The 555914-nt window shown below is 34.5% G+C and overlaps 3 protein-coding genes and 2 long non-coding RNA genes across 19 annotated transcripts; 1 reads left to right on the forward strand and 4 right to left on the reverse strand.

Annotated features, from left to right (window-relative positions):
* The first annotated feature begins 28240 nt into the window (after nucleotides 1-28240).
* LOC136028758 (probable methyltransferase TARBP1) lies at nucleotides 28241-198088 on the forward strand. The gene is made up of 11 exons (XM_065706642.1): nucleotides 28241-28302; nucleotides 42314-44898; nucleotides 54333-54561; nucleotides 82329-82481; nucleotides 93789-93956; nucleotides 126581-126792; nucleotides 145621-145760; nucleotides 156885-157003; nucleotides 162252-162443; nucleotides 168885-169021; nucleotides 197909-198088. The coding sequence occupies exons 2-11, from the start codon at nucleotides 42350-42352 to the stop codon at nucleotides 198057-198059; spliced, it is 4050 nt and encodes a 1349-aa protein (XP_065562714.1). The 5' UTR covers nucleotides 28241-28302; nucleotides 42314-42349; the 3' UTR covers nucleotides 198060-198088.
* LOC136028757 (uncharacterized) lies at nucleotides 36040-39371 on the reverse strand. The gene is made up of 2 exons (XR_010617869.1): nucleotides 38795-39371; nucleotides 36040-38749 (listed from the first exon to the last, which is right to left on the reverse strand). It is a non-coding gene; the product is annotated as an uncharacterized LOC136028757 (long non-coding RNA).
* Nucleotides 198089-216319: 18231 nt separating the features above from the next.
* On the reverse strand, nucleotides 216320-220610 carry LOC136028760 (uncharacterized). The gene is made up of 2 exons (XR_010617870.1): nucleotides 216493-220610; nucleotides 216320-216446 (listed from the first exon to the last, which is right to left on the reverse strand). It is a non-coding gene; the product is annotated as an uncharacterized LOC136028760 (long non-coding RNA).
* Nucleotides 220611-220635: 25 nt separating this feature from the next.
* LOC136028761 (hemicentin-1-like) lies at nucleotides 220636-487062 on the reverse strand. Of its 15 annotated transcripts, none has more exons than XM_065706644.1 (25): nucleotides 486872-487062; nucleotides 418997-419174; nucleotides 411824-411978; nucleotides 387763-387936; nucleotides 368202-368363; nucleotides 352337-352503; nucleotides 348664-348687; nucleotides 341909-342059; nucleotides 328053-328164; nucleotides 320616-320794; nucleotides 313795-313961; nucleotides 307914-308082; nucleotides 303305-303571; nucleotides 290811-290968; nucleotides 284425-284620; nucleotides 282581-282835; nucleotides 269275-269526; nucleotides 266047-266187; nucleotides 247507-247549; nucleotides 239212-239564; nucleotides 234494-234562; nucleotides 232195-232298; nucleotides 230182-230529; nucleotides 225647-225910; nucleotides 220636-222187 (listed from the first exon to the last, which is right to left on the reverse strand). In XM_065706644.1, exons 1-24 carry the CDS (start codon nucleotides 486924-486926, stop codon nucleotides 225647-225649), a joined length of 4143 nt encoding a protein of 1380 aa, XP_065562716.1. In that variant the 5' UTR covers nucleotides 486927-487062; the 3' UTR covers nucleotides 220636-222187. The 15 variants fall into 15 exon arrangements, with proteins under 15 accessions (XP_065562716.1, XP_065562721.1, XP_065562718.1 ...); XM_065706649.1 differs by lacking the exon at nucleotides 239212-239564 and adding an exon at nucleotides 242552-242658; XM_065706648.1 differs by lacking the exon at nucleotides 225647-225910 and adding an exon at nucleotides 227663-227708 and having other exon boundaries at nucleotides 222024-222187.
* Nucleotides 487063-514931: 27869 nt separating this feature from the next.
* On the reverse strand, nucleotides 514932-536230 carry LOC136028759 (probable RNA-binding protein EIF1AD). The gene is made up of 3 exons (XM_065706643.1): nucleotides 536117-536230; nucleotides 521096-521313; nucleotides 514932-515321 (listed from the first exon to the last, which is right to left on the reverse strand). The coding sequence occupies exons 1-3, from the start codon at nucleotides 536201-536203 to the stop codon at nucleotides 515072-515074; spliced, it is 555 nt and encodes a 184-aa protein (XP_065562715.1). The 5' UTR covers nucleotides 536204-536230; the 3' UTR covers nucleotides 514932-515071.
* Between the last annotated feature and the right edge of the window lie 19684 nt (nucleotides 536231-555914).

Below are 555914 nucleotides of genomic sequence, written 5' to 3' on the forward strand. Positions count from 1 at the left end.
GATCTGCATAACTAAGAAGAGCTAAGAATGTTAAGTGGAATATTTTCCACTAAACCAAAAGATGTTGTGCATCAATGTTGTCAAAGGGGAGCATCTACAACCCTACAGGAACAGCTAATAGTTTCGTGTTTGGAACTTTTAGAGCATATTGATAGGATATAGAACTAAAGCCAAATTCTCTATGCACATCCACATCGTCAAAAGGACGTATCTGCAATGCCTCAGGAACAACTATGGATACTAATTTGAAATTTCAATGAATGTTGAAATAAATCAGAAGACACTATGCTTATTCAGGTTTTCAAGAGGGAGTAACTGTAATATGTAATATAAATCCGCATATTGATGTGTTCGGGACGACACAGAAACCACATGTCAACAATTAGTTGATTAATTTCGATTAAATCATAACTTATATAACAGTTAATTAATTTATTAAATTTCTGATTGTTTTTTAAATAATGCAAGGAAATCTGGCTGCACCTCCACGGAAGAATCCCTCTTCCCCACAGGTTTGTTCTCTAGACAATTCAATCCTGTTATAAATTTGCTTTGGACAATTACCCTTTAAATCTCCACGCGTAAATTGAGTCAGCAAAGAGAAAGCAAGACATTAGACGAATTTCGTATAAGAATTCTGGCCAATTCCCCCAGTGTAAAATTCCCCAGAAAAATTCATTCCCTGAAAACTTCCTACCCCATGGAAAATTATCCTGTGGAAAATCCCACCAGGAGAACAATTTCTGCCCCCCCCCTCCCCACCCGAAAAATGTATCCATACTTCCAAATAACAAAGACTAAACGTAAGCAATGGATAAATTTTGCAATTTAAAGACCAAAATGGCTATCTCAAAATCTTGATCGGATGATTTTGAGAAAAGGGGCTTAGGAGGGGCCAAATTACCCTCCAATTTTCCAGTCACTTAAAAAAGACACTGGAACTTTTAATTCCCGTTCGAATGGGCCCTCTCACGATATTCCATGACCAATGGGTCGGTACGATCACCCCATGGGAAAAAAACAAATAAACACGCATCTTTGATCTTCGGCAAAAACTACAAAATTCCACATTTTGCAGATATGAGATCCAAACATATGCAGTAGGATTCTCTAATACGCTCAATCTTTGGTGTGATCTGCATTAATATTATATGACTTTTAGAGGGTGCATCCCCCTTTTTTCGAAAATAACGCAAACATTCTCAGGCTTGTAACCTTTAAAAGGTAAGACTAAACTTAATGAAACTTATATATTTGAAAGCAGCATAAAAATTCGATACTTTTGATATATTTATTGGTGTTAAAATTTCATTTTTTAGAGTTTCGGTTACAATTAAACTAGGTAGCTTCTTACTTACAGTTCGTTACCATAAAATGTTTGACATGTGGAGCAAGTATAAAAGGCTAGTGAACATCCACTACAAACTATTTCACGAAATAACAAATATGGAGAAATAAGAGAAAAATACAAAATTCTAATAACCTTTTTGGGGAAAGAATTTTTCAATTCCAACATTTTTATATATTTTTTACTTAAAAACGCAACATGATACTTTACACTTAGACACTCATCTGCCAAGATACTTCACAATACTTGTTTTTTTGAACAAGAAATTTTCAAATGGGAATAAATTCATTTATTTAGAGAGTGAAAAAACAAATACAAAAGTCTATATATTTCGATCCCATATCCAGCGATCTTCATCAGTAGAATTACCAAAATCAAACAGTTTGTGGTAACGAACTGTAGTAAGGAGCGACCCAGCTCAATAGTAAACGAAACTCTAAAAAACGAAATTTTGATGCTAAAAAATACATCAAAAGAATTGTATTTTCATATTGATTTTAAACATATAAGTTTCATCAAATTTAGTCTTTGTCGTCAAAATTTACGAGCCTGAGAAAATTTGCCTTATTTGGAAAATAGGGCGAAACACCCCCTAAAAGTCCCAGATTCTTAACAAAATCAAACCATCGCATTCAGCGTATCAAAGAACCCTATAACGAAATTTCAAGCTAAAATCGTATTTTTTGCTAAAAGACAGATCACGGGTGCGTGTCTATTTGTTGTTGTTTTTTTTTTTTTTCTTTTTCCCAGGGGTCATTGTATCGACCAAGTGGTCCTAGAATGTCGCAAGAGGGCTCATTCTAATAGAATTGAAAAGTTCTATTGCCCTTTTTAAGTGACCAAAAAAATTGGAGGGCACCTAGGCCCCCTCCCACGCTCATTTTTTCCCATAGTCAACAGATCAAAATTTTGAGATAGCCATTTTGTTCCGCATAGTCAAGAACCATAATAACTATGATTTTGGGGATGACTTACTCCCCAGCAGTCCCTGGGGAAGGGGCTGCAAGTTACAATCTTTGACCAGTGTTTACATACAGTAATGGTTATTGGGAAGTGTACAGACGTTTTCAGGGGGATTTTTTGGATTTGGGAAGTGGGGTTGAGGAGAGGGGGCTATGTGGGAGGATCTTTCCTTGGAGGAATATGTGATGGGGGAAGAGAAATTCAATGAAAAGGGCGCAGGATTTTCTTGCATTACTATAAAACAAAAATAATGAAAAAATAAGCATGAATTTTTTTTCGACTGAAAGTAAGGAGTAGCATTAAAACTTAAAACGAGCATACATTATTACGCATATGAGGGGTTCTAAAAGTTCTTTAGCATAAAGAGCGAGGTATTTAGGAGGAGATAAATACTTCGCTCTTTATGCTAAAGTATTTTGAGTAATTTCAACTATTTATTCTACGGCCTTTCTGATTCAGGGGTCATTCTTAAAGAATTGGGACAAAGCTTAAGATTTAGTGTAAAGAGCGTAAGATTTACGCTTTAGTGTAAGATTTAGTGTAAAGATTTCAGCATTTTATTTTGCTGAAAACCCAATTCTTGGTAGTATTTATTGTCAGCATTCCCCAAAACTTTGCTTCTCCACCTTGCCTTTTCTACCTCTGTGTCGGTATGCAAGTAAACATAATATTTAATACTACATTGACAAATAGTGCCACGTTGGTAGGGGATATATTAATCTAACACCAATAAAAATGACGTAAAGTAAAAACATTCCCGTGATTCAAAAGGGATTAGACATTTATTTTTACCACCCTCGATCCTCAAAATTCGATTCATGTGTATCTGATAGCTCAATAAAACTTTATAATAGCTGATGTGCATGTACACATCACTGTATTTATTGAATGAAATATAAAGCAAATTAGTTTAGTTAAATCAGACTCTAAAATGCATGTCAGAAGCATTTTTCTACAATAGTAAAGGAGTTTTCACCCTATATTACTCTTATTCAGGCTTAACCTAGCGACAGAAGATGAGATATTAAATTCTACCTCCCTCCATACCTCTTTCTATATTTATCTGAAGAATCATTAAAAACTAGACAACAAGCGCATTGAAATACGGTTTTCAGGCATCTGCCCTCCCCCCCAGGCCCTGACAATGACCCACCGTCCGTCCTTGTTAATAACTGATGCTCGGTTATATTTCACTGTTCATATCAATTGAAATATAAAGCAAAATTGTTTAGTTAAATCAAACTAAAATACATGTAAGAAGCATTTTTCTACGATAATAAAGGATTTATTATCCTGCAGCACTATTATTCATGCTTGTTCAAAGTGATGAACTAAACTTCTACCCCCCACCCTCTTTCTATATATATATATATATATATATATATATATATATATATATATATATATATATATATATATATATATATATATATATATATATATATATATATATATATATATATATATATATATATATATATATATATATATATATATATATATATATATATATATATATCTGATGAATCATGGAGAGTTAGACAACATGGACATTGAAAAATGGTTTTCGGGCATCCCCCCCACGCGCTTACAATGATCCACCGTCCGCCCTTCATAATAACTGATGCACAATTATGCTTCACTGTTTATATTGAATAAAATATAAAGCAAATTAGTTTATTTATATCAGACTCCAAAATACAAGTAAGAAGCATTTTTCTATGACAGTAAAGGAGTTATCACCATTCAGCTCCATTATGCAGCACCATGAAAGATGAGATAATAACTTCTGCTCCCCCTCCATTTCTCTTTTTATATTTAAATCATATAAAATCATACATCATAAAGCAAATTTGTTTAGTTAAATCATACTTTAAAATACATGCCAGAAGCATTTTTCTACAATAATAAAGGAGATATTACCCTGCAGCACCCTTATTCCTGCTTTTTCTAAGTGATGATAGATTAACTCCAACGCCCCACTTCCCTTACCTCTTTCTATATTTATCTGAAGAATCATAAAGAGTGAGGCGATATGTGCATTGAAAATTGCCCTTATTCATGCTTTTTCTTAGTGATGATAGATTAACTTCTACACCCCACTTCCCGTACCTTTTTCTATATTTATCTGAAGAATCGTGAAGAGTGAGGTAATATAGGCATTGAAAAATGGTATTCACGCATCCGCTCCCCCCCCCCCCTCACGTGCCTACATGACCCAACGTCCGTCCTTCATAATAACTGGTGCGCAATTATACTTCAATAGCATAATTTCATGACAAATCTAGTGAACCAGATCCGCCATAGGAAGCATTAATATGTATGTCTTCAGGCTCATGATTGGTAAAGTTAAACTTAGTGAATTTCGTAAGTCCGAAATCAGCATAAAGTACCAATTCTTTTGCTCAGTTAATTATTATTACAACCTCTTTTTTTAGAGTTTCGGTTATTATTTGCCTGAGTCACTCCTTACTTACAGTTCGTTATCACGAACTGTTTGATAGGAAACACACAATTGCTTTTATAAAACTGATTGATTCGAATGTTTTCAATGCGATTTTGCAATACCTCTGGACGGAAACATTTGAGTCGAAAAGACTTTACGGAATAGAACTTGGAAGGTTTTCCTTGTCGATGTAGTTTTTTCTTCTTTTTTTTGTGTCCAGTTCAAATAATTGTCGCCATTTCTAGACTTCTAGATCATTGAAAACTGAAATTTTGAAGGATTTTGAAATTACTTCATTTCTTCTTTAATGAATATGTCCCAAGTATACTTCTTTTCAGTGTACTATTCCGGAGTCTAGAATATTCTTTTTTCTTTTTTTTTGTTGTACTATATTCTGTTTTAAATAGGTTTTAAAGATTATTCAGGCTGGATTTTACAATTTATAATGAATAAAATATTTCAAATATAAATTGCGAGAACAGCACAAATACTCTAAAGGTGCAAAAGAAAAGTAGTATAATAGAAAAAGTTAAGGTGCTGGCTGAAATATGATCCTTGAAATCCTGAACTAAGATTCTTAGAGAATCTTACTGAATTAAGGCTTAACACTTAACCAATTTAAGGAATCAGATATAATTTATAGTGCCCTGGGTATTTTAAAGAAAGGTAAAGTCTTTAGGGACAGTCCACTCTCAAAAATGGTATATGCCAAGTGGCCTACATTGCGTGTAGTGAAAGTTTGGAACACAATATGCCGTTTGTGGCATGAACACGCATAGCATGGGGGACAGTGTGCCTGGTGTGGTTAAATAAGTGGAGCTCCAATGAGCATATCAGATGCTGGAGATTGGGCAGACCGTTGCAATACTTGTAATTTATGAATGATTCCTTTACGCTTTTGTCTAAAAGTCGAATTAATTTTAAACTCATTTTTTGGCTGTTTTTGAATACAAACCGCACACAGTTCTATCAGAAATTTCGTCCCATTGACAAATAGAATCGTATTATCTGTAAAAGAAGTAGTTGTATCTTAATTAAGAGCTACAAATGCTAACATTTTCAAGTTTTCCATTCCAGTTTCTGATTTTTCCTTATTAAGCACAAACAGTATTGCCAATTCGTCAAGTCTACATTTGAAAATAAGGTTATTTTTTCCAGCTGAATAAGCAAGTGATTTTATTTACCTCTTGTATTATCCCTGCAAATAACTAAATGTATATAAACAATGGACTTAAACTATTCTATGCTGCTTTTTTGTTAAAATTGCAAATTTAATGAAAGTTTTAAGAAGAATACTCTGTTTGTAATTAGTTATTACGAGGATTAGTTACTATATTTGTTGTACTATTGTATTATGTGTTATTTTTATATTTTGTTATAAACGAAATGTTTTACGTTTTGAATTAAAATGCAAAACAGTCTTCCTGTTTCTTTTATTTTTTTCTACTGATTAGGATGTTAGAAAAATAGTTTCAAAAACCAGCCGCCAAAAGCCATAAAATAAATGACTCACATTCCTTAATTTGGCATAAAAACCTGCGCTAAAAAATCCATCGAGAAATTCAAATTTATTTTTATTATGTTTTTATTATTATTGACAAAAACATAATTTTTGTGTTTTTGGAGTTGAGCCAAAAAGGCTGTAATAAGAGCAAGCGAAATACTCATGAGCAAAAAATTACGGTTATCAACCAGCTCAAGATAATAAACATGAATTAAATAAGTCTTCCGAAAAAAATGTATCAAAAAAAATTTAATTTTTATTATGATTCCAAATATGTGAAATCTATGAAATTTAAAGTTACTTATTAAAAGTGTTAGCATCAATGAATTTGCTAAATTTTTAAAAAAGAGAAAAACAATCTCTAACTCGAAAAATCTTGATAATATTTACATATCAAGTTTAGCTTATTTAAGAACTTTAGATCAGAAGTTTTGAACCTTTATCTTTAATGATTTTGAACTTATTGTGAGATGGATTTTTTTTTTTTTTTGTTTTTTTTCTGTATTTTTCGAAAGTAATTGTAACGAACAAGTTGTTGTTGAATATTAACAATTTTAGGGAAAATAGAAATATTTAGTGTCCTTTTTAATAAGAAAAAAGATCACCCACAACATAGCAGTAATTGTGGCCTGAAGCTGTAAAAAAAACTTTCGGGGCAAAATTTTCAAACTTCAAACTATAGGATCTTCCGGAAGGAGGGTAATTTTTCTCATAGCCCATCACTAATTCTAAGGAAAATATTTGGACAAAACCTTCATTTTGCGTGATGCAGAGTGACAGCTTCTTTCTGAATTTTGAAAAAATTGGAGTAAAACATGAAACTTTGTATTCATGTGCTTATCCGCACTGATAGGTCTGGGAGAGACAATATTTTACGATAATAATTTTCGGAAAAAATCTCTTGAAAAAAATGTGAAACTATGACCGTGTAAAAGACTTCTGACGTTTCAAATATTTTATGGGGTGCCTTTTTCAATTACAGTTACCCTTCTGGAAGTATTACTCTACAAAAAATCGACTTCGAAGTAAATAGTACGAGTTGGCACGGGTGGTACCTCATTTCACACTTAGTAGATCCTTATATATGATTTTAAAAATGAATGAGAGTCTATTTTTTTTTAAATACAAGTTAAAAATAAACATCAACTCTCAAATCAAAGAAAGTTTTCTTGCACAAAAAAAGACTCACATATTTCTTTTCCTCTACGGAGAGTTTGACTAACGCTACACTGAAAACACTATTGAGCAATGAATATAGCTATTTTAGCTCACAAATTATCTTTAGGGTTTTTAGCTGAAAATTCATTTTTAAAAGAAAGCGTATTAGTGAAAAAATTGTTTGTTTGGGATAAGGCATTCATTCTTGAATCGTTTTAGGAGTCGAAGTAAAACCTTAGCACGAAGAGCTGAGGTTAAGCGGCAGTATTTTTAGATTGAGCTGTGTGTTTTTTGTAACATCAACAGCAACACAACAAAAAAATAATGTCACAAGGCTAATTCAGGCTTACGAATAAGACGGGCGCTACTTCCGCCCTTGAAATCAATCTAAACAGCTTGAGTGTTCTCTGTGTTTTACTGAAACGACCGTATTTTGAAAAGTGTGTTTTTCTAAAAAAAAAAAAATCGTAATAGCAAAAAAAAAGAATCAACTCACAGTCAAGATCTTAGGTAGCACCAAGTTACTGCCTAAATAAACAAAATAAAATAAAACTAAATAAACAGAGATATGACTTCAATGTATATATTTTTTTTCCAGACCACCTCGTATGTATGGGGTTATTGCAGAAACTTTTTAGCAATTTGAAATTGAAATTTCAGTTCAATTTCAAAAATTGAAATTGAAATTTTTAGCAATCAAAATTTGTGAGAGAGCAGCCAGCACGCCTGCCACACCTTTTTAGCTGCCTATCCCCAAAAGACATCCGATCAAAATTTAGCGAAAACGATTTTGTGGAATTTAGATGAAAGGTTCAACAACTATGCTTTATGATATGAAATGACCCCCCCCCCCCCCCAAAGCCCCTGGGGCATAGTTTGTGAATTATTTATATAAGGTTTTATTATTATTAGGAAAAGGGAGCATATTTGATCCTGGGAATTTGAAAAGCCTGTGGACATTAAGGTAAAACTTTCAGGGAATGTTAAGGGGGATGCTGAACTAAATTAGAAGATTCTATGTGCCTCAAGTTGTTCAAAGGTTTTATGCTTAATATCTCACAAACAACAAAGAATATTAAGTTGAAACTTTCAGGGATGGTTGAGGGTTTTTTTAAGAAAATCAATAAATACTCTGTGCATCTAAATCATCAAAGCGGCTTATCTGCAATTTCCTAGGAGTGGTTATGGGTATTAAGTAGAATTTTGTATGGAATACAGAAAAGGATATAAACCTAAATTAAGAAATACTATTCGCGTCCAGGTTGTCAAAGGGCACATTTCCAAGACCATAGAAACAGTTAATGATTTCGAGTTGAAACTTTCAGGGCAGTTTGAGGAGACGCAGAACTATATCAAAACACCCTATATACATCCATGTCGTCAAAAGGACGTATTTTTAGTACCTCGCAGACGTGTAAGGGTATCATGTTGAAATTTGAGGGTATGTTTAAATAAATCAGAAAACACTATGTGTATCAGGGTTGTCAAAAGGGCGTATATTTAATGTGTCAGGAACGGCAAAGGGTATAAAGTTGAAACTTTCAGGGGTGGTTGATGGGGGTGTTCAAGAAAATACTATGTGCATCTAAATTATCAAAAGGGCTGATCTGCATAACTAAGAAGAGCTAAGAATGTTAAGTGGAATATTTTCCACTAAACCAAAAGATGTTGTGCATCAATGTTGTCAAAGGGGAGCATCTACAACCCTACAGGAACAGCTAATAGTTTCGTGTTTGGAACTTTTAGAGCATATTGATAGGATATAGAACTAAAGCCAAATTCTCTATGCACATCCACATCGTCAAAAGGACGTATCTGCAATGCCTCAGGAACAACTATGGATACTAATTTGAAATTTCAATGAATGTTGAAATAAATCAGAAGACACTATGCTTATTCAGGTTTTCAAGAGGGAGTAACTGTAATATGTAATATAAATCCGCATATTGATGTGTTCGGGACGACACAGAAACCACATGTCAACAATTAGTTGATTAATTTCGATTAAATCATAACTTATATAACAGTTAATTAATTTATTAAATTTCTGATTGTTTTTTAAATAATGCAAGGAAATCTGGCTGCACCTCCACGGAAGAATCCCTCTTCCCCACAGGTTTGTTCTCTAGACAATTCAATCCTGTTATAAATTTGCTTTGGACAATTACCCTTTAAATCTCCACGCGTAAATTGAGTCAGCAAAGAGAAAGCAAGACATTAGACGAATTTCGTATAAGAATTCTGGCCAATTCCCCCAGTGTAAAATTCCCCAGAAAAATTCATTCCCTGAAAACTTCCTACCCCATGGAAAATTATCCTGTGGAAAATCCCACCAGGAGAACAATTTCTGCCCCCCCCCTCCCCACCCGAAAAATGTATCCATACTTCCAAATAACAAAGACTAAACGTAAGCAATGGATAAATTTTGCAATTTAAAGACCAAAATGGCTATCTCAAAATCTTGATCGGATGATTTTGAGAAAAGGGGCTTAGGAGGGGCCAAATTACCCTCCAATTTTCCAGTCACTTAAAAAAGACACTGGAACTTTTAATTTCCGTTCGAATGGGCCCTCTCACGATATTCCATGACCAATGGGTCGGTACGATCACCCCATGGGAAAAAAACAAATAAACACGCATCTTTGATCTTCGGCAAAAACTACAAAATTCCACATTTTGCAGATATGAGATCCAAACATATGCAGTAGGATTCTCTAATACGCTCAATCTTTTGGTGTGATCTGCATTAATATTATATGACTTTTAGAGGGTGCATCCCCCTTTTTTCGAAAATAACGCAAACATTCTCAGGCTTGTAACCTTTAACAGGTAAGACTAAACTTAATGAAACTTATATATTTGAAAGCAGCATAAAAATTCGATACTTTTGATATATTTATTGGTGTTAAAATTTCATTTTTTAGAGTTTCGGTTACAATTGAACTAGGTAGCTTCTTACTTACAGTTCGTTACCATAAAATGTTTGACATGTGGAGCAAGTATAAAAGGCTAGTGAACATCCACTACAAACTATTTCACGAAATAACAAATATGGAGAAATAAGAGAAAAATACAAAATTCTAATAACCTTTTTGGGGAAAGAATTTTTCAATTCCAACATTTTTATATATTTTTTACTTAAAAACGCAATATGATACTTTACACTTAGACACTCATCTGCCAAGATACTTCACAATACTTGTTTTTTTTGAACAAGAAATTTTCAAATGGGAATAAATTCATTTATTTAGAGAGTGAAAAAACAGATACAAAAGTCTATATATTTCGATCCCATATCCAGCGATCTTCATCAGTAGAATTACCAAAATCAAACAGTTTGTGGTAACGAACTGTAGTAAGGAGCGACCCAGCTCAATAGTAAACGAAACTCTAAAAAACGAAATTTTGATGCTAAAAAATACATCAAAAGAATTGTATTTTCATATTGATTTTAAACATATAAGTTTCATCAAATTTAGTCTTTGTCGTCAAAATTTACGAGCCTGAGAAAATTTGCCTTATTTGGAAAATAGGGCGAAACACCCCCTAAAAGTCCCAGATTCTTAACAAAATCAAACCATCGCATTCAGCGTATCAAAGAACCCTATAAAAAATTTTAAGCTAAAATCGTATTTTTTGTTAAAAGACAGATCACAGGTGCGTGTTTATTTGTTGTTGGTTTTTTTTCTTTTTCCCAGGGGTCATTGTGTCGACCAAGTGGTCCTAGAATGTCCCAAGAGGGCTCATTCTAATAGAATTGAAAAGTTCTAGTGCCCTTTTTAAGTGACCAAAAAAATTGGAGGGCACCTAGGCCCCCTCCCACGCTCATTTTTTCCCATAGTACACAGATCAAAATTTTAAGATAGCCATTGTGTTCCGCATAGTCAAGAACCATAATAACTATGATTTTGGGGATGACTTACTCACCAGCAGTCCCTGGGGAAGGGGCTGCAAGTTACAATCTTTGACTAGTGTTTACATACAGCAATGGTTATTGGGAAGTGTACAGAAGTTTTCAGGGGGATTTTTTGGATTTGGGAAGTGGGGTTGAGGAGAGGGAGCTATGTGGGAGGATCTTTCCTTGGAGGAATATGTGATGGGGGAAGACAAATTCAATGAAAAGGGCGCAGGATTTTCTTGCATTACTATAAAACAAAAATAATGAAAAAATAAGCATGAATTTTTTTTTCGATTGAAAGTAAGGAGTAGCATTAAAACTTAAAACGAGCATACATTATTACGCATATGAGGGGTTCTAAAAGTTCTTTAGCATAAAGAGCGAGGTATTTAGGAGGAGATAACTTCCGAAGAACTATTTATTCTACGGCCTTTCTGATTCAGGGGTCATTCTTAAAGAATTGGGACAAAGCTTAAGATTTAGTGTAAAGAGCGAGGTATTAACGAGGGAACAAACCCCCTCATATACATAATAAAAATATAAGAATATAAAAGTTTGTTACGTAAGTTAATTCTTAAGTTACGTATATTTTTTACTAATAAAAACGTTCATTAAAAATTAAAAGTTCTAGTTGCCTTTTTAAGTAACCAAAAAATTAGAGGGCAACTAGGCTTCCTTCCCTACCCATCATTTATCAAAATCGTCTGATCAAAACTAAGAGAAAGCCATTTAGCCGAAAAAAGAATTAATATAAATATTTCATTTTAATAATGTATGTGCGGAGAGCCAAAATCAAGCATGCATAAATTCAAAAACGTTCAGAAACTAAATATAAAAAAAACTAGTTTTTTTAACTGAAAGTACGGAGCGACATTAAAACTTAAAACGAACAGAAATTGTTCTGTATATGAAATGGGTTGTCCCCTCCGCAATCCCTCGCTCTTTACGCTAAAGTTTGACTCTTTGCCAACATTTTACTTTTAAAAACAATTAAAAACTTTAGCGTAAAGAGGGAGGGATTGCGGAGGGGACAACCCATTTCATATATGGAGTAATTTCTGTTCGTTTTAAGTTTTAATGTCGCTCCTTACTTTCAGTTAAAAAAAACTAGTTTTTTATTTAATAATATAAATGAAACTAGCATATTTATACACAAAAAATTGCTTGTCGGGTCACTCAAAAAATAATAAACTTCCGGATCATTAACTAGATTAATTTCAGAGAGAGTTCACTGACAAATTTCATTCAAAGTCTTGATGTAAATTTCCTTCTTTAATCTTGCCCAAAAGTAAAACAAATTTCCAATGAAGGTGGCTATGGACGTCACAGTGAACTACCATCTATTCTGGCAAGATTCACAAAGCAGTGATTATTGTGTTCTTTCTTCAAAAAATGAAGCTATTAATTTCAGACTTTTAAATAGCATTCAAGGTTCTTAAAGGTTATCCAATAGGCTACCGTATAATTCAGGAAAGATATTCTGGTATGAGCCATCACCTCTTAAACACTCAGTGAGTACATAATTTATTAGCCACATTGCTGTCTGACTCCTAAAGCTGATTTTTGGGAATTTTTTGCTTCACTATTTGGAATTATTACTAAATTAATCCGTTACAAACTTCTAGCCAGGCTTTTTTCATAGCTTCAAAATTTCTTTGTATAATAATCCATTTTGTTTTCTTAAAGGACTATTTAACTTTTTATTAAATCCTCTATAACGTTCTTTATCAAATGCTGGACTGACATTTTCCAAACCTTTTACATGTTTCTTGCCTTTCTTCCATTAAGGTTAGTTAGTGAGGTTTGACAAATTTTCAACTAGGTTTCTTTCATAATTTTAAAATTTCTTTGTATATTAATCCATTTTACTTTCTTAAAGCATATATTTATCTTTTTACTAAATTCTCAATAACGTTTTTTACAAAATGCTAAACTGACATTTTCGAAACCTTTTATACATTTCTTGCCTTTCTTCCATTGAGGCTAGTAATCCTTTCTAATCCCAAGTTTATTTGGATAATCATCTATTTGCTTTGTACCTTTAATGTCCAAGCACTCTTTAATTAGTAAAAAAAAATTTTCGCACCGTTTACTAAATTTAATATCAATGTCTGCTCTATCCCAAAGAGACTAAAAATCTGCATTTTCAAGTTTTCTCACTAACTTCAAAAGCACATTTCTATCTAAAAAAGGCACCTTTTATTGTTGAGCTTAGGTCCAATTATTCTAGGAACAGATATTTTGATACCAAAAGGGTCAGCTACTCTTTTAATAGATACTGTAGAGTACAGACAATTAATTTTCACAAAAAAAAACTCAATTACGTATTCTGAAGTTTCTGTTGACCGTGCAGGTACATTAAATACAGGAATTAAACCAAAACTTAACATTGTGTTAAAATTTTTTGCCTTACAATTTCTATCAACCATTCTAATTCAATATTAAAACCACCACAAATCAAACATGGCGTACTTGAACAAGGAAGCTATTCCCAAATTTTATTCTTCGATTCTTTAAACTCCTCAAAATTACCAGACGGTGATCTATAGATTACTACAACCATAAACACATTATTTGAATTACATACATTAAGAACAAAAAATTTAAGATTTTATTTCATATTTAAGTACCAAATCTGACCAAGTCTTTACGCCAGATCCAATTTAATCTCCTATTTCCTTCTATACTATAACCTTCTTTATTGACAACGACATCAAACAGTTCGTGGTTACGAACTGCAGTAAGGAGCGACCCAGCTCAATAGTAACCGAAACTCTAAAAAATTGAATTTTGATACCAGTAGTTACATATTGTATGGGTATATGTTTATTTGTTTGTTTTGTTGTTTGTTTTTTTTTGTTTTGTTTTTTCTCAGGGGTGATCGTATTGACCCAGTTGTCCTAGAATGTTGTAAGAGGACTCATTCTAACGGGAACTAGAAGTTCTAGTGCCCTTTATAAATGACAAAGCACTTTGAGGGCACCTAGGCCTCCTCAAAAGCTAATTTTTTCCCCAAAGTCACCGGATCAGAATTCTGAGATAGCCATTTATTTACCATAGTCAAAAAATCTAATAACTATGTCTTTAGGGAGGACTTACACCCCCAGCATCCCCATGGGAGGGGCTGCAAGTTACAAACTTTGACCAGTGTTTACATATAGTAATGGTGATTGGGAAGTGTACAGACGTTTTCAGCGGTCTTTTTGGTTCAGGGGGAGAGAAGTTGAGGGGGAGAGAGGTTACGTGGGAGGATCTTTCCATGGAGGAATTTGTTATGGGGGAAAAGAATTTCAATGAAAGGAGCGCAGGATTTTCTAGCATTATTTAAAAAAACAATGAAAAAATAAATATGAAAAGTTTTTTTTAACTGAAAGTAAGGAGCAGCATTAAAACTTAAAACGAACAGAAATTATTTCGCATATACCACCTCGTAATACCTCGCTCTTTAAACTAACGTGTCTTTAGTAATTTCACCTATTTATTCTATGGCCTTTGTGATTCAAGGGGTCATTCTTAAGGAATTGGAACAAAATTTAAGCTTTAGTTTAAAGAGCGAGGTGTTGACGAGGGGTTGAACCCCCTCATATACGTAATAAAAATATACAAACATAGAAGTTCGTTACGTAAGTTAATTTGTAAGTTACGTATATTTTTTATACATGAAAACGTTCCTACAAAACTAAAAGTTTTAGTTTCCTTTTTAAGTAATCCAAAAATTGGAGGGCAACTTGGCATCCTCCTCTGCTCCTTTTTCCTCAAAATATTCTGATTAAAACTATGAGAAAGCCGTATATCAAAGGGGTTTTTCCTCCTCAACGCCTCGCTCTTTACGCTAAAGTTTTTCACTGTTTTAACAAGTAGAGTTAAGAGAAAGAGTCAAACTTTAGCGTAAAGAGCGGGACGTTGAGGAGGAAGCCATTTAGCCAAAAAAAAACTAAAATGCAAATTTCGTTTTAATTATTTATCTGCGGAGAGCCAAAGTCAAAACAAGCATTAATTCAAAAAAAAATAAGTAATTAAATAAGAAAACCCCATTTTTTTTTTACTTAAAGTAAGGAGCGACATTAAAACTTTAAACGAACAGAAATTACTCCGTATATGAAAAGGGATTTTCCTCCTCAACGCCCCGCTCTTTACGCTAATGTTTTTTACTTCTTTAAAAAGTTGAGTTAAGAGAAAGAGTCAAACTTTAGCGTAAAGAGCGGGGCTTTGAGGTGGAAAAGCCCCCTTAATATACGGAGTAATTTCTGTTCGTTTTAAGTTTTAATGTCGCTCTTACTTTCAGTTAAAAAAACTTCTTTTTTTTTTGTATTTAATCGTATACAGAACTGATCCATAAACGCGTGAAGGAGATTGCCCCAACACGGCCCATGAGGATGCCAGGGAAATAAGCCAAGTAAGTCAACCTTCTGTTTCTAATAAAGCAGGAATTGTGGTCTTTCGGCCAAGCTTTCATTAGAACCAGAATATTTGACTCAGTTTTAAGACACAGATCTCCGTGGAATTCATATGATATGTTTACACCTGGACAGTTAGTATTGTAAACTTTTATTCTTCTTATACTCTTCAAATCCCTAATCGCACAAGTAAAACATACCATTTATAAGAATACCAGATAGCAAAAAAAGGCAAAACATTTATATTCTATTGACTGTGCATATCTAAAGGTGCCTGCTATGCGGTATCTTGACCTCTGAGACTGGGAAGCTGAAGCGATATCTTTTCAATAATTATCAATCAATTGGCTATCTAAGATCTTCAATTGCATGCGCTTTAGGTTTTTGGTGGCAAAACGTTATATTTTCTATTAAAACATGACAAAAAAGACCCCTTTTCCATGGAAAGAACTGTTTTGCTCCTTAAAACAGCTTTCTCTAGCTTTCCCTTGATCTGAAGAGTAAGCAGCCTATGAATGGACCTGTATCTTCCGTGTTTTTTAAATAAATTGTTAGGTTAACCAATATATAATTAATAACCAATAGATATTAACACAGAATCTGTCACAAATAGACGTATGAGATCACCAGCGAGAAAAGCTAGGCTGACATTAAAAACGTTTTTTTTTAAATCATTTTCTTTCATTTCAATGAATTGCCTCGTTTCATCACAATTTCTTTATCAGTCCTGGTTGAACTTCGCTGAGTTAAGGATGCAAGGACTGTTTTGAAAAACTGTTCATTTTAGTTTTATTGATTTTATCGTCTAGTAAGTTGTTTTTTCTTATTTGTATTGCTGAGGACGGCCCTTGGACATAGGGCCGAAATATTCATTCTAATTTGTTTCCCACTGTCTTGAGATATTCCCTATTGTTCTTCTTGTTTTTTGGTTTTTGTGATGGAACGTCAGTGTGGTCTTCGTCGCTATTTAATTGTTAGGTACTAACAACAACCAAGAATATCACCTTACAATTTGGTTCACGTGGTTTTGAATGGGTTAAAAAAAATAGACAAATAATTAATCATGGAACAACTACCACCACTTATAGCATTGACTCAGGTTCTACGACCCAAGGCCTACTTTTTTCTTAATTTTTTTTTACTTTTACATATAATATAAAAATCTATATTCAAAAAAAAGTATACTTATTTTTAGTTAATACTTTCGAAGCTTTAAAAACTCTCTTTGTAAAAGTTTGTTTTGTAAAAGAGTGAAAATTCATTTTCAGAGACTCAGAGCATCCCTCGAAGTTTCCCAAGTGATCGAGTGCTAACATTCTAAACATCGAGCATTTTTGAAAAATGGGATGCGGAGAGGGTGATTTATCAAACTGTCCTTTTAGTTCGCTTTTCACAAAGGGACGAAATTAGTTTTACCTTCCCTGTGGAGATCTGCTTTACTTTGCCCTGTACCTATTATAAATATTATTGATCGATATTCCTCACTTTCCTTACAAAGGCTTTAAAATTTCTCTTGACATGTGAAAAAGCAGAATTTCATGTTATGAAAATGTATTCAGTTTTGTAAATTATGCAATTAATATATGGAAACTAGACTCCACGACTGTGTTTTAATTGAGGAGTTAATGCGTGGAAATGTTCTATACGAGACAAACGTTTACTAGAAAAAACTACAACAGGATTGTTTTGAACACAGCTTTTAGCCTATTGAAAACAAAGATTAAAACCGTCAGTTGTGAATTCTAGTCTAAGTTGAAACCAAGTTGAAACCCATTGGTTGAAACTGGTCAGTATATTGTTATGACCGCTATATCGCTATGTGTTTAGCCGCATAATTTTTGCAATTTGGGGTTGGAAAGGAAAACAGTAAGGATTGTAGACTACAGCAGTTTTGTAGGTATCAAACAGTTCGTGGTAACGAACTGTAGTAAGGAGCGACCCGGCTCAATAGTAAACAAAACTCTAAATAACGGAATTTTGATGCTAAAATATACATCAAAAGAATTGGATTTTCATGCTGATTTTAAATATATAAGTTTCATCAAATTTGGTCTTTGTCATCAAAAGTTACGAGCCTGAGAAAATTTGTCTTATTTTAGAAAATAGGGGAAAACACCCCCTAAAAGTCACACAATCTTAACAAAAATCATACCATCGCATTCGGCGTATCAGAAAACCCCTTAGCAAAATTTTCAAGCTCCTATCTACAAAAATGTGGAATTTCGTATTTTTTGCCAGAAGACAAATCATGGGTGCGTGTTTATTTGTTTGTTTTTTTTTTTTCCCAGGGGTCATCGTGTCGACCAAGTGGTCCTAGAATGTTGCAAGAGGGCTCATTCTAACGGAAATGAAAAGTTCTAGTGCCCTTTTTAAGTGACCAAAAAATTGGAGGGCACCTAGGCCCCCTCCCACGCTCATTTTTTCTCCAAAGTCAACAGATCAAAATTTTGAGATAGCCATTTTGTTCCGCATAGTCAAAAACCATAATAACTACGTCTTTGGGAATGACTTACTCCCCCACAGTCCCTGGGGGAGGGGCTGCAAGTTACAAACTTCGACCAGTGTTTACATACAATAATGGTTATTGGGAAGTGTACAGTCGTTTTCAGGGGATTTTTTTTGGTTTTGGGGGTGGGGTTGAGGGGAGGGGGCTATGTGGGAGGATCTTTCCCTGGTGAAATATGTCATGGGGGAACAGAAATTCAATGAAAAGGGCACAGGATTTTCTAAAATTACTATAAAAAAAACAATGAAAAAATAAACATGGAAAAGTTTTTTCAATTGAAAGCAAGGAGTAGCAATGAAACTTAAAACGAACAGAGATTATTACGCATAGATAGATAGATAGATAAGTGTATTTCAAAAACCCGTGGGCCATATACACACAAAATATAAATAAATAACAGACAAGCAAGGAAATTAACAACAGTACGAACACGCACAAAAAAAAAACAGAATTCAACGCAAAAAGTACCTAATCTAACTACAAAAGAAATTAATCATATAAAACTTTTTCTTCTTATTAAAGATTTTTCTATATATACTCCCACTCGAAATATTGTGGTTGGGTTACTATTTTGTAGAATACCCGGAAGCATCAAATTAATCCCATGCAAATAAATTTCCCGTAAATCCAAGAGCACCGGGCATTTCCGGAGAAAATGATCCAAGTCTTCATCATCATCTTTACAAAGAGGACAAAGATACCGCCTATCAGGACCAACTATCATTTTATTTTTGTCGAACGTTTTTTGCCTGTTCTGGATTGGAAGACAATTTGCCCTAAGCTGAATCCAACGACGTAGAATCATAGCCGGTAAATTAAGTTTAAAATAAACTTCCTCCCCAAAACTAGGTTTTGCCTGATTATAATGTTGTAGGGTTGTAGAATCAAGAACCAGCCCTTGCCAATGCTGAATTTCCTGACTCTCTAATATAAATCGTACCTGGCTTTCTAAATTTGCTGGTACATCGCGAGAGCAAAGACCATTATTCCATAAATAAGGCATTCCTACTTTTTCTAGTAATGATTTAATTTGGGATGGCCACGAGGTTTTTAAACCACATTTCAACATCTCTTCATATGCCACTCTTACTAGTCTATCTTCATTACTCTTAGTTAACTTCAACCAGAATCTAAGCATTAAAATATACCTACGTAGCTTTAAAGAAAACAGGCCCATATCACCTTTCAGAATCTGTGAATGAGTTGTCTGATGTAAACCAAACACTCTTTTATAATACTGGAGCTGAAGGGACTCCAGTTGCTGCACCGTTTCTCCACCCCATATCTCTGCTCCATATTCTATTACGGGTAAAATTTTTGTGTTAAATATTCTTTTATGCATTTTTAGGTTTTTGATCCCCATTATCGTCGGGTTTCTAAATATAGCTGACATGGCCACCCTACCTCTCTTAATTATTTCATCAACATGACTCCTTAGGCTTCCATTTTCCGATAAGATAAAGCCTAAATATTTTATTCTTTTACTTATAAATAGTTCCTTATTATTAAATTTAAACGTATATTTTTCATCGTCCCCAACCTTCCTTTTTTTAAAAATAACAACTTCGCTCTTTTCAGTATTCAGCCTTAACTTTTTTATATGCAAATATTCTTCTATGAGATTCAAAAGAGTCTGTAGATCTTGCGGTTTATTAGCCACCAAAGCAATATCATCTGCAAATAATAAGAGAGATAGTTTTTGAGTCCCTAGGCTAACTTTCGGAGCCCATCTATTCTCTAGAAAATTAACAACATCATTAATAAAAATATTAAACAACTTAGGTGAAAGGGTGCTGCCCTGTTTTACTCCCCGCTTAATATCAAAAAGCTTCGAAAACCTATTACCAACTTGAATGATTCCACTCACACAAGTATACATGCTCACTATCAATCTAACAAATGAATGGGGAAGGCCAATATTTAGCATGACATCCTTCAATAACTCTCTGTCGACACTATCAAAAGCCTTATGGAGATCCAGAAATCCCACATAAAGACAAGTTTTACCCTTTCCATATTTATCTATTAATGCCTTTAAAATAAACACACTATCTGTCGTCCCATACCCTGTCCTGAAACCTCCTTGTTCCTCATGTATTAAATTATTTGTATTTAACCAATTGGAAAGCCTGGTATCTAATATTTTCTCCAAAACCTTACTTAAAGCAGGGACAAGTGCTATTAAACGATAATTTTCATGAGCCTTCGGGTTTCCTCTCTTAAAAAGTGGTATAAACAATGATGTCTTCCAAGCGCTTGGCCATTGCCCTGACCTTAACACCTTATTACAAAGAAGAACAATTATCGGTATCAAAATGGAAAGAAAATTCTTAAATAACAATATTGGTATACCATCAACACCCGCAGCAGTACCACCTTTTAACTTCTTAAATATTGACTTAATCTCTTGGCCATTCACATCACCCACTAAATCGTAATCATGTTCTCTCATGGGATAAATAACCATCTCTGGGGTATGCGCTACCTCCTGAAGATCTGCACAAACACCTTCTAAATTATTTAGGTAATCAGGCCATGAATCAGCTTCCGGAACAGCCTGGGTATTAACATTTCTCCTTCCACTATCATTCTTTATATAGCCCCAAAACTTTTTAAAATCTTTATTTCTAAAATCATCAGCGATATCCAGTTTCTTCTTATGCTCGTACTCTTTTTTTTTTCTTTTTATTAAACTTTTATATTCTCTTCTTTTATCTTTATAATTAGCCAATTTTAGACTTTGATCTTCCGCGCTATCAAATTCATTCAAACGATTTAATAAATATTTTGCTTCTTCTTTCATTAACTTGCAATCCAAGTCAAAATATCCCTCATTCTTTTTTAATTTTTTAGTTAGGCCACATGATTCTGCACAACTGCCCATTATTTCATTTAACAGCATAATTACACTATGTGCATCTTTTTCATTATCTTCTAACGCTTTCAAATTATTTTTTACATGCGAGTCCAATAGCTCCCTTCTAAATGCCTCAATATCTTTATCTGTTAAATCATTTCTAATTCGTTTTCCTAAACCTATTTTTCTATAATCCGCATTATAGAAATTTCTTAGTCGTGAACCGTGTTTCGCAAACTGCCCAATCTTCACCTCAAGCATAATAGCTCTATGATCAGATCCAACTAAATCTAATACTCCCATATTTATTGATTCAGGTACAAGTTGCGTATTAATTAGCACATAATCTACAACACTTGGAGTTGGACCCGAAAGGCAAGTGAACTCGCCCCTACCCTTATCCTTCCCAAACCTACCATTCGCAATCATCAGACCATGTTCCCCACAAAACGCCAGGAGCTTTCTTCCCCATACATTTATTTTTCTTTTTTCATCCTTGTTGCTTCGTGGTATTCTACAACAAATTGGGACAAAATCACCTAAATCTGGTATCAACACATCTGGGATCTCAGCCTCCAGGCCGGTATAAGCATTGAAATCCCCCATTAACACACAATCCAGATCTTTATAACTTTCTTGTATTAACGAAAATTCTTCCCCTAAAATTTCCCAAGTATTTTCTCGATTGTACGAACTATTCTGTGGAGGTATATACACTACACCCAAAATTAATTGCTTCCCACATTTCAAATAAATAGACAGCCAAAGCAAGTTTTCAGATCTACTACTAATTCTCTCATAGCCGTCAATAGCAGATGCTTTAACCAAAACCAAAATGCCACCATAATGTCTATTATTTCTTGCTACATTACGCACGGTCTGTTCAACGAAATTCCCGGGGAGAGGTGGTATAGGAGAACAATCGTTCCATGTTTCAATCAGCGAAATCACATCAAACGAAAATAAATCGTCATATAAATAGGTCAACTTATCACGTAATCCTTGAATGTTCCATGACACTAGACTCAGTATATGGCCCTCTATATCCTATGTTTCTACGCCTTCTGTTAGCACGTTAACATCACAAGCCTTTGGTTGAGATTGCTCGTTACTAGTCTTAGTCGGGGGAAAGGCAACATGATAATACTCACGAGTGCGGTTATTTATATCCGCTAACTCACTTCGGTGTTTATTGTAATAAAAATCACGTGAAAAACCAACACGATGTCTATCATTAAACTTCTTTCTTGGCGAATGGCTTTTGGGTGCTACATTACGAGTACCTGGTCGAAACAAGTCATTTGGGCTGATAATAGCACTAGAAGGTCTTTTAGCTGTCGATACTGCCTGAGGAGTGGTGGTCGATGGTACTAATGTCTCAGTATCACTATCACTGGCATCACTAACTAGCCTCATCGGAATATTATTGGGATCATTTGGGAGCCTAGCACTAAAGGGTGGACCAGAATTTTGTACTGGCTTCAAATTACGCTTAATCTCGACTATTGAATTTCCATCATACCTGAATATTCGGCCTTCGATGAATAGTTTGTCACCTCGTAATTTTGCATCACGGCCATCATTTTGCGCAGTAGTTAACATTTCCTTTAAATGTTTACGGGCCTCCCTTTGTATAGCTGTGTAATCCGGAGCCACCGATAAACCAAACCTTCTTAATACGGAGCTGTTTCTTAAAATATAGTCTCTGATTTCAACCGAGTTTAGCTTTACTACTATCGGCCCTGATTTCAATCTAAAAATGTCACGTATATCACTTCGATTTATCCCGAGAGACGGCATAGTACGATTTAATAACCCCGTTATTTCTTGCTTCAGAGTATAATCGCCGAGTTGTTGAGGGGTGTAATTATAGAAGATTAAATTCGTTCTTTTCTGCTCTGCTTCGAGCTTGTTGGCTCGTTCATAAGAGACTGCTAGGTTAGATTTCACATTTTCCAGCTCTTTTTTAATTTCATCATTTGTCTTAGCATTGTTAGATAACTGCGTAATAATGTTACTTAACTGTACTTGTATGGCATCAATGCTATCCGAAAGTTCAGGAATCGTATTAACTTTCTGCGAAAGCACCGGTAATAAATCCAGTTTAAAATTAATTTCTTGCAAGAACTGGGCACTTTGCATTTTCTCGGCCTCTCGTGTTTGGACTGCCATTTACACCCTTATAAACTTATCAAAGTGCAAAATGTAAAACCTTTATCACTCCTTGATTTGATCCAGTATCGTTAATTAGCAATAAGACTTTTTTTTCACCATTCGAAAAAAATCACAATATTGGCTCAAAGCCACGCGGGAGAGAAACGTTATTTCAATCTTGGTTTAAACTAGTTAGTTACACAATTTGTCTAAATGTAAGCATGGATGTTATCCGAAAGAAATGAAATCTGGTTTTGTTGTTAACTCCTTGAACTCTGAATGAAAACTGACATATGAGGGGTTCTAAAAATACTTTAGCATAAAGAGCGAGGTATTTAGGAGGAGATAAATACCTCGCTCTTTATGCTATAGTATTTTTAGTAATTTCAACTATTTATTCTACGGCCTTTCTGATTCAGGGGTCATTCTTAAAGAATCGGCACAAAACTAACGATTTAGTGTAAAGAGTGAGGTATTAACGAGGGTACAAACACCCTCATATACATAATAAAAATTTAAGAATATAAAAGTTTGTTACGTAAGTTAATTCTTCAGTTACGTATATTTTTACTAATAAAAAAAATCATTAAAAATTAAAATTTATAGTTGCCTTTTTGTGTAACCGAAAAATTGCATGGCAACTAGGCCTCCTTCCTCATCCCTTATTTCTCAAAATCGTCTGATCAGAACTAAGAGAAAGACATTTAGCCAAAAAAGGAATTAAAATGTAAATTTCATTTTAATAATTTATGTGTGGAGAGCCAAAATCAAACATGCATTAATTCAAAAACGTTCAGAAATTACATAAAAAAAACTAGTTTTTCTAACTGAAAGTAAGGAGCGACATTAAAACTTAAAACGAACAGAAATTACTCCGTATACGAAATGGGTTGTCCTCTCCGCAATCCTTCGCTCTTTACGCTAAAGTTTGACTCTTTACCACAATTCTGCTTTTTAAAACAATTAAAAGCTTTAGCATAAAGAGCGAAGGATTGCGGAGGGGACAACCCATTTCGTATACGGAGTAATTTCTGTTCGTTTTAAGTTTTAATGTCGCTCCTTACTTTCAGTTAGAAAAACTAGTTTTTTTTATGTAATAATCTTGCAAAAACAACTGCAATACTTCTTCATGGGATGCCACATAAACTAAATTAAATAGAAAAAAAACAAGTTTTTTAAATGAAAGTGAGGAGCAACATTAAAACTTAAGTCGAACAGAAATTACTCCGTATATGAAAGAGGCTTTTCCTCCTCAACGCCCCACTCTTTACGCTAAAGTTTGACTCTTTCTCTTAACTCTACTTTTTAAAACAGTAAGAAACTTTAGCGTAAAGAGCGGGGCGTTGAGGAGAAAAAGCCCCTTTCATATACGGAGTAATTGCTGTTCGACTTAAGTTTTATTGTTGCTCCTTACTTTCATTTAAAAAAGCTTGTTTTTTTCTATTTAATTTCTGGACATTTTTGAATTAATGCATGTTTTGATCTTGGCTCTCCGCACATAAATAATTAAAACAAAATTTGCATATTAATTAATTGCAATTATCGGAAGACTTTGAGAAAAAAGGAGTGAAGGAGGAGGCCTAGTTCCCCTCCGATTTTTTGATTACTTAAAAAGGCAACTAGAACTTGTAATTTTTTACAAATGTTTTCATTGGTAAAAATTATACGTAACTTACGAATTAACTTACGTAACGAACTTCTATATTCGTATGTTTTTATTGCGTATATGAGGGGGTTCAACCCTCGTCGATACCTCGCTCTTTGCAATTCTTTACAATTCCCATTTCCTTAAGAATGACCTCTGAATTACAAAGGCCGTAGAATAAATAGTTGAAATTGCTAAAAATACTTTAGCGTAAAGAGTGAGGTATAACGAAGAGGTAAACCCCTCATATGCATAGTAATTTTTGTTCGTTTTAAGTTTTAATGCTGCTCCTTACTTTCAGTAGAAAAACTTTTCATATTTATTTTTTCATTGTTTTTTCAAATAATGCTAGAAAATCCCGCGCCCCTTTCCTTGAAATTCTCTTCTTCCATGAAAAGCTGCTCCATGGAAACATCCTCCCACATGACCCCCTCCCTCAACTCTTCCCCCTAAACCAAAAAAAAATCCCCCTGAAAACGTCTGTATACTTCCCAGTCACCATTACTATATGTAAACACAGGTCAAAGTTTGTAACTTGCAGCCCCTCGCACGGGGACTACGGGGGAGTAAGTCGTCCTTAAAGACACAGTTATTAGGTTTTTCGACTATGATGACTAAAATGGCGATCTCCGAATTTTGATCCGGTGCTTTTGGGAAAAAACGAGCGTGGGAGGGGGCCTAGGTGCCCTCCAATTTTTTGGTCACTTAAAAAGGGCACTAGAACTTTTCATTTCTGTTAGAATGAGCCCTCTCGCGACATTCTAAGACCACTCAGTCGGTACGATCACCCCTGGGAAAAAAAACAACAAACAAATAAACACGCATCCGTGATCTGTCTTCTGGCAAAAAATGCGAAATTCCACATTTTGTAGATAGGAGCTTGAAACTTCTACAATAAAGTTCTCTGATACGCTGAATCTGATGGTGTGATTTTGAATCTGATGGTGTGATTTGTTTCGAACGAAGATACTGTGGTGTAGTTGAATGCTATTATTGATATCAAAGTTAAGAACTTCATCTAGAATCATTTTGATTAATTTGAAGCTTATAATAGTAGTCACCGTAGTAGTATTGATATTACTAGCAATAGTATTGAATAGCGGTAGTGCTACTAGCAGCATCAGTATTAACTTATGCCTTTTGTTGTAAAATATTCATCTCATCAAGTCCTGGAAGTTTCAACTTACAATTAGCCATTGCTAATATGTTCTTTAGATAACCTGTATGTTCATATTCTTCTAGCAGCTTTCGTGTCAATGCTCTTAGTCTTAAGAATAATTGCAATAGAAATAGCAGCAGCAGTAGTAGTAGTAAATGTAGTAGCAACAGTAGCATTAGTAGTAGTGTGCACATATTGCGTTTTGGTGAGATTATCCACCCCTTTAAGGATTCTCTAGAAGTTCCAACTTAATACCCAAATCAATTCTTGAGATATGTGTCTTTTGATTTAGTTCAAATTTTCCCTCAATACAGTAAATGGAGTAGGGTGTTATTAGTAGTAATGGTAGTTGTAGTAGCATCGGTAGCATGCAAATTTTGCATTTTTGATCATCTCTCTTACTATTTCCTTGATACTCCAAATCAATATACTCAGTTATGCTTGTGTTACAGCCTTATGACAATCCGTATGCATATATAGTTCAAAGCTCCCATAAACATTCTCTGAAAGGCTCACCTGACCGCCCTTCGTCTCCTTGGAAAGGTCAGTACAAACCTTTCTTAATGACATATACTATCTATAAACAATGAACGAATTACCTAGCTTGCAGCCCTTGTCCTGAGGACTGTGGGGAGGTCTTCATCACCAAAGAGATATTTACTAGACCTTTCATTAATGCTGAACAAAATAGCTCTCTTAAAATTTCGATTGGATATGTTTTGTGGAATGGTAGACTCAGGGGGGGGGATTGCCCTGCAATTACTATTGACTCTTATAAAAGGCACTAAAACTTCCGACTTCCAGTCAAATAAGCTCCATCCGATCCAATGATTTACGACCACCCTTTCCATAAAAACCTTATGTGCCCTAGAGCATAACTTATAACCCTTGCCAATGGGTTTTGGGGGATTATGTCCACCTTAAAAACATTGTTATATGATTTTTAGACTATTGGTAACAAAATGCCTACCTCACAATTTCAATTGAATGCGTTTTAGGAAAAGAGGATGTCAGGGAGGGAGGGGGATCGTTGCTCTCTATCATGTTTGACCTGGTTTGGTCTGATTTCCAGTCCAAATTAATGTTAAGAAGACTGAGTCACTAAGGCGACTCAGTCTTCTTAACATAAAATAAGTGGAATTGATAAGGTGACGCTAGGTAACAAAAACATCTATAAAGTGGACATCTTCGTTTACCTAGGCAGTGTTATTATTAAATACGAAGGGGGCAGTGAGGATAATAAAAGTAGAATAGCCTAGGTCCAGGGTGTTTTTTCAGAATTTAAAAAAGTTTGGAAGAATAGGAATGCAAGTTTGAGAGGTAAAATTAGGATATTGGAGGCTATAGTGATAACAGTTCGCAGGCATGGTTGTGAAGCGTGAGTGCTCCAAAAGATGGAGGAGGATATTATATATTTTTTCCAAAAATATTGCCTACAGATTGTTTTTGGGTACAAGACTGACTTAATGTATTTCAAATAGTGGGCTGCACAAAATTATATGGCTCAAACCCTCTATTCTAGGAATATACTAAAAGAAAGGTTGAGATGGATAAGGCACCTACTAAAGATAAAGGATTGCAGATTGCCGAAAATTGTCTTTTTCGGCAAATAGTCTGCAGCTAAACATAAACAAGTCCTCTTAGTTTCAGTTAGGAGGATGTCACAGGAAAATATTTAAGGGAAATGGGAAATTCCCGTGAGGAGGGAGGCTTTGAGTGCCCTGGGATGGAGGAGGAGTGTACGTAGCTGTGTTGGCCAGGTGACTTGTTGCTGTGATGAGGTAATAGAAGTAATAGCAGTAGAACCTCAAATTAACCAAAAGAGAAAAAAAAAAATCAAACATGCCCAAAAATGATTCAAATAAATCACAAAATGGATTTTTCATAGTATGGTAAGGTTAAAAAAAGAGGTAACGGGAAAAGGTCTGAGCAGAAAAGGATAAGAAAAATAATGTTTTGGAGCTATATTGGCCTAGTAATGTTTGAGGAGCGGTAGATTAGTAGTTTAAATACATTTTAAAAGCGGTAATATTGGTTTTTCTTATTAAGTTTTATTGTGATTGTGATTGCCACCCCAGCTGGTGAAATATGTTCAATGTACCTAATTAGGAAACGATCAATCAGGTTGTTATAGCTGATTAGAACCTACTGGGTGAATTTGGGCTAAAGCTTTCGGTGAATCCTATGGTTATCGGCGTTATTTGCGAAATTTTGAATGATCAACATATGGTGGCGTGAAATCCTAGATATAGATATATCGCAATTGGGTTTGTAAATACACCATTATTTGCTGCTTAAAGATAATACACATTAACTTTTATTTCGTGTTCTTATAGCTAGCTTTTGGGAAAACTAAATAATTGAAGTTTATAGGAATGTAGGTCTATCTGTGGCTCAAAATAGGGTAATTTGGCTATCTTGGAAAGGGGTTAGGTTAGGAAAATGGAACTTTGAGGAAAGAGCCTAAAGGCCAAAGTATGTCCCGGGACTTGAAAAATAGATCTTCTGCTTTAAAGAAGTTCAATAAAATTGTTTTCAGCTTCACAACTCAATCCCAATTTATAAGGTTTTAAGGATATTCAAATAAATTGCCTAAAATTTGAAAAAAAATGATATGGCTCAGAAATCTACTCAAATAACAGGAACTGCATTTTCAAAGCTAAAGGCAGAGAAAAGGCAGCTGGTAACTGAAAATCAAGGTAAAATATTGTTTTGTCAAAATTTCAATAGGTAGGCCTATAGACCTGTCATGTAGGCAAATTTCAGGGCCCTCTAGAGGGAAAAGGAGTGAAGGTGAGTACTTTAAAATCCCTTCCCAGGACATACATTAGCCTTTAGACTCATCTCTCAAAGTTTCATTTTCCTAATATAACCCATTTCTGAGATAGCCAAAAGTCAATCAACTAGAATTTTACCCAAATTAGGGTAAATATACTAACTAGGAAGAAAGTGAATACATCAAATGATGTCTTTTTATGCTCTTTCCAAATTCAGTAATTAATTCTGGAGCAAATTCTGTTTTGAGCCTTTTATGTGGTCCCAAAAGGTAACTTATTACCTTGTCTATAGTTTTTAGACTAATCTACAGTGTAAAGCTAAAAATTAGTTGACAACTAATTAGATATTCAAATAAACCTTTAAATAAGACCTTACAACTCTTTGTGATAGGCTATTCCAGTGCCCTGTTAGTAAAAAACAAAAAGGGGGATACATCAGTACTACTTATATTAGTAAGTGTTCCAAGTAACATATGTATTAGATTATTCAGATAGCTAAGAAAGAATCTTACCTTTCTAGACAGAGTTACATCCTGAATCCAAATTTCAAAATTCATTTGCATCAGAAATGAACTTTACCCCACCCCTACATATACCAATTCAGGGAAGCCTATATATTTGCACATTAGGGGTGGGAGTAAAGTTTACTCCTGACACAAACAAATGTCAAATTTGGATTCAGGATGCAATTCTGACTATGAAGGTAAGGTTTAACTTTACCCCCATCCCCCTAATGTGAATATATATCCTGCTCCCAACTCTCCCCTTTTAATGGTTCTGATTATATCTGACTACAAATGATGCTTTTTAATCAGAGTATCTGTCCATGTTTAGGCATTGGCCAAGCACTGGGGGTCTTACCCAAGTTATACTATTTTTTAAAACACCTCACTATTTGTCCCTCCTAATGTGCAAATATATAGCCCAAATGATATGTTCCCCATAGATTTTCTTGTTTTGTGATGTTTTTGATGATCTTCTTCAAATAAACTTAATTCCAAGGAAGCATCTGGGTCTGGTGTTGGGCAATATTGAAATTGATATATCATACCAGATATCAATATCAAATATAAAAACATAAATATTGACATCAAAAATGATATTATTTTGGCTTTTTTTTGTATCTACCATTTAATGTCCAGCAGAAAAGATCCAACAGAGAAAATTGTTTTTTAAATGGTTGAGAAGAAGAATAATGTATTCAATCCATTGACTCTTCAATGCTGATGCAAAGCACACACAGCTGTATCCAGAAGTTGGCAAAGCCTGTTTGCAAACTATGAATCAACTGACTCTTCTATGCTGATACAAAGCATACACAGCTGTATCCAGAAGTTGGCATAACCTGTTTGCAAACTATGTTTAATGAGGACATTCTTTGAAGCTCTCCATGCAGCGTTCCACAAGTAGACATAGAAGCCACTTCTTCAGCCAAAGAATCATCAATATGTGGAACCAGCTCTCTGAAGAAACAGTTTCTGCTACTTCAACTGACATATTCAAGTCCCACCTTGATAGGGAATGGCTCTGCCAGGAATTCCTTTACAATTGGGAAGCTGCAGAGTCCTCCACAAGAGTCTAATCTAACAGCCACAATCTACACCAAACAAATTCTTTTTTCTCATGGAGCATCACAAGGATGGATAATCCTTATATCACTCCAAGCTGCAATTTAAGGTAATTTAAGGACTCAAATGTTGCTGAGAATCTCTGAAAGGCTTGGCTAGATAAAATTCCCTCTAGGCTTATAGGCCTTGTTCAGAACACACTCATCAATAACAAATCATCAATAACAAATCCATGTGGCTGAATAAATCACAATTGCCACATTCAATTTTTCTTTCAAGAAATTATATATTACCCCTGAGAATCTTCTCTAAGTTGAGAGTAAAATAGCAAGAGATTTGGCCTTACTGGAATCTGTATTAACAGATGCAAGTGCTATGACAGATTTTTCAATTCAGCTGGTACAGCATCAAACCAGTTTGTGGGGATTACAAGACAAAATTTCAGTAGTCAGTGCAAGGTAAGCTCTATCAGCAGTTGTATCTGTTATGGATTTCCAGATTTGCAGTAGGCATATGGGTGTCAGAGATGCCTGTATAAATTTGCCATAAAATTAATGTCCCTGCCCACCACCAATGCTCTTTCTAAGAGTAGATTCCAAGCCTGATCAGTTAATCATATAGTTGGTGGCAACAAACTGTAAGTAGGGAGCAGCTTGGTCAAATAACAACCAAAACTATAAAGCAAAGACTTTTGATAACAATAGGTAAATCAAGTGAATTGGCTTTTATGCTGACTCCAGATATATAATATTCATGAAGTCTCATGTACCCATCACAAGTCATGGAAGTCTGAAAACATTTGTATAACTTTTGAGAAAGGGCAAAAATGCCCCTAAAAAGTCAAAGAATCTTAGTAAAAATCACACCATCAGATTTGGTATATCAGAGGACCTTACTGTAAGGGTCTCTAGCTTCTATCTAAAAAAAATGTGGAATTTTGTATTTTTTGCCAGAAGAAAGATCATGTATGTATTTTTTCCTTTTTTTTTTTGTCTGGGTAATTGCATTCAACCAATGGTCATACAAGATCAGGAGAGGACTTGCTCAAACAGAAATCACAGTTCTAGTTCCCCACTTTGTGACCAAAGCGATTGGAGGGCAGCTGGATCTCCCATGCCCCTTTTTTCCCAAGTTCATCTGATCAAAATTTTGAGACATTAATATTGATCAGCACCATTGAAAAGTCAAGTAATTATGCCTTTGGGGATGACACAGCCCTGCAAGTCCTAGGGGAAAAGGTTGTAAGTTATAAAATATGTCTAGTGTTTACATTTAGTATTTGTTTTTGGGAAGTAAACAAAGAGTTTAGGGAATTTTCTGTGGGGGGAATGTTCTGCTGTGGGGATTGACCAAGAAGATATTTTTCCATAGAGAGAGAAGTTTCTAGGATGAACTTCAAAAGGGAAACCATACACAGGGGGAATTTACCAAAATTCTTATGCTAAATTCTTTTTATTTGACTTACTTTCTTTTTGCCAATTTAATTTTACATGTGGAGATATGAAAGAAAAATTGCCAAAAGAAAATTTTCACAGAAGTTGAGATTGTCAGGGAGAATTTTTCCTGGGGGGTGATTTTTTACAGGAGGGATTCCGTATGGGGGAATTTTCCCTGGGGGGTGATTTTTTACAGGAGGGATTCCGTATGGGGGAATTTTATGTAGGAGAAATTTTCTAATGAGACATTAAGAGGGGAGAATTTCCAGGAAACATCCTCCACAAAGGGAGGATTTCCAGCATGATTTGAAAAACAGCATACATGACAGTTCTATACCTCTCTGAATTCTAATAAAAATGTTTTCCTTTACTTTTAAGCTTTGGATCCTTTTTTCTTTGGCTGTGGTTTTTGAAAATACAATACCTGCTATCTCAGTAGAATTTAAAGTCATATCAAAGGTTTCATCTTAAATTTAAGGGATGGATTTAGAGATCTTTAAAACTTTATGAATTGGGAGGTGAGCAATGGTATGAGGCTTGAAAAATTTTTCCTGTGCCTCATTTGAGCAGATGATTTATTTTTTATATTTCATTTGTATAACATTAAAATTGTTTTAAGGTCAACAAAGATCAGTGCACTTTGGAGGAAAATAGAAGTAGATGCTTCTAAATATGTTTGCAGGAGATGAAGGGAATACCTTCCCTTTCCAAGATATCAAAAATTTCTTAAACTAAAACTTTACCAAATGCTTTTTGCAAATATGATGATTACTGCTGTTACAATTTTATCCCCCCCCCCTGATGAGACCAGATATAGGCCTAGAGCAGGGTTGATTTTGTGATAAAATTCAGTTCCAAATACACTAATTGCTTCCAATACAAATTTTATTATGATCCACCTTGTCCACAGGTTTCACAACTAGAAGTGGGCAAGGAACTTGTAATTCACTTGTATTTCTACTATTTATAGTTTACTTGCCAAAGGTATTGATTTATTCTGACCTAATTCAGTACAAGAATGCAAGACAAGTAAAACAAATTTCGTATACAAATCCTGGCAAATTCCCCTTATGTTAAATTCCCCTGGAAAGTTCACCCCTTGAAACTCTCATCTCTATGGGAAATTCTCCCAGTAGAAAAGCCATCCTCAGAAAATCTCCCACCCCCTGAAAAATGTTGGTATGCTTCCTTATAAGAATTTCTTTGTGTAAACAACAGACAAATTTCATAATTGTGGCCCTTCCTCTGGTGGTTTTGGAGGGTCAGATCATCTTCAAAGACATAGTTATCATACCTATCAACTTTACTGAACAAAATGGTCATCTCAAAATTTTGATGAGAAGACTTTAGGGAGAAAAGGACATGCAAGGGGGCTAGTTGCCCTCCAATATTTTGGTTATTTAAAGAGGGCACTAGAACTTTCAAATTCTGTTAGAATGAGTCCTGTTGTGATATTCTAGAACCATTATTTTGATAAGGTCACCCTTTGGAAATAATAAACACACATCTGTGATCTTTCTTTTGGGCAAAAAATAGAAAATTTCACATTTTTACAAATAGGAGCTTGGAACCTCTACAGCAGGAAACTCTGATATGCTTAATCTGATTTGCTTATTTTAAGATTATTTGACTTTTAGGGGATGGTTTTCCCACTTTTTGGAAATCTGACAATTTTTTTCAGGCTCGTAGCCTTTTGTGGGTAAAACTCTTTTTAATTAATATTATATATTTTGGAATCAGCATAATAAGCCGATTCTTTTGATATATATATATATATATATATATATATATATATATATATATATCTATATATATAAAAATAAGTTGTCTGTGTGTGGATCTGTGGATCAGGTGACGTCATGTTTGTCCGCATATGACGTCTGAATTATTTCACACTAATACAAAAGAAGAAAAAAACTAAAAAAGGTAAAAACTACAAAAAAAACTAAAAAGAAAAAAAAACTAAAAAAGCTAAAAAACTAAAAAAAGGTAAAAATCTAATAACTAAAAAAAAATTGAAAAAAATAAAAAAAGGCAAAAACTACAAAAAAAATAAAAACTAATAAAAAAACTAAAAAAGCTAAAAAACTAAAAAAACTAAAAAAAACTAAAAAAAGGTAAAAAACTAAAAAAAACTAAAAACTAAAAAAGAAAAAAACTAAAAAAAAGGAAAAACTGAAAAATAAAAGAGAAAAAGAAAACTAAAAAAATATGAATAAATATATATAAAAATAAGTTGTTTGTGGGTTATGTCTGTCTGTCTGTCTGTCGAGTGACGTCGTGTTTGTCCGCATATGACGTCTGAATTATTTCACACTAATACAAAAGAAGAAAAAAAACTAAAAAAGGTAAAAACTACAAAAAAAACTAAAAAGAAAAAAAACTAAAAAAGCTAAAAAACTAAAAAAAGGTAAAAAACTAAAAACTAAAAAAAAAACTGAAAAAACTAAAAAAAGGCAAAAACTAAAAAAAAACTAAAAACTAAAAAAAGGCAAAAACTAAAAAAAAACTAAAAACTAATAAAAAAAACTAAAAAAGCTAAAAAACTAAAAAAACTAAAAAAACTAAAAAAAGGTAAAAAACAAAAAAACACTAAAAACTAAAAAAGAAAAAACTAAAAAAAAGGAAAAAACTGAAAAATAAGAGAAAAAGAAAACTAAAAAAATATTAATAAATATAAAAAATATAAATATAAATATAATATAAATTAGCAATCAACAAAGCACCGAGACAAAAATGACGACCGGGACACAGGGAGTATAAATGACGACCAGGACATAAGTAAAAAAAAAACTAAAAAAACTAAAAAAATGGTAAAAACTACAAAAAAAACTAAAAACTAATAAAAAAACTAAAAAATCTAAAAATCTAAATAAACTAAAAAAGAAAAAAAAGAAAAAAGGAAAAAAATAAAGGAGAAAAACAAAACTAAAAAACGAATGTATATACAGACCGGGACACCGGGATACAAATGACGACCGGGACACAGGGAATATAAATGACTACCGGGACACAGGGACACAACTACAATGGGGACGCCGGGGGGCACAGGGGGATATAAATGACGACCGGGACACAAGGAATATAAATGACGCCCGGGACACTCAAAGAGAAATCACAGACTGGAACACCGGGACACAAATGACGACCGGGACACAGGGAATATAAATGACGACCGGGACACATTATAGAGCCTCAGTTACTATTGACTTGTGTTGCCTCTTAGTTACAGTTTGTTACCACGAACTGTTTGATCAAAAAGACATTCAACTAAACTGTCAGTACCTGCCTAATTGCTAAAGTTATTATGTAAACTGCAAAAATCTGAACCGCTCAGCCGCTAAATCAGTTAATGCTTTCCAAACACAACGAAGAAAAACGGAACAGATGATATATCGTCGGTTCTTATTATAAGTCAATTCTACTGTTGGTCACACTTTAAAGTATTCTTTTTTTTCATCTGGAGGTTGCATCTAAGCACATTTAGTCCAAAATGAGTCGTATTGGGATAATTTTATGTTGTTTCGTGGTACTTTTTTTATTATCTTATTTGATTATTTTAAGATTATTTGACTTTTAGGGGATGATTCCCCCCTTTTTCGGAAATCTGACAATATTTTTCAGCCTCGTACTATACTAGCTGTTGGGGTGTTACTATACTAGTAACACCCCAACCCGTACTATACTAGCTGTTGGGGTGGCGCTTCGCGCCACCCCAACACCTAGTTGGTGGGGGCGCTTCGCGCCCCCCCCCAAGCCCCCCCGCGCGCGTAAGTCGTTACGCGCCATATTAGTTACGCGCCATTGTAGTTGTGTCCCTATGTCCCACCTGTGAATATAGATATATATATATATATATATATATATATATATATATATATATATATATATATATATATATATATATATATATATATATATATATATATATATATATATATATATATATATATATATATATATATATGTTTTTAACTACGTAAAACTTGCGAATATACAACATTCTTTGCTGTCCCATTGTCTGTGCATATAAATAGATTTTCAGGTTTACCGACTCTTGAACATGCAACATATAATGGTCCATGGGAAAACAATCCGTATTCAGATCTATACCTCATGATTCTAATGATTGCCCTTGAGCTTTGTTGATGGTGATTGCTAATCGACCATTCCCTGAGTCGCCATCGTCATTTATATATCCCCCTGTGCACCCCGGCGTCCCCTTTGTAGTTATGTCCCTGTGTCCCGGTCGTCATTTATATTCCCTGTGTCCCGGTCGTCATTTGTGTCCCGGTGTTCCAGTCTGTGATTTCTCTTTGAGTGTCCCGGGCGTCATTTATATTCCTTGTGTCCCGGTCGTCATTTATATCCCCCTGTGCCCCCCGGCGTCCCCATTGTAGTTGTGTCCCTGTGTCCCGGTCGTCATTTATATTCCCTGTGTCCCGGTCATCATTTGTATCCCGGTGTCCCGGTCTGTATATACATTCGTTTTTTAGTTTTGTTTTTCTCCTTTATTTTTTTCCTTTTTTTTCTTTTTTAGCTTATTTAGATTTTTAGATTTTTTAGTTTTTTTATTAGTTTTTAGTTTTTTTTTCTTTTTAGTTTTTTTGTCCCGGTCGTCATTTATATCCCCCTGTTTCTCCCGGTGTCCCCGTTGTAGTTGTGTCCCTGTGTCCCGGTCGCCATTTATATTCCCTGTGTCCCGGTCGTCATTTGTATCCCGGTGTACCGGTCTGTATATACATTCGTTTTTTAGTTTTGTTTTTCTCCTTTATTTTTTTCCTTTTTTTTTCTTTTTTAGTTTATTTAGATTTTTAGATTTTTTAGTTTTTTTATTAGTTTTTAGTTTTTTTTCCTTTTTAGTTTTTTTGTAGTTTTTACCTTCTTTTTAGTTTTGTTAATTTTTTTTTTACTTATGTCCTGGTCGTCATTTATACTCCCTGTTTCCCGGTGCTTTGTTGATTGCTAATCGAACATTCCTTTTGTCCTGGTCGCTTTCTCTTTGAGTGTCGTCATTTATTTTTTTCTTTTTTAGTTCTTTTAGTTTTTACCTTTTTTAGTTTTTTTTAGTTTTTTAGATGAAAATTTTTTTTAGTTTTTTCCTTTTTTTCTTTTTAGTTTTTTATTGGTTTTTACCTTTATGTTAGCTTATTTTTCAGTTTTTTCCTTTTTTTTTATTTTTTTTTTATTTTTTATTTTTTTTTAGTTTTTTACCTTTTTTTAGTTTTTTTAGTTTTTTTAGTTTTTTAGCTTTTTTACTTTTTTTATTAGTTTTTAGTTTTTTTGTAGTTTTTGCCTTTTTTTAGTTTTTTCAGTTTTTTTTTTAGTTTTTTATTGGTTTTTACCTTTATTTTAGCTTATTTTTCAGTTTTTTCCTTTTTTTTAGTTTTTTTTAGTTTTTAGTTTTTTTAGTTTTTTACCTTTTTTTAGTTTTTTTAGTTTTTTTAGTTTTTTAGCTTTTTTATTTTTTTTATGTTTTTAGTTTTTTTTGTAGTTTTTGCCTTTTTTTTAGTTTTTTTAGTTTTTTAGCTTTTTTATTAGTTTTTAGTTTTTTTTGTAGTTTTTGCCTTTTTTTAGTTTTTTTAGTTTTTTAGCTTTTTTATTTTTTTTATTAGTTTTTAGTTTTTTTTGTAGTTTTTGCCTTTTTTTAGTTTTTTCAGTTTTGACGTCACCTGATCCAGTTTTTTCAGGTGACGTCACCTGATCCACGATCCACAGATCCACAGACAACTTATTTTTATATATATAGATAGTTTTTTTTTTTTACTTATGTCCTGGTCGTCATTTATACTCCCTGTGTCCCGGTGCTTTGTTGATTGCTAATCGAACATTCCTTTTGTCCTGGTCGCTTTCTCTTTGAGTTTCGTCATTTATTTTTTTCTTTTTTAGTTCTTTTAGTTTTTACCTTTTTTAGTTTTTTTTTAGTTTTTTAGATGAAAATTTTTTTTAGTTTTTTCCTTTTTTTCTTTTTAGTTTTTTATTGGTTTTTACCTTTATTTTAGCTTATTTTTCAGTTTTTTCCTTTTTTTTAGTTTTTTTTAATTTTTTATTTTTTTTAGTTTTTTACCTTTTTTTAGTTTTTTTAGTTTTTTTAGTTTTTTAGCTTTTTTACTTTTTTTTATTAGTTTTTAGTTTTTTTTGTAGTTTTTGCCTTTTTTTAGTTTTTTCAGTTTTTTTTTTTTAGTTTTTTATTGGTTTTTACCTTTATTTTAGCTTATTTTTCAGTTTTTTCCTTTTTTTTTAGTTTTTTTTAGTTTTTAGTTTTTTTAGTTTTTTACCTTTTTTTAGTTTTTTTAGTTTTTTTAGTTTTTTAGCTTTTTTATTTTTTTTATTAGTTTTTAGTTTTTTTTGTAGTTTTTGCCTTTTTTTAGTTTTTTTAGTTTCTTAGCTTTTTTATTAGTTTTTAGTTTTTTTTGTAGTTTTTGCCTTTTTTTAGTTTTTTTAGTTTCTTAGCTTTTTTATTAGTTTTTAGTTTTTTTTGTAGTTTTTGCCTTTTTTTAGTTTTTTTAGTTTTTTAGCTTTTTTATTTTTTTTATTAGTTTTTAGTTTTTTTTGTAGTTTTTGCCTTTTTTTAGTTTTTTCAGTTTTGACGTCACCTGATCCAGTTTTTTCAGGTGACGTCACCTGATCCATCCATCCACAGACAGACAGACAACTTATTTTTATATATATAGATATTTATTAATATTTTTTAGTTTTCTTTTTCTCTTATTTTTCAGTTTTTTCCTTTTTTTTAGTTTTTTCTTTTTTAGTTTTTAGTTTTTTTTGTTTTTTACCTTTTTTTAGTTTTTTTAGTTTTTTTAGTTTTTTAGCTTTTTTAGTTTTTTTATTAGTTTTTAGTTTTTTTTTTTTAGTTTTTGCCTTTTTTTAGTTTTTTCAGTTTTTTTTAGTTTTTAGTTTTTTACCTTTTTTTAGTTTTTTTTAGTTTTTTAGCTTTTTTATTTTTTTTTCTTTTTAGTTTTTTTTTGTAGTTTTTACCTTTTTTAGTTTTTTTTCTTCTTTTGTATTAGTGTGAAATAATTCAGACGTCATATGCGGACAAACACGACGTCACTCGACAGACAGACAGACAGACATAACCCACAAACAACTTATTTTTATATATATTTATTCATATTTTTTTAGTTTTCTTTTTCTCTTTTATTTTTCAGTTTTTTCCTTTTTTTTAGTTTTTTTCTTTTTTAGTTTTTAGTTTTTTTTAGTTTTTTACCTTTTTTTAGTTTTTTTTAGTTTTTTTAGTTTTTTAGCTTTTTTAGTTTTTTTATTAGTTTTTATTTTTTTTGTAGTTTTTGCCTTTTTTTATTTTTTTCAGTTTTTTTTTTAGTTATTAGATTTTTACCTTTTTTTAGTTTTTTTTAGTTTTTTAGCTTTTTTAGTTTTTTTTTCTTTTTAGTTTTTTTTGTAGTTTTTACCTTTTTTAGTTTTTTTCTTCTGTTGTATTAGTGTGAAATAATTCAGACGTCATATGCGGACAAACATGACGTCACCTGATCCATCCACAGATCCACACACAGACAACTTATTTTTATATATATAGATATATATATATATATATATATATATATATATATATATATATATATATATATATATATATATATATATATATATATATATATATATATATATATATATATATATATATATATATATATATATATATATATATATTATATATGTATATATATATATATATATATATATATATATATATATATATATATATATATATATATATATTGTATATATATATATATATATATATATATATATATATATATATATATATATATATATATATATATATATATATATATATATATATATATATATATATATATATATATATATATATATAAATAATGAAAAGAGAAAACACCTATGCAACAGCACAAACTCATTAAAAAAAAGAAAAGAAAAAAATACAGAAGGAGAAAATGAAGACTGTTTTTCTATTATTTATTTTAGAATCAGCACAATAAGCCAATTCTTTTGACATATATATATATATATATATATATATATATATATATATATATATATATATATATATATATATATATATATATATATATATATATATATATATATATATATATATATATATATATATATATATATATATATATATATATATATATATATATAAATAATGAAAAGAGAAAACACCAATGCAACAGCACAAACTCATTAAAAAAAAGAAAAGAAAAAAATACAGAAGGAGAAAATGAAGACTGTTTTCCTATTATTTATTTTAGAATCAGCACAATAAGCCAATTCTTTTGACATATATATATATATATATATATATATATATATATATATATATATATATATATATATATATATATATATATATATATATATATATATATATATAAATAATGAAAAGAGAAAACACCAATGCAACAGCACAAACTCATTAAAAAAAAGAAAAGAAAAAAAGACAGAAGGAGAAAATGAAGACTGTTTTCCTACATTAATGATTAATATAGATCAGTACTTGAATGAGGCCTTAACCCTACTCATCCATACAATTACATAGGTCAAACAGCATAGCCATACACAATCAACCATTAAGAATAATCCATGGACAGGCGGTCGTGTCGTCAGTAAGTATAAGTCGCCATTTACCAAAAAAAAAAAGAGGACAAATAATTCAGAGGCAACAACCCAACACAAGGGCTCATCAGGAGAATACACACTTGCCTATAGAGTTTCGGCACTTTAATTGTTTTTATTTAATTGTATGTAATTGTATGGATGAGTAGGGTTAAGGCCTCATTCAAGTACTGATCTATATTAATTACTAATGTAGGAAAACAGTCTTCCTTTTCTCTGTCTGTCTTTTTTTTTACGTGTTTGTTCTGTTGCATTGGTGATTTCTTTTTCATTATATATATGTGTGTAATACTGTTTCGAACTTTAGCGTAAAGAGCAGGAAACTGGATACCCCTTTTCAAAACAGGGAATTTTAGCTCCCTTCTAGTTTTATTATTGGTCTCTACTTTCATTTGAAAAACTTGTTTTTTCAAAAAATGGATTCGTGGTATGCATAGATTTTTGTTTTTTTCATTGCCATGTATACAGGTTGGAAAATAAGTGGACGGTAGGTGAAATCTCTAAGATTGATTATTGCCTTTTGATTATTGTCCATTGATATGTCCTTTTGGGAGAAGGAGGGTGGGATTTGGGCCCTTATTCTAGAAAATATTGCCTAGTGCTCCATCTAGATTTTTGGTATTTGGACTGATACAATACAATACCTTAATCCTATCAAAAAAGATTATAAAATAATCAATAAGAAATGTAAATTATATGGGAAACTTTATGTAACCATATAGTTAATAGTTGAGCCCAAAGCTGTGCTAAAGGACGCCAAAGATTCTAACCAATAATAATGGCATGAGTAGTTAATAAATCCATAAGATGGAATAAATTTGTGGATATAAATTGAATGAAATAAAGTACATACATAAAATACAACCATAGACGGAAGAGGAGTAAATTTTGGGCATTTAACAATATATTGCAATCAATATGGTGTTGGTATTTAGTGAAATGAATTTATAGCAGAGCAGTCAAAATTTGCTCTTCTATTACCATTTTTGAAACTGGTTCCTCTTCTAGCCGTTGTTCTTGCACCATGGGCTGCTTTGTAGATTTCGGAGGAAATCTACAAAGCAGATTTCTACAAATTTTGGGCATTTAACAATATATTGCAATCAATATGGTGTTGGTATTTAGTGAAATGAATTTATAGCAGAGCAGTCAAAATTTGCTCTTCTATTACCATTTTTGAAACTGGTTCCTCTTCTAGCCGTTGTTCTTGCACCATGGGCTGCTTTGTAGATTTCGGAGGAAATCTACAAAGCAGATTTCTACAAATTTTGGGTATTTAACAATATATTGCAATCAATATGGTGTTGGTATTTAGTGAAATGAATTTATGCTTTGCTAGGGAACAGGGAGAGATGGGGATTGACAATTATACCGAAAACAAAACAAACGATAGACTAAATACTACAAATTACCTGTATGGTGGTTTTCTTAGTAATAAAGGAAATTAATTATTAATAGGTAAATATTACAAGCCTTGATAGTTGACACTAAGCCTATAGCATACCTGAAACTAAACCAAGATATCCCATGTTTAATCCAGGGCAAACTTTGTGTTAAATTTTTAAACACCATAAATTATGCCTGCTCTCTTAATAATTACATTATAAAAAAGTACATGTTCTTTTTAACATTGAAACACCATTTAAAAATGTGTGTGTACAACATTTGAATATATGAAACCATCTGAGTAAAATATTGCTGTCATATTTTGATAGTATTTTCAGTTCTTTGTGTGCTTTAATAATGGCCTGTTCTTTTCTTTTGTTATTCTATAACTTTCTGGCACTTTTTAAGCTCCTGATATTGATTCTCGTATCTGTCCCATTTAACTTTAATACAAGTTCTGCTTCTTATTTTCTACTCATGTTTTTTCAGGATCTGGAAAGTTGAATTCAACCAGTGGACTTAAAAATGGAGTTTCAAAGAATCCTGAACTCCTTTGAAGAGGAAAATTGTAAATCTTTGACTTTTCACGGCGCCTTTGAAAAGTATAAAAGACTTTTAAAAGAGTCTCTTAATGAGGTATCATTATTAAAAGATATTACCCAAGTCCTTCTACAAAATGATAATTTCAAAGACGAATTTGTTCATGCCTCCCTCTTGCTTGAATTGTTAAACTCAAGGAAAGACATGGTGAAATCCTTAGATGCTTACCTCTGGTGTTCTTTTTTATCAAAACATTTTACTAAAATATATTCGCTTACTCCTGTTAGTGTTGAATTATTGGACATTCTTTTAAGCAGTAATTATGGTGATGAAATTTCTCGTTCAATATCTGAAACTGTAGAAATCATTTCTAAAGAGAAATCCCCGGGAACTTTAGCCTTGTTAACAGGTTTGGCGGATTTTCTCTTCCCCAGTGAAAAAGCTTCAACGATTCCTATACCTCCGTCTTTTTGGGAACTTATTCAATTTGAGATATCATCTTCTGATCCATTGACCCGTAAAAGGTGTCAATATTTGGCCAAGCGTGGATATTTCAAAGAGGATGAAGCATGGATGAACATTTTGCTGACTTTAGAAGTTTTAGAGGAAAAGCAGACTCATATTATCAAGCCAGTATTGTCGCGATTTAAAAAAATCGCCAGTGACAATATTGACTCAGAATTGATTGGATGGATTTTAGCCATATTCAGGAGAATGATTTATCATGAGAATCAGCATGTTGTCAAGTGGGCTTTGGAAATATTTTTTAGAATAGATTTGAAAGTATATGGCAACAGAGCTCAAATATTCATTGTTAGAGACATGCTGCCAGTTTTAAATACGTCACTTCTATTCAGCCGTAATAGGGATATCCTATCCGAGGAATGTTTATCCCCTCTTGGGATATTATGTATTCAATTTTTTGCCATGCTGAACCAAAAATTGGAGATAGACTCATTGCTTGATTTCCATAAATCTTTTTTAAAAAGTTTAGTTGGAATTCAGTGGAATGGTGTTTCCTTATATCACATAACAAAAGGATTATCTCAGAGTGAAAAGACTGAGTGCTGGGATGAGGAATGTCTTGAACTTTTAAGAAACCTAATTAACAATACCCATAATCAAGAAAGATTAATTAAGGCAGCCATTCACTGCAATATTATTGAGAACTTCACAAAATTCATAATTACAAATGTTGATCCTCTAAAAGTTTATGCTTTCCTTTCAGTTTTTTCGAAAGCCGAATCCTTTATTAGAGGTAGTTTCCTTTATAAACATCTTGTGGCCTTTTTGAAAGAGACTTTCCCTAATATTCCTGGTACTGAGTTTGGTAAGAAGTTTGTGTCATACAGTGACTGCTTAGTACAGGCACGATATGTTGTAATTAGTTTGGATGGGGAGTTTGGAGACAAACTTTCTTTAATATCAAACTTCATTGGCAGCACTTTGGATGCAGTTGCAGATGCACCATCACGACCTTATGCCAATTTTGACACGCTTTTCAGTGCAGTAAACTTATCAACTTCTATTTTATTGGAGCTTCAAACTAATTTAACAAATCCTGGAAATTCTGAATTTCTGGAAACTACAAATAAAGCTATATACGAGTGTTTGGCAATATATAAGTATGATATTGTGGATTTTATTGTTAAATATCTTCAAATTTTTACAAAGCTTGAGGATTATAAAAACGTGGAATCGCTTCTAACCGCTTTTCATTGTTATTCAATTAACTATGAATTAGACAACATTCAGGAATATTATAAAGTTGGACTGAAGCTTATATCATCTGAGAGCATTCTTTGTCGTTATTCAGGATCTTGTATCCTATTCAGAATTCCTGACACTTTCTTTATTTGCGAAGAAGTTCTTGATATAATAATTGTGGGGAAATATTTATCCTTTAAGGAAAAACGCGAAAGTAGAAGTAATAGAGACGTACAATCGACGTGGAGTGTATTGGTTTCTACTTATTTGAAATCCCTTTGGATGTTGCTCGAGAAAATATTCGAAAGGGTAAAAACGAATGTAGACATTGTAGCAGAATGTGTTTTTGAAAGCCTTGAAGTTGCTAATTGGATCTCACTTCCTTCAATTTTTATCACCGTAGCGAAAATTCTCCCATATTTAAATGATCTAGAGGGTTACATTCCTAGATTTATACAAATTGGAAAGTCAGCTTGTTTTGAAAACAGGAAATCTGGCCTTTTTCGATCCTGTATTGATGCTCTTGCTACAGCTGTTTTCCAGAAATGTGTCATGTCCAAGGAGCAATTAAGGGAAGAAGTATTAGATCTTGCTGAAGAAATAAGACAGCTTGGCGAGGAGTCTACTGGACTATTTAATTGCGTTGTGGGAAAATGCTGTGCTGTTTTCAGTTCCTGTAAAGATGTGATGATGATGTATATTCCAATCGTAGTCAGCTCAATTCTGTTTGGAGATGTATTTAGAAAAGATAGAAAACTCTTGTTTGATGTTTGTTTCCATATTAGAAAGATGGAGGACCTCTGCCCTGCAAATTCAGTAGTAGAAAGGTAAGGCGATTGTTTCTACCATTCCAAAAGTTGTTATTTTTTTTCCTTTTTTAAATCCTGTCATATTGCTATTTTTTATTTATTATGATTTCCTAGTTATTTTCACCTTACTTTTGTTGAGTAGTCAATCGATTTTACGACCGTACATAATCAAACTGCATTCTCTGCACACACAAAAAAATTTAATTAGAAAATAAATGTTTGAAAATTAAACTAAATAATGACAGTTAAGTTTCTGAGCAGAAACGAATGTCGTCAATGCAGCAGGAGCAAATTATATGATGTTTAAGGACCTCTTAAGTAAGGTGTGTATTTATATCTATGCGAACAAATCGATTTTACAAAATCAAAATGCATTCTCTGCACAAAAACATTAAATTATAAATTTAGAGTTTAAAAATTAAATTAAATAATGACACTTAAGTTTCTGAGCAGAAACGAATGTCGTCAACGCAGCAGGCAAATTATATGATGTTATAAATATAAGGTTAAATTTGTTATATAATGTAACTATAGGACCTTTTAAATAAGGTATGTATTTATTTCTATGCGAACAAACATTTTTTTTTTGGATTCAAATAAATAAATACAAATAAATATACATGTATGTATAATAAATATACATACATCAAATAAATATATACAAATACATTCAAATAAATAAATAAGAAACTTTCTAGTCAAGTAATTAGCGACTAGAATTGAAAACGAATTAAAATTCATGTGCAATAAAAAGTATACTGCCGCCAGCCATCATGCTTCAATGATGATAAATAATAAATATTTAATTTTTAACGGTGATGGATAAAAAAGAAGATATATCGCAATATCCTCACTTCATCAATTGAGGCAGCCGTAGTGTTATTCATATATAATCCCTTTAATTCATTAGAATAAAAAAATATCGGTTGGATTCAGCTGCCTTATCTGTACTGCACACTGGGCAAGCGCCTGAGGAAACAGCTTATTTAGGGTGCCGTGGGCTTGCAATAAAAGGGTGTTCTAAAGCTCTTGGAATGATCCATTTTGTTCGATGAATTTGTTGTTTCATATAGGGATTGGTTTGAAATATTATTTCTCAAGTTGAAATTGTGTGTCTAATATAATTCCTGAAATGATTGATAAGAAAAAGGAAGAAGAATACGAAAAAAAAATCGGGAAATCGGTCAAAATGTGAGCATGATGGATGGATCAAGTGGTTTTTTGGTTTCTTCTCTTTCCTAGCTTCACAAAGATAAACGAAGTTTTGGACTTTAATTTCGAACTTCAGAGATAAGCAGGAGACTCAGAGTTTCATTGAGATCTGACAAGTAGTTCTGGTATATGTCGCTGTTGCAAAAATTTGGAGGTCCTCTCTTCCTACAGAAGTCAGGTCGAGTGCGGACCCCCCCCCTCCAACAAAAAAATATAGAACTCGAACACTTGCCCTCTACAGGATCCTTCAAGGAGTCAGATCAGGTTGGACCCCATAAAACAGAAGGTAGAAATAACCCCTCACTTTCCACCATGTTTTGTTGAAATCAAATAACCAATTCGTGTATCTGTCACAATGACAAGAATTTAGGGACCCTCTTCTCTTTCGCCCAAAGAGGTAGGATTGAGTCCGAACTCTAAGAAGGGCCCAGAAAACTACTAGTTCTTACTTTCTACCATTTCTTCTTCTTTTTTTTATCTGTCAACCTGTTTTGGTATGTATTGTAACCTGCATAAGTCAGATTCGGTCCCGATCCTCATAAGACGTAACTATGTCACTTGCCCTTTTCATTTCTCATCAAAATTTTTATGAGCTAGACGCCCTTCTAGTGGATATAGTGATTAAAAGATACTAGAAAAACTTGTTCCGGAATTAATTAAACTCTCGAAGAGACTAATCTGCGCCAGCCCGACATTAAAATATCCCTTAGAATTGTTCTTTTCGAGTTATTAGAAGACCAGAAAAAAAAAAACATTTTAGTTTTGCCCGATTTTTCCAAGATGTAATTATGGCACTCCCTCTTTTTATTTCTCATTGCTATCCCGTTTTATTTTAGATCCCGAAACTTACAAGACGCAATCATGGCACTCGCTCTTTTTATTTTTCCTTGCGTTTTTGTTGGGGTAGAAGCCCTTCTAGTGGATATAGTAATGAAAGGATTCCGGAAATACTTGTTTCGGAAATACTTAAACTCTCGAAGAGACTTAGCAGCGCGCTTTCGAATTTAGGACAGTTTTCATCTACTCAATTGTTTTATACTAATTAATAAACCAGAAAAAATCGCTTAATTTTTGCCTGGAAAATCCCTCGGTATTTCAATTTCACGATCTCCAGATATGGAAGAAATTTCTGCTCATGACGTTATGCAAATTCTAAGATAGCAGCCGGGCTGCTCCAGAGTACATCAATAAGAAAATCTGGCAAAATGGAGACGGAGCTCCCTCTCCCTCCTTAAGAAAACGGAGATATTGACCTTACTCATGCGATACCAACTATTTATTTTAGCTAGCTTAAAATTACAGGTCAAAACAACAACGACAACAGCCATGGGTGCACCCATAATTTCCCTAACAAACGTTCAACAACCGCTAGGTTATGGTAACTTATTTTTTCTTCAAAAAGATGTATTACTTGTAAACTTTATGCACCCCAGAACAACAATTACTGCATATTTGCATCGTGAAAATTTGTGACGGCACGCACGGTTGCATTTTTTTCCGGTTGACGGGCAACAATAACAATGATATATATTTGATACTTCGAATGAGAAATGCCTAGAAATTTGAGAGAAATTTAGCATTCTTGGGGGAGGGGGGGCTCGTTCGAAAGTCCCTAATTTGTTATTACGAAAGAATAAGAAAAAAAAACAGTTCTAGTGCCTTTTCCAGAACCAAGTGACTTAAATGGGACCATCTCCCCTCCTCTTCTCTGTTTTGCCCCGAGCACTATAGCAAATGTAATAGGGATATTCCCCGAACGAAAATTTGAGAAATAGCATTAGTTTACATTTCCCATAAGTTGCACTTATCTTTGGGGTTTTAAATGATCATATTTCAAATTGTTTGAAGGCTACTGACTCGTGCACCGCATATCGTGTTTCTCTGAATTTCAAGGAAATTCTCACTGAAACATTTGAAATTTCCTATGGGAATAATGTATTTATGCTTTCAACGATCCCTTCTAGATTCTAAAGTATTTTGTTACTGCTAATAGCAGAGTGGTTTGGACGCCATATTTGTTAACTCCGTTAAATTGACGTCGAAAAATTGAACAATGAATAGTCGTTGCATATTTTGAGTCACCATCTATTCTTTCCCGTGTTTTCTTTTCCTTTATTAATTATCAAGATGAAAATAAAAATACTCACATTTCTTCTTTTCTTTTTTAGCCTTTTATTTGTGTTAAGAGGATGTGCTTCAGTATATTTTGGTGTGGATTTAGTTACGCTGCATCCGTAAAAGGTTATAATAAAAACTTTCTTCTATCCTTTAAGTCGTATTATTGGTGGAATCTGATAAGGAAATAAAAAGTAGAGAGCAAAGCCAATGGGAAGCAAAAACTCAAGTTTATACTTAAGAAAAAAATGTAGCCAATGCCTTCTATTGCTACCCTGCAAAATAAAAAGGGTTATTGAATAAAAAGGGTTATTGGGTTGGAGGAGGAGCGTGCGTAGCTGTGTTGGCCTTAGGCCGCTTGGTGCTGCGGTGAGTTATTAGTAGCAGTAATAGTAAATCAGAACATTGGTTGAAGATGCACATTTTGTTTCTTACTTTTTCTTCCCATAAAATTGGATATTAAATACCCTTTCTTTCCAAAATACCATGATAGGCGCATTTTTGGCGTCTTTTTTAAAGCCAAGCCTTTTTTTCTGCCAAGTAACTATGCATTGTTCAAAATAGTTAAAAACAAAACGAAGATGCTCCCTTACAGGTTGGATACAAATCCACATCACAAATAAGATGAGTTCTTTGATGACCTTGATACCTTTAAGGTCCGAATTTGACCTTGGCCATCTTGAAGCACTAAGAACTAAGAACATCTGATTTGTCACTAAGAACATCTATTATGATCAAAGTTCAAATCCAGTCACTCTTTTTTGTTATTAAATAAAAAAAACAAGTTTTTTTTTTAACTGCAAGTAAGGAGCGACATTAAAACTTGAAATGAACAGAAATTATTCGGTATATGAAAGTGATTGTCCCCTCCTCAATGCCCCACTCTTTACGCTAAAGTTTGATTCTTTGTCACAACTCTACTTTTTAAAACAGTTAAAAAACTTTAGCGTAAAGAGCGTGAAGTTGAGGAGAGCACAACCCCTATCAAATACGGAATAATTTCTGTTCGTCTTATGTGTTAGTGTTGCTCCTTACTTGCAGTTAAAAAAACTTGTTTTTTCTTATTAAATTTCTGAACGTTTTTGAATTAATGCATGTTTTGATTTTGGCTCATGGCACATGAATAAATAAAACGAATTTTGTATATTATTTTTTTTTTGCTAAATGGCTTTCTCATAGTTTTAATCGAACGATTTTGATAAAAAAAGGGGTGGGTGAGTAGGCATAGTTGCCCTCCAATTTTGGGCTACTTAAAAATGCAACTAGTTTTTTATTTTTTTTCGAATGTTTTGTTAGTAATAAACCTACATACCTTACGAATTAACTTACGTAACGAACTTCTATATTTGTGTATTTGTATTACATATATGAAGGGGTTCACCCCCTCGTCAATACCTCGCTCTTTGCACTAAAGCTTGAATTTTGTCCCCAATCTTTAAGAATGACCCCTGAAACACAAAGGTAGTAGAATAAATAGTTGAAATGACTAAGAATACTTTATCGTAAAGAGCAAGGTATTGTGGAGGAGACGAACCCCCTTGTATACATAATATTTTGTGTTCGTTTTAAGTTTTAATGCTGCTCATTACTTCCGGTTGAAAAAAATATTTATTTTCTCGTTTTTTAAAAATAATGCTAGAAAATAATGTGTCCCCTTCATGGAAATTTCCTCCAACGTAACCCCCTCCCCCCGACCCAACCCCATCCCAACGCGAAAATGACCCTTAAAACGTTTGTACACTTCATAATAACCGTTACTGTATGTAGGCTAAACAATGGTCAATCTTTGTAACTTGCAGCCCCTTCCCCGGGGACTGTCGTGGATAAAGTTTCCCCATAGACATAGTCATTAGGTTTATGACTAAGCTGAACAGAATGGCTATCTCAAAATTTTGATCCACTGACTTTGGGTAAAAAGGTGCGTGGGAGGGGGCCTAGGTGGTCTTTTGAAAAGGGCACTAGAACTTTTTATTTCTGTTAAAATGACCCTGCTCGCGACATTCTAGGACCACTGAGTCGATACGATCACCCCTGGGGAAAAAACACACACAAAAAACAAATAAACACGCACCCGTGATTTGTCTTCTGGCAAAAAATGCGAAATTCCACATTTTTGTAGATAGGGGCTTGAAACTTCTACAACAGGGTTCTCTGATTCACTGAATCTGATGGTGTGATTTTCGTTAAGATCATATGACTTTTAGGGGGTGTTTTCCCCTATTTTCTAAAATGAGGTAAATTTTCTCAGGCTCGTAACTTTTGATTGGTATAGAATAATCTTGATGAAAATTATATATTTAAAATCAGCATTAAAATGCGATTCTTTTGATGTAGCTTGTAACTTCTGCAGTTGGGTTCTCTGATACGCTGAATCTGATGGTGTGATTTTCGTTAAGATTCTATGAATTTTAGAGTGCGTTTCCCCCTATTTTCCAAAATATGGCAAATTTTCTCAGGCTCGTAACTTTTGATGGGAACGACTAAACTTGATGAAACTTGTATATTTAAAATCAAAATTAAAATACAATTCTTTTGATGTAACTATTGGTTTTAAAATTCCGCCTTTTAGTGTTTCGGTTACTATTGAGCCGGGTAGCTCCTTACTATAGTTCGTTACCACGAACTGTTTGATATCCTATATCTATTCGGATGTAATCATTAGCAAATAAGTAACAGTTGTGGCAGATCTCACCCTTTTTATTAAAAAGTTAGCGCTAAGTCAAAAATATCTAAGATTTTTTGTTTGGGGGGGGGGGGTCAAATTTAGTATTGGGGGTTCGGGATCTTCTGAGAATAAGTAGAGTATTTTGTTAGCTAAGGTAAAAATATTTTGGATATTCTTAGACAGACAGATTACTGACGTCCTTTATTTCTTTTATTTCTAATTGACTTGGAAATGGCATCTAAATCCTTGGGTTAAGAGGGACTGCGTCAACTCGTCTTGCCTAAAAATAGGGGATAGTATTTTTTCGTCTTTGAGTAGTTTGGAACTTAAATAGTTAATTTCTCTTAGCTTGTTACGAATTATTCAAATTTGCTTTCAGTTTTATATTCTTAGGATATGCATGATAACCTGCCAAAGATTAAATTCTATTGAGTTACTTCTTTTTTTTTATCAAGAGTGAATTTAGTGTTTTGATGCAAAAATTAAAAAAAAAAAAAATTAAAGCGCAGAGTTTATTGGCCACCTTAGAGGTCTTACTTGTCAAAATAGCCTATCGAAAATAATTTTTGATCCGAATTTGAAATTGTGATCAATACTAAACGAGCCTTAGGGTATTTCAATGAAGTAGACCTATTTGGCAGGCTGATAGGAAAACAATTTTCTCTTTATGAAAAATTTAAAACATAAATCAGCGCAACATTATTAGAATAGTTTGGTTCGAAGCTAAGGGAAAAGGCAAAACAAGCCTGTGAAGAACTCGATTCTTGTAACTGCCCCATATATCTTGGTACCAAAAGGTATCCTTGAATCGCAAGCGGCAACGTTTTCTTTTCTCAAAGAGGTAATTAGTGGTGCTCAGCGATTTTACTTTTTGGTGCTCAGTGGTGCTCAGCGATTTTACTTTTTGGTGCTCAGTGGTGCTCATCGATTTTACTTTTTGGTGCTCAGTGGTGCTCAGCGATTTTACTTTTTGGTGCTCAGTGGTGCTCATCGATTTTACTTTTTGGTGCTCAGTGGTGCTCAGCGATTTTACTTTTTGGTGCTCAGTGGTGCTCATCGATTTTACTTTTGGTGCTCAGTGGTGCTCAGCGATTTTACTTTTTGGTGCTCAGTGGTGCTCAGCGATTTTACTTTTTGGTGCTCAGTGGTGCTCAGCGATTTTTTTTGTGAAAATTAAAAATTGCAGCATATCCTCTACCTTCTTTTAGCGTACCAGAGTGTCACTGCGCACCATTTGAGAACATTTTCCCCAAGAAAAATTGGAGAAAAGAGGACCTGTAAAAGCTCGAGGTCAATTCGGTCCTTTAGCGTGAATCACAAATACCACATACCGATTTATAATTTGGTTGTAGTACTGTGTTTGCATAATTTTTTTCTTTTATTTTGTTTTTAATTCGACAGCTTTTAGATCTGGTGATCTAGGAAACGATCTTGTAAAAGATCGTGGATAGGTTTCCACGTTGTGGATTGAAAACGGGGACAAATGAGCTTATTAGAGACATGAAACGTAAATCGAACAAAAACGCTATGAACAGTTAAGTCACACTTCAATGATCAGAAATTACCACTAATAGGTGTGCTCCTGCCACTCTCTCTAAGCCCAACTTTCCTATATCTAAGAGAGTTTACCGCCCTCTTAAGCCCCCACTCTCTATGTTAAATCTTAGATTATATTTTATTGAGCGTTTAAATAGTATCTTTAGTATGTTTAAACTTTAGCGGAAAAACCTAGTGGCCTAGACGGTGGCAACCCCCTTTTGTATAATATAATTTTTTGTGTGTTCTTAGCTCTAACATTGCTCTTTGCTTTAGCTTTTAATTCCTGTAGTAACCATGTTAAAGTCCTAAAATCTGATTCTACACAATCGCTAATGCATCATCAGAATGTATATGCATAAAATTGATTATCATAATACTATTTTAGGGGAAGGGGATATCTCCAAACGGGAACACATTTTGTTGGATTATATGCTATAGAGGGGGGGGGCTTCAGTGAGCCTCTCTACCTCTCTACAATAGTAATTTGAATCTAGGGGGGAAAATTCGTCCCATTGGTCTATATACAAATTACTTAAATTACTTTTATAGCACTTTTCTAATTAGGCTACTACTTTTTATTCCTAGATTCCTGAAAGTTTTTCCGTTTTTTCCAACACACATTTTTTATGTTAATATCAATTTTATGTAATGTCAGTATCAATCTTTATCAAATATCAAAATTTAATATCAAAATTTTATGTTAATATCAATCATATTTGTTATCAATAACTGAAAAAATTGGCTATTTAGCCCTGTTTATATTTTTAGAAATAATTCAGATTTTGGCTACGATGCAGCGAAAAATCTAAAGGGTGTCTAAATTTCAAATCTGTACCAGAACCTCGCACAATATAATTTTAACGTAAATTTTTGCAAGTAGCCTATTGGTTGCATTCCAAGATCTGGCAAGTTTCCAATGGATGAAGAGCGAATTTCAAATCATTGGTAGTATTAAGGTCATTTGATCCTTGAAAGATCATTTTGCGAGCCTCAGCGTTTGCTTACCGTTTCAAGGACAAAAGGGTCATTAGTGAATTTTGCCAATGCCATAAGTAACTCCTGAAACTGCCAATTATTCAAATGATATTTTCTTAAAATTTAGGTAAAAATTGATAGGAGTCTTAAATATGTCAACAATTCGAGAAGCCAGTTTAAAATATGGGAAAATATAATCTTGTACTATTTGTTAAACAAAGAGCTGTCTAATCAGTGTACCTACAACATGAATAATCCGTCCTTTGTTCATTGTTGATAAGGTTGTCAGTCAAAGTGGATAGCACCACAAGGAACTTTCAAAGCTGTCAAATTGCTCAACTAATGTTTTCTTTCAGCTGATTGTTAACCTTTTCGTAGCAGGTGTGGTAGAACATTTTCAGGGACTGCACTTCCCTAAATAAATAAAAAATAAATAAAAAAAATACTACTCCGTTTAACGAAAAAACAAAATTCGCGCTTTCTAATATTGTAAGCTTCAATGAATATGAACATATCTATCTCCGACACAAACCGGGAGAAATTGAATGGTTTTTCCAAGAGTTCCGGGAAAGTAGGTTTCGGCTTTAGTTTCTTGTCGTTTATTCGGATCGCTTATCCAAGCTCTACAAGCTAGTGCAATACCGCCAATTCTGAATAGTTTTGGCTAATCAAACTAAAAAGTTTACAATGGACGGGATTGGGAGAATCTTTAAAGTACCATATCGCCTTAACTAAATTGTAATCAAATAATTATTAAAATTTAATAATTATAATAATGATAATTATATTTAGTTGTTATAACAATAATTGAATAATTATTAAGGTTTAATAATAATAATTCGATTTAATTATTATAACAATAATTAATGATTATAATAATTTGTGTCTCCTTTCAAAATTCCTTTGCTTTACCCTGTAGAATGCTATCTAATTTTATTTGATCTAGTTCCCATGATGATGATCGGCGATTAAGGGGGAGAATCGTTTCGTTACTTGTATCACTTGATCCTGGCAGTGAAGAGGATACAAAAATTGCCAAACTGGTAGCAAAGGAACTTTTAGCTATTGATAGACAAGAACTAGAGGGACAAACTCGATACTATAGCAATTCTTTAACACATAGAATCAGGAATCGTGTTTGGCAGGCTCTGTTGCTCCTTATTAAGCTGTGTGAGGTATTTATTTTACTTTTAGCTCAAATTTATTTTTACTTTTCTTGTTTTTTTTTATCTTTCAATATCATTTTCACCACGTTCTCTTTTTATCTGTCTAAAACTCTTGTACCTTGGAACCCAAGGACTGTCATGAAGATTGTATTGTTTTCAGGGTTGCCACAACGGTTAGTTTTTAAAGCATAACAATTGCCCAAATTTGTGTGCTACACTGCGATTTTCTGTGCTAAAGTTCTTCTTAAAAAAAATTCTATGCGTTAAATTCTTCAACACATATAATCAGGAATCGTGTTTGGCAGGCTCTGTTGCTCCTTATTAAGCTGTGTGAGGTATTTATTTTACTTTTAGCTCAAATTCATTTTGGCTTTTCTTGTTTTTACTTTAATCTTTCAGTATCATTTTCATCACGTTCTCTATTTATCCACCTAAAACTCTTGCATCTTGGAACCCAAGGACTGTCATGAAGATTGTATTGTTTTCAGGGTTGCCACGGTTGATTTTTAACATATTACCATTGCCCAAATGTCCGTGCTACACAGCAGTTTTTGGTGCTAAAGTTCTTCTTTGAAAAAAAGTTCTATGTGATAAATTCTTTAACATATAGAATCAGGAATCGTGTTTGGCAAGCTCTGTTGCTCCTTATTAAGCTGTGTGAGGTTTTTACTCTACCTTTAGCTCAAATTTATTTGGGCCTTTCTTGTTTTTATTTTATTCTTTCAGTATCATTTTCATCAAGTTCTCTTTTTATCCGTCTAAAACTCTTGCACCTTGGAACCCAAGAAATGTCATTAAGATTGTGTTGTTTTCAGGGTTGCCACCACGGTTCATTTTTAAAGTATTACAATTGCCCAAATTTGTGTGCTACACAGCTATTTTCAGTGCTAAAGTTCTATGTGTTAAATTCTTTGACACCTAAAATCAGGAATCGTGTTTGTCTGGCTCTGTTGCTCCTTATTAAACTGTGTGAGGTATTTATATTACTTTTAGCTCAATTTTGTTTTGGCTTTTCTTGTTTTTATTTTAATCTTTCAATATCATTTTCATCACGTTCTCTTTTTATCTGTCTAAAACTCTTGTACCTTCGAACCCAAGGACTGTCATGAAGATTGTATTGTTTTCAGGGTTGCCATAACAATTGCCCAAATTTGTGTGCTACCCAGCTATTTTCGGTGCTAAAATCAAAATTTCACTGTAATAATGGTAAAATAGTGCTAGAATAGCATTTTTGTGCTACAGTGCGGCATATAGCGGAAAAGTGCTAAAATAGCTAAACGCCCTGCTTTTTATTTCGCTCTAGATGGATGGCCAAAAAGGGATATATTTGGAAATCTGTTATTCCTCATCTACAAGACGAGTCCGAGCCACCTCTACCTTTCTCTGATTATTGCCTTAGAAAGTGGATAGAATCATTTTGTTTTTCGTACAGTATACTATGCGAAATATGGTCAGTCATACGACTTCTCAAAATAATATGTAGATAATTCCTCTGGAAAATATCTAATATCCTCCACCGTCTTCCGCAAAAAAAAAACATTAAACTTAGATTTAAAAAATTAAATTATATCTAAATTTTTCCTTGAACGTATAAGAAGCCCCTGGGACCCTAGGAATGCCTCAGGAATCCCAGAATCGCTTTCCCCGGGATAATTAGAAATCCTAGTCATTTGCAAATTGAAAAGAGCTCGTCCATATTTTTAAAAGTCGAATTCTAACTAACGGATTTGTAAAATTTCATATCTCTTTGACTTTACTTAATGAGAAACATTAAAAGAAAAGCTAATGAAAAAGTTGGGAAGATCTGGAGGTAAATGGACTATGTATGCATCAATTAATACTCTTTATCTCGACAAATCACATATATCAACAAATATGTGCATTTTACAGCTTACGATGGTTTTTGTCTCGATCGTTGACGAATAAAGAAACCCTAGGTGCAAGGCCGTACCAAGGGGAAGGGGGGTTTAGAAGTTTTGACCCCCCCCCTCCCCTGAAATGTTTGTATGACTCGTAAAAACGTAACAAAAATGGATATAAACAAATTTTTAATGCGTATTTGAGGGTTTTTTTGTGTAACCCTGAACAGTAGCATCTGAACCCGGAGCATCTGAACAGTAGGTCACAAGTTTGCCGTAATAAGAACACATGTTGTAATTATAAATTATAAACTGCACAAGTCATTATAAACATAATGGCAGCCATATGACTGACCATATTTCGCACATTATACTGTACAAAAAATGATTCTACCTGCTTTCTAAGGCTTTATTATAAATTATAAACTGCATAAGATAATTATAAATTATAAACTGCACAATTATAAACCTCGCAAGTTAGTAAACTGCACTATAATTATATTATATTATAATTATAAACTGCACAAGTTTTCCGACTAAAGTTGTTCCGTTAAAGAATAATTTTTAGCATCTGAATAGTAAGTTACAAGTTTGCCGTAATAAGAAGACAATTTTTGATAAACTAAATCTTGTAACAGAATCTGAGTCAAAAAAGAGCAATTAAAACAAAAATATCCTTGAAAAGTTGATTGGATATTTCTAAATGTACCGCATTTTACTAGGCCCTCTAAATTATACGAAAAAGGGCTGCTGCCCTTATCAATTTTTTTTTAATACTACTTATGGGAAATGCATATTGGAGGAAACATCACCGCTCAAAACTACTATGTATAATAAATAATTATGTTGAATGTTAATGCAATAATGAATTAAAAATAATAGTGAAGTTATCATGATAATTAATTTAAAATAATAATAAAGTTGATTTAAAATTATAAAATTGCTCGGTTATAATTAGGATTCTTGTATGTCTATTCTTCTAGATTTAAGTATATAAAGCTTTTTTTATTATTTTCCAAAGTCGTAGAAAAACTCGTAGAAAAAAAGAATAACCCACTGAAAATATAGTTAATCTGTTTCGAAAGAATACCTACGGAGCAACTCCACACGTACATCAGAATTAAACTGGTTGAAATTACCATTATCCTTAATATCTTTACTAAGTTTGCCCCAAAGCTTGGAATCTCTATAAACAAGAGAAAAAGAAGACCTACTAGAAGCAAGTCGAGGGATCTCAATATTTCCTCGCATCCGAGTAAAGTGCTGGTGAACATCAGACCTCTCACAAAATATACCTGCAAAACAATCTGGAAGGCACTCATTATGATACTTATATATAAAAATCGAAGTCTAAAAATCACGCAATCCGGCTGCAGGCATTATATTTATTTCACTGTAGACCGACCTCATGGACTCCTGGCTCCCCACAGCACAAAAATACTTGGATAGCGTTATTCTGGATCACACGGATTGGACGAAGTAACGAGAGGAAAGTACCAAGCCATATCGATGAACAATATAAAATGTAAGGGTGAATAAGGGAAAAATATAACAACCGATAAATATTTAGGGGAAAAATATGTTTTAATTTACGCATCATATCTAGGTTACGCTACAGTATTTTAGAAATCAACTTCACATGATCCTTAAATGATTAAATATATAAAAAACAATTTTTCTTAAATAAAAGTAAGGAGCAACATTAAAACTTAAAACGAACAGAAATTACTCCGTATATGAAAGGGGCTTTTCCTCCTCAATGCCCCGCTCTTTACGCTAAAGTTTAACTCTTTCTCTTAACTCTATTTTTTAAAACAGTAAGAAACTTTAGCGGAAAGAACGGGGCATTGAGGAGGAAAAGCCCCTTTCATATACGGAGTAATTTCTGTTCGTTTTAAGTTTTAATATTGCTCCTTACTTTCATTTAAAAAACTTGTTTTTTATTTAATTTTTGGACGTTTTTGAATTAATGCATGTTTTGATCTTGGCTCTCCGCATATAAATAATTAAAACGAAATTTGCATATTAATTAATTGCAATTAATCGGAAGATTTTGAGAAAAAAGCAGTAAAGGAGGAGGCCTAGTTGCCTCCAATTTTTTGATTACTTAAAAAGACAACTAGAACTTCTAATTTCTTACGAACGTTTTCATTGGTAGATAATATACGTAACTTACGTATTAAGTTACGTAACGAACTTCTATATTCGTATGTTTTTATTGCGTATATGAGTGGTTCACCCCTAGTCGATACCTCGCTCTTTACACTAAAGCTTAAATTTTGTCCCAATTCCTTAAGAATGACCTCTGAATCACAAAGGCGGTAGAATAAATAGTTGAAATTACTAAAAATACTTTAGCGTAAAAAGTGAGGTATTAGGAGGAGGCAAACCCTCATACGTGTAATAATTTTTGTCCGTTTTAAGTTTTAATGCTGCTCCTCACTTTCAGTAGGAAAAACTTTTCATATTTATTTTTTTATTATTTTTTCAAATAATGCTAGAAAATCCTGCGCCCCCTTCATTGAAATTCTCTTCCCCCATGAGAAGTTCCTCCATGGAAATATCCTCCCACGTGAACCCCCCACTCAACTCTTCCCCCTAAACCAAAAACATCCCCCTGAAAACGTCTGTACACTTCCCAGTAACCATTACCATATGTAAACACAGGTACAGGTCAAAGTTTGTAACTTGCAGCCCCTCCCATGGGGACTGCGAGGGAGTAAGTCGTCCCCAAAAGACATAGTTATTAGGTTTTTCGACTATGGTGAATAAAATTGCTATCTCAGAATTTTGATCTGGTGACTTTTGGGAAAAAATGAGCGTGGGAGGGGGCCTGGGTTGCCGTCAATTTTTTGGTCACTTAAAATGGGCATTATAACTTTTAGTTTCCGTTAAAATGAGCCCTCTCGCGACATTTTTGGACCAATCAGTCGATACGATCACCCCTGGAAAAAAAACAACAAACAAAAAAGCAAATAAACACGCATCCGTGATCTGTCTTCTGGCAAAAAATGCGAAATTCCATATATTTGTAGATAGGAGCTTGAAACTTCTACAACAAGGTTCTCTGATACGCTGAATCTGATGATGTTATTTTTGCTAAGGTTGTATGACTTTTAGGGGGTGTTTCCCCCTATTTTCTAAAATGAGGCAAATTTTCTCAGGCTCGTAACTTTTGATGGGTAAGACTAATCTTGATGAAACTTGTACATTTAAAATCAGCATTAAAATGCAATTCTTTTGATTTAACTATTGGTATCAAAATTCCATTTTTTAGAGTTTCGGTTACTATTGAGTCGGGTTGCTCCTTACTACAGTTCGTTACCACGAACTGTTTGATAGGGTTTCATCAAAATAAAGAATTAGATATATTTCTAGGATTTACCAGTGATGGCATTGACAATATGTGATCGAAATATCTAGTCCCTGTTTTCAATATCTAATTAAATGGACTTGTCTCCATTTGGATGTTTATTTGTTCGTCGAAAATATTTCCGCTTAATAAATGTAATTAATTAATCACATGAATTAATTCATTTAGTTGTATTATAATTAGTCGCAACTAAAATTAGTTATAACTAAAATTAAGGTTGCGGTTCTAGTGTTCCATAAAGTTCAAGTGTAGTTATTTTATTTTAGCTTCTTTCATGATTCAACAATAGGGGGAAAAAGAGACTAATGTTTCAAGTGACGATAACACTAGACACTAGATGGCTGATAAAAGTTCCTTTTTGCCGTTATTACTACTTTCTACGGGAGTTTCGAATAGGCCTATGTAATTTATATATTTTTTTTTAACGCTTAGAGTCAGTGATATATCGTATGGATTTTAGTTAGTAAATCTTTAAAGTTGTTTACAAAATAGTGTTTTTGGACTTTGAAAATTAAGTTGGAATTACTTAGTAGGTCTTCTTACTGTAGTTTTGTAAGCTGGATTCAAAACTAGATCTATGTTGCATGGGCAACGTGAGCTGTTGCGGCAACCTTTGTTCGGCTTCGCCAATTAAAGTGTTGCGAGAGCAACACTTTGGGTTTGGTTCCTCGCTTCGATTAAACGCTGAAGTTGTTAATCTGTAAGGATCTTAAGATAAATACTAGGTACACCAACTCGTAAGAGTTGCAAACCCTTCATTGCTGAAAATGATTGTAGCCTAACAGCCGATTATTACTTACAAGCCCCCTACATGTCTTACCACTGGAACCAAATTCATCTTACCATCAAATATACCGGAAACAAATAATAGGTACACCAACTAGCAAAAGTTGCGAACCCCTCATTGCCGAAGTTGATTATGAGATAACAGCCGACTGTTGCTCAAAACTCCCCTATATGTCTCACAATTGGTATCGGCCTATTTTTGGTTTCAGTGTGTACATTACTACTGAAGTTGTCAACCCCTTTAAACTTTCAAACTGATATATCTCATGGAGGAATTTTCTACCGAAAAATAAATGACATATACTTTGATCAGCTCATCAAGAGCTATCGACTGCCGTCGAAAAAAAAAACCTCTCTGTCTTAGTTCAAAAGTTGACTTTTTTGCCGTAGACCTAGTTTCTAACGTCATTACTTGAAAAGGATCAAAGGATAAACTCTAATTTCTTTAGCAATGAGAGAACTTTTAAAGTTTAAGAGGCACATCTGATACCATTTTTCTACCGCAATCCCAAGTGCAAAAAAAACAAACAACGAATAATAAACTCAGCTGAAATCACGAACATAAATGGGCAGAAACAATAGATTTTTGGCCCCAGGCAAGAGATCTACGAAGCTTTCCAAAATGTAAAGTCATATTCATCAATTCGGCCTAAGGTCCACACTTTCCGTAAAAACTGCAGAGGTTAGACCATTACCACTTTCTTGGAATAAACTGAAATCGGGGTGCTAGGAACAAAAAAAAACAAAACAAAAAAAAAAAAAACAAAAAAAAAAACAAAGTATTGCTCTCGCAAGACAATTAAACATTTTTGTAAGACTCGTAGTTTATGTACCCTCGTTTTCAGAACTTTTTTGGTTGAATTTTTGGTTTTTGGACAACATGATCAGTTATTCAGAACGACTGACAATTATTTGAATTATCCTATCAAATAATAAAACTATATACGGTAGACAGATTAAAGAAGCATTTGGTTAACGGTTCTTGACCATGAAAAATCGATTCGTTATATAAGAACTTCTTTTTTTGTACATTTTGGCCATGTTTTGGGCAAAGTTGAATGTTTGTAACCCAGAATGCCTGAAACCAACACTTTGTTGTGGCCCGATCCCTTTTGCTACTTAGAAAGGGCACTAGATACTTTTATTTTCTTTCTGCTATTCCAAGCACACTGATTTGATGGTCATAGTAGGTTCCACGAAACTGGGCTGCCCAAAAGCCACCTTAATTCTGCTAATTTTAGCAATCATTTTTTAGACCATCGCTTGCATACAAGGAAGCCCTGGATCTATCCAAAGAATATCCTCGCCTCCATATCTACTTCCATGTCCCTTCTTTCTTTTTCCAAGATAACGGTCTTATACCAAGCTATTTCGTACCAAAATATTTCTGTGTGTGAGTATTATTAACACAATAATTTACAATAAATTGTTTCTCATTTTACATGATACCGTCGTCAGTCACCAATTCACCCTTCCTTCTTTTTTCCTTCTTTTTCAAAGATTTTGAAATAATAAAAGTTTGAGGAAAAAAGGAATCTACTTACTTTCAGAATAAAATTTAAGTGAACCAAAGCATTGTATAGCCGGGCTCGAATCTGCCGTTTTTTTTTTTTTGTTTTTTTTTTTTTTGGTGATAGAAATATGTCGATATTGTTCATAAGCATTGGTCCAAATATCCCCACCCTGTGTATGGGCTTGGCCATTGGCCTTGTGGTAAAAACAGTAAAAAAAAAACAACGAATTATTTGAAACTTGTTGGTCCTTCAGAATGCGGAATAGAATATTCCAGATTAGGCATTGTCAAGTAGGCTTGAGTTCCTCTTAGAATTTTATGGTAGGTGAATTAGGTTAAATTATACTGTAGGTAGTTTATATAAGTTTAAATTTTACGTTAGGTAAGTCAGGTAAGTTTAAACTTTAAGTTGGATAAGTTTATGTTAGATTAAGGAAAAGTCAGTTCCCAACAAACTACAACTTTTGGATGTGTAATTACAAATCATTAATTTAAAATAGGGAACTTTCCCTAGAAATTGTCTCATTTTTGATCAGAACTTGAATATCCATCTACCTTCTACGTTTCAATTTTTGAATATTTTGCTTCTGATGAATGTGAGGATTTTAGACGGTGATTGTAGCGATTCCACGGATTTTTACGTTAGGGTGTAGTTTAAAATGCAAAACCACTTAGTATACAAAATTACGCACCTAGTGTGAAAGCTGCTTTATTAGAAATTATGGATACACTTAAAACACTCCAAAATTTTAACAAGTGTGAAACCATTAGCTCCTGTAAAACCTTTAGTATAGCGATCGTAAATTCTGTCGGTCGGTCTGTCTGTCTGTCCTGGTTTTGCTAGTTTAGGCACTTCCAGATAAGCTAGGACAATGATATTTGGCAGGCGTATCAGGGACAATACCAGATTCAAATAAAATAGTCTTTTCCTCGATTCGACCATCTGGAGGGGGGAGTGGGGGGACGGTTAATTCGGAAAAATCAGAAAAAATGAGGTATTTTTCACTTACGAACGATCGGACCTTAATGAAATTTGATATTTAGAAGGATATGGGGTCTCAGAGCTATTATCTTAAATCCCGACCGGATGCGGTGACATTGGGGGAGTTGGGAGTTGGAGGGAGAAACCTAAAATCTTGGAAAACGCTTTGCGTGGAGGGATTGGGATGAAACTTGGTGGAAAAACTAGGCACAAGTCCTAGATACGTGATTGACATAACTGGAACGGATCCACTCTCTTTGGGGGAGTTAGGGGGAGGGTTAATTCTGGAAAATTAGAAAAAAATGACGTATTTATAACTTACGAAGGAGTGATTAGATCTTAATGAAATTTCATATTTAGAAGGACCTCGTAACTCAGATCTCTAATTTTAACTCTCGACTGGATCCAGTGTCTTTGGTGGAAGTTGAGGGAGAGGGACCGGAAATCTTGGAAAACGCTTAGAGCGGAGAGATTAGGATGAAACTTGGTGGGAAGCATAAGCACAAGTCTAAGATACGTGACTGACACAACCGGACCGGATACCCTCTCTTTGCGTGATTTTTTTCTTGGGGGGGGGGGGTAACTGAGAAAAATTAGAAAATATAAGGCATTTGTAACTTACGAACGGGTGATAAGATCTTAATGAAATTTGACATTTGGAAGGATCTTGTGCTACAGAGCTCTTATTTTTAATCACCACCAGATTTGGTGACGTTGGGGGGGGGGGGGGGGGAACTGGAAATCTTGGAAAACGTGAAAATTGAGGTTTCTTTATCTTACGAATGGGTGATCGGATCTTAATGAAACTTGATATATAAAAAGTTCTTATTTCTCAAATGCTCTATTTTCAGCCAGGGACATAGGAGGTTGGAGGGAGAAACAGAAATCTTGGAAAACACTTAGAGTAGAGAGATCGGGATGAAACTTGATGGGAAGAATAGGTACAAGTTCTAGATGCGTGATTGACATAATTGGAACGGATCCGCTCTGTTTGGGGGAGTTGGGGGGGTGTTAATTCGGAAAAATTAGAAAAATTGAGGTACTTTTAACTTAAGAACGGGTGACCAGATCTTAATGAAATTTAATATTTAGAAAGAACTCTGAATGTCACTTTAGAAAGGTGACATTAGGGGGAGTTGGAGGGGGAAACTAGAAATCTTGGAAAAAGCTTAGAGTGGAGAGATTGGGATGAAACTTGGTGGGTAGAATAAGCAAATTTCGTAGATACGTGATTGACTGGATCCGCTCTCTTTGGAGGAGTTAGGGGGAGGGGGTCCAGTGCTTTGGCGAGTTTGGTGCTTCTTGATGTCCGGGGACGATGAAAATTGGTAGGCGTGTCAGGGACCTGCACAAATTGACTTGATAAAGTTGGTTTCCCCGATTTGACCTTCTTGGGGGTTGAAAGGAGAGGAAAATTTAGAAAAAATGAGGTATTTTTAACTTACGAGTGGGTTATCGGATCTTAATGAATTAAATAAAAAAACTAGTTTCTGTAACTAAAAGTAAGGAGTGACATTAAAACTTAAAACGAACAGAAATTACTCCGTATATGAAAGGGGCTCTTCCCTCCTCAACGCCCCGCTCTTTACGCTAAAGTTTGACTCTTTGTCTCAACTCTACTTTTCAAAACAGTAAAACACTTTAGCGTAAAGAGCGGGGCATGGAGGAGGGAACAGCCTCTTTCATATACGGAGTAATTTCTGTTCATTTTAAGTTTTAATGTCGCTCCTTACTTTCAGTTAAAAAAAAACTAGTTTTTTTTTATTTAATTTCTGAAAATTTTTGAATTAATGCATGTTTTGATTTTGGCTCTCCGCACATGAATAATTAAAACGAAATTTGCACATTAATTTTGATCGGACGATTTCGATAAAAAGGAGTTGGGGAGTAGGCCTAGTTACCCTCCAACTTTTTGGTTACTTAAAAAGGCAACTAGAACTTTTAATTTTACGAACGCAATTATTAATAGAAATTTACGTAACTTACGAAAATAACTTGCGTAACGAACTTCTAAATTCGTATGTTTTTATTATCATATATGCGGGGGTTCGCCCTCTCGTCAATACCTAGCTCTTTACACTAAAGTTTAAATTTTGTCCCAGTTCCTGAAGAATGACCCCTGAATCACAAAAGCCGTAGAATAAATAGTTGAAATTAATAAAATTTCTTTAGCGTAAAGAGCAAGGTATTAGGGGGAGGTGAACCCCTCATATGCGTAATAATTTCTGTTCGTTTTAAGTTTTAATGCTGCTCCTTACTTTCAGTTGAAGAAACTTTTACATATTTTTTTTTAATTGCTCTTTTAAAAAATGCTAAAATCCCTGCGCCCCCTCCATGGAAATTCTCTTCCCCCTTCAAAAATTCCTCCATGGAAAGTTCTCCCGAATAACCCCCTCCCCTCATTTCCTCCCCCCCCCCCAAACTGGAATCCCCTTGAAAGTGTCTTTGCACTTCCCAATAACCATTACAATGTGTTAACGCTGGTCAAAGTTTATAACTTGCAGCCCCTCCCACGGGAGTTGTGGGGGAGTAAGTCGTCCCCAAAGACATAGTTTGATTGGGTTACTTTGGTGAAAAAATCAGCGTGGGAGGGGGCCTAGGTGCCCTCCAATTTTTTTGGTCGCTTAAAAAGGGCATTATAACTTTTAATTTTCGTTAGAATGAGTCCTCTGGCGACATTCTAGGACTCGCGACACTTGGTCGATATGATCACCCCTGGAGAAAAAAGAACAAAAATAAAAATACAATAAAATAAAAATAAACATGCACCCGTGATCTGTCTTGTGGCAAAAAAAATATATATTTGTTTAGATAGGAGCTTGAAACTCGTACATCATGGTTCTCTGATAAGGTGAATCTGATGGTGTGATTTTCGTTAAGATTCTACGACTTTTAAGGGGTGTTTCTCCCTATTTTCTAAAATTAGGCAAATTTTCTCAGACTCGTAACTTTTGATGGTTAAGATTAAAATTGATGTAACTTATATATTTAAAATCAGCATTAAAATGCGATTCTTTTGATGTAACTATTGGTATCAAAATTCCGTTTTTAGAGTTTCGGCTACTATTGAGCCGGGTCGCTCCTTACTACAGTTCGTTACCACGGACTGTTTGATATGATATTTAGAAGGACCTTGTGTCTCGGAGCTCTTATTTTAAATCCCGACCGGTATTAAACCTCTGATATTCCTTTTAGATCAATCTATTGATTCTTAGAAGTTTGCTAGAGCTTATCCCGTATGAGGTCTTGGCTCTTCCGACCTCTTCACAAGTGCCATATGAGTTCTTGGCTCTTTTTTTTCTTTTTTTTTATGAAGGTTTGCTCGTATTTTTGCGCTTTAAGCAAAGCCATATTCTAGAGTTTATTTTGGAGGGTTGACTGCTGGACGGCTGCCAGGACATTAAAAAAGAAAACAAAAATAGTCTGGGAACATCTGTAGTACAGGTGCAAAAAGAAACTGGGTCATTTTTACATTAGAGGGATAATCTTCTTTATTTGCTACCTTTTTCGGTCGCCAGCACGGTGATTGGTTATTGGGCACGAGCTTCGTGAGGTGATAGAGAATATAATCACCCCTTCAACCCAAACCACTTCTGTAACAGGCTTTATTTACTTTTCACTAGTTTTTATAGATTCAGTATGTATGTAAGGCTTGGGCCTACAACTAGATTAAAAGAAGTCCCTCTGTGATCTGATTTGTAGGTGGAGGAAGAAGAGATGGGGTTTTCAGAATCTTATCTTCGGCACATAGACCGGAGGGGGTTGTCGTATTTAACATAAAGTTCTGAAGAAACGTGTTTTTTGTCCTACCTAATTTGTAGGTGGAGGAAGAAGAGACGGGGTTTTCATAATCTTATCTTCGGCACATAGACCGGAGGGGGTTGTCGTATTTAACGTAAAGTTCTGAAGAAGTGAGTTTTTTATCCTACTTTTAACTTTCCTGGTGCCCAGACACAATTTAACCTCAGTGGGACGAGGGAAGAGCTTCCCTGAATTCTTGCCATCTGGACATCTAACTAAAGGAACTTTGGATTTCAACCAATCTTGGCGGGATGTTAGTGTTTGTGTCATAGTTAAGCGTTTTGGTAGCCAAAATCGACTCGTGTGATGTTGGGAAGGAAGTTTGGGCAATAAATGCTTCAGCAAATATGTTCTGCATTTGAAGTGTATGTACCGATCCAAGCCCAATGAAGGGAAAGAGTTCCTAAATTCTTGTCATCATGATACGTACCTAAACCGTATGCAGAATCTATATCAAATTGGGTGGAAACTAAAACTTAGCGGCCTTATTTGTTATATTTCAGGTTCGAAACCCGATCATAACTCTTATTGGAATGAGTAAAGGAGGGCCTATATTATGCCAATGCAACATCTACCAGCACCGCTGTCGGGCTTAAATAGGCTGGCTGCCAATTTATATGTTGCGTATACTAAGGACCTAGACCCTTCTCAACTTCTGTGTGTGTGCGGGGAGGGGGTCCTGAATTCTTTTCATCACCGCGATGTTAACAAGAGATTGTCGAATTTCAGCACTTGATGAGAGGTAACAGTCACTGTCCTTTTTGGGTGTTTTTGGCTAGGTAGAAATATTTTCTTATAAATAACTAGCTGTTGGGATGGCGCTTCGCGCCATCCCAACACCTAGTTGGTGGGGGCGCTTCGCGCCGCCTCCCAAGCCCCCCCCCGCGGGCGTAAGTCGTTACACGCCATTGTAGTTGTGTCCCCGTGTCCCACCTGTGAATATAGATAGATATATGTATATATATATATATATATATATATATATATATATATATATATATATATATATATATATATATATATATATATATATATATATATATATATATATATATATATATTTAACTACGTAAAACTTGCGAATGTACAATATTCTTGGCTGTCCCATTGTCTGTGTATATAAATAGATTGTCAGGTTTACCGACTCTTGAACATGCAACATATAATTGTCCATGGGAAAAACAATCTGTATTCAGATCTATGCCTCATTATTCTAATGATTGCCCTTGAGCTTTGTTGATGGTGGATTGCTAATCGAACATTCCCTGTGTCCCCGTCGTCATTTATATATCACCCTGTGCCCCCCGGCGTCCCCGTTGTTGTTGTTTCCCTGTGCCCCGGTCGTCATTTGTGTCCCGGTGTCCCAGTCTGTAATTTCTCTTTAAGTGTCGCGATCGTCATTTATATTCCCTGTGTCCCGGTCGTCATTTTTGTCCCGGTAGTCATTTGTGTTCCGGTCTGTAATTTCTCTTTGGGTGTCATGGTCGTCATTTATATTCCCTGTGTCCCGGTCGTCATTTGTGTCCCGGTGCTTTGTTGATGGTGATTGCTAATCCAACATTCTTTGTGTCCCACCTGTGAATATATATATATATATATATATATATATATATATATATATATATATATATATATATATATATATATATATATATATATATATATATGTTTTTAACTACGTAAAACTTGCGAATATACAACATTCTTTGCTGTCCCATTGTCTGTGCATATAAATAGATTGTCAGGTTTACCGACTCTTGAACATGCAACATATAATGGTCCATGGGAAAACAATCCTTATTCAGATCTATACCTCATGATTCTAATGATTGCCCTTGAGCTTTGTTGATGGTGATTGCTAATCGACCATTCCCTGTGTCGTCGTCGTCATTTATATATCCCCCTGTCCCCCCGGCGTCCCCGTTGTAGTTGTGTCCCTGTGTCCCGGTCGTCATTTATATTCCCTGTGTCCCGGTCGTCATTTGTGTCCCCGTGTCCCAGTCTGTGATTTCTCTTTGAGTGTCCCGGGCGTCATTTATATTCCTTTTGTCCCGGTGTCCCGGTCGTCATTTATATTCCTTTTGTCCCGGTGTCCCGGTCGTCATTTGTGTCCCGGTGTCCCGGTCAGTATATACATTCCATTTTGAATTGTTTTTTTTTTTAGTTTTTAGTTTTTTACCTTTTTTTAGTTTTTTTTAGTTATACCTCATGATTCTAATGATTGCCCTTGAGCTTTGTTGATGGTGATTGCTAATCGAACATTCCCTGTGTCCCCGTCGTCATTTATATATCCCCCTGTGCCCCCCGGCGTCCCCGTTGTAGTTGTGTCCCTGTGTCCCGCATTTGTGTCCCGGTGCTTTGTTGATGGTGATTGCTAATCGAACATTCCTTGTGTCCCGGTTGCTTTCTCTTTGAGTGTCCCGGTCGTCATTTATATTCCCTATGTGGCGGTGTCCCGGTCGTCATTTGTGTCCCGATGTCCCGGTCTGTAATTTCGTCAGTCGAAAACATGACGTCTGTCAACACACAAACATGACGTCACCCGACAGACCCACACACACACAGACAACTTATCTATCTATCTATCTATATATATAAAAATAAGTTGTCTGTCTGTGTGTCTGTCTGTCTGTCAGGTGACGTCATGTTTCTGTGTTGACTGACGTCATGATTGTCATTTTTGCTATGACGGTGACGTCATTAACGGTATTTAAGGCATTTGTTCCCGGAAAAATGTTTAATTGTAAAATGACTGAAGAACCTACAATGGCAACAGCCGAGGAAGCTGCTCAAAGAGTTTATGCCAAAAAACTTGCTGCTGATAGAGAAAGTAAGAAAAGAAAGCGTTCCGAGGAATCATGCAGCTGATAGAGAAAGTAAGAAAAGAAAGCGTGCCGGGGAATCACAAGAACAGCAAGAAAACAGGCTTGCGGCTAAAGAACGCAAAACCGCGAGGTTAGATGAAAATCCACCTGGACAGCGAGAGTCAAAACATATCAAAACTGAAAATGATAGCGATGATGATTGGGTTTGGGATTTTGACTTGGATAAGGTCATCAATGCCTACCAGATTTAATTTAAAAAAACAAAGGTTCGTCGATATGTACTTCATAGTGACGCTGAAAAATAAAGAAGAAAAAGAAAACTGAAAAAAGAAAAAAGGTAAAAAACTAAAAGAAAAATAAAAAGAAAAAACACTTAAAGAGAAATTACAGACCGGGACACAAATGACGACCGAGACAGAGGGAATATAAATGACGACAGGGAACCTCAAAGAGAAATTACAGACTGGGACACCCGGACACAAATCACGACCGGGACACAGGGAATATAAATGATGACCGGGACACAGGGACACAACTACAACGGGGACGCCGGGGGCACAGGCGGGATATATAAATGACGACCGGGACACAGGGATTGTTCGAATAGAAATTACAGACCGGGACACAAATGACGACCGGGACACCGGGACACAGGGAATATAAATGACGACCGGGACACTCAAAGAGAAATTACAAACTGGGACACCGGGACACAAATGACGACCGGGACACAGGGAATATAAATGACGACCGGGACACAGGGACACATCATTAGAATAATGAGGTATAGATCTGAATACGGATTGTTTTTCCCATGGACAATTATATGTTGCATGTTCAAGAGTCAGTAAACCTGACAATCTATTTATATGCACAGACAATGGGACAGCGAAGAATGTTGTATATTCGCGTGTTTTACGTAGTTAAAAACATATATTTATATCTATCTCTATTCACAGGTGGGACACAGGGACACAACTACAATGGCGCGTAACTAATATGGCGCGTAACGACTTACGCGCGCGGGGGGGCTTGGGGGGGCGCGAACCCCCCCAGGTAGTTTTTATATATATACTAGCTGTTGGGATGGCGCTTCGCGCCACCCCAACACCTAGTTGGTGGGGCGCTTCGCGCCCCCCAAGCCCCCCTGCGCGCGTAAGTCGTTACGTGCCGTATTAGTTACGCGCCATTGTAGTTGTGTCCCTGTGTCCCACCTGTGAATATAGATAGATTCATATATGTGTTTCAAACTACGTAAAACTTGCGAATATACAACATTCTTGGCTTTCCCATTGTCTGTGCATATACAAAGCCTTATGTACATAATAATGACGTCATATGCAAACGCTCTTTTTACAAACAAACAAACATGCATACACACAACTCGTTTTTATATAGATAGATAGATAGATAGATACAATACAAATTAACTGCGTAAAACTTGCGAATATACAACATTCTTCGCTGTCCAATTGTCGCTGCATATAAATAGATTGTCAGGTTTACCGACCCTCGAACATGCAACGTACAATTGTCCATGGGAAAAACAATCAGTATTAAGATCTATACCACATTTTTCTAAAGATTGACCTTGAGCTTTGTTAATGGTGATTGCAAATGCTAATCAAATTGGGAATTGCAATCTTTTAAATTGAAAAGGCAGATCCGTTGGAATCGTGGGAATGCGAGGAATAAGAACAGCCTCACCCTCAAAAGGCCCAGTCAAGATTGTGGCCTCTATTAGGTTTTCCATTGTTTTTTTACGGCAAGTCGCGTGCCTTTGCAAAGCTTTGGTGGGTTGATATTTCTTAAAAGTATTATTGGTACGCCTATTTTTAGTTGTAGCACGTGTGGTGGAAACCCTGAAAGATCCACGGAATTTAAAAATTCAGATGGATAATTAACCGCTTCATTTGGTTCCAAAACTGTGTCGACTGACTTGTAAAGGACTGCCTGGTCTCGAATCCTGGTCAAAACAATATTGTTGATTTCGTGGACGTCTATATTTTTGGGTGCAAGAATCGCTCTTTCACTTAGCCATTTATTATTTTTATAATTGTTTAGAATATTCGGAAACACTTTTTCAATCAATTCATTTTTGGACGTCACTAAATTACAGAAATCAGCAGGTAGTTGTATACGTCCTGAAATTGAGTCAACTGGGAGCTTTCCGTTTCCAATTGCCAGCAATTGATCTGAAAATGTTTGACCAGAGTCATCGTTTTGCAATCGGACACGCATATTTGTAGTTAATTTTAATGTTTTTACGTGTGCCCTTAAATTAGAATTTTTCAGGCAAGCATTCATTTCGTCTGCAGGAGTTGATCTAGGTATTATAGGTAATGTTTGCCTGAAATCTCCCGCAAGCAATATTAATGTGCTGCCAAAGGGTTTCGACTTCCCTCGCAAATCTTTCAAGCATTGATCCAGAGCCTCGAGCGATTTTTTGTGTGCCATTGTGCACTCATCCCAAATAATAAGTTTGCATTGCTGCAATACTTTACCCATCCCAGATGATTCGGAAATATTGCACGTGGGAGTTTCTGTAGAATGCAAATTCAGAGGCAATTTCAAAGCGGAATGAGCAGTTCTTCCACCAGGCAGCAATGTTGCGGCTATTCCGGACGACGCAATTGCCAACGCTATATCATTTTTTGATCGAATTGATGCCAGAATCAGTTTTATCACAAACGTTTTACCAGTACCTCCTGTGCATCCAAAAAGAAAATTTCTCCAACGTTGTTATCGACACAATGCATTATCGTATCATAAATGTCTTTTTGTTCCGATGTTAACTTGGAAATGTTATTTGTACATACGACAATAGATCACTCGTACTGTAACTTTGTTCACGATCCAATTCTACACATGTCGAAACAGCAGCGATACGGTTAGGTGAAGGCATTCCCAAATCCTGAAGAGGTTTGTTTGCCATACGTACGCACAAATCTTCTATAATAACTAAAGTGTAGTTATAAATTTCTGATGTAAAATCAAAAGTCATATCTGACGTCTCTAACTGTTTTCGATGGAGTATATCTTCGGACATTTTTGACTTATATTTTTCCCATAACTCTGTAGGAGCTGATGGAGAGCAAGTTGTTAAAATGATGCCAAACAATGCACGAATTTGACTTGGAGTTGACGTTTCGCACGCGTCATTGATGCAGTTATCCCAGTGTTGGTCATTCTCCAATAAATTCAGATCTTGGCATGCACTACGGTAAGTGTCATGTCGTACCGTTTACAGTTCTCAAATACTCAAAGGATGTCGGACCGGGTACATTCACCAAAAGCAGGCGTAGAAAGAAGCATTCATGTTGATTGGGGTGAACGGTGTAGAGTCTTCCTATCGTGGTATCTTTGAAGATGGTAGGTTGGCCGTCGACTGACTTGCCCTGTTTTCGACGTTCAAATACTTTATTTTTAGTATTCCACGTGTAATACGAAGGCACTTCAGTATACAGCAGTTTTTTCGCAAAAGAATCATTTTTGCAAAGCGAAAAAAAAGCTGTTAATGTTGTATCCGGTGGATTCAGGACTCTTTGTTGCACGTTGGTTTCCGTGAAATAAACACGTTGACCATTCTGTAAATGTACCGCTAAGTGAACAACAGCTGGACTACGTTCATGTATCGGAAATGAAAGAATTCGCCAAACAGCTTCATTACTGCTTATGTATCTTCCAGCCTGATATTCTACGATTTCATCGAAATCTTTGATTTCGGACTGCAAGCCAAAAACTGCCATGTCACTGCCTTTGTTGACGTATTTACATATGTATTTGATTGCCTTTACGGAGTTACAGTATTCAACGTTTATGTGTGCATTAAATGTTTTTGATAATAAAGGGGAATATGGAACAACCCACTGGTTATCTACTTCGATGGTGGTACCGTTACGCTTCTTTATTATTGCTGTTTTACCGCCATCTTCAGTAGATCTTCTTCTATATTGTGGGTAACCATCATTGCCAGTAATTGTGTTGGATACTAAAAGTCGAGGATATTGCTTTGTGCACCTTCCTCTGGCCATGCATGGTGAATTTTCGTTCAGTGCACCGCAAGGTGCATGTATCATATTTTTTACAATAATATGTAACCCCTTATCGACATTTTCATGCCATTCCACTGAGTACATCCAGCATCGCACTGACCCAAACACTTCAAAATTTACTATGTAGTTTATCAATGATTTCAACTTTTGCCGGAAGACACGGGCCGTAATGTCATGTCTATGAACCGCCGATTGTCCTTGAAGTAAAAGCTGCAGTATCTCGTCCCAAGATTGATTACATGTAAATGTAATAAATAAATTTGGACGACCATAGAGACGAACATACGCAATAGCATCTCGGGCATATTCATGCATATGACGGGGACTGCCAGCATATGACGAAGGTAAAATTGTTAATCTTCCAACGTTTGTGGTATTACCGTCATTTATAACTGCATCTCGCAAATGAATGTATTGTTCAGAGCGGAGCTTGGTCTGATTCAGGCGGATATATAGCAAACTTTCTGATTCAATTTTAGCATACATATCAACGACGAATTGGTGAAACAATTGACGGCATTTTAAAATATAATTTTCTTCATCCTGCCGAATCATTAGTCTATAGGAATAATAATGCATTGCACTGCATTTCTTATTCATTTCTTTGTTAGTGGCTGGATTCATCAATTTAATATTAAAGTAATAGCCGTCGGCTCCATCCCAAAAAATGATAGGATATTGTAGGGCATCGTAGCATCGATGAGTTTCAGCAATTCTTAACAACTGAGCGTTTCGCTTATGAAGAATAATATCTCGAGGTAAAAACGGATCACCGACCATAACGATTGCCACTTCGTCAATAGTTGGAGCATTGTATCTACGCACATGTTGGCCAGGAGGCGTTTTGTCAGCGGAAATAACAATTATATGCGTATCAGTAGGCATCACATCGATGGCTGTTTTGAACAGACGCACTAAATTATTATTTTCGTGGAAAAGATGTTGCAATTGGGAAACGATTGTCCTTTCAACGGTGGGAGAAATTTCGCAACGTGCATTCAATTCAGAATTTCTATCACTGATGAAGTACAATTGTAAAAATTTATGATTCTCGCCTGAGAATGGTAGAAGGGACCCTGCTCTATGATAAATTTGCCCTTTTACTTTGAAAGTAGACATAAATTGATCTGGATTTTCGATTTGGGCTCCAAACGACGTCATTTGGAATCATGAGTTATATTTTCTGATTTGTGACAAAAAACGCTTAGATTCTGACGTAGTTCCAGTAAGGAAAGTCTTCAATGGCTCTAATGGTGCAGCCAATAGAGGAAGTTTAACTTTTCCTGAGGCGCAACACATTCCCATTGTTTCACCATTGAATTTCAAGGCCTTGCAATAGGGACAAATTTTAGACATAGTGCCGATTTGAACACATCTACTCAAGCTATAATCATCGACTGGGCTGTACCTGAATGCCAGGCGATAACTTTCAGGTTGCTCTGATTCCTCGGCACTATTTCTTTTCTTACTTTCTCTATCAGCAGCAAGCCTGATTTCTTGCTGTTCTTGTGATTCCTCGGCACGCCTTCTTTTTTCACTTTCTCTTTTAGCAGCAAGTCAGGTTTCATGTTGCTCTGGTTGATCCTCGGCATGCCATCTTTTTTCACTTTCTCTTTTAGCAGCAAGTCTGGTTTCATGTTGCTCTGGTAGTTCCTCGGCACGCCTTCTTTTTTCACTTTCTCTTTTAGCAGCAAGTCTGGTTTCGCATTGCTCTGGTAGTTCCTCGGCACGCTTTCTGTTCTTTCTTTCCGTATCAGCCTCAATCCTGTTTCCTTGCTGTTCTTTTGATTCCTCGGCACGCTTTCTTTTCTTACTTTCTCTATCAGCCTCAAGCATGTTTCCTTGCTGTTCTTTTGATTCCTCGACACGCTTTCTTTTCTTACTTTCTCTATCAGCAGCAAGTTTTTTGGCATAGACTCTTTGAGCATCTTCCTCGGCTGTTGCCATTGTAAGTTCATCAGTCATTTTACAGTTAAACATTAATAGATTTCTACGTGAACGCATGTCTTAAATATCTTTAATGACATCACCGTCATAACAAAAATGACGACAACTAACTTCATGACGTCAGTCAACACACAAACATGACGTCACCCGACAGACAGACCCACACATCCACAGACAACTTATTTTTATATATATAGATAGAAGATATAGATGTCCCGGTGTCCCGGTCGTCATTTGTGTCCCGATGTCCCGGTCTGTAATTTCGTCAGTCGACAAACATGACATCAGTCGACACACAAACATGACGTCACTCGACACACAGACACAGACAACTTATTTTTATATATATAGATATTTGACTCCCTCTTCCGTTGAAATGAATTGGACTCTCTTGAAACAGAATTTTGGCTATCATATTTGAGGAACCATGGGGGTTTGGGGCTAGTTTTAGAAGTAAAATATGCTTTAAAAAAAAATTTCTTCCTATTCCTATTATCCGCAATATAAACAATAAAAAACCAAATCGCCATCGCCACATGATTTACCAAGCCAGCTTTTGTAATACTGACTCAAACCGATTTTGTCATTAAAAATAATAAGAACTTAAAAATATGTTACTTCTTTTTATACAATCGCATATACAGTCGTGTACGACGCAATATACCTGGTCTCGTGTAGCATAATTATGGTTGCATCGACAGCTATCAAACAGTTCGTGGTAACGAACTGCAGTAAGGAGCGACCCGGCTCAATAGCAACCAAAACCAAAAAAATCTGGTTTTGATATCAATAGCTACATCAAAAAAATCGCATTTTAATGCCGATTTTAAATATATAAATTTAATCAAGTTTAGTCTTACCCATCAAAAGTTAGAAGCCTTAACGAAAATCACACCATCAGATTCAGCGTATCAGAGAACCCTATTGTAGAAGTTTCAAGCTCCTATCTACAAAAATGTGGAATTTCGTATTTTTTGCCAGAAGACAAATCACGGGTGCGTGTTTATTTTTTTTTTTTTTTTCAGGGGTCATCGTATCGACCAAGTGATCCTAGAATGTCGCAAGAGGGCTCATTCTAACGGAAATGAAAAGTTCTAGTGCCCTTTTTAAGTGACCAAAAAATTGGAGGGCACCTAGGCTCCCTCCCACGCTCATTTTTTCTCCAAAGTCAACGGGTCAAAATTTTGAAATAGCCATTTTGTTCCACATAGTCAAAAACCATAATAACTATGTCCTTGGGAATGACTTACTCCCCCACAGTCCCTGGGGGAGGGGCTGCAAGTTACAAACTTCGGCCAGTGTTTACATATAATAATGGTTATTGGGAAGTGTAAAGCGTTTTCAGGGGATTTTTTTTGGTTTTCGGGGTGGGGTTGAGGGGAGGGAGCTATGTGGGAGGATCTTTCCTCTGGAGAAATATGTCATGGGGGAACAGAAATTCAATGAAAAGGGCGCAGGGTTTTCTAAAATTACTATAAAAAACAATGAAAAAATAAACATGGAAAAGTTTTTTTTTCAATTGAAAGTAAGGAGTAGCATTGAAATTTAAAACGAACAGAGATTATTACGCATATGAGGGGTTCTAAAAATACTTTAGCATAAAGAGCGAGGTATTTAGGAGGAGATAAATAACTCGCTCTTTATGCTATAGTATTTTTAGTAATTTCAACTATTTATTCTACGGCCTTTCGGATTCAGGGGTCATTCTTAAAGAATTGGGACAAAACTTATGATTTAGTGTAAAGAGCGAGGGATTAACGAGAGTACAAACCCCCCCATGTACATAATACATATTTAAGAATATAAAAGTTTGAATATAAAACATTCGTTAAAAATTAAAATTTATAGTTGCCTTTTAATGTAACCGAAAAATTGCAGGGCAACTAGGCTTTCCCCACTCCTTAATTCTCAAGATTGTCTGATCAAAACTAAGAGAAAGCCATTTAGCCAAAAAGGAATTAATATGCAAATTTCATTATAATAATTTATATGTTGAGAGCCAAAATCGAACATGCATTAATTCAAACGTTCAAAAATTTCATAAAAAAACTAGTTTGTTTTTAACTGAAAGTAAGGAGCGACATTAAAACTTAAAACGAACAGAAATTACTCCTTATATGAAATGGGTTGTCCCCTCCGCAATCCCTCGCTCTTTACGGTAAAGTTTGACTCTTTGCCACAATTCTAATTTTTAAAACAATTAAAAACTTTTGCGTAAAGAGCAAGGGATTGCGGAGGGGACAACCCATCTCATATACGGAGTAATTTCTCTTCGTCTTAGGTTTTAATGTCGCTCCTTACTTTCAGTTAAAAAAACTAGTTTTTTTTATGTAATAACCTAGTAAAGAACAAACCACTGCCCATATTAACCCAAAATTTGAAAATGCATTTAAAAAAAACTGTTTAGTGAGAAAAAACCAGAGTTTGTAGCTGATTCAAAAATGTTAATTATTATTCAAAAAGCCTTTCAAAAAGTATTTTATTAGTTAAGAAAATCTTCAAAAGAATTTTATAATTATTATTCAAAAAGTCTTAGTAGTAAAAATTCGTTACAAAAACGCATGAATGAGAATTTCAAGAAATACCCGGAAACTCGTCGAAAATGACATCATTTTCATCATGACATTTTCATGTCATGACATTGATGTCATTTTCATGACATCAGGTCGAAACATAAAGCACACCATTGGAACTATAATTGCCAAAATTCCCTCACTTATAGCCCCCGCCGTCAACAACAAGGAAAAATTATTTTTTGCATGGGTAGCACTGATGGCTCATCTTTTTTTGCCTTTTTGTCTTCACTACTAGGGGGGGGGGGCACCAGAACATTATAGAGAGCTGTTCAAGGGGTAATTTGAAAGGGAATTGCTATATTTATGTGCTTTTCAAGTACAAAAATATAATGTTCAAAATAAAACGCAATTTTTGACAAAAACTACATCTTAATGTTTCGGGTATGATGTCAGATCATGGATAAGGCGTAAACAAAGAGTAAATGAGAGATTACTTTCCTATAATTCCGTGGTACGAAGCACGATTAATTTCATTATTTTCTGTCAGCTTTGTAAGTCAGTCGCATAATTCCTTAAGCCTAGGTCAGAAAGGATATACAGTAGCCCAGCTTTTTAAGAACCTAATTTGTTGCTCTGTGAACCATTAAGCTCTAAAAACAACAACTAATTGCTGTCGCGAAATTTAAGTTCGCTGTTTTTCCTCAATACAATAGATACACATTATTCCTTTGTCATTTTTATGTCAGAAACCCCCCCCCCCCTAACTTCTTAGCTTCTGTTCCTTCCTCATACTTCTACTTCCTAATAAAGAAAAGATGTTTTTTTAACATGGAGCTTTCAAATAGATTATTTTCCTCGCTAAGCATAGAAAAGATGAATAACCATCAAGCCACTTCCTAGGCCTAAACTTCACCAATCCTGTCGTCCTTGAGCACGCTTCTCTTAGAAGTTTTCCTGCATTACAACTTTACTTTTGTGCAAGTTTTCCAATAAAGCTGGAAAATTGGATCATTCAGAAATGAATAATGAATTTATAGACAGGTGCCACTTCAGATGAGGGGATGACACTGAACTCTCTTGGAATTAAGCGGTTGGATTACGCCTATTTTATTTTTAATTCAGTTTATTTTATGGATAGACTAGAAAAGAAGCGTTTGTTTGAGGAAAAGATTCGAGGTGTTTTGTATATTTTGTTTTAAAAGGAATAAGTTTTTTATTTCTTTTTCTGTGTTGTGAGTTATCTGATTAAAATATGGTTTCTTGGAGGTTCATGTTATTTGTCAAAGTCAAAATGGTATTATCTCCTAACTTTAGGTTTGATTATAGTTTTGGAATAATAATTTTTGATTTTTTTTTTGTGTTGTTAGTTATCTGATTAAAATAAATTCTCTGAAGTGAGGGTTGACAAGGTTTGATGGTGGTGCTACCTGACTGAATTTCCGCGTAAATTCTGCCCTGTAGCTAGGCATATGTGCATAGTATTAATGGTTGGAAACAAAATGTTGAATGTATTTTAGATTTGTAGTAAATGTTGCATGTGTTCCAATAAGCTTCCTTTTCAGCAAAGGGTTAATTATATCGAAGTATTAAAAGATGGGCTGAGCTAAGCAGGACTTCGAAGAGATTTTTATGTAATACACTTTGATAGTAGCATTAGACAGCTGCTTAGGTAGTCTCATAAATATTTTCTATTATGGAAACAGGTTTTATATAAATACATTCTGCTCAAGGAGTTTTTAAGCATACAAATTTATACACAAAAAAAAATGCTTCTTCCCCTACATCCAGATGATAAAAGGGTAGGCTCGTAAAGTCCTTCCCTTTTCGTCATATAGTATTTATCCAACATCACGTTATTGCCAGAATAGTCATATCGCTATGCCAACAATCTTTATGCAACACGAATCTTACAAATAAAACCAGTAGACAAGCTAAAATAAAACATATTTCATTATGACAGCGATAAGTATAGCTCAGGGGGTAGAAGGGGGGGGGGGTATATTCAAATTTTTCATGTAAGCAGCTGGAATCTAAGTTATCTCTTTCCTTTTTTTTATTGGATTAAAATTTCAGACAGAAGGCTTTTAAAGAAGGCGAGGACACTTCCGTACGTTTTCTTAGACTTACAGCGTGATTGAAATTGGCAGGTCATTTTGAAATCTTAATGTCTTCACACCTGGATGACCCCATGTATGACCCTCGCGTGTATGAACACACTGTATGACCCCCGCGACTAAGCTGTATCTACAAGTCAATAACTCAATGCACAAAGTTAGGTTTTTTTCGCAGTCTATGTAACTATTTAAATGGTTCAGTAAAACTTCAGTTTCCACAGGAAGAGAAAATAGGAAGAGAGTCTGTTTATAAAAGCGAAGTTAGAAATCGACTGAACTAAAGTCTGTTCATGCTTTGACACTTGCTGTGGAGAAAGCTGAAGATCTTCCTTGAAGAAGAGTTAATTCAGGGGATCGCTGTAGAAGCTATTAAAGCTTAAAATTAATATTCCGTAAGTTAAGATGAAAGATTTCCATGGTCTTTGACTTCCTGCCAGACTCTTAGGGAAATTACTTTCATTTTATGACAATCAAGCTCCTTTTAATAGCTTTCTGGGAATAATATATGGCACTAACTGAATATTTAAGGAAGATTTTCTATTTCCAGCCAAATGTAACTGGAAAATTATCCACTTTTCTCTAAGCCAAATTTAAATTTCCTGGCTCGTCGGCAGTATTTTTTGGGGGAGGGGGATGACTTAGAAATTTCCACAAATAGGCAAACTGTATCAACATATTGAATGGATCATAAAATACCCCCCTTCCCTTCTAATACCTTGTGTACATAGCCGGTCTTCTCAAGCAGGCTTTTTCTTAATAGCTTCCTAGGAATTGTACTAGGTGCTAATAAGATACACAAGTGAAATTTTGCATTTTTCAGTTCTTATCTAAATTCTTCTGTCCTCTCCTGGCACTTTCTAGGGCTATAATGAAAGAAAGGTTGAGATGGCTAGGCCACATTCTGCAGATGAAGGATGACAGATTTCCGAAGATTGCCCTTTTTGGCCAACCGTCTGGGGCTAAATGGAAAGCATGTCATCCTCGTCTTGGGTGGGAGGATATCATAAATAAAGATTTAAAGGAAATGGGAACTTCCTGGGAGGGTGTAAAGAGAGAGGCCTTGAATAGATTGGTTAGAGGAGGAGCGTGCGTAGCTCTGTTGGCCTCAGGCAGATTGGTGCTGCAGTGAGTTATTGGCAGTAGTAGTAGTCTCCTGGCATATTTATCTGGTAGAGGGGATTTGCTTCAAAAGTATTAAACACTACAGAGCACACACCGCGCACCATAAATCATATAGGAACTCTGCTAAAGTATGTAAGAAAATAGATAGTATCTAAAGGGTATGCACTTCTCTTCCCCCCTTTACCCCTGGTTCTATCCCCGGCTCTCCTACTGAGCTGCATTTACCGAAATGGGAGATGGCAGGTCTTCTCATGATTAAGCTGTAATTTCGATACGCTTTTATATCACTGAGTGTGTTTTGTTTAACTTTTAACGAATATTTTTAAGTTCTAATCCTGCTGTTTACCTGGACTAGAAGAAAAATTAACTTTTGGAACGCTCTAAATGATAAATGCTTTTTTTTTGCTCACTGGACTTCTCAGGCCTTTCGTCTCCCTTCTTTTCTTGGTAGAATTGAAAATTTCTTTGCATTTTTGGTCAACATGATACTATATGACACTTGGCAACCACATTTTTTTTTACACATATTCTTTTATCATTGTAGCCCATAATTACCATGCAGTCCTCGGAAAGAAAACAGTTTTTGCCAACGAGCGAAATAAGGCATGTCTGAGGAGCTTGGCGTTCGACGAACACACTACTTTTGGTTATTATCTAACGTCTTGAAAACGTTATCAATTTCATAAAAAAGCAAAAATCTGCCATATGACTTCAGCTGTTAATATTTGGTAATTGGTAATTTATTTCTGGTAAATAATAGTAATTTTATTTTTTGAAGAACAGGAAAGTCATGGGGTGATTTGTTGTTTGGTCGTTTTGAACCAGGGTAGAGGATTGCCTTGTTTATATATTTGACCAAAATTGTATTACGATATCATTATAGGACTTGAAAGAGGAAATCTTGGAAATAACGGTCAGTCAGTTGGTTGCAGAAAACCCACAGCCAAGTGTCAGACTCCTTCAAGAGTGGGTATGTGTCTTGATAGCGCTTAGTAAGCCTCATCTTGAAGAAAAACTTTGGAATGCTGAACGCCAGGTATTTTTAATTATAGGTCGTTAAGCTATAACACTAACCTCGATTTTTGCTTGAAGATAAATCTGGCGGGGTGTTTAGTGTTTTTTGAAGAATTGACTGATCTGCTTAAAATATATTTTTACTGCTAGCTACATCCTCCCCCTAGCTTGGGTGGGATTGAATTATTTCTAGTCCTTACTTTCGATCAATTGAGGAGGAAAAAGCACTCGACCATCTTAAAGAAGATATATTGACGACCTCTCGCACCAAAAAGCCTCTAACTTGGAAAGATAAACCCTGAAAAACTGATTCTGCGGGAAAGCTTGGCCCTGGAGAAGTTGGCTCTCGTCGAGAATTTGCTCCCGAAAGACAAACTTTTGTAAATGGGTTGACACCTGCTAACCCCCTAAGAACTGATCATATGGAAGTGATGCTGCCGCCAAATCACCGAATACTTCAACTTGTGAAGATTTAAAGAAAGCTCTCATGGAAGGCACATAAGGTTGAAAAAGGGAGTAGTGAAATGCATATCAGCATCTTGTTGTAAAATTGGAAAACTGTTTTATTGTGCATATGAAACCCCGCAGAAATGGGTGTGTGGTCCAAATAATGGTATGGGGAAATATTCCCTTTCTACATGTAAAGTACAACTTTTTTATGCGTCTCCCACATATAAACCAAGAGTATTCAAAGCCCAGGAGAAGTACCACTTTGGAGCGGGGATAGTAGCTGAAGTAGAAATTTGGAACTACGTTCGCGGACGCTAATTTAGACAAAGTATCCATCTGTGGGAATTTTGATTCTAGGGACAAGATTTCCTCGTGGGAATGTTTCCCTGGGGTTACTTTTCTCGTTACCGAAGGTCACAATATATAAAATCAACACGCATCTTATGAACGCTACCTTGCCCGCGGATTTAGTACAGCCTACTTTCGTGCAGCTTTTACAAAAAAAATTACGGACTTTCAAGACCCGCCCCCATTACTATCTTAAAGGAGAGACGGCTGATTGACAGCGTTGCTCAACGTAATGTTAAACCTTTTCTACTAAACTCAACTTCAACCAAAGTCCCTGTTTAATCCCCAGTTTGTATTTTTACTGCAAATTGAAAAAACGTTTCAACTTAATACTTCCTCTTCTTTTTCCCTTTATATTTTAATTTAGATCTATATTCACTTGATGCCGGTGTCGCTAATTATTTAGTTTTGAGCTGTGTATGACGCTAAATTAAAGGACCTGGGAAGGCTATAGGGGTTTTATTTTAATTTTTTTAAACAGCAACTCAATTAAAGAACTAAGTATATTTGCATGGAACCTGAAATTTTCTGAAAGGCTTTTGAGCTGTGTTTTATTCATTGTAAAATAAGTAAGTTACCATACAGAACGTAGGCTAATGGAACTGAAATGTCCACAAATGTGCTTCTTGTCTATTTTGACAGAAAAATAATTTTATCTTTGGCAGGTTGTAAACAAAAGCGAAAAAAGTGGTAAAGACAACAAATATTTCTGTTTACCTTTTATAATGAACTTTGAGTTTTTCTGGAGCGAGCTCGATGGCGCTGATGATTTTATCAAATAGTTTGTGGTAATGAATTGTACGTAAGGAGTGGCTTGAGCTAATTCCATCTGCATACATTTATATTTGACATGGCCAATGAATAGGCAAGTGCCGGAAACTAGGCCTAGACAATGTTAAAATAGGATTCGGCAATACGAAAGCAGTCTAGTAAAAAGATGGAAAAACTACTATGAACAATGCAGAATTGTATAAATTATCTTTGTCTCTTCATATTAATTCGAAAAAAGCATAAAAAAAAGTGTTAAAGAAAACCATGTTAACACCTGAAACAAGCGGAAATAAAGTCATAAAATAAATGAAAATTAGAATGAACAGAAATTTCTATAAATATATAACCGAGAAACTAAACGAGTATAACTTAAAATAAATTATCAAACTAAATATAGTTATAAAAAATGCTGGTACAGACGAATAGATATAACAGTTCAAAATAGGGATGAAGCCTTTTAACCGACAGTGAAATAAAAATATAATATTTAACTGAATATTTCGGACACTGTATATGTGTCCGAAATATTCAATTAAATTTTATGTTTGTTTCACTGTGGATTAAAAGGTTTCATCCCTATTTTGAACTGTTACATTTTCGTTATGGAAAGGCAGTGTTGTCTTCGAAGTTATCTACGATGAATAGATAAATCGTACAGAAATTTAAATAGATGCTCTAGTCAACATATAAATCAGATTAACCTAATGCGAACAGAAATTATCAGAATAGAGTTATCGCCTCCATAAACTCTGCAAGGGCCGAAACGTCATTTGTACTATACTTCAAACGATTTGTGTTTCGAGAGTGTCCTATTTATTTTTCAAAACATTTACAACACCACAATGAAATAATATTTCGAGACTAATCGAGGTTTACAAGTCAGAGCTGCCGCGTAAAAGAATTCCCCCCTTCCTAAAACTCCCTAAATGGCTTGAGTTTCATTAGCGCTTTAAAGCGCTGGTTTTTGAGTGTTTCAACCCAAAAACCAACGCTTCGAGAGTGTGCTATTCATTTTTCAGAACATTTACACCACTACAATAAATAATATTTCAAGACTAATCGAGATTTACCAGTCAGAGCTGCTGCATAAAAGAATTCCCCCCCTAAAACTCCCTAAATTGCTTGAGTTTCATTAGCACTTTAAAGTGCTTGTTTTTGGGTCGAAACAACATGAAAAACAATCAAAACTAAAAATTATATTAAAATTAAACATTTAGAAAATTATAATATAATTTTATAATAAATCAAATTATAAAAATCAAAATTGTATAGAAGAACCATGATAGAGTTTTAGGCGTCTGATGGGCTATATACACTTTTGAGCGAACTAAATTTTTTTTTCTCAATTTTTTTCTTTTGCAATGTGGTCCCGTAGCCCAAGGCATAAGTTTCAAGCCAATCAGAAAAAAAAGTTTGGCCTTATTGGTTGCCCAAAATAAAACATGTCCCAAAACTAAAATTATATTTGTACATTAGGATCCCTTTGGCCCAATAGATTCCCGTCTTAAGTTTGAACCCTTTCATAAAAAAGAATAATCCACCTTCTATGGCCCAATAGTCTTGTGAAATCGGATCCCAATAGTACGAAGACTTTAGGATACAACATCTGAGCTGATCAGATAAAAAAGAATGTTAACCTGTTTTCCGGCCCAATATTTGAGGGGGCCATGCCTACAACTATTTTTTCGCACAATAGCTTCCTCTTGGCCTAAAAATGTTAAGGCTTAAAGTTTCAAAATGATAGAGCCACTAAGTTTTTCATGGTTTTTAGGCCTCCCCAACACCCTCCAGTCCCAATAAAAAAAATGTTTTCCAGTCCAATATTTGAGGGGCTGTGCCCACAACTGTTTTTTTTTCGCATAATAGTTTCCTCTTGACTCAAAGATTTCAAGGCAGTAAGTTTTATATAATAGTAGAGACAATAAGTTTTTCGCGCATTTTAAGGCCTCCCTAACACCCTTTCATCCCAATAAAATATTTGTACCTCCTATCCCAGGGAATAATCCCTGAAAGTTTTGGATTGGACACGTAAGATCAAACACGCCCCTGTCTCTCGCTATAAAGCCTATATTTAAACGATTTTTGTAATTTACAACCCTTTTTCCTAGAGTTTTGGGGCCATCGCCAGAGAAATATTTATTCGATTTTTCGACGATTTTAAAGAAACTGGTTATTTAAAAAAAATTATCCAATATCATGAGTGGTTACTCTGGCTCGAGTAGAAAAAAGGACATGGGAAGAGAGGCGGGTGACCCTTTTATCTTTTTCAACCCTTAAAAATGGTGCAAGAATTTTAATTTTCCAATCGAATGAGTTCCCTTCAAAGTTTTTGTGACGAAATGGCCTGGGCGAAAAACAGCTAAAATTAAAACAGTTGGAAGACACAAGGCTCTTTACTACTAGTAAAGCTACCTTTTTGTTGCGCTGTACCCCAGTATTTTTCTACTGGGTACTATTTACCCTTGTGAATAGATTTTTATAGGAATATATCTTTGTTAATCACATCTCTATTTTGATAGATATGTGCTCTAGGCATGGTACAGTCGGCATTTATCTTTGACGTCAAAACCTATTTTATTATACATTCAGGACTACTATATTCTTTGTCTGCTTTTATAGATTACCTCTAAGTTTGTTGATTGTCTCTACAATTTCTAGGCTATTTTTTCTCTGTCAGAATAGGGCTATAAACTATGCTTTTAGCAATCGTAGACGAAGCAGGGGTCAAGAGCGGAACCGAATTGACATCCCTCTTTAAGTAGATTGATGTTCCGACTACATAACAAGATGCTATCTTCTATCAATTTGCAAGCTTGACTGCTCGTATTGAGAAGTTTAGATAACATTAGGTACATATAGAGTTTGGGTGGTTTGATGTATTGTTCCTTTTTTGGATGTGTATGTATGTAGGTTAGAAAATTTGTGTAATTCGTAGCCTTAGGTTCAAAGATGACGACTAGATTGAAGACAAATGTGATTAGATGGAAAAAATCCCTCTGACATTCTCTAAAAAATTACTAGACTAGATAAAAAGTCATAGAAATCTTTAAATTGATAGTAAATAAATTTATTATCAAACAGTTCGTGGTAACGAGCTGTAAGTAAGGAGTGACTCAGCTCAATAGTAATGGAGGCTCTAATGATACATCAAAAGAATTCGCTTTTTATGCTAATTCCAAATATACAAGATTCACTGAGTTTAGTGTTACCCATTTAGGGCTACATGCCTGAGAAAAATAGCCTGATATTTGCATAAAGTTTTCCCCCTAAAAAGGGGGGAAAAAATTCAAAGAATAATAATGGTGTAAAATTGTGGCATCAAATTCGTAACAATGAACCCTCCTGTAGAGATTTCAAGCTCCCATCAGCAAAATTGTGGATTTATATATGTATATATATATATATATATATATATATATATATATATATATATATATATATATATATATAATATATATATATATATATATATATATATATATATATATATATATATATATATATATATATATATATCTATATATATAAAAATAAGTTCCCATTAGGTGAGTTTAGGTAACACTAAACTCAGTGATATATATATATATATATATATATATATATATATATATATATATATATATATATCTATATATATAAAAATAAGTTGTCTGTGGATCTGTGGATCGTGGATCAGGTGACGTCACCTGAAAAAACTGGATCAGGTGACGTCAAAACTGAAAAAACTAAAAAAAGGCAAAAACTACAAAAAAAACTAAAAACTAATAAAAAAAATAAAAAAGCTAAAAAACTAAAAAAACTAAAAAAAGGCAAAAACTACAAAAAAAACTAAAAACTAATAAAAAAGCTAAAAAACTAAAAAAACTAAAAAAAGGCAAAAACTACAAAAAAACTAAAAACTAATAAAAAAAATAAAAAAGCTAAAAAACTAAAAAAACTAAAAAAAGGTAAAAAACTAAAAAAACTAAAAACTAAAAAAAAACTAAAAAAAAGGAAAAAACTGAAAATAAGCTAAAATAAAGGTAAAAACCAATAAAAAACTAAAAAAAAACTGAAAAAACTAAAAAAAGGCAAAAACTACAAAAAAACTAAAAACTAATAAAAAAAAGTAAAAAAGCTAAAAAACTAAAAAAACTAAAAAAACTAAAAAAAGGTAAAAAACTAAAAAAATAAAAAATAAAAAAAAATAAAAAAAAGGAAAAACCTGAAAAATAAGCTAAAATAAAGGTAAAAACCAATAAAAAACTAAAAAGAAAAAAACTAAAAAACTAAAAAAAATTTTCATCTAAAAAACTAAAAAAAACTAAAAAAGGTAAAAACTAAAAGAACTAAAAAAGAAAAAAATAAATGACGACACTCAAAGAGAAAGCGACCAGGACAAAAGGAATGTTCGATTAGCAATCAACAAAGCACCGGGACACAGGGAGTATAAATGACGACCAGGACATAAGTAAAAAAAAAAAATAACAAAACTAAAAAGAAGGTAAAAACTACAAAAAAACTAAAAAGAAAAAAAACTAAAAACTAATAAAAAAACTAAAAATCTAAAAATCTAAATAAACTAAAAAGAAAAAAAAAGGAAAAAAATAAAGGAGAAAAACAAAACTAAAAAACGAATGTATATACAGACCGGGACACCGGGATACAAATGACGACCGGGACACAGGGAATATAAATGACGACCGGGACACAGGGACACAACTACAACGGGGACACCGGGGGAAACAGGGGGATATAAATGACGACCGGGACACCGGGACAGGGAATGGTCGATTAGCAATCACCATCAACAAAGCTCAAGGGCAATCATCAGAATCATGAGGTATAGATCTGAATACAGATTGTTTTCCCATGGACCATTATATGTTGCATGTTCAAGAGTCGGTAAACCTGACAATCTATTTATATGCAAAGACAATGGGACAGCAAAGAATGTTGTATATTCGCAAGTTTTACGTAGTTAAAACCATATATATATATATATATATATATATATATATATATATATATATATATATATATATATATATATATATATATATATATATATATATATATATATCTATCTATATTCACAGGTGGGACATAGGGACACAACTACAATGGCGCGTAACTATTATGGCGCGTAACGACTTACGCGCGCGGGGGGGCTTGGGGGGCGCGAAGCGCCCCCACCAACTAGGTGTTGGGGTGGCGCGAAGCGCCACCCCAACAGCTAGTATATATATATATATATATATATATATATATATATATATATATATATATATATATATATATATATATATATATATATATATATATATATATATATATATATATATATATATATATATATATATATATATATATATATATATATATATATATATATATATATATATATATATATATATATATATAAATATATATATAATATATATATAAAGGTGAAAAAAAAGGTGAAGAAAGAGTTGATGAAAAAGAGGTGGGACCATCCTATCGTAAGTATAAATTAAACCATAATTATAACTGAATCTATCATTCGAAGGCCCCCTATCCCGACAAGGAATACTTTTCAAAACACAAGGAATTTTTTTTTGTTATCCTCTGTCCGCTTTGCCAAAGTTTTGCTCTTATCGCGGGGACGGTAGTTTATTTTGTAAAATTAGACTATCCTTCTAAAAGCAAAAACAATAAATGAATTCTTCATATGGAAATACTGTTCTGCATAAGTTAAACTTTGATCTGAAGAGTGTAATTTGATGGGGCGGCAGCTATCCTCAGGCTTGGGGCAACTTTGAAAATGGTATTAAAAATAAACAGAGATTAGATTTATTATCTCGAGTTTTAAAATCAGACGAATAGAAATTTCGTAGTATATTGGGGTCCTGTCCCCTTTTTTAGCCCCTGTTCTTCCCTCTAAGGATTGAATTTTTTTACCCACCGATTTAAAAAGCACAAGGGCAATTTGAATCAGATAAGAAGAATATTTTCCCCAATGCCTCAAGAATAGAATAGATTGTTCATATGTATTTACTTTAAACAATTTTCATTTCAAATCTTGTAAAATGCAGTTGTTAAATAAAAAGCTACCAACTATCCATTAACTACATTTGTTACACTGAAAAATGCTTTGGGTAATGTGCTATAAAACTTCAGCGTAAAGAGCGAGGGTTAAAGAGAGGTCAGGCCCTCTCATACTATAATTCATGTTCGTTTTACGTTTTAATGTTGCTGTTTACTTTTATCTGAGGAAACTTATAAATTCTTTTTCATTTAATCAAACAGTTTGTGGTAACGAACTGTAGTAAGGAGCGACCCGGCTCAATAGTAACCAAAACTCTAAAAAATGGAATTTTGATACCAATAGCTATATCAAAAGAATCGCATTTTAATGCTGGTTTTAAATATATAAGTTTCATCAAGTTTAGTCTTACCCATCAAAAGTTACGAGCCTGAGAAAATTTGCATTATTTTAGAAAATAGGGGGAAACACCCCCTAAAAGTCATAGAATCTTAACGAAAATCACACCATCAGATTCAGCGTATCAGAGAACCCTATTGTAGAAGTTTCGAGCTCCTATCTACAAAAATGTGGAATTTTGCATTTTTTGCCAGAAGGCAGATCACGGATGCGTGTTTATTTGTTTTTTTGTTTTTTTTTTCCCAGGGGTGATCGTATCGACCCAGTTGTCCTAGAATGTTGCAAGAGGGCTCATTCTAACGGAAATGAAAAGTTCTAGTGCCCTTTTTAAGTGACCAAAAAAATTGGAGGGCACCTAGGCCCCCTCCCACGCTAATTATTTTCCCAAAGTCAACGGATCAAAATTCTGAGATAGCCATTTTATTCAGCGTAGTCGAAAAACCTTATAACTATGTCTTTGGGGACGACTTACTCCCCCACAGTCCCCGTGGGAGGGGCAACAAGTTACAAACTTTGACCTGTGCTTACATATAGTAATGGTTATTGGGAAGTATACAGGCCTTTTCAGGAGGATTTTTTTGGTTGGGGGGAAGGGTTGAGAAGAGGGGGATATGCTGGGGGAACTTTCCATCGAGAATTTGTCATGGGAGAAGAAAACTTCCATGAAGGGAGAGCAGGATTTACTAGCATTATTTAAAAAAAAAAAAATTAAAAAATAAATCTGAAAAAGCTTTTTCAGCTGGAAGTAAGGAACAGCAATAAAACTTAAAACAAACAGAAATTATTACCCATATAAGGGGCTCACCTCCTTATAATACCTAGCTCTTTACGCTAAAGTATTTTTAGTAATTTCAACTATTTATTCTACGGCTTTTGTGATTCAGGGGTCATTCTTAATGAATTGGGATAAAATTTAAGCTTTAGTGTAAAGAGCGAGGTACTGACGATGGGGCGAATCCCCTCATATATGTAATAAAAACATGAGAATACAAAAGTTCTTTACGTAAGCTAATTTATAAGTTACGTAAATCTTTTACCAATAAAAAGATTCGTAAAAAATTAAAAGTTCTAGTTGCCTTTTTAATTAACCAAAAAATCGGAGGGCAACTAGGCTTCGCCCCCGCTCTTTTTTTCTCAAAATCATTCGATCAAAATTATGAGAAAGCCATTTAGCCCCCCATTTAGCCAGCCAAAACGAAATGCAAATTTCGTTTTGATTATTCCTCTGCGGAGAGCCAAAATCAAAACATGCATTGATTCAAAAACGTTCAGAAATTAAATAAAAAAAACGAGTTTTTTTAACTGAAAGTAAGGAGCGACATTAAAACTTAAAACGCACAGAAATTACTTCGCATATGAAAGAGGCTGCTTCCTCATCAACGCCCCGCTCTTTACGCTAAAGTTTTTTACTGTTTTAAAAAGAAGAATTTAGAGAAAGAGTCAAACTTTAGCGTAAAGAGCGGGGCGTTGATGAGGAAGCAGCCTCTTTCATATGCGAAGTAATTTCTGTGCGTTTTAAGTTTTAATGTCGCTCCTTACTTTCAGTTAAAAAAACTCGTTTTTTTCATTTAATCTAGAGTAAAAAGAGACATTCTAATTGCTTCTCTTATCGTTTCCACCAGGCGTCTATAGATTTAAGGAGATCGCTAAAACAGGCTATCCTTTTAAAGAGAGTGCGAAGAAAATATTTTAAATGAAGTAACTTTTAAGTGTCTCATGTTGTCTTGGGTTTTTTCTTTATGTTTTATCTTTGACTATCTACTTAGTAATTTTCTTTGTATTATTAGTTAAAGGTTATGTAAGCGTTATAGTTGTGGCCCCTAATGCCTGTACGTTACATGTTTTCCCTTAGGCGGCTACTTATTAAGAAAACCAACAACAACAAAACAAAATAATAATTACAGCGAAGAGAAAAAGAAAATTTCTTACCTTTAAATTTCTCGATAAAACGTGCTTTTATTTTTTTATGCCGATGAAGTATTTTGTAAGCCAATTGCACGATGGCTTAAGTAAACGCGCATTTTGGGAGAGATAAATAACCCCGCCATTTCGGAACCTGATTGGCTCTTTACCATAGTCAAATTTTCAGCCATAGTCTAGCAAAATGAACTGAAAGTTAGATCCACCTGATTGGCTTTTCTGAGTGGAATCCTAAACCTTTAACTAAATGAAAAGCTTTTCAATTACATACTTTTTGTACAGGTAGTCTCTCTGTTTTTTGCAATTACAATATATTGGAAAAATTCTAATTTGTATTTTTTCATGAATTCTTAGCCTTTATTTTGAGATAAGGAAGATATTTTTATTGCTTCTCTTCAGGTGGTATCGAGGGGGTAGGGCTAGGGTGTTTGTCTCCCCCCCCCCCGAAATATGTGTCCAACTTGTAAAAACGTAATGAAAATACATTTCAAGAAATATTTGAAAGCAATCTCCCCCCCCAAAAAAAAAAAATTATTGCTATGACCCTGCTTCTCTCATCTTTTCCAACAAGCGTTTAAGGATCTGGAGGATATTGCTCAAAACGACTATCCTGTTAAACTATAAGAGAATCAATGTTAAAAATAATAATAAGAGCTATTAATAATAATAAGATATAGAAGAAAAATAATAATAAGAAAAATAAGACGTTTTTCTTCTCAGATGCAAAATCTTCTTTTTTTAATTTAGAAAATAACAACTAAAATAACAATAACAAATGCAGCTCTCTTAATCCTAAAACCCAGCAAAACTATTCAAGTACTTCCACATTTTCGTCAATATTATTGTATAATTGTTTTTATTGATTTAATACTTGTAGGCCTACTCTGCATGAGTTTGCACAGGAATTTTATTTGGAAGTAGGGTAGGAGGATCAGGCGGTTTGGAGGGAGGTTTGAATTTTGAAAATTATTCGTGAGTATTGCTTAAGTCATTGATCTCGAGAAAATGAAAAAACACAACGGGTCTATGGCTAGTAGACAGAATAGAAAAAACAACATTCACGGTGGATATATTGCCTATATAAAACTAGATATCCTCAGTGTTAAGAACAGAAATAATCTAAAACAGAACCATTTAAAAGAAAAAAGGGATAAAGTATAAAGTTATAAACAGTAAAAATATAAAGATCGAAATGCTTCTCCACGATCAAAACAGCTTATAATTTTTCCTCCCTTCCCTCAGTGGAGTTTTGATTTGCAAATACAAAAGTGATTAAGATGGCGTCACCGCTTCCTGGAGATTGCAAAAAAAAAAAGTTTTTTTCCCCTTGTTTCTCTTTTAAGTAAGTTTTTTCTGCTGTAAAAAAATGCTGAGAATGATTTTGGGAAGAATTTGCAGAAAGTGCTTGAAAGTTTATGTGGCTTATTCTTTTAGGCTGTTGCTCAACGGGCTGGTAGTATTGTATCGTTCATAGCTATCGGGCTTCACCTAGTGAGAGTAGCTGTTGGTCTTCCTGAAGCAGAAGAAATAGCAGATCGTGTTCTGAGTATGTTAATACCTTGGACTATGGCACAGCATTTTACTCCCAGACTTTATGCTAAGGTAGGCCAATTTTTAGGTCTTTATTTAGGCCAATTTTAGGTCTTTCTGGTCTTTTTATTCAGACTGAAATTCTATTCTCTTCTTTGTATAAAATAGAGAGAAGTTGAAAAATAGTGGCCTGAAATGCATTGTTCTCATATTGTATTGTACCTAGTCGTCTCGTAATTCGGGTGATATAAAAGTTGTTTCCAATGGCCAAACACATGATAAAAATTTTAAAATATTTAACAAGTTCTTTTGGCGCATAATTAAATGCTAAAAATTATAATTACAGTTGTACTGACTGTATTATAATCAAAACGCAATCTGTGCAATTCTGATGTCTCTTTATTTGGCTTTTTATCGAATTAAGGGGGGTGGGCTGGGTAACATAAATAGTAAAAGTAAAATTTTTGGTTTTTAATATTAGTTTATTCCATTCTTCGTCTTGTCTCATTTGACGCCTCATGAATTTCTGACCATTATTTTTTTTTAACCTAGACTTAAAAAAATAAATAAATAAAACCTAATGAAATTCAACTAAAAGAAAAATTTAGATCATTATTTTTTTTATACCTATTTGAAAGGCTTATAACATTCATGCCTGTGTTTGTTGTTTTTACAATCTTATCCCTCCCCTTGAAAACAAATCCTGCGTAGATGCTAGTTCCGAGTTTGTCTTTTTTTTTAGTATATTAGTATGTTTAGTTCCAAGTTTATCTTGGAACTAAACTTGGATATTTTTCATGGTTGTAAAGAAAAGTGGAACTAAAATGTACAAAACATGAATCTTGGAAAGTCCAACTTCAATTCTAGATTCCAGAAAAACGGCCTAGGTTTTTTCAACGTAATCATATTAGGTTGTATTTTTTTAGACTATTTTTGTTAAATAAAATTTATATTTTTATTTATCTAAAAAAATAAAGTCTAGGTTTAAAAAAAATAAATGATGGTCACAAGTAAGGTGTTAAATGAAAAAAGATAAACAGTAGAAGAAAATAATATGAAAAATCATAAACTTTTAGTATTCATGTCATTCAATCCCCCTAATTGATTTGGTGATTCGGCTATAGGTGATTCGGTAAATCTAGTAGAAATTTTGAGATAGCCATTTTATTTAAAATAGTTTAAATATCGCATAACGACGCTTTTGGGGTTGAAATATACTGCTACTACTGTTCCTTCTATTAACACTACTATTATGATACTAGTACCATTGAGGCTACACGTAAGAAGGTGAAAATTTGACAGAATATTGAGGAGGCAATTTGAAGTAAATCAAAACACGGTATGCGCATGCAGATTGTCAAAAGGGCGTATCTCAAGAATTGATTTGGGGATTAAGTTGAAACTTTCGGAAAATACTTATAGGGGAAGATCAATTGACGAAAAGGTAATATATGCATATCACTACTAACGCTAATACCACTGCTACTATTACTAATACTACTACTGCTACTAAACTGCTCCAACTATTACTTCAATTGCCACAATTTGTAAGGCATTGAGTATTAAGGTGAAAAATATTAACAACTGAAGAATTTTTTTTAATATGCTCTACTGAAGAATTTTTTTTTTATGTTTTCATCTTTATAACTTTAGCACATCAAATGTTATTGACATTTTAAGGAATAGATACGAGCATATGTATATTAAACTGACAATGCACTTGCACAATTATCAGTAAAGCGCAAATTATGTTCTGGCCTTGGGAAGGCATAGGGGTTTTGAGCCCTATTCGTGTTAATTTCTGCTCGTTTTGAGTTTGGCTCGGTTATTTATTGCAATTTCTGTTTGTTTCGGGTTTCATATAGTTACCGATGTATTTTACGCTTGATAGATTATTTGATTCTATTTTTTCTCATTTCGGTTTAATGTAGTTCTTTACTTTTTTTGGAAAATTTTTTTTTGTGGAAAAAGTTTCTTTTTAATTAATTTGTAAAAAAAAGGTGAAACATCTTAATTTGATTTTCTAAATGTTTCCGTCAGGAAATATTTTTTTTTCCTTTTAAGCCTATATCAAATATAACTGATTTTTGAGAAAACGATACTGAGAAAACGATACATTGATAAAACGATACTCTTAACTTTATTAAGGAGTAGTATATGTCCTATCTTTTTTTTAGCCTCATGAGAGAACAAGTGGTCCTGGAAACTTTAAGAAACCTGTTTTTGATGGCAATATAAAAGTCCTAGTTCTCCTTGTAAAAAATGCAGATAAAATTTCTCAGGAAAAGCAACAACAGAATAAACCTTTAAAACAACCACTAAAATAAAGTAGGTGCTCTCCAAGCAACGGTGAAAGGTTAACTGAATAAAAAAAATTCAACATTGAATGGCTATTGAAACGGAGGAAATCATTTGATGTAAAGGTTTTTAGTCAAGCGTTTCAAAAAACTTACCGCATAAAATTATTTCTCATGTTTGATGTAAAGGTTTTTAGTCAAGCGTTTCAAAAAACTTACCACATAAAATTATTTCTCATGTTTGAATAGCCATTCTATGTCCGATGTTTTTATTCAGCCCTTTCACCATTACTCTTTCGCCCATTCATCATCGCTTAGAGAGTGGCTCTTTCATTTAGTGGTTGCTTCAGGTTTGTTATATTTTTGTTTCCTCATGAAGGCTTTTATCTATATTTCTTAATGTTATTTGCACTGAGGAGAGTTGAGCGGATGTCTTCACCGAAATATTTGTATTTTTTTTATCACCGGCTGGAATTATCTTCGTTTTTTCTTCGTCTCTGATTCTTTTTAATTTTTAGCGTTATGTGTCTAATGCGTCTTTTTTCGGGTCTCATAACGTGGAATAGATGGTTTAAAATTTAGATAAGGCCTCTGTTGAAAGAAAAGTAAATGTTCTAGTTTCCTTTTTTAGTCTGAACCCGGCTAACACCCCCATTTAACCTCATAGCCCCCGATTAGGGCGGTCTAAAGACCTAAAAAAGGTACTCTGTTGGTAGCATGATATGTTCAGTCCTAGGGGCGAAGTCTTTGAGTTATGCAAATAGCCATGAATCTGAAGCTTTATGGATACATTCCAGTAAAAGGTGAAATGTTACAGCTTGTGGGAATGCGAGTCACACAAGGAGTTTTGATCTGTATAATTAAAGAAACCAAAGCGAGGCTTCTAGGCATATATCCCCTACTAACTCCTCTACTCTCGAACCCGAACAACTAAAGTTATCCTTCTATGTTGTTTCACTTAGGCATTTTGAGTTAGAAACATTCAGGGATTGGATCCCTGAGTAAGGTTTTGAAGCAAGTTTATCCTCCACCCCTCTAACCCCCGTCTTCACACATATAGACGTATATACGTCTTTCCTTTTACTATCGTTAAGGGTTAGTTTAGGAAATGCTCTATAAATACGCATTCATCATTAAAATCATTAAGATCGCAGTACGACTGTATGAAAAGAAAATGCGCCAAGTAGCCTATATTTCTTATTTTATGTTTATATTTATTTTATTATCATATTATATTTTACTATTTTAATTGCAAATTATATTAATTATTAATCATTTGATTATCTTAGTATTCTATTAAGTGTTCTATTTCGACAAAACTCACTTTTTTAACGTTTTTGGGCATCAAGATTACCAGCCTAGGGTGAATATTGTAAGCCAAACCTCTAAAATAATAAGCTTCAAGTAAATATTTCGTAAATGGTAGATATGCCACACACAGTTGAAATCGTAGGCAAACGTGAGTTTCTCAACATGAGTTTTGTCACAGAGCACTGTACTTTAATTTTAGTTATTTCCTTTTTTTAATTAAACCCGATTGAACCTTAAAACAAGGATTGTTGCATACGCATGATTAATGAAGATAAAAAGGGGCTCCAGGGCCCCAATCCCCTCTAACAATGCAACCCTTCCCAATTTCGTATATGTAGACGTTATATACCTGTTTCGACTTATTATTGTTCAGAGGTCATGTAGGGAATCGTCCTACATGTATAAATGTTGCAAATTGGATAAATACAATTTCCAGCGAGAGCAACTTATCTAGCTTTCACTAATGTAAAAACGTCCTCCTAGGCTTTATTTTTTGGGATGAGGGAGAGGTTAAGGTGTAGTAACATCACTATTGTTTATGATAATTTGCGGTTGTTCTAAGTTTGGTTTCATTTTACTTTGTAATTTATGTTCGTTTTTGCTTTAATTTTGTCGTTCCTAGTAATTTCTGGTCGTCTGGTCAAAACGCAAAATCGAAAAGAAAAGAAGAACGAGGACAATATATAGTCCTCGATCTTCTTTTCTTTTCGATTTTGTGTTTTGTTTAAGGTTGTAATTTTTGTTGAATGCTTGCTGTCAAAAAACTTATTGATTTAATTATGTTGAAGGTAGGAAATTTCAGCTAAAATTTGGAAGCTCATTGTAGTTTTTGCTGGTTTTAGGTTTAGTTTCATCACTCATAGCAATGCTACTCGTCTAAATTTTGAATTTGCCCTTTTTTCATTGAACTTTTTTTTAACTAGTTGGAAATAACAATAAGTCCAGCTAGAGAGCTGTAATAATTGTTTGCAAAAATCACAGGGAATCATTATAAATAATGCACCACCAGTGAAAAATGAAATTGTTAAAATTATGATAAATCGCTAGTGATAGCAATCTGCTTTATCCTCCTGTTTTTTCGCCTCTTCTCAAATAATATTTTTCCTCTGATTTGTTTATAGCCCTTTTTTGGTGGGACTTTTTAATACCTTCTGATTTCTCTCCTCACTTCCAATGTTGTTTTTCACGTTTTCACTTGAGTATTTGTTTCCATGGTAACTGCATTTTGACTCGCGTATTACTTTTTGTCGATTAGTACCAAGTACTTGTAAGCCTGAAATATTCTCCTCCCTGAAAGTTCTAATCGACTTTGAAAGGCTCTAGCTGCCAACTTTGGTTGCTTTTCCTAAGTTTCTCAGAGAGAATCGCAAGGCAAAGGGAAAACTAATTATCATGAGGGAAAACTACATATCAAAGTTGCATATCTTAAGTGTCCTGTTATATTTTGTTTGTATCATTTTATCTTACTATAACTCATGTTTTCTATATTGATAGCTGACCGTTGCATACTTATTTTGGATAAAAAATCGTCAATCTTCAAGTAAATAAAAAATTCAAATTCAAAACTCTCTGTTTACCCTTATTACACGAGATCTAAAACATTTTCATTATTTGAAATGTTATTATGAAAAGGGATTGCTACACTCGTAATGGTTAATGATGCACCACGCATATGTTTTTCTGAGATTTACAGAAAAATATGACTTCTTGTTGATATTTTTAACGACTTTGTCTAATGTTTTGCTATTCGAAAGGGCTTCGAAAGTTGACTTGAGGAAGTTGCATGCAATCTGTACTAGTGACAATCGCCATATACAATGTAGGAACTATTGCTCAAAACATGCTCTACTGTATATCAGGAGACTCAAGTGACCCAGTGGCCCAGACTCAGTGGCCCAGACCTCAATGACCGAGACATGTTCTACTGTATACCTGTAGACTCAGTGACCCAGACCTCAATGACCGAGATGCATACTCTGTTGTATACCTGGAGACTCAATGACCCAGTGGCCCAGACTTCAATGACCGAGACACATGCTCTACTGTATACCTGGAGACTCAGCTGGAGTTTCAGTGCTTTTGGCAAGTTTTGCCAATCTAGGGTCCTTACTGTTAAAAAAAAGTAAGGCCTGTGGAAAGTCATTGTTATATCATCCGTCATTTTTAGTCATCCTTATATTATGTTAGTCATCCTTGTTATATCATCCGTCATATTTGTCATTGTTATTCGTCCTTATACATGGAAGAAGCAAAGTCCATATATATATTTAGTGCTAAAGTTGATATTCAAGAAATATTTTCAAGAGATATTCTTGAAAAGAATATATATATTTTCAAAGAGATATATATTTTCAAGAGATATTCAAGAAGAAATAGCAGAGACAAAATCAATCAGTAGCACACCAAAAGCGTCGCTTGCTAAGGTGTGCTACTAACAAAAAAGAAGGAAAAATAGAAGAGAAAAAAATAATAATAAAAACAAAGAACAAAAGCAAAAAACAATAAGTTAATCTATAATAAGCAGAAGGATGAAACCGTGTACCAAGAATAAATAATTCATACACAATAAAACAACATAATATCATGATCCCCAAGCAAAAAAAAAACAAACAAAAAACAATAAGCAATTATTTTCAATATTAATTCCATCGATCTAAATCTGTTTCAAAGGTATACCTTCCAAGCAACCAAACGCAGCTTGATTTTAAATGGATTAATGGGTAATTCTTTGGTACTTGGGACAAGCTTATTCCACAGCTTAGCCGCTCTATAAATAACTGAAAAAGTAGTCCTACTTGAAACTAGGCGAGGAACCTCGATATCTCCACTTGTTCCGGTTCCGTGACCATGAACATTAGATCTTTCCCGAAAAGATTATAATTCCATTGGAATCATTGCCTCGCATAAATACGTCACAAAAATAAATAATGGAGTCGAAGCACAGTTTTTCACAGGAGTATAGGGCAGTGATATATTTTCCTCTTTCGTTTATATTTAACGAAACACATACTTCAAAAGAGATTAAACCTGATGAAAAAAAGTACTTATTTAGTTTTGTTTGATCTTCACTGGAATATACAGTTTGGAACTGAACAGTATTGCGTTTCTGATAAAAAGTGTCAGCTAAAATATAGTTTGTACACAGTTTCATGCTTGAGTTTGGATATATAAGCGAAAGCAAAATTCAGAAACAGATGGAACTTTTTGATAATTGTGTGTCCATGGGGAATCTTATTTTAATCAATAAAAACCGTACAAGTAATTTGGAAAGTCTCTGTGACTTACTGTGAATCCGGTAAAAAGCCTGATATATCTATCCAGCCCTGTCCAAGAAGTTCTTTGTATCAGGGAAGTTTTTCCCTCGGTATATGCCCTTAGACTTACAGGAGAGCGCTAGTGATGGTTATATAAGGTATTTATGATTATAGCTAGACGGATGTTTCATACGGTTCTCAGAATGACCGAAAGGAGCGTTTGATGGTTTTTTAATCTGTTTAAGAGTGTTTTTTTGGTGGACACCCGATGTCCCCGCCCTTGGCTTTTCAGATCTTGTCATTTGGAGCAATTTCGCATGAAGCCATAGATGCCAATAAACTTCTTTCTCATTTTTTCCCAATTTGTCATTACGTCAATAGTCATGACCTCATCTTCCCTAAATATATCACAGATATGACAACGACGTTTTATACAAGTTTTACTGACAGAAAGTAAAGAACTTGAAATGGTTGATAGACAAATTGTGGAACTGGAGGGTACTTGATAAGGAGGTAGTAAACAGTAGTTTGTTTTGTACAGTTCGTGAATGCGGCCTAGAAAGAGCAAAGGAGCTAATCAACTGTTTTGGGCTGTCTTATTTAAAATAATGGTCAGATGGATACGAATTACTTTCTGAAGTTTTTACAACAAGCATATAACAATTAAATTACTGTTAAATCACGACTTTAAAGTTAACCTTGAAAAGAAGAAGCGTTCTGACTCGCCAATTCATTTGGAAGTTATTAATGGTCATATAGATTATTATTAAGATGGTTTTAGATAAAGGTGCTAGGATTCATGCACAAAACGCACGGGTTGAAACTCCACTTTACTGCACAATAAGAAACTGTAGTGTCGAAATTACATAATTACTTTTAAAGCATGAAGGAGATGTTAATGCAAGAACTATTGATGGTTCTCATGATTGTAACTATCACAGTTTACTTTATTTAGCCGCTTTTACAAAAACTTACAAATCATTGATTTTCTTTTGAAGCATGGGGCTGATGTCCATGTAAAGGACATTGTGGTGCAAGTCCACTTCATTTAGGATCTAGATATGGAGGTTCACAAACTGTTAATCATCTTTTGCGGCGTGGGGCTAATGTTAATATAAAAAAGAGTGTAGTCGAAAGTCCGCTTAATTTAGTAGTTGAGAGTAGATTTTGTATAACTCCAACTCACAAACTGTTGAATGCCCTCTAAAGTTTGGTGCTAATGCTAATATGAGGGATAATGATGGTGAGACTCCGCTTCATTACGCAGCTTCTTTAGGAATTTTACGCTGTTGAATGGCTTCTAAAGTCTGGTGCTGATGTTAATGCAAGAATAAAGGACCTTGCAAGTCATCTTCATTAAGTAGCTTCTGTTGGAGGTTCATATATTGTTGATTATTTGAGAATAAAGGATGGTGCAAGTCCGCTTCATTTCGCAGTAATGATGGGAGGGCCAAAAACTGTTAATTATCTTTTGCAGCATGGGGCTGATGTTAATATGAGAAATAATGATGGTGCATCTTGGCTTCGTAGCAGCTGTTATGTGAGGGTCAGAGACTGTTAATTATCTTTTGCAGTGTGGGGCTCATGTTAATATAAGACATAATGATGCTGCAACTCGACTTCATAGTAGCTGTTATGGGAGGTTCAGAAACTGTTAGTTATCTTTTGCAGCATGGATTTGATGTTAATATAAGAAATAATGATATTGCAGCTCAGCTTCATATAGCAGCTGTTATGGGAGTGTCAGAAGCTGTTAATTATCTTTTGCAGTGTGGGGCTCATGTTAATATAAGACATAATGATGCTGCAACTCGACTTCATAGTAGCTGTTATGGGAGGTTCAGAAACTGTTAGTTATCTTTTGCAGCATGGATTTGATGTTAATATAAGAAATAATGATATTGCAGCTCAGCTTCATATAGCAGCTGTTATGGGAGTGTCAGAAGCTGTTAATTACCTTATGCAGTGTGGGGCTCATGTTAATATAAGACATAATGATGCTGCTACTCGACTTCATAGTAGCTGTTATGGGAGGTTCAGAAACTGTTAGTTATCTTTTGCAGCATGGATTTGATGTTAATATAAGAAATAATGATATTGCAGCTCAGCTTCATATAGCAGCTGTTATGGGAGTGTCAGAAGCTGTTAATTACCTTATGCAGTGTGGGGCTCATGTTAATATAAGACATAATGATGCTGCAACTCGACTTCATAGTAGCTGTTATGGGAGGTTCAGAAACTGTTAGTTATCTTTTGCAGCATGGATTTGATGTTAATATAAGAAATAATGATATTGCAGCTCAGCTTCATATAGCAGCTGTTATGGGAGTGTCAGAAGCTGTTAATTATCTTATGCAGCATGGAGCCGATGTTAATATAAGGAATAATGATGGTATAACTCGGCTTCCTATAGCATCTGTTATGGGAGGGTCAGAAACTGCTAATTATCTTTTGCAGCGTGGGGCTAATCTTACTATAAGAAATAATGATGGTGCAACTCTGCTTCATATAGCAGCTTCTAGAAATTGCGTAATTGATAATCAAGAAGTTGTTGATTCTCTTCTTAAATATTGAGCCTGTATTTACTCTAGAGACAAGGATGTAAGAACAGCACTTCAATGTGCTCTTCATTATTATTCTGGTTATGAAAATAAAATTGCTGCAACTCTTCTCGAGCATGGGTCTGACTTGGTCTGGGTGTTAAGTAAATGTTTGAACAGATTCTTGTATTCAACTAGAAGATTGGTTTAATGTTAATATTTGATATTTATTCATGATTGTTGCCTTTGATTGTAGCATTTACTAGTTTCATTTATTCTAGTTTTTTTTTCTTTCTTTGTAGTGTTAGTTTGTAGACATTTAGCAGTGAAATACTTGTGAAGGTTTAATCACTTAATAAAATGATCATCATCATCATGGGTCTGACATAAATTTCACGGATAAAATGTCTTTTCAGCTTTTGCTGAAACTGAAAATGAATATCTTGCATACCAAATATCAAATATGAAACTGACAAATTTACATGTAAGTGAAAAAAAAAACATATCACTCTTGTTCCAGTTTATTCCCAGTTATCGTGTAAATGAGTTTCAGAATGAATGTAAAAGAGAGCGAGCAAAAATGTGGAGTGAGACAATATTTCAATATTTTATGACACCCTGGTCAAATGATTAAGCTCAATGGTGGTATACACGATGAAAGAAAATTTCTTGAAAAGTTTACTGAAGTTAGCGAACTGGGAAGCGAAATTTCTTAATGCAATAATAAGAAGTCATTTCAGAGAGGGTATAGAAAAAAAGTGTTACTTGAACTAGCCAATAGAAATTTCAATTCTCTCTTTAATAGATTTGCTAAGGTATCATATGAATGTGTTGAACAAATACTGAGCTATCTAAGCAAGGAAGACATGAAAAATTTGATAGATGCTTCTGAGCTTCATGACAACAGTTAAGGAGGTGTGACAGAATTAAATCTTTTTTGGCATAAACTTATTGATGTATCAATTAAAAAAAAGTTAAAAATGGAATGGCTAATTTTTTCGAAGAGTAATTGCAACAAGTTAAGAGAATAAGAGTGTATATAATGCATACGAAGATGGGCAATGTTAGATAAACCATTTGCAGTGCATTTGGACTTAGAAATAGAAAATCCTTTATTAAAAGGGAAGAAAGAAATACGAAAATGTGAAAGCTATGTGCACTACTGATTACTGTAGTTGAAATTTCTCTAGTTAATTTCGATTATTTTTTTATCTCATGCTGCAAGTTATAGCAATTTAAGTATTTTGGAAATATTTTGATAAATTTGTTTTTTGTTCTTTAAAATTAATTTCATAGAGGGATTTCAGGATGAAACTCAGGTATTCAGAATGATGAATAATATATATTTCTTTGTTAATAGAACTAATTTATTTTGTATGAAATAAAAAATGGTTCTTGTTTATCACTAAAGGAGGCATGCATATACTAAAAACGAGACACTAGTATAAGCATTCATTCTCTTGAAATTGATGAAAGTTTGTATAAAACTTGATAATTAGATAAAAAAAAATACATAATTACCCTATAAGAAGGGAGAGAAAAATGTTTGGTTCCTTCTATGTGGAATTTACGAGGTATCTTTTAATATTTTTTTTTTAGTGAGTATTATGTATGACTACCCAAGTAAAAACAAAGAAGTGAAGATAAGAACGATTTGAAGTTACCATTGACTAACAGCAAGTTTAGTAATGAATATCTGAACTTAAGAAAGTTTACCCTTACTGCCAATCAGAAATATTAAGGACTTTTTTTTATGCCGTAGCACGTGCCACTTGCAATAAATTTCCGCAAAATTTGTAGCTATTATGCTGAACTATGCTTGTACCTGGCATAATTATGAACTTAGCCCATTGAGCTTGGAATTTTTATTAATTTTGAATATGCCATTATAAGTCGGCGAAATGTGTAGTTTGATTATCTATCCGTCATTAATACTGCAACAAGCATACACTTTACTTAGCATGTAACCTTACGTAACTTAAAGCGTCCTGGAAAAAATTTAAAAGTTCAATTGCTTATAGGTAGAATATTCGTAGAATATTAGAATATCCGTGGAGAAGCCTAGGGTGGCCCAATTGGGGATTCATAAGTGTAAATAAAGGAGAGTATTCCGGTCAATAAAAATTGACGTTCACTGTGACTAAAACAGCTAAAAATAAAACTTATAATAACTACGTAGAACCAAATAGAGCTAATCAGATACCACTACACTGGCGGTTCTGGCCTCTCTCGCGCCCAGGGCAAAATCTTGATTAGCGCCCTCCCTCCTGTCACAAAACATTTTCATCCTAATTTGAAAAAAAAATCATAAATTAATCAATTTTTCGATTTAATTAAATCTAACTTTTTATACTTTAGTCTCTGCAAAATTATTAATTATGTAATCCCAATTGACTGTTTCTAATTCATTGTGTTCTATGCTCGTTAACGCTAAATGCCTAAATTGCTTTTGGCCCGTAGTCGATCTGACTACGGCCCTTGGTTGATCTGACAGTTCTTTAAGTTGAAAAATGGAAGGGCATCTGGAGTTGTTAAGGTCATGGCAAAGATGCTTAGGACATCCTTACCAGCCTGGATGTCTTGACTGCTCTACTAGTAGTCATCTATTATAACGAAGAAGTCTCGAAAGATTTTACAAGGGGAATAGAGTATGCTGGTCAAGAGCGATGTGCTAATTTGTGACAACTTGGAGGGGCATCAACTTGACCTCTGTGAATTGTAAAATACTGTCATATAACAATGCCTCAGAAGAGCCTTAGACTCACCTCAGGGTAGAGCGACGCGGCTTTTGACGTGGTAGGTCTTGCCCTGATCTTATTTTCATTCTTAGAATATTTTATTTTAGATTAAATAAAAACAAAACAACTGGAATTAATGAGTAACATTGAAACTTAAAATGAATAGAAATTTTTCCATATATGAGTGGTGCTGCCCCCTCCCCCTGAGAAAATAAAAATAAAAAAGGTCATGTCTGCGTTGCTTCTACATTAAACTTGGATTATAAATGGGTAGAGATTAAGTCAAAGTGAAGTTGAAACTTAAAACGAACCAGAACTATTGCTTCACAAGTATATCTTGCATGTAAATTTACATTGTAACTTAAATGTAAATGTATATTTGTAATTGCAAACTGTGCATTTACAATTGTAAACTTGTACATTTACAATTTTACATTTGTAAATGTAAAATGTAAATTTGTACATGTAAATTTACATTTACATGTAAATGTAGGTTTACATGTAAATTTACATTTACATGTAAATGTAGGTTTACATGTAATTTACATTGTAAATCTAGTGCAAATAAACCTACTGATGATGTTTTCCTGTGTCGGTGTGATTACAGAAAACTACAACTTTACTGAAAATGCAAGATTCAAGCATAAAAAGAAGATTAATAATTTGGGAGTCAAATGTGAGTACTTAGCCTGACACCAATAAACTAACCTATATCGGTTTTCATATTTTTACACCAGCTGTGATGTCAGTAACTTTTAGTATGCAGTTAAAATTATTTTAAAAACCGCAAAGTAATTGAACAACATACAGAAATAATGAATTGATTTGTCAGGTAGCATCCTGGTCCCACCATCTCTAATACCAATAGTGAGCAATTTACAATTTTAAATTGTAAGAAATACGCTTTAGTATCACTCGAAATGAAGATCAAATAAGCCATAATATAAACTCTGGAAATCCGGTTATTTCTCATTGTAAAACGAAGAATTGTAAGTTATGACTTGTAATACAGATTCCAAAGCTAGTCTATATAAAGATATATTCACTTCGGACTGGTCTAGAAACTAATCATCAAATATCCTTTTCAAAACCAAAGTGAGATCAAATCATTATATTGAGCTCATTGTGCATAAGTGATACAAATCAAACATTTCGTGGTAACGAACTGTAGTAAGGAGCGACCCGGCTCAATAATAACCGAAACTCTAAAAGATCGAATTTTGTTACGATAGTTACATCAAAACAACCGTATTTTAATGCTGATTTTAAATATACAAGTTCCATCAAGTTTAGTCTTACCCAACAAAAGTTACGAGCCTGAGAAAATTTGTCTTATTTTAGAAAATAGGTGGAAACACCCCTAAAGTTAAAGAATCTTAACGAAATTAACACCATCGCATTCAGCGTATCAGAAAAGCCTAATGTAAGAGATTCAAGCTCCTATCTACAAAAAAATGTTCGTATTTTTTGCCAGAAGACCTATCACGGGTGCGTGTTTATTTTTTATTTTTTTGTTTATTTTATTTTTTCTAAACGAAAAAGAGCAGCATTCCTAAAATGCTTTATTCTATATGGTAAAAAGTGTTCTTAATCAGTTTTCTTTTACTGTGACAAAACTCCTATATTGTTTAGCGTTTTCAGTAAAGTGCTAGTTTTCTATAATCTTGGAAACATATAGAAATATCATCAGCTCGTCTATTTGCACCAGTTTTATCGGTATATTTTATTTAAACTATGAAGCAATAATTTTTGTCCGTTTTAAGTTTCAACTTCACTCTTTACTTCCCTCAGAAGAACTTTGTTTTTTTAATTAATTAAATTTGAGGAAGCGCACCAGTCCTCTCCCTCCATCCCATGCGTGGAAAATCAAAATACAAGTTTAATAGACATCGCACTTAGAAATGGCTTGAAACAGTAGAAAGCAGAATCTCAGGAAAATGCTCCTTTGTTGAATTTCTAAATTTCTTTATTTACTATTCAAAGACCATATTTTGATGAGGGGGCCAAGGAACTGTCTTACTTTTATGCTCTTCGGATTTTATTCTAATAACCGGTTTATTCTAAAAATATTTAATTTTGATGAGGGGGGGGGGGGGCAAGGAACGGCCACACATTTTTTGGAATTGATTCTAATTGGTTATTGGTGATACTGAAATTTGATACTGGTTACTGCTGGCTAATTTGACTTATTTGAGCTTTCCACTCGGAAAACGAACCGTGTCTCGAAGAAACTGAAGCTTGACGTAACAACTTTAAATATTTACCTCTGACATAGATTACAAAATTACACATCAGCTATCGCACGGTAGGGTCTGGCTTAGGACAAGCTTCCAAAAGAAAAATCCCTTTTTGTCCCAGGCAAGAATTAGCCGCATTTTTAGAAAATTTAATGTTACATTCATCAATGTAGCAATCTGAATGCACTTTTAGCAAAATCTGCAGAAGTTAGACTTCTACCCCCATCTCTTGAAAATATGAAATCACCAGCAAATTAGACAAAACAAAGTTTTTTCTACCCAGGAAAACATTCTTACTTACTTAGACTTAGGACTTCCCACGCCGGTCGGCGCATAAGGTGGCAACGATGCCTCTCCACGATGACCTTCCCAGCGTCTTCAGCCAAAGTTCATCAAGGGATATTCTTGAGAGCGCTGCGTCTTTTTCTAGGTATTGTCCAATTGAAACCTTCTGTTGTGCGCGCCGTCGAACTCCTGAAGGAGTCCAACACCAAACATCATGAGGCAGACGATAGACAATCGCAAGTTTCAAGTTGATATCGCTACTTACTGCTCATGACTTTATCAACAACGAATGGTAGTTTTCTCTCTTATGAATGAGTGGGTTATTTTTGTCTGTCCAGCTGATTCCGAGAATCCGTCGAAGGCAATTATTTTCAAAATTTTTGGATTCTTTTCTCTAGCTGTTTTGTCACCGCCCAGCTCTTAGAACCATAAATTAGCACTGATAGGACATTACTATTCAAAATCTCATTTTGAGCTTCAACATTCAAGAATTGGTAAATATTTAGGTTAATAGTTCAAATAAAGGATAAATGTTTATGACTATACAGCGTTCATAAGAGTAAGGTTATTTAACTTACTAATGCTAGGTATACTGGTTCAATTCTCTGCGCATATGTATCCATTTAATATATCTATTGTTAAATGTCCAATGTCTCCTGTAAAAGATACTACCAAATCATTACCCATGATATCTATGATAAAACTTATCTAAGATGTTCTTACTGTCCCAACTTAAGGCTGTCAATCGTAAGTGGACAGCTGCCCAAGATTAGTTTCGTTTTACGATGCCCCAGGCCATAAACAAAACTATTCTAAGAGGTGGAATGGTTCATTTTATAAGTTGTAGTTAGCGTTAAAGCAGTATGACTTGAGATGATAACGCTGCCCTTTGTTATTAAGGCACGTTTCGTCATGGGAAGTAATCATAGAAGCACTTTCATAGAAGTATTAAAAAGTTGAAGACTTTGACACTTTAGCTTTTGCTAGGTGTGAAGTTAATGGTGTCGTTGATGGGGGAGGGGTTGGGGGAAGTTGTCCCCCAATACGTAGGAGAAAAAACTATTAAGTCATTTTAAAACTGTTACTTGTTTTAAGTTTCAACTTCATTGTTTATTTCGAGCAGATAAGGTTTTTTAATTATTCCATCCTTGTTTTCAATAATAATAAAAAAAAAATAAAGCAAAAACCAGGAATCTATTACACTTCCTAATATGTTCCACATTAATATTTATACAAATATAACGCCTTTGAAACGCAATCATCGAATACATAGGTGAGCCTAGTTAATGGCAAAATTGTGAAAATGCACTATACTTCCTGTTTTGCCAGTTTTACCGAAATTAATTTTTTTCCTGATACTTCAAGGTCTTTTACTTCCTAAAATCTATCAGTTCAAGATAAGACTTTCTTGTTTTAAAACTTTCAAAAGTATCTACAATGTGGACAGCAATGGAATAATTGAAAACAAGACATCGTTGAAAATAAGATATTTTCTTCATTGAAAAATATGAAAAGGAAATCATCGAAAAAGAAAATAAGACTTAGGACTTTTTATAATAATATTCGTACTGTAGCTAGATAGGTCAATTTGTACTCTAGTCATAGAAGTTAGTAGGAGGGGGGATCAGATCCAGGAATCATTTAATCGTTTTAATTTTTACTTCAAATCTTTAAATCAAAACTTCAAACCGACACTGGGGTGAAGAACGGCACTGATCATATGCTGCTAAGAGCTTCCCTGACCGTAAAGCTGGCCTCGAGGAAACGAATGCAACCTCATCCCTGATACGATGTAGCACATCTTCAGGATAAAATTGTCGCCGAAGAGTTCCGCTTGGAATTATCCAACCGTTTGACATCCTGTTCGCGAACGACGATAACAGACCAACCACCATCAACATTGAAGATGAGTGGAGGAAGATCAGAGACACCATAACAGACGCCTCTAAAAAAGTCCTTGGTAGGCTGAATCGGAAGCAGAAAAAGTGGATCTCAGAAGACACCATCAAGCTATTAAACCAGAAAAAGACAGAGTGGAAATACCGTTACAGATGTTCAAAACATTGAGAAAAGAATTCCATAAATCCACCCGCGGCGACAGACAACGCTACTGGGACCACATGGCAGCAGATATGCAGAAGGCTACTAGTCATTCAGACACTTGAAAGCTTTACCCACTACTAAAAGAAGCAACTGGAAAAAGTAAAAAGATCTCAACTGGAGTTAGAGGCGAAGATGGAACGCTTCTGTTAAGAAAAGATGACATAATCGCAAGATGGCAGAACCACTTGCAGAAGCTGCAGAATCCCAGTCACAATATCCCTTCCACTCAAACGCCTCCCAATAATAGCGTTACTGCACTCCAACCAGGCAACCCTAACCACACCTCAGTACCTCCGACTCAACAAGTCCTCTACAACAACGTCAATGTTCACCCCCCTCCCCCATTAATACAAGAGATCAAAGAGGCAATCAAGAAGCTAAGGAATCACAAGGCACCAGGCACAGATTCTATCCCGGCCGAAGTCTACAAATCTGCTCCTATTTTCGCTGAAAAACTACAGAAGCTCTTCTGCTCATTCTGGTCTCAGGAACGGTTTCCCCAAGAATGGCCAGACTCAGTTTTAATGCCAGCCTAATGCAAGAAAGGCGACCGCACTGAATGCAAAAATTACAGAGGGATCTCACTAATGAGCGTTGCGAGATAAATCTTTGTAATGATCCTGCTTAACCGGTTCCGCAAAGTCCGCAACGAAAGAACCTGTCCACCGATTTGTGAACATAGAGCCAAGCATCAACAAATCACTGTAGCTGTCTTCATCGACTTCATTACGGCCTTCGATTCAGTCATCTGGGCAGGAATTGGGATGGTGATGGAAGAGGATTGTATCTCATCTAAGATTACACGAGTCATTTTGGCTTATCAGCACACACGAGCCTGCATCCAGGTCAATGGAAAACTTTCCCCTCTATTTGATGTCGACTTCGGTCTAAGGCAAAGATCTGTAGTCTTTCCCGAACTATTCAATATTGTCTTCTTCAAAATTGTGTAATTTTCTAGATTTCGATGTTTTGATCTACAAAGATACAAACGGGAAGGTATTTTTCAAACTCTATATGTCAATGTTTCCATTCCGTTTGGTATTCCCGGTAAGTTTTAATCAAACAGTTCGTGGTCGAACTGTAGTAAGGAGCGACCCGGCTCAATAGTAAACGAAACTCTAAAAAACAGAATTTTGATGCTAATAAATACATAAAAAAAATCGAATTTTTATGCTGATTCTAAATATATAAGTTCCATCAAATTTAATCTTTGTCATCAAAAGTTACGAGCCTGAGAAAATTTGCCTGATTTTGGAAAATAAGGGGAAACACCCCCTAAAAGTCAAAGAATCTTAACGAGACAAAAATTACACCATCGCATTCAGCGTATCAGAGAACCCTGTAGCAAAAATTTGCTCATTTTAGATTAACTCATTGTTTTTCTGTTTTTGTTCTTTTTTTCTTCTATTTTTTGTTCTTTTTGTTAGTAACACACCCTCGCAAGCAACGCTTTTGGTGTGCTACCGATTGATTTTGTCTGTGTTATTTCCTTTGGTTAATAAATTAATACTACTACTACTACTACTGTCTACAAAAATGTGGAATTTCGTATTTTTTGCCAGAAGACAGATCACGGTTGCGTGTTTATTTGTTTGTTTTTTGTTTTTTTTCTTTTCTCCAGGGGTCATCGTATCGACCAAGTGGTCTTAGAATCTCGCAAGAGGGCTCATTCTAACGGAAATGAAAAGTTCTAGTGCCCTTTTTAAGTGACCAAAAAATTGGAGGGCACCTAGGCCCCCTCCCACGCTCATTTTTTCCCAAAGTCAACGGATCAAAATTTTGAGATAGCCATTTTGTTCCGCATAGTCGAAAACATAATAACTATGTCTTTGGAATGACTCACTCCCCCAAAGTCTCTGGAGGAGGGGCTGCAAACGTTGTCCAGTGTTTACATACAGTAATGGTTATTGGGAAGTGTACAGACGATTTCAGGGGGATATTTTGGGTTTGGGGTGGGGTTGAGGAGAGGTGGCTATGTGGGAGGATCTTACCTTGGAGGAATATGTCATGGGGGAAGATAAATTCAATGAAAAGGGCGCGGGATTTTCTTGCATGTCATGGGGGAAGAGAAATTCAATGAAAAGGACGCGGGATTTTCTAGCATTAATATAAAAAAAACAATGAAAAAATAAACATGAAAAACTTAATTCAACTGAAAGTAAGGAGTAGCATTAAAACTTAAATGAACAGAGATTATTACGCGTATGAGGGGTTCTAAAAATACTTTAGCATAAAGAGCGAGGTATGTAGGAGGAGATAAATACCTTGCTCATTAAGCTAAAGTATTTTTAGCAATTTCAACTGTTTATTCTACGGCCTTTCTGATTCAGGGGTCATTCTTAAAGAATTGGGACAAAACTTAAGATTTAGTGTAAAGAGCGAGGTATTAACGAGGGGACAAACCCCCTCATATACATAATCAAAAATATAAGAATGTAAAAGTTTGTTACGTAAGTTAATTCTTAAGTTACGTATATATTTTTTACTAACAAAAATGTTCGTTAAAAATTAAAAGGTCTTGTTGCCTTTTTAAGTAACCAAAAATTGGAGGGCAACTAGACCTCCTTCCCCACCCCTTATGTCTCAAAATCGTCTGATTAAAACTAAGAGAAAGCCATTTAGCCAAAAAAGAATTAATATGAAAATTTCATTTTAATAATTTATGCGCGGAGAGCCAAAGTCAAAAATGCATTAATTCAAAAACGTTCAGAAATTAAATAAAAAAACTAGTTTTTTAAACTGAAAGTAAGGAGCGACATTAAAACTTAAAACGAACAGAAATTACTCCGTATATGAAACGGGTTGTCCCCTCCGCAATCCCTCGCTCTTTACGCTAAAGTTTGACTCTTTGCCACAATTCTGCTTTTTAAAACAATTAAAAGCTTTAGCGTAAAGAGCGAGGGATTGCGGAGGGGACAACCCGTTTCATATACGGAGTAATTTCTGTTCGTTTTAAGTTTTAATGTCGCTTCTTACTTTCAGTTTAAAAAACTATTTTTTTTTTTATTTAATTCATGTAAGGTTACTACTGCAATGTCGCCAAAAATTGTTCTGACTTTCTTGATGTTCTTAATAAAAAAAAATGCTCATCTAGTAAGTTCATAGTTCACAAATTTCTTTCAAATTACTTTAAATTAAAATAATTTCGCTATTTCAAATGTAAGGAAAATTTCAAGACGAGATTTCTGCAGGTGTGGGGGAAATTTGTCCACCGAGTTTTAACATTGGACAACACTTTTTTTTGTTATTCTTTTATTTAAAAAATGAAAAAAACAACACAAAGCGCACTTTTTGGGTACCATGTGGCTTTTTACGATTGCTTTGTTAAGTCAAATTCATAGAGAGCAGTAAAATAAAAAAAATATTTTATATATGAGCTCATAATTAGCTCTATGTGATAAAATTAGCTCATGTGTCCGGCCCAGCCTTTCTATTCCCAAAAATCACACCTACTTTGCGCTTTTAGTGTTCCATATGGCACTTTATTACGGCTTTATCGAGTATATCATATAAAAAAAATGATAAAATATGAGAATTAACATTAATGAGTTCTTACACAGCTCTCTATAATGTTCTAGTGCCTCAACAGTGACGAAGGAAAATAAGAGAACATATCCCTATTGCCCATGTAAAAAAGTAATTTTTTCTTGTTGTTCAGTGAGGGGAAGGGTTTTAATTTTGCTGTATAAGGTTTCAACAATAGCAATTTAGGGGGTGTACTTATTGATCTGCTAATACGTCATTTTCAAATCGCATGCAACTTAATGACATGATGCACGGAGCTGTTGGAATATGGCGTTCATCGACTGGGAAATTTTGTCTCCTGTGATGAGCACTGGAGTTGAAAGAAGTGGAAGGGGGGGGTACAATTTAATACTAACGGCAAAGCAGGGGAAAATCGGATCTTAAAGAACTCACATTCACCCACCCAAAAGCTTGTTTACAGTACATTACTGTCGTCTGCAGCAACTCATTGCTTACAGCCTTAGTAAAAGCTGAGTCCACTACTTAATATATGTTTGTTTGATGCATGTGCATTCTTTATTTATGTATTCTGTAATGCTTTTGAACTTTACTGAGTAACATTTTTGCTAAATAGTAACTTTTCTTTGATATTGATTGAATAAAAATTACCCATTGAAGACTTAGGGAAGGAAGGGGGTATCGTTACTTTTTAACTGCTTGTTGCACCCCCCCCCCATCAGGTGGAAGAATGCATACACATGTGGTCCCAAGATTGGGACTGCTCAGCAGCTACATATTCTGTAAATTATTAATTCAGAATAAGCGCGTCTGTAGCTCAACGATGTAAGATGGCCAAGCTTTCGGTTCCTAAACGAGTTCTGTAAAAACCAACTTTGTCCAGCTCACAACTTTGATGTGTTTTATAATTTTATAAAAAATATATTTGAATCAATTTTATTGGTTATAACAGGCTAATAAAAGCAATAAAAGACAGAGCTCTTTGCTCCTTTTCTTTAGCTCAAAACCAACTTTAAAAAAGCAACGGAAAGTGGAACAAGAAGAAGAATGTATTGAAAAAGGATTTGATTCCCAGCTACATCTTCTTATAGTAACATAACAACTGAATGTGAAAACAATCTTATCAGTGAAAGTAGCTCAACTTTGACCAAATTCGTTAACAAACGTAATCCAATTAATAGTCCAGCCACAGCTTTGTTTTATATTTGTGATGGGCCCTTTCAACGAAGAGACTTGATTTCCCTTAGATGGACCTGATTTCCCTTGTGATGGACCCTGAAAGGGTCCATCACAAATATAAAACAAAGCTGTGGCTGGACTATTAATTGGATTACGTAGGTTAACGAATTTGGTAAAAGTTGAGCTGGACATTTTCTCCTGTTGACTAACAGGAGAAAATTCGAAACAGAATTTTCAGAGGTCTTTAAAACACAGATCGTCAAGCCTTTGAAAGGTGCTCTGGACCCTCACATCAATCAGTGAAGGCCGAAAATATTGAAAAAACGAAAGAAACTATTACGAACGATCTCCAAATTGCGATCAGAGAAGTTACTGATGGTTTGGCATATCAATTGGTTCTTGACATGGAAAATTTTTGGATGTTATAGGCCTTAAGTGTATAGTGGTTGACTTTGTCCCAAAAGTATTGGCTAGAAACTGTTTGCGAGTCACTAAATGAATTTAGCAGTGATGCAAAACTACTGATCTATGTCATGTCTGGTGATGAAACATGGCTTTACAGGAATGAGATCAAAATGGAGGCGCCATTATCTCACTGGAGATGCTTTGGATCACCAAGACCAAAACAGTGTGGGTGTGGTCAAGTTTTAAGGTGAATTGAGTATGTTATGCTCACTGTGTTTATGCCATATTTCATCATGACCTCTTACCAGAAGATCAGGCGATTATTAAGGAATAGTACTCACAAGATCAACTACTCCTGCAAGCAGCAATTCGAAAAGAAAATCGGATTTTGAGCCATGATCATGCTCTGGCTCATTCATTGCTTTTGTGCGAATTTTTGCGATAAGCAATAACTGTAATTACTCTTACCCTCCATGTTGCTTGGTATACTCTTTGTGGTATATATGGAACCTTGGTTGGCTCTTTGTGAAATGGAGTAACTCCAGCCAGGCCTTTATCCTTGATGAATCTTTTATGTTCCCAGAAATAAAGAGGACATTAAAGGGTTAGTTTTTTGCAGGTACTGATTAAAGTTTAGAGCGAATCCCAGAAAGTACTAGGTCAAAAGTTTCTATTGGTTTTGTCCTGTGTTCCTTCCTTTAAATATTTTGTGGAAAGACGTATTTTCAAGTTCATTGCCTTCTGACCTACTTTGTGGTCTGAGGCTTTGAAAGAGAATTACACACCCACTTACTATTTCCTTATTAAATATTTAAATTGGAAAAAAAAGTTTATATTATTTTCTCATTAAGAATGTAAATTAGGTAGAAAGCTAACATATGTATTTAGGGAGCTTCCTTTTGGTGTGTCGCGCTGAAGGTAAACGCAATAACTGTTCCTATTCGAGCCCATCTGCTGACCACTTGTGATTCGAAATTTATAGTATGTCTAGAAACGTTTTGTGTCCTACACACTTGTGAGGGATCGTGGCCTCTTTTTCTGCCCTTGTTTATCAACACTTGCTATTTACATCTCTTCCCAATTTCAAGTTTAATCCACTTCCTATCATATGATTTATTATCCGGTGCCAAGGACTGATTTGTTCTTTAAACTTTGATGATATAGTAACTATAAAAACAATTTTGAAAACTGGATCAGTTTTATACAATTCAAATTTTACCAATACATCACATTTAGTGCATTTCGTACTTTAAAACTTACTTTAACGTAGCTTTTTTTTGTCATTTATTTAAAACAGAAATCCAAAGACAGAATCCTTGGAGCAAGCTAATTTGTTTTTTCTTGAAAAACGCTGTGTAAATACATTAATTCTCTGTTTTTTGAGGTCCGATCTGTGAATCATTTTTCCTTATGTATAAATTAGGAAATAATTGATTTCCTAGGATGAGAATGGTAGAAGACTTAGGGAATGGATTCATTTCTCATCTGATTAAATTTGCTTTGCCCGCACTCATTGGTAACTTCAGGAGACTTATATAACAGTAAAGTTCTATCGTCGAAACAGAAATTAGATATATTACCCACAAATTTCTGGTATTAATATGGTAAATTTCTGGTACAAAATAAATTAGGGGTAATAGTTGAAAGCTGGCCGTGTAAAAACAGCTTCCTATTTAAAAAGTAATACAACTTGGTATTAGGTACATTCTTCTAAATATGTATGTTAAAGTTTAAAGTTTGCGGAAAGTGTCATACTTGGTAATAATTTTGGACCTTGAGGAACTCCTATTAAGTCTAAGTGAGGTATGGTTGCTACTGCTGTTGTTCTTTTCTTTTTTTTTAACATGTGACTCTTCTTACGACTGAAGAACAAATTGCCCTCTTTGAAAGCTTTTTTAGAATGTACTTGGTCTTAAATTAGAGAGAGATTGAAATTTCTTTATTGAAATTTGTCTTTCCCCTGTCCCTGCTTTTAAATCATTTTTTCTGCAAGAAATTTCGCTGACAAATTGTAAAAAGTATGCCACATCTGAAATAAAAGCGCATTTGACACTATGGCAAATCTGAAAAATATTTTACTATATATATGAGCATTAAAAGCAACTCTTCTAAACTGTATGCTCGGGTCGAACGTATGCAATATATTTTATATAAGCAGTACATTTTATATTTGAATGAGACCTGTCTGAACCGAGATATCTGGTCAGTCACGTACATGGGAACAATGCGTAAGGCACAATTCTTGGCTTGACAATAATTGCCTATGAATGCCTTTGCACTAGTGCTGCGTGAGCTTTTTTTTAAAAAATAAAAGCTAGAGAGTAGGATATTGAGCCATAACGGCCTGGATTTTAAGAAACTTGAAGTAACAGAAGGTTTCAGCTCAAAGGATACTTTTATAATTTAAATAAATGTAAATACGTATAAACTATAAACTAAATTATATTTTATTATACTTATAAATCTGTTCATTATAAATAAAACTAAATGTAAATAAAATAATTTAAATAGACGATAATACGCAAAGTAGAATTAAGAGTAGATACCATTTCAAGTTGAATTTTATTTCAAAAGTTTGAAATGAAATGATTTTTGGAGGAGAGAAGGTGAGAATTTTTATTAAAAAAAGAAAGAAAATCTTTCGTCTCCTAAGATGGTATGGTAACTTGGGTAACTATGTTACTTCAACTTGAGAGGGTGAGGTGACTGATCAAAGCTAAATTAAAGTAAAAAACAGAAAAGATTAACAAACTCTTTTGAACACATCGCTGTCGCGGTCTCCTCCTTTGCAATAGTAACTGCATAAATGTATCCCGCTGTTCAGGGTTGCACATAAGATTTTTCGGGGGGGGGGGCTAACCAAAAAAACTCAAAAACACATAAAAATGTTTTATATCCATTTTTGTTACGTTTTTACGAGTCAGGCAAACATTTTGGAGGGGGGCTCAAACCACATCCCCCCCAGGTATGGCCTTATTGCTGTTCCAAATAGACCCTTCCAAACATTTCGCAAACTTGCATGGTCCTTTGCTTTCAGCTAAAGGTAATCCAATACTCGTTTCGTGCCTTATTTTGGATTAAATAAAAAAAAACTATTTTTTTTAGCTGGTAGTAAGGAGCGACATTAAAACTTAAAACGAACAGAAATTACTCCGTATATGAAATGGGTTATCCCCTCCACAATCCCTCTCTCTTTACGCTAAAGCTTTTAATTGTTTTAAAAAGTAGAATTGTGGCAAAGAGTCAAACTTTAGCGTAAAGAGCGAGGGATTGCGGAGGGGATAACCCATTTCATATACGGAGTAATTTCTGTTCGTTTTAAGTTTTAATGTCGCTCCTTACTTTCAGCTAAAAAAATTAGTTTTTTTTATTTAATTTCTGAACGTTTTTGAATTATTGCATGTTTGGTTTTGGCTCTCCACACATAAATTATTAAAATGAAATTTGTATATTAATTCTTTTTTTGGCTAAATGGCTTTCTCTTAGTTTTGATCAGACGATTTTGAGAAATAGGGGGTGGAGAAGGAGGCCTAGTTGCCCTCCAATTTTTCGGTTACTTAAAAAGGCAACTAGAACTTTTAATTTTTAACGGACGCTTTTATTAGTAAAAAATATGCGTAACTTCAGAATTAACTTATGTAACAAACTTTCATAACCTTATATTTTTATTATGTATACGAGGGGGTTTGTACCCTCGTTAATACCTCGCTCTTTACACTAAATCGTAAGTTTTGTCCCAATTCTTTAAGAATGACCCCTGAATCAGAGAGGCCGTAGAATAAATAGTTGAAATTACTAAAAATACTTTAGCATAAAGAGCAAGGTATTTATCTCCTCCTAAATACCTCGCTCTTTATGCTAAAGTATTTTTAGAATCCCTCATATGCGTAATAATCTCTGTTCGTTTTAGGTTTCAATGCTGCTTCTTCCTTTCATTTGAAAAAACGTTTTCATGTTTATTTTTCATTGTTTTCTTATAGTAATGCTAGAGAATCCTGCGCCCTTTTCATTGAATTTTTTCCCCCCATGACAGATTCCTTCAAGGAAAGATCCTCCAACATAGCCCCTTCTCCTCAGCCCCACCCCCAAACAAAATAAAATCCCCCTGAAAACATCTGTACACTTCCCAATAACCATTACAATATGTAAACACTGGTCAAAGTTTGTAACTTGCAGCCCCTCCCCCAGGGATTGTGGGGGAGTACGTCATCCCCAAAGATATAGTTATTATGGTTTTCGACTATGCTAAACAAAATGGCTATCTTAAAATTTTGATCCGTTGACTTTGGGAAAAAATGAGCGTGGGAGGGGGCCTAGATGCCCTCCAATTTTTTTGGTCACTTTAAAAGGGCACTAGAACTTTTCATTTCCGTTAGAATGAGCCCTCTTGCGACATTCTAGGACCACTTGGTCGATACGATGACCCCTGGGAAAAAAAAACAACAAACAAACAAATAAACACGCACCCGTGATTTGTCTTCTGGCAAAAAATACAAAATTCCACATTTTTGTAGATAGGAGCTTGAAACTTCTACAGTAGGGTTCTCTGATACGCTGAATCTGATGGTGTCATTTTCGTTAAGATTCTTCGACTTTTAGGGGGTGTTTCCCCCTATTTTCCTAAATAAGGCAAATTTGTAAATAAGGCAAATTTCGTAACTTTTGATAGGTAAGACTAAACTTAATGAAACTTATATATTTAAAATCAGCATTAAAATGCGATTCTTTTGATGTAGCTATTGATATCAAAATTCAATTTTTTAGAGTTTTGGTTACTATTGAGCCGGTTCGCTCCTTACTACAGTTCGTTACCACGAACTGTTTGATATTTTAGAAGAACTTCAGTATAGATTAGTTCCTGACATAAAAGTCTTATGCTGATCAAACAGTTCGTGGTAACGAACTGTAGTAAGGAGCAACCCGGCTCAATGGTAACCAAAACTCTAAAAAATGGAAAAATTTTGATACCAATAGCTACATCAAAAGAATTGCATTATAATGCTGATTTTAAATATATAAGTTTCATTAAGTTTAGTCCTACCTATCAAAAGTAACGAGCCTAAGAAATTTCGCCTTATTTTAGAAAATAGGGGGAAACACCCCCTAAAAGTCATAGAATCTTAACGACCCACAATTCTTAATCACACCATCAGATTCAGCGTGTCAGAGAACCCTATTCTAGAAGTTTCAAGCTCCTATCTACAAAAATGTAGAATTTTGTATTTTTTGCCAAAAGGCAGATCACGGATGCGTGTTTATCTGTTTTTTTTTGTTTTTTTTGTTTGTTTGTTGTTGTTTTTTTGTCCCAGGGGTGATCATATCGACCCAGTGGTCCTAGAATGTTGCGAGAGGGTTCATTCTAACGGAAATGAAAGTTCTAGTGCCCGTTTTAAGCGACCAAAAAAATTGGAGGGCATCTAGGCCCCCTCCCACGCTATTTATTTTCCCAAAGTCAACGGATAAAAATTTTGAGATATCCATTTTATTCAGCGTAGTCGAAAAACCTTATAACTATTTCTTTAGGGGACGACTTACTCCCCCACAGTCCCCGTGGAAGGGCTACAAGTTACAAACATAGACCAGTGCTTTTATATAGTAACGGTTATTGGGAAGTGTACAGACGTTTTCAGGGGGATTTTTTGGTTTGGGGGAGGGGTTGAGAAGAGGGGAATAGGTTGGGGGATCTTTCCAACGAGGAATTTTTCATGGGGGAATAAAATTTCCATGAAGGGAGCGCAGGATTTTCTAGCATTATTTAAAAAAAACTATGAAAAAATAATTATGAAAAAGTTTTTTCAACTGAAGTAAGGAGCAGCATTAAAACTTAAAACGAACAGAAATTATTACGCATATGAGGGGCTCACCTCCTAATACCTCCCTCTTTACGCTAAAGTATTTTTAGTAATTTCAAATATATATTCTACGGCTTTTGTGATTCAGGGGTCATTCTTTATGAATTGGGACAAAATTTAAGCTTTAATGTAAAGATCTAGGTACTGACTATGTACTGATATGCAAGGTACTGATATGTACTAAAAACATGAGAATACAAAAGTTCGTTACGTAAGCTAATTTATAAGTTATGCATATCTTTTGCTATTAAAAACATTCGTAAAAAATTAAAAGTTTTAGTTGCCTTTTTAAGTAACCAAAAAATCGGAGGGCAACTAGGCTTCCTCCCCCGCTCCTTTTTTCTCAAAATCATTCGATCAAAGCTATGAGAAAGCCATTTAGCCAAAAAATAAATATGCAAATTTCGTTTTAATTATTCCTCTGCGGAGAGCCAAAGTCAAAACATGCATTGATTCAAAAACGTTCAGAAATTGAACAAAAAAAAACAAAAAAAAACTGGTTTTTTAACTGAAAATTAGGAGCGACATTAAAACTTAAAACGAACAGAAATTACTTCGTATATGATAGGGGCTGCTTCTTCATCAACGCCTTGCTCTTTACGCTAAAGTTTTTCACTTTTTTAAAAGAAGAGTTGAGAGAAAGAGTCAAACTTTAGCGTAAAGAGCGGGGCGTTGATGAAGCAGCCCCTTTCACATACGAAGTAATTTCTGTTCGTTGTAAGTTTTAATGTCGCTCCTTCAGTTAAAAAACTTTTATTTTTTTATTCAATTTTAGAAGGACTGTATAAAATGCAAAACCTTAGTCTTATTACCTGGCTATACAAATGATTCTTTCCCTACCCGACTAAAAATATGTGCTGTTTCCAAGTCCGAAAAGTTTGTTAAGTTTTTAGTTTGAAGTTGAGGTTGAATTTGGTTAATGCAAAGAATGTCGTCCTGTAAAGACAATTCCGAATTTAGAAAGTGGTTTAGGGATTTGATTTAACATCTCTAGATATATCAGAACATTAAAGCAACTTGGACTGAGGATGGAAAGGGCGAGGTATTCTCCGAGTCAAATTTGACGTACATAAAAGTCTGACTTTTTTGAATGAGTGGGGGTGCCCTCTCTTTAATACCTCGCTCTTTAAGCTAAATTTTGATATTTTTTCCAGCTATTTAATAATGACTCCTGAATCACAAAGGCTATTTAATTAGAATAATCTGCTCTTTTACAAGTTCAAAAGAAAAAACTTCAGCGTAAAGAGCGAGACATTGAGAAGAGGGTGACCCCTTTCATTGATTTCTGTTCATTTTAATCCTGCTCCTTACTTTCAGTTGAAAAAACTTGCTTTTTTTATTTAATTTCTGATTATTTTTTCCGGGAAATGCGGCTCCCCCTCATGGAAAATACCCTTCCCCTGCGAAAAATTCCTCCATGGAAATATTAACCCATGTCCCCTCCCTCCACGAGAAAAAATCCCCATGAAAAGGTCTGTATAGTTTCCAATAACCAATTCTGTATCAAAACATTGGGTATCAAAACATTGGGTATCAAAACATTTCTGTATCAAAACATATGAAAACATTGGGCAAAGTTCATAGCTTGCAGCCCTTTCCCCCGGCACTGTTGGGCGTCAAGTCATCCTCAACAGAATTATTAGATTTTTTACTACGTCGAGAAAAATGGCGATCACAAAGTTTTGATCGGGCGACTTTGGGGAAAAATGAGCGTGGAAGGGGGGGGGGCTAGCTGCCCTCCAAGATTTTCGGTCACTTAAAAATGGCACTAGAACTTTTGATCTCCGATCGAATGAGCCCTTTCCCGATCTTCTACGATCACTGGTTTGGTACGATCATCCCTGGGAACAAAAACAAATAAGGGTAACATTAAGTTTGATGAATTTTACATATTCTGAATAAGCATCAACATTTTTTTTTTTTTTACCTATTTATTGCTATCAAGACTCTGTTTCTCAGAGTTTTAGTTACTATTGAGTTGCTTCGCTCCTTACTTACAGCTCGTGGTGACTGTTTGATAAAAAGTTTGTAGATTTAGTTGTATAAAATCTAGCAATTTTATTTAGGGTTTTAACAAAAAATCTTACTTGTCAATTGAAACTAGAATAATTCCTGAAATGTTTAACAGAATCGCTAAAGTTATTATGTAAACTGCAGAGGTATTTATGATGTCTAAGTGATAATTTTAATGTTTTTAATTCCAACTAGAAAAATACCTGAAAATTTTTTAATTGATTTTGTTTTCCTTCCGCTTCAATTGACTCGTTACTTCAGTTTATGGGGTCGAATTCTAGTCTAGTATCATGATTTGTTTAATCAGTAAGAACAAAAGTACTCGAAGTACACGAAAAAATACACGAAAAAGTTGTTGTAACTGAAGTAGGAATGAGAAGCATAAACGAATCAAGCAAAAAATAAAAATGAACTGATGTGAAGGCTGTTGCGGGGGATTGTTTTCACAAGTCATGCCGAAGACCTTACACAAATGAAAAGACCACTCACCATCACTTGCGAATGTTAATCAAGCAAAATGACTCCCGATGAATTCAAGCAAAATGAGTCAAGTAGACCTGACTTTAAAGAGTCTAGAAATGACATATCTAATCCCCTTTGCTGGTATTTACTCAATCAACATTTTTTCCCGTAACATCGAATTCAACCTCAAAAAAATTCAAAGAGCTAGAAACAATAAAAGAGCTAGATTGGCAAACTTTTTGGATTCGAAGTCAGCACATGTTTTTTGGTCTGGTAGTGAAAAAATCATTCCTATAGCAATTTTTTTTAGGTTGACCCCTTTTTTCAAAGTTTTCCTAGACTAGTTATCAGCTCATAATTTTTTCCTTCTCTGGGGAAGTAAATGACTTTTCTTCTCTTGTTTGAAGAATTTCTAGCAGCTCTTGGTGAAATTATTGGTCGTTTTTATTGCGTGATTGTTAGATAGCATTGTGGTGATTGCTACTACCTCCTCACATTTAGTTACTTTTTTCTGTTGCTTGCTGAGCAAAGAAGTAAGAGATTATCAAAATGATAAATGAGGAGGGGTCTACCCCCAGTGGATTTTTTCCAACGGTTTTTTCTTTAATTTGTATTTTAAAACCAACTTGCGAGTCCGAGAAATGTTTTTTTTTAGGAGTAATAGTATTTTTACGACTAATTTGTGAGATTTATAAATAAGTACTTGGTGCTCTCAACCAATTTATGTGATCTACCTGAAGTCGATATTCCTTTCTAAAATAACTAAGGAAGGGGTGAATCGTCGAAAGAAGTTTTTACCTAAAATGTTGCGTTTTTGCCACCTCGTACTCTCCACTCCTGGCTCCTTTAAATTATTTTGAGAATGAAAACTTAAAAAGGAAATTCATGTTAAACAGTTTGTTGTAACGCACTGTAGTAAGGAGGGACTCGGCTCAATAGCAACCGAAACTCTAAAACATAATTTTGATACCATTAGTTACATCAAAAGAATTGTATTTTAATGCTGATTTTAAATATATAAATTTCATTAAGTTTAGTCTTATCCATCAACAGTTACGAGCCTGAGAAAATTTGCCTTATTTTAGAAAATAAGGGAAACACCCCTTAAAAGTCATAGAATCATACCATCACAACTTAACGAAAATACACTGTCAAATTCAGCATATCAGAGAACTCTACTGTAAAAAATCTACAAAATGTGATATTTTGTATTTTTTGCCAGAAGACAGATCATGAATGCGTGTTTATTTGTTTGTTTGTTGTTTTTTTTTTCCAGGGGTGATCATATTTACCCAGTGGTCCTAGAATGTCGCGAGAGGGCTTATTCTAACCGAAATTAAAAGTTATAGTGCCCTTTTTAAGTGACCAAAAAAATCGGAGGGCACCTAGGCACCCTGCCACGCATATTTTTTCCCCAAGGTCACCGGATCAAAATTTGGAGATAGGCATTTTGTTCAGCTTAGTCGAAACTCTAATAACTATGTCTTTGGGGACGACTTAATCCCCCACAGTCCCCGGGGGAGGGGCTGCAAGTTACAAACTTTGACCAGTGTTTACACATAGTAATGGTTATTATGAAGTGTACAGCTGTTTTCAGGGGGACTTTTTTCGCGTTGGGGTGGGGTGGGTTGAGGGGGGGGTATGTGGGAGGATCTTTCCGTGAAGGAATTTTTCATGAGGGAAGAGAATTCCCATGAAGGGGGCGCAGGATTTTCTAGCATTATTTAAAAAAACAATGAGAAAACAAATAATTTTTTCAACTGGACGTAATGAGCAGCATTAGAACTTAAAACGAACATAGAATATTACGTATATAAAGGGGATTCGTCTCCTCCATAATACCTTACTCTTTGCGCTAAAGTATTTTTAGTATTTTCAACTATTTATTCTACGGCCTTTGTGATTCAGGGGTCATTCTTAAAGATTTGGGACGAAATTCAAGCTTTAGTGTAGAGAGCGAGGTATTGACGAGGGGGCGAACCCCCTCATATACGTAATAAAAATACATAAATATAGAAGTTCGTTATGTAAGTTAATTCGTAAGGTACGTATGTTTATTACTAACAAAAACGTTCGTAAAAAAAAATCTAGTTGAATTTTTAAGTAACCAAAAATTGGTTGGCAACTAGGCTTCCTCTCCCACCTCTTTTTATCAAAATCGTCCGATCAAAACTATGAGAAAGCCATTTAGCAAAAAAAACTATTACGCAAATTTCGTTTTGTTTATTCATCTGCGGTTTGCCAAAATCAAAACATCCATTAATTTAAAAACGTTCAGAAATAATATAAAAAAAAGTTTTTTTTTTTACTGTAAGTAAGGAGTGACGTTAAAACTTAAAATGAACAGAAATTATTCTGTTTATGAACGGGGTTGTCCCCTTCTCAACGCCTCGTTCTTTGCGCTAAAGTTTTTATGTCACTCCTTACTTGCAGTTAAAAAACACTTAAAAAAAAAAATAATTTTGTGTAAAGAAGTACGGGAGATTCTACGTAGTTTAGTTTAAACGATTTCACTAAATTAAGTCCTTTTCCTGAAGGCTGCTTTTCAAGAAGTTTGGGAGATACTAGTGTTGGGTAATATGGCAACCCTCCTGGACAAGTACAGAACAACTTACGATTTAATCCAGAGAGTTCCTGAGATGGGTAATTCTATAAGAGCTCTTGGAAAGTTGAAGAATGACTTTTATTTAAAGACTCTCCATCATGTTAGACATCTTAGCATAGAAACAATCTATTGGGAAATACCTCGGTAAGTTTTGCTTAACCCTTTTGTAAGTTGTTTATCTTCAGTAACTTAGGCTGTCTTGGTAGTGATCTCAATATATCTTTTAACAGTCAATTGAAGATACAAAAAAAATTCTTCTCTGTTTACCCAAACTTGTTAACCACACTACAAAAAGGACAATACTAAACGATATTATCACTAACACAATAAACTTATGTTTATCAAACACGTTTGAAATAAGAAATAAATCTAGCGTCGTCTTTTCGTCTCCTTTTATCTCCTTTTTATTTGTTTCTTTCTCCTTTCAGTATCCTTTATTCCGCTTTTTTATTCCGTTTTTATTTCTCCTCTACCTTTTCGTTGTTGTCGTTGCCATATTTCGTAATTTTTCCTTCTTCGTCTCAACTCAAATGGTTTTACTGTCAAACGCCCTACACGGTCTTGCCGATCAGTGGCAGTTCTTGTCAAATAGTTCGTGGTAACGAACTGTAGTAAGGAGTGACCCGGCTCAATAGTAACCGAAACTCTAAAAAGTAGAATTTCGACACCAATATGTACATAAAAAGAATTTTTTATGCTAATTTTAAATACATAAGTTTTATCTAGTTTAGTCTTACCCATTGGAAGTTACGAGCCTGATAAAATTTGCCTTATTTTCGAGAAAAGGGGGAAACACCCCCTAAAAGTCATCGAATCGTAATGAAAATCACACCATCAGATTCAGTGTATCAGGGAACCCTTCTGTAGAGATTTCAAGCTCCTTTCTTCAAAATCTGGAATTTTGTATTTTTTGCCAGAAGAAAGATCACTGATGAGTGTTTATTTGTTTGTTTTTTCTGACTTTTTTCCCTAAGGGGTGACCATATCGACCCAATGGTCCTAGAATGTCGTGAGAGGGCTCTTTCTAATGGAAATTAAAAGTTATAGTGCTCTTTTTAAGTAACCATAAAAATTGGATGGCAACTAGACCCCCTCCCACGCTCATTTTTTCCCAAAGTCACCGGATTAAAATTTTGAGATAGCCATTTTGTTCATCATAGTTGAAAACTAACCAACTATGTCTTTGAGGACGAGTTAATCCCCCACAGTCTCCGGGGGCTGGACTGCAAGTTATGAGCTTTACCCATTGTTTACATATAGTATTCGTTATTGGGAAGTATACTGACGTTTCAGAGCGAATTTTATCTGGTGGTTAGGGGTAGGGTCTCGGGGGAGGAGGTTACGTTAGAAGATCTTTCCATGGAGGAATTTATATTGGAGGAAGATAATTACCATGAAGGGTGTGCTGGATTTTCCAGTATTATTTAAAAAAAAAACACTGAGAAATTAAATATATAAAAAAAGTTTTTTTTTCAACTGAAAGTAAGGAGCAACATTAACACTTAAAATGAGCAGAAATTATTACTTATATGACGGGTTCGCTCCCTCCTCAATACCTCGCTCTTTCCGCTAAAGTATTTTTTAGTAATTTTAATATAGGTATTTATTCTAATTAATCAGTCTTTGTGATTCAGGGATCATTCTTAAAAAACAGGGAAAAAATTGAACTTTAGTTTAAAGAGTGAGGTATTGACGAGAGGGCGAATACCCTCATATACGTAATAAAAATATAAGATTATAGAAGTTCGTTGCGCAAGTTAATTTGTAAGTTATGTATATGTATTACTAATAAAAAGATTTGTAAATAAAGTTCAAAGTTCTAATGACCTTTTTAAGTAACCAAAAAAATTGAAGGGAAAGTAGGCCCCCTCCCCGCCCCTTTTTTCTCAGAATCGTCAGATCAAAACTTTGAGAAAGCCATTTAGCCAAAAAATGTAAGATTAAAATGCAAATTTCGTTTTTAATTATTCATGTACAGTGAGCCAAAATCAAAACCTGTATTAGCCTAATTCAAAAACATTCAGAAAATCAATTAAAAAAAACAAGTTTTTGCAACTGAAAGTAAGGAGCAACATCAACACTTAAAACGAACAGAAATAATTGCGGAAATGAGGGGGTTAGTCCCCTCCTCAATACCTCGCTTTTTACGCTAAAGTATTTTTAGTAGTTTCAAAAGAGTTATTTATTTTAATTAAACGGCCTTTGTGATTCAGGGGCCATTCTTAAAGAATTTGAACAAAATTTGAACTTTAGTGTAAAGATTGGGAACATTGACGGGGGGGCGAACCCCCTCATCTACGCAATAAGAACATACGAATATAGAAGTTCGTTACGTAAGTTAATTTGTAAGTAACGTATATTTATTACTAATTAAAATATTCGTAAATAAAGTTAAAAGTTCTAGTGACCTTTTATGTTACTAAAACCTAGTAGGCAACTAGGGCCCCTCCTCCGCCTCTTTTTTCTCGTAATCGTCGGATCAAAACTTCGAGAAATCCATTTAGCCAAAAAACATAAGATTAATATGCAAATTTCTTTTTAATTATTCATGTACAGTGAACCAAAATCAAAACCTGCATTTATTCAAAAACGTTCAGAAGTTAAATAAAAAGGCAGTTTTTTTTAACTGAAGGTAAGGAGCGACTTTAAAACTTAAAACGAAAAAAATTATTCCGTATACGAGAGGGGCTGTCTCCTCATCAACGCCCCTTTGTTTATGCTAAAGTTTGAATCTTTCTCACAAGTATACTTGTTAAAACAATAAAAAACTTTAGTGTAAAGAAAAGTAGGGTATTCTTCAGCAGGGTCTCTAAAGTAGGGTACTCTTTCTAATGGAAATTAAAAGTTATAGTGCTCTTTTTAAGTGACCATAAAAATTGGATGGCAACTAGCTCATTTTTCCCAATGAGCATTGTCACGCTCATTTTTTCCCAAAGTCACCGGATGAAAATTTTGAGATAGCCATTTTGTTCATCATAGTTGAAAACTAACCAACTATGTCTTTGAAGACGACTTAATCCCCCACAGTCTCCGGGGGATGGACTGCAAGTTATGAGCTTTACCCATTGTTTACATATAGTATTGGTTATTGGGAAGTATACTGACGTTTCAGAGGGAATTTTATCTGGTGGTTAGGGGGAGGGTCTCGGGTTAGGGGGTTACGTTAGAAGATCTTTCCATGGAGGAATGTATATTGGAGGAAGATAATTTCCATGAAGGGTGTGCTGGATTTTCCAGTATTATTTATAAAAAAAACACTGAGAAATTAAATATAAAAAAAGTTTTTTCAACTGAAAGTAAGGAGCAACATTAAAAATTAAAATGAGCAGAAATTATTACTTATATGACGGGTTCGTTCCCTCCTCAATACCTCGCTCTTTCCGCTAAAGTATTTTTTAGTAATTTGAATATAGGTATTTATTCTAATTAATCAGCCTTTGTGAGTCAGGGATCATTTTTTAAAAATAGGAAAAAAAATTGAACTTTACTTTAAAGAGTGAGGTATTGACGAGGGGGCGAGCCCCCTCATATACTTAATAAAAATATAAGATTATAGAAAGTCGTTGCGTAAGTTAATTTGTAAGTTATGTATGTGTATTACTAATAAAAACATTCGGGAATAAAATTCAAAGTTCTAATGACATTTTTAAGTAACCAAAAAATTGAAGGGTAAGTAGGCCCTATCCCCGCCAGATTAAAACTTTGAGAAACCCATTTAGCCAAAGAATGTAAGATTAAAATGTGAATTTCGTTTTTAATTATTCTTGTACAGTGAGCCAAAATTAAAACCTGTATTAGCCTAATTCAGAAACATTCAGAAAATCAATTAAAAAAAACAAGTTTTTTCAACTGAAAGTAAGGAGCAACATTAAAACTTAAAACGAACAGAAATAATTGCGGATATGAGGGGGTTAGTCCCCTCCTCATTACCTCGCTATTTACGCTAAAGTATTTTTAGTAGTTTCAAAAGAGTTATTTATTTTAATTAAACGGCCTTTGTGATTCAGGGGCCATTCTTAAAGAATTTGAACAAAATTTGAACTTTAGTGTAAAGATTGGGAACATTGACGAGGGGGCGAACCCCCTCATCTACGCAATACGAACATACGAATATAGAAGTTCGTTACGTAAGTTAATTTGTAAGTAACGTATATTTATTACTAATTAAAATATTCGTAAATAAAGTTAAAAGTTCTAGTGACCTTTTATGTTACTAAAACCTAGTAGGCAACTAGGGCCCCTCCTCCGCCTCTTTTTTCTCATAATCGTCAGATCAAAACTTTGAGAAATCCATTTAGCCAAAAAATATAAGATTAATATGCAAATTTCTTTTTAATTATTCATGTACAGTGAACCAAAATCAAAATTTGCATTTATTCAAAAACATTCAGAAGTTAAATAAAAAGGCAAGTTTCAGAGGAGAAGAAGGATTTAACGAAGCCACGGATTTGCCAAAATACCGACACCAAATTTGAAACACGACTCGTGTTATCTTGAGGAGTACCGTCTATTTATCTGTAATTTATTCATTGGCTATGAGTTTTTAAAGGCTCGTTGTAAGTGGTGAAGGGCAAGGTAATTATAAAAAAATATTTAGGTCTAAAGCAAAAGCAGATAAGCTACAACAAGTACTAGAACAGAAACAGCTTCTAGGTTTCCATGAAAAAAAGACGTGATTGTCATTCCGATTCATCCTCAATTTTTGTTTCTGTTTTCTCAGAAAATTCAATTTTGTGTTTGGGGGGGGGGCGTCTTTTAGTGAGTCAATGAGACGATATGGAAGGGAGTCAGGCTGTTCAAAATTCAAATTTGTGTTATATCGCTTAAAGGTAGTGTAAAGGCTCGTTTTGAGAAAGGTATGTTACTAGGGTTTTACTGGTCATTCACTGAAGACATCGGTCGAACGTATTGAATAGTATGGTTGGTATCTAACTACTTACACTACCTTCTAGTCCCTTGATGCACGTCTAGAATAGTGTATTGTCTTCATATGTTTAATGTGTTTTCCCTACACATATATTTTATTTAATATTCATTCTGTTTAAGTTTAGTTTTTAAACTGGTTAATTTTTCTTTTAGAATAGTCTAATTAAGCAAAAACGAATTAATGCTAAATATTTATGGATGTGGGGTTAAAGAGGAAGGGAAATACCCATGCATTTGATAAGATAGTTATCTCTACTGAAGGGAACCTTCTGTCTTTTTGTGATTCATTTGTAGATAAGATTACAGTAATAGTTGGTTTAATTATATTAGGTTGACTTGGCTTAGAGTAGAACTAGAATAGGTTATAGTTACCACAAGAATTGATTTAAACAGAATTAGAATTGATTGGAATAATAGTTGAAAATCAGTATTTTTAATTAGTTGGTCTCACCCCCATCTTCTATGACTCCAAATTTTGAAACGCTCGAGAGTTCAGAGTCGTAAAGACTAGAAATAGATGACCGTGAAAAGGTGATTGGGCGAATAGAATAAATCAATCAAATGAATAAGTTCACTTACCTGGGTAGTTAAAGGGTTATAAAGAGGGTGCTGAATCCACCCTTTTAGTAGAGAAAGCGGATGCAGTAAAGATGTAATTAGTAGAACGATTAAGGCGCGTATTTGTTTGCTGTTAAAGAAACGTTTGGGGGATACCGATTTTACCAATGGGGGATAACAGATTACCAAAGATTGTGCTTTTTGGCCATCTATCAGTGGCAAAAGAAAAAATGGGTTGTCCTCGAATGGAGCATAGTTTGTGACAAAATATTTAAGTAAAATTTGAACTTTGTACGAAGGACTGAATAGTGAAGCTTTGAATAAATTGATGCAGAGGAGGAATGTTTGTAGCTGTGTTGGCCAAAGATGGTTTGGTGCTGCAGTGAGTTGTCAGTAGGCTAGTAGTAGTGGGAGACGTAATAAGCTAAATTATTGAAATTTTTACTTTGACTTAAAATGACGGGTAAGATCTTTAGGCGCGAATTTTTTGTTCTATCTGTACCCCGTACATCTGTGCCCCATATATACATTTATGAACGCTAGTAATCCCTGAGCACCCTGACTTAATGACCACAGCATTGGATTATGCGACGCAGAATGGTTATTGAAAATGTTCAGAGTCGGCATCGCTCTTATTTTCAGTTGAGATGTTTTTAGTATAATGGTGATTGTATTAATTATATAGGTATTAATAGAATTTTGGTAGGAAGCAATTTGCTAAGCATGATGATGCTTGAGAATAAGAGATGTCGCAGATAAATTTTTAAGACTTCCTAGGGACAAAATCCTAAGGAGTTCGAGGTTTTGAACGAGTAAGAGGAAGCAAAGTTTCGGGCTTATGTTAATCAATGAGAAACTTTTGAATTATCAGGTCCCTTTAGTCTTAAGTTTTATATATGATGAACAGGCGTTGGATTGAGCTGATGGAAGAGTTTTAGTGACGGTCCTATCCGAGTAAGAAAGAGGTTTAAGAAGAGGTTAAAGAGAGTAAGAAGAGGTTTTGAACGAGTAAGAGGAAGCAAAGTTTCGGGCTTATGTTAATCAATGAGAAACTTTTGAATTATCAGGTCCCTTTAGTCTTAAGTTTTATATATGATGAACAGGTGTTGGATTGAGCTGATGGAAGAGTTTTAGTGACGGTCCTATCCCTATATAGTATACCAGTTTTGTATGTTAAAGGGCTATGCGTGATAATAATATTGCGGTGTTTAAGTAGGAAGTGAGGTTGGTAGTCGCCTCAATTAAGAATCAGAGGTTAAATGGGCTTATGTCGTGTACATAAGTCATGGATTATTTTGAGGGATTTTGTCTTAAGGGAAAGAGCAAAGACTATTGGAGGATACGATATTAAGTGGGAAGGTAGAAGCCAGAGAGAAAAAAAGAATGCTTTATTATTGTTCTATGTTACAAAATGTGCCTTATTCTCATTGATTCACGTCTTTGGCGTATATCGTGAGCTCAGTGTGCTTATGCACTTCATTACTTAAGCGCATGTCAGAAAAGGTAAATAAATAACCTCGCCTGTTTGAAACCTGACTGTTCTCGGAGAACTTCTTAGTAAAATGTTTAGCCATCAAAAAGAATGACAGGTCAAATTTCAGGCGAAAGGCTTCCTGTTTGAAATTTAAAGCCAGTAAAGTAACAGAAGTTTTGATTTTCGAAATTTTCTACAAGTAGCTTCTTTCTTTCTTTGCGGTGAAACTTCCCTAGAATTAGATTATCCAGATGGTTTGAATGTCCTAGATGAAAATGCTTTGGAAATGAACGGATGGTTTAGAGAGTTTAGCGGGAGTAGATTTGAGCATTAGCGTTAAAGAGAAAAAGTAATTTAAATTAGGAATAAATTGGGATGAACAGGTGTTTTTAGTTACCAAGAAGAATTACAGAGTGGATAGGCTCACGCTCATTGACAGCATTCATTGTTAGATGGTGGCTATATAGCATTAAAAAAAAGGTAAAAAAGCCAATACGCATGGTTTGTTTTGCAGTTGGAAATAGTTTTGGGAGGATAAGATACGGCTTAGAACTAAGACTAGGGTACAAGAACCCATGGCATGGCAAATTTTCAAGTATGACCTCCGAACGGGGACATCTTAAAAATTTCAGTAATATTTGCTACACCGGAATCGGCTGTATACTACACAATTGCTCTATAAGAATGTGGTTTTATCACCCAATCTATCGCTATGATGAAATGGTCATCTTTCACAAATAAAGTGGCTAGATTGTCCAGGATCGTGCTTTCTTGCTGATGTCCCCCAACCTAAACTTTTTATGGCACTTGGTATTTACCATGTGACATATAGCGATCGCAAATTCTGTCGGTCTGTCTGCCTGGGTTTGCTAGTTTAGGCTTTTCCAGATAAGTTAGGAAGATGAAATTTGGCAGGCGTATCAGGGACCAGAACAGATTAAGTTAGAAATACTGATTTCCCCGATTTGACTATCTGGGGGAGTGGGGGACGGTAAATTCGGAAAAATTAGAAAAAATGAGGTATTTTTAACTTACGAACGGATGATCGGATCTTAATGGAATTTGACATTAAAAGCATATCGTGTTTCAGAGCTCTTATTTTATATCCCGACCGGATCCGGTTACATTAGGGGGGGCTGGAGGGGGAAACCTAAAATCTTTGAAAACGCTTAGAGCGGAGGGATCGCGATGAAACTTGGTGGGGAAAATAAGCACAAGTCCTAGATACGTGATTGACACAACCGGAACGGATCCGCTCTCTTTGGGGGAGTTGGGGGGGGGGTTAATTTTGAAAAATTAAAAAATGAGGTATTTTAACTTACGAAGGAGTGATTGGATCTTAATGAAATTTCATATATAGAAGGACCTTGTAACTCAGATGTCATATTTTTAATCCTAACCGGATCCAGCGTCATTGGGGGGAGTGGGGGCGTCCGGAAATCCCGGAAAACGCTTAGAGTGGAGAGATCAGGATGAAACTTGGTGGGAAGAATATTAAGCACAAGTCCAAGATACGTGACTGACATGACCGGACCGGATCCGCTCTCTTTGGGGGAGTTGTGGGGATTTCCAGTGCTTTGGTGAGTTCGGTGCTTCTGGACGTGCTAGGACGATGAAAATTCGTAGGCGTGTCAGGGACCTGCACAAATTAACTTGATAACAGTCGTTTCCCTGATTCGACCATCTGGGGGGCTGGAGGGAGAGGAAAAATTGAAAAAAATGAGGTATTTTTAACTTACGAATGGGTGATTGGATCCTATTGAAATTTGATATTTAGAAGGACCTCGTGTCTCGGAGCTCTTATTTTAAATCCTGACCGTATCTTGTGATACTGGGGGAGTTGGAGGGAGAAACGGGAAATCTTGGAAAACTCTTGGAGTGGAGAGATCGGGATGAAACTTGGTGGGAAGAATAAGCACAAGTCCTAGATACGTGATTGAAATAACCTGACTAAATCCGCTCTCTTTGGGGGAGTTGGGCAGGGGGGCGTGAATTTGGAAAAATTAGAAAAATTGAGGTATTTTTAACTTAGGAACGGGCGACCGGATCTTAATGGAATTTGACATTTAGAAGGAACTCATATCTCAGAGCTCTTATTTTAAATACCGAACAGATCTGGTGACATTGGAGGGGGAAGCCAGAAATCTCGGAAAACCCCCTAGATTGGAGAGATCGGGATGAATCTTGGTGGGTAGAATAAGCAAATGTAGATACGTGATTTACGTAACCGGACTAGATCCGCTCTCTTTGGGGAAGTTAGGGAGGTTCAGTGCTTTGGCGAGTTCGATACCTCTGGACGTGCTAGGACGATGAAAATTGGTAGGCGTGTCAGGAACCTACACAAATTGACTTGCTAAAGTCGTTTTCCCAGATTCGACCATCTTGAGAGCTGAAGGGAGAGGAAAAATTAGAAAAATGAGGTATTTTTAACTTACGAGTGGGTGATCGGATCTTAATGAATTTTGATATTTAGAAGGACCTCGTGTCTTAGAGCTCTTATTTTAAATCCCAATCTATATTAAGCCTCTGATTTTCCTTTTAAAATAATCTATTGATTCTTAGAATTTCGCTAGAGCTCATACCATATGAACTCTTGGCTCTTCCGACCTCGTCACAAGTGCCATATGAGCTCTTAGCTTTTGTTTTTGTATAATTTTTTGTCAAGTCCATGCTAAAAAGTTTTCCAACACTACTGCAGACTTTACGTGTGCATGAATGAGCCAAGTCTAAGCTATTGAATTGTGAATTAATCTTAAAAACTTCGTGCACCACTGGACCAAGTCATGGCTTGGTGTAAAACGAGCTAATTCGTAGTATTACTGCAAACGGGTTTGATGCATTGATAAGCCAAGTCCTGACAGGATTCCAAAATGAACTAAGTGCAGACATGTTGGTATGACGAGCTACTATTAGGCTCATGAAACAAAGAAGAGAAAATGTAATAAATGAAAAAAAATCCAAAAGCAGAGGAAAACGAGGGAAGTCTCGACCAGTGGAACAACGTGAAGAGAAAATAAGTAAATATTTCGACAAAGACTTCCGCGAAGTCGTCCTCAATGCAAAAAAAAAAATATAACTTGTGATGTAGACTTCACGAGAGAGATAGACACTTTGTAAAAATGAAACTGAGTAAATGAAAGACATATTCACCAATTGGATTGTGCAAAAAATCTCTGCTTAGTAATAGACTTAGCTTCCCTACAGACTCGATTCTCATTAAAACTGCGGACAGGTGATTTTACTTTAAACTGAGGAAAAATTTTATTTCTGTCATTTAAAAACTAAGTTGTTATAATTCGGGCTTATGCAATTATATCCAGTGTCTCTATTTATAGCAAAAGCCTATTTATATATTTATTAGTCTCAGTTGTCTCTAAAAGATTGCGATAGACCATTAACAATAGATATTAAAATTTCTTCCTCAAAAGAACTAAATGATCTGGATAATTGAAAATGTGAAGGGCCAATGCAGAATTAAAATTGTCATTTTTATTTTTGTTTTCACATCTCAGGGATTTATGTAGTTAAACCTTGTGTTTATGCAGTCGTTCTCACAACTTTCTATGGGTCTTGTCAATATAAAACTTTCTACCTGAACAATGGGCTCTGTCTACACCACGACCTTACCATGACCTTGTACATAAGGTCAGTTTTATCCATTGGCGAATAGAAAAAAAATCATAAAACCTTTAGTACATTTTTCTAAAAATGTTATATTTTTATAAAAATGAGGTTATATTTCTTCAAAATTCTCCCATGTTTGTCACTGAGTTTCGGGATATAATGTATAGTGGTTAAAGTTTGTTTCTAATTACTGGAGTAATTGAAGAAAGAGGGATGTGTTCATTATTTTCCTGTTTTACCGTTTTTTTTAATCTTCCGTCTATGATATCTTCATATATCAATTTAATTGGTCTCGTTAGCAAAAATATCTAAAGTCTTAACATGTTGCAAACATTAGCCTAATACAACCTATTGTGGTTGTACTAAGCCATTAATGAGGCTTTGGCAAAATGAGAAGCCAGACGTCCTCGAACATATATTTGCAAAGTTTGAACTAAACGTCACTTAAAGTGATCACAAGTGGAACAATAATGACAAACAAAGGAATACCGATAGGATAAATGTCAGGAAGCATTCTTATAAAATAAAAAATTCATCTGCCATAAAAGTCAGTGGAGCCTCTACGTTTAGTGCAGTGTAAACGGAGCACCAGCCAAGTACGCAGATGGCGATTTGAATGCAGATGTAGATGGCGTTTAATGTGGACTTGGATGACAAAAAAAAACACCCAATAATGCTTCACTATTATTTGCGTTTCGCCCAAAATGCATTGATAAGAACCAATGTAAAACTTTACATTGAATTAAAATAAAACCAATGTATTAAAATAAAATATATATTAAAATAAAAATAAAATATATATTATAATTTAAAAATAATAATAAAAAAAATAAAATATATATTAAATATATAATATATTAAAATAAAAAACTTTGGTAAAAACCAATGTAAAGCTTTAAGCTAAGGCAGTGAACTTTGAAAAAAAATATGACTAGACTTGTGACTTTGACTAGACTTTTTACGCCGAGAAGTCTTAATCATCATAAAAAAGGAAGAAAATAAAACTATATTTAACACTCATTGATCAGTGTTAAAATATGAAAGATAAATTTATTACAGCTATACTATAACGCTCAAAAGCAAAGCTTGAACCCAAGAAAGTTAAAAAAGGAAGAAATGCATTGTAAACGAACTTAATAAACTACTTCCTTAAAGAAACTTAATCCACTACAGAGAGGAGGGAAAATACTAATAATTTGTTTCTGATGAGGCATTGGATAATGACAATTAAGAGTTGATGGAGATTTTGTTGATTTAACTGAATCAGGCAGATGATTCCAAGTGGAAAAATGTAGATGGATGGAACGAAGCTGGGATCGGAGTATAAGCTGTTTTGGCCGATCCAAACTTGGCTCTCTGGAACTACTCTTAAATAAAGCAGAAAAGAAAGATAGAACACTAAAGGAAAGTTAAAAGAAAGATACAAATACGCTATAAAGAGGAGAAAAGACTAATAATTTGGCTTCTAATGAGGCGATGAGTAGTGACAACGATGGGGGGAGGGAGATTTGGTTGATTTAACTGAATCAGACAGATGATTCCAAGTGGGAAAACGTAGACTGATGGAACGAAGCTGGGATTGGAGTATAAGCTCTTTTGGCAGGTTCAAATTTAGCGCTGTGGAACTGCTCTTAAATAAAGCAGAAAAGAAAGATAGAACACTCAAAGAAAGTTAAAAGAAAGATACAAAGAGGAGAAAAAAATACTAATAATTTGGTTTTTGATGAGGCGATGGATAGTGACAACGATGGGGGGAGGGAGATTTGGTTGATTTAACTGAATCAGATAGATGATTTCAAGTGGAAAAACTTAGATGGATGGGACAAAGCTGGGATCGGAGTATAAGCTCTTTTTGCAGGTTCAAATTTAGCGCTGTGGAACACAGCGCTAAATTTCTATCTAAGGAGAAAAGCGCTATCAGCGCTTTTCTCCTTATTAGCGAATTTCTATCAGCGCGAAATTTCTATCTAAAGGAACACTTTAATAAAGCAGAAAAGAAAGATAGAACACTCAAAGAAAGTTAAAAGAAAGACACATAGAGGAGAAAAAATATTAATAATTTGGTTTCTGATGAGGCGATGGGTAGTGACAACGATGGAGGGAGGGAGATTTGGTTGATTTAACTGAATTAGACAGATGATTTCAAGTGGAAAAACTTAGATAGATGGGACAAAGCTGTGATCAGAGTATATGCTCTTTTGGCAGGTCCAAATTTAGCGCTGTGGAACTGCACTTACATAAAGCAGAAAAGAAAGATAGTACACTCAAAGAAAGTTAAAAGAAAGATGCATAGAGGAGAAAAAATACTAATAATTTGGTTTCTGATGAGGCGATCGATAGTGACAACGATGGGGGGAGGGAGATTTGGTTGATTTAACTGAATCAGACAGATGATTTCAAGTGGAAAAACTTAGATGGATGGGAAAAAGCTGGGATCAGAGTATAAGCTCTTTTGGCAGGTTCAAATTTAGCGCTGTGGAACTGCACTTAAATAAAGCAGAAAAGAAAGATAGAACACTCAAAGAAAGTTAAAAGAAAGATACAAAGAGGAGAAAATTACTAATAATTTGGTTTCTGATGAGGCGATGGGTAGTGACAACGGTGGGGGGAGGAAGATTTGGTTGATTTATCTGAATCAGACAGATGATTTCAAGTGGAAAAACTTAGATAGATGGGACAAAGCTGGGATCAGAGTATAAGCTCTTTGGGCAAGTTCAAATTTAGCGCTTTGTAACTGCACTTAAATAAAGCAGAAAAGAAAGATAGAACACCCAAAGAAAGTTAGAAGAAAGATACAAATACGCTACAAAGAGGAAAAAATACTAATAATTTGGTTTCTGATGAGGCGTTGGGTAGCGAAAACAATGGGGGAGAAAGATTTGGTTGACTTAATTGAATCAGACAGATGATTCCAAGTGGGAAAACTTAGATAGATGGGACAGAACTGGGATCGGAGTATAAGTTCTTTTGGCAGGTCCAAATTTAGCGCTCTGGAACTGCAGTTAAATAAAGCAGAAAAGAAAGATAGAAAGTTAAAAGATAGATACAAATACGCTACAAAGAGGAGGAAAAAATACTAATAATTTGGTTTCTGATGAGGCGATGGGTAGTGAAAACGATGGAGGGAGGAAGATTTGGTTGATGTAACTGAATCAGACAGATGATTCCAAGTTGAAAAACGTAGATAGATGAAACGGAGCTGGGATCGGAGTATAAGCTCTCTTGGCTAGTTCAAATTTAGCGCTGTGGAATGGCACTTAAATACAGCAGAAAAGAAAGATACAAATACGCTACAAAGAGGAGGAAAATACTAATAATCTGATTTCTGATGAGGTGATGAGTAGTGACAACGAGGGGGTTGAGTATCAAAGATTTGAAGTATTTTCCTGAATCAGACAGATGATTCCAAATTGAAATAACTTCAGTAGGTGAAACCAAGCTGGGATCAGACTGTATGTTCTTTTGGCAGGTCCAAATATTGGGCTGTGGAAATATAATTAAATAAAGCAAGATGAAAGATAGGATTCTCAAAAAAAGTCAATAGAAAGTAACGCATGCGCTACAAAAAAAACTTGATAAACTACATGCTTAAAGAAAGTGAATAGAGGAGAAAAAAATACTAATAATTTGTTTTCTAATCAGGTGATATGCAACGACAGCTTAGGGTGAAATATTTTAACTGAGCCAGACAGATGCCTCCCAGCGAATAAAAATTTGGTGGATGGAACCAAGGTGGGATCAGGCAATAGGCTTGTTTGGTATATCCAAATTTAGGGCTGCAGAACGTAGTTTTCGGTATGAATGACGGAGAGAACACAGACTCAAGCATTGAAACAGAGATTTGGGATTGAGTTCGTGTAGGCTGAATGGGTGAGCCAAAGATTGTTCAGTTGAATTATTTGCGAGGGGCTGTTCTAATCTGTATGATACTGAATAAGACCTAAGTCTGATTTAATCCGTATAAGACCTGTAAATACACTGTCATACCCGTATCAGACAATCACCAAATGGTGTGGAATAACCCAATAAAATGAAAAGATATATATAAATATATATATATATATATATATATATATATATATATATATATATATATATATATATATATATATATATATATATATATATATATATATATATATATATATATATATATATATATATATATATATATATATATATATATATATTTTAGTTTTATAATATTATATTATAATTTTGTTACGTATAATTTTTTTTTATTCTAATAAATGCATAAATTTTTTGTATTATTTTAATTATAAATGGAAAGGCCAGTATGGTCATAGAAATTATTTGTTCTCTCTACTCTGTCTAAGATTTAAAAAAAAGAAAACTACTACTATTGCCTTTTAGGGAATAAATGAAGAAAAGAAACATGCAAAAGGGTGAGGAAGGAAAAGTATTTAGCTAATTGGAAAACAAAGCTTGAGAGCATTTTCCCTAATTACTTTTTGTCAATTGCTTGGATCTTTTTATTCTGTGGAACCTTTTGTTTAGAGAAATACGAGTCAAAGCAGAACATTGCCTTTTATGCCTAAAAACATCTACATTAACTTGATTTAATTTGTAATATACCATAATGTTCTTGATACCATAAAATGTCAGAGGTGTATAACCCAATAAACTACCGCATAGCTCAGTGATTGAATTATTAGGACTTGGGAATTATCTCTTCCCCCCACCCCCAAAGGGCTTGCCTTTTCTCTTATATTGAGTTTTTTTGTAATAATTAAGAATTTGAAACATATTTCACCCAGTCCTACCGCAGTAACTGTCCATATCTCTTCAAGATCTCAAATTGTATTTGAAATACGTAGGTTGAAGAGGGAGGGGTCTCCAAACCTTAGTATTCTTTCGAGGTGTCACTTCCCGCCACCTGGTCTACATGTTGGACCGCCACTTGTACATCACAGTTCCGTCACGCTTGGCACAATTCGAATTTTAGCGAAATTTGTTCAACAAATTGCTACAAGAATTCAACATTCTTGACTTAGGAAGGGTTTTATTGACAAAAATCGATATAAAAATTGTGGAATTAGTTCTGCAATGCTTGGCACAGTTCCGTTACGCTTGGAATGCGCTACCTGGTGTACAAGATTTCGGAAAGTGTGTCACTTCTCTGTATATTTGCTTTCTTATTGCCTTGTCTTACACAAAATTTCATAATTTTTCAGTTCAAATACAAGCATTTTGAAATTGTTGTTATATGAGTAGATTTGACCTTCGGTTTATTTACTCTTATTAAATAAAAGAACAAGTTTTTTTAACGGAAAGTTAGGAACGACATTAAAACTTGAAACGAACAGAAATTATTCCGTGTGTGAAAGGGGCTGCCCCCTCCTCAGCGCCCGGCTCTTCACGCTAAATTTTTTTTTATCGTTTTAAAAAGTAGAGTTGTGAGAAATATTCAAACTTCAGCGTAAAGAGCGGGGCGTTGAGGAGGGGACAACCCCTTTCATACACGACATAATTTCTGCTCGTTTTAATTTTTAATGTCACTCTTTACTTTCAGTTAAAAAAAAACTTATTATTTTTTCTTTAATTTCTGAACGTTTTTTAATTAATGCAGGTTTTGATTTTGGCTCATCGTACCTTAATAATTAAAACAAAATTTGCATATTAATTTTTTGTTTTTGGCTAAATGGCTTTCTCAAAGTTTCGATCAGACGATTTTGAAAAAATGGGCGGTAGAGGGGTCCTAGTTACCCTCCAGTTTTATTTGGTTACTTAAAAAGGCCACTAGAATTTTAATTTTATTCACGAACGTTTTTATTAGTTATAAATATTCGTAACTTACAAATTAACTTACGTAACGAACTTCTATATTGGTATATTTTTATTAAGTATATGAGGAGGTTCGCTCCCTCGCCAATACTTTGCTCTTTGCATTAAAGTTTGAATTTTGTTCCTTTCACGTAACTCCATCCCCCAACTCCCCCCCCCCCAACCACCACCAGAAAAATCTCCCCTGAAAACACCAGCATTCTTCCCAATAACCAATACTATATGTAGACAATGGGAAAGGCTCATAACTTGCAGTCCTTCCCCCGGGGACTGTGGGAGATTAATTCGTCCTCAAAGACATAGTTATTAGATTATCGACTATGCTGAACGAAATGGATATCTTTTGAGTTCTGAAAATGAGCGTAGGAGGAGGCCTAGTTGCCCGCCAATTTTTTGGGTCGCTTACAAAGGGCGCTGAAACTTTTGATTTCCGTTAGAATGAGCCCTTTTGTTACATTCTGCGACCACTAAGTCGATACGATCCCCCCTGGGAAAAAAACAACAACAAATAAACACGCATCCGTGATCTTTCTTGGCAAAAAATACAAAATTCCACATCTTTGCAGATATGAGCTTGAAACCTCTGCAGTAGAGTTCTCTGATACGCTGAATCTGATGGTGTGGATTTTCATTAAGATTCTATGACTTTTAATGGGTGTTTTCTCCTTTTTATGAAAATATGGCAAATTTTCTCAGCCTCGTAACTTTTAATGGGTAAGACTAAACTTGATGAAACTTGTATATTAAAATTAGCATTAAAATCTGATTCCTTTGATGCATATGTTTATATCAAAATTTCGTTTCTTAGAGGTTCGGTTACTGTTCAGCTGGGTCGCTTCGTACCAACGGTTCGTTGCCACGAACTGTTGGTAACGAAATTTCAGCTTTAGTTGCTCTAAGGTTTCAATACCACCCCTCCCTCTCGGACCCCCCAAAGAAACTGTGAGGCCATTGTATAGTCCAACAAAAAGATTTAATGCGAGTTTGATAACGAATAAAGCGATTTATTTTATTATTTCTTTCGTTTTTATTTATCGAAATGGATGACAGGCTGTTGGTTCATTGGGTTTTAAAGCTATTAAACTTTTATAAGCTTAAATATTAATTATCTAATTAATTAGCTATTAATAAAGCTTTGATTAGCTTTTAAAATAGGGAATACCTTCACGTTCTGAGATTTTGATCGTAGCGGATTAAAAAGATACCTTGATCAGTTTTTTCAGACGTGTCCAATCATTGGATGTGAAACCGTGTATGTGGTGTCTATAATCTTAAACTGTTTGTAACCTGTTTTCATCTGGAACTGCCATTCTCTTGTGATATTTTGAACAGCATCTGAAAATTTTAATCTTGAAAAAATTAACAGAGTGTTAAATTTAAGAGAATAATGCCTTTGTTTTGAAATGTATTCTTTTTTCTCTCCCCTTTTTTGTTTTGTTCTTTCTTTTTCTTTGTTTTGTTTATGTTTTGTGTTTAATCTCTTGGTAACACTTAACTGCTTTAAATGCATAACGAAAACAAATAGCGAGTTTATGCCATTGTAAAAATATATTGCTAATTAAATTTGTCTTTCGTCGATTTGCTTCTTTTTTTTCAGTCTGACATGTCCAAGAAGAAAAGTGGATGCTGTCTCAAATGATCCTTTCCGATCCCATCATTTGATAAAAACTATTTTTGCCGCCTCAATTTTTATTATAGCCTGCAAGTTCGGCTGATATTCCCGTCGCAAATAGGTCGCTGACTCATGTAAATATTATCATGATGCAATCTGATGATTGTACATGATATGCTTTGATCCTGAACACTCATGGTTTTATCAATAAGAAAAACTTGCCAGAAAAACGAACTACTAACGATATAAAAATAAACAAGAGCCACGAGCTCATATGGCACTTGTGACGAGATCGAAACCTAAAATTAGACTCGGTACTAGAGTTATCGATTTTGCTGTTCTTTGTTTATTGGCAGTTATTACAAAGATAAACTTGCAAATACAGTGTTCCTGTAGTATCTTCTTGTTCAGTATTTTTTGGGGGGAATATACAACAGTAACTCATTTGTCCTGAAGTAGATTTTTTCATCTCAAAATGTATATTAAATCCTCCTTCATATTAGAACATTTTTATTCGCCATATTAACTGACGACTTGAACTTGGTAAGAAAAAAAGTGCCCCGGGTGAAGCTCGGACTCATGGCCTGAAGACTATGAGACGTACGCTCTACCGACTGAGCCACCGATGCTTATTAACTGGTACACGTTATTGGCTTCTTCATGAATAAAGAATTAACTGTCCCTCCACCCCCGCCAGATGGTTGAATCGGGGAAGCGGCCATATCTAATTTAATCTGGTCCGGTCCCTGATACGCCTGCCAACTTTCATCTTCATAGCTTATCTGGAAGTGCCCGAACTAGGAAAAGCGGGACCGACGAACGGACAGAATTGTGATCGCTATCTGGCACTTGGCCGACGGGCAAGTGCCATAAAAATTGAAAAATGGAGATAGATAATGACCAATTAGCCAAGACAAAAAGTATTCTAAATTTTTCTAAAAGGATTTTTCTAAATGCATTGTTTTTTGCTCAGTTTGACTCACCTCCAAGAAGACGAATGGATTCCACCTCATATGATCCAGCCCTACAAAGAAATCACACTGATTCCAGTTCGTAACGCATGTGACGATTTGCGCAAGTCAACGCCAGCTGAATGGGTTGCCAAAGCTGCCGGTAAGTTTACGGTATTTTTGCCTGTTTTTTCTTATTATTATTCCTACATGATTCAGGAAAATTTATCTTAGCAATGCTCTTATTCTATGGTTTTCAAATCTTGGCTGTGACGCGTTGAATCACTTTCAACAATTTAGCTGTTATGAACATACTATATGATGTTATTTAGCTGTTTATGACCAAGAAAATCATTTTGTTACAGCACGAAGTTTTTGTTATTTTAAAAAGAGCACTAGAACTTTATGTCTTTATTTGAATGAGCCCTATTCTACTATCAAACGGCTACTGTATTGATACGATTATTCCCAACACAAAAGAAAGAAAATAAAAGAAAGCAAAAATAAAAGTGACTATCTTTTACAGGAAAATACCAAGGTGCTATTTTTGCACACAGACGGTTGAAACATTTGTTCTTAGTGTTTAGGGTCCTTAGTCAAAATCAAACAGTGAATTATCTTCCTTTATTCTTCCGGTATAAATTTTGTTGTTGCGATACCAACATATCTAGCAGTTGTTCCAAACTTTGGAACAAACTTAGTAAGGATATTAAGGATAATGGTAATTTTAACCAGTTTAAATTTGATTTACGTGTGGAGTTGCTCGGTGGTATGCTTTCGAAGCAAATTAATTATATTTTCAGAGAGTTATTTTTCTGTATTTTTTATTGTGTCGTTTTGGGGATTTATATTGTGGCTTTTCGTTGTTTATTTTTATGTTCGTTTCGGTAAATGGTCTCATGCTCCATACTCTTTTTCTTTCTTTTTTCTTTCTTTTATATAGCACATCCTCGCAAGCTCCGCTTTTGTTGTGCTATCAGATAAAAATGATTATTTTCAATAAAATTGTTCTACTACTACTACTACTACTACTAGTTTCCAAACTACTGCCGATTTTTCTTTATCTGGATTAATCGTTTTATGGCTTAGCTATAATTGCTTCTTTTGAGGACAGTTTAGGATATAGTATGTACATTTTTAAAACTACATCTACTAGGACTCACAAATCATCACAACTCAATCTGACCGAGGCAACCATAGCTGCGTACCCTTGACCTTTAAAGTGTGCCTTTTTGTTGCAATCTTTAAGACAACTCAAAGACAAGGTCCGTTGAATTCGAATGAGAAGCATTTTAGAAGAACGGTAGTGTAAAAAGCGAGGGTAGATGAAGGGCAGCTGCCTTCGGAATAATCTCCGTTCATTTTTAATTTTAATTATGTTTCTTAATTTCAGTTGAAAAAACTTGTTTTTGTTTCTTTTAATTTAGTAAAAAAAAATCCAACGTAGAAAATGTCACTTTAAAACCAAAGCAGCGTCATTAAAAATACAAGTTAAAAATTAAAATGAACTTACTATTTCTTTTTTTTCATATGTCAAAAAGCTCGTGGTAAAGTAATTAAGGAGCGACACGGCTCAATAGTAACTGTAACTCTAAAAAAATTAATTTTGATATCAATAGATATGTAAAAAGAATCTCTCTCTCTCTCTCTCTCTCTCTCTCTCTCTCTCTCTCTCTCTCTCTCTCTCTCTCTCTCTCTCTCTCTCTCTCTCTCTCTCTCTCTCTCTCTCTCTCACTCTCTCTCTCTCTCTCTCTCTCTCTCTCTTTCTCTCTTTCTTTCTTTCTTTGCGGGATGCAAGTTCAAATCCTGGTGATGTCAAGACTCAAGTTCTGGCTATGGGTAGGGGTCTACGGTTTGACTCTGCAAGTTCAGCCGCCTAGGATGGGGAGATAATTGGCCTTTGAGGCCTAAGACTTGATCCAGTTGGATTCGGGCCACCGTCATGCGCACGAATATGGAGCCTTTGGCCTAGATGCTCTTTCCTACACAGAAATTCTAGTTTGATTACCATTAAAGTACAGAATTTAAATACTCACTGTCAATACATATACATATTGAAACCAAATACGTATTGGTTATATTTTCGCGATAATTTAATTATACATAGAGAAAAATTTAGCCTAAACATGTGAAATTTGAACGAAAATCAAACAGTTCGTGGCAGCGAACTCTAGTAAGGAGTAGCCCGCCTCAATAATAACCGAAACTCTAAAAAACGGAATTTTGATTCTAATAGATACATCAAAAGATCGGGGCGCTGGGAATAGCCCCTTTTATATACAGAATAATTTTATTCGTTTTAAGTTTTAATGTCGCTCCTTACTTTCAGTTAAAATATAAAAAAATATATATATATAATTATATACAAGCACCAATTTATCTTGTACGGAAAAATAAACCTTTTAGAGAAGAATGAAGAGGGAAAATAGTCTGATTGCTTGATGCCTGAGACAGACTCTTTAATCATCTGCCTCGTCCTCTGGGGGAAAATAATTGAGTTAAGAAATTCTGCCCGTCACAGCTATGTGCTTATAAAGAATAAAAAAAAAAACCAGACGCTTTCTTATGTTATCTTTCCTCAAGTGCTTCGTTATATTGCATTGTAAAAATAGTAGTATATGTCAACTTTGGCGGTGGAAGAGTAAAGTATTCTAGTCCAATGTATATTTGATTTAAAATAAGCTTCTTACGATTGAAATAAGTTCGTTGTGGAAAATTTTAAATTTTGGTATCGACGTTTCCTTATAAACCAGGCGCGTCAATTTGGTGGGTGCAGTCATCCTTGAAAAATATCTTTTTGGGGTATTTTTGTTGAAAAAGACCGAAAATGGGACAAAATTTCCCTATACCCACCCTCTCTAGATTTTCAAAATACATCTCCCCCCTACATTTTCGTAAATTAGCACCCCTGATGTAAACTTAAGTCACATAAAATGGATCCAATGCAGAAATTAATCTCTAAATAGGGAAAATTGTTTAGTTTTCTAAGATACGGATACGATTTTGTTTAATTGGTTGTATCCGCTAATTTTTTTTAGTTTTGCTTGGATTCAGCTTTGACTTTGCTGAACTGTAAGGTTTACTACGCAGTAATCAACCTATTACAAAACACCAACAACTGTATAAGTTGAGACAATCAAACAGTTCGTGGTAACGAACTGTAGTAAGGAGCGACCCGGCTCAATAGTAACCGAAACTCTAAAAAAAGAAATTTTGATACCGATAGTTATATCAAAAGAATCACATTTTATTGTTGATTTTAAACATATTAAATAAAAAAAAACTAATTTTTTTAGCTGAAAGTAAGGAGCGACATTAAAACTTAAAACGAACAGAAATTACTCCGTATATGAAATGGGTTGTCCCCTCCGCAATCCCTCGCTCTTTACGCTAAAGCTTTTAATTGTTTTAAAAAGTAGAATTGTGGCAAAAAGTCAAACTTTAGCGTAAAGAGCGAGGGATTGCAGAGGGGACAACCCATTTCATATACGGAGTAATTTCTGTTCGTTTTAAGTTTTAATGTCGCTCCTTACTTTCAGCTAAAAAAATTAGTTTTTTTTTATTTAATTTCTGAACGTTTTTGAATTAATGCATGTTTGGTTTTGGCTCTCCGCACATAAATTATTAAAATGAAATTTGCATATTAATTCCTTTTTTGGCTAAATGGCTTTCTCTTAGTTTTGATCAGACGATTTTGAGAAATAAGGGGTGAGGAAGGAGGCCTAGTTGCCCTGTAATTTTTCGGTTACTTAAAAAGGCAACTAGAACTTTTAATTTTAACGAACGTTTTTATTAGTAAAAAATATGCGTAACTTAAGAATTAACTTACGTAACAAACTTTCATAGCCTTATATTTTTATTATGTATACGAGGGGGTTTGTACCCTCGTTTTTACCTCGCTCTTTATACTAAATCGTAAGTTTTGTCCCAATTCTTTAAGAATGACCCCTGAATCAGAAAGGCCGTAGAATAAATAGTTGAAATTACTAAAAATACTTTAGCATAAAGAGCAAGGTATTTATCTCCTCCTAAATACCTCGCTCTTTATGCTAAAGTATTTTTAGAACCCCTCATATGCGTAATAATCTCTGTTCGTTTTAAGTTTCAATGCTACTTCTTCCTTTCATTTGAAAAAACGTTTTCATGTTTATTTTTCATTGTTTTCTTATAGTAATGCTAGAGAATCCTGCGCCCTTTTCATTGAATTTTTCTTCCCCCATGACAGATTCCTCCAAGGAAAGATCCTCCAACATAGCCCCCTCTCCTCAGCCCCACCCTCAAACAAAATAAAATCCCCCTGAAAACGTCTGTACACTTCCCAATAACCATTACTATATGTAAACACTGGTCAAAGTTTGTAACTTGCAGCCCCTCCCCCAGGGATTGTGGGGGAGTAAGTCATCCCCAAAGACATAGTTATTATGGTTTTCGACTATGTTGAACAAAATGGCTATCTCAAAATTTTGATCCGTTGACTTTGGGAAAAAAATGAGCGTGGGAGGGGGCCTAAATGCCCTCCAATTTTTTTGGTCACTTAAAAAGGGCACTAGAACTTTTCATTTCCGTTAGAATGAGCCCTCTTGCGACATTCTAGGACCACTTGGTCGATACGATGACCCCTGGGGAAAAAAAAACAAAAAAAAACAAAAAAACAAACAAATAAACTCGCACCCGTGATTTGTCTTCTGGCAAAAAATACAAAATTCCACATTTTTGTAGATAGGAGCTTGAAACTTCTACAGTAGGGTTCTCTGATACGCTGAATCTGATGGTGTCATTTTCGTTAAGATCCTACGACTTTTAGGGGGTGTTTCCCCCAATTTTCCCAAATAAGGCAAATTTTCTCAGGCTCGTAACTTTTGATGGGTAAGACTAAACTTGATGAAACTTATTTATTTAAAATCAGCATAAAAATCCGATCCTTTTAACGTAGCTATTGATATCAAAATTCATTTTTTTAGAGTTTTGGCTACTATTGAGCCGGGTCGCTCCTTACTACAGTTCGTTACCACGAACTGTTTGATAAGTTTCATAAAGTTTAATCTTACCCATCAAAAGTTACGAGTAAAAAAAGTTAAAAGTAAATTTGCCTTATTTTAGAAAATAGGGGGAAACACCCCCTAAAAGTCTTAACCAAAATCACACCATCAGATTCACCGTATCAAAGAACCCAACTGTAGAAGTTTCAAGCTACTATATACAAAAATTTGGAATTTCGTATTTTTTCGCCAGAAGACAAAAATTGCGTTTTTTTTTTCAGGGTGATTTTATCGACCCAGTGGTCCTAGAATTTTGTAAGACGGCTCATTATAACTGAAATTAAAAGTTCTAGTGCCCTTTTTAAGTTACCAAAAAATTGGAGGCCACCTTGGCTCCATCCCACGCACATTTTCTCCCCTAAGTAACCTGATCAAAATTTTGAGATAGCCATTCTGTTCAGCTTACTCGAAAACCTAATAACTATGTCTTTGGGGACGACTTAATCCACCACAGTCCCCGGGGGAGGGGCTGCAAGCTACAAATTTTGACCATTTTACATATAGTTTACATATAAGAATGGTTATTATGAAGTGTACAGACGTTTTCAGGTGGACTTTTTCGCGTTGGGGTGGGAGTGGGTTGGGGGAGGGGGTTACATGGGAGGATCTTTCCATGGAGGAATTTATCATGAGGGAAGAAAATTTCCATGAAGGGAGCGCAGGATTTTCTAGCATTATTTAAAAAGAAAAATGAGAAAATAAATAAAAACAAAATTCACCTGGAAGTAATGAGTAGCATTAAAACTTAAAACGAACATAAAATATTGCGTATAAAAGAAGTTTTTCTCCACCACAATACCTTGCTCTTTACGCTAAAGTGTTTTTAGCAATTTCAACTATTTATTCTACGGCCTTTGTGATTCAGGGGTCATTCTTAAGAATTTAGGATAAAATTCAAGCTTTAGTGTAAAGAGCGAAATACTGACGAGGGGACCAACCCCCTCATATACATAATAAAAATACACAAATATAGAATTCCGTTGCGTAAGTTAATTCGTAAGGTACGTATGTTTATTACTAACAAAAACGTTCGTACAAAAAAATAAAAAAATCTAGTTGCATCTTTAAGTAACCGAAAATTGGAGGGCAACCAGGCCTCCCCCCCACCCCTTTTTTATCAGAATCATCCGATCAAAACTATGAGAAAGCCATTTAGCAAAAAAAAAATAATATACAAATTTTGTTTTAATTATTCATGTGCGGTGAGCCAAAATCAAAGCATGCATTAACTCAAAAACGTTCTGAAATTTAATAAAAAAAACAACAAGTTTTTTTAACTGCAAGTGAGGAGTTACATTAAAACTTAAAACAAACAGAGATTATTTCGTATATGAGAGGGGTTGTCCCCTCCGCAATGCCTCGCTCTTTAATCTAAAGTGTTTTATCGTTTTAAAAAGTAGATTTGTGAGAAAGAGTCAAACTTTAGCGTAAAGAGCGAGGCGTTGCGAAGGGGACAACCCCTCTCATATACGGAATAATTTCTGTTCGTTTTAAGTTTTAATGTAACTCCTTACTTGCAATTAAAAGAACTTGTTTTTTATTTAATGGTTTTAAAAGGGTCAATGCTTTTTCATATGAACCCAATGTACAAAATTTTGATCTGTGCAAATGTAAATTGTATGCAGGCAAAATTTTTCAGTTTTTGGAGAGGAGGGCGGCAGTTCTGTTCCTTATTTGTCACTCCTTGTTTTGTTTTGCTACCCTAGAATTCGCTTCCGTTGAGGTTTCATAGGCTAAGGTTTACCATTTCGAGCACATTTGAAATGTTGAGAGTTCAATCTAGAAAAACTATAACCGAAGGAAAAAAAGGAGAAACACATTTGTTTAACGATTTAACTTATGTTGTAGTAATTAAAAAATATTTCCAAAATGTTTGTTTAATCTAAGTGAATCTTAGAAAGGATATACTTCGAATCAGCTTCAGAGAAATTATTTAGTCCTTCTTTATTATTTTTGGGTTGAAATTCTTCGTGGGCAAAATTTTTATTTGATATTTTATATTAATTCTTCGACTCTAAGGCTTTGAAAATACCATAATGACTGTAACAAGCAAGCTTTGATAGTGACATCAACAGATAAAAATTCTGCGGGATAACAGCTTATTCATATTTTCAAACATTTCTTATCCCCCCCCCAAAAAAAAAAGTTCAATTCCGTAGCACCCAATTCTAAGATCCTAGATACTGAATTGTATATGGGACATCCTATTGTAGTAATTAGTCAAATGAGTTTTTAAAAACTAATAAAATTTCATCCAGGGATGGATTAAGGACTTACTGTTGATGGGATGAAAAAAGACACAATTTGACACTCATGTCAAATAAGATTTTTGTTTTATAGTTCTATAGAATTGTTTTACACTTTTATAGTTTTTTAAGGTTTTATAATTTTAATTATAGTGTTTTTATGTTTTTATTTTTAATAATAAATAAAAAAATAAGTTTTTTAACTGCAATTAAGGAGTGACATTAAAAGTTAAAATGTACAGAAATTATTCCGTATATGAAAGGGATTGTTCCCTCCTCAGCGCCTCGCTCTTTACGCTAAAGTTTGACTCTTTTTCACAACTCTAGCTTTAAAACAATAAAAAAAACTTTAGCTTAGAGAGCGTTGAGGTAAAAAGACCCGGTTTTTTATATTTAATTTCTGGACGTTTTTGAATTAACGCATGTTTTGATTTTGGCTCACCGCACAAGAATAATTAAAAAGAAATTTGCATATTATTATTTATTTTTTTGCTAAATGGCTTTCTCATAGTTTTGATCGGACGATTTTGACAAAAAAGGGGAGGAGGAGGAGGCATAGTTGCCCTCCAATTTTTAGTTACTTAAAAATGCAACTAGATTTTTTTACGTACCTTACGAATTAACTTACGTAACGAACCTCTATATTTGTGTATTTTTATTACGTATATGAGGGGGTTTATCCCCTCGTCAATACCTCGCTCTTTACACTAAAGCTTGATTTTTGTCTTAAATCTTTAAGAATGACCCCTGAATCACAAAGGCCGTAGAATAAATAGTTGAAATTACTAAAAATACTTTAGCGTAAAGAGCAAGGTATTGTGGAGGAGACGAACCCTCTTATGTATGTGATATTTTCTGTTCGTTTTAAGTTGTAATGCTGCTCATTACTTCCAGTTGAAAAAAAATTTGCTCTTTACGCTAAAGTTTTTTAATTGTTTTAAAAAGTAGAGTTGTAAGAAAGAGTCAAACCTTAGCGGAAAGAGCGAGGCGTTGAGGAGGGGACAGCCCCTTTCATATACGGATTAATTTCTGTTCGTTTTAAGTTTAAATGTTGCTCCCCTTACTTTCAGTTAATAAAACTTGTTTTGTTTTTTTTTATTCGTACATAAAGCATAGCCAGGTTGGCCTTAAAACAAATTAAATAAAAAAACAAGTTTTTTAACTGAAAGTAAGGAGCGACATTAAAACTTAACACGGACAGAAGTTATTCCGTATATGAAAGGGGCTGTACCCTCCTCAACGCCCCGCTCTAGTTTTTTATGGTTTTAAAAAGTAGACTTGTGAAAAAGAGTCAAACTTTAGCGTAAAGAGCGGGGCTTTGAGAAGGGGAGAGCCCCTTTCATACACGGAATGATTTCTGTTCGCTTTAAGTTTTAATGTCGCTCCTTACTTTCAGTAAAAAAAAACTTGTTTTTTTTGTTGCAATTTGCAATTTCGGCTCACCGTACATGAATGATTTGAACGAAATTCGCATATTAATTTTACTTTTTTGTTTGGCTAAATAGCTTTCTTTTAGTTTTATTTACGAAGGCTTTTATTAGTAATAAATATACGTAACTTGCGAATTAACTTACGTAACGAACTTCTATATTCGTATATTTTTATTGCGTATATGAGAGGGGTTCGTCCTCTCGTCAATACCTCGCTCTTTACTCTAAAGTTTGAATTTTGTTCCAATTCTTTGAGTGACCTCTGAATCACAAAGGCCGTTTAATTAGAATACACAGCTCTTTTGAAATTACTGAAAATACTTAAACGTCTTTTACGTTAAACGTAAAAGAGTGAGGTATTCAGGAGGGGAAGAATCCCCTCATATGCGTAAAAATCTCTGTTCGTTTAAAGTTTCAATGTTGCTCCATACTTTCAGTTGAAAAAACTTGTTTTTTTTTTAATCTCGCATTGTTTTTTAAATAATGTTGGAAAATCCAGCTCCCCCTTCACGGAAATTCTCTTCCCTCATGATCAATTCCTCCATGGAAAGATCAAAAGATCATCCTACGTAGCCCCCGACTCCGCCCCCCCCCCTATTACTAGAAAAATCGCTCCTAAAAACGTCTGAATACTTCCCAATAACTAATACTACATGTAAACAATGGGCAAATTTCATTACTTGTAGCCCTTCCCCCGGGGATTGTGGGGATTAAGTTGTCCTCAAAGACATAGTCATTAGATTTTTCGACTATGCTAAGAAAAAACGACTATCTCAAAATTTTGATTTGGTGACTTTGGGAAAAAAATGAGCGTGGGAGAGAGCCTAGTTGCCCTCCAGTTTTTTGGTCACTTAAAAAGGGCACTATAACCTTTAAATCTCGTTAGAATTAGCCTTCTAGCGACATTCTGGGACCACTGGATCGTTACGATCACCCCTGGGGAAAAGAAAAAATAGCAAATAAGCACGTATCCGTTATCTTTCTTCTGAAAAAAAAATACAAAATTCCACATTTTTGTAGATAGGAGACCTCCTATATTTTATGATAGAAACTTCAACAGTAGGGTTCTCTGATACGTTGAATCTGATGGTGTTATTTTCATGAAGATTTTATGACTTTTCGGAGGATTTTCCCCCTTAGTTTGAAAATAAGTCAAATATTCTTGAGCTCTTGAGTTTTGATGGGTAAGACTAAATTTGATGAAACTTATATATTTAAAATCAGCATAAAAATCTGATTCTTTTGATGTGTATATTGGTATCAAAATTTTTAGAGTTTCGGTTACTATTTAGCCGGGTCGCTCCTTATTATAGTTCGTTACCACGAATTGTTTGATTTAGTTTTCATATTTAATATTTGGTACAAACACATCAAAATTGCCCCAAAACCGTATTTTTTTTTCTTTTATTCATGACTGGTTAACACTTATGCAAATCCACTGTCTGAAACCACTTTTGACGAAATTTATCGTCGCTGATGATGCTGGTGTTCCGGAGAAAAGGGCAGGTGTAAGCTTATGAAAATAAAACTTTCACATAGAAACAGCTCACCTTACAAATCGTTTAGCTCCATAAAAAAAATCTTAAGACAACGTTTATCATAAATTGTGACGATTAAAATAAATAATGTAAGCTCGAGTTATTTATACCGGACAGTTAACTCTATATTTCATAATAAGGAGCGATTTTAGGCACCCTGGAGTACACTAGAAGGTACTCGCGCCAATTTAAATACTGCAGAAGACTATATGTCAAAAGAATAAATGTCAGAGTTTGAATTTTACCTATTTGAACTAATAAAAAAAAAAATACTTTTCGATTAGAATCATTATAGCTTATCCATATTAAATACTGACTAATTTGGAGCTCTCTATCGTTTTCAAAAAATTGGATTAGAAAGGGTGCCATTATCAAATCGCGTTTTTAATTCTAACACTTTCAAAAACCGTGAACGGTGTGCTCTAAGGCTGTTTAGTAACATAATAATAATTTTACTAACAATCCTGGGCAGACAGATAATCATTGCTGACAATATTAAAGTCACCATCAGATTCAGCAGATCAGAGATCCATATCGTAAAGTTGCCAGGGTAATACATACAAAATGAGGAATTTTTCATTTTTTGGTAGAAGAAACATCACGGACGAGTTTTTTTTTTTTTTTTTTTTTTTTTTAATGGTGACAGAGATCCTAGGTACAGGGCTCATTGATGGAAAATCAACAGTTCTAATAAAAAATGTTTTCTTTTATTTGCATATAAAAGCCCCATTGAATTACATATGAGGGTTCAACCCACTGATAGATTTGCTACCCAATTAATATGTTTCCACGAATTGCTAGTTTCAAATTTCTGTTCATTTAACAATGTGGCAATTAAGACTTTTTTTCTGATAAAATTCACCTAAAACTCTAAAGGAAGCAGACAATATTTGATATTTTACGCTTTATGATATAAAAATTTTAATGGAATAATTTTAAAATGTATATTTTAAAGGTGAATGTGGCGATCCTTATACTAATAATATATTAATATTACATTTCGTTTTATATTGCAATTTATTAATATATTGCAGGTATGCCTCTACCAGGTTTGGACAATAGTGAATCCGATCTACATTTTAATATACAGAAGAAGATAACGCCGTGGAAGTCAATTCTTCCTGACTTAGAAGCAATGGCCAATGTTGCCAAGGTAATCTCCAATTAGAAAAATATACATTCATATCGATAACCAGTGTGGGATAAAGAATGGTTACCTTGGAGAATTTGGAATTTCGGGGGGGGGGGGAATACATGTTTAAAAGTATCATGTCCAACAGATAGATTTCATCGTACCCCTCATATCCCTTCAAAGGCTGGAACTTTGTCTACCTACCAATATGTTAAAGATACTACGAAGGGTTGTAGTTTCACATGAGTGTTTAGCATCTAACCTAATTAAACGAGTTTTTTCATGACGGAACAGCTGTCAAGATTTTTCTTCCTCTGTAGGGGGGGGGGTGCTTCGCTATTATGTGGAATAAAAATATTATTTATAGCATTTAGGTTTTAAAATAACTCTTCAAAGTTTAACCTATCCTGATATTGTATTGTAACGGCTAAGATTTTGAAAGGACCGATCATGGTTAAGCCCAAAGGAATAAATTTTCTTAATATTCTTTAGGACTATAAAAAAAGATAAAAAAAAAAATTCACCTATGGATGGGGGTTTTCCTACTAGGTAGGATTTCCATTCTGAACATACTCTCCTGAAGGATAGTCTTCGCACTCTTTGGGTTGTCTTCTTTATTTATAAGGGTCAAAGCTTTAAATAAATTTGATAATGGGACAAATATAGAGTAAATTGGTTTATTTTGAGAAAAAGATTTGATTAATATTATATTCAAATTATAAGTTTTTGATATATCAGATTTCTTAAAGGTTTTATAGTTTGATTTTGAATATACTTATTATGGTTTGGTTTCACGTCTGGACTGCAGGAACTATCTCTTCTCCTTTTTTTAAGTTATTTTAATTAATATCTCTCCCACCACCAAGCTCTACTCCTTGGTTGGATTATTTAATTTTATGCAGGAACTATCTCTTCTCCTTTTTTAAGTTATTTTAATTAATATATCTCCCACCTAAGGACAAGCCCTACTCCTTGGTTGGATTATTCAATTTTATTGTATGATTTATTTAAATAAAGGATTTTACAAGAGCATGTTACTTTAATCCCCTTGAACATAAAGCTGTCTAACACAGAGGACTCTAAAGAATAGTAGACGTTACCAATGTGTAGCCTGGATACAATATTTTTTGACACAAATATTTGCCAGGATACACCAGCTCATTTCCATTATTTTCATTTATATTACTGTCAGGTGAAATCGTAAAGGGGATAACTCCTTTTGTCTTTAGCCTAGTTTATTTTCCACCTTTTATATCATGTTTTGCATAGTCTTTTCTTCTTTAGTCTCAATTAAGTTCTAATTCATTCTCTTAAATATTTGTTCTAATAACGGCTTTTTCATTTTCCAAGGTGATTTCCAAGAAGAAAAAACTATGACAGTACCCTGTTTTCGTAAAAGAAAGATGGTAAAGTAGTTCAGTTTCTATTACAACATAAAATTCCCTAAGCATCCCCCTTGAGGACCTTAGTAACTTTTAGAGATTCAAAACTTGTGTACCTAACCTGTCCTTAGAGAATACTAAAATGGAAGTATTTTCCCCTTCTTATTCATGACAAAAAAAAACTGTTAACATTAAGTGCTTTTTCATTAACTTGCTGTTTGGGAAAAATTTTGGCTTCATATTTTAAAACTGAATTATTTTTCTGTGTCACTGGTTTTCTATGACATATATAAATAATGTTTATATAACAATAATACATATAAATAATAATAATATATAAATATTACCTAAAGGGAGCGTTCATTGGCCAATGTGGGCTAGCTCATAGAATGTGCATTGCAGAAAATTTGAAAATAAGATTCATTTCGGGTTTTGTTAGCCATCTATTTGGAAACGTTTCTAGACTTTTATGGTTTAAAGCCGCATGTTTTTGTGTTTTAAGGACAAATAGGCCAATGAACCAGCCAATTAAGAACCATGCTTATTATGCTGCGTCAAATAAAACATCGAATAAAAATAAGACCTCGTTTTTAATTGAATTATTTTCTAAAGCGGTTTTAGAATTTATCTCATAAAACTTGCTTCTAAAAATCTTATTTGGCGTTTGATGGCAAACATTTTTGTGTCTCTTAAGGTATTAATTTTTTGTTGTCGGGATTCTTGCCATGATTCCATGGAATTAATGACTCTAAAACATCAACAATGTAAAACAAAGGCTTAACAGTTTGTATGTACCTGTTAGCAATAAACATATTACCATCGTTCTCTGTTGCTATTAAATAAAAAAACAAGTTGTTTTTTAACGGAAAGTAAGGAGCGACATTAAAACTTAAAACGAACAGAAATTACAGAAATGTGGAAGTGGCTGCTTGCTCATCAACGCCCCGCTCTGTACGTTAAAGTTTAACTCGTTCTCTTAAATCTACTTTTTAAAACAGTAAAAACCTTTAACGTAAAGAGCGGGGCGTTGGTGGGGAAGCAGCCACTTTCACATACTAAGTAATTTCTGTTCGTTTTAATTTTTAATGTTGCTCCTTACTTTCCGTTAAAAAAACTTGTTTTTTTTAAATTTAATTTCTGAACGTTTTTGAATCAATGCATGTTTTGATTTTGGCTCTCCGAAGATGAATAATTAAAACGAAATTTGCATATTTTTTTATTTTTTTTTGGCTAAATGGGTTTCTCATAGTTTTGATCGAACGGTTTTGAGAAAAAAAGGAGCGGGAGAGGAGGCCTAGTTGCCCTCCAGTGTTTTGGTTACTTAGAAAGGCAACTAGAACTTTTAATTTTTTACGAATGTTTTTATTAGTAAAAGATATACGTAACTTATAAATTAGCTTACGTAACAAACTTCTGTAATCTCATGTTTTTATTACGTATATGAGGGGGTTCGCCCCCTCGTCAGTACCTCGCTCTTTACACTAAAGCTTAAATTTTGTCCCAATTTCTTAAAAATGACCCCTGAATCACAAAAGCCGTGGAATAAATAGTTGAAATTACTAAAAAATACTTTAGCGTAAAGAGTGAGGTATTAGGAGGAGGTAATCACATCATATGCGCAATAATTTCTGTTCTTTTTAAGTGTTTTTAATAATGCTCCTTACCTTCAGTTGAAAAAACTTTTTCATATTTGTTTTTTCATTGTTTTTTTTTTAAATAATGCTTGGATATCCTGCGCTCCCTTCATGAAAATTTTCTTCCCCCATGATAAATTCCTCCAAGGAAAGTTCCCTTAACATATCCCCTTCTTTTCGACCCCCCCCCCAACTGAAAAATCCCCCTGAAAATGTCTGTACACTTCCAAATAACCATTACTATATGTAAGCACTGATCAAAGTTTGTAACTTGTAGCCCTTCCCACGAGGACTGTGGGGGAGTAACTTTTCATTTCCGTTAGAATGAGCCCTCTCGCAACATTCTAGGACTACAGGGTCGATACGATCACCCATGGAAAAAACAAACAAACAAACAAATAAACACGCATCCGTGATCTGCCTTTTGGTAAAAAAAAATACAAAATTCCACATTTTGTAGATAGGAGCTTGAAACTTCTACAATACTCTGATGCGATGAATCTCATTGTGTGATTTTCGTTAAGATTCTATGACCTTTAGGGGGTGTTTTTCCCTATTTTCTAAAATAAGGCAAATTTTCTCAGGCTCCTAACTTTTGATGGGTAAGTCTAAACTTAATGAAACTTATATATTTAAAATCAGCATTAAAATGCGATTCCTTTGATGTAACTATTGTTATAAAAATTCCGTTTTTTAGAGTTTTGGTTACTATTGAGCCAGGGCGCTCCTTACTACAGTTCGTTACCACGAACTGTTTGATATATATATATATATATATATATATATATATATATATATATATATATATATATATATATATATATATATATAATATATATATATATTTCAAATGTGAGTCCTGGTTGAACTTCGTTGAAGTAAGGATGCTAGGGCTGTTTTAAAAAGTTTTTTAAAACATTATTAATTTTAATTCTCACATTTTAATGTAAGTTTATATATATTTATATACATATATATATATATATATATATATATATATATATATATATATATATATATATATATATATATATATATATATATATATATATATATATAAAATAGCCACATGGTAATGAATTCTATAATTGTTTAGTTCATTCAGGTTTTTTGCAAAGTGTTAATATTTGTGATTTGGTAAAATTTATCACATTTAGTTTACCTATTGTTGCTAAAAAGAGGAATATATTAACAGGATAAGTTTGTTCTGGTGTTACTTGATTGTTCTACATTTGCTGGGTTTTTTCATAGGCATGTATTTTGGGGGTGATACCTGACACGGGGATGTCATGGATATTCTGTGGTAGGCACAACACTTGACTGGGTAGAGAATTTAAAGTGCCGAAACCCTATAGGCAAGTGTATTCTCCTGATGAGCCCTTGTGTTGGGTTGTTGCCTCTGAATTATTTGTCTTTATTGTTTCTATTGTTTGGTAAATGACGACTTATACTTATTGACATGACTGCCTGTCCATGGATTATTCTTTATGGTTGATTGTGTATGACTATGCTGTTTGACCTATGCGGTTGTATGGATGAGTAGGGTTAAGGCCTCATTCAAGTGCTGGTCTATACTAATCACTAATTTAGGAAAACAGTTTTCCCTTTCTCCTTCTATCTCCTTTGTTTCTTTCTTGTGCTGTGTTTGTGCTGTTGCATTGATGATTTCTCTTTTCGTTATATATATATATATATATATATATATATATATATATATATATATATATATATATATATATATATATATATATATATATATATATATATATATATATATATATTCTCATATATATATATATATATATATATATATATATATATATATATATATATATATATATATATATATATATATATATCTCATATATATATATATCTCATATATATATATATATATATATATATATATATATATATATATATATATATATATATATATATATATATATATATATATATATATATATATATCTGGTGTTGTGCTGAAGACGGTCCTTGGACAGAGAGCCGAAATATCCATTGAATTGAATTCCACTGTCTTAGAAAAAAGAAGGAAAAAAAATTCCTGTTGCTTGTACTTTGTGTTTGTTTGATATGGCAAGGCAGTGTGGATAATGCATTATTGTACTACTTCTAAATGAAAAAGAGAAGCGAAATGGAGAAATTCTTGATAATACCCATTCTATAATAAAAAAAAAGGTCCAATAAAGGGGAATCACTGGCAACATATATACTGTATTTTAATTTTTTTAGAAAAAGCCCCAAATTGGTGGGCTTGTTGTCGTCGCTTCATTGATAGACAAACCAACAAATTTAGGAGGACTTTGTAGAACATGTGAAGTCTTGGGGGCGAGTGAATATGTGCTTCAAAGCTTTCATTTTACCGAAGATAAACAATTCTCAGCACTTAGTGTTTCATCCGAGAAGTGGGTACCATTAAAGGAGGTAAGCTTTCAATTTATTACCTGGCAAGTAAGGGGTCACTTATTTTTTACAATAATTGTCTGTATTTTGCGTATAATTTGCCTGTCGTTTTTCTTCTTTTTTGTAATTTGAGTTTGTACTCTTTTAGTTTTTTGGCCTATTTGGGATGCCTTTAATGGAATAAATGTATATGTATGTCGAGTAGACTCAGTTATATCTATCTATAAGGAATGGCATTAAAATCCTTATGACGTATGACTTCAAAGATAAGTCGTTGCTACTTTGCCCAAACCTACATTTTTTTTTTCTATGGCTCACCGACTATAGTTTTTTTATTGTTGTTTTTTGTATCCTAAGTAAGAAACCCTAAAAGAGAGAAAACGTGTATAGTTGTCTGATTTTAGGCCAAAATTTTTATTGGGTCTTCACCAATACTCGATTTTTTATGGCACTTGGTATTAACCAAGTGACATATAGCAATCGCAAATTCTGTCGGTCTGTCGGTCCTGGTTTTGCTACTTTTGGCACTTCCAGGTAAGCTAGGACGATGAAATTTGGCAGGCGTATCAGGGACCGGACCAGATTAAATTCGAAATTAAATTTGAAATTTCCCGATTTGACCATCTGGGGGGGGGGGGGGGTTAATTCAGAAAAATAGAAAAAATGAAGCATTTTTAACTTACGAACGGTTGATCAGATCTTATTGAAATTTGATGTTTGGAAGGATGTTTTGTCTCAGAGCTATTATTTGAAACCCCGATCGGATCTGGTGAGATTGGGGGAGTTGGGAGGGGGAAACCTAAAATCTTGGAAAACACTTAGAGTGAAGGGATCGGGATGAAATTTGGTGGGAAAAATAAGGACAAATCCTAGATACATGATTGACCTAACCGGAACGGATCCACTCTCTTTGGGGTAGTTGGGAGGGGGGTTAATTCTGAAAAATTAGAAAAATGACGTATTTTTAACTTACGAATGAGTGACTTCATGAAGCTTCATATTTAGAAGGACCTCATAACTCAGATCTCTTATTTTAAATCTCAACTGGGTCCAGCGTCATTGGGGGGGGCAGCTGGGGAGGGGGCCGGAAATCTTAGAAAATACTCAAAGAGGAGAGATCAGGATGAAACTGGATGGGAAGAATAAAAACCTGTCTAAGATACGTGAATGACATAACCGGACCGGATTTGCTCTCTTTGGTGGAGTTGGGGGGGAGGTAATTCCGAAAAATGAGGTATTTGTAACTTACGAACGGGTCACCAGATCTTAATGAAATTTGATATTTAGAAGAATCTTGTGCTTTAAAGCTCTAATTTTAAATTCTGACCAGATCCTGTGACATTGGGGGGTTGGAGGGGAAAACAGGAATTCTTGGAAAACGTGAAAATTGGGGTATTTTTATCTTACGAATAGGTGACCGGATCTTAATGAAACTTGATATATATATAGAAGGATCGTATGTCTCAGATGCTCCATTTTCGACTCGAATAGGATCCGGGGACATAGGGGGTTGGAGGAGGGAAACAGAAATCTTGGAAAACGCTAAGAGTGGAGAGATCGGGATGAAACTTGATGGGAACAATAAGCACAAGTTCTGGATACGTAATTGACATAATTTGAACGGATCCATTCTCTTTGGAGGAGCTGGGGGGTGTTAATTTGGAAAACTTAAGAACGGGTGACCGGATCTTAATGAAGTTTGATATTTAGAAGGAATTCATGTCTCAGAGCTCTTGTTTCAAATCCCGACGAGATCTGTTAACATTGGGGGGAGCTGGAGGGGGAAATCTTTGAAAACGCTTGGAGTGGAAGAATCGGGATGAAGCTTGGTGGGTAGAATAAGCAAATATCCTTGATACGTGATTGACGTAACCGTACTGGATTCGCTTTCTTTGGGGGAGTTGGGGGGAGGGGTTCAGTGATTTGGCGAGTTTGGTGCTTCTGGACGCACTAGGACGATGAAAATTGGTAGGCGTGTCAGGGAGCTGCACAAATTGACTTGATAAAGTCATTTTCCCAAATTCGACCATGTGGGGGGCTAAAGGGAGAGAAAAAATTAGAAAAAATGAGGTATTTATAACTTACGAGTGGGTGATCTGATCTTAATGAATTTTGATATTTAGAAGGACATCGTGACTCAGAGCTCTTATTTTAAATCCTGACCGGCACTAAGCCACTGATTTTCCTTTTAAATCAATCTATTGATTTTTAGAATTTTTTTGAGCTCATACCATGTGAGCTCTTGGCTCTTAGCTCTTCTTGCCTCGTCACAAGTGCCATATGAGCTCTTAGCTCTTGTTTTTATTTAATATCTTCTGCATAAGCTGTTTTTCTGACTTAAGAGCTGAAATACTGGTACGTTTAAAAAAGTTTTAGGTTCCTGCTCAATATCTAAAAAAAGACCTTTCAGAAAATTCGTCTCTAAACTAGAACTTTATGGCACGGAGTAAAGAGATGAGTTTTGAATAGGAAGATAAGTCTGCAAACCAGGATTAGAATATTTGTAGCTAAATTGATGACAGTGGTCAAATATGGCTCTGTAGCATAGGCGCTCCCAAAACCTGATGAAGATTTGCTAGATATTTTCTAGAGAAATTGCCTACGGGTTGTTCTGGGTACCCGGCTGACTGGCCATATTTCAAGCGTTAGGCTGTACAAAAATATGGCTCAATCCCGCTTTCCAGGCTTGTAATGAAAGAAATTTTGACATGGCTAGGGCAAGTTCTGAGGATGAAGGATGACAGATTGCCGAAGATTGTCCTGTTTGCCCAAGTGTCTAGGGCTAAAAGTATAGCAGTTCGTCCTCTTCTGGGGTGGGAGGACGTCATGAAGAAAAATTTAAAGGAAATGGGAACTTTCTGGGAGGTTGAAAAGAGGGAGGCTTTGAATAGATTAGGATGGAAGAGGAGCGTTCGTAGCTGTGTTGTCCTCTGGCGGCTTGGTGCTGCGGTGAGTCGTTAGTAGTAGTAGTATCTGCTCCGCCGATGTTCCCTGGTCTATCGTTCATGCTGACGAAGAAGAACGCGATTTTCATCACCTTTCCCTCTCCCTTACTGTGACATTAACCGCTGATCCATCTAATAATCCCTGTGCTGAGTGGTGAGTTGCGTATGACACGAGAGTGGAGCAAAGCCAATTGCTCCTTATATATTTTTTCTCCTAGTAGCTCTGTGGTCCTGTGTTAAGATCGCTTTTAATCTACTTTGCACGAGTTTTTTTTCGCCAAAATCCTGAGTGCAACTGAATGTTTATTACCTTCGCTTAGTTGAGTGTATGAAACAAGCTAAAGATGTGGCTGACCCCCTTGTCCGGGTTAAACTCGCAACTAGAAGTCCATTTTGGAAAGAAGACTTGGGTTTTAAAGCTGTCAAATATCCCGCATCTGGATTGCGTGTGGGCGGCCCTTGGGAGGCCAAGTTTTGATATAAAAAGTAAGACAAAAGTGGTGTTTAAACGGTATCTTCGTTTGACTCGATATAATGGTGCTGAATTCTCAAAAAGTTCAGTACAATGGAAAAAAGTCATTAATACGTCTAAATTTGATCCATTAAGGACCATGCAAGTTAACCCAAGTTCGTCTTGTCCTAGGCCTTATAAAGATATTTTTTGAAAGATTAAGCATAGTATTCATTATCATTTCAGTGCTTACTTTCTAAATTTTTGCCATCTAAAGTTTTGCAACGTCATGTTATTACTGTTCATACGAAAAGTATTGTTAATTGTATGCTTCAACTCAAGTCTAAATGCAGTGACCTTGATCGGATTAGCGCTCATCATTTACGTTGTGATTGTCCGGTGCTAGTTGCTCAGTTCCAGTTACTATTTTGTTTATGTTTGTCAATGGTGCCTGATTCCTTCCTTTGCGGGACGGTAATTTCTATTCTTCAACATGGAAGAGACTCCAATTGCAGTTCATGCAAGCCCAGCACTGTTGCCTGCAATATAAGTAAGATTTTTGGATATGTTCTGCTCCCATTTATTATTGAACGAACTGCGAAAGACTCAAATCAATTTGGGTTTCAACCTCGTAGTGAATGCCAACATGCGCAGAAGGTTTTGGCTTCAATTCTTTATGATGCCCAGTCTAAAGGTTATGAATTAAATATTTGCGCTTTGAATTTGTCTAAAGCTTTCGATATTATTGGCAATGCACAAGTGTGGTGTTCTTTTTCAGAGTTTGGAGTGAGCCCTTCTGTCATACATGTACTTAAATTTTGGTCTAGTAATTCGTGTCTTCATTTAAAATCTGGTACAGGTTACTACGGCAATATACCAGTTCAATCTGGGGTACGACAGGGTGGAGAGAGAGAGAGAGAGAGAGAGAGAGAGAGAGAGAGAGAGAGAGAGAGAGAGAGAGAGAGAGAGAGAGAGAGAGAGAGAGAGAGAGAGAGAGAGAGAGAGAGAGAGAGAGAGAGAGAGAGAGATAGGTTTATTTAAACAACATCGTAGCTAACAGCTAATTTGCGTTGCTTCACTATGCTAAATAACAAACTAACACAAAAAAAAAGAAGAAAATATCACTCGGCTTGCGTGGCGGTTCGTGCGTAGAAGTAGCTCTACTGTGAACAGTGCTGACATCTAAAAAAGGGACGGAAGCAGCATCTGGTGGCTTCGTCAGAAGATTAAAAGTCACCAAGTTCGAAAAAGTAGATAGCGCCACCGTATACAGGGGTGAAGAAAGGTCAAATAAAGTATCTTTCCTGTACTTAATTTACATATTGATGGCACAGAAAACTGTCAGGATAGTCACTGCTTTAACTGGTGACGCCATTGACGAACCAGCACACATATATTGGGCACTATCACCTCATCTATTTAATGGCTGTATTTAAAATATGTTATTAGGAATCAACCCTTCGTATTTTTTTAATTTATCTGATGTGTCTTATATTGCGTACGCGGATGACCAGCTAGTTTTAAGCTGAACCAAGTCTATTTTGGCATTATCTCTGCAACGTATTTCTATGATGTTTCGGGATGTTTGTCTGTTTTTGAATGTTGGTAAATGCTAATATTTTGCTGTCAACCCCATATCATCAGCTCATAAGTTGTCCTCTGGATCCTCAGTAATTTCCAATGTTGCGAGTTTGCTGTGATTAGGACTAATATTTGTTCTACACTCCCTTTTTTTGCGACTTCATGCTCTAAAGGAAGTTAAAGAAAAGTTGAAGATTGGGTATGCGAAAATTATACTTAACCCTGGAAAATATTCACGCCGAGCTTTAGCTAAAATCTATTCCATATATTGTGGCCATTCTGTCTTGTTTTAAAGTGGAATGCATTCGTTATTGAATAAGAATGATTTGAGCCAGTTCCGTATTGCTTATTTTCGACGTTGCACATTTTTACTCTACCTACCCACTTCACATCGTAATACACGCATTATTGAGAAGTACGGTGTTACTGAAAGTCGTTTTAGTTGCTTAGTGCTAAGTTATCAAGACATGCCTTTGTGCCCCTAGGCCAAAACCATAATATTATCCGTGTGTTTTTGTCTGTGATTAAGGTTAAAGTTATCTATGTTTCTGAGTATTTGATTTTTCTTCCTTTTTAGTGTAATTTTCTCCGCTATTTTTGTATAAAAGTGGATTGTAAACAAATTATTATTATTATTATTAATGTCAGATTTCTTTTGTATGTATTGAATATGTCTTAAATTTATAGGTGGCTCATGAGCCTGAACAAAATTACAACCGGTAGATGGTGGAAGGGATCTTTGACGAAAGTTTACCTGAATTGTGATCCTTATTTGGTATGATACTCTATAAAGATCCCTCCCGAGAATGATTAACGTGAAAAAGAATTTCAACCCCCCCCCCCAAAAAAAAAATCTAACGATTGGTTTTCCCGATTAAAATAAAACTGCTTGGTCTATTATAGAATACGAAAACATGTGTTAAAAGATATTTAAAGTTAAAAGATATGAAGAACCATATTGTATTCAGTTTATAAAACAGTACATTTGGCAGGCTGATTTACTGTTTTTACTTTTTGAAGTTGAGTTTATAACCTTTGTCAGTAACCTTTTTCTTATCTTAGTCATTTAAAGACGGTAAGCTGTACGTCTACTGCGTCGCCTGAAATGAAATTTTTCATGAGGAATAGAGTTTTAACCCTCATCACTTATTCTAAAATTATTGTATTAAAAAAAAGTTTCCATCATTCCAAAAATATTTTAATCATAACTAGTTCTTTCTTTTACTTGTTTTTTTACTTTTTTTCTTTGCGTTTTTGTTTTTTAACTGGACCCAAAATTAACCCCCCCCCCCCCCCCTTCAATGAGATTCTGTGTAGCAAGGTAATTCTAGGCAAAAAGAATGTAAAATACTCACAACTGATTTGAAAGAACGAACATTTCTAGCATGGTTGCTCATTCTATTTTAAATAGCTTTCTTTATCAGCTTCGTTTTTGCCTATTATTATCTTATTAATTTTTTTTTTTACTACGTTGATTATTCTCAGGTGAAAGTACATGAAATACCGTCTTATATTGAATATATGAAGAAGGATGGCTATATCGTAGTTGGAGCAGAGCAAGCCTCTAGCAGTGTCTCATTGATGGAGTATAGCTTTCCAATGAAAACATTACTATTATTAGGGTAAGTATCTACTGTTTTAAGTGATAAGTGCTAATAAGTGTTGTGTTTTGTGTTTGTATGTGTATGATATGTGTTTTGTATGATAAGCGTCAGTAAGTGTTGATAAGTGTTTCTAAGCTCGAACGCTTCTTCTGTACTCTAAGTGTAACCAAACATAAGAATTTGTTCCATGTTGAGTGTGGATGTAAAAAAAAAAGGGTTTAGCTTTAACATATGTTCTTTTTATTCAACTTATGGTATTTAAATATCAAATTTTTCGATATAGAGCTGTGGTGACAACTGCAGTTTTTTCAGGGGATTGCAGCATCTTTAGGGGGGGGTGGTGATTAAGCTAAGATTTGAGCTGGAAAAGTTTCGTATGTCTTAGCATTTGAATTTTATTTTTGTTTTATGTATGATTTTTATCCTTCCAGGAGGTATGAAGGCTAGGTCTACCATCGTCCCCACCCATCTTGAGGGTGTCCATGGATATATTCTGAAAATTACCTGGATTTCAAACGTTAAAATCAGTCGTCTTGGACTGCAGGTTTTTTCGCAAAATTCTGAAGACAATTATATTTTTCCTCAACTTATCTATAAAGGCATAGAAAACCAACATCAATCTTAACCAAGTAAAAAAAAGGGAGGAGCTAATATCATGCCTAGTTGAAATTTGTATTTGTCAAAGCGGAAAACAATGACCAATTTCTAAATAGGTAGGGACTTTTGCTTTTAAAAGTGATCTTTACGATGTTAAAAAATAAAACAGGATCTTTTGTTGCAATACTGGTACAAGACCGGTGTTTTGTAAGCAGTATTTTGGAGTATTGTCTTTTTGGAGTATTTTGCAGTACAAGACTGTTGTTTTGTAAGAAGTATTTTGGAGTATTGTCTATTTGGAGTATTTTGGAGTACAAGATTGGGTTTTGTAAGCATTATTTTGGAGTATTGTCTGTTTTGAGTATTTTGGAGTAAAAGTCTGTTGTTTTATAAGCAGTATTTTGGAGTTATATCTATTTGGAGTATTTTGGAGTACAAGACTGGGTTTTGTAAACATTATTTTGGAGTATTGTCTATTTTGAGCATTTTGGAGTACCAGACTGGGGTTTAGTAAGCAGTATTTTGGAGTTATGTCCATTTGGAGTATTTTGGAATACAAGACTGGTGTTTTGTAAGTAGTATTTTGGAGTTATGTCTATTTGGAGTATTTTTAAGTACGAGACTTGTGTTCTGTAAGCAGTATTTTGGAGAATTGACTATTTGGAGTGTTTTGGAGCACGAGACTTGTGTTTTGTAAGCATTATTTTGGAGTATTGTCTATTTCGAGTACAAGACCGGTGTTTTGTAAGCAGTATTTTAGAGTATCGTGTATTTGGAGTATTTTGGAGTTCAAGACTGGTGTTTTGTAAGCAGTATTTTGGAGTATTGTCTATTTGGAGTATTTTGGAGTACAAGATTGGTGTTTTGTAAGCAGTATTTTGGAATATTGTCTATTTGGAGTATTTTGGAGTACAAGACTGGGTTTAGTAAGCATTATTTTGGAGTATTGTCTATTTTGAGTTATTGTCTATTTTGAGTATTTTGGAGTACAAGACTGTATTGATTACGAATTCGTTGCGTGAACACCTTGTTTTTGGATATTAACCTTTTAATAAAGCAAGGCTCAACCTGTGTGATTTCCCCAAAGACATTTATGATCGGATTACCTTTTTACCTGGTACTGACACTTTTGCTACTTATTATAAATTCCCTTGGGATCTAGTGATTTATTAACTGCAGAAACTTGGACTAAGTGATTTAATTTAACTCTGAATCTAATTGGATTGCGCAAATAGTTAAAGGAAATAACGCTGCGATAGAGTTGACGAGAGAAAGGATTTGCTTGTTTTGGGTTTTCTCAAACTTTTTCATCGTTTGGACGATTCCGTTACGATAAAGGAGAAAAGCAAGCAGAAGGGTGGGGGAGAGCTGTTTGCAAGAGCCGTGGTACCCGCCGGGCTTGTCCCTTAAATTGCGGGGACAAGGTAGGCAGCTTCCAACGCTTCCCTTACTTCTCTCGCGAGTGAACCTTCAATCTAGAGAAAATGGGAACTGGTAATTGGTGCGAAGATGAACTTTTCTACAATCCTATCCTGTGCTTTGTACAGAAAAATCTTGCTAAAGGAGTTTCGCCCGATACGATAAAAGAGTACATGGCCGATTTCTTAAAGTCTTCTTCTCTTTGTGAGACCCGTAAATTGCTTTTTTTAAAGCTTTTTCCGAATGAAGTCCCATCGAAGCGTGTAGGAGCCAATGCTGCATTATACTGTGCTTCGGACATTATTTCTTCGCTTGTAAAGTGCGATTCCCAGAACATAAAGCTTCCGGACTTTGTTATCAAATGTCCCAATGAAGTGCCAATGATCCCTGTTAATGCCTTCAGTACCCTCAGTGCCAAGGTGAATTCTTGCCTTGAACAGCTGCGTGATATTGCGTCCAAGGCTACTGAGGGACAGTCTAAGCTTGTAGCCCCTACTCAAAATACGAAAAAACCTTCCTACGCTGTCGTTGTAAGAAATCCACCCCCGGAGCTCAGCGACCCTATCCTTCGCATGAAGAAGCTCGAAACGTTGGATGGTCATGACGGAATCGTAAATCTGAAATCTAAGCCACACAGCAAAAGCTGGGTTGTAATGGTACGCGATAAGCGCTCAGCCGACACGCTTGCTGAAGCTGTTACTAGCTGCATTCCAAACGTTGAAACCAAAGTAATTGATAAAAAGCCTTTAGCTGTTGTCCGTGAAATACCCCATAACTATTCAAGAGCTGATTTAGAGGCCTCAGTGGAAGGACTTATTAGTGCTAATCAAGTCGGCAATTCTCGCACTTTTCGCCTCGAGTTTATCGACAAAACCGCTCTGAACGCGGTTCTGGAGTCGGGAATCCGTATTGGGTATGAAATCTTTCGCGCTAAGCCCTTTCCACCCATTCCGCGTCGATGCTTACGCTGTCAAAGTACTGATCACCTGATTGGAGCTTTTCCCCGCTCACTAGCACATCCCAAGTGTTCCAGATGTTCTGGCCCTCATGTGAATTCCAAGGAAAACCCTTGCCAAGCCTCACCAAAATGTGCAAATTACACTATGGAACACGTAAGTTTTAGTCTGAAATGCAAAATTCTCCGATCGGCTCTCAACAACGCTAATAAATGAATGCTCAAACTCCGTTTAGATTTGTTTCCCTTAATATTAATGGTACAAAAGACAAGGATCTACTGATAAGTGAGCTACTTGAAAATGATATTGTGTTTCTACAGGAGCACCTTCTCTCTAAGGTGAATGTTGATAGCCTAAAGCGTTCTCGGACCCATTATACCTTCTTGAGAGCCGCCCAAAAAACCCGTGGTAGACCATCAGGAGGTCTGGCCATCTATTTCAGACACAAAACTCAGCCGATATTATTGCAAAGCGACGCTAACATCTTAGCGATAAAATGTGGTGATACCGCATTTATAAACATTTATTTCCCCTGTAATAAAAAGACTGTGCAGTCATTGTCTAGTTTTTCACAAGCATGTAATCGCCTACGAACACTACTTAGCGACCTTTCAAAACAAAATACCAAATGGGTTCTCGCCGGCGACATGAACACTGACTTATTATCTAATTCCGACCGATCTGAAATCTTTCTCGATTCACTACCTGGAGGATTCCATCTTGCTGATAAAGATCTTCTATTTACTTATATTCACAATCGTGGTGGTCTTACTTCCAACCTTGATCATGTAATTGTGTGAGATTCAACTCTACTTTCATCAATAGTTCATGTGGAAGACTCTAAAATCGACGACGATCATTTACCAATCACGTGCCAACTATCTTGCTCCATGGCGACCTCTGTGCAACGTAACTCTCCCAAGTGGTTCTCAAAGTTAAATTGGTATTTCCACTTTATGTATTGACATTGTCCCAGTTATTATCATCTATTAAAGTGCCTTTCCACTTATTGCAAACATCTGTATCTACAACTTCAACTCGGATAGATATCAACTCGTATTATCAGCAAATAGTGTTCTGTCTAAAGTCTGCCGCTAAAACAGCTGTACCCTCCGAGTGCGTGCGAACGGGTACTCGCAATCCCTTTTGGAAAGTTGATCCTAAAGTGAAGATAGCTAAACAAAAAGCTAAGTTCTGGCTCCGTATATGGATAGCCTGTAATCGTCCTTCTTCTGGTTCAGTACATCAAATAAAACAGAAAACCAAACGAGAGTACAAATATTCCCTGCGTAGAGCGAGACTGAATGCCTGGGATGGTCCTTGTGACAAGAAATCCTGGGATCATGTTATAAACAGTGTTAAGTGTTCACCTCCAATTAATTCGTCTCTTCGGCTATGTGACTTCGTTTCTCATTATAAAAATATTTTGCTTTCATTTAATATTAATCTCCAAAATCATTTTACAAAGCTTGTCAACTCAATCCTCCCAATTGGTATCAACCAATCTCAAGTGTTGTCGGTGGAATCTGGTGTTATACTCCGAGCTCTTATGCAAGTGAATAAGTCTGAGTCTCTCGATAGTGATGGTTTTTGCTTCAAGCTTTTTGCTTATGACTGTCCTGAACTGCTGAAGCATTTGCAGTTATTGTTTCAGATGTGTTTGGCACAGTCCGTTGTGCCAGATAGTTTTTTGTCCGGTTGTATATCTCCCATAGTCAAGAGGGGTAAGGACCCCAGTGCTTGCTCTAATTATCGTTAGTAAACTATTTGAATATGTACTGCTACCGGCCATTAACTCCAAGTACAATTTTACACCCTTCCAGCTTGGTTTTAGAAAAGGTATGGGCTGTGTTCAAGCTCACCATATTGTGGGTCGGCTAATGAAACAAGCTGTTGCTCAAAAAAGTCCCCTGTATTGTTTGACTGTTGACATATCTAGTGCTTTTGATAATGTAATTCATTCAAATGCTTTGTTTTCTCTAGCAGCCTCGGGTGTTAACCTTTCTATTGTTTCCGTGCTTAAGTATTGGTATGCTAATTCTTCAGTTAGGGTGAATTGGAATGGTACTGCAGGGGAGTATATTCCTGTTAAAAAAGGCGTTAGGCAAGGTGCCGTGTTATCCCCGAGCATTTTTAAATGTGTTTTAGCTTCGTGTCTCCAACGTCTTCAACCGTCAATTTTTTACAATGATAATTTAGGCATTAGTCACTTTGCATATGCTGATGATGTTCTGCTTCTTAGCCGGACAAAAAATAGTCTAATTACCAACTTTTACCGGCTTTCAGCCGCACTATCCACAGTAGGCCTTTCAGTTAATGCCTCCAAATGTGAGTTTTTGTGTTTTGGGAGTCCTCCACCAGCATCACCTCTTTGCTTGGGTTCTTCAACTATACCATGTTCAACAAGTATTAAATGGTTGGGTCTCTCTTTTTCCACGTCACTTTCGTCTACTTGCTCCGCTATTACGTCCAGCGTGTTGAAAAGTATGCGGGTTGGATACGCGAAAATTTCACCAAATCGTGGTCGGTATAACCGAAATGGACTAAGCCGTCTTTATTCTAGTTTTTGTGCCCCTGCTGTTTTTTATCTTTCTGGTTTTGCTTTCCTCCTTCGCAAGAAGGATACAAAGAAAATACGCTCAGGATATTTTAAGTATTGCAAGTATTTACTGCGTCTGCCTCGGTGGTATCGGAATCATACAGTCGTCTCTAAATTTGACATCGTTGATGCGCCCTCGCGACTGAAACATTTATCTAAAGATATATGTCTTAAAACTCGGCAAATGATTGGTGTTTTTGACCCTCTTTGGCCATTTTTTGAATGGAGGTAATTTACTTATTTTGTATGTTGTTATGCTGCTATGTTATTTATGTTGTTATGTTTTTTGTCTTGTTTTTTTCTTTTTGTGTGTGTTTACTCCACAGTTTAATGTACTTTGTGGGTTATAAATAAATTATTATTATTATTATTGGAGTATTTTGGAGTACACGACTTGTGTTTTGTAAGAATTATTTTGGAGTATTGTCTATTTGGAGTACAAGACTGATGTTTTGTGAGCAGTATTTTGAAGTATTGTCTATTTGGAGTATTTCGTAGTACAAGACTAGTGTTTTGTACGCAGTATTTTGGAATATTGTCTATTTGGAGTAGTTTGGAGTACGAGACTTGTGTTTTGCAAGCAGTATTTTGAAGTATTGTCTATTTTTAGTATTTTGTAGTACGAGACTTGTGTTTTGTACGCAGTATTTTGGAATATTGTCTATTTGGAGTAGTTTGGAGTACGAGACTTGTGTTTTGTAAGCAGTATTTTGAAGTATTGTCTATTTGGAGTATTTTGGAGTACAAGACTGGTGTTTTGTAAGCAGTATTTTGGAGTATTGTCTATTTGGAATATTTTGGAGTACAAGACTGGCGTTTTGTAAGCAGTATTTTGAGGTATTGTCTAATTGGAGTTTTTTGGAGTACAAGACTGCGTTTTGTAAGCATTATTTTGGAGTATTGTCTATTTTGAGTATTTTGGAGTTCAAGACTAGTGTTTTGTAAGCAGTATTTTGGAGTATTGTCTATTTGGAATATTTTGAAGTACGAGACTTGTGTTTTGTAAGCAGTATTTTGAAGTATTGTCTATTTTGAGTATTTTGGAGTACAAGACTGGTGTTTTGTAAGCAGTATTTTGGAGTTATGTCTATTTAGAGTATTTTGCAGTGCAAGACTGTTGTTTTGTAAGAAGTATTTTGGAGTGTTGTCTATTTGGAGTATTTTGGAGTACAAGACTGGTGTTTTGTAAGCAGTATTTTGAAGTATTGTCTATTTGGAGTATTTTGGAGTACAAGACTAGTGTTTTGTAAGCAGTATTTTGGAATATTGTCTATTTGGAGTAGTTTGGAGTACGACACTTGCGTTTTGTAAGCATTATTTTGAAGTATTGTCTATTTGGGGTATTTTAGAGTACAAGACTAGTGTTTTGTAAGCAGTATTTTGGAGTTATGTCTATTTGGAATATTTTGAAGTACGAGACTTGTGTTTTGTAAGCAGTATTTTCAAGTATTGTCTATTTTGAGTATTTTGGAGTACAAGACTGGTGTTTTGTAAGCAGTATTTTGGACTTATGTCTATTTGGAGTATTTTGCAGTACAAGACTGTTGTTTTGTAAGCAGTATTTTGGAGTATTGTCTATTTGGAGTATTTTGGAATACAAGACTGGTCTTTTGTAAGCAGTATTTTGAAGTATTGTCTATTTGGAGTATTTTGGAGTACACGACTAGTGTTTTCTAAGCAGTATTTTGGAATATTGTCTATTTGGAGTAGTTTGGAGTACGACACTTGTGTTTTGTAAGCAGTATTTTGAAGTATTGTCTATTTGGAGTATTTTAGAGTACAAGACTAGTGTTTTGTAAGCAGAATTTTGGAGTTATGTCTATTTGGAATATTTTGAAGTACGAGACTTGTGTTTTGTAAGCAGTCTATTTGAAGTATTTTGGAGTACGAGACTTGTGTTTTGTAAGCAGTATTTTGGAGTATTGTCTATTTGGAGTATTTTGGAGTTCAAGATTAGTGTTTTGTAAGCAGTATTTTGGAGTATTGTCTATTTGGAGTATTTTGGAGTACAAGACTGGTGTTTTGTAAGCAGTATTTTGGAGTACAAGACCTGTGTTTTGTAAGCAGGTTTTTGGAGTTATGTCTATTTGGAGTATTTTTTAATTACGAGACTTGTGTTTTGTAAGCAGTATTTTGGAGAATTGACTTTTCGGAGCTTTTTGGAGTAAGAGACTTGTGTTTTGTAAGCAGTATTTTGGAGTATTGTCTATTTGGAGTGTTTTGGAGTACAAGACTGGTGTTTTGTAAGCAGTATTTTGAAGTACTGTCTATTTGGAGTATTTTAGAGTACAAGACTGGTGTTTTGTAAGCAGTATTTCGGAGTATTGTCTATTTTGACTATTTTGTAAGCAGTATTTTGGAGTTATGTCTGTTTGGAGTATTTTTAAGTACGAGACTTGTGTTCTGTAAGCAGTACTTTGGAGAATTGACTATTTTGAGTATTTTGGAGTACAAGACTGGTGTTTTGTAAGCAGTATTTTGGAGTTATGTCTATTTGGAGTATTTTGCAGTACAAGACTGTTGTTTTGTAAGCAGTATTTGAAGTATTGTCTATTTGGGGTATTTTAGAGTACAAGACTAGTGTTTTGTAAGCAGTATTTTGGAGTTATGTCTATTTGGAATATTTTGAAGTACGAGACTTGTGTTTTGTAAGCAGTATTTTGAAGTATTGTCTATTTTGAGTATTTTGGAGTACAAGACTGGTGTTTTGTAAGCAGTATTTTGGAGTTATGTCTATTTGGAGTATTTTGCAGTACAAGACTGTTGTTTTGTAAGCAGTATTTTGGAGTATTGTCTATTTGGAGTATTTTGGAATACAAGACTGGTTTTTGTAAGCAGTATTTTGAAGTATTGTCTATTTGGAGTATTTTGGAGTACACGACTAGTGTTTTCTAAGCAGTATTTTGGAATATTGTCTATTTGGAGTAGTTTGGAGTACGACACTTGTGTTTTGTAAGCAGTATTTTGAAGTATTGTCTATTTGGAGTATTTTAGAGTACAAGACTAGTGTTTTGTAAGCAGAATTTTGGAGTTATGTCTATTTGGAATATTTTGAAGTACGAGACTTGTGTTTTGTAAGCAGTCTATTTGAAGTATTTTGGAGTACGAGACTTGTGTTTTGTAAGCAGTATTTTGGAGTATTGTCTATTTGGAGTATTTTGGAGTTCAAGATTAGTGTTTTGTAAGCAGTATTTTGGAGTATTGTCTATTTGGAGTATTTTGGAGTACAAGACTGGTGTTTTGTAAGCAGTATTTTGGAGTACAAGACCTGTGTTTTGTAAGCAGGTTTTTGGAGTTATGTCTATTTGGAGTATTTTTTAATTACGAGACTTGTGTTTTGTAAGCAGTATTTTGGAGAATTGACTTTTCGGAGCGTTTTGGAGTAAGAGACTTGTGTTTTGTAAGCAGTATTTTGGAGTATTGTCTATTTGGAGTGTTTTGGAGTACAAGACTGGTGTTTTGTAAGCAGTATTTTGAAGTACTGTCTATTTGGAGTATTTTAGAGTACAAGACTGGTGTTTTGTAAGCAGTATTTCGGAGTATTGTCTATTTTGACTATTTTGTAAGCAGTATTTTGGAGTTATGTCTGTTTGGAGTATTTTTAAGTACGAGACTTGTGTTCTGTAAGCAGTACTTTGGAGAATTGACTATTTTGAGTATTTTGGAGTACAAGACTGGTGTTTTGTAAGCAGTATTTTGGAGTATTGTCTATTTGGAGTATTTTGGAATACAAGACTGGTCTTTTGTAAGCAGTATTTTGAAGTATTGTCTATTTGGATTATTTTGGAGTACACGACTAGTGTTTTGTAAGCAGTATTTTGGAATATTGTCTATTTGGAGTAGTTTGGAGTACGACACTTGTGTTTTCTAAGCAGTATTTTGAAGTATTGTCTATTTGGAGTATTTTAGAGTACAAGACTAGTGTTTTGTAAGCAGTATTTTGGAGTTATGTCTATTTGGAATATTTTGAAGTACGAGACTTGTGTTTTGTAAGCAGTCTGTTTGAAGTATTTTGGAGTACGAGACTTGTGTTTTGTAAGCATTATTTTGGAGTATTGTCTATTTGGAGTATTTTGGAGTTCAAGATTAGTGTTTTGTAAGCAGTATTTTGGAGTATTGTCTATTTGGAGTATTTTGGAGTACAAGACTGGTGTTTTGTAAGCATTATTTTGGAATATTGTCTATTTTCAGTATTTTGGAGTACAAGACTGGTGTTTTGTAAGCAGTAGTTTGGAGTACAAGACCTGTGTTTTGTAAGCAGGTTTTTGGAGTTATGTCTATTTGGAGTATTTTTAATGACGAGACTTGTGTTTTGTAAGCAGTATTTTGGAGAATTGACTTTTCGGAGTGTTTTGGAGTAAGAGACTTGTGTTATGTAAGCAGTATTTTGGAGTATTGTCTATTTGGAGTATTTTGGAGTACAAGACTGGTGTTTTGTAAGCAGTATTTTGAAGTACTGTCTATTTGGAGTATTTTGGAGTACAAGACTGGTGTTTTCTAAGCAGTATTTCGGAGTATTGTCTATTTTGACTATTTTGTAAGCAGTATTTTGGAGTTATGTCTGTTTGGAGTATTTTTAAGTACGAGACTTGTGTTCTGTAAGCAGTACTTTGGAGAATTGACTATTTTGAGTATTTTGGAGTACAAGACTGGTGTTTTGTAAGCAGTATTTTGGAGTTTTGTCTATTTGGAGTATTTTGCAGTACAAGACTGTTGTTTTGTAAGCAGTATTTTGAAGTATTGTTTATTTGGGGTATTTTAGAGTACAAGACTAGTGTTTTGTAAGCAGTATTTTGGAGTTATGTCTATTTGGAATATTTTGAAGTACGAGACTTGTGTTTTGTAAGCAGTATTTTGAAGTATTGTCTATTTTGAGTATTTTGGAGTAGAAGACTGGTGTTTTGTAAGCAGTATTTTGGAGTTATGTCTATTTGGAGTATTTTGCAGTACAAGACTGTTGTTTTGTAAGCAGTATTTTGGAGTATTGTCTATTTGGAGTATTTTGGAATACAAGACTGGTCTTTTGTAAGCAGTATTTTGAAGTATTGTCTATTTGGAGTATTTTGGAGTACACGACTAGTGTTTTGTAAGCAGTATTTTGGAATATTGTCTATTTGGAGTAGTTTGGAGTACGACACTTGTGTTTTGTAAGCAGTATATTGAAGTATTGTCTATTTGCAGTATTTTAGAGTACAAGACTAGTATTGTGTAAGCAGCATTTTGGAGTTATGTCTATTTGGAATATTTTGAAGTACGAGACTTGTGTTTTGTAAGCAGTATTTTGGAGAATTGTCTATTTGAAGTATCTATTTGAAACATTGTCTATTTTCAGTATTTTGGAGTACAAGACTTGGGTTTTGTAAGCAGTATTTTGGAGTACAAGACCTGTGTTTTGTAAGCAGGTTTTTAGAGTTATGCCTATTTGGAGTATTTTTAATTACGAGACTTGTGTTTTGTATGCTGTATTTTGGAGAATTGACTTTTTGGAGTGTTTTGGAGTAAGAGACTTGTGTTTTGTAAGCAGTATTTTGGAGTATTGTCTATTTGGAGTATTTTGGAGTACAAGACTGGTGTTTTGTAAGCAGTATATCGGAGTATTGTCTATTTTGACTATTTTGTAAGCAGTATTTTGGAGTTATGTCTGTTTGGAGTATTTTTAAGTACGAGACTTGTGTTCTGTAAGCAGTACTTTGGAGAATTGACTATTTTGAATATTTTGGAGTACAAGACTGGTGTTTTGTAAGCAGTATTTTGGAGTTATGTCTATTTGGAGTATTTTGGAGTACAAGACTGGTGTTTTGTAAGCAGTATTTATAAGTATTGTATATTTGGAGTATTTTTGAATACAATACTTGTGTTTTGTAAGCATTATTTTGGAGAAGTGTTAATTTGAAGTATTTTGGAGTACAAGACTAGCGTTTTATAAGCAATATTTTGGAGTATTGTCTATTTGGAGTATAGTGGAGTACAAGACTGGGTTTTGTAAGCATTATTTTGGAGCATTTTGGAGCACAAGACTGGAGTTTTGTAAGAAGTATTTTGAAATATTGTCTATTTGGAGTATTTTGGAGTACGAGACTGGTGTTTTGTAAGCAGTATTTTGGAATTATGTCTATTTGGAGTATTTTGAAGTACGAGACTTGTGTTTTGTAAGCAGTATTTTGGAGAATTTTCTATTTGGAGTATTTTGGAGTACGAGACCTGTGTTTTGTAAGCATTATTTTGGAGTATTGTCTATTTGGAGTACAAACCGGTGTTTTTTAAGCAGTATTTTGTAGTATTGTCTATTTGGAATATTTTGGAGTACAAGACTGGTGTTTTGTTAGCAGTATTTTGAAGTATTGTCTATTTGGAGTATTTTGGAGTACAAGACTGGTGTTTTGTAAGCAGTATTTTGGAGTATTGTCTACTTGGAGTATTTTCGAGTACAAGACTGGCGTTTTGTATGCAGTATTTTGAAGTATTGTCTATTTGGAGTATTTTGGAGTACGAGACTTGTGTTTTGTAAGCATTATTCTGGAGAATTGTCAATTTGGAGTATTTGGAGTACAAGACTGGTGTTTTGTAAGCAGTATTTTGGAGTTATGTCTATTTGGAGTATTTTGCAGTACAAGACTGTTGTTTTGTAAGCAGTATTTTGAAGTATTGTTTATTTGGGGTATTTTAGAGTACAAGACTAGTGTTTTGTAAGCAGTATTTTGGAGTTATGTCTATTTGGAATATTTTGAAGTACGAGACTTGTGTTTTGTAAGCAGTATTTTGAAGTATTGTCTATTTTGAGTATTTTGGAGTAGAAGACTGGTGTTTTGTAAGCAGTATTTTGGAGTTATGTCTATTTGGAGTATTTTGCAGTACAAGACTGTTGTTTTGTAAGCAGTATTTTGGAGTATTGTCTATTTGGAGTATTTTGGAATACAAGACTGGTCTTTTGTAAGCAGTATTTTGAAGTATTGTCTATTTGGAGTATTTTGGAGTACACGACTAGTGTTTTGTAAGCAGTATTTTGGAATATTGTCTATTTGGAGTAGTTTGGAGTACGACACTTGTGTTTTGTAAGCAGTATATTGAAGTATTGTCTATTTGCAGTATTTTAGAGTACAAGACTAGTATTGTGTAAGCAGCATTTTGGAGTTATGTCTATTTGGAATATTTTGAAGTACGAGACTTGTGTTTTGTAAGCAGTATTTTGGAGAATTGTCTATTTGGAGTATTTTGGAGTTCAAGACTAGTGTTTTGTAAGCAGTTTTTTGGAGTATTGTCTATTTGGAGTATTTTGGAGTACAAGACTGGTGTTTTGTAAGTATTATTTTGAAACATTGTCTATTTTCAGTATTTTGGAGTACAAGACTTGGGTTTTGTAAGCAGTATTTTGGAGTACAAGACCTGTGTTTTGTAAGCAGGTTTTTAGAGTTATGCCTATTTGGAGTATTTTTAATTACGAGACTTGTGTTTTGTATGCTGTATTTTGGAGAATTGACTTTTTGGAGTGTTTTGGAGTAAGAGACTTGTGTTTTGTAAGCAGTATTTTGGAGTATTGTCTATTTGGAGTATTTTGGAGTACAAGACTGGTGTTTTGTAAGCAGTATTTCGGAGTATTGTCTATTTTGACTATTTTGTAAGCAGTATTTTGGAGTTATGTCTGTTTGGAGTATTTTTAAGTACGAGACTTGTGTTCTGTAAGCAGTACTTTGGAGAATTGACTATTTTGAGTATTTTGGAGTACAAGACTGGTGTTTTGTAAGCAGTATTTATAAGTATTGTATATTTGGAGTATTTTTGAATACAATACTTGTGTTTTGTAAGCATTATTTTGGAGAAGTGTTAATTTGAAGTATTTTGGAGTACAAGACTAGCGTTTTATAAGCAATATTTTGGAGTATTGTCTATTTGGAGTATAGTGGAGTACAAGACTGGGTTTTGTAAGCATTATTTTGGAGCATTGTCTATTTGGAGCATTTTGGAGCACAAGACTGGAGTTTTGTAAGAAGTATTTTGAAATATTGTCTATTTGGAGTATTTTGGAGTACGAGACTGGTGTTTTGTAAGCAGTATTTTGGAATTATGTCTATTTGGAGTATTTTGAAGTACGAGACTTGTGTTTTGTAAGCAGTATTTTGGAGAATTGTCTATTTGGAGTATTTTGGAGTACGAGACCTGTGTTTTGTAAGCATTATTTTGGAGTATTGTCTATTTGGAGTACAAACCGGTGTTTTTTAAGCAGTATTTTGTAGTATTGTCTATTTGGAATATTTTGGAGTACAAGACTGGTGTTTTGTTAGCAGTATTTTGAAGTATTGTCTATTTGGAGTATTTTGGAGTACAAGACTGGTGTTTTGTAAGCAGTATTTTGGAGTATTGTCTACTTGGAGTATTTTGGAGTACAAGACTGGCGTTTTGTATGCAGTATTTTGAAGTATTGTCTATTTGGAGTATTTTGGAGTACGAGACTTGTGTTTTGTAAGCATTATTCTGGAGAATTGTCAATTTGGAGTATTTGGAGTACAAGACTGGTGTTTTGTAAGCAGTATTTTGGAGTTATGTCTATTTGGAGTATTTTGGAGTACAAGACTGGTGTCTTGTAAGCAATATTTTGAAGTTTTATCTATTTAGAGTGTTTTGGAATACAAGACTGGTGTTTTGTAAGCAATATTTTGGAGTTATGTTTATTTAGAGTATTTTGAAGCACGAGACTTGTGTTTTATAAGCAGTATTTTTGATATTGTCTATTTTGGGTATTTTGGAGTATTTTGAAGTACTAGACTTGTGTTTTGTAAGTAGTATTTTGGAGAATTGTCTGTTTGGAGTATTTTGGAGTACAAGACTGGTGTTTTATAAGCATTATTTTGGAGTATGGTCTATTTGGAGTATTTTGGAGTACAAGACTGGGTTTTGTAAGCAGTGTTTTGGAGTATTGTCTAAAATGTGCAACCTCAAGTTTAGAAGTTGCTTTTCGCCATAGTTGGCTCAAGAGGAATGTAGAACTTTTCTTAGCTAGAGTCATGTATCCAGATTTTCATTTCAGGGGGGGGGATTAGTTAATTGTGTTGATGAATTTAGAAAAAAAAGAGTAACTCGCTTTTTTATTCCATGATGCAAAATATGCTTTGCCAGGAATTTATTGAATATTTTGTTCTCAGTCTTAGGCATAACTGCGATTAAATAATACAGTGAAAAGATTAGATATATGATTTCATATAGAATATTTCTTTTTTAAATTCTACAACTTTATTTCAAACCCTCACAAGAATTAGGTTCGAGAACAATTACTTAAATGTATTATTTACTACTACGCAACTGTAGGCTGCCATTTGTGTCACTGTAAGTAGTTTTGTAAAAACTATTTCAAAAACACACCAAGATATCCTTTCTTACCCCCACTGACATTATTTTTAAATTCCTAATGGTATATAAGCCCCTGACTCGGAAATTCTGCTATATGAATAATGCAAGATAAACGTAAAGGATTTTTTTTTAATTTATGCGTGTGTATAATCCTCATATATTCCATGGGGAATGTCATGATTCCCCTGTCACATTCCCCTGATGTTACTCTATTCTAGGAGGTGCTTGAGCTTTTGGTTGGGAAGCCCTGCCCAGAGGATGGATTTTTTACTTATTTCCCATATTGGACCCATTTACACCGAACATTTCAATGTCATTAAAATCACCTTAGTTTCTTGAGTTTTGACTGCACAATTCATGTTATATAAAAAAAAAAGCCTGCTAGCCCATACAAATTCCTAAACTGTCCTGATATAAGACAAAAATAGGGCTTTTTAATTTTGAAAACGAGTTATTTTAGTTTTATTACTTATTGATAGAATGCCGGGATTGAATTTCGGCTGAAACAAAGGAATGGCTTAAAATAGTGTTAAAATATGAATTAAATTTTTTACTCTATATATCTGAGAATATCCTCAGAGACCGTAAAGGAGCCTTAAAACTCCAAATAGTTAAAAATAATGACGAAGGCCACTCTGGCTTTCTTTCACGAGAATCACAAGCATTAATCAGGAATCTTCTGGAGAAAAATATATAGAAAGTAAGCTAAAAATTTTGACTGCGTGTCTAATAGCCATGGTTTGCTAAATACAATGTAAATTGATGTACAAAGACAAACAAAAAAATGTAAATCTCGCTAGAATTTTGATTTCATTACTTCACGAAGGTTCAGCCAAAACTCAAAAACGGTTATTCATTAATGCCGTTCAATTTCATTGAATTTTGACCATTTCCCTTCTGCAATTTTTTTTTTCTTTTTGTAGTAGGCCTTGAATGATTTTGAATTGAGGGGTTTACTTTGATTGGCTGCTGTGTTTGTTATAAGGTGTCAAGGCCCTTTTATTGGAAAATTTTTGCACCTCCTAAGTGTGTACTCGCCCAAGTCGCTGTTTAAGGATACTTATTATTTAAGTTTCGTTTAGTTTCAGTTACTTTGCATACAATTTATTTTAATTCCAAGCTCATTGCTATTTAGAATTGTTTCCTCAAAATTACAGAGTGGCCGGGATATTAGAAATTGAAGAGGTTTGAAGGTGAATCAAGCAGTAGTGAACTACTATCCGAATTTAATGCCTTTCTGTTGTTTTATGCTTTATGCTTATGGTTGTTTTATGCTTTCCTCGTGTTGTTGCAAACGTTTTCCTAAGGTTGAAACCGTGAAATAAAATGAGTGAAATGAAACCACCTCTAGTTGTACTTCTTCAAAGACTCATCGATAAAAATATTGCTTTAAAAGATAAAAGTATATTTGAAGAAATTTGATAGAAATTATATTTCTACTATCAATAGATACATCAAAACAATTGGCTTTTAGTGCCAGTTCATTAAGTTTAATGTTACCTATCAAAAGCTACGAACCAGAGAAAATTTGCTGGATTTTCAAGAAAGAGTGTTTCAAAACTCACGCCAATAGACTGAGCGTATATAATATATATAATAGTGTGGCTCTCTTGAGCATTCTATATTTAATCCCATTTTGGGAAATTTTTTTTACTGAATCTGATAGGGAACCCTTCTGATACTGAATACTTACTTCTGATACTTACCCTTCTGAACCCTTCTGATACTTACTGAATCTGATAGGGAATCCGTCAATCTGATAGGGATTGACTGAGGGAACCCTTTTATTGAGGTTTCTAGCTCCCATCTGCGAAAATGCGGATTTTTTTTCCACAAGAAAGTTCACGGATGCGTGTGTATTTGTCTGTTTTTTCATGGGTGATTGTATCGAACCAATGGTCCTAGAATATCGGTAGAGGGCTCATTCGAACGGAAATTAATAGTTTTATTACCCTTTTAAAGTGACAAAACGACTGGTGGACAGCTAGCCTCCCTCAATAAGGGTAGGTTTTTTGTGGGAGATTGTCTATTCCTATATACCTCGCTCTTTACGCTAGGGTTTAACTTTTTGTCTTGGTTCTTTCTAAAGGACACAAGGGCTGTTTACATGGAATATTACTTTTTTTTTTGTTTAGTTTTTGAGTGAGCCTATTTCTGTTTTTTTTTTTTTTTTTTTTTTTTTTTTTTTTTTTTTTTTTTTTTTTTTTTTTTTTTTTCGCTGAAGACGTCTATTAGTCATATAGCGGGAATAACGTCTTTAGTTTTATATTTTACTTTATTCACTATCGTAAGAAAATTCCTCGGTATTTTTTAAATCTTTAATTTTGAAAACAGCACATTTTCTACAGTATGTTAAAAAATAAAGTTCTCAAGGATCAGTGAGCATCCTCAAAGGGAACGTTTGTTTGCTTCAAGTTAATTTATGCAAAAAAAATAGCCTACTCCTGTTATAGCCTACTGTGTTTTTTTTATTTAGGGTCGAAGAAACATAAATATCATTTAACAGTAAGATTGCAAAATATATGGTACTTTTACAATTTAGGAAATTCTTCCTTACGCATGCCTTTACGTGGAACAATTTATTGATAGAAGGGTATTGTTATCACAAGGAAGAGATCAGTTTCTATTATTTAGGAATAAATATGAAGAAGAAATGAACTTTGTCCATACCGCAAAATGATTGTTTTCCTCGAAGTTTTAGACCTTTTTACTTACAAAACGAGAGAATGAAGAGAATGAAGAATGTCGACTAGAACAAAAGTGGTTTATCCCATTTTACTTTCGAGAAAATCTGACAGGTTATTGTAATGTGAGATTCTTCTTCTGTTTATTTCCCCTTTTTTATGAGCTAAGGATGAGGTACTTTTTATTATCTTTTCTAAAAGTAATCCTTGTTCAGAGGGCAATGTAAGCAAATGCAGATGGCATTGTCGATAGACATGGACGATTCCTTCGTTGAATTACAAGCGTGAGCTAAAGTGGTGTGAGAAAGTGTAAATAAGAAAATTGCCTACTCATAGAGTTGATGGAACTTCCCTAATTTATATTCGAAGAACGCTTTTCATGCATTAGCATTCTGATGCTGCGTTAGTTTGTTAATTAAAATTAAGTGAAAACTAAACAACTAAGCCTAAGCTGTAAAACGAATTTACAAAAACAAATCAGGGGCGTACATAAAATTTGTGTTTGGATGGTGACCATTAGCTTAAACTACGAGAAGTTGAAAATTTACTAGGAACCCTAGGCTATAACTATCACAAAACAAAGAGAAAAATCTCAAATATAGAACGAAACAATGGGTCTAAGGCCAATAGAAGGAAACGATTAAATTATATAAAATGGATTGTATTGTATAACACTCCCTGTATAAAAGGCGTCTTCAGCACTAAATATAGGAAAAAACTAAGTAAAAAGAAAAGATAAAATCCAAAATGACGCATAAAAAAAGAAAAATCTAAAATTAAAATATTGTTTTGCCGGGAAATAATCCTTCTGTTTGTATCCAATGCAGCTAATCTTCTTGATCTTGTATTTACTTTATTCCACTTTATATTTTGCAAGACTGTATTACAGTGAGAGAAGCTATTGAAATTACAAAAGACATTTTTGATAAACCTTCAATTAATAGAGACACAGGAAATTTAAATATTGATCCAATTAATGATATTACTCTTAAAGATGAACCCATAGTTAATAATTATCATTAGGTTCAGGAAAATCATCAGAAGACTACAAGTCAGTATAATACGAATCCAAATACCACCCCCCTCCCTTAACGCCCGTATACGTATATATTGTTAAAATATTATATTCACCAGATGATTCATATCATTCATATCACCATATACAACTAAACACACGAAGAGAAAAGAAAAAACAACTCATATTATAAACTCATATTACGCACAATGGGTGCACGCAAGCATACCCTTCTTTTAGTGGTCGTTTTGTCGCAAGACCATGTCCGGTGCGTCTACAGCCTTTTCCTTGGAGACACCAACTCCGAATGGGCTGAACTCGCGTGTGGCACTCCATCAGGTACGAAACTTGCAGTACTGTTGTTTTTACCAGTTATAAACTTTGTCCTATCTGATTTTGAGGACAGGTTTAAATACGTAAATGGCTTTTCAGTTCTTCAGAAATCTCTCATTGAAACTTCGAGGTGGTTCTCCAATCCAGTGATGCAATAATGAGCAAATTTAAAGACGGATCTTAAGACGGACTAGTCAGTCCTCCTCCACCGTATCCTAGTGTATCTTCGGCTCTAATTCTCGGTGTCACATTAGCGTTGACTGCTCGTCTATTACTCATTTTGATGCAATTACTGAATATAACAATTATTACAAATGGTGATGTCTACGTCATTTCGGTTTTTCTGTGTCCTAACTTACGATGGCTTATCTTGCATACATCCGACCAATTCTGAAGCATGCTTGACCTGTATGGGACCCTCAAGTCAATACAGGACAGAAATGACTGTAACAACAGTATTTATTATATTAGACAAAATTATTGAATAGATGATATAATGATATATATTTCTTTTTTTTCCTCTCTGCCAATTGAAACACAAATAAATAAGAAAACGGGTCAATTTTTTTGTAAGAAGGATAAAATGTAATAAAAAACCTATTCATGGAAAAATAATAAAAAAAAGGACCGAGTATTTCAGCTTCAGATCTGGAAGCCTTTGTGAACTGTGAAAAAAATAAACCAAACACTAGCCAAAACAAAACATATGGAAAGACAGAAAAAAACACACAAATGTAACACACACAAAAAAAGAAATCTGAAAGTAAACCCACATCTAAAAAAATCTAATATAGTATTTTACTTGACATCACAGATATTACGTCTGCTATATACTTAAGTGTCTGAACTAGACCTCCGTTGCCTGTGCAACGGGAAGTGTTGCAGCAACTGTGCCCTGTTCCTTAGGGCACAGTTGCGGAGCAACACGTGCAACTGTGCCCTACGGGACACAGTTGCGGAGCAACAGTCTCCATTATGTCCTTCAGAGGACATTTTTCTAATGCGGCTTCGATTGTTATCTTGAAGCATCTTTGATATGGTTTTATTTCGAGCTCCAACTAAACTGAGTTTGGTAAAATGTTTAGCTGGTCCAGAAATAAACGAGAATAACACAATAACACAGTTGACAATTCTGAATATTCTGAATTCGAAGTATTATGTTTCGAGACGCACATTTCGGGAATTATTTCCGGGAAATCTGAAAGAGATACGGAAATAACGTCTTATAGTTTTCTGTTTAACTTTTGATGGTCTAAGCTAGGAAAATATAAAACAAACCAAATTCACCAAAAAATTTAAATTGCCCCGAGGGCATGACAAAACTTCCAAATAGAAAAACCCAAAGAAGGAATTTTATTTCGGAGAAACTATTGTAAGCTCCAGTTGTTAGGAGATCGAGACCTGTCGAACCGCGTTGGAAAAAAAATTCTAGCTGGTCCAGAACAGAAGTTACCTCTAGAACGTCGAAACTTCGGAAATTATTTCTTAGAGAACGAAGCAACTTGGTATATAGAACACTTCACTTCTTCTTGCATACTTTTCATAGCACTACTTGATAAAAATATAAGAAACATCAAAATCGAAAATTTGAGAAAATTCCAAAAAAAAATCGGAACGAGATGGACTTTTCCGGAATTATTTCCGGGAAATCTGTAGGAGCTACGGAATTTTGTGCTCCGGTTCTCGAAGAGACAAATGAAAGTTCTACATGAGTTCAGCATAACTGTATTTCTAACAAGTTTATTTCCGAAGCTAGGGTCGTCTTAACTTGACGCCAAACATCGAACGGAGAGTTTCTAAGAAAAAAACGGTTTTATTTTTTTTTTATGGAAAACTGTTAGAAATTTTAGGAACTTCTCTGGAATTTTTTTACTCTGTTTCACGTTTCCCTTCCCTCTGAAAAATCTCAAATTTTTAACTCTTACCACTTCGGAGCTACAGGTCGCTGATCACGGTGAAAAAAAAAAAAAAAAAAAAAAACTACGAAAGCAGTAGTGTTGCTCCGCAACACAATTATTTTCTGATATTGGATTGTAGCAAAAGGTAAAAATTTTTCTTTAATTTAAAATTCTTACGTGTACCCTAGGTTAAAATAATTAAAATTAAATACAAGTCTTAACCTGTTCCTTGAACTGCATTTAAATTTAATTGACTTAACCTAGAGTATAGCCTACATAATATTTTTAAATCAAAAGATGGATAAGAGATATACATATAATAGTATATAGCAGACATTCTGCCTTCTGTATTGTTATGTGAAACACTATATTGGATTTTGTTTAAATGTGAGTTTCCTTTTTTCTTTTTTGTATAGTATTTGTATATATTTTTTTTTTGTTCATTCATATGACGTCTCACGTTAGTTATTTGGTCTTTTTTCCCCAGATGATAAAGGCTTCCAGATGTGAAACCAAAATATTTAGACTCTTACTATTTTTGTTTAAACAAGTATTTTACTTTATTTTTACTGTTTTACTAAAACATTAGTCTGCTTTTATATATCGGCATTTTAATTGTCCAAGAAATTATTTTCCAAGAATAAACAACTATTTACTTGGCCAAGGTCCAAGAAGTTATTTTTTTATCTGATGTCTCCCCTTAACTATGACTTTGTCAAAGGTTCCAAAATGTGAAACTAAATCTGGCGTCACACTTCTCATCACATTTCACATTTCTCTCATCCTCATAATCACATTTCTCTCATCCTAAATAATCAAAAGAAATCAAAAATTTGAAGACTACCAAAATTTGAAACTAAAATTGCCATTCTATCACATTCCTCTCATCCTAAATAATAGAAAGAGATCCAAAATTTGAATCCAAAATTTTGGAGACCAACAAAATTTTAAACTAATAATGGCGCTCTATCACATTTGTCTCATCATAAGTAATCAAAAGATCACCGAAATTTGAACCAAAAGCATAAAGGTCACCAAAATTTGGAACTAAAATTGGCGTTCTATAAAATTTCTCCCATCCCAAATATTCAAAAGAGATCCAAAATTTGAATAAAAATTGGAAGAACACCAAAATTTGAAACTAAAACTGGGGTTCTATCACATTTCTTCCATCCTAAATAATCAAAAGAGATATGATGGCAATAAGCTAAAAATAATATACAGCAATACTTATCTAAATTTAGCATTAGCATGGAGCCTAAATTTAGCATTAGCAATGAGCAAGAGGTATATATGGGAGATTTGACTATCAAACTTGAATGAAGCTTCCCAGATAAAAGATGTGGGTATTAACCGTTTTGATATTGGCTAAACGAGCGTGACAAACGCAAAGCAAATAGTCCGTAATCTCGTGAGAAAAAAAATTGTAAGGCATGCTAGCTAACACTGGTTAAGGCTTCTCCAGAAAACTACTATAAATTAATTCCAGTTGCAACCCTGGTAGTACCCACTCCCATATTCAGTGGAATATTTCAAAAAATTTGGAGCAGGATTTTTCAGATTTCAAGCAGGTCTTCTTGGTACTCCAAAGTGGCTGAAATCCCACCTCCTGAATCAGAAAAGGCAGCTTGAACAGACTTTCACATATCCCTACAAATTGAGCTATCATCAGACAAATATGGTATTTTAAGCAACTTTAGCAAGTAGTTAAGATGCATATGAATTTAGGAAGCATTTATAGTTTTCCTTTAATTCTGTATCTGGTCCAGAGTTAACAAAGCTTTTTTTTAATTTGTTAATCACACTTTTAAGCTTTTTAGTAACAGCAGAGCAATGAATAAGCTTAGTAATAGCCTTACATAAATATATAAGGCTAATTAAAGAAATTTAAAATTTGATTAAAGAAAACTAAAAATCTATTTCGAGTTCTTACACTGTAATTATGGACCATTGGTTTGCCTGGTGAATAATTTGTAACATCTATGATACGACTAAACGATTTTGAAAATCCAAAGATTAATTTCCGAACACTTTCTCTGATAGAGAATTAAAATATGTCATATTTTGAGACAAAAACAAATTGGTACCTACTAAAGTAAGAGGAAACCAGTCGAATCAACCAAAAGATTGATTGTGTGAAAGATTAAATGCAATGAAGATCTGTTCATGTTAAAAAATAAAGGTTCAGGCTCATAGAGACGGAGACTGTGACAGTAATAAAAAAATCTAAAGCGCAACTAGAAAGCCATGACACACAAAGAGAAAAAACCTCAAGAAAAAATAATTCTATTCTCAAGAAGAAGAATTTATGCAACGTATACGGCAAGCAGCTCCTGTTTACTTGTCCTGTTTATTTCTTACAACGTTTTGGAATGGAACTAGAACTCCATTTTTTAGAAATCAATTTCCCATTTTGTCCTAGTTCAGTAATTTCTGATAAAATATTAAGTAAATGTTTGAACAGATTTTTGTATTCAACTAGAATACTGGTTGATGTTAATATTTGATATTTATACCTGATTGTTGCCTTTGATTGTAGCATTTATTAGTTTCATTTATTCTAGTTTTTTTTTTTTTTTTAGAGAGAGAGAAAGATGGGTTTATTAATATAAATAACAAAACAAAACAAGCAAATGGCCCGAAGCAAAGCTTGTTTGGGCTTACAACCCCAATACACATACAAATAAAACAATACGAAAAAGAAGAAAAAATAAAAAGAAAAGAAAAGGAAAAGAAAAAAGAAAGAAAGAAGAAGAAAAAACCAATTACCCTGCATTTCAATCGAAACGGATTTACACTTCAAAAGAGACAAAACAAAAAGAAACTAAAACCACTTTACCAGTATCACCAAAATCAAAAGCAACATCTTGGCTCCACTTGAGGTCCACTCAACTATCAAAACCTTAAATATTAAGGCAAAATAGCTTTAATTCCCGCCGAAATTCAAAAAAACTATCCATTTAGTGTTAGTTTGTAGACATTTAGCAATGAAATACTTGTAAAGGTTTAATCGCTTATTAAGATCATCATCATACGGCAAGTAGAATAAAAAAACGACAAAACACCGGAAGTTCCATTTGTTGAGAAATAATCCATCTGTTTGCATCCAATGTAGCGATTCTTCTAGGTCTTGTATTTACTTTAGTAACTTCGCTCAATCCAAATTTATGGGCTTTCAAAGATCTGTAAATACATTTCCTAAATTTTGAAAAAAAATCCCATTGATATGGCATGAAATTCTACTCAAATAATAGAAATGACATTTTCAAAACTATAGCCAGAGAAAAAGAAATTGAAAGCTGAAAATTAAGGTATATTGTTGTTTTGTCAAAGCTCCAATGGGTACAGACGTGTAAAGCAGACAAACTTCTAAGACATAAAAATCAGAAAAGGGTTAACATTGTTGCTTGGAAATTTTCTTGGGGTGGGGTTTTAGGGGGTGCCTAGCTGACCCTCCACGTGTTTATGTGGTGCGCAGTGCCACAGCAACGCGTGGCAGGTGTCAGTTAGCATATATATATATATATATATATATATATATATATATATATATCTATATATATAAAAATAAGTTGTCTGTGGATGGATGGATGGATGGATGTGTGGATGGATGTGTCAGGTGACGTCACCTGAAAAAACTGGATTAGGTGACGTCAAAACTGAAAAAACTAAAAAAAGGCAAAAACTACAAAAAAAACTAAAAACTAATAAAAAAAATAAAAAAGCTAAAAAACTAAAAAAACTATAAAGGTAAAAACCAATAAAAAACTAAAAAAAAAACTGAAAAAACTAAAAAAAGGCAAAAACTACAAAAAAAAACTAAAAACTAATAAAAAAAGTAAAAAAGCTAAAAAACTAAAAAAACTAAAAAAACTAAAAAAAGGTAAAAAACTAAAAAAAATAAAAAATAAAAAAAAACTAAAAAAAAGGAAAAAACTGAAAAATAAGTTAAAATAAAGGTAAAAACCAATAAAAAACTAAAAAAAAAAAGGAAAAAACTAATAAATGACGACACTCAAAGAGAAAAAAAAGGCAAAAACTACAAAAAAAACTAAAAACTAATAAAAAAAATAAAAAAGCTAAAAAACTAAAAAAACTAAAAAAAGGCAAAAACTACAAAAAAAACTAAAAACTAATAAAAAAGCTAAAAAACTAAAAAAACTAAAAAAAAGGCAAAAACTACAAAAAAACTAAAAACTAATAAAAAAAATAAAAAAGCTAAAAAACTAAAAAAAACTAAAAAAACTAAAAAAAGGTAAAAAACTAAAAAAACTAAAAACTAAAAAAAACTAAAAAAGGTAAAAACTAAAAGAACTAAAAAAGAAAAAAATAAATGACGACACTCAAAGAGAAAGCGACCAGGACAAAAGGAATGTTCGATTAGCAATCAACAAAGCACCGGGACACAGGGAGTATAAATGACGACCCGGGGGAAACAGGGGGATATAAATGACGACCGGGACAAAAAAACTAAAAAGAAAAAAAAACTAAAAACTAATAAAAAAACTAAAAAATCTAAAAATCTAAATAAGCTAAAAAAGAAAAAAAAAGGAAAAAAATAAAGGAGAAAAACAAAACTAAAAAACGAATGTATATACAGACCGGGACACCGGGATACAAATGACGACCGGGACCCGGGACACAGGGAATATAAATGACGACCGGGACACAGGGACACAACTCCGGTACACCGGGATACAAATGACGACCGGGACACAGGGAATATAAATGACGACCGGGACACAGGGACACAACTACAACGGGGACACCGGGGGAAACAGGGGGATATAAATGACGACCGGGACAAAAAAACTAAAAAGAAAAAAAAACTAAAAACTAATAAAAAAACTAAAAAATCTAAAAATCTAAATAAGCTAAAAAAGAAAAAAAAAGGAAAAAAATAAAGGAGAAAAACAAAACTAAAAAACGAATGTATATACAGACCGGGACACCGGGATACAAATGACGACCGGGACCCGGGACACAGGGAATATAAATGACGACCGGGACACAGGGACACAACTACAACGGGGACACCGGGGGAAACAGGGGGATGTAAATGACGACCGGGACACCGGGACAGGGAATGGTCGATTAGCAATCACCATCAACAAAGCTCAAGGGCAATCATTAGAATCATGAGGTATAGATCTGAATACAGATTGTTTTCCCATGGACCATTATATGTTGCATGTTCAAGAGTCGGTAAACCTGACAATCTATTTATATGCAAAGACAATGGGACAGCAAAGAATGTTGTATATTCGCAAGTTTTACGTAGTTAAAACCATATATATATATCTATCTATATTCACAGGTGGGACATAGGGACACAACTACAATGGCGCGTAACTATTATGGCGCGTAACGACTTACGCGCGCGGGGGGGCTTGGGGGGGGCGCGAAGCGCCCCCACCAACTAGGTGTTGGGGTGGCGCGAAGCGCCACCCCAACAGCTAGTCTATATATATATATGTTTTTAACTACGTAAAACTTGCGAATATACAACATTCTTCGCTGTCCCATTGTCTTTGCATATAAATAGATCGTCAGGTTTACCGACTCTTGAACATGCAACATATAATTGTCCATGGGAAAAACAATCCGTATTCAGATCTATACCTCATTATTCTAATGATTGCCCTTGAGCTTTGTTGATGGTGATTGCTAATCGAACATTCCCTGTGTCCCCGTCGTCATTTATATATCCCCCCTGTGCCCCCCGGCGTCCCCATTGTAGTTGCGTCCCTGTGTCCCGGTCGTCATTTATATTCCCTGTGTCCCGGTCGTCATTTGTGTCCCGGTGTCCCAGTCTGTAATTTCTCTTTGAGTGTCCCGGTCGTCATTTATATTCCCGGTGTCCCGGTCGTCATTTGTGTCCCGGTCTGTAATTTCTCTTTGAGTGTCCCGGTCGTCATTTATATTCCCTGTGTCCCGGTCGTCATTTGTGTCCCGGTCTGTAATTTCTCTTTTAGTGTTCCGACCGTCATTTATATTCTCTATGTCCCGGTCGTCATTTGTGTCCTTGTGTCCCGGTCTGTAATTTCGTCAGTCAACAAACATGACGTCAGTCGACAAACATGCATGACGTCAGTCAACAGACAAACAACTTATTTATATATATATAGATATATAGTATACTAGCTGTTGGGGTGGCGCTTCGCGCCACCCCAACACCTAGTTGGTGGGGGCGCTTCGCGCCCCCCCCAAGCCCCCCCGCGCGCGTAAGTCGTTACGCGCCATATTAGTTACGCGCCATCGTAGTTGTGTCCCTATGTCCCACCTGTGAATATAGATAGATATATATATATATATATATATATATATATATATATATATATATATATATATATATATATATATATATATATATATATATATATATATATATGTTTTTAACTACGTAAAACTTGCGAATATACAACATTCTTTGCTGTCCCATTGTCTGTGCATATAAATAGATTGTCAGGTTTACCGACTCTTGAACATGCAACATATAATGGTCCATGGGAAAACAATCCGTATTCAGATCTATACCTCATGATTCTAATGATTGCCCTTGAGCTTTGTTGATGGTGATTGCTAATCGACCATTCCCTGAGTCGCCATCGTCATTTATATATCCCCCTGTGCACCCCGGCGTCCCCTTTGTAGTTATGTCCCTGTGTCCCGGTCGTCATTTATATTCCCTGTGTCCCGGTCGTCATTTGTGTCCCGGTGTTCCAGTCTGTGATTTCTCTTTGAGTGTCCCGGGCGTCATTTATATTCCTTGTGTCCCGGTGTCCTGGTCGTCATTTATATCCCCCTGTGCCCCCCGGCGTCCCCATTGTAGTTGTGTCCCTGTGTCCCGGTCGTCATTTATATTCCCTGTGTCCCGGTCGTCATTTGTATCCCGGTGTCCCGGTCTGTATATGCATTCGTTTTTTAGTTTTGTTTTTCTCCTTTATTTTTTTCCTTTTTTCTTTTTTTTCTTTTTTAGTTTATTTAGATTTTTAGATTTTTTAGTTTTTTTATTAGTTTTTAGTTTTTTTGTAGTTTTTACCATTTTTTTAGTTTTTTTAGTTTTTTTTTTTACTTATGTCCTGGTCGTCATTTATACTCCCTGTGTCCCGGTCGTCATTTGTGTCTCGGTGCTTTGTTGATTGCTAATTTATATTATATTTATATTTATATTTTTTATATTTATTAATATTTTTTTTAGTTTTCTTTTTCTCTTATTTTTCAGTTTTTTCCTTTTTTTAGTTTTTTCTTTTTTAGTTTTTAGTTTTTTTTTGTTTTTTACCTTTTTTTAGTTTTTTTAGTTTTTTTAGTTTTTTAGCTTTTTTAGTTTTTTATTAGTTTTTAGTTTTTTTTTAGTTTTTGCCTTTTTTTAGTTTTTTCAGTTTTTTTTTTGTTTTTTGTTTTTTACCTTTTTTTAGTTTTTTTTAGTTTTTTAGCTTTTTTAGTTTTTTTTCTTTTTAGTTTTTTTTGTAGTTTTTACCTTTTTTAGTTTTTTTTCTTCTTTTGTATTAGTGTGAAATAATTCAGACGTCATATGCGGACAAACACGACGTCACTCGACAGACAGACAGACAGACATAACCCACAAACAACTTATTTTTATATATATTTATTCATATTTTTTTAGTTTTCTTTTTCTCTTTTATTTTTCAGTTTTTTCCTTTTTTTTAGTTTTTTTCTTTTTTAGTTTTTAGTTTTTTTTAGTTTTTTACCTTTTTTTAGTTTTTTTTAGTTTTTTTAGTTTTTTAGCTTTTTTAGTTTTTTTATTAGTTTTTATTTTTTTTGTAGTTTTTGCCTTTTTTTATTTTTTTCATTTTTTTTTTAGTTATTAGATTTTTACCTTTTTTTAGTTTTTTTTTAGTTTTTTAGCTTTTTTAGTTTTTTTTCTTTTTAGTTTTTTTTGTAGTTTTTACCTTTTTTAGTTTTTTTCTTCTTTTGTATTAGTGTGAAATAATTCAGACGTCATATGCGAACAAACATGACGTCACCTGATCCATCCACAGATCCACACACAGACAACTTATTTTTATATATATAGATAATCCTTGTTTCTTTATTCTAGGAATGAGAAAGAGGGTCTTCCAGTTGAACTTATTCAGCAGCTGGACGTTTGTGTTGAAGTGCCCCAGGCTGGACTAATTCGGTCATTGAATGTTCACGTTACTGGTGCTCTTTTTATTTGGGAATATGCCAAACAACATGTACTGAAATGACAAAATATAACTTTATTCTTTCGTTTGAACATTTTTGTAGCTTAGTGTTGTTTATGAACGTAACAACTTTAACCACTGCCATGAAAAAAAAATCTCAGAAACTAAATTTTGACCTGATTTTGACATTTTTAATTTTCTATTTATCTATCTCACTAAGATTATACTTTCAATAAAATCAGATTTCTTTCGTTCCAAGTGGACTACATGGATAGTTTTATGCATATCAAATATGCTAAAAGAATTTTTTTCTGGAACAGGAAAAAAGAAAGAAAACGGAAAAATAATAGTGTTCTTCTTCTTGTTTTGGAAAAAATAATCATTATGTCGTCTTATGTTAAATAATTGATTCTTATTTCATTATATATTAATCCTTTATTTTCAAATGCTCAAGCTACCTCCGTATCACTGGCCTTAATTCACAAAATAGAGATATTTTCTAAATATGGATTCTGGCACTTCTGTTGGTTTTTCTTCGATTTTCTTTTAACGAAAGTACAAAAAGGTATTTATGATTGTAAATACCAAAAAATATAGATATAAAGAGGAGATCACCCCCTCTATTGACGTGCCCTAGTAGACCTAGCGCAATTGTTGCACTTATCTTTTACAGGTAAAACAGACTGTGCCTAAACTCCAAGTTCACGTATTTTGTACCGAAGAGCGATAGTTCTTGCTCTGACCGGCGAACCCCAGTTGCAACCGAATTCACCATATACTACTACTACTACTACTAATAACTCACTGCAGCACCAAGCCGCCTGAGGCCAACACAGCTACGCACGCTCCTCCTCCAACCTAATCTATTTAAAGCCTCCCTCTTTACACCCTCCCAGGAAGTTCCCATTTCCTTTAAATCCTTATTTATGACATCCTCCCAACCCAGACAAGGACGACCTGCTTTCCGTGTAGCCCCAGACGGTTGGCCAAAAAGGACAATCTTCGGTAATCTGTCATCCTTCATCCGTAGAACGTGGCCTAGCCATCTCAACCTTTCTTTCATTATAGCCCCAGAAAGCGGGATTGAACCACACTTTTCGTACAACCTACTGTTTGAAATACGGTCAGTCAGCCGGGTACCCAGAACAATCCGTAGGCAATTTCTCTGGAAAACATCTAGTAAATTTTCATCTGCTTTTCGGAGTGTCCATGCTTCAGAGCCATATTTGACCACTGTCATCACTGTAGCTTCCAATATTCTAATCTTGGTTTGTAGGCTTATCTTTCTATTCTTCCAAACTTTTTTTAACTGTGAAAAAACACCCTGAGCTTTAGCTATTCTACTTTTAACATCTTCACTGCTCCCACCATCTTTACTAATAATACTACCAAGGTAACTGAAGCTCCCAACCTGATCAATCTTTTCGTTACCTAAGGTCACCTGTTCATCTTCACTTATTCCTAACCTTAGTGACTTAGTCTTCTTAACATTAATTTTCAAGCCTATTTTAGCACCCTGAACTCGTAAAACCTCTAAAAATTCATTCATTTTGCTCACACTTTCATCTAATATGCTTAAATCATCAGCATAATCTAAGTCCAGGAGCGTTCTTCCTCCCCATTTGATTCCATGGTCTCCAATTGCCTTTCCTGTGCTCCTTAAGACGAAGTCCATCAAAATGATCCATATAAAGGGGGATAGAACACAATCCTGCTTAACTCCTGATTTAATACAAAACCAGTTGCTAGCCTCATTTCCTACCTTAACCGCAGCAGTATTATTCTCGTACATAGCGCAAATCACTTTAATGTATTTTTCTGGTATACCATATAACGATAAGACCTTTGTTAGCTATATTATAACGTCATTTATGGTTTCATTATGGTTTCAAAAAGGATGCGTTTTTTATGCTTGGTTATTTTGGGTTGTGTTTCGTTGTTTACTCCCTTTATCAGTTAGAAAAAGTAATTTGCTCTCGCTTGCCAGTTTTTCAACGCAGTTTTCTATTTTTGGTTTCTATGGGTTGTGTTTCGTTGTTTACTCCCTTTATCAGTTAGAAAAAGTAATTTGCTCTCGCTTGCCAGTTTTTAACGCGGTTTTCTATTTTTGGTTTCTATGGGTTGTGGTTCGTTGTTTCCTCCCTTTATCAAACAGTTCGTGGTAAAGAACTGTAGTAAGGAGCGACCCGGCTCAATAGTAAACGAAACTCTAAAAAACGGAATTTTGATACTAAAAGATACATCAAAAGAATTGGATTTTCATGCTGATTTTAAATATATAAGTTTAATCAAATTTAGTCTTTGTCATCAAAAGTTACGAGCCTGAGAAAATTTGTTTTATTTTGGAAAATAGGGGGACACCCCCCTAAAAGTCATACGATCTTAACGAAAACCACACCATCGCATTTCGCGTATCAGAGAACTCTATAGCAAAAATTTCAAGCTCCTATCTACAAAAATGTGGAATTTCGTATTTTTTGCCAGAAAACAGATCACGGGTGCGTGTTTATTTGTTTTTTTTTGTTTGTTTTTTTCAGGGGTCATTGTATCGACCAAGTGGTCCTAGAATGTCGCAAGAGGGCTCATTCTAATGGAAATGAAAAGTTCTAGTGCCCTTTTTATGTGTCCAAAAAAATTGGAGGGCATCTAGGCCCCCTCCCACGCTCATTTTTTACCCAAAGTCAACGGATCAAAATAGATAGCCATTTTGTTCAGCATAGTCAAAACCCATAATAACTATGTCTTTGGGGATGACTTACTCCCCTACAGTCCCCCGGGGAGGGGCTGCAAGTTACAAACTTTGACCATGTTTACATACAGTAATGGCTATTGGGAAGTGTACAGACGTTTTCAGGGGGATTTTATGGTTTGGTGGGGGTTGAGGGGAGGGGGCTATGTTGGAGGATCTTTCCTTGGAGGAATATGTCATGGGGGAAGAGAAATTCAATGAAAAGGACGCAGAATTTTCTAGCATTACTATAAAAAAACAATGAAAAAATAAACAATGAAAAAGTGTTTTCAATTGAAAATAAGGAGTAGCATTAAAACTTAAAACGAAAAGACATTATTACACATATGAGGGGTTCTTCTCCTCCTAAATACCTCGCTCTTTATGCTTCAGTATCTTTAGTAATTTCAATTATTTATTCTACGGCCTGTCTGATTCAGGGGTCATTCTTGAAGAATTGGGACAAAACCTAAGCTTTAGTGTAAAGAGCGAGGTATTAACGGGGGGAAAAACCCCCTCGTATACATAATGAAAATATAAGAATATAGAAGTTTGTTACGTAAGTTAATTCTTAAGTTCCGTATATTTTTTACTAATAAAAACGTTCGTTAAAAATTAAAAGTTCTAGTTGCCTTTTTAAGTAACCGAAAAAGTGGAGGGCAACTAGGCCTCCTTCCCCACCACTTATTTCTCAAAATCGTCTGATCAAAACTAAGAGAAAGCCATTTAGCCAAAAAAAGAATTAATATGCAAATTTTATTTTAATAATTTATATACGGAGAGCCAAAATTAAACATGCATTAATTCAAAAACGTTCAGAAATTAAATAAAAAAAACTAGTTTTTTTAACTGAAATTAAGGAGCGACATTAAAACTTAAAACGAACAGAAATTACTCCGTGTATGAAAGGGGCTGTTCCCTTCTCAACGCCCTGCTCTTTACGCTAAAGTTTTTTACTGTTTAATAAGAGCAAGGTAGTGTGGAGGAGACGAACCCTCTTATGTATGTGATATTTACTGTTCGTTTTAAGTTGTAATGCTGCTCATTACTTCCAGTTGAAAAATTTTTTTGCTCTTTACGCTAAAGTTTTTTAATTATTTTAAAAAGTAGAGTTGTAAGAAAGAGTCAAACCTTAGCGGAAAGAGCGATGCGTTAAGGCGGGAACAGTCCCTTTCATACACGGAGTAATTTCTGTTCGTTTTAAGTTTAATGTCGCTCCTCACTTTCAGTTTAAAAAAACTATTTTTTTTACTTAATCAGTTAGAAAAAGTAATTTGCTCTCGCTTACCAGTTTTTTAACGCGGTTTTCTATTTTTGGTTTCTATGGGTTGTGGTTCGCTGCTTACTCCCTTTATCAATTAGAAAAAGTAATTTGCTCTCGCCTACCAGTTTTTTAACGCAGTTGTCTATTTTTGGTTTCTATGGGTTGTGGTTCGCTGCTTACTCCCTTTATCAATTAGAAAAAGTAATTTGCTCTCGCTTGCCAGTTTTTTAACGCGGTTTTCTATTTTTGGTTTCTATGGGTTGTGGTTCGCTACTTACTCCCTTTATCAATTATAAAAAGTAATTTGCTCTCGCTTACCAGTTTTTTAACGCGGTTTTCTATTTTTGGTTTCTATGGGCTGTGGTTCGCTGCTTACTCCCTTTATCAATTAGAAAAAGTAATTTGCTCTCGCTTACCAGTTTTTTAACGCGGTTGTCTATTTTTTGGTTTCTATGGGTTGTAGTTCGCTGCTTACTCCCTTTATCAATTAGAAAAGTAATTTGCTCTCGCTTACCAGTTTTTTAATGCGGTTGTCTATTTTTGGTTTCTATGCGCTGCTTACTTTCTTTATCAATTAGAAAAGTAATTTGCTCTCGCTTGCCAGTTTTTTAACGCGGTTGTCTATTTTTGGTTTCTATGGGTTGTGGTTCGCTGCTTACTCCCTTTATCAATTAGAAAAAGTAATTTGCTCTCGCTTACAAGTTTTTTAACGCGGTTGTCTATTTTTGGTTTATATGGGTTGTGGTTCGCTGCTTACTCCCTTTATCAATTAGAAAAGTAATTTGCTCTCGCTTACCAGTTTTTTAACGCGGTTTTCTATTTTTGGTTTCTATGGGTTGTGGTTCGCTGCTTACTCCCTTTATCAATTAGAAAAAGTAATTTGCTCTCGCTTACCAGTTTTTTAACGCGGTTGTCTATTTTTGGTTTATATGGGTTGTGGTTCGCTGCTTACTCCCTTTATCAATTAGAAAAGTAATTTGCTCTCGCTTACCAGTTTTTTTAACGCGGTTTTCTATTTTTGGTTTCTATGGGTTGTGGTTCGCTACTTACTCCCTTTATCAATTATAAAAAGTAATTTGCTCTCGCTTACCAGTTTTTTAACGCGGTTTTCTATTTTTGGTTTCTATGGGCTGTGGTTCGCTGCTTACTCCCTTTATCAATTAGAAAAAGTAATTTGCTCTCGCTTACCAGTTTTTTAACGCGGTTGTCTATTTTTTGGTTTCTATGGGTTGTAGTTCGCTGCTTACTCCCTTTATCAATTAGAAAAGTAATTTGCTCTCGCTTACCAGTTTTTTAATGCGGTTGTCTATTTTTGGTTTCTATGCGCTGCTTACTTTCTTTATCAATTAGAAAAGTAATTTGCTCTCGCTTGCCAGTTTTTTAACGCGGTTGTCTATTTTTGGTTTCTATGGGTTGTGGTTCGCTGCTTACTCCCTTTATCAATTAGAAAAAGTAATTTGCTCTCGCTTACAAGTTTTTTAACGCGGTTGTCTATTTTTGGTTTCTATGGGTCGTGGTTCGTTCTTCGCTAGGTTGCAGCTACCGCTGCAACAAGGATGCTATTTGATCAGGGAGATTCTCAGAGGTTCTATGTTTTGTTTTTAAACAATTCTTCTGCGGTCTATAATTTTTAGGGTTCTTTCGCAAAAAAATGAATTTCACTTGATAAATGATCAGTGTGATATTCCCTTGTTAACTTAATCTTCAAATGGGTTTTTCACTGTGCTACTACTAAGTGTATTTGAAGCTGATTCAGTATAATATCCATCAGAAGTAAGTAACGAATTTCTATTATCTGAACTAATAACGTTTTGTAACGGGGTTTCTTCATCTTCAAATGGATTTTTTAGGCTATTTAAACTATCCAATTTTGGAGACGACGTCCCAATTGAAAGTCGTCCCAATTTCGGAGACGACTCAGTATCAGACTCGTCAGAAGAAAGAAAGGAGTTCCTGGATTTCATATCACCTCCATTCTCATCTTTTTTGATGGTTCCTTTTTTCTCACACATTTTGCGTGCATTGTTTTCTTCTACTGTTACATTTGTTATGCAACACATCAGTTCTGCAACTAAATCACTAATGCGCTTCCCATGTCTCTTAGTGCTCCATTGCTTCCCAACAATGTCAATCACGTCAAGGTGATTTGTACAGTCTTCGAGTATATCTTTATTCCCCTCTTTTACTAGATATTCGAGTAGAAGCAACAATTTTTCTATATGGGACCATTTCTTACTTCGTGTCAACTTGTTCCAGATATAGGTCATTGCATGAGTTCGTGGTAGTGGTTCAGAAGTACATTTTGCAATTTTTGACATAAGCCTTGGGTCAGGGTCATCTGCTTCCTCGTGAGCTACTTTTCTTACAATTTCTTGAATTTCACAACTTTTATAAAGTCGAATTTTTTCTTTAAGTTTCATTGGATATTTTTCAATGCTGCCTCAAGATAGTGATATATTAAGTCAATTAAAACAAAAATGTGGTTGATTGTATTTGAGACATGTGGCTTAAAAATATCACTTTAGATTACCTTACCTTTTGTAAAATTTCTGTAATTTTATGATCTTTGAGAATTTTGTGCATTTCTAAGGTAATAGTTTACTGTTAAATGGACTATTCTGTATTTCAATAGGGACAATCATGAAAACATACAAACATCAAACATATTTGACAATATAGTGACTTAGAAGATCCAGAATACTTTACCGAGATTTACATTATCATTTTGCTAGGATTTTAAAGCCTGACCTTCCTTTTTGGAGAATCAAGTTAAAACTGTTGGTAGTAACAGTTTCACCAATAATAAAAGGGCTCAATTTTTGAGCTGCCCCACAAGCAAATACTTTCAATTTAGTCCCTTCTTGCGATATTATTTTTTAGTTGTTGTTTTTTCAACGCTGAGGAATAACCTTTGGTAATCTTATAACTGATTGCGTTCTTGTTTGAATATACCGTTTTAAAAACTTCGATAGGCTGACAACTTCATCATTTAACCGATATATTAATAGAATGTCATCTATGGTATTTTGATCCTGAAAAGTTAGGGATAGCTTTATAATACCAACTAGATTGTGTAAGATATTGTTCCTAGTTTTTATCCGTCAAAACGATAAAGTTTAACTGGCTGCAAAGTCAATTTAGTCCCTTCTTTCGATACAATTTTGTTGTTGTTTTTTAACGCTGAGGAATAGCCTTTGATCATGTGAATACTGATCGATAGCGAAGAAACAAAACCAAAGTGTTGCTCACGCAACACGTTAGTCGGCGAAGCCGGACAAAGAATGCCGCAACACTTCACGTTGCCCGGGCAACGTAGGTCTAGTTTCATTATGCATTAACCCGTAATTTACAAATGCCTCAAGGTACATCCGTATCACTGGCGTTAATTCACGAAATAGAGATATTTTCTAAATATGGATTCTGGCACTTCTGTTGGTTTTTCTTCGATTTTCTTTTAACGAAAGTACAAAAAGGTATTTATGATTGTAAATACCAAAAAATATAGATATAAAGAGGAGATCACCCCCTCTATTGACGTGCCCTAGTAGACCTAGTGCAATTGTTGCACTTATCTTTTACAGGTAAAACAGACTGTGCCTAAACTCCAAGTTCACGTATTTTGTACCGAAGAGCGATAGTTTTTGCTCCGACCGGCGGACCCCAGTTGAAACCGACTTCATCATGTAGCTAAAGTATAACGTCATTTATGGTTTCATTTACGACTATAACGTTATTCATCATCGTGTATGTGGAGATACTGTTTTTTTTTTTAGTCAGAAAATGAATTTGTTTCAGACAGTGTTTTTTGTTGCTAATGAAATAATGCGTTTTTTATGCTTGGTTATTTTGGGCTACGGTTGGTTGTTTACTCCGTTTATCAGTTAGAAAAAGTAATTTCCTCTCGCTTGCCAGTTTTTTGACATGGTTTTCCATTTAAGGTTTCTATAGGTTGTGGTTCGTTCTTTGCTAGGTTGCAGCTACCGCTGCACCAAGGATGGTGCAATTTAGATTTAGATCAGAGAGATTCTCAGAGGTTCTATGTTTTGTTATTAAACTATCTATAATTTTTAGGGTTCTTTCACTAAAAATGAATTTCACTTGATAAATGATTAATGTGATATTCACTTATTAACTTAATCTTCAAATGGGTTTTTCACTGTGCTACTACTAAGTGTTTTTGAAGCTGATTCAGTATAATATCCATCAGAAGTAAGTAACGAATTTCAATCATCTGAACTAATAACGTTTTGTAACGCGGTTTGTTCATCTTCAAATGGATTTTTTAGCCTATGGAGACTATCCAGTTTCGGAGACGACTCAGTATCAGACTAGTCAGAAGAAAGAAAGGGGTTCCTGTATTTCATATTACCTGCATTCTCATCTTTTTTTTATGGCCTCTTTTTCCTCACACATTTGGTGTGCATTGTTTTCTTCTACTGTTACATTTGTTATGTAACAGATCACTTCTGCAACTAAATCACTATGCGCTTCCCATGTCTCTTAGTACTCCATTGCTTCCCAACAATGTCAATCACGTCAAGGTGATTTGTACAGTCTTCGAGTATATCTTTATTACTAGATATTTTTACTATATTTTTTACTCTTTTTACTTTTTACTCTTTTACTTTTTTTATATTTTACTCTTTACTCTTACTTTTTACTCTTTTACTTTTTTTTATATTTTACTCTTTTACTAGATATTCGAGTAGAAGCAACAATTTTTCTATATGGGACCATTTCTTACTTCGTGTCAACTTGTTCCAGATATAAGTCATTACACGAGTTCGTGCTAGTGGTTCAGAAGTACATTTTGCAATTTTTGACATAAGACTTGGGTCAGGGTCATCTGCTTCCTCGTGAGCTACTTTTCTTACAATTTCTTGAATTTCACAACTTTTATAAAGTCGAATTTTTTCTTTAAGTTTTATTGGATATTTGTCAAAGCTGCCTCAAGATAGAGATATATTAAGATAACACAGTCAATTCAAATCAAAATGTCCTTGATTGTATTTGTGATATGAGGTTTAAAAATATCTAAAATAGCACTTTAGATTACCTTACTGCTAGTAAAATTTCTCCAATTTTATGATCTTTGAGAATTTTTGTAATTCTAAGGTAATAGTTTACTGTTAAATGGACTATTCTGTATTTCAATAGGGACAAACATGAAAACATACAAACATCAAACATATTTGACAATATAGTGACTTAGAAGATCCTGAATACTTTACCGAGATTTACATTATCATTTTACCAGGATTTTAAAGCCTGACCTTCCTTTTTGGAGAATCAAGTTAAAACTGTTGGTAGTAACAGTTTCACGAATAATAAAAGGGCTCAATTTTTGAGCTGCCCCACAAGCAAAGCCAGTCACTTAATTCTTAGGGTTGGAAGCTTATATGCTTTTTTGAGGTCTAACCTGTAATTTTTAGTGATGACCACTATCATTACTGTAGCTTCCGATATTCTATTCATGACTTACAAACTTATCTTCCTGTTCCTTCAAACTTTCTCAGCTGTGGAAAACACCTTTGGTCTTGGCTATTCTACTTTTAACATCTTTACTGAACCCACCATCATTACTAATAATTCAAGCCAATAGATTTTCCTTGCTGTTCAGGGCAAGGAACTGTAAGTTATCTAAACAGGGATTTCGGTCAAGATGGATCTAATAGTGCACTTGGTTTTTCAATTTGATACTATTTTTAGGAGTCATGGGCTATTGTAGTTTTTATTATGGGACAAGATTGAATCTTACCAGGTTGTTATTTACCACTTCAACCTTGACCTGTCCCAGAGACGCAACTTTTCAGAATATGCTTGAGTTTTATTGTCTTGTTAAAATACTTCCAATTGTGTACATTTTGTTTTGATCTAACACCATTTTAGGGGTTTGGGACTTTTTTTTGTGTTCGTCTTTAATTCAATTACTACGTGTTATAGTCCGTTTATTAATGTAAAATTGTAATCTAACACCTATTTTTACACTATTTACAGACACTTCAAGGCTACGTATGCTTTTATATTATTTCCCTGCTATTTCATAATAGCATTTTATAATTAAATCTAATCTCGATATGGTTACCATTCCTGAATTAGCTATAAAGGCCAATTCTTATATTAAATCGTACTTTAAATTTTTGGTCATTATGCGTTCTTTACTGGGTTATAGCTAATAAAAAATACCAAAAAAAAAAGAAAATAGGTAAAAAAATAAAAAAAAAGGTTAAAAAGTAAAAAGAAAAAAAGCTAAAAAAACTAAAAAAGCTAAAAAACTAAAAAAAAAGCCTAAAAAGAAAAAAAAAACTAAAAAAAGGAACAAAAATTAAAAAAGGTAAAAAACTAAAAAGAAAAAAAGCTAAAAAAAAACTAAAAAATCTACAAAACTAAAAAAAGAAAAAAAAATTAAAGCATATTTGTTTTTTTGTATGTTTGAGGGTTTGCATATGACATCTGAAAAATAAAGAAGAAAAAAGCTAAAAAAGCAACAAAACTAAAAAAAAGAAAAACTAAAAAAGAAAAATAAGAAAAAACTGAAAAACAGAAAAAACCAAAACAAGGAAAAACTAAAAAAAAGAAAAAACTAAAAAAGAAAAAAAACTAAAAAAGAAAACAAATTAATAAAAAGAAGAAAATAAAAAAAAGAAAAACTAAAACAGAAAAAAACTAAGATCAGAAAAAAACTAAAAAAGAAACTATATCTATATATATAAAAATAAGTTGTATGTATGCATGTTTGTTTGTTTGTGGGTTTGCATATGACGTCATTATAAGTATATAAGGCTTTGTATATGACTTCATTATAATATGACGCTACAGACTGGGACACCGAGACACAAATGATGACTGGGACACAGGGAATATAAATGACGACCGGGACACAGGGAATATAAATGACGACTGGGACACTCAAAGAGAAATTATAGACTGGGACACCGGGACACAAATGACGACCGGAACACAGTGAATATAAATGACGACTGGGACACAGGGTCAACTACAACGGGGACGCCTGGGGCACAGGAGGGATATATATATGACGGCGGGGACACAGGGAATGTTCGATTAGCAATCACCATCAACAAAGCTCAAGGGCAATCATTAGAAAAATGCGGTAAAGATCTGAATACGGATTGTTTTTCCATGGAGAATTATATGTTGCATGTTCAAGAGTCAGTAAATCTGACAATCTATTTATATGCACAGACAATGGGACAGCAAAGAATGTTGTATATTCGCAAGTTTTACGTAGTTAAAAACATATATATATCTATCTACATTCACAGATGAGACATAGGGACACAACTACAATGGCGCGTAACTAATATGGCGCGTAACGACTTACGCGCTATAATTGTGCTTCTACTACTCTTCTCCGATGAAATAATTCTATTCGTGAGTTTAAGTCTATGGAACGTTGATGATTTTAGAAAAATAAGTCCAGATTGGTCATATAGAAATTGTTCTGCAAACCAATGAACCTATAATAAAGACTGTGGACAAACTTTTTTTTCTCTTTTTGTGAATTTTCTGTTCTTGGTGCTTCAGTTCTCTTTCTTTTTCTTTGGAGTTAGCAATCTAAACAGAAACCTGATAAATTGTTTAAAATTTTACATATTTTTGTCTTTGTTTAGTAAATTCGATAAAACACCAAGTTCTTGCAAATAATTTGGGCATTTCAGATATAATTTCAAGACTGCTTAACAGCAATGCTACAGATAAAAATAGACATCAGTGATTTTAAGATTAATTCTAAGATGTTTACATAGAGCCTGAATTCACAAAGATGCAATATGGAGCCGTAAATCCTTACAGCAGACAAGCCATCTAAACGTAAATGGAATGTAAACGTACCCGTCTAAATGCCATCTAAACGTAAAACCATCTAAACGTAAATATATACGCAATCCATTATTCCCAAAGAATATACTCTGAAGTTTACAGTCCGGTAGCATCTAGGTCAGGATTATGGGGAAACTAGACTCCTTACTTCTAGAAATCTATTTGTTGAAGATAGAAGATAATTATCATATTGACACTGTATGCATCACGCTGGAGGCAAAGAGTTGTATCACTTTCTATACTGGACCACCAGTAGAAGCATTGAGCAAAGTAAGGGAGTCAACTGCTGAAGAATAAGGAGCTAAGTTGCAAATACACCAATTCTGGTTGAAAGGCTTCTAGGTTGTCTATTTTCCCCAACTACAATCGGGTAGCGCTTCCGACACAAAAGAGTAAACATAACTTACAAAGTATTTTGTAACTCATAATAAATATTTTGAGTTTTTGGAGCATTTTATTTTAATTTGTTCAGTAGCATCAAGCAAAATTTTGATATTAGTCAGTATGTCTAAAACAAATCTGAAACCTTTATTAAAATTGTATCAAGATCCACTAGGCGTAGTTCTTGGCCTTTAATTTTGCATCACAGAAGATGGTTGATCCCTTTTTAATGGAACGTTTTGTATACATAACGCCTACCATTAACTCTTTAGCATTGGCTCAATTTCAGGACGTATACAACTGCCTGCTGAATTCTGTAATCTAATGACGTCCAAAAATGAATTGGTTGAAAAAGTATTTCCGAATATTCTAACCAATTACAAAAATCATAAATGGCTAAGAGAACGAGCGATTCTGGCAGCCAAGAATAAAGACGTCCACGAAATCAACAATATTATTTTGACCAAGATTTGAGACCAGGCAGTCAGTCAGTCGACACAGTTCTGGAACCAAATGAAGCTGTTAATTATCCATCTGAATTTAAAAATTCCTTTGAGCTCCCAGGGTTTTCACCACACGTAATACAACTAAAAATAGGCGTACCAATAATACTGTTACGAAATATTAACCCACCAAAGCTTTGCAATGGCACGCGACTTGCCGTAAAAAAAAAACAATGGAAAAAGTAATAGAGGCAACAATCTTGACAGGGCCTTTTGAGGGTGAGGCTGTTCTTATTCCTCGTATTCCCATGGTCTAACTATATAATGTATCTATGTATCTAACTATATAAAAATAAGTTGTATGTATGCATGTTTGTTTTTAAGAAGAGCGTTTGCATATGACGTTATTATAAGTATATAAGGCTTTGTATATGCACAGACAATGGGACAGCGAAGAATGTTTTATATTGACAAGTCTTACATAGTTTAAAACATATATATATATATATATATATATATATATATATATATATATATATATATATATATATATATATATATATATATATATATATACAGGTGGGACACAGGGACACATTACAATGGCGCGTAACTAATATGGCGCATAAAGACTTATGCGCGAGGGGGGCTTTGGTGGAGGAAGCACCCCCACCAACACCTAGTACTTTATAAGGTATAACATATAATTCCAAACAAAAGTATATAATCAAGAAAATGGCACCTCATAATGCTAATGCCTCTCAAACTTTTTCCTTTAAAGAATTAATTTAAAACCAAGATTAGAACAGTTTTTAGCACCCTCACAAGCAAATATATTGGATGATTTTCTAATATATTTACAAATCGAGCGTGATTAACAGTGAAGCCTCTGAAAGAACCTCATTAAGCTTTTTTTTTCACTCAATTGGACTATCTGTCTTGGCTTTTTCTACAATTAGCCATGACTTGATGCCCACAACTATTCCATTTTAATTCAAAACACAATAATTCAAATTAGTTCAAACCTGTCTGACCTGTCTGATAATTTGATAAAAAGTCAAATACTCTATTTTTTTTTAAATCTTAATGTTTTCATTAAAAGTTTACCCAGAAAACTTCCATCCCAATGGGGGAAATTTTCCACGTAGAAAATCTATCTCCGAAAATACTCCCCTCCGCCTCTGAAAATGTCCATGTACTTCTTAACCATATTTCTTTATCCAGAGGCCCTGGGGGTTATGTCATTCCCAAAGACACAGTTATTGCACCTTTCAATTTTACTGAACCAAAGGGCTATCTTGAAATTTTGATCAGACTACCTTGGAGCAAATGAGCATGAGAGGGGGCTGTGTACCCTCATATTTTTTGTTCTCTTAAAAAGAGCACTAGAAGCTTTAATTCTCTTTTAAATGAGCCCAATCTTCTAGGACAATTGGTTTAGTATAAAATTCCCTGGAAAAAAACATCTGTGACTCCTGGCAAAAAATATAAAATTCCACATTTTTAACGATGAGAGCTTAAAAATTCTACAGTAGGTTCTCTGACACACTGAATTTCATGGTGCAGTGTTACACAGCAAAATTTTTACAGTGCCTTTTAGAGGAGAAAAGGGTAGATAACTCAAAGGAAAGTACCTTCTCGTGTCATACTTTAGTAGGAATTCAATTTAATAATGATTATAACAACATTTATGGCAAAGTAACTTTTTTTCTATTCTAAAATTGTAAGAACAAAGACAAATGTTTCTCATAGCATCTTGCCTTGAAATTTCTCGCTTAAAATGACCATCAAGTGTGACAATCAACGATTTCAAATGTTGATCGTTTTCAACAACAATATTAATCAATAAAACCTTTGTTGGTCGCTAGAACGTGATTGTTGATTAACGGTGTTTCGCCAGAACAGACTATTTTCCGAAATGACTAAGGATATTATGGGGAAACTTTCAGGAAATGTTGAGGGGGGAATTGATCTAAATCAAAGACTGTGCATACAAATTGTCAAAAGGGCGCATCAGCGATATCTCAGGAACAGCTACGGGTATTAAGTTAAAACTTTCGCGGTAAGTTTAGGAGGTATTGGGTTAAGTCAAAAGATACTTTGAGCGTCAAGGTTGTCCAATGGGGCGCATTTGCAATATTTCAGAAACGGTTAAAGGTATATTGTTCTTTAATCAGACCTCAGACTGGTACACTTTCGTGTCCTCTACTGATGATTCTTCCAATCTGCAGTTGTAATAAGACTTGCTTTGTAAATTCATTTTCTGAGGGATAGCTCACCCAATCACATAAGCAGGTCATTCCATTAAAGACTATGCTCATTCATTTTCTGCGTATCATTTTCCAAACTTAAAAACGGAAAAGGTGACTATATTTTAGCTTGCAACGCTTCAAATTTTGCCATTGCGGCTAAACTTTCTTGTCATACATTACGGTTCGTGTAGATTAAATAAGGCAGAACAAAATCATTCTGTTACGGGAAAGGAATGTCTTTCTGTAGTTTATTTCACCAAACTATATCGCCACTACCTTTATGGGGTTAGATTTAAGGTAGAGGATGACTACCAAAGTCTTAAGTTGCTATTATCTACAAAAGAGCCGGAGGACGAACAGCTCGCTGGGTTCTTAGTCTCCAAGATTTTGACTTTGAAGTAGCTTACGGACCAGGCTCTAAAAATAAGGTCCCTGACGCTTTGTCGCTCTTTCCAGTTGTAAACGCTGTGGCGGATTCTGACTCTTTCCCAATACTGCCTCAGGCTATTGACATGGAATAACTAAGAAAGGCGCAGAAGGTTGATAGATTTTTTTCTAGCGTGGTCAAGTATGTCGTTTCTAAGCACATTATGCCGTTGGATGTAGAAAAGCTTGTTATTAGGGAAATGCAGAACTTTGTTATAGAAAATGGTGTTTTGTGTCATTTGTCAACTGTTTCTGGTAAATGTAGAAAGGGAGAATACAGCATAGTTCCAGTCATTCTCAACAGCCTCGTTCCTAAAATAATGGAGTATTTTCATGATTCTCCATATGCTGGTCATTTTTCAACAGCAAAAACTTCCTCAAGATTAAAAGACCATGTATTCTTTCCAAGTATGTGTTCAATTTGTAAACGTTGTTGCGAATCGTGTCTCACTTGTATCTCCAGGAAGCTTATGAATGTAACGCACAAGGCTCCACTCCAAGAATTACCAGTTCCGTCAAACGTTTTAGAAATGATTTCGATAGATTTAGTAGGCCCATTGCCTAAAACAGTTAATGGTAGTACTTACATTATCTCCATATTAGATTATTTTACGCGCCATATTCATGTTGCTAATATTGTAGATGCCAAAGCCGCGTGCTTTAGTTGAAAATTACTGCCAAACTTTTGGATTCCCCACTTCCATTTTGTCCGATAATGGTAGTCATTTCAAAAGCCAAGAATTTCAAGATTTTTGCCATAAATTGGGAATAAATCACCTTTTTACGTCATCGGAACATGCTCAAAGCAATCGAGCCCTTGAAAGAAGACATCGGGAAGTTGCCTTAATCCTTCTGCAGTATATCAATAAGCAACACCGAGGGGATTGGGATGCATGGACTTCTTATGTTTCGTTTGCTATGAACATGGCTAAACATAATATGACCCAAGAAAATAGTTTCTTTCTCATGTTTCTGCGGGATGTCACTTTTCCTGCAGAAAAAGTTATGGAACAGCGAACACTTTACGATTCAGATAGCTCTTACAAATTTTAAATATTAATGCAATCTAAAGATATTTTTCAACGGCTCAACTCAAATATAATAGCAGCTAGGTTCAAACAAAACAACAGTATGATAAAAAAGTTCATTTTAAACCTTATAATCCCGGAGATGTAGTTTAATTAAATGTTCAGTTGTCTGGGAAAGAACAAAAACTTTCATTTTCAAAATTTCACGGTCCATATAGGGTTTTAGCAAGGGTAAACGAAGTTAACTATGAAATCAAGAAAAATGATGGGCAATCGTGCGTGATTATTGTTCATCACAACCGACTAAAACCGGCCGTTCTAAGAAATCCTTGGTCGTTTGAGCCCAGTGATCAACTACCAGACGGACAACAAGACTACTCCCACACAACAATTTAATATTGAATTTGACTCGGAAGCTTTTCCAGACTACGACACTGCTCGTCAGACTGATTCGGCACAGGACAGTTCAACCAGCGATTCGACCGACCAATGGCTCGACACAACTGGTGACATTTTACAACCAAGCCACACTAGCACGCCATACAGGCAACGAGAAAATTTTACGAACATGACGCCTTAATTTTACCCAAACAAATTCCTCTTTTATCAACCAATGATGAAATGGACAGCAACTTTCAAGGTCAATCGACGAATGACTTTGAAAGTTTGGATCCGTCAAGCCTAACTGCGATCGATACAAAAGACTCTACTTCCCCACAGTTAGCGCGGTTGCATGAGTCGGTCGCAGAGCACTCGAAGGTCCCGGGTCCTCCGCGATTGCGGCCGCAACGAGAAAATCGGAGTCCGGAGCGCCTTCAATATAAAACGTTAGGCGGCGCAAATGCTATTGCAATGGACCGACCTAGTGTTAAGCGTTTAATATTTAATGTGTTTTCTAAGCTGTTGGAAAATTAAATTGTCAAAAATTTTTATTTTATGCATGTTACTCACACCACATACCTGTTATTATCTTTCTGGGAATATCTTGTGGATTCCGTTTGGGCATATGTCAGTTTGGGTATATATAGATTAGCGGAGTGATTTAACCAGTTCAGTTCTATTTCAAGTCTAGTGAAGAAAAACTAAGTGAAACCTAAGTTGAGTATATTTTGATGTATTTATGTTTCTAATTTAGTTGTATAAAATAAAATATAGTAGTAGCCAATCTCTCGCTTCCATTCAGGCGTAGGATTGAAAACCAGCCAAAGGTGATATATTACCAATACCGAGGGACGGTAAGTTTCTTTTATAGAGGTTTCAGACAAGATGATTCTAAAAGTATACTTCTTGTTTTGATTTGTATACTTCTGACTCTATTTTTAGGAGTTTAGGGTTGTTATATTTCTTATCATTGGACGTGAAACATCGCATTGAAACTTGTTAGTATCTTAGTATCTTCTGGAATATCCCGTTGAAACTTCTTATTATATTAATATCTTCTGAAATATCTCGTTAGAACGTCTTAGTATCTTCTGAAATATCCCATTTAAACTTTCAGCACCTTCCCCAATTCACTGTTGCCTTGACTAACATCCCAAAAGATCCATGCACTAACATTCTTTAAATTGATGAAAGAAGAACCGAAATCCTTGACTTTAATCCTCGGAGGAACGATTTTGTGTCAATCTTCGCCATTGTTTTGTGCATCTTTGGCTTGATTTCTCGGTGTCAGCGTTGACTGCTCTTTCAATACTCACGTCTTAGTGCCAACACATCTCAAGTTAATGTGTGATTTTTATACGTCAGTGCTACTTCGTTTATATATATATATATATATATATATATATATATATATATATATATATATATATATATATATATATATATATATATACTAGCAGAAAAAAGTGATTCTATTTTTGCAAGAATAATTCTTACGGTGTATTGAACCGATTCGAAGTGCAAAATGACCAGTTCGAAGAACACTTAAAATGACAATAAAACGTAAGACATTCAAAATTAAGAAACAATATTTATTTTACTCTTAAGAATCACATTGCTTCAAACGATCAGCTAAACTCTAGTCTTAATTGGTGTAGTCATTAGGTCAGAAATAAATAAGGTCATAAAGATCATAAGTATAAACCTATAATAATATAAATAATAATAAATAATATAACATATAATAATACCTTTGGACAAAAAATTGCTAAATTTTAAGTTGCCAAAAAGAAAATCTTTTCATTAATCATTATTTGAACTGATATTTCATCGAATTCTTCAAAAAACAAGATCAGTCAGGATATGTTTAAAATGTAAAAGCGAGTAAAACTCATTAACAACTCACAAAACTCAAAAATGTAAAAACAAGTAAAAATAAATATAATTATCAAAGAATTAAATGAAATTTAGCCTTATTAAACTATTAAGCTCGATTTTTCAGTAATACTCTGATGCTATTGCAGCATACGGTCTATCACCGCTCTACCTTTATTTCTGGAACCATGTACAATACAGCTGTAGCTTTCTGTTTATGAGGCATACGTTCTGGCGTATCCTGTTCACTGTTCACTATTCACAAGGGTATTCTTGTCCTTTGCTGTTACTTTGCCCACGAAGGCATATGTTGTATCTGACCTTGCCCATTTTAAATGCACGCTCTCGTATGCCCTTTTATGGGATTTTATTTTCTTTAAATGAATACTAGCTTTTTCCTGAGCTTTCGTTAAATAATTTTTCTTGTTTTTTTTGTATATTTGATATGGGGTAGCTCTCCATTTTAAGAGCCACAAATGATCACAGGGCAGCCTCTCACCCATCACGCTCTTTTCCCCAGATGCATCCGATCGGAAATATAAGATAACCTTTGTGCTCGAAATATTCAAAAGATTATATAATAATGCCTTCAGGGGTTGCAAACCTTATAACTTACAACCCTTGCCCCAGAGCCATATAAGGTATTTATAGAAAAGCTGGCCGTATAAACTTTGGAGGAGGCTCATTTGATTGGAAATTGCAAGTTCTATTTCCCTTTTAAAGATTCAAGAGTGATCAGAGGGTTGATAGCTCCCCCCATGCCCTGTTTTCTCCAAATGTATCTGATCTAACTTTTGAGATAGCCATTTTATTCAAAATAGATGAAGTCTTTTAGAGATGAAGTTTGAATTGCCTGCCTCTTTCTGGGTTTGAATATCCAAATCCATCTGGTATTAAATATCCCCTGGGTTAGAAGGAGGGCTTGACACCTCCAGTCATCCTCTGGAATCTTGAGCGCGCTTGGTTGTTTATTGTTTGGGTTATTTATGGATTTTTTTTCACATTTCATGAAAATTTTGGCCTGTCAGAAACCTTTTGCTAGCTACATAAATTAATTTATCACTATACAATTGGAGACTGTTTTAAATTTTAGCAATCTACCCGCATGTAGTAATTTCGTGATTGATTAATTAATAGGTATTGGTTTAGCGAAAAGGGGGTGGAGGCTATTAATCCCAAGGCATAAAATATATTTAAAAGGTAAAAAACATCAAGCCGACTAGGCCCGTCAAAATGCTCGAAATATTCAAAAGATTATATAATAATGCCTTCAGGGGTTGCAAACGTTATAACTTACAACCCTTGCCCCAGAGCCATATAAGGTATTTATAGAAAAGCTGGCCGTATAAACTTTGGAGGAGGCTCATTTGATTGGAAATTGCAAGTTCTATTTCCCTTTTAAAGATTCAAGAGTGATCAGAGGGTTGATAGCTCCCCCCATGCCCTGTTTTTTCCAAATGTATCTGATCTAACTTTTGAGATAGCCATTTTATTCAAAATAGATGAAGTCTTTCTAAAATGAACGCAATCTCTTTTAGAGATGAAGTTTGAATTGCCTGCCTCTTTCTGGGTTTGAATATCCAAATTCATCTGGTATTAAATATCCCCTGGGTTAGAAGGAGGGCTTGACACCTCCAGTCATCCTCTGGAATCTTGAGCGCGCTTGGTTGTTTATTGTTTGGGTTATTTATGGATTTTTGTTCACATTTCATGAAAATTTTGGCCTGTCAGAAACCTTTTGCTAGCTACATAAATTAATTTATCACTATACAATTGGAGACTGTTTTAAATTTTAGCAATCTACCCGCATGTAGTAATTTCGTGATTGATTAATTAATAGGTATTGGTTTAGCGAAAAGGGGGTTGAGGCTATTAATTCCAAGGCATAAAATATATTTAAAAGGTAAAAAACATCAAGCCGACTAGGCCCGTCAAAATAGTATATTTAAGAGGTCTTTCTGTGCAGCCTTTATCACCCTCAGGCACCCCCCAAGAAAAATACTGACTCTTGGGTCTCTGCTACTTTTTTGCAGGTTTGGTGCTTTGTTAATTAGTGACAAAAATTAAAAGGTTTTAATATAATATTGTTTACCCATTGCAGTAAGCATTAAGCTTCTAAGGAAGCAATGAAAGTCTTTGCCTTATGCAGTAAGCCTCTACAAAAGTTCCGAGAACAGGTTTTTCCTTTTCTTAATTCATTTATAAGACGACCGGTTGAGACCAAGCCCTTCTCTTATTTTTTAGTCTCCTTATTAGTAGATAAAAGACAATTAGGAAAAACCACGCCTTCCTATCCTTCCGAGCCAATAGCTATTCGGAAGTAGTAACCGGGTATTGCTTCAATACCATGGTGAATAAGAAAAATAAAAACTTCCATCTCAGTTTCATTAGCCTTAGTCGCTTATTCACGTCATTGCCCAAAAATTAGATATCTTTACTAAGGTTATTCACCAATTAACCTAAGTTTACTAATTATTATATAATTAAAAAATAGTAACTAATTACTACATTTCACTACACCAGTTAAGACAGAGCTTAAGGTTGGCACTTCTACTTAAAGACAACTTCACCCAAACAATATTATCTAATAGTTTTCACAAAAACATTTATAAACAGTTATAAACAGCACAATACATTAAATCACAATTTTGATTTTTTCCGTGGTCTAAAGAAACATATTTTGTCTGTGAATTACTTAATTAAAAGAAGTAAGCATGTCAATTTGAGGTTCTGTATTGCTATTAGTTAACAATATATTGCTTCTCAAAATTTAAAAGCTGTTATGCAACCTACATCAGAGACAAAAAATAATAAAGATTAAAATTAAAAATATGTTCATCATTTAAAATAAGAGCCGACTGTATTTTCAATATCTTTCTTCTAATCATGACCTTCAAAAATCATACCATATTAAATGAAAATCCTAGTTTTTAACGATCAAAATTTGAAGTTTTTGGGTTGAGAGCTTACTCCTGCTGACGGCAGCAGAGTCAGAGGTCGTCCTGACTTGCAGCTAATTTAGCTCCAAGCTGATTATTTTTCGGAATATATGAAATAATATTTCCAAATAAACAGATTTGTAAATAAACTTATTTCCATTATTAATAACTTGTTAGTTTGACTAATTTTGTTAAACTAATGGTATAATAATTTTGTTGAAAAATAACTACTTCACAAAAAATTGCTTAATTTGTACGTGGTAGTAATAAATTAGTAGACTCATCTAGATGAGTCTTCAATAGGCTACTATAGATTTAGGGTTTCAGGGTGAAAGATAAATAAATCCCAAATCCCCTTGACATTCGGAATATTTTTATGCTCAGCGTATAAAAGGGCTTTTAGGGCATATTAAGATGTACATGGTAGTCATGAGCTAGTGGACTACTCCAGATGAGCATTCAAAGCAGCTGCTATAGGCTATTATTAAAACACGGGGTTTCATCTTAAACACTTATGAGTTCCGGTTCACAATTAAAATTTTTGAAGTGGTAGCCAATAAACAATTTTTTTTGGGAGATAGTGTTACAAGGGCACCAATAATTGACAAATTTATTATTAAAAAAGGAAATAAAATTTTGAAAAACAGATATAAACAAGGAATAAGGACGCCAGAAAAGAGAAACGAGCTCTGACTTTTGAAACTTTTTTTGACTTTTTGACTTTTTATGTATCTAGCAATTCGATTTTGTCACGTCTCCTTTATGTTTTTCCTGTAAAATTGACTACACTTACCAGTAAAGATTTTCGAAGTTAAAAAAGATCTAGAATCTGGGGAGTCTAGGTTACATTAAAAGTATATTAGGCTACATACCATGTTTTGATTTTAAATCGCTGATGTGTCGTATTAGATAAAAAAAAAATCAATTTACAAACATCGTCAAAATAAAATTGATTAAAAATAAATATAGTGTATATATGTATATATATATATATATGTATATATATATATATATATATATATATATATATATATATATATATATATATATATATATATATATATATATATATATATCTAAAATATCATATATAGTTAATATATAAATTATAAGAAAAACACATGGTTTGTATTTGCTTTTGAATTTACTTTTGTTTACTAATTTTAAATAAATTTAGTTTGTTTCTTTATTGCTGTGTTCTTTTGCGTTTAAGCACTTATGTGTTTTAAGAACATAAAAGTGTTCTTTTAGTGTTAATGAATAAGCGCATTTTAGTAGAGAGTCATCTAGGAGTCATAAGTGCATCTAATCAATTTCTTTTTAAATAATAAACCTTATTTTTGTAAGTTTTTCGAATGGATGTACAAATTTGAAGTTAAACCAAGTATTTTGACTGTAGTCTAACGTAAGTATTATATGTAAAAAATCATCAGGGGTTTAATCTGTTCGGTTTTTAAAACTACCCAACTCTTACTGAAAATGGCTGATGCTTGCATTTATGAATTACTTTAACCTACATAAAACTTACAAATGTCCTCTTAATTACTAGATTACACAAAATATCCTTTTTTCACCAGAAAGTTTCTAATATTTGTAAACCTAGTTTATTTATGAAGTAGACTTGGCATTGAAAACAAGAGCTTCAATAATTGCATAGATAAACAAATTTTTGAATTATATGCATTCCTCGACCAAGTTCTATATGAAATACAATAATGGCAAGTTTTGTTATTCGTGAGTATTCATTTCAGGCTTCTTATAACCTAATTAATTTCATTTCTAACGTTTCAATAATCTTTTTTGATAATTAAGTCTTTTCAGAGGATCTTGGTTTATCTTTCTTTAATTTTTAGTAATTAATTTTATTGCTTCAAATATGTTACTTATTAGGTAACCCCAGTAGATTTCCCGGTAGTTGTTGTGTTTTTTACCCTTTAGTTTGAAACAATATACTGAATATATCAATGCAGGACTGCGGGATAGATGCTGGAGAGAATTACCCAAACCAACGAAGAATTTACAAAAAATGCTCTGACTTTGGACGTCCGAGTTAGTATCCCCTGGTTCACCGTATAAAAATGAGAATAACTTTTGATTTAAAATAGTGCTAGTTGAAAGCGATTTTCCTTAAGCTGTCTCGACACAAGTAAGTGAGAAAACATTACCCGATAGTACCGATGGTTAATAAGAAGCCTTGTTTATCCCCCCAATATCCTCCTCATTTTACTGCAAGTTATCCAGAAAAATGGCAATAATGACAAAGAAAATACCACTTAAAAAAAATATATAGACATACTTTCATACTTAAATGACTAGATAACAATACCATATGAACGTCTATAATACAGCACCAGTAAGATATGGTCTTTTGAATCGGTTAATCACCATCTAATAAGTACTGTCAATAAAAAGCAGATGAAGTGAGATCTACAGCTCTCCTCTTCAGACAAGACACATTTTTTCGAAAACCAAATTAGAAAGCACTTTCCTTTGGAGGTCTTGGTGGTATGCTTGTGTACTTATTCTTTCGCTGCTCAGCTGCCAGAATTGACGCTTTCTTATATTCTATCGGTCCATATGTGCTAAAATTTACGTCAGCATACTCAACATCTGATCCCAGTGGCAGTAAAGGCTAGAAAAAATAAGTAGATCAGTTGCTAACCCACGGAAGAGGATAGAGAACCATTAAGACAATTCCTTAAATGACTACTGAATCGTCACGAATCAAAACTATTAGACGTTCAGCTCTTAATTTTGTTTAATTGGTGTTTAGTTTTTAAAATGATGTTCAGTTTTTAAACGGAAAAATTTTCTATGAATCTTCTTGTTGTTTTTCTTAGGTTCTAATTTAATTGGTGTTCAGTTTTTAAATAGGTATTGCATATTTGTCAGGATAGCTGAAGGACTCCCAGTGAGACACTTGTCCCACACCTTCTCAGATATACTACGATATATACTTCCATGTATTCTCTCCGTCTATATGATCCAAAATATATGTTAAAATACTAAATAATTTTATCACGGGAATAAAATTATTTATGGATTTTCTTGTTTTTTTTCTCATGTTCCCATTTCTGCTGGTTGGTGTTCTGTTTTTAATTTTGTGTTCAGTTTTTAACAGAAAAATTATCTATAAATCTTCTTGTTTTTTTTCTCTGGTTCTAATTTCTGTTGGTCGGTGTTCAGCTCTGAATTTTGTTTCACTGGTGTTCAGTTTTTATAATGATGTTCAGTTTTTAAACAGAAAAATTATCTATGAATCTTCTTGTTGTTTTTCTTAGGTTCTAATTTCTGTTGGTTGGTGTTCAGCTCTTAATTTTGTTTAATTGGTGTTCAGTTTTTAAAATGATGTTCAATTTTTAAACAGAGAAATTATCTATGAATCTTCTTGTTGTTTTTCTTAGGTTCTAATTTCTGTTGGTCGGTGTTCAGCTCTTAATTTTGTTTAATTGGTGTTCAGTTTTTAAATAGGTATTGCATATTTGTCAGCATAGCTGAAGGCTGTTCCCATTTCCCATTTCAGCATAGCTGTTCCCATTTCTGCTGGTTGGTGTTCTGTTTTTAATTTTGTGTTCAGTTTTTAACAGAAAAATTATCTATAAATCTTCTTGTTGTTTTTCTCTGGTTCTAATTTCTGTTGGTCGGTGTTCATCTCTTAATTTTGTTTTACTGGTGTTCAGTTTTTAAAATGATGTTCAGTTTTTAAACAGAGAAATTATCTATGAATCTTCTTGTTGTTTTTTTTAGGTTCTAGTTTCTGTTGGTCAGTATTCAGCTTTTAATTTTGTTTAATTGGTGTTCAGTTTTTAAAATGGTGTTCAGTTTTTAAACAGAAAAATTATCTATAAATCTTCTTGTTATTTTTCTCTGGTTCTAATTTCTGTTGGTCGGTGTTCAGCTCTTAATTTTGTTTAATTGTGTTCAGTTTTTAAAATGATGTTCAGTTTTTAAACAGAAAAATTATCTATGAATCTTCTTGTTGTTTTTCTTATTTTCTAATTTCTGTTGGTCAGTGTTCAGCTCATAATTTTGTTTAATTGGTGTTCAGTTTTTAAAATGGTGTTCAGTTTTTAAACAGAAAAATTATCTATAAGTCTTCTTGTTGTTTTTCTTAGGTTCTAATTTTTGTTGGTTGGTGTTCAGTTTTTAATTTTGTTTAATTTGTTTTCAGTTTTTAAAATGGTATCCAGTTTCTAACAGAAAAATTATCTCTAAATCTTCTTGTTGTTTTTCTCATGTTCCCATTTCTGTTGGTTGGTATTCAGGTTTTAATTTTGTTGAATTGGTGTTCGGTTTTTAACAGAAAAATTATCTATCTTCTTGCTGTTTTTCTCAGGTTCTAATTTCAGTTGGTTGGTGTTCAGCTCTTAATTTTGTTTAATTGGTGTTCAGTTTGTAAAATGGTGTTCAGTTTTTAAACAGAAAATTATCTATGGTCTTGCTTTTGTTTTTCTCAGGTTTTAATTTCAGTTGGTTGGTGTTCGGTTTTTAATTTTGTTTTATTCCTATTCTTCCAAATATATAAGGATTTATTTTTGTTCATAAATTTCAGGACTACAGCTGTTAGGTAAGCAGCAACCTTATAATAAACAAGTTCATGTGTCAATTGTGTCAAAAATGTACAGAGAAAGAAATGTCAGCCTTAAGGTTGGAGAAAAACAATGAATCCTACCTGGCGAAGAATTGCTTTACAGAAAGCAAATTCTATACCAAAAGAAAAAATTAGTCATAAAGAGTCCCTTAAAAAAATAAAAAATAATCGAAGTTAAGGTAAAGGTGCAACTCAGCTATCTATAAATGATTTAAAAAAAAGTATCATAGATTTCTTTTTGAAATATAAAACTAGCTTTTTTACGCTATAATTTATAATTTTTGCTTCCACCTTGATCTTAGGCTGAAACGATGTTCAGTCCTTCTGTCGTTTTGGGACGGGAATTGTCCTATTATTCTAAAAATCTATTGACTATTCATACAATTTTCGGCAAGAGTTCCTTTCACTAGAAAAACAGTAAAAGATATTGGTGAAATCGTATCCTTCTCACTTTTGTTTCTTTTCTTTCTGAAGACTAAGAACAATCTACTTTACAAAGTTACATTTTAGACATTCTCTTTTCTGCGTCAAGACTTATTGGTAGAGAAAGAATCATTTTTTTTTTTTTTTTTTTTTTTTTTTTTTTTTTTTTTTTTTTTTTTTTTTTTTTTTTTTTTTTTTTTTTTTACAGATGACATTTTACCAAGCATATCATGGCTGCAGCAATCACTGCAACCTCATAAAGAACAAAGTTCAGCATATAGTAACCAAAAAAATTTAAGAACGTCTTTTGGAAAAAAATTGTGAGAAAAAATTGCCATTTGAACCTGATTCAGGAATGGTAACTGAGATTTAGATTAACCATAATAATAGAACTTTATTGCAAAAAACAAATTTATTGACATTTCAGAACATAGCATGAAACCCCTCGAAAATGATGTATGACCGAAATGATAACTGCACCATTACAGCCAACATTGTTGAACATTCCATACAGGGACTCAACCCCCCCCCCCCCCACCTTGAACAGCAAGGAAAATGAGAATTCTGCATGGATACTACTCATGTGTCCCCTTTTCTTTTTTCTTATTTTCAGCGTTAGCAGGGCACTGGAACATCATAGGCTGTTTAAGGTATCAGTTACTATTTATACGTAATTTTCTAAGTCAGAAAACACAACACTAAAAATCAAAAATAAAATTTTGACAAAAACTACATACTCGTTTACAAGATGATATCATATTGGGTACGATGTCATATTTAGAGACTCTTCTGCCTGATTCATTGGAGTACGTCCTTTACTAGATACAGCAAACAAAAAGCCGACGGAATTTTTATGTGTTTTATCGTTATGACATCATGTAAAATTTCTAATTAAAAAAGTGATTAACTCTTTACAGGGCTTTGGAGTTATGCCAGGAAAAATATCAACGTAACTGAACAATCCTCTGAATTTTCTTTTAAATATAAAACGCATGCTATGAATGTTTTTCCAAGCAGAAACTACGAAGCATGCAATGAAACAAGTCCATTTATTCTCCAAGTTCACTACAGCCTTACCTAAACTTGAACTTCATGTCCCATTCCAGGAAACCTTATCACGGCATACTGCGTTGGGTCAAGCCTAGGATCAAATCTATGCTGTGTTGTCATATAACTAGCAGGAAGTGTTGCCACCTGCGTCCTTTTTGACATGGCAAGATCAGCATACACAACAGAGTCGGCCCTTTGGGGGTTTTGATAAACGCGGGTATAGGGAATAAAAGGAGTTGAGGTACTTGATATAAGATTACTCTGAGGTGTTTGCTGAGGTATGTATTGGATCTGTAAAAGCATGCGGTTAGTTTAAACAGGCACAAACATTAGTTGAGAGTCAAAATTGGCGAATAGTCAATTGAAAAGAAATTACTTCTCAAAACTTAAAAAGCATGTATTTATGGATAAATAAACCAGTTCAAAAAGCCTTGAAGGGTAGCAGTTTAGAAGGCAGCTGATTGTGAAGCATATCTTTTTTTTAATAAAACAAAAATACCAAAAAGAAATATTTCTAAGGCTTTCCTTGGATTTTTGAAATTGTATGAATTTTTAAGATCTAGCTATGGCTGCTTCGCAATAGTGCTTTTTTTTAGGTAGAAATAACAAACAAAAAGAGGGTACAAATTTATAAATGCGATCGAGGGGATACTTCACATTAGTGAAAAAAATATCTAAATTTAGCACCAGGCACAAGGGTAGGATAAGTAAATCAATAAAGTGCAAATTTGAAATAATCAGTCAAAACAGGTTTTCCGCCTAAATTACTTGCAGTGATAAGAATAAAACAAAATGAATAGTAAAATCCATATGAAACTTAAATTTATTCCAAGCTCCAGCATATCATCCTAAAATCATAACATTACTGTATCTTCCTTTTCAACTTAAATAAGTAAAAATCCAATAATAAAAAGATATTTCCTCACCTTAAATCCCAAGGGAGATGGGGAAAGGGAAATGAGGGATGGGGAGGGTGAAATTGTATTTGCAGTTCGTTCCACAAAAGTCTTAGTAGATAAAGGTATGCGCAAGAACTATCCTATTTGAATTTAAATCAAACAATTTTTAGAACTTTTCATCCTATCTGAAAAAGGCAGTATCATACCCTTTACCCCCCCCCCCCTCTATAAGGATATATTTGCATCAGAAATTTACTCACACTTAACTGTAAAAAATAAATGAAGAGACATATAGCTTATGACATTTCAGAAGAATATTCTATTCATCAAACAATACACAGATTTCATCTCTTTTTTACGTATTTTGTTCTTATTTTACATCATTTAAATTATATTTAGTTATTGGATGTATAGAAAATAAAAATATTTAGTATTTAAAAAACAGTTTTGATTAAAATATGTCTTTTTAAATTTCTGTCTCGATTTGCTCGATTTGCTCGAATAAACTCGATTTGCAGTGTTTTAGTGTCACAGTATTGAAAACTATCTTTAAGGCAATGATAATAAACCCATAGAAGATATAAATGACTAATGTACTCTTTAAAAAGCAATTTAGTAATTAACTTAAAAAGTAAGTTTGAGGTGAAGTGCAGGGAAAAATCAATTACTATTAAAATCAATCAATTACTGCAAAAGAAAAGGAAAACATGAAAAAAACAAAAAGACAAAAGAAACAAAGTTAACTTTCTGCCAGTGCATTATATTTCGGCCAATGAATTAATCATAATTATGTATACTTATAAACAAAGCCACATCCAGGGTATTTGGGTTGGGTGTTTGACCCCCCCCCTCTCTAAAAAAAATTGTCCGACTCGTAAAAACGGAACAAAAAACGACTTTTTGATGCGTTTTTAACGTTTCTTTCACTAAATCCCCCCCCCAAAAAAAAATAATTTTTATCCCCCTCTTCTTCGAGAAAAATCCTTTACGGCCCTGCTTATATACACACACATATATGTATATATTTATTTACTACAAAAGAAAACTAAGGGTGTATTTACATAAACAACCAAAACTGCATAGGGATCGACAGAAAGGTGAATAATCAAACAAGGGGTATAAACCTGAGAAAAAGGACACTTACGTGTTATACGTACAAGAACAGTTGCAACATAAATGCTGGAGTCCAACTGAGCGTGCAAAAAAACAGAAGCACAATTTACATGCAATAAGATGCGCAGATATGCAATATCGATGCGCGTAGTTGCGCATCGATATGCAATAAGATGCGCAGATGCTTCAACATTTCGGTGTATTCATATTAAAAATTACACCAGATGTTTGGTTTTAATATTGGGATACTCCGCTAAACTACTATGACTGCTACGAAAAGGCTGGGAATGTCAAGTGCAAAAATTAACTTAAAAATATTGCTAGTAAATAAGAAATTCTAAATTGAACTTACATTAGAACCCTCTTACATTACTTTTTAATTGAGTTTAAGCGTTGATAAACTGGATATCCAATTTATTGGAGGTAGTATTTTACCACAGTAGCATCAGACATATATTCGGTGACAAAGGACATCACCGCTCATTTAGGTTGAATATAAGTACAGGTGTACTATATATTACTTGTAAAATTGTACCATTTACCTGTATTTTCACTTTAGTTATATCCTGATTTTATATTTAGTTCTCTGTAATATCAATTTAGTTTTGAAATCAGCCATTTATTGGCAGATGTTTGTTTTTTTCTTAATAATTATTAAATAAAAAAACAAGTTTTTATAACTGAAAGTAAGAAGCGACATTAAAACTTAAAACGACCAGAAATTATTCCGTATATGAAAGATGCTGTCCCCTCCTCAACGTCTCGCTCTTTACGATAAAGGTTTCAGGCAGGCAAAATCTATTGCTAAGCAAAGAATATTTGTCTATTCCAATTGGTGTTGTTTTTCATTTATTCTGGCTGTTTTTTTTTTTTTTATTCAGTGTCTTTTCTCTTCTTGTAGAGCTCATTTAAAAAAGTTAGATTCTTTTTCTTTTTGTTCTAAACCCTGAGGACGACTTGGAGGAGCTTGTCGAAATAGTTGCTTGTTTTTGTTTTCATAGTTTGCTACTGGCTGATAAAATTCTCGTTTTTCCCACCTATTTGATTTTATTTTTCATTTATTATATCCTTTCTTTTCTTTGTTTCATACGTCATGTATAGCCGATGTGGCCTTAGAATGTACTTAGATATTTTTTTTTTGGGGGGGGGGGTGCAAAAACTAAAAAATGCATCACAAATTAGTTTATATTCATTTTTGCAGAGGTTCAAACCCCTTATCCCCCCCCTCTGTATACGGAATCAGACTCAAGTTCTTATATGGTCTTCTTGTCTTGGTCTTGTCTTTGGACTTTATAGTCTTTTCTACTTTTTGTCTTTTTTCACTTAGTTTTAACCGCTGAAGTTTTTTTTAGTTTTGATAATTTCTTGGAAGTTATTCGTAGCCATTGACACACGCTTAAGCAGCTTTAGACCACGTCATGTTAATTGGAAATTTTGTTTATGTTTATGAATTATTTACATTCACTGTAAGGTGATGTAATTTAAAAAAATAAGAAACTAAAAACATTGTAGCTTTTATCAAGCTAGTTTAGTAGTTTACCACAAAAGGAGTATTTTTTTCAAAAAACAATTTGTTTTAAGGCATCACAACCATGACGCACGAGCTGTGAGAAAAGTCTTAACTTTATTTTTTGAATGTACCAATGATATCAAAAATAAAACTCTTTTGGCCCCTGAACCCATCTTGGTCCAAAGCTGCAATTTTTTAAGATTTTCTTTAAGCTATTTCAAAATTGTGGCATTTTCAGGGCGGTACCATGTTTTCGTCAGTAGTCAAGCTGAACGTACAAAAAATAAGGAAAACTAATCGGCAAAATTTGACAACGCTTTCAGTCCATAAAAATTCTAACGTTAATAATCTGTTTATTCCGAAAAACCCCTACACCTTTAAGGGAAAGTGTCCTTTTTCAGCTCTTCCTTACCTTATGTTTTTAGCATATTTTTATTGGATTTTCACTGCCCTTGGTACTTTGAGATTTACGGTGGAAACCATATTATTTTTGGTTTATATGGTTACAGAGATAAATGGTTCTGTAGGTTACTGCTTCACTAGTAACAATCAGATCTCATTTTTACTGTGCTTGGTACTATGTGGTTTACGGTGTAATCCATATTATTTTTGGTGTATGTGGTTACAGAGATGTGTAGTTCTGTGAGTTTCCGCTTCTCCAATTCAAACAATCGGATGCAATTTCACTGTGCTTGGTACTTTATGGTTTATGGTTTATAGACATATTTGGTTGGGTGAGTTTCCACCTAACCGATTCAAACAATAACACTTTATTTTGATTACCCTTGATACTTTATTGTTTATGGTGTAAACAATATGGTTTATAGTTTATATGGTTACAGACATATATGGCTCTCTGAGTTTCCATTTAACGAATTCAAACAATCAAATTTAATTTTAACTGTCCTTGGTACTTTAACGCATTGCTCTGGGAATGAAAGGGCACATTTCATAGCATTACTTTAAATAATAATATTTGTATTTGCCAGATTACTTTTTTTGGGCTACCGTTTTATAAAGAATACTTATAAAATACAAACCTCAGGAGATAACTCCGCCTTAATTTTTACAGGAAGAGGTATATTTTGATAGGCATTCGTCTTTTGTCTTTTAAGTGTACTAATCCTCGGGGCTGGAACGGGTGCCTCATTTAATTCAATAATTTGATCCAGATCACACATACTTTTAGCCTCTTCATTAGGTGTTTCAGCAAAGTCTATTGGTTTTGACACTCTCAATGATCGAAACTTAGCTAAATCTTTTTTCTTGGCTTTTTGTCTTAAGGACCAAAAAGAAGTCGTCCCCCTACTGTCAAAGTTTGAGAGGGTGGAGCCATAACCACTGCTCAACTGGCTTGGCGGCCGGCTTGACGAAGCACATTCTTCTGACTAAAACACAAATGACAACACAAATCAAAAGCATGCACATGCCACAAAACCTAAAAATTTACGTGCCTTACATTGAAAATAAATGTTAAATAAACAGCTGATTTGAGGATGGAGGTGCCCCCAATTTTCAAGAGACCCCTGAGTAAACATGGACACGACCCCAAATAGATGAGAGGAAATAAGAAAATTGAAATGAAAGTAAAGAGCCGATATATAGCGTGCTAAATTTGAGAGTCTTTATCAATGAGGGAAAGAAGAAAGAAAAGGAATGAAAAGAAAAAGCAAAAAATAAGTTAAAAGCACGTAAAAAAAACATAAATGACTTACAATAAATAAAAGGGAAAACGAAAGAAAGCTAACATTTGAAGAGTCCATCATGACACAACAATATATAAGGCATAAGGCAGGATATCCACTATAATACTATTTTACGCATATGTCAGAATTGTCTTCTGACATGAAATCCCATTTAAATGAAACAATTAATGTATTTAAAAGTATTACAGCTTCCAAACGTTGAATAAATTTAACTTATAAGAAATTAGAGAAACTAAAATTTAAATAAAATTAAGACATTTCAGACAGCTTAAATAAATTAAAATAACCAAAATAAATCAAAATACATTTGAATTTTAATACAGGCCAAAATACATTTAATACTCCTTTTTTTCGATTTTTGCTTGACTGTTCCATTTTGCTAGAACCCAATTTGAGGAGATGTTTCCGGCGCAGAGGAGATAATGTTGTAAGTACATGCTTACAATAGTACAAATCAGACACCATAATGAAATTTGTTTAAAACGGACTCTTCTTATGCTTTCTTTTTGTTTGATTTTCTTTTCTGTTGTATAGAATTTGTAGGTTTTTGTTCTCATTCTTTTTCATGTATTTTTAAGCTAGTTTTTACGTGCAATTCTTTTCTTCTGTTTTTTCCTCCATTGATAAAGTATTTTGGATATGAAGTCGAAGTTTTAAACTTTTTTATATTATTTGTACAATTAATTTTTTTGGCATTATCTTTTTTTTATTCGTCAAATGTCGACATTACATGTTCTTCAATACGCTTCGAGGATAGTTTCAAGCAAAAACATTCAGTTTTCATTCACAATTTAAATTTTATTCCTTATTTTGTACAAAATATTCCTCCCTCCTACTCAAATTGAAATTTTTCACTGAGTGCACATCGTCCTAAAAAAAATCAGAAGGACGTTTTCAATTTTTTCATTTAGTTTTAGTTTTAAACGGAAAGGTAGCATGGTCTAAGAAACTATTTACGAATTAATTACCGTTTTCATTACAAAAAAGGAGCTATAAAATTCCTAGTGACATTAGCAAGTTAATAGGAAATGGGAAAAAGATAAGGTTTACATGGTTTTAATTACCAAATAAATTAATACAACTAACTAATTACGATTCATTGCCTTTTAACTATCGTAATCACTACAAATGAAAATAAAAGCTAGAAAATTAATCATGAAAGAGAAGATGTAATTGTCTGAAATGTCTAAAAATTGCTCAGAAGGACGGAACAGCTCAGGGAATCTTAAATATTTATAGATACAAAATATTATAGATAAAAAATTTATAGATAAATTTATTGAATTTATAGATAAAAAATAATATAAGAAAAAAAATCAGGCTGGCATATTTTAGAAACAAACTTACCTTATTTGGTGGCTGAGCCATACCGTGGAATGGTAAATTTTCATAAAAACTCCTATGTTCAGCACTACCAACGTCTACATTCCCATTCCCAGTGCCAAGAGGTACTGAAAAAAAATTGTTAATTTTATAAACAAAAGAAAAATTCAAGTTTAAATTCTGAACTTCTCGTTGTGATATGTCCAATTCTTAAATTTAAAATTAAAAAAAAAATCTTTTAAAAACAATTGTGACTGCACAGATGTTTAATCAAAATAAATAAAACTGTAAGAAAAAATTCCACTAAAATAATCATCAATTATTCTTATGCTAGAAATACATTTTTAACGCAGGGGAGGCATAGGATAAGAGGAGCTTTATGCAAAATCTATTTTTTATGTTTTCTTATATTTTATATTTTTTATATTTTTTTGTGTTTTTTTTTTATGTTATGTTATGTTATGTTAATTTTATGTTTAGCAGGACCCTGGATATTTTCACCCTATTTCAAACTATTTTGCCCCATTTTACCTCCATTTATTAATACCCCTTTAGGTTGATTTTTTTTTTTACCACTATTGTACTTTTTTGATTTTTATCAAATCATCTTGTGGTTTTATTGCATCCATCATTGACCAATTAACTTTCTTATTGTGCCGTACTATGGTTTTCTGTGTTACAAAATATTGACTTTAATTTCACTGATCAATCTTTATTGGCTTTCATTGATCGAGATTAGAGCTTTTTTTTAACTTTTAATTAATTGTTTAATTTGAACAGTTTTAGTTTACCTGTTTTAGCTTTTAATTAAACTGTTCCAATTAAACTTTTTTGAATTAAATATTTCCCTGTTGCAATTATTTTTGATGATGAAAGCGATTTTTACAATTTTTTAATGTTGAATTTTTCAAATTGAAAAGCTGAGAGATTTTAAGAATAAAATACTATCCTGATTCTATTATTTCATGCTCATAATAAAATATCAAGCTGTAAGACCAACTCAGGCATTATGGCAAAGCTATTTGAGGGTTGGGAAGTAAACTCACGTCAATTGTGAAAAGCAAACATAGCTAGAAGATGTTACGATTTAAAAAACCTGGTACTTTGTTTTATTCTATTACTCGATATTTTCTTGCAGATCTTCTGACCAGATATATCTTCTTGACATATGTCATATCCTCAATAAACAGTGGCATAAAGTTCGTTGAGATATATGACATTGCACGAGCTTGTCTTCCTGAAAAAAATCTTCTGGGTCAAGGGCCCTTTCCAGGATTTTTTTTTTGGGGGGTACAAAACAATTTTTTCAGGATGTTTACAAAAACATTTTTAAAGACACATCAAAAAATTGTTTATATATATTTTTCTTACGTTTTTATGATTCGGATAAACATTTCCTGGGGTAGGGTTCAAACCCCCTACCCTGTCTCCTCCCTTGGATACAGCCTTGTCTGGGGCATAAGTCACTGACATAGCTGACTTTACATGAATTTATCTTGCTGAAAACAAAAGCACTGAAAGACATTCTACTGATTAACCTAATGAATAGATGATCACTGGACGGTTTAGCAGCATGGTTTAGTCATAGTTAAACAGGGTATAAAATTCGTTGGAAAATATGACATTGCATCGACTTCATGTCCTGTTAAAGTGGTAGGTGGTTCCGAAAAAAAAGCGACCAATTAAAGCTATCTTAAACAGACAAAAAGCTATACAAAAATGGTTAAATAAACTAAAATAAATAAACTGCTAGTATTTATGCATTATTATATCTAATGTGCATAAATAAGATAAGGAGATATTCGTTTTTGATAATTGTCAAAATAAAAATGTCAACAACTTAGCACCAATATCCAATTTCAATTCAATTCAATCATATATATTTAAAAAAAAAAACACATAACTGCTGTACATAATCTGCCAGGAAAACACAAAAAGTGCTTGGCTAGGGCAGAAACTTAACTAAAGAATAATTAAACAATCAACAAACAGAAAAAACGAATCAACTGGATTTATCAAAAAAAGAGACAAAAAGGGGGGATGAAGAGAAAGGAATGAAAGAAAAGAGAAGAAAAAGAAAAGTTGTCCAATAAGAAAAAGGAAAAGAAAAAGGAGTTATCCAATAAGAAAACTCCAATAAGAAAATTGGATTTCTGATCAAGTCCATCGAAGCCGCTGATATTAGTAACCCGATATTCTCTGGGTCGACTAGACATGTACAAAATATATTAGCCATATGAACATTTCCATAATGCTAAAAAAAAGCTATAATGCTATAACTTTCATTGATTACTGAGGACGAAAAGAAGTTTATTTAACCTACCTGAGCCAGGCTTTTTCCTCTTACGCGACAACGTATTAGAGTTTCCATCTGTACGGTTCATAGAATCAGCTAAAAAATAACAAAACATACACATGCAACAGGATGAACAATAATATCAAACATGCACTATGCTCTTATCTCTGTTAGGTTGAGTGTTGTGTTAATATCTATGTTTAATAACGTCATAATAACAATGACGACATAATATCAATACAAATAATAATATCAAACATGCACTATGCTCTTGTCTCTGTTAGGCTGTGTGTTGTGTTAATATCTATGTTTAATAACGTCATAATAACTATGATGACATAATATCAATATAAATAATAATATCAAACATGCACTATGCTCTTATGTCTGTTAGGTTGTTGTCTTTTATTTACACTTAATTCAACCATTCAGTAACTAGATCGACTAAGTCTAAGGAACAAACATTGAAAAAAAACATTGAAAGTGTTGCTTGCAACAATCATCAACAATTGCTCATTGTTGGCTTGGTTGTTCATGCCAAAAACATTGAATTTTGTTCCAATTCTTTAAGAATGACAAATGAGTCACTAAGGCCGTTTAATAAGAATAAATAGGTTTTTTGAAATTACTAAAAATACTTTAGCGTAAAGAGCAAGGTATTGAGGAGGGGATGACCCCTTCATATACGTAATAACTTCTGTTCGTTTTAAGTATTAATGCTGCTCCTTACTTTAAGCTAAAAAAGTTGCTTTTTATTTAATTTCTCGTTGTTTTTTTAAATAATGCGGGTTATTTAATGGTTGTTGTGTTTTATTTACACTTAATTAAACCATTTAGTTGCTAAATCGACTAAGTCTAAGGAATAAACAGTGAAAAAAAAATTGAAAATGGCTCATTGTTGGCTTGGGTGTTCATGCCCAAATCATGCTGTGGACGAAACTTCTAAAATTACCTTATGGTCACTTGTGAATTTAAACAGAGAAAATTCGCTCAAGTGTATCTTAGAATGGACCTAGGTACATTGAACCATGTAAATTTATTTGGTGATCAGCAAAAACCTTTTTTTCGTCTATTTTTTTTCCTTTTTCTTTCTTTTTTCAGAGATCACCTTGTTCCTGGCAAAATTTTAACGTCAGAATTTTACTTAAAAACCATATTGGCCTGAGGGATTGATTTCCAAAAGGCTCATTCATCCTACTGGTGTTCCTTCTCAAAACATACTACGGAGGACAAACGGTAAGTCTAAGGTACGTCTAAGAAAATCTCAGGAACAAACAGTAAAAAATTTGAAAATGAGGTTCATTGCTGGTTTGAGTGTTGATGCCCGAGCATGTAAAATTATTTGATGTTTACTTTTTCATTTGAACATGAAAAATGCTCTAAAGTAAATCTTAGAATAGACTTAGGCACACTGGCCCATGTAAAATTATCTAGTGGTCAACAACAAAATAATTTTAATTTCAACTATTTTTTTTTTGCTAAGTCTTATTTTTCGGGAATATCCTAGTCCCAGGCAAAATTTTGACAGTAAAACTTAGACAAAAAAAAAATATTTGTTTGAGAAATGGATTTCACAAAGGCTCAGTTGTCTTTTTTTTCGGTGTAACCGAATGACTTAAGCAGATATTTTATTAGAATGCTTCGAAATAAAACTTTCTTCAACAGAACGTTGGAAACTTCATTTACGATTTTTGGTGAAATTCAGAAAATATTCTTCGATTTCGGATTAAACGATATTTTCAACGAACATCATACCAGCTGGCAAATTTTTTATGGCTTTTCTTTTTCATTATGCATTTTAACCATGCCACTATTTGTTGATCTCCTTACCCAACTATTAAATAAAAAAAAAAGTTTTTTCAACTAAAAGCGAGGAGTAATATTAAAACTTATAACGAACAGAAATCACTACGTATACAAGGGAGTTACCCCCTCCTCAACATCTCGCTCTTCACGCTAAAGTTTTTTGGCAATTAAAAAAAATTTACTCATTGTTCTAATTAAACGACCCTTGTGTGCCAAGAGTCGTTTTAAAGAACTGGGACAAAATTTAAACTTTAGCGTGAAGGGCGAGATGTTCTAAACCTATACTTACGGTATAGGTTTATAATGGTTGTGGCATACTTATTTAACGCAGTGGCTACTGTTTTTTTTTATACAAGAAAAATTACTCTCCTCCAAGATAATGAATAAGGCAAGAAATTTTGTTAAAAGTAAGAATTTTCAGCACATTAAACTAGATAACAATTCAGTTCAAAAAATTCCCAGAACTTTCAGCTTTTCTTAGATTTCTTAAATCTTCTTTTTTTGCTAGTAGAAGTAGTGAGAAAGTTCAGCTTTTGATATCACAGTATTTTTATCCGTATCTTGAATTTAAAAAAAAAATCCTTTGCTAACAACTGGAGGCTAGTGGTGGCCAAAAAAAACCAAAAAGCCGTCTTTTCATTCATTTCTGCTTTCATGTCACATTTATCTTTTTAGAAAAAGTACCTTCTGAATTACCTCCTGGAAAAATTGAACCCTTTCTAAAATTATTGAAATTATAACCAATTTTAAAGCACTTTAGCGAATGGATAGTGCTGCAGCAGAATTTAGGAAGGAATTAACTAAATGCTTTTGAATGTTTTATAAATAATGAAATGTCATGAAGTTCCATATCGTGATAGATTTCGATAGGAAACTGAAGGAGAGATAAATTTCTAAGGCAGATTTTGAAAAAAAAAATGAGTGTTGTCTCTCATTTAGCAAATTTTAGTTGGTTTGATTGCGCAGTAATTCGTATTAAAACTCAAACAAAATCTTTCTTTATTTATTTTGTACGAAGAAAAGAAAAATGAAAAATAAAGGAACATCAAGAAAAAAAGCAGCACATAATAATTCAATTAATAAGTAACATAATAAATAATTTAATTCATTAAAATAAAACGATAAAACAGCAATTAAATTAAACTAACTAAAAAAGGCAAGACAAAATTAGTAATTAAACACCACCAATTAAACTAATAATTTAAGGAACATATAATCAATAAGACTAAAAATCAACATATAATAAACAGCAGTATAACCATTTTTAGCCAGTGAATATGTCAGTTCTTCATCTTTGATACACCAGCATTAAACAGCGACTATATTTGTATTGCCAGTGCGGTCTCATAGCCTATTTACGCAATAGGCCTATTTATTGAAAGTACTGTTGGTGTCTAGTGATCTAAATAAAATAAGTTTTGTTATCCGGCACTCCTTTCATAGAAAATTATCTTCCCCTATGAAAAATTCTTCCATAGGAAGATCCTCCCACATTTACCCCCTTCCACCAGGATTGGGATCATAATCGATGATCATCAAAAACATTGAGAGATGGAAGTTTTCTTGTCATATTGAAGGATTTTGTTTTATTTCATCAATCCTGCCTGTAGATCACGTTATTTTATATTCATAAAATTCAGAAATTTCTAATAATCTAACTTTGGAAGAAGTTTATGTTCTTGAGCCATTTGAAATAGGGAGTAAAAGTTAGTGAAATATAGGAGCCCCCACCCCTTCAAACCGTCACTCTTTACGGTAAAGTTTAATTTTGTCCCAATTCTTTAAGAACAACTCCAAAAAGTAAGGGCCCCTGAATTGTAATAAGAAGCTTTAAGCACTAAGCTTTAGCATTATAAGTGAGGGGTAAAGGAGACGGCAATTCTCCTCATATACGAAATAAATTCTTTTCATTTTAAATTTTGATGGTGGTACTTGCTTTTAGTTGAAAAACTTGTTTTTTTTTTATTTAACCTCCTTCAAGCTAGTCGTTTTTGAGTTGGGAGACAGTTTCAAAACTGTAAACACTATTTTACAGTATTCTTTTAATATAAAAGTTAATTAACTGAATAACAATTTTATTAGAGCGATGATAATGGCCATAGATCATTCCTGCTATCCATAAATGTCTCCTGTCAAACGTCTTGGTCTCATATGATGAATAAAATTTACGTTTTGATACTTAGGGAATTATAGACTTAAAATTGTGTCAATCAGGAAATCATCAAACACGTGTTCCATGTACCGAGGGAAACAAATTTAAAATATTTTTTACCCCATTGACCCATCTCAGATCTATTTATATCTTATGACCATACTTTTCTTAGATTTTGATTGGTTGTTCCAAAATTATATGCTTGTTCGGGTGGTATATCTTTTTGTCAGTGTTGCCGTACTGAAATAACCAAAACTAATTATTTACATTTTTTAATGCTTTTCGTCCAATTCAAATTTTATTAATTAACAAACAATTTGTAAATATAAAGGACAACTAAACATACAAAGGAAAAATACGCTGTTTTAAGCTGATTGATTGCGTAAGTTTCAGCTTATTTTCTTCGATTTTCCACTTGATTTTCTTCTTCTTTTTTTTTTAATTTGATACCCATTTGATACCTTATGGTCGCTTAGGCCAATCAATTGAGGAAATCAGTTTTATTATAGCTCGGTTACTGAGTGCATTTCTAAGCTATAGAAGAAAACTTCTCGTGGTGTTGATGGTCCTTGTGTTGATGGCCTTTTTTTAATTTAATTTGATATACTACAAATAAAAGTTTTAGCTATCAACAATTAGTTTTAGCAGTAAAACTAAAGAAATAACATGACTTTTTGCAGATTTTCTTTTAAGAGACCTGCTTTTTCGTTTATAATAAACACAAGTAACATGAATTTTTTTTTGCGAATTTTTCTTTACTTAAACGGTGACAAAGGATATATCTTACCAGACATGTCAGCATCTAATGACTCAGAATTGGGATATAAATGTGTCTGTGATCCCCGCGAATTTCGTTTGGATTTACGGACGGAGCGACCAGAGGTGATTTCCTGCTTTAACTCTTTTGCCGATAAAATTAATGGAGAGCTAGAAGCTACCGGTCTCTGCACCTTTCTACTCCCCTTTTCACTACCACTATCGGAAGAAGAAGCAGCTCCATAAGTAAATCCAGATACAGGGTTCGATGTGCCAAGTGTGTGCAAACCATTAACATGAACATGGACTCCTGGTTTAACAGGCCATTTGTGTGTTTGTGCAAGGGCATGCGAGGACGTTGACAAAGCAGAGACACCGTCAGGACTTCATGCAAAAGTGACAAAACATAAGCAAACACAAGCATTTTTAAGACATAAGCAAACATAAGCAGACAATAAAATTTAAAGTCAGAAGCTTCGATTCCGATTTTGTTTTAGAGACAATATCTGGTCATTCAAAATCTGCAGAACAGAAACTTAGGCTTTGAACAGATCAAGTCTATCAATTCAGTTCTGAAAAATCTTAAGACTTTAATTTCCGTTCATTTTAAATTCATAAACTTAAATTATTGCCCAAAGATAAATTTTGTCCGTAACAAAGGCGATTCCAAGCACATTGAAGCTCTAAACGGAATTTAGAGATACTTAAGTAACGAAACGGAATTTCAAGAGGAGCGATTAATAAATGTTTTCAATAATTAATAAACTTTTCCTAAAAGACTATCACACTTGATCAGAACTTGGATTCCCATCTCCATTCAACATATTACTTTTTGACTACTTTTCCTAAGGTGATTGTATTAATTCTAGACGACGATTATAGATGGCTTAAACGTTTCTCTATGCTAGCGTAGTATCGAAGGACTTGTTTAAGTTTCAAACGCTATGCCTAGCGTAACGTACCTTAAGAACTTAGCATAGACCTTTACATATCTAATATAAAATTTACTTAAGTCTGCGTAACTGATAATACTTAGATTTTTTTTTTTAGCATCCCTTATGCCATCAAACCAAAGTAAAATGAACATGTCTTGCATAACAAAAAAAAAAAAAAAAAAAAAAAAAATGGTTGATGCCTTTATTGCAATCAGATATTTTATTCTAGAAAATTACTTTCAAATTGCTATTTTTTCAAGATTTCTTAAAATAACTGATATAACTGATGAAAAAAAGTGTTGAATTTAACGTTAAAATAATATTTTACGGACAAATTCTGTGATTTTGATGAAATGACAACTTATATCTTAACAATTGCTAATATATCTTAACAATGATTTTTTTTTATATATAATCATGCATGGTTTGTTATTTTGTTGTGTTATTTTTTCTTCTTCCATTCCTTTTTTTTCTTGTCCCTCTATTTGTTTTTAGTGATATTATTCAAAGTAATTTTTAGTCTCCCACTCTCACAGGCTAAAGAGCCTTTATGGGGCCCTAAGCTTTGTAATTTACCTGTGTTTTCTTTAAATAAATTGATTGATTGATGACTGGTAGTAATAAATGCACTAAAATTCTTGAAATTGTCCTTACAACAAAACTCTCAAATTATACTTTTGTTTCATGTTGATTTCTTTAATCTCTAGGTGTAAATTATTTATTAAATATAAGAAAAATAACATTGTTCAACATCATTATCGCTATTATAATTAATTTTAAGTCCGGAAAACTGAATAAATACATTATTGCCTACTTTAACAGAATACTATGCCGATCAATAATCGAATTATAGCCTTATATACCTGGAATCTTTTAGAGGGCAGTAAGATGAGGGGCTTAGTATTTAGGTTCTCTTAAAGTTGGTAGGAGGTAGAATATGAGTAAAGTTGCAAATAAAAACTTGAAATGAACTCCCTCCAAGATGCATCATAATGATTATGTTCTTGAAAGGCTACAATTAGTTATGATCTTGAAAGGTATATTTCAAAAGTACAATGCTACAACTTGTTTTACTAGATTAGCAACATTAGTATTTTGTACTAAGCCGGCTTTCTACGTTTGTCTGATAAGCACTTATCTCCAACAAAGACTTTGTAGTAACAACATTGCAAATATAGACAAAATCATATTGGGAAACCAGAGATTTCCGACTGGCAAAATGCTTGTGCACCCGGCTGTTTTGACATCCAATGGTGAGCCAGAAAATGCTGACGTAGAGCTCGGTTGAACGCTTCTTGGCATGGTGGTATACAGCGTTGCCAATGCGATACAATTGTTCTGTTTTTGGCACAATTTAGAGGTCCTGGTAGAATAATGTATATTTGAAAATTTTTTGGTACGATTCATATTTCCCTGTACACTTTGGTTTTTATTTGCTTTCTTACTTTGATATTTCTTCAAGTTTTAATTTGTTGAAAATTTTCTTCTTATTGTGGCAAATTTTAAACCTGGTGTTTATATCATACAAATTCTCCTCAGGCTGTACAGTTTTAGTCGGATAACTGGCATAGTTTATTTCGAAGTGTTGGCAAAGTTGGTGGCATAAGGTGGCTGGTGGCAAATCCTACTCACCATGAAAAGATGCATAAAATAAATTTGCATAGTGTCAGTCGGTATTTGGTCCTTGATCTTTTTCAGCAGCCTTTTATATCGATTATCATTTGAGCAGGTTTAAGTGCATCTGACTGTATGCAAATAATGCTAAATGGCAACAAAGCAAGCTCATTCCCTTTCTTCTGTCCAATTACAAGTTTAAAAATAAGGGAACTAGGGTCCAGATCGTTTTAGCAAGTGAAGAACATTTACTTTAGGAGTCTGTAGAAACACAAAAACCTAAGATATATAGCTTAAAGTGCCGGTGAAATGCAGCCAACCAATAGCTGATGTTCTTTAAAATTATAGAAGTGGTCGGATAAGCATGCCCTGTTTCGTCTCATGGTTCAGGGGTCGAGCTGGAACTTTTAAAACAAGTTTTTTTTTGTGGAATTTTTGGGGAAGCCGTGCAAATCATTTTTATCTGGTCTCAGAGAAGAGCACACGTTACGTTTTCTTTTGTTTTTGCCAACAAGAATGTCAACATCAAAGAAAGATACCCACTTTCTTTGAAGTAGACATTTTTGTCGGCAAAAACAAAAGAAAACTACGACATCTATTGTTTCTGAAATACTGTTCGTAGATGTCCTAACATCGTTCGACTGGCTCTTTGGCTGCCTTAATATAAATGACTACTTTAAGATGAGATATTGACATAGGAACGAACATGCAAAGCGTAATAGATTGCTTTTTTGGGGGGAAACCATGCTCTACCTCGGTTAAGCCCAGGATACTGTTGCACGATGTTAATACTCAAGCCAGCATGCCATTGGCCAGCGTTACCTTTAAGGGGTAGCGGGAGCGTTGCTGACTGTCCGTTTAAGACGATAGAGGACGGTGCATACTGCTGTTCCGCCCCTGCTTGCCCCCATTGGGTTGCTGAAGCATAACTAGGAGGAAAGAGGAAGCATGAAAGGGATATTAGTAGGGACGGCGAGAGTCTGACACAAAATGAAAAAAGATTAAGTAAACAACACTTTGATTGGTTAAAGCAAATAAGTTTGGCAAAATGACAGGGACAGTTACTATTTATTATTGTGGACGTAAATTAGGAAAAACACATAAGTAATAAGACAGTAAATAGACTCATTCTATTGAAATGGAATAGATGGTTTTTAACTATATTAACAACTTGACTATGGTGGCCCGAAAGGTATTATGCTACACGACGTAATTTTTTATAAAAGCGAAAAAACTTAAAAATGTATTATGTTTTTAATTAATGCTATTAAGCACCAGCTGCATGGGAAATGAAATCGATAATTAATTAATTCTAAATTATTTTGAGTTTGAGAAAGAGTAATTAAGACATTTAGAAAATAATATCATATTATGTGGACTACCACATAATACAGAAGAAAACGGACTCAGGACATATTGGATCTAGACGACAATGGATTGACGGAATCGACCAAAGTTGTTTAATTTGAGGGAGACGCTTTTAAAATTGCCGTAGCCCAGTTTATAATAAATCATGAGCAAAAATTATCAATCGATAATCAGTTTTATGCCATAACAATTGTGACAGTCTTTATTGTATTAATGCCGTTTTTTATTCTACCAGCAAATTATGGATATGCATTTTATACGTCAACTATCATAGGCTAAATAAATGTTTTTTAATCATTGAAAAGAACAGTTCTTAACTATTTATCGAAGAAAATCTGCAAATTAGAAAGATACCTTACCAACAAGTATAAGATCTTTTTAATTTCGAGTTACAACTTCGCCAAAGCTTTGGTTTTACTTTTCCATTTAGTATTATCCAGTTCTATTCATGTTATATTGTCGGTTTTTGTTTTGTGTATGCTTAAACAAGCGTGGGACGTTCGCTAGTCAACGGCTCTCTAGACCCAGCTAGTATTTTCTGTCGCTCTGGGCCAAACGCGGCTTTTTTTTTTTTTTTTTTTTTTTTTTTTTTATATATACTAGATGTCTACATGGGACAGCGGTATTGTTCTAAAACACAATTCTTGGGGATTTTTTCAATTTTCATCATAAAAATTCCTATTGAAAGAGGTTTATCAGACGATGTGTAATGAATGGATTCTGTTCCTAATCGTTATAATCCTAAAAAAAAACCTCCTTTTTACCCTTTACCTGTTTTGGATAGCAGCATTGGCCTCTAATTTTTCCAATTTTTCTGGTTTTGATTCTTATTTATGATTGAATACAGTTCAAAGAAGTTCAATAGATACAGTGTAACAGAGAGATGGTTTCGTAGTCACTCACAATCCCAAACGAAAATTCCCTCAAAGATCAAATTTACCATCAAATTCACCAGAGGCGAATTACCTTCAAAATTCTTGAACTTTTCTCATCATAAATGATATATATAAAAAATAATCCCATTTGATACCGGGTTGTTTTATTATACTTGTGGTTATTTTCAACTTTTTAAACTAAATTGAATTACCTTATTTAACCTTATTTGTATTGTTTTATTTGCAATTTTTTTGTCTTTAATGAGACTCATGCAATGTGACCTTTTTGATGTTTTTTTTTATTGGATTTTGTCTTGCTTTTTTCAAATTCAAATTATATTTTAGCTTTATTTTCATGAATAGTCATTTTAATTTATTTTCTTTGATGGCTGGTTGTGTTCTGCTGCTTTCTAACTGAGAAATGAATTTTATTTTCCTAATAAATCCCATATATTCTTAATACTGAAAGCTCGACGAAAACAATGTCGACCAAGGAATAGGGGAAACTAAAAAGATTGGAAGATGATGCTAGAGTCGAAAATCAAGCGTTTGGCACCATTTAGCAACATCTAGCGTTTGGCAGCATTTTTGACCAAAATCTTCTGCTTACTTAAAGGTACTTTAAAATACAGGAGAGAGTAAATAACACAGAATTTTCCCCCAATAGACCCACAAACTTAAAGTCAACTAACATGTTTAGCCTTCAAGGATTTTTCCCGGCTAATCTATGCCAACTTTGTGCAGATGGGATTTGCACTTTAAATGTTTTTTGAAAATCAAAAATTTTGATTAATTGTCACTTGCACAGAAATTTTGAGTTTTAATTGCACTGCAGACTATTCTTATCAAATACTCAATTTTCTTTGAAATTTTCTAACTTTTTAATGAAGTTGCCAGTTACCACACTATTATTGGCCCTGGAAGTTTTAATCCCTGTCTACTTATTTAAATCGACGGAGTACCAGCACTTGTTGTTTAATGGGGTTTGACGCGTTCGACCAATAGGTCATATGCGTTAACTAGCACTTAAAAAATACCCAATTTCTTTGATTTTGCCATTCTTTTTGGGAAAAACAAAAGAAAACTGCGACATCTATTGTTCTGGAAATATTGTTTGTAGATGTCATATTATGCTTGTAAATCTAAATGTTGACTCTGAAGATTCTGGTTGATAGGTCAACTTGACAACAATCGACCATCTTCATCATAGAAAAAATAAATAAATTACTGTTCAGGCAAACTATGGCTTTCGGGCTGTTAAAAGCCAAATTCAAAAGGCTTTTCAGGCCAAATTAAGCTTAGAGATTAAATCTGAGCATGATTTTATCAAGATATAGCAGTTAATAAAAGTCGACCAACAATTAACCCCAAGTTAACAAGAAAAAAAAGCTTAGAAAAATCAGTGTTCAGCCAAATTATGGCTTAGTCAGAAAGGTAAAACTTTTCAGGCCAATATTGAGCCTATAGACTACACCAAAGCATAAATTTACCAAAATATTGTAGTGGACAAAAGTCGACCAGCCTTCGACAAACTTTGCCAGGGAAAATTTTGTAAAAATGACTGTTTAGGCAAATTATGGCTTTGCCAGAAAGGCAAAACTTTCCAGGCCAATATTGAGCCTATATACTACATCAAAGCATAATTTTATCAAGATATTGTAGTTGATAACAGTTAATTTCTCAAATGGGGTAGAAAAACGACCCTTTTATTCATGTTTTGTCAAAAAGTGTCAGTGTTAGGGGTTGTTAGTAGAAAAAATATATAGAGAACAAGCAACCACTCATGCGCAGAGCTAATGCAATCACTGACCTACTTACGATCTGGTCAAACTGTTCCCATATATGTTTACTACAAAGCGATCGTATTGGTCACTGAAATAGTATCATTTGAAAGAATTAGGTATCAACTTAGTTTAAGAAACCATTTTTAAATAGCTATTGTAATAAACAAATGAAAAATACCGTTATTGCTTAGAGACAGAACACCCTTAAAATAGGCATTTTATAAAGTGTTCAGCTAGCTGTGTCTCTTGGGAGAATATATATTAATTTAATTTGTTTTTATAGGGAGTCTACTCCCAGTTTATCAGGGGTAGATTTCGGGAATAAAAAACTCTAGAATGATTGGCATTATCTTGCAAAACTATCCCGACAGTCTTTGTCCTCGATAAGCGTTTCTGCGGATTATTGTAGAATCATTTAATTAAATCTTTCAGTGGAAGGGCATGCTGTGTATTGATCTTAACAAGATCTCGCACCTATACTAATATTTGTGGTAATTTTTAAAGATCTTAGAAGGGTTTTCCAGAATTATGGAGAAGCGGAGGAAGAGCACTTGACATCGATGCAAGTTTTACAGGGGAAGATCATTGGGATATATGGTGGATAGGTTTTGTGAAAGGATTAGGTTTGACAGACCTTATGGTGCTTATCTTATAGTTCGGAGGAACTTTTCGGACATAGGTTTCTGAGAAGATAAACTTTGGGGGGAGAGGAGCATTTTCAGGGAAGAATAAAAACTTATCAGGGCGGTATCTCAAAAAAGGTCATTAGATAAATGGATACTAAGCAAGCGGAGCTAGTTTATTCTCTACAGGGACTAAACATCACAGACAAAGAAGGTCATTAGACTTTTAATCGGGAAATCAGTATCCCCTTAGTTTTGGTGGCAGCGAAATTCATCACTAAACACCAAGACTTCTTATTATTCAAAAAAAGTTGAAAAGTCAGGCCAAAAAATTGTGGGACGGCTTTACAAACTATTTTGCTATTTGAGAACCGGAAAATGGCCCTTCAAAGACTATTTAGATCACCGGTCAATTCAGTTTGCCATAAGATTGTTTCCATTAGGGCCCCGACCCGACAACAACAACGCTGTGCTAGTTGTTAGACAGGCTTTCTATAAGCCATTGCTAGGCTGTTGTATTCTTAGCGTTGGTAGCAGAACCAAAGTTATTAAATATCCAACCCACCTTTATAGTTGAAAAAAAACTAAGGTCAAACTATAACTTTCTCGTACTTTGGACTTTATCTGAGTATTTAAAATGCCGTATGTTCCAAAGACTGATTGTTCCAAACTCAGAACTAAATACATCAATTTTTTCATTTTTTAGGTTCTGATTTATTTGATTGATGTGCATAAAAATTCCTATCTTCAAAACACAAACAAATGGTATATAACCTTTAAAAGAAATATCTGAAAGTGAAAAAATTCCCAATGCCCCAATCTAAGATTATGGTTACAGTTAAGGATATATTCTTAATATGTTAGAAAATGTCCAAACTGATATAATACTTCTTTGTTATTTTATGCTAATTTGTTGTAAAGTTTTTTCAATCCTGTTTAATTTTGCTTCTTTCATTATTTTAATGTCATTTGTTTACTTTCAAATCTCCCTCAGGATTCTCTGAAAATATCTTTTGCTTTAGTTCAACATCACCCTCAACTTCCATTCCCCTAATGGCAGTTCTTTAAGCTAAGAGCAACTTTAAGGCAATGAAACCAAAGGGCAAGGACTTTAAAAGAGTACTTACTTTTCTCTTTCTTCCAAGGCTTTTGATTTCCCAGTTTTTGCATCTAGAGGTGAAAACAATATGTTAGTCACATGCCAAAATTCAAAAACACACTTTCTAGGAGCACAAAACACACATGCTATATTTGTCAGTTTCATTGCAAAATTAAAATGTCTTTAAATAAATTTTCTCACCCGAAGAATTGTTTTTATGGCATACATGCTACAAATTTCAGACAATATACATATTTTAAGATTTTTCTAATCGTGAAACTAATTATGACAACAGACATATGTTTGACAACAAACATATTTCAAGATTTTTTCAATCAAGGAACTCGGATATTGCTGAAATGATGTTGCATCATTAACATCGTCATATTTTGATCGTGTTGTGCGCAACAGCGTGTTTAGATGTGCAGACAAAGTATTCTGTGCAGCTTCAATGGAGATTCCAAGTTTACGAAAATTCTAGGACTAGAGTAAATGGGTGCAAACCATCTCTGCACCCAACTCCTATTTATGCTAAAAAAATATCACAAAAGGATAATGCTACTTTCTTAAGATTAAAGTTTTGAACGCAAATAAATATAATTTAAATAGATGTAAGTGGCTGCCGAAATGGAACTTGACAATAAACATTTCTGAAAAGAACCATGAAAAATTTAATCTGAAAAATCTGCGATAATCTTTTCGTAAAAAAATACATATAATATGGGTTAGGCAATGAACACCCAGGCGGGGCTTAAACAAAATTTGAAAACCACCATTTAGTATCCCAATTAAATTATATTTATTAATTAATTAAGTTCATCGAATTAATTATATTCTTAAATTATTATTAAATTCTTATGAAATTATCATTAAATTATTAAACTTTTAAATTATCTAAATAATTTAAATTAGTATTACAAATTCTTAAATTATTCTTAAATTATTAAATTATTTATTAAATAAATCTCCTTCATCGAATGCTGCTTGTCCAAGCAAATTCGTTTCTTTTAACACAGACAATATTTGGCATGTTTATATGAAATTAAATAAAAAAAACAAGTTTTTTCAACTGAAAGTAAGGAGTGACATCAAAACTTAAAACGCACAGAAATTACTTTGTATATGAAAGAGGCTGCTTCCTCATCAACGCCCCGCTCTTTACGCTAAAGTTTGACTCTTTCTCTCAATTCTTCTTTCTAAAACAGTAAAAAAACTTTAGCGTAAAGAGCGGGGCGTTGATGAGGAAGCAGCCTCTTTCATATACAAAGTAATTTCTGTGCGTTTTAAGTTTTGATGTCACTCCTTACTTTCAGTTGAAAAAAATTGTTTTTTTTATTTAATTTCTGAACGTTTTTGAATCAATGCATGTTTTGATTTTGGCTCTCCGCAGAGGAATGATCAAAACGAAATTTGCATATTTTTTTTTTGGCTCAATGGCTTTCTCATAATTTTGATCGAATGATTTTGAGAAAAAAAGAGCGGGGGACGAAGCCTAGTTGCCCCCCGATTTTTTGGTTAATTAAAAAGGCAACTAGAACTTTTAATTTTTTACGAATCTTTTTATTGGTAAAAGATTTACGTAACTTATAAATTAGCTTACGTAAAGAACTTTTGTATTCTCATGTTTTTATTACATATATGAGGGGATTCGCCCCATCGTCAGTACCTCGCTCTTTACACGAAAGCTTAAATTTTATCCCAATTCATTAAGAATGACCCCCTGAATCACAAAAGCCGTAGAATAAGTAGTTGAAATTACCGAAAATACTTTAGCGTAAAGAGCGAGGTATTAGAAGGAGGTGAGCCCCTCATATGGGTAATAATTTCTGTTTGTTTTAAGTTTTATTGCTGTTCCTTACTTCCAGCTGAAAAAGCTTTTTCAGTTTTATTTTTTAATTGTTTTTTTTTTAATAATGCTAGTAAATCCTGCTCTCCCTTCATGGAAATTTTCTTCTCCCATTACAAATTCTCGAAGGAAAGTTCCCCCAGCATATCCCCCTCTTCTCAACCCCTCCCCCAAACCAAAAAAATCCTCCTGAAAACGCCTGTATACTTCCCAATAACCATTACAATATGTAAGCACAGGTCAAAGTTTGTAACTTGTTGCCCCTCCCACGGGGACTGTGGGGGAGTAAGTCGTCCCCAAAGACATAGTTATAAGGTTTTTTGACTACGCTGAATAAAATGGCTATCTCAGAATTTTGATTTGCTGACTTTGGGAAAACAATTAGTGTGAGAGGGCGCCTAGGTGCCCTCCATTTTTTTGGTTACTTAAAAAGGGCACTAGAACTTTTGATTTCCGTTAGAATGAGCCCTATCGCGGCATTCTAGGACTACTGGGTCAATATGATCACCCCTGGGGAAAAGAAAAAAAAAACAAAAAAACAAAAAAACAAATAAACACGCATCCGTGATCTGCCTTCTGGCAAAAAATGCAAAATTCCACATTTTTGTAGATAGGAGCTCGAAACTTCTACAGTAGGGTTCTCTGATACGCTGAATCTGATGGTGTGATTTTCGTTAAGATTCTATGACTTTTAGGGGGCGTTTCCCCCTATTTTCTAAAATAACGCAAATTTTCTCAGGCTCGTAACTTTTGATGGGTAAGACTAAACTTGATGAAACTTATATATTTAAAACCAGCATTAAAATGCGATTCTTTTGATGTAGCTATTGGTATCAAAATTCCATTTTTTAGAGTTTTGGTTACTATTGAGCCGGGTCGCTCCTTACTACAGTTCGTTACCACGAACTGTTTGAAACAAGTATAACAAACAGCCTGCTTCAATTTATTTCATAATTCCAATTTCTATATTTCGCAAAATCAATTTTTTGTTCCGATTCTTCTTATTTTCTCATCTAGCAACACTGCTATCAATAATATTGTCATTGTTATTGTTATGTTTCCAGTCTTCATAAATATAAAGCAAGTATTATGAATGCCGTATCTGCGTAAATAAATGTAATCTTTACTGTTAATAATAAATTAAATTCACTTGAATTTAATTTTCAGACACTGCGAAAATATAAAAAATGTGTCATTACCCACGACTTTTAAGAAAACGCTATAGACCTTAATAATGACTATTTATTAAACTATTCGACTATCTTCCAATATTGTTAGCATTTTAGGTGACTAACAATTATTTTTTAACATTTATTGTAAATATTTTAGAATAAACTTAATGCTCCTTAGACTTATACTCCTATATACTCCTTGTACCCCTTATACCTGCTATACTTTTTTTTTCATATTTTATATATACACTCCTCGTTTTCCAAGCTTTCAAAGTTATCGAACATCGGTTGTCCTATCCTAAAGCTGATTTATATTGATTGGGCCTTTTTGTTAGAGGTCACTTTCTAACATGCTTCATGCCGAAAAATTTCGCTTAGTATTCCAAAAAATATATAATTTTCGCTAAATATTTCGCTAATTATGCCTTGTCACTGAATATTCACCAGTTTCCAAAGATTTACTGGCAAAAATACTAAGGTTTAAAAAAGTGATATTTCAAATAATATATACTAAAGCTACCGAGGAAAATGAGAATGGAATCTCAATGTTAGAATTACTTACGTAGAAATTACCTAATCGATTAGGTCTTCAAAAATAAACAAAACTAGCGAATTTAATTTTTAATGAAAAAGCCCCTCCATACATAGTTATATAGTTTTTGGTAGTATTGGGTGCCAATTTTAAAGAAAAAAAACATGGATAAAAATCAGCAAAAATTAATCTACGAACATATGCTACCAAACCACTTAAGAAAGTGTAGCTTCCTACAGAGGGGGTAGTTTACTTTGAAAATCTACATACTGTTTATCTTTGATTTCTTAGGAACAAATAATGTTGTCGAGCTTGATTAATTATTCTTGCTTACTCATTTTCGCCGCTCAAAGTGGCAACACTGACGAAAATGTGATACTGCTCTAAAAACTTCACAATTCAAAAATAACAGACAAAAACAGACAAAGAAAATCGTGGGTGTCAGGCTTTAATAGACTTGAGATGGGCTTAGAGAAAATAATATTTTTATTTTGATGTCCTTGTTACTTTGGTATACCCTTTATAGGTTTAATAGACACACCACTAAAAAAATCCAAACTCAGGATTTTGGAAAAAATCCAAGGATCCAAGCCCTACTTCATGCCACAAAAAACAAAGTTTTCATTTTCTGAACGGCAGATTTGATGAATATTACCAGAATTATTTTTACACGTTTTTCCTATTTTATATACATTTAGTTACAGGTGTGTTAACATTAGCCCAATTTACACCTTGCATTTAAAAATAAAAAGTGAAAGTTTCAAGAGGAACAAAACATTTAATTATTATAAAATAAACATTGTCTCATTATCATACTTCTTTTTTGTATCTTCGCTTCATCCTAATGCATAAATTTTGAAACATGGAGTGTAAAATTAGAATGATGTAGACGCATTTTAACGTTGATAAATCACTGCTTAATTTCCAGCAAAGGAGATAATGTAAAACTTAAGAATGAAACAAATTACAAGGAAAAACAAAGAGTTGGTAGATATATTGGACGTTTGTTTATAATTCCTACTCTTACTTGTCTATAAAAATGGAAAGAATGATATGCATCAAACAGCTGGATTTTACACTAAAAAACAAGGGTAAAAAAAATAACGGAAAACGCCGACAAATGGCTTTATATTTAGAAAGGTTAATGAAAGTGGATGTTTTATAATATTTGTTTTCCTTTTTTATCTGATGCATAGAATATTCAAATCGGGGAAAGAAGAATGATTTGAAAAACCACACAAGACACACTACTATGGTTAATACACAATAATAATAACATATAGTAAAATAGGGACTGGAAGCAATTAGGAAAAAAAAACAGATTTTTAGTACCTAGCTCTTAGTCTAGGAACAGATGACTTTACCCCAAAAAAAAGAATTATAAATACTACACTGATAATGACCATACTCAGAATTATGAAACAAATTGAAAATTGAAATTTTTTTCATTCAACAATGGGTAAATAGGAAAATAGGTAATAGGTAAAATAGGTAATAGGTAATAGGTAATAGGTAATAGGTAAATAGGTAAATAGGAAAAACCACACAAGACACACTACTATGGTTAATACACAATAATAATAACATATAGTAAAATAGGGACTGGAAGCAATTAGGAAAAAAAACAGATTTTTAGTACATAGCTCTTAGTCTAGGAACAGATGACTTCACCCCAAAAAAAAGAATTATAAATACTATACTGATAATGACCATACTCAGAATTATGAAACAAATTGAAAATTGAAATTTTTTTCATTCAACAATGGGTAAATAGGAATACAAAGGTAACACCAAGGTATATTAACCTGTGACAGAATAAAGATATAACTTTGGACAGACTAATGAGAGTGACGAACCCTTTCACTCGAAGACAGAAAGTACAAATTAAAAAATAATCGGGTTGAAGTAAATATAGCAGCATTATAAGAGCAGGGAGCGACTTTCGGAGGGTGCCAATTGTTTGAGTAAAACTATTACATTTTTAAGTCCAGTCCTAGTGTTGATTTTCCTTTTTTCAAACTGAATCTTTTATCTTAAACTCAAAGCTTACTCGAGCCTCTGTCCCTATTCATCCTGAAAAACAGTATAGAATTATGCGGTAGCGTAGTTAGGTAGTAGTTACTCATAAAACGCCTGTTACGGCTATGTTAAGGTAGATGCTACTTTATATTGCTGCTTACGTTAGATATTTACTATGGGTAAATTATATAGATGCTACTTTACTTGTGTTTCAAGGAGGAAGGGGACATAAGGAGTTTCATGCCCCAGGTGCAAGCTACGTTCACTAGACCACTGACAGGATAGTCACCAAGTCACTCAACAAAGTAGGGTAAAAGAGGAATGTGCAAAGGTTTTTGGCCTTGTCTGGTTAAGGGCTGGAGTGAAGTGTCTCCAGTAGAAATATTTATAGAGGTCTAATATGTTTTCTCCTTGTTTTTACATTTGAGGAATAGAAACAGTTGGTCTAGTGGTCTAGTGAACTTAGGAATAGAAACATCCATAACATTAATGTTTTATAATTTTGAGAAAGATGGAATCACATCTTCCTGAAAATTACCTCTCGGTCATAGATCCAGCTTATGAGCTCTTCGTACTTCCAAAACTGATAAAAGACTATAAAAACTTAAACCCCTTACTCATTCTGGCTAATCATATCTTGCAAAATGCCACAGTGCATTTGAAGATTCTAGGTTTCAAAACAGAACTGTTTCCGCCATTTCTCAAATCTTCTCATTGACTCACAATTAATTAAAATAATTTACTTGGGAAGCTACGCGATTGACTGGCGAGATATATTAGTGACATTAAGATCGTTAACAAGAATTGTCAAATTGTTTATGATAAAGAACTGTAAGTAGGATCCACCCGAAGCAACAGTAAATGGAAATTTAAAAACCGAATATTTATTACAACATATATATCAAAATAATACAATTTTTTAAGTAGTTCCATAATAAAGTTCTAAAACCAGATGCCTTCATTTTTGTATTTTTCATTGTGTATTATTCATTTTTGTATTGTGTTACAGCATAAAAAAAACCTGGGACTTTCTTTAACAGGTATTTAAGGATGTATGATGGCAGAAAGAGATATATGCCATAGGGAAATTGCTTATGCCCATTGGCAAAAGTTGTCACAAGGCACTTACAAATTTTTATTGACCAGAAATCTCTCCTTCCTCTCGTGAACCTGCACAAGTACACAAGAATAAGCACAAAAACGGAAACTGGGAGGAATGTTTCTCTTAGAGATTTTGACTTTGACGCAGAACGAAAAGACTAACCCCTTCAAAGAACCTCAAAAAACAAAAAATATGCTTTATTTAAATTATTCTATAGCTTTGTACTTCTAGAAATATTCTAACCACATGCATATTTAAAGATATAGATTGTTTCGCTAGCTATCTATGCGGGTGGCATCCTTGATATTAGTAGAACAGCCTTTGGAATTGAGGAAAACTTTCGAATTCACGATAGGGAGCATAAATGTATTGGTCTTCGATTTATTGAGAGTAAGACTGAGTTCCTGGTGTTCAATCACCGCTCAAGTTTCCCCACAAATGTTCAGTTGAATAAACACGATATTAAAGCACAAGATACACTGACGTATCTTGGCGTACCGATTAGGTCAAATATTCGCGCCACGCGTCCACTTCTGAAAGTTTTTTTGCCAGACATCTAGGAATGTGTATGGCTCACTAATTACATTGAAGTTTAAACGTTTTACTGCATCTTAGCTAGGGTTTATACAGCCCAAATCGAGGCAACAGTACATTGAATAGAAACACACACACTCCCCTGAAAACTTGAAGGCCAAATATCCATTTCAAACATTCCAAACATCCATTCATTTTTCCAAACATTCATTCGTCCATCCATTCATTCATTCAAACATCCATTCAAACATTTTCCACTCAAACACCAAACATCCATCAAACATTTTGAAGGCCAAATACCCTCTCTCCTAGCGCAAAATCATGGAGTCTGTGTTTGGAAATACGCATGGTGTTTTTTTTTTTTTTTTTTTTTTTTTTTTTTTTTTTTTTTTTTTTTTTTTTTTTTTTTTTTTTTTTTTTTTTTTGGTTGACTTCATGCAACGGAGGAACCACTATCAATACAGAAGCATACTGCCTAACCCTCAGAAAGCTCAGCAGAGTGATTAAAGAGAACAAAAAAAAAAACTTGGCATGTTGACAAAGAAAATTGTCCTTCTTCATGACAATGCAAGACCTCATACTGCTGATCAGACCCGTAATTTGTTGGAGAATTGTGACTGGGAAGTTCTAGATCACCCACAATACAGTCCTGATCTTGCGCCAAGTGATTAACATCTGTTTCTCAACCTCAAGCAACACCTCAGTGACAAAGGTCACAATGATGATGACAACGTAAAAACGGAAGTGAATTTCGGGTTAGCGGAATAGGCGGCAAGTTTTTATACAGAGGTTACCTTAAAATTAGTTGAAAGGTATGATAAGCGTTCCAACAAACTTGGCAACTATGCTGTTAATGCTTTTAAATAGAGTAAAGTATGCACTCTTTGAAAATAAATTCACTTTTTTTAAACAATCATTCGTTATGCACTTATGATCAAACGGACATTAATTAAAAAACACGCCTCGTATATACATATATATATATATATATATATATATATATATATATATATATATATATATATATATATATATATATATATATATATATATATATATATATATACTAGCTGTTGGGGTGGCGCTTCGCGCCCCCCCAAGCCCCCCCGCGCGCGTAAGACGTTACGCGCCATATTAGTTACGCGCCATTGTAGTTGTGTCCCTGTGTCCCACCTGTGAATATAGATAGATTTATATATGTGTTTCAAACTACGTAAAAATTGCGAATATACAACATTTTTGGCTTTCCCACTACTGGGAGCTTTCCGTTTCCAATTGCCAGCAATTGATCTGAGAATGTTTGACCAGAGTCATCGTTTTGCAATCGGACACGCATATTTGTAGTTAATTTTAATATTTTTACGTGTGCCCATAAATTAGAATTTTTCAGGCAAGCATTCATTTCGTCTGCAGGAGTTAAACTACGTAAAAATTGCGAATATACAACATTCTTGGCTTTCCCATTGTCTCTGCATATACAAAGCCGTATGTACTAATAATGACGTCATATGCAAACGCTCTTTTTACAAACAAACAAACATGCATACACACAACTCGTTTTTATATAGATAGATAGATAGATAGATACAATACAAATTAACTGCGTAAAACTTGCGAATATACAACATTCTTCGCTGTCCAATTGTCGCTGCATATAAATAGATTGTCAGGTTTACCTACCCTCGAACATGCAACGTACAATTGTCCATGGGAAAAACAATCAGTATTAAGATCTATACCACATTTTTCTAATGATTGACCTTGAGCTTTGTTAATGGTGATTGCAAATGCTAATCGAATTGGGAATTGCAATCTTTTAAATTGAAAAGGCAGATCCGTTGGAATCATGGGAATGCGAGGAATAAGAACAGCCTCACCCTCAAAAGGCCCTGTCAAGATTGTGGCCTCTATTAGGTTTTCCATTGTTTTTTTTTACGGCAAGTCGCGTGCCATTGCAAAGCTTTGGTGGGTTGATATTTCTTAAAAGTATTATTGGTACGCCTATTTTTAGTTGTAGCACGTGTGGTGGAAACCCTGAAAGATCTATGGAATTTAAAAATTCAGATGGATAATTAACCGCTTCATTTGGTTCCAAAACTGTGTCGACTGACTTGTAAAGGACTGCCTGGTCTCGAATCTTGGTCAAAACAATATTGTTGATTTCGTGGACGTCTATATTTTTGGGTGCGAGAATCGCTCTTTCACTTAGCCATTTATTATTTTTATAATTTTTTAGAATATTCGGAAATACTTTTTCAATCAATTCATTTTTGGACGTCACTAAATTACAGAAATCAGCAGGTAGTTGTATACGTCCTGAAATTGAGTCTATCTATCATAAATGTCTTTTTGTTCCGACGTTAACTTGGAAATGTTATTTTGTACATACGACAATAGATCACTCGTACTGTAACTTTGTTCACGATCCAATTCTACACATGTCGAAACAGCAGCGATACGGTTAGGTGAAGGCATTTACTTTTTCAATCAATTCATTTTTGGACGTCACTAAATTACAGAAATCAGCAGGTAGTTGTATACGTCCTGAAATTGAGTCTATCGTATCATAAATGTCTTTTTTGTCCCGGTCGTCATTTGTGTCCCGATATCCCAGTCTGTAATTTCTCTTTGAGTGTCCCGGTCGTTATTTATATTCCCTCTGTCCCGGTCGTCATTTGTGTCCCGGTCTGTAATTTCTCTTTGAGTGTTTTTTCTTTTTAGTATTTTTTAGTTTTTTACATTTTTTCTTTTTTCAGTTTTCTTTTTCTTCTTTATTTTTCAGCTTCACTATGAAATACATATCGCCGAACCTTTGTTTTTTTAACTAAAATCTGGTAAGCATTGATGACCTTATCCAAGTCAAAATCCCAAACCCAATCACCATCGCTATCATTTTCAGTTTTGATATGTTTTGACTCTCGCTGTCCAGGTGGATCTTCATCTAACTGCGCGGTTTTGCGTTCTTTAGCCTCAAGCCTGTTTCCTTGCTGTTCTTTTGATTCCTCGGCACGCTTTCTTTTCTGACTTTCTCTATCAGCAGCAAGTTTTTTGGCACAGACTCTTTGAGCATCTTCATCGGCTTTTGCCATTGTAAGTTCATCAGTCATTTTAAACTTAAACATTAATAGATTTCTACGTGAACATATATGTCTTAAATATCTTTAATGACGTCACCGTCATAGCAAAAATGACGACAACTAACTTCATGACGTCAGTCGACACAGAAACATGACGTCACCTGACAGACAGACACACAGACAGACAACTTATTTTTATATATATAGATATATATATATATGTGATTATATGGATGAGTAGGGTTAAGGCCTCATTCAAGTGCTGGTCTATATTAATCACTAATGTAGGAAAACAGTCTTCCTTTTCTCCTTCTGTCTTCCTTTTTTTTTTTTTTTTTTTTTTTTTATATGTTTGTGCTGTTGCATTGGTGATTTCTCTTTTCATTATATATATATATATATATATATATATATATATATATATATATATATATATATATATATATATATATATATATATATCTATATATATAAAAATAAGTTGTCTGTGTATGTGTGTGTCGAGTGACGTCATGTTTGTGTGTCGACTGACGTCATGTTTGTCGACTGACGTCATTATAAGGATTGAGCTGTATGCGTCATGAAGTTGTTTGTCGACTGACGTCATGTTTGTCAACTGATGAAATTATATACCGGGACACCTGGACACAAATGACGACCGGGACATAGGGAATATAAATGACGACCGGGAACCTCAAAGAGAAATTACAGACTGGGACACCCGGACACAAATCACGACCGGGACACAGGGAATATAAATGACGACCGGGACACAGGGACACAACTACAACGGGGACGCCGGGGGCATAGGCGGGATATATAAATGACGTCCGGGACACAGGGATTGTTCGAATAGAAATTACAGACCGGGACAGAAATGACGACCGGGACACCGGAACACAGGGAATATAAATGACGACCGGGACACTCAAAAGAGAAATTACAAACTGGGACACCGGGACACAAATGACGACCGGGACACAGGGGATATAAATGACGACCGGGACACAGGGACACATCATTAGAATAATGAGGTATAGATCTGAATACGGATTGTTTTTCCCATGGACAATTATATGTTGCATGTTCAAGAGTCAGTAAACCTGACAATCTATTTATATGCACAGACAATGGGACAGCGAAGAATGTTGTATATTCGCATGTTTTACGTAGTTAAAAACATATATATATATATATATATATATATATATATATATATATATATATATATATATATATATATATATATATATATATATATATATATATATATATATATATATATATATATATATATATATATATCTATTCACAGGTGGGACACAGGGACACAACTACAATGGCACGTAACTAATATGGCGCATAACGACTTACGCGCGCGGGGGGCTTGGGGCGGCGCGAAGCGCCCCACCAACTAGGTGTTGGGGTGGCGCGAAGCACCACCCCAACAGCTAGTATATATATATATATATATATATATATATATATATATATATATATATATATATATATATATATATATATCTATATATATAAAAATAAGTTGTCTGTGTGTGTGTCGAGTGACGTCATGTTTGTGTGTCGACTGACGTCATGTTTGTCGACTGACGTCATTATAAGGATTGAGCTGTATGCGTCATGAAGTTGTTTGTCGACTGACGTCATGTTTGTCAACTGATGAAATGACATACCGGGACACCGGGACACAAATGACGACCGGGACACAGGGAATATAAATGACGACCGGGAACCTCAAAGAGAAATTACAGACTGGGACACCCGGACACAAATCACGACCGGGACACAGGGAATATAAATGACGACCGGGACACAGGGACACAACTACAACGGGGACGCCGGGGGCACATGCGGGATATATAAATGACGACCGGGACACAGGGATTGTTCGAATAGAAATTACAGAAATTACAGACCGGGGCACCGGGACACAAATGACGACCGGGACACCGGGACACAGGGAATATAAATGACGACTGGGACACTCAAAGAGAAATTACAAACTGGGACACCGGGACACAAATGACGACCGGGACACAGGGACACATCATTAGAATAATAAGGTATAGATCTGAATACGGATTGTTTTTCCCATGGACAATTATATGTTGCATGTTCAAGAGTCAGTAAACCTGACAATCTATTTACATGCAACATATATATATATATATATATATATATATATATATATATATATATATATATATATATATATATATATATATATATATGTATATATATATATATATCTATCTCTATTCACAGGTGGGACACAGGGACACAACTACAATGGCGCGTAACTAATATGGCGCGTAACGACTTACGCGTGCGGGGGGGGGGCTTGGGGGGCGCGAAGCGCCACCCCAACAGCTAGTATATATATATATATATATATATATATATATATATATATATATATATATATATATATATATATATATATATATATATATATATATATATATATATATATATATATATATATATATATATATATATATATATATGTATATATATATATATATATATATATATATATATATATATATATATATATATATATATATATATATATGTATATATATATTGTAAAAGTTCTTAGTATTTTCTAAGAACCTTTGATTTTAAGCACTCGTTAGGTTTAATCTCACCTTGATCTTCAAAGTCTTAAGGTCCTAAAAATATGCTAGGTCTTAATTGAAAGGATTTTCATTCATCCAAATCCATTCTAGAATAATCCTTTTTCCTTAAGAAAAAAAGAATAAAACACGGAAAGAAGACAATGCACAAAAAAAGAAAAAGAGGGCAAAATCACTTCTGAAAAACAGGCATTTCATAAACAATTAACAGAGCTAAGCAAGCATTATTAGATTAGCTATTTTTACATTACTTTACATTTTAAAACTAAATTTTACAAGATAAATGAGACAAAAGAATGTCAAAAAGACTAATTCTGGAAATACATTACGGAGAAAACAATGGAGCAGTAATAACTAAGAAAAACGATAACGAATAGAAGGGACATTATTATAAAAAGTAGATAATAGAGACAAGGAGGGAGGAAAAGACTATTGTCTTAGCATAAAGCATAAATCAATGTCTTACAATTGCAAGAAGTAAATAGATAGATAGAATGGTGTTCTGTTAAAAAAAGTAAATTATGATACTGGAATTTTTTTTTTCTCTCTGAATCCAAAACCGAACAAATTTCAAAATATTTTGCGATTTTTCATATTCTCTTTCAGGAAACGAGTTGTAAAAATCTCAGGGGGAAATCTCTCCTTTTATATCCCTTTCCTGTATGTGAATGGAGTTACAGAACCTACAATATAGCAACAACAAATTGAACTTCTAGATGAGGAATAAATAAATTTTGAAAAAAATAATAAACTCCTTTAGAAGCCTTATCCATTTAATGTTTTTTCTGAATTTTTCCTACGATGGTAGCAACGAATTTAGGCGACGACTATGATTGTTTTGTAGATTTTTAGGTTGGCCTAATGTGAAAGGACTTACTTCAGTGTGGAAGGTTATACTGAACATAACATAACTTAACCCCATAGCATAGAAAAATTATGGACGTAGAGTGAAAGCCACTTTGGGGTTACATCTAACATCAGAATTATGCTTAGAAGTGCTATGCTCAGTGAAAGCATTGAACACATTATAACCGATTCATGCATACCATAGTCTCATTTAAACAAAATAAGAAATTGATACGCATGTTTAGAGCCTAGGTAGGAAATTCTATGGTGCCACTGATTTAATTAAGGGAGAGAACTAAAATAGTTAAAATGAAAAATATAGAATAACCAATTTAGAAAATTCTGCTTTTGTAGCAGAATATATTTTTTAAATTGCCAAGTGTGTTTTTCTTACTACTCCTCAAAACAAGGAATTTTCAAAGAGACCAGGCTTTTATTGTCAATGATTAAGAATGGAATGGAGGAAAAACTCGTCCCCAAACTTAGGACCTTTAGGTAGGAGACACTGAAATTCGGTCAAGCAATAGAGGTAATGTATTTCAATCGGTTGTACAAGAATCAACGTTTTCAAAGTTCTGTATTGAAGAAAACACAACATTTATCAATGCACGTCTCCCATGCGCATTTATTGACAGTTCCTAAGAATATTCCATATCCCTTAGCGAGAGATAGGAACATCCAATATCTAGGAAGCAAGATTAGTCGTGATGATTGGATTGACATTGTGAAAGAAAAACGACGTCCAACCATCACAGAAATTGCAGTTGAATATTATTGATATTTTGTCTCGTTATTGAACGAACAGTTGAATACTTTTGTATCGTTACAACTGCAATTCCTTACAGAAATTGCAGTTGAATATTATTGATATTTTGTCTCTTTATTGAACAGTTTGATTAATACTCAATTTGAAGATGTTTGAAGGCGTTTTGAACATGTTTGAAAGTATTGTTTAATTCACTTAGAAATTAAACTTAAAACAGTGAAAAATTCTCAACTTTAACTAGAAAGATCCCATTAAGAACGGCACTATTTGAAAAAAAAGACGTGGAAACATTAAGTCAAACCCTTTTTCTACACAAAAAAAAGGTTAGCAGCAATGTGTTTTTGAGGTCGTCAGTTTTTCTTATACGTGACAACAAACAATTAAAAATGAAAGCAATACGTAGTATTTAATTTTGAACAAGATGAGTTTTCATCGTACAGATTCAAAATGCACATAAAGTGTTGAAAAGTCTGAAATTATAGGGAAAAAAGCAGAACTTTTTTCATGGGGGGGGGGTTGGAGTCAAAGACCCTTTTACAACGTACGTGCGTAAGGTACTGCAGCCCAAAATCTTGCTACTTTTAATTAAATTTTATTTGTAACAATACGGGAAATTGTCTGAAAAAATAATAAAAATCATGATCTGCAGATAAACGGCTATATAAAGGCTATAAACGGCTATAGATGGCATTCAGCTCAGAAGAACAACAATTATTTGTAATTAGATGTGAAATTACGACATGAAGAGTACGAAATATGATTTTTAGAGCTCCTACGCGTCAGAAAAATAGCGCCTATATACATCTACTACAAGCACTAGTGTTGCTAATAATTTTTTTGTGAGTGTGAAGGCACGAGCTTCCATACCTTGGTACAAATAATTTTTATTCATCGTGTCTGAACAGAATAGCACTGCGTAATTCTTCCAGCAGGTAATAAATATTCTTAGGTTACTTTCTAATTTTTGCACACGCTCGCTAGCTCATTTGTACTAACTATTTAGTTGACAGATCGTTAAAAAAAAACCTGCCTTCAAATTAGAGATTTTCAAGCATTTCAATAGTAAATCTAAGATGGCTTATATAAAATCCAATCCGAAGCTGACCTTTAAATCTTAGAAGCAATAAACAAGATTTAATTTTCCACATGACAACAACGGAAAAATAAATATTTAAAATAAATATTTAATTATTTAATAACAACGTAAATATTTAATGTTTAAAAAATATTTTACATTGTTTAACAACCGATTTTTTTGGTAATGTTTTTATAACCAACACAAGGTCTCAAAATTAGAGTTTTAGAAATTAGAGTCAACTTAGGAGACCAAGGATACGCATACTGGTTTATCTTTACCTAATGTTCAGCTCTTGCCTACAGTAAGATTCTTGAGAGTGTTCGTAGTGGTGTTGAGAGGCCAATCTTTCAAGTTCTGCTGATAACCACCGCCTCAGTTGCTATGACTTGTGGTGCTCTTTATTCGACTTTCTAACTATTTGTTTTTGGTTATCTCTAAAGTAGTTTAGGGTATGTATGTTTTACTCAGTTTTATGAGCCTGTGCTTCGTCTTTAAACATCGTTTAATTTTTTTTATGAATATTATTATAAATGTGGAGTATGATAGACAAACCCTCATTATATCATAGACAGGCCTAGGCATGATTTGAAAAAAAGCAAAAAACAAAGAACGAATTAGAAAAGGTTTATAATTTCCCAGACTTGTTAAAAAAGGAAAGAACAATATTAAAACGAAAAACGAACAAAAATTATTCTGTATATGAGGGGCGATGCTCCCTTCTGATCTGAGCCCCCTGCTCTGGTTTTTTTATATGTTTTTTTTATGATTTTCTTGTTAAGCCCTCTCTAATTTTTATAAATGAACCTTATAATGAAATAAATGAAATGAAATAAATATAATGAAATGAAATAAATGGAACAATTCAACTCAAAAACCCGATTTTGTGCCCGAAAATTTTTTAGTCGTAAGATTTCTTGCAGATCCTGTTATAGCTAAAAAGATGATGAACACAAAAGAAGAATGTTTCGTACAATTTTTTTGTCTTTATTTATTGAATATTCAGCTCATTATCACATTAACTTGGATGACTTGAATCACTGATTTGTTCGTTTTCTCCTGGTTGTTACTCCACCATCTTATTTTGTATATTGACACTGTCATAAAATAAATTATATAAAAGAATATCATGTTGAAAATAATATTTGCGGCCCGTTATTTTTACTATTTAACTTAGTTCCCATTTGTTTCCATTCGTACTTTTCGGAATTCAGAACTTAATATGAACTTGAAATTTTCATTAGCTGTAAAATTTCTTTTACACAATCTTCCCTAGGAAAAACATATTTCTTTACCATTTTTCTTTGCATATTATTAAATTTCACGATTAAAATTTCTTTATATATCCCTATTTCTTTACTTGACATTCTTTTATTGTTTTCCTTAATACGAAACCATCTTTTGATTTCAAATCAACCAAATGATGAAAAAAAAGTACTTTAAGTTACCAGCTTTGTCTGAAAAAAGGTGAAACCCTTCCAGAAATGCCGGATAATTAACTTGAGTTACATATATACTACTTTGACTTTGAAAGACAGCTTAAGGTTAGAATAAGGTCAAGTCTTAATGTTATGCCTTCAGGTTAGGAGCAAAGACAGTGCAAACCAAACAAAGATGGAACGCCTATCTCCCAGCACGAACAAAACTGGTTATTCGTTTCCATGGATATGATCAGCCCCCACGATTCACATAAACAAATATAGTTTATACCCTGTCTAAGAGTCGCATATTAATCATGAAATGCAATGATTAAATACAATGATGATTCAATTATGGAACTACATACATATATTTTGACTACATATACCATTTAGCACAAACCAAATAAAGATGGAGCAAAGCCTATCCCCAAATATGAACAAAACTGCTTAGTCGTTTCCATGGGTACGATCAGCTACTATCATTTAATTAAATTTTGCCGGACAAAGAATCGCTTTTCAGCAAGATGAATAATGCACATAAACATATTTTTGGTGTGTTTTAGTTGTTTTTTATTGAATTTTCATCTCTATGGAATTTCAACATTATTATTCATCTTGCTGAAAAGCGATTCTTTGTCCGGCAAAATTTAATTAAATGATAGTAGCTGGTCGTACCCATGGAAACGATAGTAGCCGGTACGACCAGCTACTATCATTTAATTAAATTTTGCCGGACAAAGAATCGCTTTTCCGCAAGATGAATAATAATGTTGAAATTCCATAGAGATGAAAATTCAATAATTAAATTCTTAGATAGAGGCCTGACTAAGATACCAATAATATACAGATGTCTTCGGGCATCAGTTATTACACAGTAACCTTTTGAAGTTATGATGCATTTTAAAGCGTTAATTTTTTCTATTTAATGTTTTATGCTTTTTCTTATTATTCCCTTTTCCTTATATTTCGTTTTCCCTATGCTCCTTTTCTTATTATAGCTCTATCTCCTTGATTTTTGCATGACGTCTTATCAAATTAATAATTAAATAGATGATGCAACTTACCTCGTTGCCCAGTGATTTCATGTAGTCATGCAGACGTAGAAGAAAATACAAATTTCCTTGACAAATTATTCACAAGTCAAACTAAGTTACTCCTTACATCTGAAGGGGAAGCCCGCCTTTCTAAACCTGGTTAACCAAGGCTTCGGGTTAGCAATTTCTAAACTATAAAACTAGACAAACGAAAAAATGCAATATCTAAGAGTCATAACCTGATTGGCTCTTCTGTGAAAAACATTATACCAATAAAAAGAATGAAATTCCTTAGTAATAATATATTTTACATTTAAACTTTTTGTTTCTAAATGGGGAAGCTTAAATACGAAATTTTACTCACCTTTATCTCTTGTAATTCCTCTCCACCTGACTTGTTAAACTCGTTTGTTATTGAGGAATCATGTGAACTTAGGACAAAACACAAGTTATTCCACAGAGAAACTTAACAAAATATTCTACTTACATTTATCACTTGAATTCCTTTTAGCACAGATACAGAAGATCATAAGAATAACCAGGACAACCATAATTACAGCAGCAACGACAATAGCAATCAATATAAGAGTATTTTCGTCACTTATCTTCTCCATCAAGCCACTCATGCCTTTAAAGAGAAAACAGAACTAGAGACAAAAACAGCTAAATAAATAATATTAATCAACGGGACCAGAAGCTAAGTTAATAGCCTCTTACAGGACTTTATGCAAAGATTTGTCATGTGGCCTTCAGTTGTACAGGAAACAGATTAAAGTTTACCAACAACATGTCAGAGAAAAACATGGTACTTTTATGATATAGCCCCAACCACTCAAGCTGTTCATCCGTTGACGCATTGTAGGATCGGTTTTTTTCGTTAGTTTCTTTCAGCTTAGCGTAAGACAAGACAAAGAGAAGTGATAGAATAGATGGAAAATATATAATTTGGGCTATATATTTGTACATTAGGGGGGATTATTTGGACAGTGTAAATTCAGAAAACAATTGGCCCCCTTTTTTTTATCTTCCTTTCTTTTACAGATATTTTAAGTTTTTGAGACAGCATGCGTAAACCACATAAATGAGTGATAATAAGAATAAAATATATTCCAGTTCTTGTTTTTATTTCTATGCTAATATGTCCTATTATTAATGTTCTAACATGTTTATTCTAGTATTTTTGTTATTTAATATGTTCTGATACTTATTCTTACACATTTCTTTGAACAGTCCTTAGCCCCGTGAATAGAAAATTAATTCAAACGAGTGAGAAAATTCGGCAAAAACTATCTAGTTTCACAAAATTTCCTATCCTATTTAAAGTTTTGCTGCCACATAAAGGATTTAGTAAGGTGCTAAAAAGGTAGAGAAGAGAGTTCCCAATTTATGAATGCACTAATCGTAAATTTTTATCGATTTTTTTTTTTCTATGAAAAACGTATTTTTGGACAAAAATTCCCTAATTTTGAAAAAGGAAGACAGATGGATAAAAGCTTGTGATTTTTCTCAGATTAACAAAAAATGAATGGAATGTTTTCTTATTCTTATTATTTAATTTTCAATTGATTAATTATAATCATTTATTTTTATTATTTATTTCTCACTCTATTAATCACTATCATATTTTCTACCATGTCAATAATTGTAATAATAACGTATTTCTTACCCACTTATAAAATGGAAAAAAGTTTGGTAAACAGAAAAGAAAACAAAAAGCTACAATTAAACAAAAAAATATAAGAAAAGATAGCAATAAATTGTCAAAATTTGAGGATAAGAAGATTGTTAGGTCAAAGACGGATTGACGCATCATCAACTAAATTTTTACTTAATTTATTTGCGGAGGGGATAATATCCGTTGCTAGATACTGACTAATTAACCACCGGTTCCGATGTGGTTGAGGCAAATAAAGTAAATTTATAATAGATAATAATCCGTCTTGACCCTTTGTACGTCACCTTTATTTGGAATCAAATAAGCCCCAACACAAAATGATCATTAGAACTCGAGAATAGCTTTGTTAATGCCCCCCCCCCCCAAATCCACTTCAATCAATAAAGAAGAATTTCCAAAAATATCCCTTTTCTACTGGTGGTGCCCCATTTCCACCTTTGTTTTCTTTATCTAAGACCTCAATAACCCGATAGAAGACATCCTTTTTATGTTTTATCGCGTAATGAACTTTTAGCTTTCTCCCCTCTCTTCTGCACTTTAAGGGCTAATTTAACCCATTTTACCTAGAGTTAGCGAAGTCGATTTTGGATATGTTAAGAAGTATGTTTTTCTATCGAATGGTATAAAAATCATCTCTGTTGCAATGTGTTCAAGTTCTATCCCTTTTTTGTCGTATCTTTATTGTACTATAATACTTGCCACTGGAAACGTCTACAATTATTCAGTGATTTTAGAATACTTTCGTTTGAGGTTTTTCCTTAATATCTTGAATTGTTTAAAAAAAAGAAGGGAGATGCAAACCAAAATCCCTAGCCATTGAAAAGAGGCGGATTTCAGTATTCGAAACGAATTGAAATACAAAGGATGAAATGAACCAGTCCTATTAGAAATTAGAATTTCTCATTGACCAACATTTAGCAACAATCCAATGCTTGCAAATGCAGCAGAGATAGATTCGACAGAAGAAACAAATCTCAGTTTGGCTAATAAGAAGCAGATCGTCATAACACATTTTCTATAGAAGTAAGCAATTTAAGAGAAGGCAGACCCCCTCTCCTCCTATTTAACTGTGCACTTAGCGGGTATACATCCGAGAAAATCACCACTTTCTGGCTTGATATGAATCCGAATACTCATTTATTTTTTTGTTTTGCGAAATAAATAGACTACTCGTTTTTATTATTTATTTTTGTAAAAAAAAAGCATTTGAAAGGTAATAACAATTTCACAAAAAATAATTTTATTCTCCTAATAAGTGTCTATTTAAATATACGGGGTAGTATCCAAGAGTATATTTAACAACAACCTCTATAGCTGCTGGACAAAACTACAAGTCAATGGGTGTGATTTAATAGCGCACGACAACCATGGTACTGAGTTGTACAGGAATGTATATAAAGAATGTAATGAAAGCTGCTATATAGCAGAGCCATAGCAGGAATACAAAGACAATATTAAGATAGTGTCTAATGTCATCCCATTTTATTTGAAGGATTTTTGGGATGTTATAAAAACTAAAAGAGATTCAAGCGCAGAAGGAAATCTTGAAAGGATGTCTATGACCAAAAAGGGTCTATGAACAATAGGAAAAAATAAGAAAAGCTAGATGAAGATTTGGCCTATATCCAAAAGGTTAAGAAGTAGGAAGAAAGTAAGAAAGTAAAAAAGTTAACTCAAGGTTGAGAAAGAGTCTAAATCCAACTTAAAAATGGCAAAGATAGGATTCAAAAATAAAATTGATCAAAACCTAAAATCATCCTTTTTGACTTGATAGTTCGTTCTTTTTTACCTTATTATGAGCTAAATTCTTTCTTTCTCAAAGTTCAAGGTGCCTCGTTACATAATATGTTGCCAAATATTCGTGTCATTTTTCTTCTTTTTCTTCCTGCTAATTATAGATCCGTTGTTTTATAAAATTGAATTTATCGGTTTTGTCATGCCTGGACGTAGATCTTTTGTCCGTCGAAAAGGCATGTAGTTCTTGTCCTCCATTATATTATCCCAGGTTGGACTATTAAAAGATACCACTGAATCACTTACCAGTGACATCTATTTCACAAGGTATTGATGTTCCAATATCATTCTTGGCGTAACAACTATACGTTCCCAAAGGAGAAACACCATGGTCTAGGGTGAAAACACTTTGTAGTCCACGGCTAGTGACGCCTTCATGGAGGGTGGTATTTTGAAAGAGCCAAGTAAAGCTTACATCGCGTGGATTCGCAGTAACGTCGCAGATCAGACGAGTCTGGCTTTCGATTTCTCGTTGTGTAATTGCACATTCGGGCTTAACTGAAATTAAATAAGAACAATTTATCAATCAAAGGATAAATACAGAACAGTAAAAACAAAATAAAATGCTCATAGCAGTAATCCAAAGTAGTGGAAAATATGTTACTACTGACAAGCCGTCACAGCACAAGACCGCGTTAGTTTCTAGGCTACTAAGAGTCAACAATCCTTGGAAGAGAAGACCTTTCCAAGGGTAGCTTTAGGCCATAGCCTCTTTAGATTCGAGGTGCGGCATCGTTCTTTGCGCTGTTACAGGTTGACCACACAATAATGCATAAGATAACACGTTTAAGCAGTTAAAAGCTGAGCTGATCAAGCTTCGCCCAAGATAGAAACTTATTCTTCTGACGGGGGGAGGGGGCAATTTTCTCTAACCTTTGAAAACTGGTGCATTGTGTGAAAATATATAGTGAACTTTGGTAAATTCATGAAAATCTAACCCCCCCCCCCCGTACGTATCAGCGACATCATATGGAAGAAGAAGCTGCTTACACGCTCTTAATCTCAAAAATAAAACAAAATAGACGTCTATGCCTCTGTCCAATTTCATGGGTCAATAAAGAATGGTGAATAGCGACGATTGGTGCATCTAATTTTATTACCTGGAAAATGTGTTTTGGTTTTAAGCAGCTTTGAAGTAAAGAGTATAGTGAAAATATAAACTCACTTTCTTTAATTTCAGCCATTACTGACTGTTTCCTACTTTACAAAAAATGATTTATATTTCAGAAAGTGATATTTTAGGGTTATTTAGAAGACTGCTTTCTAAGAGATGAACAACTCGCCATAACCGGATTCGTAACGAAACAACTTGCCATACGAGAACATGTTGTTGAGTAGCTCGTTGTAAGGAGACGTTTTACAAAGAAAACTGATAATAAGCATAATTCATTATAAAAACAAGGATTAACGAACATATCCAAAGGAGGACAAATTATTCCCTCTTAAAAAAAAAATCCATAATGTCACTTATCCAATAGATCCATCAAAATAGATTCACAGATCAGGAGCTTTATTTTCAATCGGGCAGGGAGGGATCACTGCCCCCCAAACCCCATTTTGCCCTTCGGCTGAAATTTAATGTCTTTTAAAATCTTGTCAAAACTAAAGTTACCTGCAAAATTCAATCGTCAACAGTAAAAGATCAATTTTGTTTAGTATATCTTTGCTTTATGCTATATGGCTCATTTTTTGTTTTCCACTTGGTCATTTTCACTTGATTTGGGAAAATCAGTTCCAACATCTCCCCCAAGGATTTTGAAAAAATTACTCCCCTGCTCCCGGACGCCAGGATTCCCCTCCGCTCTCATTTTAACGATTTTTAAATCGATTCGACCGTAAACTAAACCCTTATTCTTAGTGTAGGGAGATCTTAAGGACAGCGTTTAGCTACATAATGCCTGTCACAAATTATAAGTATAAACGCTAAGCAATGGTAAAAACAAATGTGATATCATAATACTGATGGGTTGCAGTTGGCATTTATGAATTCCCTTTAAACACTTCAAAGCAAAAATAGATCAAATAAATTAAATAATCACATAATTGCCAGCAATTTCGCTTTCTGAATTAAATTGCAATCGAATTCTTATTGATTTTCTCAGTTAAAATCTTTCTAATGGTATTCTTAATTGTTCGTTTCTTACAATTGGTTTCTCGACTGCACTTGGTAAAAACAATCAGCTTTAAGATGTCGTTGCTGAATTATTTCAAGCTTTGACAATGGTTTTCGTCCGTCCTCAATTAACCTCAACGTGATTAAGTTTGGTAACCCAAGTGTATATTAGTCGACATTTGCGAGTTCCTTTCTAAACCCTTTAGAGATACTAAAACGTGTTCCTTTTGATTATGATCACCTTGCAAATTAGAACATTTATCTGCTAATAAGATTTCGAATTAAATTTAACATACCTGTGATTTAGGTAAAAGTGCTTTTCTATTACAGGATTAAAATTTAAAATCCCTCAAACATAACAGTTAGTTTGAATAAATTAACAGTATATGACTAAACTAATGAGTATAAACCAGTAAAAAAATATGTTACTCCGATTACATATTTGTTGATCAATGCATATCATCCTTTGAAAATCAAAAGCCTGGAGTAGATAAATCGTTGAAAGAAAAAGAATTTTTTGTTCCACTACCTGAACAATTAAAAGAAACAAACAATATATATATATATATATATATATATATATATATATATATATATATATATATATATATATATATATATATATATATATATATATATATATATATATATATATATATAGGTGTATACACCCCAACACCTAGTTGGTGGGGCACTTCGCGCCCCCCCAAGCCCCCCCCGCGCGCGTAAGTCGTTACACGCCATATTAGTTACGCGCGATTGTAGTTGTGTCCTTGTGTCTCACCTATGAATATATATATATATATATATATATATATATATATATATATATATATATATATATATATATATATATATATATATATATATATATATATATATATATATATATATATGTTGCATGTAAATAGATTGTCAGGTTTACTGACTCTTGAACATGCAACATATAATTGTCCATGGGAAAAACAATCCGTATTCAGATCTATACCTTATTATTCTAATGATGTGTCCCTGTTTCCCGGTCGTCATTTATATTCCCTGTGTCCCGGTCGTCATTTGTGTCCCGGTGTCCCAGTTTGTAATTTCTCTTTTAGTGTCCCGGTCGTCATTTATATTCCCTGTGTCCCGGTGTCCCGGTCGACATTTGTGTCCCAGTGTCCGGTCTGTAATTTCTATTCGAACAATCCCTTTGTCCCGGTCGTCATTTATATATCCCGCCTGTGCCCCCGGCGTCCCCGTTGTAGTTGTGTCCATGTGTACCGGTCGTCATTTATATTTCCTGTGTCCCGGTCGTGATTTGTGTCCGGATGTCCCAGTCTGTAATTTCTCTTTGAGGTTCCCGGTCGTCATTTATATTCCCTGTGTCCCGGTCGTCATTGGCGTCCCGGTATGTCATTTCATCAGTTGATAAACATGACGTCAGTCGACAAACAACTTCATGACGCATACAGCTCAATCCTTATAATGACGTCAGTCGACAAACATGACGCCAGTCGACACACAAACATGACGTCACTCGACACACACACACAGACAACTTATTTATATATATATATATATATATATATATATATATATATATATATATATATATATATATATATTTATATATATATATATGTATTTATATATACATATGTATGTATATATATATATATATATATATATATATATATATATATATATATATATATATATATATATATATATATATATATATATATATATATACATATGAATATATATACATATGTATATATATATATATATATATATATATATATATATATATATATATATATATTTATATATACATATGTATGTATATATATATATAGATATATATATATATATATATATATATATATATATATATATATATATATATATATATATATATATATATATATATATATATATATATATATATGTATATATATATATATATATATATATATATATATATATATATATATATATATATATATATATATATATATATATATATATATATATATATATATATATATATATATATATATATATATATATATATATATATATATATATATATATATATATATATAAATATATATACATACATAGTTATATATGCAATTATATATTTGAGAAGGTTAAAAGAAATTCCTTTTATCCAATTTTATCCAATTTTCAAATCTCTAAAAGGTTCATTTGAGCAAAACCCTTTACCATTTCTCCTGCATGAAATACGGTCAATAGCTCATAAATAAGTCCAGTATGTATTTCTATAGGATCTCATTACCGGAGAGACTGGGCTTTTAAGTCGAAAGTTTTTTTTTTTGTTTCCATTCGATTGCGAAAGTCTCGAAGCAGTTTAGTATTCGAAGTAGTCACAAATCTATACAGGATGAAAAACAAAATATTGCCTTGTTGTTCAGGATAACTGGATCCTCCAAGGTAACAAGAGACCCACACCTTAATTGGTGCAATACGAGTCATAAGGGTCGAACGCCCAAGAAAGCTTATGCACGAATGGCGGAGAACAGCTGTCATCTTGTCTTATCCCATGTAGAAGACGACTAGAAGTGATCCAACACTCCTATACCTTATATATCTATTAATTGACACACGCACACACATATATATATATATATATATATATATATATATATATATATATATATATATATATATATATATATATATATATATATTGATTATGAGAGACCACGCCTCCCTCCACTTCTAGGCGTATAGCTATTGCAAACATTTAACTTGGCACTAAGATGATTAAGAAAAAAAGAGCAATTTTCCACTTCAGCGTTATTAGTAATATTCATCTTACTCACTCTATTACTTGAAAACGAAGAATCCTTATTACCGCTATTCACCAAATTAGACAAGCCCCTTAAATCGACTAAAACAGGGCTAAAAGCAAAATATCCAAAACTAAGTCAAAGATAATTGCTAACAATAGGGATTACAAATTGCGGTAACGTTTGGAGTCAATACACTCAAAGTTGCACTTTCTCCAATTAAAATCAACTGATTTTACTAAAAACAAATAAAAACCAGCAAATAAAAAAATAAATAAATAAAAAACAAGGGAAAACAAATAAAAAAAGCAATAGACGCTTAAATCTCAAATATAATATATCTCAAGAACCCTGCTGTACAGCAGGAAGAAGTTCCACATCAATGTCATACCTAGGGTAAAATGGAAGATAAACAACATGACATGTAAGTTGGTCCATATCCAAATTTAATAGAGCATGAGGGAATAGCTCGAAGTATGCCAAATAGTAACCGAATAGCTCGAAGTATGCCAAATAGTAACCAAATAGCTCGAAGTATGCCAAACAGCAACCCCAATGGAACTTGACCTTTTTTTATTTTTCTTCTTTAGGTCTCAAATAAAAGACAAATAAAACGGATTATAAAATCTCATAAAAAAAAACTCGTAAACTATTTTGGCCAATTCAGTTTCTTTATTTGTAATAACTTTTTGATTTGAATAGCTTGATTTGTAACAACATTACTTTTGTTTCTAATCTCAAAGTTGAATATGATTCACTAGCCCATTTTATTAACTGACAGTATAAAGGTAATGACTTCAATCCATTGCACTCCAGCGGGGAGGGGATAGAGGACTCAAGGCCTTTATCCTGTGTAAGACTCATAGGCCCTCTCCCTACCTATAGATGTTCAATTTGACCAAGAAAGCATCAGTTTTAAACTAAAGTTCACTTTTACAGCTGCCTAGATTTTCGCAATCGGGAAAGCACATTCAAAGTTTTTATTCTGTCAAAAGATTTATTATCGATTAGAAAATTCCAATATTCCAGTTTCCAATGATGCGAGTTTTCCATATCTAATTATAAAAGTTTTGAAACAAGTCAATATGCGGTTTGATAGGCTTATTTGAAGGTAATGAATTATCCAGTGAATTTCAATTCAAAAGTTATGGTAGCCAAAAGGTTTTTATTTTGAAATGTTTCTTACTCTACGCAAAATAAATCTTGAAGGTAGAATTTTTTTTTATTAGGAAATTGTTTTCCCAGTACCACAAACATATCATTCCAACAACAATTCAATTCCGAATTGGAATTTTGATCAGAATTTTTCTATCGCCAACAGTTTTTGTACGGTAATTTTTTATTTCGAATCTTTATGTGAATTGCCAAATGGGATTTTATGCTGCATTCAAAAATGCGACAAGTCATTAAATTCTGTTCAGATTACGAACCTACCTAAAAAAAAAAAATACATAATATGTCTGAAATTCCAAACAACAAAACTTGAGCAAAAGATTTAAGATTAAAACCGAAACTATAGGTGAAGAACTAATTCAGACAAAAATTTCTGACAAAAAAATACACTTAACTCAAAACGTGTTACTATAATTTTCACTTTCAAAAGGTCTCTATTTCAGTGCAAAATACTTAAGACCACTATTTTTGTATGTAATATCTTTTTATTAATTTAAAAAATCGCAATAAAAACTTTTCTAAGCTGCTATACTGCCTTTTAAAAGTCTCGGGAATTTAAGAGTAAACTCCCAGTGCAATAACTACTATAACAACCAAATCCTTACTACTTTCTTATCACAAAAACCAAATTAGACCTCTCGAGTTTTCACATTTTGTTCATCTAATTGCCCAAAATTTTTGTTATTTTGATTTTTACCGCACCGGTGAAATTATTTGGGCACACTTTAAAAAAGCTAAACATACTGAAAACCACCGAACAAAAGAAAATTTGAAATCAGGTTAACCAGCTAAACAAAGTTAGATTTCAAAACGCGTTTGCAAAACGATTGAATAGAATTTGATTAATGTTCTAAGGTAAGAACTATTTCTTTTCTTTTTCTTACTTCGGACAGGGAGTGTCAACTAACAATTACCAAAACTTCACAAAAAAACAACAACGCATTAGCTGTAAAGAAAGGAGATATTCTGACTAATTATTCAAAATTAGGATTTAAAAGCATCCAAAACAAACAGCTTCAAATTGTGCAAAAATCATGACTGGCCAGTTTCGTCAATTGAAGATATAAGCACCTCTGAAAGTATTTCCAATACTTTCCCCACTTTAAATTACAAAAGCCTTGAGACGAGTCCAATTACCATTTAAAGACAATGTGCCTAAATGGAAAGAATGTATTCTGTAATGGCTCTCATTTTGAATTTAGAAAGCCTCCATAGAGCCTTTCCTGTCATTCCCAAATCATAAAAGAGACTTTAAAGCCTGACAAAATGAAACGTCTCTCTCCTTTTTATAGGCTTTAGAGCATAAAGCCTAGTTACAAAAGTAAATTAAAATAGAGATGATAAAGTTAGCCATTTATCATTAGTAAAAAACATCTTCAGCATTGCTTTTACTTAGAGGCATTTATCCCTCTTATAGGGATTTTTGAACCGGCTGGATTCCAATCTTCCTCCAAAACAGTCACTGAAGGATTTCGGAGCAAAGTTTCTCTATTTTAAAATCAGATATCCAGCAAGATGAACTACAACTTGCATATATTTCCATTTTCTTTTATGCATCTCTTATGCAACTATTTGGTATACTATTTGGACTATACTCAGGATATAATTATTAGTTTGGATTACAACAAACTTACCCTGAAGAACCAGTTTTTTCTCAAATTAGCTCCCCCCTAATAGAATTGCAGCAATACCCCCACAAAAAATGTATGCCTGCTTTTACTCTTTATTCTTTCAAGTTCATTAAACCAATTAATTCAAATTCAATCTAATTCTTTTCAAATTATCAGTTACAACTGTATCTATTATTCTAACAGCAGTAATTTAATGGCATCTTAACAACCTGGTTTACTTAAGCAGGATCATCAATCTAAATATTTTGCATATATTCATATTACTATACTTTGATTCAGTTTTATGTTTAGGAAGTGACTCAGAACATTATGTTTTTGGCCCTAACTTCCCTTATTGGTCTTATGATCATTTGAAACTCATTTCCTTTCGTAAACGTACCTACACAGTTCTTCTTTCGATATTTTCACGACGGAAAGTCATCACAAATAACGGAGTTACAAGGAAAACGTAGGAGAGAATAAGAAAATTACCAAATATTCGGCTTTTTAGGCAAAGGGTGGGCAATTTTTAGGCCTTAATGAGGACCAATACTATCCTTTCAACTATGGACCGTTACTTTACTGGAGGCAGGTATCAGTCTCATTCCGTAATTTTTAATTTAGTGGTTGAATGTTAGGAAAGGCCCGACGACACACGATGAAGAATTCAAATAAGATGTCAAGTTTTGTGCCACATAATGAGGGTCAGCATTTAGTTTCAATAGTCATATAGATTTTATAAGAGCAACCTTAAAATTACTATGTAAATTTGCTAAATAATTTTGGCTCTTATGTATTATAGCAACCACACTGGTGTTCTTGGTCTGTTGTAAAACCAGTTTCTCTGTGTACACTCGGAGGTAATTAGCTCATGAAATATACATAAATATGATGAAAATACAATACTTTAGAAACAAAATTATGGAAACAACAACAGAGAAATATGGAAAGCAGGCCACCCAGAACGCATTATATTAAATACCTAACATGACCAACTCTATATATGAAATATCTAATTAAAATATACCTGCATAGTAGTTGATCTCACTCAGACTAAGCTAATTATCGCCTAGTGTGCACAAAGAAGCCGGTTTTACAACAGATCAATAACAACAGTGCGGTCGATATAATACACAAGTATTGTAATTTTATATTTCCTTACCAAATTTTCCTAAAAAAAAAACCCATTAAATAACAGAAAGAAGTATAATGGATCTTAACGGAAAATCAAACGAGTCTTAATGGAAAGAGCTATTAATGGACCTATAGTTGATCTAAACGAGCAGCTATACTTACGCAAAACCATTAATCTAAACATTTCGTCTATATTTAAATTTCTATACGGTGATTCAGTTTCATGTTGAAGGAACAATCTACAACATTCAGTTTTAGCCCTAACTCCCCACGTTGGTCTTATGTTCATTTGGCATTCAATTCCTCTGGAGCAACTTAACTATATAGCTTCCCTTACCTGATTTTCCTGACAGAAAATCTCACAAAAAGTAGGGAATTGAATGAGAAATGTAGGAAACAATAAGGAAATCATAAAATATTGAAGTATTTTGGAAAAAGTGGGGATTTAAAGCTTTTATGACGGCCAACCGTTAACTTTCAACGCTAAATTGTCGCTTTACTTGAGTCACTATTAGTCTCAGGAAGCAATTTTTTATTAACTGCATTAGTGTTTGGAAATGCGACAAGGAAACAAAACTCGATGAAAAACACAAACATGATCTTCTGTCCTAAGCCACATGGAGTGTCAACATTTTAGTCACTTAGTCAAATAGACTTTAAAAGACAAACGATAAAATTGATGAGTAAATTTAAGTAAATTTTATGTTGCCTTACCGAACTAACCTGAAGTAAACCATTAGGCAACGGCAAGACTATATTATATCTGAATGAGCAAAATTTACTTTTGCAGAATCATCAATCTAAACATTTCTTTCCAATTCCAATTACTATACCACGATTCAATTTTATGTTGGGAGAACAATCCACTCCGTAATTTTGTCTCTAACTTACCACGTTGGTCTTACGTTCATTTGACACTCAATCTCTCTTGAGAAATGCAACTGCACAATTTCCCTTACCAGATTTCCTTGACTGAAAACCATCACTGTAGAGGCAATTCTCGATTTAGTGATAGAAGGGATTAAACTCACACAGAACATTAACAAGCTTAGAAACAAGAACAAACAGATATTTGTTCTAGGCTATGAAAGAGTATTTCGCAATCGAGTCTCTTTTATTGGATAATCTAGATATACAATTTTCGAAACAGTAAAATGAAATAAATGACTGAAACGAAGCGAAAATGAGAAAGATTTAAACTGCATAGAAAACTAATTAGGTTTTCTGACATTCTAAATAAATGGCAAGGATTTAAATTACACAGAAAATTAAGCAAGCCTAATACAGTGACACTTCAAAGTTTGTTCTGGGCCATGCAAGAGTAATCCCCCTTGCATTCTGATTAAGTGTATAATCAAGAAATAAATTGTAAAATGGCTAAGTAAGAGGGCTGAAATAAAATGGCTGGAATAAAATGAAAATCCACTTAAGAGTAAGGTATTTGTTAAGCCGCTTATATAAAGAAAAAGTGTCATTAAATCTAAATTTCATAGGGGCTGGGATTTTAGAATATGGTAAAGGTATTTGACTGGGGCTATGAAAAGACATCAAAAAGAGGAAAGCCACGCTCAAAACACGAGCGGGAAAAATGAAGATTTAAAAACTTTAATTCCCACTGTAACTTTTTACATATACAACCTTCCACTATGTCAAAGTGTTAGTTTGAAATGGCAATATTAAGCATTTATTGGGATACAGTGACAAATATATAGGCTTAGAAAATTTATGGAAAGTGAAATACAATTTATCTAACGGAAAGCTAGAATGGAAAATAAAACGGCTGAAATGAAATTAAGAAAGGAAGAAACATTTAGGCTTCCTTATTTGATCTGGACCATGCAAGAGAATTTCCTAGTCCTGTATTAGCTCATCAAATAATCAAGGCATAAATCTTCTCCAATAGAAAAAAATAATTGGAAAAAACTACTGAAATAAAGCGGCTAAGTGGGTAAATAAATGATAGGGATTTAATTATATAGGAAAATTAGAAAGCAACAAACATTTGCATTTTAATGTGATTTCTGAGCAATGCAGGAGCAGTACCTAGATCCATCCCATCAACTAATTGACGGCTAAATAAAGTGAATCAAACAGTTAAACTCTAAAAAATTGAATTTTGATAGCAATAGCTACATCAAAAGAATCGCATTTTAATACTGATTTTAAATATATAAGTTTAATCAAGTTTAATCTTACCCATCAAAAGTTACGAGCCTGAGAAAATTTGCCTTATTTAAGAAAATCGGGGGAAACACCCCCTAACAGTCGTAGAATCTTAACGAAAATGACACCATCAGATTCAGCGTATTAGAGAACCCAACTGTAGAAGTTTCAAGCTCCTATCTACAAAAATGTGGAATTTCGTATTTTTTGCCAGAAGACAAATCACGGGTGCGTGTTTATTTGTTTGTTTTTTTTTTTCTTTTTTCTTTTTCCCAGGGGTCATCGTATCGACCAAGTGGTCCTAGAATGTCGCAAGAGGGCTCATTCTAACGGAAATGAAAAGTTCTAGTGCCCTTTTTAAGTGACCAAAAAAATTGGAGGGCATCTAGGCCCCCTCCCACACTCATTCTTTTCCCAAAGTCAACGAATCAAAATTTTGAGATAGCCATTTTTTTCAGCATAGTCGAAAATCATAATAACTATGTCTTTGGAGATGACTTACTCCCCCACAATCCCTGGGGGAGGGGCTGCAAGTTACAAACTTTGACCAGTGTTTACATATAGTAATGGTTATTGGGAAGTGTACAGACGTTTTCAGGGGGATTTTATTTTGTTTGGGGGTGGGACTGAGGGGAGGGGGCTATGTTGGAGGATCTTTCCTTGGAGGAATTTGTCATGGGGGAAGAAAAATCCAATGAAAAGGGCGCAGGATTTTCTAGCATTACTATAAGAAAACAATGAAAAATAAATATGAAAACGTTTTTTCAAATGAAAGGAAGGGGTAGCATTGAAACTTAAAACGAACAGAGATTATTACGCAAATGAGGGGTTCTAAAAATACTTTAGCATAAAGAGCGAGGTATTTAGGAGGAGATAAATATCTCAAACAAATACAACGTAGAGACAATAGGGAAAATTTCAAGACAGTGGAAATTATTTCTGTAGATATTTCGGCCCTATGTCCAAGGGCCGTCTTCAGCACAATACAAGAATAAGAGAGAAACTATATATATATATAAAAGAACTTACATCAAATTGTGAGGATTAAAAAATAAATAATTAAAAACACTTTTTAAAACTTTTTTTAAAAATAGCCCTAGCATCCTTACTTCAACGAAGTTCAACCAGGACAGGTTGAGTCCTGGTTGAACTTCGTTGAAGTAAGGATGGTAGGGCTATTTTTAAAAAAAGTTTTAAAAAGTGTTTTTAATTATTTAGTTTTTAATCCTCACAATTTGATGTAAGTTCTTTTATATATATATATAGTTTCTCTCTTATTCTTGTATTGTGCTGAAGACGGCCCTTGGACATAGGGCCGAAATATCTACAGAAATAATTTCCACTGTCTTGAAATTTTCCCTATTGTCTCTACGTTGTATTTGTTTGTTATGGAAAGGCAGTGTGGTCTTCGTCGCTATTTTCGATAAATATCTCGCTCTTTATGCTAAAGTATTTTTAGTAATTTAAACTATTTATTCTACGGCCTTTCTGATTCAGGGGTCATTCTTAAAGAATTGGGACAAAACTTACGATTTAGTGTAAAGAGCGGGGTATTAACGAGGGTACAAACCCCCTCGTATACATAATAAAAATATAAGATTATGAAAGTTTGTTACGTAAGTTAATTTTTAAGTTACGTATATTTTTTACTAATAAAAACATTCGTTAAAAATTAAAAGTTCTAGTTGCATTCTTAAGTAACCGAAAAATTGGAGGGCAACTAGACCTCCTTCTCCACCCTTTATTTCTCAAAATCGTCTGATCGAAACTAAGAGAAAGCCATTTAGCCAAAAAAAGAATTAATATACAAATTTCATTTTAATAATTTATGTGAGGAGAGCCAAAACCAAACATGCATTAATTCAAAAACGTTCAGAAATTAAATAAAAAAACTAATTTTTTTAGCTGAAAGTAAGGAGCGACATTAAAACTTAAAACGAACAGAAATTACTCCGTATATGAAATGGGTTGTCCCCTCCGCAATCCCTCGCTCTTTACGCTAAAGTTTGACTCTTTGCCACAATTCTATTTTTTTAAACAATTAAAAACTTTAGCGTAAAGAGCGAGGGATTGCGGAGGGGACAACCCATTTCATATACGGAGTAATTTCTGTTCGTTTTAAGGTTTAATGTCGCTCCTTACTTTCAGCTAAAAAAATTAGTTTTTTTTATTTAATTCAATAAAAAGGCTTACTACATGGGAAGGATATAACTTACATAGAACAGTAAGGAAGCCAGAAATATTTGAATTTTTATATTTGCTTTGGGCTTTGCGAAAATAGTTCTCAGTCTCAGCTCACAGAACGTTAAAGAAATATGTTTCTCCATTATAATGGCTAAATAAAATTACTCAAATAATTTTGCTAAATGGATAAATAATGGAGAGGACTTAGTTTACATCAAGAGCTAAGGGAGTAAGAGACATCTACATTTTCATATTTGTTCTTGGCAATGCAGGAGTGGCTCCTAGTCCCATACCAGCTCATAAAATAATCGACAGTTAAGCTTTCATTCTTAGGACTAAAATAATAGGGCTAAATAAATGACAAAGAGTAAACTTACACAGAACATTAATGAAGCTAGAAACACTGGCATTTCCATGTCTGTTCTGGGCTATGCAAGAGTAATCCCCAGTTCTATCTCGGCTCATCGGATAATCAAGAAATAGAATTTCTCCAGTTGCAACAGTCTCATTTTGGAAGGTCCAGAAATAAGTGGCTTCTGGATAGGCTTTTGCTTGGCATCGTAACTTTTCGGGTATACCCCCTTCTAGTATTTCGACGTGGTACTTGGATATGGTAATATTCTCAGGCGGGTCTAGAAAAGTAAAAAAAAAATTTAGAACATTGAAGGTATTGTAGATACAAGCAAAATGAATAACAGATTCATTCAATAAACCGTTTGAACCGCTTTTAACCTCCTAGAACCACTTAGAATAACGGTATCTTTAATATTTTGGCCTCTCTATCCTTCTATGCAGAGAGTGCCCTCTCCCTCTCTTGTATCTTGTTTTATCGTTGGCGAATGAAAAAAAGTGTTTGCCTAAGAGCGGCATTAAAAAGTCTAAAATAACCAAAAATTGTTTAGTAATCATGAGCATGGCTATCACTCCTTAAGCCCCCGAGGTATAGCCCAAGAAACTGTCCTTATTAATCCCAGATGAAATAACTTGTTTTATTTAGTGAATAGCTCTTTTGAAATTGATTGATTTAAACCCTAAAAAACGAAGATTTGTTTAACCTCTAATACAAAAGCAAAAATAAAAACTTTACAAAATGAAAAATATTGAAATTAAGCTGTTAGTGATTAACAGGATTTATTTGTGGGCATCCTAAAACAAATTACCCAAGTACATCATCACGCTAGCCGTTTTGTAGGGTATATTTTCGTCAAAGGTACCCCTTCCATGGTGGCACCAGAAATACAAATATTGTGTTTATTGAGGCAACAAAAATATTTGAGTAAAAAGAGCACTGCCTAAGAACTACGTTTTCAAAAATACAATTTTCATGAATAATTTTTAAATATCTACCAAAAAAAATTAGTACTTTAGCATGGGCAAATTGGGCTGGAATCTCCTATTACCGCTTACAGAGTAAATTCACCTCCAAAAACTAAAGAAATTTTCAACCACGTTTGAATAGAATTTAATTTCAAAGTTTCTTAATTAAAATTAAAGTTCAAAGTTTCTTTGAATTCATCTCAAAATTCTCTAAATGTAGGCAGAATCCTTTGCTTTGAAACTCCTTTTTTTTTTACCGACTCGTTCATGTATATTATTCATGGGTGGAGGTGGATATACTCCTTTTCAAATGATGGTTTACTGATTGTTATTAAAATTAATAAAGAAAAGATAAACAACTGCTTAACAAATGCTTATAAAATTCCATAAAAAAAGCTCATAAAACAATGTACTATGGATAAATCAATGATAATTTTAATAACTAACAAAGACTTTTCAAGCCCATATTTTGAATTTATATATAGAACTCTAGCATTTTATTCTAATTAAGCATTTAATTAAGCATTTGAACTAGCAAATAAATCAAGAATTAGATTCTTTGTTTCACTCTCTTTACTATAAACTGTAGCGTTCAGTCATCCCCCGAGTTTTCGGGGTTTCCCCGAATTTACCAAAAGGAAACTGGGTTCTTGAAAATAGTCGCAGAACTTAAGGTTACAAAATATTAACGATTGCGTAGGGTAATTTGGAGAAACCAAGCTTCATTTGGAGAGATCCTCTAATATTAGGGAATAGCGTAAGTACTGATAGACTATACAAGATGTGCATATAGTACAATTTTTCCTCTTATTGATAAAATCTATGCTATATTACGTGGATACTTTGATTCCATCAATTTTCTAACATTGGAAATACAATTAATAGAATTCTAGTATAAGCTTACATTCCACTCTGAAGTGAGTAGTACTAGAAACTCCTTGTCCGACTGAATTCCCAGTTGAGGTGCAAGTATAATTCGAATTATCATGAAAGCGGTCCAGTCTACCCCCTGGCCAGTGGGTCATATTCCAATGAAGAATAGAAAGTATAGAATCCAGGTCATTTGATTGTGGATCCGGAGGGAGAAAGCGTGTCTCGATCTAGAAAACCAAACAAAATAAGTTATTTAATGTCAACTATTTTGGTACAGAGAAAAAAAAATACTGCCCTCTACTTCCGTGTTAAGAAGTGCACTTAAATTTTATTGGTTGATTTCTCTTATTGCGTTTTTGCGAGTCAATTGCATTATTCTTTAAGCGTAGGTCAGAAAGAGAGGCCATATAAACCTACTTTTTATCAGCTGTTGTGCTTACCTATTGTAGTCGTTGCTACAATAGTTATTTTCAGCCAATGGGAAAATGGAAGTTCTGTTTTTCATTCATTTTACACTTTTTTTCTAGTTTGTTTAAAGAATTTCTAAAACCATTTTTAAGGCGAGTAAAGACAATAGACGTAGCGAAGACAATAAAACAATAAGGAAAGACAATAAAGGAAGACGGGTCAAAACCACATAAATTTTAAATAAAACCGCGATTAAATTAAAGGCAGCAGCAGAAGAACATTTAATAAAGTTGTTTATTCAAAAAATTTGAGAATTAGGTTATTTTATTCCTAATTTTAGAAAAAAGTAAAACTGTGACGTTAATTTTCATTTCTTTACTACTTTTTTGTGTTATTTTGAACCATTTTCAGATTTATAGTAAGTTAACATGCGCTGAAAAAACTATTCTCCAGGCTGTGGAAAAGGCTAATTAGTCTGGAATATAACTGCTCTTCACTTTTTGTTGTTCTTTTTCCATGCAGAAAAACACTCAATCTGACCGTTTTCTCACATTGCTTTGCTTTCACATAAATTGTTTCTAGTCTAAGAAAATAGAGTAAGTAAATTTACTGTGCTAGTGCACAACAACTTAGAAGCTTCACATAGATGGTATTTAAGCAATCCTATTCATTGCGAAAAATGTTACTGCTGAAGTTTCACAAAGTTGTAATGCTCCCAATAGTGATTTAGTGATATTCTCAATAGTGATTTAGTGATATCCCCAATAGTGATTTAGTTTTGGTGTATCCTGTATTACTGAGCTAAAACTATGGTATATTCTGTATATTTTTTTCTCACTTTTGTCATGCATGCGAAACAAGCCCACATTATTGTGTTACGAGAGCATCACTTTGGTTTTATCGTGCTTTTTTTTTCTAGCACCCCGATTTCAGATTATTCCTAGGAAGTGGTAAGGGTCTAACCTCCGCAGTTTTTACGGAAAGTGTGGACCTTAGGCTGGAATGATGAATATGACTTTGCATTTTGGAAAGCTTTGTAAAATTCTTGCCTGGGGCCAAAGAGGATGGTTTTTGCTTGTGTTTGTACCTATTTCTGCTCGTGATTTTAGCGGAGTTTATCATTCGTATCAGATGTATCTCTTAGACTTTAAAAGTTCTCTCATTGCTAAAGAAATTAGAGTTTATCCTTTGCTTCTTTCTAAGTAATTACGTTAGAAACTTTGCCTACAGCAGAAAAGTACACTTTTGAACTAAGACAGATAGATTTTTTTTTCCGACAGTAGTCGATAGCTCTTGATGAGCTGATTAAAGTATATGTCATCCATCTTTTGGTAGAAAAATAGCTTCATGAGATATACCAGTTTGAAAGTTTAGAGGGGTTGACAACTTCAGTAGTAAGGTACACACTGAAACCAAAAATAGGCCGATACAAAGGGGCCGAAACCAAAAATAGGCCGATAGTTTAAAGGGGTTGACAACTTTAGTAGCAAGGTACACAGTGAAACCAAAAATAGGCGGGTACCAAAGCGAGACATATAGGGGAGTTTTAAGCAACAGTCGGCTGTTAGCTCATAATCATTTTCGGCAATGAGGGGTTCGCAACTTTTGCTATTTTGTGATCCTATTATTTGTTTCCGGTGTATTTGATGGTAACACCAATTTGGTTCCAGTGGTAAGACATGTAGGGGACTTGTAGGTAAGAATTGGCTGTTAGGCTACAATGACCTTCGGTGATGAGGGGTTTGCGACTTTTGCTTGTTGCAATGAGGGGTTTGTAACTTTTACGAGTTGGTGTACCTAGTATTTATTTTAAGATCCTTACAGATTAACAACGTGTCAGCGTTTAATCGAAGCGAGGAAACAAAAGCAAAGTGTTGCTTTCGCAACACTTTACTCGGCGAAGCCGAACAAAGGTTGCCGCAAGACCTCACATTGCCCATGCAACGTAGATCTAGTTCATCCTTGGAATAGTGCGGATGAAAAATGACAGATTGAAGAAGATTGTCCTTCCTGGCAAACCCCCTAGGGTTGCACGGAAAGGAGGTTATCCGCGGCTGGGGTGGGAGGATGTCATAATGAATGATTTAAGGGAAACGAAAACTTTCTGGGAGGAGGTGAAGAGGGAGGTTTTGAATAGATTGGGATGGAGGAAGAGCGTGCGCAGCTGTGTTGGCCTCAGGCGGCTTGGTGCTGCGGTGAGCTGTTAGTAGTAGTGGTGATAGTGGTAATTTAAAAATAATAACAAGAAACTCAATTACTTTGGTTTATAATGATAGTTTACAATCACTGCAACAGCACTGTTCCAGCATTTTACAAGTTCCTATTTAATATGGTGATTTTCATAAGAAAAAAGAGCAAAAAAATATATAGATTTTCTTGATGAAGCATCTGATTCCCAGGGCGACATTCGAATTTGTCTCCATTCCAGAGTAAATCCTTGAGTGAAATAGCCAATCTAAGGAATGTCCAATACTAAGATTGCTTGTCACTAGCACTTCTATGGGAACAGGATATTCCCAGGCCTCCCAACTTTTTAGGGTCCTGATTGACTCTTAAGAAATAAGGTATTCTAAAAATTAAACCGTTGCAGGAATTAGCGCGACTCTGTATTTATACTGTGAATTTTTGCGATTTAGGAAACTGACTATCAAGAAAAACTACAGCGATTTAGCATCTGTCGGTGTATCTGAGCTAAGTAATTGAGATTACGTTGAATCAAACAGTTCATAGTAACGAACTGTAGTAAGGAGCGACCCGGCTCAATAGTAACCGAAACTCTAAAAAACGGAATTTTGATACCAATTGTTACATCAAAAGAATCGTATTTTAATGCTGATTTTAAATATATAAGTTTCATCTAGTTTAATCTTACCCATCAAAAGTTACAAGCCTGAGAAACTTTCCCTTATTTTAGAAAACAAGGGGATACACCCCCTAAAAGTCATATAATCTAAACGAAAATCACATCATCGCATTCAGCGTATCAGAGCGTATTTTGTTTTGTTTTGTTTTTTTTTCCCAGGGGTGATTGTATCGACCCAGTCGTCCTAGAATGTTGCAAGAGGGCTCATTCTAAAGGGAATTAAAGGTTCTAGTGCCCTTTTTAAGTCACCAAAAAAATTGGAGGGTACCTAGGCCCCCTCCCAGGCTCATTTTTACCAGAACGTCACCGGATCAAAATTCTGAGTGGCCATTTTATTCATCATAGTCTAAAAACCTTATAACTATGTCTTTCAGATTGACTTACTCCCCCACAGTCCCCGTGAGAGGGGCTACAAGTTACAAACTTTGACCACTGTTTACATATTGTAATCGTTATTGGGAAGTGTACAGACGTTTTCAGGGAAATTTTTTGGTTTGAGGGGGGAGAAAAGTTGAGGGGGGATTAAATAGGAGGATCTTTCCATGGAGGTATTTTCCATTGGGGAAGAGAACTTCAATGAAGGGAGCGCAGGATTTTCTAGTATTATTAAAAAAAAACAATGAAAAAATAAATATGAAAAGTTTTTTCAACTGAAAGTAAGGAGCAGCATTAAAACTTAAAACAAACAGAAATTATTACGCATATGTGGGGTTCCCCTCCTCATAATACCTCGCTCTTTACACTAAAGTATTCTTAGTAATTTCAACTATTCATTCTACGGCCTTTGTGATTCAGGAGTCATTCTTAAGGAATTGGGACAAAATTTAAGCTTTAGTGTAAAGAGCGAGGTATTGACGAGGGGGTGAGCCCCCTCATATACGTAATAAAAATATACGAATATAGAAGTTCGTTACGTAAGTTAATTCGTAAGTTACATATATTTTTTACTAATGAATACGTTCGTAAAAACTTAAAAGTTCTAGTTGCCTTTTTAAGTAATCAAAAAAAATTGGAGGGCAACTAGGCCTCCTCCCCCACTTCTTTTTTCTCAAAATCTTACGATTAAATCTATGAGAAAGCCATTTAGCCAAAAAAAAAATTAAATATGCAAATTTCGTTTAATTATTTATGTGCGGAGAGCCAAAATTATAACATGCATTAATTTAAAAACGCTCAGAAATTAAAAAAAAACTTGTTTTTTTTATTTAATATAGATTAAGGATGAATTTTTCAGCTTTACATCCGGAAGCCTGTATCAACATGAAGAAAACGCACGATTTAGCTAATAAAAAGCATATGAAATAACTAAAACATAGAGATACAACACAAAACAACAAAAAGAAAAACTAAAGGAAACATACATTTAACCAAAAACGAAATAAGAAATTAAAAAGAGATTAGCTTAAGAAGCTCGAATATTTAGGTATGTGTTTTACGATTGCAACTACCTCAACACAAAAGATCTAGAAAATTATTCTAATGGATGTTTATCTAAAACTAGTCCCCCCCTGCATTTAGACTAGGGATGTTTGCCATCCAAGGCACCCAATATAAATGTCCAGGAGACCCAATGCAAATGCCATATAGTTGGTGTAATAGTGAGCTTAGCATTAGGTTTGTATTCCCTGGATAATATCCAACGAAATTCGAATATTTAAATCAGTATATCACGGTTACACTTTGCCCGATTCAATAGAGCTAAAAAAACTACTTTTGTTAATATTTATCTAAAATTGGCACCACTGTGCCACTGTGCATTACGATATTCGTAATGGGTCAAATTTTTCAAATAGGTTTGGGTCAAATAGGGTCAAATTCGTGCCACTGTGCATTGCGAGTATGAATACTACTGACTCTGGATATTTAAAATCATAAAATATATCCCCCTCTAACGTGTGTCAGTGCAATACTATCTAAACATAAGAAATACTTTTCAAGAACTACGGGATTTAAACTAATGGATGAAGAAATTAAGAAGATTGATTGAAGAAGAGGAAGAATGAATAAACATAAAATTGAAAATGTAGCCCATAGAGTCATTGATTATACAAATAAGTTGACATTGCCGGTGGCACATAAAATTTTTGGGGCACCCACCTCTGCTCGTTTGCAGCAAACAATTTTACCCCTGATAAATTTCTAAGACCTTCTTCAGGTCATTGGGACATCTGGCGTTAGAATTATGAAGATAAAATTAAGAAAAAATTAAATAAATCATTAAATTTTCTGTATTAGATCTGACAAGTTATCTCAAAAAGCTTGAAAATTTTAAAGAGCAACTCACAATTACTCTCCGCACAGAAAAAGCTGTGCTACTCCATTTTATAAAATTTCCAGAGGAGCTGTATTTCCTGGATACTTTTGTAGCAGTGTATTTGCTCCAGGACGTAAAGGAGATGGGGCCGTAATTACGAAAAAAGGTTCCAATATAAATAGCCATATGTAGTTTGAAGTAGGGTTACAGTTCATATTACCAGTAGCAGGAGTGATTATTCAGTTTCGATCCGTTACTAAAAAAATGGTGGTTTTACAATGAAATTTTTATTGACAAAAATTGAAAATGGAAAATAAAAACCTGCAAATAGTGTACAGTGTTTGTGCTGTCATCTCTAAAAATTAAAACTAAAACCAAACTAATAGACTCCTCAAAATTATAGTGAATAAAAAATCATCATCTGAAACCTCTTTTCATAATAAATAAATATAAAAAAGAGCATAACTCTTATATACCAAACAGAGGTTTTAAAACGACCTACAAAAAGTTGAGCTAAAGTTCTATGACTATCTGGCTTAGTTCTACCCCAAGATGGATGGATAGATGATAGACTATCTATCAACAAGTGAAAATGACAACATTTTTATACAATCCTGAAAAAGACTTATGTCATCTGTGCCTCTCCACTCAGACTATCTGTCTTGGGTTTTTCTAAAATTAGCCATAGATTGATGGCAACTTGATTTTAATTCAAAATCAGCGGAGCCGATTTTTGATTGGAAGGATTGGAAATAAAGTTTGATTGGAAACATTTGAAAGGAATTTTTTATAAGTTTTACTTTATTATAAACATATATAACAAACTACTGTTTAATGACTAATTGCCTAGAGGAATCAAGGCGATTTCACGCAATAATTTGATGATATTTACCTGATAGAGGGGTGAATCATCTTCTATTAGCACGCCATCTTTAAACCATATTATTTCGCACATTGGAGCGCATTCCACTCGACAAGATACAGAAGTTTCTGACGAATTCAACAAAGCACCCTGGTAAGGCGGTAGGCGGTCTATAAACGCTGGAGGGGCTAGAACAAATAAGAACAATATAAAATATGCTCACAACTGAAAAAACTAGGATTCTGTCACTCCTCTCAAACCCATGCCGTGGATCCATTAGCTTTAAAGAACTCACAAAAACCGTTTGTTATTTTAAACTTCTGTATATTTAACTCATCGTTTTGCCATATTTTATTGATATTCTTTGTCACGTCCTGATCAAAATTGAAAAACTAAAATCCTGTCATCCCTTATCAGGGATGACAGGGATCCCTTATCAGGGATTTCATTAGTTTTGAAATGACTTTAAAATGGTTCTATCCAGACTAACAGAGCATTTTAATTTCTATATATTTGATTTCTTGCTTTCCCATAATTTTCTGATATTTTTTCGCGGTTCTTACATTATGTCTTGTTCAAAATTGAAAAACAGGAATTTTGTTTCACCTCACAAATCCATGTCACGGATCCAATAGTTTAAAAATAATTCACAAAAACGATTTTATCCTGTTTTCCAGAGCATTTTAACTTTTTATATATTTAATCCCTCGTTTTTCCATGTTTTACTGATGTTCTTTCATTATGTCTCGTTCAAAGGAAAAAACCAGGACCCTATCACAAAGCCTGTTTCCTGCTCCAAGAGACCGTACACGAGGCGAGGGGAAAAACTACGAAAATGTGCTCAAAAACTAAAAAATAAAGAATTCAAAGGTAAAAGAAAGCAGCTCTGGGAGTCCAACATCGAACAAAATTCTGAAAAGAACTCTAATTTTTCTCCATCATAAATGAATGAAATTCCAAGAGAAGTTTCATTTTAGAAAGTCTTTCATTCCAATAGAATGAAAAGAAAGTTTTCAAAATTTATAACAATTCAAATTTGACTAGCAGAAAAACAGGCCTACTCAGTGAGCACAAATCATGGAGGCAGTTTATTGCAGTATTTTGGGTAAAGCTAGCTAGAGAAACAGATTAAAGTTATTATGCTTAAGTCTAGTAAATCTGCCCTGACATTCTAGAATTTGTAAAATAATGACTTCGGTCTTTGAATTAAATTGCGTTGAAATAAAACAGGAGAAAAACTAAAGTTTTTTAGGAGAAAACAAAGCTTAAACAAGGTACTGTAACAAACACTTAATAAAATTTGTATTTATATTCTCTTGCAACTCTTTTTGAACATTCTTTGAATATTTATATTCTTTTTTTCTTCTTCTTTTTTTTTTAATAGGAAAATTAGACGCTGAGGATTTCAAAATTACAAATACAAAACATAACAAATGACAAGCATAACATGACAGACATGACTGAAAAATTTGACAACAACATGAAAAGGAAACAATTGACAAGCCTGACAAACCATAACAAATATAGCAAATGACAAGTTTTTTTTATATTTTAAAACTTTGAGTTTAATATTTCAATGGAGAAGTAATTGAGCAATATATATCTATAAAACAATTTGCCAAACTAATATTTGTTCTGGAGCTACCGACCAGAAATTATTACAGGATTGGTAGAACAAAAATATGTTTACAAGTCATCCTTTCCATATTTTCAATAATTAGCATGTCTGTCTTTCTTTAAACTATTTTATTAGTTCATGAGATAGGAGCATTATACGAAGTACCTAATATAAATATACTTAATACGAGTATATTATTAATCGAATTTATTTTGGCTAATCCTGTAATTTAAGATAATTATTTGAAATTTTTTAATAGCGTTTACTTTTTTGGAGTCAGTATTTTTTTTTTATGCCTAAATGTACTGATTTTAGAGTTAAAATCTAGACTATGCGATAGTTAATAATTTCTACACCCTTTCATTAGAGTATATTTGAAATTTGGAACTAACAATATTTGGATCAAGGTACAGGGTATTAAAAAAAAGTTTTGGCATATTTGTACGTCTTTTACCTTTTTAACCAATTATTTTAAATTTTTGCAAATTTGACTATGGATATGTCGGAAGGAACTAGTGAAATTGAAATATAACTAGCAAATATTATCATCACAAAATGAAACCAATGTATTCCATTTTAGATAGATAGATAGATAGATAGATAATTTTATTCACCCACTCGATACAAAACCACAAATGGCACGAATGGAGTACAAAGAAGAAAAGAAAAAAAAAAAAAAAAAAAACAAAAAAAAAAAAACAAACACTTAACTGCACAAACAAAAACAAACGTTACGATACACCGCCAATAAATAAAAACATTATTACAAAAACTCACTAAGGACGAATTGCAATTGCCAGACTACTAGGCCCAAGCGACCCCAAAAATTCAGAACGACGTTTCGTCACAGCAGCAATCGGATCTGTGATACCGAACCTTGCAGACATCTTGGAATTTTTAACCCACGGTGGGGTATTTAAAAGAAACTTTGCATATTTGTAAAAAAGTGATCGAAGGTTTCTTTTATCACTAACACTAAATATATGCCAAAACGGTGATAAAGCCAGAAAGTGTGGGATCACCAGTGCATTATATAGCCTAGCTCGAATTTGTCGATTATAATTCGCTTTAGTTGAAGATAGCGCCCCGTAAGCCTTACGTGCCTTTTCTGCGAAATTACTTATTTGGCGAGCACGTGTAGATGCCATGTTATGACCTATAGGCATTCCTAAGTACATTATGGAGTCAGACAGTGGAACCTCTTGAGCACCAAATTTGACAGCAAGATCTATACAATCTGCATTTCTCCTATTGAAAGCAACAATCTCGCTTTTACTTGCATTAAAAGATAGGCCTATCTCTCTATAAGCATCATCTAGAATCTGAAAATTTTCTTCAATACGAGACAAACATCTACTTAAATTAAAAATATCATCTGCGTAATTAAGTAATGTTACATCCAAACCTCGGAAAATGCAGCTCATTTGCACTAACTTTTGGGCCTCGAGAACACTATTATTATACAACCGGGGTGACGAAATTGCACCCTGCCTAATGCCCTTTCTAACCGGAATAGCATTTGGTAATACAATCGGCCCGTTAGGAGACGGGACTTTAACTTGGACTCGAAGCTTCTTATACATATCCCGAAAAGGCAAAATAACCGATCGGTCCACACCACGTTTATGAGCAGACACTAATAACTGGGGATGTATCCCAGAATCAAAAGCACGTCTAACATCGTGACTCGCTAGAATAAGGGATTCATTCAGTTCATCAGCTTCTATTAATATATTAGCAAGAATATAATGGACGTGCTCGCGACCAACACCTTTTTTAAATCCGAACTGATTATCGGGGGTAGAACATTGAAAAGCAATATGATCTATAACTAGCAATTCCATAAGCTTACATAAAACCGGCGAAACAGTTATAGGGCGGTAAGATACGCATTCAGACGGATTTTTCCCTTTTTTTCAAAATAGGTGTAATTACTCCAGTACCAAAAACGTCGGGAACGAGACCAGAATTAAAGATAATTTGGAATAGAAGCTCTAAATGACTCAGGAGACCAGCAGTACCATGTACAAGATGCAACCCACACAACTTGTCGACACCTTTCGATTGTTTCTTTTTTAATTTTGAAATTGCACGAATCAGATTAGGGAACAGTTACTATGTAGCCAACACCAGAACTAGGCAATTCCATGAACTTATCAAGTTCGACTTCATATTTATCTTCAAGATCTTGTTCGGGTGGAGAGAACTCAGAAGTAAAGTGGGGACACCCAATCTTGCTCAGAGATCACAGGTTCAACACTATTCTGATCACCATTACGTTTAAGAAATCTCCACACAGCATTTGGGTCATTACTTATCAATTGACTATGTTGATCGATCACTTCACATTTATGCTTAGACAAAATCTTGGCAAATCTGCGTTTGCTGAACAGCCGAACTTCATTTACAACACCTGATTTCGGACGACCACACTCGTTCCAGAGCCTAAGCCAAAATTTTGCACGACCACATGCTTCACTTAGAGCAGGGTTTTCGGACCACTTTGGAATTTCCGTTCCCACTCGGACTTTACGAATGGGGACCGCAGCGGCCTCGGCAGATAACAGTGCGTGAGATATTTCACTACAGTAGATGTTTAGTAGCAGCTGTTTCTCTTCATCTTGAATACATACACTCTGCTGTAGTAATTGGAACGGCACTTTAATCTTTGTGAGAATCTCATCCAATACGTAATGATAAGTAGCCAGGTCAATTTTACTCCAATTAGTTTTGATTTTCCACTTCTTTTCATTAGTTGGGGGGTTAGGAGAGGCAGGAATTACTCGAAAAGTGTTTATAATTGGAAAGTGATCAGACGCGCTTACGCTCAGATCTACGTGCGAATTGCCGCAAGCTGGAGATTGGATGGAACTTAACATGAAGTCGAGAGATGAAGTCGAGCCTGAGTTATGGATATAAGTAAAACACAGATCATTGTTAGCAAGACGAAGACCGTCACAGGAAGATAGGAGGATCTGTGCTCGAGCGTTAGACTCATCAGTCAAGTCACAGTTCACGTCACCAGCGACTATACATTCAAGGCCCTGGCTAGAACAGCTGCCCACCGAACTCGATAGCTTACTGCAGGCTTCACTAAATTTTTTTTCTGATTTACTGTCTCTGTAGTCTGTTGGCATGTACACAGAGTGGATAACAGTTTTGTGCACCTTAACAGCAACAAAAAAGTCTGAAGATTTATACAGAATGGGATTTAACCTGCTGCTAACAAGAATGGCGATTCCACCGGACGGCCTTCCCCTGCCCGATGACTTTGCAGGAGTAGCAAATACTTTGACGCCATCGTTTAGCTCAAGCAGACTAACGGCTTGATTCGAGAGGAAGTGTTCCTGCACACAGAGTACATCGTTATAACATAACAATCCTTCTAACAGTGGCATTTTATCAACCACTCCACCATTTAAGTTCCATGAAACAACCCGTATAGAATCACCGATCATTGTTTAGAAATTAGCTTCTGAGCTACTGGACATTGGAAGCTGTAGCACGGGTGTCGAGAAGAACCACACAGAGCGCATTTGGGGGCATTTTGGCATGGATTGTCCCGAGAGCTGGAATGATCTCCACCGCACTTTGAACATTTCGGGGGATCTACACAAGATTTTGCTGCATGTCCGTAGGACTGACAGTTGTAGCACTGCATCGGTAAGAATTTAAATTCTGTAATGGGTAGTCGCTCGTAACCAAAAATGGGCGGAGAGTTCATTGCGTTAAAGAGATGAGCTTTGCTTTCAAACTGTAATTTGAATGACCGAGTACTACCAATTTGTACGGCCTTAACACAGTTCGGTACAACTGAGCGCAGTTCGTCATCTGAAGTTTCAGTGGGAACGTGGCGGATTATTCCGAAGAAAGCGGGAGTTTTTACTTTAACACTTATAGTTGAGTCACTTTTACCCACTGCCTCAGCCAGGGACTCGGCAGCATTCTTGTTGTTCAAGACTACTCTCCATTCAGATTTCCTAGGTTTCAGCTCCACAATGTTCGAACTAGTATCACCACATACTCTGTCCAAATAGGATTTCCGAGCGCTAGGGTTCGAAAGATCTTTCGGGGGATTCTTCAAAACAACCGCATATGACAGTTTCGACATGATCGTGTTGGTTCTTCTGCCGCAGGCATAGCAGAGACAGAAGGAGAGGGATTAGAATCCACGTAACTATCGAACTTAGCACACAATTCGTTTACTTTCCGGGTTAGGGTAGCCGTCACTTCTCCCGGGATTATCGGAACTTCATCAGGTTCGAAAATCACAAACCGCGGCAACGAGATATTTTTATCTTCACAAACCCGAAATACTTTTAATATGTCCAGGATATCATCGGTGTTCTTCGATCGCGCAGTAACACGTGTGGTAATTCCTGCTAGGGGCCACAATAACTCCTTCGCCATTGCAATTGCTTCCTCTGAGAAAAACTCGACTGCTTTTTTCGCTATATCCTCCGAGCGATTACCAGCTTTTATCGCACGGAAAGCATAATTCAGTAACGCATTCCAAACCAATTTCTCATTACTCCCCATCGCAACAGCCACGTCACAATCCGTAATGCAAAATCAAAGTCCGAGGGGAGGAGCCAGTTCAATAAACTACGACGTAATACAGAGCTATTTAAGCTAATAAGCGAGGGAAGCGTAGTTTCTTGCTACCTGATCCCCGCAGTTTAAGGGAGTCACACTCCCGGCAGGTACAACGGCCCTTGCGACAAGAAACTCCCCTCTTCTGCTCGCTTATTAGTAAAATTTAATAATATGAACGCACTCTAGAATCCGCTATTAAGAATTATTATAGATGACGCTGTTTTGCTTCCAAGCAAAGAGCATAAATTAGTAACAATATTATAAGGCAACTCCAGTTAAATAAATCTATTCTTCAACACAAATTATATGAGAAGAATTGAAAACTATGCTTCCTTACTGTTCCTTACTGTTCCTTTTTTGTCATTTCTTTTCACAAGCTTTCCAGTTTTTTTTTTTTTACCATATTATATAATACTATTTTACATTAATTATGTAATTACTTACATCACTGATCGTTATTTCTTTTCATGAAAGTTTTCTTTTCGTTTCTTTCGAAAGTTTGTTTTCACTAGTTTTATCTTCTCCATGATTCCCCCCGTAGTTTTAGAGACTTGTGTGAAATCTTTTCATAATGTTTGAAGGATTAAAAGAAAAATGGTTTTCCTCTAAGGGAAATCCTTACTAAATCTTAAAAATAGAAAGTATCGAGTTAAATTCTGGCCTAAACATAATGCATAATTAGAAGGGGAAATCCATAATTCTGCGTTTTAATTAATGTAAAGTTTATGTTTTTTAGAAAGCACCTTTTTAATATGAGGCAGTGAATCCTTCGTATTAAAAAACATTTTTCATAAGATAGTTTAAAGAGTTAATCCTTTATAGCAGAAACAGCATTGTATAGGAAAAATATTTAGAAATTCTAACGAAAAAATCATATATGTTAGCAGTTTATAACGCAAACACTAGTTTAAGGGATTTTTTTTTGTCCTTAAAAAATCTCCTTGATTATATTTCATATTTAGCTTGGCTATTAAGAATTTGATAAATAAAGTGTTATTTTGAATTATGAGCATCCAAATAACAATCATTTACAAAAAATTGGCTCAGGTTAATTGGCAAATTTTCCATCAAATAAAGTCAGCATTGACATGTTTTAAAATGGAAGGTCGATGCAAGAAACAAAGATTTTGTCCTTTATCTTTTCCTAAAACTCTAGGAATTGAAGATACTCACCGTAATATAGCAGAGCTCATATTAACTAATAATAACTGAAATATTACACAAAAAAATAAAAGGATATTCGATACAGAAATATTTGATAAGTTTTGCACCTAATTGCCCAGATTTATTAACCAAATAAGCAGACCTGATAAAAAAAAAACTATTTGGAAATCATCTATTTAATGAGAATGTTAATGTTAATGAGAATGTTAATAGTTAATGAGAATGCACCGATTAAAACAAAATCCAATGTTTGTGTATGCTAAATTAATTAAACAGAGCAAGTAATATGTCAAAATATTATATTAAAACATTAATATAGAGAAGGAACAGGCAAAGGGAAAATAAAAAAGATAGAAAAAATACTAAGAAAAACAAAACGAGAATTTTCAACTATACTGAAACACAGATAAAGAGAAACATAAATAAAAAGAGGAACATAAAGTAAACCAAAAACATGTTGAAATATTCACCCGAAGGGCAAAGGAGAGGGATAGAAGTGTAAAGGGGAAAGAAACAAAAAGAAAATCCCATTATTGTCAGGCAAAATCTTCTGAATCACCACGTGTCAAATTGATAAACTGGGAAAATCACTACAGCAAGTTCTAAGCAAGATAAAGGGTTGTTATGCTATTTTTGAAGCTGAACCAGAATTTTGGGTATATTTCTGGCAGAAATAATGGTTAGTATTCCAGTAGAAATGATAGTTGGTATTCCAGTTTACTATGTACTACTATAAGAAGTGTACCAAAGGTGTCAAAATGCCTAGCACTAGAAGAAGTAGAACTTCCACAGGTATTGGGGCGAGCTTTCACAATAATCAAGATGGCGTGTTAAAAGTCATAATACCATATACACAAGTAAGTCCATCCCAAAAGGAAGGGATCTTTTTTAGGGGAGGGTGTGGGGTAAGGGGGTGGGCAAGAGTGACCCGCTATTCTATTCATAATGAAACAGAAGAAATCAGATTATATATTCGTAACTAAAAAAATGTGTGTTTAAAAAAAAAAATATAAGAATCTGTGAGAAAAAGTTCGACCTTAAAAAGCTAAGAAATAAACTAGGGAAATATTTTGACACAGAATAATGCATACTAGCTGTGATAAGTCAGCTTATAGGTGGTTAAAATTAATACATAAATGAAAGTACATTATGTACATGCCACTAAATCTAAATAGATCATTTTCACATCTAAAAGAAAAATATTTGAAGTATAAACATAAAGAAAAATTGAAAAGGAAAAAATGAAAAATAGTAAGAGGAAAAATTATACATGAACCACGAAATCTAACAAAAATGAAAGTAAAAAATAGAACTGAAAGGCTGTTTCAAATCATAATAAAACACAAATAAAAACACAGGGGGAATGGATTAAGAAAAGGGGAAAGACAAAAATAGAGATAAAAAGAGGAAAATAAATACTAATAGATACATTTTCAGTTTTTCTAAAATACAAGAATACAGAAAGAAAGGGAAAGTAGAAGCCCTCAAGTACGTAAGAAACCAGAAGAAAAATTTGCACTAAATAATAAAATATAACCAAGAGAGAAAACTTAAAGTAGCATTTTCAATCCGAATATATTATAAATCTAAAGGAAAAACATGAAAGAGAAAGACAAAGAAATGAAAAATGAAATAAAATTTGTATTTAAGAGATAAAAGAAAGTCGAAAAATCAGACTAGAAAGAGCATTTTTCAATTTCGATAAAACCTGAATCATGCGGAAAAAATGAGAAGAAGGTATACATAATAAAAGAGAAGTACAAGAGGACAAAAACTTATACCGGTAGTATAAATAAAACTAAAAGCAGAATTTTAAATAATACTATATTATAAAATGCAGAAGGAGAGGAAAACGACAAATAGAGAAAAAAAGTCAAAACTATGCTTCGCGTAAGCCGCCTCTTTAACAAGCTCTTAGAAAATCCAAACTTGTCAATTAACAGTAGAAGATGTCAACTCCAAATAGAATGTAGAAATTGTTTTAATTACAAGAGATCTAGCGCTCAGGGGCGGGGAAAATTTAGCCCCTGTCAGCCTTCCATGATTAGTCTGTCATCCAAACTTGCGTTGCGTGTTAACCAAAAGTTACAGAATTATATGGAAACTTAATGTTACTTAAGTGTCTTTATAATCATTCTAAATGGTCAGTGATCATAATAAAGCCGTAGAAAATAATACTTTGTGGCGGTGATTATTTGAAATGGTGACACGCCCAACAATCTCATCAATACATTTTGTGAAAAAAATTAAACTTAGTACGAAACTAGTTACATGCCATTTATGACAAATTGACTGATTTATTTAATTCAACATATTCCCTTTCATATTTTAAATACCGCTTAAATTTTATATGTTGCCAACATTCATTTTCAATCACATCCCTTTAGCATATTACATTTATCATATTATTTTTATCGCTTTTACCATTTATAACCATTACCGTCTACCATTTTAACCATTACCATTTTTTTATCGCTTTTCCCATTTACCATTTATACGTCTTGTGAAAAAAACAAGAGCTGAGAGCTCATATGACAATGCGACGAGGCAAGAAGAGCTAAGAGCCAAGAGCTCATATGGTATGAGCTCTAACTATGGTAAGATTGATTTAAAAGGAAAATCAGAGGCTTAGTGCCGGTCAGGATTTAAAATAAGAGCTCTGAGTCATGATGTCCTTTTATATATCAAAATTCATTAAGATCCAATCACCCACTCGTAATTTATAAATACCTCATTTTTTCTAACTTTTTCTCTCCCTTTAGCCCCCCAGATGGTCGAATCTGGGAAAACGACTTTATCAAGTCAATTTGTGCAGCTCCCTGACACGCCTACCAATTTTCATCGTCCTAGCACATCCAGAAGCACCAAACTCGCCAAATCACTGAACCCCTCCCCCCAACTCCCCCAAAGAGAACAAATCCAGTACAGTTACGTCAATCACGTATAAAGGACATTTGCTTATTCTATCCACCAAGCTTCATCCCGATTCCTCCACCCCAAGCATTTTCCAAGATTTCTCCCTCCAGTTCCCTCCAATGTCAACAGATCTGGCTGGAATTTGAAACTAGAGCTCTGAGACATGAATTCCTACTAAATATCGAATTTCATTAAGATCCGGTCACCCGTTCTTAAGTTACAAATACCTCAATTTCTGTAATTTTTCCAAATTAACACCCCCCCCCCCAGCTTCTCCAAAGAGAACGGATCCTTTCCAATTATGTCAATCACGTATCTAGAACTTGTGCTTATTCTTCCCATCAAGTTTCATCCCGATCTCTCCACTCTAAGCGTTTTCCAAGATTTCTGTTTCCCTCCTCCAACCCCCTACGTCCCCAGATGCAATTTGAGTCAAAAATGGAGCATCTGAAACATAAGATCCTTCTATATATATCAAGTTTCATTAAGATCCGGTCACCTATTGGGTAAGATAAAAATACCCCAATTTTAACTTTTTCCAAGAATTCCGGTTTCCCCCTCCAACTCCCCCCAATGTCACAGGATCTGGTCGGAACTTGAAATTAGAGCTTTAAAGCACAAGATCCTTCTAAATATCAAATTTCATTAAGATCTGGTCACCCGTTCGTAAGTTACAAATACCTAATTTTTCCGAATTACCATCCAGTTTCATCCTGATCTATCCGCTGTAAGTATTTTCAAAGATTCCCCCCCCCCCCAATAACGCTGGATCTGGTTGAGATTTAAAATAAGAGATCTGAGTTACGAGGTCCTTCTAAATATGAAGTTTCATGAAGATCCGATCACTCCTTCATAAGTTAAAAATACGTCATTTTTCTAATTTTTCAGAATTAACCCTCCCCCCCCCATAGAGCGAATCCGTTCCGATTATGTCAATCACGTATCTAAGACTTCTACTTATTTTTCCCACCAAGTTTCATCCCGATCCCTCCAATCTAAGCGTTTTCCATGATTTTAGGTATCCCCCCCCAAACTCCCCCCAATGTCACCAAATCCAGTCAGGATTGAAAATAAGAGCTTTGAGACACGACATCCTTCTAAATATAAAATTTCATTGAGATCCGATCACCCGTTCGTAAGTTAAAAATGCCTCATTTTTTCTAATTTTTTAAAATTAACCCCCCCCCCCTCCCAACTACCCCAATGAGAGCGGATCCGTTCCGGTTATGCAAATCATGTATCTAGGACTTGTGCTTATTTTTTCCACCAAGTTTCATCCCGATTCCTCCACTCCAAGTGTTTTCCAAGATTTTAGGTTTGCCCCTCCCAACTCCCCCCCCAATGTCACCAGATCCAGTCAGAATTTAAAATAACAGCTCTGAGACACGATATCCTTCCAAACTTAAAATTTCATTAAGATCTGATCAACCGTTCGTAAGTTATAAATACTTAATTTTTTCTATTTTTTTCCGAATGAACCGGTCCCCACTCCCCCCAGATGGTCAAATCGGGAAAATGACTATTTCTAATTTAGTCTGGTCCGGTCCCTGATACACCTGCCAAATTTCATCGTCCTAGCTTACCTGGAAGTGCCTAAAGTAGTAAAACCGGGACCGACAGACCGACAGACAGACCGATAGAATTTGCGATTGCTATATGTCACTTGGTTAATACCAAGTGCCATAAAAACGAAAGCTTAGTACGAAACTGATTACATGCCATATATGACAAATTGACTGATTTATTTAATTCGACAATTTCTATTCCATATTTGAAATACCGCTTAATTTTTTTATGTTCCCAACGTTCACCTTCAATCATATCCCTTTATCATATTACTTTTATCACTTTTACTATTTATAATCCCTTCAATTTGTATTGTAATTTTTTCTTATGCTTGCTTAAAATTTTTAATTATAGTTGATCGACATTATTCATTATGAAAGGATGTTGAAAAAGCATAGGAAGTCACTGGAAAGTTTCGGGTTCATAAGAAAAGTAGATTCATTGGGTTCCTTCTAATAAATTAGTCATTTTCATTGACATTATGACATGTTTCGACACAAAAACAAAAAAATATTTAGACATTTTCACAAAAGAAATTTAGAGAAAAAACAAGAAACCTCATTGCAAGAATTACAATCTGACAGTATCTCACACAGGACCTTAAGTATATAAAATAAGAACCGAAATATAACCTAAATTGAAGAAAGGGACTGCAATTGCTTACCAAGTACATCTATTTCAATTACATCAGGTTCTCCAGGTCCAGCTAAATTTACAGCGTAGCAACTAATGTTCGCTTCGTTTTTTAGGGTAACGGGAGAAATAGTCCAATTGGCAGAGGAAATATCGTGAATGAGGTGGCCATTCTGTAACCATTGATATTGGAACGCGGGTGGGCGTCCAAGATCTTCCACAATGCAAGTTAAGGTCAGGTCACTATCTTTGACGACAACGGGAGGAAATGAGAGCAACGTTGGTTTACCAGGAGAGTCTAAGATAAAACATTTATTATATTTAATTATGATATTATTCTATTATAATTTTCTACTGCTGCCTTTAAAACTTTAGCCTATGTACAGTCTTTTATGGAGCTTCACAAGTAAATAAGAATCAATTATTATAACTAAACCTGTCAATACAAAGGAGATAAAAATGCATAGGATTTCATTCTTTATAACGACAAGACATGTCGCGACAAACTTTGTAGAGCTTACTGCAATTGAAATTAACAAGCGGAAAGTACAAAAACAAAACGTAGCCTAGTAATAAACTGGTCAAAAAGTTATATCAGGTATTTTTTTTTGTCTTTTTTTGAAATATCATATTTCAAGGTTACACACTCAAAAAGAGTGGCTGATGGACCGATATCTTTACCTGGTTCAGAGCCATATACAGGACTTTTTTCAGGGCGGGGGGGGGGGGGATTTAAACATATTTTGAAACCCATCAAAAATTTGTTTGTATTAATTTTTGTTAAGTTTTTACGAGTAGGGCAAACATTTCGGGGAGGGGGGGGGGTCAAACCCATAAGCCCCCTGGATATGGCCTTTGCCTGGTTTAATTGCAAGTTATACAAATTTTTGGAACCTTTGTATAGTAGTATTAATAGATGGCTTGGATAGAATAGGCCATAGAATAGGCCAGAGAGAGAGAGTTCTAGATCAGTGTGCAGTACAGTGCACAGCTTTTTCCAAATGTTATTCTTAAGTGTTTTCACTTCAAGTAATCAGTACAAGCTACGTGCCTGCTTACTTTTGTTGTCACTTTTGATGATGTTTTGATAACTTGACAATTACGTTGAGTATATGATTATATTCTAACCTTGATGCATAATGGAAAGAGAAGAGAATAAACGATTGCCAAATAAAACTTTGTCTATTGGATGGACCTCTGGACCCGTGTCCCGATCCCCCAAACATTGAGATTTTTCAAATTTCCAAATTATTTCTTACATTTTCCATAAAATTGAACAGTTTTTCGATTATTCGGAAGTATCATCCTCACCCTCCATCCAACGTATACAATCACCTCCTTCTTCGTACGGCGCAAACTCCTAAGGATATGCCAGTTATGTATATTAAAACATATTTAAATAGTTCTCATTTGCCGGGCAATGCGACTTCCTGAGCCGTAACTTCTAAGCCTAAATTTACTTATAGCTCAATATTATTTCCATTATTTGCACTCAATCTCTGACACGAGGCATAAGCATTTGTCTCTCTCCATTCATATGAGCCTTGAGAAACGGTAAAAAAAAGTGGAAGTGTTGCGTAAAAAAAAATCCTTTACCTAATAGTCGTTTCGATTCAAAAATAGTAATTCTCATTTCGAGTCAAAAACCTTGAGATCCTTATGATTCCTCCCCCAATTATCTCTTATATTTTCTTTATACTACTATAAGCTACTATTGCTACTATTAACAACTAACTGCAGTAGCAAGCTGTGTAAAGACAGCACAGCTACGCATGCTACTCTCCCCCAAATATTTCAAAGTTTCGCTCTCCATAGCTTCCCACGAAAGTCCAATCCCCTTAATGGCTTCTCCTCCCAAAATCCTCCTTAGGGAGGCTAAATCCTCCCTAATGGCTTCTTACCATTCCTCTCATAGAACAGCCTTCTTTTAGTTTGGCCCTAAATGGATGGCGAAAAGAACAATCTTTGGCAATGTGCCATCTTTCATACCTAACATATCTTAGCTTTTCTTAAACCATTTTTGACTAAGTATAATTAAACTGTTTCTTAAGCAGTTAAAGTTTGAAAAATGCATCCATTTAATTTCTGAACGTTTTTGAAGAATTAATGCATGTTTTGGTTTTGGCTCACCGCACACAAAATAATTAAAGCGAAATTTGCATATCAATTTTTTTCGACTCAATGGCTTTCTCATAGTTTTGACTGGACGATTTTGATAAAAAAGGAGTGGGGTAGGAGGTCTAGTTACCCTCCAATTTTTGGTTACTTAAAAAGGCAACTAGAACTTTTATTTTCTTTTTTACGAACGTTTTTATTAGTAATAAATATACGTAACTTACGAATTAACTTGCGTAACGAAGTTCTATATTTGTATATTTTATTACGTATATGAGGGGTTTCGCCCCCCCCCTCGTCAATACCTCGCTCTTTACACAAAATCTTGAATTTTGTCCCAATTCTTTAAGAATGACCCCTGTATCACAAATGCTGCTCCTTACTTCCAGCTGAAATTTTTTTTATTTTTTTTATCATTTTTTTTTATAATACTAGAAAATCCTGAAGCTCCTTCATAGAAATTCTCCTCCCTCATAATAAATTCCTTCGTGGAAAGATCTTCACATGTAACCCCTCCCTCCCCACTCAGCACAAAAAAGTCCCCCTGAAAACGTCTGTACACTTCCCAATAACCCTTACTATATGTAAACAAAGGTCAAAATTTGTAACTCGCAGCCCCTCCCCCGGGGACTGTGGGAGATTATGTCGTCCCGAAAGACATAATTATTAGGTTTTCGACTATGCTGAACAAAATGGCTATCTCAGAATTTTGATCCGGGAGGCGGCCTAGGTGTTTGTCACTTTTTTTTGCGACAAATTTTTTGTCGCTTGAAGAGGGCGCTAAAACTTATAATTCCTGTTAGAATGAGACCTCTAGCGACATGGTAGGACCACTGGGTCGATACAATCATCCCCGAAAAAAAAAAAAAATAAACACGCATCCGTGATCTGTCTTCTGGCAAAAAAAAAAAAAGAAATACGCCCTGCTCTTTACGCTAAAGTTTTTTACTGTTTAATAAAGTAGAATGGAGAGAAAGAGTCAAACTTTAGCGTATAGAGCGGGACGTTGAGAAGGGAACAGCCCCTTTCATATACGAAGCAATTTCTGTTCGTTTTAAGTTTTAATGTCGCTCCTTACTTTCAGTTAAAAAAAAACTTGTTTTTTTTATTTAATTTTTGTCAAGAGTCAGTGTTCCCCTTATTTTCTAAAATAAGGAAAATTTTCTCAGGCTCGTAATTTTTAATGGGTAAGATTAAACTTGATGAAACTTATATATTTAAAAACCGCATAAAAATTCAATCCTTTTAATGTCACTATTGGTATTAAAATTCCGTTTTAGAATTTGGTTACTATTGAGCCGGGTCGCTTCTTACTATAGTACGTTTACCATAAACTGTTTAATCAACAATAGAAATTTTAAAAAATGTAATAGCTTTTGTTTAAAATCATGAGCCTTATTGCCGATTTTTCTCAATTTGCTAGTTTTTCGGATTCCTTCGTTGAGTTTGCATGATACTTCTAAAAAATCACCATTACGTAACTTTCCTAATATCAACTGTTATCTAATACAACCATAAAAAATCTAGATTTAATTACAATTAAGTGAGATTTGTTTTGTTAGGAATTAGGGAAAATTGCCTTTATCATATTCTAATTATTCTCAGACTTTCGTAAAATATTTTGAAAAGATTTATTTATCAGAACTTAATCCATATATGCGAAAGAAACACAAGATTAAAAAGGATTTTATCTTTAAGGACATTCCTGGTCAACAACATGTCAGGAAGCAATTTTGGAGAGGTTTTTAACTTTTCTACGAGTAAGGGGGGTAAGTACGAGTTTTATCTATGGTAACTTCAAAGACTTCTCTTTTTTGTCTTGAAAGAGTTCTTTAGGTGGATTGGTCTCAAGGCACGTTTGCTGCGAGGACGCTCTTGTTAAAAAAAATTATAAGAGAAAAACCACCGGGGAAATATCCCTTTCTTTTTCTGCAACCGTCAAGATCTAATTTAAATGACAAAAAAAAATGAGCATTGCACTGTGTGTCTTCTCTGTTTTCAAACAAGCAAATGTTCAAAATAATAATGAATGAATTTTGAGTTTTTGAACTCGAAAAATTTTATTCACATTTGAAGAGCCCCCTCCCCCCCTGTGCATGCAAGCTCAACACTTTCTACTCCTCCCTCCCCCCTCTCTCTCTCTCTCTTTCTTTTCCTGTCAATATACATATATATATATATATATATATATATATATATATATATATATATATATATATATATATATATATATATATATATAAAAATATATATATATATATATATATATATATATATATATATATATATATATATATATATATCTTGGATGCCCTCTTGGGAGAGGGCAATATAACAAGGGCACCAATGAGCAAAACCTTGGGTGGGCAGTGTGACAAAGGTGCCAATTATTGACCAAATTGACAAATTTATTCGAAAAAAAGATTGGAAAAAGAAAAAACAGGGAAAGGGGGCGTCAGAAAAAAATCTTGGGGCCGGGGTCCCTCCGGACCACCTGGATTCGTCAGTGCTTGAGTAAAACTTACAATGTATGACTAATTCCTCTTCTTCTGACCTTGGTCCCCAGCCAGCAGAAGTCATTCCTTCACAAGAATAATTACCCTGGAAAGACCTTCCCACATTCTCAAGAAGCAATTTACTTGGATCAATGTCGCAAAAATCTTCATCGACATATACATAGCTAGTGTCATTGAGCTGTGAAATAAGAAAAGTTAATACAAAATAGTACATAATATATCCGTTACATAATGGTAAGATATAATTAAACGACAAATACATAACATTAAAATTCAAACTTAACTTAAGACTTGGGTTTTTGTATGCAAAAACTTACCCATTTCATTCATAGGGTGTCTGGTTTTTGTCGTGTTATTCAATCATGTAAATTAACATAACCGAAAAAAACCGGCAAAATGAACAACTTCAGGTCATCAAATTTTGAAACAGATTATCAGTAAGACTTGAGATTGCTAACAATCCAATAATTAAGCACTAGGACTGCTGTTTTTGAAAACAGCTTCGAAGCCTTTGGTCCGTAGTTTAAAGGATCTGGCACACAATAATGGTAAGATATAATTAAACGACAAATACATAACATTAAAATTCAAACTTAACTTAAGACTTGGGTTTTTGTATGCAAAAACTTACCCATTTCATTCATAGGAGTGTCTGGTTTTTGTCGTGTTATTCAATCATGTAAATTAACATAACCGAAAAAAACCGGCAAAATGAACAACTTCAGGTCATCAAATTTTGAAACAGATTATCAGTAAGACTTGAGATTGCTAACAATCCAATAATTAAGCACTAGGACTGCTGTTTTTGAAAACAGCTTCGAAGCCTTTGGTCCGTAGTTTAAAGGATCTGGCACACAGGAAAATACAGGAGATGGTCGAGTACAACTTATTCTAAAAATAATTTCACTATTTAACAATAATTAACGAAATTACAATTTACTACACCCCCTGGTTGCTCGAAAACTCTAGTCCAGTGGTTCCCAACCGATTTTGGGCCATACCAAACCAAGACATTTCTAAAATCGTGATGTCCCCTCGTGACATTTCTTTTTTATTAAAAAATTGATGTGTATTCTGCTGAAGTAAGCTGAAAAGGCCATTAACTTGCTATCTCTTTTGGGTCGTCTTCTAGGGATATTAAAATCAAGTTTTTTTTAACTGAAAGTAAGGAGCGACATTAAAACTTAAAACGAACAGAAATTACTCCGTATATGAAAGGGGCTGTTCCCTCCTCAACGCCCCACTCTTTGCGCTAAAGTTTGACTCTTTCTCACAACTCAAAAATATGTTGAGTTTATGTTTTTATTCATGTTTTGGAGTGGTATGCGAACTTCTATACCACTTGATTAATTAATCTTGAATTTATTTTCCTCCAGCCCTGTATATCTAAAATATATTATTAGGCTTATTTCCTAAAGAAAGATTTAGTTATCTTATTTTTCTGCAGCTCTAGGGTTTTAGTCAGTGACGATATTTGCTATGAGGCAGGGGGACAACTGCCCCTCACCGAACTCGGTTCTCCCCCCCCCCCAACCCCAGTTTATCCTCTCCCACCATCTGAAATTGAGTTTCTTCAAAAAATCTAGTCAAAACTAAGATAAGCCTAAATAATTCAAGCATCCTCAGAAACGGCTCTTCTCTCTTTAGTAATAATTTTGCCTTTATAGCACTATACGGCCTATTTTTCATTTTTCACTGTCATTTTCACTTGACTTGGGAAAATTTTGACGAAATTATACCACTTATTTTGGTGTTTCAACATAAGACGATTTTGGTTCTATGTTCAAGATTGACTTTTATCCATCTACAAATTATATTGTCAAAATTTTTTCTCTATTTCTTAAGGTTAAAAAACACAATTAAGGGCATAAAAACATGTGAAAAGACGTTTTTTTTTTTACCAAGGTTAGATCATTCTCTAAGTAAAGGACCACCCGATACCTCGCTATATAATTTTATTATATAAAAAAAAAACAAGTTTTTTTTAACTGAAAGTAAGGAGCAAAATTAAAACTTAAAACGAACAGAAATTACTTCGTATATGAAAGGGGCTGCTTCCTCACCAACGCCCCGCTCTTGACGCTAAAGTTTGACTCTTTCTCTCAATTCTTCTTTTTAAAACAGTAAAAAACTTTATCGTAAAGAGCGGGGCGTTGGTGAGGAAGCAGCCCCTTTCATATACGAAGTAATTTCTGTTCGTTTTAAGTTTTAATTTTGCTCCTTACTTTCAGTTAAAAAAACTTGTTTTTTTTTTTTATTTAATTTCTGAACATTTTTCAATCAATGTATGTTTTGATTTTGGCTCTCCGCAGAGGAATAATTAAAACGAAATTTGCATATTTATTATTTATTTTTTTTTTGCTAAATGGCTTTCTCATAATTTTGATCGAATGATTTTGAGAAAAAAGAGCGGGGGAGGAAGCCTAGTTGCCCTCCGATTTTTCGGTTAATTAAGATAAAGGCAACTAGAACTTTTAATTTTTTACGAATCTTTTTTTTAGTAAAAGATATACGTAACTTATAAATTAGCTTACGTAAAGAAGTTTTGTATTCTCATGTTTTTATTATATATATGAGGGGATTCGCCCCCTCGTCAGTACCTCGCTCTTTAAACTAAAGCTCAAATTTTGTCCCATTTCATTAAGAATGACCCCTGAATCACCAAAACCGTAAAATAAATAGTTGAAATTACTAAAAATACTTTAGCGTAAAGAGCGGGGTATTAGGAGGAGGTGAGCCCCTCATATGGGTAATAATTTCTGTTCGTTTTAAGTTTTAATGCTGCTCTTTACTTCCAGCTGAAAAAAACTTTTTCATATTTCTTTTTTCATTGTTTTTTTTTTAAATAATGCTAGTAAATCCTGCGCTCCCTTCATGGAAATTTTCTTCCACCATGACAAATTCCTCGATGGAAGGCTCCCCCAGCCTATCCCCCTATTCTCAACCTCTACCCCCAACCAAAAAATCCTACTGAAAACACCTGCACACTTCCCAATAACCATTACTATATGTAAGCACTGGTCAAAGTTTGTAACTTGTAGCCCCTCCCACGGGGACTGTGGGGGAGTAAGTCGTCCCCAAAGACACAATTATAAGGTTTTTTGACTACGTTGAATAAAATGGCTATCTCAGAATTTTGATCCGTTGACTTTGGGAAAATAATTAGCGTGGGAGGGGGCCTAGGTGCCCTCCAATTTTTTTTGTCACTTAAAAAGGGCACTAGAACTTTTCATTTCCGTTAGAATGAACCCTCTCGCAACATTCTAGGACAACTGGGTCGATACGATCACCCCTGGGGGAACAAAAAACAAACAAAAAAAAAAAAAAATAAATAAACACGCATCCGTGATCTGCCTTCTGGCAAAAAATACAAATTCCACATTTTTGTAGATAGGAGCTCAAAACTTCTACAATAGGGTTCTCTGATACGCTGAATCTGATGGCGTGATTTTCGTTAAGATTCTATGACTTTTAGGGGGCGTTTCCCCCTATTTTCTAAAATAACGCAAATTTTCTCAGGCTCGTAACTTTTGATGGGTAAGACTAAACTTAATGAAACTTATATATTTAAAACCAGCATTGAAATGCGATTCTTTTGATATAGCTATTGGTATCAAAATTCCATTTTTTAGAGTTTTGGTTACTATTGAGCCGGGTCGCTCCTTACTACAGTTCGTTACCACGAACTGTTTGATAACCTATAGTACGACATACCCCGTGAATGAATAGACCTGGAAAATGAATAAAATGAAATATGTATCTTGCCCTTACGGTATAAATAACACCGTTAGGCTTGTCGCAAAGTCACATGCCTCATAGGGGATCCAAATCTTAAGATACGATGGAAAAACAAGTATTGTATTAAGAAATTAAGGGTTGTACCCAAAAAGAGAAAGAAAAGGTTCCCCTACCAGAAGAATTTCATGTTTAAAAAAACCTGTCCTCAATTCTGAAAAACATAAAATGATATTTTTGATTAAACTTTCAAACTTACAAATTTAAAAAGCTTAAAATTTGTTTCTGTGGGATTTTTATTTTAATCAAAGAAGTTAAAGAAAGTTATTCAAGAGCTGCAAGAAAGTGATTCGATCTCTCGGGAAACTCTCAACATTCTTAAACGTCTCAAAACGCTAAGTTTTGAGTGGAGGATAGGTTCACAAATTGTTGATAGTGGAGGATCGTTTCACAAATGCAGTTCATTTTAGTAAAAGATTATTGCTTCCTTCCCATTAACTATGATAAGAACAATATCTTCTTAAAGAACTACGAGATTGTTACAAAAAATAATGACTAATAGCAACTTTTCCACGACGTTGTGAGATACCGAATGAGGCCAATAGCGACTGCATATAAATTTATTGCAGGGGAAATGCAATATTTTTGGGGGTGAGGTAGTTACACTAATACAAAAATTATGGAAAAAATAGGAATTTTATAAATATCCTTCTGGAGGGAAGTATCTGTATGAGTTATAGATGAGACCAGCATTGACCAATAGGAGCAGGTAAGGTCTTGTACATAGCCATAATTAAATAATGGGGATTAATGAAGAAAAAAAGCAAAGAGGAGTCAAACAGCGTATATACAGAATCAACAGTAGCGACGTTTCTCAATGGAATATGCCCCTCCCTCATAGGGAGGGACTCATCGAAAAACAAACTTTCTGGACGAGAAGGGCAACAACTTTTTTCTTTCTTTGCTGTTTTGGTTATATATGAATTTATATGCCACTTGATTCCTTAAATCTAAAATTTTTCACAAGGCCTTGCAGTGTTTTTCCAAATATAATTTCCAAACATACATGCCTAAATAATAAAAATATTTGGAGGGGTCCTCATTACAAATTTTTTCGTCCTGTCTCACTGAAGAAGTTGCTGAGGTCACTTTGTTCGAGTGTGATATTTTTTGAAGGTTAAACATATTCAATTTTTTTTTGTATTTTGATTATTCAGAAGGGTGAGGGCTGAATCCTTCCTCCCCTTCTCTGTGAGAGTCTCTTGTGTGTACAAAATGTGACAGCTTTACCCCAAAAATCACTAAATTAGAAAAAAACTGTGTGTTAAGTTGTTTCCACTCTATAGGTATTTCGAGACTCTGGAAGAAATTTACATTAGAAGAATATTCAGCAGCCCTTTTAGGGGGACAGGGGCACTTCAAATAATCTGTCTATTAACTATTAACGATATTTGCTTATTTTGAGTGCATGCGTATAAAATTAGTATTTGGGAACAATTTTAGTCAAAAGTCAAAAGCAGTGAAAGCTAACGAAAAAATTGAGCAATTTTGTCACACCCAATTATAAGTTTCAAATATTTGTAGCTTTTGATTGAAGTATTTGGAAAAACTTCCAAATACAAAATATGGCAATTTTATCAGGCAGAATCTGAACAAGTAAATTTTTTACGGTTACCATTTGGAAGTTGTCGGGGATGCCATCCTGGCACCCCCATGACAGAAGTAACAGAGCTTGTGGATCATTGTCATTGTCATGTCTCCCAAGGCTGATAGAAATAAATAAAAAAAAACACTAAGAAAGGCATTATTGTTTTCCTAAAGTATGAAGGCTAGTAACTCACTTTCTATAAAAAGAGTTCTCAGAAATATATCCGGGAATTTTTCGCACCACTTTTCCTTCTTACTGCCTAGATTCTTTTTAAAAGAGAACATCTGAATGTTTTCTCCCCGCGTAGCAGAGCAAAAGTAAGCAAAGATTTTTTCATTTCTAGAATGTTCCAGGTTTTCTGAATACACTTTCTAGAAAGCTTTCTAGGAGCTCTTTCTTATGGAAACTTACCAGCATATACAGGATAAATTAAATGACGCTGTTTCTCCTGAGATTATTAGTGACTTTTCAGCAAAAGAAAAATTTCAGAACTAAATATAAACTTACATTACACTCTGGTAACTCCTTGAGTAAATCACCGTCCAAGTACCATCGAACACCAACTAGCATTGATGGCTCACCAGAGATGATTTCACAGGTCAGTGTTATATTGGGCCTTTCTGCTTCTATCACTGCCTCTGTAGGCTCCATTTTTAGTTCAACATCCGGAGGGTCTAAAATTAATATATAATTAATAGCCTTTTGATTTTTACGATTGTATAATAGGATCATACATTACTAATTTTAAAGCACAGCCTTATTCTAAATTTGAAGATAGGGGCTCAAAACCTCCGGCGGTTTCCATCATGGTGATTTCATTAGTGTGCTTTTCGTCGATCGGCCGCCAATCTTTTGAAAACAATTCCTTGAAAACAATAATAGTTCCCTACTGAACATAAATTGCCCTTTTAAGCTTTATTTTTAAGTCTATTAGTCCCGATTAGAAATAGGGCGAAGTCCTCATTGATGCTTCTTGAAAAATTGTTAGCTTGAGGGTCCTCAACTCTTTGGGCTTCAATGGGTCAGCGATAATTGTTAAGTAGGGGTGGACAAGTAGCAAGGCTGCATACAAAATAATCAAATCATTTTTAGCTAAATATGGTTTCATGTCACCTGGCTTTAAGATTGATCAAAGTTTTCCCAAGTGTAATATTTTGGTTTCAAAAAGCTCAAAGGTTTGATTTTCAGTAATTTATTATTTTAAACAGCATGTCATTTCACTAAAGAGCAGGCCTATAGCGACTGCAGAAATAAAATAATAATTTAGTTTTCACAGTTTAAGTCCTAATCGCCACATTTCTGCCACAGAGGTAGCGTAAATTTAAGGTATGCGGAACTAGACTTAACAGTCCTTACCGATGGCGCTGGTCTCAAATTCTTCACCCTTCAGCCAAGACTTGAAGAATTTTTTTATAACATAACAATATAAAATGATACAATAAATTTAAGGAAAGTGTGATTTTCCATCATTAGGTATAAGATTAATTTTTTTTCTGAGTGAAATATTTGAGAATCAAAAAGCTCATTAATATGACCTGGGCTTCGTTTATTACTTTTTCCAAACGACGTCACTTTCATTAAACAGCATCATAATCGCCAAATACAATTCAAAACAAATACAATATTCAATAAATGTAAATCAATAATCAATAAATAAATATAATAATAAGTATAATAAATAACATAATATAAATATAAAAATAAATGTAACAAATATAAATCATCAAAGTAAGCCAATAGTTTAGTATGCTATCATTTCAAACCCTAAACCCTTTTTCTGTTACAAACTATCCTGGTATATAAAATAATTCTTCACTACCCATCTTTAAACCAATACTGTTTGAAATTCTATTGACAAGAGAAGTTTCAAAAACAGTAGTAGAAATTTAGGATTAAGCCTTTTGCTAATGTAAAGTACTTTATTTATCCATTATGCTCTTACAATGAGTCTAAAGTCTGCCGCTGTTTTTGAGAAGAAAACTATAACCGATGACCATGGATGTAGCATTAAACTTTCTTCTTCATAACTATGCTCTTCGTGTAGTAGATGTGCTAGCTGTATTGGGTCCATTTTTCGTCCATTATTAAAAAAAAATCACTAGTATGACGCGTTCCACAATGATGAGAAAACCTATTGTATCTGCAATAATCATGAAAAACCGCAGAACATGCACAGTTTCAACATTGATAGGCAAAAATTCCAACCTGGTATTCCCGAAGCTGACCTATATCAAGCAATACCTTTATCAAGCAATAAATTATGCGCACCTGTAACATACCCAACATACCTTCCAAATACATTTTGACGTAACCACGTGATTCATGTTTAAAAACCTGTTTTTAAGTTTCTTTAACCCTATTTTTAAACCTTTACATGTTTAAAATTAACATAAAAGTTGCTTGTCCATAACATGCAGTAATTTTGCATTAATTTGGACACCTCTATTTGGTTGATTGTTGGATTGTTGGGTTATACCTTGTTCAAGTCCTCATTTATCTTAGTTGATAAAGCAGGAAAACACTTCTTTTCTTCTTCCTTTATGTTTTATTTTTTCCTTCAGTTTGTTTTCTAACCAAATAATTACTTTAACTTATTATATGGGTGATTGGGTGAATGTAGCCTGGTATAAAAATAATAAGACTCTTGGAGGCAAAAAATTTCTAAAACGTTGAATCAGTCCAAGCCTACGAGCCTACCAAGCCTACAGTGGCCTACGAGCCACTTTTGTTGCAAAAACATCAGTGTGGCATTTCCATGAAAGATTACGATCAATGGTAAAGTCTAAATAATAGCTTCAAGAACATGAGCTACAGGCTTATTACAAAACAGAATTCTACCATTAATGTTACTATAATTTATTTTAATTAATTACTTTAGTTTACTATCCACTTACAACTAGAACTTTTATTTCAAATGCCTACGTTTGCTGTCCAAGACAAAATAAAACTTAATTTTTTTAGTAGCAAGGAAAGCCCCACTGCCCCTCCATCATAAGAAAAGCAAGACCTTGCGCAAAATGGGGATTTCTTTTGACCACAGTGATTAAAATAAATTCTAAGCGAATATTTCGGTTATATGACCAATAACCGTCCTCGACGAAATAGAAGAGGAACTAAGACAAAAAATATCATTAAAAATCTAATCCACGTTTAAAAACTCCTGAGAATAAATTTGTTTTTGCTTATATTGAGAAGCTCTTAATCATGAGTTGGAATTTTTATCGGCTTCTTTATTCCGCTTTTTCTTTGATTTCACTGAAGACTGCTACTAGTCGTTTAGCCGAAATATCCGTTTTGGTTCTATTGAGTGACAGTTTTCAGAAAAGTTCGTTTATTCGTTCCACGTAACATTCTTGTTTGCTATTATTTAACTTGATATATCTCATTTTCCAAAGTTCACGTTGAACTTTCCTTTTAGAGAATTTAGTTTTCATGATCAGCTATTATTCAAACGGAAAAAAATACAGAACTATGCGGATTCCCAAAGGATTAATACAATTTTGGTACAGAATTGTAAGGAACCAGCAAAAAAACAAACCTACTCAAAAAACTTTGGAGCGGAGTTTACTTTGCAAATTGGCGAAAAAACATGGTTTTCCCCATTGTTTTTTCTCCTTTTCAACTTCTACAGGGGATGATGATCTCAAGAGGGGAAAAAATTGAAGAAAGGGAAAACTTTTTTGTATTCATTACATAACTTTAAAGTCTTTCTCTGCTTTGTTTCACCGTTTATTTGTTTCCCTGGAAGTTGTCGTTATGATTGCACAGAAACATGAGAGGAATCTTGGAAAATAAATTTTCTTCCCTGAGTGGACAATCTTTTCCAAGATATGCCAGGGGCTATATGTATGTTCAAGGAAGACAAAAGCTAGAGTTGCCCATTCTAAGCCATAAATTACCTCAACGATATAAATCAAAGGTTGATAGGGCTTAGAAGAAATTTAAAACAAACCTTATGTGGATCCCCACCACAACGGTTAGTATTGTAATTAATAGGATACACAATTGATAGAATAAAATGGCACTATATCATTAATATTTGTGTTTTTATTTTTATTGATGTGTGTTAAGGAAGGAGTTGAGTGTTGAGTGCTAAGTTAGTAGAGCAAGGCACGCGACGTTTTGGTTATGCTTGGGTTTTTTTTAACCCTCTTTTGAGGTTAATCTAAATAATTTTCTTTTTCGTGGATATATTTGATTATCTATCATGCCATGGTATTTGGAGGGGATGTAGCTGTGTTAAGATTTTTGTCAATGATTGACATGAAGTAGATTAAATTATATCAAAAGCTATTTTAACCTTAAATATCATGTCAAAAAATGCTTATAAGTGACTGTGACAACTAGTAAGGGACCATTTTTGTTTAATGTCTTACGTTTTTTAAAGGCCTTTACTTCACTTTGTCTCTGACGGCCATTCTTGCAATAATTATTCCATCTTCCGTCGTCCTATTGAACTGATGCATTGTATATCTATTGATTTCTAGAGAAAATACGCATACCCAGGTATAATCAATTAACACCAATAAGAAAACTAATTAATTGTTATCATCCCAATCTATAATAATAACTTGTTTATCACCCACAAGATACATAAAGTAAATATGACGGAGAAAGAATAAATAAAAGAACGCAAAGAGAAAAAACAAATATACACGCAAAATCAACGAAAAAAATGGATAAGACCGTGGTGAGAGGACAGGCGTGCATCAGCTGTACTGAAGAGTTTTCTGCGTAGAATCTCCAACGTTAATGCTATATCAGGAACTGAAAATTTGCTAACAAGAATCCAGTTTTTTATCCAAGGTGGAAGATACAGAAGAAATTTGCATAATTTTAAATAATTTATCCGAATTCTTTTTAAATTAACTTTCTTAATAAGGGGGGAAAACCTGAAGCATAAATGAAAGAATGATCACAGAAAGTAGAATAAAGTTTGGCCAGCGCACGTCTATTATACTTCCCTCTGTTTGCAACAATTTTTGGATAACCAATCTGGATCTTTTTACTTATTTCACAAACATAGCGCTAACACATCCTCGAAAGATTGTTAGTAATAGAGATAACAGGCCAACAGATACAATCAACAAGAGGGATAGTGAAGTTATGACAGTGAATGGGAGTAGCAGTAGTACAGTTATAGGGAAGAAACTCACACAAGTGAAAGGCCAATATCAGAAAAAGCACCAGAAACTGTAGAGACCATTTGGGAAAGATCCTTTTTGAACCGACTAATCAGAAGCAAGTCTTCAGCATACGCAAGATAAGAAACATCCGCAAGACCAGAAAGTTATGTACCTGAAATCTTAGCCAGCAAACTAGAAATACAATCCTTAAAAAGCATAGGGGATAGAACACCGCCCTGTCTAACTCTTCTTCGTACCCTTGTAATAGTGACTGGTGCAGATCTTAGTTGAAGAAAAGAATTTGAATACAAAAACCTGAGAAACATTATAACAGAATATTGACCCCAGAATTATACAGAGAAAAAAGGAGCTGACTATGAACCACACTATCAAACGCTTTCGAAAGATCCAAAGCACAAATATAAAGACCATTTCCCTTGGAAGAATTATCAACCAGTACAGAAGATAGAATCATATGTGCATGTTGACAAACCACCCTATGCCGAAAACCAAATTGGTTCTCACACTCATTAATATTCTTAGTCATAAAAGGTAGAAGGATGTACTCAAAAACCCTTCTAATATAGGTAGATATTTTCCCAGTAATGGATTCATGCTTCAAATGCAATCGGATGAAACTAGAATAAGTACAGTCCATTATGTAGGCTTACCTCTCTTCTTGTAATAATTTCAGCCTATTTAACTTACTAAAGAAAACAGTCATTTCAAAAATCCTCTCTCGTTCCAATTTAATCGTATAAGGAATTGCGTAATATGAAGGTCAAAAATGTTCACATATCAAAGACCAAAAAGAATAAAAAAAATTATTCCAAAATTATTTCGATTTATTTCCGAGTATATTAAAAAATAAACAAAACAATTCTTTTCTTGAGTATCCAAAAAATCAAATTTTTTGAAACTACAAAAATCCGAGGGGCACTCGTCACATAAAACTCATTAGCATTTCATGATAATATTGATGGCGTGATGTTGCTATTGATAGATAAGAAGTATAAAAAGGAACATGTACCATAAAGGTCCTTGAACTGTTATAAAGCATGTCCTGATCATCATACCCTTATGTTTTTAATCTGGAACCTTTATTTCTGGATACCAGAAAAATTTAATGTTTTCTACTTTTTAGTGAATTTGGAGATAAAGGTGTGTCTTAAAAAAAGGTTAAAAAAAATGTTATCAATAAATAATGGCATATTTCGTATAGAATTTTTTCAATACCCTTTCTCAGCTAAGTTTTAGGAATTAGGTCTGAAATTTGCGTCTCGATGCAGCACGATATTTTTCTAACTATGAAAAAAGGCACTCTATTCCTAAATTCAAAATAAATTGAGAAAAAAAAACGGACTTAAATTAATTTTTTTTCTATATTTATTACCTCCTATTTCACATCCCATAAACTATACTAGTTTACTGTAAAATTGTCATAAGTTTGGAATAAAAAGTTGATATATGTGAAATGACTTAAATTCTTTCCTTTAATAATTCTACAATTTCATGGAAAATTTTGGTCCTTGGCAAGTTTTATTTATGGTAAGAATTCTGTCTTAGCAATAAAGGAAGTGACAATGGTCTTGAATAAAAACAAAATTTACCAAAACATTCTTTCATAAACGGAATTACATTCGATGAAATTTCCAAAAATTTATCTCCTATTTTAGATGATTTATGTGGCGCCTTTAAAATTCCTCTTCTTGTTGAAACTAAAATTAATTTTTGTGAATTCAGGAATATAAATGGATTTTTTTAAAATTAGACATTTATGATTTGAGAAAGGCTAGTTTAATTCACTAGTGGTCAATTAGGACTAGTTAATTTTTATATTGAGAATAAAGGTGTGCTAAGTCTCTTTTTATTAAACTGTCATATTTAATATGAGATTCGTTAAATATGAGCCTGTTACAAAACTCAGAATCTGATTGTGTCTCAAATAATGGTTGATTCCCATATGTTGAAACTACCCCTAAACTTTTATATTAAAGAATTTGCCTGCCTAGTAGGCCTATGCCTGGTTTTACTCTTTCAACTGCAACTAGTAAACTGGTTTGAAAAGTAAACTCGAGTTTAGTAAGTTTCTAACTATTACCATAATACCCAGTCGATTATAATTTACTCAAAGCTGTCACTACATTTTCTGCTGCGTATTTACTAAAAAGTAAAAGGAAGAAATATTTTTAAATTACTTACATTGGACGGTTACAAATGCCTCATCTTCAGATTCACTTGTGCCAACACTATTAGTTAACTGACATTTATAAGAACCGGTATCATGTCGAGTTGCCTTTTTTACTAGGAGTGACGGCTGATCTTCAGTCCCTCCTTCATAACGATCTGAAGGTATCTGTACCTTTTCCCCATCTTTGTACCTAAAGATATTAACTGGTCAGTGAAACCCAATTGAAAAAATATTTAGCTGACACTAAAAGGGCCTCAAAAATATCCAAACTATAGTCAACACTTCATATCATAAGTAGAAAGCAACATGTTACTGCTACAACAATTAGTATTACCAGATCATACGTGGAAAGCTGCTAATTAATGCTACAACTACCACTATTGCCAGATCATATATGGATCATAAGTGGAAGGCTGCATATTATTATTACAACTACCACCAACTCTGCACCACAAAGTCAACTGAGGCCGAAATAGTTGTACATACTTCTCTTATACTCCAATATATTCCAACCCTCATTTTTACTCCCTCCCATAAGGCTACAATTTCTTTCAACTTTCTCCCTTGGACCTCTTGCCTCCCTTTTTGGGAGAACCTGGTTTTCGTTTGGCCCCGGATGGATGTCCGAAAAGCACAATTTTTGGCAACCTATCATCATTCAGTCGTAAAATATTACCTTCACACTATTTTTATGTCGTTCTTAATTGTAATTAATAAAATCCTATTTAAAAATCCTCTCGTCCATCTAAAATTTGAATGTTGACAGGGGTGTAACCAGGGAAGAAGTCAGTACTTTTTGCTAAAATTTTGAAATTTGAAAAAAAACTAGGTATCTGTAAATTAGACATTAAATATTCTTTTAAAGATTCTCTTAAATAATTTATAAAATTCATAATCTTCATTCTGAATTTGACAATCTTGGTGGAAAGCAAGACCGTGCTTTTTGATTAGGACTTCTTAAGTTTTGCTAATCCACAGGTTGTAATTCTACTACTACAACTACTAAAAAAAAACTTACTGCAGTACCACACAACCTGAGGCCAACAGAGCTGGGTACGCTCCTCCTCCAACACAATTCATTCGCAGTTTAACTCTTTACCCACTTTCACGAAGTTCAATTTCCCATACCGTTTATTTGCGTTTTTCTTTGATTTTAGATTTTTTACTTTTTGTGTTGCTATGTTTTAAATTCTTTCTTCTCCACGCCGAGAACGCCTTGTTGGATACATGCAATATTCGAGTAATTACTCTTTGGTTCCTTTTAGTGTTTCGCTGGAGTCACTACGCTCAATGTTTACGTTTGGTGAGCTGACTGTGAGTGAGTGAGTGACTTGTTGGTATTTTAAGATACTCTTATTCGTTTTATCAGACAATATTCAATAAAAATGGAAGAAAAAAGGTGATAATAATTTTCGTTTTCTATTGACCGTCTTAACAGTACGGTTTTTTTTTTTTTACAGAAAAGGTTGGTGTTTTGAGGTGTTACCACTTTCCCATTTAACTATTCATTTAACGTTCCCTGTCTCTTCTTTTTGTTTTAGCTTACTCCTTGAGTTATTGGCAGACATCAAAGCACTTTTGCGATTTTTTTCATATTTTTTCTCTCAAAAGAACCTCTTATTTTATTTTTCGCTAACTAATAATTTCACATTAAAAAAAATTGTTTCAAAGGACCCTCTGAGATATCTGTAGAACGAAATAGAAAGCTGTTCGTCAATGGAAAGCTTTTCCCTTTCTCTAAGAAATTAAACTTCCGAATACAAGTGATTCTTTCTTCTCCAGCGAATAGGGAAGTATTATCAGTCAATGGTAAAGTATATTCTTTAAATCTCCCCTATTTATTCACAGAATCTTTTGGCCGGAAAAATATTCAGAAGAGAAAAATATATTTAATTGAGAAATACACACAATAATATATACACGCAACTACTACTACTTCTAACAACTTATTGGAGCACCAAACTACCTGAGGCTAACGTAACTGCTTATTCTCCTCCTCCACACCAATATATTCGTATCTTCACTCTTTACCCCCTCTCATAAAAGTTTAATATCCTTTAAATCCTTATTTGTGGCCTCTTTGCATCAAATTTGGAGACGCATTAATTTTGGTTTGGACTCAGCTGTATGGCGAAAAGGCACAGTCTTTGGCACTTTGCCATTGTTTATCTGTAAAACACGGCCTACCCATCTAAAATTTTCTTTGATTATATCCCTAAAAACTGGGACAATACAACAATTTTTGTACAGCTTATTGTTTGATACACAGTCAATCAGAAGAGCACTTAAGACTATCATTAGACACTTCAACAAGAACCGAGTTTGAATACACTTCTAAGGGCTTCGTTTTTGAAGCCCTTGACCCTCTCCACTCCTTGAAACTCATATGTACGCTCCTGAGGTTCTTGAATCATTTATGTAGTGAGGGAACTCGCATGGTGACTTACCACGTAAAGGTGACTTCATGGCAGTCTCAACCAAACCAGAAAGCAGTTGCAGTGACTTTGCATCTTGTGCTAATCCGGCACTGAAAGCGGCAAGAGCGTTGGCGTGGAAATTTAAATTTCCATTGGCTTCTTTTGGGGTAAGTTGCATAAAATGCAGAGGAATCATATAAAGTCAAATTAACGTACCAAAAACTTAAAAATGAAGTCTGATTCGTCAAATTGGTTAAGTGGAAACTTAATCATCTAAAAAATTTGAAAAAAAAATTCGGTCTTTAGTCTAAACGACCTTCCTGTAGGTTTAACAGATTTTGTAAGTAGCGGGCTGCTAAGTATAAACTATAAGAACCAGAACCCCTCTCTAAATCTAGTAGACAATGTCTTGTATTTTCTAAATAATTTGCAATTTTTTTTACTCAATTTGTGATTTTGCTTTTCATTTTTTGTGCTTGCTTCATTTTTGAATTATGGATTTTAAGGCAGGACCGGCTCTCAAGGAATCTTCCTATACCTCCCATGTTAAACATTTGGAGTTTGCCTGACGTTCCTGAATTAGTGACTTAGACGATTTTTATTTTAGCAGATGTAAAAAAAATCTGGTGAATATTTTGATTTAATCAAATCTTAAAGCCGACAATTATTTTTTTTTTTTATAATTCCAAAATAATCATAAAACCTGTTTCTTTTAAAATAATGGATCTTAAAGAAACTTTATTAGACTGGTATGAGATCAAATGTATTTAGATGATTGTTATTCAATTTTCTTGGTTTCATTTGAGATTATACATCTCGCCTTATATATAGCAAAATAAAAAAAACTAGTTTTTTTAACTGAAAGTAAGGAGCGACATTAAAACTTAAAACGAACAGAAATTACTTCGTATATGAAAGAGGCTGCTTCCTCATCAACGCCCCGCTCTTTACGCTAAAGTTTGACTCTTTCTCTCAACTCTTCTTTTTAAAACAGTAAAAAACTTTAGCGTAAAGAGCGGGGCGTTGATGAGGAAGCAGCCTCTTTCATATACGAAGTAATTTCTGTTCGTTTTAAGTTTTAATGTCGCTCCTTACTTTCAGTTAAAAAAACTAGTTTTTTTTATTTAATTTCTGAACGTTTTTGAATTAATGCATGTTTGATTTTGGCTCCCCGCACATAAATTATTGAAATGAAATTAGTATATTAATTTTTTTTGGCTAAAACGTCTGTACACTTCCCAATAACCATTACTATATGTAAACACTGGTCAAAGTTTGTAACTTGCAGCCCCTCCCCAGGAATTGTGGGGGAGTAAGTCATTCCCAAAGACATAGTTATTATGGTTTTCGACTATGCGGAACAAAATGGCTATCTTAAAATTTTAATCTGTTGACTTTTGGAAAAATTAGCGTGGGAGGGGGCCTATTTGCCCTCCAATTTTTTTATCACTTAAAAAGGCCACTAGAACTTTTCATTTCCGTAAGAATGAGCCCTCTTGCGACACTCTAAGACCACCTGGTCGATACGATGACCCCTGGGGAAAAGAAAAAAACAACAACAAACAAACAAATAAACACGCACCCGTGATTTGTCTTCTGGCAAAAAATATGAAATTCCACATTTTTTTAGATAGGAGCTTGAAATTTTTGCTATAGAGTTCTCTGATATGCCGAATGCGATAGTGTGATTTTCCTTAAGATTCTATGACTTTTAGGGGGTGTTTCCCCCTTTTTTCCAAAATAGGGCAAATTTTCTCAGGCTCGTAACTTTTGATGACAAAGACTAAATTAATTGGAACCTATATATTTAGAATCAGCGTGAAAATTCGATTCTTTTGATGTATCTTTTAGCATCAAAATTCCGTTTTTTAGAGTTCCGTTTACTATTGAGCCGGGTCGCCCCTTACTACAGTTCTTTACCACGAACTGAAAATAATTCGGTATTTCGGGGCTTCTGACATTATTACTCCTTTGCGGAAGTTAGGCTCAAAATTGAAAAAGGATTATATTTTTTCTCTGGGCCCCTTCCACCTCTTAGTTCGTTTATTTTCCCGTTAGTTTTCACCTGTTTTCGCTTTATAGTTGTGTTATCTCTTAGCAGTTCTTTCGTTAGTTGAGTTATGGTTGTGGTATATATGTTTTATCGCTCGTATAGTTATGTTATTTTCAAATTATACTCCATAATAGAGAGGCTCCGAACACCCAGTATTGTATATTAAGCTCTGAATTTGACGTTTTTTTCTAACGTGACCAGATTCGTCCTGCGCCCTTTTCATTGAATTTTTTTCCCCATGGCATATTTCTCCAAGGAAAGATCCTCCCACATAGCCCCCTCCCTCAACCCTACCCCCAAAACCAAAAAAATCCCCCTGAAAACGTCTGTACACTTCCCAATAACCATTATTATATGTAAAAACTGGTTGAAGTTTGTAACTTGCAGCCCCTCCCCCAGGAACTGTGGGGGAGTAAGTCACCCACAAATACATAGTTATTATGATTTTCGACTATGCTGAACAAAATGGCTATCTCAAAATTTTGATCCGTTGACTTTGGGAAAAAAATGAGCGTGGGAGGGGGCCTAGATGCCCTCCAATTTTTTTGGTCACTTAAAAAGGGCACTGGAACTTTTCATTTCCGTTAGAATGAGCCCTCTTGCGACATTCTAGGACCACTTGGTCGATACGATGACCCCTGGGGAAAAAAAAAAACAAATAAACAAATAAACACGCACCCGTGATTTGTCTTCTGGCAAAAAATGCAAAATTCCACATTTTTGTAGATAGGAGCTTGAAACTTCTACAGAAGGGTTCTCTGATACGCTGAATCTGATGGTGTCATTTTCGTTAAGATCCTACGACTTTTAGGGGGTGTTTCCCCCTATTTTCCTAAATATGGCCAATTTTCCCAGGCTCGTAACTTTTGATGGGTAATACTAAACTTGATGAAACTTATATATTTAAAATCAGCATTAAAATGCGATTCTTTTAATGTAGCTATTGATATCAAAATTCAATTTTTTAGAGTTTTGGTTACTATTGAGCCGGATCGCTCCTTACTACAGTTCGTTACCATGAACTGTTTGATACTTATTGGTGCGTTTATAAATTTACTTTTGTTTTCAAATATGGAAAGTCATCACAAGGAATTAAAGTGAAAACGCTTCGTTTCGTAACAAAAGGCTTGTGAGTTATCCTGTGCTTCTTATCATGAATAGCTCCAAGTTGATTGCAACAGGTGTAATAAATTGTGATGAAAAGGGGCAATTACGAAAGAAAATTATTTAAAAACACGTTTTTAGTGCCAGCCTAGCTTTTTTTCTTTTAGCTTCTTTGATTTCAATGAATTGCCACGTTTCAACACAATTTATTTATCAGTCCTGGTTGACCTTCGCTGAGGTAAGGATGCTGCGACTGTTTTGAAAAACTGGTCATTTTAGTTTTGTTGATTTTATCCTCTAGTAAGTTGTTTTTTCTTATTTGTATTGCTGAGGACGGCCCTTGGACATAGGGCCAAAATATTCATTCTAATTTGTTTCCCGTTGTCTTGAGAAATTCCCTATTGTTCTTCTTGTTTTTTGGTGTTTGTGATGGAAAGGCAGCGTGGTCTTCGTCGCTATTTACTGTCCTATCAGTATGATAAGATAATATTTATTTCCCCTCTTAAATTTAAAATTTTGAAAATCACACATCTATGTTTAATTGTTACTAAATAATGAATCTTAAAAAACCTTTTCCACAAAATGAGTTTTTCAAAGAGCTCCACTAAACTAAAAATGAGGAGAAATGAAGTAAAATAATCTTCAAAGCGTAAAACTACCACAAACCACCATGGATAAATAAATGAAGCCCAAAACGATCAGATATCAAAGGAGCACTAAAATAAAGAGCGATGTGGGCACAATGTATTATATATTTTTGGTTTTAAAAATAAAATTTTATGTAAACTCCGTCATACCCTAAAAATTGCTATTATCCTCGAGTACATAAAATCCCTGTCTAAATCTCTTTTTTCAACACCTGGAAAAGCTGCAGAAATAAAATTATCTTTCATATTTATGAAAATATTCCTCAATTTTCCCTTTATAGCTAACATGTACAAAAACAAATTAAAATCCAAACCATTTCTTTTCTCTCCTCATTTCCCTAATTTCATTGAACTTAATCTAACTCCTTTTTGTACCGCTTGTTCTACTTCCCAAGTTTAGAAGGGACCAGTCCTTTAATTCGGGGGTGGGGTCATCAAATAGAACAAAGGACACAAATAAGTACTGAAAAAATCATAGGAATTAGTTTGAAGGAGATTGATGCTCCTGAACGCATCGCTTCCAATTGGTCTTGCTCGTTTTAGATATCTTCACAAAATTTAGCTTTCTAGAAAAAATAAGCTACACTAAATGGAATACATATATATATATATATATATATATATATATATATATATATATATATATATATATATATATATATATATATATATATATATATATATATATATATATATATATATATATATATATATATATATATATATATATATATATATATATATATATATATATATATATATATATATATATATATATATATATATATATATATATATATATATATATATATATATATATATATATATATATATATATATATATATATATATATATATATATATATATATATATATATATATATATATTATATATATATATATATATATATATATATATATATATATATATATATATATATATATATATATATATATATATTTATATATATATATATATATATATATATATATATATATATATATATATATATATATATATATATATATGTGTGTGTTCCTTTCAAATTTTATAATTAAAAAATCACTAATGATATCTATATAAACTCCGCCATTCCCCGAAAATTTGTTCTTATCCCGTGCCATTTAACTGTTCGTTTTATATGTATTCTAATATACACAAGATATTGTTTCTACGTCTAAGTGCCCTCCTAATTAAATTATCCCTCAGTAATTATCCTTACTTACCAATTAACATCAATTAAGGTAAGTGGATTTGAATCGTGACTGCAGAAAATGAGAAAATCCATGGATTCATTGACTGTGATATTATCCGGTGTGACATGAACCGTCGGAGCATCTAGAAGAGATATTTTGAAACTATTACGAAAAATAAATTATTTATAAAGAAAATGTATTGTTCCTAAAAAAATATTTAAATAATATACAGAATTTATCGTTTATTCACTTACTTAAATAGAATAAACGTAAAAAAATGCCAAACACTTCTAAAAACTAAGACTTTGGTGCTTAACAAAAATACAAACAGAAATTCGAAAATACTTTATAAAAACACATGAATACAAAGGTTAGGTTATAACTAGAAAATATACAAATTGTTAATAAACTACATATTTTATGAAAATGCTTCAACAAAAAATCGAAAGATCGAACCGTTTGTATTTTTATTTTCCCACTTTTGGCTGTTATTGGTTAATCAAGTAGGATATCTTAATGTTTAAAATCAATTAAAACGCAATATACCGTTTAAAAAATTGTTTTTCATCCTCCCCTTGTCTCTCCGTCACGCTTCTCTTTGTTTTTACACTCAAAATATGATTTTTTCGGAGAAGGAAAATATACACTTTTTTCTTTATCAGCAAACCTTACCAAATGTTCATATACAACTGTACCTCCCTAGTACAATATCATTTCAAAATCATACACCAGTTTTTCATATGCTACAATTAGTGCAAAGTTTCATTAAGTCTCTTTTTCATCATCAGGAAAAAATTACAGAAACGGGTTGATCGTTCATGCTTACGAAAATATTCCTCGATTTTCGCTTTGTTGCTAATATCATATTTCCAAAAAGAAATTAAAAGCTAAGCATTTCCTTTTTTCTCCCGAATTTCCTGATATTAATTAATTTTTTAAATAAATTTTTTAATTTTTTAAACATCTTTTTTGCGTCAGAGGGGAACATTAATGAGCTCAATAAGAAATGGTCACTTGTGCGGCTTCATCTACTTTCTAGAAATCCTTAAGAAATCACAGAAAAAAAAATCTTTAAGTAACTGAGGCGATTTCATAAGAAGATAGAAGTCTAAGAGCGAAATTTTAGTCATAACAGTTACTCGAATACGCATTTTACAGCAGAAAATTGACAGCTTTGTGAATATTTAATTAAGTGCGTAAAAATATTATTTCTGTGTATTTATGTCACATTTTACAACACAACACAGCTCTTGGGAAGGCTTCATAGATAGGGGTCGGAACCTCTAACAATACAGTTCTTTGATATGCTGAATTCAATGGTACAATTCTGACGAAAATCACTCGCACTTATGAGAGTTTTTTCCACAATTCCCTCTTTCCTGTGGGAGCATATGGGTGTTATTTTAGGTGGGGGTAGCGCAAGGGCTCCGTGTATTTGAAAAAATACCTTGTTTCTGGTATTTTAATCGAAAATGCGATTGCTCTACTTTCACTGAGAAAAAACAACTTCTCTACATTCTGAGAAATAAGTTTGCCCCCCCCCCTATGGGGGGCAAACTTGTATTTTCGTTAATTGACGCCCCTATGGGTGCAGCTCTACTGCTAATACTACCACTACCAACACCTCACCGCAGCACCAAGCCGCCTGAGGCCAACACAGCTAAGTACGCTCCTCCTCCATCCCAATCTATTCAAAACCTCCCTTTTTACATCCTCCCAGGAAGTCCTCATTTCCTTTAAATCTTTCTTTATGACGTCCTCCCAGAACGTCCCCTAGCCATCTCAACATTTCTTTCATTATAGCCCTAGAAAGCGGGATTTAACCACATTTTTTGGACGGTCTATTGTTTGAAATGCGGTCAGTCAACCGAGTAGCCAGAACCATCCACAAGCAATTTCTATGGAAAACATCTAGCAAATCTTCATCCGCTTTTCGGAGTGCTCATGCTTCAGAGCCATATTTGACCACTGTTATCACTATAGCTTCTAATATTCTAACCTTGGTTTGTTGACTTATCTTCTTATTCCTCCAAACTTTTTTTTTAACTATGAAAAAAAAGAAAAAAACACATCCGTGATCTTTCTTCTAGCAAAAAATATAAAATTACACATTTTTGCATATAGTGCCTTAAAACCTCTTCAGCATGACTCTTTGATACGCTGAATCAGATTCTGTGACTTGTAAGGGTTGTTTTCCCTTTTTTCCGAAAATTAGACAACTTTTCACAAGCTTGTGACTGTTGACTGGTAAGATTAAACTTGATGAAACTTATATATTTAAAATCGGCATAAAAATCCAATTCTGTTGATATATCTATTGGTGTCAAAATTCTGGTTTTTAGAATTTTGAATACTATTGAGCCGGGTCGATCCTTACTTACAGTTTGTTACCACGAACTGTTTGATTAGCTCAAATAGAAAGTTCCCTTCAACATTTCATGAATCGGTTTATTTTACAAAATAAAATATTGTTTCATATCATCTGAATATGATGGTGTGATCTTCATTAAGATTATATGACTTTTAGGGGTTGTTTCCCCCTTTTTTCGAAAATAAGGCAAGCAGGCTCGTGACGTTTGATGGGAAAGATTAAAATTGATGAAACTTATATATTTGACATCAGCATAAAAATCCAATTCTTTTGATGTATCTAATGGTGTCAAAATTCCGTATTTAGAGTTTCTGTTACTATTTAGCCGGGTCGCTCCTTACTTACAGTTACGAAATTATTATAGTTACCAAGAACTGTTTGATTAAGGAACTAAATGAACATTAGTCTAGCTCTGCGTCACCATCAAAAATCCCACCATCTATTTTATTTCTCTACGCTAAGAACTAGTTTTTAGAATTATACAACTACGAAAGGTGGGTCATAAGGGAAGCCAAATAAATCTACTTTTTGCCTGTAGTTGTATTTACCTCTTGTGTCTCTGTTCTATTTGATCCAGTGTGAATACTGCACCCATTTTTTTTTTTTTAGATTTTAATCAGATAAAAAAGCGAAAAGTTTCCGAGTCTCAACATTCTTTACAAGTTCTATTCCTCTGTGGCTTTAGATATATTCGGCTTTTATATTTAGAAATAAAACTCCTATCAAATAAGAAATTAAAAGCCATGCTCATCTAGGATATTTAAGGAACTATCCCCGCTCTATCCAAGATATTAAGAAACTAAATGAAAATTGGTATAGCTCTTTATCACCATCAAAAAGCGAACAATCTAATTTGTTTCTCGACACTGAGAACTAGTTCCTGAAATTATAGAACTAAAAATGGGACTAGCAGAGCAAGATAATTATGTAATTCTGGAGATCCTCTAATACGATGATCGTTCAACTTAAAATCCTTTCCATTATCCTGATCAACGATGTGAAAGTGTTGAATGATCCTTGAAGATTTCCGAATCATTTTCTCTTCTTTGTCGCTTAAACATATGATTTCCGACGAAGAAAAGATGGACTATGCCATGCAAGTTTCTTTGTTTACTTTTAATATATGAATCACTATGTGACAGATAAAAGTCAAACAAACACTTACTTAAAAAGGCAAGTTGATGGATGGTTCAGGCTGTAGAATGTGCGTTGGGGCAAATGAATTTAAGTCGGAAGAAGGGCTAACGACAAAATACTGTTCCAAGTAGGGCTTCCCCGTGCTTCTGTACAGTTTTTGCCTAGTTTTTTTTTCTTCAAATAAAAACTAACCAAAAAACGTATTTTTAGATAATCAAATTTTTTAGTTTTGCTATGTTTCTTCTTTATTGCTTAAACATATGATTTACGAAGAAGACTAGATGGACTATTACATACGAATTTCTGAATTTCTGAGAATCACTATGTGACATATAAGAAGTCAAACAAACACTTCCTTAAAAAAGGCACGTTAATGCTTGATTCAAGCTGCAGAATGTGCGTTGGGGCAAATGCATTTAAGTCAGAAGAAGGGCTAACGACAAAATACTGTCCCAAGGAGGTTTCCCCATACTTTTGTACAGTTTTCGCCCAGTTTTTTTCTTCGAGTAAAAACTAATCAAAAAATGTATTTTTAAATAACCAAATTTTTAGTTTTGCTATTTTCATGTAGTTTCTTTTTTATTGCTTACACATATGATCTACGAAAAAGAAAAGAAGACTATTAAATACGACTTTCTTAATTTACTTACAATGTGAGAATCACTATGGGACAAATAAAAAGTCAAACAAACACCTCCTTGACAGAAGTAAATCAAACCAAGTTTGGGACAGTAAAGTGTGCCTAGGGCGTACCCAGAAGCTCGGTAAAAGGGGAAGAGGACTAGCAACAAAATTTTGTTCCCAACCGGGGCTTTCACTTATTTTTCTGCTGTTTGTGCTTAAAATATATTACTATTTTATCGTTTAAGATCAAGACAAAAACATTTTAGCAGCAAATTTATAGCATTGAGCATTTTTTTTTCCGTGAAAACAAAGAATACTCAAAAATTTAGGAATAGTCAAGTTTTATGTAACGAGTAATACATATTTGGCTCATAAGCTTAGATGGAGGGGGGGGGGTTTACTAGCTTTGTTCGTCTGAACTAAAACTGCTTCATAAATGCATCGCTCATTTTTGGCCAAGAATAATGTTGCATTCTTTTTATGTGTCCCATTGCGATATTCATAATCCTTTAATTTTTGCGAATCAAGGAGGCACACTCGTGCCTCTTTAAAGAGGCGAACCACGACAATGTTAAGCGATCTTCGGTTCCAGTGGTCGCAGAGGGATGGGAAGGGATGCATTTCGTAGCCCGAGCTCCAACTAAGAAACCTGCCAAATTTCACCCCCCTCCGACTTTTCCTTCATGGGGAAAATATGGCCGAAAGTTTCGACCCCCCAACCCCGACCCCCCTTTAACGTTGTCCGATCGGGCTGAAATTCACAAGTTAAGGTCCCCTAGGGCCCAGGAGCTTATCCGCGAAATTTCAGCTCGATCCGATAACTCCTTCCCTGTTTTCCAGAAACCACGCATAGCCACATAATGTTCATGTTCTCCTTTTGTTTTTGTTTTTCGCCACGCCTACAGGTCACAGCCGACATCGGATCTGGGTGTACGAAGACTCATTCGACGCGGAATTCTCCGAGTAATTTTCCTGGAAAGTTTCGTCGGAAAATCTTAACCCCCCGATTTTCTAGCTTAGAAAAACCCATTTCCCATAAGAGCCCATGTTAATTTTTGAAATTCTTAAAAGTTATTTAAAAGTTATTTAAAAGTTATATTTATACACATGCAGGTATTTCGACTTCAAACATGCCCGGTTAGCTCAGTTGGTAGAGCGTGGGACTTTTAATCCTAAGATCAAGGGTTCAAGTCCCTTATCGGGCGGTTTTTTTTCACAAAATATGAAAAAAACTTCGTTTTCTTAAAGAGTTAAAGAGGCTGCGTCCCAAAGTCGAACCTTAAAACGTACAGGAATTAGGAGAGGCAGTCCTAATTCCTGTAAGAGGAGTACAGGAATTATTAAATTACATCCACCATGGATTGTAGAAAAACGTACAGAAATAATATGAAAAAAACTTCGTTTTCTTAAAGAGTTAAAGAGGCTGCGTCCCAGAGTCGAACCTTAAAACGTACAGGAATTAGGAGAGGCAGTTGGGGGGCTGCCGCCCCTCAAACCCCCCGCTTTTAAAGACTCTTTTGTACAGGTTTTTTGTTGTGGGGGGACTTCATTGTTACTAATTACTAGTTTCGGCGCAATGGTTCTCCTGTCCTCTTGTGTTTAACATTTTTCGAAGTTATTCCATTATTCATTCATTTCAATTTTTTGTTAATTAAAAGAGGGCCTTTCCGAAGCCAAGAGCGGGGGGTTAGGGGGGCGGCAGCCCCCCACAACAAAAAACCTGTACAAAAGAGTCTTTAAAAGCGGGGGGTTTGGGGGGTGGCAGCCCCCCAACTGCCTCTCCTAATTCCTGTACGTTTTAAGGTTCGACTTTGGGACGCAGCCTCTTTAACTCTTTATGAAAACGAAGTTTTTTTCATATTATTTAAAAAATAAAGGTATAGCCAAAAAGAAATAGAAAGATAACTTATTTATTATTTTTTGGGTAAAAAGTTTGTCTTAATTTCATCGCTTTGCATCTGTGAAGGATTTTTGTAAGCCAATCGAATTTTTACTCATTTCTGGAGAGACAAATAGTCCTAAGTTCTTAAAAACAGACTCGTTTTAAAGCCCCCTGTGCAAAATCTAAAGCCGATAAAAATAACAAAAAGTTAAATTCTCTCTAATTTGCTCTTCTGGGTGAAAGTTTGTGCTAGCAAAACACGCGAAACTTTTGGAGTCCCGAGATACTTTGCAAGTATTCCTTCTATCCCCATGTGGTATAGCTTACAATATACCTAGATTTGGTTCCCATGAATCTTTCATTTTTGTTCATTTTGCCGGAAAAGGAGCAAAAGATAGAAGATATATACAGTCTTTAAGATTAGTTTAGGACTAGATCTGCAGCTACAGAAAAGTAGATAACGGAAACAAAATAAAGCTTTATGCGGTTGCATCTGACATTATATTTCTCCAAAATAGATAGTATATAACATTCATATATAATATTTATGAACTTGTGTATTTATTTATGTATTTTTTTGCGAAAATAGTTCCATTTTTTTTTATATTAGCCCGTTAAGATTTTCTGGCTTGAAGAAATGATCTAGATAGGTCATGAGTTTGAAAAAATTTGTTTACAACCTTAATTTTGGAAATTATTTGTCATGAAAATGATGTCTTATTAATCTGTGTTCATGCTGCAATCTAAAGAGCAAATTATGTTATTTTTCCCAGGGATGGAACCGTTTTTTGTGATCTATGATGCATGCAAAATTATACAAGATCACAAATGATTCCGAAAGACTAAAGTAAAAGGCATGGGGTAAGTGACAGTGAGAATCATACTGAACTGCAAATGAAAATGTTGCAAAACCAGATCATGGGTAAGAAGAAAATCAGAACAGCGGTTGCAAGAGAAGCAACAGCAAGAATCACTACAAGTCCTAAGAAGAGAACAAACCGGAAGAAGGAATTGAAGTCACACGGACTTCCTTCATTCAACTGAAATTGCTGATTTGCCACCTCATAAGTTAAAACTAAAGAATAAAACGATCATTTTGCCTTCAAGCCGTGGCTAGTTCCAAATATATTTGCAACTAGCAAATGTATTTGCTAATTTGCAAATATATTGACTCCCCCAGCGTGAATGAGCTGGCTAGAACCTTCAACAGGTTGACAGGTTGAAAATTTCCAAGTATATAAGAAAATTTTAAGAAAAAACGCCCCGATCTTTACGCTAAAGTTTCTTACTGTTTCAAAAATAGAGTTAAGAGAAAGAGTCAAACTTTAGTATAAAGAGCGGGGCTTTGAGGAGGAAAAGCCCCTTTCATATACGGAGTAATTTCTGTTCGTTTTAAGTTTTAATATTGCTCCTTACTTTCAATTAAAAAACTTGTTTTTTTATTTAATATTGGTAGAACCAGCGTGTGTTCCCCGGGGAGACCCTCAACTGGTTGACTCTAGTTCGGCATTGTGGAGTGACATGCATGAGAGGTGTAGCATAAGTGGGAGATGATAACAACGGCAATGAAGGGGGGGAAATTAATGCCATGTTTTTCTTCTCACTTAATTGTACTATCTGTCTTGGCTTTTTCTACAATTAGCCACGTCTTGACTTGCCCACAACTATTCCATTTTTAATTCAATATAAATATATATATAGTAGTTTGTTAAAATGTGTACAAACATTTTTGCAATTACCAGTTTTATGCTCTTTATGCAATTTGATGTCTTTTCATTGTGTATCTGTTCAAAGATGTTTGATTATTGAAGCTAGTCCGACTTCTAACAACGATATGTACTAAGCTTGAAACTTTTGTTTTTTTTAAGGTTTTTGAATTGTTGTAATCCCTTGCGAAATAGAACATCATTTGTAATACTTGCAAATTTTCATTTTTTTGGGCCTTGCTACTGACATTAAATAACTGGTTGCGCCAAAACCTATAAGTTTAATGACGTGGCGAGTTGATTTCAAAATATAGCCAATCTCGATAGCCAATACAAGATGTTAACAATGGGCAAAGTTCATAACTTGCAGTCGTTCCCCAGTGAACGGTGGGGGATCAAGTCATCCTCAAAGACATGTTTATTAGATTTTCGACTATGCTGAACAAAATGGATATCTCAAAATTTTGATCGGGTTACTTTGAGAAAAAATGAGCGTGGGAGGGGGCCTAGTTTCCCTCTAATTATGTTGGTCACTTAAAAAGGGCACTATATTTTTAATTTCCGTTCAAATTAGTCTTCTTGCGATATTCTAGGGCCAGTGGATCGATACGATCGCCCCTGGAAAAAAACAAACAAAAAACAAACGAGCATACTTACAACCGTGATATTTAATCTGGCAAAATCTGAATCTGAATCTGATGATATCTGATGCTGAATCTGGTGATGTGATTTTCATTAAAATTCTGTCACTTTTAGGTGTTGCCCCCGTTTAATCGAAAATAAAGAAACATTTTTTCAGGCTCGTAACGTTTGATGAGTAAGACTAAACTTGACGAAACTTATATATTTGTCATCAGCAAAAAAATCATATTCTTTTGATGTATCTATTGGTATCAAATTCTGTTTTTAGATTTTCGGTTACTATTTAGGCGGGTCGCTCCTTATACGAACTGTTTGATACAGCCTTTAAGGTCATTTTCGCTTGTAATTCTCAGGCTCGTAACGTTTGATGAGTAAGACTAAACTTGACGAAACTTACATATTTGTCATCAGCAAAAAAATCATATTCTTTTGATGTATCTATTGGTATCAAATTCTGTTTTTAGAGTTTCGGTTACTATTTAGCCGGGTCGCTCTTTACTTACAGTTCGTTACTACGAACTGTTTGATACAGACTTTTAAGGTCATTTTTGCATGAATTCCTACAGTTCCGATTAGTCTCCAAAATTGTTTTTATCATCTTTCGGAATTGGACCTTATTTTTGAAGAAAATTATTACTAAAATAAAATGCTAGGGATCAACCAAGTGTATTTGCCAAAATAAACAAATAATGAAAAAAACTGAAAAGAGAAGATTTCAAATATTTTCCTGAATAAATACTTTACATAATTCCAACCTCCTTTGGAGCTAGAATGAATAATTCCGCAACAAAATATTTATCCAAAATAATAGAAAACTTCATCTACCATACTATAAAATTATACTCCTTATTTGATCCCCTTTAGCTGTATCTTTGGCAACAGTCAAATTTTATAAGTAAACTTCTCTCCCCAAGTTTACGTTCTAGGCCTGTTTCCGAAACTTTAATTTGCTTACTTATGCAAATTGAGCATTGCTTAAAGCCCTTTTCCAGATCATTTCTGATGTATTCTAAAAATGGGACAATTTTGTTCAGCTGTGTCTAAGCAAATTCAGTTCAAATTTTTGAATAGTTTATACAAAGAATTGTTCTAATGGCTTTTCTAGTTAAACTAGTGCAGTTAGATATGTTTCACGGTTGCCTGTGTTGCGGAGAAGCCCTACTGTTTGTTTCTTTTATAAAAATTGTCATCAGCAATCCCTACCTTAGTAAAGGGCAGGGTATATTATACGGCAAACAGTCAAGCGCTTCATTTAAATAGAGTCTGTTTCTTTGAAACTCAATCCTAATGAAACATCACAAGATATGATAAAAAATATAATACTTTAGAAACACATTTTGGCTATATATTTCCACATTAGGGGGGGGGGAGGTTAAATAATAACGGGTCTGCATGCAAAAAGTGTTAGGTATATTTATTTTGTATATTGGGAAGAAATAATTGTTTTCTAAATTCAAACTGACCAAATACTTTAGCCCCACCCCTCCTAATGTGTAAATATATATCCCAAATTATATATTTCCCATCTATACTGTTACTTGTCTTTGTCTTATCTCACGCTAAGCTGAAAGAAACGAAGCAAATGGCTTCTTCTCGAGTTTTGCACAGAGTAAACTTGAATGAGGGGCGTATAATACACAAGTAACAGAACTCCTCCCCCTACGGAAAATAAATATAATACACTTTTTTTTTCCGTATAATACACAAGTACCAAGGGCAGAGATGGACATTTTGACATTAAACAGATGAAAAAATCGTTTTTATTGTTTTATAGATGAAAAAATTGTTTTTATTGTTTTATAGATGAAAAAATTGTTTTTATTGTTTTATAGATGAAAAAATTGTTTTTATTGTTTTATAGATGAAAAAATTGTTTTTATTGTTTTATAGATGAAAAAATTGTTTTTATTGTTTTATAGATGAAAAATTTGTTTTTATTGTTTTATAGATGAAAAAATTGTTTTTATTGTTTTATAGATGAAAAAATTGTTTTTATTGTTTTATAGATGAAAAAATTGTTTTTATTGTTTTATAGATGAAAAATTTGTTTTTATTGTTTTATAGATGAAAAAATTGTTTTTATTGTTTTATAGATGAAAAATTTGTTTTTATTGTTTTATAGATGAAAAAATTGTTTTTATTGTTTTATAGATGAAAAATTTGTTTTTATTGTTTTATAGATGAAAAAATTGTTTTTATTTATTGGAATAATCATTTGCAGCGCAATAGTGCTTCCTAAGTAAAGAGCGATGTGGGCATAATGTGTTTTTTTTTAACCAGGGCCCTTCGTACCGAAGGAGCTGTCGTAGAAACTTCAAAAAGTTCCCGTTCATTTGGAAATTGAAAGGGCTAGTGCCCTTTTTAATAGTTGAAAGTGATTAAAGGGCAACTAACACCACTAACACCATTTCCCCAAACACGTTCGATTGAAATTTTGAGACAACCGTTCTGTTCAACATAGTTAAAAGGTCAAAAAAATAATGATGAGGATCACAACCCCCCTCACCCACAGCCCTCAGGGCAAGGGTTGCAAGTTATGCCCTGGGACATTTAAGGTTTTTATAGAAAGGTTGATCGTATAAACTACAAAGGGGGATCATTGGATTGGTAATAAAAATTTCTGGTGCCATTTTCAAGATTCAGAGTGATTGGAGGGTAGATAACCCCACACACACACACACAAACCTTGTATTTTCCCAAATGCATCTGATACAAGTTTTGACCATTTTTTGTAGTAGAAACTTCTAAAAGGGCTTCTTAAATTGGAAATTGAAGTGGCTAGTGCCCCTTTAGCTACGTTCAGCGTAGCTAAAAGGTCTGTAAGTTATTTCTTTGAGGATGACAACCTCCCACAGCCCTCAGGGCAAGGGTTGTAACTTATGTCCTGGGGGCCTTTAAAGTTTGCATAAAAAGGGTGGTCGTATAAACTTTGGAATTGGATTATTGGATTGGAATTATATGCTATAGTGTCCTTTTTAAGATACAGAGTGATCAGAGGGTGCATACCCCCCCCCCCCACGCACCTCGTATTTTGTCGAAATGTATCTGATAGAAATTCTGAAATGGCAATTCGTTGTCGTAGAAACTTCAAAAAGAGTTCATTCGTCTGAAAATTGAAGGGACTAGTACTCTTTTTAATAGTCAAAAGTGATTGGAGGGCAACTAGCCCCCTCCCACACCACCATTCCAATCAAAATTCCGAGATAGCCATTTTGTTCAACGTAGTTGAAAGGACCGGAAATTATATTTTTGAGGATGACGACCCTCCTACAGCCCTTAGGAGCAAGAGTTGCAAGTTGTGCCCTGTGGACATGTAAGGTATATACAGAAAGGGTGATCGTATAAAGTTCAGAAGGGATCATTGAATTGGTAATAAAACGTTCCAGTGCCCCTTTTAAGATTTATAGTGATCGGATTTTGGATACCCCCCCCCAAACACACCTCATATTTTCTTGAAATGCATCAAATAGAAATTTGGAGAAGGTCATTTATTGTCTTAGAAACTTCAAAAAGAGCCCATTTGATCGGAAATTGAAAAAAATAGTGCCCTTTTTAACAGTCGAAAGTGATTAGAGATCAGCAAGCCACCCTCCCACGCCTACCCTTTCCCCAAACACATCCAATAAAAAATTTTTAGATTTTGTTCAACGTAATTAAAAGGTCCGAAAACTATGCCTTTGATGACGGCGACCCCCCCCCCCAAAGCCTTCACGGCAAGAGTTGTACGTTATGCCCTGGGGCATGTAAGGTATATATAGAAAGGGTGATTGTATAAACACCGGGGGAAGGGGTTCATTGTATTCGTACTCAGAAGTTCTAGTGCCTTTTTTAAGACACAGAGTGATCAGAGGGTGGATACCCCCCACCACACCTTGTATTTTACCAAAATGCATCTGATAGAAATGGTAATTTGTTGTCGTTGAAACTTCAAAAACATCTTTCAATAGTCGAATGTGATTTGAGGGCAACTAATTCCCCTCCCTCACCCACTATTTCCCCGAACACATTCAATCAAAACTTTGAGACAGCCATTTTGTTCAACGTAATAAAAAGGACCAGAAATTATATCTTTGAGGATAAAACCCCACAGCCCTCAGGGCAAGGTAAGTTATGGCTTGGGGGCATATAAGGTAAATAGTATAGAAAGGGCGATCACATAAACTTTAGAAGGGGCTCGTTGGATTGGTGATCAGAAATTCTAGTGCCCTTTTTAAGATTCAAAGTGAACGAAGGGTGGATAACCTCCACCCCTCCAAACCTCTTATTTTCCCGTAAAGCATCTGAAGGAAATTTTGAGATGGCCATTTGCTGTCGTAGACACTTCGAATAAGGCTCATTCGATTGAAAATTGAAAGGGCGAGTTCCTTTTTTAGTCAAAAGTGATATAAGGGCAACAAGCCCCATTTCCATGCCAATTCAATTCCCAAAACACATCTAATCAAAATTTAGGCATACCCTTTTTTTCAGTGTAGTTGAAAGGTCTGGAAATTATGTCTTTGATAACCCCAATACCTTCTCAAGACCAGATCATAATTTGCATTTTACTGAAAATGGCTGTGGATTGTCAGTTTAGCAAACATATGCTGATTCATTTTCCTTAAAGTTTTAATAGTTTTTACTTTATTAAAGTTAAAAACATTAGAACATTTTAAACATTTGTCGTATATTTAAATCATGCAATAAATAACCGAGTCAAACTCAAAACAAGCAAAAATAACATGAGTAGGGCTGACAACCCCAATGCCTGCTCAAGACCACAACATAATTTGCACTTTACTGAAAACAAAACATATTTAAAATGTTTTCACCTTGTTTTTACTTCTTTTAAATATTTTTTTAGATATATCAAAGGGGAAGTCCTTCCCCTTGCACTCCAATTACAATGCGAATGTCTGGTGCCCTTTTTAAGAGTAACAAGAGATTGGAGGGTAAGTAGCCCTTCTCTCAAGCCCATTTATTTCCTAGACGCATCGAGTCAAAATTTTGAGACAGCTTTTTTGTTCAGCACAGTAGAACGGTTCAGCAGCTATGTGTTTTGAGTCAAACTCAAAACGAGCAAAAATTAACATGAATAGGGCTGATAACACCTAAGCCGTCTCAAGACCAGAACGCAATTTGCGCTTTACTAAAAACAAAATACGCTTGAAATGTTTTCACCTTTCTTACTTTCATAAATGAAAAATTATATAAACCTAAGCGAAGAAATGTCAGTATATGTCAATTTAACTGACAATCCACGGTCTTTTTTTTTAGTGAAGCGCAAATTGTGTTCTAGCCTTTGAGAAGGCGTAGGGGTTATCAGCCCTACTCATGTTAATTTTTGCTCGTTTTGAGGTTGACTCAGCTATTTATTGCAATTTCTGTTCGTTTTGAGTTTCATTTATTTATTGATAGTGATTTCTGGTATTTTTACGCTTGGAAGATTATTTGACTTTATTTTTGCTCATTCTTGGCTTAATGCATCTCTTTACTTTTCTTTTAAAAACTTGTTTTGTGGAAAAGATTTTTTATATTAATTACTTACAGTGGACTTGTAATGTTACTGATGTCTTGATGGGGGCTTCCCCTTTATCCAGCATGACCTGATTAGTTGCCTCACATGTCAAAACTCGGCCATTGTCTTCCTTGTTAACCTTCAAACTCAAATGACTCCGTGTTTCATATGTCTTGTCCGTCTAAAACGAGATTTAACATAAAGGGGACATATTTTTATGACGGGGCACATAACGCATACAATGTAACACAAAATAATTGTATATAAGAGTGAATTCTGCTTATCTTAGTAATTTTTGTATCCAATTTGTTTAGAAATCTGGGCACAAAGGCACCCGCAGAAATTTTGACAAACAGGCCTTTCTAAAAGCCTGTGCGTCATTTGTACTTGTTAGTACTATTAAAAAAAATAAAATTATGATACTAATGAACACAAAACGATAAGGGATAAACGATAAAGAATACCTACATCTAACCACAAAACTTTTTGGCTTGGGATGGAGAGCTAGTACTCCCTGTAAAAGAAATCCAAGAGTCGTAAGGTCAAAGGGTTATTTTAAATTGGGATTGAATAGAAAGTACTTGAAGAATTTCCAGTTGTTGAGGGGGGATAGTTTGGATTTAGGAGAAAGATGAATTTTTTGATGCAGTTTAGGTTGTTGGCTAACCCCTACTTTTGCCCGATGTGTGGATGTGTGAAAGAGAATCTCTTTCATTTTATATCAAAGTGTGAAGAGCTGTCAGAGCTGCGGAATGAATGTTTTGAACGAGTGTTAGGAAGTGAATGGTGGTTAATTGAGTGGATGTATGAGAGGAATGCGAGTGCTGCTAAGCAATTGTGTAAGTTCGTTCGTATAGGGGTTAAAAATAGGGTGTTTGAGGGGATAGTTGGCTAAGGTTTTTAGAAGTTTAATTTTAGTAACTTAAATTAGTTGGAGTTGTATTTTGTTCTTCAACTTTGTTTGTACTTGCATTTTGTGTATTGATATGGCCCGCGGGCCTTTACACTAAAATCTAATCTTATAAATACAAAACTCTCATGGAAACAATTGGAGACCGGTCATAATCAGACCAACAGTCGTAAGACAAGGAAGACTTAAAGCTAGATCTATGTGAAACTTATAAAATAATAAAGGATTGAATGAAGAAGTTGCTATTCTTGTTATTTTCTATATTTTTTTCTATATTCTATGTTCTTGTTTTCTATCCTTTTCTAAGAGTATTTCTCAGAGTTTTGAAGCATTTGAAACATAATTAAACTGTAATCTCTTCTCAAGCGCGTGCACTTGTATTTGAGCTCCTTCTATTCTTGAGTTTTGAAGAACTTCAAGGGTTTCCGCAATACAAGACCCCTAGTGTTTTGGTAAAATTCGTAAATAAAAATAATAGTTTTGAAGATAACTGAAATGAGAATAGAAAGTTCCAGATGATAAGGGAGAATTGGAAACGGGGTATTTCAAATGTGTCACCATTACTCGGGCTGTCCCGAATCCATCTTGATCAAGTCTAATTTTCCATTTTGAAATTCAAAATGCCAAGTACTTGTTAGACAAAGGAAGTTGGGATTTCACAAAGATACTCCTTTAAAATTGAAAATAATAATTCTCCATTAATTGCTAAACATTTTTTTTTTTGCTATCTTAGAGATTTTCAAAAAATTTATTTGTGTAAAAAAGTCAAAATTAGATATTTAGCTTCGCTAAGCAATTTTATTATTATTTATTTAAGAATTAACGACGCTTCTTGACTACTATGGTCCCTGCGTCGGCCCTGCAGTGCATTCCTGCAGCGTGATTCGATCTCTGGGTCCCGTATTACCAAGCTAAGGTCAAATCCACTGCGCCACCACAGGACGCTAAACAATTTCTCCGTTGTTTGTTTTGCAGTTTGAATCTAATTGTCTCTGGAGCAGTCAGATCGTTCCCAGGGAAAAAATACACGAGTAGAAGTAATTTAAAATAAGAGAAAAACTTATCATAAAAAGTGAGTTAAAAGCCAAAATTTACAGTAGCATTATCCTTTCCTTAACAAAATCCAGTATAAGCTTTATACCAGATTTGCAACTTAGAAATACTTAATGTTTTGGAAGAAATTGTTTGTTTCCTGTTTTACATCTTATCCCTTTTTACTAAAAACTAGCTGAGGTTCTTTCCTCATGGTAATTGCTTTAAGCTTGCCATGTAGGTCACATTCACCCATTTTCTCTTAAAGGAAAATGTTTTGTGATAAGGAGGTAATAAAAATCTATGAGTACTAGGGTAACCGAGGGCAACAACTCATCAATGTGTCCTGAATTTCTGTTTCTAAGATAGATTCCCCACTTCAAGAATTATTTCAGATAAGAGACCCTATCACATTACGGAAAGGAATAAAATTCAGATCAAATCTGAATTTATATTTGCTTTGAGAAACTAAAACTAAATCACATCTCATTTCCGAAAGATTAAATTTATGACAGCAACAATAATTCCTACTGATATTTATTGAAATATTACCAGCCGCCGGCTTAGTCGTGTTTCCAGCAGGGAAGTCTTTGGATCTGTCCTTTAGACATCCAGATTTCTTGTCACCTATTATAATAAAATCAGGGGCTTAAAGCTATGAGAAGGGAGGGGGTATATTAACAGCAAGACTACCCTACCTCTTGGGGTTTTGTTTTCAATGATTTGAAAGCTTTGGTCATTTGTCTAGTTGGACGTTACAGGTTCCAGACAGTAGCCAGAAATTGTCATCGTTCGCACTTTGCAGATTGCAAAAATGATGCTAGGCCTCGTATTTCGACTTTAATGTTACATTCAGTAATTGACATTTCTCTCTTTCTTAATAATACCTTTTCTTATGTTTACGCAACATGCTTTCTTACCTAATGGTTAAAAGTACTGAATACAGTTTAAGTCCGGGTCATCCCGGCAAGTCGTCAACTTTATTTAGTCTTGCCTCTATACCTGTTTTTCTATCTGTAACAAAAACCTGACAAAAGTTAAGAAGATGAAGTATTAGTAAAGAACAGGCAAAATCAAGTTAGTGTTGGAGCAAACATTAAACCAATGTCTTGCAATACTTTATACCAGTGTTGTTAAATATACGTTTCCGCTTATGAAATACAAATTTTCACTTCCGAAATACAAACGTAGATGTGACTATGGTGTGGCTCGTGCACAAAATATAAAAAGTTGGAAAAAATTTGAAACCAAGAAACACCCAAAATTGCACTTAAAGGCCTAAATTTTAGCCCAAATTAAAAAATAAATGCTGCAGCTTTGAATTGGTTTTTAAGGGTATTTATTTTCTATTTGAATCCACTGAGGATGAATAGTCTCTTTAAATTTGTTTAGACTTTGGTTTCACACAGAAAGCTCATAAAAGGCAAATTTCGCGGGAAAAGCCTGAAAATTCAATTTTCTTCTAAAGCATTTTGGAATAGGATTTTATACCTTATCTTACCTGCTGAATTACACAAAATTTAGACAAGAAAGACCTTACTACTGTAGTTCATATAGCCGAAACTTCTCTGGGAACCCAAAACTGAGCCAAAAGTCCAAAGCGTATTTTCAATTAGCGTTCAAAGCTATGCATAATGCGTAAAATCCACGCATTATGTTTGTGCAGTTCAAAACATTACGCAACAGAAAACGAGTATTTTGTTAGTGTTGAAGTTATGAGGAGAGCCTACAGGGTATCTCTTGCAAATTTCATCTTTAAAAGATTCTCCAATTTTGACTCCGAGGTGGTTACAACATAGGATACTATGACAAGTAGAGGAACTTAATGGGCCTATCTATGACAACTATGTGGCTTACTTGAGGAAGAAGAAGTCTTAAAGAAGATCTCTGGCCCTTAGATCAACTTCACGCCTTCTATGCCACTTTTGGTCATGAAGAAGAATTTCTTACCGGCATAGCGAGAGAGCAGATAGTCATCTTTCTATTTCTACTGCGGCTCAAAAAACCGCCTTTTGTACCAAGTTGAAAGCAAGCCTCCTCCAAACGTTATAATATTCCGTACGCAAAGCAGAATCTTCGTGACGTTTCAGCTGACAAACAACGCTGGAAGCGTTGAGGAGGGGACAAACCATTTCATATACGGAGTAATTTCTGTTCGTTTTATGTTTTAATATCGCTCCTTACTTTCAGTTAAAAAAACTAGTTTTTTTTTATTTAATAGCGTAAAGAGCAGGCGTTTAGGAGGGGACACTCCCTTTCATATATTACATAAAAAAAACTAGCTTTTTTAACTGAAAGTAAGGAGCGACATTAAAACTTAAATTGAACGGAAATTACTCCGTATATGAAATGGGTTGTCCCCTCCGCAATCCCTCGCTCTTTACGCTAAAGCTTTTAATTCTTTTAAAAAGCAGAATTGTTGCAAAGAGTCAAACTTTAGCGTAAAGAGCGAGAGATTGCGGATGGGACAACCCATTTCATATACGGAGTAATTTCCGTTCAATTTAAGTTTTAATGTCGCTCCTTACTTTCAGTTAAAAAAAAATAATTTTTTTATGTTATTTCTGAACGTTTTGAATTAATGCATGTATGATTTTGGCTCTCCCCACATAAATTATTAAAATGAAATTTGCATATTAATTCCTTTTTTGGCTAAATGGCTTTCTCTTAGTTTTGATCAGACGATTTTGAGAAATAAGGGGTGGGGAAGCAGGCCTAGCTGCCCTGCAATTTTTCGGTTACAGAAAAAGGCAAATATAAATTTTAATTTTTAACGAACGTTTTTATTAGTAAAAAATATACGTAACTTAAGAATTAACTTACGTAACAAACTTTTATATTCTTAAATGTTATTATGTATATGAGGGGGTTTGTACCCTCATTAATACCACGCTCTTTACAGGAAATCGTAAGTTTGGTCCCAATTCTTTAAGAATGACCCCTGAATCAGAAAGGCCGTAGAATAAATGGTTGAAATTACCAAAAATACTATAGCATAAAGAGCGAGGTATTTATCTCCTCCTAAATACCTCGCTCTTCATGCTAAAGTATTTTTAGAACCCCTCATATGCGTAATAATCTCTGTTCGTTTTAAGTTTCAATGCTACTTCTTACTTTCAATTGAAAAAACTTTCCATGTTTATTTTTTTCATTGTTTTTTTTATAGTAATTTTAGAGAATCCTGAGCTCTTTTCTTTGAATTTCTGTTCCCCCATGACATATTTCTCCAAGGAAAGATCCACCCACATATCACCCTCCCCTCAACCTCACCCCCAAAACCGAAAAAAAATTCCCCTGAAAACGTCTCTACACTTCCCAATAACCATTATTATATGTAAACACTGGTCGAAGTTTGTAACTTGCAGCCCCTCCCCCAGGGACTTTGAGGGAGTAAGTCATTCCCAAAGACATAGTTATTATAGTTTTTGACTATGCGGAACAAAATAGCTATCTCAAAATTTTGATCCGTTGAATTTGCAAAAAAATGATCGTGGGAGGGGGCCTAGGTGCCCTCCAATTTTTTGTCACTTAAAAAGGGCATTAGAACTTTTCATTTCCGTTGGAATGAGCCCTCTTGCGACATTCTAAGAACACTTGGTCGATACGATGACCCCTGGGGAAAAAACAAAAAAGAAACAAATAAACACGCACCCGTGATTTGTCTTCTGGCAAAAAATACGAAATTCCACATTTTTGTAGATAGGAGCTTGAAAATTTTATTATACGGTTCTCTGATACGCCGAACGCGTTAAGATTCTATGACTTTTAGGGGGTGTTTCCCCCTATTTTCCAAAATAAGGCAAATTTTCTAAGGCTCGTAACTTTTGATGACAAAGACTAAATTTGATGGGACTTGTATATTTCAAATAAGCATAAAAATCCGATTCTTTTGATGTATATTTTAGCAACAAAATTCCGTTTTTAGAGTTCACAAAAAAGGTCAAAAGACCTATTTATTCATGTTGGTTTGATTTAAAAGATATCGATTGGGAAATACAGTGAAAAAGGAGATAAGTATGAATTTTGACATAAAATTCTTTTCGGCAACAAAAGGGAATATAAAAAGTTTGAAAGTACATATTTACAACATACTATTAAAAATAGTATTATCTCTTTTATTGTTGTAGACTTTTTAAATTTATTTCCGTATCACTAATCCCATTGAGTAGTTTCAGCACAAAATTTTTTATTTTGTCAAGTTTTTTTCTGTAATTAACTATGTAATTTACGTTCTCAAAGTACCATGTAAATAGAGGCTTAGGTTTAAAACAACCTAAACTATGGGATAGAGCAGGAGGGGGAAGGTTTTTTCAGTTGCAGCTCAAGATCAACAAAATTTTGAACACTAAAAGAACGTTTGTGTCAGGGACATATTTATTATTAAACAACCTTTTTGTAAGCACTAGGATACATTTTATCAAGAAATAACTGTTTTATAAACAATAACACATGTTTCAAATTGCAACGAAAAGGTTAATAATTAGTACATGATAAAATATTATATCACAATAAGAAACATTTTTTTTTAACTGAAGGAAATGTATTAAACTACAAAGATGAAAGGACATTTTTTTTTGTTTTGATTGTTATAAGGACATTTTATTGAAAGGATATTTTTATTGTTTTAATTCTTTAAAGTTTTTTATTGTTTTAAAAAGTAGAGTTGTGACAAAGACTTAGCTTTAGCGTAAAGAGCGGGGCGTTGAGGAGGGGACAACCCTTTTATATACGGAATAATTTCTGTTCGTTTTAAGTTTAATGTCACTCCTTACTTGCAGTTAAAAAAAAAACTTGTTTTTTTTTATTAATTAAACTACAAAGATGAAAGGACATAGTCGCTTACCAACACTTCTTCCGTTTTGACACGCTGCATGCAAGAAATATCATTTGAAATAAGGTTATGTTGAATAACTCTATTTTTTATAAGGTCACACTGGCAAATGGATGTTCTTATAGGAATGTTTACGGAACGAGCGCTAAAAGGACTATACCCTATAAGGTTCAAACCTCGAATAAAATATAAAAGAACAGAGAAAATTGTAGAGATAATGAGGTAAAAACGGTGTTCTCCAGTGTCTCCACAGGAATATAATTTACCCCCCCCCCCTCTGTAAATAGAAAGTGAAATACCACAGTTTGTATTAAACCAGTAACGCAAAAATATAAACTCAAATCAAGAAAGGAATATTATATAAAATTAATAGATTAAAATCAGTTTCGTTTAAAATCTCTAGTAAATTCTTAATTTGACAAATCTTCCTGATCTGTTAAAAATCTTAATTAGCTCCTTCCCAACTTACGTTGAATAAGGTTTTATTCATTTTTATTATTTTATTATTCTTAAACCAAATTATTTTTAAACCATTTATGATTATTTTTAAACCAAAAAATAAGGTTTTATTATTTTTGACTCCTCCCTCCTTGCTCTCCTGGAAACAAAAATAGCACCAAAACCAGTAGCTGTTTTAGGCCTGATAATAAGGGGTTAAGGTTTATCAGAGGAGTATAATAACATAAAAAAGGAATTTCATGTCAGATGTATAAAACTGGGGAAGATATCCCCTACCCAGGCTCAGAACAGCCGCTGGCCAAAATCAAAGTCAAAAATAATACAGGAAGATAAAACAAAATCAATAGTTTAAAAAGGGTCAAAGAACTGTTAAATTCTATGACAAACCTTCAGATTCATTAAGTATTTTGTTTAGCTCCGTTCTCAACTTATGATAATTACTGTATCATAAGAAAACAGAAAGAAAACTAGATCAAAGATAAGGCAAAAATGAAGGGGGGAATTATGTTATCTTTTTTCTAGCAAGGGTTTTAATGTCCATGTCCAAAGATACGGTAAGAAGAAAGATATATCCCTTTATACAGAAGTAGTGTCTAGCAACTTAAGAGGCAAGGGGTTAATTATTTAAGAATCACTAGACAAACATCCTTTCACAAATTCTCAACAAAAGAAGTATAAAGCAGTAAAAGAGGAAGCGATGGCAACAATATATAGATTTTAACTTGACGTTTGGATCCTGATTGGATTTAAATTTGACACAAAAGGTCAAATCAAAGTTAGATATCTATTATTAAACATAAACGCCAAATGACGGCGGATTATATACAAGGCTTCCTGTCCATACAAGGTTTCACTGTTTATTTATTACCTTAAATTACCTTAAATCGCAGCTTGGAGCGATATAAGGATTATCCATCCTTGTGATGCTCCATGAAAAAAAGAATTCGTTTGGTGTAGTTTGTGGCTGTTAGATTAGACTCTAGTGCAGGACTCTGCAGCTTCCCAATTGTAAAGGAACACCTGGCAGAGCCATTCCCTATCAATGTGGGACTTGAACATGTCAGTTGAAGTAGCAGAAACTGTTTCTTCAGAGACTGTTTATGCAAAGGATTTATTTATTATGCAAAGGGTATTATTTATTTAATCTGTAAAGGGTTGCCAGCTGATACCTTAGAAAATGGACTTAATCGTTTGGACTCTGGTCGGTTCATCTACAGTAGACTGGAGTAGATAGACTTATTCTAAACTTAGCTCTTACGTACTGTTAAATTACTTTATTGTCAAGTTAACCTATACACATGAGAATTTTTGGGTAGGTATAAACTAAGAATAGATGGGATTAGTAGTCTCAGAGAGAGCCCAATGCGGAGCTTTAGAACTTGCAGCACTCAGCATAAGCTAAATGAAAGCAGATGCGGCTGGGAATTGTTCCTTGGCCACGGACTAAAGGACTGACTATGACAAAGGATTAAACGAATTTGAACTTTCAACGGGAAGTGAAGCTGGAATTAAGAATAGTAAAATACAAGTTTGTTACTCCTTTTATAATAAAATATGATGGGTTTCCAGAGTCACAATTCCCAATCTATTTAAAAATCATAAAAGCAGAGCCATGCTTATATTATGATTTTGGAGAAACGGCCAATCCTTTTGAGGAGTATCCAAAAATATATATAAGCATGTTCATTATTAGATAACTGAAAGTACATATCTTTTAGACATATGCTCAGTCTTTATGTGGTATCACTATACCGTCATATTGCCCATATTGCCAAACATGATGAAAATCATAAAGCTACTGAAAATTTGAATTAAACGGAATGGGAGTGGGATAAAAGGAGTGGGATACGAACGTTTCTATAAAACGAAAGCAAACTTTTTTCTGATCAGCCTTTTGGCATACCTTTTGTGTTGAGGGTTCAGCACTAAATACGAGCCAAGCAGTCCAAACAAAGTACGTCAAAAGTCACAACATAGTATTGGTAGTTCCTTGATATGGCGGATAGAATTGCATAATTCCTTAATTTATGATAACTATAATAACATATGCTCATGTGATACTACTGAACTATCATCGTTGTCATTCTTCTCATCTTACGGTAGCTACCGGACTAACTCCTTGCATTAGGCACATACTATTAACTAATGAACCTCATGTAAGCTCATTCTTGGCCATTAAAAAACTGGAAGTGCGTATTTTCTTGGACTTACCAGCTGATGCTCAAAGTGTTGATGCAGTACTACTGAACCATTATCGGTGTCATTCTCTCATCTTACAGTAGCTTCTGGTGAAGCTTCTTATACTAGGTGCCTAGCATTAACTAGGGAACATCATATGCACTCTTTCTTGGCCATTAAAAAACCGGAAGTGCGTATTTTTTTGGACTTACCAGCTGTTGCTCAAAGTCTTGATGCAGTAGTACTGAACCATCATCGGTGTCATTATGTCATCTTACGGTAGCTTCTGGTGAAGCTTCTTACATTAGGTGCCTAGCATTAACTAGCGAACATCATATACACTCTTTCTTGGCCATTAAAAAACTGAAAGTGCGTATTTCCTTGGAATTACCAGCTGATACTAACCATATCGTTACTGAACCATATCGTTGCCATTCTCTCATCATAGGGAAGCTTCTAGTGAAGCTTCTTGTATCAGGTGCCTAGCATTAACTAGCAAACATCATGTACACTCATTCTTGGCCATTTAAAAACTGAAAGTGCGTATTTTCTTGGACTTACCAGCTGATGCTCAAAGTCTTGATGCAGTACTACTGAACCATCATCGGTGCCATTCTCTCATCTTACGGTAGTTTCTAGTGAAGCTTCTTGCATCAGGTGCCTAGCATTAACTAGCAAACATCATATACACTCATTCTTGGCCATTTAAAAACTGAAAGTGCGTATTTTCTTGGACTTACCAGCTGATGCTCAAAGTCTTGATGCAGTACTACTAAACCATCATCGTTGCCATTCTCTCATCTTACGGTAGCTTCTAGTGAAGCTTCTTGTACTAGGTGCCTAGTATTAACTAGCGATTTCCTTGGAATTACCAGCTGATACTCAAAATCTTGATGCGGTACCAAACTATCATCGGTGTCATTCTCTCATCTTACGGTAGCTTCTGGTGAAGCTTCTTGTATTAGGTGCCTAGCTTTAACTAGCGAACATCATATAAACTCATTCTTGGCCATTTAAAAACTGAAAGTGAGAATTTTCTTTGACTTACCGATTGATACTCAGAGTCTTGATGCGGCATTACTACATCATCGGTGTTATTTTCCCATCTCACAGTAGCTGCTGGTCTAGCTCCTTTTATTAGACACAAAATATTAACTAATGAGCCTTCAATCACAGGTCCATCTGGTCCTTCTATGCTAACACTCACCGGTCGGACTGAAAAATGAGGAGTAAATTTAATTAGTTTCCCGAACAAACAACTTTTTTAATCAAAAAAAATATCAATACACAACAGTCCTAAATACGTATGTTAGACATACGTACATTTGTTAGACAACGGAGTTTCAAACAAGAACAAAAATAAACTAAACCACCAAAGAAAAAAGGAGAGAATGATTGTATGATTTCTTGGGGGAGGAAAAACAGAAAAATATTTGATTATTTACAAGATATCAATAAAGAAAAAATAAATATTTAAATCTCTGTCAAATATCTACCGAAGAAAATACGAGACAGGCACATCATGCCCCCCCCAAAAAAAAACTCATCACTAACAGTTTTTTCTTATTGACTACATTTCTTTTTTTGACGACATTTCTTTTTGATAAATGAGTAAGTAGTTTCTGCACCCCTTAAAAATATAAGAAATAGTTTCGCTTCACATTTTTCTACAAGCAAAAAAAATATGATCACTCTTTAGATAATTTGTTTACAAATTCCTCATTTTCCGATTATCTCTAGTCTCCTTTTATGGTTATTTTTATTTTTAGCCGTTTCAATAGCTTCACTTAAGTGTATATAAATACCATATTGTTTTTTTGTTGTTTTTTTTCTTGGCGTAGTATAAAAAACAGAATGCCCTTATTATTAACAAGTCTATGCCACAAAACGAAAAAATTACATTTGCCGAACCGATATCTTTTATTTTTTGAAAGGTCCAATAATTTAACCTCACGAGAATTGATAACAAAAAATCCTGTTAGATAGAAAGAGAGAGAGGAGAGAGAGAGAGATAGAGGAAAAGATAGAAGGATAGAGGAAGAGACAGAGGGTTACAGAGATACGGTAGAGAAACAGAGAGAGAGAGGTAGCAAAAGCGAGGGAGAATGAAATAGAGATAGCGACGGGGAAAGAGAGAGGGATATGACCATTTCAGCTTATTGTCAATGTTTTTTCGCTTATTCAGAATTTTATTGAGGTATTTTTTCATGTAATGTTTCTCGTAAAACTGTGAATTTTACTATCTAGTTCTTATAGAAAATATATTGCAGCCGAAATGTATGTCTTTCTTAACTAGTATTGATATCTCATTTTTCTCCAAGATTTTTTCTTTTTGATGAAAGCGAGTGAGAACTTTATTCTTGTAATTTGCCTAAGGCTTACTTTTATCAGCTAGTTAAAAATCCATCACTTTTAACGGAATAATTTCACTTTTTGGGGGATCAAGAGTATGCCGTAGGCTACCTCCCGCTAGAATTTGAAAATAGAAGTTTATGCAAACCGAAACATCTTCCAAGGAAGCTATGTCTATAAATAATTCAAGAGAAAACTATCCGAAAATGTAAAGCTAATCTAGAAAACTTTTTCTGACATAAAAAAAGTCTCGAAATGTCAAAATATCTTTTGATAATAAGTGGCATAAGCTTCGAAAAATGTAAGATGTGATTTTTTTTTAAGAAACACTGGTACTGCTACGATAGAAATGAAAAAAAAATCAAGTAAAATTCGGCACACCAGCCAAAACGTTTCACGTTAACTTCATGCTAAATGTTTCAAAGTAAGCTACTAACGATGTTCTAATAAAAATAAAAACAATAATTTTGGCACACCATAAAAATGTTTCATATTAGTTTCATGATAAGCATTCTTTTATTAAACTTTTCATAATATTGATATTACTATGATAGACATAAAAAAGTATAATTAAGGTATACCAGCAAAAACATTTCTGCTCTGATAGAACCGAGAAAAAACTATAAACTCGGCACACCAGCATAAATGTGTCATATTAGTATAATATTAAACATATTTATATTAAACCTTTCAGAATATTACTAGATTTTTATATAAAAAGTTTCAGAATATGAATACTTTAATGATATAAGAGAAAAAATTAAATGAAATTTATTACACCTGTAAAGACGTTTCATAATAAAAATGAAAAAAGTATACTTTGGTACACCAGCAAAAACGTTTCTGCGAAGATGGAAATAATTTCCCTGTCTAGCGAAGGAATTATATGTCTACAAATTATCTTTTTTTTATGAACTAACCACCAATCGACCTGATAATCATCTAGTTGATTTCTTAGGTGGGGTAACTTCTGTTAGTAAGCCATTCCACTAAGTAAGCCATTCCTTTTCTACCTATGTGCTTTCAGTCGACCCCAGTACCGGTATTGATCCACGTGCCCTAGCAAATACCGAAGCTAGCAGTAAGGTTGTATACAGAAAATGACACAATTACAGACTTTGATTTTCAAAGCAGATTGTCTAGTGAAAGAGTCGGCAAAAACGAATCGCTTTCTAACGCTTAGAAAGATATAATAGGGCCATCAATTGAAGACTATCGATCAAAGATACCTTTTACGACCTTTTTTATTCTTATTAGGAAGCTCCTGGAAACTCTATCGTCAGTACTTATGCACGAATCCAGTCCGCTGTGTCATATTAAGTTTCTCTTAATATTAAGTTTCATCTTAAGTTTCTCTTAATTCGTCATATTAAGTACTATTGTAGCCTGAAGCTAGGGCCAGATGTTGAAAAGTGTCAACCGAAGACGCTATTTTTGACTGGTTTATTCTTTGTAGAACCCTCATGAAAACTTGCATGATCCTTGTCAACCTTAATGTCTGATTCCAATCCGGCCTGTTCTATAAAGGGCCACAAGGGGGTGCTTCGAACCTACAACTAGGACAACCAATTCAAGAATATCGTCCAAAGATGGTATTTTGGACCGTTTTTCTCTCGTTAGGATGCTCATGAGAACCTCTGGGCTCTAGTGAGCTATTATGTACGATTTCAGCCCATTTTGTCATGTAAAAGGACACAAGTGGATGATTCAGGCACAGGATTAGAGGCAGTCCGTCAAAATATTTGATTTTCCTAACCCTGACGACCCCTTTTGGTTTAATAATTGTACCCGAGGTAGAAATACAGATTTCACAAAATTCCCTGTTGATTGGCTATCTTTCACGTAACATATAGCGATCCGAAAGCCTTTTATTCACTTTTATTGGCGAACGCTGTCTCTTAAAATGTTACAGATTAGTCTAGTTTCCCTGAAAAAGGGAACAACGAAAAAATCTCCCAAATTACTAATATTAGCTATATGATTTATAGGTCTTGTTTTTCCAAGGTCCATTCGTGGCTTAGCATGCGCCACTTCATTGTTAGGGACCTTTGCCAGCAGTTAGTCACGCACTAGTGTATGATAGATGATTTTCTGTCATCTCTTCTACAGTGGTTAATTACAGTGAAACATTTACTGAAGCTTAAGAGAATGGGGTTTTTATTTAGTAAATGTCAATAGACAAGTTTCTCGACATTTCATATGCAGGTTGGGTTGCATCAGGCCAGGATTTTAGTCTACATTGAAGGGGGGAGCCACAATACTTTCTTAGTGCTGCTATGATTGAATAAGCCTATTCCAGAAAACGTTTATTCATTATTAGATGAATTCATTGACATATTCTCAGAAATTTGTTTTGCAATAAAATTAACTGGCTATTTCTAAATCTTATTGTTACACACGACGTTTTAGTTGTTGTCCCCATGAAAAAAGCTAAAAATTTGACATATAATTGTTTCAGAGTTAGAATGTCCTTACAAAGGACAACACAGGTAGAAATCATGGATAAGTGGACTCTAGAAATTCAAAAACCAGGAAAAGAAGTATGAGTGTACATCCGCGAATGAAGGAAAAGGAAACATTTCAGAAGGGGCAATTTAGGATGTGACCCTTCAAAATTTTATTTCCTTGCCAAAAGCCAATGGTGAAATTAGATTACCTTTTTTTGAAACGGGCAAAGAGCTTTTTCTGCCTCTAGGGGTGCACTTTATAAAATTGAACTTAAAGAACTAGATTTGTTTTAAGAAATGGCTTTAGAAGAGTATAAGAGCATTTGTGATGATTATGATAATGACAATTAATCCTCCTTTTCACGAAGACTCCCCGAGTACCATGCACTTTACAAAAGGTACTTTTTTTAAAGCAACTGAGCTGATTACAAGGACTGGTTCTCAAAAATTGGCTGGGGAAAATTACCAATTAAAATTAAACGAATAGCAGCAATATTTCAGATCTGAATGCATACACTCGTGAATCTTTTGTCTTTGATAGTCCAAATAATAGTAATTACATAACGATTAATAATAATTTTAATCATTATTAATAATTAAGTGAATATTAATAATTAAGTAATTAATTTTTAAATATTTTTATACGATAAAACGTATCGCATGCTTTAGGCTCTGTATTGCAAAATTAAAAAACACCTTTGAAAATATGTTTAATTTTCAACAAAAAGCCAATCACACAATAGCCTTTATAAGGTTTAGAATGAAGACACTAGCTCTATTCATGTTTCGAGTAATTTCCGTCATTTTTAAGTTTGGCTTCATTCTTCAGTTTCATACTTAATCCTTCTAGGATTCATTTATTCATCTACATTAGTATCTCATATCTTTTACGTTTGATGTAATTATTTATTTTAATTTCTGTTCATTTTGGGTATCATTTATTCACTGATAGTATTTGTGGTCGCTTTAATATAGAAGTTGGTTTTAGCTCGTTTTAGGTTTTCTATGGCAATTTATTTTTCTTTGAGCCTTTTTAAGATTTTTTTTATTGATCTACAATAAGTAGCTATAAAGAGCTCTGCGGCTGTTTCTGTTGGTCAAACATTGGAAACTGAGGCTAGTCACCTTCTTGCGTTGCAGCTCCTATACCAGCTGAGACTTTTTCAAGCATTTTTATTTATCCAGTTCGCCTATGGAACCCAGAAACTGGACACTCCACTAATAGATGATCAACTGATTCAGCTTGCTAACACAGAAGGCAAAAGTACATCGACTGTCATGATAATTAATTTAAAAACTTTTAACAAAACGCAAGTTTGACGTTCTTTAAGATTATTTTAATGAGTTGCTCTGAAACTCAGTTAAGCTTTTGGATAAAACTCTCTGATTTTCATGCTAATTCAAGATTACATACACTGAGCCTGTGATAAAATGCGACATAAAAAGTATTCTTAACCTCGAGCAAGGACTGCACAAGAATTTTTGTCCTCAAATGAGGATAGTGAATTGTCCTCAAGTGAGGATAGTGAACACTGAGACTGTGATAAAATGCGACATAAAAAGTATTCTTAACCTCGAGCAAGGACTGCACAAGAATTTTTGTCCTCAAATGAGGATAGTGAATTGTCCTCAAGTGAGGATAGTGAACACTGAGACTGTGATAAAATGCGACATAAAAAGTATTCTTAACCTCGAGCAAGGACTGCACAAGAATTTTTGTCCTCAAATGAGGATAGTGAATTGTCCTCAAGTGAGGATAGTGAACACTGAGACTGTGATAAAATGCGACATAAAAAGTATTCTTAACCTCGAGCAAGGACTGCACAAGAATTTTTGTCCTCAAATGAGGATAGTGAATTGTCCTCAAGTGAGGATAGTGAACACTGAGACTGTGATAAAATGCGACATAAAAAGTATTCTTAACCTCGAGCAAGGACTGCACAAGAATTTTTGTCCTCAAATGAGAATAGTGAATTGTCCTCAAGTGAGGATAGTGAACACTGAGACTGTGATAAAATGCGACATAAAAAGTATTCTTAACCTCGAGCAAGGACTGCACAAGAATTTTTGTCCTCAAATGAGGATAGTGAATTGTCCTCAAGTGAGGATAGTGAACACTGAGACTGTGATAAAATGCGACATAAAAAGTATTCTTAACCTCGAGCAAGGACTGCACAAGAATTTTTGTCCTCAAATGAGGATAGTGAATTGTCCTCAAGTGAGGATAGTGAACACTGAGACTGTGATAAAATGCGACATAAAAAGTATTCTTAACCTCGAGCAAGGACTGCACAAGAATTTTTGTCCTCAAATGAGGATAGTGAATTGTCCTCAAGTGAGGATAGTGAACACTGAGACTGTGATAAAATGCGACATAAAAAGTATTCTTAACCTCGAGCAAGGACTGCACAAGAATTTTTGTCCTCAAATGAGAATAGTGAATTGTCCTCAAGTGAGGATAGTGAACACTGAGACTGTGATAAAATGCGACATAAAAAGTATTCTTAACCTCGAGCAAGGACTGCACAAGAATTTTTGTCCTCAAATGAGGATAGTGAATTGTCCTCAAGTGAGGATAGTGAACACTGAGACTGTGATAAAATGCGACATAAAAAGTATTCTTAACCTCGAGCAAGGACTGCACAAGAATTTTTGTCCTCAAATGAGGATAGTGAATTGTCCTCAAGTGAGGATAGTGAACACTGAGACTGTGATAAAATGCGACATAAAAAGTATTCTTAACCTCGAGCAAGGACTGCACAAGAATTTTTGTCCTCAAATGAGGATAGTGAATTGTCCTCAAGTGAGGATAGTGAACACTGAGACTGTGATAAAATGCGACATAAAAAGTATTCTTAACCTCGAGCAAGGACTGCACAAGAATTTTTGTCCTCAAATGAGGATAGTGAATTGTCCTCAAGTGAGGATAGTGAACACTGAGACTGTGATAAAATGCGACATAAAAAGTATTCTTAACCTCGAGCAAGGACTGCACAAGAATTTTTGTCCTCAAATGAGGATAGTGAATTGTCCTCAAGTGAGGATAGTGAACACTGAGACTGTGATAAAATGCGACATAAAAAGTATTCTTAACCTCGAGCAAGGACTGCACAAGAATTTTTGTCCTCAAATGAGGATAGTGAATTGTCCTCAAGTGAGGATAGTGAACACTGAGACTGTAATAAAATGCGACATAAAAAGTATTCTTAACCTCGAGCAAGGACTGCACAAGAATTTTTGTCCTCAAATGAGAATAGTGAATTGTCCTCAAGTGAGGATAGTGAACACTGAGACTGTGATAAAATGCGACATAAAAAGTATTCTTAACCTCGAGCAAGAACTGCACAAGAATTTTTGTCCTCAAATGAGGATAGTGAATTGTCCTCAAGTGAGGATAGTGAACACTGAGACTGTGATAAAATGCGACATAAAAAGTATTCTTAACCTCGAGCAAGGACTGCACAAGAATTTTTGTCCTCAAATGAGGATAGTGAATTGTCCTCAAGTGAGGATAGTGAACACTGAGACTGTGATAAAATGCGACATAAAAAGTATTCTTAACCTCGAGCAAGGACTGCACAAGAATTTTTGTCCTCAAATGAGGATAGTGAATCTCTTAAAATCCATTATGAAACATAATCCCAGGAATTTCGTCTGGGACTAGAGACCGCAAACTTTAGAATCCACGCTAGATCCTTAGATCTGACAAACTTTGTCAAGGAAGTTTGGTAGATAACTTTCTAACAGGAGATCATTACAAATGATCTTATCTTCCTCAAAATGCAGAATCACAAAAAGCAAATAATGCCTCATTTCCCTAGCTCAGAACTTCAAGAATGAAAAGTTGCTAGAGACAACGAGATTATCCAGTTGTCTTCGGCGAATGAAAGAGAAAAAGAGATATTAGTTTTCTAAGATTCCGTGGTAAAAAACTGTTTTTAATGTCATTGGTTTCGTCTGAGGCGAACTTTCGTAAGGCAATCACATTCCAAACACCAAAAACAAGAAGAACAATAGAGAATTTCTCAAGACAGTGGGAAACAAATTAGAGTGAATATTTCGTCCCTACGTCCAAGGGCCGTCCTCAGCAATACAAAAATATATAAGAAGAAAAAACTTGCAACAGGATAAAATCAATAAAACTAAAATGAAAAGTTTTTCAAAAACAGTCCCAGCATCCTTACCTCAGCGAAGTTCAACCAGGACTGAAAAATAAATTGTTATGAAACGAGGCAATTCAATGAAATGAAAGAAAATGATTTAAAAAAAGGTTTTTAATGCCAGCCTAGCTTTTTTCGCTGCTGATCTTATAGGTCTATTTGTGATTAAATAAAAAAAACAAGTTTTTTTAACTGAAAGTAAGGAGCGACATTAAAACTTAAAACGAACAGAAATTACTTCGTATATGAAGAGGCTGCTTCCTCATCAACGCCCCGCTCTTCAGGCTAAAGTTTGACTCTTTCTCTCAACTCTTCTTTTAAAACAGTAAAAAACTTTAGCGTAAAGAGCGAGGCGTTGATGAGGAAGCAGCCCCTTTTATATACGAAGTAATTTCTGTTCGTTTTAAGTTTTAATGTCGCTCCTTACTTTCAGTTAAAAAAAAAATTGTTTTTTTATTTAATTTCAGAACGTTTTTGAATCAATGCATATTTTGATTTTGGCTCTCCGCAGAGGAATAATTAAAACGAAATTTGCATATTTATTTTTTTGAGCTAAATGGCTTTCTCATAATTTTGATCGAATGATTTTGAGAAAAAAAGAGCGGGGGAGGAAGCCTAGTTGCCCTCCGATTTTTTGGTTAATTAAAAAGGCAAATAGAATTTTTAATTTTTTACGAATCTTTTTATTAGTAAAATATATACGTAACTTATAAATTAGCTTATGTAAAGAACTTTTGTATTCTCATGTTTCTATTACATATATGAGGGGGTTTGCCCCCTCGTCAGTACCTCGCTCTCTACACTAAAGCTTAAATTTTGTCCCAATTCATTAACAATGACCCTGAATCACAAAAGTCGTAGAATAAATGCTTGAAATTACTAAAAATACTTTAGCGTAAAGAGCGAGGTATTAGGAGGAGGTTAGCCCCTCATATGGGTAATAGTTTCTGTTCGTTTTAAGTTTTAATGCTGCTCCTTACTTCCAGCTGAAAAAAACTTTTTCATTTTTATTTTTTCATTGTTTTTTAGATAATGCTAGTAAATCCTGCGCTCCCTTCATGGAAATTTTCTTCCCCCATGACAAATTCCTCGATGGAAAGTTCCCCCAGCATATCCCCCTCTTCTCATCCCCTCCCCCCAACAAAAAATCCTCCTGAAAACGCCTGTAAACTTTCCAATAACCATTACTATATGTAAGCCTTGGTCAAAGTTTTTAACTTGTACCCCCTCCCACGAGGACTGTGGGGGATTCGTCCCCAAAGACAAAGTTATAAGGTTTATCGACTACGCTGAATATAATGGCTATCTCAGAATTTTGATCCGTTGACTTTGGGAAAATAATTAGCGTGGGAGGGGGCCTAGGTGCCCTCCAGTTTTTTTGGTCACTTAAAAAGGGAACTAGAACTTTTCATTTCCTTTAGAATGAACCCTCTTGTAACATTCTAGGACAACTGGGTCGATACGATCACCCCTGGGAAAAAAAACAAACAAACAAACAAATAAACACGCATCCGTGATCTGTCTTCTGGCAAAAAATACAAAATTCCACATTTTTGTAGATAGGAGCTTGAAACTTCTACAGTAGGGTTCTCTGATACGCTGAATCTGATGGTGTGATTTTCGTTAAGATTCTATGACGTTTAGGGGGTGTTTCCCCCTATTTTCTAAAATAAGGCAAATTTTCGAAGGCTCGTAGCTTTTGATGGGTAGGACTAAACTGATGACGCTTAAATATTTAAAATCAGCATTAAAATACGATTCTTTTGACGTAGCTATTGGTATCAAAATTCCATTTTTTAGAGTTTTGGTTACTATTGAGCCGGGTCGCTCCTTACTACAGTTCGTTACCACGAACTGTTTGACAGGTTCTGTGTTAATATCTATTGGTTTTTATAATATTTTTTAAGGTCATTTTTAATTAAATTTATGGATAGAGCATTTCCTCTTGTAGGTTTTTTCTTCTTATATATTTTTGTATTGCTGATGACGGCCCTTGGACATAGGACCGAAACATACATTCTAATTTGTTTCCCACTGTCTTGAGAAAATCCCTATTGTTCTTCTTGTTTTTGGTGTTTGTTATGGAAAGGCTTCGTCGCTGGCAATCACATTCCTCGAGCATATGCCGAAAAGGGCCAATAATCCCGCTTTTTTAAGTCGCTGTGGGTTCATTTATTCCCCTTTGTAAAATGTTAAGCCAGTAAAATCAACCGAAAGACAAATTTTTCTCTTTGACTGGTTATCTTGTGCATAATTCTTAGCAAGTATGTTGTCGCTTTGCAATGCATGTTGTCGCTGGCGACAATACACGGAAATATAGAGGGTAAGCAAGGATTTTTGTTTTGTTATTATAATTTTTTTATGAAGATAAAAAAAAGTGTCTTTAATGATCTAAGGAGGGGGACACCTTTATTTTTTCAATGAAAGTAAAAAAAAAAAAAATGTTTTTCAAAACGTAGAGGGGTAGTTGTCTACCCTTTTCTTACCAAGTTGCCCACTTGCAAAATTTTCGCGTAAAATGCACTCTTTTTTACATCAGAGAGGATGCAGAAGAGTTAAAATCACTCTTTTTGGGTGTCAGTTTTCATTTGCTTTGAGCGTCAGTAGTTGGCAATTCCGTAAGAATTGCATTTAACCCAAGGATCAGGGTTGCCCACTTGCACACTTTTCATGCAAAATGCACTCTTTTTTACTTCAGCGCGAAATTTTTTTTACTTACTCTCTTTTTTTGAAAAATCACTCTTTTTTGGTCTTGACTTGCACTCTTTTTAGAGATCGGCTGTTGGCAACCCTGCTCCTTTCCCGCCAAATAGTGTCTCTTTACCCTTTGATAGCCATTTTAGGAGTAAAAGTTTATTCTCTTCATTTTACGTCCCCAATGAATTTCATGAATATCAAAAAACCAAAATTACGCAATCCAGAGTTGCTATTTGAGCATAAAGCACCTAATACTCAATCAAACACTGACAATATATAGCCACAATTCATACAGCTTTATGTAAAGCCATGGCCGTCGAGGTATTATGCCTGGTTTTTATTCACATATTGGAATTGTTTTTTATGTTTGGAATGCAGATCCAAGACTCCGAGCCACCCACACTTAACTAACCGATTGCCTGAGTATGCCTCCAATTTAGCTATTTTGATTTATGGCACCCATGCGGATTATTTAGTTATTTCGTGGCGTGAAAATTCAAATCTCCCCGCTACATCATTTCCTTACAATAAAGCCCAAAGAAAAGAAAGAAAACATATCCTAAGAACAACTTTTCCCTCAGGTCCGCTGTGTACTGGTGAAGACAAGTGGAAAAATGTCACCTCTACTCCTAATTGTCCAATAAGGATTAGTACACGAAGATCCCCAGTTTCCCCTTCTTTTCACCTTGTTTACCAACGATAGAATCCACTCCAGAATTCCAAAGAAGAGGAATAAAATTTCACCTTCATTCTACAAAATATTTGTGAAGAGCTAGAGTAATTGGTCACAAAAATTAATGCACGACAACTTTTACATATAAAATGACAGGGAGATATGACAAAATGAGCTTAAAATGAAATTTGGAATAAAATTAGAGATGGTAAAAAAATAAAATCGAAGATAACTAAAACATATCCCATAATTCCGTGTTAAAAGTGTCCTTTAATTTCGTTAGTACACGTCAATGACGCATATTTCAAGGCGACCCCGTTGTTTCATGAGGAAACGTAATTTCTAAAGAGAAATAGCCACGACCTTTTTAAAATTTGATTGGTTCTCTTGTGTAAAATGTTGAGCCGTTAACAAGGACAACAAATTTTTGAATCACAAGATTTTTTACAAGTAGTCCCTCTGTTTCTCTGTGATAAGATTAAAATATTATTCCAGTTCCAGTGATTTTGCTCCTAATTGTGCTTATTATACCTCAGGAGTCGATAATATATTACTTTACTTATCAGATACAAAACATCAGCAATATTAAGCTGTCAGCACACAAATACACAAAAGAAGGAGAAAATTATCGAATGTGGAATCGTCAGAAATATGTTGTCAAGCCAATTCAACGTCACTGTATCTTTAGTGTTACTAAATAACTTCGCTGGTGAAGTCAATTTCAGCGAAATTAACTGAATGTCATTTATTTTACCAACGTTGCTAAGGCGCTTCGCCAATATATTCATGGTTTGAACATATCATCTAGACAATCGAATCTAGTTTCAATCTAATTTAAATTTCAATGATTTGTCAACGAATAAAACGTCAGTTTGAATGTGGTTGAAACCAATTAAGTGTCATTTATTTTTCCAATTTCACTAAGGAACTTCACTGAAATATCCGTGTTCTTAATACATCATCAACGCCATCAAATTAAATTCTATACAAATTTAATTTAAATGTGAATGAAATAATTAAAATGTCACTTATTTTTCCAGTTTCACTAAGGAACTCCACTAAAATATCCTTGATCCGAATATATGATTCAAGCAATCAAATCGACTTAGATACCAATTCGATTTAATTGTTAAGGAAACGTCAAAGAATTAATTTCAAATTAAATGTCAATGAAAAGAATTAAATGCCCATTACTTTCTAAATTTCAAGAAGGAGCTTCATTAAAATATTTGTAGTCTGAACATAGAATCCCAGCTATCAAACTAAACTCAGCAAAAATTTAATTTAAATGCCAATAGCGTGTCACTGAATTAAATGTCATGTTAAAAGTCCATGAAGCAAATTAAATGTCATTTATTTTCACAAATTTTACTAGACTTTACTGCAATATTCCTGATCTGAACATATATTATAAGCAATCAAATCAAATTAGATGCCCGTTTGATATAATATAAAATAAGTGCGGAAGAATTAAACTTCATTTAGTTTCCAAATGTCAATAAGGAGCTTCGTTTAATGTCAGTGTCTCAACAAATAACTTAAGTAATCAAATTGAATTTAATTTCAATTTAATTTAAATGCTAATAACATGTCAATGAATGAAATGTCAAATTAAATGTCCATGAAAAAAAGTCATTTATTGACAATTATTGACATTCATTTAATGACTAAAATATTGCTTTCACTGAACATATCATCTAAGCAATCAAATCAAATTATATGCCAGTTTGATATAATATGAAATAAGTACGGAAGAATTAAATTTCATTTAGTTTCCAAATGTCAATAAGGAGCTTCATTAGATGTCAGTGTCTAAACAAATAATTTAAGTAATCAAATTGAATTTACTTTCAATTTAATCTAAATGCTAACGACATGTCAATGAATAAAACGTCAAATTAAATGTCCATGAAAGAAACGTCATTTATTGACGATTATTGACACTCATTTATTGAATAAAACATTACTTTCACTGAACATATCATCTAAGAATTAAATCCCAAAGTTATAAGCTGACTCGTAGATATACAGTTCAATTTTCTATTCAAAACACTCGTTAAAAGAAACCTGCCCCATCCTTAGTCTTCATTAATGACCGTTAATCTAAGACCGTTATCTAAGAGACCGTTAATCTAAGACGTAGTGACCGTTATCTAAGAATTTGTTGTATTTTTCAGTGTATCCTTATTCGATTTTTGAAGTTAGATAACCCGTCTTTGTGCAGCACTTCGTCGCACCAGGGTCTTTGTACTGACCTTGAATTTTATTAAATAAAAAAAACAAGTTTTTTCAACTGAAAGTAAGGAGTGACATCAAAACTTAAAACGCACAGAAATTACTTCGTATATGAAAGAGGCTGCTTCCTCATCAACGCCCCGCTCTTTACGCTAAAGTTTGACTCTTTCTCTCAATTCTTCTTTCTAAAACAGTAAAAAACTTTAGCGTAAAGAGCGGGGCGTTGATGAGGAAGCAGCCTCTTTCATATACGAAGTAATTTCTGTGCGTTTTAAGTTTTGATGTCACTCCTTACTTTCAGTTGAAAAAACTTGTTTTTTTTATTTAATTTCTGAACGTTTTTGAATCAATGCATGTTTTGATTTTGGCTCTCCGCAGAGGAAAATGATCAAAACGAAATTTGCATATTTTTTTTTTGGCTCAATGGCTTTCTCATAATTTTGATCGAATGATTTTGAGAAAAAAAGAGCGGGGGACGAAGCCTAGTTGCCCCCCGATTTTTGGTTAATTAAAAAGGCAACTAGAACTTTTAATTTTTTACGAATCTTTTTATTGGTAAAAGATTTACGTAACTTATAAATTAGCTTACGTAAAGAACTTTTGTATTCTCATGTTTTTATTACATATATGAGGGGATTCGCCCCATCGTCAGTACCTCGCTCTTTACACGAAAGCTTAAATTTTATCCCAATTCATTAAGAATGACCCCCTGAATCACAAAAGCCGTAGAATAAGTAGTTGAAATTACCGAAAATACTTTAGCGTAAAGAGCGAGGTATTAGAAGGAGGTGAGCCCCTCATATGGGTAATAATTTCTGTTTGTTTTAAGTTTTATTGCTGTTCCTTACTTCCAGCTGAAAAAGCTTTTTCACTTTTATTTTTTAATTGTTTTTTTTTTTAATAATGCTAGTAAATCCTGCTCTCCCTTCATGGAAATTTTCTTCTCCCATTACAAATTCTCGAAGGAAAGTTCCCCCAGCATATCCCCCTCTTCTCAACCCCTCCCCCAAACCAAAAAAATCCTCCTGAAAACGCCTGTATACTTCCCAATAACCATTACTATATGTAAGCACAGGTCAAAGTTTGTAACTTGTTGCCCCTCCCACGGGGACTGTGGGGGAGTAAGTCGTCCCCAAAGACATAGTTATAAGGTTTTTTGACTACGCTGAATAAAATGGCTATCTCAGAATTTTGATCCGTTGACTTTGGGAAAATAATTAGCGTGGGAGGGGGCCTAGGTGCCCTCCAATTTTTTTGGTCACTTAAAAAGGGCACTAGAACTTTTCATTTCCGTTAGAATGAGCCCTCTTGCAACATTCTAGGACAACTGGGTCGATACGATCACCCCTGGGGAAAAAAAAAAAAAAACAAAAAAACAAAAAAACAAAAAAACAAATAAACACGCATCCGTGATCTGCCTTCTGGCAAAAAATGCAAAATTCCACATTTTTGTAGATAGGAGCTCGAAACTTCTACAGTAGGGTTCTCTGATACGCTGAATCTGATGGTGTGATTTTCGTTAAGATTCTATGACTTTTAGGGGGCGTTTCCCCCTATTTTCTAAAATAACGCAAATTTTCTCAGGCTCGTAACTTTTGATGGGTAAGACTAAACTTGATGAAACTTATATATTTAAAACCAGCATTAAAATGCGATTCTTTTGATGTAGCTATTGGTATCAAAATTCCATTTTTTAGAGTTTTGGTTACTATTGAGCCGGGTCGCTCCTTACTACAGTTCGTTACCACGGACTGTTTGATCAAGTTGTTTGCTTTGTTTTTAACTATTCTTTGCGTTTAATGTTTTTTCATCTTCTTTTCTTTATACTGCATCTTCATACTTTTTAATATTCCTTTTTCTTTTGTAATTTCTTTATTTTTCTTTATTCATCTATTTTTCTTTGTATGAAAGGCTCTTAAATAAAAAACTGTCTTTGCAAAAAGACTCAAATTGTGAAAAATTTGTGTCTAACCCCCCAAAAAAACACAAATGTTATAATCCAATGAAAAACCCAGCCTTCTTTTGCACCCTTATTTAAGAACCATTTGGAAAGGATAACGGGTATCGGTCTAAAATTTTAAGTGTGAAGAAAGACTTTGATTTGACGTTCCTTCTTTAATTACTTCGACGAATTTATATAATAGGCCCTTTCCAAGGAGCCCCACAAGTTCATATGCGTAGGGGCCATGCCTAGTTTGAAACCAGACTTGATATAAATGTATATAAACATGTTGCGCAAGATTTGTTTGTTTTGTTTGAATACGATACCCCAAATTTGCCCTGTTTATTTCAATGCTATTGCTTAATAGAATCACTACCTCAAAAATATAAAATTAAGTTTCAGCTTACCGTGAACATCCACTTTGACATGAGCAGAGACTGAAAAATCCATTAACTGGGTTTCCGCTCTACATTCCCATTCTGCTCCCAGGTCATCCCTTGATAATGCTACTTCAAGTCGACTAACTGCTATCTCGTTTCCCCTCTGATCTACAGTAGCGCTTAAATCACCTAAAAAGATAAGCAATAATTTGATTTTTTATTTTAATATTATAGTTACATAAGGTTGAGCATTGTTACATATCAAAAATAGTAGGGCAAAGATGGTGCATAACATATTTTGCCACAGCCATGATCTAATAAAAAGTTGTATCTCTAGCTTGACTAAAAATGGCCCAAACCAATCTTGTTTGCTATTTAGGTTAATATTATAAATTACAAAAGATTGGCAAAAATTGAACAATTATGACTATCTTTGCCCTCAATAGGGCAAATATGGCAAAAATACATTTTCCATAACCGCAGCCATAATGTGTTAAGAAGTTGTAACTATCTCTGGCTGGCCTAAAACATGTCCGAGGTAATTTAGGTTTTTATTTAGATCAATATTACAATTACATAAAATCGGTTTCAGGTGGGTAACAAAAAAAAAAAAAAAAAAAAAAAACAGGACAAAGATGACACATAAGTGTCCGCAGCCATAATGGAAGATAACTCCGGATTATCTCTGGCTGCAATGAAAATTGACCAAAGTAATCTAGATTTTTTTATTTATTGCCCTGAAAATTTGACTAAAGTAATCTAGATTTTTTATTTAGATTAATAATATGAAGTATATAAGGCTACCAATAGTTACATATATTCATATGCAACATAACATATTTTGCAGAACAGCAGCCATAATGTGTCCCTCGAGTGCGAAACTAAATAAAGTTTTACTCATATAAGGTTTTCGCTTGTCTTTACTTTTTTTTAGCCTTTTTCGTTTTTATTTCCATACCAGAAAAATGTATTCGACTTTACCAGAAAAAGCAGAAAATTTTAAAGGTTAGGTTATTAAATTTCAGAAATATAGAATAAAAAAATGCAGGATTTTGATTTTTTGTTGTTTTTTTTTTTATTTTGGGCACAACCATTCAATCGCTGGTTGTGTAATAGCCAAATCTACCAAGTTCAATTTTTGCTTGGTAGCTTATACAAGGACGACATCTATTTGAATTCTGATGAAACTTGACTAATTTTCCTTCTTGAAGTGTACCAATACATTTAATCATAGTTTATGACGATGGTCTTCGAGCTATCGTAGGATGGTCTGAGCCTTTTCGAGATCTTCGGACTCTCAGAGAAAGAAGTTCTTTTTATATTCTTCTTCTTCTGATTATTAAGGATCTCAGCATATCTTACGACCCTCGGCGTTTTTCTCATTATACTTACTTGGGAAGCTAAGGGTTGCCATAGGTTTAAACAAGTGAACTCAGAGGTTAGCCCCCTAGATACATGACATAGGGCGTAAGTTTCCTTCGTGGCATTGCAAATAAGGAATGATAAATAAGCGCATCCTAAACCTGACCGCTTTCTAGACAATAGTGAGCATTTCGGAGGGCAGCTAATATTAATTTGCGATAAAAATTAAGTTGGTAAAAATGATTGTTGGTAAAAACGACAATGAAAAACAGAAAATAGTGAAAATCATTGTAAAAAATGAAGCAACCGCAATTCGGAAAATGGTAAAATATTGCGGTGATTTAGAGCAAAATGAGCGCTAAAATATTTGTAAAATATTGCGAAACTAAACAGCGGTCAAAATGCAGAAAATTGCGAAGAATAAAAAATGAAGATATTTCCATTAAGTAAAAAATAAAGATGAATATACAAATATATTGGTTAAGACTTCCGCTCAACCGTCCTCAGTGAGCAAGTGTGAATAAAGAGTAAAAAATATAAAAATACAGATAAAAGTTCTAAGGACAAAAAAATAACTTAAAAACAAAAATACTAAATTTATAATAAACCCTCTCAAAACAATGATGACTACAAGCATGAGTGGTCTTAGAAATTATTTAAAACTGTGGTTGAATCTGTTATACGCGTTTAAGGTGAAAGTTGTGAAACTTAAGAAGATATTAGAGGCTATAATACAAAGGCTAATGTAAAACATTTCCCCATTCCATTTCTTTGGCTTGCTATATCAGTACGATTAAACATTGAAGACAGTATATTCTAAAAGGGATTATTTACCGAAGTACGTATGCGTTGCATGCTCCAAAAAAACAACATATTTTTGTAAAGCCGTAAGTGACATTGAATGACAGGTTAGGAGATGGGTAAATAAAAGGCTTTTAGGAGAAACAAGACAAATCAATACGAATTGAAGAAAAAAGATTAACACTTTAAGGGCTTGATAAGAATCCGTACGAGAGTTAAATAATCTTTATCAAGTTTTATATTCTACGCTAGGTGATTCTTAGTTTGGGCTTAACTAGCTGACGAAAATTACGAAAACTAAATATATTTTTCCGCATCTAATAAAATATGGCGCTAATATAGCATTATTCCTTAATTTGAAAATGAAAGTTCTTTCGAACTGCATGTCAAATATTTTAGAACCTGAGAACCTAACCATTGAAAAAAAGTGATAAAACAAAATTTATGATTCCCGTCCTGAGTTCATGCAAGTTTAGTAAAGAAAAATATGAATTTTATAATTTATTTAGCGTACTTTTTTTAAAGGAAGAAAAAAAAATCTCATGCTCACGCCCAATCCTAGCTATCCGTATTAAGATATTCCCTCATTTCCACCCCATATATAATTAAAAATCCTTTGAACTACTTCCAGCTATAAAACTACAATATTATCATAATTTTTATGCCTCATAAATTAAGAAGAATAATTAGCTGATTATTCTTTTGTTCTAAACAGTGTTCTATTTTGCTCTGTCAGCGAGCCTTAAAATTCTCTTCTCCAAAACAATTTGTGGAAATGTATTTACTGGTCTATATCAGCTTTAACACCCAACTGTTTAAGGAACGTTTTTATAGCGGTAGCAGTGTTCTAGCTACAGTGTTAGAAATCAATTTAGGAACTGCGGATGATATCAACACGTTCTGGTTTTTCTATACATAATGTTTTTCCCACTACGTGGAGTATGATTCCGGAGAGTAGATATGACGTGGTTGAAAGGCTAATCATTCGTGGCACTTCCCAGTGCCATACTTGGCCAATGTCATCACTATAACTTCCAATATTCTAATCTTGGTCTCCAGACTGATGTTTCTGTTCTTTCAAACTTTCCTTAACCATAAAAACACCCTATGCCTTGGCTATTCTCCTTTTAATACCTTAAAAGAAGTGAAGGCTAATCTTTCGTTGGCTAAGGAGCTAAAGGCTCTCGGAATGAAGGCTAATCTTTCGTGAGCTAAAGGCTAAAGGCTTTCGGAATGAAGGCTAATCTTTCGTGGGCTGCTGAGGAACCACATGCCTGAGATCCTACGATTTAAGGTGAATTATTTGCCTTTGACAGTTTGTTACTTCGTGGCTTCTTCGTATTCCTTTGACAAGTGTCTCTGTAAATTAAGCTTCTTAACATAGAAATGCCTTAGAAAACTAATAAAACCTTCCAAAAGAACATCTTAACCAAACGAAACGTCCTATATTTCTTTAAAATTCTAGATGATGGTATTTATATTGATAATATTGTTACAGTAGTAAACGTGAGACCAGAGTGTGAGACCTCGTGTGAGACCTTACACGAGGTTTAGCTATTTATAGTTCTAAGGAATATCAAACGGTACAACGGTACAAACGGTACATACTGATATCAAAACGGTACAACAACAGTTTTTCTTCTGGTTTAAAAAATAATCATTGCTGCCAGGAGTTGCCAGAAGGGCCCAATCCGTTTTTCTGCAAAAAAAGAGGCAGAGAGGGTAAAATATTTACCCTCTCTGCCTGTTACTCCAATAAAAGGGCTAAAAACAGTTTTTTTCCTGAGCAGCTCGAAACTTGTATCCCTAATTCCTTGCACTAAGGTACCACAATGCCTAAAGAAGGTATTTTCAGTTTTCAAGAGAGAGTGGGGCTCGTCATATTAAGCTTAGCCTGATTCCCATATGCTAAGATTGAATATTTAAGGACCATTTTGAACAGTGTCAAGAAAAAACTAAATTTCAAGGCATATTATTGTTATAGAAAGCAACTATATAAATTGGATTATAACAATTTAAACTATAGCCAAATTAAATAAATTAAGATTAAACTAAATTAAAAAGTGAAATATGAAATAAATATTAACGTACATTTTGAATATTAGCCTAATATTTTATGAGGGCCTCTGATTAATCTTGTTTTGACAGGTTCCCCAAAAAAAGTCAAATTAAATAATTGCTGAACATCCATTTCAACTTCGAATCATCTCGAAGATTAGCCTAAGACCAAAATCAGACCCGTGAATCTCCTGTTTTTGAAGGCTCGTTACATGACGTTATTCGTTACATCACGTTACAATCGTCGGAGCCCATATTGGCTGATAGAATCTTTGTATAATGCAGTAACAGTGTATAGGAGTGGGCTCCTGTGGGTTAGCCCTCATCTTTGAAAATATAAACTCAGATTTCAAATTATAATCTGTTGAAGTTTTCAGACTTCAGAGTATCTCCAAGAGCCCCCATAGATATAACACTTATGCCCTTGAGGAAGATGAGGGTTGCCTAGATAAATTAAGACTTGCTCATCTCTAGTTTTTACATTGGCTAATGTCATCCATCTTTTTATGGCACTTGGTATTAACCAAGTGACATATAGCAATCGCCAATTCTGTCGGTCTGTCTGTCTGTCGGTCTGTCTGTCTGTCGGTCCCGGTTTTGCTACTTTAGGCACTTCCAGGTAAGCTAGGAAGATGAAATTTGGCAGGCGTATCAGGGACAGGAGCTTAAATCATAAATAGTCCTTTTTTCAATTTGACCATCTGGGGGGGGGGGGGGAGTGGGGGGCCGGTTAATTCGGAAAAAATAGAAAAAATGAAGTATTTTTAACTTATGAATGGGTGATGGGATCTTAATGAAATTTGATGTTTGAAATGATATTGTGTCTCAGAGCTCTTATTTTAAATCCCGACTGGATCTGATGACATTGGGGGAGTTGGAGGGGGGAAACCTAAATTCTCGGAAAACACTTAGAGTGGAGGGATCGGGATGAAATTCGATGGGAAAAACAAGCACAAGTCCCAGATACATGATTGACATAATCGGAACGGATCCGCTCTCTTTGGGGTAGTTGGGGGGTGGGGGGGAGGGGGTAATTCTGAAAAATTAGAAAAAATGAGGTATTTTTAACTTACAAACGGGTGATCGGATCTCAATGAAATTTGATGTTTAGAAGGATATCGTGTCTTAGAGCTCTTATTTTAAATCCCGACCGGATCTGGTGACATGGGGGGGGAAGTTGGGAGGGGAAACCTAAAACTTGGAAAACACTTAGAGTGGAGGGATCGGGATGAAACTTGGTGGGAAAAATAAACACAAGTGCTAGATACATGATTGACATAAACGGAATGGATCCGCTCTCTTTGGGATAGTTGGGGGGGGGGGGATTTCTGAAAATTAGAAAAAATGAGGTATTTTTAACTTACGAACAGGTGATCGGATCTCAATGAAATTTGATATTTAGAAGGATATCGTGGCTCAGAGCTCTTATTTTAAACCTGATCAGATCTGGTGACATTGGGGGTGGAGTTGGGAGGGGGAAACCTAAAACTTGAAAAACACTTAGAATGGAGGGATCGGGATGAAACTTGGTGGAAAAAATAATCACGAGTCCTAGATACATGATTGACATAACCGGAACGGATCCGCTCTCTTTGGGGTAGTTGGGGGAGGGGTTAATTCTGAAAAATTAGAAAAAATTAGGTATTTTTAACTTACGAACGGGTTATCGGATCTCAATGAAATTTGATATTTAGAAGGATATCGTGTCTCAAAGCTCTTATTTTAAATCCTGACTGGATCTGGTAACGTTGGGGGAAGTTTGGGGTGGGGGAACCTAAAATCATGGAAAACGCTTAGATTGGAGGGATCGGGATGAAACTTGGTGGGAAAAATAAGCAGAAGTCTTACATACGTGATTTACATAATTGGAACGGACCCGATCTATTGGGGGGGGGGGGTTAATTCTGAAAAATAAGAAAAATGAGGTATTTTTAACTTACGAAGGAGTGATCGGATCTTTATAAAACTTCACATTTAGAAGGACCTTGTAACTCAGATCTCTTATTTCAAATCACAACCGGATCAAGCGTAATTGGGGGGGGGGCAGTTGCGGGGATCGGAAATCTTAGAAAATACTTAAAGCGGTGAGATCAGGATGAAACTGGATGGGAAGAATAAAAACCTGTCGAAGATACGTGACTGACATAACCGGACCGGATCTGCTCTCTTTGGTGGAATTGGAGGGGAGGGTAATTTTGAAAATTGAGGTATTTGTAAGTTACGAAAGGGTGACCAGATCTTAATGAAATTTGATATTTAGAAGGATCTTGTGCTTTAAAGTTCTTATTTAAATTCCGACCAGATCCTGTGACGTTGGGGGGAGTTGGAGGGGGAAACCGGAATTCTTGGAAAACGTGAAAATTGGGGTATTTTTATCTTACGAATAGATGATTGGACCTTAATGAAATTTGATTTTTAGAAATAATTCATGTCTCAGAGCTCTTATTTCAAATCCCGACCAGATTGTTTGACATTGGGGGGAGTTTGAGGGGGAAATCTTGGAAAAACACTTGGAGTGTAGGAATTGGGATGAAGCTTGGTGGATAGAATAAACAAATGTCCTTCATACGTGATTGACAGAATCGTACTGGATTCGCTCTCTTTGGGGGAGTTGGGCGGAGGGGTTCAGTGATTTGGAGAGTTTGGTGCTTCTGGGCGTGCTAGGACGATGAAAATTAATAGGCGTGTCAGGGAGCTGCACAATTTGACATGATAAAGTCGTTTTCCCAGATTCGACCATCTGGGGGGCTAAAGAGAGGGGAAAAATTAGAAAAAATTAGGTATTTATAACTTACGAGTGGGTGATCGGATCTTAATGAATTTTGATATTTAGAAGGACATCGTGACTCAGAGCTCTCATTTTAAATCCGGACCGGCATTAAGCCTCTGATTTTCCTTTTTAAATCAATCTATTGATTCATAGAATTTTGTTAGAGCTCATACCATATGATGTCTTGGCTCTTAGCTCTTCTCGCCTCGTCACAAGTGCCATATGAGCTTTTAGCTCTTGTTATATACTGTGATCAACTCATTATCAAATTCTTATGCGGCAGAAAAAAAATTTAATGCATTATTTATTATTGTAATATGTTGGGCTTGTAGAATTTCGCTTTTCGACTTTGAAGTTAACTATCTCTTAGCTTATTTTAATTCTTTTAGGCAAGAAAATGCTGAAAACACCTAAATATTGTTGCTTAAATCCAAAACAACATTAGGGCTTGAAAAAAAAATCTTATTTTTTATTTCTAATAGCTTACTTTTTTCTATCTATCATATCATACAAAATTAAACTCTAAATTTTGCTTATTCACTACTGTTATCTTCCTTGGAAACTAAAGTAATCAAATCCTGCCTCAAAGTCCCAAGCCCCACAAATCGAAAAAATATCTAATTTATCTTTAATAATAGCTGACATTCTAGCAAATCATTGCTTTACATGAAACCATACCAACTAGAAATTTAACCTTTTCTTAATATATTATAATTCTGACAATCAAAACAAAATCAAGATATCCTTAAAGAAACAGCCCAATGATAAAATTAACACTTTCTTAGTATATTGTCGACATTTATAACTTCGACAATTAATAATTTCGTATATGTCGACATTATTATTGTTGACATTATTCGACAATAATGTCGACAATAATATTGTCGACATTGTTCGACAATAATGTCGAATAATGTCGACATTAATTATTGTTCGACAATAATTTCGACAATTAAGGAAAGAGTGACATTGTGGATGTATAAGTGCTCAACAGGCACAAGAGTTAGAAAGAATCTATTATTGTATTTATATATATAGTACCTTTGTACTATATATATATATATATATTTATATATATTTTACTGTACCTTTGTATATAGTGCATTTTATATTATATTATAGTAAATTTGTATTATAACATTTTACATTATAGTACAGTTTATATTATATTATAGTATATTTCATATTATATTATAGTACATTTTATATTATAGTACATCTTATATTATATTACAGTACAATTTATATTATATTATAGTACACTTTATATTATATTGTAGTACACTTTATGTTATAGTACATTTTATATTATATTACATTTCAAATAATACAACACCTTACAAATTAGACTCTAATTTTGTAAATTCACAGCTATTAATTATCTAGTAAACTGCAATTATTACTACTAACATCTTGCTTGCAGCACCAAGCCACCTAAAGCCAACACACCTGCACACGCTCCTCCTCAGCCCTAATCTAACCAAAGACTTACACATTACCCCCTTCCATGAGCTTCAATTTTCTTTAAATTCTTTCTTATTATCTCTTCCTATCCCATTCAGAGACGGGCCCCATGCGGCCCCAGAAGGAAAACCGAAACCCAATGTTTAGCAAACTTCATCCGTAAAATCTGGTCTAGCCACCTTAATTACCACATTTTATTTATAACTTCTCGGTTTATACACAGTCAGTTACCCAAGCAACGAGTGAGTAAAAACGAGCAGAAAGTTCCGCTGGAGAACATTTAGACAATCTTTCTCAGCCTTTCAAAGCACCCACACTTCAGAACCATACTTGACTACAGCCTTTACCGTGACTTATAGCCTTCTAATCTTAGTCCACAGGCAAACTTTCCTATGCATCCAATTTTTTTTAATCTTGAAAAAATAGAGCTTTGGCTATTCTACTTCCCACTTCTTCACTTCCACCATCTTTACTAATGATGCTACCCAAGTTAGTAAATATACCCACTTGAACAACTTTCTCGTAAGCTTAGATCCACTTTTCACCCTCATTTATTCCTAATCTAAGCGAGTTAGCCTTCCTAACATCAATTTTTAGACCTACTCTAGTAGGTCTGAAGTAGGGATAAGGTTTAAGTAGGAATAAGTAAATATAATAAGTAGGAATAATGGGCAGAAACAACAAAGATAAGTAGAAGGGTAGAAGGAACAAGATAAGGATAAGTAGGAAAGTGGGGATAAAGTTTCCGGTAAATTTTCAGGCGGTGAAGTAGCGCATAAGATGAGTAGTTTATTAATTCTAATAACATACTACAGTAATGCATAATAGTACTCCAACTCCGACTACCTGAGGCACTTACCAAAAAAGCCCACCACTGCCAGTCTCTCCCCGGCTGGATGAAACGCCAAGGGGGACAACAAAAGATATGGCTTCCCTGCGTCAAAGCTGACCTCGAACCCAAAGGGAGATTTTGCCACTTTGGCAGACCGTGGGACAAGAACGGGCTCAAAATCAAGCATGAGTGGACCCTAGATCGTCAAAGATGGAGCCCAATCGTTGATGAAATATTGGATGCCAGGGAAGGCTCGCAGCCGTTGTCCTGACCCAAGTACAGGTTATATACAATATTAGATTGAGAACAAGTTTTTTCAACTGAAAGTACGGAACAACATTAAAATTTAAAACGAACAGAAACTATTACGTGTATGAGCGGGTTCGCCCCCTCGACATTACCTCGCTCTTTACACTAAAGTTCGAATTTTGTTCCAACTCTTTAATAATGACCCCTGAATCCAAAAGGCTGTTTATTTAGAATAAATAGCTCTTTTGAAAGTACTAAAAAACTTTAGCGTAAAGAGCGAGGTATTGACGAGGGGGCGAACCCCCTCATGTAAGTAATAATTTCTGTTCGTTTTAAGTTTTAATGTTGCTCCTTACTTTTAGTTGAAAAACTTGTTTTTTCATTTAATTTCTGATCTTTTTTAAATAATGCTAGAATTCCGGCGCCCCCTTCATGAAAAATTCTCTTCCCCCATGAAAAATTTCTCATTGGAAATATCCTCCCACGTAACCCTCTCCTCCAGACACCCCCCCCCCCCTCAACCAGGAAAAATCCCCCTGAAGACGTCTGTATACTTCCAAATAACTAGTACTATATATAAACAATGGGCATAGTTCATAACTTGCAGCCCTTCCCTCGGGGGCTGTGGGGGATTAAGTCGTCCTCGAAGACAGAATTATTAGACTTTGGACTATATTGAACAAAACGCCTATCTCAAAATTTTGATCCGGCGACTTTGGGAAAAAATATGAACGGTAGAGGGGGCCTAGTTGCCCTTTAATTTTTTGGTAACTTAAAAATGGCACTACAACTTTTAATATCTCTTCGAAAAACAACAAAAAAAAAACACAAATAAACACAGGAGCTTGAAAACTCTACAGTAGGGTTTTCTTATACATTGAATCTGATAATGTGATTTTCATTAAGATTTTATTGCTTTTAAGGGATGTTTTCCTCTTTTTCAAAAATAAGGCAAATTTTCTCAGGCTTGTAACTTTGATGAGTACGATTAAACTTGATGAAACTTATATATTTAAAATCAGCATAAAAATCCAATTCTTTTGATGTATCTATTGGTATGAAAATTCCGTTTTTTAGAATTTCGGTTACTATTGAGCCGGGTCACTCCTTACCTACACTTCGTTATCACGAACTGTTTGAACACCGCCATAAGATAAAAAAGGAAGGAAAACTAAGCACTTTATAATTTAATCCAGCTCATCTAATCAAGAAAAGATAGGTAATCCTTAATTTTTGTCATTTAAATCCTCAATAGCCTCAAAGGATGAAACAAAGTCTCAGATTAAACAATGACCAATATTTTCAAATTCTGATGCCTCATTGGAACATAAACTTTCCATTTTGTACATTTAGCGCTATCACCTTTCTTGAAAACAGAAGTAATCAAATCGTCATTTAAAGCCTCGGGGACAAGGAATTGAAGAAAAAACATGTTATTTATTATTCCAATAGCTGACATTCTAGCATCGCACTTCCTTTGATACCAACTAGAAAATTAACCTTTTCTAAATATACTACAGGTCTACCAATTAAGAGATAACCTGTAAATCCTGAATTCTTGTTACTTACTGCCAATGTTTCTTGTAATAACCTACTTAATGAACATCCCCACGAAGTACAAAGTATTATTCCAAAATGTAATTATTTCATTTCATCTCCAAGCTAAAAGTCTTTGCACGCTCTACCAGATTAATATAGTTTTTTTCCCAGAGGTTCATTAACTTATGGAAGGCGAAATATGTAATATCCTTTCTATCTGATTTTCTTCATTAAGGCATTTGTGAAGAAGAAAAATATTAAGTAGAGCTTAATTTGTGATTCACAGTTGGTTCTGGCTTTTCTTTACCTTCTCTTTCTATTTCGTTTTCTTTTTTTTATAAATATCAAATTAACAGTCAATACGGAGGTCTTGCTAATTGTGAGGTTGCTAATTGTTCTTCGCAGAAATAAATATATAAGCTACATAAAGTATCATTAACACTATAATAGAGCCGTTTAAAATGTTTTTTTTTTCCTTCTTTAACTGTTTAAAAAAAACTTTTTAAAATATATCTTTCAAAATTTATCTTTCTTTTCTATTTCTTTTTAGAAGATATTTTCTCTGTAGTATAGCTCTCTAGTATAGTAATTATTTTCTCTCTAGAATCTCTCTCCAGTATAGTAATTTCAATGTAGCATGCTACTGTTTAAGTACAAAAGGAAATTGCAGCGTGTTCTGTGTCTTGACGACAGAGTATACTGCAATATTATTATTTTAATGATAAATTGATACAGTCACGTACACGTATATATGTCTTGGGGGAGGAGTATTCAACAATCATGAAAAAGCAAATTAAAAAAAAGTATAGGAAACTAACGAAAATTTTGATAAAGAAGAGGATCCCTGGACGGGAGTCAAAACCCTAGCTAGGGGGGAGAGGCTAAGTTAGACCCACCCACCCCCCTCTTCCTCGAATTTTTTCCGACTCGTAAAAGAACTAAATAATGCATGTAAACAAATTTTTTATGGAGTTTTGTAAAGTCCCCCCCTAAATAATGCCCCCCCCCCCCCCCGAATAAAATCATGGATACACCTTTGACTAGAATATCCCCCGTCCAGGCTGAAGGAATCCACATCGATCCACCTTATTAGTTGTATTGGCGGTAATTGGCATATGCGTGTTGTAAAATAAAACAAGGTTTTTTAACTGAAAGTAAGCGGTGACCTTAAAACTTAACACGAACAGAAAGTATTCCTTATATAAAAGGGGCTGTCCCCTCCTCAACACCTCGCTCTTTACGCAATTTTTTTTATTGCTTTAAAAAGTAGAGAGTTGTGAGAAAGAGTCAAACTTTAGCGTAAAAAGCAGGGCGTCGAGGAGAAAACAGCCCATTTCATACACGGAATAATTTCTGTTCATTTTAATTTGTAATGTCGCTCCCTCCTTACCTTCAGGTAAAAAAAAATTTATTTAATATCTGAATGTTTGTGAATTACGGCAGGTTTTGATTTTGGCTCACCGTGCATGAATAACTGAAACAAAATTTGTATATTAATTTTACTTTTTACTTAAAAATAATCCTTAGTTCCAGTTAAAAAATCTTTATTTATTTAATTTCTGATCGTTTCTCAAATAATACCGGTAAATGTGCCTCACCCTCCATGAAATATATCCCCCTCCCTTTACAGGAAATTTCATCCAACGTATAGTGCACACCCTCCGTCAAATTCCTTCGAGACAGTTACATCCTCACTGAAAATCCCCCCTTCCGCGTAAAATGTCTTGCAGACAATTCAGCATGTAAAATTATACTTAATATACTTTCATTTGTAAAAATACTTTAATTTCTAATCGGTTTTTCAATCACTCTGGAGATACCCCCTTCCATAGAAGTTTTTTCCGGAAACCAAAACACGTGGAAAATAACCCCCGGGTAATTCCCACGGAACATCTCCACATGCAAAATTGACTTGGCAAAGAGAATTAAGACTATTAAAAGATGTTCTTGTGGGAATTTCGTCCAATTCCCTCAGTTAAAAATTTCCCCTGGAAAATTCCCCCCCTGGTGACTTCCCTACCCATGGGAAGTTATCCCCGTTGAAATTAACACCAGCACAAAATTCGCCCCCCCCCCCAAAAAAAAACATGCATACATCCTAATAACAAATACTATACGTAAACAAAGGGCAAATTTTATAACTTAAAGAACTTTCCCCAGAGGCTGTGGGTGGTCATGATATCTCAAAAGGCGCAGTTATTCGGCCTTTCAACTATACTGAACAAAGGACAATCTCAGAATTTTAATCAGACGATTGAGAAAAATAAGCGGGAGGAGGGAACCTAGTTGCCCTTACAACTTAAGAAGTGGATTAGAACTTCTAATTTCCGTTCGAATGAATCCTCTCCCGATATTTTAGCACAACTGGCTCGATACGATCACCCCTGGGAAAAAAACAAAGAAAAAAATAATAAACACACATCAGTAATCCGTCTTCTGGCAAAAAAAAAACTACAAAATTCCCTTTTTTGTAGATATGAGCTTGAAACCTCTACAGTAGGGTTCTCTGATACGCTAAAACTGATGGTGTGGTCAAACAGTTGATGGTAACAAACTGTGAGTAAGGAGCGACCCGGCTCTATAGTGGACGAAACTTTAAAAACCTGAATTTCGGTACCAATAGATACATCAAAAGAATTGGATTTTTATGCTGATTTTAAGTGTGTGTTTCCTCAAGTCTATTACCCATCAAAAGCTACGAGCCTCAGAACATTTGCCTTATTTTCGAAAAAAGGGGAAAACACCCCCTAAAAGTCATAGAATCTTAATGAAAGTCATATCTTTCGATTCAGCGTATCAGAAAACCCTACTGTAGAGGTTTCAAGATCCTATCTGCAAAAATGTGGAATTTTGTATTTTTTGCCAGAAGAAAGATCACAGATGCGTATTTATTTATTTATTTTTTATTTTATTTTTATTTTTTTCCAGGGATGGTCGTATCAACCCAGTGGCCCTAGAAAACTTCGCGGGGGGTCATTCTAACGGAAATTAAAAGTTCTAGTGCCATCTTAAGTGACCAAAAAAATTGGAAGGCAACTAGGCACCCTCCAACGCTCATTTTTTTCCAAAGTCACCAGATCAAGATTTCTAGATAGCCAGTTTGTTCAGCATAGTCTAAAAATCTAAATAATGTCTTTGAGGACGACTTAATCCCCCACAGTCCCCGAGGGAAGGGATACAAGTTTTGAACTTTGCCCATTATTTACAGGTTACGTATATTTATCACTAATGAAAGCATTCGTGAATAAAATTAAAAGTTCTAGCGACCTTTTTAAGTAGCCAAAAAATTGTTGGGCAGCTAAACCCCCTCCCCAACCCCTTTTTTCAAAATCATCCAATCAAAATTTTGAGAAAGCCGTTCAGCCAAAAAAAGTTAAATTAATATTCAAGTTCCGTTCTATTTATTCAAGTGCAGTGAGCCAAAATCGAAACCTGTATTAATTCAAAACCTTTCAGAAATTAAATAAGAAAAACAAGTTTTTTTAACAGAAAGTAAGAAGCGACATTAAAACTTAAAACGAACAGAAATTACTCCGTATATGAAAGGGGCTGTCCACTCCTCAATGCCCCGCTCTTTACGTTACAGTTTAATTCTTTTATACAACCTTACTTTTTAAAACAATTAAACTCCGACGTAAAGAGCGGGGCACTGAGGAGGGGACAACCTTTCATATACGGAATAATTGTCTGAAATTGGCTTGGATAAAAAAAAGAACAAAAAACTAAATCATGTGATAAAGTTATTGATAAACTCAAATTCTTTTATTCCATTTTTAAGGAAAAAGAGTAATTTAGCAAATTTCAAAGAAGAGAAAAAAGCGAATTACATTAAAAATATGGTAAATTATGATAAAGAGAAAGGCTTATATCAGAATATTTTCTATCCAGGTGAAAGATAGATACGTGATGTTAAATAATTTCTAGGGTGCCATATTGCAGATGATAATTGTCATATTGACATTATTGAAACCTGGGTCCTTATCGATTGTCTTCCTCGGTTCTATTTTTGTACCTTTTCTATATATTTTTCGTTTAATTTGGTTTAGTTTGTTTCGTTTTCCTTTTCTTCTTGTTACGTTGATAAAGACTTCTGGAGGTGAAGCCGAAATATTCGGACTTTTATTATTGTTAGTGGAAAAAAAATAATTTTTTAGTTTGTCCTATTGAAACATTATACTCGTTTTTATATATTCTATTTCGTTTTAACTGTACAGTAAACAGTCCAGCTAGAATTTGATCTCTTTCGAGAAGTGAATGTTTTAACATCTTTTTGATTAAACAAAATCAATGAATACTCCACTTATCTGAAAACTTGGACAAAATCAAGTCCTGGAGTATATTGCAAATTCAGATTTTTTTCAAACGCCAAAAAAAACAACTTAGAAATTTCTAAAGACCGCAAAAAAAGCAAATTGGATCAAAAGTACAAGAGACTCTGATAAGAATCTAGATAATTCCTTTAGAGGTTTGGACCAGATCCTCTCTCTAGTCCGTACGTGTCTGAATTTACAGATAAATAGATAATACTGAAAAGTTCAGTTTGAATTCCATCTCTTTCAAAAAATTATTTTTTTAACGTCTTTTCAATTAAATAAAATCGAAGAAAAGTATTCTGAGAGTAGCCTGGATCAAACCAAATCAAGCGTTGTGGTGCATTATTAAATTACCTCTTATCAGCCGACTTTGGTACTCGTGTATTATTCAGAACCCCCTGAAAACGTCTGAACACTTCATAATAACCATTACTATATGTAAACAATGGTCAAAGGTTGTAACTTGCGGCCCCTCCCCCAGGGACTGTGGGGGATTAAGTCGTCCCCAAAGACACATCTATCAGGTTTTCGACTAAGTTGAACAGAATGGCTATCTCAAAATTTTGATCCGGTGACTTTGGGAAAAAATTTGCGTGGGAGGGGGCCTAGGTTCCCACCATTTTTTGATGACTTAAAAAGAACACTAGAACTTATAATTTCCGTTAGAATGAGCCCTTTCGATCACCCCTGAAAAAAAAAACGGCTCCGCGATCTGTCTTCTGGCAAAAAATGCAAAATTCCACATTTTTGTAGATAGGAGCTTGAAACTTCTACAGTAAGGTTCTCTGATATACTGAATCTTATGGTGTGATTTTTTTTTTTTTTTTTTTTTTTTTTTGTGGCTTGAATCTTAAAGCGTTTATCTCTATAACGATGTGCTTTGTTTTCGCAGATTTTTTTCCAAAATTAAGATTCTAAACGACTTTTTTCAAACTCATGACCTATCTATATTGTTTTTCTTTTCAGGCCGGAAAATCCCAGGGTGCCAATTTTCCAAACAAAGAAAATATAGCCGTTTTTCCCATATACATATATATATATATATATATATATATATATATATATATATATATATATATATATATATATATATATATATATATATATATATATATATATATATATATATATATATATATATATATATTTATATATAGGTCTAGATATAGACCTAAAAAAAAATATAAAAATACTAAAAGGAAATCTTTTATTTCTATTTTTAAGGGGTTACTCCTAATTAAGCGAAAGCGTAAAGATATTTTTTTTATAAACCCAGTATCTCTTTAAAAAATAAAATAAAAACACTAAAGCAATTAAATCCTTGCTTTGGTAAAAAGACCTATATAGGCCCACTTCTGAAGGAAACATGCTAAGCAAATAAAAATGGGATAACACCAGATGGCTATTTTGACAGTGCATATTTATATAAATCTTCAAATCAGCCAACCATCCAACCAGTACTATAAGCCTAGGAGCCCAACTGGACATAAGGAAACATGTTAAGAAAGCAATTCTTACTCCATAATATGCAGAATAACCACAGTTAACACATTTTTTCAGGGGTAGAACCTTTATCTTCATTTCTTTTCTTGTTCTTGCAGTTTTTCTAAGAAATTCATGAATTTCTGAAAATCTATATATTTACAGAGCATATACCCCCACCCCCGATGTGCAGATATATACCATTACTATATGTAAACAATGGTCAAAGGTTGTAACTTGCAGCCCCTCCCCCAGGGACTGTGGGGGATTAGGTCGTCCCCAAAGACATATTTATCAGGTTTTCGACTAAGTTGAACAGAATGGCTATCTCAAAATTTTGATCCGGTGACTTCGGGAAAAATATGCGTGGGAGGGGGCCTAGGTTCCCTCCATTTTTGGTCACTTAAAAAGGGCAGTAGAACTTATAATTTCCGTTAGAATGAGCCCTTCGGATCACCCCTGAAAAAAAAACGCATCCGCGCTCTGTCTTTTTGCCAAAAATGCAAAATTCCACATTTTTGTAAATAAGAGCTTGAAACTTCTACAGTAGTGTTCTCTGATATGCTGAATTTGATGGTGTGATTTTCGTTAAAATTCTATGACTTTTAAGGGGTGTTTCCCCTATTTTCTAAAATAAGGCAAATTTTCTCAGGCTCGTAACTTTTGATGGGTAAAACTAAACTTGATGAAGCTTATATATTTAAAATCAGCATTAAAATTCAATTCTTTTGATGTGACTATTGGTATCGAAATTCCGTTTTTAGAGTTTCGGTTACTATTGAGCCATGTCACTCCTTACTACAGTTTGTTACCGAAAATGTAGTGTTTTATCTCTAAAGTTTTTTTGATCTTTTTTTCCTCTTTCTTCTTTTTCCTCATATCAGCATAGATAAATCATACATATTAAACGGCTTCTACATAGAATACATGTATTATAGCACTTAAGGCCATTATTTGTCGTATTACTGACACATTGAAAAGAATAATAAAATTTGCATGCTGAAGACAGTAAGTCACTAGTAAAATTGGAAAAGAGGTTCTGAAGAGAGATTTATGAAGGAAAGGCCGTCATAAATATTGAAATCTTCTAAGACGTTCCAATATTCGAGAAGTTGTTAGCGATAAAGTTCGACGATGTTAGAGATAAAGACAGACAAAACAGGCATTTACAAGAAAAGAAGGTATACGTAACTGCGGAAAAGCCTTGATGACGTTTGTATTAGTCAGGGATATGCAATTGAGGTTTGAATTGAACAATTCAGCTTATATTTACGAAAAAGAAAGGTAGTATATAACCGTGGAAGACTCTTGAAGTAGATTGTAATGATTATGGATACGAAATTAAGCTTCACTTGATTCGAATAACTTAGCAATTACGCTTATCCATTTATTTGTGATTATAATTTGGCTACTAAACTACTATAATATTTTCCAAATCATATAGATTTCAATGAAAATTATTTTAATTGATTTTAAATAAATTTTAATTATAAAGAGTTCAGAATAATAAAAAAAAATGAGACCATATTTAAATTAAATTTCGAAATACTAGATTTGAAAAGTTTGTCTTGTCCAGGTTGGAATCGAACCCCTTCGGAATCGATCGGAACCGGTATTGAATTTTCATGGATTTCCCACTCGAATGAGGATATACCCCTAAATGATTATACAGCACCGATAAAAATCAGCCTAAAACCAATGTTCATGGATCAAGGGTGGTAAATGTTGTGATCAATATATGAAAATGTCAAACAAAACAGATATATAGCACAATCACAACAGCAAATTAGATGGAGAAATGAGAATATGCGACCACTTATACATAGTTATTTGGGCATACGTTCAACACCAGTAGGCAAGGTAGAGGTTGTTGGTTAACGAGGTCAAAATTCGGCATTTGATTCGTCACACTGTCAATACAACAGAAAGTTTATATCCTCTGTGTTTTTGGAGAAACTTTGGCTTCTTATCTTCCCCGTATTCTTGGAGATGCAAGTTTTCTTAGACAGATACTTAGGGATACCCTGCTCTCCTTGAAGATGCTGTGACATATCATTACTAGAATGTATAGGAACCAAATACTTGAAGCACAATAGAGTAGGGTGTTTTGCTAATGGTAAAGGTAATGGTAAATGGTAATGCTAAATGGTCATAAGGGGTTTAAGAACCAGTTACTAAAAGGCCTTTGAGACAGGCTGCCAAAAATGCAAGGTTGGCTCTGAGAAATTGCATTTAATCACTTTGTTCTGTTTTGTTTGAATGAATTTATCATCTCACTTCATTCTTTTTGTCAGTCCTGGTTGAACTTCGTTGAAGTAAGGATGCTAGGGCTGTTTTTAAAAAAGTTTTTAAAAAAACAGTATTGGTTCTAATTCTCACATTTTATTGTAAGTTTATTTATATATACGTATTTTCTCTCTCTTTCTCGTATTGTGCTTAAGACGTTCCTTGGACATAGGGCCGAAATATTCAAAGAATTGATTTCCACTGTCTTGAAAAGGTTTTCCCTATTGTTTCTACTTTGTATTTGTTTGAGAGATTTCAAGGGTAGGTGATACTCAAATTATTACAAAACACTGATGATAAAAATTAAAAATGTAACGACATTATTTTTTCCAAAATGCCCAGCAATCATAATTTAAATTTCGGTTTTTTGATACCTACTTTGAATAAAGAAAATAAATGGCGTAAATTCCAGATAAGATAGATGGCACTTACCGCCAAGCCTTTTGGTTCCGTTCCACCATCCCAAAGCTGGTAGTGGTCGCCCACCACCAGAGCGGCAAATGAGAGAAACAGCAGTTCCTTCGGATAGGGGACCGATTGATGTAACATTTTCAACTTCATATCCTTCTTCTTCTTCATATGAAATGGTAACATAATCAGGAAAAGCTGGAATAATATCAGTTTTATATATTCTCAGAATACTAAGTAGTCAAAATGTATTAAGAACATACCTACATAACAGGGGATGTGGTGGTGGGCTCTCTCCTAGGACTATCTCATTACGAAGAACCGGTTCATTGTTATGGACCTCCTTGAAAGCAACTTTTCTAATCCCCTTCCCTCCTGCACATCTATGATTAAGAGTATTTATTTTTATTGTATTTAGCATTTAAATACACAAACCATTAAGTATGTAGTTTCAACAAAATTAGGAGCAAATAAATGCAGTAATAATAACAGGCCAAAACCATTCAAATCGACAAATAAGTTAGGAATAAAAGTTCTAAAGCGGATACGGCACGGATCATATAAATAACACTTATTGTATTTTGATTCCTTTTAATCTTTAATAAGCAAGTGTATAAGAAATAAAAAGGTTTTCCTCCGGGCCATGCATTTTCCTCCAAAAATAAAGAAAAATCGAAGTAGTAAATTCAGCTTGCTAAATTACCATTTCGATTGAATTAGAATTCATTTTACAATTTTGTAATATCAGTACCTAGCATATTATCTTTTCCCACGAGTGTCCCTGCTGAAAACCCTGCAATCACTTGCATACAGGGTTGCCAAAACTTCTTGATAACCCCGTGCAACCCTATACATTTTTGTTAGATTTTCTGTGTATTTAGTATTTAAATGATGAAGTTATTAAGTCCGCGTAGTTTCAATAAAATTTGAATAAATTAATGTGTTATTGATAATAGGCGAAAATCATTCACAACAAGTTTTGCAATGGAAGTTTAAAAGCGAATATTGAATGCATTGCATCAACAAAACTTATTGTAATTTGATATAACTTATTAATTGAGAATAAGCAAGTCGAAATCACTTTGCTCAGACCACGCATTCTCCTCCAGAAATAAAAGGAAATCAGATTAATAAATTCTGAAAATACCATTTCGATTATACTAGAATTCATATTATTATTGTCATACTAATGTCTATCATATTATCTTTTCCATAATGCGTAGCCGCTAAAAACTCTTTCTGTGCTTGCAGACAGAATCGCCCCTAACTTTTTAGCAGCCCTATAGGTTGCACATGTGCACTATTTGATTACCCTATGGGGAGCAATAGCAATAAGTAAGTAGTTCATAAACAGACAGGCAATCTTAAAAGGGAAACCATTAGCATGCCCGCTATGCCCTTTGTACACATTTGCACTATTTGGCTACCCTATGGGGGGGGGGCAATAACAATAAGTAAGTACTTCATAAACAGGCAACCTTAAAAGGGAAACCATTAGCATACCCGTTATGCCCTTTGTACATATTTGCACTATTTGGCTATCCTATGTGGGGGGAAGGCAATAGCAATAAGTAAGTATTTCATAAACAGGCAATCTTAAAAGGGAAACCATTAGCATACTCGCTATGCTCTTTGTACATATTATGACAAGGCTGTCAGACAATTTTATCAAAATAAGAAAAATTAGCTCTTATAGGAGATAATTCAGTCATGTAGCTCAAAAATAAAAATATGAACTTTAGCGAAAAGTGGAGGATCGAAAGAAGGAGCATCAAAATAGCTCACTAACATATAACTTTTTAAACTACTTAAAAGTACGATAAACATAAGAACTTAAAAAGAGGGGTTGAAACCCAATCATCCTAGAACTAGCCACTAATTAATATAAAAAATTAATCCATTTGATTAAGATTCTGGTTTGATTTGGAGAATATTACTATGGAAACTAATAAAGGCTACATCAATCTTAAGATCTCCTATAGCCTATATTTTTTTTGTTAGAAATGTTCATAATAACATTCCAGATTAATATGCTCAAGACAAATTGAGAAAGGAATATTGCGGTATTTATGAGCATTCACATCATAATAGTCAATTAAGAAATTACAAAAGATAATTTTGTGGTACTTCACAAAGCTCTAAAAGGAATATATTCCTTTCTAGGATTGATGAATTGGAATGATGAAACGCTTTCGTTGCTTGGATACATAGGATGCTAACTTTTGATAAATTATTCTCTCTTTTTATTTTTATTTTTAATGTGTGCATCTTTCTAGACTCTGTGAGACCAAACATTTAATTTAAAACCTAGTTTAATCTATCAAATAAACTAAAACTTAAATTAATACCTTATGGTTAAATCACCACTATTCAGTAAGTCATCTAAAAAGTCATAAACTAAATAGAAATTCTGTTTTCAGTTAGGTAATCCTTAAAAAAAACACTTTTTGTAGGTGTACGCCTTTTCCCCATCGAGTTCCTCGCACATTAACGATTTGACTACTGGAGGTATTGGATATATTAACTTGCAGAATGAACCCAACTTGGCAATCTGTTAGAAGTAACTGTGTCCAAAAATCACAAACTGTCTAAAACAAATGCATTCTTACGCATAAATATGTATCTTATGATTAATTTATATTATTCTTCACGAAGCCAAGACATTTATTTTGGATTTTTTTTTTGGGGGGGGGGGGATTAAAAGAAGATCAGCTCCCAGAAATCAGGCAAAATTTGGGATTTTGGGGATCAGGGCCTCAAGGTTCCCACCAACACACCTCCCTCAGAGTAAAAAGCCAGCCGAAGGACCACCAAAAAGGAGGACTAGCCAAATGTACGGAGACAGTCTTGTGAAAACAAGGAAGAAATAAGAATGTCCAAACCTTACGTAATTCTCCAAAAAACATTATCAATATGTTTATAAATGAAAAGTAATATCTCCTGAGAATAAAGAAGAGGTTATTAGCCAAATCTTGATACAAAAAGTTTACAAAAACCTTAATGGTAGTCGATGAGAAAGCCAAGAAGTCATTAGAATTTGTTTGATATCTTTTTTATTATCCAGAGTAACTGAATTGCAATTGGATACAAGACAAGTACTTAAGAAAATATATACTTGATTACAGATTACAAAAAGTAACAATAAGTATTTCCAGCAAATAGAATTAGCACTTTAGAAGTAAGAAAGGAAAGGATAGTTGAAAAAACGAGAATTCTGTCAGCCAGTAGCAAAATATGAAGACGAAAAACAAGCAAATATTTCGACAAGGACCTCCGCCAAGTCACCCTCAGTGCTCAAAAGAAACGAGGAAACAAAACAACCACAAAATCAAACTTTTCGAAGTGAATTGATCAACAGGAGAAAAGATACAAAAAAAGGAAAACAGCACTATATACGTCTAATTAATAAAAGAACATTTTTACTTACTACTACTACTAACAACTCACGCTCCTCCTCCATCCCAATCTATCCAAATACTACCTCTTTACAACCTAACAAGAAGTTCCAATTTCCTTTAAATCTTTCTTTATGACAACCTCCCACCCCAGACGAGAACGACCTGCTTTCCGTTTAGCCCTGGACGATTGGCCAATAAGGACAGTCTTCGGCAGTCTGTCATCCTTCATCGCAGAACCTGCCTTAACCATCTCAACCTTTCTTTCATTATAGCCCTGGAAAGCGGGATTGAGCCACACTTTTCGTACAGCCTACTGTTTCAAATACGATCAGTCAGCCGAGTACCCAGAACAATCCGTAGGCAATTTCTCTGGAAAACATCCAGCAAATCTTCATCCGCTTTTCGGAGCATCCATGCTTCAGAGCCATATTTGGCCGCTGTCAAAACTGTACCTTCCAATATCCTAATCTTGGTCTGCAGACTTATCTTCCTGTTCTTCCAATATTTTTTTGTTTGTGAAAAAAAAAACCTGAGCCTTGGCTGTTCTACTTTTAACATCTGCACTGCTCCCACCGTTTTCACTAATAATACTGCCAAGGTAAGCGAAGCTGCCCACCTGATCAATCTTTTCGGTACCCAACGTCTCCTTTTCATCTTCACTTATTCCTAGCCTTAGTGACTTACTCTTCTTAACATTAATTTTCAAATGCATAGTTATGCACCGTGAATTTGGGAGGCACATTTCCACTTAAGAATAAGTATCAAAGCTTCTTAAGACTAGCTGAAAACGAACAAAATCACTCCGCATATGGGGGAGGCAGCCCCCTCCGCAACCCCTCGCTCATCACGTTATACATAATATCTTTATACACGAGCAATAACTGTACATTGTGTATTTATTTTTCTCGAAAACGGCTTCATATTTTTTCGGGAAAATTTGTATCCTAAGATTTTCTTGCCTAGAAAAGCGATCTGTATAAGTCAGAAGTTTGGGAAAATTCGTTAAAAGCCTTACTTTTGGAAAAAAAAATTCTTGTTAGTGACGTCATTTTTGTATCATCATTGTAATATTACAATGACGTTGTCACACTTATGTAGAAAACTGAAGATTCCCATGCATGAAAAAGTTTACATTAAATTGCTTTGTAACAAAGCAAAAAACTGGTAATCGCAAAAATTACCCCCACCCCAGCACTGCATCACAGATGTAGCCTTATCCAAAAATATTCTCAAGAGTCAGAAGGGATTAGAGTTAATTTCTATACCGTCTCCCCTAAACCCCCTTTTATATTTTTCTTAGTTGGGGAGTTAGGAAATTTTTAGGAAATTCAACACCGGTGTATTTTCCATCAGCTTTCAAACTAGGATTTTTTTTTCTGAATTACCGCTAGATTTGAGCATTTTTTAAGCCAACTTTTAAGTCTGAGATATTTTCTTACTATGTTGGAATTTTTTCAATATTTGCTGAGTTACTTACTAGTTCACTTAATATGCAACTTAATCACTTGGCAAAGTAGGTTATCTTCGTTGAGTGTCCATGTTTTAGAAATTAAAAATAATTTGTCTAGAAAACGCTACCTATTCTGTAAGAAAAATCCAGCTTATCACTCGCGTGTGTTCATTCTCAAAACGGCCCAAGCAAACACTACATCTGTCTAGCCCTCAATGATTTCAACTGAACTCCTAATGGAAAAGAGTGTGTCAACTATTTGTCAGAATAATAAAAAAAAGAAGGTTATATCCAAGCTTTAGCAGATGATTCTCCAAGTTTGCTAATTGGTCAACCCCAACATGATTACAATAACTTGGTCAATGAGGCTGTCAGAAAAATCCTCGCAACAACTTTCAATTACTCTTATGGGAACTAAAAACCTGTGTAAGACATCTGTCAAAAGAAAAGAAGGAAATAAGGACTTGTATAGAGTTAAAAAATGAAAAGATTCCCTATTTGCTTTCCCGGTTTGCTATTTGTCAAAAGCCTGGATGTAGGAAAATGAGGGGATAAGCTGGAAATAATCCAGAAAATATTAGTTTTAGTTTTAATATTTCTCGTTTTTCTACGATAAATAATAATAGGGGCTTTTTGTTTAAATTCTTGAAAATTGATGTTCGGTCTGGGGCAATCATGTTACAATTCACCTGGTGTAACATGGTGTAACGCTTGCACCAAGAGTATTGAGGAATATAAGATAAACCCACCTAAAATGTAAGTTTTTCTTATATAGCACTGAAAAAATCTGGAAACTTTACTGTAAGAAACGTTACTTTTCCAGTACTTTTTCCAAGTAATTTTCCAAAACGCAAACAACTTCATATAATGTAATACTACCTATTGGTCAAATGCTTGTTTCTTGTTTCGGATTTTTTTTTCGTTTCCTTTTTTTACATCTCCACTGCTTTTTAATATTTTGTAGATAGGGTGAAGATAAATTTAAGATTTCTAGTGAAATAACTTATAAATAGCTTAATGAATTTTTTAATTTCTTTTTATTAATTTATCACTGATCGGTCCAGTTTTTTAGATATTACATGTTTTTCTTATTTAAAACTAAAACATTCGAGAGCCACGTGGCACCCCAGGTGGCATCCTAGAGCCAGGTGGCACTTCATGAGTTGCATTCAAGGGCTCAATGAGCGTCTACTGCCTTCAGGAATCCCAATAAATTACAGCACCAGCAAGCTCTCTGAGGCCAACACGGCTAGGCACATACTTCTTCAAACTCAATCTGTTCATTCTTTACACCTCACTCTTAACACTCTTTACAGAGCTATACTCTTCACTTTCAAGTTTTACTTTTACACCCTACCATCAAGCTTCAATCTCCTTGTTTATGATCTTTTCTAAACCCCTTCAGGGGCAAACTACTTTCCATTAGGAAACCTTAATATTCAGTTTCCTGGGATTATGAACAGGCATTTGCTCTGCTGATAGATACACTTGGTGATGTAAGAGATAAGAACGGGCAGATAAGAACATATAAAGGATGTAACAGATAAGAACATTAAAGTAACTTGTGTTCTGTACGTGAAAAATACGTTTTACAGCGGTTAAGGTAGGGAGTGAGGGTAGTGCTTATACACAAAACCATCAACAGAGCTGAAGGGGATAATTTTTCTCTAAATGTCTATTTGTGTGTTGAAACAAGTTTGTAAACCTTATCAGCAAAAATATCCTGTTTGGATCACGGAAGCATGTCTCTAGACATTCAAACCAGAGGCAAGTGGCAAGTGTGTTCCGTATAACAGAGAAGTACCGAAACCTGGATCACGTTTTCTTCTTTTTGCGCAGTTTATTTTGAAACTTGAAAATGAAGATAGTGATTGTTTATTCTTTCAATCCTATTTATTGCTAATTTTTGATGTAAAAAAAATCCCTTCAGCTTTATCCTCAGTAGGAGAAAGATCAACAAAAGAAAGCCATATATGTCAAACCTTTCCCTTCGTCGAGTCATTTATAGGTTTCCGGGCAGTTCTCTAACAGAGTCTTAATTATCCAACTGGGAATTTCTAGCTAGATAGGATGGTGAGAACAATTGCCCCTTTCTATTTCTTTTCAGGGCCATTTCTTGGCCTTTTCTCATCTTGCTATCTGGACAAAAATCAATTTAAGTGCAATTTCAGAATTAATTAGGCACAAAGCAGAATGTGTCTCTGAGCGAATTTGACAAATTACCAACAAAACGGAGAGAAACTGGCTAAATTAAAAATATGGTTCTAATTTGGAACCTGCTTAGGACTGAGCAGTGAAGGGGGGAGAGATCCGGCTAATAGCCGAATTCATACGATTTTTAGTCACCTAACATGGTAGGCTACTTTTAGCCTACCATGAATGATGAGAAACAGTTGCTCCCTTTCCACTTCAGTGGCGACCTTTCACCAAAATTTAGGGGATGGGGGCTAAATGTATTTTTCAATATCAAGCGGAGCATCGGTTTTTTTCATTTTCTCAATGAAAAACGAAAAAAAGATCTTTTTCGATATAAATGCTTCCAAAAAAGTATTTTCTACAATCTAGGGGACAAAACTCTAGGGGCAGAGGCCCCCACTCTTTCCCTGGAATTGACGTGAATGTTCCATTTCCTTTCAGGCTTATTACTTGGACTTTCCTCATCTTACTATCGGGACGAAAATCAATTGGGCAACTTTAAGGGCCAATTCGGAATTAATTGGGCACAAAGCAAAATGTGTCTCTTTGATAAATAACCAACAGAACCAAGAGAAACCGGCAAAATTAAAAATATGAATCTAGAACCTCTATGTTAATCATAGATGAACTTAGGACTGCCGAGTGAAAGGGTCAGAGATCAGGACAATAGTGTAATTATATTGAAGTTTTAGTGACCCAACAAGGAACTGCTGATTTCACTGATTCTATCCGGGTATATCTAGTATATCAGGTATATATACAGGTATAGTATATCAGCTATATCAGGGTATCTATATTTTCAAGCAATTTACTTGTTCTGCGTTTTCAAATTACCCCTTCCTTATATCCCCTCTCAATGCTACCCCCTATCCATAATTAATTTCTGAGTAGCCATGCCTGTTTTATATTAGAACCCCTGCTTCTCATATAAATAATTGAAATTTATGAAAAAAAAAACCTACATTCGGTGGTTTTCGGATTAATAGCTATATTATTGAAAGCAAGGTACCAAGGTTCTTCAGGGGCCTTCGACATATCCACTGATTCAACCAAGACGGAATCATCCTTCTAATAACATTAAGATTTACCTATCCTGCCTAGGTATTTCCACATTTACCAAACAATTTACCAGTTTTTCTCCGTTTTCAAATTTGCTCCCCATCCCAATATCACCCAACAACTGGAGTGTCGATAATTGCCCGTGTCGTCTTAAGTAATTAGGTACAATATCAACCAAACCAGAAATAAGTGCCTGAATACATGTCTGTTTCTGTGAGTCAGTTTCTTAATATAAACAATAAAAAAAAACAAAAAAACTTTCCACGAAAACCTTTATTCGATGGATTCAAACCGAAAATCTCAGTAATCAAAGCCAGAAGAAATGCAAATCAAGGCACCAAGGTTCTTTAAAGCTTTCGACATGTACATTGGTTCTGTACAGGCTTCCCACAAGATTTTCCCAAAACATACTTGTTTAGGATATGTCATCACTCAGGCCTTCTTTTTTTTTAGAATAGACAGCCGTCTGGTGAGAATAAAAGTTTTCTCCTAGACAGAAATAAGCATAGAGAAGTGCGCAAAAATACCTAAAAGAGTTGCAACTTTTCTATCAATCGAAAAAATCTAGCATTTTATCAAGTACATCCTTTAACTTTTTTCATCCTTTGATTTTCTATTGAGTGCTTGCTTTTCTTTCCATCGCAACGATCCTCAGGATCCTATTCCCGAACAATAATAATTTTATTTGCAAACCTTGTCCGAAAACGCTGTCTCAGTGGTAAAATTTACATAATCTCATCACCAGAATCAAATTCCGGAATAGACCTCACCAAAGGCGTAATTTGCTATGGGACGGGGGGGGACAACGCCCCTCCGAGGTCTCAGTTTGCCCCCCCCCCTAGCTGAAATTTAGTTTCTTCCAAAATCTGACAAAAATAAGATAAACCTGATTAATTCAAGCATCAACAGAAACAGATCAGTTTTCAGTGCATATTAAATAAAAAAAACAAGTTTTTTTAACTGCAAGTAAGGAGCGACATTAAAACTTAAAGCGAACAGAAATTATTCCGTATATGCAATGGGTTGTCCCCTCCTCAATGCCTCGCTCTTTCCGCTAAAGTATGACTCTTTCTCTCAACTCTACTTTTTAAAACAGTAAAAACTTTAGCTTAAAGAGCGGGGCGTTGAGGAGAGAACAGCCCCTTTCCTATACGGAGTAGTTTCCGTCGTTTTAAGTTTTAACGCCACTCCTTACAATTAGTTAGAAAAACTTTTTTTTGTTTGTTTGTTTTTTATTTAATTTCTGAACGTTTTTGAATTAATGCATGTTTTGATTTTGGCTCTCCGCACATGAATAATTAAAATGGAATATATATATATTAATTTATTTTTTGACTAAATGGCTTCCTCATAGTTTTGATCGGATGATTTTGAGAAAAAAGGGAGCGCGGGAGTAGGCCTAGTTACCCTCCAATTTTTGGTTGCTTAAAAAGGCAACTAGATCTTTTAATTTCAAGAACGTTTTTATTAGTAAAAATATACATAACTTACGAATTAACTTACTTAAGACATAGTTTTTAGGTTTTTTGATTATGCTGAATAAAATGGCTATCTCAGGATTTTGATCCGGTGACTTTGGGAAAAAATGAGCATGGAAGAGGGCCTAGATGCCCTTCAAATTTTTCGGTCACTTAAAAAGGGGACTAGAACTTTTAATTTCCGTTAGAATGAACCGTCTCTTGACATTCTAGGAACACTGAGTCGATACGATCACCACTGGGAAAAAAAAAACAAATAAACACGCATCCGTGATCTGCCTTGTGGCAAAAAATACAAAATTCCACATATTTGTAGGCATGAGCTTAAAACTTCTACTGTAGTTTTCTCTAATACACTAAATCTGATGGTGTGATTTTCGTTAATATTCTATGACTTTTAAGGGGTGTTTCTCCCTATTTTCTAAAATAAGGCAAATTTTCTCAGTCTCGTAACTTTTGATGGATTAGACTAAACTTGATGAAACTTATATATTTAAAATTAACATAAAACTGCGATTCTTTTTTATGTAACTATTGGTATCAAAACCCCGGTTTTTAGAGTTTTGGTGACTATTGATCCGGGTCGCTCCTTACTACAGTTTGTCACCGCGAACTATTTAACTATAAAGTACCTTTATAGTACTCTTAAAGTACTAAATAGTACCTTTATGGTACCAAACGGACATTTTTGGTTTTAATTTCTACTATTATTTTCACTTGATTTCGGAAATTGACTCCATCTTTAGAGTGATTGCTTTTCTTTACATCGCAACGATCCTCAGGATCCTATTCCCAAACAATTTAATATTTTTATTTGCAAACTTTGTACAAAAACGCTGTCTCAGTAGTAAAATTTAGATAGCTATTAGCTATTCTTCTGTGTTATTTCTTAAAAGAAGTAACTTTCGAACAAGACAATAACAAGTCAGTTCATTGTAAGAACAGCAAGTTATGGAACCATTGTACTTTCGGTTCTGAAGACAATAGACGAAGCGTACCAACAACTTCTTGTGTTAATCCGTCCAAGCGAGATCAAATCATCCTTTTAGACTGAATTGACCCGACAAATTTATATTGCATCGCCTCTTAGAAATGAGAAACGTTCACCGGGGAAAAAATGATAAAAAAAAAACCTGTCCAAAAAAAGAAACAATGAAAACACTAAGAAAACAATGGAGTTTTTCTTTCAAAATAACTTAATATTTATAAACTATTACATATTATAACTATATATATTAAACTATAAATATTATATTAATACTTAACTATATCTATATTAATAGTATAATATTAATATTAATTTATTATCAATATTAGTATTATTAATTAATATTAAATTAAAACTTATATTAATTAATTAGTCAGAACGCATTAATATTAATATTAATAATATTAATTTAATATACTAAGCTGCAAATATGAATTTAACATTTATAATATTTATAAACCTCGTTTTATAAACTTTATAACAAAAACACTGTCTCAACGGGAACATTTCGGTAGCTATTTGCTGTTCTGGGTTATTTTCTGAAAATAGTAAATCTCGAACAATACAATAACAAGTCAGTCCATTAATAGTAGTGCAAGTTAATGGAAACTTAAGTACTTTCTCTTTTAAAGACAATGGATGAAGCGCTTCAACAACTCTTTTGTTTTTCTGTCCAAACGAGGTCAAATCATCCTTTTAGGGCGACATGACCCGATAAATTTTCATTGCATCACTTCTAAGGGATAAAGGAAATTCACCGGGGCACTAACATACTTCAAGACATTTTCTTTTTCTGGAAGTTTATTGTAATTTCTTTTCTCCTAACAATTTCTTGGTGAACAATGATAGCAGTATTAGACTGTAATGGTACTACAGTAAAAAACTAAGATTGCAAAATATGATGTCAATCTACATTTGGTTGATTCAACAATTTTTCTGCTAGAGAGGGAGTTAAACGCTTTGACTCCGACAAAGTATTTGAAGGAAAAGAAGACGATTCCAGAAGACAGCAAAAAATGGATGAACTATGTAAATTTAAAGATGCTGAAATTGAATGTGATTTTACGTGATCTACGTAATCTACGTGATCTTACGTGATCTACGTAAGCACCTGTCCCAGTGTATAAGGTATTCTTTCTTTGTGAGAAAATACCGTAGTTTCTCTGCACCAATTCAAGACACTTTATGTCACACTCGGGCCAATCCGATGTTTTCAAGATACCGTAAGACAATAAAGAACACGAGGCGAATCATAGCCATTGAAAAACTACAAGCGCGTTTATATTTTGCCCAGATCTCCAAAAACTTCAAAAAGCAAATGTAAAACGTAAAAAATTCGGCACTATACTCTACAGTCTAAACCGGTGATGCTGATCTCCGTTTCACGGCCCTTCGTCAAGAAATTGAACAAGGGGGGGGGTTTCAGGCCAGTCACTTTGTGCTTCCGCACAAACTTCCTGATTACCTTCCCCATATTTCTCCAAGCTAAACATCTAGAGCAGGGTCGACTCCGACTGAGCTTACTGAGTAGCATCACTGATCCCCGTTCCAAACCAAATAACCAGCGATACCATGAAATTACTTGACCCCCAGTCATTATAGACACAAGATTTCAAAAACGATTTGAAAAGGCGACTCTTCTCCTTTAGAGTTTGCTTTTCAGATTTGTGTTTTTATATTGTCATATGGAATTTAATGTAATTTATTATTCTTATTTTCGCGCTGAGAATGGTTGGGCGGAGGTCTTGGCTGAAATTTTGTAATTTTTTTTTCGTTGCCTGTGAGTGACCTTGTTTTCTTCAATATCCCATGTTTTCTAGTTTTTTCATGCTTAGCCTTAGCTGGTGTTGTCTCAGAAATTAGCAACTGATCTTTGACACTTTATGAAACGAAATATGCTAGAATGATGACTCTAATCCTTATTCTTGTCTCTTAGAGTGGAATGGAGAAAGATCATAATAATGGATTTAAATGGAATTGGTAGCACGTGGACGAGAGAAGCTTTGAAGAGATTGGAGTGAAGAAAGAGTGTGTACAGCTGTCTCGCCCCAGACGGATTGCTGCTGGAGTGAGTTCTTAGTAGTGATACCCAAGATTATCTTTAGGGTTGAATTTTTCAGTGAAGTAGCACCATTTGAGTTACCTCAGTCAAGCGCAAGAAATGGCGTACACAGAATATACGGAAAAATTGAAGATAGGCTTAAATCAAATGATGATTTTATAGACTTATCCATCAGAAAAGGACTTAGCCTGCAGAATTATGTATCATGTGACATAAATTCCATTTTTTAATAGGAACATATACAGCTGTAAAGAGACTAGCAACTTTATTCACGTTTACGACCCTCTGCAGCCTTTTTTCCATATTAATACTGGTTAATTAGTTCATATTGTCTTTGTTAGTATGATTTTATTTTTCACTGTTTATCTTTTAGTTCATTCATTCATTCTTTCATATACAGCTGTTTGTCTGATTTGACGCTATGTTTAGAAAAGTTTATTTCCTCTATTTTACTCTCCTTATCTTATTATTTCTATACATGTTTATCTTGTAATCATCTTGAAAAATATTATAAAATATCTAATAAAAATATTTTGTAAAGATAGGCTTAGAGCAAGTGAGTGATAATATAGACTTATCCACCAGAATAGAACTTGGCCTGCAGAATTATGTAAACTATGTAGGCTGTCACAGGTTAGAAAGTCCTGGGTGACATAAATTCCATTTCTGACAAGAATATATACAGCTATTTGTCTGATATAACGCTATATTTTGAAAAGTTTGTTCCCACTATTTTACTCTCATTATCTTACTATTTGTATAGATATTTATTGGCATATTATTATATAAAAACATATTCGAACAATTTTTTTGTAATACCTTATCTTTACCAAACAGTAAAAAAAAAATTTTCGTCATCAATCGTCAAACAATTCTAAGATAAAGGGGAGGGGATTTTTTTTCAATTTGCAATTCTATTGTTTTTATACAAATCCTTATCTTCAAACATTCAACATCTATCATTTACATCTTTCTTCAAATTATACATCTCACTTAACTTTACGTCTTCAGTATACATTCAATTGCATAAAGCCTTATGCTTAACACAAACCATTTCTCTCTTCTTTTCCAAGCCATCAAGAAGAAATGGGATAGGACTGGAATGGAAATGGCAAGTAGCAATTTGAAAGGAAAGCTACGATTAAGATGCATAACAGAAAGAAACAGTTTTTGTGAGGGGAAGCACTTCTATCATTCTTAAGAAAAGGCATTTGGCATGATGTTATTTGTAAGGTGGAAAATCGTCTTTATATTTCCGGAAGTATTTCATGAATAGTTAAAAGACAAAAGCTTTTTTTTTCAATTTATATGGGTACCATGTTTGAATCAATCACAGAGAAACATTCAATCACAGAGAAACTTTATGTACGGGAAATCTTTTGATTTTAAAGTTTTCATTTATTTTACTGACTTAAAAGTTCAAAGAAGAGAACCATTGCAGTGGAGTATAAACTATTTGGTCTTTTTGCTGACCCTAAATTTCACACAGAAACAAAGAAGAACCAATCAGGCTCGAAAAGGCGGGGTTAAGTGGCTTCTCTTTCTGACAGAGGCTTAGGGGTAATGTGATTGGCTTAAGAAAATATGTCACTGTTTGAAAATAATGCATTTAAAGCAAACTTTTTGCTTCAAAATTATTGCAAGGCAATCTCTCTTATTCTCTTTATTCTAATTTTTTTAGAACTTCTAAAAGAGTTTATTATTTAATTAAACGGCCTTTGTGATTCAGAAGTCATTCTTAAATAATTGGAAAAAAAAAATCAAACTTTAGAGTTAAGAACAAGGTATTCAGAAGACGGCGACCCCCCTTATATAGGTAATAATTCCTGTCCATTTTATGTTTTAATGTTGCTCCTTACTTTCAGTTGAAAAAACGATGTTTTTTTTATTTAATTTCTGTTTTTTTAAATAATTCTGGGAAATCTGGCTTCCTCTCCATGGAAATGTCCCTTCTCCTACGAAAAATCCATAATAGAAAGATCCTACACATAGCCCCCCACCCTCCACCAGAAAAATTTCCCCTGAGAAACGTCTGTATACTCTCCGATAACCAATATTATATGCAAACAAACGGCAAAGTTCATAACTTGCGGCCTTTCCTCATGGGAATAGAGGGGGGGGGGGTCAAGTCATCCTCAAAGACATAATTATTATATTTTTCGGCTATGCTGAAAAAAATGCCTATCTCAAAATTCTGATCAGGTGACTTTGGGGGGAAAAGGAGTGTGTAAGGGGGGATAGCTGCCCTCCAATATTTTTTGTCACTTGAAAAGGGCACTAGAACTTTTGATTTTCGATCAACTGAGGCCTCTCCACCGATCTTTTACGATCACTTGTTCCATATGATCACCCCTGGTAAAAAGAAAACAACAAAAATAAACACCCATACGTGATCTTTCTTCTGGCAAAACATGCAAAATTCCACATTTTTGTACATAGGAGCTTGAAACCTCTACAGTAGGGTTCTCTGGTATTCCGAATCTGATGGTGTCATTTTCATTAAGATCACTTGATTTTTGGGAATGTTTCCTCCTTTTTCAAAAATTGGACTAATTTTCTTGAGGCTCGTAACTTTTGATGGTTAACATAAAATTTGTTCAATTTTACATAACAAAGTTTATGATAACAAACTGTAAGTAAGGAACGACCCGGCTCAATAGTAACCGAAACTCTAAAAAAACGGAATTTTGATACCAATAGATAAATCAAAAGAATCTGATGTTTATGCTGATTTCAAATACACAAGTTTCGAAAAGTTTAATGTTACCCATCCAAAGTTACGAACCTGAGAAAATTTGCCTTATTTTCGAAATAAGGGGGAAATACCCCCTAAAAATCATATGATCTTAATGAAAATAACACCATCAGATTCAGTATATCAGAGAACCTATCTGCTCCTATCTGCAAAGATGTGGAATTTTGCATTTTTTGCCAGAAGAAAGATATCAGATGCGTGTTTATTTGTTTTTTGTTGTTTTTTTCGCAGGGGTGATCGTATCAACCCTGTGGTCCAAGAATATCGTGAGAGGTTTCATTTGAACGGAAATTAAAAGTTTTAGCGCTCTTTTTAAGTGACTAAAAAATTGCTGCTTACGCTAAAGTGCTTTAGTTCTTTCAAAAGAGATTTTTATTCTTATTAAACAGCCTTAATGATTCAGGAGTCATTCTTAAAGAATTGGAACAAAATTCAAACTTTAGCGTAAAGAGTGATGTGTTAACTAGGGGGTGAACTCCCCCCCTCATATACCTAATAATTTCTGTTCGTTTAAGTTTTTAATGTTGCTCCTTACTTTCAGTTGAAAAACTTGTTTTTTAATTTAATTTTGAGCAAAATGTATCAGTTGTTATCAAAACCGAGTTTCTTAGAGTTTCGATTACTATTGAGCCGCACCGCTCCTCACTTACAGTTCGTTACCACGAACTGTTTGACCGAAGTTTAGGAGCGATGTGACTGGCTTAAGAAAATATGTCACCGACTTAAAAATAATTCATATAAAGCACACTTTTGCCACAAAATTATTGGAAGGTAATTTCTCTTATTCTCTTTGATTCAATCAAGTATATCACCTTTTATACTTCTTCAGTATAAATTCAGTTGCATAAAGCCTTATGAATCATTTCTCCGTTTTCTTCTGAACCAACAGGAGAGAATGGGTAGGACGGGGATGGAAAGGACAACTAGGATTTCGAAAGGAAAGCAACTATTAGAATTAATAGCAGAAAGAAGTAGTTGTTTTGAGGGGAAACGTTTCCATCATCCTTAAGAAAAGGCGCTTGAAATGTTGTTGTTCTTAAGGTAGAAAATCGTCTTTAAATTTCTGAAATTATTTCCATTCTCCCCCCCCCCTAAACAGTTTTTCAATCGCTATCCAAACTTTTCAAATTTGCCCAAGCTTTCAAAGAAAGTTCTTTGATAGCTGACTATGTGTGTATGTGTGGGTGTGTGGAGGAGGGGGGCGGGGTAATCCTTAGCCTGATTTAATTTGAAAGATAATATTTGAACTAAACTTGTAATGTAATGCTAAGGGGGTGGCAAGTCCCTACCTTCTCGTTAGTGAAAGGCTTGTTTATAACAAAATAGTAATTTTCAAAATCAAGGCATGGTGAACATAATGTTAAACATTATTTTAAAGGTTGGATGTGTACACAATTGGATGATGGCCATGTGTACACAATCCCTTCGGGTTTAGGATAACTCTTAACAAACTATTAAAACCGGAGATAAAACAAATAAACGACAGCAAGTTTTTTTTGAATGATTCTTTTTATAAGCAGACATGGTAATATAGACTATATCAGGTTAGATACTGTTTTCCTTAATTCTTTAAGAAGAACCCCCTAGCACAAGAGCAATAGATACCAAAATGACCCAAGAATCGATGGGCAGATTTAGTTTTATTAGCTTTACAAAATAAGTTATCCCTTCTAATGATTTCAAAGCAAGGAGGCTCCAATTTTCAGAAATCACGTGAACCAATGACACGTGCCAAGCATTGAGAAAGTGTTCCAAGCGTGGCGGATATGCATCATGCGTGGCGTAACTGTGCCACGCACGACAAAACTGTGACATATGTTGTATACCAGGTTGTGGAAGGTGGATGACCACTCGTTTGAAAGGCAATCGGTGATTAAAATTCCTAAAAATAACTAACTGTTTGCTGCCTATAATAACTACGTTCTGTAATGTTTTCAGGAAATCATTCAGGAACTTCATCTTAAAGAGTGGTGGGAGTGAGGAGGCATTCTACTAGTCGCCTCTGTGAATGTACAGAATAGCTTGTATTTACTAGAAATATTAAATTTTCTCTTTACATAAGGGCAAATTTATAGACTGTACTGTGCCACTATATCTTTTGTTGCTTAAAAAGGGTACTAGAACTTTAGGTTTCAGTTTTAATGAGTTTTCTCCCTATATTCTACGACCGTGGTTTGTTTCAGTCACCCCTAGTGGAGGAAACACGGATTGACAGATTATCCAGAGTTTATAACAAAAACGTACGCAGGGATGTGAAAAGTTTCTATTTGTGTCTGAATTTGTCAATATTTCTGGAGAGACATCCCTTGATTTGATGTTAGGGGGGTGGGATATCCTCTGTCCATTCTGCGTTCAGATATGGTGTATAAGTAATTCTAAGCCTTGCTTGACCTTGAAGAAATAAATTACTTTTTGTCTCAATAACGGCTTGTCTCCCCGACCTTTCAAGAAATGTATGTGTCTCAGCGAATGTTATCACGGGACGAAAATTCAATAAGAAATCTTTCTCACTTTCTAACATGTTTTTGAAAAAAAAAAGTGAGAAATATTCTTTCGGTTGCGAAAATGAAATTGTCACATGAAATTCTTAGCATGAAACAATTTCCGAGCAATTTTTTATGCTGACTATGTTTGTGCCCGTATTATTAATAAAATATCGTTTAAAGGATCAACAGAAAGAGCCAGTCGAGAAGAGAAAGAAACTCTATTCTCATTACCAAAGGTCTTGTTTAGGTTGGGACATATCAAACAGTTCGTGGCAACAAACTGTAAGGAGCAGCCCGTCTCAATAGTAACCAAAATTCTAAAAAACGAAATTTTGATACCAATAGATAAATTTTTATACTGATTTCAAATATACAATTTTCATTAAGTTTAGTCTCAAAGTTTCAAGTTTTATTAAGTTTCATTCAGTTTCGACAAGTTTAGTGTTACCCATCAAAGATTAAGAACCTGAGAAAATTGGGTTGTTTTCAAAAAAAGGTGGAAACACCCCCTAAAAGTCATAGAATCGTAAAATCCCATCATCAGATTCAGCGCATCATAGGACTTTATCGTAGAAGTTCAAATTTTGTCCCAATTCTTTAAGAACGAATTTTGAGCCAATATGTTCGTTTACTTGGAACAATAAGAAGCTTTTTTCAAAAGGGCTAAAAAACTTTAGCGAAAAGAGCGAGGTGATGAGGAGGAGGCAATCCCCTTTATATACGTAAATATTTCTGTTCGTTTTAAACTTTAAAGTTGCTCCTTACTTTCGATTGAAAAAACTAATTTTTTTAATTAATTTAAAACAAATCGGGAAGTTTTAATATACATTTTTGTCGTCACACCAGTATATAAATTCCACAAACTTGAGAAAAACGGACTAAATCCCTGGCTCAAGGGAACTTTGCTGATTTTTATTTATGAGATTTTGCCGCCCACACACAGGATTAGTTTTTGTCTTTGTTTGTTTCGGTATTTTTCCGACTTGTGCCACTTGCTCCTGCGCCAAAGTTTGTTTTTGTCATTTTTTATATATCTTGTTATGTAGTGGAAGTCTATTCAAGTTAAACGTAAAAAAAAAGAATGATGGTTCCATTTTCCTTCATAAAATACGGCAAAAAAATCTGTTAGCTGTTCTGTCGCGATAAGTAGAGTTGATAGTTCAGTTATGTTGTTTATTAATACTCATTCTCATTCTACTATATTTTTCTCATTTTGTTCTTGTTTTTGATCTGGTGATCTTTCCTCAAAATTACTTGTTGCTATGTTCATGATGTTCAACAGCAACAAAAAAATAATTAAGAAATCAAACAAGGGTTGTTCTTCCGCGAACAAATCAAACAAGGGCGGATTATTCCGTAAAACAAAAGAATTGACTCTAGTTCAGTTGTCTCAATTCATTGACATTAACACTCTCCTATTTTGATACTATCTTATTTGATACTCTCTTATTTTTTATTCTGACTTCTTTTTATAAACGCTGAGCTTTAAGGGGAACGACCTATCCCCACCTTGGCTAAACCTAAATCCCCCTATCCTCGTCTGATTGTCTTCGGTGCCCAAAATAAAGGAAGAAAAAAAGGTATGTATAGAAGAAAAAACTTTTGGAATAATTTCACAAAAATAAAGAATTGGCTTTGGTTCAATTGACTCAATTCTCTGGCATTGATACTCTCTTATTTCGTACTCCCCCTTATCTCTTATTTTGCCTAAAATCTTCGAGCTTTGAGGGGGATGACCCATCCTCCCCTCGGCTAAGCCTATGTCCCCTCGTCCTCATCTGAGGTTGATACTAAAGAGTGTGCTTTCCAAGACCTGTATATTATTGCAGTGATATAATAAGTTCTTAAATCTTATGAAGTCGCTTAAGATGATAGATAGCGACTTGATCAAATCCCTAAAGATTTTTATCAACTAAATAGTTTTTTTCATGTCCTTGTGCAAGTTCACACGTTCGAGTTCTATAAGGTATTCTTTTACGATGAATTATGTAGCCTACTTATAAAGTCAAGATTTATTTCTTTTACCACCTTTATAATATATCTAATATAAATAGGTATGAGAAGACACTGTGTACTCATAACGTGTGGAAAACGAAGAACAAAACAAATGAAAAAAACCAAAAGACACTGGCTGAAAATTATCCTCATTTTTTTCTTGACTATATATTTTTTTTTCTCCGTTCTACGTTTTTTGGTGCAGTATTTATCCAAATAATAGACCATGAAAAGACTTAAATTTAAACAACGGTTATTGATTTTTTTCAAACAAAAACTCAATAAGGCCCTAATTCTAATAGGAAGTGTTTTTATTCTAACGACTAGAATATTTGTGATCGTATCCCTGCAGAGAACGGAAACAAAACAGCATTTCCCTGACATCAGGAAATAGGTTTCTTAGGAATGGACATCAAGGATGATGGGCCTCTTGGTTGCTAGCTGTTATAGATGAAGCCTTAGACACGGGGATGAAACAACTTGGGCGTTCCCGAAGGGATTTATCTTATTCTAGCGTTTCATAACATGTCCTGACTTAAGATAGTTATATACTTGAATCGTTTAAGCGTATTTAAGATTTCAAACATTATGATTTAAAATAGAGAATATTTTAAGTAAATATTTTAATATTATATTATTTAGTAATGTGGATCATATTTATGTCAATTACCAAGGACAGCGAAAATGAATTCTAATTCGAAACTTACACAACCATACGCATCTTAAAAACAAAAGAAAAATTAATAATTCAACTTTTATTCAAAAATATATCCATTTGTAGGTATGCTGTTTCTTATAGTAGTTGACGTCAAGTAAGAAAAAAAAAATAAAACATAAAAAACGAACTAAAAACCACTAATATCATTTGACACTAGGTAGCTGAAGAATTTGTAGCTTTCATGGTAGGGTTGTTTTTCGGACTCAACAGATATTTAATGTTTAAACTCTTAAGAACAAACAGCTTTGTCACATTTAACTAATTAATTTTGCTTATTTATTTTCACGGTTCAACGTGGCAACACTGAAAAAATACAATACCGATCTAAACACTTTATAATTTTTAAATAAATAAAATCTTAGAAAATTACAGTTTTCAGGTATGAGTAACCTAAGATGGCCCTAGAAGGGGGGGGGGGGATTTTCATTTTTATATCCTTGGTACTTCAAAATATTTGACAGTACCTACTATAGACGATAGAACAAAACCGAACAAGGGGAAAATTCAGTTGATACTGTGGAGACAAATGAATTTTAGTACAGGGATGTTCCCGGGTATTGGAATACCTGAAGGACAATTTCTTTGCGTTGAACAAACAGTGAATTAATTACTTTTTCCACTGTCAGAATTTGCAGTAAAAGTCCTCAAAAGAGGAAATTATGCTTGATGTTTTAGCTCTTTCTATTAATTTTAGTCAATTAAATATTGATTAATTTAACTCATCCATTTTTGGATTTAATTCATTAAATATTTTAATTAAGGTGTGGCATTTCAGCTCTTTCAAATTTGGTTAATCCTCACAGGCTCCTTTTCAGCACTTTCCTAAATCTTATCATCCTATTTAAATCTCCTTTCTGACGTTATCCGAAAAGCGGTGGCATTTTTTAGTCTAACGCCGTAGCCATGGCAAGTCTAACGCCAGCGTAAAACTAATTTTAGCCATGGCAAGTCTAACGCCAGCGTAAAACCAATTTTAGCCATGGCAAGTCTAACGCCAGCGTAAAACCAATTCTAGCCATGGCAAGTCTAACGCCAGCGTAAAACCAATTTTAGCCATGGCAAGTCTAACGCCAGCGTAAAACCAATTTTAGCCATGGCAAGTCTAACGCCAGCGTAAAACCAATTTTAGCCATGGCAAGTCTAACGCCAGCGTAAAACCAATTTTAGCCATGGCAAGTCTAACGCCAGCGTAAAACCAATTTTAGCCATTGCAAGTCTAATGCCAGCGTAAAACCAATTTTAGTCATGGCAAGTCTAACGCCAGCGTAAAACCAATTTTAGCCATGGCACAAAGACCTTAATTTTTAGTGATTGGATAAAGCGAGTTTTGGTGGACCATAGAAACTAGCAAATCTTATCAACTGGCAACATTACTGATATATCAGAAATGGTTTGTGCTTCTAGTTGATCTTGTCTAGCGCGATGTTAACGACATGATAAAAGAGAGTTTTTCAAAAACTGTTAAAAATCTAGCTCTATTTTGGAGTTCAATGAAGTTTAAATTTCAGTATGTAATATAGATATTATATTTCAGTATGTAAACCTCTTTTTTATTTTTTGAGAAATTAAAGTTGCCCTAGATACCTCAATGCTAGATTTAAGACAATATGAAACAGATAATCAAATGTTAAAAAAAAAGAAGATGGCATTGTTCAACATGGCTAGTTAATTATTGAAACGTTGGGAACAAGAATTTGGGCCCTTTTAATATAAAGAATTATCATTTAAGATAATTTTTTAAAATTGCGTCTGAGAAACCCATGATAAACAATACTTTAGAACCACTTCTATTGACATATTTAAGACAACATAGACAGAAGCTGATTAAGGAAATATAGGATCGCTCATTCTGGCTATTTAATTATTGAATTTACCGTCTTCAATCGTTTGAGTCAGAAAGTCAGTAAAATGCTCCTTTTATGCTAGGCTCTTGCTATCGCCTCATCCGCCTAAAGAGTTACTGTGTTATTGTTAAATTTGAGCGTGGCTTTTTTCTGTTACTCCATTCCCTTCTTCCTGTATAGTGGGTTATAAATAAATTATTATTAGTATTATTGTTGATAATGTTAGAATTTAGGACCAGGTAGCTTTTCATATGATTCATGATATATAACACATGCTTTATTTGTATTGTTTGATATATTCGTGGGTGAGCTTATGCTTAGTTCTACTAAGATAATTGCCTGCTTAAATTAAACATGAATTAGAACCTTAGCGTAAATTTAAAAAAATAGTGTTTAAGATTCAGAATCTAATGATCCCAAGGAAATATTTGACGCTATTTACTTTCCCATCACTTAGAATTATCTTTTTATTGACGTCAGAAAAAAAGATGGAAGGCTACTGATTCATAAATATATGCAATTGGTCAACAAGGCCATTCGATTATTGCAACTCTACGTAACAAAATAAGATAACTCTTAATGGCGTTCAGACACACAACTCGGTCTTGGATCAATTCCTAAATTTTAACATTATTAAAGTTACGACCAATCATGTTGAAGATTCAGTTAAATATAAACCTCTTCACCTGTGTCCCGGATGCCCCGATGGGTCACGTTGGCCCAATCCCCTTTACAAGTTGCCACCATCTCCTTTACACGTTGACATATTAGATGTTTGTAGGATGTGCCTTCAACCGCTTGCTTTAAAAATTGCTAGAGGTCATTGCCAAAGTTTTCACTCGATCTCTTCCTTGGTCTGCTAGGCTAGCGGCTGCCGTGCACTCTACCTCCGAAAACCTTTTGGCAGTCATGAATTCTCCATCCAGTGAAGGTGGACAAGGTTTCTAAGTTGTTGTCGTCGCACTTTCTGAAGTATTGAAAGTATTTCAATACTTTCAATAATACTTTAATACTTTCAATAAGTATTAAATTGTATTATTAATAATAATACTTTCAATATACTTTCAATAAGTATTTCAATACTTTCAAGAAAATACTTTCTTGAAGTATTTCCATCGAGGTTGTTACATGGCAAAGATATTTTTTTTCGAATACCAAAATTTTGCGCTCTAATTTCAGCGTCCACGTCTCACAGGCCTACAAAGTAACAGGAACGACGAAGGAGGCAAAGAGTCACAGGTTTCGTTTTATTGACAAATGTTTATTCTTTAAGAGGGAGAGCCCTTCCCACTTGAATCTAGAACTTCTTAGAGCAAGAACTATAGACGAATCAGATTCAACATTCAAAATAATCGAGAATTGGTCCGAGACTGAGTTCCCCGTCTAAACCCTGTTTTAATTCAATGCTTGATACGTGGTATGCTTAAGATAATATCTACCTCAGGGGGTGACAACTGGGGGAGTGGGAAGCCTTTTGTATATTCGTTAAAAAAGAACGATAGATCCCTAAATTTTGAAAGATGTTTTCTGTATCTTTAATAAAAGAGATCGAGTACCAAATTCATGCCCCCCCCCACAATTATTTTTGCCATTAGTATCACTGGTCGTGTTAACATTTGTGTTTGAGCATATGCATAGGTATAATAGAATACTTACATATTGTTGTCAAATTGATTGATTGGACGACATCACAGTTATCTCTCACTTCTAAATAAGTAATTTCACATCGATACAGCCCTTCGTCGTTTCTACTGACTGCTTTAATCAGAAGACCAGAATGGCTAGAACTGGCGTTAAATTGGAACTCCGATCTAAAATGAACAAAACCATAAAAACGGGATTATGATCGCTTTTGGGGAGGGCTAATAACTTAAAGGTGGTTAAAATGTCTTCGAAAATATAAAATATAATTGAGTTTCCTTCCAAAACAAGGGATGCAAATTAACCCTGAAACTGTTATATATATATGTATATATATATATATATATATATATATATATATATATATATATATATATATATATATATATATATATATATATATATATATATATATATATATATATATATATATATATATATATATATATATATATATATACCAAGTGGTTTGACTTTTTGAAGTTTGACTTCAAGAAAGTTTGACTCTTTGCCACAGTTCTACTTTTTAAAACAATTAAAAGCTTTAGCGTAAAGAGCAAGGAATTGCGGAAGGGACAACCTATTTCATATACGGAGTAATTTCTGTTCGTTTTAAGTTTCAATGTCGCTCCTTACTTTCAGCTAAAAAAATTAGTTTTTTTTATTTAATTATTAGTAAAGACGGTGAGAACAGTGAAGATGTTAAAAGTAGAATAGCCAAGGCTCAGGGTGTTTTTTTTTCACAGTTAAGAAAAAATTGGAAGAATAGGAAGATAAGTCTGCAAACCAAGATAAGAATATTAGAAGCTACAGTAACGACAGTGGTCAAATACGGCTCTGAAGCTTGGGCGATCCAAAAAGCGGATGAAGATTTGCTAGACGTTTTCCAGAGAAATTGCCTCCGGATTGTTCTGGGTACCCGGCTGACTGACCGTATTTCAAATAGTAGATTGTACGAAAAATGTGGTTCAATCCCGCTTTCTAGGGCTATAATGAAAGAAAGCTTGAGATGGCTAGGCCACGTTCTGCGGATGAAGGACGACAGATTGCCAAAGATTGTCGTTTTCAGCCACCCATCTAGGGCTAAACGGTAAGCAGGTCACCCACGGTTGGGGTGGGAGGATGTCATAACGAAAGATTTAAAAGAAATGGTAACTTTCTGGGAGAGTGTAAAGAGGGAGACTTTGAATAGACTCGGCTGGAGGGAGAGCGTGTGTAACTGCGTTGGTCTCAAGTGGTTTGGTGCTGCGGTGAGTTGCTAGTAGTAGTAGTTACTTCTATTGCCACTACCCTGAAAAGTTCTTTTTTTTTCAAAATTTCCTCCAAGGGAAATAAAGTACGGATTAAATTCACGTTTTCTAAGGAGTCAAATGTTGCTCTGAGAGCCAGATAAAAACACGACGAAAAATGGCCTTGGCCTTCATATGGTCGAATAATTGGCTTGCTTCTGTTTCGGAACAGAGTTGGAATTTTTTATTTTTGTTTTTATTCAGTTCCCTACATATAAAATAAATCTACATTTTATCAATTTAACAGCTAAATAAACTATTAAGTAAAAAAAAGTAAAATAATAAACAAAATAATATAAAATAAAATATCAAATACAGCATCCTACTCATGTACTGACTATATATATGCAACGTTGGCATTATTTTTACCTAGGTAATTAATTTTTTTATTCAATTTTTTTTTTAATACGAAGGCTTGACAGAATATCAATTTTCATCAGACATACCAACTAAAATACACAAAGTATCTTGGACGAATTTACGTAACGAAATTAAGCGTCTTAAGTCTGAGCTTAATTCTATGGAAGACTAAAACTACTTGCCGCGCGAAAATACTTTTGAAGCAACAGAAGGGTTTTTTCAAGTTAATGAAGAGAATATGTCATGTGTATTCATTGTGCAGACAGGATCATCGGTGCCTTTATTCGTGCAAACGCGAAACGGCCAATTACAACTAACATAATTAAATGCATTTGATGACGTAATTGGGGGCACACCAGCTTTTCTTATGCTTGTTTCATGTTTTAAAGCACTTATAAGTGAACCTTTGAAATTCCCTATTATGGGCATTTTAGGACACAACTTAATGTACCCCGAGAAACCTCCTATCTTGAAAGCTTAAATTCAGCTCTGAACCGTTTAGGAGCTTTCTATCTTCAATTTTTTAGGAGGCTGTTCTACTCTGCTGAACACATAAAAAACGCAGGCACGAAATACTCACTGTCGGGGAGTGATGTCGGGGGGTCAATCAAAAATTGGGAAAGCACACTTATTCATTGGCTTCACGTGAGATACCTTGAGTGGTAAAATATAACTGAATCAATCATTGTTTCCATATAATTGTACTTCCGGTTGGGATCTATTATGCCGATTTACAACTGATTCTTTCTATGTTTACCAGTAAAAAAAAGTTATTTATTCTGACCGCAAACCACGTTTCGATAGCTGAGTTTTGGTTTTTGCTGTAAGTTACACCAGAAACAGAATCAGCGTGAGAATACCCCCTGGTTGAAGATTCATAGGTAGAAATAAAGCTTATAAAATACAGAAAAAAAAACAATTGCTAACTGCCTCCGCATAGGATGGAGAGGAATGTATTTCCTAAAGGCTGGTCAGAAACAAAAAAATCTAAATGGAATTCAAAAATCCACAAATCTAAGCAGTTGGGACTTAATGTGCACTTTTATCAAGCTTAGATAATTTGTGGCGAATTTTTTTTAGAAAAAAATGTTTGAGGAAGCAGAAGAGTAATAAGGACTTATCTATCCAAATAGGGAAATTTAATGTATAAAAACTAAGTCTTGTTTGGCATACCCCCTGCTTATCTTGGGTGGTGTTGAATTATATGCATTTCATTTGAATTTATACAACCCCCGGGAATTGTTAAAACACTTGAAGTTGAGTTTTTGAAGTATTAACTTATTTACGTACTTATCCACTACCATTCTCTCATCTAGTATCCGGTTCGCCAATAACTATGAGTATTAACTAACCTAAATGAGTTTTTGAAGTATTAACTTATTTATGTACTTATTGATTTTGAAAAAAAAACTTTTAAATTCTAGTCTACGATTAGGCCGAGCCAAGAATAAAAATTCGTCAGAATTGAAACCAGCCTTACTTCCCGTCCTAAATTTATGATTTATCACCACCTGTGGGTATCTCCTCAAATGAAACTAACATTTTGAGCCTAAATGGGCCCAGTAAAAACTGAATGATACTTTCCTATTCTATTAGGCCCAAAAAAAGGTAGCAGATATTAAACTAGAGATCAAAGAAGCCTACATTCGATTTTCTAGACTCACCGGGTCAATACAATAGCCCGGGAGGAATGTTCCTCGCTACCTCCCTGTCTATTTAAATTAATCTTTTTTCCAGCTAGTATGCACTAATGATGGTAAGGTAACTCATTTGTTGTTGAACCTTTTAACATAACTTAAAAACAATAATATCAAATGTCTTTTATTACAAGATCGATGTAACAGCATCCGTACCTTTGCGTGTTCAAAATTGACACAGAAATTACTACTACTAATAAAAGAAAGGTCACTGACGTCCCTGACTTAAGATAAACAAAAGAGTTCCAAAGATTCAGCGGAACTTTTATTATATCATAACATAAAAGAGAAAATTAAAGTGAATGGTGGTGGAGAAAGCCAGGTAAAATCTACATCCTTTAAATATGTTTTGATTTGCAGGAATCAATATTTTGTTCAAAAGGAAGAATCGTTGACATTATAAAGAGAAGTCAGAATAAGAAACTATCTAATGTGTCCTTCCAATAAATGTCTAAACTTTACTTCTAAAGAAGATGCAAATATAAATAAATAGATAAGGTAAAAAAAACAAAAGGAGCGGAACACTTATTATAAAAAATAATAAAAGGTAAAAAAAAGGTAAAGGATGTGGTACAAGACCCTTAGGGTCCGTGCCAGTGATGCTGATCTCTGTCTCAAGGCACTTTAGCCAGGAAGTGCAATGTGTCACCTATTATGTGCTTTTGTACACCCTTTCTACCTTTCCTGCTCTACCCTTTCATTTTTTCTACCCTACCCTTTGTTCTACCCTTCCTATAGAACATAATAAAATCTAAAAATATAAAGAAAGTGGAAAAAAATCAATCTTTAAAATCAAGAAATAATATACAGAAAGAAAACTTGAAAAAACGAATTCGCTGACTTTTAATCATATCCCTCCTTTCGCTCGTGGTTTCGGTCCATAGAAATATAGCCTGATGCCACCTTCCTCCACTTGCTTCTCTCGCTGCTGTCAAAAGCTTGAGCTTTTTGTTTTCTTGATGTCATGTTTCTAGCATTCTAGATTATGGTGTATTCTAAGAAAATTTTTACATTTCTAGCATGATTAGTTTGCTTATTTTGTAGAAAAAAGGAGAAAGCGTCATCTCACAAAGACATTCCAGAATTGAATTAATATACATAAACAAGAACATTATCACATTTTTGGTTACGGACACTCGTTAAGGAGTGCAAACACGGACGCAGGGTCTTTGTTCTGGCAGGAGGCGGACCTTACAATCGATGTAAAAATTATAAACGATATGAAAGAATAATCGTAAAAATTTCAAAATTGTAGCATTGCAAAATGTATTGTCCAGAGACATTTGCCTGACCATTCAAAGAAGGAGGGTTGACTAGGGTAAGCCTTCCTTGATACCGTATGGTTGGGGGCACATACTGCCAAGAATTTCTTTGTAACACGACTACGTTAGTCATTTGCTAGCTAATCTGAAATGTTTCAGAAAGTGAGATTTTTTCCCAGCATCTCCACCCCTTGCAACTGCTATAGATACGATTTTATCCATACAAATCTGCTAATTATAAAATATGTTTGTCCACATCCAATTAAACATTGTTAGTTTCTTTAAATTTCTGGAAGGTCTAATAAGTCAATAAACCTATTTGAATTCTTACAAAGAATTTACAATGAAGGATCGTTTATTCCATTATTTCAGCAATAATGTTTTGAAAGTCAAATTAGTGACTTACTCACAAGCCTAATAAACGTAGAATATTTCGATATAATCAACGGATGAAGAATGCTCATTAATTTTCCAATACATGAGGGGGTTTCTTGCGAAACCCCCTCATTTTTGAGAAAACTGTTTCTTCAGCTTGATCAGAGAGAAATGGCATGAGCTTAAAGCCAGCTTTTCACCGTAACTTTCATTTTAGCTATCCAGAAGACTTTCTTATGAGTCTACATTTATAGTCTCGCAATTAGGTTTTAGTAAGGCAGTTGTATGAGCCTTGTCAAGGTCGCAATGCCAGATCATAAGGCATGGAGTAGTTCTCACAAAAAATTGATTTTCGGTGCCCAGCATTCTTTGAAATCTAAAACCAGGGTAGCAGTTAGTTAATTTTGGAATGCAGACAACTAATTCCAGTGTCATATAAAAACCAATACAAAAATAGATGGCGTGATAGTATGTTCTTGATCATAAGGTAGTGGTCAGATTGTTACTTGCTATTTTTAGGGATTTTGGCACAGTTAAGAGAATGGAGAGGTTTTTTCGAAACAGCTTATCTTTTTAGTAAACGCTCATAGTGTGACCTTGAAACAACTTGGTAATAATACGGTTTCCAAAACTCTTTAAAGTCTAATTCCCATTTTGCAGTAAATAAATTAAAAAAAATCTGACAGAAAATATTTTATTCGAGAAATAATCCATATTTTTAGTTAAACATGAGCTCCTTCTATTACTCCTACTAACAATTCACGGCATCATTTCGCCGCTTGAGGCCAACACAACTGCCTACACTCCTCTTCTATCCCAATCTATTCAACGTTTTCCTGTTTACCCCCCCCCCCCCAAGAAGTTCCAATTTCCTTTAAATTCTTACGGTATCTTCTGAATTCAGAAACATAGAAACATTCGTGTTTCAGAACCATACTTGACCACTGTCATCCCTTTAGCCTCCAATATTCTAACCTTGGTTCACGGACTTACCTTCCTATTCTTCTAAAACAAATTTCAACTGTAAAAGAAAACTCCATGGGCCTTGGCTTAAATTTGTAAAAATAATGTTTTCGATTTTTAAAAAACTTAGGTGAGAAGGTGGACCCCAAAGCCCACTCTAATGTGCGTATGTGCCTGATTCGGACCTCTCCAGAGCAAAATCTGAATCCCTTCACTTAATGAAGAACTTTCTAGTAATATCATTTTCTCAACTATATCAATTAGGGACAGCAAAAAAGTTTATATACCTTTTTTTATTTCCCTGTTTTTAATATGCGACTTCCCAATCAATTACTGAGACAAACCATTGATTGTAGCACGCCGTCACACACACTTTTCCTCTCCACTACGCTTTCCAGAGCCTTAGTCTTTACCCTATCTCATGAGGATTCTACTTCCAATAGCATTTTTTTATTCTAACAACGGAATCATCAAAACGAAAACCTCTTTTGCCCCCTGATTCCATCTTCCATACCTGGAAACCAGAGATGAAAGATGACTAGTCGCGTATGGGCCACATTACCTACAACCATATCAAGAAGATACAAAAAGGTTAAATTCCACTAAAAAGGAACAACGCATACGTATAATTAAGGGTCGTCGGGTTTTGTCGGGTACTCGACAAGTTACAAAACATGAAAGCCCACTTTGATTCATTAAATTGTGGCATCATGGCTCAGATAGATGCCAAATGCAGGATGGCCACAGCTTAGATACCAATACAGTTATGAAAACTCGGTTTATTTTTCAGACACAGTACGGGGTAGCGACTGGAGACAGGAAACTGGTATTGGTTTCTAATTGGCAACAGGAAACTGGTATTGGTATCTAAACTGTGTTTGCAACAAAACAAAATTGTGTTCCCGCCTATGGTGCTGTACGATCTACGCATCGGAGCGAGGGCTTGGAGGAGGCGCCAAGTTCAGAGCTCTCTACCAAAAGCTTCTCATGGGCAAGATAGGAGTTTTCATAACTGTATCGGTATCTAAGCTGTGAGAGTGGTATACACCTAAGCATAGCAGGCTTCATTTACAAGAAAACTTTTATTGAACTATTGACAGCAATATCTATTTGTCCGAATCGCTCAGAAATTACTACCGTCAAAGGTCTCTGATCAGGCAAGGGACCTATTACCCATTCTATACAACCACGTATAGAAGAAACAGAAAGTTAAAATGTATATAAAAAAGGCATAGAACGTACCTGTCAATAAGAGGGCCTTCTGGTTTCATCAAATTTGCCAAGTCACTGAACACAAAAACCCTCTTTGATTCTTTATACCACTTGACCGTATGGAAATCACCGCAATTGGATATATCCACTCGGCATGGTAAAATTATGTCATCACCCTCTAGACCAACAATATTTTCATGAGTCGTATCTGAAAGTAAACAAACAAATAAATATAAATACATTTTTTCCTAATATTTTCCAAGCTTTGTGTCAAAGAATACAAAAAAAAACTTTTAAGACTAGAAACTGAAGGGCTGCACATTCTCCGCCATTGGTGTACATCGCAACGTCGGGCCAAGCTTCTTTGTACAGCTATTAGGATACTTCACGCCAAGCGTGGTAAATTTCCATCCTCCGTGACGTGTACCGCCTGGTGTATGTTATTTTTGATTTGGGCGAACCCTCAGTAGACCTCAAGTAAACCCACCAAGGACACAAAAACACGTATGCCATCCATGAACTACTTAAGCTGCCTACGATTTTTATTTCTTTATATCTGTGAAAGATTGACTTTAAATAAACCAAGTCTAATTTCGTTGACTCCTGTGTTTACGATGACAGCAAACAATTTCGAAGTTTTGTATTAAGAGGACCAGATCCAAAAGTGACTTTCCAAATATAGATTGCCGACATTCAGAAGCTTTTGAAATTGAATATTTAGTTATAACAACGTCAGATCATTAAAAAAAATGTAGAATTCTTTGTAAAAGCCGAAAAAATTGGTTTTCCTGTAAAAGCCGAGAATAACAAATAAAAAGAAAGCTGGGCGGATTTTGTTAACAGTCGCCATGAAAAATATCAGGTATTTAATAGCCTTTCGGCAACATTACAAAAATAACAATCTTGTTTGTTTTTGTCTTTTTGCGGAATGTGTGCTGCAGGCAATAGTGCCGTTAAAACGGCCTTACGAAAATTTTACTCTCAGAGGAGGAGCTATTAAGCTAACAATGAAGCTGCAATTCTTTTTCGCCTGTATAGTGTTTTCGGTCTTAACATTGTACTTTTACTTTATTAAGTTAATTTACTATGCTTTTCCCCTTCATCTTCAGTCTACTTCACAGTTTCGTATTTCTTTATTGTAGGCCGGTAGTAAATTTTGATCTTGTGTTATTTGAAGAGTGGCAGCCATGAGCTCACACCAAGCCATTGTCAATCAAATTTTCTTTCACGAGCACGGGACTAATGCTGACTTTATTTGGTCTTTTTTAGATTTGTTGTTGCTAAAACGACCATTAGAAAATATCTTTTAACTTTTTTCACCTTATAAGGCAATACTGGCAATTTTAGTTCAGAGGAAGAATTATTAAGCAGCAAAGTGAATCACTAACAGGTCTAAGTCACTAAGTCCCCGACATAGTCGGCGACTAACATAGTCGAGCAAACATCTTTCCACCAACACTTATTGATGAAACGGAAACGATCACGACTTTTGTTTGTATTCCTTGTATGCGGGGTGTGTGGTAGGTATGAGCGGCATCAGAACACAGCTCATTTCTGTGGCCTACCATGTATAGACCATTGGTCCATGTATGGTCCATGGTCATGGACAATATACCAAAACATTGTCCATGCATGGACTAATCTATTTAATAACATGTTTGGACCATTGTTCGTATTTTTACTAATTTGCTGCTTGTGCGTTTTGATACTTCCGTGCTCGTTGACAAAATTTTGTTGTGGCGACCATATTTTAGTTATTGCAGATTTTTTTTTTCTAAAGAATAACATACTCGGGCAATGCCTATGGAAGTATATCTTGTTTTCAATGAATGATCTAGTTATTGATTTTAGAATCGTCCTCATATAATTATTAATTATACGAGTCGCAAGTAAGAGATAATCATAGAGTTGACTTTAAAGCCAAGGCAAACACATTTTCTTCTACAGAGAAAACCTTGTAGAGCGCAAATTCCGAATTTGCAACCATGTAAGACCGAACTACAGCAAATAGTAGCTGGAAATTCTAAAACACGTTTAAGTAAAAACTATAAGTGAGGATAATTCTTCATCTGAAGGTGATTCCAGAGTGATATCAAACAGTTCGTGGTAATGAACTGCAAGTAACGAGCGACCCGGCTCAATAGTAACGGAAACAATACTGAACGGAATTTGATACCAAGAGATGCATCAAGAGAATCGGATTTTATACTAATTTCAAATATGTAACTTTGTCAATTTTAGTCTCACCCATCAAAAGTTATAAGCCTAAGAAAATTTGCCTTATTTTCAAAAAAAAAATGCGGAGACACCCCCTAAAAGTCATGAAATCTTAATAAAAATCACACCGTCAGATTCAGCGTATCAGATAACTATACTGTAGAGGTTTCAAGCTTCTATCTGCAAAAATGTGGAATTTTGTATTTTTGCCAGAAGAAAGATCACGGATGCTTGTTTATTTGTTTCTTTTTTTCGCACGGTGATTGTATCGACTCAGTGGTCCTAGAATATCACGAGAGGGTTCATTCGAATTGAAATGAAAAGTGCTAGTGCCCTTTTCAAGTGACAAAAAAATTGGAGGGCAACAAGGTCCCCTCCCACGCCCACTTTTTCCCAAAGTCACCGGATAAAGATTTTGAGATCGCCATTTTGTTCAGCATAGTCGAAAAAAATAATAACTATGTGTTTGAGGATGACTAAATCCCCCACAGTCCCCAGGGGAAGGGCTGAAAGTTCTGAACTTTGCCCATTGTTTGTATATAGTAGTGGTTATTGGGAAGTATACAGACGTCAATACCTCGCTCTTTACGCTAAAATTTTTTTAGTACTTTCTAATTTATTCTAATTAAACAGCCTTTGTGATTCAGGGGTCATTCTTTAAGAATTGCAACGAAATTCGAAAATTAGTATAAAGAGCGAGGTATTGACGAAGGGGCGAACCCCCTCTTATGCGCAATAATTTTTGTTCATTTTAAGTTTTAATGTCGCTCCTTACTTTCAGTTGGAAAAACTTGTTTTTTCATCTAATCTATCATATTGGGAACAAGCTTCCGCAAATGGACAATTTCTTCAAAAGAAAAAATACGCATGGATCATTCTTAATGACTCTTAATGAAACGGAAACAATCCTGACTTTTTTTTTGTCTAAGTATTCTTTGTTATAGTTAAGATGGACCATAGAACAGCGCTCTAGCCTACAAAAGCAATTAAGAAAAATCTCATTTCATAGGCTGAGTTATGAAGTACTAAGTCAGTAGTAAGAGTAATCACGAAGTTGACATTAAACCGAAGTCCAACGGATTGTCTTCCATCAGTAGCAACAGAAATAATCCTGGTGTCGTTCTGTTGTCAATAATTATCTGAGTGGATTGTTGTGCTTATTACAAAGGCGTGTCCAATTTCATCATAGCATTGTGTATCAAATTGGCACCTTGTTCAAGATTGTCTTTAATGGTCCTAGGACTAATTGGGCACTGAGAACTATTTGGCATAGTTCCCTTCATCCTAAATTAGAAGTAAAGATTTGGCTCTCCTGGTAAGGTCTTGCTACTGCAATATAGGAGTCTTGGGATCTAGCAGTAAATTCGCTCGAAAGCAATATTGGGGGAAATCTTTTTTCACATTCTTTGTGGGCAATTGCAGCTTTATTTTAAGCGAAAAAGGCCACTACCATCTAGTAGTGTCTAAGGTTAATTTAAAGCTGAAATTTCGGAAGAGTAACTCCCTCCCGGGAAGTTATGATGTTGGTAGACTTCAGGATGAAAATTTGAGAAAAAAATTCCAGGAACAGTTGAGTACTAAACTTGAGGGTTTAAAATTTGACAATGTGGAAGATGGATGGAATAATTTCAGAAAAACAATTTGTGAAGTTGCTGATGGTGTCCTAGGGAAGAGTGCTAAGACAGCAACTAGGAATATTAGTGAAAAAGCTTTAGGTTTAATAGAGAGTAGAAGGGGTTTGTATAAGAATTATCTGAGCGATAGGTCGTATGAAAACAAAAGGAATGTAAAGAAAGTGGAGAAAGCATTAAAATATGAACTAAGGAGATGTGAAATGGAGGCGATGGATAAAATTGCTGAGGATCTGGAAGATGCGGCTAGACGGCATAATAGTAAAATATTATACTGGCATGTTAATAAATTGAAAGGGAGTAGCCGATCCGGACTAGTCCCAGTTAAAGATAGAAATGGGGTCACAATTAGTGATAAGGAAAAAGTTAAAGAAAGATGGGTGGAACATTTTGAGAATGTGCTAAACCGAGATACAGTTGCAGGAAAAGATATAGATGAAAATGAAAAAGTTTGTGATACCTTGGATGTGAAGGAAGATTTGTTTAGTGAGGAAGAATTAGCGACAGTACTAGAAGGATTAAAAAATAATAAGGCCCCAGGTGCTGATAGTATGATTAATGAGTTCCTTAAATATGGTGGCTCTGAGGTTAGGAATAAGCTACTGAAGATTATGAACATGATTTTTGAAAAAGGGGAAGTACCCAATGATTTTAGGAAAACCTTAATTAAACCACTGTATAAGAAAGGTGACAAGAGTGAATGTCGGAATTATCGAGGCATTAGTCTGGTCTCTGTAGGTAGCAAATTACTGAGTAATATGATACTTTTTAGACTGAGACATGCTGTAGACAAAGTTTTAAGGGAAGAACAATGCGGTTTTAGAAAAGGTAGAGGATGTGTCGACCATGTTTTCACTCTTAGGTTAATAATTGAGAAGTCCCTTCGTTGTCAAACACCTTTGGTCCTTAGTTTTATCGATTATGAGCAAGCTTTCGATTCTGTTGATAGAACAGCGTTAACAAAGGTCTTATCGTTATATGGTATACCAGAAAAATACATTAAAGTGATTTGCGCTATGTACGAGAATAATACTGCTGCGGTTAAGGTAGGAAATGAGGTTAGCAACTGGTTTTGTATTAAATCAGGAGTTAAGCAGGGTTGTGTTCTATCCCCCTTTATATGGATCATTTTGATGGACTTCGTCTTAAGGAGCACAGGAAAGGCAATTGGAGACCATGGAATCAAATGGGGAGGAAGAACGCTCCTGGACTTAGATTATGCTGATGATTTAAGCATATTAGATGAAAGTGTGAGCAAAATGAATGAATTTTTAGAGGTTTTACGAGTTCAGGGTGCTAAAATAGGCTTGAAAATTAATGTTAAGAAGACTAAGTCACTAAGGTTAGGAATAAGTGAAGATGAACAGGTGACCTTAGGTAACGAAAAGATTGATCAGGTTGGGAGCTTCAGTTACCTTGGTAGTATTATTAGTAAAGATGGTGGGAGCAGTGAAGATGTTAAAAGTAGAATAGCTAAAGCTCAGGGTGTTTTTTCACAGTTAAAAAAAGTTTGGAAGAATAGAAAGATAAGCCTACAAACCAAGATTAGAATATTGGAAGCTACAGTGATGACAGTGGTCAAATATGGCTCTGAAGCATGGACACTCCGAAAAGCAGATGAAAATTTACTAGATGTTTTCCAGAGAAATTGCCTACGGATTGTGGTGGGTACCCGGCTGACTGACCGTATTTCAAACAGTAGGTTGTACGAAAAGTGTGGTTCAATCCCGCTTTCTGGGGCTATAATGAAAGAAAGGTTGAGATGGCTAGGCCACGTTCTACGGATGAAGGATGACAGATTACCGAAGATTGTCCTTTTTGGCCAACCGTCTGGGGCTACACGGAAAGCAGGTCGTCCTTGTCTGGGTTGGGAGGATGTCATAAATAAGGATTTAAAGGAAATGGGAACTTCCTGGGAGGGTGTAAAGAGGGAGGCTTTAAATAGATTAGGTTGGAGGAGGAGCGTGCGTAGCTGTGTTGGCCTCAGGCGGCTTGGTGCTGCAGTGAGTTATTAGTAGTAGTAGTAGTAGTAGAAAAAGGCCATTTATGATAAAATGAAGAAGATTAACTGCAGTAGGTACTCTCCTTTTTTACGTATTTCTTCTCGACGATTTATTTTACCCAAACGATCATCTACAGCAGCCCAGAGGTATTCTGGTTATCAATCAATTCTATTACGGAACTCCATCCCTCTGGATGTCCCTCTCTCTCTCCTTTGTTTTATTTTCCCTGTTTTCTCTTTTCCTATTGTTTCGCCTTTTTGGAGTTCTTTCCCAAACGATATATCTCTATCTTATTCTTTTTAAAATTATTTTCAGGAATCTCTCCAACTTTAAAGCCCTTGTTTATTTGTCTTTTTTCTCATGTTCTAATTACAACTTAGTCTTTCCTGTTTCACTACTTTCTTGGTTTCTATATTTTTCTATTATTATAACTACTGCCAGTTTTGTTTCACTGTATGCTAGTGTTTATTCTCCCTCATCTTTATTTCATGTGTATTTTTTTATTTAGCGTATTATTTATGGTTCTTTATTATTGTGTTGTATGGCCCTTAACAAGCAAAGCTTCTTGGGCCGAATAACTTTTTCACATTTGTAATAGTGCTTTAATATTAATAAAATGATTGATTGGTTGATTGATTGAGTAGGTATGTGCTCAGAGTTTTCTAAATCCTCATTTGGAAGTTGCAGCTTTATGGTAGGCAGAAAAAGAAGTTTAGAACAAAATGAAGGAGATTAACTACAACTGGTCAGCAAAGGGTAATTTTTGGATGATTTGAAGGGGGAATTTCAGTTCGGGTTTGATAATTTATCGAATTCAACTATGTTTGAACTTTAATAGGTAGTAAAGTTGAAGAATATTGATCACAACAATTTAGAACCTGAGTCAGATCTAATTTACGAAAAAAAAGCTAAAGTTTTAGCTTTCAATATTTTCTTTAATCCAATTTCCTCTTTCATATTTTCCTAGTCTAGGCTAATTGCTTATGGCAAAGAAATTTGGAACCATTTTTAATGAACAAAACAAAGTGAGACACTAAAGTGCTTTTGAAGCAACATTAAATCGAATTAGGTTTGTAGTTATTTGGCTAAAAAAAGTTAATAATAATTTAAAAAGTAGCATTTTAAAAACACTAAAAACAAAATTCTTGCTTGATATTATGATGTTCTGTAAGAAATGGGTTGATCTGATAGTTTTTTTCAGAAAGGAGTTAAACTCCACACTTACCACAATTTCTATTTTGATCGGCAAAGAAAAATAGTTCTGAACAGTCTACAATATGAACCGTAAAAATGATATAGATTGGTCGTCAGATCCGTAACATCTTAAAAGTCCAGCCTCTGGTTCGAAGTCCAGCCTCTTAAAACAGCACTCAAAATTAGCTCATATATACATTTTTTTTCTCACTCAAAGGTTAAAAATAAATCAAATCCCAAAACCTAGAGAACATCAAACCTCGTGGTGAATATCTTAGTTTGTTTGTAAACTCCCCCTGAAAAAAATGATTTTGTAAACTCCCCACCAAAAAAAAAGAAAATCCTAGATACGACCCTGTCGTGTGCATAACGTAGTCTTACTTGTTCTGAATCTGATTCACTTGCAAGGAGTAATTCTTAATTTCAAATCTCACTACTAATCTGGTTTTGGGTTAATCATAGCTTAATCTATGAAGAGGCTGTCACATTATGCAAGTGATTTTCTTTTCTAAGTGGTTAAGTTATGCTACGTCAAATACGTGGCGTCTTGCAAAAGGGCCTAAGTCCGCTTTCCCTAATTTTACAGGAGAGCAAAATGAAAATAAAAAAAATCTTTCTCATAGATCAGATTTTATGAAGCTTGAAACTTTAAAGACGAATTCCTAGTTAAATTTTTGATCGGAGTTTGCTGGAAATGTCCAAATTGATGAAGCTGAAGCTTTTTATGCCCTTTTGGAATAATTTTTACTTCGAGCTCTTTCGCACCATATGCTTAACTCATTTACGGAAAAAAAGTGGACTTGGGCCCTTTTTTAAAACGCCACAGAATGAAATTTTTCACACTTAAACAAGTTATTTCTTATTAAGCTAAGTAAAATTTCATAAAACCACTATATTCAGCATCATCACAATCACCATACGAGACTATTAAAATTTATAGATACAAGAATGAAGATGTAAGTACAAGCTCTGATCAAACCAGAAATGCGTTATAGGAAAAGTTATTTAATCTATTTTAAAAATTTAGTGACAGCTCATCGAAAAATTCAGTTTTGTTGCTACTATTTACTTCAAAATAACGAAATCGGATGTATATAATGTTAACTTCTAAATAGAGCTAGAGTCTGCTTAGCCCTACCTGCTTTGCCGACAAAATTTGCTCCCTAAGATTACAACGCACTCTGAAATCTTAAGTTATGCTTTTGTTAAAAAAAAACATATGGCGAAATAGACTACTGAAAGAAAGCAAATGCTCTTAGAGCTTCCTCCGTGGCGAAGCCCCTGTTTCGCTGTTTTTGTGGATGAGAGAAAAAACGTGGGTTAAATGCAAGTGTATCCAGGGGGAGGTTAAAGGATTTGGTACCCCTGACTCGTGAAAACGTAACAAAATACATATAGTAAATTTTTCATGGGTTTAAAAAAATCGTACATCCGACCCCCCAAAAAATACGACACCTCCCTGAACAAAAATTCTGGGTACGTAAGTCGCTTGGTTCAACGATAACGACACAAATTTAATTTCGAAACAGCATTTTCAATCCAAGGAGTTTTACCATTAGTTCACTTCTTAAGCAGACTTTGGTAATTCTTCTTAAACAGACTTTGGTAATTCTTTTTGAAATTTGCCTTCACACTACGTCACCGATTAAACATTCTACGTTACTTGCAGGTTAAGAAATGAACGGTAACATATGGAAACCCAGGATTTGGAAAGAAGAGAGTCCAAGTGCCTTATTATGTAATAAATCTTCTGCAACAACGCCAAGCATTCAGGAGCAAATACGCAAAAAAAAGTTTATGTTCAAAAATACTTGGAAAAAATTAAAAACAAAGGTCATGGAAAAAATGGTTATCAAGCAATAGATCACAACTATCAAAGGTTAAAGATCGTTCGGTGCACCCATTAACAGAAGTCCAATACAGAACCGCAAGCTAACTTGAACGATTAATTACCATAGTCACGCCTGGCGGCACCGAATATTTAAAACACCTCGTCCAGTTTATCGCTTCTGATTGATTTGGGTTGTGAAAAGTATCGGGTATCTTCCAGCAATTCAAAGTGAAGGATCACAATCTGAGCAGTCAGTCAACAATCAGATCAAAATCTCCTAAGCTTTACACAGCACCTAATTAACTATACAATGCTCTGGAAAGATAATGTGCTTACTGACTTAATCAGAATTGTCCCTTTTTGCAATATTGCCCTAGCATTAGCTGATCTCATATCCTTGGACAAGTGTAATTCTTGGTTAATTAATCATCTAGATATTGGTAAAACGTTATCATTTTGCTCCTTAAAGGTAATTAAATTAAAAAAAAAGTTTTTTAACTGCAAGTAAGGAGCGACATTAAAACAAACAGGAAACAATAAAATTTTTGCGTAAAGAGCGAGGCGTTGAACAGGGGTCAAAACCCTTTAATATACGGAATAATTTATGTTAGTTTTAAGTTTTAATGTCGCTCCTTACTTGCAGTTGAAAAACTCGTTTTTATTTAATTTCTGAACGTTTTTTAATTAATGCATGTTTTGATTTTGGCTCACCACATATGATTAATTAAATCGAAATTTGCATATTATATTTTTTTTGGCTAGGTGGCTTTCTCACAGTTTGGTGGGACAATTTTGATAAGAAAATGGGGTGGGAGAGCAGGCCTAGCTGCACTCCAATTTTTTGTTACTTAAAAATCCAATTAGAACTTTTTATTTTTTTACGAACATTTTTATTAGTAACAAATATACGTAACTTACGAATTAACATACGTAACGAAATTCTATATTTCCCTTTTTTTATTACGTATATTAGGGGGATAAAATTAATGGTGTGACTTCGCTCTTGACACTAAAGCTTCAATTTGGTCCCAATTCTTTAAGAATGACCCTGAATCACAAAGGCCGTAGAATAAATAGTTGAAATTACTAAAAATATTTTAGCGTAAAGAGTGAGGTAATGTGGAGGAGACGACCCCTCTTATATACGTAATGATTTTTGTTCGTTTTAGGTTCTAATGCTGCTCATTACTTCCACCTGGAAAAATTTTTTTTAGTTATTTTCTCATTGTTTTTTTTTAATAATGCTAGAAAATTCTACGGCCCCTTCATGGAGATTTTCCTCCCTCGTGATAAATTCCTCCATGGAAAGATCCTCTCACGTAACCCCGACCTCCTTTTAACGTGAAAAAGTCCCCCTGAAAATGTCTGTAAACGTCCCAATACCATTACTAAATGTAAACAATAGTCAAAGTTTCTAACTTGCATTCCCTCCCCCGGGGATTGTGAGGGATTAAGTTGTCCAGAAAGACATAATAATTGCGTTTTTCAACTATGCCGAACAAAATGGCTACCTCAAAATTTATATCCGGTGACTTAGGGGGAAAAGAGCGTGGAAGGGGGCCTAGGTGCCCTCCAATTTTTTTGTCACTTAAAAAGGGCACTAGAACTTTTAATTTTCATTAGAATGAGCCCTTTCGCAACATTCTAGGACCACTGGGTCTTTACGATCACCCCTGAAAAAAAACAAACAAAAAAAACAAATAAACACGCACCCGTGATCTGTCTTCTGGGAAAAAAAATACAAAATTCCACATTTTTGTAGATAGGAGCTTGAATTTCTACATTGGGGTTCTCTGATACGCTGAATCTGATGGTGTGATTTTCGCTACGATTCTTTTACTTTTAGGGGGTGTTTCCACCTGTTTTCTAAAATAAGGCAAATTTTCTCAGGGAATATATGAAACTTATCAAACGGTTCGTGGCAACGAACGGTAGTATGGAGCGATCCGGCTCAATAGTAACCGAAACTCTAAAAAATGGAATTTTGATACCAATAAGTACATAAAAAAATCATATTTTAATGCTGATTTTAAATATATAAGTTTCATCAAGTTTAGTCTTACCTATCGAAAGTTACGAGCCTGAAAAAATTTGCCTTATTTTAGAAAACAGGGATAAACACCCCCTAAAAGTCATAGAATCTTAACGAAAATCACACCATCAGATTCAGCGTGTCAGAGAATCCTACTATTAGAGTTTCAAGCTCCTATCTCCAAAATATGGAATTTTGTATTTTTTGCCAGAAGCCAGATCAAGGATGCGTATTTATTTGTTCGTTTTTTTTTCCAGGGGTGATCACATCAACCCAATGGTCCTAGAATGTTGCGAGAGGGCTCATTCTAATGGAAATAAAAAGTTCTAGTGCCCTTTAAGTGACCAAAAAATTGGAGGGCACCTAGGCCTCCTCCCACGCACATTTTTCCCCGAAGTCACCCGATCAAAATTTTGAGATAGCCATTCTATTCAACCTAGTCAAAAACCTAATAACTCTGTCTTCGGGGACGACTTAATCCCCCAAAGTTCCCGGGGGAGGAGCTGCAAGTTACAAACTTTGACCATTGTTTACATATAGTAATGGTTATTATGAAGTGTACAGACGTTTTCAGGAGGACTTTTTCACGTTGGGGTGGGAGTGGGTTACGTGGGTTGATCTTTACATGGAGGAACTTATCATGAGGGAAGAGAATTTCCATGAAGGGGGCGCTGGATTTTCTAGCATTATTAAAAAAAAACAACGAGAAACTAAATAAATAAAAAATTATCACCTGGAAGTAATGAGTAGCATTAAAATTTAAAATGAACATAAAATAATGTTTTAAGGGGATTCGTCTCCTCCGCAATACCTTACTCTTTACGCTATAGTATTTTTTAGTAATTTCAACTACTTATTCTATGGCCTGTGTGATTCAGGGGTCATTCTTAAGGATTCGGGATAAAGTTCAAGCTTTAGTGTAAAGAGCGAGGTATTGACGAGGGGGCAAAACCCCTCATATACGTAATAAAAATACACAAATATAGAAGTTCGTTACGTAAGTTAATTCGTAAGGTACGTATGTTTTTTACTAACAAAAACGTTCGTACAAAAAATAAAAATCTAGTTGCATTTTCAAGTAGCCAAAAAGTGGAAGGCAACTGGGCCTCCTCCCCCACCCCTTTTTTTATCAAAATCGTCCGTTCTAAACTATGAGAAACCCATTTAGCAAAAAAAAATTATATGCAAATTTTGTTTTAATTATTCATGTGCGGTGAGAAGAAATCAAAACATGTATTAATTCAAAAACGTTCAGAAATAAAAAAAGCAAGTTTTTTTTAACTGCATGTAAGGAGCGACATTAAAACTTAAACGAAAAGAAGTTACTCCGTATATGAAAGGGGTTGTCCCCTCCGCAATGTCTTGCACTTTACGCTAAAGTTTTTTTTATTGTTTTAAAAAGTAGAGTTGTGACATAATCAAACTTTTAGCATAAAGAGCGAGGCGTTGCGGAGGGGACAACCTTTTTCATATACGGAGTAATTTCTGTTCGTTTTAAGTTTTAATGTCGCTCCTTACTTCCAGTTAAAAAAAAACTTGTTTTTTTTATTTAATATATTTAGAATCAGCGTAAAAATGCAATTCTTTTGATGTAACTAAAGAAATGGTACCAGAAATGGTATCAAAATTCCATTTTTTAGAGTTTTGGTTGCTATTGATTCTCGTCACTCCTTACTACATTTTGTTACGAAGAACTGTTTGATAAGCAAAAAGATGGAAGAAAAATGGTAGATGGGGGATTCTGAAACCTATTCCCCTAAAAATATTAGGCTATGTTTTTTTTATGAATTTCTCTAACTTTTCCTTTTACATAACTCGCAGCATTTTTACCCGTTTTGACAATCCCTCTCCCCAGTTCCACAACCATACGAATTTCTGTATTTGTGCTTGATACCCAGGCGGCTAAAGATTCGACCACCAAGCTAAGTAGCCATGAACACTAGATTTTCACTTAACATGATAGGGCAGCGCCGTACGTCTGAAAAAGGGGGTGCTTTATTCCTCCGAAATAGCCATAGAGTTTCTGAATATCTGGGTACTTCTTATTCAATTTTTATTCCTTTTATTATTGGCCCCCGACAAAATTCCTGCGACATGCCCGGGCATGGCAACTTCAACAGGAAACAACTATCTTATTGAACAAGCTTCCAAGTTTGTTAATAGCCTATGTGGTTCAATTGACATCCTAAGGGCTATCTTTCACATAGCCCTCTGGCAGCCCCCCTCCGACTTAGGAGCAACTCTCAGCCGGCAACATTCATGACGGTCAATAATCGGCCTAGGCTATAATCTAAGGCTAGGTCAAATGTTCCACTCAATTAACTAAACAGTACTCCAGATATTAACATTGTTCCTGACAACTCTGAATAAGCTTCGAAACGCTTTGACTTTGCAATAATATTAATAGACAGTTTCCCGACGCCAAAATAGTGTGCTGTAACCTCTGTAGCTCACGCTATTTTGATAATACTGATGAAGAATAGGGTGGAACTTTTAAGTTGCAAAATGGGACTTTTGAAAGATATGACATTTAAATGTTTTTCTTTGCGTGAATTTAATTAAAAAGTGAACTGATGTTTTTAATTTGCGCTATTTTGTTGTCGGAAAACTCTCTAATGTCCAAGAGGTATAATGACGAGTTTTGGCATTTTACACTGAATCGTTTGGTAAGGTAAAATGTTTCATTTAAATTTTACTGAAGCCGGGAAGGGGAGAGATGCCTTCAAAAATTCCCAGGAGGGAGTTAGGTTTTTCCAAAGAAGTGTTTTTTGGGACGTTAAAATTGTTGCAGTGGTCCTAACAATTTTTCTTCAAATTGGGATGAAGTCCATTTATTTAGACAGTGAAAACAGATACAAACGTTTAGATACTTCAATCACATATGCAGCGATCGTCATCAGCAGAAAGACTAAAGTATTAAAATTAAAACTAACATATTTATACAAAACAATAATTAACCTTAATTCACTGGATATTGTTTCTGAAAGGGTTCAGTAAACAGGTATCCCTTGTATCCCCCCTTGTTTATTTCCCCCTTGTATCCCTGGCCATGGAGCCTTTCGAGGGGGAATAAGCGTATTGTGTTTTCATTTTGTATTGTATTGAATAAACTTCTTCAACTTCAGGGTTCATTCTGCGGATGAAAGATGACAGATTGCCAAAAATTGTCCTTTTTGGCCAACCGTCTGGGGCTACACGGAAAGCAGGTCGTCCTCGTCTAGGTTGGGAGGATGTCATGAATAAAGATTTAAAGGAAATGGAAACTGCTTGGGAGGCTGCAAAGAGAGATAAATAGGTTGGAGGAGGAGCGTGCGTAGATGTTTGGCCTCGGGCAGCTTGTTTCTGCAGTGAGCTACTAGTAGTAGTAGTTCTTTCAAAGTCTTGAGTTTGAAATTTTCTTTAATCTTGCTTAAATGTAAAAAGAATTTCCAATGAAGAAGGCAAAGTCTTCCCTGTCTTCTACTTGCAAAAGGAATGTTGAATTTATAGTTTTATACTTGATTGGTCTCATCTCCCCATATAAACGACGCAATTTCGACGTTATTTTCAAATAAGGTGGGAAGAGAATGGAATACCCTTTATGTCCTTCTTTATTGCGGGTTCCTACGTTCCGCTTCTAGAGAAATCCTTTGATTACCCTTAAATCCAAGGTTTTCGGTAAATATTCTTAAATGTAAAGCATATATATATATATATATATATATATATATATATATATATATATATATATATATATGCCCAGAACGCAGGGACGTCGTTTCATGGGGGGGAGGGGGGAAGGGGCAGTTCCTTTCCCAAAATAATGCGAAGAAAAAATTATTATATATCCCGTGCCCCTTGACTATCCACATATACCCATCTTACCTTCCACCCCACTCCACCAATAAAAATGCTGGAGACTCTCCCCTTTCCAGAACGTAATATATTAAATACTTAACGTAACCTATAAATTAAATATTTAATTAAAGTATACCTGCATAGTAATTTATCTCAGTCAGGCTCAGCTAATTATCTCAGAATGCAGACAGAGAAACCGTCTTACTCAGATCAAGAACTTGATTGTGGTTGGGATAACACGTAAGTACCCAAATTTTATTTGAGAGTTTAAATAAGAAGTTCCAAGAAATTCAAAAGTTCTTAGGATATCAGAGGATCAGGCTCTCAGTGCCTCTCACCTGCGTACATTACAAAATTTTCTAGTGAATTTGAGCTGATAGGCATAAGGGTGACAGAATTTAGATTTCTTTACCCTCCCCTACATCTTAAAGTACCTGAAAAACCAAGTGTGCAGCAATTTAGGGTGGGCAAAAAGAAGGAGCAAAACCGTCAACCACTAGACGGTGTCAGTGATTCTTCTTTTCGATACTAGCAACAGCTTTCATTCACGTTCCCATCCTCTTTGGTCTCCACCGTACAGCATTCACGGCAGTTTTATTTCAAGCAGCGGTGCACAACACACCATACATGCCCAAGAGACTAAGACGTAACTGAAAAGTCCATTTTGGGACGTTGTTTTTAAGGGAAGGCTGCTGATTGGTCATCAAGATAAGATAAAACCATTTTATTATCAAAAGCTCAAAATTCAACTATTTTTATATTTGAGAAAAAAGATATATATTTTGAAGAAAAACAGATTTAGCTTACTGACAGGCACGTACGCAGGAATTTTTTTCGGGAGGGGCCAAAACCTTCGAAACAGCAGATATAAAGAAGCACTTTTTTTATTTAGTAGCTAAATAAATGCAAGAAGCACGTACATCAGAAAATACAGATTAACTTTAATCTGTAGTATTGTAGCGGATGGGGGGGGGGAGAAGACTGAAGCCTCAAAAGTACGTTTTAGGCTCAAGTTATGTTCATAGCGATTCAGAACCAGTGATTGATCTATTATATCCCACTGAAATGGAAATTTTAGGGTCAACAGTGCAATATGGGTGCTGTGTGGGGTAGTTCTTCTATTGCGAAAACGTCGATTTTAATGAAAAATGATAGTTCCCAAAATTGATCCATTGAAAGCTGTACTTTATCCTGAAAAGGGGGGGGATAAACACCCTAATATCAAGGATAATTCTATTTTGTTGTGGAAAGCAAACTCTCTTTACGAAAAAAAATAACAGTACAATCACTAATTACTTCAAAGGGGGTAAAAAGTTAAGACAGAAAATGAGTTAATAATTGGGCAAAGACTTGACCGGATAATTGCATGCTGTAAATCCAAAAAAGGGCTTAACACCTGTATCTAGATTCTTAATAAATGTTGCCAGGAATCCCAAGAAACCATGGGGAAATTGAGTATTTCAGAAAATTCTGGGGGCCCGGGCCCGAATGACCCCCCCCCCCTGCGTACGTGCCAGCTTACCGAGAACTAAATCTTCTTCAGATCTATTTAGGGGACGGACTGGACTAATCCATCAAGTAGGGTAGTATTTCTCGAGCAGGTTGGGTTATATATAAAGATTTCGTAGAAATTTCACATAACGCCTTTTGAGCTAGTGCAAGCTAGTTGATTGGAGCCGAATAGTCTGAGTCGTTTTACAAATTTGCAATGAGTATGAAAACCAACATTTTAGATGAAGCTAAAATATCAGGGCCATTTTTTATTTGCGTTTTTTTTTTTCGAAAATTGTTGAATAAAGAAGAAAAGTGTGCTCCGTTCATCACTTGTGCGAGGTTTTGGCTGAAAAAATAGGGTTCCATTTGAGTTTTTCAGAAAATTTGAGATTTTTGAATATCTGCAAATATTCTCCCTTTTTATTATTTGTTTGTTTTATTTGCGCTGAAGACTTAAATGTCATGTTTTATGCATCAGCTGCAAGTTAATCCCTCCGTTGCGGGTGTATAGTATTGTATAAATTGTAAAGTTTATATAACTGTGTAGGCTGTAATATGTACTGTATTGCATTAGCTGTAAATAAAATTTTATTTATTAATTTAAGTACTGAAAAAGGATTTAAAATATTTGTCATGATGGTCAGAAATTAAAATTTATGATTATATTTTTTTTCAAAGTACTTTCTGTTTCATTAAGGTATTCTTATTCAAAAATTGACTTTGACATTTTTGAAGCCTTCCTTCAGCTTATAATGATGAGATATCTCTATTATCCTCCTCCCCCACCCACACAAAAAGGTACAAAAGCAAAATCTGTATTTCCAAATTGCATTTTACGTAGTAATGAAAAGAAATAGTGGTTTGCGTGCTTATTTTAAAAATTTATTTATTATATTCTTATTAAGTCTAATGGATTATGCTAATTATCCCACGATTTATCAAAATTATCTCCGTTTGAAAAATTTTCAAAAATGAAAAATAGCTAACCTCAAAAACCAGAGAGAAGTTAAGCCTTGTCCTTCACTTAACATAATTGAACATTTAATACAAAGCAAAATGATCTACAAATTCTCCATAATAACTACTAAATAATGCTTCAACCATTAAAGCAAACTAAAGTTTTTGTTTTTTAATGAGTAAAATCAAATGCCCTTTTGAAGTGTTTCCATTCAAATCAAATAGAAAGTAATGAAAGAAAGAAAATCAAAGAGCAAAAGTACTCTGACTAGCTCTACTTTCGAGACATTAGAACAAAAAGAAAGATCCCAATCGTTGAATCAAATTATTTCCAGGGAAATGAGTTGATAGAAGTTCAGGACACTCGAAAACTTTCGAAAGTAGCGGCGGAAAGAAAAGTCAAAAGATTGCCTAGATTGAAATCTAAAAATATTTCCTTGAAATTATATAATTTCAAAAGGATGTATTTTTTTAAATTCATTTATATTTTTATTTTATTTTGTCATTTGAATTTTTTACCGAATTAAATAGAAAGGAACACTTAATATTACGTGGCTTCAAAAGAATTCTAATAAAAAGCAAAATTTTGCGATATCCATTTTGTTTAGGATAGTCAAAAAACCTAATAGCCTAACTATGTCTTGGGGGTGAATTACTCCCCAAGAGTCCCAGGGGGGGGGCTGCAAGTCACAAACTTTGACCATGATTTACATATAGAAATGGTTATTGGGAAGTGTACAGATGTTTTCAGGGGGATTTGTTCTGGTTGGGGGAGGGGGTTACGTGGGATGATCTTTCCATGGAGAATTTATCATGGGGGAAGAAAAATTCCATGAAGGGGACGCAGGATTTTCTAGTATTCTTTAAATAAAAATAAGTAAAAAATAAATATGAAAATGTTTTTTCAACTGGATGTAAAGAGCAGCATTAAAACTTAAAACGAACAGAAATTATTACGCATATGGGGAGGTTCATCTCCTCCTAAATACCTCGCTCTGTACACTAAAGTATTTTCGGTAATTTCAACTATTTATTCTACGACCTTTGTGATTCGGAGTCATTCTTAAAGAATTGGGATAAAATTTAAGCTTTAGTGTAAAGAGCGAGGTATTGACGAGGGGAAGAACCCTCTCATATACATAATAAAAATATACGAATATAGAAGCTCGTTACGTAAGCTAATTCGTAAGTTATGTGTATTTAATACTAATAAAAACGTTCGTAAAAAAAATTAAAAGTTCTAGTTGCCTTTTAAGTAACCGAAAAATTGGAGGGCAAATAGGCCTCCTACCCCACCCCTTTTTTCTGAAAATCGGTCAATCAAAACTATGAGAAAGCCATTTAGCCACAAAAAAATTAATATCCGGATTTCGTTTTAATCATTTATGTGCGGAGAGCCAAAATCAAAAATGTATTAATTCAAAAACGTTCAGAAATTAAATAAAAAAAACGTAAGTTTTTTTATGTTTTTAAAAAGTAGAGTTGTGAGAAAGGGTCAAACTTTAGCGTAAAGAGCGGGGCGTTTAGGAGGGAGTACCCCCTTTCATATACGGAGTAGTTTAATTTCTCTTCGCTTTAAGTTTTAATGTCGCTCCATACTTTCAGTTGAAAAACTTGTTTTTTTATTTAATATAAATACAAAACTGACATGAATAAACAAAATTAATGTAGCTTGTAAATAAAATACGATACCCCATTTTTCTGTAATGTCCTCCTATTTCTTAGTTCTGCATTTATTATGAAACCCATATTAATGGCATCAGGTCCGTGCACTTTTTTGGGGGCGGGGACAAATGATAAAGAATTATAGAGAAAATCTTGTAAATTTTGAAGAGAGGGAGGGGAGAAGCCCATAGAAAGTCAACCCCGCCCAATTCAATCCCGATGTACGTATTAGCAAAATTAACCTCAGCCTTGGACGTTTTTTGCGTCGCTATATTAATAAAACTACTGTTTTATTTACCTATGCCATTTTCATTATCAACAAACAATAGACTTATAAAGTATTTTCCAGTAATAATTATGTAAAATTATAAGTAATTCTATGAATAAACAATAATTAGGCAATAAAAGAAAACATTTAGCTTTGTCAAATGTGTTAAATTCATCAACTCTATCTTATCTATAATGATAAAGCTTCATCTATGCCGCTTCGTGATTAAATTACTGTCATGGCACTTGAGCTCTGCAGACGTCGCGGTCTGTATTCATGTCCAGACGTTTTAAACTTCACTGAGCTGTTTTTGTAAGACCAAATGTAGCATAAACCTTTCTAAAATTACAAATGTATCTGAAATCGACAGTTGTTTTCAACGGCACTCGTACGACAATAAAATTGCCTAGAGATTATTTTAAAAATTAATGAATTCAAGCAATTGAATTAAATAAATTGGTTAACATAATTAAATCAAACTTGATAGTCAATTTTAATCTAAAAATATTATTTCTGGAAATTAACATTTACGAACCCAAACACGATAGAGATTCAGTTAAAAATATAATTTTAACATAATTACAACAATGAGAATTATCATAAAGTAATTCTTGTCAATTTGCCACCGTGGAAGCTGTGGCGTCAACTGCGGAGGAGGGAGGCAAGGGGACATATATCTCCCCCGCGCGATTTTCTCTCTCTCTCCCCCTTAGATTTTGAAAATATCTTTTTGAATGGTGTTTTTGTTGAAAATCACCTGTTTTGTATTTACACTGAAAAATTGGAAAAACAAATTTGGGACGAATTTCTTGTTTTTTCAATTGGAAAAAACATGGAAAAACAGCAAATTTGCCTCACCCTAGAATTTAAACTTCCAAAAAAATTTAAAATTTATATTTTAATATTTTACTTCTTCCACCCTGAGTTTCAGGGAAATTTTATGGAAGCCACTGCGTGAAAGTGGGGCCCTATGACAGAGGAATCCCCGCACAACGGCGAGGCAGTTGTCTGATCAAGGTGAGTGGTTTTAGAGTGCCCGAAAATCAAACCTGTTTAGATTTTAACTGCGAAAACTTAAAGATTAGCTAATAAGGATTGTTAAAGAAAGAACTGTTTTCTAACTTCACTCTGTCCAAATACTTTACCCCAACCCCCTAAAATACAAATATATAGCCCAATATATATAAGTCCAACGTATTCTGTCACCCGTCACTTGTCTTTGCTGCTATGAAACCGGTTTTTCTCAGATCAAGAGCTTGAGTGTGTTATGAATAATTAACAAGTGCCGTTATTTCTTATTATTTTTTTTTTCTCTGCTCCGCCCTTTTGCTTTGTACGACGGGTTTTTAAATAAGTAATAATAATAATACACCATAAATTTTGTGATTTGAAGTATAGGACTATTCATCTCAGAAGAAATTCCGTCTTACATTTTTTCTTGAATAGCTGAATGCAACCTGGTCAAAGTATCCCACTAATTTCCATTATTTAATAATCAAGAAACCATTAAGTACTGCTCAGTGACTCCATTTGACAGCTGATATTTGCTGGTATCTTTTATATTGGTAGGCTGCAGCAGAAGATGAAAAAAGTATAAGGAAGAAACAGCTTATTAAATATTAAATTAGGGATCTTAGCTTTCTGTGGAATGCCACAGGTACATAATATCAAATGTCTTTTAGAACGTTGAGTGTTGCTTAAATAATCTGAGGAATGAAGGTATTTTTATCCTGAAACTGATGACTAGGAAGTAAGAAGTCATCTACTAAAGAATTTAGATTATGAAAATGTATATACACAGTGGGATTAAAGGGGCACTCATTTTAAGAAATATTTTGATTCTCACGTTTTTTTTAAGATTTCCAGGATGTTTATATGACTCATCTGTTTTGATATTTGTCCAATCCCAACAACTGCCCTCCAAAACATTGCTTCATGTCTGCCTGATTGAAAACCATGGATTTAACCACTAATAAATAATATATAAGCGATTTCTGTCAAAATACAAGCTCTTGATTTCCCAATCCTCACACCGCTCTGCTTTACAGACTTAGGCATCCACAAAAGCCAAGTGCCCTCTGTGAAAATTAAAATCTGCGAAGACTAAAATCCAGTAGATTTTGATCAAATATAGCCTTTTTTTCCTGAAAGATACACTCTTCTCTCTCTCTCTCTAAAAAATTCTGATTTATTCTAAGAATTTACATTCAGCTTTTTCTTCTCCTTTTCGCTGTTTGCGTGACTTCTGTCCCCCTTTTCTTGTTTAGTTGGTTCTATAATATAGCATGTTTAGTCAGGTGCTATTTAATACTTTTGAAATGGACTTAACAACTAAGATATATTTGAAAATTACATCAGGAACAAAAAATGTCCAATTACTTTTTTCTTTTCAGTGGCATGATTAGATCCCTCCTGAACAGGCAAGTACGCAGGATTTTTTCCAGACGGGTGGAGTCCAATAATAAGAGAACAAAATTTTAGCAATTAGAATAATAAGTATCCGAAACCTTGGGTTTCTTGAGGGCTCCAGGTCCTAAGGATCCCTTTCGTGTATGTCCCTGCTCCTAAAATACAAATAACGACTCTAAACTTGTGGTGTAATAATTTTGGTGTCATCATGTAATAAGGAAAATTTGAAGTTTCAAGTTAAAGTTTCGGTACCTTTGACAAAACAGGGTCTTTGTAGAAGGGGGGGGGGGTCAAAATTCTTACTTGTCTTGATGCCTTTCAAGATCTTAATCTGACCCTAGCTCTTTGGTAAAATACCAAGGACAATGAAAATGAACTCTGACTGTTGGAAAAAGTGAAAAAAATGGACACAATCCTAATTGAGTTCCAGAATTAGGAAATCACGAATTCAATTTTTACCAAATAGTTCGTGGTAGCGAACTGTAAGTAAGGAGTGATGCAGCTCAATAGTAACCGAAACTCTAAGAAACAGAGTCTTGATAACAATTGACACATCAAGAGATTATTCAAAATTTTGATGCTTATTCAAAATATAGAAAGGTCAGCAAGTTTAATTTAACCCATCAAAAGTTGCGAGCCTAAGAAAATTTGAACAATCTTTGAAAAAGGAGGAAAATTCCCAAAATATCAAGTGATCTCAAGTGGAAATCAAGCCATCAGATTCAGTATATCAGAGAAGCTATGGTAGGGGTTCCAACCTCCTATGTACAAAAATGTAGAATTTTGCATTATTTTTGGCCAGAAGCAAGATTAATGCGTGGTTATTTGTTTTTTTTCCAGGGATGATCGTATCGAACCAGTAATCCTAGAAGATCGGTAGGGGGCTTATTTGATCAGTAATCAAAGTTTCTAGTGCCCTTATTAAGGTACCAAAAATATTAGAGGGTAGATAGCCCTCCTCCCGCTCCCATTTCTCCCAAAGTCGTCCAATCAAATTTTGAGATAGTAATTTTGTTCAGCACAGTCAAAAGATCTATTAACTATGTCTCTGAAGATGACTTGACCCCCCCCCCAGAGCCCACGGGAAATGCTACAAGCTATGAACCTTCCCCATTGTTTACATATAGTATTTGCTATTGGAGTGTAAACATATATTTTTTGGAGGAATTTTTGGGGCGCGGGGGTGGTTTTGCGTGTGGATGTTTACATGGAGGAATTTTTTGGACGAAGAGAATTTTTAATAGCGGGGAGTGATTTTTTAGCAATATTTGAGAAACGATCATAAATTAAATATAAAAAAAAGTTTTTTCAACTGGAAGTAAGGAGCAGCATTAAAACTTAAAACGAACAGAAATTATCATGTACGTGAGGCGGTATCCTCCACTTGCAATAAATCGCTCTTTACGATAAAGTTTTTTATAACTTTTAAAAAAAAACTTATTATTCTAACTAAACGGCCCTTGTGCTTCAGGAGTCATTATTAAATAATTGGAACAAAACGTCAAACTTTAGTATAAAGAGCGAGATATTGAGGAGGGGACAACTCCCTCATATACATAATAATTTCTGTTCCTTTTACGTTTTAATGTTGCAATTATCGAGTTTTTAGTAGCAGCGGGAGTCAAATTTGAAAAAAAGAATAGTGGGTGAAAAATCGGTAAAAATGAGCAAAAAAAAATATTACACCAAATAGCTTAAAAAGGCGTAGCTTTCGTTTGGAAGTGTCATTATCGTTGTTTATCAACAGACAACCAAATTTTGCTGACTAAAATAGTGGTCAAATTTCACTAATAAATTTTGCTTATTTATTTAGACGACTTAACATGACAACACTGATCCTAACATGTTACAGCGCAAAAACTTAATAGTATTGAAGTAACTAAAAGAAAAACCGTAAAAAGTGCAATTTTTGGGTATGAAAAGACCTAAGATGGGTTCAGGGGGCGAAACATGGTTTTATTTTGACGTTCTTTATACAATGGAGGGACAAAAACCGCTAAGACAAGATGGAAACTCAAAAGTGAGCAAGTTAAAGCAGACCAAGGAAAGGTTTTTTGTTCTGTCAATTTAGAACACCAGTTTTGCAATTAATGTCTGGAGAATTCTCCCAGACTTCTCCACTATGCTATATCAAATTACAATGCGGGTTGGTAAAGTCTCAAGCTAAATTAGTGTTTTTACAACAACTTTCCAAACCTTAGAATTTTGTTTGTGATTTTTTATTGATGTTTCCTGTTCTAAGCTAAGATTCTGACATGGATAATCATGCGTGAAAGTTTTCCTTAGAATGCTAAGAAGGGGTGCCAGGATCACGTAAAAAGGAGATTAAACAGAATAAACTTGAAACCTATGATAGATTTGTAATTTAATGTGGCAAGGCAAACATTTCAAGCATTTTAGGGGAAACAGCTGACAAGGATGTGGGGTTAAATTTAATGCTGATCTTTTCAGATTACCAACATATTACGGATTAGTAGCTTAATGGCAAGTGAAATTGATAACTATTAGAAAATATAAGAAATTCCACCTGAGGGATGATCTAAATAAGGGAGCAAACACATAGCAAGGATTTTTTTTCAGGGAGAGGGTAATAAGAAAACAAATATTTGATTTGATAACTTGACAATGATCCACCAAGCAATTTGGAAAATTTAGGACTCCAGGGGGGGGGGGTTCCTGGCGGAGTTTCCCATACTGAGGAGCAAGGCCGTGTACAGTTTTTTTCGGGGGAGGATAAAAAACTTTAAAAAAAGCAGCAAAATTTGTTTATGTTCATTTTTGTTAGTTCTTACGTATCGGACAAAAATTGGGGGGGGGGCTCAAACCCCCCTAACCCATCCCTGGATACGGCCTTGCGGAGGAGGATGTGAAAATTCATTTGAAGTGAATTTTTACTTTGTTCTGTCTATTTTTCTTGTTCAACAGCCTTTATTGTTAGGCGAAGCAAACTAAGCTCCCTCTAGAGAACAAAAGCAAAGAAGCCAATTTTAGCATCCAACTTTTATTTCCGGATTAGAAAATAGGAAGTTTCGGGAAAAGACCAAAGAGTAAGGCTTCTAGGAGATAAAGCAAAATCTTCGTTTGTTTAAGAAGCTATTCAGGGGCTTCAATCTGTTGAAAAACAAGCTCTAAAGTTTCTTTTAAAACAGATGATATGCGTGACAAATATCTTGATTTTAGCATTCAGCAAGAGAAATAGCTGAAAATTAAGACTTTTGACATCAAAATATTCCTTAATGTTTAAAAAAATAACAGAAAGTTCAGGCATTCAACTATTTATTCAGGATTAGAAAGTGGAAAATCTTCAGCAAAAGACTAAAGAGAAAGGCTTCTAAGAAAGAAATAAAATCAGTGGAAGCTATTTAAGAGTTTCTATCTGTAAAAAAATAAACTGTGAAGAATGTCCTAATTTTAGCATTCATCTACGAAAATAGCCGAAAAATGAAATAAATGATATCAAAATAGCTTTTGCCGCCTCAAAACATAACAAAGATTAAACATATCAAAACGTAACAAGCATAACAAAAAGCGAAGCATAACAGAATGGAGGATGGAAAGTTGTAGAAAATGAATGAACAGTAAAACTTTCAAGAGCCCAAACAAAACCGTTGTTTGTATGGGAGTTTGTTTAAGAGATGTCAATCCACGGAAAAATAAACTCCAATGGGAAAACAAAACTAGAATTTTGAATTAACTCACTATATTAGATAATCTTATTCTAAAAGCGGGCTATCAAAGTTGGCAGGCTATTACATAGTAGCCTAGGATAAAAACAGTTTTCCACATCACTTAGCTTTGATCAAACAGTTCGTGGTAACGAACTGTAGTAGGGAGCGACCCGACTCAATAGTAACCGAAAATCTAAAAAAACAGAATTTTGATACCAATTTTTACATAAAAAGAAAGGTATTTTTATGGTGATTTTAAATATATAAGTTTCATCAAGTTTTGTCTTACCTATCAAAAGTTACGAGCCTGAGAAAATTTCCCTTATTTTAGAAAATAGGGGGAAACACCCCTTAAAAGGCATATAATCTTAAAAAAATCACGCCATCAGATTCAGCGTATCAGAGAACCCCACTGTAGAAGTTTCAAGCTAGCTCCTATCTACAAAAATGTGGAATTTTGTATTTTTTATCAGAAGCAGATCACGGAGGATGCGTGTCTATTTTGATTTTTTTCCCGGGGGCGATCGTATCGACCCAGTTGTCCTAAAATATCACGAGAGGGCTCATTCTAATGGAAATTAAACATTCTACTGCTCTTTTTAAGTGAACAAAAATTTGAGGACACCTAGGCCCCCTCCCACGTTCATTAACAACTAATAACTAAGTCTTTTATTGTTTTAAAAAGTAGAGTTGTGAGGGAGTCAAACTTTAGCGTAAAGACCGGGGCATTAAGGAGGGGACAACCCCTTTCATATACGGAATAATTTCTGTTCGTTTTAATGTCACCCTTACTTGCAGTTGAAAAAAAATTGTTTTTTTTTATATTTAATCTTTTAAAGAGAGTAGCTAAGCTTTGTGATTGGAATTTTTAGGAAATTCCTAAACATTCCTACAAATTTATTTTTCTGGAACGTGGATGTCTATCAAACAAAGGGTTGTTTTAAGTGCTCCTAATGGCTAAACCTATACCTGAATAAGCATGTCTGTAAGAAGCGCCGCTTTTATTCTTTCTAACAAGGGAGTCCCCGAAGAAAAATTTTAAAAGCTGGCATATGGAAGTAGAATAAGTTATGTTTATTTATTCATAAAATAAACATTCCGCAGACTCACGGTTTGAATTTGAGACCTCCTCGGACATCGGACTCCACGGATCAGTTTCTAAAAATTTGGTTCGGAACCGCATTTTTGGTAACTCAGGGTGTAAAATTGCGAGTCTGGTGTGCTCTATTTTTGTCAGTCGTTGATATTAGACAAAGAAAGCGGCGACAATTTAGAATTCTCGCGGAATGTAAAGACAATTAAAAAAATTATTAACAACTTTGTAAAAAGAAAAAACACATGGAAATCGATTCAAATACCGGAATTTGTTATATAGTACTCTAAGGTCTATGGTTTTGACGCATATTTTACAAATTCATTAGCTCTAAAGCAGGGACGTATACAAAGGGGGAGGAAGGCTCAGATCCCGCCCCTTTCCCAAGATCTTAATTTCTGCTGAATTTCTGGGCACTATTTATTAAGAATATCAAAGAAAATTCGTCTTTTTTAGTTCCAAGTTTCTTAGAAGAAAGGATAACAGAGGACAACAAAATACAAATAGAGCAATGGGAAAACTTTTCCTAAAAGACAGTGGAATGCAAACTTCAAATATAGAAACTTACCATATTTAAACGGCTATATTTTAAGAAATGTAAATTTACCCATTTAATTGCGTGAGTCGCATAGAGAATTTAAATTGCATACTAAATGTTATCAATATCATGAATGGTGAGAGACCATTGAAAGCCTTAGAAATTAATCTTTAGTTTTCTGCAGGCTAATTACGGACTATTCTGGTCCTAAAACAACATCCTGTTTTTTTATGTGGGTTTTGTGTTTTCAGTTAAGTGCTAGCTTTGCATAATTTTACAAGTGTAGGGAAATATCACGAATCAGTTTGTTTGAGTTGGTTCAATGTTGTGAAGGCTGTGTTGTGGAAGCATAGACCAAGAAATAGGGGCAACTTATAAGGTGAGAAATGGCGCTAGTGTCGGCAAAAAAACTACCAACGCCTTCTAGCGGTTGGTGCAACTTTTTGCTTTTCCCGGTGTAATACTCAGAATAATTAATTTAGTCAGTGCAATTGGAAAAAATTAGGGCAAAGAAAAAATGTCAAGTGTCGCCAAACTCTAGGTGATGTTGCTAGTTTTTTGTCGACACTAGCGCCAGTTCCCACTCTTATAAGTTACCTATTCTCTTTAGCATAGAGTACGAACCTTTAGCTTTTGGTCGTCTGGATTTGAGTTTAAGTTTTTACTTCAATCGGGAAATCCATGTTTTTCCAGTCAGTATAACAAAAGGGGGGTTGTTTAATTCACTAAAATTGTTCAGTTTCCTAAAGGCTACTAAGGGTATTCCAGTGTTTACTACCCTTAGTTACACGTGAAGAAGCAACTAACAACAGCGTGTAACTTTCCTGTTGTAAGTACTTGAAACCAAGTGCCAAGGATAGGTATAGATTCAAGGATTTATTGGGGGTGACCAAAATCGCTAAAACAGTCGGAACATGCAAATAACAAAATAAGTATAGGAAAAAACTACAAATCGAAATTCTAAATCCCCCGCATTGAAATCCTATATATTTTTTGAAATTTCTAGGTACTTCTTATTATATTGATTATTTGGCCCCCTCCCGAAAATAATTCCGAGTACAAGCCTGTTTGAAGTAGGCCATTATTCCCACCTGCGTACATGATTGGCATAATTCAATGTTTGAATAAACACTATTCGATAATGTTGTAGTTTAATTCCGATTCTAGTGTAACTTCTGAATCAGTCAGTTCTAGCTGTATACTATTAACCTAAATTAATAATGCTACAAAAGTGCTTTGATATTTGACTTTGTTTAAATGTTTAAAATTGATTTTAAAGTTCACTATTTTATCCAATTTTAACATATCTTTGCTTTTTGAAAAATTACAAGCTAAGCTTCTGCTGACAGTTTATTTTTAATGATGCACCATCTTAGAAAAATGCATAATAAAACGTCAGAAATCAAAATTATTTAGATAAAAACCAATGAAACTTGAGACCAATTATGGGTGCCTTTAAAGAACATTTCCATGGAATTATACTAACAAGAATAGAACTATCAAAAAGTTAGTGGTAACGAACTATAAGTAAGTAACGACCCAGTTCAATACTAACCAAATTCTAAAAAACGAATTTTTGATACAAGTAGATAAATCAAAAGAATCGGATTTTTGTGCTGATTTTAAATATATAAGTTTCATCAATTTTAGTCCTACCTATCAAAAGTTACAAGCCAGAGAAAATTTACCTTGTTTTTGAAAAAAGCGGGGAATAGCCCCTAAAAGTCATAGTATTTTGATGAAAATTACAACATCAGGTTTGTATCAGAGAACCCTACTGTAGAGGTTTCAAGCCCCTATCTGCAAACATGTGGAATTTAGTATTTTTTGCCAGAAGAAAGATCACGGATGCGTGTTTATTTGTTTTTTTCATCTTTTTCCCCAGGGGTGATCGAAAGATCACGGATGCGTGTTTCTTTTTTTTCCAGGCGTGATCGTATCGACCCAGTGGTGCGAGACGGCTCATTCGAACGGAAATTCAGTTCTAGTGCCCTTTTTAAGTGCCAAAAAATTGGAGGGCAAATAGACCCCCTCCCACAGTCTATTTTTTCCAAAGTCACCGCATCAAAATTTTTAGATAGCTGTTTTGTTCAACATATTCGAAAAATCTAATAACTACGTCTTTGAGGACGACTTAATCCCCCACAGTCCCCGGGGGAAGGGCCACTAGTTATGAACTTTGCCCATTGTTTACATGTAGTATTGGTTATTGGGAAGTATACAGATATTTTCGGAGGGATTTTTCTGGTAGGAGGGGGAGAGGGTTACGGGGAGGATCTTTCCACTGAGGAATTTTTAATGGGGGAGGAGAATTTCCATGAAGGAAGCGCTGGATTTCCCAGCATTATTTAAAAACAATCAGAGATTAAATTTAAAAAAAATAAGTTTCTTCAACTGAAAGTAAGGAGCAACATTAAAACTAAGAATGAACAGAAATTATTACATATATGAGGGGTTTTTCCCCCTCATCAATACCTCGCTCTTTACGCTAAAGTGTTTTCGTAATTTCAAAAAAGCTATTTATTCTAATTAAACCGCTAATGGGGTTCAGGGGGCATTCTCAAAGAATTGGAATAAAATTCGAACTTTAGCGTAAAGAGCGAGTTATTGACGAGAAGGGGCAAACTCCCTTATAATACGTATATAAGGGAGTGTCTTCCCCTCGCCAGGACCTCGCTCTTTACACTAAAGTTAAAATTTTGTTAAATAATGGCCGATATAAACAATAAATTGTTTGTATTTTTTTTCTCGGCCAATCTTAGCATTTAATATTATCTTAAGCAGCTCCTTAACAATGATTTTTATGTGACTATAAACCAACGATATTGTATGTATTTAGCTTATGGTTGTTTTAAATAGAAAAAAATAAGTTTTTTCCAACTGAAAGCAAGGAACAACATTAAAACTTTAAACAAACAGAAATTATTACGCATATGAGGGGGTTACCCCCATCTCAGTACCTCACTGTTTACGCTAATGCTTAACTTTTTGTTCCAATTATTTAAGAATGACTCCTGACACACAAGACCGTTTAGAATAATAAGGATAATAAGATTTTTACAAATTCACAAACGAGCGAGGTATTGAGTAGGGGGGAAATCCCTAATATACGTAATAACAACGACATGAAAATCTGAAAAAAATTGCGGTTCAAACAGTTCGTGGAAACGAACTGTAAGTAAGAAGCGACCCGGCTCAAATAGTAACGAAACTTCAATAAACAGTTAAAAAACGGTTTTTATCCCGATTTCAAATATATAAATTTCATCAAGTTTAGTCTTATCCATCTAAGGTTACGAGCCTGAAATTTTTTTTCAAGATTTTCAAAAAAGAGGAAACGCCCCTTAATAAAAATCACACCATCAGATTCACCGTATCAGAAAACCCTCCTGTAGAAGTTTCAAGCTCCTATGTGCAAAAATGTGGAATTTTGTATTTTTTGCCAGAAGAATCACGAATGCGTTTTTTTTTTTTCGTTTTTTTCCCCAGTCGTGATCGTATCGACCCAGTGGTTCTAGAATATCAGAAGAGGGCTCACTTGAAAGGAAATTAAAAGTTGTAGTGCCCTTTTTAAGTGACAAAAATTGGAGGGCAACTAAGCCATCTTCCCTGCCAGTTTTTCCCCAAAATAGTCCGATCAAAATTTTAAGATTGTCATTTTGTTCATCATAGTTCAAAGGCCAATAACTATGCCTTTGGTTATAACATGACCCCCCCCCCCCAGTCCCAGGGGAAAGGTCTTTAAGTTATGAAATTTTACCATTGTTTACGCATAGTATTTGTTATTGGGATGCATGCATATATTTTGGGGGGGAGGGTAATTTTCTGCTGGGGCTTTTCCACTGGGGAGTTTTCCATCTTGCTTTCTTTTTTCCGTTTCAATTTTACGGGTGGAGTGGTTAAGAGTAATTATCCGGGGTAAATTTTCATTTACCATGGCGAGAGGGGTTCTCCGTGCAAGTGGGGTCAGATTTCCCGGCATTATTTAAAAAAGATCAGAAATAAATAAATAAAATAGTTTTTTCAACTTAAAGTATGGAGCAACATTAAAAATTAAAACGAATAACAATTATTACGTATATGAAGGGTGTTACCCTTCTTCAATACCTCGCTCTTTATGCTAAAGTTCAAATTTCGTCCCAATTCTTTAATAACGACTCCTGAAACACAAGGGCCGTTTAATCACAACAATAAGACGCTTTTTTTTAAGTAATAAAACACTTTAGCGTAAAGAGCGAGGTTTGGAGGGGGCAACCCCCCTAATATACGTGTGTTAATGAATTTTTGAATGCAGCTTTTTTATATTTTTCAGATACATAAAATTAGCTCATTATTTATCCCAAGTTTTATCTCTGACTATGAAAATTGTGGGGGGGTATTATAATAGCCATTAAACTCAGGGACACACCCAGGATTTTTTTGGGTGGGGGGTCAATACTAAAAAACAAATTTAATTTGATAACTTGAGCAGGAAATGTCGCAAAATTTGGAAAATTTTACGATTTCGGGTGGGGGGTAGGCAAGGCCAAATCCAGAGGGGTTTAGGAAGTTTGATCCCCCCCTGAAATAAATGTCAACTCGTAAAAACTTAACAAAAATCAATATAGGCTAAATAAACTTTTGATGTGTTTTTAAGTTTTTCTTTGTAAACCCTCCCTCCAAAAAATTACTCTTGTAAGCCCCCCACCCCCGATAAAACCCTGGATATGCCCCCGGCTTTAGGCCCCTGCCCCCACTGTTGCGTACGTCCTTTACAAAATTAAAAGCCGCGTGTAAGATAACAGTCTCGTATGGTTAATTTGGTTTGGGGGGATTGAATTCTAGCTTTGATCACTAACTTTCAGACTGTGATTTGGTAGTAGCCTTATCGTCAGCCTTAACAAGGCGTAGATAACGAGGTGTGGGGCTGAAGAAAAAGCGGTGAGTTAAGTGTAAGGCACCCAAAGGTAAAATAGCTAATCATCAACATCCCGAACTGGACCACCCTTAGGTACAACTTATTAAAGAACAAAGAAGGCGGTCTGACCATAGGGTGGCGTACAGCAGGTGGCATGAAAAGTATGACCCCCGAGGTCAACTGTACTTTTAGTTACTGTATTTAAAACAGGATATGATAGAGCCTGGCCATAGGCCTATAAAGTGTGGGAATTTTTCGTAGGTTGAGCTGACTTTGTTATGAACTTCGAAATAAATGTCCAAGATGTGATTGAATAAGTCATTGTTAATTATCCTGCTTTAAGTTAAAATAAAATTGTGTCTTACAGTTAGCTTCATAGTAACTCCATTATGAATATTATTTTAACTTTTTCAGCAATAACAGTTAGAAGCAGGGCTGCCAAAAGATGGCGGAGGCACATAGGGTAAAATCAACAGGGCTAGGGTCCCAGGGGGTATCATATCTTATTACATAGGGCTCATTCATAGGACTATAGGCAAATAAGGTAAAATAAACAAGGTTCGAGCCCCAGGGGGCATCTTATATCTTATTACATACAGCTAATTCATAGGGCTATAAGCAAATAGGGTAAAATAAACAGGGTTCGGGTCCCAGGGGGATATTTTATGTCTTAATACATGGGGCTAAACGGAAAGTAGGTCCTCCATGGTTGGGATAGGAGGTTGTCGTAAAGAAAGATTTAACTGAAATAGGAGCTTCCTGGGAGGGTGTAAAGAAGGGGTCTATGAGTAGATTGGGAAGGAGTCGGAGCGTACGTAGCTGTGTTCGTCTCAGGCGGCTTGGTGCTGTGGCGAGCTGTTAGTAGTAGTTATAGTAGTATTACATAGAACTCTGTGAATATGGAAATCATGCGTATTTTTGCTGCGTTGCAATTATAACAGAGCATTTTTAAAATAGCGCTGGCTGTGGAGAAAATTTTTTAAAGCGACAGTAACTGAAATTTTAATACACGTCTTTTTTAATATTCACTTTAGCGCTGTCCGTGGAAAGAAAAATTTTCAGGCAATAGCTCAATAACCGTTTTCATTTTTGATTTATATTCATAAATACGCAATCAAACAGTATGTTATTCAATATATGGTTTCGGTGTTGTTACTCAAGATTTTGAAATACAGAAATAATAATATAAAAATACCTTTTTCACACACACAAAAAATTTGTATTGACCACGAGTGTATCTAGGATTTTTGTACGGAGTGGGGGTATTTTTTGTTTTTTTTGGGGGGAGGGGGTTACAAGAAACTTAAAACGCATCAAAAATTTTCTTATTTGCATTTGTTGCGTTTCAACAGTCAGAAAGTTGTTTAGGGGGGGGGGGGGTTCAAACCCAGTTACCACTTGGACACAATTTACGTATCATCATTTTCTAAAGTTAAAAAAAATAATAATCCAAGGCATTAAACTGTTCACAATTATGATAGCAATACTAATCTCGGTCATAAGCTAGGATAATAATTATATTTTTAGAATTCCAGGAGGGGGACTGCGTGATTAGGCCTATCTCCGCCCTCGAAATTCTAAATTTTACCAAAATTCTTGGCACTTCTTATTCAAATTATCAAATGAAAAATTTCCCCTCCCTCAAAAAATATTGTTGTGTGCATTCCAGCATCTATTACAAGAGTAATGTTTAACAAAATCTCCTTAAATAATTTTTATTTAATTCTAAATAATTTAGAAATAATAAAAAAATTCTAAATGATTTTAAATAATTTTATAATAATTCTAAATTTTACCAAAATTCTTGGCACTTCTTATTCAAATTATCAAATGAAAAATTTCCCTCCTCAAAAAATATTGTTGTGTGCATTCCAGCATCTATTACAAGAGTAATGTTTAACAAAATCTCCTTAAATAATTTTTACTTCATCAAACATCATCTTTTTCCAAGGAACAACTTTAATAAGCTGCTTCTGAACACCTAATTTACCAACTCAATTTCACAAATTCGGTTGTTATATTAGCATTACGAATAGACCACCTCGGTCCGGCTTGGAGTTCATTTTAATCTGTAAAAAAGATTGATGTTATTTCAAACCAAATATACATTTGAAATGTATAGGATGTCACGGAACCCAATCCATCAAACCAAAAGCTAACCGGCTGAAGGTCAACCAATATCAGTCAAAAATTTCTAGTATACCCTTCAATTAACTTTCACTGGTTCATAGGATAACTTCTAAAATATTAAAATCAGATCTTGTTTTTATTATTATTATTTATTATTATTTAAGAATTAACGACGCTTCTTGACTACTAAGGTCCCTGCGTCGGCCCTGCAGTGCATTCCTGCAGCGTGATTCGATCTCTGGGTCCCGTATTACCAAGCTAAGGTCAAATCCACTGCGCCACCACAGGACATCTTGTTTTTAATTTCCTTGCTTGGTCATTTTAAATATCTTGCTGAATTCCTTGCACGAGATGCTGAAATCTCAATGTACAATCATAATTATAATCAAACGGTAGCCAATACGGTGGCTTAGACATATCCCAGAAGTAGCCTCGTTCGTTATCCTAAAACAACCCTCAAAAGACTAACTGATGGACGAAGACCCCACGAAAAACTACGTAAAAGGTAGATTGAAAATTTCATATGCCAACGGATTGTGCGGCTATCCAGGACAGCACTAGATGGATCGCCATATCTAGCCCTGGTTTACACTTAGTCAAAATAAGGGGCCCCAACACGTCCTGTGAGCAGGCCGGGATCTAGGTGTGGGCCAACAAGGCCCGGGCCAAGGGGAGCACAATGCCAAGGGGCGTAAAAAAAACACTGAGCGATTTTTTTTTTTCAACAAAAACTGGACTGATGTGATTTATCGTCAACGTATTGCTGAGTTGTCTATTCCCAGAAAATTGATTTTAAAACAACACAGGAAATCCGTGGTCACTTATAAGCCAGAGGCGCCATTTGTGGGGGTCAGGGGTGGGCAGATGCCCACCCCAGATTTTCCAGGGGGCCCAAGCTTCCACCACAAAGGGCCCTTTCCCGGCCATAATAATCCATTATGTCCCACATAATCCATTCTCTCCAATTGATTTGAAATTAATGTACGCCTATTAACCAAAGAGCGTAATTACTTGACGACCCTTGGGGTAATTACGCTATTTGCTATTAATTATTGTAAAATTTGAAAGTAGGTAAGATACATAATAAAACTCTCGAGTTCTGTCAAATGCCCATTTCGTAGAGGATTACGCGACACGAAATGAGTCGGGGGGCCCAAGATGGAGTTTATGCCCACCCCAAGATTTGGTCCAAATGGCGCCTCTGTTATAAACTGTCAAATGTCTCCCAAGAATGGCAGCTGAGAGCTTGGTATCACCTCTCTCTTGCATTACTTTTGGCTCATCCATCATCAATTGCCTTCTGTTCAGGGCTTCCAATGTCACCGAATTTTTGCAGATTTCCCCGTAATCTCTGTATCTTCCCGAAAAAAATACTTTGCCCTAGGGGCACCAAATATTTAAATATGACCCTGCCTGTGAGGACTGGCTGGACAGCAGTAAGCAAGAACTTTAAATAATTATAAAAAAAATTGAAAGTGATTTAAACCATTTAAAGCAAGTATGGTTAATTTTTGGAAATACTTTTTACTGCAAAGCACCTTTTACTGAATACCTTTTACTGCAAAGCAAGCGTTATACATTGCTTGATCTAAGTTCGCATTTAGTTGTTAATTTACACATAGAACATAACTAACTCTCAGGGGCAGATCTAGAGCAAAATCTTGGGGATAGCCCAATGTGACAAGGGCGCCAATGAGCAAAATCTTGGGGAGGGGTAATGTGACAAAGGTGCCAGTAATTGACCAAATTGACAGATTTATTCAAAAAAAAACAGTAGAAAAAGAAAAAAAACAAGAAATAAGGGCATCAGAAAAACTCTTGGGTGACCCGGAGTCCCCCCCCCCCCAGGATATGCCAGTTATAACTCTTAAGTCCTGAACTTGCTATTGAATTGGTCTCAAAACAGAAGAGGAAGGATTCGGAACTTTTTCCTAGTGGATCTTAAGCTTCAGTGCAGTACATTTTGAGCTATATTATCAGGATTTAATTTATTTTTTTTACATCTATACAGGTGAAGAGGTATTACTTCACATTTTTCAAACGGTTTGAATTTAAACAGGATTTAAAAAGTTCTACATTTATTCAGGTCAAGAGGCTTTACTTCACATTTTTGAAACAGTTCGTGGTAACGGACTGTAAGTAAGAAGCAACCTGGCTCAATAGTAACCAAAATTATAAAAAACGAAATTTTGATACCAATAGAAATATCAACAGAATCGGATTTTTATGGTGACTTCAAATATATAAATTTCATCAAGTTTAATCTTGCTCATTAAAAGTTACGAGCTTGAGACAATTTGCCTTTTTTAGAAGAAAAGGGGGAAACAACCCATAAAAGTCTTAGAATGTTAATGAAAATCACGCAATCAGATTCAGCGTATCAGAGAACCCTACTGTAGAGGTTTCAAGGTTATGTGCGAGGATCTTTCCATGGAGGAATTTTTCATAATTGAAGGGAATTTTCCGTGGAGGGGCCCCTGATTTCCCAGCATCATTTAAAACACGATTAGAAATAAAATAAAAAACAAGTTTTTTCAACTGAAAGTAAGGAGCAAAATTAAAATTTAAAACGAACAGAAATTATTACGTATCTGAGGGGGGTTCACCCCCTCGTCAATACGTCGCTTCTTACGCCAAAGTTTTCTTTTAGTACTTTTAAAAGAGCTATTTATTCTAATTTAACGGCCTTATATGATTCCGGGGTCATACTTAAGAATTGGAACAAAATTCGAACTTTAGAGTAAAGAACGAGATATTGACGAGGGAGAAAACCCCCTTATATACGTAATGATTTCTGTTCCATTTGATTCTTACTTTCAGTTGAAAAAACCTCTCTTCCAATAGGTAGTATTATTCGAACCAATAAAAATTGTTTGTTCTATTTATTCGAGATTTTGGATATACCCGAACATCCTTACAACCCCCTTCCCCAAAATCAACTAAATATGGACTTTTGACACTAGTACTTCTAAAACAGTGGCCAAAACTTGCACTTGGAGGAGTTAGATACTAACTGAGAAACTGCCTGAGATAACATCATTTTAACACAAATATTCTTCCATACTAGGTTTCAGTTAGGGCCGTTCACACGAGCATAACCAAAGGATCTACGTTGCGTTATGTAATCTTACGGAGTAAATTTTCTCCGTAAAGCAGGTAGTGCGAAGGACGCTGGAGTGTGATTTAGACTTTAGTGTCACACAAGTTTATGTTATATTAAGGAAAAGTCCACATAGCAGCATTACAATGGAATTTTTGGGTAAGCAATTTAAATTATATATATATATATATATATATATATATATATATATATATATATATATATATATATATATATATATATATATATATATATATATATATATATATATATATATATATATATATATATATATATATATATATATATATATATATATATATATATATGAAAGCTCACTCCGGCAACAGCCTCCTGTATAATATTCTACTCTGCAAATGGGTTTCATATGATTTTATGTTGTTTCTGAATGTCTAACTTGCAAAAGTGATTCCTATTCTTTTTTTCTTCTTTTTTTTAGTTCATGGCCCTTTCTTGCATCAACGGCTAGCTTCCCCTCTTGGTCAAGATCACTGAGTATGGGCAGCTTCCGTGATATGACATCACTAAAAGTTTGATTTGTCAAGAAGCCATCAAATGTTGGAGGGTGAGAAAGGGTGGAAGTAGGAATGGAGAACTCTTTACAAGGCCTTAATTTTGGTTGCATATAAGTATAATTTGTTGATATAAACATAATCTTAGAACTCATTAATAGTTGGAGATTGGAAAATTGGTGAAGGGTAAGCTAGGAACTTGAAAACATGTCAGATGTTGAATTCGTGCAGCCATTAGAAAGGGAAGGGGTCTTGGATGAGTATTGTTCCTGGGGTTTGAGGGGGAGGGTCGCGAATTATAAATCTGTTCTTTTAGACATAGGTTTTTTCACGGAAAGAAGACCTTTGATAAATATCAGTGCAAATAATAACAAATATATAAAACATAATCAAACAGTTCGTGGTAACGAACTGCAGTAAGGAGCGACTCGGCTCAATAGTAACCAAAACTGTAAAAAATGGAATTTTGATATCAATAGCTACATCAAAAGAATCGCATTTTAATGCTGATTTTGAATATATAAGTGAATATATTTTGAAGTGATTTTAATCAAGTTTAGTCTTACCCATCAAAAGTTACGAGCCTGAGAAAATTTGCCTTATTTTAGAAAATAGGGGAAAACAGCCCCTAAAAGTCATAGAATCTAAACGAAAATCACACCATCAGATTCAGCGTATCAGAGAACCCTATTGTAGAATTTTCAAGCTCCTATCCACAAAAATGTGGAATTTTGTATTTTTTGCCAGAAGGAAGATCACGGATGCGTGTTTATTTCTTTGTTTTTGTTTGTTTTTTTTTTCCCAGGGGTGATCGTATCGACCTAGTGGTCCTAGAATCTTGCGAGAAGGCTCATTCTAACGGAAATGAAAAGTTCTAGTGCCCTTTTCAAGTGACCAAAAAATTGGCGGGCACCTAGGCCCCCTCCCCCGCTAATTATTTTCCCAAAGTCACCAGATCAAAATTCTGCGATAGCCATTTTATCCAGAGCAGTCAAAAAACCTTATAACTATGTCTTTGGGGACGACTTACTCCCCCACAGTCCCAGCGGGAGGGGCCAGAAGTTACAAACTTTGACCAGTGCTTACATATAGTAATGGTTATTTGGAAGTGTACAGACGTTTTCAGGGGGATTTTTAGGTTGGGGATAGGAGTTGAGAAGAGGGGGATATGTTGGAGAACTTTCATTGGAGGAATTTGTCAGGGGGGAAGAAAATCCCATGAAGGGAGCGCAGGATTATCTTGCATTATTTTAAAAAATACAATGAAAAAATAAATATGAAAAAGTTTTTTCAACTGAAAGTAAGCATTAAAATTCAAAACGACAGAATTTACTACGCATTAAAAAAAAATATGACGGGCTCACCTCCTCCTAATACCTCGCTCTTTTTAAAGCTAAAGTATTTTTAGTAATTTCAACTATTTATTCTACGGCTTTTGTGATTCAGGGGTCATTCTTAAGAAATTGGAACAAAATTTAAAATTTAGTGTAAAGAGCGAGGTTCTGACGAGGGGGTGAACCCCTTTGTATACGTAACAAAAACACGAGAATACAGAAGTTCGCTACATAAGCTAATTTGTAAGTTACGTATATCTTTTACTAATGAAAACGTTCGTAAAAAAATTAAAGTTCTAGTTGCATTTTTAAGTAACCAAAAATCGGAGGGCAACTAGGCCTCCTCCCCCACTCCTTTTTTTCACAAAATCATTCGATCAAAACTATGAGAAGTCATTTAGCAAAAAAAAATGCAAATTTCGTTGTAATTATTCATCTGCGGAGAGCCAAAATCAAAACATGCATTGATTCAAAAACATTCAGAAATTAAATAAAAAAAAAACAAGTTTTTTAACGGAAAGTAAGGAGCGACATTAAAACTTAAACGAAAAGAAATTACTTCGTATATTAAAGGAGATTCTTCCTCATCAACGCCCCGCTCTTTACGCTAAAGTTTTTTACTGTTTTAAAAAGTAGAGTTAAGATAAAGAGTCAAACTTTAGCGTAAAGAGCGGGGCGTTGATGAGGAAGAATCTCCTTTCATATACCAAGTAATTTCTGTTCGTTTTAAGTTTTAATGTCGCTCCTTATTTTCCGTTAAAAAAACTTGTTTTTTTATTTAATATAATACATAAGACAGAATATATCTTACGTATTATATTATAATACATAATAATATGTATGTATAATATAATACAGAATAATACATAATACATATAATATAATACATAAGACAGAATGTATTCCATTGCATTACAACTCTCTTACAACGCTCAGCGATTAATTTCACATGAACCCCCTCCCATAAAAGTCAGTAATTCACAAGACATTGCCTTAGTTTTTATTGCATTTATTCATTCTTCTCCGCAAATTCTTCCCTCCAAATATTGTTCTAACGAAGCAACGAAGGGGGGAATTAAACGACAAACTAAAAAGCTACTAGTTGAAGGATACAGTTCATAAATCTAAGGTGAGAACACTTGAATTCAGCAAAATCTCTTGTTAATCCGTTATACAACAAACCATATCAGATGTATACTACAGAGTTCTTGGGAACCAAAATGAATTCCCTGAAGATACATTAAAAAGACGAGGAAACATTTGGAAGATATTGTAACGTTGAAGTGAAGGGATATAATTTGTTCCGTGGAGGACTAATAAAACGAGAGTACTTTGAAAATGAAACTAATATACTATTGCGTTTTGCCTTTCAGGCACCTAGACACTGACTTTAATAGAATTACTGAAGATAAAAAGACAATCGACCTTTTCTAAGCATTGTAAGTCCCTTCTAGCTTGGGGAAGAAGTTCATAAGTAAAACCAAAATATGGAGGAACTAATTCTCTTACCCCCGTAATTAAATTTAGAATTTCGCTTATTACGAACGATGATTTTTTCGTGTTATATTCCTGAAGTGTAATTTATTTGTATGGACTTGTTTTGTTTTATTTGTTGGATGTTTTTCTTTCTTTCTTGTTGTTGGCTTTTATCATGCTGTACTTTTTTTTTTCTTCTTCTTTCGTCTTTATTCATTAGAAATCTGTTTGTCTGTTTTGTTTTTTTTTTCAAAAAAAAAAAAAATTCTGTCATTCCTATTGGACAAAGTGAAATAACACGAACGCCAAACCGTTTTAGCTAGCGCAATGACTTTGCTGATGTAAGCTGATGCAAATAGTATGGGTACTTAGGAGACTCAAAACCTGTACTAGTGTCGTAAAAAACTATCACCGCCATCTAGCATTTGGCGATACTTGGCATTTTTTCAGTACAATAAGAATAATCAGTTAAATTAGAATAATTGATAAAATTAGGGTATTAATAAGGGTCTGATCTCAGATCCTGATAGAAAAAAAAATACAAAGCTACAAAAAATTTTCATGGGTAGCCAGACCCCTATTCTTGGAGCTGGTGCGAAGTGTGTTCTGACAGAATACTCAAGTGAGAAACTATTTATAGTTTGCTAACTTGTTCTTCATGAGGGGTGTTAAAAATTCAGCTCATGGCGAAAATGAGATAACGTTGTAGCAATACTTAAAGGGAGTATCTGACACTTCCACATTTCTGAGATAATTGCCAAAAACGCTTCCATAGCTACTCTTCAAGGGGGGTCAGCAGGACAATGCATACTCGATCACACTTTGTTTCTTCTGATATAGGCCTACATCGCGCGGCTAATTTTAATGTAAAATAGATTAGCAAACGTTTTTGCAAATTATCTCAGAAGTGTGAAAACCTGAAATATGACTTTTGATGCAACAGCGACGATAAGTACCTGAAAATTCAAATCGGTGGCCTCTCTTGCGCGCGTGGCGAAATATTTATTAGTGCCTCCATTCCCTGTCTTCCACAAAATTTTCGGACCAACTTTTGAATTATTTTCCATTTATTAATTAATTAATAAGGCTTTTTATTACTTTTATTTAGTATTTAAATTATTTAATTATTTGATTATTATTACCTATTTTAATTTAATTAATTTAATGCTTATTATTCAATTTTCATTTTCTAATTCATTTTTACTTGATTCTATGATTAATAAATTATTGATTATTTTCATTTATTAGCTTCAACCCTCTGTTTTATTTTAATAAAAATAAAATTAAAAAAATTACAAACTGACAACAACCGTTTGATTATTTATTTGAACTTTTGCACCCCTAAAATTTCTGTGCCCGGAGCAAGTGCCCCCTCGTTCCCTTCCCTTAAAACTACCCCTGAATCAAACAGAAAACATAATTATAGTAGACTACGCCGCAATAATATACTTTTGAAACACCTTATAAGTGTAGAATGGACATTTGCATAGCAGAGATGTCATTTTACAAAACTCAAGGGAAGCCAGGCGACTGCTCTGTGGTTACACTACCCTGTTCCAACATTTTCCAGTCCCTCCGCAAAACAAGGAGACGGCCTTGATATGTCCAAACCATCTTCAAATAACTTGCCTAACACGACCATGGCTGAACAGTGTACGAACGGATTAAACAAGATTGGACATATGATATTCCTGTGGCGTAAATATCCCTCTGACAAAGACCAAATAGTGTAAGTGGGTTTTGATTTAAAATAATGTTGACATTCAGATTTTTTTTTTTTTTTTTTTTTTTTTTTTTTTTTTTTTTTTTTACAATCACTGAATTATATGCTTGTACTGCTTACCTGGCAAGCATAATTCAGTCTATAATGGAGAAGATTATAATCAACATTTAGCCCAGCTGATATCATAAAACTAATAGGAATTCTTCTTGAAAATAGTGCTTCAAAATGGTTCATGATTTAACTAATTATTCAAGATTTGTTGTTTTAATATGTGAAATTGATATCAAAAGTCAAAGACCTCAAAGGTTTTGTGGTTTATAATGATATTGGAATTATCACTAATAGTATTTGTCTAGCCTAGGGTGATGACTCTAGTCACAAGATGAGTAATGAGAAGGTTTGGTGTTATTGAAAGTGACATCAATTTTATCAACAGAACGTTTTTGACTAAAAAGTTAATGTACTTTTTCTACGTGTTGGTCGCCCTACTGAAGAAAGTAAAAAGAAACGCTTGAATACAAAACATAAGCTAAATTCGGAAGTACATGGTCCACTAAATAAAATTATAGTTATACACTAAAATAAAATTTGGAGATTAATAAAAAAAATTAAAGTTTTATATATACTAAGGAATTCCTGTTTCATCATTAGAGACTTTTCCGAAATCAATATAGTATACGTTAAAAATAAACACTGCTAAAACAGTAGCGCTAATGTATTTTTCCAAATTCCAATTTTTGTAACTTAAGAATTCCATGCTATTCTTCATCAGGCTCATCAAATAGCGTGAGCTACAGAGGCAAAGGAGTCTCATTTTGAGGTGGGAAAACTTCTATTCACAATGATAATTAGCTAATACAAAGAGCCCTATAGCACTAAAATTAAGAATTAGCTAGTTTTAGACCCACTCAAAACAAGATACGGGCTAGCTAGACCAAAACCAAAGTTCGGACATCTTGGACTCTAGTTAAGGCCAGTCATGTAGAGTAGCTGTATTATGAATTCTTAGCTGCATAGAACTTTTGTCACTATCACATGCAAATTTGTAGTGTTTTGTTTTGCAGAATACGGTCTGTCAATACTTACCAGGGCCATATCTAGGAAGGGAGGTTACCTGGTTTGAAGCATTCCCCCCGTAATTTTGTCGAACTCGTACTAAAGTAACAAAAATACATTTAAACAAGATTTGTAAAAAGAAACCTTGATAATCATTATCGTAGTTTTTTGTTACGCCCCCCTCCCCAAACAATCTCCTCGATAAGGCCTTAATACTGACCACATTTTTTTCAGCATAAAGAAGAAAGGGTTGAGAACTTTATCCTAATGGATCTTAAGCTTCAGTGAAGTACATTTTGAGTTATATTTTCAGGATTTTTACACACTTAAAAACACGTTCAGAAGACTTCTAATGAGGAAAGGGGTTTTAGACCCCTTTGGGATCCTTGGAAGAAACACTCCTCACTCCTGTGTGAAGGTATATTTACATTGGTCCTTCTTTTCTGTCCTTATTGTACAAGCTTAAACTTTAATTTCGGTCCCTCTTTTGAGTGGAGGAGGCCTGGGAACTCCTTCTGTCTATACCCGTAAGCCAAACCCACTTAACATTACTTCAGAAAACTCGTCAGAGCATTAAGTGGAGGCTAGGAGTGAACATGGATGATTTTATTCGGCTAATATAGCCTATGCATGATTTCATAATTCTTTAAGATTCGTTATATTTTGTAAATAATTTCATATCGTCTCTAAAGGATCTACCATATATTTTATAGTTTGGAAATTATTCCAAATTACGACTCAAAATTACCAATTCTATGTTGACCAATAAGATTACCCATGGTAAGCAAGATTTGTGAATTTTACCAAAAAGAAACTGCAGGTTACGTTATGTTTACATATTATTTATGTGCGATGCAATTGTTTCCTTCCAAAAGTTCTCTTTTCCACGGTCGTTCTTAGAAAAAAAGTCAGGAAAATTATTAAGTTGCTCGGTAGACACTGTGTAAAACCTAATGTTAAAGATACGACAAGGCTAAAATTCATGAAGATCACTTTCTAGCAATAGCTTTGAGTACGGCGGGAGAAGGAGTGTTCACCAGTGTCCAGACCCCTGACATTTAACGCTGTTACAAGTTTGTAAGAATGGTAATAGTAAAACCTCGAAATTTCACAAGACTAAGATACTTGTTTTACAGTTGGTATGGCACCGTAAATGTCAATGAGTCTACCAAGGGGTTACTACCTTTAGAAATCACGTAAACTAGATAGCACGTGCAAAGCGTGGTGTAAGGGTGCCAAGCGTGGTGGAACTGCGTAAAGAGATGCGAGGACTTTTCCTAACGTGGTGAGATTCCGCAACATGTGGCGAAACTTAACGGTACACGCGGCCCTCCAACATGTATACCAGGTGGCGGATAGTGGGGCAACCCCTCGGACTGAACTTACGACCGTTTAGCGATTACTGTCTTTTTTAGTAATACCTTTTTGGTGCCGCTCCTTGCTACCAGTACAATAAATCAATCTCCCCCTTATAAATTCATAACAATGGGTCAGATCCTAATTGCTCTTCATGCCTCCAATACAAGCCCCCATAAAAATCCAACATACTTTACCCCTGTACAGGTGATCGATTTAGACACATTCATCAAGCAGTTGATTTCAGCTTAACGAGCAAGCCGTCATCCCGGTGTGTCAAGCTAATATACCATGAACAGGTAGTGGAGGAAGTTAAATCTGTGGCCAAGAGAGTTATACAAATCATTGAAGAATGAGAAGCTAGAAAGGATGACAAGTCACTTGAAAGAGATCATTAGCGACAAGGGGCTTGTGACTTGAGCCCATCTTACCGGAAGTCGGTTTATACTTGCTTCCATTATTATGCATTGTAGAAAAGACATAATAGTAAAAGTATGAGTGAATGAGTACAAAAAAATAAGATAAAAATCATAGTCGCTTAGGAGCACTCAGAAGTTGTTACCGCTTAAATCAAAAACAATTTCCCAGGGAAATTTTCTTAATTAAAGAAAAGATACCACTAATAAGCTAAAAAAAATCCCAAAAGCATTACTTCAAAATGTTTCATTTTTGTTTCATCGAAGGGAGTTCAAAAACGGAACAGATGATAAGATTTATTAAAAAAAAAAAAAAAAATCCATCTCATTCAGTGGTTCCACTTCTAACAATTTTACCAGATTCTCAACATCTCCTGCTACTACTATTAACAACTCACTGCAAACTGCCAAATGTGGACACAGCTGCGCACGCTCCTCCTCCATACCAAATCATCGCTCCCCTATTATTGAATCCATCTCCCAACAAAAAAAGAATATGCCAGAACTATCTTTGGTAGCAAATCGGTAGAATTTGATGGAGCCATCTACCGATTTTATATCGAAAATCATTTCTTAGACCACACAGCCTTTCCATTTACAGGATTCAATAAGAGAGAACAACGGGTATAATATTTAAACAAGGCGGTGGAACAAAACAGAAAGAAAGAAAAAAACAACAATTTTTAAATAATAAAGATCTGAATATTTCGACTCCACGTCCGGAAGCCTTTATCAACGAGGAAAATGAGTAAAACTAAAATAAAGGAAAAGAATCACACTTTAACAATTTCCAAATATCACTGCAAGCACTGCAAATAGTCTGAATAAGCAGCACAGAAATCTCTATGTCATCTCTGTGCTGCTTATTCAGACTATTTGCAGTGATTTCAGTGATGTCTCGAAATTATTAAAATGTAAGTTTTTTTTCTTTTATATGTTGTGTTTAATTTGAGCAGTATTTAATTGAGGAGTGTTTTCAAAACTTCACCAAAGTAGTAAATTATTTTATTATATTGGTGTGACGAAGATTAAAGTACGTATCTGAAGTTTTCGTAACGGTAAAGGAAATTGAAATACATCTCCTCTAATTCTGTGTGCTCATATTTAAAATCTACAATTGCTAGCCTCTACACTCTTAAAAATGATTGACCAATGTCAATCAACCAGTTCAGGGTAACGAACTGTAAGTAAGGACCAACGAAGCACACTAGTAACCGAAACTCTAAAAGACGAAATTTTGATATCAATAGATATATTAAAACAATTGGCTTATTATGCTGATTCCAAATATATAAGCTTCAGTGTTACCCAACAAACACTACGAGTCTGAGAAAATTTGCCTGATTTTCTAAAAAGAGGGGATACACCTCTAAAAGTCAAAATGCAAATCACACCATCAGATTCAGCGTAACAGAGAACCATACTGTAGAGGTTCCAAGCTCCATCTGTAATAATGGAATTTTGTATTTTTTGCCAGAAGAAAGATCACGGATGCGTGTTTATTCGTTTTTCCCAAGGGTGATCGTATCGGCACAGTGTTCTAGAATATCAGGAGAAAGCCAATTCAAGCGGAAATTAAAAGTTCTACTGCACTTTTTAAGAGACCAAAAAGATTGGAGGGAAACTAGGCCCCTTCCAACGTCTCTTTTTTCCAAAATTATCTGATCAAAATTTTGAGATAGCTATTTTGTTCAGCATAGTTAAAATGTCCAATAGCTATGCATTTAGATATAACGTGACCCCCCCACAGCCTCTGGGGAAAGGTCTTTAAGTTACAAAATTTGCCAATTGTTTACGCATAGTATTCGTTATTGGGAAGTATGCATACACTTTTTTTTGAAGGGGGTTTCTAGGGAATTCTCTATGGGAGAATTTTTGATGGGGGGGTTCTAGGGGTAAACTTTCCAGGGGGAATTTTACACTGAGGGAATTTGACAGAATTCATATACGAAAATTTGTCTTTAAGTCTGGCTTCCTCTCTGTCCCCTCAATTTTACGCGTGGAGATGTTAAGGGTAATTTTCCGGTGTATTGTCGGAAGAATTTTTCAAGAGGGGGGTTACGTGGAGGTGGATCCACAACTTATGGCGTCATTTAAAAAAAATCAGAAACTAGATACAAAAAAACAAGTTTTTCAACTGAAAGTAAGGAGCAATATTAAAGCATTAAACGAACAGAGATGATTACGTATAAGGGGGGATCGCTCCCTCCTCAACACCTCGCCATTTAAGCTAAAGTTTGAATTTCGTCCTAATTCTTTAAGAACGTCTCCTGAAATACAAGGTTCGTTTAATTAGAAAACAATGAGTAGTTTTTAAAGTTAGAAAAAAAAACTAAAAAAAACTTTAGTGTGAAGAGCGAGGTGTTGAAGAACGAAGTGAACTTGTGTTCATTATTATCATTTAATTGTGAACTGGAAGCGCTGAAACATTACACGATACTGTCATTGCCTGTCTCTCTGCCTTTTACGAATTAAAAACACTCCCTTCAAATGGCCCCAAGCAGAGACGTTTTCGAAGCATAGTAGCTCATTTTCTGGAAAAAGTCAGATTCATCCCTGATCTTCATCATTACGAGGTGGAACCATTTTAAATTACAGATGACTCGACAAAGTTGTTGATATTAACTTTTCTAAATTGTTTGAAAGGGATCAGCTCTTGCCAAACCACCCGTTGCATTAGGAGGATCAAAGTATGACTGAACCTGAGGCCTGCTGATCTTACCTTTAAATCCAGTACAGCCAGAGCCGTTCAAAGGGTGGAGGGGTTGGGGGGCGTCCCAAATTCATCATATTTTTCACTTTGCTTACATTTGAGACAGGAGGGAGACTTCATAATTAATTTTTCCTCGGGCACTACCAACCCTAGGAATGGCTGTGACCATAGCAAATATGTGTTACAACTTAGAAGGGTGATAATGGCGTGACAGCAAGGATTTGTCATAGCAGGGCAGTATTATCAAGCAATGATAAAGTTAAATTTGGTTGGAAACTGGGATACCCATCTGACATACGACCTCCAAAGATATGTTTGAAAATTTCCTTGAATCCATCTTCCCCCCCCCCCCCCACAAAAAAGTATACTGATATTTTTAATATACATTTAATATATTTAGTCTAATTTTTGTGTGTATTAAAATCTGGTTCCTTCGTCCTCTCATGTCGAAGTAGCTTAATTTTAATTCACACTATTTTTGCTGTAACTAGAAGGTGTTTCGGAGTTGAGAGCCTCGATACATTATATTAATTCAGATTAACTAATGTAAGTCAGGATAATGAAATAATGTTTGTTACCAGCTACTTTATTCCTACTTCTGTAGCTCCGGATACTAAAAAAGTGAATAGTAGTGGAAGTGATTTTTATTTTACATTTTGAAAATAGCATAAATTGGACACATCTTTACTGCCGGGTGACACCTTTTTTTATACATTTAAAGTCAAACGACGCATTTTTAATTCTTTAGCTTTTATTCAAAACTTGCTAATCACCCTGTCATTCAAAAATGGATTAACAACAGATGGTTTTCGGTATCAAGATTGATAAGTATTATAATTACATTAAAATTTTTGTAAAAATGTCTTGAGCCCTAAAGGAATGGCGGCAACATGATATAAGTTCTCATCAGCAAAGATAAAAAAAAATCAAGAGTTTTACGCTAGGTCACCGTGGGAACTGAAGGCATAAAGCCAGGGATGTACAGGTTCAGAGCCAGCGTTGAAGATAAATGGACACAACTAGAGGACAGCTCTTCCAAAATTTGGGTAGTTTCGATCAACTAAGCAAGCAAGTTGCATGGGGTTTACAAAATTGATGGTAATACCCAAATTGGATGAAAAACAGAAATTAGTAGAGTTTATAAAAATATGGCAATGTTAGTCAGGTTTATATCAATTTGGGCTTGTCTAATGCACGAAAACCTTGCAGCAGTGTCGGAGGAATAATTATTGGAAATGATCATCCAAAAAGTTACAGAAATAGAAAACTTTGGCGCCCTTTCGAAGGCTATGACGTATTTTCGGCGAATAATCGTTTTTTTAATATTTTGCTTTGTAAGATTTTAGCCGGTTTTCCTTCCTCTCCCAAGGCAAAATTTGTAGCAACAGCAATGACATATTCCCCTGTGATTTTCTAAAAGGGAATATGCCCCTTTTGCGTTTTGACTTTTGATTTTTGAGAGTCGTATCTTTGCCTCCTGCGCTTATGAACTGAGCTTGTGCTTAGCGCTTTGGTAAGGTACGTCTGTAATACATGTAATAATCAATTATTTACAAAACAGTGTTCACCATGACCGAACTTCACAAAACCTCTTATTTATCAATTAAGCCTAACCGAACCACAAGGAAAGAGGCGAAACTTTCGCAATAATTTGATCTATTTACCACAACGGCTCCCACCTTTTTTGTCACGCCCCGCCTAACAATGTCCGAATCCTATTCTTTCCCTGTGACTGTACTGCTACTATAGACTCGTAGTACTAAGGCAGCCACCGATGGCACGCTCTTTCTTCATTTCACCCAAAGATGATTTGATCACCTCTACAGAAATTTACAAATATTAAAGTATTCTTTACAACCTCATGCCAAACCTAATTTAGAGCGTCTGGATTTTCTCTTACCCATTGAGGGCTGATAGTATAACTATTATAGGAGATATTATTGTTGTCAATCCTGCAGGGGATATCCCTCGGCAACGAAGCTGCTCTTTCCCGTCATACCGGACGGAACCGAGTCAAATGATTCATGGAGTATACATCACTTGGTGCTTTATCACTAAGTTCCGGGTCTAAAATTACCCATGAATAATTCTTCTTAATGACACTTTGAATGTAATTCTTTCCTCCTTTTTGGTGGCATTAATCCCCGCCACAAATAAATCTCTCAATCTCAAGTAATGATTTCCAATAAAATTACAGGAGGGCTGAATGTCCGCTAACTTTGTCTTGGACATCGCTGGAGCAGTCATCTAACTGTCGTTCCGAGGGGCGTGAATCCCTTTTCAAAAGAAATCTGTCAATTTGGATCCCATCACTACTGGCCTTCAAGAGACAGCGTCGCTACACTACAAATAACCATTCTAAACCATGATCATGATCCATGAAAAGCCTGGGAAAGGAAGTGAATTGTAAATTGTCCTTATAACACCTGCTTTAGTTGCATCCTGTTTTAAGCTCCTATCTAAGATGCTGATCCTTTGTCAGTGATTTTGAAAAGTAACAATCTCAATAAAGCTGGTCTTTTCATTCTTGAAAGGCGTAAAATTTAACTTGAATTAAAGGACACGCTTCTCTGTTTTGATATTAATTGTAGCTGTCAAAAAAAACTCTAACAAAATACATATAAGGCGTGATTTACAAAATTCAGGCTCAGGTGCTTTTATCTTCCTTTATGTCATTGGTAAGTTTCCGTAACATCTAGCCAATAACTAACCAAGAAATAACACATTATGCTATACAATGGGTACCTGGTGCGAAGACTTTTCCAAGGCAGTTTCACAACTAGTCAGTTGATTCCTGATCTTCACAAGAGATTATTTTCTCAGTTATACCTCCTGTTCGATAAACTATGCTGCTAGTTCTCAAATAAAGAAAAAGAAAAGAAAAGTAAAAAGAACAAAAAATCAGAGCTCGACAGGGAAGGGAATTCGTAAAGCATAGGGTAAGAAACACATAACAAAATGATCAAACGTATAAACACATTGATCATTCACAACGTATAACGACAGAGAAAAATGTGTACAAAAAGAATAGAAAATCCCTCAATCAGTCTGCCACACCCAGCACCAGTCAGTAATAACTCCAGCAAAAACCGCAATATTCGGTCGACCATAGGCTTCCATCGTCTAAGAGACTGCGAGAAGTAAACGCAGTGAATAAAAATTGAAAAAAAAGGACAGAAAACTATGTAATGATTTAAATGAATAATTCAATCCAAAGCTTAAGGACTAGTTTTGGACTTAGCGCTAAAACTATCCTTTGGACCTGTGGTGTATTTATATCAGTGCGAATAGTATAGTGTATAATTCTAGATGAGGGACTTTTTGTTGTCTTGGTAACTTCATGCTTAGCAGTCCATGACATGAAGTTGACACTTGAGTAGTGTACCGGTAAAACTACGGACTTCCAGAGATTGTGTTAAGCTTTCCTAGCATGAAATTTTATATACTTATTGAAAGGCTCAAGTTGTACATCCCGTTGATTTTTCATCCATTTAACAATTTTGGTTTATCTTGCCTATCTATTTATTGCTATTATATCTGTTTTGAAGCAAAAAAAGGACTTTTCGTGCAAAGACTAATTGACTATTTTTTTGGGAAAAATACTTTTTAATTATGTACTTTATTAATTAAATATGTACATATTTAATTATGTACATTATTCATTATTCATATACATTTAAAATGTGTTTTTTTAAGGAAGTTAAAAAAATACATTTTCCATTTTCTTATAAAGATTTCATAAGTTAGTCTTAAAAGAAAAATATTAACTAAAATTCTTCACAAAGAAAATAAATAGAATACTAAGAAAGGGCAATTACTTCGAAAATTAAAAACTAGAGCGGACTAGTTTAGTATACGGAAACTTGTCAAAGCAATCTCGTTTAAAAATTCCAATAATCACACCGATCACGGCAGACCTCAACAAAATAAGTACTAGGTAAATTCCAACAGCTTGCCTAGTAAAAACATCTACATGCACATTAAAACATGACAAACATCGAATTCATAAAAATAGGTGGATTTACATAGTGTTCAATTCTCTGTAAATTTTTTAAGATTTGCCTTTTCAAGAGAGGTTGGCCAAGTGACGTTGAAGTGGGTAACCAATCAATGCATGACATGACAGGATAGCATTTTCCCCATCCTATAATGACCGCCCACTTGCTGGTAAAGGTAAAGGATGCGGTCCTAGACTTTACAGTCCCAACAGCCAGTGCTGAATTCCATTTCTTGGCCCTTCAGCGAGGAAATTTAAAGGATGGTTTGGGGCCAGCCAATCGTGAATTCCTACACTATTCCTGTTAACGATTCCTCGATTTCTCCAGGCACTAATTTGAAGCTGGGTTGGCGCAGGCTTAACCCATTGGGTTGGACATCTTTGACCAAACTACTTAGTCTTGCAAATTTTGTCCCATTATAAGCACCATTTTTTGGATTTACCGCGATAGGAGAACATTTCCTTTCCGAAAATAACGATTTTGATGTTCTTGTGTGATAAATTCAAAGCGTCTGTCAAAACTGAAGGACAAATCACTGAAAACGACACTAATTATTGAACAGTTATTTGCATGTATATACAAATATATATGTCTCCCCCCTCCCCATCCCCAATGTTAACACCTGTCTGCATGAATGCTACTTAAAAATTATTTCGTCAATTATTCATGACTTTTATCAAATTTCATGTTTTCACTTGTCTGAAGAAAAGATAATTATTTAGGTTTAGGACCCCTCCCCCTCTTGTTATCCAGAGCCCTTGATCCCTTAATCAGACTGTCCAATTACTTTTTTTTACTACTGGACACAGGCAATATTTGCAAAATGTGTCATAGAGTCAATTCATTTAATGGATATAATGGTACCAGGACTTGGGCACGTAGCCATTTGAACTACGGAAATCTAGAAATATACATGTCTTCATCTATCTGGACCTAGGCCATTCAATGCTAGAGAAAAATTGAGTCTTTTTGCAGAAACCATAAATATGTTCGGGTGCGTCACTGAGAGCGTGTTTAAGCTAATAGCGAATAAGAAAACCTAAATCAAATATTTAATGCTTATTAATATTTAATTATTTAGTAAATGTTAGTAGTAAAACCTAATATAAGATGGATCCTATAATATAAGATCCTATAATAAGAATTATTATGAGTTATTCTCCTAGGCTGTTAAGTTTAATAGTAATTATTATTAATACTGAATTATTAATATTTATTAATATTAATATTTGATTATTTTATTCATAATTAAACTATTTTAATAATTAAATATTTAATTATAATAAATTAATAATATAAGATTATTAATAATAATTTTTTCATTTAGTAAATGTTTAATAGTAAAACCTATAATAAGAAGTGGTATGAGTTATTCTCCTAGGCTGTTAAGTCCTGGGCCCTTCACTTTTTTCAATGATCATACTGATCTTTTTCAAAATGTTAAAACCCCAAATTATAAACTAGCCTTCGTTGTCACTGGTCATTGTAAATTGCATTTATTGTTATTTAGAATTAATAAAAAGCAATTGCTAAACCTATGGTTGTGATGGCGAAGAGACTTTGCTTCATCATCTACTTCAATATTAAAAAAGCATTTGCTTTTTGAGCTTAAACTTTATGAAAAGAAAAGAATTGAGATACAAATTGATTTACAAGACTTTTCGGATTCTAATAAGTTTGATACTTATGTTATTTTGTCATGCAGTTTTAGTATACTTGAATAAAGCAAAGCGAATGCTTTTTTTCTTTCTCTCTCTCTCTCTCTTCCTACTTCTTCTCTTTCTGCTTCTTTTTTTCCTTGTTTATCGACCTCCTTTTTGTGAGTTTTGCCTGTTTCTTATTTTTTGTATTCCTTTATGCTGCTTGTTTTTTTTTTTTTTTTTCAGACTTGTGACATTTTTGTGCTCTATTTTGTAGATTAAATAGTTGCAGATTACTAGTGAAACTGGAGTGGTTGCAAGTTAAAGCAAGCACTTGAAGGAGGAGGGACTCTCCTTCCATAGAAGGAGGGACCTTTCGTTTCTTAGGCGGTGAAGTCATATTGCTTCTCGAGTCCAAAGACAATTAAACCAATGATTTCACCAACTTCTTCGTTAGGCAACATCAAAGTGAAGTGCTCAAAATATATGATTGCACATTCAGCTTTTGTCAATTAACAGCACCGTTAAAGATACATACAGGCAAAAACCTAGAATTTTCAGTTTTTAGGTTAACTTAAAAGTGATATTTACTTATTTAATTTCAGACAGGAGAAATGTTCTACAGTCGTAGAACATTGTAGGTATAACATATGCAAAAACTGTCTTGTAAGGAAACATTCACAATATTCATTATTCCTCATGTGCCTTGATAATGGTAATTAGGTGTTAGTTTGAAAGGCTACATAACCGGAAAAAAGAAGCCAAATAATAATTACCAACTGAAAGCCAAATAACAATGAACCTGAACAATTATCGGATTAATTTTCTTGATGTTTGTAAGATGACAGGGATCTTTTTACCCACTTGCGTACTGCAATACATTTTTTATATTATTCGATATTTATTCAGTTGACGAATCTAAAGGTAAATCCTAGATATTACCGATTAAACTTAAAATTAACTAATCTTTAGAACTTTTTAGGTGTAACTTATACAAAAAACTCTCTTGTATTTATATTGGAAAACATTCACAATACTCATTATTCCTCACGTGCCTTGATAATGGTAATTAGGTCTTAGTTTGAAAGGCTACATAACCGGAAAAAAAGAAGCCAAATAAAGGCTACAGACTGAAAGTTGAGCCTATTTCTAACCGAACGTTGTGGTGAAGGTTGAAATCAATCCACCATGTGGGCAACAATATCAAATATCCATGTGACTGCAAATGAGCGACGGGTTTTGGATACACGTTCGAAAGGTAGAGACATCTACCATTTTTCCATTTCTATTGTTCGATAAAACCGAATTTTTTATACTTTTTTATTTATTTAACGTTATATACATTTTAAATGGAACAAGTGAGTATGATACTGGACATATTTTACAAAGGGGGAAGGGAACATGGAGGATTAGCTATAGAACCAGATAGAAAAAATATGGAAATTATGACCACAGAACGTACCTTTTCTGCACTTCCGAACCCCTTTCAAAAATCTTTTGGCCCCGTAAAAATGTTGTGTATTCTGCGGAATATGATTTGGGAAGATGTTTATATTTTCTTTTCAGTTACATTAGCTTCCATTAGCCTTGAGAATTATCTGCATCTTTTTTCATCGTTTTGTTGCATTTTCTAAGATTGTACTCATTGTATTTTGTCAATAGGAAACAAATTTGGACCATTGCAGCTTATGAAAGCCATTTTTGAATTGAGAATCTTCAGTACTATATTTATTGACTTGCAGCTATACAGGAAATTATTTCAAAGATAGGCGAAATTTTTAAAGTGGGAGGGAGAAAACTTTGGAAAAAGCATCAGTAATAGGTAAGTTGTATCTAAGAAGTAAAAAGCTGTAATAAAACTGTAATAATCTCGACATTTCGGAGGAGGTTCAGAGGCCGAAGAACCCCCCCCCCCCTCCCCTGCACAAGCGTCTCTTCGTTGATAACTCGTCTTCTAGGATTTCAAATCTAATAAAAGAACTGCCTGATTTACAATTGTTTTTATATTTTAGTTATTCAACTCAGCTTATTTGTTTCAGGTTAATGGGTTTCCTCAAGGCATTCTAAATTGTAGGACCTCGGGATTCCCCAAGTACAGTTATTATTTTTGAATTACTACGGGAATTTTTGTGCCTTTTTTGTTTTAGCATACTAGGAACGTGCCAGAATTGACTGGAAACAAAATTCCCAAAGCTTTGAATAATAGATTCGTGGTTCTTCACCCCGTTCACATGAATTTGAACTTAAAAATTAGCATGATCAGTCAAGAGAGTAGTTTTGAATCATTGCATTACCTAATAATTGTGATGTTGATATTTCTTTTCTGGTATGTTATAGTCACCTTTTTACGTGAAACTAACCTTTTAAAATTTAAACTTTGAATACAATAGGAACTAATAACTAGGAATTGTATAAAGCAAAACCACTTCAGATTTTTCATCTAATTTTCTGGAAATTACATTCTGGAAACTTTATGTTGTGAAAAGAGTTTTCAAAATCAAGTGTTTAAGGGACAAATTTTTCTTTTGAAATAAACCAATTGCGTAGGATAGAATTTAATTTAATACCTATTTTGCATGGAAAAAGTTTAGAATTTAATTGAAACCATGTTTTAAATCTAGATTGCCTTAAGACGGTATAGGTAAAATACAACAAATTATTTTGAATGATTAAATACATCACATTTTTCCATGTCAATGTGTCATTGGTATTCCTACATCGATTTGATACTTCATTCAAGGCATTTGTACTAGATCTAATTCTTAATATTTCTTGAAAGATCGCGTTTCTAATTTGCTTTGAAAAGTTTACTTTGAGAAGATGGCCGTTCCGGGCCATCCAGAAGACATGAACAATCGAGAGGATCAATCATCTTCACCAAAAGATCTTATAATTATTTCGAAGATATAGATGCTTCACATCTCTTCAGCGTCGAAACGTCATCATCAATTGTCATCACAGCGAGGACACTGATTTTAATATTTAATTTAACAAATTCAACCCAAAATAAGGTTTAAATAATTCTTCTAAATGTTAACTAAAAAAATTCTTTTTGGAGGTACATCGAAAAACAATATTCAATAAAATGAGCAACAGCAACTTAAAAAACGTTATGTGACATGTTCCCTAGATATATAATTAATGATCATTTCCTTCCATGCGTTTGCGTCATTGGTTTAATTCGCTATTATCTATCTTACTTGTTTCCAATATTTTAAGAGGCTCGAGATTGGCCAAATAATGCATTACATTTTATTCTCTGACTAGAAGAAATGGCTCAAAATTGAAACTTTTGCTTTTCCTATATTTATTACAAACAAGTCCTACACGTGTTTTATATATATCATATAATCTAACAACCTCTGAATGTCCAAAATCAAAATCTGCGGGGCGGAGCTGGGGTAAGACCAAAAACATAACTTTCTTAGAAACAGGGGAAACCTGTTTTTCCTTCTGTTTTAAAAAAATGACACGGGGATGCTTCAATAACACATAATACTGCTTTATAGTTTTCTTAGTATTTGTGTCTTTCCCCGCCTCCGAGTCTTCATCAAACAATTTCCTTCAATTTAAAATTGTGTTGATTGCGACACATCCGTGCGGTTTTCAAAATTATTAAAATATACATTTTAGCATACATTTTCATTGCCATTTATAAATTCAAGGGGCAAAGCAGGACAAGGGGCAAGATTATATTTTAAAACGGAAATAGAGTTGGTGCTTATCTGTTAGCCAGTACAAACTCCGGAATTTTGATCTACAGGTACGGGGTTGAAACAATTGAGACGCTTAGGAGATACATAGGATATATTATTTGGGATGTATATTTGCACATTATGGGGGGGGGGGTTAAGTATAGCGGGATTGCTGGCAAAATGTAACCTAATCTTAACCTAACCAAAATACCCACTAAACATTAATTAAAATATAGCTACAATGTAGTTTTCCACTGAGCCGAAGCTAATTGTCTCCGTATACAAACAGAAATAAACCGTTTGTCTGATTTTATAAAAACAAATTCTCGAGTGTGTACTGGCTAGCAGATAAGTACCAGTGTTAATAACTATCGTAAATCGCTAATGAGTATCAGACATCAGTATGAAAGAATTTCTGCTAAGTTTTTAGTTGAGTAAGCTATAGAAAGTTTTGCGACGTAAATACTACGAACAAACATTTTCACGTATGTGACACAGATAGAATTGAATGGCTGGAATAGTAACGGAGCTAAAGTCATAAGGTTGTGAGAAATTTCTCTTGAATTTATGACGCAATTTAATTACCATTATTTGTTGATCCTTACACAGAAGTTACCATATTACAGACAAGAAAAACACAACATAATTTATCTGCTGAAAACACAATAATCAACAAATAACAAACTTTGCTCTCAAATTTATTTCCAACAACTTTCAAAATGTTCACGGTGATCGATGGTAAGTAAAGAGCGACCCTTATTTAGTATTATGCTGATGCCTAGTACAGACGGTTTATTAATTTTGAATTTACCAATCAGAGCACAATGAGCATAAGAAAATTACATAATTTTGGAAAAATAAGATACATCCATACAAAGATCTCAACAAACATTACTCCATAATATCCAACACGTCTGAAAACTTCGAAGGGGGGAGGGGGGGGGTTCGAGATTAGGCCTATATTACAAAAATACACAATTTACTATTTTCAGGAAATGGATAGGCCTAAATACAAATTTTTTATTGCTATTTGTTTATTGTTATTTTTCAGAGGGTCATTGTATATAATCTTTGGTGGTGTAATAATAATCGTGGTGAATAATGATAATAATGGTGAAATAGTGGTATAGGATTCATTAGAATGAAAATTCAAAGTTCTGGTGCCCCCTTAAATAAAAATAGAGATTGTGCCATAGAGCAGAACCGACTTCTGCCATTTTGGGCCACAGAAAAGAACCAGGCTCCACTTTTTTGTCTGAAAAAATAGTATTAGTCTGAAAAGGACCAAAATGAAATCTTACGAAAATTCGAAGAGAGGCAATTGTTTTCGAAATGTCAAAGAGATCATTTTATATTCCTCTGGTTAGAGAGGCCCTAATGCCAAGTCTTCAAGTACTTGCCCTTAAACATATAGGTGGTTTATGCACAATGAACAGTTATTAGGGATTTTTTATCCAGTAATACAGTTGGATATACGTTTGAGTGGACTGTTCACGAGTTTAGGTTTTGTTCCACTAATTCGCGATTTCAACATAAAAGCAGCGCTTCTAGGAAGTTCGCGTTTCCTTTAGCAATATCATTTTCCTTTATAAAATACAATAAATATTTTGAAATTTAATCAATAAATATAACATTTATAATTAGAATTGCTAAATTTGTTTCACTCTTAAGATACTTTCAGAAAAGCACTGGTCGGACTAATGTGTAAAAAGTACTGAAAGGGTGCCAGCCAAAAAATTGACTTATTTTAAAAATTCAATACCATTGCAGTTAAGTCCATAAAAATAAATTCATGACAGACATACAAAAACGACTAAGCACAATGTAATAATAAAAAAAGAATCAGATGTACCAAGTTGGTCATAGTCGAGGGGTTATCCACTCTCCAGCAACTGACGTAAATTTCAGAGTCAAGCCACGCTTGGCGCACCCACCAGAGTATATCCGACTAATAAAAGCAAGCAACCCCTTGGTCATATCACCCAAACGACAAACATGAATACACCCATAAACGACAAGCGGAAAAAAAGCGTTCTTGTTCATGTACATATCAATTTTATTTTGAAAAAAAAACACACACACAGACAAGTAAGACCTTATGAATACAAAAATAGCACCACGTGGCCACCGTCTGGTTCACCCTCCTTCTGTGCATGATTGATTTATTCAATCGCCCCACAGACATCCCGTCAACCCTTTATACAGAGTCAAGCCACTTTATGGTTCGAATTTCATTTTGACATTTTTTGTCGTCTCCGAGGTTGAGAAACAAAGATACCCCTATTTGAACTCAATCTGGCACATGAAACAGAATGATTTATATGATAACTTTTTTATTGTCAGCGGGAGTGTAAAAATACTTGACTCATACTACCAGTATGGTAAACAAGTCTGACTTAAGTCTTTTGGCATTAATTAATAACTCAAAAATGTTGTCCAACAATGATCGCTGTATTTTATATAATAAAGCAAAAGTAAAACAGTTTTTCATGCCTCTAATAAGGGGATTTGGAAGGAACAGACTTTACCAAAAGGATTTCGGGATGTCCCAGAGGAATTCACAGAAAATCTGTAAATTTCGGGATTCTGGCTTGAAGGTTCTCCCAGATACTTGTCTACTCAATGAGGGCAGGTGGCTCTGAGGTAAGGTGACTTTCGTGGATTAGTAAAGTTAACAATTTGTTCTAAAAAATCAGACTAAAAAACACTAACCCAACCCTAAAAGCAAACCGTATTTGATCAGTATTTTTCAATACTGCATTTATGGGAATAAGTGGGAAAGTATCCTTTTAAGCAGAGATGTTAAGATACCCCCAATTTTTTTGAAATTCCCCCACGCAGAAGTGGGAGGATCAAAGCCGTATTCACAAAATAGGAATTTGAACATACTCCCCCCCCCCCAAATTATTGACTGACTTGTTAAAACGTAACGAAAACGATTATAAACAAATTCGTCATGTATGTTTTAAATTTTTCTCTGTAGCCCCCCAACGCCCAAAAAAATACCCGCCCTGAACAAAAATCTCGCCTACGGCCCTGGGGAGCGTGGACTCGAACTTCCTTTAAACTAAGGGCATGGATGAGGTAAACTAAGGGTTTTAGAAAAGTTCGCGATCAAATTTAATGTCTACATCTTGGTCTAAAAACAACATACCTTGGTCTATTTAAATACAAGCTTAATTTAAATTTAAGTCAATTTAATTTAATTAATTTAATGAATTAAGTCAATTTCATTTAATTTAAGTCAATTCAAATATGCAACAGTTTAATATAGTTAGTAACAAATTTAACGGACAGAGGCCCGTGGAGGACGACATAAGCACTAGGGAGAAATCCAAGGGTGTCAAAGTTGTGAATATATAAACACTGCGTATCCCTTGCATTAATTAACTGGCGTATAAAATGACTCAGCAGATGACTTCCAGACACAGAAAACTTCACTTTGAACCTTTTTTTTATTATTATTGTCGAGACTAGTCCTTCCGCAAGATAATTTGGGATACATCCTTAAGGGTGTAGCCTACACAGTGGGAGTTTTAGAGGAAGTTTGACTTATGAAGATATTTTGTATCTCAGTTAAAGCCCGTAATATTTCATATTCACAAATATTTTCACTTCTTTTGTACGATACTGCACTTCGGCAGTTCAAAATCAAACATGTTGGCCACAGCCACGAAGTTTTGAGCAAGCCGTCTTTAACATTACTAGCTTGCATGGGAAATTTATTTATTGAACAAAGATTACAACATTTAGTAATTTCACAGGCTTTTTTAATCGATAGAATCAGGCTAATAGCCATAGGCGAGCCGGCGTCCCACTTGAATATTTACTCCGGGAAACCCCCCAACCGCAAAATTGAGCAGCCACAGGGAAAATACAAAATTAGTACCTCAAAACATCCATCAGATGTCCTAAGGGGTAACAAAAGGACGATATATCGAACAGTTTTAGGACAGGGGTTGGTTAGTCTACAATCACTTTCAACTTACAAGAAAGGACTAGAACTATCAGTTACCGATCGAATGCACATCCTCCGAAGTTTCTACGACCACAAGGGGGAGGTTGGGGGTGAGGTAGGGGAAGCCTCCCTCCTATACCGAATAAACTCTGCTAATTTGTTGGTTTAATGCTACTCTTTGCTTTCAAAATACCAGCATCGACCAGAAATATTCCCAAGAATCAAGAGGTTTAAACATCAATTTATTTTTTTGGATTAGAATAAATTTATTTCAAAATATTAAAAGTATTTTGCAATGATTAGGGAAAATCGTGAATCATTCTGATAATTTTTTTTTAACTTTAGCACACCCTCCTCAGATCCCCATACATTGAAAATTTGCGTGAATATAATTTATCCATCCAGATATTATCTTCTTTTAATTACCATTTTTGAAATCAAACTGCTTGAACAAGTCATCTCCTTAGACAATCAGGTCATTATCTCGCTTCGAATAAAATGTTCCTATATCCATGAACAATTTTTTCTCCATTTTTTTTTTCTTCTGGAAAAAGAACATCTTTTCCTCTCTTTGCAATTTACGTCAAAAGTTTGTTTTTTCTTTTCCTCTATTCTTTGTGTTGAGTGCTCATGACTGCTTCGCAGAGGTCCTTGTCGAAATGTCGGCTTTATCTTTCCTCTCATTTCTTCTCCACTTACGGAAAATCGCCCTCGTTCTTTGTTTATTAATTATTTTACACATTTTTTCATTTTTTGTTAAAAACACGATCTATTTATCCCCTTTTTATTATTTTGTTAAAGCAGTACCGTACCCAGATTGCGCCTGTCTTTAAGGGACAAGAGATAAGCCTATTCACTGGTTATAAATCGTAAAGGTTCAGCAACTGACACACACAGAACTGCTTGTGCAGAACACAAAAAAAAAGTCAACCCGCAGATTTTTGAAAACATGTTTCCCCCGAATTTCTGTGAATTGACACCATTGAACTGGCCCCCAGAGATTTCTCGCACTGCAAAGATTTTTACTAGTCACTCCAAAAAAGACGGATATTTTGCCAATTTTATTGGTGTATTTTGATCTTTCTTTTTTGAAATTGAAAAATGTTGAAGTTAGTGTAGTGCTTTTTAAAAGCCGTAAATAGCCCCTTTTTACGAATAAAGCTTTTTTCAAAGACAGTTTTTCAATGAGTAGTCCACTTAAGGTGGACTTTAAATACTACCAAAGAGAATAAGAGAGGCTTTATTGTCTTCTACTTCTGTGCAAAAAAGAGTGTACTTTAATTGTATTGGTTTATTTTTAGACCTCAATCCTCGCGCTTTCTTAGCCAGTCAAAAAATTCTATCAAGTGTGTCAAAAACGGAAGCCCAACAACCCCAGTTTTTACCTGCTATTGTATTTACCTGTTATTGTTGTATCAAGTTAAGCTAGTAAAAATAGGCAAAACCTTTTATGCAACGATATTTATTACAAGTAAACTTTCTGTTTCTGTGTGGCTCAAACATAGGCCATTATACATAGGATGTGTTTCAAGGGAATATAGGCCTAATTCAACCTAACAATATACCTACAAAACTTAATACATTCGAATTAATTTTTAATTAATAGTAATAATTACAATTATCATTATAATTGATAATAAACATTATGTATTTTAATTATATTTTAATTAATAATAATAATAATAATTTTAATTAGAAAATAATTAATTAATATTTATTATTTATTAATCATTTGATTTTTTAATCATTTTATTTACTTTTTAATCATTATTTAAACAATTTGTTTAACTTGTTTAATTTTCTATTTCCTTAATTTGTTTAATTTTATTGTTAATTCATTTTAAACATTTTTTAGTTTGCAATGCCACGGCTAGCAGCTGTTATTTTCAAACAGTTCGTGGTAACGAACTGTAGTAAGGAGCGACCCGGCTCAATAGTAACCAAAACTCTAAAAAAATGAATTTTGATATCAATAGCTACATCAAAAGAATTGCATTTTAATGCTGATTTTAAATATATAAGTTTCATCAAGTTTAGTCTTACCCATCAAAAGTTACGAGCCTGAGAAAATTTGCCTTATTTAGGAAAATAGGGGGAAACACCCCCTAAAAGTCGTAGGATCTTAACGAAAATGACACCATCAGATTCAGCGTATCAGAGAACCCTACGGTAGAAGTTTCAAGCTCCTATCTACAAAAATGTGGAATTTTGTATTTTTTGCCAGAAGACAAATCACGGGTGCGTGTTTATTTGTTTGTTTGTTTTTTTTTTGTTTTTTTTTTCTTTTCCCCAGGGGTCATCGTATCGACCAAGTGGTCCTAGAATGTCGCAAGAGGGCTCATTCTAACGGATATGAAAAGTTCTAGTGCCCTTTTTAAGTGACCAAAATTGGAGGCCATCTAGGCCCCCTCCCACGCTCATTTTTTTCCCAAAGTCAACGGATAAAAATTTTGAGATAGCCATTTTGTTCAGCATAGTCGAAAACCATAATAACTATGTCTTTGGGGATGACTTACTCCCCCACAATCCCTGGGGGAGGTGCTGCAAGTTACAAACTTTGACCAGTGTTTACATATAGTAATGGTTATTGGGAAGTGTACAGACGTTTTCAGGGGGATTTTATTTTGTTTGGGGGTGGGGCTGAGGAGAGGGCGCTATGTTGGAGGATCTTTCCTTCGAGGAATCTGTCATGGGGAAAGAAAAATTCAATGACAAGGGCGCAGGATTCTCTAGCATTACTATAAGAAAACAATGAAAAATAAACATGAAAACGTTTTTTCAAATGAAAGGAAGAAGTAGCATTGAAACTTAAAACGAACAGAGATTATTACGCATATGAGGGGTTCTAAAAATACTTTAGCATAAAGAGCGAGGTATTTAGGAGGAGATAAATACCTTGCTCTTTATGCTAAAGTATTGTTAGTAATTTCAACTATTTATTCTACGGCATTTCTGATTCAGGGGTCATTCTTAAAGAATTGGGACAAAACTTAGGATTTAGTGTAAAGAGCGAGGTATTAACGAGGGTACAAACCCCCTCGTATACATAATAAAAATATAAGGTTATGAAAGTTTGTTACGTAAGTTAATTCTTAAGTTACGTATATTTTTTACTAATAAAAACGTTCGTTAAAAATTAAAAGTTCTAGTTGCCTTTTTAAGTAACCGAAAAATTGGAGGGCAACTAGGCCTCCTTCTCCACCCCTTATTTCTCAATATCGTCTGATCAAAACTAAGAGAAAGCCATTTAGTCAAAAAAAGAATTAATATACAAATTTCATTTTAATAATTTATGTGCGGAGAGTCAAAACCAAACATGCATTAATTCAAAAACGTTCAGAAATTAAATAAAAAATTAATTTTTTTAGCTGAAAGTAAGGAGCGACATTAAAACTTAAAACGAACAGAAATTAATCCGTATATGAAATGAGTTGTCCCATCCGCAATCCCTCGCTCTTTACGCTAAAGTTTGACTCTTTGCCACAATTCTACTTTTTAAAACAATTAAAAGCTTTAGCGTAAAGAGCGAGGGATTGCGGATGGGACAACTCATTTCATATACGGATTAATTTCTGTTCGTTTTAAGCTTTAATGTCGCTCCTTACTTTCAGCTAAAAAAATTAGTTTTTTTTATTTAATCACAACAAAACTTGAAAAGGTTGGACAGCGTACGAGGTAGTTTAAGGCATGCTTAGTCTAGCGCATTTTTAATGTTTCTCAGCTTTATAGGAAACGTGCCATTTATTCTAAAAATATATTGAAATTAACCAAAGGAACAAAATAATTAAATGAAAATTTAGTCTAAAACATTCATTAACGTATTTTTAATAATTGGCATAGGTTCATATTAATTTTAGATTTTCCTAAGCTGAGCATGAGGATTTATTTCCAGGAAATAATCGGAAGTTTACCTAAAGACAAACAAAAGACGAATTACTGAGTCAAGTTTTTCGCAGGGACTTTCTTTAAAAATCACGGCTAAAAACTGCTTTAACACAAAGGGACAGTAAAACACAGCACGGACTTGAACTACGCCTAGGGTGGGGTAGCGGTCGTGTCCTTGGCGGTCGAAAAATTCTAACAAATCCAACGATAAACCATCCCAAAGCCAAAATGGGACAAACATCTCTACTTCCTGGATCGACCATTTTTTGTTGTATAAGTGCCATCTTAGTAGAATATGATGGAAGAAAAGATTATCTACAAAAAATGGAAAGTTTTCTTACTAATGTAGGGTATGAGTTATTTTATCTGTATTCAAATAGTTGGACGAATGGAGATGCTCTCTTTTTAAGAAGGACATTTCGTGATGTCCGGACGTAAGAATACAGTTTAGAATCAGGTTCAAATCCTGGGACCTGACTTCAAAAGATCCGAGAGAGACAAACTTTAAATGACAGACATATTTCTTCAAACAGTTTTTGGTAAAATTCTAGTTAATTGACTTCTTGCTATCACAGAATGGGTCTAGGTTAGGAAAATGAAACTTTCAGGGATGAATCTAAAGAATAACGTGCATCCTGGGAAGGTATTTTGAAGTAACTACCTCCACTACTTCTCCCTCTGGAGGGCCCTGACCTTTGATGACCTTTAAAAATATGTATGTTATAAAAGTGAGACCTTGTTAAATAGATCTTCTGCTTAATTGAAATACAACAAAATTGTTTTCAGCTTCATAACTTTATTCAATTCCATTTTATAAGGTTATAAAGATATGCAAATACATTTCCTAAATTAAAAAAAAAACATTGATGTGGCTCAAAATTCTACTCAAATAACAGGAATTGCATTTCAAACAGTTCGTGGTAACGAACTGTAGTAAGGAGCGACCCGGCTCAATAGTAACCAAAACTCTAAAAAATGGAATTTTGATACCAATAGCTACATCAAAAGAATCGCATTTTAATGCTGGTTTTAAATATATAAGTTTCATCAGGTTTAGTCTTACCCATCAAAAGTTACGAGCCTGAGAAAATTTGCGTTATTTTAGAAAATAGGGGGAAACGCCCCCTAAAAGTCATAGAATCTTAACGAAAATCACACCATCAGATTCAGCGTATCAGAGAACCCTACTGTAGAAGTTTCGAGCTCCTATCTACAAAAATGTGGAATTTTACATTTTTTTGCCAGAAGGCAGATCACGGATGCGTGTTTATTTGTTGTTTTTTTTCCCAGTGGTGATCGTATCGACCCAGTTGTCCTAGAATGTTGCAAGAGGGCTCATTCTAATGGAAATGAAAATGGAAATGAAAAGGAGGTGAGCCCTGAGGGGCTCACCTCTTTCTAATACCTCGCTCTTTACGCTAAAGTATTTTCAGTAATTTCAACGACTTATTCTACGGCTTTTGTGATTCAGGGGGGTCATTCTTAATGAATTGGGATAAAATTTAAGCTTTAGTGTAAAGAGCAAGGTACTGACGATGGGGCGAATCCCCTCATATATGTAATAAAAACATGAGAATAAAAAAGTTCTTTACGTAAGCTAATTTATAAGTTACGTAAATCTTTTACCAATAAAAAGATTCGTAAAAAATTAAAAGTTCTAGTTGCCTTTTTAATTAACCAAAAAATGGGGGGGCAACTAGGCTTCGTCCCCCGCTCTTCTTTTCTCAAAATCATTCGATCAAAATTATGAGAAAGCCATTGAGCCAAAAAAAAAAAAATATGCAAATTTCGTTTTGATTATTCCTCTGCGGAGAGCCAAAATCAAAACATGCATTGATTCAAAAACGTTCAGAAATTAAATAAAAAAAACAAGTTTTTTTAACTGAAAGTAAGGAGCGACATTAAAACTTCAAACGCACAGAAATTACTTCGTATATGAAAGAGGCTGCTTCCTCATCAACGCCCCGCTCTTTACGCTAAAGTTTTTTACTGTTTTAAAAAGAAGAATTGAGAGAAAGAGTCAAACTTTAGCGTAAAGAGCGGGGCGTTGATGAGGAAGCAGCCTCTTTCATATACGAAGTAATTTCTGTGCGTTTTAAGTTTTAATGTCGCTCCTTACTTTCAGTTAAAAAAACTTGTTTTTTTTATTTAATTCAGAACTAAAGACAGAGAAAAAGCAACTAGTAACTGAAAATTGAGGTAAAATGTTGTTTTGTCAAAATTTCAATAGGTATAGACCTGTCATGTAGGCAAATTTCAGGGCCCTCTAGAGGGAGAAGGAGTGGAGGTGGGTACTTTAAAATACCTTCCCAGAACATACTTTAACCTGTAGACCCATCCCTGAAAGTCTAATTTTCCTAACCCAAACCCTTTCTGAGATAGCAAGAAGTCAATTAACTAGAATTTTATCCATTTAGCTTCATTTACGTAAGAGGGATGTGCTTATTTTCTCGAAAATACCCTTTAGGGCTCTAATTTGGGATAAGGTTAACTGTTGGACTCAAATCAAATAGGAAATACATACAATTAAACATACGATTCAACGGTCTTTCCAGATATAGCAATTAATACCGACTTTATTATAATTCAGCCCCTCCCTTCCCCTATGTTACCAGATGTAGTCCTAAGCTACATAAAAACGTTTGCTGATCTTGCGAGTTTCGCATTATTCCGTGCTATTTATCATCATAAATAAAGCCATTTCAAAAAAAAATAAGCTAAATCTTATATAGGGTCTGTGATTATATATGGCCCCATTAGGAAGGATGGGAAGCAAGTTGCGACTTCATTGATAATTATATTTGGAAAGAACATAGAATGGTGAATCGAAAGGTGTATTTCTTTTTTCATCTGATTTCTGTCCTAAAGATTTCTAACCCTAACCATAATGTTGACTGTATAAAGAATGTTTTACGTAATTTTGGTTGGAGAGGGGGGGACCTAGAAATTTATCTGCCACGATAAAAGAACCCGTTTCCCAAAAACTGGTTTACCTAATTTTTCAGGTTATATTACATTAATATTCAGCGGTAGGGGTATTCCATAGTCCTCCGCATTTTGGTATTCTTCGAAGACCTTCAGAAGATTTTTCATACATAATTTCGATGTAAATTAGCCACTTCTAACAATTTCAAAGAAATGTTTCACATATTGCTTACCTCCAAATGATCCGATAAGGATGGTCGTAAGCAAAATTATAATCCTCGTATCCATTTCTCTGAATATAACTATTACTACAATACCATTACTACATTAACTAAGGGGACAACAGTAGCCAAAAGACTTAATTGGCCACCGATTTGCCACTGATCAAGAAACCAAAAGAGTGGAAACCTACTCTGAGAATCTTCCCACTGTAGCTTGGGAACGCTCAAGGCAATCCGGAGCATTTTTCAGAGGCAAGCGCACAAATTTGAGTCACGAAGAAGCCACTGCTGTTGCAAATTTCGGGGCCGCATCCTTTTCCGGGTTGAAGTTTTTTGGGAAGAAAAACATAAAATAAATTTAAAAAACATGGGTTAGACTATAAAACCTCCACGGCAGAAAATATCGTATACTACATAATTTTACAACACCGAGGACAGTGAAAACATGAAGAATTACATAACCGCATTTATTTAATCCTTTTAAAGAAAAATTGGGAACTTGATTTGAGCGAAAAATCAGCAAAAGTAAGGTAAAACAAACAGGATAAAACAGCTCAAGAAAGTATAGTATTCCTTTGAATGTGTAACTGTCTTTGGGAATTAAAAAATTGTTAAATTAATAAATTGTCAAATTTTTATGGACGAAAAAAGTTATCAAGCTTAACTAATTGATTTTGCTAATTCTTTTTCATGATTCAACGTGGCAACACTGATCAAATGTGGTACTGTCCTAAAAACCTCTTAATTTTTGAATAACCGGTTTTCAGCAATGAATAGACCTAAGATGGGTACAGATGGAAAGTTATTTTTATGCTTTCGGTATTTAAATAATGTAACTTTATTAGATGAGAAAATTCCTTATTGGATAAAGTATGCTAAAGTCTATGGTAAAACAAAATTGTGCATGATCTCTTTGAATCTGGCGTTGCAAAATACAAGATGAACTAAAAAAATATCATTGGGATGACAAAGGAAAACTGAAAAAATAAATACAAATTAGGTGACAAGATTTTCAAGGACCGGAAAAAGGATGCAATAAAAATGAATCTCATATCAAGAAGGCTACACATTCATGAGCATAGGAAGCATCTTGTCCAGGGGGATGGGCGGCCGATTCTGTGATGGAAGGGGGGAACTAAAATTATATCAGCAGTTCCAACTTGTTACAACAAGTTCTATCTTGTAGTTCCAACTTGTTACAGCAAGTTCTATCTTACCTTTTAAATCTTTATTAATCAATAATCACCAAGATTATAAATTATTAATTAGCTTCAGCATTAATCTTCTTTGGTTACTATAGACCTACTCTTATCTTCTTGTAATACTATAAATCCACCATCCTACCTCCAATTTCCAGGAAACAGCGATTTGACACAAATCATATTACGGTTAGATAACCGCTTCTTGTTCTAAAAATGGAATTCATAAGTTTAAGATTGGCCGATATTAAATGTCAAAATTCATGGATCTATGTATAGATCAAAAATAAATATTAAATATCGAAACTTAAATATCGATATCGAAAACGATATTTGGAAATTACTGTTTTATTTCCAGCTTTTTCAACCATCTACCAGTGAACATCCAACAGAAGAAAAGTTTTGGTTAATATCTAGTAGGCTATAAATTTGAAGTTCTTGGGGGGAGGGGGAAACTGCCTCACGCCACCCTTCCCTACGTCCATGTACACACTGAAAAAAGAAATATGCCTCGACAGAAACTACCTTAGGCTACATATTGAACAAATCTCTTTTTTGAAATAAGATGATCTTTAATTTAAATCTCTTTTTGGAATAAAGGATGATATTTAATTTATTTTTATTTAATGATAAGCAAAACGAAAGATAAAACTAAACTGTCATACGCTACGGTCATATCAAAGTGTTTATTAAAATGAATAGATAAACGAAAGTTTGAAATTAAAATATAGTTTGATGCATGCATTTCGGTTACACAGACACGAGTGTTGCTGTGAATTTCGGGGTCTTGTCCTTTTTTGTGTCTTTTTTTGGGGTGAAAAAAAAATGACAAACAGAAAATAAAGAAAATTAGGTGATAACATGTTCAAAAATCAGAAGAAAGTGAAATAGAAAAAAAAACAAGGCAGAAATATGACAAACAAAATACAATCCAACAAAACATTCTTTATTGAAAAACATTCATTCAAAAAATCACGCTTGACGTTTATTTTCTCTCTGCATGTTTTTACAATTTTATTTAGTTATCTTTTTTTTGCAGCTCAACGCTATCAAACCGGTAACAACGAATTGCAAGTAAAGAGCGACTCGGCCCAATAGTAACCAAAAACCTATAAAACGGGATTTTGATAATAATAGATACATCAAAAGAATTGAACACTTTTATGCTGATTTCAAATATATAAAATTCATTAAGTTTAGTCTCACCCATTAATAGCTACGAGGCTGATTTTCGAAAAAGGGGAAATGTCCCCAAAGGAATATTATTGAAATTGCATATCTGATGCAGTGTATCAGAAAACGCTACTGAATGAGTTTTCAAGCTCCCGTCTTTAAAAATGTGGAATTTTGTATTTTGCCAGAAGAAAGATGATGGAAACATGTTTATTTATTTTATTTTTCTTTGTTCTTCCCAGGAATGAAACCAGAAGTGCTAAAAAACTTTAGCGTGAAGAGAGGGTTATCGAGGAAGGGGAAGACCCCCTCATATACAGAATAACTTATATTCGTTTTAAGTTTTAGTTTTATTCATTACTTTAGTATAAAAAATCTTATTTTTGTTTTGTTTAATTATCAAACAGCTCGTGGTAACGAACTAAGTAAGGAGCGATAACAATATTGATAACAATAGATACGTCAAATGAATACTTTTTTAATGCTGATTCCAGATATATAGAATTCATTAAGTTTAATTTTACCCATCAAAAGCTACGAGCCTCAGAAAATTGGCCTACTTTCGAAAAAGGAGAGAAACACCGGAACAATGAAACTCACACCATCAGATTTAGCATATCAGAGAACCTCCTTAAGTTTTGCCAAAAGAAAGATCACCAATGCACGTTTATTTGTTTGTTTGTTGTTGTTTTTTTTTCGAGGATGATGGTATCGAGCCAATGGCTCTAGAAGATTGATAGATGGCTCATTTGAATAGAAATCAAAAGTTCTAGCGTCCATTTTAATTAACCAGTAAAATTAGAGGGCAACTAGCCATTTCCCAAGTGTCTTTTCCCCCAAAGACATCTGATCAAAATTTTGAGATAGCCATTTTATTCAGCATTGTGGACAAGCCCAGTAACTATACGATTGAGGATGACATGACCTGCATAGTCTCTATGGAAAGGGATATAAGTTACGTAATTTTCCCATTATTAACCCACAGTACTTGTTATTGGGAAGTATATATAGGGATTTTTTGTGAGGGGGTGGGATTTTCGATAGTGGGGTTTTCCACAAGGAGAAATTTCCACGGAGAGGAAAATTTCCGAGGGAAATTACCGAGAGACATCTTGCACGGGGTGGGGGAGGGCATTTTTTGGTATTACTTGAAAACGTTAAAAAAATAACAACAAAAAAAACAAGTGTCCCAACTGAAAGTAAAGACCAACGTTAAAACTTAAAACGAACAGAGATAACCATGTATATGAAGGGGGCTACACCTTCCTCAACCCTCGCTCTTTACTCTGAAGTTTGACATTTTCTCAAAATTATTTAAGAAAGACTGCTGAAACAAGGACTGAATTTGAATGACAAGTATCTTTGGAGAACTTTAAGACCTTAGCGCAAAGAGCAAGGACTGATTGAGGGGCAGCCTCAATCATAAATGGATTAATTTCTGACTGTTTTAATGTTTTAACATCGCTTCTTGCCTTCTGTTTTTTATATTATTTATTTATTGTCAAACAGTTCGTGGTAATGAACTGTAGTAAAGAGCGACACGGCTCAATAGTAACCGAAACTCTAAAAATGGAATTTTGATACCAATAGTTACATAAAAAAAATCGCATTTTAATGCTGATTTTAAATATATAACTTTCATCAAGATTAATCATACCTATCAAAAGTTACGCGCCTGAGAAAATTTGCCTCAATTTAGAAGATAGGGGAAAACACCCCCTAAAAGCCATACAATGTTAACGAAAATTACACCCTCAGATTCAGCGTATCAAAGAACCTTATTGTAGAAGTTTCAAGCTCCTATCTACAAAAATGTGAAATTTCGCATTTTTTGCCAGAAGACAAATCACGGATGCGTGTTTATTTGTTGTTTTTTTTTGTTTTGTTTTTTTTTTTTGTTTTTTTTTTTCCCAGGGGTGATGATATCGACCCAGTGGTCCTAGAATGTCGCGAGAGGGCTCATTCTAACGGAAGTTAAAAGTTCTAGTTCTCTTTTTAAGTGACCAAAAACTGGAGGGCACCTAGGCCCCCTCCCACGCTCATTTTTTCCCCAAAGTCATTGGATCAAAATTCTGAGATAACCATTTTATTCACCATAGTCGAAAAAACCTAATAACCATGTCTTTAGGGAAGACTCACTCCCCCGCATTCCTCGTGGGAGGGGTTGCAAGTTACAAACCTTGACCTGTGTTTACAAATAGTAATGGTTACTGGGATGTGTACGGACGTTTTAAGGGGGATTTTTTGGTTTGGGGGGGGGGGGGGAGAGTTGAGGTGGGGGGGGTTACGTGGGAGGATCTTTCCATGGAAAAACTTCTCATGGGGGAAGAGACTTTCAATGAAGGGGGGGGGCAGGATTTTTTAGCATTAATTAGAAAAAAACAATGAAAAAATAAATATGAAAAGTTTTTTTTTCTACTGAAAGTGAGGAGCAGCATTAAAACTTAAAACGAGCAGAAATTATTGCGCATATGAGGGGTTTACCTCCTCGTAATACCTCGCTCTTTACTCTAAAGTATTTTTAGTAATTTCAACTATTTATTCTACGGCCTTTGTGATTCAAGGGTCATTCTTAAGGAATTGGGACAGAATTTAAGCTTTAGTGTAAAGAGCGAGGCATTGACGAGGGGTGAAATCCCTCATATACGCAATAAAAACATACGAATATAGAAGTTTATTACGTAAGTTAATTCGTAAGTTACGTATATTTTTTTACTAATGAAAATGTTCGTAAAAAAAATAAAAGTTCTAGTTGCCTTTTTAAGTAATCAAAAAATTGGAGGGCAACTAGGCTTCCTCTCTCTCGCCTTTTTTCTCAAAATCTTCCGAATAAAACTATGAGAAAGCCATTTAGTCAAAAAATAAATTAATATGCAAATTTTGTTTTAATTATTTATGTGCGGAGAGCCAAGATCAAAACAAGCATTAATTGAAAAACGTCCAGAAATTAAATAAAAACAAGTTTTTTTAAATGAAAGTAAGAAGCGACATTAAAACTTAAAACGAACAGAAATTACTCCGTATATGAAAGTGGCTTTTCCTCCTCAACGCCCCGCTCTTCACGCTAAAGATTTTTACTGTTTTAAGAAGTAGAGTTAAAGAAAGAGTCAAACTTTAGCGTAAAGAGCGAGGCGTTGAGGAGGAAAAGCCCCTTTCATATACGGAGTAATTTCTGTTCGTTTAAAGTTTTAATGTCGCTCCTTACTTTCATTTAAAAAAACTTGTTTTTTTTATAATTTCAACATAAGATGACGATTTCAGTGTTGTTCGATAGCTGATATTCAGCTATATTCATCCACTGAATTACAGGATTTCCTTAGCATTATTTTTAGATTGAAAAATATTGAATATACATATAATAATAGGTAAATGTTCTTGTTTTTTAAGCAAGTTTAAGCTTTTTGACAATAATAATAATAATAACAATAATAATAAGTGAATTAATAAGCGAAACTCGCCAATAACAACCACGTTAATAACAAGCGAAAACCTAAAAACAGAAGTTTAAAAACCGTAGAGGCAGGCACATAAACTTCCGTCTCAAACTTCCATATTTTTTTTTATACGAGATATCAAATCCCCTACAATGGTTTAAGTTCTATTAAGATCACTTTCGCCCTTAGGGGCGTTTCCCCCTTATTCTAAAGTGCTGCTAATTTTCTCAGGATCTTAGCTTTTTATGGGTAGATTTAAACTTAATGAATTTCATGACATTTCTTATATTGGGAAATCAAACAGTTCGTGGTAACGAACTAGTAAGGAGCGACCCGGCTCAATAGTAGCCAAAACTCTAAAAGATGGAATTTTGATACCAATAGCTACATCAAAAGAATTGAATTTTAATGCCGATTTTAAATATGTAAGTTTCATCAAGTTTAGTCGTACCCATCAAAAGTTACATGCCTGAGAAAATTTATCTTATTTAAGAAAATTGGGGGTAACACCCCGTAAAAGTCATAGAATCTTAACGAAAAACACACCATCAGATTCAGCATATCAGAGATCCCTATTGTACAAGTTTCAAGCTCATATCTACAAAAATGTGGAATTTTGTATTTTTTTTTGCCAGAAGGCAGATCATGCATGCGTGTTTATTATTTTTTTTTTTCCAGGGTTCATCGTATCGCCCCAGTGGTCCTAGAATGTTGCGAGAGGGCTCATTCTAACGGAAATGAAAAGTTCTAGTGCCCTTTTAAGTGACCAAAAAAACTGGAGGGCACCTAGGCCCCCTCCCACGCTAATTATTTTCCCAAAGTCAACGGATCAAAATTCTGAGATAGCCATTTTATTCAGCGTAGTCGAAAAACGTTATAACTATGTCTTTGGGGACCACTTACTCTCCCACAGTCCCCGTGGGAGGGGCTGCAAGTTACAAACTTTGACCAGTGCTTACATATAGTAATGGTTATTGGGAAGTGTACAGACGTTTTCAGGGGGATTTTTTGGTTTGAGAGAGGGGTTGAGAAGAGGGGGATATTTTGGTTTGAGAGAGGGGTTGAGAAGAGGGGGATATGTTTTGGGAACTTTCCATCGAGGAATTTGTCATGGGGGAGGAAAATTTCTATGAAGGGAGCGCAGGATTTTCTAGCATTATTTAAAAAAATGAAAAAATAAATATGAAAAATTTTTTTCAACTGGAAGTAAGGAGCAGCATTAAAACTTAAAACGAACAGAAAATATTACACATATGAGGGGATCACCTCCTCCTAATACTTCACTCTTTACGCTAAAGCATTTTTAGTAATGTCAACTATTTATTCTACAGCTTTTGTGATTCAGGGGTCGTTTTTAATGAATTGGGACAAAATTTAAGCTTTAGTTTAAAGAGCGAGGTACTGACGAGGGGGTGAACCCCCTCATAATTGTAATAAAAACATGAGAATACAAAAGTTCGTTACGTAAGCTAATTTATAAGTTACGTATATCTTTTACAAGTAAAAACATTCGTAAAGAATTAAAAGTTCTTGTTGCCTTTTTAAGTAGCCAAAAAAATAGGAGGGCAACTAGGCTTCCTCCCTCACTCCTTTTTTTCTCAAAATAATTCGATCAAAACTATGAGAAAGCCATTTAGCAAAAAAAAAATGCAAATTTCGTTTTAATTATTCCTCTGCGGAGAGCCAAAATCAAAACATGCATTGATTCAAAAACGTTCAGAAATTAAATAAAAAAAAACAAGTTTTTTTAACTGAAAGTAAGGAGCGACATTAAAACCTAAAACGAACAGAAATTACTTCGTATATGAAAGGGGCTGTTTCCTCATCAACGTCCCGCTCTTTACGCTAAAGTTTTTTACTGTTTTAAAAAGTATAGTTGAGAGAAAGAGTCAAACTTTAGCGTAAAGAGCGGGGCGTTGATGAGGAAGCAGCCTCTTTCATATACTAAGTAATTTATGTTCGTTTTAAGTTTTAATGTCGCTCCTTAATTTCAGTTAAGAAAACTTGTTCTTTTTTATTTAATACCATAAAAAGCTGATTCTTTTGATGTATTTACTGTTATCGAAACTCCTTATTTTTAAAAGTTTTGGTCGCTTGGCGCCCATGCTGCTCGAAATGTTGAATTCATTTCTTATAAAATATGCCACAACTATTCCAGACTATAATTTTTGGTCAATAAATAATAAAATTTTTCCGGGCAGCAGATATTTTCTTTTTTTGCTTTTTAATGCGTAAAGCGTTTTCTCAGACTTTATGTCTTAATATTTTTGTTTCTATTCTTTTTACTCTTTGCTAAACCTTTTGGACCTGGAATATAGATCTTTTCGACATCCATGTTGACAATATCTTACTTCTAAAAGTCCATATCAAAACCATATCAACCTCTATTTCCCGCAAACAATAGCCTCAACATAATTTGTTTATGATAAAAGCCATATATGTATAAGTGATTTCTTTTCAACAACGTTCCTTTGAAGATTGGATCCCCTTAATAGATGCAGCTAAATAAAAACATTTTAAGACGTCCCTAATCCATCTCTAAAGTAATCACGTCGTATTACAAAAGTTCGTCGTGAAACCATGTCACGTCGGTAAGGATGACTTCTTTAAAAATGCAATTTTGAACAGGCCTATGTTTCCGCTTAACTCATCCTTTAATAAAGGAAATCATTGTCTGAACAGTTAAGCCTGCATTACTTTATGATTCGGCGTAAAGGAAAACATTCAGAATGAAATATTTGAAGAGTGAGAGAAATAGCTTAACTAAGCAAATCAAGAGACAGAAATAGAAATAAAAAGAGCCACGTTGAGGAATGACAACAACAAAGAGTAAATCTTAAAACATTAAGGGAGTATGAGAATAATTGCTTTATTTATGGATTATACTATTAATTGGATTATACTATTTATAGTATAATCCAGAGCCGGATTATACTAGAAGGCTAATCATAGCCTCCAAAATCATAGCCAGCTGTCCAGAAGTGATACACGTACAAAACGTACTGCTGACAGGGTGAATGATGTCAATCAAGACGAGGCTTTAGATTCCGCTCCTACCACGCCTGGCGAAATATAAGACAGAAACAGTAAATCTCCAAATCGGACGGTCTTGGGCGAGAGTCTACAGTCCGTTGAGGACGACCTTAGTTCTCTTGCCTCGTTTTCAAGGGACTGAACAAAGCTTGTTGCGTTGTCTGTCGATCTCCTGTAGACCCGAAGGAAGAACCAAGCACTCAGGGGATTTCAGCCCCATGCGACATATACAACCCCAGCTACACCAGCTTCTAAGTAGAACCTAATTAGTTGTATGAAATATAGAGCATAATACCTTGGAAAGGCACCACCAAAGACAAAGAGAAAGGTTACTTTCTTTTAATTCCGTGGCAAAAAAGAGTCCGTTTGCTTTATTTTTGTGATGCAGTTTTGAAAGCCAATAACATTATCTTGGGAGAGAAAAATAGCTTGGCCTTTTAAAAACCGGGCTATCTAAAGCTTTAGGTTATCTAACTTTGAGCAACAAGCCAAAACTGTCAAGAAGGTAAAATTTCTGGAGAGATAGACAACTTTATCTTTTACAACTTGATTAGTTCTTTTGTGAGAAATATCAAGTCAATAAAATAGCAAAGAGTAATGGTTCTTAACATATTTTACATGTAAACACTCTATTGCTCTATGGTAGCTAAGAGCAAACTCCACACTACCAAGTAGGAGAGACCTTGGCACACCTTCTGCACTCCTCATGTAAAGTTTAAATTACAACTTCCTTGATATTTTCAGAATACGGTTACGAATACATAGAGGTATATCTAATGTATTTACTTAGACACAAAATGTAATATCACAAAAAAGAATGCTGCTTTGAAATAAAATCAGTCATGAAATTTATATGCCAAATGCATGGCTTGTCTGCGGATATCTGCTTCTATCAAAGCATACAAACCAGCATAGCCAGATTAGGTGTACGGCTATAGGTGCTAGATTGAGCCTGTTTACCTGCTAAGTGCATGGTTTGTCTGCGAATATCTGCTTCTGTCAATGCATACAAACTAGCATAGCCAGTGTAGGTGAACTGCTAGAGGTGCCAGATTGTGCCTGCTTACCTGCTAAGTGGGTAGTTGCCTGTGGATATCTGCTTCTGTCAATGCATAAAACCAGCATAACCGGATTAAGTAAGTTATTAGAGATGCCAGATTGTGCCTGCTTATCTACTAAGTGTATGATTTGACTGCGAATATCTGCTTCTATCAATTCATACAAACAAGCTTAGACAGCTTAGGCCTATTGTTCGAGTTGCCAGATCGTGCCTGCTTACCTTCTAAGTGCATGGGTTGTCTGCTGATATCTGCTTCTGTCAATGCATAAAACCAATGTATCCCGAAGAGGTGTATTGTTAGAGGTGCCAGATTGGGCGTGCTTACCTGCTAAGTGCATGGTTTGTCTGCAGACATCTGCTTTAATTAATACATACAAACCAGTGTAGCCAGATGAGGTGTGTTATTAGAGGTGCCGGATTGTTTCCTTGGAACATTCTCTCGCTTATGGCTGCGCTATCTCGTACACAGCATCTACTAACACTGATATAAATTAGCACACAAGACGGATCAGAAGCAGAGACAGAGCAGCTTTGCAAAGTAGCGGGTAAGAAGGAACAAAAACCCCAGATTCTTCAAGCTTGTTTTGTTACAAAATTTTTCCGTTTAAGTAAAAACGTTTTGTGCTTGCGCAAACGAATATTATTCCGTTTTGAGTAAGATGAAAACGAGATAGCAAAAATATAAATTTATGTCGGGAGAGGGGAAAAGAGCCATTAGAATAGAAGAAATCCGAGAGGGGGTATTCGACATAGCTTCAACTTATAAACAACTAGTGCAAGTTTTGAGCCTTGGGAGAACTGAGTAACTTGTTTTCATCGACATTTTTGAGGAAATAGAAGGCATATCGGGCACCATGCACTTCAGTACACGTTCGTCAACAAGCCGTCAGATGTACACCTCTTCCGGATGTAAAAAGCAAAATGGAGGGCAGAAGAAAACGTGGCTCGCCTGTATCAAGGCAGACTTAGACCCACTCGGTGGCTTCAAGAAGTATGAAAAAGATGGGACAAGTCCTGGCTCGAGTTGATTGAGCCATTCACGAAGGACCGAGATTCTTGGCTTACCACAATGACGAAGCTACTGAACACCAGGGAGAGCTGAGATGCTTGAGTCCGGCTACAAGCACAACTAAGTAAGTATTAACTAGGGAGAGGGTGAAAAATTCCTTTATTTGTATCTTGATTGAAAAATATATAAAAATGCCCACCTGCCCGAGATTTTGAAGGATATATACATTCGTTGTGTTCATTCAACAAGTCGCAAAATAAGGCCTTGTAACCCCCTATGTTTCTTGTGAATTGATGCCACTGATCTCCGAAAAAAGAAGTTTTTTTTTATTGTCACCCTTAGATCAAACAATCTTTGGATCAAATAATAGTGATCCAAAATATATAAAATTCATTAAGTTTAATGTTACTGATCAGAAAATAGAAGCCTGAGAAAATTTGCCTGATTTTTGAAAAGGAGGGAAACACTCTCAAAAAGTCACGCGATCTTAGTGAAATATTCATGATCAGATTCAGAATATCAGAGAACTCTACTATAAAGGTTTCAAGCTCCTATGTATAAGAATGCGGGATTTTGCATTTTTTCAAAAAGTTTAAACAATAAGTAAGGAGCGACCCGGCTCAAAAGCAACTGAAAGTCTAAAAACAGAATTTTGATACCAATAGATACGCAAGCTCCTCTTCCATAACTCAAAGCCTACCTTTTTACACCCTCCCAGGAAGTTCTCATTTCCTTCAAATATTTCTTTATGACATCCTCACACCCCAACCGTGGACGACCTGCTTTCCGTTTAGCCCTAGACGGTTCGCCGAAAAGGAGTATCTTCGGCGATCTATCATCCTTTATCCGCAGAACGTGCCCTAACTATCCCAACCTTTCTCTCATTATAGCCTTAAAAGCAGGATTGGACAACACTTTACTAATGATACTACCAAGATAAGTGAAGCTGTCCATTAGATCAATCATTTTATTGCCCGACCTCGCCTTTTCATGTTTACTTATTCCTAGCCTTAGTGACTTAGTCTTCTTAACATTTATTTCCAAACCTATTCTAACTCCCTAAACTCGTAAAACCTCTAAAAGTTCATTCATTTTGCTCAGATATTCATCTACGATGCTTAAATCGTCAGCATAATCTAAGTCAAGGAGAGTTTTTTTCTCCCCATTTGATTCCATGGTCTCCTATTGCCTTGCCTGAGCTTCTTAAGACAAAATCCCTCAAAATGGTCCATATAAAGGGCGATAAAACACAACCTTGTTTAACTCCTGATTTAATACGAAACCATTTGCTAACCTCATTTCCTACCTTCATCGCAGCAATGTTTTTCTCGTACATAGCACAAACCACTTTAATATATTTGTCTGGTATGCCATACAAGGATAAAACCTTTGCTAAAGCTCTTCTATCAACAGAATCGAACACTTGCTCGTAATCTATAAAACTGAGGACCAAAGGTGTTTGATAACTCAGGCACTTTTCAATTATTAGCCTAAGAGTGAAAATTTGGTCGACACATCCCCTACCTTTTCTAAAAGAGCACTGTTCTTCTCTTAAAACTTTGCCTACAACATCTCTCGGTCTAAAAAGTATCGTATTACTAAGTAATTTGCTACCTACAGAGACCAGACTAATGCCTCGATAATTAACCAACTCACTCTTATCACCTTTCTTATACAGTGGTTTGATTAAGGGTTTTTCTAAAATCGCTAGGTACTTCCCCTTTTTCAAAAATCATATTCCTAATCTTGAGTAACTTATTTCTAGCCTCAGAGCCACTATTTTTCAATCCTTTTAGTATTGTCTCTAATTCTTCCTCAAAAAACAAATCTTCCTTCATATCGGAAAAGAATCGATTTTCATGCTGATTCTAAATATATTAAATAAAAAAACAAGTTTTTTTAACTGAAAGTAAGGAGCGACATTAAAACTTAAAACGAACAGAAATTACTTCGTATATGAAAGAGGCTGCCTCCTCATCAACGCCCCGCTCTTTACGCTAAAATTTGACTTTTTCTCTCAATTCTTCTTTTTAAAACAGCAACAACAATAGCACCACCGGCAAAAAGATAGGGAGCAACTGGTGGTGGGGAGTTACCACAATCAATGAGTGTTCTTGTCTCACAGTTGTTTCACAGTTGTTGTTGCATAACTATCGGTGTTGGCTTTACGCTAATTAGCTATGACTCTCAAGTCTTTCATCACAGTCAACTAATTTTTTCTCTCAAAACTTTTTCTCTCAATTCTTCTTTTTAAAACAGTAAAAAACTTTAGCGTAAAGAGCGAGGCGTTGATGAGGAAGCAGCCTCTTTCATTAACGAAGTAATTTCTGTTCGTTTTAAGTTTTAATGTCGCTCCTTACTTTCAGTTAAAAAAACTTGTTTTTTTTATTTAATTTCTGAACGTTTTTGAATCAATGCATGTTTTGATTTTGGCTCTCCGCAGAGGAATAATTAAAACGAAATTTGCATTTTTTTTTTTTGTGGCTAAATGGCTTTCTAATAATTTTGATCGAATGATTTTGAGAAAAAAACAGGGGAGGAAGCTTAGTTGCCCTCCGATTTTTTGGTTAATTAAAAAGGCAACTAGAACTTTTAATTTTTTACGAATCTTTTTATTAGTAAAAGATTTACGTAACTTATACATTAGCTTACGTAAAGAACTTTTGTATTCTCATGTTTTTATTACATATATGAGGGGGTTCGCCCCCTCGTCAGTACCTCGCTCTTTACACGAAAGCTTAAATTTTGTCCCAATTCATGAAGAATGACCCCTGAATCAAAAAAGCCGTAGAATAAATAGTTGAAATTACTAAAAATACTTTAGCGTAAAGAGCGAGGTATTAGGAGGAGGTGAACCCCTCATATGGGTAATAATTTCTGTTTGTTTCAAGTTTTAATGCTGTTCCTTACTTCCAGCTGAAAAAACTTTTTCATATTTATTTTTTCATTGTTTTTTTAAATAATGCTAGTAAATCCTGCGCTCCCCTCATGGGAATTTTCTTCCCCCATGTCAAATTCTCGATGGAAAGTTCCCCCAGCATATACCCCTCTTCTCAACCCCTCCCCCCAACCAAAACAATCCTCCTGAAAACGCCTGTACACTTCCCAATAACCATTACTATATGTAAGCACTGGTTAAAGTTTGTAACTTGTTGCCCCTCCCACGGGGACTGAGGGGGAGTAATTCGTCCCCAAAGACATAGTTATAAGGTTTTTCGACTACGCTGAATAAAATGGCTATCTCAGAATTTTGGTCCGTTGACTTTGGGAAAATAATTAGCGTGGGAGGGAGCCTAGGTGCCCTCCAATTTTTTTGGTCACTTAAAAAGGGCACTAGAACTTTTCATTTCCGTTAGAATGAGCCCTCTTGCAACATTCTAGGACAACTGGGTCGATACGATCACCCCTGGGGAAAAAAACAACAACAAAAAAACAAACAAACAAATAAACACGCATCCGTGATCTGCCATCTGGCAAAAAATACAAAATTCCACATTTTTGTAGATAGGAGCTTCAAACTTCTACAGTAGGGTTCTCTGATACGCTGAATCTGATGGTGTGATTTTCGTTAAGATTCTATGACTTTTAGGGGGTGTTTCCCCCTATTTTCTAAAATAACGCAAATTTTCTCAGGCTCGTAACTTTTGATGGGTAAGACTAAACTTGATGAAACTTATATATTTAACATCAGCATTAAAATTCGATTCTTTTGATGTAGCTATTAGTATCAAATTTCCATTCTTTAGAGTTTTGGTTACTATTGAGCCGGGTCGCTCCTTACTACAGTTCGTTACCACGAACTGTTTGATAAGTTTCATTAAATTTAGTCTTTGTCATCAAAAGTTACGAGCCTGAGAAAATTTGCCTTATTTTGGAAAATAGGGGGAGACATCCCATAAAAGTCATAGAATCTTAACGAAAGTCACACCATCGCATTCGGCGTATCAGAGAACCCTATAGCAAAAATTTCAAGCTCCTATCTACAAAAATGTGGAATTTCGTATTTTTTGCCAGAAGACAAATCCCGGGCGCGTGTTTATTTGTTAGTTTTTTTTCCCAGGGGTCGACCAAGTGGTCCCTATAGAGCGATATATTAACGAGGGTACAAACCTCCTCGTATACATAATAAAAATATAAGAATATAAAAGTTTGTTACGTAAGTTAGTTCTTAAGTTACGCATATTTTTTACTAATAAAAACGTTCGTTAAAAATTAAAAGTTCTAGTTGTCTTTTTAAGTAACCGAAAAATTGGAGGGCAACTAGGCCTCCTTCCCCACGCCTTATTTCTCAAAATCGTCTGATCAAAACTAAGAGAAAGCCATTTAGCCAAAAAAAGAATTAATATACAAATTTCATTTTAATAATTTATGTGCGGAGAGCCAAAATCAAACATGCATTAATTCAAAAAGGTTCAGAAATTAAATAAAAAAACTAGTTTTTTTTTAACTGAAAATAAGGAGCGACATTAAAACTTAAAACGAACAGAAATTACTCCGTATATGAAATGGGTTGTCCCCTCCGCAATCCCTCGCTCTTTACGCTACAGTTTGACTCTTTGCCACAATTCTACTTTTTATAACAATTAAACGCTTTAGCGTAAAGAGCGAGGAATTGCGGAGGGGACAACCCATTTCATATATGGAGTAATTTCTGTTCGTTTTAAGTTTTAATGTCGCTCCTTACTTTCACTTAAAAAGAAGTTTTTTTTTATTTATCTTCCCTAAGACACCATCCGCAACTCCACAAATAGTTTTTCTAAAATTATTCCAACCATCTTCCACATTGTCAAATTTTAAACTCTCCAGTCTTTGTATCCAACTTTTCCTGGAAAGTTTCTCTCAGATTCTCATCCTAGAGTCTACGAACGTCATAACTTCCCGGGAGGTAATTACCCTTCCCAAATTTCAGCTCTAAATTTACCCTAGACACTCCCAGATGGTGGCCCTTACTTTCAACATCAATAATAGCAAACCGACCAGAAATAAAATAACAAAACAATTTTTTTCAACTGATAGTAAGGAGCAAAATTAAAACTTAAAATGAACAGAAATTATTGTGTATATGATGGGGTTGCCTCCTCCTCAACACGTCGCTCTTCCCGCTAAAGCCTGAATTTTGTCCCAATTAAGAGTGACTCGTGAAACACAAGGTTCGTTTATTTAGAAAAGTTGTAAGCTTTTCAATAGTACTAAAAAACTTTAGCGTGAAAAGCGAAATGTTGAAGAGGAGACGACAGATTGGAGGGCCACTAGCCACCCTCCCACGTCCCCTTTTCCCCAAAGACTTCCGATCAAAATTTTGAGATAGCCATTTGATCCGGCATAGTTGAAAGATCCAATAACTATCCCTAGGGAATGACATGAACCTCTCACAGTCCCTAGGGAAAGGACTAAGTTATACAATTCGCCCATTGTCCACATATAGTATTTGTAGAATTTGTGTGGGGGGTATCCACTTAAAGAATTTTTCATAGAGAGGAAAGTTTCAGGGGGAATTTTCAATAGGAAATGTTACCTGGGTGGGGGCAAGGTAAGAAGATTTCCAGGCATGGTTTGAAAAACAGTCAGAAATTAAATAGAAAACTAAGTTTTTTCAGCTGAAAGCAAGAAGCAACGTCAAAACTAAAAGAAAAACAAATTAATTCGTATATTAGGGTGGCTATCTTATCCTAAACCATCACTTTTTACGCTAAAGTTTACTTTTATCACAATTGTTTAAGAAAGTCTGCTCAAATACAAGGGTAATTGACTTTGAATGAGAATTATTTTTTTAAGAATCTCAAGACTTCAGCGTAAATAGCAAGGGTTGTGCAAGGGACAACCCCTCTCATATAATTAATAATTCCTTTTTGTTTCAAGTTTTAATGCTACTCTTTCCTTTCGGAAGAAAAAACTTTTTATTTTCATTTTGTATAGGTAATTGGACGAATACTAATATTAAAAAAAAAAAAAACTCAGCATAAAGGTTAATGCAAACAAAGTTATTCCAAACTGTTTTTTATTCTATTTTGGAGAAAACCAATCAGGAATGTATAATAGTGGCTATAGTAATTAGTATAGTTAAGCCTGCGCAGTAGTGTCTTATCATTTTTCTCTATTTATCAGTTTCAAGACAACACCCAATTGAAAGTTTATTGCACCCTTGTATCCAGATTCTTCTGCTGACATTTTTAATTATTTTTACAGCCTTTTTGAATACTAAAGAGGCAATATGGGTTAACGCTTTTTTACCTATGGATGCCTACGAAATTCCAGGCGAATAAGCCCTCGAGAATAGAAAAAAAATTCTTAAACAAACATACTCTCTTTAATAAATACAGACCAAAAATTTTAAAAAAGACAACATTTTGCAGAACTCATTTATAATGTCCCAAATTTCTTTTAAAAAATTCACAAAGAAACTCTCCCCCAAACTAGATAAACTGCACAGGCTTAATATTGGCCTTTGAAAAGATTTAGGTGAGTACTCATGGATTTCAGCCATATTCATCCCCCAAAGGCCAAATCAGGCATATAACACTTGAATTTGTTTAGGGGGTATTCGAAAAACCCTAAAAATAAGAGAAGTAGATGGAGAAGTTGTTTGAGAGAGTAATTTTACGGCTTGATGCTAATAATCTTACCCTAAATTTTTCCAAGTCCAGTTTTTATGGCACTTGGTAGTTACCAAGTGACGTATAGCGATCGCAATTTCTGTCTGTCTGTCCGTCCCAGTTTTGCTAGTTTTGGCACTTCCAGATAAGCTAAGACGACGAAAGTTGGCAGGCGTATCAGGAACCAGACCAAATTAAATTATAAATAGTCGTTTCCCTGATTCAACCATCTGGGGGAAGGGGAGTGGAGGGACGGTTACTTCGGAAAAATGAGACAAAATGAGGTATTTTTAACTTACGAACGGGTGATCAGATGTTAATGAAATTTGATATTTAGAAGGAACTCCTGTCTCAGAGCTTTTATTTTAAATCCCGGCCGGATCCGGTGATATGGGGGGAGTTGGAGGGGGAAACCAGAAATCTTGGAAAACGCTTAGAGTGGAGAGATCCTAGATGCGTGATTGATATAACCGGACCAGATCCGCTCTCTTTGGGGAAGTTGTGTGGGGGGCGGGTTCAGTGCTTTGACGAGTTTGGTGCTTCTGGATGTGCTAGGACGGTGAAAATTGGTAGGCATGTCACGGACTTGCACAAATTGATTTTACAGCAGTCGATTCCCCGAGTTGACCATACAGGGAGAAGGGGTGGAGGGAGGGACAATCGTGAAAATGGTGGTGTGTTTATCTTACGAATGGGAGATCGGATCTAAATGAAAATTGATATATAGAAAGATCTCATGTCTCAGATGCTCTATTTTCAATTCGGATCGGATGCGGGGACATAGGAGGGGGGGTGGAGGGGAAAAACAGAAATCTTAGAAATCGGAAATCTTGGAAAACTCCTAGAGTGGAGAGATCGGGACGAAACTTGATGGGAAGAATAATCACAAGTTCTAGATACGTGATTGACATAACCGGACCGGATTAGCTCTCTTTGGGGAAGTGGAGGGGATTTCTAGTACTATGGCGAGTTCGATAACGTGATTGACATAAGCGGACTGGATTCGATCTCTTTGGGGGAGTTGGAGAGATTTCTAGTGCTTTGGCGAGTCCGGTGCTTCTTGACGTGCTAAGACGATGAAATCGATAACTCTAGTACCGAGTATAATTTTAGGTTCCGATCTCGTCATAAGTGCCATAAGAACTCTTGGCTCTTGTTTGATATTTTCGCATGTTTCTCAGATTTATCCCCAATTATCAGAAATTCATCAGCCAAATGGGATAATTCATAGATCAAGATTTCATTTGCTCATTAAAAGTTATATGCCTGAGAAAATTTGCCTTATTTCAGAAAATAGAGGGAAACACCCCCTAAACTTCATAAAATCTTAACAAAAACAAGACCATCAGATTCAGCGTATCAGAGAACCCTACTGTAGAATTTTCAAGCTGCTATCTAAAGAAATGTGGAATTTTGTATTTTTTACAAGGAGACAGATCACGGATGCGTGTTTATTTGTTGTTTTTCTTTTTTTTTCTTCTTCTTCTTCTTTTTCCCAGGGGTGATCCTATCTAGCCCGTGGTCCTAGAATGTTGCAAGAGGGCTCATCCTAACGGGAATTAAAAGTTCTAGTGCCCCTTTTTATGTGACCAAAGAATTTGAGGGCACCTAGGCCCACTCCTATGCACATTTCCCCCCAAAGTCACCAGATCAAAATTCCGAGATAGCCATTCTGTTCAACTTAGTAGAAAGCCTAATAAATATGTCTTTGGGGACGACTTAATCCCGCACAGTCCCCAAGGGAGGTGCTACAAGTTAGAAACTTTGACCATTGTTTACTATTACGAAGTGTACAGACGTTTTCAGGGAGACTTTTTCACTTCAGGGTAGGAATGGGTCGGGGAAGGGGATTACGTCGGAGGACCTTTCCATGGAGGAATTTATCATGAGGGAAGATAATTTCCATGAAGGGTGCGCAGGATTTTCTAGCATTCTTTAAAAAAAGAACAATGAGAAAATAAATAAAAAAAAATTCACCTGGAAGTTATGAGCAGCATTAAAACTTAAAACGAACATAAATTATTACTTATATAAGAGGGTTCGTCTACTCCACAATACCTTACTCTTTACGCTAAAGTATTTTTAGTAATTTCAACTATTTATTCTACGGCCTTTGGAATCCAGCGGTCATTCTTAAAGATATGGGATAAAGTTCAGGCTTTAGTGTAAAGAGCGAGGCATTGACGAGGGAGCTAGCCCCCTCATATACGTATTACAAATACACAAATATAGAAGTTCGTTACGTAAGTTAATTCGCAAGGTAAGTATGTTTATTGCTAACAAAAACGTTCGTACAAAAAAATAAAAAAAATCTAGTTCCATTTTTAAGTAACCAAAAAATTGGAGGGTAGCTAGGCCTCCTCCCCCACCCCTTTTTATCAAAATTATCCGATCAAAACTATGAGAAAGCCATTTAGCAAAAAAAAAATTAATATGCAAATTTCGGTTTAATTATTCATGTGCAGTGAGCCAAAATCAAAACATGCATTAATTCAAAAACGTTCAGAAATTAAATTAAAGAAACAAGCTTTTTTAACTGCAAGTAAGGAGCAACATTAAAACTTAAAACGAACAGAAATCACTCCGTATAAGAAAGAGCTCTTTACGCCGAAGTTTTTTTTAATGTTTTAAAAAGTAGAGTTGTGACAGAGTCAAACTTTAGCGTAAAGAGCGGGGCGTTGCGGAGGGGAAAACATCTTTCATATACAGATTAATTTCTGTTCGTTTTAAGTTTTAATGTCGCTCCTTGCTTGCAGTTTTTTTTGTTTTGTTTTTTTCTAAGAACAAAAATCCGATTCTTTTGATGTATCTATTGGTATCAAAATTAAGTTTTTTTTTAGTCTAGGTTTTTATTAAGACCGGTCGCTCCTTACACACCCTTCGTTACCGTGAGCTGTTTGATGGTAGTATTAAATAAAAAAAAAATAAGTTTTCAACTGAAAGTAAGGAGCAACATTAAAACATACTAGAGTAGAGTTAGCTTCAGACTTGTAATCAAACACCTCGAAAATCCTTTAATAAAGACTGGCGAAAATTAGAGACCTTTATTGAACGTGTAGGCTACGTACTGTGTTTATTTTTCAGGACCCTGATATGACAGTTTCAGCTTCCTATTTGTAATTAATTACTTCCAAAACCTTAAATAATTTCTTGGTGGATATTCGACACCATTTGTGAAATATTTTACTTCCGGTTTATTAATTTTTGACTTCCAAATTGCAACGCTTGCATTGCAATCAACAAGCTCAGAAATCCTTGGAAACCAACTGTTGCGGCCCTTGAAAGCCATTGTAATAATGCAGTCTCATAAAACCCTTAAATATTTATTTTAATGTAAATAAAAGACTATCTGTGAAATATGTAGTTACTATTACTACTACTAACAACTCACTGCAGCACCATGCCACCTGAGGCCAACACATCTACGCACTCTCCTCCTCCACCCAAATCTATTCAAAGCATACCTTTTTACACCCTCACAGGAAATTCCCATTTCCCTTATATCTTTCTTTTCAACATACTCCCACCCCAACTGCGGGCGACCAGCTTTCCGTTTAGATCTAGAAGGATGGCCAAAAAGGACAATCTTTGGTACTGTGTCATTTTTCATCCACAGAACGTGCCCTAGCCATCTCAACCTTGATTGAACCACACGGATTGAACCACACGGTTTTCATATTCAAAATTTCTTATTTGAGATTTTCCTCAACGTTCATTTTCCAAAAAGCTGAAGTTCTTTTCATTCAGTTAAAATGGCGACAAAACAAATATAAAATGAAACGTCCTCTCCGTGAATATTTTTGCCAATTGTTTCCATCCAAGCATTTGACATTTCTAAGACAATATTCTCTGAGAAATAAAATCATTGCCAGCTGGATTCAAACGGAAGGTCCTTTGTGGTGTATAAGCATCAGTTTTGAACAGAAATCACTTTTTCATTTTTCTTGTTGAATCACTGTATTATGAACAAACCGTGTTTACTGGGGCGAAACAAATTACAAAAATGAAACAGTGACAGAAAGAGGGACCCGTTTTTAACGCTTGTGAAGACAAACATAATAGGTAAAAATTATAAGTAAAATTGTAAAGTATAAGCAATATAATTAAGTAATATTTAATATAAGTAATGTGAATAATGAGTAAATAATATAATTCGGTGAAATTATCAAATCTAAAAATGTTAACTTTAGAAGTAAAAAAAAAACATAATTAAAAGATTATAAATCACATAGGCTAATAAGTAAACAATTATATAGGTAAAAATAAATTATATATACGAGTGGCTCAATTACCAAGTCAATTAACTCAGACGGAATGTTTCCTAATAAAACAGTTCATGGTTTACAAACTGTAAGTAAGGAGCGACTCGGCCCAATAGTAACCGAAATTCTAAAAAACAGAATTTTGATAACAATAGATACAGCAAAAGAATCGACTTTTCATTAGGTTCCAAATATATAAGATTCCTTAAGTTTAGTGTTACTCATCAAAAGCTAAGAAAATTTGCTTGATTTTCGAAAAAGGTAGGAAACATCCCCCGAAAATGAAAAAATATTATTGAAAATTGCACCATCAGATTCAGCGTATCAGAAAACCTTTTAGTAGACTATTTAAGGTTCCAACTTTATAAAGGTGGAATTTTGTGTTTTTGCCAGAAGAAAGATCATGAATGCATGTTTATTTGCTTTTTTTCTTCTTCACAGGGGTGTTGGTATCGAACCAACGGTAAAACAAGATCGGGAGGGGTTTCATTTGAATGAAAATTAAGAGTTATTTCCATATTCCATTTGGATTTTACGTGAGATTAATGAAGGATTTTTAGTGGGGTGGATTTTCCAGTGGATTTCCTGGGATTGTTTGAAAAACGATCTGAAAAAAACAAAACAAAACAAGTTTTTTCCTACTGAAAGTAAGGAGCAGCATTAAAACTTAAATCGAACAGAAATTATTCTGTATATGAGGGGGGCTCAATACCCCACTCTTTACGCTGAAGTTCGACCTTTTGTCTCAATTCCTTAAGAATGATTCCTGAAACACAAGGGCCATTTAACAAGAATCACAACCTTTTTTAAAAGTGCTAAAAACTTTAGCGTGAAGAGAGGGGCATAGAGGAGGTGTTACCCTCCCCCCTCATATATGGAAACTATTTCTGTACATTTTAAGTTTTAATGTTGCTAATTACTTTCAGTAGAAAAAGCTTGTTTTTTTATTTAATGTATTTAAATGTGGAGATTTGTTTCGTAATACTTCATGTCAAACCGGCTGCAGAAAAGGGATTTTTATTTAATTATAGCTGGCGCGGCGCCAGAAAAATCATATATCTGATTTGCCACTAATCTTTTATTTATATTTTAAATGATTGTTGAATCTTCTTTTGAAAGAGTAAACGAAGAAAACTTCCAATGACCGATTTTTTTTTTCCTGTGGTTGTACAATGGATTAATCTCTGCTTAGCAATACAGACAGGGCCGGATTTAAATCTTTAGCGCCCCTAGGACCAAGCGTTTTGGCACCCTTACACCCAAGAATTTTTGTTTTCGGGGAGAAAAAGAGATTTACAGGGAAATTCCCGAGAATTCGGAGATAGTGGAAGCCATGAACAGAAGGGAGCTTGATACCGAGCTACCAGCTGCCATTCTTGGGAGAAGCCATGAGCAGAAGCCATGAACAGTGGAAGCCATGAACAGGAGGCAACTGATGAGTGATGAGCCAAAAGTAATGCAAGAGAGAGGTGATACCGAACTCTCAGCTGCCATTCTTGAGAGACATCTGACAGTTTATAAGCAGCTACGGAATTCCTGTGTTGCTTTAAAACCACTTTTCTCTGAGTAGGCAGCGCATCAGCAAAGTGCATGTGGTACTTCGACGGTAAATCATATCAGTCCACTTTTGTTAAGAAAAAAATCAATCAGTGTTTTTATGTGCCCTTCATCATTGTGCGCCTTTAGGTCCGGGCCTAGTGGGCCTATGCGTAAATCCTGGCCTGATTAGACGATTCAAGGTTTGATCCCAGCTACTGAAATTGTGCCAAGTTTATCGGTTAACGCGTCTAAAAAATTAAACAAGAAGATGAAGAAAGGAGGATCTTTTCTTTAATTCTGAGCTACTAGTGGTAACACAGGTAAATGAATTACAATTTTTCAAAATCGAATACTGGAATAAGCAATTTTAATATATGTTATATGTTTTTGTGATGGTAAAACTGCAATGTGTGACTGTGCAATATGTGCACTTATTTTGTAGCTTAAAAGATGTTTACTGAATAAAGGTCAAAGGAGGCCATGGGCCCTATTCTTATTTATGGTGGTTTATACGTGTCTCACGTTTGAACCCATTTTTCAGTGCAATTTATTTTGTTTTGTTTTAGGCTTCCTTTCTTATTCATATTAATTAAAAGACGTTAAACTGTCAACAAAACCAAGATAAAACATTAAAATATTCTAGCATACTTGCTTGAAAAACACTAAAAATAGTCCAAAAAGAAATATCATTGAATTATTTAACAGCTTTGGAAGTTCCCTGTTGTGCTAACCGTTTTGACTGAAATCTTTCAAATAGTCCGTGGTAACAAACTGTAAGTAAGGAACGACCCGACTCAATAGTAACCAAACTATAAAAAAAGAAATTTTAACACCAATACATACATCAAAAGACTCGGACTTAATGCTGATTTCAAAAATATAAGTTTCATCAAATTTAGTCCTACCTATAAAAAGCTACGAGCCAGATAAAATCTGCGTTGTTTTTGAAAAAAAAGGAGAAACAGCTTTTAAAAGTCATAGAATCTTAGCGAAAATCACACCATCAGATTCAATGTATCAGAGAACCCTATTGCAGAGGTTTCAAGCTCCTATCTGCAAAAATGTGGAATTTTGTATTTTTTCCTGAAGAAAGATCATGGATGCGTGTTTATTTTTCCTTTTTTTCCAGGGGTGATCGTATCGACCCAGTGGTACTAGAACGTCACGAGAGGGCTCATTCGAACGAAAAATTTTCTAGTGCTCTTTTAAAGTGACCAATAAATTGGAAAGCAACTAAGCTCCCTCCCACGCTCATTTTTTCCTCAAAGTCACCGGATCGAAATTTTGAGATAGCCATTTTGTTCAGCATAGTAACAAAATCTAATAACTATGTCTTTGAGGACACCTTAATCCCCCACAGTCCCCGGGGAGGGCTGCAAGATACGAACTTTGCCCATTGTTTACATATAGTACTGGTAATTGGGAAGTACACAGACGTTTTTAAAAGGGATCTTTTCTGGTTGGGGAGGGGGGTCAGAGGAGAAAGTTAGATGGGAGGATCTTTCCAAAGAGGAATTTTTCATGGGGAATTTCCCATGAAGGAATCGTCGGATTTCCCAGCATTACTTAAAAACGATTGGAAATCAAATAAGAAAAACAAATTTTTTCCACTGAAAGTAAGGAGCAACATTAAAACTTAAAAAGAACAGAAATTGTTACTTATATAAGGGGTTCGTCCCCTCCTCAACACCCTGCTCTTTACGCTAAAGTATATTTAGCAATGTCAAAAGAGCAATTTATTCTAATTAAATGGCCTTTGTGATTCAGGGGTCATTCTTAAAGAATTGGAACAAAATTTGAACTTTAGCGTAAAGAGCGAGGAATTTACGAGGGACCGAACCACCTCATATGCGTAATAAAAATATACGAATATAGAAGTTCGTTACGTAAGTTAATTCGTAAGTTACGTATATTTATTACTAATAAAAACGTTCGTAAATAAATTAAATAGTTCTAATGGCATTTTTAATTAGCCAAAAAATCTTGAGGGCAACTAGACCCCCTCCCCCACCCCTTTTTCTCAAAATTGTCCGATCAAAATTTTGAGAAAACCATTTAGCCAAAAAAAGTAAAATTAATATACAAATTTCGTTTTGATTATTCATGTACGGTGAGCTAAAATCAAAACCTGCATTAATTCAAGAACGTTCTGAAATTCAATAGAAAAAACAGGTTTTTTTTTAACAGAAAGTAAGGAACGACATTAAAAACTTAAAACGAACAGAAATTATTCCGTACATGAAAGGGACCGTCCCCACCTCAACGTTATGGTGCATTTTGTTACAGTATTAATTAATATTAATTGTCACACATATTACACATGTCAACCTCAGATAATTCAGGATAAACGACGTCACATATAAACAAACAGTTCAATCATTTCCGAGATGGAAAACAAAATATGAAATTAAAGGCAGAGGAGAAAAGGAACAGTAATTGTGGAATATGGCGCATCTTCAGGGATCCCCAAGTAATCTATGCTTACTTTGAAGGGCACGTGACCATTAGTATTATTCGCATTCATGTCCTAGCACGTGGCCTTATAAGTTTTAGTTATATCTTTTTCTGATTACATCTGGGGATAACCTCTTCATTTTTCTTCGCATTCATTCGTATAATTTTTGTCCGCAGGGCCATCTACAAAACTAACTGCAGACTGAAATTAATCTGTACAGAGAGAATGTAGTGTAGACTACTTTCTTAGAACATGATGTGCTGTAGTGGCACAATCGATTTGATCTCAGCTTGGTAATACGGGGCCAAGAGTTCAAACCTAGGTGTAGCAACACACTGCATGGCTCTGAATTTAATTTTGGTGACAAGACACAGCAAAACCATTGCGATATTGGTCTAAACGAGAAGAAGAGGAAGATTCTTAGAATAGGACATCAAAAAAGATTCATTAAATCTAACTTCTGACAAAGACAATAAAATTTGCCAAGCAAATTCGACTGTTGCCATATGGAATTCCGGCTAGTGTTTCTGATTGAAAGCGAAGTGTTCAACAGTCTTTCCCAGATTAAACAAATTTTTGAATACCTCCTTTAATAATAATACCAATAATGCGTTTTTTTTTTCACTGCACAATCTAGAGGCTATAACTTATTTTCAACATAATTTTTCCGTCTAGAGAAACAAATTTTCAGCAAGATGAGAAAAAAGATGATATTTACACCCAGTTACAATGAAAATGTTTCGGCACAGACCTCCGCTCGACTGTCCTCAGTGCAATAATGAAAAAAAGACCGTAAGCATAATAGAAGCAAGAATAAACAATTTTTTTATCTAAAATAAAAGCAAAGCTCTTTCTAAGTAACGGTGAAGGGGTAACCCAAAGTTACATGCAGAGAGTTTCGCTTTAATTTTTGTGGTTTTTTTTTACGGTCTTTTTTTTACTTTTACACTGAAGACGGTCGAAGGGAGGTCTCGGCCGAAATATTTGCAGTACATTTCAATTTTCACTGGCGGTAAATATCCTCGTCTTTTCTTCTTCTTGAATTTTTTCTCATCTAGTCATGCTTAGCCAGTGTGGTCTCAGGATTTTTTTTTTGTATTTTTTAGCTCTAAACAATTAGAGTAGAATCGAATTATTTGCCTACATGAACATACTTTCTTTTTCATCCGGCGGTAAAAAAAACGTCGCTAATGAAGCAGTGCTTCAAAATTTCCGAATTTCTTCTTTATTTATTCAAATATTACTTATGATTTTTTATTGAATTGAATTTTTTGGGGGTTCACCGATAAATAGCATTGATATCAGCGGGCCACATAAAGCCGAAACAAAAATCATATGTAGCGCAATAGCGATGTCTATTGACTCTTCAATTGGTACGCTCACTAACAAATCTCTAATAGTAAGCATTACTAAATTTCCCTAGATTTCAACGTAAGGTGACAATTACTTTCTTAATTACTTTTTTAATTGTAACTGACAATTAATTTCAAGGCAAGGTGACTGCAACTTTCCTGTAATGACAATTCCAATGGTGCAGTTTTCATGTCGACCCAACACCATTTTTAAGGGTTTTCAGGCTTTCTTTCGAAATACCTGTAATTTTCTTTTCACAATAAACTTTTACTATCAAGTTTAATCGCATCTTAGTTCCCATTCCCTATTCAGCTTCAAATGGCAATTTTTTCCCCCATGTGGCGACAGTCGAAAGTTCGATTCTTCACACAAAAACGTTAACAAGAGCTACAAATCATTTTCATTAACTTTAGTTTTCAAGAACATTTTAGCTGTCAGAATCTAATATAGAAAGTAATGTTTTACTGAATTTCCCTAGAACTCTAATGACGCTTACAGTTCAAAGATTCGTCCTTCTTTTTTTAAAAGTTACTATAAAATGCAAATCATTTACTGCACATTTCAATTAAACAAATTAAAATTATGCAGAATATACTGCACCCACGTCAGGCCCCTCACCCTTCAACCTCTGGATCCAGCACTGAGATACGACATAGGACCGACAGTTCATTTTAATAGCAGTTCTACACTTCTGCGCAATCTTACACATACCTGACCTCTAGATAAGTACTTCCCAATATATCTAGGTTAGAAGTTGTAAAAAGAAATATTTATCTCCCCCCAAGAGAACACATTCACCTATCCCTTTAAGAAAAAAATCATCGTCAGAACATTCTTTGGCATTGAATTTTGCTTTAACAGATGCAACTGCTGGCTGAAAAAAACCTTATAATCCTCTCTGGTCTGTAACCCAAACGACCCCACAAAAAACCTACATGCATATATTTCTCTTTGATAAAGAGTTAATAGTAAGCCAATTTATTAAAACGGTGAAATAACATAGCACAAAAAAAAACACATTTCCCGCTGTTTGTATAACTTGGCAGCCCTGATAGAAAGCATGAGAAGGTAATTGGACACGATACTCAACGCTGCTCGGCTTCTATTCTTCCTCAGAACCTGTTTCACTGGGATCACTATCACTGCTCTCATAGACCAAAGGTGGTCTATTTGGGTTTTGGAATAATTCACTGTCTGATTCAGAACCAGAGTCCTCAGAGTTTGATCTGTCACAACTAGTTTGATCAGTTGACCTGTTCAACTGTCCTCCACTCTCTCGATGAGAATTTGCGTCACTGCTTGTTTCTTTAAGATTTTCAGAATCCTGGCTTTCAGACTCAAAAAATTTGGGCCTAAAATTTAATGTTGTTAGTGAAAATGTCACGGAGATGAAAAACACCGCTCCTTGATCTTTCTTATAGAAATAGCCTAAAATCTGGGGCTATTGACCTATTTAGTTTGGGACGGGGATCAGTGGCGTAACTCTGTAAGATCAGCCAGAGTCGACCAAGCTCTAAATGGGTACCTGGAGAAATCTGGGGAAGGTAAACAGGAAGCACAGGATGGCTGGCCCCCAACCACCCATTGCACTTCCTGGCTGAAGGGCCAAGAAACGGAGATCAGCACCGCCAGTAGGGACTGTAAAGTCTAATGCCGTATTCTTTACCTTTTTACCATACCTATTGACCAATACTTAAGATACTGACTATCTATTAAAGGAAGGACTTCCTAAAAACTACGCCCAATTATCGGTCTCTCTCCACTCCCAAATAAAGGCTGTGTGATTTTTGAAGGGAAATAAAATGTTTCCACAATGATTTTTTCTAAAGGTTGCAGTTTTCCTACAAAATTGTCTTTGAAACTACTGAATAAAATAACTTTAATTTTAAATCTAAAAAAAAATAGTCAATTCTTAAGCTGACATAAAATGAAAGAGGGGAAATCGTTTCTGTTTATGTTTATCCGGTGCGTGCAGATATGCCCTTGGTGTGGAACACATCCCGCAGATCAGTCGAGAAATGCCACTCTACTATAAAAATAAAAAATAAAAAACAACTAATTCTTAAGCTAGCACCGAAGCCAAAAATCAAAAATTTATCTTGTTAGTCTTTACCTTCCCCCTTCTGCAGATATGTAATTGGTGTGAAAAAATCCTGCAAATCAGTCGGGGAATACAACTCTGCCATTAAAGTTAAAAGAATCGACTTATTCTTAAGATAACATCAAAGCCAAAAATCTTAAAATATATCTTGTTTGTCTTTACCTTCCCCCATCTGCAGATACGTGGTGAGAAAAAAATCCTACAAATCAGTCGAGGAATACCACCCTGCCATTAAAGTCGAAAGATTTGGACATCCTGCAAATCAGTCGAGGAATGCAAGTCTGCCATTAAAGTTAAAAGAATCGACTCATTCTAAAGCTAGAATCGAAGCCAAAAATCTAAATTTAATTTTATTTGTTTTAACCTTCCAACCGTCGGCAGATATGTCCATGGGGTGAACCACATCCTGCAAATCAGTCGAGGAATACACGTCTGCCATTAAAGTTAAAAGAATCGAATCATTCTCAAGCTAGTGTCGAAGTCAAAAATTGCAAATTTATTTAATTTTTGTTTACCTTCCCCCTGTTTACCAACAAGCTCATCAAAGATATCCCTAGGTTAATCGGTAGTATCCCTCCAATAACTTTTATTTGTTTTTTTTTTGTGCTGCACACCCTATGCTGTCAGCGACAGTACAGCCCCTTCCTTATTTCCTTTGGTACACTTTCTCAGTTTTCAATGTTGGTTCTTTTTTACCTTTTTTCTAACTATTTTAACTCTAAATTGGTCTTTGCCAAGGGAAATGTTTCCTATAAATCCACTCATCACACGGTTTTGCTAGTGACAGTCCTTTGGAAGCATTCAGAAGACAATTTTTTCAGAGAATATATTCCCAGGCATTGTCAAAATGTGGCAGCAATCAAAACCATTCCTAAATTACTTGCTTTAGAAAACTCTTTGTCAAAGCAGCTGTCCCACGTAAAGGGTTGCCATGATTGACGAGAGTTGCAAAAGGACATTTAAATACTCAAGTACTTTTTGGGTATTTCTATAAAACAAAAAATAATTTGCTATTGTTGCTAACCGAGGTAGATACAATAGAAAGTCTCTTGCCAAATTATACTCGGTTTTTACAGATCATTCGGTTTTGTTTCTTTCTGGTATTTACCCTATTTTTCATAAAAAAGATATCAGTTCAATTCGTTCTTATTATTTCCGGTTTTCCCGTTTTCTATTGTATCTGCCTCCATGCTATAGGAATAGGATCCTCATATCTGTTTATAGTTTCTCGGATATTGGGTCGAAGCTCACGGAGCTTGCTGGCAAAATACCCCAGTCTACTTATAAGTATCTGCCCGCCCACAGAGGCCTTACTCGTTTGCTTTAGTTTCTTGTTTTTTCTGTTTTGTGTAGTGTTTGTTTTGTTTCTTTTATTGATACTCCGCTTTGATTTTTTGTAGCGGGTCAAAATAAATTATTATTATGTAAAAAAGTTTCATCTGAGAACTAAGTAACCATCCTAGGTACTCTCAAACAGACACGAGGACACGCAGATTCGCAAATGATCGATCGAGACGACGGTGTCTTGGACATGAAAAGCAAAATATTCAGTAGCCATTTGCCAATCCTGCGAAGCTAATTTGAGAAGAATGTTTACCACCGCATATAGGCGCTTCGCGCAGAGTTTAGAACACAACAGGACAGATACGAGACTGATCAGTAAAACACTGTTGCAGCCATCTATACGAGTCGCATGGCAACGCAACACATACAGTACTATAGTCAACTAATTGTGAAGGAGCAGGTTAACGTGCAGGCATGAATTGCGAAATCTCTTCAAAAGAAGGAGAGAGAATTTTCTTCACTTTTTTACAGAAATCGATAGTGCTGCCATACAAAGCCCACAGATATTGGAACAATAAAAAAGAAAAATCGGAAAGGTTAGGAATTGTAGCCTATATGTGAAAGGCTGAGTGATCCAACTTGCGCTGAATAGGGGTTAGCGCCATAAACAGTATAGCAATACTAGGTTGACTGAAGAAACATGAAAACCTGAAATGGTTGGTAAATCAATCAATAACATTAATTAATTGATTAACTAAATTAATGAACTATTAAAAATCATAAACAATCAATAACCAATTCTATTTTGGCACCAATCTAGGGGTAAACACCAGCGCTAGCTTCATCAATTCTCGACATGTGAAGAAAAGAGAATAAAACCCACACACAAAGTGACAGTCTCTGTGAGGCACCAAATCGTATGGAAGGATATTCTAACATGATACCTTCCTACAGGAATTCTGTCAACATATTTTGCCTGGAAATCGTGCGCAGATATTCTTCCTGTGGGAATTTTAATGAAATTTACTGGGTTTACACAGAAATTAACAGCCAACAGAACTCCACCACAAACTTGGAGCTAAGATCAGATTACATTAGAACTAACCATAAGCCTATATCATAAGTTTAATGCCATCAATAGAAATCAATACCGTTATGATGTTTTACAACTAGATGACGTTGGCAATTTTTCTTACAAAGACCCTCTCGAAAAGTAAATAGCCAATAAAGGTTATATATGAAATTAAGGATAACAAGTTTAAAGCTGCCCCATATTTTCAGATACACTAGTCCAACCAGAGATCAGAATATTTAATTACTAGACAAGGCTGGATCAAAGCTTTTCTCTCTAAAAAATTACTTTGTTTTATCTATTTACTTTGTTAAATTTATTTTAGCTTTTGTAAATTTTTAAAGCTTCTTTTTTCTGTTGTTCGGCTTCTTTTTTTCTTCTTTTTTTGTGCGTCTGTATTCAGAGATTCAGGGATTTTAATTTTTAATCTAATAGAGAAAAAGTTACTATAGATAAAGCAATAAGCCCTAAATGAACTTACAATTTAACAATGATATTAAACTTAAAACAAACATAAATTACAACAAAGAAAGGCGGTGTCACCACCACCCATACACAGCTAGAATGTTCAATGTTGAAATCACCCATGGAGCCAATTTTTTGGCCTTCTGACCCTTCTAAATAATATGGATATCTTAGAATTTTGATACAAGGCCATGCAGAGTTGCAGAGAAGCTTGGGGGGTTAAGAGATAGTCTGATTACCCTTAGTTTAGAACACTCTCTTAAAAATAGCACTAGAACTTCTAAGTTGCGATTGAATGAGCTCTCTGCCCAGCTTCTACAACTATCCGTTCTGTAAATCAAACACTAAATGATTACTTATATTGTTTTGATTTACTAAGTCATAAATATACCTTGCCTTTTTCATGGATTAACATTAAGGCATTGTGGAACATCTCAATAACTCATAATTGGTCATGAGTGGAACAGCATGCAAATATTTGAAAAATTCAGGGTGGGAGAGTTGGAGAGGGGGGGGCAAGAACCCCAATTTAGACCAGAGGCTCCTGGACCATTTTTGTCATATGTCAATTTCAGGATTTTGCTGATCCTGATGGACCCTCTTCGATATTTCTACCATATCCTTAATACTCGACAAAAAAAGCGTGAAAATTAGATCGAACTATGGAAATATGCGTTGAGGGTGAGTTCCAATCACGAATTAGCACTTTTCGAGAAAAAAAAGAGAACTGATTGGTTAATGAATTGCTTTTGCGCTGGTTTAGTGTACTGTGAGTCAATGTCAAAAAAGTAAAGTTGGCCAATCAAAAACGTGATTCCATCCAACTGTTTTGACAGCTGCACAAAGCACAAGAATCAAGTGCACAAAGAATCAGCTGCTCAAAGAATCAAGTGCTCAAAGAATCAAGTGCTCAAAGAATCAAGAATCAGCTGCACAAAGCACAAGAATCTTGTGCTTGACAAAGCACAAGAATCAAGTGCACAAAGAATCAGCTGCTCAAAGAATCAAGTGCTCAAAGAATCAAGTGCTCAAAAGAATCAAGTGCTCAAAGAATCAAGAATCAAGAAACAAAGAATCAAGTGCTCAAAGAATCAAGAATCAGCTGCACAAAGCACAAGAATCTTGTGCTTGACAAAGCACAAGAATCAAGTGAATTGTAGTTTATTTAGAAGACTCCACATTAGGATTGGTTAAAATAAAAAAAGAAAATTCGTATACTTTCTTGCGTTGTATTTATTCAAATATGTAATTATTGCACTCTTAACTATTATTCTTATCATATTACATTGTAATATGATATAACAATCGTAATATAATTAAATTAAACATTAATAGTAATAGTAGCAGTCACTGAGCTTCTTAAAACCATATCTACCTATATCTTCAAAACATATCTTCAAAACATACCATATCTACCATATTTTCAAAACATTGATAGGTGGAGTCAAGCCAACATCTTGGTTCTTATTATCTAAACCAGATAAATTGTGATGAGCCCCCGCTTACAAATAGTGAACCCCCATCCTTTTGTCGCACCTTCGTGGACCCCTTCGAGTCTCCCGTGGAGCCCCAGAGGTCCACCTTGACCACGTTGGGAATCAGCGCTCTAAACCCGCTAATCATATAGATTTATAATCCTTGTATAATTCTAGTTTCAAAAAGGTACAGAATATCCACTTTGAAATTAAAATGTGTCCATGAAGCCTCTGATTTATACAGGCTAATTGCACACGTTGGGGCCCTTACTACCAAAACTACATTTATCACGCCACCTTTGGAAGGAGATTTTTTGGACCTTTTGATCGTTTGAATTAAAAATTTCTAGAATTTCTAAAATTTTCTAAAATTTCGAACTGGTGCCACGCAGAAATGCAAGGGCATCGGCAGGTACGACAGACGTTTTAAAAGAATATTACAGCATCATTCTTTACTACAACAGCACTATAGTGTTGACCATGCTTTGAGAATATTCTTCTTCTTCTGAACTGTGTGGCCCCTCACATGGACTTGATTTCAAAGAGGAAGACATTACTTAAGATAGCTGTTTATTTCTAACTTATTTTGTTTCTTTTTAATAGTTTTAATTTAATACTTCACTAGTTTATTTCTGTGTCTAATGCAAATCTAATTTAGACGTTTCTCTTTCTGATGATCTTACACGTCTGTTTTATTAGTAGAAACATGCGAAAAAGTAAAGATCTTACCAAACATTTTGCTGTCTGTAGTACTTGATATGGTCTTTCTTGAGTATTTTGGTAATTTCACCTTTAACCTTTTTTCCTTCCTCAATTTGATGTAAAACTACAAAGTCGCCTCTCATAAGCCATATCGTCTTTCGGAACTTGGTTGGCATTGAAACTAAATATTCTTCACCTCTTTCATCAATAACCTCGTGGAGATTATTACCTCTTACTTTGACAATCTGCAACAGAAACAATCCTTGGTAATTTTGATAAGTAAAGGATTTTCCCAATTGGATCTCACAGTAATTCAGATATTTTGGATGAAATTTTACAATCATTTACACAAAAGATTTCCAATCTTATGTTCATCCTAAAAAAAAAGAAAAAAAATGGTGAGTCTGTAATTTTTTTTCTTGCTCAGAGCCCCAAATATTAGGCTAATCCTTGTCCTTGCAACCACCTTTTTCTTATTATGAAAGGATCAAAACCTCTTTTAAAAAACTTTGAAGTACCAAGAACAGTGAAAGTGGAATTTGATTGTTGGAATTGGTCAACTGAAAATTGACACGGCCATATTATACATCTTAAAGATTAGTAAAAAATTGCGAATTCAATTTTTAATATAAAAAAAAGACCTTCCTATACAGTTATGTGGTATTTGGTAGGGATGGGTACCAAATTGATATGAAAAATGATAAATCACTATGTGAGAAGCTAGCCAAAAATAAGCTAAAAATATTGATCTTTACGGACTAAAAGCGTTGTAAAGTTTAACTGATCAGTTTTGCTTTTCTATTTCTATGGTTCAATGTGGCAGCACTGACGACAAAGTGGCACTACCATAACCACCATATAATAAAAAATAATTATGGTTCCTAGTTATAAGTAGACTTGATGGGTCAAGATGTCAATAAATTTTTTATTTCGATGTCCTTGATGCTTAAACATATGATCTTTTAATGTTTACCAATACCAACAGAACCATCTATATGACAAGAGAAATGAATTTTGTGAAGAGAACAATCAACAAGAAGGGAATTTTGGCAAAGGTAATTTTTCTTACATGATATTTAATAACCATGGTCTTACAACTTATTTATTTTGTATCCAAAGTAATGTTATCCACTCAAATCACGCAATTAGACACATTATGAGTTTCATACAACCTCTGTGAATGGCAAAAGACTCCAGTTTAGATGTATGCTTATTGACCCCTCTTAGGAAGTGTGGTCTAGATATTCTAGGGGTGGCTAATGTTACTTTGAACTCGAGTTGTTATTTTTATTGACCTAAATACTTCTAAAGAACAAAAATCTGTTCATATTTTACGGCTAGTAAAAGGAAAACGTTAAATGGAAGATGCAGAATAAAAATATTCAGTTATGAATATTAAGTACTATAAACGTTCCAGAGTGGAGGAGTTGTAACTGATCAGTGTAAACTGATCAGTTGTAACTGATCAATGCGTAAAGACACAAGGTTTTCTGATGAGAGTAATGAAAGAGCTTGAAAACAGTAATGCACAGAAATTACTGCTTTTCAGTTTATGCAACATATTTCTACAAAAATAGCTCAAATAATTGACTCGTGATAATTCCCTATAGTTGTAAAATTATGAAAATTACCACCTTACTGGAAACACAGAACCAAGGCAAAAACCAAGCCAGGATGTTCTCTTAGGAGGACGATAATCCTTAAGTTGCCTGTAGATAATAAAAGACTAATTTATAATACTCAGTCACCACTCACGAAATTGATAACTTTCAGTAGCCTATACCATTGAAATTCTCTGGAAAACTAATGCAAAATCAGTTAACTTATGCCCAGACGATCGATGAATAAATTCTTTGAAACTGCTTTCAGAAAGCAGTTTCAAGCTGCTTGACAGGGATGGCTGTCAAACTCGAGTTCTTATTTTGACTAATATAAACATGTCTAAAGAGAAAAATTGCTTAAATTGTATGGCTAGTAAAAAAAAAACACCTTCAAATGGATGATATAAAATAGTCAAGGAGTAAATATACAGTATTATTAATATATTATTAATATTATTAATTATATTAAATTAATTATATTATTAATTATATTATAAATTAATATAAATAAATTTATTATACATAATAAATTTATAAATACATTTATATATTAAAATATATACATAAATTTATATTTAAATAAATAAATAAATTTATATATTACAATAAATTTATAAATAAATTTATTGTAAATAAATTATTAATATATTATAAATTATTATAAATTAATTATATTATATTATTAATTATATTAAATTAATAAAAGAGCAACTTCAAAACTTAAAACCAACAGAAAATTAGCTTCTATGAGCTGTTAAACCTATAATGAGTGAAATTACAATGATCTATAGAATAAAGCCTAAAACAATAGAAATTGGAATGAATAATGATGTCAAACTTATCACAAAGAGAATTACTATAAAATAGCCATGGTGTTACTGTCTCTCAAACCCCTTAAAATACTAGAGCTTCATTTGTACATTAATAATAAAACAGGTTGTTCAAATTGAAATTTTTGTTAAGCCTACTGATTTTTCTATAGTAAGCACTTTAAAGCAGTGGTTACAAAGGGAAAAAGCAGGAACAAAAAAAATGAGGCATTAAAAAGATAAAACTAAATTAATAACCATAAATATTTTAATGACTACTACTAGTGCTACTCAACTCGCTGCTACAGTAACCTGCATGAGGCCAACAGAGCTATGCATCCTCTTCCTCCATCCTTATCTGTCAAAGCCCCACACTGTACCCCTCCAAGAACTGCTAATTTCCTTTAAATACCTCTTTATAACCTCTCCCATCCTATTTGGGGATGACTTGCGTTTTGTTACGCTCAAGGTATATGGCCAAAAAACACAGTCTTTGGCAGTCTGTCATTCTTCATGTGTAAAATGTGGCCTAGCCATTCGAATCTTTCTTTGTTATAGACCTACAAAGCGAAAACAAAACACATTTTCTCTGCAGCCTATGGTTAGATGCACGGTCAGTCAGATGGGTGTCCATTTGAAGCATTCATGCTCCAGAACCGTACTTGACTATTCTCATTGCTGCAGTATAATATATTCCAATATTGGGGGGGGAGAAATATTTTACACTGAAAGATTTGCTTAAAGCCTAATAAATTGCTTAAACTGAAAGTTTAACTTAGCCCTATGATGGAACCATTGATGAGGGAGAATTGATGGATTGATGAAGGAGAACTATTAAAGATTAAATATTAATTATTAAATTAATAAATATTAATTAATTATTAAAATACTAATTAATTATTACTATTAAATATTAAAGAACTATTAAATAGAGAAAAACTATCGATGGAAATGTACTATATTAAACTAATAAATCAAGTTGATTATTACAAATATACTGATATTGGAAAAAAAGTTTCAGCAGCATTGTATTTTGCAATATCAAATGGAAAAAGAAATATTGGTTCAAATATTTGCCACAATAGAGCATCAATAGCTTTCTCGCTTTTGGAGGGGGGAGGATGGTTCAGGGATTTACAATACTATCCTTGTTTGGGGTAATTTTTACTTGTCTGAATCTGGATTCAGTGTTCATCATAATTTTTATTTTTTTTCAGATTCCATTCAATAAAAGCGATCCCTGCTAAGGTTTGATGTCTTCTACTCATTTTACGATTTGAAAAACTATGAAAAACTTGCTTTTTATAATTGATTTCTATTTGCTTTTTAACCTGACAAAGATTTTATAGCCTATATATTATGAACAGCAGTGATTGCAATATAATCTTATTGGTAGTTAATGTTACCTAACAGCAAAAACATGATGGTAACATTTATTGTGAGAGTTGTTGTTTTAGAAGGAGCTACATGGTAATTTTGAACTGCCATATTGCAACATAAGCCCCGGATTTAATAATGATTAATAATAATAATTTATTTCTTACCCACAAAACACTATAAAAATATTAAAACAATTTTTTTTTATTAAATAAACACAAAAAATTAAATATACACGCACAAAAAATAACGAAATATAGAGAAATAAAAAAATCAACATTAAATATACACAAGAAATGAAATTAAAAAAAAAGTCAACCAACAAAAGATAACTATAGAAAAATTTTTACAAGAAGATTATGTGGAGAAAGCCCATCAAGAGGAGTGCCTGAGGGCTTCCAGTGTAGCTTTTCCAACGGGATTCTGTACGGGATTCTGATTATTGGATAATTTTCTGGGCTTGGTTTGTTTTGATGGGCGTTTTCGGGCTAAAAAACCTCTTCCTAGCTAATTTATCTACTATGGGCTGCCTCCCCGTAGTAGCATAATATTTGTAGGCATGAATATATAATGAGTCGGAGGTAATAGGCTTGGGACTGTCTGTGCAGGATTTCGACTCTTGTTGATAGAAGAGCATCGCCAAGTGCTGAAAACCATGTTGTGACCAAGATGGGCCCAGGATTGCACAAAGCCTCCAACTTACTGGAGGTCCCAGGGACTTCTTGCTGTCCGGTTCTAAGCCAGCTTAAGCGCTTCGGTGTAGACTTGAGAAGATATGTTGGTCCCCATCCTGCACTGGTATCCGGGATCACTGCTTTTCTTGAGGCCAAAATAATTTCAAAGATTTAAACGACATGAAAATTGGAACTTGGAATGTTACGACGTTAAAAAATGACTATCGCATCGACATTTTGACTGACGAATTCAGACGGTTTGAACTGGATTTATTAGGAGTTTCAGAAACTCATATCCCAGGGGTAGGAAGCATGAAATTAGGTGACATAGAATTTGTTTACTCAGGAAGGAAGGATGGGGTACATAGACAGGGAGTAGGGCTCATGATGAATAAGGAAGCTGCTAAGTCTTGTTTAGGCTGGGAAGGTATTAATAATAGAATACTAATTGCTCATTTTATGACTAAAAAGTTTAGGGTATCAGTTATAGTAGTATATGCCCCCATTGAACCAACTGATGGAGATACTAGTGACTCAGATGAATTTTACTTACAGTTACAGGAGCAAATAGACAGGGTACCAGGTAGAAATATGGTGTTTTTGCTAGGAGATTTTAATGCCCAGGTTGGTAGAAATAGGGATAGATGGTATCCTAGCCTAGGTAATTTTGGTGTAGGAAAAGAAAACAGTAATGGCTATAGGCTTTTGCAATTTTGTAGGTATAACAACCTAGTTATAACCAATACGGTGTTTGGTCACAAAATGGCCCATAAGTTGACATGGTATTCACGTGATGGTAAGACAGCAAACCTTATTGATTATGTTATTGTAAACAGAAGACTAGCAGGATCAATACAAGATACTAGGGTGTATAGGAGTGCCGTTATTGATGTTAAAAGTAAAGATCACCATCTAGTAGTGTCTAAGGTTAATTTAAAGCTGAAATTTCGGAAGAGTAACTCCCTCCCGGAAAGTTATGATGTTGGTAGACTTCAGGATGAAAATTTGAGAAAAAAATTCCAGGAACAGTTGAGTACTAAACTTGAGGGTTTAAAATTTGACAATGTGGAAGATGGATGGAATAATTTCAGAAAAACAATTTGTGAAGTTGCTGATGGTGTTCTAGGGAAGAGTGCTAAGACAGCAACTAGGAATATTAGTGAAAAAGCTTTAGGTTTAATAGAGAGTAGAAGGGGTTTGTATAAGAATTATCTGAGCGATAGGTCGTATGAAAACAAAAGGAATGTAAAGAAAGTGGAGAAAGCATTAAAATATGAACTAAGGAGATGTGAAATGGAGGCGATGGATAAAATTGCTGAGGATCTGGAAGATGCGGCTAGACGGCATAATAGTAAAATATTATACTGGCATGTTAATAAATTGAAAGGGAGTAGCCGATCCGGACTAGTCCCAGTTAAAGATAGAAATGGGGTCACAATTAGTGATAAGGAAAAAGTTAAAGAAAGATGGGTGGAACATTTTGAGAATGTGCTAAACCGAGATACAGTTGCAGGAAAAGATATAGATGAAAATGAAAAAGTTTGTGATACCTTGGATGTGAAGGAAGATTTGTTTAGTGAGGAAGAATTAGCGACAGTACTAGAAGGATTAAAAAATAATAAGGCCCCAGGTGCTGATAGTATGATTAATGAGTTCCTTAAGTATGGTGGCACTGAGGTTAGGAATAAGCTACTGAAGATTATGAACATGATTTTTGAAAAAGGGGAAGTACCCAATGATTTTAGGAAAACCTTAATTAAACCACTGTATAAGAAAGGTGACAAGAGTGAATGTCGGAATTATCGAGGCATTAGTCTGGTCTCTGTAGGTAGCAAATTACTGAGTAATATGATACTTTTTAGACTGAGACATGCTGTAGACAAAGTTTTAAGGGAAGAACAATGCGGTTTTAGAAAAGGTAGAGGATGTGTCGACCATGTTTTCACTCTTAGGTTAATAATTGAGAAGTCCCTTCGTTGTCAAACACCTTTGGTCCTTAGTTTTATTGATTATGAGCAAGCTTTCGATTCTGTTGATAGAACAGCGTTAACAAAGGTCTTATCGTTATATGGTATACCAGAAAAATACATTAAAGTGATTTGCGCTATGTACGAGAATAATACTGCTGCGGTTAAGGTAGGAAATGAGGTTAGCAACTGGTTTTGTATTAAATCAGGAGTTAAGCAGGGTTGTGTTCTATCCCCCTTTATATGGATCATTTTGATGGACTTCGTCTTAAGGAGCACAGGAAAGGCAATTGGAGACCATGGAATCAAATGGGGAGGAAGAACGCTCCTGGACTTAGATTATGCTGATGATTTAAGCATATTAGATGAAAGTGTGAGCAAAATGAATGAATTTTTAGAGGTTTTACGAGTTCAGGGTGCTAAAATAGGCTTGAAAATTAATGTTAAGAAGACTAAGTCACTAAGGTTAGGAATAAGTGAAGATGAACAGGTGACCTTAGGTAACGAAAAGATTGATCAGGTTGGGAGCTTCAGTTACCTTGGTAGTATTATTAGTAAAGATGGTGGGAGCAGTGAAGATGTTAAAAGTAGAATAGCTAAAGCTCAGGGTGATTTTTTCACAGTTAAAAAAAGTTTGGAAGAATAGAAAGATAAGCCTACAAACCAAGATTAGAATATTGGAAGCTACAGTGATGACAGTGGTCAAATATGGCTCTGAAGCATGGACACTCCGAAAAGCAGATGAAAATTTACTAGATGTTTTCCAGAGAAATTGCCTACGGATTGTTCTGGGTACCCGGCTGACTGACCGTATTTCAAACAGTAGGTTGTACGAAAAGTGTGGTTCAATCCCGCTTTCTGGGGCTATAATGAAAGAAAGGTTGAGATGGCTAGGCCACGTTCTACGGATGAAGGATGACAGATTACCGAAGATTGTCCTTTTTGGCCAACCGTCTGGGGCTACACGGAAAGCAGGTCGTCCTTGTCTGGGTTGGGAGGATGTCATAAATAAGGATTTAAAGGAAATGGGAACTTCCTGGGAGGGTGTAAAGAGGGAGGCTTTAAATAGATTAGGTTGGAGGAGGAGCGTGCGTAGCTGTGTTGGCCTCAGGCGGCTTGGTGCTGCAGTGAGTTATTAGTAGTAGTAGTATATTTACCAATTAGAATCCGGTTACATGTCCAAGGAGGAATGAAAAGGAGAAACTTACAGTAGGCTACCTGAAATAACTACTCCGGATTTTTTTGAAATCAATTTTTCTCAGGATGGGGTGAATTCCTGCCGTATAAAGGACTGATTGATCGCAGTATGTAGAGTAGAGTTTTGCCAGTGCCCACCTATTATATTTCCCTTGATTGGGAAAAATTTTCCCATATCCAAATTGTATTCTTTTAGAAATGTTGCAAACAGTGCGCTGACAAAAGCTGGAAAAATTATTAGCAAGGGTTATGTCCAACCACCGCAAAGAATCAACAGATGGAGTAGAGAACGTGTCGCAATTAAGAGGAGATGAAGAAGTTGAAGCAAAAGATAAAATCTCTTTATTCAACAAAAGGTCAATCCCAGAAAAAGCATTGGAAACAGAAGATTCCATTTTGGAAAGACCAGTCCTAGTACGACTAATTAGGAGCAAATCACCAGCATAAGCCAGATAAGAAACATCTGAAAACTCAGATAAATACATAGGGGATATTTTCGCAAGCACGCCAGAAATATGCATTTTAAATAGTGTCTTATGCCTCTTTTAACTTTAATAGTAGTAGTTGGAGAAGATTTTAAACTAAGGAAAGAATTAGAATACCAATGCAGCAGAAGCAGAATAACTGAAAAATTAACACCTGAAATATAAAGGGAATAAAAAAGCTGGGAATGGATTACACTGTCAAATGCTTTCGAAAGATTTAAACCACAAGTATAAATTTCTTTACTCTTAGAATTATTATCCAGAACAAGAGATGCTAAAATACAATGAAGATGCTGACAAACCACCCCAGGCCGAAACCAAACTGGTTCTCTCCTTCATTAGTCCTGTTAGTTAGATGGGGAAGAATTAAATATTCAAGTAATTTACTTATATTACAAGAAACAGTAATAGGCCGGTATGAGGACCAATCAGCAGGAGATTTCCTGGTTTTAATATTGAACCTTAGTGCCACACAGGAAACTCTCTGGAACACTAGATGTGCATATACACATCTGAAAGATGAACTTTAGATATCCAATCTATATCAATAGAATCAGATTTAAGTTCTTAATACCACTACATACAGCAGAATATATAATGGGAATTGCATGCCACTGTGAAATATGGATTGAAAAAAAAAAAAGGTGCAATGGGACGAGAATGCACGGCATGTCCAGAATAGTTAATAACATAAAAAATTGAATAATAATACTTCTGCCAGATAGATGGTGGTATGGCATAACTGCAAGAATAATCATTTTCAATCTTTTCAGAATTAATTACTATACTCCATTCACATTTATTCACAGGGAAATCCATTACATAGTACCTTACTGACTGAAAATACTTCTTGTAATCTGCTTTAGTTTTTTGTTTTAAATCCAAAACAACCTGATTGTGGGTGGCCACAATTGTTCCAAAATTGAAGCCAGAATTACTGCTTATACCAAGATATCAGCATTTTTCCAATTATGCCTCAAAACCATTTTGATTTCTTTTTGAATTTTAGACCTGGTTGAACATAGGGAAGCTAAAAAATCACAGATAGTGGTAGGTGGTCAATATTGCGATCATCATGGACAGTTACAATTGAAGAATAGCTTGATGAAGAGCACACAACATGGTTAATGTCAGTAGTACTTCCAGAGTGATGGATATAGGCGAAGGGTAGAGATTTAGGAATAATTTGGTATAGTGGGAGACAATCAAGAACATAATCCCTTCAAACACAGTCAGTATTGATATTCATATCAAGATCACTGATCACTATGTAATTTAGCGATTCAGACACTAAGCATTAACTAATTTTCTCAGAAAAGCACAAGCCTTTGCAAAAATTGTAATTGAGCAATTAGATCTATTATCATGAAGAAAATATGAGTTGAACAATTGATCTGACACAGACTGCTAAGAATAATTGATAATGATGATAAAGGATATGGTGGGGAAATGTGCATTATGCTTAAAGATGCATGCCAGAGCCCCTGATGGACAGCCACCATTGACTCTGGCAGAGGTCAAAAATGCTATGTGGTTTGGACTTTGATGCAGAAAATTAAGGCTAGCTGAAGTCAAAAAATGCTCTTGCAAACAAAATAGATTATACTGGCTGCATAATTTATTAATGAAAAAGTCTTTGTCCTTAATTCCATTAATACTGAAGGGTATCAGAAAAAAAAAACTGAAGTCATTGATGTAAATTAGGGTCCTTTTTTTAGTCTCTCTTGCATAACAGGACAAACTAAGCTGTAAAATGGGTGATTTTTATTGCAGTAAGCACATCTAGGGGGTGGGGGGCAATGCATGGTTTATCTTTTGTAGCAATGTGTTCTCCAGTACAATGGGCACATTTGGGAGTATCAACCAGACAAGCGTGTTGAAAGTGGTTTTGGGAGCAACATTTAAAACAGCATTTTAGCAGTTCTTTGTATTTGCAGACCTGAAAGAATTTGTAGCCAGGCTTCACTCCTTCCTCTAAAAATTGAGCAAGAATAGGAGTCTTTGAACTCACAGACAGTTTTATAGACAGAGATGAGCCAAGTCTCTTTGCATAATTTATAATCATTAGCCTCAGAAATCAATAAATAATTGCTTTAGTGAAAACCAAGCACTATTAATGAAATATTTACTTAAGGCACACTGGTATTGGACTTTTATCTTCTAGTTTTAGTATCAGATTTAAAATCAAAAAGCTAAAAACCACTTAAGAATTAACTTCAGCAGAAACCAAACTTCATTTGTAAATATATAAGTGTTTACCCTACGTTTAGGATAGTCAACTTCAGCCATAATGACTTTTAACTGCCAATATTTAATTGCTTAGGATCATTCCCTGAACAATCTCTGAGTCAAACTAGGACTAAAATGTTAAGCAGCATCAGGAGAGCACTGTGTATGAGGAGGGGGGCAAATGCTCAAGGCTCCCATTTTTGGCCCTCTACTCTTACAAATTGGAAATCCTTACATTACTCAAGTTTACACAAGGTGTGACATGTACCACCATTTGCGAAATATCTACTTGAGGTCTTATGATTTTTGTTTCTATACTCTAATATAAGCCTAAGTTCTGGAATTGATTTTAGCAATTTTGCTAGAAATCAAATGTCCTTTGTGATGCATGTGCTGGTGTATCCTGTGCTGGTGTGTGACCTAGGACAGTCATGCTACAATCTTAGTGACTTTTATTGGTTAACATGCTCAAGACCCCCCTAACTAGGGCCCTCTAATCATGTAGACTGAAAGTCTCAGCATTCTGCAAAATTCCTACAAAGTGTGACACGTGTACATTTATGAAATATGCTCTTAATATGCTTTGAGATCTACTTTGCACAAATAGCTTTAGATTTCTAATCAGCAGAGATGGATACTATATAGTAATAATTTGTGGAAAGACACATGCAATGCTTGCAAAACATGAGCTTAGCCTAATATGTATTTATTTATTGCTAGTATATTCATTGTGATAAAATTAAAAACAACATGACAAATATCATGTGTTTCTCATCATAAAATCAAGCACCATGTTTATAGTGCACAAAAATTTGGTTTTATGGTTTTGGAAAATTTTGGAAAAATTTGGTTTTATGGTTTGGTTTTTCCAAACCAAATAAATTTGGTTTGGATGCATGTGCATTAATTTGAGTCTTTTATCCACACAGATCAAAAATACTTGCACGACTTGAAATTCATCAAGATTTAAGGTTTCCATAATTCTAATAAAATTGATCTCAGAAACCTTTGTTTTTCCTGACAAACTTCACTGACTACCCATACTATATCATCCCCAGAAGGTGATTTTACAGACCTTTTAACTATTCTATTTTTACTGGCTATCTTGAATCCTAATCCAATGTCCTGTAGGACTTGCCATCAATTTCCCCTCTAATTGGTTTCATCCTACACAAAAGGTACTTGGACTTTTAATCTGCAATCAAATGACCCCTCTACAATCAGGTAGGGAGAAAAAACAATGCAAAGGAGCCACAATTGTGATGACAAAATAATAACCAAGCATTAATGCTGAATTGGTCAGTCAACCAGAGCTTTTAATCAACTAAACCCCATTTGGAGGAGCAGCAAATACTCTTTACAACTGAGGTTACATCTCTTCAATAGCAATTTGCTCTCCATGCCCCTCAACACTAGTGAGTACTCTAGAATAAATCAACAGCTTGAATATAGAATTCTTGCATTGGAAATATGTGCCTAAGAAGAATTTTAAATATAAGCTGGCAGCAGAGATTTAGTAACTATGAAATTTGTAGTAGAACAGGTGAGTGTCACATTACTGCTGTCCTAAGGAAGAGGTGGCACTATTTAGGACATGTACTCTGTATGAAAGAAGGCTGCCTTCCTTGGACAGCCTACGACTGGAAACCAGCAAACAGAAGAAGATAAGGTTGTCCAAAGAACACTTTACAGCAAACTTTTGATCCAGGATCTGAGGATGGCTGAGACTTTGTTAGTACCTGAATGGGAAGATGTCACCACTGCAGCATTGTTCCAGGATAAGTGAATAGTCCTTGTCAACACCCTTTGCAACAATAATGGCACTAGAGGAACTAAGGTAAGATCTAAGGTTTTTTATTTAGTTATGTGCTTGTAACTTCAACCAAATAGGCAGCACTTGGAAGTACAAAGACATAAACTTTACCAATACTGGTATGTATTGATATTTTGATAAATTTTAGGGATTCACTGACATGTAGGCAAGGGGTTCACAAAAATAAATTTAGGGCCCATGGGCAATTACCTGTTAGAAGTCAAAATTCCAAAAAAAAAAAAATATTTTAGTCTCGAACAAACTAGCTTTCTTGCAAAAACTTTAAACCCCCTTTTCACCTGGAAACATTTCTGTGACTACCCTATATTAACTTGAAACTGTTCTCTTAATACCTCTCTGGCCTGCAGTCTTTGTGGGAAGTCTACAAGAGTACTACAAGAGCCCCTCTTCCCTTTGGTCTAGCCTCTACTCTTTCTGTAAGTGCAAGATTAAGAAAAATTGGTTTTAATTTTGAGCATAAATTGACAATAGGCTTAGAAGCTAACTCAATTTCTAGGGTAATTTTTAGTAAATAATTGCTCTCTGGAACCAAATTTCATCATTCATTGAAAAAAAGTAATTGAGCTAGATGACAGAAAACCAGACGTTTTAGGAATTAACATCTGAGATGAGCCCTGAAAGTTTTTTTTTTGCCTAGCTCTAACTCTTTTTTTGAACTGTCAAAGAAAGTTTGTCTCAAGAGCAATTGTCTATCCTGCATGCTGATTTGCACAAAATTGCTGTAATAAAATCTAATTATTATTTTGCTAGAGTCTGATATAAGCAAAGCCTTTAGCTGTGTTTGAAAATATTTTCTTTTTATAGTTCAACAGAATCAAAATACTGGTAAATTTGGAATAGTAATGTTTAATAATAATTTAATTAAAAGGATTTAATTAATATACTTAATAATAAAATGATTTAAATTGAAAACATATAGATGAAAAATAAAAGAAATATAAAAACCTGATTAACCTTGCTCCATTTAATCTACCTGGAAAATTATCTCTGAACCAATTGGTAAGTTTGTGTAACTAGGTAAATGAGGACATAGTTTCTTCTGCCAGTGTTGATTTATTCAAACCATCAGTTGACCAGGAACTGTATAATAAGTCCTCCCAATAGTTTAGGACTCAGCATACAAGTTAGCCCACTATCTTCACTGAATGGTTACTTTAGGATCATCCCATTGCTGGCAAGTGAGATGTACAGTAGTGTTACTGAATGCAGTTTTTGTTCAGTTACTATAATGTTTCTTTCAGGAGAGCAGCTCTTTTCCAGCAGTACTGGATTTCTATGTCATAGTTAGTAAATTAATACAGAAATCCCAAATTTACCTTGTTTTTAACTTGTTACTTATTTACCTTACTTTTACCTTATTTACCTTATTTTTAGTTACTTATTTACCTTATTACCTTATTTACCTTATTAGTTACTTATTTACCTTATTTTGAACCTGTTGAACTATGAAAAGAAAATATTTTCAGATGCAGCTAAAGACTGCTTATATCAGACTCTAGCAAAACAATAATTAGATCTTATTACAGCAATTTTGTGCAAATCAGCATGCAGGATAAACAATTGCTCTTGAGACAAACTTCCTTTGACAGTTCAAAGAAAGAGTTAGAGCTAGGCAAAAAAAAACTTTGCTGTTACTAGCCTACAATATTGGCAAATACTAGATGGCAAATACTAGATTGGCAAATACTACATTTGGAAAGAATGTCAATTGATGAATGATATAATGCTTTTTTTATTATTGTTGTGTTTGCTTTAGGAGGGCTGTTCTCTTTTGATGTTACCATCTATACTATTCAATCCTTTTTACTTTTCATCAAGTCAAACTGGGAAGTTCTTTGAATCTACCTCTACTCTCTCTCCCTCTGAAGGGCAATGACTTCTGAATAACTGGGATAAACCTTGTGGTACAAATGTAAAAATTCAAGGAAAAGATCTGCAGCACAAAATAGGACACAAAAGATCTATTTTAAGCCTATTAACTAATCCAAAGCCTTTGCAAGGTTTCAAACAATTGGAAAAATATTTCTAAATTTGAAAAAAAAATCTAATAAGGCTTAGGATCCTTCTTAATTTATTGTAACTTGAGACCTAGCAAAAAGATTAAATAAACTAAAGCCAAAATGAGGAAAAAATATATTATTTTTTTTAATTTAATAGGCCTACAGTCTTCTAGTTCAGTTCTCTAGCCCTGAGAAATAGGCAATGAGTAGAGATATGAGTTTGAAAATAACTTTCTTGGGCATATTTTAGGCTCTGTAGGATATCCATTCTTGAAATTTTTGTTTTCTCAGCTTAACCACTTTCCAAAAAGGACACTTATTGAGAATTTTTACTATCTAACTTTATTTTAAACAAAAATTGAGTAAGCCATAGGCTTGTATAGTTTTTCCATAAAATTTTTACTGTTGGGTTAGCTGAATGGAACCTTCAAGAATGAATCTAGCACTTAAACTATACTGACTGGCCTAAGGCCACCTATCTAGGCCTCTATAAATCATGTCTAAGGTTAGGAATCAGTTATCCATGACTAGGCAGAATCCAAGCACAGGGGGTGTAAACCTACTGTTTCTATTTTACTAACAGTTTAATGATTTAATAATTTAAACAGTTTAACAATTTTAGGCTATCTATTTTATTAACAAAATAATTGACTTCCCTAGGAAGTCATCAAACACTAAAACTTTAACAACTCAACTAATTTCAAAGATAGCTAAAAGCCACCAAACTAGATCTTTAATACAATTTTATCTTGTGCTTGAAAACAGACATTTGTGTTGGTCTAGCTAGCCTTAAAGATGATGCAGTTTAGCCTAATTGTACGAAACATTAAAACACAAAAGTTATCCAAAGCATTCAAATATAGACATAATCCTACTTTTCCAATGATTTCATCGGACTCAGGGAGACTGAAATCGTTTAAAGTTTCGTCAATTACGAATTTCTGTTTGGCAAAACAAGTCATGTTTCTATACTTTAAAATCTTACTTGCTACACTGCTATCTATTTTTGAAAAAGTATCCATAGATACCACTTATGAACATAAATTTCTCATTTGGTCTTCTTTGGACAAGCTGGAAAGTACGTCAATCGATGAAAATACGAGAAACAATTATCTCTCTATGCACTGTTTTTACCTATACCCTGAATTTAGGGTCTTGATCTGTACCCTAAAGTTCTATCTAAGTAACTAAATTAATTTCTAAGATGGGAAAAATATCATTTAGAGTTTTCCCAAGAATAAACATATCTTCAGGCAACTTACGCTTTTTATGGAACGTAAGAGTAGTTGAAAACTTCAGTATATGCAGTGGTTCAAGTTTATTTATTTTCCCATCATAGTTACATACCATGTTTATTATACCAATATTGGCAGAGAGACAATTTCGTTTTACACATATAAAACAGCTAAAGTAATAAGTATCGAATTATATGGATAATCGACCAAAGAAAGAAGAAAGAGAAACAAATTCACATAATAATATTTACTCACCACGCCATAGCGGACATCTCACCCGACTATAAATATTTTTTTTTAACCAGGAATGGGACAACAAACGGAAAAATGAAAATCCGAGAAAAGGCCCAAGAACAAAAAACATTAAATTGATAATAATAATAAATAAATAAGTAAAATAACTAATAAATATCCAAAAGGAAGGACTTGAACTATTTTTTTGAAATTCTTTACCACAAATCAATTTCTAAGATGAGAAAAACATCATCTAGAATTTTGTCAAGAAAAACATATCTTCGGGCAATTAACGCTTTTTGTGGAACGTATGAGTAGTTGAAAACTATAGTATGTTCATCGGTTCAGGTTCATTCAGAGAGAAAAATACACATAATAATAATTACTCACCATGCCATAGCAGACATCCGACTCGACTATAAACATTTTTTCTTTTTATCAGCAATGGGACAAAAGAGGAAAAATGAAAACCTGAGAATAAAACCCAAGAACAAAAAACATTACATTAATTATAATAAAAAAGTAAAATACCTAAAAACTATCCAAAAGGAAGAAGTTTAAATATTTTTTTTGAAATAAATAACTAAAAATCAAAATCGAAAGCAGACTCATTTTGGTCCCATGCAACAACTACACTATTTATTAGAGAAAAACGGGACTTCTCTGAAATTATCAATGGCTGGTATTGATTGCGAGTATTGCGAGTTAGGTGTGAAGATGGTACAGCAATTGGTAACAAATCAAAAGAAAAGAAAATAACTAGGCAGTGTCAGGAGATTGTGCTAAACTTCGAAGAAACTGGCAGTCCAACAGGAAGAATATTCGGTAAAGAATATAAACGCTTTGCAGAGGACTTACTCGGAAGAGACGCTGGGGAAGGAAAATTATTTTTAATATACAAAGGCTTCTAAGTAGAAGCCCACTTTCTAAGGTGGTACGGCCACCTACTCCGTCTCCTGCTATCAGGAAGGATCATCTCGTACTTCAATCCCTCAGATAATGGCTGGAAACGCCCTCGAGGAAGGACACGCACTAGATGGGCTGATGTAATAAACCAACGCCTGCTCAATTGCAACATCAACCCAAAGGAGGCCCCATCCTTAGCCCTGGACAGGGCTACTTGGAGAAGACTGACGGCGTTGTCAACCAGCTTCCTCTACGCTGGCGACCGTGCAGAGAAAGAGTGTTAAGTCAAGTATGTCAAGAAGCGCCTTATTTTGTTGTCTTTGGAGTGGAATAAAATGGCATCTGAATGTATTCAAGTAAATAAGTGGATACAATATATAGTAATGAGTGTGTTATGGCCCTGAACTACACTGTAGATTAACTATCTTTTAAAAATTTCCAAATAAGGCTAATGCTGGATTCCCACAACGTCATTTAAGCTACCAAAGTTTTCCGTGAAATTGCGCACTATAAAGTTTGTCCCACTCACACAAGAATGTCACCTTTTAGACTTAACAGCAATTTTTCCTACCAAGTAACTAGAGTTCATAAAACGTAAAGCAAAGAAATCCATCTTTTTAAGCAATTTTTTTCGTTTTGATAAGTAAGGCTACCCTCATTCTTTTACAAAACAAAATTTTTAAGCAATTACATATATATTATAATTATAACAATTATATATTATATAACATTATTATATGTGAAGACAATTATTTGTTTATAGTTTATTTTGAAATTTTCCATGAGTCTTCTGCAATTGGCTGAACTTCGGGAACCTTCTTGAAAGGTTAAATAAAGTTCAGTTTTTCACGACAACTATAAAGGCAACAAAGTAATGCGAGGAAAACGGCTATTTATCCTTGTGGACAGCTTTATTAACTTCATTTTTGCCGTAAGAGCCCTGCCTAAGCGCTAAAGCTGGTTTCACCTTGGGAAAATTATGGCTATCATGGTCACTCTAGCTTATAAAAGGTTATAAAAATTTGAGATTAATACCGACTTCTAGATTATTTTGAGGTAATCAATCATAGGCCGTTTCAAATGCTCCATAGCTTCAGATTATTAATTTAAGCGATAATACGAAATTAATACTGTACTACGATGTATTATCATTTCGAAAATAGCATTAAAACCCAAACGAAGAAGCACAAGTGTGATAGTTCTAAGGTAAGTATTAAGTCCTAAGGTAAATAATACGGTTGTTTGAAGGTAATTAATAATAGAAGGCTCTTTCTACAAATGGTGGGGGTAAAACATATGAAGCACACTGCTACTTCGTCATATTCACTACTACCTGAGGTCCAAACACATTCATTGATTGGTCAGGAAGCCAAAAGACAGGATCTGTTTAGAAATTAAATTTAAGGAGAAATCAAATCTAAAGTTATCTTTTATCCAAAATAAATTTTCTATTAAATTCACTAAAAACTTCCGCCATCCCCCAACCGTATTAGTAAAAAAATATATTGGCTATTGGCAATCTTCATTATTTGTATTATTTTCCTGCTTTACACTAACTTGCTTTTGCTAACTTGTTTGATTTCTTTCTTGTTTATTTCAGGTGACTGCTTTTAAGACTGACCCTGGAATGTGAATTCAGCTCATCAAGGATTGTGATAGTTATTTTTTTGTGCTATGTCTTGTCTCGAATAGATTATAAAGCTGAAGCTAAAATTGCAATATAAAAGCTCAAATTCACATCATTTAAGCACAGGCTGAACAAATGGTTTTTATTACAACTAAGCATGGGAGTTATTGATCTGTGAGCTTGCAGGTGGTAATTCTGAGGCGAACTCAAACTTTGATATATCAAGACTAAATTTTTTTGCTGTTATGAACCTTTGAAGATTCAAAATTAAAAGATAGCTCTCTGCCTTATTATTATAAAGCTGAAATGTTCTAAATATTAAGTTGAGGTTTTGAATTGGCAGTCCAGATGTTTTAGGAATTGCTTTGTAAATAAAGGGCTACAGGTCAAGCACACGTTGTTGTAATAAAAAACATACTGTAGAAAACACACTTAAATCCATATTCTTGAACAACCTAACATTTATCGGGACTTCAAAACTAATAATTTTTCGGATGGTATGTCACCAGAATGATTTGATTTTGTCTGTTATTTACAGTTTCAGTTAATCATCCCATTGCGACAACATTCAAAACACTTTATGAACTTAGTGATACCAAGGCAAAGTGCCCTGCCTGGCTGTACTGTTATAGACTAACTTTATTTTTAAGTGTTTGTTATTTGCGTTGCCGCAAGCTTGAATTTGTCCCGAATAAAATCAATCGCAGGAAAAGTCTTGCTCAGTAGCTAGATAAGGCAAGGTTCACTTGTATTTCTAATTTGTATAGACATTTATGTTAAACCAATCCACAAACAAATGCAGATATAATTGTAAAAATTAGAGATAAACTAAGCAGGGTAGCCACTTCAAAATTGTAACAAGGAAGGAAATCAAAATAGAAAACATTGGATGAATGAATATCTTTTATTTTCTAACTATTTATCCGCCCTAGGATGAGGGTCGTAGCTCCAGCATTTTTATTGGGGAGCAATAAGGGTCCATATTCGGATAGTCAAAGGGCATGGGCTATATAATAACTTTTTCTCCAAATTATTGGGCTGGGCAAAAAAAAACTACGCTCCTCTCTGGGAGAAAAAGAGGTAAGACGACAGTTAAGGGGCCATGCTCCTCTAAGGATAAATTCAAAACCTCCAGAAAAATCAATCGTCTGTTGGTGCAAGAAGGAAGAGGTAGAAAGGCTATTTGATATTTTTTTTTTTTTTTTTTTTAAATTTATTAATAACAAGTTAATAGCAGAGCCAAAATGAAACACCAAAAGTAGTTTCCAAAAGTATTTTACTGTACAAAGTGCCTAATAATGACTAAGGGCCAAGTAATGTCATTCGTGAGGGATTTCTAAGCTTCACTATACTGTTTTCCAAAATATTATTTAATCATGGGATCAAACAACTTAATCCATACAAAGGATCTGGACTACTTATATATAATCTTAAGTTTGTAGCGTTCAAGCATATGGACATTCACAAATTTTGTTGGGACTATCGGCTGTAATTTTTTGCTCAACAATAAATTGACCTCTTTTACGTATTTTTTTGGCAAACAAATAGGCTACTTAATATGTTTCGGATTGTCAGTCTGTAAAGTCTTCTTTGAAAATAACCAACTGCTTTGCACTAATTGTAATATTAAAAATACAAAACAGGGAACCTTAAATGAAATTCCTAAATAGTGGTAACCCTGAAAGTTTCCTCTCAATATTCTCAAAAGCTAAATATTTGATTATTCTTTATGAACTGAATAAATTCACGAAAATCATCATTAACAGCAGTTATAGATCTTTTTGAGATCTATCTTGTTGGCTTAGTACGGAATATAGCTTTTACTTTCGGTGTGCGTCTTCAACCACTAATACTTGGCTAATTACCAAGTTTTTAGATATCTTTATTGCAGTCGGAAAAACAATAAAATAATAAAGGGATGAAATAACACGGATACCTGTTAAGCCTAAAACTAAAATTTTGAATCACTCAATGCGCATAGAACCGATTGAGGGTTTCTAACAATAACATTTAGAAAATTGGTTGCATGGATTTGTGACACCTAAAACTGGGCCAACATGTTTTTTTTTAGAATATCCTAGGCGCATACGACATGCAGACTGAACTAAAAGACCCCAATGAAAACGACAGCTATGGAAACAAATCGTGTGTTGATTCGTAAAGCCAAAAATGGGCAAAAATCAGTGCTCTTTCCGATGGGCTAGCAGCTCAATAGGCATATATATTGGGACAGATGAACTTAATTGAGAAGAAATATTTTGGAAAAATGGGCTGCATTGACCCTTGAAACCCAGAAATGGGACAAAATTTGTATTTCTCTGATCAGAGTGAAGCTTTCAGCGTAAGTAAACTAGGCCAAAAGGATTTTAACAAGGACAGTCAGTATTGTAAACAAAAATATGGCTATTTTGATGCTTAGTATTTTTTATTTATTTTTATTTTTGTACGGTGATCTGCTTTAAAATTTCAGACCATATACATTCATTGATTTAAATTTTAGGATCAAACGAACCTGAATTAAGAAAAATAAATCAAGAAATCATATCTTGTTATATAGGACCGTGACATTCCTATTTTAAATGAAATTAAACATAACCCTTTTAATGATTGACCTTGACATTTACATATTAAATCAAACAAACACAACTAAACATAATAAAAACAGATTCCTTTATTAAAAAAAAACGATTAAGACACGTGGATGTTCAAAGATATCTACAGGATGCAGGTGACTCTCCCTGGTTACATGAAATTACCTTAATGCATTTTGTACTAAAGAACTTGGTAAAGGCGATCATAGAAAAAAATCCTAAGAAAACATGGCTGTCACCTAGCTTATTACGTTGCATTAAAAAAAATCAACTTTATAAGAATTTCTTAAATAATGAAAAAGATCCGGTTCGTTCAAGAACTTATAGAAGTTATAGGAATGCCATTGATGAGCTACTGAGAAATGTAAAAAAAAAAACATTTCGAAAATAAATTCACTGAAGATTGTGGTAACCCTGCAAAACATTTAAAGTAATTAAAAGCTTCATATCGACAGAAAATTTATTTTCCACGATGAAGACGTAATGCAGAACCTCTAGTTACCTCTACAATTAATGCAGCAAATGGCCCAGATATTCTATGGTTGAAGGTAAACCAGTTTGACCTAAATATAAGTAAGTCAAATTTTGTTATCTTTTCACAGTCTCAAAATTATTATTCTTCGATTACTGAAATAGTCCTTGGGATCATTATTGACAAAAAATTTTCATTTAAATACCTTGTAAAAACTATAAGTAAAATATTATCGCGGAATTTAAGGATTATCCGTAAACTGGAATTTAGCATAAAGAGCGAATTTACCGTAAACTGGAATTTACCGCAGCGTAAAGAGCGGGGCGTTGATGAGGAAGCAGCCCCTTTCATATACGAAGTAATTTCTGTTCGTTTTAAGTTTTAATGTCGCTCCTTACTTTCCGTTACAAAAACTTGTTTTTTTTTATTTAATCCGTATGGGAACCAGGATTCATTTAGGTCAATGTTTACAGGAATATTTCGTGAAAGGTCCAATGTTCATTGTCACAGATCTCGGAAAAGTGGAGATATTGAGGTTCCTCGCTCCTAGTTTCCAGTAGAACTGCTTTTTCAGTTATTTATGGAGTGACTAAGCTATCGAATAGGTTTATCCCAAGTACCAAGGAATTACTCATTAGTCAATTCAAATCTCAGCTACGTGTGGGCATGCTTGGTAAATATACCGTCGAAACAGAATCAGATTGATGGAATTAGAATTGACAATATATGTCCAATTTTTTTTTTTTGCTTCGGGATCATGATGTTATGCTGCTTTATTGTGTATGAATTATTTATGTAAGTTTTTTCTTTCGGTACACGGTTTCATCCTTTTATTTATTATAGAAATAGAATATACTTGTTTTGTTTTTTATTCTTTTTTTTTATTTTGTTTATTTTTCTTTTATTTTTTTCCTTTTGTTGTGGTTGAGGACCTGATTAGGTGACAGAAAAATAAGAGCCAACACTTACTTGGCAGAAAATCTTACTTTTAAGGAAATTATTTAAGTTTTCCTGTTTTATGCCGGAGCTAAAGATATCTAGATTTAATTAGACTTAAACCACTAGACAGTGTTGGTTTTGGGTTTTCGATTGAACGGAGCAGGATCTCCTTCTGCTAGAAAATATTCAAAATCAGCTCATGAGACGTATCATTTGATGGCTTCTCGAGGTCTCCGTTGAATACAACCCGTCTTGATTGAGAACTTTTTTTGACACAGGATGTATATCATTCATGCTGTATGTACATTGAACAGACAGTAGTTTGGTCAATAATTAGTCAGCTATTATAAGTTTTCTTTATTTTTAACCTTATTTTCTTTAACCTTATTTAAATTTATTTTCTATCTTATTCTAGGTGCGTCAATAGCCAGCCCCACCTCTTTTTTTTTTTTTTTTTTTTTTTTTTTTTTTTTTTTTTTTTTTGTTTGATAAGTTGTTTTGGCATATCTTGAAATAATAAAATTATAATCAGTGGTTTTTTCCAAAGTGGACTTTGCTCAAAATTATCAACATTTCTTCTTATATTCTGTGAAACTATCTTTAATTTATTGTGGTACAATTTAATTTAACCTAAAAATAAGCTATCAAGTTTTTGCCACTTTTTAACAGGGCTATTGTCGTTGAGTTTAGTTTTTTCAACCTTGCATATTAGATTAAAAGGAAAATATATTTGAATGTGTATACCTGTTTTAATTGACGAAAAGAATTAGCCACTCATGTATCAAAATGTATATTCCTTCAATCGTTTTTAAGATAACCTACACTGCAGTAGAAATTTTGTGGAAGAACAAGAATATAAGTCTACAAACTTATAATTCCTTCTTAGATAATTCCTTCTTAGAGGAATTATCTATGGATTGTTTTGGGTATCCTTTAGACTGACCATATGTCAAACAATGATCTTTCCGAAAAACTGTGACTCTATCCCACTTTCTAAGCTTACAGTTACAGAAGGACTTAGATGGCTAGGAGGTGTTTTCTGTATGAACGATGACAGATGGTCAAAGATTATGATTTTCAATCATCCATCTGGGGCAAAGCGAAAGCAGGTCATCCCCGAATGGGATAGGAAAAGATATAAGAAATCATTTAAAAGAAATTTGTAGCTTCTTGGGAGGGTGTAAACAGGGAAGCTTTGAATAGATTTAGATGGAGTAGGAGTATGCTCAGATGTGTTGGCTTCAGGTGGCTTAGTGATGGTGTGAGTTATTAATGAGAGTAGTATATTGTATAAAAACTGAAAGCAAAGATTTATAGTGAAGAAGCACTAAGCAGAGGCGGGTGTAGAATGGGCTGATATCTCTTTGTCTCAATGAATCATGTCGACAAATATTTTGGGAAAGAGCGGAAATATCAAATAAAATTATAAAGACGTAGTAGTTGATAAGTATAGGTTATACTTTTTCGGTCAATTTTGCCAGTATGGTCTTGGAAAGTTTGCAAATATTCTAATGTTGATTACAGTCCTGGTAAGGTCATTTAGGTCCTTGGTCAGTCCTCAGTACAATGGTCAGTATGCTTCTCCATTCTTCCGGTAGTACAGTGACTGATGTTTTGGTTCACAATACAGGAATAGGAGTTTAATTCTGGCTTCTGCAAAGCTGAGCAGCGGGCTTCCTACCCGGGCTTCTTACCCGGACTTCCTTACGGCCTTCCTGTAAAAAATACTTAGTAACTGAAACATTGATTCGAGGCCATAAGCACCATCAATGGCTCCGGAGGATCCTTATCGAGACCTAAATGATAATTCTAGTTTATTGAATGAAATAAATTACTGCTTCAGAAGCCATATTTCATGTGAAATAAATTAGGGCTTCAGAAGCCATATTTCATATGGAAATCAACATGGCTAGGGCTCACATTCCCTACGCATTCTCAAGGCCAGAACATAATTTGAATTTTGTTGAAAAAAAAGTACAAATGAGTGTGCATTGTCAGTTTAATATACATATGTTCATATTTATATCTTAAATTCTAAATAATTTTTGATTTATTACATGACAAGGCAAGATCTTTTATCGATATATTACATAATAAATAATCTTCTAAACTGGTCGACGGGAGCATGGCTCGATGTGTCGGCCATAAACCGAGGTAGGAAAATATCGAAATAACAAAAAAAAAAGAAAAAAACATACAAGGCAGGAGATGACTATGTTTCATAGCATATTTTATACATCTTGCCTTTTCAGCCGATATTCAAAATAAATTTCTGTGTGGTTAACTGAAGTGTGCGTGGAATGGGTGTATTAAGGACACTGTCACGCTAAGACGTGTTCATTTCTACCTTTTGTTACATTTTATTTAATACTTTATTCTTAAGTAAAAAAACTAAATAATAGCTTATTCCTGAATAAGCTATAAACCACCAACAAATATAACACATAATCAATCAAATAAAACGCACATTTAGTGGGTTCTGTAAAAAGACTCATTACACACGTAGTTTCAGACATTACGCTTGTTTGGATCAACAAGACAATCGATCCCCTAACCCCCGCTGATCTTCCTTACACATAAATGATTATGACAAAGAACTAACAAAATTAAAATTAATTTATTTTAGTCTATAATAGCCTGAATAAGGCACTAAAATTTCCGCGCGAAGATCAAAGCTAAACCAATTGGCCTCACATTAAAGCAGTGGAAACTTGAATATGTAAAGAGATAAACTTATTCACACTAAGGTAAGTCCAATAAACTTTATTAACATTTAAAAACAAGGTTACAACCTTCTTAGTTTATGATAAATTTGAGAAATTGCATTGTAAATTAATGCTACTGTAAACTAGGATAATACAAAATAGATGACACTGTAAGCAACAATAAGAAACCGCAAAATTGTCCAGTAACCAAAACTTGTTTATCTACATACCCATGATAAAAAAACAAGAGCTAAGAGCTCATATGGCACTTGTGACGAGGTCGGAAGAGCCGAGAGCTCATATGGTACGAGGTCGGAAGAGCCAAGAGCTCATTTGGACGAGGTCGGAAGAGCCGAGAGCTCATATGGTACGAGGTCGGAAGAGCCAAGAGCTCATTTGGCACTTGTGAGAAGGTCAGAACCTAAAGTTAAACTTTATAGTACAAGATCCTTCTAAATATCAAATTTCATTAAGATCTGGTCACCCTTTCGTAAGTTACAAATACCTCAATTTTCAAAATTACCTCCCCCCTCCCAATTCCACCAAAGAGAGCAGATCCGGTCCAGTTATGTCAGTCACGTATCTTAGACAGGTTTCTATTCTTCCCATCCAGTTTCATCCTGATCTCACCGCTTTAAGTATTTTCTAAGATTTCCGGTCCCCCCAACTGCCCCCCCCAATTACGTTTGATCCGGTTGAGATTTAAAATAAGATATCAGAGTTACGAGGTCCTTCTAAATATGAAGTTTCATGAAGATCCGATCACTCCTTCGTAAGTTAAAATACGTTATTTTTCTTATTTTTCAGAATTACCCCCCCCCCCCGCAATTGAGCGGATCCGTTCCAATTATGTAAATTACGTATGCAAGACTTTTGCTTATTTTTCCAACCAAATTTCATCCCAATCCTTCCAATCTAAGCGTTTCCCATCATTTTAGGTCTCCCCACCCCAAACTTCCCCCAATGTTACCAGATCCGGTCAGGATTTAAAATAAGAGCTTTGAGCCACGATATCCTTCTAAAAATCAAATTTCATGAAGATCCAATCACCTGTTCGTAAGTTAAAAATACCTCATTTTTTCTAATTTTTCAGAATTAACCCCCCCCCCAACTACCCAAAAGAGAGCGGATCCGTTCCGTTTATGTCAATCATCTATCTAGGACTTGTGTTTATTTTTCCCACCATGTTTCATCCCGATCCCTCCACTCTTAAGTGTTTTCCAAGTTTTAGGTTTCCCCCTCCCAACTCCCCGCCCCCATCACCAGATCCGGTCGGGATTTAAAATAAGAGCTCTAAGACACGATATCCTTCTAAACATCAAATTTCATTGAGATCCGATCACCCGTTCGTAAGTTGAAAATACCTCATTTTTCTAATTTTTAAGACTTACTCCCCCCCCTCCCAACTACCCCAAAGAGAGCAAATAAGTTCCGATTATGTCAATCATGTATCTGGGACTTGCGCTTATTTTTCCCATCAAGTTTCATCCCGATCCCTCTACTCTAAGTGTTTTCCAAGATTTTAGGTTTCCCCCCTCCAACTCCCCCCAATGTCATCAGACCCAGTCGGGATTTAAAATAAGAGCTCTGAGACACAATATCATTCCAAACATCAAATTTCATTAAGATCCAATCACCCGCTCATAAGTTAAAAATACTTCATTTTTTCTATTTTTCCGAATTAACCGGCCCCTTCTCCCCCCCCCCGGATGGTCAAATCGGGAAAACGACTATTTCTAATTTAATCTGGTCCGGTCCCTGATACGCTTGCCAAATTTCATCGTCCTAGCTTACCTGGAAGTGCCTAAAGTAGCAAAACCGGGACTTTAGGTTTTCCCCCTCCAACTCCCCCCAATGTCATCAGATCCGGTCGGGATTAAAAATAAGAGCTCTAAGACACAATATCATTCCAAACATCAAATTTCATTAAGATCCAATCACCCGCTGATAAGTTAAAAATACTTCATTTTTTCTATTTTTTGCGAATTAACCGGGCCCCCACTCCCCCCCAGATGGTCAAATCGGGAAAACGACTATTTCTAATTTAATCTGGTGTGGTCCCTGATACGCTTGCCAAATTTCATCGTCCTAGCTTACCTGGAAGTGCCTAAAGTAGCAAAACCGGGACCGACAGACAGACCGACAGACCGACAGACCGACAGACAGACCGACAGAATTGGCGACTGCTATATGTCACTTGGTTAATACCAAGTGCCATAAAAATACAAATGTGATGGTGCTGATAAAATGGTAATCCGCAAGTAACAAGCGTATCACCGACGAATAATAGGGAATAGTGGGATATTACAAATCTGTACCTTACAAAAAGAAACGACTGAGGAAAACGAATATAACTTAAAAATATGAAGACTAAGTATCTCCAATTATTTATGTAGGCAAAATACAAATAACCATAAATATTAATTGATACAATAGTGTTAGTACAGACAATACCTCAAACTAAACTGGGATCATTTAGGTTTTAACTGAGGTAGACTTCTTTTAAAAGGTTCAAACAGTTGAGAACTACACCTTGACTCTATTTTAATAATTACTATTTCAATCTTCATATTATTTTTTTGTTTTCTATATAGCAATTATTAATTGACATTTGGTAACGCAGTTTGTTCATCCCCTATCTCAACAAAAGCAAAAGCGAAAAAAAACATCTTTCTATGCCTACTTAAGACACCACACTGACGCGTGGATCAATCAAAATATTCTTTGCTCCCAGAAATCAAATGAAAAAAAGAGCCCCTATGTGACATAAACCTCTAAAGAACTTTCCTCTTGCTGTAAGAGGCATAAAATTTCCCATTGTTGAAATAATTAATATTAATTTCTCATTTTTAAGATATGTTTTAATAATGTTTCCATGATCTCCTTAACCTCTGAAGATTTCGAGTGGTTCCAATGACAGTTGAAGCTGGATCTCATCCGTTCATTATTCCATAAATATACATATATTTCTGACCAGACCTCTGAAGAAGCAGGTTAAGGAAATTAAGCCTAGACAAGGATGAAATAAAACAGTGAAATTAAACCATTAACTAGTAGAAAAACAATTGAAGTTGTACAGTTTATCATTATTAGCTACTGGAGAATAGATCAACAAAACAAGCAGATTAAACTATGACAAAAAATCTTATAGATTGACTAGCTTACTATAGCATGACAAAAAAAGACATAGCTCAATTATATTTCTAAGAAAACAATCGTATTGCAAACACGAAGAATTATTTAAGACCGGACATAATTCAATGGTATTCCTAAGCTATAAAGAAAAATAAACGTGCCAGTGACACCCATGCGCATATGGTATCACGATAGAATTAACACAGTCGGAGTAAGTTTTGGTCCTTCAGCTCGAAATAACTGAATCCCTTTATCTTAGATCTTAAATCCTCATCTTCCTCTTGGGGCACTTAGTACATCTAGGAAGAGTTGCCTGGCAACACTCACCGATTCTACCGCTTAGATCTCTTCCCAATCAGCTCGATGCAAGGTGTTAACGTCTTGCTGATCAGTTAGTTTGCTGCATCTTATGTGTGGTTTTGGGGTGTGTTCTTTTGCATTCGCCCCATGACTGCCACTGAGGGATAGTGGTGGAAAGCCGATTCTAAGGCATACAAATCATGAGCCCGAAATGCCTCCACTTCAAGTGCTTGTTGACTTTGGTAGATGGAAGTCGAGATGTATTTTGCCATATGTCAGTAATCGTTACTTTTGGCGTCCCTTTGATGTTGAGATCCACATTAACCCAATGTTTTTAAACCCTAGTATTTTGCTTCCCAGTTCTTGGTCTAGTTAATATGTTTCCTAGTCATAACACAGCATGGATAGAACATTGCTATTAAGGTTTTAGTTACAGAGAGCATTGTTGGCTTTTTTGATCTTTGCTGGCTTTGTAAAAGAATTATTTACCTGACTGATCCTGAACTGTGGCTCCCATTGAGGCGACCAGTATTATACGAGTTCTTTCCTGGATATTGAGAACTCAGCCCTCTAATAAAACGTCTATATATTGCTGTAACGTCTATATTATAAAACGTCTATATTTTGAATTATAGATTCAACAGATATACGACATTTGCCATATTATTTTTTTTACATGATCTTGAAACAAAAACTTTCAGCAATATATTTGAATTGGGTGCGGTACTGGTGAGGCTGTAGCTTCACCTTTTTTTGCTCTTTTTAAAAAAAACTCAAAAAAATTTTTTTTTTGCTCTGTAGATGTCCAAACAAAAGAGGAGACGAAAATTGAACTTTTGGATGTTCAAAATATCTCTGAAACTTAGCTTGTGGTGAGATTTATTTACAATATTAGCTAAACAGAATGTTACACTGAAGTTGACAAGTTGTTTTAATTGTATCTGTTGCTCATGTCTTATTCAAAATAATTCTGTCATGCTTTTTTTCAACATTTTTTTTTTGTGCACTTGAGGATGTCAGAATGTTGATCAGAAAATTCAAGTTTTTGGTTACAGGAAGTTAGCATGTTATTAGCGTCAATCTAAGTGCTTTTTAGAAAAAAACTGATATTTATAGCGCCCAGGAGAAAAACAGATATAATTTTTTTTAGAACTAAATTCACGATGTAGACGTTTTCAAGAAGTCTAGAATCCCGGAATACTTTTTCTTTCTTTTTTTTTAGATGTCGAAACAAAGGAGGAAACCAACTTTGAAACTTTCCGATGTTCCAGAAATTCTCTGCAACATAACTTGTGGCGAGAGCGACTCTAAAAATAGCACTTCGAGCTAAAAGATCTTGAGAATGATTCTGCTGATGATAATGACAAAACCTACCTCCCTTCTGATGTGTCCTCGGATAATGACAGTTCATCTCTAACTCTTGCCACTTACTCCAATTTACCAGCTGTTACCAGAATTTGGATATAAGTGCCGATCAAAATGACACATTATATTCTGTTGAAATCGGTGTGGAGGATGTCCTTAACAGCGCCAGTACTCGGACACTGGAAGTTACAGAAACAGTTGAATCAGTTGAAACAGGTGGGCAGGAAACTTCTAATTCCTCTGATGGAACTGTTCAGAAGAAGAAGTGCCGGAAGAGACTGAAAATAGAGGCAGCCTGGGTTCCTAACAAAGCAAAATCAGCTGCTCAAAGCGATAAAATTTTTAGGAATCAACATAGTGGAAAAGCGAATGGAAAGGATAGCAGCGTAAGAGAAGCTATGAAATGCAATGAAACTTTGTCTGCAATTAAATAGGAAAACAAGTTTTTTCAACTGAAAGTAAGGGGTAACAATAAAACTTAAAACGAACAGGAATTATTACGTATATGAATGTGGATGCCCCCTCCTCAGCACCTCGCTCTTTACACCAATGTTTTTTAGTAATTTTAAAAAAGCTTCTTATTGTTCTAATTAAATGGTTCTTGTGTTTCAAGGGTCATTCTTAAAGAATTGGGACAACATTCAGACTTTAGCGTAAAGAGCGAGTTGTTGAGGAGGGGGCGACCCCCTTCATACACGTAATAACTTCTGTTCGTTTTAAGTTTTAATTTTGCTTATTACTTTCAGATGAAAAAACTTGTTTTTTTTTATTTAATTTCTGATCGTTTTTTTAATAATGCTAGGAAATCTGACTCCACTTCCACGGAGAAACTCCCTTGCCAAGGAAATATCCTCTAGACAATTCAATCCTGGTGAAAATTTATCCTAGACAGTTACTGTTAACCACTCCACACGTAAAATTAAGGCGGAAAAGAGAAAGTAAGACATATAAAAAGAATTTTGTATAAGAATTCTGGCAAATTCCCGCAGTGTATAATTTCCCCTGACAAGTTCACTACCTGGAAACTTCGCTCCCCACAAAAAATTCCTATTGGAAAAATCTCCAGCAGAAAATTCCCCCCCCCCAACCCAAAAATGTATGAATGCATGCTAATAGCAAATACGATGCGTAAACAATGGGCGAATTTTATAACTTAAAGACCTTTCCCTGGGGGCTGTGGGGGAGGGGGTAATGTTATACCAAAAGGCTTATTTATTGGGCCTTTCGACTATGATAAACAAATGGCTATCTCAATATTTTGATCAGACAATTTGGGAAAAAAACGACAGGGGAGGTGGCTTGGTTGCCTTCCAATTTTTTTTGTCGCTTAAAAGGGCACTAGAACTTCCAATTTCCGTCTGAATGAGCCCTCTTCCAATATTCTATGACCAATGGGCCGATACAATCACCCCTGGGAAAAAAAATAAAAACCAAATAAACACGCATCCGTGATCTTTCTTCTGAAAAAAAAAATACAAATTCCACATTTTTGCAGATAGGAGCTTGAAACCTATACAGTGATACGCTGAATCTGATGGTATGATTTTTCATTAAGATCACTTGACTTGGCTCTGTACTTACAACATCAGAAGATCAATAAAACTAAAACGATTTTTTTTAAACAGTCCCAGCATCCTTACTTCAGCGAAGTCCAACCAGGACTGTTGAAGTAAGGTTTCTTCAGTGTTGAACTTCGCTGAAGTAAAGATGCTGGGACTGTTTAAGAAAATTTTCATTTTAGTCATATTGGTCATATGTTGTTATAAGTCTTTTTCTTTTATATATTTATGTTTTGCTGAGGTCGGCCCTTGGACATAGGGCCGAAATATTCACTCAAATTAGAATTCCACTGTCTCACGCAAATAATCCCTTGTTTTGATGCTAGTGATTGAAAAGCAGTGTGGTCTTCGTTGCTGTTTATGTTGCTGTTGATCATCGAGAATATGAGAAGTTAATCACCTGGAGTGACTCAGTTGTCAATCAGAATAGGAATAGTATCATGAGCTTCGCAATGCAACACTTTCTTCGACATCATGCTTGAATGCAGAAAATTATCATAAAATACTCGGAGGCAGGTCATAGCCTGGTTCAATAGGTAGATAATATTCACAGCCAAATTGAATGAAGTCAAATGTCTTTTATTCAGACAAGGACCAAGTAAACAGGTTCTTTACAAGACTGATCTAACATTCGACGCAGAAATCACGGAGGTGATGATCGTCCAAGAACTTACCCCAAGACGCCCTAGAGTGACTGGTGAGGAGGTTGTAATCATGGAACGACTCGTGATTCCTCAGCAGCAAGAGGTGGGTCTACATGTTCTCAGGAAAGAAAATATATCTGAGTTAGTATATACCCCCGGGTTGAGCCAGGGATCAGATCCCATGATTTTGAAATAAAAATCGTTAATAAGTTTTTTTTAGGGGGCTTCAGGCCATTGAGGGAGGGCTAGGGGTCATCTCCAACGATTTTTGAAATAAAATATCGCTTATAAGTCGATTTTTTTGGGGAGAGGGCTATGGAGGGAGAGTCATGGGTCAAATGCCATGATTTTGCATAAAAATCCTCAATATTTTCTGTTTTTTTTTTTGGAGAGGAGGGTGGGGTTAGGCCAAGAATCAGCTCCTATGATTTTGGAATAACATACCGTTAATAAGTAATAGTGTTACATATAAGTCATTGGGACCCTTCAACATTGCTTGTATTCACTGTGGAGCCCTACATTTTCCCGAGGAAAGAGTAGAAAACAAAGGAAATTCATTTGGAGATTGCTGCTAGCATGATCGAATTGCATTGTCACCACCACAAATTTGGAATGAATCGGATAGGTCAGGACTTTAAGGAAAAATTCTTCTTTTCCCAGGGTGGTTGTAACGAACCTATGGTGACGTTATGGCATCAAGAAGAGGTGACGTCATGACATCAAACAGCTCGTGGTAACGAACTGTAGTAAGGAGCGACCAGGCTCAATAGAACCGAAACTCTAAAAAATAGGATTTTTATACTAATATTAACATAAAAAATCGTATTTTAATGCTGATTTTAAATATATAAGTTTCATCAAGTTTAGTGTTATCCATCAAATGTTACGAGCCTGAGAAAATTTAGAATATTTTAGAAAATAGGGGGATACACCCCCTAAAAGTCATATAATCTTAGCGAAAATCACACCATAGCATTCAGCGTATCAGAGAACCACACTGTAGAAGTTTCAAGCTCCTATCTACAAAAACGTGGATATTGGTATTTTTTGCCAGAAGACCGATCACGGGTTCGTGTTTATTTGTTTGTTTTTTATTTTTTTCTTTTTCCCAGGGGTATTCGTATCGACCCAGTGGTCCTAGAATGTTGCAAGAGGGCTCATTCTGACGGAAACTAAAAGTTCTAGTGCCCTTTTTAATTGACCGAAAAAATTGGAGGGCATCTAGGCCCCCTCCCACTCTCATTTATTCCCCAATGTTGCCGGATCAAAATTCTGAAATAGCCTTTTTATTCACCATAGTCTAAAAACCTAATAATCGTGTCTTTGGGGACTACTTACTCCCCCACGGTCCCCGTGGGAGGGGCTATAACTTACAAACTTTGACCAGTGTTTACATATAGTAATGGTTATTGGGAAGTGTACAGACGTTTTCAGGGGGATTTTTTGGTGTGGGGGGAGAAGGTGAGGGGGATTGGGGTTGCGTGGGAGGAGCTTTCCATGCAGGAATTTGCCATGGGGAAGAGAATTTCAATGAAGGGAGCGCAGGATTTTCTATCATTATTTAAAAAAACAAGTAAAAAATAATTATGAAAAGTTTATCAACTGAAAGTAAGGAGTAGCATTAAAACTTAAAACGAACAGAAATTTTTGCGCATATGAGGGGTTCACCTCCTCGTAATACCTCACTCTTTACGCTAAAGTATTTTTAGTTTCAACTACTTATTCTACGGCCTTTGTGATTCAGGAGTCATTCTTAAGGAATTGGGAAAAAATTTATGCTTTAGTGTAAAGAGCGAGGTTCTGACGAGGGGTGAACACCTTCATTTACGTAATAGAAACATACGAATATAGAAGTTCGTTACGTAAGTTAGCTCTTAAGCTACGTATATTATTTACTAATGAAAACGTTCGTAAAAATTAAAAGTCTTATTTGCCTTTTTAAGTAATCAAAAAATTTGAAGGCATCTAGGCCCCCTCCCCCGCTCCTTTTTTCTCAAAATCTTCATATTAAAACAATGAGAAAGTCATTTAGTAAAAAAAATATGTCAATCTGGTTTTAATTATTTATATGCGGAGAGCCAATATCAAAACATGCATTAATTCAAAAACGTTCAGAAATTAAATAAAAAAAACAACAAGTTTTTTTAACTGAAAGTAAGGAGCGACATTAAAACTTTAAACGAACAGAAATTACTCCGTATATGTAAGGGCATTTTCCTCCTGTTTAAAAGTAGAGTTAAGAGAAAGAGTCAGACTTTAGCGTAAAGAGCGGGGCGTTGAGGAGGTAAATGCCCTTACATATACGGAGTAATTTCTGTTCGTTTTAAGTTTTGATGTCGCTCCTTACTTTCAGTTAATAAACTTGTTTCTTTTATTTAAATCAAGAAAAGGCTCAAATTGTCTGTGGTTAGAAGACAAGTGACATTGAGAATCCATATATAGGAGCCTGCCGCGTGCCCAGTGGTGGGATCCAGGTACCACTGGAATCCGTCCCGGTGCCAATGGTGGATCCAGGGCGCCTGGGGGACCCTGCTCCCTTCAATGTTATTCTGGTGCCTTCTTATCCTGATTTTTAGAATAATTTTGTCAAATTGGTCAATTATTGACATCTTTGTCACATTGCCCCACTCCCAAGATTTTGGTAACATTCTTTACCAAAGAACGATTTTGGGGGAGGCCCTTGTTACATTGGGCCTCCCCCAAGATTTTGCTCTAGATCTGCCCCTGCCCAGTAATACACACACACACACACACACACACACACACACACACACACACACACACACACACACACACACACACACACACACACACACACACACACACACACACACACACACACACACACACACACACACACACACACACACACACACACACACACACACACACACACACACACACACACACACACACACACACACACACACACACACACACACACACACACACACACACACA

Source organism: Artemia franciscana, chromosome 7, assembly GCF_032884065.1.
Source record: "Artemia franciscana chromosome 7, ASM3288406v1, whole genome shotgun sequence".
NCBI lineage: Eukaryota > Metazoa > Arthropoda > Branchiopoda > Anostraca > Artemiidae > Artemia > Artemia franciscana.

Excerpts from the sequence above, each read along its gene's own strand:
- LOC136028758 (XM_065706642.1), top strand. The coding sequence starts at position 42,350 with ATGGAGTTTCAAAGAATCCTGAACTCCTTTGAAGAGGAAAATTGTAAA. Across the intron at positions 54,562-82,328 it reads TCCTTATTAAGCTGTGTGAG|GACTTGAAAGAGGAAATCTT; the intron begins GTATTTATTTTA and ends ATATCATTATAG. Across the intron at positions 93,957-126,580 it reads CTCCCAGACTTTATGCTAAG|GCTGCTTTTCAAGAAGTTTG; the intron begins GTAGGCCAATTT and ends CTTTTCCTGAAG.
- LOC136028761 (XM_065706644.1), bottom strand. The coding sequence starts at position 486,926 with ATGGATACGAGGATTATAATTTTGCTTACGACCATCCTTATCGGATCA. Across the intron at positions 342,060-348,663 it reads TCAAAACGGAAGAAGTGTTG|ACGGACAAGACATATGAAAC; the intron begins GTAAGCGACTAT and ends ATCTCGTTTTAG. Across the intron at positions 320,795-328,052 it reads ACCTTAATTGATGTTAATTG|GTACAAAGATGGGGAAAAGG; the intron begins GTAAGTAAGGAT and ends TAATATCTTTAG.
- LOC136028759 (XM_065706643.1), bottom strand. The coding sequence starts at position 536,203 with ATGACTTGTTTTGCCAAACAGAAATTCGTAATTGACGAAACTTTAAAC. Across the intron at positions 521,314-536,116 it reads CCGATGAAATCATTGGAAAA|ATTGTCAAAGTAAGAGGTAA; the intron begins GTAGGATTATGT and ends TTTCTGTTGCAG. Across the intron at positions 515,322-521,095 it reads TACAGACAGCAAAATGTTTG|GCCCAAATTTTTTGAGTCTG; the intron begins GTAAGATCTTTA and ends ATTAAATTTTAG.